At 41.5% G+C, this 534,679-nt stretch overlaps 3 protein-coding genes and 1 pseudogene across 13 annotated transcripts; 1 reads left to right on the top strand and 3 right to left on the bottom strand.

Moving 5' to 3' along the window:
* Nucleotides 1-20,140: 20,140 nt before the first annotated feature.
* Nucleotides 20,141-28,467, bottom strand: LOC110152619 (small ribosomal subunit protein uS3-like; annotated as a pseudogene).
* Nucleotides 28,468-49,633: 21,166 nt separating this feature from the next.
* Nucleotides 49,634-203,054, bottom strand: CERS3 (ceramide synthase 3). Of its 3 annotated transcripts, none has more exons than XM_070478140.1 (11): nt 202,976-203,054; nt 170,161-170,334; nt 156,967-157,084; nt 150,528-150,646; nt 141,062-141,119; nt 140,320-140,370; nt 132,247-132,339; nt 126,804-126,932; nt 122,664-122,770; nt 102,729-102,882; nt 49,634-50,023 (listed from the first exon to the last, which is right to left on the bottom strand). In XM_070478140.1, exons 2-11 carry the CDS (start codon nt 170,331-170,333, stop codon nt 49,853-49,855), a joined length of 1,173 nt encoding a protein of 390 aa, XP_070334241.1. In that variant the 5' UTR covers nt 170,334; nt 202,976-203,054; the 3' UTR covers nt 49,634-49,852. The 3 variants fall into 3 exon arrangements, with proteins under 3 accessions (XP_070334241.1, XP_070334242.1, XP_070334243.1); XM_070478141.1 differs by having other exon boundaries at nt 202,929-203,006; XM_070478142.1 differs by lacking the exon at nt 202,976-203,054 and adding an exon at nt 193,911-193,993.
* An 11,233-nt stretch (nt 203,055-214,287) lies between these two features.
* On the bottom strand, nt 214,288-245,036 carry LINS1 (lines homolog 1). 5 transcript variants are annotated; one of them, XM_070478136.1, is made up of 8 exons: nt 244,543-245,036; nt 222,309-222,411; nt 220,821-221,321; nt 220,622-220,711; nt 219,494-219,635; nt 218,231-218,821; nt 217,083-217,254; nt 214,288-215,278 (listed from the first exon to the last, which is right to left on the bottom strand). In XM_070478136.1, exons 3-8 carry the CDS (start codon nt 221,217-221,219, stop codon nt 214,354-214,356), a joined length of 2,319 nt encoding a protein of 772 aa, XP_070334237.1. In that variant the 5' UTR covers nt 221,220-221,321; nt 222,309-222,411; nt 244,543-245,036; the 3' UTR covers nt 214,288-214,353. The 5 variants fall into 5 exon arrangements, with proteins under 5 accessions (XP_070334237.1, XP_070334238.1, XP_020752928.2 ...); XM_070478137.1 differs by lacking the exon at nt 244,543-245,036 and adding an exon at nt 222,842-231,010 and having other exon boundaries at nt 222,309-222,639; XM_020897269.2 differs by lacking the exon at nt 222,309-222,411.
* A 267-nt stretch (nt 245,037-245,303) lies between these two features.
* Nucleotides 245,304-297,691, top strand: ASB7 (ankyrin repeat and SOCS box containing 7). Of its 5 annotated transcripts, none has more exons than XM_020897258.2 (8): nt 245,304-245,880; nt 246,033-246,124; nt 250,261-250,408; nt 253,460-253,580; nt 255,490-255,752; nt 280,277-280,882; nt 293,888-293,987; nt 294,332-294,421. In XM_020897258.2, the coding sequence occupies exons 5-7, from the start codon at nt 255,542-255,544 to the stop codon at nt 293,944-293,946; spliced, it is 876 nt and encodes a 291-aa protein (XP_020752917.1). In that variant the 5' UTR covers nt 245,304-245,880; nt 246,033-246,124; nt 250,261-250,408; nt 253,460-253,580; nt 255,490-255,541; the 3' UTR covers nt 293,947-293,987; nt 294,332-294,421. The 5 variants fall into 5 exon arrangements, with proteins under 5 accessions (XP_020752917.1, XP_020752877.1, XP_020752868.1 ...); XM_020897218.2 differs by lacking the exon at nt 293,888-293,987 and adding an exon at nt 247,905-247,969 and having other exon boundaries at nt 245,308-245,880; nt 294,332-297,691; XM_020897209.2 differs by lacking the exon at nt 293,888-293,987 and having other exon boundaries at nt 245,308-245,880; nt 294,332-297,691.
* The last annotated feature ends 236,988 nt before the right edge of the window (nt 297,692-534,679 follow it).

Here is a 534,679-nt window from a genome sequence, read left to right as displayed (position 1 = left end):
AAAGACACCAGAGGAGTCCAGTGGAAAGACTGGGAAGATTCCTGCTTAGTTTAGACCCAGAGTGGTTTTGTTAGGGGAGGCACACTGACTGAAACCAACCACCTTGGCCAGGCACCCTAGTAACCATTTGCATGAGTTGTTTTATGACAGGAGGTCCTGGTAAGGAACACAGAACTAATAAGTCGCACCAACTGAAAGAGTTCAGGAAAGGTCAAAAGGAGACACCATGTGTCTGACCACTTCCCAGAATCCTTCTCTTTGGCATCCATCTTGACTGAGTGCACCACGAGGAAGGACTCTGAGTCAGAATGATTGGCTAAAAACAACCCGAAAACTAATCCCATCAACATAAAACCTGAGACTGTGGCAGAGCAGTCCTCCTGGGTCCCCTCACCCTGCTGCTTTCTGCCTGGGTGCCACCCCCTCCCCCCAATAAAATCTCTTGCTTTATCAGCACATGTGTCTCCTTAGACAATTCATTTCCGACTGTTAGACAAGAGCCACTTCGGGCCCTGGAAGGGTTCCCCCTTCCTGCAACAAATGGTGACTCCCCGACGGGGTAAGGAACAAGAGACTTTATTGACCTCTCTCCCCTTCCATCTGTCTTTCCCCTCTTTAACCCTTCCTATCCTACTCTTTTTCCTAGTCCCCCAGTCCTGGATGCAGGAATCTGGTTGAAGGGCCTCAGCCTGAGCTGAGGATTGGAGACCTATCACCTCCTTTTGGCAGAGAACTTGAATTCTGGTTCTGTTCTGGTCTGGTTTCTGGTAGGGCTGAGTTCCTGTCCTCCCTTCTCTGGAGGCCCAGGGTAAGGTCTCATAATGCCTGGGTATCTGCAGGTGGCAGGAGACATCTGTAAGGCCACCCATTTGCCTCCTCTCCTGCCTCCTCCCCCCTCTTATTTCAACCTGATTTCCTTTCCTCCCTTTGAAATCTTCAAAGACCTGAGATATTTTCATTTGCTCTGTTAGAACTTGGATCTGAAGTTCTGTGTCTCTATAGGAGGTTTTCTGAGAGAATGTAATCTTGTATTTAAAGGAGTGTCTAATGAGGACTGCCAGGTCTATGTGTGTGTTTTAATTCTGTGTTCTGTATTGTGACTTGTGATGGCCATTTTGCTTTGTCTGGTCCCTGTTTGGTTTAGACCTGCTGCCATTTTGTTAGAACCCTGTGCCTTGAGACCAGGGCTCTCAGGAATACTTATCTAGACCATCTCTAACTCCTGAGACTGAGGAAAAATGGGAAGAAGCCTTTAAATTTTTATTTATTCCAACTGTTATTTATAAACTAGTGAATTTTATATTGTAATATCTAATTCATGACTAAGCTTAGAAAATGAAGCTTGCATTGTATCTGTCTGAATATGTGTGTCTCAATATCTTTTTGTTTCAGGATAATATTTTGAGTTAATTTGTAAATGAGCACTATTTAATTGGTTTTAAAAAAGTAAGCACTTACAAATCAAATAATTCTAAATTAAACAATGAATTCCAGGTTCATGTGAACTGGGAAATATTCAGTATTAAATTAATGCCTGGTAACATAGACATGTATTTAGAACCACGAATAAGTACTTCTATTCTACCTAGTTTTACTAGTGGTCAAATAAGAGTGTATTGGTTACAAATTTGTCAACAAGAAATGTACTTCATTGTGGAAAATAGGGAAACTAAGATGTGTTTTCAGTAGAAGAAAGTATGAAAAAAAATACTGAAAAGAGTTATACATTATCAAAATTTTCTAAAATTGGATTATAATTAGCTGGATAAATGGCTTTTTGTTAGGAATGACTCAGCCATAGGAAAACTGGTTAGTGCCAACTAGGTCCAAGATGGCTGAGTTGACTTTCACTTGACCTTGAGCCTCAGTACATATGCCCATTGTGACATATCAGCAAGCTAAATGATACACCCATCAGCTTTGACTAAATCTAATTGAATGTTCTAAAACTTGTTTGACTGATTTTTTTTTTTTTTACAAAAGTTTCTAAATCAAATTCTTTTGATCTCTAGCTAACTTTGGGTTGCTTTACAGGGCCCCTAAAACATTCCAAAGAGAGATATTAAACTAACTGTGCTTATTAGGTTGGTTAAATTACATGGAAAATATGATCAAATGAGTCATAAATCCTCTCATGTTATAATGTAGGGTAAATATTACTAATATAGATACTCCTAACATTCTGCTATGTCCTGGTATTCTAATGGGAAAACTCATGACTTCACAAAAGTTAACAGAAGGACTGAATGAACCAGTGAATTTGCTTGTAAATTTTATAGTTTCCATCTGAAAAAAATTATGAGTTTGAATCTGTGTTTTCTGGGAGTAGGGAAAACTATCCCCTCAAACTGATTGTGACAGTAATTTGGTAAAATTAAATGTTACAAACAAAACAATTATATTTTCTCTCTGTCTGACTCCTCCAGAGATTGAAAATTCCTAGGTTTCCAGTAATTTTGTCAGGTAGGTTAGCAAGGTTATCTCACTAACAGGTACAGAAATCTCAAGGAACTTTTGAGAACATAAGAAGAGCACTCTGTAAGGCAAATCTGTGATAAGCCTTTGGCATGACTTTCCTAGTCCTACAAGGTTTTACTTTAAAAGTTCAGTCTGAGACTCTACAAAATTTCAGCAAAGCAAAAAGGTCTATGATCAATTATGGTTATATAAATCATCAAGCCAAGTTTATTGAGACCATATCTACATCACAAACAAGTCTTAATTTGGTTACATTTGGTAAAAAATGATGGTGATTTCAGGGAGAAAAAGATGTTTGTTTCAATGAATGTTAAATCCCAGTTTGTTAATGGAGATCTGTATCTAGTAAGAGTCATTTCCTGGATAGTTCTTTGCTATTATGCAATATTAATATAAAATTTAATTGAATTCTTAAAAAGCACCCTACGTTTGTTTCTGAAGCTTATCTCAGTAATCTATCTTGGGATAAAGATCAGATGCTTCATAAGCTGCAATCAGGACTGGAAAAAGACATAATTTAAGGGGCTGTCTCCAACCTGGATGGAAGGACCTTTAAATAACGTGCTCTTCACTGGCTCATGCACAGTGAAACTGAAGGGAAACTGACTCTTAGATTGATTCCCACTTCTAAAGGCCCCTACCCTGGGCTGGTCTATAGAGAGGACAGATGACCTGATCTCACCTTAAAGTGGCGCTCAAACAGAGGAGAAACTGTGCTACACCAGGACGAGAAGAAGATGACATCGGAGGTAGACAGCTTGCCCAAGATGCTGGACCTGATACACATGATCATTTATAATGTTTTGTTGACTTTTTAGACCTTAGCATATAAATCAAATGCTTTTCTATCCTAGGCTTGATCCTATGCTAGTTTTAGAAATCAATCCAATTGTTGGGTTTGTGGCCAATTACCTGTGTCCAGTTCTGGGTTTCCTTGGTGAATTTCTCTATTCCAAGGCTCTAGCTAGTTGGCCTTGTGAAAATTTACTTTAAAAAAATTATAGTAATATTCAGGTCACTACTGATATTGCTAGATGGAATGCCATCACCTGGCCAACTAATAATGCCTGCTCTGACACTGACCATAAATTTGAGTTTTCTTCTTCTATTTCTTCTATTACTCAAACTCAATCAGAGCAACAAGCAAAGTTTTAGCAAAGGGAAAAAATCTCCCACAATTAGGGAATGGATTTATATAGATAACACCAGGCTATGATAATTTAGGTTTAAAATCTCCTCTGTGTTGGAGATTAAATTAATTAAATCATACTAAGGATAATCAATCTAGTAACACTAAAAAACTGGGCTATGTGCCTTATAGACAGTGCCAATATATAATTTCCCTGGAAGATAAAGATTTGTACAGAGTAGACTAAGTCAGATGACCTGGGATATACTGGGCTACATCTAATGGGAGCTCTTAGTTTAAGTCTTTCTTATAACTTTACTAATACGGCTGGATATGTTATTTGTATTTTGCCTGTTTTACAAATTTGCTGTTTCTTACACTGACAAACGTGTGACTGAGGCCTCTGATAAAATAATATATAGTTCCATATGAGACTGATGATGGTAACAGTGTAACTCTAGATAGGGGAAGAAGCAACAAGAGGGAATGTTTTCCTGGACCAAGAGGCTAGTAAGACAGGTGGTCCAGAGAATTTTGGATACTGCTTTATGGCCTAGTCCAGTAATAGCACATTGAGTGGCCTGTCAGCAAAATCTTTGTCAGGCTTGAGAATGGACATTCTCAGCACCATGGGATGAATGGTCATGAAATGCCCCCCTTAAAATCATGGTCAAGTTTAATCAAGAAGGGGGCCTGCCAACTGAAAACTGACACTTGCCATCTACCTGTACAAAGATTAAATCATGGCCACTGCAGCTGCTGACCTTCAACTCCCCTGAAAGGAGTTCAGGGTGGAAATCAGGAATGAGGCACTCTGCTCTGGGAAAAACTGGCAGAATAGGCCTTCAGGTAGTTGGATCTTTTCAGGAGAAGATTTTGTGAGTCCCAATTCTTGCATCTTCTCATACCTAGAGAAACACTGACATCATTAATGGTGACATCTGCTTCAGCTATTAAGGAGAATTTTACAATTAAAAGTCAAAATAGAGCAGCTATGGTTCAGACATCCAAGGAAATAACTAGGTGATTCTATGGGTGTAATTTCAGACTAGACCTTATATTGCTAAACACTTACATTTTCTGAGTTGTATCAGACTTGGATACAACCATTCTCAGAACAATGTTGGCTGGCAGCTAGTAACTGCAACCTTACTTTTTATAAAACTAGGCAACTGGCTACCTGGCTACAAGCCTCCCTGAAGTGCCAGGTCAAGACTGGGTTTCAGGCCTATTCTTCCAAAAACAAATGAGATTTATTTAGTCTATTAAAATTCCAGTTGTCACCCCTCCAACTACTTCTAATTGGGTCTGTTACACCAAAATGCTTGACAAGGGTTTGAGATTTTAATGATATTAGACTCAGATCTAGGACTTGGAACTCAGGAATACTTCCAATTCAATGTCTATTCTCCCAGCTGAGGCAGTCCTATGCCCCATTTTGACAGGAAGTTAGCACAGTCACAGTTGCCCAGTTACCTGAATTAAAACTGAGCAGGACTCCATGGGACTTTAGAGTACAGATCTGTTCTGTGTTCTCCATTTCTTGTCTGTAGGATCTAGGCTTCATTCAGCCTCCTTGACCTTCCCTGAGTTCCAAAGCGTAGATTTAAACAGTTGCTAATCAAGGAAGCAAGGGGATACAGAAACAGAGGAACAATCTATTGGTGGTACAACCTTGAGGCAGGGTCCTGGTTCCTACTCAAGAAATACGCAAATATAACAATATCTTTGAGTTCTTCTGCAGAACAGGAGCCCCCACCCAGGTGGAGGATGGTAACTTCAGGTTGAGCACAAGATTCCTGGAACCTCTCTGTTGCCTTACCACCAACTAATCAGAACAAGGTCACATGCCCTGCAGCCCTCACCCAAATGCTGCCTTCTGTTTCTGGGGCCCAGTGATGACCACCATCTGTTTAGGCCTCCTGTTTGGTCCCTGTTTGGTCCCTGTCTGTTTCATCTCTGACAGGGGCCAACGGTTTCAAGCTAAATTGCTATTATTATAAGGATGAATGCTGGTTTCAGGCAAAGAATACCTTGACTGAGGTTAAGAGAGACTTCTGCTCTGCTAGGCAGGTCCATGCTCATGCACACTACCAAGAAGTTACAGAAGAAAGAGACCTCCACTCCAGTTCCCAAGAAGTATCTTGAGTATGAAGTCTCTCAGGGGGGAGTTGTTAGGGGAAGCACACTGACTGAATCCGCCCACCGTGGCCAGGCACCAGAGCCACCATTTGCATGAGTTATTTTATGACAGGAGGTCCTGGTAAGGAACACGGAACTAATAAGCCACCACCAAGCAGAAGAGTTCAGGAAAGGACAAAAGGAGACACCACATGTCTGACCATCTCCCCGAATCCTCTCTGGCATCCCTCTTGGCTGAGTGATGCATGCACCAGCAGGAAGGACTCTGAGTAAGGATGATTGACTAAAGACAACCAGGAAACTAACCCCATCACCAAGAAACCCGAGGCTGAGAGCCACGTGGCAGAGCAGTCCTCCTGGGTCCCCTCACCTGCTGCTCTCCGCGCGCACGCCCCTTCCTAGTAAAGTCTCTTGCTTTGTCAGCACATGTGTCTCCTCGGACAATCCATTTCAGAGTGTTAGATAAGAGCCCACTTCCACGCCCTGGAAGGGGTCCCCCTTCCTGCAACAGTTTCATCTTCAGTTGAAAGAACCCTGAGTAGGATTGGATGGTAATTAAGGGAAGACCGGCCTGTCATTTTTCCTTAAATTGGCTACACTAGCAATTTTATTTCAACAAATCAACCTCTGAATGGGGAATAAAGCTTTCAAAACAAGACAAAAAACGAACAACAGATTGCCAGTCTCCAACAAATACCCTAGCCAGGGGCTCTTTTATTGTATACACAGTTAAATTAAAAAGCCAGCTTGATGAAAGCATCTTTTCAGAATATTGACCTTAAATAAAACAAAAGCCCTTCTGGGGGAACTTGTGTTTCTCTTCCTGTGCCTTTGAAATGTAAATGTTCTACTTGATCTGCCAGCATTGCGTGTGTGTGTGTGTGTGTGTGTGTGTGTGTGTGTGTATGTGTGTGTGGGTGGGTGTTCGCGTGCATGTGCATGCATGTTTTTGTAGCTATGTTTTGAAAACTTGGTCTTTGTCATCCAAAATGTACAGGTATAGTGTACATTTGGCAGCCAATCTCTCAGGCTTTTTTTTTTGGTCATATTAGCCTTCGTTGTGCCAGCCTGTATAATGAAGGCCTTTACTTTCTTGGACTGTTTTTGGGAGGAAACTCTCTTAGGGTCTTGTTTAGGCAGCATCCAGCCCTCTCTCTTGTGGGGAAGCCTCTTGCGTCTGATTGGTTTGAGTCACTATTAATATATATCTCATTAGTGGCCAGATAATAGATGCTTTAAATTGGAGAGAGTTTTAATTGGAGAAAATTAGTAAATTTTTTTGGTAACTATGTAAAAAATCAAAAGGTGGAAAATAAAAGTGTATATTTTATGTGTGAAAGTCTCTCAGTCATATCCAACTCTTTGCAACTCTATAGACTGTAGCCCACCAGGCTTCTCTGTCCATGGAATTCTCTATAGGCCAGAATACTGGAATGGGTTGCCATTCTCTTCTCCAGGGGATCTTCCAGACCCAAGGATCGAATCCAGGTCCCTTGCATTGCAGGCAGACTCTTTACCAACTGAGCCACCAGGGAAGCTATATATATATATATATATATATATATATATATATATACACACACGCACGCGCACACACACACACACACACACACATGTATATGATGGTTAACCTAAGAACTTCCTTAGTTTAAAACAAACAGGAAAACCAGTTTGGGAAATGTTGTGTTCTCCTCTTCCCCTCAAAGTGTCTTACAGATGCTAGTAAATAATCATTAAATAATCATTAAATAATTAATGTTATATAGGTTGATTAACAGGAAAAAAAATGTAGGGAAGGTCTAGAGATTCCTTTCCAACAAGGTAGAAATTTTAAGGGGACTTATCCCCTTAAAACTTTAGATGATTATTTTAATTTTCATTTTAAAATTTATTTATTTATATTTTGCTGCACCCTGTGGCATGGGGAAATCTTCGTTCCCTGACCAGGAATCAAACCCATGCCCCTAGCACTGGGGGTGCCAGAGTCTTAACCACTGAGCTGCCAAAGAAGTCCCTAAATGGTTATTTTTAAATGGGACAAGTAAAACAGACATTTAATAGGTCAGAAGAAAATGACAGAGAGACACCTGACCAACAATTACTTGGGGCAATAGTTAGGCCAATGAAGCAAGTTTAAAGATTGACATAGGACTTGAAGTTCTCAGAAAGTCTGCTGAATAAAATATAATTCTCAACGTACAGGTTGTACTTTCTTTTTAAGTCAACATATGTATCCCCAAGTAATACACTGTTGAATGTGGGGAAACTGAATACCAGTAGAACCTCTGCTAGGAAAAGGCTCTCCAGAAAAGAGAAACTGAACAGTGTCCCCAAGTCTTAGTTTGATTTCAGCTCATCCGAGAGTTTCCCAAGGGCATTTTCTGGGAAAGTATGTGGGCAAGCTTATGATCAAGTCCTAGAAACACAGGTCTCCCCACACTCCGAGTACCTAGAATGGCTCCAATGGGCAGGGATTTTCTTCTGTCAGTCTTATGCAGAGAACGGAATGGGATACTTAGTAACTTATTTTTAGGCTTGCCACAGCTGTTGGAAGAGAATTCCTCCAGGGGCCTTTTTTACTTCTGCAAGTCTTGTCAAGAGTCATTGATCACTTTTGCCCTAGACTTATACCTATGGCTGATTCATGTTGAGGTTTGACAGAAAACAACAAAGTTCTGTAAAGCAATTATCCTTCAATAAAAAATAAATAAAATTTTACAAAAAGTTAAAAAAAAAAGACTATCTTTTAAAGGATATTTATACAGCAAACAATCTTGGGAACTGACCAGGATAATAAAGATAATGTCTCCCTCTGGGACCAAGGTCAGGCAGTTTGCTAGCCGCCCCCTTGTTAATTTTATGTGTCAAATTTGACTGCCATAGGGGCACCCAGATTAAAAATTGTTTCCAGGTGTGTCTGTGAAGGTGATTCCAGATGAGGTTAACATTTGAATCAGCGGACACCATTTAATCCACAGAGGGCTTGAATAAAACAAAGGGTAGACGAAATAGGAATTTGCCCCTTATTTTTCAGCCTCACAGCTTGAGCTGGGACATCTTCCCTCATCTTCTGCCCCTGACCTGAGTTTCACATGAAACTTTAGCAGGCTAGCAGTTTTTGACAAATCTATCTCCAAATCTTGGGAGTAAATTGAGAACACATCTGTGGGGTGAAATGAGTGTCTTCAGCCGATCCAGGCAGGAGGGCATGGAGGGGGAGCAGGAATTTAATCAGCACATGTGAAAGTGGTAGCCCCTCAGTCAAGCCCCACCCTTTGGGACCCCATGGTCAGCAGCCGCCAGATTCTCTGTCCATGGAATTCTCCAGGCAAGAACACTGGAGTAGATTGCCACTTCCTTCTCCAGAGGATCCTCTTGACCCAGGGATTGAACCCAGTCTCCTGCATTGCAGGCAGATTTCTTAGTCTCTGAGCCACCAGGGAAGCCCCAGTCAGCACATGGTCAGAGCAAATGAAGAACAGGTAAGAGCTTGGGCCACACACTGTGGTATCCTATGCTGAGGTTATGGAGGTACTGCAGTGGTGTTACTGTGGTGATGACAGTCTCTCCTGAGTCACATGCTGCATCTGGTAGTCAGCTCTCCTTCTGGCAGCTGTCTATGAAAACGCCCCTCTGGGCACCCTTTCACCAGTCTCTTCTCTGGGATGTCCTGGTTCCTGACTCCCATCTTCCTCTGTCTTGCTTTCTCCTCTCATTTTGGTGAAGCACATCCTCAGTAGTCTCCTAAGAAGCATGCAGAGACATAAGAGAGAGTTCTGAGACCATGTGTATCTGAAAAAAAAATTTTTTTTTTTTTTGCTTTTTCCTATTTGACAGTTTGACTGGGAATACAGCTTGAGGTTGAAGATAATTTTCTTCAGAACTTTGAAGGCATTGTCACCCTATTATCCTGTGTCCAGTGTTGTTAAGCAGTCCAGGGTCGTTCTGATTCATAATTCTTTGTATGTTACCTGCTTTTTATCTCTTGACCCATACAGTGCTCTGAAATTTCATGATTTTGCACCTCGGTGTGGGTCTATTTTCACACATTGTGCAAAACACCTGGTGGGCCCTTTCACTCATACAGCACTTATCTTTCAGTTCAGAGAAGTTTTCTGGAATCATTTTGTTTTTTAGTTCAACACATTTTTAATAGACTTCATTTTCAGAGCAGTTTTAAGTTCACATCAAAATTGAACAGAAAGTACAGAGATTCTCTCATACCCCTCCCCTCTGCACACAAATACTGGTGTTGGAGAAGACTCTTGAGAGTCCCTTGGACTGCAAGGAGATCCAACCAGTCCATCCTAAAGGAGATCAGTCCTGGGTGTTCATTGGAAGGACTGATGCTGAAGCTGAAACTCCAATATTTTGGCCACCTCATGCGAAGAGTTGACTCATTGGAAAAGACCCTGATGCTGGGAGGCATTAGGGGGCAGGAGGAGAAGGGGACAACAGAGGATGAGATGGCTAGATGACATCACTGACTCGATGGGCATGAGTTTGAGTAAACTCCGGGAGCTGGTGGTGGACAGGGAGGCCTGGCATGCTGCGATTCATGGGGTCGCAAAGAGTCGGACACGACTGAGCAATTGAACTGAACTGAAGAGGTGTGTAGAGGTATTTCAGTGTTTTAATTTACATTTCCCTGAGGAGGAGCCAGATGGCGGAGAAATAGGACGGGGAGACCACTTTCTCCCCTACAAATTCATCGAAAGAACATTTGAACGCTGAGCAAATTTCACAAAACAACTTCTGATCACTAGCAGAGGACATCAGGGGCCCAGAAAAGCAACCCATTGTCTTCAAAGGGAGGTAGGACAAAATATAAAAGATAAAAAGGGAGACAAAAGAGCTACGGACGGAGACCCGTCCCGGGAAGGGAGTCTTAATAGAGGAAGTTTCCAATCACCAGGAAACCCTCGCACTGGCGGGACTGGGGGAAGTTTTCAGCAATCTAACTGGGAGGAAAAATTAAATTAGGCCCACAGATTACATGCCTAAAAGCAACTCCCAGCAGAAAAGTACCCCAGATGCCCGCAACCGCCAGCAACAAGTGGGGGCGGAACGGAGAGGAGCGGGCGGCATTGCTTAGGGTAAGGACCGCACGAAGACCCTGAGAGCAATCAGAGGGAGCTTTTTTTAAACGGTGGGACAAAATTAACCGGCCGGAACACACTGCCTGCGGTTCGCAAAACAAAGGGACTGAGAAACTCCAGAGAAGAGCCGGCCCATCCCCGCTGGAGGTAGGAGGCAGGGGGAAGGGGAAAAGGGCAAACTCAGCCCCTAAGAAGCCACCCCCTCCCACAGTGCAAACAGGCCCCTGGTTCCTATCTAAAGACTTCATGAGACCCGACTGGCGGCGCGCGCTGGGGTCGCGGAGGGAAAAAGCGCGCCGTACCCGGGGAGATTGCGCCCAAGCCTCTGGCTGTCTGAGCCGCTCGCTGCAGAGGGAAAAGGCTCGCCACACCCGGGGAGAGTGCGCCCAAGCCTCTGGCTGCCTGGGCCGCTCGCCACGGAGGGAAAAGGTGCGCTGCACCCACGGAGAGTACGCCCAAGCCCCTGGCTGCCTGAACCGCTCAGGCCAGGAAAGGCACAAAATGCAGGCGCAACCGAATCCGCGCGTTTGTGAAATACCCGAAAACTGGAACCACACTCAACGCAGGGCCCGCTCCATATAGAGCAGCCGGGAGCCTGAGCAGTGTAGACGGCGAAAGCACAGACACCCATGAGCGGGGCAAACCCAGTGTGGCCGGTGAGAGCTATCCACACAGAGCGGTATCTGTCTGCAGCGCCCCGCCCTCCCCCGTAGCAGGACTGAACTGAACTAGCGAACCTAAATAAGAGATCACCTCCGCCTGCCTGTGTCAGGGCGGAAATTAGACACCGAAGAGAAGCCAAACTAAACAACGGGAACCGCTTCAGAAAGGACCAGTGCAACAGATTAAAATCCCTGAAGGTAACACCGACTACACCGGAAGGGGCCTATAGATATCTAGAAGTGTAAGCTGGAAAGAGGAGCTATCTGAAATTGAACTGAACCTACACTGACCGCAACAACTCCAGAGGAATTCCTAGATATATAAGTTTTTCTTTTTTTTAATTAAAAAAAAAATTTTTTTTTCTTTCCTTTTTTTTTATTTTTTCTCTTTTATTTTCTTTTAAAATTCCCTATTACTCCCCCATTACTCCTCAACTTTAATTTTCATATATTTTTATGATTTTTTTAATTAGGGAAAAAAATTTTTTTTTTCTTTTTTTTTCTTTCTCTTGTTTTTCTCTTCTATTTCTTTTTAAAGTCCCCTAATACTCCTCTATTATTCCTTAATTTTCATTTTCATTTCACTATAACCTTGCCAAAAAAAAAAGAGCGAGAGAGAGAGAAACCCTATTTTTAAACCAAACTTCATATACATTTCTAAATTTTTTGTGTGTTTTTTTGTTTTTAAATATTGTATTTCAAAGAGTCTAACCTCTACACTAGATTTTTAATCTTTGTTTTTCAGTATGTGATATAAATTTTTGACATTTAAGAATCCAATATTCAGTTCCCATTTCTATTCAGGAGTGCGGTGATTACTCTCCCACTTTTGACTCTCTGTTTTCTACCTCAGAACACCTCTATTTCCTCCTTTCCCCTTCTCTTCCCAATCCAATTCTGTGAATCTTTGTGGGTGTCTGGGCTACAGAGAACACTTTGGGAACAGATAACTGCGTAGATCTGTCTCTCTCCTCTTGAGTCCCCTTTTTCTCCTCCTGCTCACCTCTATCTCCTTCCTCCCTCTCCTATTCTTCATGTAACTCTGTGAATCTCTCTGGTTGTCTCTCACAGTGGAGAATCTTTTCACCATTAACCTAGAAGTTTTATTATCAGTGCTGTATAGTTGGAGAAGTCTTGAGACTATTGGAAGAATAAAACTGAAATCCAGAGGCAGGAGACTTAAGCCCAAAACCTGAGAAAACCAGAAAACTCCTGACTACAAGGAACATTAAGGAATAAGAGACCATCCAAAAGCCTCCATACCTACACTAAAACCAACCGCCACCCAAGAGCCAATAAGCTCTAGTACAAGACATACCACACAAATTCTTTAGCAATGCAGGAACATAGACCTGAGCGTCAACATACAGGCTGTCCAAAGTCACACCTAACACAAAGACCCATCGCAAAACTCATTACTGGACACTCCACTGCACTCCAGAGAGAAGAAATCCAATTCCATGCACCAGAACGCTGACACAAGCTTCCCTAACCAGGAAACCTTGACAAACCAATCGTCCAACCCCACCCACTGGGTGAAACCTCTACAATAAAAAGGAACCACAGACCACAAGAATACAGAAAGCCCACTCCAGACACAGCAATCTAAAGAAGATGAAAAGGCAGAGAAATACCCAACAGGTAAAGGAACATGAAAAAAGCCCACCAAGTCAAACAAAAGAGGAAGAAATAGGGAACCTACCTGAAAAAGAATTTAGAATAATGATAATAAAAATGATCCAAAATCTTGAAAACAAAATGGAGTTACAAATAAATAGCCTGGAGATAAAGATTGAGAAGATGCAAGAAAGGTTTAACAAGGACCTAGAAGAAATTAAAAAAAGTCAATTAAAAATGAATAATGCAATAAATGAGATCAAAAACACTCTGGAGGGAACCATGAGTAGAATAACAGAGACAGAAGATAGGATAAGTGAGTTAGAAGATAAAATGGTGGAAATAAATGAAGCAGAGAGGAAAAAAGAAAACAGAATCAAAAGAAATGAGGACAACCTCAGGGACCTCTGGGACAATGTGAAATGCAGCAACATTCGAATCATAGGAGTCCCAGAAGAAGAAGACAAAAAGAAAGGCCATGAGAAGTTACTCGAGGAGATAATAGCTGAAAACTTCCCTAAAATGGGGAAGGAAATAGCCACCCAAGTCCAAGAAACCCAGAGAGTCCCAAACAGGATAAACCCAAGGCAAAACACCCCAAGACACATATTAATCAAATTAACAAAGATCAAACACAAAGAACAACTATTAAAAGCAGCAAGGGAGAAACAACAAATAACACACAAAGGGATTCCCATAAGGATAACAGCTGATCTATCAATAGAAACCCTTCAGGCCAGAAGGGAATGGCAGGACATACTTAAAGTAATGAAAGAGAATAACCTGCAACCTAGATTACTCTACCCAGCAAGGATCTCATTCAGATATGAAGGAGAACTCAAAAGCTTTACAGACAAGCTAAAGCTGAGAGTATTCAGCATCACCAAACCAGCTCTTCAACAAATACTAAAGGATCTTCTCTAGACAGGAAACACAGAAAGGTGGTATAAACGTGAACCCCAAACAACAAAATAAATAGCAACGGGACCATACCTATCAATAATTACCTTAAATGTAAATGGGTTGAATGCCCCAACCAAAAGACAAAGGCTGGCTGAATGGATACAAAAGCAAGACCCCTATATATGCTGTCTACAAGAGACCCACCTCAAAACAAGGGACACATACAGACTAAAAGTGAAGGGCTGGAAAAAAATATTCCATGCAAATGGAGACCAAAAGAAAGCAGGAGTCACAATACTCATATCAGATAAAATAGACTTTCAAATAAAGGCTGTGAAAAGAGACAAAGATGGACACTACATATTGATCAAAGGATCAATCCAAGAAGAAGATATAACAATTATAAATATATATGCACCCAACATAGGAGCACCACAATATGTAAGGCAAACATGAACGAGTATGAAAGAGGAAATTAATAGTAACACAATAATAGTAGGAGACTTTAATACCCCACTCACAACTATGGATAGATCAACTAAACAGAAAATGAACAAGGAAACACAAACTTTAAAGGACACAATGGACCAGCTAGACCTTATTGACATCTATAGGACGTTTCACCCCAAAACAATCAACTTCACCTTTTTCTCAAGTGCACACGGAACCTCCTCCAGAATAGATCACATCCTGGGCCATAAATCTGGTCTTGACAAATTCAAGAAAATTGAAATCATTCCAGTAATCTTTTCTGACCACAGTGCAGTAAGATTAGATCTCAATTACAGGAAAAAAATTGTTAAAAATTCAAACATATGGAGGCTAACAACACGCTTCTGAATAACCAACAAATCATAGAAGAAATCAAAAAAGAAATCAAAATATGCATAGAAATGAATGAAAATGAAAACACAACAACCCAAAACCTATGGGACACTGTAAAAGTAGTGCTAAGGGGAAGATTCATAGCATTACAGGCCTACCTCAAGAAACAAGAAAAAAGTCAAATAACTAACCTAACTCTACACCTAAAGCAACTAGAGAAGGAAGAAATGAAGAACCCCAGGGTTAGTAGAAGGAAAGAAATCTTAAAAATTAGGGCAGAAATAAATGCAAAAGAAACTAAAGAGACCATAGCAAAAATCAACAAAGCTAAAAGCTGGTTTTTTGAAAAAATAAACAAAATTGACAAACCATTAGCAAGACTCATTAAGAAACAAAGGGAGAAGAACCAAATTAACAAAATTAGAAACGAAAATGGAGAGATCACAACAGACAACACTGAAATACAAAGGATCATAAGAGACTACTACCAGCAGCTCTATGCCAATAAAATGGACAACTTGGAAGAAATGGACAAGTTCTTAGAGAAGTATAACTTTCCAAAACTGAACCAGGAAGAAATAGAAGATCTTAACAAACCCATCACAAGCAAGGAAATTAAAACTGTAATCAGAAATCTTCCAGCAAACAAAAGCCCAGTTCCAGATGGCTTCACAGCTGAATTCTACCAAAAATTTAGAGAAGAGCTAACACCTATCTTACTCAAACTCTTCCAGAAAATTGAAGAAGAATGTAAACTTCCAAACTCATTCTATGAGGCCACCATCACCCTAATTCCAAAACCAGACAAAGATGCCACAAAAAAGAATTACAGGCAAATATCACTGATGAACATAGATGCAAAAATCCTTAACAAAATTCTAGCAAACAGAATCCAACAGCATATTAAAAAAATCATACACCATGACCAAGTGGGCTTTATCCCAGGAATGCAAGGATTCCTTAATATCTGAAAATCAATCAATGTAATACACCACATCAACAAATTGAAATAAAAACCATATGATTATCTCAATAGATGCAGAAAAAGCCTTTGACAAAATTCAACATCCATTTATGATTAAAACTCTCCAGAAAGCAGGAATAGAAGGAACATACCTCAACATAATAAAAGCTATATATGACAAACCCACAGCAAGCATCACCCTCAATGGTGAAAAACTGAAAGCATTTCCCCTGAAATCAGGAACAAGACAAGGGTGCCCACTCTCACCACTACTATTCAACATAGTTTTGGAAGTGTTGGCCACAGCAATCAGGGCAGAAAAGAAGTAAAAGGAATCCAGATAGGAAAAGAAGAAGTGAAACTCTCTCTGTTTGCAGATGACATGATCCTCTACATAGAAAACCCTAAAGACTCAACCAGAAAATTACTAGAGCTAATCAACGAATACAGTAAAGTTGCAGGATATAAAATTAACACACAGAAATTTCTTGCATTCCTATACACTAACAATGAGAAAACAGAAAGAGAAATTAAGGAAACGATACCATTCACCATTGCAACAAAAAGAATAAAATACTTAGGAGTATATCTACCTAAAGAAACAAAAGACTTATAGATAGAAAATTATAAAACACTGATGAAAGAAATCAAAGAGGACACAAACAGATGGAGAAATATACCGTGTTCATGGATTGGAAGAATCAATATTGTCAAAATGGCTATACTACCCAAAGCAATCTATAGATTTAATGCAATCCCTATCAAACTACCAATGGTATTTTTCACAGAACTAGAACAAATAATTTCACAATTTGTATGGAAATACAAAAAACCTCGAATAGCCAAAGTAACCTTGAGAAAGAAGAATGGAACTGGAGGAATCAACCTGCCTGACTTCAGACTCTACTACAAAGCCACAGTCATCAAGACAGTATGGTACTGGCACAAAGACAGAAATATAGATCAATGGAACAGAATAGAAAGCCCAGAGATAAATCCACGAACCTATGGTCACCTTATCTTCGACAAAGGAGGCAAGGATATACAATGGAAAAAAGACAACCTCTTTAACTAGTGGTGCTGGGAAAACTGGTCAACCACCTGTAAAAGAATGAAACTAGAACACTTTCTAACACCATACACAAAAATAAACTCAAAATGGATTAAAGATCTAAATGTAAGACCAGAAACTATAAAACTCCTAGAGGAGAACATAGGCAAAACACTCTCCGACATAAATCACAGCACGATCCTCTATGACCCACATCCCAGAATTTTAGAAACAAAAGCAAAAATAAACAAATGGGACCTAATGAAACTTAAAAGCTTTTGCACAACAAAGGAAACTATAAGCAAGGTGAAAAGACAGCCCTCAGATTGGGAGAAAATAATAGCAAACGAAGCAACAGACAAAGGATTAATCTCAAAATATACAAGCAACTCCTCCAGCTTAACTCCAGAAAAATAAATGACCCAATCAAAAAATGGGCCAAAGAACTAAACAGACATTTCTCCAAGGAAGACATATGGATGGCAAAAAAACACATGAAAAGATGCTCAACATCACTCATTATCAGAGAAATGCAAATCAAAACCACAATGAGGTACCATTACACACCAGTCAGGATGGCTGCTATCCAAAAGTCTACAACCAATAAATGCTGAAGAGCGCGTGAAGAAAAGGGAGCCCTCTTACACTGTTGGTGGGAATGCAAACTATTACAGCCGCTATGGAGAACAGTGTGGAGATTTCTTAAAAAACTGGAAATAGAACTGCCATATGACCCAGCAATCTCACTTCTGGGCATACACACCGAGGAAACCAGATCTGAAAGAGACACATGTACCCCAATGTTCATCGCAGCACTGTTTATAATAGCCAAGACATGGAAGCAACCTAGATGCCCATCAGCAGACGAATGGATGAGGAAGCTGTGGTACATTTACACCATGGAATATTACTCAGCCATTAAAAAGAATTCATTTGAATCAGTTCTAATGAGATGGATGAAACTGGAGCCCATTATACAGAGCGAAGTAAGCCAGAAAGATAAAGACCATTACAGTATACTAGCACATATATATGGAATTTAGAAAGATGGTAACAATAACCCTATATGCAAAAAAAGAAAAAGAGACTCAGATGTATAGAACAGACTTGTGGACTCTGTGGGAGAAGGCGAGGGTGGGATATTTCAAGAGAACAGCATCAAAACATGTATATCTAGGGTGAAACAGATCACCAGCCCAGGTTGGATGCATGAGACAAGTGCTCGGGCCTGGTGCACTGGGAAGACCCAGAGGGATGGGGTGGAGAGGGAGGTGGGAGGGGGGACCAGGATGGGGAATACATGTAAATCCATGGCTAATTCGTTTCAATGTATGACAAAAGCCACTGCAATGATGTAAAGTAATTAGCCTCCAACTAATAAAAATAAATGGAAAAAAAATGACAGTTTTTAAATACAACAATAAAGTTGATTGTAACTACTACTTATCTTGTTATAATTGATTCAAATATTGTGCCCAGTGATGAAACCAATCTCATACTACCATGTGGTTTATTTTTAGAATAATGGAAGATACTCAACAGAGGAAAAAAGGGATCAGAACAAAGGTGTACATAGGTTGATGCATCCAAATATTTCTGAAAAATCTGCATCTAGACCAAATTCTTCCTAACTGAACTGTGCAGTGGGACTATGACCCTTTAAAGGGAAAGCTGCAAGGGAAGTTTTTACAGAGTGAAGTTTGGAAATTGTCCAGATTTCCCCTTAAGTCCCCAGTAGCAGGATTTTCTTCAGATAGAACTCACCTATGTTGAGAAAATAAACTTGAAATTTTATTTATCTTCAAATAAAAATATATGGTGATAGGAATGACTTTGTTGACATTAGTACAAGCTTCACAGGGTGAAACAGGAAAGTTCCTAGGCCAAGTCCTGTCATTTCTGAGCCCAGTTCTGCTCGTGGAACTGGGTCGCTGTATTCATTTATTTCTGACTGGCTGAGTCTTTGTTGCTGCCTGGGTTTTTCTGTAGTTGCAGCAAGTGGGGGCTGCTCTCCAGCTGTGGTGCAAGCGCTTCTCACTGCAGTGGTCTCTCTTCCTGTCGAGCCTGGACTCTGGGGCACTCGGGTGTCAGCAGATGTAGCCCACAGGCTCACATCTGCAGCTCCTGGCTGCAGAGGACAGGCTCCAAAGCTGTGGTGATGGGGCTTAGTTGCTTTGCGTGGCCGCATGTGGAATCTTCCAGGATCAGGGATCCAACCCCTTGTCTCCTGCATTGGCAGGCAGATTCTTTGCCACTGAGCCACCAGGTTTCTGAAGAACAGGTGTTTTAAATCTTAACATAGTCCAATTTTAAAAATGTCACCTTTAGTAGCGCTTTTCATATCCTCTTAAGAAATACTTGGCTATTACCAAATAATGATGACATAGCCTATGTTTTCTTCTTAAAATCTAGAAAATATTCTGAAAAGCTAGAAAGCGCTCTGAAATCTAGAAATCTTTCTAAAAATCCATTTTTCCTTCTTATCTTTAACATTTAGATTCATCGTCAATAGAATTAATTTTGCACATAGTGAAAGAATGGGCAAAGATACATTTTCCATATATATCCCCAATTGAACCAGTACTATTTACCAAAAGTAACTGTACCAGTTATCAGTTCAGGCCTCTCAGCCCCCGTGCACCTTGCAGTGCTCTCTGCAACCACGGACAGAGCTTCTTAGGCAGCTCTCTGTTAAAGGGGCACCATGGTAACCTTCAGTTTCCTCATAGCTCAGTCGGTAAAGAATCCACCTGCAATGAAGGACACCTGGGTTCGATTCCTGGGTCGGGAAGATCCCCTGGAGAAGAAAATGGCAACCCACTCCAGTATTCTCGCCTGGAGACTCCCATGGACAGAGGAGCCCGGCAGGCTACAGTCTATGGGGTCGCAAGAGTCCACACAACCGAGCGACTAAAGAGAGCGCGCGCGCGCGAGAGTAACCTTTCTCAGCAGAGAGACAGCTGGAGGGAGACCGCCAGGGGAAGGGGCTGTCCTGCTGCTTCCAGGGGCTGCGCACCAAGTCAGCACTGGGAGGGGGGCACCCAGAGATGCTCACCTAAGCCACACGCCCATCACGCGCTTCCGTCGGCAACCTGGCAACCCCAGCCGGGCCTGCTCCCCGAGGCTCTCTTGGAGACGGCGCAGTCCTGGCCTCCCATGTGCGTCAGCACCTCCGCTCCTCCCGCACGCTTCCCGCCCAGCTCCCAGCTGTGCCTCGTCTGCCCCGCAGGGTTGCTTCTGCTGGCTCAGCAACCGAGGTCCAGCTCTGCTCTAGGCGAGGCCGGAAACTTCCCCGCCAGGGGTGGGAGGTAGGTTGGGACCTGGAACCCTCTCCTGGAGCACTTGCGCTTGCACACAGATGTCGCCTCCGGCAGTGGAATACCAAGAAGCTATAAGGGGCTCAAAATAACTGTATGCGGGTGCGAATGCGGCAATTATGAGCAATAAGATTCCAAAAGGCCACAAATCAACTGCCCCTTCTTAGTGAGGGTGTGAGAAGACCACCTAAGCCACTCCTCTGGCTAGACCCACCAATGTCCCCACCCTCAGCCCATTTAAAGAACCAACCCACTCTCCTCCAAGACCCAGTTAGGCAGCTGTTAACATGTTCTCACAGTGAAGTCTTACCTGAATTGCTCATCGGACCTCTTCATTTCTACTGATTAGAGTCCAAGGACCATGGTTGATAACACTTTCAAGTTTATTCCCCTTGGGCACTCTTCCTCAGTCCTAGGGTTCCGTTGTAATTTATATTTTCCCTTTTATCATGGCTTAATAGTATAGCTTTATATTAAACGTCCCTTGTTTAAATCACGTGTGGTTTCTGTTCCTGATTGGACACTAGCTGATACACTAGCATCATGTCCTATTGCAGTGTGGCATAGGTCCCTAGATCTGTGGGCTGTTGTGTTTCATTTGCCTTTGTCTGTCCTTCAGCCCCTGCTTTATCATTCATTTTATCATATTTTTAGGGCTTCCTGGCTGGTCCATTGGTTGAGAGTTCGCCTGCCAGTGCAGGGGACACGGATTCAATCCCTGGTCCAGGATTGGATCTTTTTATAGCCCGGGCGCTGCAACAAAAAAAGTCCCCACGATGAGAAGCCCACTTAGCATGATCAGAGAGGGTCCGCACGCAGCCACAACGGCCCCGTGCAGCCAAAATAAACAAACCAGTTTAAAAATATGTTCAAGTTCTTGTTTGTAATTTTTTAACCTGGGTTATTTATAATTATAGTCTTTAATTTCTAGGCAGCTGGACACTTTCTAATATACTATAGTTACTGTTTTCTATGAACAAGAGCATAGTCTGTCCTGTCACAAAGAAATATACTGTGGCTTTCTTTCTGGCCCAGCATATAGTCGATTGTGTTTTGTGTACTTGACAAGAATGTTAACACTTTACCAGATGTTCTCTCTGTGTTAATTAGATCGTTTGTTGATTGTCTTATTCAGATCATCTGTACCTGAATCTTTTTAAAAATATTTTGTCGTCTGTTGCTTCTGTTATTAAAAGAGGTGAATTTTAGTCTTCCACTATGGTGAATTTGCATTTTAGTTTTGGAAAATTTTTCTGTGGCAAATTATTTTCCATGCTTCTAGTTCAAAGTTTCTGTGTGCTTATATTTAAAGTGTATCCCTTGTGAGCAGCTTAAGGATCAGTCTGAATCTGGCTCACCTCAGGTCCTAGAATGTAAACATGGAAACTGCTTCTGGCCTTTCCTCTGAGAGCTTGGTGGGTCTTTGTCTCAACACTAAGGTACGGCAGGAGTGTCCTCTCCATTTTTTCACTGATTGTTAGCTTAGCATTTTCTTCCGTGCAGTTTAAATATTTGACCAGTTCTTACCGGCTCTTTCTTCTTGTTGGGCTCTGCTGTCGTCATAGGATGTGAGAGCTCCCCTTTCTGGTCTCCTATCCTATTTAATTGAGGTTTCTGTTTATTAATTTTTTTTAACAGAACATAGGAAAGGAGGGAGAATTCAGCAAACCATAAACAAAGTGCAAAGGCAACCAACATATCTGCAAATGAAAGTGACCAATAAGGGATTAAATTCCAAAATATACATCAGCTCATGCAGCTCAATAATGAAAACAAACAACCCAATCAAAAAATGGGCAGAAAATCTAAATAGACATTTTTCCAAAGACAGCAACAAAGCACATGAAAAGATGCTCAATATCACTTATTAGGAGAGAAATGCAAATCAAAACACCAATGAGGTATCAGCTCACATTGGTCAGAGAGCGTACATGCCTGCTAAGTTGCTTCAGTGTCTGACTCTGTGACCCCATGGACTGTAGCCCACCAGGCTCCTCTGTCCATGGGATTCTCCAGGCAAGAATGCTGGAGTGGGTTGCCAGGCCCTCCCTCCTCCAGGGGATCTTCCCGACTCAGGGATGGAACGCACGTCTGTGAAGTCCCCTGCATTGGCAGGCAGGTTCTTTACCACTAGCACCACCAGAGTGGCCACCATCAAAATATCTTCAACCAATATTTGCTAGAGAGGGTGTGGAGAAAAGGGAACCCTCCTAAACTGCTAGTGAGAATGTAAATTGGTACAGCCACAATAGAGAACTTTATAGAGCTTCCTTTAAAAAACTAAAAACAGGAGTACCATATGACCTCACAATCCCATTACCAGGGATAAATCTAAAGAAAATCATAATTCATAAAGATACATGCACCCAAATGTTCACTGAAGCACTATTTACAGTAGACAGGAGATAGAAGCAGCCTAAATGTCCATCAACAGAGAAACAGATAAAGATGTGGTATATATATGCAATGGAATATTACTCAGGCATAAAAAGAACAAAATAATGCCATTTGCAGCAACATGGATGAACCTAGAGACTGTCATACTGAGTGAAGTAAGTCAGAAGAGAAAGAAAAATGTCATATGCTGTGCTTGTATGTGGAATCTAAAAAAATGCACAAAGTAGCTTATTTCCAGAACAGAAATAGAGTCATGATGTAGAAAACAATTTTATGGTTCTCAGGGAGGGGAATGGGGGAGAAGGATAAAATGGGGCATTGGGATTGACATATACACACTACTATATATAAAATATTGTGGGTTGGCCAAAAAGTTCATTCAGGTTTGTAATATCGTACAAAACCTGAACAAACATTTTGGCCAACCCAGTAAAGTGAAAGTGAAAGTTGTTCAGTCATGTCCAGCTCTTTGAGACACCATGGACTATAGCCTGCCAGGCTCCTCTGTCCATGGAATTATCCAGGACAGAATATTGGAGTGTGTAGCCATTCCCTTCTCCAGGGGATCTTCCCAGTCCAGGGATGGAACCCAGGTCTCCTGCATTGCAGGAAAATTCTTTACCATCTGACCAACCAGGGAAGCCCAAATAGCTAACTACTATATAACATAGGAAACCCTACTCAATACTCTGTAATGACCTATATGGGAAAAACATCTCAAAGAGTGGATATATAAAACTGATTCACTTTGCTCTACAACAGAAACTAAAATCAACTATACCCCAATACAAATTTTTTTAAAAACTGAAAATAAGATTACAGAGAATTTATAACAAATATAAATATCAATAAAATAAATGGAATTAACATATTAAACAAAAGTCTTCTGGAAAAGATGGAGTAAATGCAATTTTCCCTGTTCTTCCCACTAAGCACAGTTATAACCTCTGGATATTATACATCAAATAAGCGCAAGAAGATGCAGAGAGGTAAAGAAAAGCAGTCAGGCTGGCTGGGACTACAGGACCAAAGAACAACACAGAGGCAGGCTCATCGGGTTTTCTTTCACCTCCTGTGTCCAACAGTGGGAGCTGGAGAAGCCGGCAATCCAGAAATAACAATGACACAGACAGCCCTCCAAAAAGCCCGCTCTCTCTGTCTAGAACATGAGGGAAGGGGCAGTCTAGCAAGACAGAACACTTCTAGGTGACAACTCCCCTACTCCGGTCAAGCTCCGTGGAAAAAACAAGGGCCTCACCCTACTCCTGTCACCAAAATATGAGAGGGGCCTAGACGCTCACACGTTGTGACAAGACACACACCCCTCCAGGGGGCTGGTGGTGTCAGAGACTGTTATGGCCTCCCAACAACAGTGAGTCCTTATCCCGCTCTGCAGTGTCAGTGGGAGTATGGAAGCACCAGGGTGGTGTTTGCGTCAGCGAACATCTAGTGGGGACCCTGAGCTCTTACAGTAATGGGGCACCTTCTGTCCCTGGATGTCAGCATAGGCAAAGTAGGGTCGCTGGACTTCCACCTCCAGTGGGCAGTAAGCAGGCACTGATAAGACAGAAGACTGGAATAAAAGCTAGTGTCTCATAACACAATACTCACAGTGTTCAGGATTCAATTGAAAAGCATTGTCAGAAAATCTCAACTTGAATGAGAAAATACAATCAACAAACACCAATTTTGAGAAGATGCAGAAGCTAGAATTATGTGACAAGGAAATTTAAGAAACTAATTTGGAAGAAGATTTACAGTAGGTAGGGAAAAACATATAGTAGGTCCTGTGTACTCTGTACCCCTAATCCCACAAAGGTAGCATTTTGCGTGACTATAATATTAAATCCATGATACTGACATTAGTACAACCCACAGAGTTTATTAAGGTGTTGCCAGTTGTATAAACTATCATGTGCATGTATGTGTGTGTGTGTGTGTTCTATGAAATTTGTCACATAGGAGCTTTGTGCATCTAGCATCTTGAGATCCAGACCTGCTCTGTCACCACAAGGCTCCCTTGGGCTACCCTTTTGGAGCCAACCCTCCCTCAAATCCTAACTCCTAGAAACCACTCATCTGTTTCTCAGGTCTATGATTACATTAGTTTAAGAGACCTGGGCTCTATCCCCTGGGTTGGGAAGATCCCCTGGAGAAGGGAAAGGCTACCCACTCCAGTATTCTGGCCGGGAGAATTCCATGGACTGTATAATCCATAGGGTCGCAAAGAGTTGGGTATGACTGAGCAAATTTCACTTTCAAGAATATTATAGAAATGGAATCATTCAGTATGTAACTTAGAGATCGGTTTTTCTCACTCAGCATAATTTCCTTAAGATCTATCCTGGTTGTTGTGTATAATTTATTTCTTTTTATTACTGAATAGAATTCCATGATACAGATGTACAAATTTGTTTAACCATTCATCCATTGAAGAACAACTGAATTGTTTCCGGTTGGAGTTATTATTTTTTTTCTTTTAAAAATTTTTTATTAAACATCTTTATACAGCAGCATCCAAACTCCAGATCCAGTGGCCAAGGAGACCTATCTTGCTGTGGGTACCAGCTGGGGCATGCAGGCGGCTCAGGCTTCCCACCCTTTGGTTTAGAGATGAGGGTGGTGGGCAGTATTTCGTCTTTGGCTTCCACAATGCTCACGTCATCAGGCAGAGGCTTCTTAGGGCAAGACTTAGTGGTAAGAATTTACCACTTCGGTCCCAAGGCAGCATGATCTTTACCTTGACACCCAGCACACCCTGTCTGAGCAGCACATGGTGCATGGCAGGCTCAACACAGTAGTTAACAGGTCCCCGCTGTGAATCATGAGGCCATCCACGTGGATTTAGCCATTCCTGGATTTAGGCCTCTGTCCTCAGAGTTTCCCAGACACTGCTGCCTCACAGCCTTTGGCCCCTCTCAACGAGGAACTGCAGCACACCATAGCAGGCCTTCCACACAGGAAGGCGGAGAACCGACCAGTCTATAACACAGAGACTCTGCCTGGGCAATGGCACAGAGACCTCCCATGGCTACCTTTTCAAAACAAAGCTCTACACCGCCATCAGGGAAGCCATGTCTCTTCTGAAACACAGCAGTCAACTCCCGGAATCCACCAGCCCTTCTCACCAAGAACATTCTGTGTCCTGGTGGCCAAGATAATGATTTCTGTCCTGGTTGGTGTAACTTGGACCTCACCTCCAGAGTACCCACCTTCAGCCAGCTCCTCAGTGAAAAACTCATTCAGTTCAGCTTTGAAGATGCCATCAGCGATGAACCTCCTCTTCTTGGCCCCAGCTGGAGTTCAGTTCAGTTCAGTTCAGTCGCTCAGTTGTGTCCAACTCTTTACGATCCCATGAACTGCATCACGCCAGGCCTCCCTGTCCATCACCAACTCCTGGAGTCCACCCAAACCTATGTCCATCGAGTCGGTGATGCCATCCAACCATCTCATCCTCTGTCATCCCCTTCTCCTCCTGCCCTCAATCTTTCCCAGCATCAGGGTCTTTTCCAATGAGTCGGCTCTTTATATCAGGTGGCCAAAGTATTGGAGTTTCAGCTTCAACATCAGTCCTTCCAATGGACACCCAGGACTTATCTCCTTCAGGATGGACTGGTTGGATCTCCTTGCAGTCCAAGGGACTCTCAAGAGTCTTCTCCAACACCACAGTTCAAAAGCATCAATTTTTTGGCTCAGCTTTCCTCACAGTCCAACTCTCACATCCATACATGACCACTGGAAAAACCATAGCCTTGACTAGACGGACCTTTGTTGGCAAAGTAATGTCTCTGCTTTTTAACATGCTGTCTAGGTTAGTCATAACTTTCCTTCTAAGGAGCAAGCATCTTTAAATTTCATGGCTGCAATCACCATCTGCAGTGATTTTGGAGCCCAGAAAAATAAAGTCAGCCACTGTTTCCCCATCTATTTGCCATGAGGTGATGGGACAGGATGCCATGATCTTAGTTTTCTGAATGTTGAGCTTTAAGCCAACTTTTTCACTTTCCTCTTTCACTTTCATCAAGACGCTCTTTAGTTCTTCCTCACTTTCTGCCATAAGGGTGGTGTCATCTGCATATCTGAGGTTATTGATATTTCTCCTGGCAATCTTGTTTCCAGCTTGTGCTTCCTCCAGCCCAATGTTAAATCAAATCCCTTATGACTATACAGTGGAAGTGAGAAACAGATTTAAGGGACTAGATCTGATACACAGAGTGCCTGATGAACTATGGATGGAGGTTCGTGACATTGTACAGGAGACAGGAATTAAGACCATCCCCAAGGGAAAAAAAAACGTAAAAGCAAAATGGCTGTCTGAGGAGGCCTTACAAATTGCTGTGAAAAGAAGGGAAGCGAAGAGCAAAGGAGAAAAGGAAAGATATACCCATTTGAATGCAGAGTTCCAAAGAATAGCCAGGAGAGATAAGAAAGCCTTCCTCAGCAATCAATGCAAAGAAATAGAGGAAAACAATAGAATGGGAAAGACTAGAGACCTCTTCAAGAAAATTAGAGATAGCAAGGGAACATTTCATGCAAAAATGGGCTCAATAAAGGACAGAAATCGTAGGGACCTAAACAGAAGCAGAAGATATTAAGAAGAAGTGACAAGAATACACAGAAGAACTGTACAAAAAAGATCTTCATGACCCAGACAATCACAATGGTGTGATTACTCAACTAGAGCCAGACATTCTGGGATGTGAGGTCAAGGGGGCCTTAGGAAGCATCACTACGAACAAAGCTAGTGGAGGTGATGGAATTCCAGTTGGACTTATTATTGATAGATCTACTGTGCACACGTAGATAGCCCAGAGCTAATGATTACACAATAAAACAACTCATCTTACTCAGGGGTATGTTTTTCCTTAAACTCTGTACTAACAGTTATATAACAACATGTATCTTGCTGGAGGACACATTTCTCTTTCTTTTTTTTTTTTTTCACATTTCTCTTTCTTAAGAACCTTCTGACTAATCCTGTTATCTTAAGATTTATGCTGTGGGAGTGGGTTTGTAAGACCTTTCTATTGTTAGTACCAACTGAAAAGTATATAAAAGGCCTTGATGAGACTGGCAGGTGGGGCGCTCTCTGTGTCAGATGCTTTCTCTCTCCCTTTTTCACTGTAATGAAACTTTTGCCACATGAAGCTATAAGTGCCTGAAGCCTCATCTCTGGTTCCAAAGCTAATATCTCTTCTTCAGAGGTCATGAATCCAACACTGCTCACGGTAAGCTATCAGTAATGGCTCCCCACTCCAGTATTCTTGGCTGGATAATTCCAAGGACAGAAGAGCTCGGTGGGCTATAGTCTATGAGGTCACAAACACTCAGATATGACTGAGCGACTGAGCGTGCACACACACAGACATCCCTCTACCAATACCACTCTGTCCTGATGACTGTAATGCTATATAGTAAGCTTTAGTATCAGGCAAAGGTTTTCCTCCCACTTTATTCTTTTCAAAGTTGTTTTACCTACTCTACCACCATACCCTCCAATCTAGATTTTACAAAAAGCTTCTTGATGTCCACAAAAAACAAACAAATTCAGTGGTGGTTTGACAGAAACTTTATTAAAACTAGACATCAATTTGCAGAGAATCAACATCTTTACTAAGTTGAGTCTTCCAATCCATGAACATACGACTTATCTCTTATTTTTCAAGTCTTTTTCTATTTCTTTCCTTGGAATTTTGCAAATTTCAGTATACAGACCCTGAATATGTTACACTTCGGCGGCAGCAGCCGAGAGGAACTACTCCAACCCGGAGGAGAGGGGCCCCACCCGAGAGGAGCTACTGCACCTCCTAGGAGCGGCTGCTGCGCGGGTGCGGGAAGGCCGAGAGGAGCTACTCCACATTCAAGGTCAGGAGGGGCGGCCATGAGAAGATACCCCTGGTCCAAGGTAAGGAGCAGCAGCTGCGCTTTGCTGGAGTAGCCATAAAGAAATACCCCACGTCCAAGGTAAGAAAAACCCAAGTAAGATGGTGGGTGTTGTGAGAGGGCATAAGAGGGCAGACACACTAAAACCATAATCACAGAAAACTAGCCAACTTGATCACAGGACCACAGTCTTGTGTAACTCAATGAAACTAAACCATGCCATGTGGGGCCACCCAAGACGGTCAGGTCATGGTGGAGAAGTCTGACAGAATGTGGTCCACTGGAGAAGGGAATGGCAAACCACTTCAGTATTCTTGCCTTGAGAAGCCCATGAACAGTATGAGATGGCAAAATGATAGGATACTGAAAGAGAAACTCCCCAGGTTGGTAGGTGCCCAATATGTTACTGGAGATCAGTGGAGAAATAACTCCAGAAAGAATGAAGGGATGGAGCCAAAACAAAAACAATACCCAGTTGTGGATGGGACTGGTGATAGAAGCAAGATCTGATGCTGTCAAGAGCAATATTGCATAGGAACCTGTAATGTTAGGTCCATGAATCAAGGCAAATTGGAAGTAGTCAAACAAGGAGATGGCAAGAGTGAATGTTGACATTCTAGGAATCAGCGCACTAAAATGGACTAGAATGGGTGAATTTAACTCAGATGACCATTATATCTACTACTGTGGGCAGGAATCCCTTAGAAGAAATGGAGTGGCCATCATAGTCAACAAAAGAGTCCGAAATGCAGTACTTGGATACAATCTCAAAAATGACAGAGTGATCTCTGTTCGTTTCCAAGGCAAACCATTCAATATCACAGTAATCCAAGCCTATGCCACGACCAGTAATGCTGAAGAAGCCAAAGTTGAACAGGTCGATAAAGACCTACAAGACCTTTTAGAACTAAAACCCAAAAAAGATGTTCTTTTCATTATAGGGGACTGGAATGCAAAAGTAGGAAGTCAAGAAACACCTGGAGTAACAGGCAAATTTGGCCTTGGATTATGGAATGAAGCAAGGCAAAGGCCAATAGAATTTTGCTAAGAGAATGCACTGGTCATAGCAAACACCCTCTTCCAACAACACAAGAGAACACTCTACAAATGGACACCACCAGATGGCCAACACCGAAATCAGATTGATTATATTCTTTGCAGACAAAGATGGAGAAGCTCTATACAGTCAGCAAAAACAAGACTGGGAGCTGACTGTGGCTCAGATTATGAACTCCTTATTGCCAAATTCAGACTTAAATTGAAGAAAGTAGGGATAACCACTAGACCATTCAGGTATGACCTAAATCAAATCCCTTATGATTATACAGTGGAAGTGAGAAATAGATTTAAGGGGCTAGATCTGATAGACAGAGAGTCTGATGAACTATGGACGGAGGTTCGTGACATTGTACAGGAGACAGGGATCAAGACCATCCCCATGGAAAAGAAATGCAAAAAGGCAAAATGGTTGTCTGAGGAGGCCTTACAAATAGCTGTGAAAAGAAGAGAAATGAAAAGCAAAGGAGAAAAGGAAAGATATTCCCATTTGAATGCAGAGTTCCAAAGAATAGCCAGGAGAGATAAGAAAGCCTTCCTCAGTGATCAATGCAAAGAAATAGAGGAGAACGACAGAATGGGAAAGACTAGAGATCTCTTCAAGAAAATTAGAGATACCAAGGGAATATTTCATGCAAAAATGAGCTCGATAAAGGACAGAAATGGTAGGGACCTAACAGAAGTAGAAGATAATAAGAAGAGGTGGCAAGAATACACAGAAGAACTGTACATAAAAGATCTTCATGACCCAGATAATCACAATGGTGTGATCACTCACCTAGAGCCAGACATCCTGGAATGTGAAGTCAAGTGGGCCTTAGAAAGCATCACTATGAACAAAGCTAGTGGAAGTGATGGAATTCCAGTGGAGCTATTTCAAATCCTGAAAGATGATGCTGTGAAAGTGCTGCACTTAATATGCCAGCAAATTTGGAAAACTCAGCAGTGGGCACAGGACTGGAAAAGGTCAGTTTTCATTTCAATCCCTAAGAAAGGCAATGCCAAAGAATGCTCAAACTACTGCACAATTTCACTCATCTCACACGCTGGTAAAGTAATGCTCAAAGTTCTCCTACCCAGGCTTCAGCAATACTTGAACCAAGAACTTCCAGATGTTCAAGCTGGTTTTGGAAAAGGCAGAGGAACCAGAGATCAAATTGGCAATATCCTCTGGATCATCAAAAAAGCAAGAGAGTTCCAGGAAAACATCTATTTCTGCTTTATTGACTATGCCAAAGCTTTCGACTGTGTGGATCACAACAAACTGTGGAAAATTCTGAAGGAGCTGGGAATACCAGACCATCTGACCTGCCTCTTGAGAAACCTGTATGCAGGTCAGGAAGCAACAGTTAGAACTGGACATGGAACAACACACTGGTTCCAAATAGGAAAAGGAGTATGTCAAGGCTGTATGTTGTCACCCTGCTTATTTAACTTCTATGCAGAGTACATCATGAGAAACACTGGGCTGGAAGAAGCCCAAGCTGGAATCAAGATTTCTGGGAGAAATATCAATAACCTCAGATATGCAGATGACACCACCCTTATGGCAGAAAGTGAAGAAGAACTAAAAAGCCTCTTGATGAAAGTGAAAGAGGAGAGTGAAAAAGTTGGCTTAAAGCTCAACATTCAGAAAACTAAGATCATGACATCTGGTCCCATCACCTCATGGGAAATAGATGGGGAGACAGTGGAAACAGGGACAGACTTCATTTTTTTGGGCTCCAAAATCACTGCAGATGGTGACTGCAGCCATGAAATTAAAAGACGCTTACTCCTTGGAAGTAAAGTTATGACCAACCTAGACAGCATATTAAAAAGCAGAGACATTGTTTTGCCAACAAAGGTCCACCTGGTCAAGGCTATGGTTTTTCCAGTGGTCATGTATGGATGTGAGAGTTGGACTGTGAAGAAAGCTGAGTGCCGAAAAATTGATCCTTTTGAACTGTGGTGTTGGAGAAGACTCTTGAGAGTCCCTTGGACTGCAAGGAGATCCAACCAGTCCATCCTGAAGGAGATAATTCCTGGGTGTTCATTGGAAAGACTGATGCTGAAACTGAAGCTCTAATACTTTGGCCACCTCATGCGAAGAGTTGATTCACTGGAAAAGACCCTGATGCTGGGAGGCCTTGGGGGCAGGAGGAGAAGGGGACGACAGAGGATGAGATGGCTGGATGGCATCACCGACTGTATGCACATGAGTTTGAGTAAACTCCAGGAGTTGGTGATGGACAGTGAGGCCTGGCGTGCTGTGATTCATGGTGTCGCAAAGAGTCAGACATGACTGAGCGACTGAACTGAGCTGAACTGAACTGAACTGATAGCTAGTTTTTTCATTTTTTTGGAAAATTAGAATGGCATCATGCTTTAAATATGTTTCTACATATTCATTTTTAATAAGTAGAATTTAAGTTAATAATTTTATGATGATTTTATGACCTGATGAATTCATATGTGGTGAAATTTTATGAGGATTTTGTAGATTCATTAGTATTTTTTATGTAAAGAATATTATCAGAAAATAAGGAGTTTTTTCCTTCCTTTTCAACCTGTAAGCCTTTTGTTTCATTTTTACGGTCTTATTACAGCAGTTAGGACTTCCAATGTCATGTTGCCAGGTAGTCAGAATAATAGTGCTAAGAAGAGACATCCTTGTCTCGATCACAGTCTTAGGGGGAAAGCATTGTCTTTCCTTTAATTATGATGTTAGTTGTAGGTAAGTTTGTAGGTGCTTTTCATTAAGTTGAAGAATTTCCCTCTATTACTAGATTGATGAGAGTTTTCATAATATGTTTGTTAGATTTTGTCCAATTCAATGCTTTTCCTCATTGATTGATAAATCATATATATTTTTTCTTAACTTATTCATATGGTAGCTTAAGGTAATTGATTTTCAAACATCGATCCAATCTCACATAGCAGAAATAATCACATTTGGTAGTGGTATATCATTTTAAAAAACTAAAGACTCTACCAGAAAATTACTAGAGCTAATCAACGAATATAGTAAAGTTGCAGGATATAAAATTAACACACAGAAATCTCTTGGATTCTTATACACTAACAATGAGAAAACAGAAAGAGAAATTAAGGAAACAATACCATTCACCATTGCAACAAAAAGAATAAAATACTTAGGAGTATATCTACCTAAAGAAACAAAAGACTTATACATAGAAAACTATAAATCACTGATGAAAGAAATCAAAGAGGACACAAACAGATGGAGAAATATACCGTGTTCATGGATTGGAAGAATCAATATTGTCAAAATGGCTATACTACCCAAAGCAATCTATAGATTTAATGCAATCTCTATCAAGCTACCAACGGTATTTTCACAGAATTAGAACAAATAATTTCACAATTTGTATGGAAATACAAAAACCCTCGAATAGCCAAAGTAATCTTGAGAAAGAAGAATGGAACTGGAGGAATCAACCTGCCTGACTTCAGGCTCTACTACAAAGCCACAGTCATCAAGACAGTATGGTACTGGCACAAAGACAGAAATATAGATCAATAGAACAGAATAGAAAGCCCAGAGATAAATCCACGAACCTATGGTCACCTTATCTTCGACAAAGGAGGCAAGGATATACAATGGAAAAAAGACAACCTGTTTAACAAGTGGTGCTGGGAAAACTGGTCAACCACCTGTAAAAGAATGAAACTAGAACACTTTCTAACACCATACACAAAAATAAACTCAAAATGGAGTAAAGATCTAAATGTAAGACCAGAAACTATAAAACTCCTAGAGGAGAACATAGGCAAAACACTCTCCGACAAATAATAGCAAATGAAGAACAGACAAAGGATTAATCTCAAAAATATACAAGCAACTCCTGTAGCTCAACTCCAGAAAAATAAATGACCCAATCAAAAAATGGGCCAAAGAACTAAACAGACATTTCTCCAAGGAAGACATACAGATGGCTAACAAACACATGAAAAGATGCTCAACATCACTCATTATCAGAGAAATGCAAATCAAAACCACAATGAGGTACCATCTCACGCCAGTCAGGATGGCTGCTATCCAAAAGTCTACAAGCAATAAATGCTGGAGAGGGTGTGGAGAAAAGGGAACCCTCTTACACTGTTGGTGGGAATGCAAACTAGTACAGCCACTATGGAAAACAGTGTGGAGATTTCTTAAAAAACTGGAAATAGAACTGCCATATGACCCAGCAATCCCACTTCTGGGCATACACACCGAGGAAACCAGATCAGAAAGAGACACGTGCACCCCAATGTTCATCGCAGCACTGTTTATAATAGCCAGGACACGGAAGCAACCTAGATGCCCATCAGCAGACGAATGGATGAGGAAGCTGTGGTACATATACACCATGGAATATTACTCAGCCATTAAAAAGAATTCATTTGAATCAGTTCTAATGAGATGGATGAAACTGGAGCCCATTATACAGAGTGAAGTAAGCCAGAAAGATAAGGACCATTACAGTATACTAACACATATATATGGACTTTAGAAAGATGGTAACGATAACCCTATATGCAAAACAGAAAAAGAGACACAGATGTATAGAACAGACTTTTGGACTTTGTGGGAGAAGGCGAGGGTGGGATGTTTTGAGAGAACAGCATCAAAACATGTATATTATCTAGGGTGAAATAGATCACCAGCCCAGGTTGGATGCATGAGACAAGTGCTCGGACCTGGTGCACTGGGAAGACCCAGAGGGATCTGGTGGAGAGGGAGGTGGGAGGGGGGAATCGGGATGGGGAATACATGGAAATCCATGGCTGATTCATGTCAATGTATGGCAAAAACCACTACAATATTGTAAAGTAATTAGCCTACAACTAATAAAAATAAATGAAAAAAAAAAACCACACTGCTGGGTTCAATTTGTTAGCATTCTGTTGAGAAATTTTACATCAAAGTCATGGGATATTGTGATAGATGAGTGTATTTTTTGTACTGTATTTGTGGTAATTCTTGAGGGAATACTGGGTTCAGAAATGTTTTCACCTTATTTTGCTGGAAGAGATTGTGTAAAACTGGTGTTAACTTTAAAACATGTTTGGTAATTCTTACAAGTTATACTGTATGGGATAGCATATTTCCTTTTTGGGGGCTTTCTAATTAGAAACTCTATTTCCTTTATAGGTACAGTGCTACTCAAGTTATCTACTTTACCTTTGCTAAGTAGTAGTAGGTTGCAGTTTTCAAGGAATTGGTCCATTTCTTCTGAGTTATTGAATTTATGAAATTAAATTGTTTATAGTATTCTCTTACTGCCTTTTTAAAAGATTCAAGGTCTATAATTGTAGTACCTATGTCATTCCTGATATTGATTATGGTATATTATCTTTTTAAGTATTTCAATTTTATTGACTCTTTTCAAAGCCATCAGCTCATTTTATTGCCTTTTCTTATTGTTTCTGCTTTCACTTTTATTCATTTCTACTTTCATTTTATTATTTGCTTCTTGACAAGCATTTTAAAGCAGTTCTCAATTTTATTTATTTATTTATTTTTCATTTATTTTTATTAGTTGGAGGCTAATTACTTAATTTTAAAAATGCCTCAAGGAACAGTTACAAACACGCTCGAAACAAATGGAAATGTGAAGAAGTTTCAGCAAAGTAATAAAGATACAAATGAAAACCAAATATAAATCTTAGAATTAAAAAATACAATAAACGAAAATTTTAAAACTCAGTGGAATTTTACATTATTTCTCTCAACAACAAAATGGAGAGGATAGAGGAAAGAATTCATGATCTGGAAATTAATGCAGTAAAAATTGTTCAGTCTAAACAGCAAAGAGAAAATAGAGTGAATGAAACTAAAACCAAAACCATGACCAAACCAAAACCTCAGAGGCCTATGGGAGTCTAATGAAAGTGCTAACATTTGTGTCCTTTGAGTCCCAAGTGAAAAGGAGAAAATGAGGGGGCTGAAAAAGCATTCAAATAAATAATTACTGAAAATCTCTCAGATTCAGTAAAAGACATAAACATATTTAAAAGCTAAGCAAACACAATATAGGATAAACCCAAAGAAATTCATTATCAGTACATGTCATAACCAAACTTAAAAACTAAAAACAAAGGAAAAATTCTTGTAGCAGCAAGACACAAATAATACCTATCAATAGGGTGTAAATACTTCAAATCACAGCAGATTTCTCATCAGGAACCATTAAGACCAGGAGTGACATAGCAGTTTCCAAGTGTTGAAAGAAAATAACTATGATTTTATAGTTATCTAGGTATATATTTATTCTCTAATTCTATATTCAGTGAACTTCAGAAATGAAGGGAAAATGAAAATATTATTAGGTAAAGGAAATGAAATATTATAAGCACCTACCCTAAACAATGTTCAGAGAGCCCTTGAAACAGAAAAACACAACAAAAGAAGGAATCATAGAACTTCAAGACAGAAAAGAATACAACAGAAAGGGTATGGATAAAAGCAAAGATGTAGCTTTCTTTGTTCAACTTTTCTAAATTAAGTTTGAGGATTGGAGCAAAAATTATAACATTATCTGATGTGCTTCTCAAGGTATATACAGGAAATATTTAAACAATTATAAATGGAGGATGGTAAAGAGACAGAGGAAAATTAGATTCTTGCACTTCACTTGAACTTGTAAAAATGCCAAAACCAGTGATCAGTTATGTATGTAAAATGCAATACTCAGAGCAAGCAATAAAAAAAATAAGGGAAAGAATAAAGTAAAAAAAAAAGCAAAAAAAGAACCTTCCAATTTTTACTTTATCAGCTCTACACAATATTTATACAAAGAACATTTAGAACAAAAAATAGAAAACTGTAGAAAAATACTTTATTTTTTAATTTTTTATTTTTTTCCATTTATTTTTATTAGTTGTAGGCTAATTACTTTACAATATTGTAGTGGTTTTTGCCATACATTGACATGAATCAGCCATGGATTTACATGTATTCCCCATCCCGATACCCCCTCCCACCTCCCTCCCCACCAGATCCCTCTGGGTCTTCCCAGTACACCAGGCCCGAGCACTTGTCTCATGCATCCAACCTAGGCTGGTGATCTGTTTCACCCTTGATAATATACATGTTTTGATGCTGTTCTCTCAAAACATCCCACCTTCACCTTCTCCCACAGAGTCCAAAAGTCTGTTCTGTACATCTGTGTCTCTTTTTCTGTTTTGCATATAGGGTTATCGTTACCATCTTTCTAAATTCCATATATATGCGTTAGTATACTGTATTAGTCTTTATCTTTCTGGCTTACTTCACTCTGTATAATGGGCTCCAGTTTCATCCATCTCATTAGAACTGATTCAAATGAATTCTTTTTAATGACTGAGTAATATTCCATGGTGTATATGTACCACAACTTTCTTATCCATTCGTCTGCTGTTGGGCATCTAGGTTGCTTCCATGTCCTGGCTATTATAAACAGTGCTGCGATGAACATTGGGGTGCACGTGTCTCTTTCTGATCTTAAAAATTCATTCTAAAATATTCAATAGAATATTAGCAAAAAAATATTTTCAGTAAATTTTAAAATAATACATCATGACCAAGAGTTGGTTCCCTGAATGCCGGGCTAGTCCAGTGGTTTAGTCACTAAGTCGTGTCTGACTCTTGCGACACCATGGACTGTAGTCCACTAGGCTCCTCTGTCCATGGGATTTTCCAGGCAAGAATACTTGAGTGGATTGCCATTTCCTCCTCCAGGGGATCTTCCCAACCCAGGAATCAAACCTGGCTCTCCTGCATTGCAGGCAGATAGCCAGTAGTAAGAAACTAATATGAGATCACATTAACAGAGTAAAGAGCAACTACTAGGTCAGCACCCCAAGAAATGTAATTCAGTATCCACATCCATTCTTGATTTTTAGTAAGAGCTGAAAACCCATTAGGAATATAAGTGGACCATCAGTCTACACAACTAACATACAAAAATCAGTAAATTTTCTAAATATTATACATGTGTGTACATATATACATATATATATATGTATATATATGCCTTTATATAAAAGGAAGAAAAGATCATACTTTTAATAATAATAAAAAGAGATACATTACCTTGGTATAAACCTTAAGAGAAATGTTCAGGGTTGATGTGAACAAAATCTCCCAATTCTACTGAAAGACACAAAAGAGGATTTAACTCAATAGGAATACACACATTACTCTTAGATAGGATGACTCAAAACAGCAACTCCCATAAATTAATTATAAATTTAAAGCAATCTCAAAATAGCATACCATCAAGATTTGAGGGGGAGGAATGTAACAACAGTTTCTAGCTCGTAATAAAACATATGTTGGAAATAAAACAGGCCGATGAATTTTGGAAGTAAAAGAGAAGAGATGGGTCACTGACTCAACCATATGAAAACCAATTTTAAAGTTACTCAAACTAAAACAAGAGAGTATAGGATAAGTACTTCAGAAACAGAATGGAAAGTACACAGAGGCAGGAGACACAAAATACACACGGGAATTTAAGAGTGGCATTTCATACATAAGAAAAAAGAAACAATTCAGCAAATGCCTTGGAGGAAAACCAGCAAGCCGTTAAAAAAAAAATCCTTTTCCATTCTTACTTCTTACAACAAAATAAATGCTAGCTGGGACAGAGAATCAGTGAATCCATGGAAGCTGTAAAAGAAGTATGATTGATTTTTTATGTATTTATGTATATTTTAATGTATATTTTATGTATTTATTCCTGAATTTTGTTTAGGGAAGACTTTCTAAGCAGGAAGCAGATTCCAGAGACTATTAAGCAAAAGAATGATGTACATTACTACTGGAAAAACTAAAAATCATGATTGAACTCCCCCAAATCACCACATATAAAATCATAGGACCAAAGGCAAACAGATAATTTTATGTGAGAAATGATAGAAATCAATGTCCTGTCTTTTGTTTTCAGCTTTATTATTTTTGCAAGTCTATTAATAGTTTTTAGCATCTATTTTCATTTGGGGGTTTGATCATTGGCTTGATTGCTCTCTTCTCGTTTGACTCTTCTTTTTATCTTTTTTTTCCTTTTTCTTCCTTTTCCCCCTTTCCTTCTCTGTGTGTGAATCTCTTCGAGTGGTCTTGGGCTGTTAAAAGTTATTTAACCATTAGTGTAGGGATTCTGTCTTCGATGCTCTGTGGCCTTGATGCTATAGGCAGGGGTTGGGTCTGAACTCCAGGGGTGGGAGACTCAACTCCAGGACTTTGGACCTGGAGAACTAGAGAACTAGTTCTCTAGTTCACTAGAGAACTCCTGACCCCATAGGACATAGGAGCCCTCCCAAAGGCCTCCATCTCAACACTAAGACCAAGCCCCACCCAAACGCCAGTGAGGTCCAGGGTTGGATGCCCCATACCAATCCTTAGCAAAACAGGAGCACAACCCTGAACATTAGCAGACAGGCTGCCCAAAGCCACACCGAACCCATAGGCATCCCAAAACACACTACTGGCCACAACCCTGCCCTTTAGAGAGGCAAGATCAAACTCCATCCACCAGAACACAGGCACAAGTCCCCCAACCAGGAGACCTTCACAAGGTCCAGCCTCAGCCAGAAGAGGCAGGCTCCACAATTAAGAGAAACTACAACTTTCCAGCCTGCCGAAAGGAGACCCCAAACACAGAAAATTAAAGAAAATGAAATTGACAGAGAAGTCAATTTCTTTACAATGGCCTCATAGAAACCTAAGGAAAATGACCCAATAGAAAAGTGGGTAAGCAAGTAAAAGAAACAAAAATGTTCCATCTCATTTACATTAAAGAGATGTAAGTCAAAACAACAGTAAGATATTGAAACTCTTAGAGGAGAAAAGGTCAAAAGTTGATGATTCCCATTTCAGAGAAATTGCTACTCTCAAACACTATCAGTAGAACTTAAATTTGTTCACCTTTTTGGAGGGCAATTTGTATCTATTAACATGAAAACTGCGTATGCCTTGACCCAGAAATCTCACTAGTAGAAACTTACCCCATGGGAATTATGAACAATTAGAAGAGTTGACATTTACTGAGTGCTTACTATGTGAAGGTGGGCTGAAAAATGCTTTATATGGATCATCTCACTTAATCCTCAAAATAACAGAATGAAGTCTCTCTGCATATTTTACAGAGAGGTAAACTGAAAGTGAAGAGATCAGGAGATGTGCTCCAGGTTACATAGTAAATAATAGAGTGGGGATTTTTAAACCTAAGTTAGATATGACCTCCCAATCATATTTATGGAAGTATTATAAAAGCTAAAAACTAGAAACCATTCAAGTGACCAGCAATATAAGACTGGTTAAACACTTGATAAATTTCTAAGGATTACTGGCAACTGTTACAGAAATGAAGGAGATCTACATGTGCTGATGAGAAAAGATCCCTACAATGCACCGGTGAGCAAAAAACAAGGAACAGATCAGTGCATGGACTTAAGAGTGCAGACTTTGGTGTTTCAAAAGTGTATTTTACAGTGCTGCCAACTGCCTATATGGAGCCTTAGTGCAAATTAGTTAAAGATGCCCCCTCTGGGTGTTCATAGTCTCTCAAGACCCAACTCAATAGAAAACATCCCCAGATAGTTTAAAAAATTGCATAAAATAGTATGACTCTTTGAACCCCTCACCCTAAAACCCTGCTGCCTTTGACAGTCCTAAACTGTTACATGTGTTCCTTAGCTGATCCTAATTAAGTCTTGGCATAGGAGGATGTGTAAAACAAACTTCAAATTCTCAAAAATAATCCGACCTTGCCCTTCCCTCACTGCTCAATGCCACTCCTCTCTAGGTTCTCTCTCTTACTGCCATGGACAATCAGCTTGGTTTGTCTCAAAAACAGGCTGCATTGGGGATGTTTGGGGAGCTGGCATAGCAAAAAATATTCAGGCTAAATACTCATGTTTCTGCATGGAATCAATGAATGTTAAGAGTGCTTCCCTTTTGTAGAGAGCTTTTCACTTTTCATTTAATATTAATACATATTTACATCATTACTGCATTATTTGAACACTCTAATTATGTACATGTATTACTCATTGCATGCATGCATGCTAAGTTGCTTCAGTCATGTCCAACTCTTTGCGACCCTATGGATTGTAGCCTGCTAAGCGCCTCTGTATATGGGATTCTCCAGGCAACAATACTGTAGTGGGTTGCCATGCCCTCCTCCCGGGGATCTTCCTGACCCAGGGATTGAACCCATGTCTCTTAAGTCTCCTGCATTGGCAGGCAGGTTCTTTACCACTAGTACCACCTGGGAAGCAATTATTTTAGATGCCAAGGGGATTACATGGTAGTAAGACTATGGGTTTTTCTGTATATCTTAAGATAGATATTTTTGGTATTAAAATTTGTATTAAAAAAGGAGAGAGTTTTGTCTCTATAAACATCAGCTGTCTTAGAAAGGTAAGGACTTAAAAGTAGCTAGTTTCTGCTTTTCCATTTTTAACAACTTTCAAGAAATTTTAATGTATATACAGAACATCATACTAATCCTAAGTGTACAGTTTGCTGATGGATCAAACTGAACGCACGCATGGAAGCACCACCTGCGTCAAAAAGCAGAACATCACCAGCACCCGAAGTCCCTTCAGGCCTCATCCAGGCACTGCCCCTCTCCTCTCCCCAGAGGTAACCTCTGCTCTGAGTTTTACCATCATAGATTGGTTTTATCTGTTTTTGAACGTTATAAAAATGGAAACATAAAACACCTATTTATTTTCCGCTGGAGTTTTTTCTAAACATGAAGATTGTAAGAGGAAGCTATACTGTTGCAAGCACCAGTTGGTTCATTTTCCTTGCGACACAACATCCCTTAGTATAAATAGACCACAATATCCACCTTACTCTTGATGGACATTTGGGAAGTGCCCCTCTGAGTTACTATTAGCATGGCTCACGTGAACATTAACATGCATTCTTTTGGTGCTCTTGTGTGTGTCCTTCTGATATGTACCTAGGAATGAAATTGCTCGGTTATATGTTTATATGTTCAATTTTAGGAAAGGATGACAAACGGTTTTTCAAAGTGGTTATAACTGTTTATACTTCTCCAACAGTGTGTGAGTTTCCATTGTTCCATGTGATTGCCATCCGGTACTATGAGTCTCTCTAATAATGAGATTGAGCACTTTTTCATATGTTTATTGGTCATTTAGATACGGCATTTTGTGAAGTGTTTGTTGAGTGCCTTGCTCATTTTTTTATCAAGTTGTCAGTATTTTGGGGGTGTGAGTCGGACTTCTTCACATATATTGGATATGAGTCCTTTGTCAGTTTTAACACTCCATGGCTTGCCTTTTCACTCTCTTAATGCTGTCTTGAGAAATAGAAGCTCTTTCTTATCATTTTACCTGCTTCATTAAGATGCTCCTTTACAGATATTGTTTCAGCCAGCCTTAATCTTTGGCATTTTTGTTTAAATTTACACACAACACAATGTGTGGGGATTTTTTACATTTATGTTTGCAATAACAATTTTTATTTTTTATTTTTGAGTCTTATAATTTTTATTTATTAAATATTACATTGACTGAAATGAAAAATGTAATGTTGAATATATTCAGGATGATGTGACTCCTTGAAGACAGTGGACATTTTTGTCTCAGTGATAATAATCTCAGGGGGGTAAATCTCAATATCTCACTATTAACAGGATTATATGATACTGGCTTTATACTTTTTGAAGATGCTGTTTATCAGATAAAGGAAATTCTTTCCTACTTTTCTGTGAGTTTTTTTTTAATGAGTGGGGGTGAATTTTATATAAGGGTTTTGAAAATTTGGCTTTTTCCTTTATTCTTTTAAAATGGTTAACAACATTGATTTTCAAATAGTAAATAAGCCACATATTCTTGAAAGAAACCAAATTTGTTTGTCATGTACTATCAGTTACTTTTGTTTAGAAAATTTGCACTTAAGATTCTGAATGACTTAGCTTATGTTTGTTGGGTCTTTTTCTCCTAATATCTTGTCAGACTTTAGTATCAACTTTATGCTGGCCTTGCAAAACAAATGTGGACGCGTTCCTTCCTTTTTTCTCTGGAAAAGTTTCTGTAATACTTGTGCTGACTCTTCCTTAAATATTGGAAGAATTCACTGGAAAAGCCATCTGGGACTAAAGATTTGGGGGAGTATATTTTTAAAATTCGTTATTTGTTTTGTATAAAAGGCTATTTGGATATCTATTTCTTCCTGTGCTCATTTTGACAAATTAAACTTTTGACATAAAGTTCATGATATTAGTTGCTCAGTCGTGTCTGACTCTTTGTGACCCCATGGACTGTAGTCCACCAGCCTCCTCTGTCCATGGAATTCTCCAGGCAAGAATACTGTAGTGGATTGTCATTTCCTTCTCCAGGGGATCTTCCCAACCCAGGGATCAAACCTGGGTCTCCTATATTGCAGGCAGATTCTTTACCACCTGAGCCAACAGGAAGTTCATTGACATAAAGTTGTTCATGATATTCTCTTATTATTTGTTCAATATCTGCTTAATCTATAATGACAGATCCTTTTTATTCCCTAATATTATTTGTGTCTTTCTTAATCAGTCTTGCTAGAATTTTATAATTTTTTTTCTTTTAAAGAAACAACTTTTGCTTTTATGATATTCTCTATCATGTATTTCCTATTTTACTAATTTCTCTTCTTACTGTTTCTGAGACATTCAATTATTGATTTTCATCAGTCTTCTTTATTTATAAAAGCTTTTAATATTATAAAATTTCCTCTAAATTTATCACTAGTTGAATCTCACATTTTATTGTTTTTTTATTATTATGCATTTTAAAATGTTTTATTTCCATTGTGATTTCTTCTTTGCTATATTTAGAAGTACATTGCTTAACTTAAAAATATGTGGCTTTTTTCTAGTAATTTCACTGTGATCAGTGATTATACTCTATAGATTTAAAATCTTTGAAATGTTTTGGGATTTAAGGGCTGTCATGTGGTCAACCTGGGTAAATGTTCAAGTGCACTTGAAGAGAATAACTGTCTGCATTTGTTGGGTACAGTGTTCTCTCTGCATATATCAACTGGGCCAATTTTGTTCATTTAATTGTTCACATCTTCTATATTCTTATTGCTTTTTGGTCAGCTGGTTTTATCACATACTGAAAGGTGTGTTAAAACCACCCAAACATGATTATAACTTTGTTATGCCTTTTAATTCTGTAAACTATATATATTTTAAATGTATATTATTCAGTGTCTACAGATTTAATTTTTAAATATTTTCCTGGTGAACTGATCCCTTTCACTGTTATGAAACATTCTTCTTAATACCCGTCAGTTCTTTTTGCCTTTGTCTGATATCAGAATAGCTATGCCAGGTTTGGGGGGATAGAATTTGCATGGTATACCTTTCTCCCTCCTTTTACTTTCAACATTTCTTTTTGCTTATATTAATAGCATATCTATTATAAACAGCATATACTTGGGATTTAAAAAAATCTAATCTGGTACTCTGCTTTTACATGAGATGTATTTATTTTTTTAATTAATTATTTTAATTGGAGGCTAATTACTTTACAGTATTGTAGTGGTTTTTTGCCATACATTGACATGAATCAGCCATGGGTGTACATGTGTTATCCATCCTGAACCCCCCTCCCACCTCCCTCTCCATCCCATCCCTCAGGGTCATCCCAGTGCACCAGCCCCGAGCACCCTGTCTCATGCATTGAACCTGGACTGGCAATCTATTTCACATATAAGATACATGTTTTAATGCTATTCTCTCAAATCACCCCACCCTCACCTTCTCCCACAGAGTCCAAAAGTCTGTTCTTTACATCTGTGACTCTTTTGCAGTCTAGCATATAGGGTCATTGTTACTATCTTTCTAAATTCCATATATATGTGTTAGTATACGGTATTGGTGTTTTTCTTTCTGACTTACTTCACTCTATATAATAGGCTCCAGTTTCATCCACCTCATTAGAACTGATTCAAATGCATTCTTTTTAATAGCTGAGTAATATTCCATTGTGTATATATACCACAGCTATCTTATCCATTCATCTGTCGATGGACATCTAGGTTGCTTCCATGATCTAGCTATTGTAAAGAGTGTTGAGACGAACACTGGGGTACATGTGTCTCTTTCAATTCTGGTTTCCTCAGTGTGTGTGCTCAGCAGTGGGATTGCTGGGTTGTATGGTAGTTATATTTCCAGTTTTTTAAGGAATCTCCACACTCTTCTCCATAGTGGCTGTACTAGTTTGTGTTCCTACCAACAGTGTAAGAGGGTTCCCTTTTCTCCACACCCTCTCCAGCATTTATTGTTTGTAGACTTTGATAGCAGCCATTCTGACTGGCATGAGATGGTACCTCATTGTGGTTTTGATTTGCATTTCTCTGATAATGAGTGATGTTGAGCATCTTTTCATGTGTTTGTTAGCCATCTGTATGTCTTCTTTGGAGAAATGTCTGTTTAGTTCTTTGGCCCATTTTTGATTGGGGCATCTATTTTTCTGGAATTGAGCTGGAGGAGTTGCTTGTATATTTTTCAGATTCTTTGTCAGTTGCTTCATTTGCTATTATTTTCTCCCATTCTGAAGGTTATCTTTTCACCTTGCTTATAGTTTCCTTCATTGTGCAAAAGCTTTTAAGTGTAATTATGTCCCATTTGTTTATTTTTGCTTTTATTTCCATTACTCTGGGAGGTGGGTCATAGAGGATCCTGCTATGATTTATGGCAGAGAGTGTTTTGCCTATGTTTTCCTCTAGGAGTTTTATAGTTTCTGGTCTTACATTTAGATCTTTAATCCATTTTGAGTTTAATTTTGTGTATGGTGTTAGAAAGAGTTCTAGTTTCATTCTTTTACAAGTTGTTGACCAGTTTTCCCAGCACCACTTGTTAAAGAGATTGTCTTTTCTCCTTGTATATTCTTGCCTCCTTTGTCAAAGATAAGGTGCCCTGTGGTGTGTGGATTTATCTCTGGGCTTTCTATTTTGTTCCATTGATCTATATGTCTGTCTTTGTGCCAGTACCATACTGTCTTGATGACTGTAGCTTTATAGTATAGTCTGAAGTCAGGCAGGTTGATTTCTCCAGTTCCTTCTTTTTCAAGATTGCTTTGGCTATTCAAGGTTTTCTGTATTTCCATACAAACTGTGAAATTATTTGTTCTAGTTCTGTGAAAAATACCCTTGGTAGCTTGATAAGGATTGCTTTTAATCTATAGATTGCTTTGGGTCATATACTCATTTTCACTATATTGATTCCCGATCCATGAACATGGTATATTTCTCCATGTTATTTGTGTCATCTTTGATTTCTTTCATCAGTGTTTTGTAGTTTTCTATATATAGGTCTTTTGTTTCTTTAGGTAGATTTATTCCTAAGTACTTTATTCTTTTCATTGCAATGGTGAGTGGAATTGTTTCCTTAATTTCTCTGTTTTCTCATTGCTAGTGTATAGGAATGCAAGGGATTTCTGTTTGATAATTTTAGATCCTACAACTTTATTCTATTCATTGATTAGCTCTAGAAATTTTCTGGTGGTGTCTTCAGGGTTTTCTATGTAGAGGATTATGTCGTCTGCAAGCAGTGAGAGTTTTACTTCTTCTTTTCCAATCTGGATCCCTTTTATTTCTTTTTCTTCTCTGATTGCTGTGGCTAAAACTTCCAAAACTATGTTGAATAGTAGGGGTGAGTGGGCACCCTTTCTTGTTCCCGACTTTAGGGGAAATGCTTTCAATTTTTCCCCATTGAGGATAATGTTTGCTGTGGGTTTATCATATATGGCTTTTATTATGTTGAGGTACGTTCCTTCTATGCCTGCTTTCTGGAGGGTTTTTGTCATAAATGGGTGTTGAATTTTGTCAAAGGCTTTCTCTGCATCTATTGAGATAATCATATGGATGTAATTATAAATTTGGATTTGGTGATTTGGGCTTCCCTGGTCACTCTGTGGTAAAGAATCTGCTTGCCAATGCAGGAGATGTGGGTTTGATCCCTGGGTCAGAAAGATCCCCTGGAGTAGGAAATGGCAACCCATTACAGTGTTCTTGCCTGGGAAATCCCATGGACAGTGGAGTGTGGAAGTCCATGGAGTTGCAAAAGAGTTGGATACAATTTAGTGACTAAACAAACAAAAACACTGCCATTGTACTAACCAGTGTATCACTCTTACAGTGTTTTCTATTTGTCTTGACTATTCTCAGGTTTCCTTTTTTTCTTCAATATTTTAGTTGGATTTATTTTGGAGTAAATATTCTATATCATTGCCCATTCTCATTTATTAGCGTATGAAACTGCTAGTAAGACATGACAGCATGCATGCAAAGTCTACATAGGACTAAAACTAGGTGGGGTCACACAGAATCCTGATTGCTCTTCAGAAGTACCTGGGCTTGGTTCAAATGCAATTTTATTCTCATCCCAGAAGTATGAAATAAAATGTGGAGCAGGAAAGGTGTGTTTTTAAGCTCAACAGGTAATTCTGAAGGACAGCCAGTTGAACCATCAACAGACCCTATTTCCTCTTCCCTTGAAGGGCAGGTGCAGAAAAGGGGGCTGAGAAAACACCTTTAGGGGCATGCTCTTCAGCATTTCCTCAGGGCTGCACGTCAGAGGGCTCAGGCTAGTCTCCAGTCCACAAGTTGCTGTCTGTCTACACTGTGCACAGCTGAGAGGCTCGCCCTCGTCAGGCCTGGCCTGCATGTCTCCTTGTCTGGTGTCTGTATCCCAAGGCCAGTGGCCCTCAGGTCCTAACTCAGCTCTGGTCTCCTCACTGTTCCTCCTGATTCCCTGCAGGGTGTTTCCAGAAGACTGGCAAGTCTTTGTTTCCACCACTCAATAAGACCAGAAATAATCTCTAGGAAGTCAAGCTGAATCTACTCAATCACCACACATGCAGGGTTCTGTCTTTGTTTTATTGTAAATCATTACCATTACAATAATACTGGTGGCATGGTGGACTACATTTTTATAAAGCCATTTGGTGTATAGTATGAGCTTTTGTTTTCTGTAAAAAGAGAGGTCAGCCTTAAAATTAACCACAAAAGCCCTAAAAGATATTACAGAACATGAATCTCTACCTCTTTGGAGGTAGTTTGGTGCTTCCAGCTTACCACAGGCAGTTGGAGTTTGCTTACCAATTTTACTTTCAATGTTCAAATGAGAAAAAAAACTGGAGGATAATGCAACAACTAAAAACTTTTTTACTTCAAGCAAGAAGATATTTGGTACAGAGACCAAACTAAATCAAGGAAAATGTTTCTGTTAACTGGAAAATAAAAATAATATCTTAGTGTGACCTTTCACCAAAATTAGAAAAAAATAATAATACTTGAACAGCTGTAACTGGAGGCATTTGAGATTTATAATATACATTATACATATAATGTTATTGTACTCATAAAAGCAGATATTATACAGAGAAACCCGACACATTTTTTCTGTTGTTCTAACAATTCCTCAAAAAGAAATTTTGTTGGGAAAGAATTCTGAAGATTTAAAAAAATATATTTTTACTGAAAAAAAAAAACAAAACTGCCAACACCTTTACCATATATAGTGTCCTTTGTGCTGCAGGGGCTGCAGCTCCCATTGGTAGAGCCTGTGTGGGTTTCACTAGTCCCTGTGGTCTCAGCTTCCACTTACTTGGCTTTGTAATATGGACCCTCAGAAAAACAGGATGAAGATGCAAATGTGACCAAACAATATGAGAGACTGGGTGGGGAAAAGCTGCATATTCTGCTCAGCTCCTCCCCTGCAAGGTTCTGCCTCTCCTCAGTCAGCCACCTGAGAAAGCCTGGGGGGCCTGCACGCGAGCCTCAGGAGAAGCACCCCTGTGGGGGCTGAGAGGTGGCTACTGACCTACCAGCCCCTACCTGTCCTTCCAAAGAGGGAGGCAGCCCAGAAGCTGACGCTGACTCGGACCTTCTTGGGGACGTTCTCCAGACTTTCTCTTGTTCTGCATTACTGCTTTGCACTGGTTGGCTTGGACTGCAGAGATTTATAGTGCAGCATCTCCTTCTGTTTCCAAGAAAGACCTCCTTTGCTCAGGAGCTCAGGTGCAAGCTGCACCCCAGATGCTGGGCTTCTTGAGTGATGGTGACTCGGGGAGCAGCCTGACCTGGGTCCAGTGCCCTTGTGGACCCCATGGCCTGCTGGGTAGCTCTGCTGGCTGAGGGGGTGGCTCAGAACACAGTAGGAATGCATCCCTCTAGGAGAGAAACAAGGAGAAACCAGCAACATACAAGGAGTGGGGCCCAAACTCCCTTCTCTTGGCCATGGAGCCTGAGGGACGAGAACCTGGGGGACATGAGAATTACCTTTGGAGAGCTAACAAACAGTCACCAAATAAAGTGGAAACAGCCTTCTGGGTACTTGCATTTCTAGGTGTCTCCAGACACATTTAAGAGGAATTCTTCAAGACTATGCCTTTTGTTTAGGCCCATTCAGTGTCAAGTTTCACCAGGCTGCTCTCCCAAACAGCGCTGGGATCACAGTGAAAGGAGGGCAAGGGCTGGGGTCAGAGTGGAGAGAGGGTCAGGGCTGGGGTCAGAGTGGAGAGAGGGTCAGGGCTGGGGTCAGAGTGGAGAGAGGTCAGGGCTGGGGTCACAGTGAAAGGAGGGTCAGGGCTGGGGTCACAGTGAAAGGAGGGTCAGGGCTGGGGTCAGAGTGGAGACAGCGTCAGGGCTGGGGTCAGAGTGGAGAGAGGGTCTGGTAATAGAAACACCACAGCCTACAGTACGCGCTCTCATGCCCATTATTATCTCATTTGATCCTTACTCCATCCCTGTGAGGGGACAGGGCACGCCTGGTTCTTCCCATTGGAGAGACGCAGCACACAGCATGGAAGGCTTAAATACTGTCCACAGCAGAAGGGGGCCTGTGAGCCCTGGAGCCTGGTCCCTTAGTTTGGTCCTGCCATCACTGTTTCTTTGCTATTTCTAGCTCGCTTTTGGGAAGTGAGTTATCTCTGTGGCCAAACACACCTGGAAGAGGTGGGTTGCCTTAGCACTTCTCAAATCATCATGAACACAGGCAAGGCGGGAAGGGGAAGGCCCACAACCAAGTTGGCTCCAAGTGTCTCAAATGCATGAATGGGCACAATTAGAACTAGAAGGGTTCTCTGGAGAAATCTTTGAAGCCTGAGTCCTAACTACAGTAAAGTCCACTGGGATGCTTATATTCAACATTTTAACACAAAAACAACATTTTGTTAAATACATCTTAGGAGGGGGAAGGTGGTGATAAGAAGGAAGGAAGGGCAAAATCTGTGGTCCCTCTGGGTCAAGGCCACAGCAGTGGAGGAGGGCACACGTCCCGCTCCCGGCAGCCCTTGCGGGGCGCTGGGCACTGGGAGCTACGTGGGCCTCAAGCTAACAGCCATGCTGACCATTGGGGATGAGGTGCCTGTCGGCCCCAAGGCTGTTCTTCAAACGGTCTGTCTCTTTGCCTCCTGTGGCTTCTTCTTTCTCCTCTTCCTCCTCTTCCTCATCTTCTTCCTCTTCATACTCACCCTCACTATCACTCCTCACATCCCGGATGCTCTGGACAAAGAAAACAATGGGCTGTGAGTGACAACTTTCCAGAAAGACTCTTCAGTGAATAAGCAAACAAATGGGCCCAGTTAAGAGGTATGACTCCCTTCAGAGAAAACACATATTCATTCACACAACCAAACATTCACCAAGACAGAACATATCAGGAATCATAAAACAAACCTTAACAAACTTAATCGAAATTATGAAAAGTATCTTCATGTCCTAATGGAATTAAGCTAGAAATCGATATCAAAAAATAATAGGGAAATTTCAAAAACATTTGGAAATTAAACAACACCTTATAAATAAATCAAGGAATTCAAAGAGTAAGTCTCAAGAAATACTAGAAAATACTTTTAATTAAAATAAAAATACAACACATTAAACTTGTTCATGTAGTTAAAATAGTGCTCAAAAGGAAATGTATACCTTATAAATGCTTATATTAGAAAAGAAGAAAAGGCTCTATTGATATAAGCTTTCAACTTAAGAAACTAGGGGAAAAAAGAAATGAAAAATAAGCTCAAAGTGAGCAAAAGGGAGGAAATAACAGAGATGAGAAATCAATGAAGTTGAAAACAGAGGTTACCTGAGTAGTCTTAAAACTATGAAAAAAATTAAGTATGTATTTTAAAATCTTCTGAAAAAGAATATCATCAGAAGAGATGGCTTCACTGGCAAATTTCATGAAACATATAAAGGAGAAAAAAACACCAAATCTCTTCCAGAAAAAAAGAAGAGGGAACACATCCCAATTTACTTTATGAGGCCAGATTACCCTGATACCAAAACCAGACAAAGACAGTGTAAGAAAATACAACTACAGACCAATATCTTTAATGAACATAGACTTTAAAATCCTCAACAAAATGTTCCAAATCAAAACTAGTGATGTATAAAAAATAGTACACCATGAGGTTTGTCCCAATAACGCAAAGCTGGTTCAATATTTGGAAATCAGTGAATGTAACCCCTTGGACTGCAAGGAGATCCAACCAGTCCATCCTGAAGGAGATAAGTCCTGGGTGTTCATTGGAAGGACTGATGCTGAAGCTGAAACTCCAGTACTTTGGCCTCCTCATGTGAAGAGTTGACTCATTGAAAAAAACCCTGATGCTGGGAGGGATTGGGGGCAGGAGGAGAAGGGGATGACAGAGGATGACATGGCTGGATGGCATCACCGACTCGATGGGCGTGAGTTTGAGTAGACTTCGGGAGTTGGTGATGGACAGGGAGGCCTGGCATGCTGCGATTCATGGGGTTGCAAAGAGTCGGACACGACTGAGCTACTGAACTGAACTGAACTGAACTGAATGAACCCATCATATTAATAATATAAAGAAGGGAAAATGATTACACTAATTGATGGACAAAAATCATATGAAAAAAATTCAACATCCATTTATGATTAAAAAAAAAACAACTTTGAAAACTTCTCTGCAAAGAAGGACTACTTGATGGCGAATGACTGAATGCTTTCCTTCTAAGACTAGGAACAAGTCTGGATGTCCACTTTCACCATTCCTATTCACACTGCATTGGAAATTCTAGTCAATGAAATAAGGCAAGAGAAAGAAACAAAAGTCATACAAATTGGGAAGAAAGAAATAAAAATATCTTTATCTGCAGATGACAGAGTTTTTTTTTTAACTTTTTACTTTTTTTGCTCATGCCACGTGGAATGTGGGATCTTACTTCCCCAACCAGGGATCGAACTTGGACCCCCCACATTGAAAGTGTGGAGTCTTAACTGCTAGACTGCCAAGAAAATCCCCAGATGACATAATTATTTATATAGAAAATATAAAGAATCAACCCAAAAACTCCTAGAATTAATATGTGAGTTTAGCACTAAGGCTACAGCATAAAAGGTCAACATACACAATCTCTGTCTCTCTCTGTGTTTCTGTTTCTTTATGTCTCTGTGTTCTCTCCTTCTCACACACACAATCTTGATTTCTAAACGCTAATGTAAATGTAAGTTAATAAGTTAAGCCACTCAGTCATGTCCGACTCTGCGACCCCCATGGACTGTAGCCTGCCAGGCTCCTCCAATCATGGGATCTTCCACGCAGGAATACTGGAGTGGGCTGCCATTTCCTTCTCATGTAGTAAGCTGAAAATGTCCTCAAAAATATTATGTCCTAATTCCTGTGATCTGTGACGGTTACCTTACATGGTGAAGTTTTTTGCAAATGTGATTAAATTAAGGATTTTGAGATAAGACATGATTATGGCTTCACAAGAGGGGCAGAGGGGATCTGACACAGAAGAAAGGATTATGAAGACAAAAGTAGAGACTGCAGTGATATAGCCATAAGCCAAGGAATGCTGGCAGCTACCAGTAGTTAGAAGAGCCAAGAGCTGATTTCCTTTTGTGTGTGAACACAGACCTGCCACACAGTTTTGATTTCTACTCAAAACTGATCATAGACTTCTGACCTCCAGAACTTCAGAAAGTAAAGTTCTGTTGTTTTAAGCCACCAAGTTTGTGGCAGTTTGTTACGGCAGCCACAGTAAACCAACATGACTAGAAATTTCCAAATAAAACAGAAAATTAAAAATTTTTAATTAAAAATTAAAATTGAAAATTAAAATAGTTTTGCAAAACAAAACACTTAGGTACAAGTATAACAAAGCATGTATAGGATCTTCAGGTAAAACCTGCAAAACTCTGATAAAAGAAATCAAAGATCTAAATAACTAAAGAGACATACTATGTTCATGACTTGGAAGTTTTAATACAGTAAAAGTGTTAATTATCCTCAAATTTATGTATAGATTCCACATAATACCAGTTAAAATCTTAGCAAGATTTATAGATAAGCTGATTCTAAAATTTATATGGAGATGCAAAGGAACTAGAATAGAGAAGGCAACAATGAAAAAGAAGAACAAAATTGGAAAACTTGAATTACCCAATTTTAAGACTTGACTATAAAGTTACAGTAATAAAGACTGGATGGTATTAGCAAAGGGGTAAACACATAGATCGATGAAACAGAAAAGAGAATCTAGAAACAGACTCACACAAATATGGCCAATTGAGTTTTGACAAAGGTACAAACTCAATTTAATGGAGAAAGGGTAGTCTTTTCAACAAATGATGCTGAAGCAATTAGAAATCCATAGGCAGAAAGTAAATTTTAACCTTACACAAATGTTAACATAAAATGAATCATAGCTTTAAATGTAAAATATAAAACTACAAAACTTTCAGAAGAAAACGTACAACCTAGGCTTGAGTAATGAGTTCTTCGACATGATACAAAAAGCATATCCATTAAAAAAATGATAAACTGTACTACATCAAAATTAAAAACTTTTGCTTTGTAAAAGAATTTAGAGAATAAAAATACAAGTTGCAAACTGGGAAATATTATTTGCAAATCCCATATTCAACTTGTAGGATAATAAAAAATTCTCATAACAATATGAAAAACATTTTTTTAATGGGAAAATATATAAAAATAGACACTTCTGTCAGGATACAGGCTGTCCACATGAAAAAATGTTCAACGTCATGAGCAATTAGGAAAATGCAAATTAAAATCATGATTAAATTAAAAATTTAATTTAAATTAAAATTTAAATTATAATTTTATTCTAAAATTAGAATTAAAATTAAAAATTCTGAGAATACCAAGTGCTGACAAGGATGCAGAGTGACTGGAAGGAACTCTTATACATTGCTGATGGAAATGCAAAATGGCATAGACATTTTGTCTCAGCATTCCTACCCGAGTATCTATCCTAGAGACAGATACAATATTAATGTTTACACAAAAGCAAATGTTTATGAAAACTCTTTTCATAATTGCCAAAAATTGAAAGCAATCCAAATGTTCTTCAACAAGTAAATTAGTAAGCAGCTGTACATCCATAAATAGAGACAAACTTCTGATATTTATAAGACACTGGATGAATCTCAAAGGTTTTAAGTCAAAAGTTTGTTTCAAAAGGTTACCTACCAAAAGACATACTAATGTACTTTTTAAGACATTCTTTAAAAGACTAAACTGTTCACTTATGGTGAACAGATAAGTGCTGCCAAGAGCTGGGGAGGAGGGAGGAGCTCTTGGAGTGATAGAATTATTCTATATCCAGATTATAGCAATGGCTACACAAATCTACAATTGTGTTGAAATTCACAGAACTGTACAACAGTACAAAAATATTTTACTGATGATAAGTTTAAAAATAAAACAAGAGTATTTCTTGTTATAAAGCAAACATGATGGTTTCCCCAGTAAACATCTGCTAAGTAAAGTATTACTCATGTGGGCATTTTGGTTGTCAGGATATTTTTACTTTGAGGGATAGGATGTTTCCTGTTTTCTTTATGCAGGAATGTCCTTCCAAGACAGTTCTTAATAAAGAGTTATATGTTTTTCCTTGGCTTCATGGTGTTCTGAAAGGAATTTTGCCAGGAAAACTCCTAGTGGAATAAAATTGTTCCCAAGGAAGGCAGATGGAACTGTCACAGATCAGACTTCACTACAAAAGATAAAGATGGTGTGAATTATTAAAACAATACCAAGAACTCAAGTTCTGTGCAAGGCCAGCACTGGACATGATCTCTGACCCTCTAAGCTGGTTCACAAACATATCTATTAACCTTAAACTAGAGCAGAAAAAAATATGGACCGTGAGACTGTTTCCTCACACATCATTTTTCAAAATGACATCCATAACCATAAAGGTTTTCCCTCTTGTGACCTGAAGACTAAAACCAACCACCTCTGGAGATTCCTGGGGTATGTGTAACCAAACACTTCTTTGTGCGAACAAGGGCCTAAACAACACCAACACCAATGTACACGTTCTGCAGTCTTAATCACAGAAATACAATTTTATAGGCTCTTTTCTGTACTTTCTGCTCTTTTCTACAACACAGAAAGGGTCTCAAAATAAACAAAGCTCACTGTAAACCCTGAGGAGTAAACTTGGCATCTCATCAGTTAAGATGCGACAGAGAAAGGCAACCTTCCCACAACTGGCTGGGAGCCAGGATCAGGGTGCTGCCCTCTGCAGACAGAGTCCTTCAGGGAAGGGCCATGCTTGGTTGATGTTTGCTTTCATGAACAATGCCCCTTGGCTCTCCTCGTCATTCTTTAAATGATTTTTGTAGGGAACAAGGGGAAATCAGAATCAGAACAAAGAAACTAATTTCTCCCTGAAAATGAAAGTGTGAACTGTTAGTCACTCAGTCCTGTCCAACTCTTTTGTAACCCCCCCCTGCCCCCCATCATGGACTGTAGCCCCCCAGCTCCTCTGTCCCTTGGATTTTCCAGGCAAGAATAGCGGAGTGGGTTACTATTCCTTTATCCAGATCTTCCTGACCCGGGGATTGATGCCGGGTCTCCTGCACTGAAGGCAGATTCTTTACTGTCTGAATCACCACTGACTCCACCCCTAATTTCTTCCTAGAAAGGCATACAAGCATCTTTCCACTCCATTAAAAGTTATTTATTTACTTATTTATGGCTGCATTGGGTCTTCCTTGCTCCACTCGGGCTTCCTCTAGCTGCAAAGTGCAGGCTGCTCTCTAGTTGAGGTGCATAGGCTTCTCACTGCAGTGGCTTCTCTCCTTGTGGAGCGCGGGCTCTGGGCACACAGGCTCCAGTAGTTGTGGCACGCAGGCTTAATAGCTGGGGCTCTCAGTCTCCAGCGCTCGGGCTCAGTAGTTGTGGCACATGCACTTAGTTGCTCTGCGGCACGTGGGATCTTCCTGGACCAGGGATCGAACCTGTGTTCCCTGCACTGGCAGGTGTATTCTTAACCACTGGAACACTAGGGAAGTCCATTTCCACCCCTTTCTCAGGACTTGAGTAGCTGCTTTAGCTGAGAGATAAAGTCATCTTGGAGGATGCTCACCATAGCCTGAAGCCACATCCTTCATTCAGCACCCTCACCTCTAAGAAGAGGGCTTGGACCATATAGGGACTTTGGAAATGCATGACATCCTCACAGCCAGAAAAACTGACTTTCTGAGCACTGTTGAGTTTTAGTAAGCATTGGCTAGGGATGCCATACATCTTACAATGTGCAAGACATCCAAATGTCCTGCCAGACCTGCATTTGTAATTATTCAGGCCTGGAACCTAATTCCATTTTACATTCAGGCACAGGAATTCTTGCATGGCTGTTAATATATTCTCAATTCTTCAGGAATGCAATTACATACATAAATCAAAGGAAGACTATACTTCATTTTGTTCAGAACTTTACAGTTTCAGAAAGCCATGTCATGGATGGCAACTCGACCAGTGGCATTTAAGATGGCAGCATCTGAATTTGCAGCTGCCCCACTCAGGGTGAGTCTCCATATAAGCAAACACAGCACCTGTCAACACAGTACATTCTCTAGTGCTCTCATGTACACGTTACACATGAAGTGCATATTTTATGAGAAATGCCTTTCATCTTATTTCTTTTTTATTACAGTTGTGGCATTATATTGCTTTTTTGAAATTATACTTTTAGGTGAGTGCTATTACTTAGGAATTTAAATTCAGGCTAGTGAAGGGAGTGTGGGTCCAATAGAATGGAGAACCACTGCCCTTGGTGGTGAAGCTCAGACAGGATTTCCTGTTAGTAAGAGTTGTTAGATGAATGATGAATGGTTGCACATTATACAAACTTTAATAATGTAAACTGGAAATTGAGTGGTGTTCATAAATATTAATGAAACCTCATATTATATTCAATTTCATCTTGTATATGCTACCTGTAATACAACAACAACAATGAAATCCTTAAAGGGTTAATTTTTTCCACTGTCCTGAAAATCCTCTGTGCTCTGCTTGTTCATCCCTCCCTCCTGCCTAATCACTGGCAATCACTGATCTTTTTATTGTTGCCATAGTTTTGTCTTTTCCAGAATGCCTTGTTGTTAGAATAATACAGTATTTAGCTTTTAAAATTAGCTTCTTTCACTTAGTAACAAACATTACTAAACAAAAGGAAATGAGCTATTAAGTTTTTTCATAAATTAATAATTCACTTCTTTTTACTGCTGAAGACTATTCCACTGTCTGGATGCACATATCACAGTTATGCATCTACTCATGTACTGGCAGACATCTTGGTTGCTTCTAAGTGTTGGTAATTATAAATGAAGGTGCTATAGACACCCACACTATAAATGTCCATGTGCCAGGCACCAAACTAAGCAGTTAGTATGAACAATACCATTTCCTCCTCACAGCAACCCTAGGATATAGCACCCTTCTCTTTTTTTTTTTTTTCCATTTACTTTTATTAGTTGGAGGCTAATTACTTTACATCATTACAGTAGTTTTTGTGATACATTGAAATGAATTAGCCATGGATTTACATGTATTCCCCATCCCGGTCCCCCCTCCCACCTCCCTCTCCACCAGATCCCTCTGGGTCTCCCCAGTGCACCAGGCCCGAGCACTTGTCTCATGCACCCAACCTGGGCTGGTGATCTGTTTCACCCTAGATAATATACATGTTTCAATGCTGTTCTCTTGAAACATCCCACCCTCGCCTTCTCCCAGAGTCTACAAGTCTGTTCTATACATCTGTGTCTCTTTTTCTGTTTTGCATATAGGGTTATCGTTACCATCTTTCTAAATTCCATATATATGTGTTAGTATACTGTAATGGTCTTTATCTTTCTGGCTTACTTTGCTCTGTATAATGGGCTCCAGTTTCATCCATCTCATTAGAACTGATTCAAATGAATTCTTTTTAATGGCTGAGTAATATTCCATGGTGTATATGTACCACAGCTTCGGGGAGGCGTAGAGGGATTGAGTAACTTTTTCAAGGTCACACAGTCATGAGCAGCAGATAGAATGAAAACCCTGATCTAAACTTAGACACTTTGGACCACAGTGCTCTACAAACCCCTGCTGGAATACTTGGAGAGACAGGGCATCCAGAGAGTCAGACAGACACTGACATATTTTATTCTATTCTATTTCATTTAAAAATGATACAAAACTGATTTGGCAACCTATCTTCAACCCACAGTTCAAAAAACCTTGACTAAGGTGTGCTAGAAAAAAAAATGATGCTTTTCTAAATGGGCTGAAATCCAGAAACTTTAAGATATAAACTATAATCTATATTCTGCAAAGTACCTTCTCACAAGGTAAATCTTTTTCAGAAATTACAATACTTAATAAAAATGAAAAATAAGTCAAGCAAGCTCTAGGGGAACAAGGAATCTAATAATAAATACTTGCTAAAAGTCAAGGCACAGTGTTTTCTGGAACTCTACCTGTCTGCCTTGATGAGATGAAAAGACTCTGCTTTTACCAGCATCAGTGAGTCTTCTCTTGGAATCAGCCAGCTTCTTTTCTTGTATTGCCCTTCTCTTTGCTTGCTCTCTGTACACCAGTACCCCTCCCTTCCCTATTTCTTAGTTGTCCCTGAGCTTGCAGAACTGGTCTCATGTAACTTGTTGGCCCTAACCTGTCCCACAAATCATTAAGGACCCAAGAAAATCCATGCAAAAAGAAGGATCCAAAAATATCCAAGGATCTTCTTTGAAGAGTAAAGGGTGAATCTGGGCTTCAGCAACCAAAGGACTGCAGTCACTGGGTGCCCAACTCTCACATGTGCTAAGCATGCTGGAGCACACACGCTCCTTGTTACCTGCCTGCCAGCTGCCCTTGTTGAAGGGTTAGCTGTGTCATTACAGACATCATATTACTATTCTGATAATGTTAGATAACTTTATGGAATTAGCAAAGATATCTAATATTCAACTGGTTGTTTTCCAGAAATGATGTGGGTCCTCTAGAATACATATTATCAATGTTGATCATTCCACAATTGGAACTTCATGAGTATAATTTTTGCAAGGTTTTTTAAAAGTACCTCCTTCCTCTCCTCAGCAACTCCCTTCAGTTATACAAAGTGATGGTGAAAAGAATGAAGAACAAGTTACCTGTAGAAAAGAGAACTCATTACTGGTCTTAAGAAGGGCTTTGGAAGCCCCACATCACCAGTGGCACCAGTACTGGCAGATATCATTAGCCTGGCACTCCAAAAGGACAGAGAAGACTTGCATTCAGAGGATGGCGTTGAAGTCACAGTCACTGTGAAGGAAGGTGTGCAATCAGTCTGTCTGAGAGCATCCCATACCCTGAGAGAAACAGAAATTCTGCAACGGGGACCGAAATGATCTCCCCTAGATTAAAGGCAATTGAAGCCAACTTTCCCCTTTGAAAGGCATGTTCTAGGAGCAGGGGCACAGAGCTTAACTGAACCACGTTCAAAGGCTCATTCACCCAAGCATGGGTGAATCCTAAAGCAATGGACACACTTCCAACTTTTCCTATTTATCCTTTTACTTTGGGAGGGGGGCTCATGAAAAAAATGCTTGAACCTGTAATATCACACAGTAATTTGCTCTGGCTGGTGTCAAATGTCTCAGACACAGAGTACAGAACCAAGGCCATGTCTCAGCTTCCTCAGTCCTAAGTGGGAGTCAAAGCAGTATTGAAAACATACTCTATAGCTGGCTTATTCATGGCTCCCAATTTTTTGTGACTGGTTTGTATACATAGAGTGCCCCTTCTTGAGCTGTAGAACCAGGATCAAAGGTTGCTTTGCTTTTTATTTAAACTGTCTCAACTCACCAATATAAAATATATTCTATTTTCCACAGATGGTGTTTATTTTCATTACAGTTGCTATCTATATATCTAATTTCCTTAAGAAATTATTTCACTTTTCTAAGGCTTATAGGCTTTTAAAATGAACTTCTTAAAAAAAAAATGAACTTCTAAGAGAAAAAGTAAGTTTTAGGGATAGGTGGATTCTGGAGAACATCTGGTCAGTCACATTTATTTTCCAGAAGAGACTAAGCTATAATAATTGATGCCAGCCTGCTCAGTGACTCAGTTTAGTGGACAATAACTCAGATTATAAAATGTGGCTCTTGATAAAAGTGCATGGATTTCTTTCATAATCTCTATATTACCTGAAAATAAATTTAAAAGACTCTGTGGTAATCATCAAATTGTGACATAGAAAATGATTTGATATCATTAACATACTTTGTTTTAGGGATTAAGACCATTAAAATTAGTGTATTTTCTACACATTCTGCATCCTTTCAACACAGTTTTAAATTCAATAGCCTGAAAGTTCCACAACTAATTGGGCAAAAATATACCATTTTGAAAAAAATCTTCAGGATTTAAGTAAGCAACACTTAGGAAATAACCATGAAAAGACAGAGGGTTAAATGTACAGCCCAGAAAATGTGTACTAAAATCTAAATGTTAAAGTTTGTTTCAAACATTAGCATCAAACAAAGCATTCATACGCACCATTAAGGGGAAAAATCCAACATGACAGAAAAGCAGACAAAAGATATAAACAGATGATTCACAGAAGAGATGGATATTGACAATTCTACAAAATGCTCAAGCTTAGTAGTGAGAAAAATGCAAATTAAAATAAGATAAAATCTCATGTTCATCAAACTGGTAACTATTGAAATGTCTGATGGCGAGGATGTGGGGCAAGACAGACTCTCAAAGATGGTGGAGGTGTCAGTGGACGTGGAGTACATCTCTCTCCTCGGATACATCAGGAATACACTTTCAGACCCAGAAGTGCGTGCAGAACACCAGCTGAGAGCAGACAGGAGGACCTGACCAGAGGAAAAGAATATATAGACCCACGCAAAACTCGGCAGGACAAAGGAACTAGGGGGAGAAACAGGAGTATCAGCAGGACTGGTGGAAAAGGAAATGGCAACCCACTCCATTATTCTTGTGGAGAATTCCATGGACAGAGGAGCCTGGTGGCTAAATTCCATGAGGTCACAAACAGTCAGACATGAATGATCATGTACACACACACCCAGTAGAACTGGACCAGCCCTAGGTGGGTGGGGGAACTGAGGCAGGAGTCTGATCCCCACATCGGGGCAATTGTCTGAGTCAGAGGAGAAACATTTAAGGCTGAGAGTGAAACAGCTGATCTGTGGCAACCTAAATGGAATGAGAATCAGACAGTCCTTGCAGCAGCAGACAGGGGCACAGGTGCCCTGGAAGGTGCAACAACTCGGAGCTGGAGTTTAAGGATTATGGAGCAATCCCAGGGCGAGGGCTGCTGCTGACTGCGGAGAGACGGATTGAGGGGATGTGAGGGAGGAGATTGTAGGGGGAAATGCCTGTGGAAGAAAGTCAGGCAGCCACAGAAGCAAGGCGATACTGCTGAGTCACGCATTAGGGGGTGGAGTCATCACCATAGCCTCTGTCCCCCCACAGGCCAGTAATGGCAGCTGAAAAACAGAGAGGAACTGAACTACAGAGTAGGACCCCACCCAGGGGGCCCCTCTATGTGCCTGATGCACCGAGCTACAGAGTAGGACCCCACCCAGGGGGACCCTCTATGTTCCTGACTCACTGAACAACAGAGAAGGACCCCAGGCAAGGGAGCCCTCTAAAGGGCCTGAAGGGGCAGAGCTATGGAGAAAGGCTGGCCAAAGAGGCCTTCTGATTGCCAGCTACGAGAGGCTGGAAAAAAGACTCTGATCGGGCCATGACTCCTGCCGCGGAGGCAGTCAGAGTCCCCAAACACTTGGTGTTGCCAGGGTCCCTGCAAGCCAAGCAGCTGCACCACCTTCACGCTCAACTCTCACTGGGGCAGAGCTACCACAGGCAAAAAAAATGTCTTGCATCTATGCGTGCGGGGTCCCTTCAGTCAATGTTGACTCTTTGCGACCCTGTAGACTGTGGCCTGCCAGGCTTCTCTGTCAGGGAGGAGGGTTCTACAGGCAAGAATACTGGAGCATATTGGCCAATACTGCTCGCCATACCCTTCTAGATCACTGTATTTCCTGCTGCCCGAGCCGCCAACCCCCCTGAGTACCTCGTGGTGTCAGAACCCTGCACCTCCTCCACCCCTGGCCTCACAGGGGCAAACCCAAGCCCTCCAGGGCAGCCTCAGGAGCAAACCCCAGTGGACGACCACATGCAGAGGTGGAAATAAAACCACAGTTGAAACCCAAGGGCAGTGTGACTAAGGAAGAAGACCCAGAACCTTCCCACCAGCTGTACAAGCTGCAGATTAAATCCACACGATCAACTAGGCAGACCCTGCGTCTATGGAATATACAAAAGGACACTGAGAGCTCCCACAAAAGAAAGCGCACTAGTTCTGACAGCTGTGGGCACTGGAGGCAAGAACACACAGGAGCAGGACCAGATCGGAATCTGAGCTGCCCCCACATCAGGTCCAGAGACCAGCACAGTGTTGGGGGGCATCCTAGGGAGGGGAGGTGGACTGTGGCTCCCAGCGAGGGAAAGGACCCTGACAGCAGTGACTCAAGAGAAACATACATTATTCTTACATTTTGACTTGTTCTGTAGAATCTTTTGGAATTTTTTTCTTGTTTTCCCCTCTGTTGTAGTTGCTGATTTTATTGCACTGTGAGATGCAATTAAGCCATTTCTTTTTTCTCAGTCACATTTTTTATTGTTGTTACAAACCTCTTTCTCTGTGTTGGGCTTTTGCAGTTCTGTGGAGTTTTCCTTTTTCTTTTTTTTTTTATTTTAATTTTTAATTTTTTAAACCTATTATTTTGTCTACACTTATTCCTTTGTTTGCTTTTCCTACTGTTCTTTTCTCCTTGCAGTTAATCTTTAACATATATAAATCTTCTTTATCTACCTCTACTTAACTTTGCATCTCTATTCTTCCTTTCTTTCCTTTCTCTCCTTTCTACTCAACATATTTGTTAGTTTTATTTTCATTGCTTTATTCCCAAATTGGCACCTTGCTTTAGTTTTGTTTTCCAGTTTGTGCTTTAGTTAGTTTTGTTCTGGTAGATATAATTTTGGTTTCCTATGTTCGCCAGGTCAATCTATTGTACTTTATTGGACTGTTTTGATTTTGCTTATGTGTGTATATGTATATGTATATATTCAGTCACACTTGTTATTGTTATAAACCACTGCTCTACATTGGGCTTTTGAAGTTCTTTGGAGTTTCGCTTTTTTTTCTTTCTTCTTCCATTTTTTCTTTTCCCTTTTCATAATTTTAATTTTTTAAAACCTATTATACTTTTTTCTACATTTACTCCTTTGTTTGCCTTTCCTACTCTTATTTTCCCCTTGCAGTTAATCTTTAATGTATATAAATCTTCTTCATCTACCTCAACTTAAAATTTGCATATCTATTTTTTTCTTTCTTTCCTTTCCTCTCAATAAATTTGTTAGTTTTGTTTTCATTGCTTTATTCCCCACTTGGCACCTTGCTTTAGTTTTGTTTTCCAGTTAGTGCTTTAATTAGTTTTGTTCTTTTTTTTTTTTTTTAGTTGGAGGCTAATTACTTCACAATATTGTAGTGGTTTTTCTCATACATTGACATGAATCAGCCATGGATATACATGTATTCCGCATCCCGATACCCCCTCCCACCTCCCTCCCCACCCGATCCCTCTGGGTCTTCCCAGTGCACCAGGCCCGAGCACTTGTCTCATGCACCCAACCTGGGCTGGTGATCTGTTTCACCCTAGATAATATACATGTTTCGATGCTGTTCTCTTGAAACATCCCACCCTCACCTTCTCCCACAGAGTCCACAAGTCTGTTCTATACATCTGAGTCTCTTTTTCTGTTTTGCATATAGGGTTATCATTACCATCTTTCTAAATTCCATATATATGTGTTAGTATACTGTAATGGTCTTTATCTTTCTGGCTTACTTCACTCTGTATAATGGGCTCCAGTTTCATCCATCTCATTAGAACTGATTCAAATGAATTCTTTTTAATGGCTGAGTAATATTCCATGGTGTATATGTACCACAGCTTCCTTATCCACTCGTCTGCTGATGGGCATCTAGGTTGCTTCCATGTCCTGGCTATTATAAACAGTGCTGCGATGAACATTGGGGTGCACGTGTCTCTTTCAGATCTGGTTTCCTCGGTGTGTATGCCCAGAAGTGGTATTGCTGGGTCATATGGCAGTTCTATTTCCAGTTTTTTAAGAAATCTCCACACTGTTTCCATAGCGGCTGTACTAGTTTGCATTCCCACCAACAGTGTAAGAGGGTTCCCTTTTCTCCACACCCTCTCCAGCATTTATTGCTTGTAGACTTTTGGATAGCAGCCATCCTGACTGGCGTGTAATGGTACCTCATTGTGGTTTTGATTTGCATTTCTCCGATAATGAGTGATGTTGAGCATCTTTTCATGTGTTTTTTAGCCATCTGTATGTCTTCCTTGGAGAAATGTCTGTTTAGTTCTTTGGCCCATTTGTTGATTGGGTCATTTATTTTTCTGGAGTTGAGCTGGAGGAGTTGCTTGTATATTTTTGAGATTAATCCTTTGCTGCTTTGTTTGCTATTAGTTTTGTTCTTAACCGGTAAATATAACTTTTTATTTCCTTTGTTCCCCAATTCAATCTACATATTTCTGTTGGGCTGTTTTGACTTTGCTAATGGATGTGTGTGTGTGTGTGTGTGTATATACACATACACTCCATTATTTTAATTATTATTTTCCTGATTTTGTAACTGCCATTTGTCTGGGGATCATCTTTGGTTTCTCATTTTTGGATTTGTTTTAAATCTCACTTAATGCCATAACAAACCACTTGTGGAATCTTCATTCCTGACCAGAGATCAAGTCCTGAGCCTTTGGAGTGGGGGCACTGACTCCAAGACCCTAGACTACCAGAGAACTCACCCTAGGGAGTATCAAATAGTGAGAACTCACAAAAAGGAAACCATTTGAATACAAGACCCGGCATCACCCAACCACCAGTAGCACCCTGTGCAGGACACCTCATCTAAATAACAAACAAAGCAAAAATATAAACTCAATCATCAGCAGACAGGATTACCACCTCACTCAGTCTTCCCCATTGGAGGAAAAGCAAACAAACAAACAAGTGAGCACAAATTTCACCCTATACAAAGCTTACACAAACCACTGGACCAATCTAAGGAGAGCAGAAACCAAAAGGAAGAAAGAATTCAATCTCCTTCAAGGAAAGAATTCAACTTTCCTTGAGGCCTGGGAAAAGGAGACCTCAAGCACAATAAGTTAAAAAAGAATAATGAAAAGGCAGAGAAATACTACACAAATGAAGCAACAAACTAGAAACACAAAAGTCCAAATAAATGAAGCAGAAATAGGCAAACTACCTGAGAAAGAATTCAGAATAATGATAGTAAAGATGATCAAAAACCTTGAAAACAAAATGGAGGAAATGCAAGAAACAATTAACAAAGACCTAGAAGAATTAAAGAATAAATATACAAACAACACAATTACTGAAATTAAAAATACTCCAGAAGGAATCAATAGCAGAACATCTGAAGCAGAAGAACAAATAAGTAAGTTGAAAGATAAAATGGTAGAAATAACTTCTGAAGAGCAGAATAAAGTAAAAAGTATTAAAAGAACTGAGAAGAGTCTCAGAGACCTCTGGGATAATATCAAACACACCAACATTCAAATTATAGGGGCCCCAGAAGATGAGAAAAAGAAAGGGTATGCGAAAATTTTTGAAGAGATTATAGTTGAAAATTTCCCCAACATGGAAAAGGAAATAGTCAATCAAGTCCAAGAGGCACAAAGAGTCCCATACAGGATAAACCCAAGGAGAAACATGTCAAGACATATACTCATCAAACTAACAAAGACTAAACACGAAGAAAGAATATTAAAAGCATCAAGGGAGAAGCAACAAGTAGAATACAAGGGAAACCCCATATGTTTAACAGCTGATCTTTTACTAAGAACTCTGCAGGCTAGAAGGGAATGGCAGGATATATTTAAAGTACTGAAAGGGAAAAATCTACAACCAAGATTACTTTACCTGGCAAGGATCTCATTCAAAATTGATAGAGAAATAAAAAGCTTTCCAGACAAGCAAAAGTTAAGAGAATTCAGTACCAACAAATAGCTTTATGATAAATGTTAAAGGGACTTATATAGTCAAGAAACACAGAGAAGAAAAAAGATCTACAAAATCAACTCCAAACAATTAAGAAAATAGGAACATATATATCAATAATTACTTTAAATATAAATGGATTAAATGCTCCAACCAAAAGACACAGACTGGCTGAATGGATACAAAAGCAAGACCCATATATATGCTATCTACAAGAAACCCAATTCAGAACTAAAGACATATATAGACTGAAAGTGAGAGGATGGAAAAATATATTCCATGCAAATGGAAAGCAAAATAAAGCTGGAGTAGCAATCCTCATATCAGACAGAATAGATCTTAAAATAAAGAAGATTACAAGAGATAAGGAAGGACACTACATAATAATCAAGGGATCAATCCAAGAGGAAGACATAACAATTGTAAATATCAACACACCCAACATAGGAGCACCACAATACATAAAACAAACACTAACAGACATAAAAGGAGAAATTGACAGTAACACAATAATAGTAGGAGACTTTAACGCCCCACTCAAACCAATGGACAGATCATCAAAACAGAAAATTAATAAGCAAACACAGGTCTTAAATGATACATTAGATGAGATGGATCTCATTGATATCGTCAGGACATTCCATCCAAATGCAGAAGAATACACTTTCTTCTCAAGTGCACATTCTCCAGGATAGACCACATCTTGGGTCACAAATCAAACTTCAGTAAATTTAAGAAAATTGAAATCATTTCACTCATCTTCTCTGACCACAGTGCTATGAGACTAGATTATCAATTACAAGAAAAAAAAACTGTAAGAAACACAAACACATGGAGATTAAACAATGTTTCTAAATAACGAACAGGTTACTAAAGAAATCAAAAGGGAAATAAAAAAATTTCTAGAAACAAATGATAATGAAAACACAGCTTTTACACAAAGAAGGAAACTATAAGCAGGGTGAAAAGACAGCCTTCAGAATGGGAGAAAATAACAGTAAATGAAGCAACTGACAAAGAATTAATCTCAGAAATATACAAGCAACTCCTGCAGCTCAATTCCAGAAAAATAAATGACACACTCAAAAAATGGGCCAAACAACTAAATAGACATTTCTCCAAAGAAGACATACAGATGGCTAACAAACACATGAAAAGATGCTCAACATCACTCATTATCAGAGAAATGCAAATCAAAACCACAATGAGGTACCATCTCATGCTGGTCAGAATGGCTGCTACCCAAAAATCTACAAACAAAAAATGCTAGAGAAGGTGTGGAGAAAAGGAAATCCTCTTACACTGTTGGTCAGAATGCAAACTAGTACAGCCACTATGGAGAAGAGTGTGGAGATTCCTTAAAAAGCTGGAAATATACCCAGCAATCCCACTGCTGGGCATACACACTGAGGAAACCAGAATTGAAAGAGACACATGTACCTCAATGTTCATCGCAGGTCTGTTTACAACAGCCAGGACATGGAAGCAACCTAGATGTCTGTTGGCAGATGAATGGATAAGGAAGGTGTGGTACATTTACACAATGGAATATTACTCAGCTATTAAAAAGAATGCATTTGAATCAGTTCTAATGAGGTGGATGAAACTGGAGCCTATTATACAGAGTGAAGTAAGTCAGAAAGAAAAACACCAATACAGTATACTAATGCATATATATGGAATTTAGAAAGATGGTAACAATAACCCTATATGTGAGACAGCAAAAGAGACACATAAGTATAGAACAGTCTTTTGGACTCTGTGGGAGAAGGTGAGGGTGGGATGATCTGAGAGAATAGCATTGAAACATGTATATTATCATATGTGAAACAGATCGCCAGTCCAGGTTCGGTACATGAGACAGGGTGCTCAGGGCTGGTGCACTGGGATGACCCAGAGGGATGGGATGGGGAGGGAGGTGGGAGGGGGGTTCAGGATGGGTAACACATGTAAACCCATGGCTGATTCATGTCAATGTATGGCAAAAACCACTACAATACTGTAAAGTAATTAGCCTCCAATTAAAATAAATAAATAAGAAATAAATAAAGCCCATGGACCAAAATTATCCATGAAAAAAAAAATCCCCCCCAAAAACCTATGGGATGCAGCAAAAGAAGTTCTAAGAGGGAAGTTTATAGCAATACAATCCTACCTCAAGAAACAAGAAAAACATCGAATAGACAACCTAACTTTACATCTAAAACAACTGGAAAAAGAAGAACAAAAAAACCCCAAAATTAGTAGAAGGAAAGAAATCATAAAGATCCAAGCAGAAATAAATGAAAAAGAAATGAAAGAAACAATAGTAAAGATTAATAAAACTAAAAGCTGGTTCTTTGAGAAGACAGACAAAATTGACAAACCTTTAGCCAGACTCATCAAGAAAAAAAGAGAGAAGAATCAAACCAACAAAATTAGAAATGAAAAAGGAGACATTACAACAGACAATGCAGAAATATAAAGGATTATAAAAGACTATTATGAACAACTATATGGCAATAAAATAGATAACCTGGAAGAAATGGACAGATTCTTAGAAAAGTTCAATCTTTTAAGACTGAACCAGGAAGAAACAGAAGTTATTAACAACCCAATTACAAGCACTGAAACTGAAGCTGTGATCAAAAATCTCCCAAAAACAAAAGCCCTGGACCAGGTGGCTTAACAGGAGAATTCTAGCAAACATTTAGAGAAGAGCAAATGCCTATTCTTCTAAAACTCTTTCAAGAAATTGCAGAGGAAGGAACACTTCCAAACTCATTCTATGAGGCCACCACCACCCTGATACTGAAACCAAAGACAACATAAAAAAAGAAAATTACAGGCCAATATCACTGATGAACATGGATGCAAAAATCCTCAACAAAATTTCAGCAAACAATTCAGCAACAAATCAAAAGTTCATACACCATGATCAACTTGGGTTTATTCCAGGGATGCAAGGATTCTTCAACATATGCAAGTCAATCAATATGATATACCATATTAACAAACTGAAAGATAAAACCATATGATCATTTCAAAAGGTACAGACAAAGCCTTTGATAAAATTCAGCACCCATTAATGATAAAAATGCTTCAAAAATGGGCATAGAAAGAAACTATCTCAATATAGTAAAGGCCATATATGATAAGCCTACAGCAAACACTATTCTCAATGGCAAAAAACTGAAAGCATTCCCCCTAAGATCAGTAACAAGACAAGGGTGTCCACTTTCACCACTATTATTGAACATAGTTCTGGAAGTCCTAGCTACAGAAATCAGAGAAGAAAAAGAAATAAAAGGAATCCAGATTGGAAAAGAAGTAAAGCTCTTGATATTTGCAGATGACATATTATACACAGAAAACCCTATAGAAAACCCTAAAGATAGTACCAGAAAATTACTAGAGCTAATCAGTGAATTTAGCAAAGTCACAGGATACAAAATCAATACACAGAAATCACTTGCATTTCTATATACTAATGATGAAAAATCAGAAAGAGGAATCAAGGAGTCAATCCCACTCACAATTACAACAAAAAGAATTATATATCTAGAAATAAATCTACTTAAGAAGACAAAAGAACTGTATACAGAAAATTATAAGACACTAATGAAAGAAATCAAAGATGACATAAACAGATGGAGAGATATTCCATGTTCCTGAAGAGGAAGAATCAATGGTGTAAAAGTGACTATATTACCAAACACAATCTACAGATTCAATATGACCCCTATCAAATTACCAATGGCATTTTCACAGAACTAGAACAAAAAACTTCACAATTAATATGGAAACACAAAAGACCCCAAAAAGCCAAAGCAGTCTTGAGAAAGAAGGATGGAGCTGGAGGAATCAACCTTCCCGACTTCAGATCATATTACAAAGCTACAGTCATCAAGACAGTATGGTACTGGCACAAAGACAGAAATACAGACCAATGGAATAAGACAGAAAGTCCAGAAACAAACCCATGCACCTATGGGTACCTTATTTTTGACAAACGAGGCAAGAATATACAATGGGGCAAAGACAGCCTCTTCAATAAATAGTGCTGGGAAAACTGGACGGCTACATGTAAAACAATGAAATTAGAACACTTCCTCACACCATACACCACTTCCTAACACCATATAAACCATTCAGGTATGGCCTAAATCAAATCCCTTATGATTATACAGTGAAAGTGACAAATAGATTCAAGGGATTAGATCTGATAGACAGAGTGCTTGAAGAACTATGGATGGAGGTTTGTGACATTGTACAGGAGGCAGGGACCAAGACCATGCCCAAGGAAAAGAAATGCAAAAATGCAAAATGGTTGTCTGAAGAGGCCTTATAAATAGCTGAGAAAAGAAGAGAAGCAAAAGGCAAAGGAGAAAGCAAAGATATACCCATTTGAATGCAGAATTCCAAAGAATAGCAAGGAGAGATTAAAAAAGCCTTCCTCAGTGATCAATTGGAGAAGGCAATGGCAACCCACTCCAGGTCTCTTGCCTGGAAAATCTCATGGATGGAGGAGCCTGGTAGGCTGCAGTCCATGGGGTCGTGAAGAGTCAGACACGACTAAGCAACTTCACTTTCACTTTTCACTTTCATGCACTGGAGAAGGAAATGGCATCCCACTCCAGTATTCTTGCCTGGAGAATCCCAGGGACAGCAGAGCCTAGTGGGCTGCCATCTATGAGGTCGCACAGAGTTGGACACGACTGAAGTGACTTAGCAGCAGCAGCAGCAATCAATGCAAAGAAATAGAGGAAAACAATAGAATGGGAAAGACTAGAGATCTCTTCAAGAAAATTAGAGATACCAAGGGAACATTTCATGCGAAGATGGGCACAATAAAGGAGAGAAATAGTATGGACCTAACAGAAGCAAAAGATATTAAGAAGAGGTGGCAAGAATACACAGAAGAACTGTACAAAAAAGATCTTCATGACCCAGATAGTCACGATGGTGTGATCACTCACCTAGAGGCAGACATCTTGGAAAGCAAAGTCAAGGGGGCCTTAGGAAGCACCACTACGAACAAAGCTAGTGGAGGTGATGGAATTCCAGTGGAGCTATTTCAAATCCTAAAAGATGATGCTGTGAAAGTGCTGCACTCAATACGCCAGCAAATTTGGAAAACTCAGCAGTGGCCACAGGACTGGAAAAGGTCAGTTTTCATTCCATTTCCAAAGAAAGGCAATGCCAAAGAATATTCAAAGTACCACACAATAGTATGCATCTCACACACCAGTAAATTAATGCCCAAAATTCTCCAAGCCAGGCTTCAACAGTACATGAACCATGAACTTCCAGATGTTCAAGCTGGTTTTAGAAAAGGCAGAGGAACCAGAGATCAAATTGCCAACATCTGCTGGATCATCGATAAAGGAAGAGAGTTCCAGAAAAACATCTATTTCTGCTTTATTGACTATGCCAAAGCCTTTGACTGTGTAGACAACAAGAAACTCTGGAAAATTCTTAAAGACATGGGAATACCAGACCACCTAACTTGCCTCTTGAGAAATCTGTATGCAGGTCTGGAAGCAACAGTAAGAACTGGACATGGAACAACAGACTGGTTCCAAATAGGAAAAGGAATATGTCAAGGCTGCATATTGTCACCCTGCTTATTTAACTTATATGCAGAGTACATCATGAAAAACACTGGGCTGGATGAAGCAAAAGCTGGAATCAAGACTGCCAGGAGAAATATCAATAACCTCAGATATGCAGATGACACCACACTTATGGCAGAAAGCAAAGAAGAACTAAAGTGCCTCTTGATGAAAGTGAAAGAGGAGAGTGGAAAAGCTGGCTTACAACCAAGATCATGGCATCTGGTCCCATCACTTCATGGGAAATAGATGGGGGAACAATGGAAACATTGTTTTTTGGGGGGCTCCAAAATCACTGCAGATGGTGACTACAGCCATGAAATTGAAAGACGCTTGCTCCTTGGAAGGAAAGTTATGACCAACCTAGATAGCATATTAAAAAGCAGCGACATTACTTTGCCAACAAACGTCCAGCTAGTCAAAGCTATGGTTTTTCCAGTAGTCGTGTATGAGAGTTGGACTATAAAGAAAGCTGAGTGCTGAAGAATTGCTGTTTTTGAACTGAGGTGTTGGAGAAGACTCCTGAGAGTCCCTTGGGCTGCAAGGAGATCCAACCAGTCCATCCTAAAGGAAATCAGTCCTGAATATTCATTGGAAGGACTGATGCTGAAGCTGAAAACTCCAATACTTTGGCACCTGATGCAAAGAGCTGACTCACTGGAAAAGACCCTGATGCTAGCAAAGATTGAAGGCAGAAGGATAAGTGGATGACAGAGGATAAATTGGTTGGATGGCATCACCAACTTTATAGACAGGAGTTTGAGTAAACTCCAGGAGTTGGTGATGGACAGGGAGGCCTGGCGTGCTGCAGTCCATGGGGCCCCAAAGAGTTGGACATGACTGAGTGACTGAACTGAACTGAATACCATACACAAAGATAAACTCAAAATGGATTAAGGACCTAAAAGTAAGACCAGAAACTATAAAACTCTGAGAGGAAAACATAGGCAGAACACTTGATGACATAAATCAAAGCAAGATCCTCTGTGACCCGCCTCCTAGAGTAATGAAAATAAAAACAAAAGTAAACAAGTGGGACCTGATTAAACTTAAAAGCTTTTGCACAGCAAAGGAAAGTATAAGGAAGGCGAAATGACAACCCTCAGAATGGGAGAAAACAATAGCAAATGAAACAACAAAGGATTAATTTCCAAAATATACAAGCAGCTCATACAGCTTAATACCAGAAAACAAACAACCCAATCAAAAAGTGGGAAAAAGACCTAGACAGACATTTCTCCAAAGACATACAGATAGCTAACAAACACATGAAAAGATGGTCAAGATAGCTCATTATTAGAGAAATGCAAATCAAAACTGCAATGAGATATCACCTCATACCAGTCAGAATGGCCATCATCAAAAAGTCTACAAGCAATAAATGCTGTAGAGGGTGTGGAGAAAAGGGAATGCTCTTGCATTGTTGGTGGGAATGTAAACTGATACAGCCACTATGGAAGATGGTACAGAGATTCCTTAAAAAACTAGGAATAAAACCACCAAATGACCCAGCAATCCCACTCCTAGGCATATACCCTGAGGAATCCAAAACCAAAATAGACACATGTATCCCATTGTTCATTGCAGCACTATTTACAATAGCTAGAACATGAAAACAACCCAGATGTCCATCAGCAAATGAATGGATAAAGAAGTTGTGGTACATACACACAATGGAATTATACTCAGTCATAAAAAGGAACACATTTCAGTAAGTTCTAACAAGGTGGATGAACCTAGAACCTATTATACAGAGTGAAGTAAGTCAGAAAGAGAAAGATAAGTATCATATTCTAACACATATATACTAAATCTAGAAAAAATGGTACTGAAGAATTTACTTACAGGGTAACAATGGAGAAACAGACATAGAGAATAGACTTATGGACATGGGGAGAGGGGAGGAGAGGGTGAGATGTATGGGAAGAGTAACATGGAAACACGTTACCATATGTAAAATAGGTAGCCAATGGGAATTTGCTCTATGGCTCAGGAATCTCAAACAGGGGCTCTGTGTCAACCTAGAGGGGTGGGATGGGGAGGGAGATGGGAGGGAGGTTCAAAGAGAGGGGATATATGTATACCTATGGCTGATTCATGTGAGGTTTGACAGAAAACAGCAACAAAATTCTGTTAAGCAATTATTCTTCAATTAAAAAAAAAATAAAAAAGAGAGACTCTCATACAGTTAAGTTTGACAAATTGGAAGCATCTAGTAAACTTGACTCAGGTATTCTACTTATAGAGAAACTCTGGCACATTTCAGCAGGAGACAGGTGGAAGAATGTTAACAGGAGGATAGGCAGATTTTAGACTATTCCATGATGGATGCTGTACAGGAGGCAAATGCACTGATCCACTGTAACACTGGCTTTTCTGATAGTTCAGCTGATAAAGAATCTGCCTGCAATGCAAGAGACCCCGGTTTGATTCCTGGGTCGGGAAGATCTGCTGGAGAAGGGATAGGCTACCCACTCCGGTATTCCTGGGCTTCCCTTGTGACTTAGCTGTAAATAATCCACCTGCAGTGCGGGAGACATGGATTCAATTCCTGGGTTGGGAAGATCCCCTGGAGAAGGGAAAGGCTACCCACTCTAGTATTCTGGCCTGGAGAATTCCATGGACTGTATAGTCCATGAAGTTGCAAAGAGTCAGTCACGACTGAGCGGCTTTCACTTTCATAGTAACATTTGTCAGTATGAATCATGTTATAATGAGTGAATAAAAAAGTCGTACAACTATATAAACTAAATCATACCGTATATGTAAAGTTTAACAACAAAAAAAGCAATACTTTAATTCTGGCTATATCCAAACATAACAAGCATCTAAAAGCATGGGTGGAAGGGCATCAGCTTCCGTGGCTCCTTATGCAGAGGAAGAAAGGAGAGAGGAGGGGGTGAAATATACTGGGTTGTGCCATCTTCCTCCTCTAGATTTTCTGAGGTGATGCCATCCAGCACTCAGCAAGCACCCAGTGTATATTTGGTGAGTGAGTGAATGAATGAATCTAGTCCCACAAGATGAGAATCTTAAATACCATCTGAATGCAGGTAATCCCGAATTTGTATCCCAGCAAGGACCTCCTTTCAGACTTCAGACCATTTCCTCTCAGCTGCCTAAGGCCTGTAATACTCCGGGCTCCATTTACACTATCTTTCTTTTTTTGGCTGCACCACACGGGATTTTAGTTACCTAACCAGGCATTAAACCTGTGCTGCCTGCAGTGGAAAGGTGGAATCTTAACCACTGGACCACCAGGGAAGTCCCTTCACCACCATTTTTCTCTGCCTTTCATGTTTCAGCACATGGCACTCCCATCCAAACAGCTGCTCCAGGCAAAACTGCCAGGTCATCCTCAGTCCAGGCCTTTATGGGAGACCTTGTTTCCCAGCTTATCACATGCAGGGGGCTCTTTGACACAGATCCCTGAGCTCCTGTCTTAGTGGTTTACAAGTTACATCTCTCTGCGGTCACATCCAGATGCTGAGCTGAACTGTTCTGTTGGCAAGTCCCTGTCTAGGACCTCAGAATGGGAGGGCAGAGCAGTCAGCCAAGTTGGGCGGCACAGCTGACCCTCTGAGACGCAGCTGCACAGGTTTGGGTCCTGAAAGACCCCTGCTGACCCACAGTGTTCTGCAGTAGTACCTTGCAAGACTTGTGATGGCCACTGCAGACACCTCCCGCTGGACAGTGCTGCTTCCATGGCTCAGAGGAGCCAGATGGCTGTTGTTAGCAAGATTCCTGAATAAGGAAAATTTAAAAATATCTAGCCTGCCTTTCTTTATGGATAGAGAAATGTGATTTACTTTTAGATAACTCCCACCCACCAGCCAAATTTCAAAAGGAAATACATAAGTGGCTTATAGCTGAGCAGTCATAGTATAGTGGGGCTTTTCTATCAATACACTAGTGTTTCCCAACTGATGTTCCAGGAGAGGGTTAAAAGATATGCTGAGATACTGACCCTCTCAGGCCTTGCGGCAACTAGCAAAGCCCCAGTCTCCTTCTGCTTTGCGTAGCCCTGTCAGTTTCCCCCTGTGTGCTGTACAAATGTTAATTTCTCTGGTGCCTGAGGTGAGGAAGCTGGGAAGCAGTGTCCTAGACTGATTACAGAGCTGAATGAAATGTTTCCTTATGTAGCAGCCTTGGAAGACTTCCTCATAAATGCAGAGGCTTGAATTAAAGATAAGAACCCATGTAGCTCCTAAGAGAGAAAGGTGTGTTCCCAGGGCAGGAGGTGAGAATTGGCTGCCTCCAGAACATGAATGATTCTGCTGGGGTAGACCCAACATTCAGCAAGGTGAAAGAGGAGAACAGTAAGGAGAGAGAACTGGTCTCTAGGTGAATTAGAATGGACAAGGAGCAAGCGCCCACCACAGTCCACACTGCCTTACCCAGAGTGCCCCTCCCATCCCACCCCGCACAGAGCCAGTAAGGAACAGAAAGGTGTAGCACCATCAAAGCCATCATTTTTCTCCCAGTTACATCTAAACTGAGCTTCTCTGGCGGCTCAGCTGGTAAAGAATCGGGAGATTCTTTGCAATGTGGTAGACCTGGGTTTGATTCCTGGGTTGGGAAGATCCCCTGGAGAAGGGAAAGTCTACCCATTCCAGTATTCTGGCCTGGACTGATTAGTCCATGGGGTCGCAAAGAGTCAGACAAGACTGAGCGACTTTTACTCACACCTAAACAATTAGTGGCAATCTCATTCTCTCAATCCATTAGAACTTTCCAAATGAAGTTGTCTCATTTCTAAAGGAAATGGTTGGCAGTCATTTGTGATTATAACTTGAGTAATCTTATATTCCCCAACTTGAAGAAATGCTGAACAGTTAATTATGGAAAGCTACTGCTGCTGCTCCTGCTAAGTCACTTCAGTCGTGTCCAACTCTGTGCGACCCCATCCCTGGGATTCTCCAGGCAAGAATACTGGAGTGGGTTGCCATTTCCTTCTCCAATGCATAAATTGAAAAGTGAAAGTGAAGTCACTCAGTCGTGTCCGACTCTGCGACCCCATGAACTGCAGCCTACCAGGCTCCTCCGTCCATGGGATTTTCCAGGCAAGAGTACCGGAGTGGGGTGCCATTGCCTTCTCCGATGGAAAGCTAGGCACTCAAGAAATAGTGTGTTTGACTGTTCTTACAAAAACCTAACTTTTCCCTGTATAGGATGACACTGTCAGGTCGGAAAGCAAGGAACAATTTGGGATCAATACCAATTACAAAATGAAATCAACAAAAGGAAAGAGGAGTTTACCTATTTATTCCAGGGATTTCAGCTTGGGTACTCTTGACATTGTCAGCCAGTTAATTCTATAGGGACTGTTCTGTCCATTGTAGGAGGGTTAATAGTAGGTATTTCTGGTCTCTTTGCACTAGATGCCAGTTGTGACCACCAAAAATGTCTTCATGCGTGCTCAGTCACATCCAACACTTTGCAACCCCATGGACTGTAGCCTGCCAGGCTTCTCCGTCCATGGGATTATCTAGGCAAGAATACTGGAGTGGGTTGCTATTTCCTGCTCCAGGGGATCTTCCTGACCCAGGAATTGAATCTATATCTCCTGCAGCTCCTGCACTGGCAGGCAGATTCTTTACCACTGAGCCACCTGGGAATGTCCTGGCAGGTGTTAGCAGTGGCAAAATCACCCCAAGTGAGAACCACTGATTCAAAAGATGTATCTTGAGCCCCTGTGCATTGTGTAAGACTTTGGGGATATAACAGTCTGTCTTCAAATAACTTACACTATGTTCAGTGAGCCAAACCCTAAGGAATCAAACACATAGTAATATGTAACCACACATCTGTAAGTATCATGAAGTAGAGAATACATACCACAATATAAATCCCCTCACTTAGATGGGAAGGAAGATCTTGCTAAGGAAATGGAACTCAAAGGCTCTATTGGAAGGTGAAGGAGGAGTAGTCAGGGAAGATGGGCCAGGCATTTCATGAAGAAGACATAGTACGTACAAAGGCCCTGAGATGAATGGCATGCTCACAGATCAGAAAGGCAGTACAGCTAAAATGTGATGAGAAAGATGATGCATGACCTAAGATGAAATCAGGGAGTAGGCATGGACCAGATTATGGATTTAACAGGTCATGTTCAAGAGTTCCAAGTTACTTCTATGTCCCAATGGAAGCTGCTGTGTAGCACTGTTTGAAGTATTAGGAACATATATGATACAAAAGACAAGGTCTATATCCTCAGAAATCTTCTGCTTTCTGTGGAAACTGGTTTATATATAACAGTATTCTCTGTTGCTGTGTGGAAACAATTGGAAAGAATCCAGGGTGGCCACAGGTGGAGCACTTAGGAGGCTGTGGTCATAGACCAGGAGAGAAATGTCAGTGGCTTGGACTGGAGTGGTAGCATTCCAGGTGTAGAGGGGCAATTGCATAAGAAAGAATGGTGCCCAGAGGCCTCCAGATTTGGAGGGACTTTTAAGCTTATCTAATTTCTGGGGCTTCCCAAGTGGCTCAGTGGTAAAGAATCCACCTGTTAATGCAAGAGATGCAGAAGATGCAGGTTTGATCCCTAGATCAGGAAGATCCCCTGGAGGAGGAAATAGCAACCCACTCCAGTATCCTTGCCTGGAAAGCCCCATGGACAGAGGAGCCTGGTGGGCTGCAGTCTATGGGGCTGCAAAGAGTTGGACATGATTGAGCACACACCCACATACAATCTAATTTCTACATGATGTTGATATGCCTTTTTTAACAACCAGAGCAGAAGATGTACATTCTCCTGCTTGTTCATTACCTGTTTCTTTTTCATATGGTGCTAAAATCTGCCTTTATCTAAAAGGGGTCTATGTGCTTCCTTCAGACATTGAAGTTAACCCCTCTTCAAGCTAAATATTCTCATTTTCTTCAGTTTATCCTCATGTGACATGGCACCAAACCCTTCACTACTCTGCATATCTTACAAGTACCTATTCCCATCCACAGCCACCACCCTACTCTGGACTGTCTTATGTGTAACACAGACAGCACCACTCCATTAATACACAACTTACCACTTTCATATTCACCCAAAGAAAGTGAGCACAAATTTAAAGTCAAGCCCTGATGATGTCTGTACTATTAGCTTTATTTTTGTGTCATTTTGTTTCTATCTTAAGATTTCAGAATATATACACCTTTAGGAATTAATCACGATTTGTCCATTAGTGAAAGTAAGCAGCTGGCCCTGGTGTGCAGGCCTCAAAAGTTATTGCAAGGATTACTGAACAAATAAACTTTGACAATGAGAAAAAATATGCTGAGGATAAAATTATGAATAACCTCTTCCACAGCACTTCCATACACTCTGGGAATGACATCTGCAGCCACGGCTTCAATAAAATTGCAGAGCTGTGCTTCTGAAAATGCCTTAACTAAACTCTGTGCTCGGGACCTGTGGCTTTACAGTAATGTCAAAAGCCCAGGAGGTCATGAATGACTCATAATGTCCCACTGCTTTCTGAATGGCTCCACACTGAAATCCACAGTTGGCAGTGAAATAAAGAACACTATAATAAGCACTTTATGCTGTTTTGAAAGAAACTTTTAGCTTTAACTGAATGAAAAAAGTGTATTCAATAAAAGAGTTTAATTTTCTAAACTACTATCAAAATACATTCCTTTCTATTATATTAGTTCTTATTATGCAAGTTGACAAGGTTACAGAAAAAAAACAATTGAGTTTTTCCCTTTTCTTTTTTCTCCTCAAAGGAGCTTTGTTAAATTTAAATTGGATTCTCTGAAACTTGGCTATACATGGACATTTCCTGTCAGTTATCTGGAATATGAAATTTCTAGACCAGTGCTTCTCAAACTTTAATGTACATATGAATCACCTGAAGTTCTGTATGAAATACAGATTCTCATACAGAAAGTATCTAGTGGGGCTTGAGAGGCTGCTTGTCTCATCAGCTCTGGGTGATGCTGTGGCTGACAGTCAGGGACCACACTGTTGTTAGCAGGTGGCTGCTTAGGTCAAAGACTCTCTCTAGATTTCTGCTCTTTGTAGAAAGAAGTTGAAGCAGAGGGTTGCCTAAGGGTCTTTCACATTTTAAAATTCCAAGATTGCAAACAATTTTGATTTCCTTAACTCACAGTCGTGAGTCTTTTTAGTCCAGAATGGCAATATAAAATTACCAGTAAGTCTCACTTTGTGTAATAGACGGTTGTTTAAAAATAATTATTAAGTCACCTTATAAAATGACTCATGTCTTTAATTCTCCAGAGAAATGTACTATTTACAGAACTCTGGTTTTCTACAAAGGCAAGAATCTCAAAGTGCTTGGTGCCTTGTTTCAATGTTTTATTTGTAAGGATTTTTCAGCATAGAAGATCTATGTAACACGAAGTCTACCACTCTTGTCAAGTTTTTGCACAATGGGAGTATTTGCTGAGGACATGGGGGAGAATGCAGCTTTGTTTTTTAGAAAACAGATTCAGCGATGGGAGAAATGTCGAGGGACATTTGTGCAGAGTGGGAAGGACACACACAGCGGGGTTTCCCCACTCGATCTAGTGGCTCTCAACCTGAGAGGCAGAGTAGAATCACTTACGATGACAGGGAAGCAGAGGACTATCAAAATCCCATGTTTGGGTCCAGTCCTTACAGGTTCTAGTATAGTTGGTCTAAATTAGGACCTGGCCATCAATATTTTTCTTAAGGCTCCCCAGGTCAGTTTGGTGAAGTTCTAACTACAACTTCATAGTCAGCATGAAACAAGCTGAACTGAAACAAAAAGTGGAAATCCTGGGAGAGCTTTTGGAGTGAGGTCCAGAATAATACCTTATTTTTCATTCATCTTAAATTTGATTACAGTCTTCTCCTGAGCCAAAAAATAACTTTTCCCCCCATGAACTAGATTACACAGGATAGTTCTGAATTCTTTTAATAGGCCTTTTGGACAAAAGGTCTTCTGAAACATTTATGCACCTGTCACCAAATGTCATACTTTCCCATTCTTTAAACAAAAGGCTCAAATGATAAGTTGGTCAAGCAAAATGAAGTTTAACAAGAAGGAATATAACTTTCACAAAAGTCACTATCATCACCAGACAATCCTGAGAGGAAATGTGACTTGACTTATGTGAAAAACACTTAGAGGTTTTAATCAATTTCAAGCTCAATGTGAATTAACACCTAATGTCAACTACCAGCAACTCAAAGCGAAACTACTATGCATTGATGCACTATAGTTTTCATAGAACATCAGATCTTCTTGACCTTGTATTAGTCAGACCATACTTAGAAGAAACTAGTGTCCATTTAAAGAAGAATCTGGATAAAAAAGAAAAAAAATCACAAATTCCAGTGAGCTCCCATAGTCCTCTAGCTTGTTTCTAGGAAGGGAGCAGGAAGAGGAGATTGGAAAAACAAGCATCGTGGGAGTACAGGACTTAGAAGCAGCACAGACAAAATGACCCCCAGAAAGAGAAAGTGAAACCATTAATGACCTGGAAGTTCATAACCCTTGCTAAAGAGAAGGGAGTCCCAAGGTGTGCAAGATAGGCAACGTCAGCCTCGGAGTAGCAGAACTTGAGAGGGAGAACCGGGTACAGAGATAAGAGTGGTACGTGGAGATGAGCAGTGAGGGGAAAGAAGGAAACAGAAGAAGTAAAGTAAGGCTCCTGCAGAAAAGAAAGAAAAATAAGACAAATAACTGCTTTAAAAATAATGATCCTGAGAATAGTATCTATCTTCTTTCCTTGCTCACAAACTGGAAAGATTTTTTGAGTGGAAAGAAAGAGGTATAGCCAGCATGTTACAATTGAATATAACGCCAAGGACCCCATGAGAACATATCCCACCACCTGTTGCATATGCAGTGGTCAAGAAGCATAATTGCTTGTCTAAAGCCAGGAGAGATAACACCCAACGCAGCAGCCAGCCATTCACGTGTGCTTTCTTAAGTGTGGTCAGTCTAAACTCAGAGATGCTAAATGTGTAAAACACACACTGAATTTCAAGGACTTACTATAAAAAAAGGATTAAAAATATATCATTAATGATTTTTTGTACTGATTGTTGAATGACTATATTAGCTTTAGATAAGACTTATAATCTTCCCCCAATTAAAATACATATCAGACAAAATATACCTTAGGCAAAATTGAAATAAAATAGTTTGCTTATATAATGTTAAACAGAATATATTTTTAACTAATTATTTTTACAATTACATGACTAGATAACTTAACATTATGTATGTGTCTCACATTATATTTTAATTGGACAGCACTGACCTTGAGGGAAAAATCAGGAAAAAGGAAGAATTCGCCAAATAGTTGTACTTATTTGAAAAGTAAAATAGTATATCTCAGGAAGCATATTAAGTATAGCTATTTAGAAAATAAAATACTGTGACTTCTGCTTTTGGCTATTATGGAAAAATTGGGACTAGATTATTCTATCATGTTAAACAAATAGAAAACTGGATAGAATATGCAAAATAGCAGTTTTCAGACACTGGTCAATCAGCTGCTTGGGACTGTGATTCTTGAGAAAAGGGAAGTGAAGGAGGGAAGTCCCTCAACTGTCCCAGTTACCACCTGGAGGAAGCTTCCAAAAGCTGAAGCACAGCAAAAATGCCAAATGGAGCCCAGTGGTGCCACTGAGGAGAGGAAACAGAGGCTAGCATTCAACAAAGCCAAGGGCGCTAGAATTCATGGGGCAGAATGCTGCTAAGAAAGAAGTCACACAGAGGGTGAGCTCCACAAATCTTCAGTGGGATCCCCTCCAGCCTTTGGCTGAGTACTGATCAGTGCATGTATGTAAAGAAACTACTGGAGACCAGGCCAAGCACCAGAAGGGAGTCAGCAAAACAACCTCTGGAGCCCACGCTGAGTGGCCATTTGTTGTCTTCTCACACCCAGAGTGGAAAGAACTCTTTGTACACAGGCGGTAAGGATAACACTATGGAGGACTCCACTTAAAAGCCACAGACTCAAGGCTGTTCTACTCTCATCTTCATAAAGCTAAAACAGGCTTTAAAAGGATCAAACTTATTACAAGTAACTTGACTTCATGCAAAACTAAAATACACTAGCTGTGCTACCAAAAAAAAAAAAAAAAGCCCACAAAACACGATTTGAAAGAATACAACAATATCCAGCATCTAACACAGTAAATTCAAAATGTCTGGAATCCAATCAAAAATTACCAGGTTTGCAAAGAAGTTGGAAAATGTCATATAACGCAGAGAAAATTCAGTTAACAGAATCAGACCCAGAACTATTAGAGATGACATAATTAGCACACAAAGATGCTATGATAATTATTATAAATTATGCCTCATATTCAAGGAGGTAGATAAAAACATTAATATAGTGACAGAAATGGAAGACATAAAAAAGATCAAAATGTAACTTATAGAGATGAAAAATAGAACATCTGAAATTTAAAAACACAGAGGATAGGCTTAACTGTGGTTCAACACAGTAAAAGAAAAGATTAGAAATTGAAGATGTAGTAATAGAAAATTTTCAAAATAAAACTGATCAAAAATAAAAAGGCTTAAAATGAATAGAACAGCAATGATTTGTGGGTCAGTAAAGTGGTAATTGAAGTCCCAGAAGAAGACAGAAAAAGGATGACAGAAGAAATTTTTGAAAATTTTGTTGAAATTTGATGAAAATTATAAACCCCAAAGATTGAAGAAGCTCAACAAACCTCATGCATAAAAACATACTGAGACATGTCCTAATCATGAAAATTAGTGCTAAAGAGAAAATCTTAAAATCAGTCAAAAGATACACTATTCAGAGTAACAAAGCTAACAGGACACAATATCTCACCAGAAAGTATGTAAGCCAGAAGACAATGAAGCAGCATCTTCACAATAGTGAAAGAAAGGGGAAAAAAGAAAAAGTAGATAAAAACAGAAAAAAATGGACTTTTTCAGACAAAAATTGACATAATTCATCAGCAGACCTGTACTACAAAAAATGAGTGTCTTCCTGTGGAAGAAAGAACAGAAAAAAGAAAACAAAACTGCTACCAAATGGACACTTATATTTACAGAAAGGAATGAAGAGAGCCAGAAATTACATATATGGAGGGAAATATAAAATATATTAAAATTTTTAAATTTTTTAAATAATTAACTGTTCAAAGCAGAAAAGCAATATAAGACGGAGTTTATAATACATATAACTAGTATTTACATATACTTGTTTTTTATATAATCACATAATTAAAACTATATTGAATTTATATAATTATTATATACAATTAAAATGCATGACAACAATAACACAAAAAACAGGAGTAAGTAAATAAAACTGTTTCTGTGCTTGAGGGAGAAAACATGGTTTACCTCTACAGAAAGGGGAAAAGGATATATACACAGATAGGAGGTCATTCCCAATCATGGAGATTTTTACCTGGGAACATTTGAGACCATCTGGAGATATTGTTGGTTGTCATAACTATGGGTGAGAGTGTCACTAACATCTGGTGAGTAGAGGCCAAGGATGCTGCTAAAACATCTACAATGCACCAGACAGCCCCTACAACAAACAATTACCTGGCCCAGGATGTCTCTAGTGTATTCACTGCTGAGAAGCTCTGAGCCAGAGACAGACCTTCTAACTTCAAGACCTTCAAGACAGACCTTCTGGAACATATGGGGAAGAGAGGCAGTCAGCACTTACAGGACCTTCTGTGAAGACTGGGATCCAGGAGGGCCGCCTTCTCTATAGGAGATGAGAGAAAGATCTTTGCCGGCAAAGTTAAGTCTCTGCTTTTTAATACACTGTCTGTTTGTCATCGCTTTCCAAGGAGCAAGCATCTTTCAATTCCATAGCAGAAGTCACCATCCACAGTAATTTTAGAGTCCAAGAAAATAAAATCCACTTTTCCCCCTTTTATTTGCCATGAAGTGATGGGGTCAAATGCCAAGATCTTAATTACTGAATGTTGAGTTTTAAGCCAGCTTTTTCACTCTCCTCTTTCACCTTCATCAGGAGGCTCTTTAGTTCCTCTTCACTTTCTGCCATTAGAGTGGTATCATCTACATATATGAAGTTGTTATTTCTCCATAGCAATCTTGATTCCAGCTTGTACTTCATTCAGCTCAGAATTTTGCATGATGTATATAAATTAAATAAGCAGGGTGACAATAAAAGTTAAATAAGCAGGGTGAAAATATACAGCCTTGTCATACTCCTTTCCAAATTCTGCACTAGTCTGCTGTACCATGTAAGGTCCTAACTATTGCTTTTGACCTGCATATAGGTTTCTCAGGAGGCAGGTAAGATGGTCAGATATTTCCATATCTTTAAGAATTTTCCAGAGTTTGTTGTGATCCACACAAAGGCTTTAGCATAGTAAATGAAGTTTATGTTTTTCTGGACTTCCCTTGCTTTTTCTATGATCCAGTGGATGTTGGCAATTTGATCCCTGGTTCTTGTGCCTTTCCTAAACAGCTTGTATATCGAGAATTTCTTGGTTCACATACTGTTGACACCTAGCTTGAAGGATTTTGAGCATTACCTTGCTAGCATGTGAAATGAGTATAATTGTGTGGTACTCTGAACATTCTTTGACATTGCCCTTTGAGACTGGAATAAAAACCAACCTTTTCGAGTCCTGTGGCCACTGCTGAGTTTTCCACATTTGCTGACATGTTGAGTGCAGCACTTTAACAGCATCATCTTTTAGGATAGTTCAGTTTTAATTCCACTGATTGTTCATAGCAATGCTTTCTAAGGCCCACTTGACTTTATACTCCAGGATGTCCTGTTCGAAGTGAATGATCATACTATCATGGCTGTCTGGGTCATTAAGACCTTTTTTGGATAGTGATGTATACTCTTGCCGCCTCTTCTTAATCTCTTCTGCTTCTCTTATGTTCTTTATCATGCCCATCCTTGCACGAAATGTTTCCTTGATATCTCCACTTCTCTTGAATAGATCTCTAGTTTATCCCATTCTACTGCTTTCTGCTATTTCTTTGTATTATTCACTTAAGAAGGCTTTCTTATCTTTCCTTTCTATTGTCTGGAATTCTGCATTCACGTGGGTATATCTTTCCCTTTCTCCTTTGCCTTTTGCTTCTCTTCTTTTCTCAGCTGTTCGTAAAGCCTACTCAGATAACCACTTTGCCTTTTTTAATTTCTTTTTCTTGGGGATGGTTTTGGACACCGCCTCTTACCCAAAGTTATGAACCTCCATCCATAGGTCTTCAGGCACTCTATCAGATCTAATCCCTTGAATCTATTTGTCACTTACACTGTATAATCATAAGGGATTTGATTTAGGTCATACATGAAAGGTCTAGTGGTTTTCCCTACTTCCGTCAATTTAAGCCTGAATTTTGCAATAAAGTGCTCATCATGTGAGCCACAGGAAGCTTCAGGTCTTGTTTTTGCTGACTGTATAGAGCTTCTCCATTTTTGGATGAGAAGAATATAGTCAGTCATGATGGATACCTCTTCATGGCGTCCTGAAGTGGGGATGCCATAAAGGAGGCGAGAGAACATCCGAGAGGAGCTGGCCCATGTCCGAGGTCAGGGGCGGCGGCCAAGAGGAACTACCACACACCCGAGGTTGGGGCAGTGGCTGAGGGGAGCCACCCCATGCCCAAGGTCAGGGGCTGTGGCCAAGAGGAGCAATCCCACGTCCAAAGAGCAGCAGCTGCACGGGTGCAGGAGGACCGAGAGGAGCTACTCCACATTCAAGGTCAGGAGGGGCGGCCTGAGGAGATACTCCTCATCCAAGGTAAGGAGCAGCGGCTGCGCTTTGCTGGAGCAGCCGTAAAGAAATACCCCACGTCCAAGGTAAGAGAAACCCAAGTAAGAAGGTAGGTGTTGCAAGAGGGCATCAGAGGGCAGACACACTAAAACCATAATCATAGAAAACTAGCCAATCTGATCACAGGACCACAGTCTTGTCTAACTCAGTGAAACTAAGCCATGTCGTGTGGGGCCACCCACAATGGATGGGTCATGGTGGAGAGGTCTGACAGAATGTGGTCCACTGGAGAAGGGAATGGCAAACCACTTCAGTATTCTTGCCTTGAGAACCCCATGAACAGTATGAAAAGGCAAAATGATAGGATACTGAAAGAGGAACTCCCCAGGTCGGTAGGTGCCCAATATGCTACTAGAGATCACTGGAGAAATAACTCCAGAAAGAATGAAGGGATGGAGCCAAAACAAAAACAATACCCAGTTGTGGATGGGACTGGTGATAGAAGCAAGGTCTGACGCTGTCAAGAGCAATATTGCATAGGAACCTGTAATGTTAGGTCCATGAATCAAGGCAAACTGGAAGTGGTCAAACAGGACATGGCAAGAGTGAATGTTGACATTCTAGGAATCAGTGAACTAAAATGGACTAGAATGGGTGAATTTAACTCAGATGACCATTATATCTACTACTGTGGGCAGAAATCCCTTAGAAGAAATGGAGTAGCCATCATGGTCAACAAAAGAGTCCGAAATGCAGTACTTGGATACAATCTCAAAAATGACAGAATGATCTCTGTTCGTTTCCAAGGCAAACCAGTCAATATCACAGTAATCCAAGTCTATGCCCCAACCAGTAAAGCTGAAGAAGCTGAAGTTGAACGGTTCTATGAAGACCTACAAGACCTTTTAGAACTAACACCCAATAAATATGTCCTTTTCATTATAGGGGACTGGAATGCAGAAGTAGGAAGTCAAGAAACACCTGGAGTAACAGGCAAATTTGGCCTTGGAGTATGGAATGAAGTAGGGCAAAGGCTAATAGAGTTTTGCCAAGAGAATGCACTGGTCATAGCAAACACCCTCTTCCAACAACACAAGAGAACACTCTACACATGGACATCACCAGATGGTCAACCCTGAAATCAAACTGATTATATCCTTTGCAGCCAAAGATGGAGGAACTCTATACAGTCAGCAAAAACAAGACTAGGAGCTGAATGTGGCTCAGATCATGAACTCCTTATTGCCAAATTCAGACTTAAATTGAAGAAAGTAGGGAAAGCTACTAGACCATTCAGGTATGACCTAAATCAAATTTCTTATGATTATACAGTGGAAGTGAGAAATAGATTTAAGGGACTAGATCTGATAGACAGAGTGCCTGATGAACTATGGATGGAGGTTCATGACATTGTACAGGAGACAGGGATCAAGACCATCCCCATGGAAAAGAAATGCAAAAAGGCAAAATGGTTGTCTGAGGGGGCCTTACAAATAGCTGTGAAAAGAAGAGAAATGAAAAGCAAAGGAGAAAAGGAAAGATATTCCCACTTGAATGAAGAGTTCCAAAGAACAGCCAGGAGAGATAAGAAAGCCTTCCTCAGCAATCAATGCAAAAATACAGGAAAACAACAGAATGGGAAAGAGTAGAGATCTCTTCAAGAAAATTAGAGATACCAAGGGAACATTCCATGCAAAGATGGATTCGATAAAGGACAGAAATGGTATGGACTTAACAGAAGCAGAAGACATTAAGAAGAGGTTGCAAGAATACACAGAACTGTACAAAAAAGATCTTCACGACCCAGATAATCACGAAGGTGTGATCATTCCCACTCACCTAGAGCCGGACATCCTGGAATGTGAAGTCAAGTGGGCCTTAGAAAGCATCACTACAAACAAAGCTAGTGGAGGTGATGGAATTCCAATGGAGCTATTTCAAATCCTGAAAGATGATGCTGTGAAGGTACTGCACTCAATATGCCAGCAAATTTGGAAAACTCAGCAGTGGCCACAGGACTGGAAAAGGTCAGTTTTCATTCCAATCCCAAAGAAAGGCAATGCCAAAGAATGTTCACACTACTGCACAATTGCACTCATCTCACACGCTAGGAAAGTAATGCTCAAAATTCTCCTAGCCAGGCTTCAGCAATACATGAACCAAGAACTTCCAGATGTTCAAGCTAGTTTTAGAAAAGGCAGAGGAACTAGAGATCAAACTGCCAATATCCGCTGGATCATCGAAAAAGCAAGAGAGTTCCAGAAAAATATCTATTTCTGCTTTATTGACTATGCCAAAGCCTTTGACTGTGTGGATCACAATAAACTGGGGAAAATTCTGAGAGAGATGGAAATACCAGACCACCTGACCTGCCTCTTGAGAAACCTGTATGCAGGTCAGGAAGCAACAGTTAGAACTGGACATGGAACAACAGACTGGTTCCAAATAGAAAAAGGAGTACGTCAAGGCTGTATATTGTCACCCTGCTTATTTAACTTCTATGCAGAATACATCATGAGAAACGCTGGGCTGGAAGAAACATAAACCTGAATCAAGATTGCCAGGAGAAATATCAATAACCTCAGATATGCAGATGACACCACCCTTATGGCAGAAAATGAAGAGGAACTAAAAGGCCTCTTGATGAAAGTGAAAGAGGAGAGTGAAAAAGTTGGCTTAAAGCTCAACATTCAGAAACTAAGATCATGGCATCTGGTCCCATCACTTCATGGGAAATAGATGGGGAAACAGTGGAAACAGTGTCAGACTTTATTTTTTTGGGCTCCAAAATCACTGCAGATGGTGGTTGCAGCCATGAAATTAGAAGATGCTTACTCTTTGGAAGGAAAGTTATAACCAACCTAGACAGCATATTAAAAAGCAGAGACATTACTTTGTCAACAAAGGTCTGTCTAGTCAAGGCTATGGCTTTTCCAGCGGTCATGAATGGATGTGACAGTTGGACTGTGAAGAAAGCTGAGCACTGAAAAATTGATGCTTTTGAACTGTGGTGTTGGAGAAGACTCTTGAGAGTCCCTTGGACTGGAAACTGGTTGGAGATCCAACCAGTCCATCCTAAAGGAGATCAGTCCTGGGTGTTCATTGGAAGGACTGATGCTGAAGCTGAAGCTCCAATACTTTGGCTACCTCATGCGAAGAGCTGACTCATTGGAAAAGTCCCTGATGCTGGGAGGGATTGGGGGCAGGAGGAAAAGGGGACAACAGAGGATGAGATGGCTGGATGGCATCACCGACTCGATGGACACGAGTTTTTGTAAGCTCCAGGAGCTGGTGACGGACAGGGAGGCTTGGCATGCTGCGATTCATGGGGCCCCAAAGAGTTGGACATGACTGAGCGACTGAATGAACGAACGAAGAATCAGATTTCAGTATTGACTATCTGGTGATGTCAATGTGTAGAGTGGTCTCTTGGGTTTTTGGAAAAGGGAGTTTGCTATAACCTGTTTGATCTCTTGACAAAACTCTGTTATCCTTTGCCCTACTTCATTATGTACTCCAAGGCCAAACTTGCCTGTTACTCTAAGTATCTTTCGACTTCCTACTTTTGCATTCCAATCCCCTATGATGAAAAGGACATCTTTTTTTGGTGTTACTTCTATAAAGTCTTGTAGGACTTCATATAACCAGTCAATTTCAGATTCTTCAGCATTAGTGGTTGGGGCATAGACTTGGAATACTGTGATATTGAATAGTTTGCCTTGGAAACGAACTGGGATCATTCCTTTGTTTTTGAGATTGCAAGTAATACTGCATTTTGGACTTTTTGTTGACTAAGAGGGCTACTCCATTTTTTTCTTAAGGGACTGTTGCCCATAGTAGAGGATACAATGGTCATTTGAATTAAATTCCCCCATTCCTGTCCATTTTATTTCACTGATTCCTAAGATGTTGATATTCACTCTTGCTATGTCCTGCTTATCACATCCAATATACCTGATTCATGGATTTAACATTCCGGGTTCCTATGCAATATCATTTTTTATAACATCAGACTTTACTTTCATCACCAAACACATCCATAACTGAGCATCATTTCTGCTTTGGCCCAGCCACTCCATTCTTCCTGGAGCTATTTGTAATTTCCCTCTGCTCTTCCCCAGTAGCCTATTAGACACCATCCAGTCTGGGGAGATCACCTTCTGGTGTCAAATCTTTTTGCCTTTTTATACTGTTGGTGGGGTTCTCGCAGGAAGAATACTGGAGTGACTCAGTCGCTCCGAGGACTACCCTAGTATGCCCCTCAGCCCAAGCTGAGCCAATACCCCAGCCCTGTTTGCCTTGTGTTGCAACTCCATATGGGAGCACGGGCAACCACAACCAAGGAAAATCTCAAAAATGAGATGCTGTGGCAGCTCAAATCTTAAGTGGCAACTGAACAGGGAGCACGCAGCCAATCTTGGCGATTGCAGACACAGTGCCTCAGAGGCAGATCTCATCTCTGATGGCAGCCAGGCCGCCACAACCCCTGCCATGACCCTTGTTGAGTTCTCAGCCTCTCTTAGTCCAATTCTGCTACCCTCATGAGCTGAGGGTGCCAGGGCCAGGACACAGCACACACTTAGACAGAGCTTCTGCTCCAACAACTTGAAACATGAATCATGAATTAATCATGATTTACCCATTAGTGAAAGTAAGCAGCTGGCCTTGGTGCACAGGCCTCAAAAATTATTGCAAGGATTACTTAACAAAGTAAACTTTGACAATGATAAAAAATATGCTAAGAGGATAAAATTATGAATAATCTCTGCCATAGCACTTCCATATACTCTGGGAATGACATCTGCAACCACAGCTTCAATAAAATTGCAGAACTGTGCTTTTGAAATGCCTTAACTAAACTCTGTGCTTGGGAATCTGTGGCTTTTTTTACAGTAATGGCAAAAGCACCAACAAGGGGGTGACACCCACTAGGCAGAGATGGAAGCGCTACCTCACACATGACTTTGGTTCTAGCTCCTCCTTCTCCAGGACCACTTCCTTCCAAGGTGGGAACTGCCAGTTCACCCTGAAGAAAGGCATGACTTGTGTTCGTGCCAAACCCAGCTCTCCCAACAAGGCCACTGGGCACATGCAGACTGCATAGGGATGCTCCCACATAAGGACACCCCTTCAAGATTTCGATAGGTAATTATTTTACCTAATTTCATAGAGAGAAGAAGACAAGCAAAATAAGACAGAGGAATTTGCCTCAACTGAAGGAGCAAGTGAATCCCCCTTAAAAAACAACACTAATGAAACAGTAATAAACAATTTACTAGATAAAGAATTCAAAGGATTACTAATAAGAATGCAAACTGAATTAGGGAAAAGAACAGATGAACAGTGAAACTTTTAGCAAGGAACTAGAAAGTATAAAAATGATCCAGTCAGAACTGAGGAATACAATAACTTAAATGAAAAAACAAAACACTGAAAGGAATGAACAGCAGACTGGATGATACAGAAGAACACATAAGTCAACTATAAGACAGAATAATGGAAAGCACACAATCACAACAGCAAAAAGAAAAAACCATTTTTCTTAATGGAAACAGTTTAAGGGATCATTGGGATAACATCAAGTATCCTAAAAGGAGAAGAGAGAGAGAAGGGGATTGAACATGTATTTAATGAAATTATGGCTGAAAACATCCAAAACCGAAGAAGAAAACAGATATCCAGGTATAGGAAGCACAGAGGGTCCCAGATAAGATGAACCCAAACAGACACACACCAAGACAGATCATAATTACAATGGCAAGAGTCAAAGAGCGAATTCTAAAGGCAACAGGAGAAAAACAAAGAAACACAAGGGAACCCTTTGTATATGATAAGGCTAACAGCTGATTTTTCTGTAGTAACATAGCAAGCTAGAAGAGAGTAGCATGATATACCAAAAGCGTTGAAAGGGAAACCCTGCAACCCAGGATACTCTATCCAGCAAAGTTATCATTTAGAATCCTAGTACAATTTTGTGGGGCTTCCTGGGTGGCTCAGTGGTAAAGAACCCACCTGCCAATGCAGGAGACTCAGGAGACATGGGTTCGACTGCTGGGTCAGGGAAGATCCCCTGGAGGAGGAAATGGCAAGCCACTCCAATATTCTTGCCTGGAAAATCCCATGGACAAGGAGCCTGGTTGACAATAGTCCACAGGGTCACAAAGAGTCAGACATGACTGAGTAACAGAGTGCATGTGTGCGCACACACACACACAGAGTGTTTGTGGGATTGTAGAGTTATGCAGCCACTATGGAAAACAGTGTGAAGTTTGCTCAAAAAAAACTAAAAACAGAATTACCATATGACTGAGCAACTCCACTACTGGGGATATATCAGAAGAAAACAAACACACTACTTTGAAAAGATATATTCAGCCTAATGCTCATAGTAGCATTATTTACAACAGCCAAGACATGGAAGCAACCTAAGTGCTTATCAACAGAAGAATGGATAAAGAAGAATGTGGTGGATGTATATATACACAATGGAATATTAAGAATGAAATTCTGCTACTCACAACAACATGAATAGACCTTAATGAAATAAGTCAGACGGAGAAAGACAAATACTCTACGTTATCACTTACAAGTGGAACCCAAAAGATGAAACAAATGAATGTATATAATAAAACAGAAATGGACTCATAGACACAGAGGTAAAACTAGTAGTTACCAGTGGGGAGAAGAAGTGGGAAGGGGCAAGATAAGGAAATGGGATTAAGAGACACAAACTACTATGTAGAAAATAAATAAGCAACAAGGATATACTGTACAACGTGGGGAAATAAATATAGCCATTATTTGGTTACAGCTTTAAATGGAATATAATCTATAAAATATTGAATCACTCTGTTGCACATTTGAAACTAATATAATATTGAAATCAACTACACTTCAATTAAAAAAGAAAGAAAACAGGATGAAAAATAAATAACTTCTTTGAGGCTTCACATCTAAGTGTCTGGGAACCCATACCCTCTGACCTCTAGTCTGCCTCCCTACAGAAGGTAGATGTAGTTCTCTTTGTGGGGGCTGGTGTTAGGTTTGCGGTAAGGCAGGCAGAGATTGGAGGCCACATGGACCCCATGATGCACAGCCCGGAAGCCCATTCAGGACCACAGCTCTGATTTCCCAGCCGTGAGAGCTTCTAGCTGTGCTCTTATCTGGTATTATCCATGACTAAAGGGAGCTCCTTTGACGATAGTCATGCCCTTCCTCCAGAGGGCAGCCCACATCCAGTGACAGGTTAATGCTGGGGTACAGAGGTCTGGTCCCACTGCTTTAGCTGTAATATCTCTGAATGGCCACTCAGCTCTGGGGTGCTCTAGAGGGTAGGCTGAGGCCTTGGTAGCAATTGTACCACATTTTAATTTCTCCCTCTGCCCAGTTCAGCTCCATTCCCTCCCTCACAGGTGTGGAATCCCAGAGAACCCCTAAAGCCTTCTGTATATGCATCCACACACATACACACTCATCCTCACACGTGATATGGAGAAGAAACAATGGCTACAGAAAGGGGACAAAGTCTGACTGGGTCTCTTCTACATCTTCACTGAGTTTACCTCCCCCTTATTATTCTTTTGCGGGATAGCTGAGATCTTGGGGCCTCCCAGGGGCTGGGCTTTCTCCACACTCTTCATATCATCTTGCACCCAAAGTAGCAGATAAATTGATTGTTGGGGGTGCAGAAAGGTTGATTGGCTTCTATCAAATCATGATGTAAGTAGCCACCTAGTGAAGCTACTGAGTAGGACCAGTACTCACCTTAGCTTGCAACATCATTGTGGCCAGGCCTCAATGTAGTGCTCCAGTGATGGGATCGAAGGGCCCAACCCAGCCATCAAGGAAGAACGGCCAATCCCATCCCCTTAGAAGACCTGACCATGGCTTCCAGGTTCACACTAAAAACATTACAGAAGCACACCTACAGGCCTGAGCTGCTCAAAGCAATGTTGAGGAGATGATAGGACTCAGGGCAGGCCTACAAGATACACTTCAGAGCCACAGGAAGGGAGCATGTACCCGGTGCTGCTTGCTTTTAAGATTTCCTGAGCCTGACACGTGTGGCAAGGAGACACTAATTGCAGAAAATAGAAAATAGCTCCACTGAAAGTCAGAGTTCCACAGATGGCATGCTTGCTATTCCCTAAACAGAACTCAGATAAAGCCATCTGCATCATAAATCATTCAAGTGCTAAAACCCACATGATAAATCAAAATGAAAATGTTTTAAAAATGAAATAGTTTTATCCATATCTACAAGCAAAATGAATTTTAAGGAATAAGGTTCCTTTTGTGTTACGTAAAGCCCTCTCCTGAGTCTTATGCAGTAGGGGCACGGAGGGGTAACGGCCACAGAAAACTGTGGGAGAACAACAGGGACAGGATCGGCCAGGCACACTCTTCCCTCCATGTGCTCTTACCAATCTCTCTGGCCCAAGAGCCCATTAATAAAACTTTCACATTCTGGTGTGAATGTGTAGATTTATTAAAAGCCATGGAAACCGAAACTCAAGTTCCATATAAAACACTTGTGTATGTATGTGTGTTTATGTGCATGTACTTATGCATCTGTTTCTCTAATAATAAAATGAAGAATATTTATTCTTTTTAGGAGTATATAAAAACCCATTCCATTTTGTGAAATTATTTTTTAAAAACATGAGTACAAGAGATGTTGGAGTTTCTTTTATCTATTTTCACTTAGGTCTTCCCCCATAGGCCCCCTTCCTATTCAACTTCAGCAATACACTCTGAGGGGAGCATCATGTCAACATTTGGGACAGAGGACATAAAGCAGGATTTAAGCAGCCATTGCTGTTCTCAAAAATACTTCATGGGACAGCTCTCAACCCGAACTGGAGCCTTCCTTCCACAACAGCTTCAGTTAACCGCTTGTACATCAAACAACCTGTGTAGTCCAGTACCTCTAAGAACAGCATACTGATGACCATTGTTAGAAAACAGATAAGACAAGAAACTTAAGAGTACATGCATAGGGAGCCAATACCTGATAAAGTAAGTATGGAAAAGCACCATGTAATTACATAGTTCATGGGCAACTGCAGGAAAGGGAGGTTTGTCATTTTTAAACAGACACTCAGCAGCTGAAATCTCCTAGAGGGAACAGGCCCCACTCAGCTACCAATACCCAGCCACTTTCCATGCCTGATTCCAAAGGAACAGAGGGTAGACTGAAGAAAACGGAAATAAAATCTCGTTTTTCTTTATTTAAAAATCCTAATATAATCTTTATCCCTCAAAGGTCAGTGTGCTTGGAATTAAGAGCTGAAAAGATACACTGCTGTCCTCAGCCACAGGAAAAGGGGTTGCCTCAGAGTGACTGGGTGTGGGCATCTTGGTGTGTGCCTCCCAGGGACTGTTTTGACAGAAATAAGCAACAGTTTAGAAAAAAACCAACAGAAGAATCGCCAAATAGCTTGAGAAAACATATTGACCTGTGCCAGTGTAAGAAAATGCCTGCATAATGCTATCCTAGAGTGAAAAAGAGGTGTTCCTTGAGAAAGATGCTGGCAGTTCCAGTCCGGATTTGCATGGCCTTAGGAAGTCCCTTCCTCCCTCCACGCCTCCGATTCCTCTTTGGGCAGGTGATCCTCTCCTTCCAGTTCTGTGCCACTTCCACCTCCACTGTGAATGTGAGGTTGGGGCTTCTCCCAGGCAACCACCTTGGGGCCCTGGCTGTACATGTGGGCCTATTGGGGAGGCCTCTCAGTAGAGGGCAAAGCAGCAGGGGTTCCGTTGGGGGCATGCAGCTTAGAAGAGGCCAGTCTACTCGTGGGCCTGGTCCTCACTCAAGATATGTTTTCTCTTTTATTATCTTTGACTTCTTTAAACAACTCTACACTCAGGTGTAGAAGAGATTTATGATTGATTTAAGCCAGAAAATCTCCCAATGGGAATTTGCCCTCAATGAGATTTTCTGAAGAGTATCCTCTATGAAGAGCTGGAATTAACTGATTATTTGCCAAGGTAACCAAGCAAAGTCAATGACAAGATCATGAAGTTTGTGGGAAGTGACCATAACCACATTAAACACACACACAGAGATGTACACTGTTCCTAGGGAGGCAGAGAACAGCATTAACCTCAAGAACCCTCAGTCCTGTGTGGCCCTGGGTGAGTTGCATGCGTTCCTCACTCAGCTCTCCCCTCCTCCAGACAACAGAGACAACCATCCACATGGACGTCAGGGGGCAGCAGAAGCAGCACCATGAGGGGATCCTGGTTTCCTGGCAGACACTTAGTCTCTTCCAGCTCCGAAATCCGATTCGATTCTCTATTTGTGACTGGACTGAACATCAAGTATAGAAGAACATTCAAGTTTGAAATTCTTTGAGTCCAGTAACTTTGAAAAATTATTTTTGTTATCAAATTTTATAGATTCCACTGTTGCTTCTTGAATAGATTGTTAAACAAATTAATCTACATAATACCCAGACATATGGAAATATAAACCGATAGTTTTTTTGTAACACTCTACTTCAGTGGTCAGTCTTTGTGATATTTTTTATCATGTCTTGTTCAGCTGTTTTTACATCCACTATCGCCGACTAAGAAAAGAGAACTGAAGTCTTCTTTGAAGTTACAGATTTTGTGTTTCTTCCCTAAAATGCTGATATCTGAGTGAATGTGTCCAAAAGTACCATCCAGAATGTGAGTTGTGAAAGTCAACTGGCAGAAGACAGCTTAGGAAACTCACTGGAGCCACTGGCAGAAAGTCAAGGACTCTGACCTCTGACATCAGCTGTAGCTTTATCTTAGCAAATGGAAGAGAGAGCTTGACTGAAAGTAAACTGCCAGGTCACTTGAAACTCACAGGGTCTCTGGGATTCAGCACAAGGAATAGTGCTGCCTTTTAACAGTGACAATGATGATGGCAGCTAACATTTATCATGTGGGCACTGGGTGCCAGACACTCTTCTAAGGGCTTTCTCCTACAAGGCAGGCACTAATATTATCAGCCTCATTTTATAAGTGAGGAAACTGAGGCAATGAAGAGAAATAATAATGCTCAAGATACGAATCTGCATAGAGCCATTAGTCTTAGCTATTACCCTAAATGCTTTCTTTACTAGGAGGTAAAAAGTAAAGATTAAAAATCATTCAAAAAATAATTATAAAACTTTTATGCTTTTAAAAAGTTAAAAAACAAATTGAAGGACCTATGTTTTAATCTACTATTTTGATTACTCTGTTTCTGTACTAACTATGTTTTACTCTATTCAACTGTTTTAAATTAATTTTCTTGTTATTAATCTTCTTCCCTGAAAAATCAGGAAAGGTTAAGTATTACAGGACTTTCCAGGTGGCAAGTCTTAATGACCCGGATAACCACGATGGTGTGGTCATTCATCTAGAGCCAGACATTCTCGAATGTGAAGTCAAGTGGGCCTTAGGAAGCATCACTACCAACAGAGCTAGTGGAAGTGGTGGAATTCCAGCTGAGCTATTTCAAATCCTAAAAGATGAGGCTGTTAAAATGCTGCACTCAATATGTCAGCAAATTTGGAAAACTTAGCAGTGGCCACAGGACTGGAAAAGATCAGTTTTCATTCCAATCCAAATAAGGGCAATGCCAAAGAATGTTCAAACTACAGCAATTGTGCTCATTTCACATGCTAGCAAGGTAATGCTCAAAAATTTTTCAAGCTAGGCTTCAACAGTACATGAACTGAGAAATTCTAGATGTAAAAGTTGAGTTTAGAAAAGGCAGAGGAACCAGAGATCAAATTGCCAACATCCTTTGGATCATAGAAAAAGTAAGGGAATTCCAGAAAAATATCTGCTTCATTTACTATGCTAAAGCCTTCGATTGTGTGAATCATAACAAACTGGAAAATTCTTAAAAAGATGGGAATACCAGACCACCCAACCTGCCTCCTGAGAAACCTGTATGCATGTCAAGAAGCAAGAGTTAGAACTGGACATGAAAGAATGGACTGGTTCAAAATTGGGAAAGGAGTACCTCAAGGCTGTATATTGTCACCTTGCTTATTTAATTTATACACAGTGTTTATCATGCAAAGTGCCAAGCTAGATGAAGCACAAGCTGGAATCAAGACTGCTGGGAGAAATATCAATAACCTCAGATATGCAGATGACACCACCCTTTTGGCAGAAAGTGAATAGGAACTAAACAGCCTCTTAATGAAGGTGAAAGGAGTGTGAAAAAGCTGGCTTAAAACTCAACATTCAAAATGTGAAAATAATAAATTTTTTCTTGAGTTTCTGCTGTCAGCATCCTTTCCCTCACTTGGAGTCACAGTCCACCTCGCCTCCCTTATATGCCCTCCAACACTGCACTGTCTCTGGACCTGCTGTGGAGGCAGCTCAGACTCTAATCTGGTCCTGCTCCAGAGGTTCAACAGGGAGAGGACATATATATATACCTATGGCTGGTTCATATTGATGTCTGACAGAAAGCAACAAAATTCTGTAAAGCAATTATCCTTCAATAAAAAATAAACAAAATTTTAAAAATATTTCAACATTCAAAAAGATCATGGCATCTAGTCCCATCACTTCATGCCAAATAGATGGGGGAAAAATGCAAACAGTGACAGACTTTATTTTCTTGGGCTTCAAAATCAGTGCAGATGGTGACTGCAGCCATGAAATTAAAAGACACTTGCTCCCTGGAAGAAAAGCTATGACCAACAGCATATTAAAAAGCAGAGACGTGACTTTGCCAACAAAAGTCCATATAGTCAAAAGTATGATGTTACCAGTGGTCATGAATTGATGTGAAAGTTGGACCATAAAGAAAGCTGAGCGCCAAAGAATTGATGCTTTTGAACTGTGGTGTTGGAGAAGACTCTTGAGAGTTCCTTGGACTGCAAGGAGATCAAACCAGTCAATCCTAAAGGCGATCAGTCCTGAACATTCACTGGAAGGACTGATGCTGAAGCTGAAACTCCAGTACTTTGGCTACCTCATGCGAAGAACTGACTTATTGGAAAAGACCCTGATGCTGGGAAAGACTGAAGGCAGGAGGAGAAGGGGACTACAGAGGATGAGATGGTTGGATGGCAACATCAACCAAACGGACATGAATTAGAGCAAGCTCTGGAAGATGGTGAAGGATAGGGAAGCCTGGAATGCTGCAGTCCATGGGGTTGCAAAGAGTTGCACATGACTTAGCAACTGAACAACAACAATAATTATAAGTTAAAAGATTCAGGGTCTTCTAGTCTTGACCTTACCATGCAATTACTGTGTGAATTTGGTTGAGCCTCAGTTTCCTCAGTTTCCCTTATTAGAGTGTTCCTTTCCCTAACTAAAATAGTTCTGCATGTGTTGAAATGTCATTCTGTGAACTTAAAGAGACACTTCTTGTCAAGAGCAGATGGCTGGGGCCAGTTGCCAAGGCACTGGCTTCTCCAGCCTGGCTGTAACAGCTGCAGGCTACAGTCCTACCTCCATGTTCTGGCGATGTACCATTCTAAGATGTCACAGAAACATGCTTGAGTTGGCCAGCACCCAGTATGATATTTAGAAGAAAGAAAATAAAAACTTAAGAATGATCAAGTTCTAAATAATATCAAACAAAAGCATGCTATGCTTCTTCTAATTTCCTCTGAAAGTATTTCTCATGTTTGCAAAGAGAGTAAGCTGAATATGTTAGCCCATCATACTTCCCGATGTGATGTGTGGGCTGGTAGTTCATCACAAAATTCTCCATTTTATAGGAATTAGTTAAGTTTCAATGCCAATTCTTATTCTTAACAGCAAGCTGCCTGCTAACCATGGTGTTTATATGTTAGTTTCCTGAAATTACAACAATATTGTTATTCTAAAGTAGCAAATTCATCATAAGCATGCAGCAATCCTATTGCTTAGGGAAAATAAGTTTTTCCTATTCTTAAAAAATCACTATTTTTTTTTAAAGAATAATCACTTTTATCTTTTCAATCTACAATGCAAATTCATAAAGACCATAAACAGATTCATAAATTATTTTGTAACTTGCCATCCAAAATACTGTGGCTTCTTTTCCAAAATTGTTTATTCATCTGTATGTTCAAAATTACTTACTAGGGGCCTGTCAGACATAAAGAACTTGAAGAGACAAATTCTCAATCTCTGTTATAAGATTTTAAAAAATATTTTGGAGGCCTACAAACCTCTGCAATTCCATTTTATAAATATCAAGAATTAATCACCTTAGTAACAACTGTGTTATGTGTTAAATGCTAACTATTTACTAAACAGAATTGAAAACTGACTCGTTAGCTGTCCTCTAAAAATTTCAGCTCCTGCCTCTATCCCTTTCCTCCCCTTTGCAATGCAACTATGCTTTCAAACAGCATTCTTTAAAAGGCGGCTTTATGGCTTTGGAGGAAGAAGCTGATTTCACAGCCAGATTTGCCACTGCTGTGGAAAACAGAGTGCACATGCAAGCCAGCTGAAGTCATAAGGGCTGCAAGGATTAGGGCCGCGGGGGCCTCCACTGCTGCTGTCAAACTGCAATTGGAAACAGCTTTTCCAAAGTACGGCATGAGAAATCAGGAATTCCTGTCCACAGCTCCCCAACCCACAGGATTTTTAATCAGGCTTGGTATTACCCATTAGAGATCAGAAATATGAAAATCATGATGAAACAAAACAAGAGTATTTTCTAGTTTCCAAGTTTTGTTCTGCCTGGATCCCTTCCAAGCCTGTAATTATTGTCACTCACCAGGAGATGTGGGTTTGATCACTGGGTCAGGAAGATCCCCAAGAGATGGGAATGGCAACCCACTCCAGGATTCTTGCCTGGAGAATCCCATGGACAGAGGAGCCTGGCGAGCTACAGTCCATAGTGTTGCAAAGAGTCTGACGTGACTTAGGGACTGAACAACAACAATGACCAGTTAAAAAGGGAACTGCTTCTGGCTGGGACAGGAGCTCTAGGAAGGTTGGACCCGAAGGCAGGGCAGGCTCAGTTCAGTGACCTGCCTTCCTTCCAACCCCTGGATATGCAGATTGTCTTAACTGCTCAAATTCAGTTACTTCAACTGTACCTGACACTTAGGGATAAAGTAATTTTTGCAGAGATCATAGAAAAACTATTGAGAGCATTAATAAACTAGAATCATTCAATGAGAGGTTTATTTTCTAAGCTACTTCAGCTAAAGAAAAGAATCTTTTCTCAGGAAAACAAGTTCAAATCATCAATTTAGTTTAAAAAAAATTCAGGATTTGATTTGGGATTAATCCAGATGAAGCCTAATTTCCAATACCTTTGTCTAGATTTAGAAGACCTAGAGGTCATTTATGGCAACCTGAACTTCACTTGTCAACTTTTTAATGATTTTTGAGACATAAAGGCTAAAGTAGGAAAATAAATTAACCAGAGATTTGATTTTAAAAATGAAATTATCAGATAAACTATAAGCACATCTGTTACATATGTCACTCATTCTGATCATGATACAATGCTATGTTATACAGGGATTAGGTAACACCCAAAAGTGGGCCAGCTGTAACTTTCACCTTGAAAGATTTATAATTAAAATTCCCTCATGTGTATGACTTCCAGGCAAGGAAGGAGTTATGACTTGATTTTTTTTTAACTTGCCTTAAAAATTCCAGTCAAATTTCATCTATACAACCAAACTTTCCCTGGTCACCTTGAGTCAATTTCTCTTTTGTTTTTCACAGCAAGTTTCTGGGACCTCTCTTCAGCACAGGACATTCTATATAACAAATACAGTTGCTAGTAGATGAATATTCCCCAACTAGATTCTGGGTTGTTTCCCCAAAAGCAACGATTGTGTCTTATTCATTTCTTGAAGCCATCTCCTCCTCTGTTCTGAAATTAAAAACTAGAATTCTAAATGAAACAAACAAAAAAATTCCCTTCCATTGTCTAAAATGTATTATTCATTTCTTAGGGAAGAAAATAGTTTCAGAAAAAGAGTATCAGCAAATGATGGACAAAATTTCAGAGAGAAGAAAGCTCAGGGGGAGAGCATTATGCACAAACTGGACGATCAGCCAAGGTGAACTAAGGATCTGAAACAGCATTGAACTGTCACCATAAAGCCTGCCCCAAACTGGAGCAAATTTAGACTCGTTAGGACTTTCTTCAAGAAGCAGCAATCAATTCTTGAATAAAAATTTTCCAGAAAATCCTTGTCCTCTAATAAAAGCAATTTCTTAAGAACACCTTGGAAATCTACTTAATGACCATAAACAGATTCATAAATTATTTTGCAACTGGCCATCCAAAATGCTGTGACTTCTTTCCCAAAATTGTTTATTCATTTGTATGTTCAAAATTACTTACTAGGGGCCTGTCAGACATAAAGAACTTGAAAAGACAAATTCTCAATCTCTGTTATAATATTTTAAAAAATATTTTGGAGAAATTCTCATCAAAACAATCAAATCAAGAAAAAATTCTGGTTAAGTATAAATTAAGTAGAATGTTCCATCATCCGGGCCTCACCTTTGTTCTGGCAATGAAATCTACTTGCTAAGAGCAATAAAACCTGAACGGCCCTTACCTTCGTGAATATACTTCTTTTGAGCATCTTCAGGATGAAGTAACTCCAATAAAGATTAAGAACTTGCAGGACCATGAGCTGTAGGTTGAGGAAGATGTATGAAAAGAAAGGTTGAAGGTAGTGCAGAGGCAGAATCAGTGTGCAATATAAAATCCTGAAAAACCAAACAAATGAGAATGTTTCGTTACAGTCAAAGAACTTCTGAATTTTCAGTGAGGAAATAAGTATTTTTTCTCCCAAGACATACAACATTTATTTCATTTCTAATAATGTGCAGGAAAGACTCAAAAGAAAACAATATAGTAATATCACCTTTTGTATCATTTTTGGAAAGTCACAAATGTTCCTCTACCTCAGTTTCCTCTCTGCAAAGAGAACTGTATATACTAACCCCACTCACCTTCCTGGGATTGGAGAATACGAGATACTGCATGTGTGCATGGGTTATTATTACCTTTTGGGCACAGTCTCATTTATTTGGCATCAAAAGTGAATGGGAAATTCTATGTGAGTAAATTATCTGGATAAAACAGACTTTTAAAGAAGCAAAAATTCTATTATTACTTTTACTTCCACTTTCTAAAGTGAATTGAATAGTTTATTAATTGCATAAACAGACTCCTGGACGCAATATGAACTGCCCTCAATGACCAGGATGCACAGTGCCTTCAGATACAATTGCAGCATGAAGGCAATTTGTCTTCCCAAACTGCAAACATTGCTGTTTAGACATTGAATTATAAAAATAGTTTGTTCATACAAAATTGGAAAAATAAGAAAGTTGCCCACAGAATTACAATTTTAAAAAATTATACTGCAATTTTGTGCATTATCTTCTAATTTTTATTACATATATTTAAATTTTATTTTTAAATTAACATATAGTAAAATTGACTATTTGGGGGTGTGCAGTTCTACAAATTACAATAACAGCATAGATTTGTGTAACCACCACCACAATACAGAGACGGAGTGGTTCCATCAACCCCCAAACCTTTATAGTCATACCCCCAGGCCTAGCACTTGGCAACCACTTATCTATTCCCTACCCCTTTAATTTCGTCTTGTCAAGAAGGCCAAATACATGGAATCACACAGTGTGTCAGCTTTTGAGATTGCCTTCTTTCACTCAGCACAGAGCCTCTGAGAGCCATGCAAGTTGTTGTGGGGATCAATGGCACTATTTTTTTAAACTAGTGAGTGGTATTCCATTGTGTGGGTATACCCATTAGTGACCATTTGCATTGTTTCCAGTTTTTAACAACTGTGGACAGAACTGCTTTAAATATTTATGTAATATATATGTTTTTGTGTGCACATGAGTTTTCATTTTTCAAGGGTAAATACATACAGGTGGGATTATTGGGTATCACACTGCCAAGCATATGCTTAACTTTCCAAGAAACTGAAAACTTGTTTTCCAAGATGGCTATTTTGCATCCCAATCAGCAAAGAATGAGAATGCCAGTTGCTGCTCATCTTCAGCAGCACTTATTATTATTCTGTAGAGACTTCGCCATTGTAGTAAAAGTATCACTTATGGGATCTTATGTCCAGTTTCATTTAGCTTTAAATCAAAAACAGTTTACACACAATCCCTAGAACCCTATCTCTGACAAACAGCAAGGAGATCTGGACCCACAGGTAGCCCATGGTCAGCTTGAAGCAGTTACAGAAGATGGACCATAAGTCCCTCTGCCACTTTTAAGGTTTTAAGAATCCAGACACCTTGAGGGGGAAATCTTATAGCATGCAGGTAGCTAGATATGAGCAGAGAAATGGGGACAGGGACCAGGTGGCAGGAAATCACGCAGCTTGTAAACAGCAGGGGTCCATAGGCAGACAAAGCAAAGCAGAAATCTTCAGACTGATATGAAATTGGGTGATAAGGGTCTGAACAGAAGACAAAGAACGGTGGGAAAAGGTGGGAATCTCCTGCGTCCAAATGTAACCTTTGCTCATTATGATCTTATTAAAAATAAAATTAGCCTTATAGATAAGAAGTACCCATCATGCACTGACACTTCTAAGCTAAATAAGGACAAAAATCCCTCCTCCTCTCAGGAAAATGGAGCAGGCATGAAAATTGGGGAAGATGCCCCCCCAAATTCCTCCTTAGTGAATATTCTGCCTCTTCATTACTATGCCCATCATAACCAGTTTACCAAAGAAATCCAGTGTGGCAGCTCCTCACCTGCCTGCTCACTCTCCCTGAGAGCGTATCCTTACTTAAATAAACCCCCACTTTATGTTCTTTAAAAAAAAAGTTTACACTGTTTGAACAATTTGGCATGTTAGGGGAAGCACACTGACTGAATCCGCCAACCCTGGCCAGGCACCATAGTCACCATTCGCATGAGATGTTTTACGACAGGAGGTCCTGGTAAGGAACATGGAACTAATAGCCACCACCAACCGGAAGAGTTCGGGAAAGGTGAAAAGGAGACATAATGTGCCTGACCACATCCCAGAATCCTCGTCACTGGCATCCATCCTGGCAGAGCAATGTGCGCACCACCAGGAAGGACTCTGAGTCAGGATGATTTGTCAGAGACAACCCAGAAACTAATCCCATCACCATAAAACCTGAGACTGTGAGCCACGGGGCAGAGCAGCTCCCTGGGCTCCCTCAGCTGACTGCTCTCAGCCCGGGGGCCCTTTCCCAACAGAACCTCTTGCTCTGTCAGCACATGTGTCTCCTCAGACAATTCGTTTCTGACTGTTAAACAAGAGCCTGCTTCTGGGCCCTGGAAAGGGTCCCCCTTCTTGCAACAAGTAGTGACTCTGGTGGGGACTCTTCTTCACCACGACTGACATCCTGACCACTTGGGTACTCAACTGACATCCTGACCACTCAGGGTGCTTGGGGACCAGCTTGCCTGCCGATGGACCAGACCCAGCAGCTCCAACCGGGACCCTTTTGTCCTTGGTCTCCTCCTGACGCAGACAACTGGCCAGGGTGCCCAGACCGGGTAAGGAACAAGAGACTTTACTGACCTCTCTCACCTTCCCTCTCCTTAACCCTTCCTATCCTACCATTTTTTCTAGTCCCCCAGTCTTAGACACAGGAATCTGCTCGAAGGACCTCAGACTGAGCTGAGGATCAGAGGCCAATGACCTCTGCTTGGGAGAGAACTCGAATACTGGTTCTGTTCTGGTCTGGCCTGGTTTCTAAGTAGGGCCGATTTCTAGTCCTCCCTTCTCTGGAGGTCCAGAAGTCCCATAACACCTGGGTATCTGCAGGTGGCAAGAGACGTCTATAAGGTCACCCCTTTTGCTCCCCCATCCCGCCTCCTACCCCCTCTTCTTTCAGCCTGGCTTCCTTTTCTCCCTTTGAAATCTGTGAAGACTTGAGATTACTTTCATTCACTCTGTTAGAACTTGGATCTGAAGTTCTGTCTCTATAGGAGGTTTTCTGAGAGAATATAATCTTGCATTTAAGGGAGTGTCTGACTGGGATGGTTGGGTATATGTATGTGTTCTGTGTTGTGATTTATGATGGCCATTTTGCTTTGTGTGGCTGCCATTTTGTTTAGACCTGATGCTGTTTTGTTAGAGCTTGATTTTCTCTTCCTTGCCTTGAGATCAGGCTCTCAGGGACACTAATCTAGACCATCTCTAATTCTTAAGACTGAAGGGCAAATGGGAAGAAGCTTTTAAATATGCTATTTATCCCAACTGTTATTTATAAACTAGTGAATTTTATATTGTAACATCTGATTCATGACTAAGTTTAGGAAACGAAGCCAAATCTTGTGCTGTGGCTATCTGGGTATGTGTGTGTCTCAGTATGTGTCTTTGTCTCTGGATAATATTGTTGAGATTAATTTGTAAAGGTGTGAGAAATGAAAAAGCAGTGAAATGAGTGAGTTATGCATGATAAGGATTTTCTAAGATTGGATTACAATTAGTTGGGTAAGTAGATTCTGTTTGGAATGACTTAGCCACAGGAAAACTGGTTAGAACCAATGAAGTCCACAATGGCAGAATCCACTTTCACTAGACTTTGAGCCTTGGTATGTACACCCATTGTGACACATGCAAGCTAAGTGACACACCCACCAGCATTGGCTAAATCTGACTGACTGTTCTAAACCCTTTTGATTTTGGGGGGACAAAATTTCCTAAATCAAATTCTATTGAAGTTTTTTGACCTCTAGTTAACTTTGGGATGCTTCAGAGGGCCCCTGAAACATCCTAAAGAGAGATATATTAAACTAGTTGTGTTTATTTGGTTGGTTAAATTACAAAGGAATTATTATCAAATGCATAATAAATCCTCTCAGGTTATATTGTATGATAAATGCTACTAATATAGATATCCTAGAACTTACGTGCGGAGAAGGCAATGGCACCCCACTCCAGTACTTTTGCCTGGAAAATCCCATGGATGGAGGAGCCTGGTAGGTTGCAGTCCATGGGGTCGCTGGGAGTCGGACATGAGTGAGCAACTCCACTTTCACTTTTCACTTTCATGCATTGGAGAAGGAAATGGCGACCCACTCCAGTATTCTTGCATGGAGAATCCTGGAGACGGGGGAGGCTGGTGGGCTGCTATCTAAAGGGTCGCACAGAGTTGGACATGACTGAAGAGACTTAGCAGCAGCAGCAGCAGAACTTATATGGAGTTCCTAAAATTCTGTCATGTTCTGGTATTCTAATGGGAAACCTGATGACTTTACAAAGGTTAACAAAAGGACTGAACTGGTGAATATGCTTATAACTTTTATGGTTTCTATCTGAAAAAATTTACAGGTCTGAATCAGTAAGTAGGGGGAATATTCACCTCAAGCTAATTATGGCATTAATTTGGTAAAATTATAAACAAATGGAAATTATTATCTTTTCTATCTGACCCCTCCAGAGATTGGAAACTCTTAGGTTTCCAATAACTTTACCAGATAAGTTAGGAAGGTTATGTCACTAGCAAGTACAGAAATCTCAAGGAATTTTTGAGACCTTGAAAAGTGAAGACTTCACCCAGATTTGTTAGGCAAAATCTGTGATAAGCCTTTGGCATGACTTTCCTAGCCCTGAAAGATTTTTTTCGGTCTGAGACTCTATAAAAGTTTCAGCAAAGCAAAAAGTCTATGATCAATTATGGTTATATAAATCATCAGGTCAGGTTTATTGAGACCAGAACTATTTTGCAAACAAACTAGTCTTAATTTGGTTATACTTGGTAAAAATGAGGGTGATTTTAGGGAGAAAAAGATGTTTCAATAAATGTTAAATCCCAGTTTGTTAATGAAGGTCTGTATCTACTAAGATCCATTTCCTGGATAGTTCTTTGATGTTAGGTATATTAATGCAAAATTTACTTGAATTATTAAGAGACACCCTAAGTTTGTTTCTGAAGCTTATCTTAGTAATCTATCTTTGGACGAAGAACAGATGCCTCACAGCCTACAATCAGGACTGGAAAAGGACATAATTTAATAGACTGTCTCCAATCTGGATGGAAGGACCTTTTTATCAGGTGCTCTTAACTAGCTCATTCACAGTGAAATTGAAGGTAAACTGACCCTTAGATTAATTCCCACTTCCAAAGGCCCTTACACTGGACTAGTCTATAGAGAGGACAGCTGACCTGGTCTCACCATAAAATGACATGAGGAGAAACTGCACTACACCAGGATGAGAAGAAGACAACATCAGAGAGAGACAGTTTGCCCAAGATGTTGCACCTGATTCATATGACCATTTATAATGTTTTCTCAACTTCTTGGACCTTTGCATATAAATCAAAAGCTTTTCTATCCTAGGCCTGATCCTATGCTAATTTTAGAAATCAGTCCAATTGTTGGAATTGTGGCCAATTACATGTGTCCAGTTCTGGGTTACCTTGGTGAATTTCTTCAAGCCAAAGCTCAAATTGGTTGGCCCTGAGGAAATTGACTTTAAAAGGAAAATTATAGTCATGTTCATTCAGGTCACTACTGATACTACTGGATGGGATCTCCTCACCTGGCCAATTAATAATGCCTGCTTTGACCCTGGCCATAAATTTGAGTTTTCTTCTATTACTCAAGCTCAATCAGATCAACAAGCAAAGTTTCAGCAAAGGAAAAAAATCTCCCACAATTACAGGATGGATTCATATAGACATCACCAGGCTATGATAATTTAGGTTTAAAGTCTCCTCTATGCTGGGAACAATTAAGTCATACTAAGAATAATCAATCTAGTAACACTAGGAAACTGGGTTATGTACCTTATAGACAGTGCCAATATATAATTTCCATGGAAGATAAGGATTTGTATGGAATAGACTAAGTCAGATGACCTGGGATATACTGGGCTGCTTCTAATGGAAGCTCTAGCTTAATTCTTACTTATGACTTTACTAACACTGCTGGCTATGTTATTTGTATTTCGCCTTTTTTACAAAATTGCTGTTTCTTACATTACCAAGTGTGTGACTGAGCCTCTGATAAAATAATATATAGTTTCATATGAGATTGATGATGATAACAATATAACTCTAGATGTGGGAAGAAGCAACAAGAGGGAATGTTTTCCTGGACCAAAAGGCTAGTAAGACAGGTGGTCCAGAGAATTCTGGATACTGCTTTATGGCCTAGTCCAGTAATAGCACATTGAAAGGCCTGTCAGAGAAATCTCTGCCAGACCTGGGAACTGTCAGCATTCTCAGTACCGTGGGACAAAATGGTCATGAGATGTGCCCCCAAATCATGGTCAAGCTTATGACCAGGAAGGGGCCCTATCAACTGAAAACTGGCACATACCATCTACCTCTACGAAGATCAAATCATAGCCACTGCAGCTGCTGACGTTTAACACCCCTAAAAGGAGTTCAGGGTGGAGATAAAAAAATGAGGCACTCTGTGCTCTGTGAAAAACTGGAAGAACAGTCCTTCAGATAGATATTTTCAGGAAAAGATTTTATGAATCCCAATCCTTGCATTTTCTTATACCTAGAAAAACACTAACATTGTTAATTGCAATATCTGCTTTGGCTATTAAGGAGAATATCACAATTAAAATTCAAAATAGAGTAGCTATGGTTCAGACATCCATGGAAATAAGTAGGTCACAGTATGGGTGTAATTTCAGACTAATTCTCAGAACAATGTCTGTAGGAAGCTAGTAACTGCAACTTTACTTTTTATAAAACTAGGCAACTGGCTACCTGGCTACAGTGTCCCCAAAGTGCCAGGTCCAGACCTGGTTTCATGCTTATTCTTCTGAAAAGAAATGAGATTTATTCTGTCTATTAAAATTCCAGTTGTCACTCCAATTCCTTCTAGTTGGGTCTGTTACACCAAAATGGGAGACCAAGAGATTGAGATTTTAATCATACAAAACTTAGATCTAGGACTTGGAACTCAGAAATACTTCCAGTTCAGTGTCTGTTCTCGAAACTGAGGCAGTCCTATGCCCCATTTTGACAGGAAGTTATCAGAGTCATAGTTTCACAATTCCCTGAATTAAAACTAAGCAGAATTCTGTGGGGCTCTAGAGTACAGATCTGTTTTGTGTTCTTCATTTCTTGTCTGTAGGATCTAGGCTTCATTCAGCCTCCTTGACCTTCCCTGAGTCCCGAAAGGCAGATTCAAACAGTTGCTGATCAGGGAAGGGAGGGATACAGAAACAGAGGAGGAGCAATCAAACGGTGGAACAGCCTTGAGGCAGAGTCCTGGTTCCTACTCAAGAAATATGCATAACAATATCTTTGAGTCCTTCTGCAGAACAGGGCCCCCATCCAAGTGGAGGATGGTAACTTCAGGCTGAACACAAGATTCCTGGAGTACCACTCTGTTGTCCACCACCAACCAATCAGAAGAAAGTCACACACCCTGCAGCCCTCACCCCAAATGTTGCCTTCTGTTTCTGAGGCCCAGTGATGACCACCATCCATTTAGGCCTCCTGTTTGGTCCCTGTCTGTATCATCTCTGACAGGGGCCAACAGTTTCAGGCTAAATTGTTGTTCCTACAAGGATGAATGCTGGTTTCAGGCAAAGAATACCTTGACTGAGGTTAAGAGAGACTTCTGCTCTGCTAGGCAGGTCCATGCTCATGCACACTACCAAGAAGTTACAGAAGAAAGAGACCTCCACTCCAGTTCCCAAGAAGTATCTTGAGTATGAAGTCTCTCAGGGGGGAGTTGTTAGGGGAAGCACACTGACTGAACCCGCCCACCCTGGCCAGGCACCAGAGCCACCATTTGCATGAGTTATTTTATGACAGGAGGTTCTGGTAAGGAACACGGAACTAATAAGTCACCACCAAGCAGAAGAGTTCAGGAAAGATCAAAAGGAGACACCACATGTCTGACCACCTCCCCGAATCCTCTCTGGCATCCCTCTTGGCTGAGTGATGCATGCACCAGCAGGAAGGACTCTGAGTAAGGATGATTGACTAAAGACAACCGGGAAACTAACCCCATCACCAAGAAACCCGAGGCTGAGAGCCACGTGGCAGAGCAGTCCTCCTGGGTCCCCTCACCTGCTGCTCTCCGCGCGCACGCCCCTTCCTAGTAAAGTCTCTTGCTTTGTCAGCACATGTGTCTCCTCGGACAATCGATTTCTGAGTGTTAGACAAGAGCCCATTTTCCCCCTTCCTGCAACAGGTGTTTGAACAATTTCCCAAATCAAAGGTGGTTTCTTTAGATATGTATGTTCCTAAACATGAGAATACTACTCCAAAGTATACATTAAAAGTACAGAAGTTCAAGGTTATATTAAAAGGTATTAAGACTTTGCCATATTATTTTCCAAAATTGTAAGCAATTTATAAAAGAAGAGTTTTATTAAACCCTCCAGCCAGCACCAATTGGGTTTAAAATTTGCTAATTTAAAAAATAAAACAATTTGAGCTTGCATTATTTGCAACCTTTGACAGTTCCCTTAGTAGTTCTATTTCCTTTTTTTGTGAGTTGTTAATTCAAGACTTTTATTCAAAAAGCAATGATATGAACTCTGAACTCAATATAATAGTCATTTATCCATTTTACATACATAATTTTTTTTTAGAAACTTAGGAATTACAGAAAATATAAAGAGGTTAAAGTAAAAATCACTTAAAATCTCACAACTCACAGGTAACCCAGTACATGCTATGTCTGGTAAACATAATTCAAAGCATCTTTCTTAAAAACACATTTTTATAAAGTGTTTTCCCTTCCCTGTTACCATATGATCTTATATAACAGGAGCACGCTACGCTCGTGATTTCGTACCCTGCTTTTGGGCTTCCCTGATGGCTCAGGGGTAAAGAATCTGCCTGCCAATGCAGGAGGCAGAGTTTTGATCTCTAAGTTGGGAAGATCCCCTGGAGAAGGAAATGGCAATTCACTCCAGTATTCTTGCTGGGAAGTCCTATGGACTGAGGAGCATGGTGGGCTACAGTCCATGGGGTCACAAAAAGAGTTGGACACGACTTAGCAACCAAAGATGTTACAGAGAGCTTTCCATGTCAATGAACATATTTATAAATTAGGGATCAGCAAACATTTTTTAATAGGGACAAATAATAAATATCAGGCCTCTGGGCCATTTGGTCTCTGTTGCAACTGCTCAAGTGACCACTGCAGTGTGAAACTAGCTATAAACAACGTATCAATTAATAGGTGTGGCTGTGTGCCAATAAAACTTTACTAGCAAAATAGTTCACTGAACTGGATTTTGCCCATGAGCCAATTTGCCAGCCCCTACTATATACCATTCTATGTAACAACTGCACAGAAATCCATTTATAGATATCATAATTTATTTAGCTAATCTCTTACTGATAGACATTTAAGTTGTTTCCAAATTTTTGCTACATTATGAAGAACACTGTGAGAATGTTACTTGTGAAGACATTTTGATTAAATTGTTCACTTCCTCCCAAGTTGCTAAAATTCTGAATCAAAGAGTATATTCATTTTATATTTTGGAGTGTATTGCTAAATGCTTTCCATCAAGACTGCACCAATTTATATTCTTACACCCAGTATATGAGAGTGTCTGCTTCCTGGGATCTTGATCAACATTGTAGCCTGTCAGCCTTTACCTAAAACAACATTATACTGCTTATATATTTACATCTTTATTTCTTGTGAAATGAAGATATATATGAGTTTTTTTAAATTATTATTATGATTTGTACTTTGTGAACTTCTTCTTCGTGGTATCTGTTCAATTTTGGGGGAGATGTTTACTTTTTCTGCTGACTCCTAAATACTCTTTATATATTAAGGATAACACATTACTTTTTAATCATGTTAAATAATATCACATGGTCTGCTTTTACAACTTTGTTTATAATTTTTCTTGACAAATAAATTTTTAAAACACTTCTGTAACCAATATTATCAATTATGCTTTAAAATGTTTTTCTCACCCCTAACATTATAAAATATATCCCCAATATTTTCTTAAAATCCTGACTCTATGTAAGCTGAGTCACTTCTTTGTGTATATTCTAAACTGTAAAATGGAAGCAATGAGTACCTACCTTATTCATTCAATAAATATTTGTTAAGCACCAAAATGATACCAGAAACTTTGTGGGAGCCAGAATGAATAAAGCAGACTGAAATTCCTGAGCTAGTAGGGCTTACATTTTGGTCCCTGCATCCACAGGGATTAAGGGAAATAATATAAATAAAGCCTATTTGCTATTATGATTTGCTGGGTCTTTAAGCAACAGTGTGCCTTATTCTGCACTCTCTCAGTCTAGAATGCACTTCCTTTTTTCATCTGAAATTCTCACCTATCAAAGCATGGACTTATCTACAAAAAAATATCTCCTGATCACCTCTTATAACTTTATTCAGGGCTCCTCTGCTACAAGCTTCTTTAGAACATTGGGCTGATTCACTCCTCTGCCTTACAGAGAAAGCTCTTATATGAGCTGACTCCTCATTAGCCAGCAAGCTTTCCACAGGCAGTGGCCATGACGCCTTCATCTCACATGTATTCTCCCATCACCTACTCCAGGACCTGGTCCCATACAAGGCCCCCTAATGGGAATTTGTCAATGTCAAAATTAACAAAGAAATCTACTCAAAAATACCTTCTTTGTACATCCTATCAAGAATGTAAAAAACTACCTAAACATACAATTAAACTAACTGTGGTCCACGTAAAGAAAAAAAGAAAAGAATAAGGGAGAATATTCCAGGGTTTTGACTGAAGGGAGATTTCCCTCTTCTCTCTATAGCTGAAGGGGAGACAGAGTTGGAGAGAGTGACATGTACAAAACTCTCAGGTGGAGGCATTATGGAAAATTCAAGGGCTAAAAAGAAGACCGGTGTGGCAAGGTGGGTGGGGGCAGGGGGTGGGATGGGGAGGAGGAGGGGTGACGTGGGTTGGGAAGCTGGATGAAGCTGGATTGGTGAATGCAGTCATCTCCCACTGGCCTAGGAAGCCAAGGTCAGAGGTGTGGCCTTCCCTGTAAGAGCTTTGGGAAGCTCTGCAGGTTTTAGGAAGGAGAGTAATAGAGGCCCTTATACTCAAAGCTATGGCTTTTCCAATAGTTATGTATGGATGTGAGAGCTGGACCATAAGGAAGGCTGAGCACTGAAGAATTGCTGCTTTCAAATTGTGGTGATGGAGAAGACTCTTGAGAGTCCCTTGGACTGCAAGGAGATCAAACAAGTCAATCCTGAAGATTAACCTGAATATCCATTGAAAGGACTGATGCTGAAGCTGAAGTTCCAATACTTCGACCACCTGATATAAAAAGCTGACTCACTGGAAAGGACACTGATGCTGGGAAAGACTAAAGGCAAAAGGAGAAGGAGGTGGCAGAAGATGAGATGTTCAGATAGTACCACGGACTCAGTGGACAGGAATTTGAGCAAACTCTGGGATACAGTGAAGGATAGGGAAGCCTGGTGTGTTGTATGCAGTCCATGGGGTCTCAAAGAGTCAGACACGACTTAGCGATTGAACAACAAAAACAATACTTGGCCTAGCATCATCAGAGCTGGGCTCCGGGACTGAGGCTGCTATTTTTTGCCTGGCAACCTACACAACCTCCTGTTCCTTGGGTGGAACTAACCCCACCTCTCTGACTGAGAGGCTCCAGAGAAACACAGAGTAAGCTTTGCAAACTTAAGAGTTCTAGAAATGGAAGAGTCTGCCATTGAATGCAAACAGCTCCAGAGAGAGAAGCCACCGCAGAGAGGAGAGGTCAGTCAATGGCAGGGGCGCTGGAGCCTGCTACATTTGGACCATGGTTTCCTTGTAGATGTTTCATCTACAGCAAGTCACTGGCTTCTCTGGGCTTCAGTTTCTTCTGTAATAAAACAGAACTCACCTCATCAGGTTGTCATAAGAATTAAATGAGTTGACAAATGGGAAGAGCTTAACATACAGTGAGCACTCAAAAATGGTAGTTATAACATTATTATGACCACCACTATGATGAGATGGCTTTCCACCACCACCCCCTTTCTGACTGCAAAGGGCTAGTTAATAACACATGGAGGGCAACACAGTGTTTGGGTCCAGTCTATTGATTCCAGTTTAATTGGTCTAAATTAGAACCTGGCCATGAATATTTTTTTAAGGCTCCACAGGTTTACACAGTCAGCAGGTAACAAGCTGAACTGAAACAAAAAGTGGAAATCATGGGAGATCTTTGGGTGTGAGATCCAGAATGATACCTGAAGGATAGTCCAATCTCTCAGCCTTAACTCTTCTCATCCTTTACCAAAAGAAGAATAGGAAGGAAAAAAACATATCTGCCCATCTAGATTTTGTGTGGCCCAAACACATGTGTATCAAGTATGTGTCCTGAACACACATGTATCAGGTGTGCAGGCATGTGTGAACACAGAAACACTTGCACATTCACCTTGTGGGGCCTATGGAATCTCCCTTTCCACAGAGAATACTCCTCAGTTCTGCTCTGTACACTGGTCTTTAACCTGTCCAAACGGACACACTACCATGGTGCCTATGGATGGCAAAGCTTGGCCTTTTCTCTGTTTTGGGTTTTGTTCCCCATCTTTACTCTTTCAATTGTTAAAGTTTACATGGTTTGAAAAAATCACATTGTTGGTATAAATAGTTGGTTTTGCTGGGCTGGATAAGGCAACCAGCAAAAGTTGTTTTTTTCTAAAAAAAATTAAAGGTCTTTTTTTCTTGCTAATTGTGGGTGTAAGCATTAAGCCTTTACAGGATAACAAATATTGGTTCTATAGGTGTTTAATTGCCTATCTTACATTTTAGAGACAGCTTATATTTCAAAGTGACCAAATAGCTGAAGAAAACTTTCTAAAACTTAGGCAAGGCAGCCACGTCTACTCTTATCAAATTAAATAACTTAGTTGGAAACATACTTGTTTTGTGTTTCAAATGTCCTGTTTCTAGTCTTGATCCTTTCATAACTAGCTGTGCGATCCTAGAACTATCTTTAACTTCTCACGTGAAAAATAAACCAAGTCCCAATTCTTCAACAATGTCTATGACACGAAAGGCAAGAAGTACCTAGCACAAGAAGGACTATTTCAGGCAGATGACACCTGAATGCAAAATGTGATCCTGGCCAAATCTGGTAGTGAGGGGAAAAAGGCAACGAAAGGCATTATCAGATCAATCGACAAAACCAAAACACAGATGGTAGATTGCTACCTTTCTTAAAATTGATGGAAGATTCTGTAGAAGAATGACCTTGTCCTTAGGAAACACACACTGATCTATTTAGGATTAAAAGGGCATGATGGTTTCAACTTTAAATGGTTCAGAAAAAAATGTGTGTGTATATATGTGTGTGTATATATATATACACATAACACACACACTTGAGCGTGTACGTGTATGTGTGTATTGAGAGAGAAAAAGAAATAAATACAGCAAACCAGGGAAATGTTAATTGGTAAATCTGGGTAAAAGGAACAGGTGTGAGTTCTCTGTAATATACTTGAAATTATTCTGCAAGCTTGAAGTGATTTCCATACAAACAAACAAATAAAGGGGTTGCACTAAATAATGAATAAAGCCCCTCATTCTAAAGTTCTATGGACTGTGGTAGTTGTCTTTCATAAGTTTACAAGCAGCAGCAGAAGTGCCAAGCCGGTGGGGTGTGGGAGGAGCTCCCCCACCTCTGCCCACGCCCCCACCCCCCGCCCCCCGCGAGCGAGACTCTGAGCAAACACTTGCCGGTGACTTGTGTTGTCTCCTCCAGAAGCCGTGTGACTAGAAAGTCTAGTTCTGAGATAGGCGTCTGCAGGGCGATCCCAGGGAGCAGCCCCGGCTACAACAGAGCCCTCTGGCCTGGCGCAGTCCCTCGTCTCCTCTGGTGACTGAGGGAAGGACCCTGCCACTCCAAGCGGGCGTGGACGCTGACTGGGACACTGGCAGACCCCGGCTTGCCCCTGACTGACTGTTCAGAACTGAGGCCTCAGGCGTTAAGAGGAAAGAAAAAGATGATCGTGTCCTCACTCTAGTCTCCCTCTGATGGACATCACCTGAGAGCACTGCTGGAGGCTTTTGGCTCTGTTGTGTCTCGTTAAAACTGTTGTGACGAAAACCACTACAGTGTTGTAAAGTAATTAGCCTCCAACTAATAAAAAAATAAAGAAAGAAAGAAAGAAAGAAAAAAAAGAAAATAAATAAATAAAAGGAAAAAAGTTAAAAAAAGTAGACGAGAAAAAAAGGCAAGTAACAAGTAATAAAACCAATATTGATTTAAGGAGCAAAAAAGAAAAAAACATAAAACTTCAACATCAAGCAAGTTCATTTAGAATATAGTGATTTGATATCTTACAGCATTTATAAATATGGTGGCAAAAGATAATGTCTAAATCATCTTCCGAACTGAATAAAAGTCAAGATATGAGAAAAAAAAAACTGTCCTCTTTCTTTAACAGCCATTTCAAGGGTTTATACTGCTTCATCGCCCACAAAATTCTTTTTCATATGAGGCTTCTCAGGGTACCATTTTTTGATACCAGTGAGACCTGGATCATCAAAAGATGAAGCCCAAGTTCCCGTGAACCAATGGTTGCGAAATAAAGTTACCACTAGCATATGTATCCTTGTAGGTGAGGAAGTTGTTTATTTTTCACAGTTAGAAATGTTTTATTTTTAACCATTTGAAAATTGAAGTATAGTTAATTCACAATGCTGTGTTAGTTTCAAGTGGATAGCAAAGTCATTTAGCTATATATATATGTATCTATTCTTTTTCACATTTTTTTCCATTATAGGTTATTATAAGATATTGAATACGATTCCTCTGTAGGCCTTAGCCTTTTACCTGTTTTAAATATAGCAGTATGTATCTGTTCATCTCAGATCACTCATTTATCCCTCCCTCACTTTCTCCTTAGTAACTGTAACTTTGTTTTCTACGTTTGTGAGTCTGTTTCTGCTTTGTAAGTTCCTTTGAATCATTTTTTAGACTCTACATAAGTAATATGATAAGTAAGTGATATGATATTTTTCTTTCTTTGTCTGACATTTCGCTTAGTATGATAATCTCTTTAAGTCCATCCATATTGCTACAATGGTATTATTTCATTCTTTTTTACTTCTAAGTAATATTTCATTGTATATATGTACCACATCTTCTTTATCTATTAATTTGTCAGTGGACAAATTAGGCTGCCTTCATGTTGTGACTATTATAAATAGTACTGCTATGAACACAGAGGTGCACGTATTTTTTTGAATTAGAATTTTCGTCTTTTCCTATATGCCCAGGAGTGGGATTGTAAGATTACATGGTAGCTCTACTTTTAGTTTTTTAAGAAGCTTCCATATTGTTCTCCTTACTGGCTGCACCAATTTACATTCCCACCGACAGCAGAGAAATACACGACGGGTCCTTTTTCTCCTCATCCTCTCCAGCGTTTGCTATTTGTAGACTTTTTAAAGATGGTAAGCCATTCATTCTGAACAGTGTGAGGAGATATCTTATTGTAGTTTTGATTTGAAAGAAATGTTTTATTATTTTATTTTTGGAATGTCAAAAAAATACAGGTCAGTATTAATACTTCTCAAATATATGAATAAGGTGGTGGATACAAAGATCTCTTCTACTGACATCATGAACTCCTGCAGGCTAGGACTGCATCTCATCTATCTGTGAGCTCCTCACAACATCCAGTGATGAGTTCAAGAAATGAAGGAATGACCCAGCATTGCTACGTGTAAACATCAGCTGAAACATGTTCCTTCCCTTCAGATCAACCATCTTGGACTAAATCAATATCTGCTCTTTTTATTCAAGGAGAAAAACTGTCAGGAGTCAGGGGAATCATTTATCTGACCTTAGGAGGATCTTTTTCACTGAATGGGCTTCCCTGGTGGCTCAGTTGGTAAAGAATCCGCTTGCAATGAGGGACACCTGGGTTGGATCCCTGGGTTGGGGAATGATTTTCAGGTGGTATTTGTATAAAGTAGAGAGATACATCCAATAATTCACAAATATAGCAGCCATTATTTTAATACAATAGCTGGGAATACAAAGTGAAAAACATAAGCCTGAAACTTAAATGCTTTTGAAGAAAAATGCAAATAAATAGGGTAACCAAGAAATTAGATTAAAGCAGTTTGGCCAGTGCCAACTGGAGTGTCTACCTAATGTTGACAGTAGCAATGTTTAGAAAATCAAAGCAGTTAACTCTTGCTGACATTGACTGAAAAATGGCTATAAGTAAGTTCCCTGAAAAGAACTGGAGGAGAGGAGAACTGGCAACACAGTTGTACAAACACATAAGGAAATTCATGAGGCTGAGGGAATAATGGGAAAGGAGAAGAAAGAGAAAGACACATATGATGTCAAACCCCTGTTCTCTTCCTCAGGTTTCAGATCCCTTTCAGATGGCACCACCCAGCAGCTTTCTCCACACTCAGTCCTTCATCTCACCACAAAACGTGCAACAAAACAACTGGGAAGAACAGAGCAACTGGATGGCGAACCGCCTCCCACAGCACCTCTAAAATGTCTGACTCTTGAAATGGGCCTCTTGTCTGCACCTTGTTTGGTCCACAGTAAATTCCCAACAAATCTGGACTAATAAAATGTCCTTAAGAAGTGAATCTGCAGAGTTACAAATTTTAGACAGATGTCTGGAGCCAGACTAACAACAAGGAACTGACTTTTCCTCTTTGGCACCACACGATGGTTGTGTAACAGGTTCAAGCTGATGGGATAGCTATTTAAGCCAGAGTAATACACTACAACCGATGCTTTTGAAAACCATGAAAAACCCAGCTCCCAAACTTCCAATAGCTTGCTGAGGTTTTCTTTAACCCTCCAAATGAGGATCAGTCAACATAAGTACAGAAAAAATTTTACCCACAAGAAATTTTTATAGTCAAGTCTACTAATACTGGTTTATTTGCAGCCCAACTCTCTGAAGACAGCAAACCGTGGTATTGGCTGCCCTCTGCAGTGAGCTGCTGAATTCAGCAAAATATCAAGATCAAGAAAATGCCAAATGCATGTAACTAATTCTCCTTGAAATCCAGAAACGCTGGCAAGAGAATGAGTTCTTATGTCTAGGATTTTAAAGTTGAGGGTGTGTGGGAAAGTAACACACCGCCTCCCAATCACTCAACCCTAACCTGATGTTCAACTGTCTGTGAGGCTAGGGTAAGCTTGCCTGTTGATTTTGAGACATTAAAGTAAAGTTCTAGGTGAGATCCTTTGTTGCTAAATCACAAATCAACCAATATCACAAAGCAATACTCAGAAGCTTTTCAGAGGGTTCTCTAGACTGAGAACTTCCATGGTATGTGTTTTTAAAATATGTTTATAAATTATTTGAAAGTACTCCCAACAAGAAATGGAGGCTAATTTTCCTTTCCTTAAATATGAACTGGCCTTAGTGACCTGGATCCAATGAAGAAAATGAGGTTGGACGTGACATGCTATGACATCTGAAGCTGAGTTACAAAAGGAAACATGGCATCTGCCAAGCTCTCTCTTGAACTGCTCATCCTTGAAATCCATCTGCTGTCCTAGGAGAAGGTCAGGCCAGTGAAGGGGCATGGGCATGCAATCCAGCTGACAGGCCCGCAGCAGTCGGAACCAACAACCAGCATCAAGCAGTTGATGTCATGGGTGTCACCTGAACCCTGTGCCTGAGGAAGCCTTCAAGAAAACACCAACTCCTACTGCCCAGTTATCATCTGACTGTAACCACGTGAGTGAAAACCATGTAAATGAGGTCAGTCAACTCCGAGATCCATAAAAGCTAATAATAATGATAATAATAATGTGTTATTTTAAGAGAGAAGCCTGTCAACTATCACTCGCTGATAAAGTCTGGCCTGTAGAGCTTTTTCTACAGCCAGTGATCTAAGCTGGGTTTGGTACATTTTTAAAGGATTGTAAAAGAAATAGAACAAAACAAAGAAAAACATGCAACAGAGACTATATATGGCTCTTAAAGTCTAAAATAGTTATTCTATGGCCCTTTATAGAAAAAATTTGCTCACTACTGTGTTAAGCCACTAAGCTTTTTAAAATGTTTGTTACACAGCTATAGATAATTGGAACACATGGTACCTTTGAAACAAAATAAGCAGTGGGCATATGCTAGATTCAGAGCACCATGAAAGTCACACTAAAAAGTCACAACTTAACTGCTATCTGCAAGTCAATTCTTATCCTATCAATATTGTACAATATTCTAATTTCACAAACACATTTGATCAGCCAAAGTGAAAGTGATGGTAATATGATTCATAAATATGATTCATAAACCAAGAAGAGCATCTTAAACATGCATCTCAAATTTGATTCTGTATTAAACTCCAAATTCTCAGAGATTCATTAATAATTTCAGTAATAACAGCTGGCATTTGCTGAGTCTTTACTATGTTCCAGACACTGTTCTAAGCTATTTAATATTTATTATCTTACTTAAGCTTCGTGAGAATCCTTACATTTTACAGATGAGAAACTGAAGCAGAGAAAATTGATCTAACCTGTACAAGATCGCAGAGGTAATAAGTCTGCAGCCAGGACTGACTTGTACCCATGAAATTCGTCACTGCACTCTGCTGTTCCTATCTAGAAAAAGTATCTAAGCAAGACACCCAGTCTGCACAGCTGGCTTCTGCAGAGTGGCCAGCACCCACTGAACACTCTAAGCAGTCTTCCTGTGTGCTCTCCTCTCACAAGGAATCTTGTGTCTCCATCCTGAGTCTCCATCTCTTTCCCCTGGAACCTAGGACTTCCAACAACACTAGTTTTTCTGTTGAGAGTATCTGAAACGCCTGAAATTAACTACAGTTAGTTTTAAGCTGTTCTTTCCAAACCCTCAAAGTCTTCCTCACATTTTTCCTCTGGTTTCTGTCAATCGACACGTGGGAAATTACACTTGCTGAAGGAAAGGCTGTCAGGAGAGACACAACATAAGTTCTGCATTGCCAGCTCTTGGCTAAATAAAACCAACAGACTGAGCAAGAGCCAGTGGTCCAAACCACTGTTAGGACCAGAGATCATGAAGAATGAAATCAGCATCAGTTTCCTCAAATGTGAAGTGGAAGTGATGACACTCATCTTTATGGTTTGCTGTATAGCTAGTGCCAAGATGTATTAAGGGCCTAATCCAATGCCTGGCATTCAATTAATGGTGGTTATAACTATTGCAATTTTAACACAGAATTTGCCTCTCTTTTAAAGAACTGATAATTGACCAATGACATTTCACTGAATAACTGGAAAAGTTGTTAATCACAAAAAAGATCCATGTTCACGAAAGCAGACACAGAGTATGAGATGCTGCTTTCCATTGGTCACACATCTTTTATCTTCCTTTGTAGCAAGCCTTTCACACTGGAAGGTGTGGTTTTAATTATCTATAAAAATGGCCCCTTCACATTCTTCTGTCCAGCTAAACCTGGCACAAATAGCTGGAGATCCATGTGAGAAAAAAAGGGCAATGCTCCAACCTGAACAACATGCAAGGCCACTTCAGCATAGTGACCAAAGGCATGCATAGCACCTTGTCTACTCACCAGAAGGGAAAAATAATGAGGCGACTGATCAAAAACACGGTGGAGAAGATGAAAAACAGGGTGTTACAGGTTTGCTTCCATCCGGCATAAGAAAACATCTTAGCAGACTGAGAAAACAGAAAGAAATTGCATTCAGATAGGGTGACAGTCATGTAAAATTAAATATCTATAAGTTAAATTATATCTGGGATTTGCTTCAAAATCTTGGTGGGGGTTGGGTTATGGATAAGAAGTAGATGAAATAAGATTGGCCACATTAATAACTATTAAAACTTGATGGTGGGTCCATTGGGCCCATTACATTCTTTACCTTGTCATATGTTTGGAACCTTACATAATACAACATTTAAAAAATTAGTTATTCAGTAAAAAAAAAAAAATTAGTTAGAATGACTGTAATATTACTCTTGTATTACGTAAGCACTATAAATTAGCATAACTGCTTTTAGCATGTATGTTAGCTTGACTTTTATTGAATTCCTCCATTTAACTGGGAGGAGAGCTGGAGTGAAGAAAGGCTGGGATATGAGTGAAGCCCTGGGCTGGGCTGGGCATGCTGCAATCAAGGCAGCTACTTTCAGGCGGATGATACAGAGAATGGAGTTAGGAGGCAGCCCTTAGGGCCCTAACCTGGTTGAAGCAGAGTTTCAAGCACTTGATTCTTCCTGCTTACTTCATGCTAGTCTGTAGTGTTCATATGATTTGTGTTGTGTAAAAAGAATTACAGAAAGTGCTGTTTAATGTGGTATTAATGTAATGAGGATTCTCTTGCATTATCCAGTGTAGCTCAAGGCTGAATGGGAAAGTGTCTGAAGTTGGGGGTGGAAGCTGGGCAGAAGTGTGGCTTAGGCCTGCCAGTTTTAGAACTGAAATCTCCCAGGAAAGTCAAGGTCCATCTAGAACAAGAGAAGCAGCTTATTACACTTCAGGAATGGTTTACACTGCATTTTCCATACTTTTCCCTATTTACCAAGGGCTAGGAATGTGATCAGGCTATTGGGTTAGCAGAGGCCCAAAAGGAAGTAGCCTTCACTGCTGAAACGGAAGGCTGGCATGCCAGCGAGGAACAACTTGGGTAAGGGGAGAAAGCCAGAAGTTTACAGGGCTTGGAATATAGGGAGCTGTTTGAAGGGTCCACAGCCAGGCCTGGCAGGAAGCTGGAGATGTGCATAGATGTGAAGAGAGCCACCTGAGTTGGCAAAGTAGCACTTCTTTGGGCCCATGTACATGCCACCTATCCTGGACTGTGCAAAGATGGATATCAGACAGTTACCTCTCTCCTTTGCAGTCAAGATACTGTTAAAGTGTTGGGTCCTGGATCCAAGCTTAACATGTAGAAAAAGAGGATCATGAAGATACATGAAGAAGGCACAAGACTGCCTGTGAGTGAAAACTGTAGATGTTGAGGCTGTTCTTCCTTGCAAAAAAAGAACTAGAAAATGACCCAATAACTCTTTTGTTCAGTCTCCACCTTTTGGAAGGTCTAAACAGGGGGAAAATTTGTACTCTGTCTGGATGAGTTGAATTAGAACTTAACTGAGAGGACGAACACTAAAACAAAATATTCAAAGAAGCTATGGAATAGGCACTCCTGGAGAACATCAAAAATAGGCCCTATACTATTATTCAATGTTGTTTCTACCACCAGCTGATAGAAGGTACTGGCCTTGCTCACTGAACCTCAAGTTAGATCATGACTTTTAAATTAAGAATGATTCATGATCATTAACACCATGAAGCTGTTCTCACAGTTTACCCATGTAGGGACTTGAGTTTGACATTTTATTGTCCTTCTTTTTACCTGCGGACCTCAGAACAGTTTCAAACAGTAATGAATATATATATATATATATATATATATATATATATATATCATAATGTATATATATATCATAATATATATGTATGTATATATATCATAATATATCCTAAGGTGTAAATATGACTTCTCATGTTACAGTTGAGGATAGAAAACAAAGCATTAAGTGGTTTGTCCAGGTCACCTAGGGAACCTATGTCATATCAATGTCAGGCTAGGCAGGAACAACACGGTGCTTATTCCCAGTCCTAACACCTAAATCTCCCTTTTAGTAACAATGAAGCTGTTTTTATGGTGGACACACACCAAAGGCAGTTGAACTAGAGGGCTAGAAGAACAGAGTAGCATAAAGTTTTAAAGTCACAGCCAATGTGGTCTTAATTTTCAGGAAGGTTACTGAGATATGATTGGAGGAGGAGGTGATTATAACAGAGACGGCTACATTTAGAGAGCAACACATGGAAGAACTGGCATAATCCTCCTTCTGCTAAGTCATTTGCTACTCTGAAGCACATATAATAATCTTTACCCTTAGAACTGGATTTACAGGTCTAATTATGGTTACATACAAGAAGCAGAATTCTTCTGTACTTAGCCCATTTTAACAGTAGCCAGTTGCTTTGAAATGTCTTCAAATGACTTCTGGTTACATCTGCAACAGAGTTTGGCAAATTACAATTCAGCCTAGGGACTAAAGCTGCTCAGCCCCTTGAGTTAAGAATGGTTTTCACATTTTTAAAGGAGTATAAAAGAAAAGGAAAAGCAACAGAAAAAGAATATGTGACAAGAGATCATATGAAGTCCACAAATGTAGATTTACTACCTGGCTTTTTGCCAAAAAGTTTGCTGAATCCAGCAAGGCTATGGTTTGTCCAGTAGTCATGTATGGATGTGAGAGTTGGACTATAAAGAAAGCTGAGCACCAAAGAATTGATGCTTTTGAACTGTGGTGTTTGAGAAGACTCTTGAGAGTCCCTTGGACTACAAGGAGATACAATCAGTCCATCCTAAAGGAAATCAGTCCTGAATATTCATCGGAAGACTGACATTGAAGCTGACCTCCAATACTTTGGCCACCTGATGTGAAGGGCTGACTCATTTGAAAAGACCCTGATGCTGGGAAAGACTGAAGGCAGGAGGAGAAGAGGACTACAGAAGATGAGATGGTTGGATGGCATCACCGATCAATGGACTTGAGTCTGAGTGGACTCCAGAAGTTAATGATAGATAGGGAGGCCTGGTGTGCTGCAGTCCATGGGGTCGCAAAGAGTCAGATACAACTGAGCGACTGAACTGAACTGAACTTGCTGAATCCTGATCTAAAAGAACAAAATCTTATTAACTAAATTTCTTCTATATTAATGTATATTTAATTATTAGCCCTTTAAGAGGTGATCCTGAATGCAATATGTTAGTATCATTTCCCCCCGCTTGGGTTTCCCCTGTGGCTCAGCTGGTAAAGAATCACCTGCAATGTGGGAGACCTGGGTTCAATCCCTGGGTTGGGAAGATCCCCTGGAGAAGGGAAAGGCTACCCACTCCAGTATTCTGGCCTGGAGAATTTCATGGACTGTACAGTCCATGGGGTCACAAAGAGTCGGAAACCCGACTGAGCAACTTTCACTTTCATTATAAATGAGTATATGTAAATAATGAACAATATGGCTTTAAGTATAGCAGGACCCACTGTCTCAGGGTAAACAGAACCAATACACAGCAGAAACAGGTAGAGAAAACAATCCTAATTTTGCTTTGTTTTTTATATTTTGTATGGCTTGAGATTAGGAAGACTCTTGTTTTAAAGTCTCCTGCTCTGAAACACTGCTTCCTTAGAAAATAAATATCATTTAAATAAACATTAGTTCCCATTCCTTAAAGCTGGAGGAGGAACCCTGCAGGGCAGTGCAAGCATTTAGTGCCTATTTAGCTTTGGCTTAAGTGAGTATATGGAGCCAATCAGCTTTAAAAATCCACAATGCCATAGTCCAGGTTTTCCTTTTAAAAGATGAGAATTCATTTTTTCTTCAGATATCTCAGCTTACTTCCTAAGCTAATATCTGCATGCAAGTTGCATAAATAGAATCCCACAAAATAACCCTTCTCTCTCGACTACCATGGAGAAAAAAGATTAGAAACTAAAAACTGAAAGCTTTCCCTTCTTTGAGCTTGAAAGATCTGGGGACCTAGAGATATCCACAGACTTCAGGTGTTTTCAGAACTGAGAGCTCCGCTAAATCACTCACAGAGAGTTCTTCCTGTAAAGAGTCACAGTTAACCCAGGACATGGTACTGTTATTAGTTTTTTAATGGCAAACGTTTACCTCTAGCCAAATGTCAGCCACATCATGTACAATCATCACGAGGGTCCCACTGCGAATATAGTTAGCACACCAAGAGAAGCTCATCAAACTGACAGCAGCCAGGTGGTGGATGACATGCGCTAGAAAATCCTACATAATGAGGGCAAATGGACACCATTAAGTACATGCAGCTATTTTCCAATCAGTTGAATAGATAACAATAATAATTTAAAAACTAACAACTTACATCTGCATATTTTGAAATTTTAAAATGCTTTCACTTTCATCCTTAAACACAGTTCTTACGATAGAGATAGAACAAGTGTTATCCTCACTGATGAAGTCATTTAACTTTGAGGTAACACTGAACAGTTGCCATCTAAGTCCTAATATCTGCTGTTCTTCCCACTGCTCTACATTGGATATATGTACACTTTACACACACAGACAAGACATACATATACATAAGCATATTCCTATGTACATTTACATTTATTGTTAATTCCCTGCCTAATTCCAAGACAGATGTAATAAAATTACACAACCATTAAAATAAGTTACTACATATGAAATAAGTAACAAATAAAAGTGGAATTACTACATTAGCGAAATATTGAAGTATTTTGCTAATACTAAACAAAGCGGCAAACAAAAATAAGCACTGGCTAGTAAGTGGAGAAGTTGGAACTATTATACACTGCTGGTAGGAATGTAAAATGGTATGCCTGCTTTGTTGAATAGTCTGACAATTCCCCTAAAGGTTATACATAGGACTACTACATAGTATAGCAATTCCACCCCAGGTATATATCTGGGAAAAATTAAAATGTATGTTCATGTAAAAATTTTCATACAAATGCTCACAGTAGCATTATTCATAATAGCCCAAAAGTCAGAAACAACCCAGATATCTATCAGTTGATAAACAGATAAACAAAATGTAATATTTCCACATAATGGAATATTATTCATTAATAAAAAGGAATAAAATACTGATGCATGCTACAACATGAATGAACTTTGAAAACATTATGCTAAATAAAAGAAGCCAGGTTGGTGCAAATGTAACTGAAGTCTTTGTGAATTTTAAATCATTATAACTAAGCTCAAACACATCTTTATTAATCAAAATAGGAACCATTACAATCAACACATTTTTGCCAATGAAAAATAAGTTTGTTTATTCTTGTAGCATAAAAATCTGTGCTTCAATTTGTCAAACTCTTCAAAAGCATTTCCTGCCTCTTGCTGGTTGCGGAAGCATTTTGCCTGCAAAAAGTTGTTGAGATGCTTGAAGAAGTGGTAGTCAGTTGGCGAGAGGTCAGGAAAATACGATCGATGAGGCAAAACTTTATAACCGAATTTGTTCATCTTTTGCAGTGTTGGTTGTGCGACATTCTCCAGTTTGGCCTTGTCATGGAGAAGTACTGGCCCCTTTCTGTTGACCAATGCCAGATGCAGGCATTGCAGTTTTCGGTGCACCTCATTAGGTTGCTGAGCATACTTCTCAGATGTAATGGTTTTGTTCGGATTCAGAATGCTGTAGATCAGGCAAGCAGCAGACCACCAAACAGTGACCATGACTTCTTTTGGGGCAAGTTTGGCTTTGGGAAGTGATCTGGGGCTTCTTCTCAGTCCAACCACTGAGCTGGTCATTTCTGGTTGTCATATAAAATCCACTTTTTATAACTTGTCACAAACTGATCAGTAAACGGTTCATTGTTGTTGTGTAAAATAAAAGAAGATGACACTTGAAAACAGTGATTTAAAAAAAAATTTTCAGTCAGTTCATGAGGCACCATTTATCGAGATTTTTCACCTTTCCAATTTGCCTCAAATGCCAGAAGACCACAGAATGGTCAACACTGAGTTTTTCAGCAACTTCTCAAGTAGTTGTAAGAGGATCTGCTTCAATGACTGCTTTCAGTTGGTCTTTGTCACCTTCTGAAGGCCGGCCACTGCGCTCCTCATCTTCAAGGCTCTCCTCTCCTTTGCCTCTCCTCTCCTCTTCTTTACCCCTGCTGCACTGAAGATTCGTTAGCAGTTTCCTGGGCCAAATGTGTCATTGACCTTGCGAGCTATCTCTGCTGCTTTACGACCCATTTTGAACACGAATAAGAAAAATACTTAAAATTTTCTTTTTGCCTAACATCATTTCCCTAGTCTAAAACAAATATAAAATAAAACAGCAAGTGATAAGTCATTAGCAAAAAGACCAGTGAGAAATGTGCATTACAATGATGTATAATATTATCACAATTTATTTAAGAATGTATTCCAATGTCAAATGGGAAAGTTCAACAACGCAAAACCACAATTACTTTTGCATCAACCTAATACAAAAAAACACAAATATTGTATGACTACATTTATATAAAATATCCAAAAGAGGCAAATGCATAGAAACAAAAAGTAGGTTAGCAGCTGTCTGGGTCTGTAGAGGTTAGAAGAAATGGGGAGCAACCACTAAAGGGTACAGAATTTCTATCTGAGCTGATGGAAATAGAATTGACTGTAGTGATGACTGCAGAATCCTGCGAATTTACTAAAAGCCACTGTATTATGTACTTTAGATAGAAGAGTTGTATGGTATGTGAATATCTTCATTAAAAGGTTTTTCAGTTCAGTTCAGTAGCTCAGGCGTGTCTGACTCTTTGTGACCCCATGAACTGCAGCACACCAGGCTTCCCTATTCATCACCAATTCTCAGAGCTTACACAAACTCATTTCCATCGAGTTGGTGATGCCTTCCTGCCATCTCATCCTCTGTCGTCCTCTTCTCCTATTGCCTTCAATCTTTCCCAGCATCAGGGTCTTTTCTGATAAGTCAGTTCATCAGGTGGCGAAAGTATTGGAGTTTCAGCTTCAGCATCAGTCCTTCCAATGAATACTCAGGACTGATTTCCTTTAGGATGGACTGGTTTGCTCTCCCTACAGTCCAAGAGACTCTCAAGAGTCTTCAACACCACAGTTCAAAACCATCAATTCTTCAGTGCTCAGCTTTCTTTATAGAAAGAAATCTCACATCCATACATGACTACTGGAAAAACCATAGCTTTGACTACATGGACCTTTGTCAGCAAAGTAATGTCTCTGCTTTTTAAAATGCTGCCTAGGTTGATCATAGCTTTTCTTGCAAGGAGCAAGCATCTTTTAATTTCATGGCTGCAGTCACCATCTGCAGTGATTTTGGAGCCCAAGAAAATAAAGTCTCTGTTTCCATCGTTTCCCCGTCTATTTGCAATGAAGTGATGGGACCAGATGCCATGATCTTAGTTTTATTGAAAGTTGAGTTTTATGCCAGATTTTTCAGTCTCCTCTTTCACTTTCATCAAGAGACTCTAAACAGCCTCTTCATTTTCTGCCTTTTGAGTTGTATCATCTGCATGTCTGAGGTTATTGATATTTCTCCTGGCAATCTTGATTCCAGCGTGTGTTCTTCCAGCCCAGCGTTTCTCATGATGTACTCTGCACAGAAGTTAAATAAGCAGGGTGACAATATACAGCCTTGACATACTCCTTTCCTAATTAGGAACCAGTCTGTTGTTCCATGTCTGGTTCTAACTGTTGCTTCTTGACCTGCATACAGATTTCTCAGGAAGCAGGTAAGGCAGTCTGGTATTCCTATCTCTTTAAGAATTTTGCACAGGTTGTTGTGATCCACACAGTCAAAGGCTTTGGTGTAGGCAATAAAGCAGAAGTAGATGTTTTTCTGGAACTCTCTTGCTTTTTTGATGATACAGTGGATGTTGGCAATTTGATCTCTGGTTTCTCTGCCTTTTCTAAAACCAGCTTGAACATCTGGAAGTTCCCGGTTCACAAATTGTTGAAGCCTGGCTTGGAGAATTTTGAGCATTTTTTACTAGCACATAAAATGAGTGCAATTGTGCGGTAGTTTGAACATTCTTCGCCATTGACTTTCTTTAGGATTGAAATGAAAACTGACCTTTTCCAGTCCTGTGGCCACTGCTGAGTTTTCCAAATTTGCTGGCATATTGAGTGCAGCACTTTCACAGCATCATCTTTTAGAATTTGAAATAGTTCAACCTGAATTTCATCACCTCCACTAGCTTTGTTCGTGGTAATGCTTCCTAAGGCCCACTTGACTTCATGTTAAAAAAAATTTTTTTTAATGCTTTTAAAAAAACTTAAAATTTCAGTTTCCTTGTAGCCGAAGTAAAAAAAAAAAAAAAAAAGGAACAATAGCAGCCTAATTTATTGAGTACTTTCTATATACCAGAAAGTGGTTTATATGGATTAACTTGTTTAATCCTCACAACTGGAGGAGATAGAAACTATTTTTAACTCTATATATGAGGAGATTAAGTTGAGTGAATATAATCAACTAGCTCAAAATGTTAATGAGTGGGGAAGACAGGATCTACACTCAGGCAGTGTGACTTCAGAGCCTGTGCTTTACCCAATTCTTAACAGTTTTTTGTCTCTGAAAAAATATATTTTTAAATATGTGAGTTAAATCTATATTTAATTTTTTGAAAGGTGCTATGGACCTGTATATAATAAAGAGAAAGCAACTATTGAAAAAAATCAAAGGCTCAAAAGTGGGAAAAGGATGATTACGGGGTCATCCTACCTGAGTCTGTCTATTAAGACCTTCTAAATAATGATTATTTTCGATTCTATCCCTTGAGAAAATGCCTCAATTAAAATGTGATATATTCTTAGCCTAAACTAAGTTAATAATAATTAAACTATAGCGATCAAGTTTTCTGGAAAAGGAAATCATTTGAACCAGATTTTCCACACTATGTTCTCGTGGTTTACTCTGTAAGTTTCCTTTAGATCTTCAGCTGAGCAGCTGACTGGGCCCCTTAGTGGTAGATCATGTGCACCATCACGTAAACACCGTTCAGTCAAGCCAGCTTGGTTTTAGCTCCTTAATACGAATCCCACTTAATTTTATTTATCATACGAATTCTGCTACAAACGGATCTTTTATGTAGAACATAACATAGTACATGCCAAGAGTATTTTTCATTTGACCTGTACCACTCATGCACACAAGAAAGTCTGACTGCACGGAGAGTGCAGAGCAAAAAAAAATCTTTTCAGAGCCACTGAATACATCAAAGAATAAAGTAGTCTGTAATCAACTAAAAGATATGGTTGTAGAATTAAAACTACTAGCACTTTCTTTGCACTGAAGAACACTAAATTCCCAAACCAAGAGAAACAAACAGACATCATAAAGGAGAGTCCTTTTGTCATCGAACAAGAGTGGAACTCCAAAGTTAAAGTTTTTATAATATTTCACTACAAATTATCAAGTAACCAAAGAGTGAGTATATTTGCACTATTCTATGTGCTATAAAAGTAAAAAAAAAAAAACTATCAACAAGAACTAAGAACACAAAAAAATATAATTTAAAGATTAGATTTGGGGAAGGGGGATGAACATTTTTGAAAAAAATGGATAAAGCAGCTTTGTAAATAAGACACTTACCTTCCTCTTGATATCAGAGCCAAGGCTAAATAAGAGAGACCAATAAAAACTCATCTCCAAAATGTAGTACCAGTACTGGGATGGCAGCAAGGGCTGAGGAAAATAAGAGTATTCACTATTTTAATGCCACCATATAAACAACTCATTTTAAGGATTAAAAATATTATTTATACCTATTTGGCTATGCAGTCCATGGAATTCTCCAGGCCAGAATACTAGAGTGGGTAGCCTTTCCCTTCTCCAGGGGATCTTCCCAACCCAAGGATCGAACCCAATTCTCCCACATTGCAGGGGGATTCTCAGCTGGATTCTGATACCAGCTGAGCCACCAGGGAAGCTTTTATACCACAAATTCCTCTCAAATAATAATGTTTTACATTCCAACTTCTGATAAGGAATTAGAGACAATATTTTGAGGCATTTTCTTTCTAAAAAGGGGGACAAGAATTCCAAAATCAAGTTAAATGTCTTGTTTAAAATTTAATAAAACTACCACAGGTGTAACTGCACTCTTTTAGTTGACTGAGAGTTAAATTAGATGGAAAAGTTGTTTTGCTGGCTCAACAAAATACCTTGTTTTATGTTTATTGAGTACTACTTAAATCTGATGTCCTAACCTCTTTTTTTTTTTTAATTTTGTCGATTTTTTTTTATAGGCTAATTACTTTACATCATTACAGTAGTTTTTGTCATACATTGAAATGAATCAGCCATGGATTTACATGTATTCCCCATCCCAGTCCCCCCTCCCACCTCCCTCTCCACCCGATCCTTCTGGGTCTTCCCAGTGCACCAGGCCCGAGCACCTGTCTCATGCACCCAATCTGGGCTGGTGATCTGTTTCACCCTAGATAATATACATGTTTCAATGCTGTTCTCTTGAAACATCCCACCCTTGCCTTCTCCCAGAGTCCACAAGTCTGTTCTATATATCTGAGTCTCTTTTTCTGTTTTGCATATAGGGTTATCATTACCATCTTTCTAAAGTCCATATATATGTGTTATGTTCTCCTCTAGGAGTTTGATAGTTTCTGGTCTAACAAGTGGTGCTGGGAAAACTGGTCAACCACCTGTAAAAGAATGAAACTAGGACACTTTCTAACACCATACACAAAAATAAACTCAAAACGGATTAAAGATCTCAATGTAAGACCAGAAACTGTCCTAACCTCTTTTCCAGTGACAAACTGGTGACCCAAATTGGCCCATTCTCAAATGGGACAGTAGTAAAATATATACGATTATTTAGGTAGTCTAAAAATGTCTCCTAAAAAATAGAATGAGATTCCTACGGCTAGAGTTTTCTTTAAAGCAAGGGGTGGTGTGCTTCTTTTAGATAAGCTGAGACATTATATTACGTGGTGTGATGGGTTGTAATGTTAATGCCCTCAATGAATCTCACCTCATATTCATGTCCTGGTAAACTCGCCTCCAACCTGACCAGGAATTTGAATTCTGGGCATTGGTCAAGGGGACATAGCAAATACGATGCAATCAGAGACCTCATAAGCACCAAGTAAGAAACCTGAGACTAAAGCCTTTGACTGTGTGGATCACAATAAACTGCAGAAAGCTCTTAAAGAGATGGGAATGCCAGACCATCTTACCTGTCTCCTATGAAACCTGTATGCTGGTCAAGAAGAAACAGTTAGAACCCTATATGGAACAACTGATTGGTTCAAGATTTAGAAAGGAGTACGACAGGGAGGTCTGTTGTTACCCTGTTTGCTTAACCTATATGTTGAGCCCATAATGAGAAATGCCGGGCTGGATGAGTTACAAACTGGAATCAGGTAGGTGGGAGAAATATCAACAACCTCAGACATGTGGATGATACCACTCTAATAGCATAAAGTGAAGAGGAACTAAAAAGCCTGTTGATGAGGGTGAAAGAGGAGAGTGAAAAAGCCAGCTTAAAACTAAATATTAAGAAAACAAAGATCATGGCATCCGGCCCCGTTACTTTATGGCAAATAGAAGAGGAAAAGGTGGAAAAAGTGACAGATTTCCTCTTTTTAGGCTCTAAAATCACTGAGAATGGTGACTACAGCCATGAAAACAGAAGACAATTGCTTCTTGGCAGGAAAGTTATGAGAAACCTAGACAGTATGTTGAAAAGCAGAGACGTTATTCTGCCATCAAAAGCCACATAGTCAATGCTATGGTCTTCCCAGTGTCATATATGGTTGTGAGAACTTGACCATATAGAAGACAGAGTGCCAAAGAATTGATGCCTTTGAACTCTGATGCTACAGAAGACTTCTGAAAATCCCTTGGAGAGCAAGGAGACCAAACCAGTCAATCTTAAAGGAAATCAACCCCGAATAATCATTGGAAGGACTGACCCTGAAGAATCCAGTATTTTGGTTGTCTGATACAAACAGCCGACTCATTGGAGAAGACTCTGTTTCTGGGAAAGACTGAGGGCAGAAGGAGAAGAGGGTATCAGAGGATGAGATGGCTGGATGGCATCACCAATGCAATGGACATGAACTTGGGCAAACTTTGGGAGATGGTGAGGGACAGGGAGGCCTGGTGTGCTGCAGTCCAAGGGGTCTCAAAACAGTGGACATGACTGGGCAACTGAAAAACAACAAGAAACCTGAGCTACCCTGCTGGAGGCCACAAAGTAGAGAATCAAGATGTCCACTGACAAAAATACAAACGAGGGCACATGTGCTATCCCCTAATCAGCCTGTCAACTAACTGAAAATACATTAATGAACTCAGCTAACACCAGATGGAAAAGAACTGCTTGGCTGTGCCTAGCCCAAATTGCTAATCCATATCATAAACAAATAAATGGTTGTTGTTTTAAAGTACTAAGTTTTGGTGATGATTTATTATGCACCAGCATAAACTGACACACCTGAGAAGTGAAGAGTAAGGCTAATACATTAAATCTAATAGTTTTCTGATCAACTCATCATCCTTGATAAGGCCATAAAAGAAAGAGAACTTCTGCTTTCTTCTATGACAAACAAGTCTGTATGAGACTAACCCTCCTAGTGAGAATTACTTCAAAAATATGGAAAAGTACAGATAATATCTGTTTGAAGGTACCAAGGAACAACCAAAGCACCCTGAAGCATCCCATGGAGCCAAAATTTCAAAGAGAAGAAAAATGCATTAAATGTAATCTTTTATTTCTAGTGCATCCTTAATTCAAGAAGTACTACAGACCCTATACAGGATAATTTCAAAGAAAACTACACCTATGTATAGCATAAAGTCCATGTTTGCTGATTTACAAGCACTATTGAGCCCAGAGACTCTATACTCTCTATATTCTCTGAGGTATAATCATTCCTTTATCTTAAAAATATAGTGAAAAGAAAATATCTAGATATTCAAACACAATGTCATTTCAAACAAAGAAAAAGTGCAGTTGAAATAAATAAAAGAGAGTTTCTAGAAAACATCAGCTCAAATTTCTAAGCAGAAGTTAAGTAGGACTTTTGGCAATCTTATAGTGCGAGGAAGCAAACTGATGTTCAGGGCCAGCCAAGGAAAAGGAGTCCTGGTAAATACTATAACCTTTTATTTAAAACCACTGTAAGAGAATTCCCTAGAAATACAGATGAGTTATATATAAAAATATCTGCCCTTACAAAGACTGGAATTCACATAAAATCACTTCAAAACATATAAAACTTAAGATGATCTGTCTCAACTCTAACTGCTTAACAGAAGCGAAAATAAGTCCATTCAGGGGGGTAGATAATATCATTCCTAAGTATAATTTTTCATATGCAATGTCTATCATTCAACCAAAAGTTATCAAGCAAAAGGGGACAGGAATAAGAAAGAAAACACTTGATCAAGATATTGGATTTATCAGGCTATGACTTTAAAATGACTTTTAAAATTAACTAGGTTTTTAAGGTTATTTTTAAAAATTAGTGAGAATTTTTAATAGAGAACTGGAATCCATGAAAAAGAATTAAGTGAAAATTTGAGAACTGAAAAATACCATAACTAAAATTGAGAACTCAAAGGATGTGTTTCAAAGCAGATTAGACACTGCTGAAAAATGTACTAGTGATCTGGAGGACATGAAGTAGAAAATATCCAGAGCTGTGAAGTGTCTGTGATTTTACTCTACTTGCAAGTTATCTTGCCACAGTTTCATGAATGCTGGTAGGATATATGAGACTCCTGGGTCAGAGATAAAGGATAGTTTATTTTTCACAGTACTATAGTTGCCAGATTAACAATATTTGGGCCAGTTCTCCCATTCCAATTCCCATGGCTAAACAAAAGGGTCAGTTCATGCAAAGATGGGCACAATATAAAGGACAGAAATGGCATGGACCTAACAGAAGGAGAAGATATTAAGAAGAGGTGGTAAGAATACATAGAACTATACAAAAAAGATCTTCAAGATCCAGATAACCACGATGGTGTGATCACTCACCTAGAGTCAGACACCCTGGAATGAGAAGTCAAGTGGGCCTTAGGAAACACCACTACAAATAAAGCTACTGGAGATGATGGAATTCCAATTGAGCTATTCCAAATCCTAAAAGATGATGCTGCGAAAGTGTTGCACTCAATATGCCAGCAAATTTGGAAAACTCAGCAGTGGCCACAGGACTGGAAAAAGTTAGTTTTCATTCCATTCCCAAAGAAAGGCAATGCCAAAGAATGCTCAAACTACCACACATTTCTACTCTCTCACACACTAGCAAAATAATATTCAAAATTTTCTAAGTCAGGCTTCAACTGTACAAGAACCAAGAACTTCCAGGTTCAAGTTGCATTTAGAAAAGGTAGAGGAACTAGAGATCAAATTGCCAACACCCACTGTATCATCAAAAAATCAAGGGAGTTCCAGAAAAACATCTACTTCTGCTTTATTGACTATGCCAAAGCCTTTGACTGTGTGGATCACAACAAACTGGAAAATTCTTGAAGAGATAGGAATACCAGACCACCTTACCTGCCTCCTGAGAAATGTGTATGCAGGTCAAGAAGTAACAGAACTGGACATGGAACAAAACTGGTTCTAAATTGGGAAAGGAGTATATTGTCAAGGCTGTATATTGTCACCCTGCTTATTTAACTTCTATGCAGAGTATATCAGGCGAAATGTTAGGCTGAATGAAGCACAAGCTGGAATCAAGATTGCCAGGAGAAATGTCAATAACCTCAGATATGCAGATGACACCACCCTTATGGCAGAAAGTGAAGAACTAAAGAGCCTCTTGAGGAAAGTGAAAGAGGAGAGTGAAAAAGTTGGCTTAATGCTCAACATTCAGAAAACTAAGATTACGGCATCCAGTCCAATCACTTCATGGGAAATAGATGGGGAAACAATGGAAACAGTGACAGACTATCTTGGGGGCTCCAAAATCACTGGAGATGGTGACTGCAGCCATGAAATTAAAAGACACTTGCTCCTTGGAAGAAAAACTATGATCAACCTAGACAGCATATTAAAAAGCAGAGACATTACTTTGCCAATAAAGGTCGATCTAGTCAAAGCTATGGTTTTTCCAGTAGTCATGTATGGATGTGAGAGTTGGACTATAAAGAAAGGTGAGTGCCAAAGAATTGATGCTTTTGAACTGTGGAGAATACTCTTTAGAGTCCCTTGGACTACAAGGAGATCCAACCAGTCTATCCTAAAGGAAATCAGTCCTGAATATTCATTGGAAGGACTGATGCTGAAGCTGAAGCGCCAATACTTTGGCCACCTGATGTGAAGAACTGATTGATTTGAAAAGACCCTGATGCTAGGAAAGATTGAAAGCGGGAGGAGAAGGGGACGACAGAGGAGGAGATGGTTGGGATGGCATCACTGACTCAATGGACATGAGTTTGAGTAAGCTCCAGGAGTTGGTGATGGACGGGGACGCCTGGCGTGCTGCAGTCCATAGAGTCACAAAGAGTTGGACATGACTGAGCAACTGAACTGAACTGACATTTGCACATGCAGTGGGTTTTGTTACCAGAGAGGAATCCCGAAATAGGGAACCTAAATCTTTCATAATGGACAATAATATGTATATCCACTGTTCCAGAGGAGAGACTGCCTCCATCTTCCAAGCTTGTTTGTCATACAAACATCCTTCAAAAGACAATATAGAACAGAAGTCAGCCTGTGGTTCACTTCATATGACATGCAGAAATGCAAGAGATCTGTGGAGAACTGTGTTCCTATAGATTGAAGCAGTGAGGCAGAGGATAGAAAATATGAGAAAACGCATGTAAGAGACTTGGGACCTAGTGTAAAAGTCTAGCATATTAGCTCACTTGTAAATTGAAATTCCAGAAAGAGACGAGAGAGAAAAAAGAACAGAAGCAACCGCTAAGAATTTTTCAAAATGTACTTAAGACATCAAGCTACATATTCAAGAATTACTATGGACAATAAGCAGGATAAATTCAAAGATGATGACATTTATGCCTATCACAATCATACTGCTAAAAGACAAATACAAAATGTTTAAAACAGAGCAATAAAAAGACATCATTCAAAGAAGCAAAAATAAAATGGACAACTGAGTTAAAGAAACTGAGGGGATCCAGAAGACAAAGGGATGACATCTTTGAAGTGCTCAAAGAAAGTAACTAGTAACCCAGAATTCTATGCCCAGGAAAACTTTTAAAAAATAGGATAAAATGATATTTCCAGACAAGCAAGCCAAAGGGGCTCCTTCAGCCGTGAGGATAGTAGCGCCAGATGGAGGTGTGGAAGTGCAAGGCGCCAGGGCCAGAGAGGAGAGGGCACACCGACATTTACAGATCAGTTACAGTCATGACCTGAAAGCTTTAAACATCTCAAGGAGGACACAGGTGCAGTCTGATGGCCTTTCACTGACGGGAAAGAGGTAAGAGCATTAGTTTGTATTAGACTCCAATAACTGAAGAGTGCAAAAGGTAATGTCAGGGAAAACTACTGAAAGAATGTGTGCATGCATGCTAAGTCACTTCAGTCGTGTTTGACTCTTTCAGACTCTATGGACTATAGCCCGCCAGGCTCCTCTGTCCATGGCATTCTCCAGGCAAGAATACTGGAGTAGGCTGCCATGCCCTCCTCCAGGGGAATCGTCCTAACCCAGGAATTGAACCCATATCTCTTATCTCCTTCACTGACAAGCAGGTTCTTTACCACTAATGCCTGCATAACTGAAAAGCTAATATAAGGGAAGAAATAAAGTAATAATTTGAACCCTAATGTTCATTGCAGCACTCTTTATAATAGCCAGGACATGGAAGCAACCTAGATGTCCATCAGCAGATGAATGGAGAAGAAAGCTGTGGTATATATACACAATGGACTATTACTCAGCCATTAAAAAGAATACATTTGAATCAGTTCTAATGAGTTAGATGAAACTGGAGCCTATTATAAGCCAGAAAGAAAAACACCAATACAATATACTAACACATATACATGGAATTTAGAAAGATGGTAATGATAACCCTGTATGTGAGACAGCAAGAGAGACACGGATGTATTGAACAGTCTTTTGGACTCTGTGGGAGAGGGCAAGGGCGAGATGATATGGGAGAATGCCCTTGAAACACGTAAATTATCATATGTGAAACAGATCACCAGTCCAGGTTCTATGTGTGATACAGGGTGCTCAGGGCTGGTGTACTGGGATGACCCAGAGGGATGGGATGGGGAGGGAGGTGGGAGGGGGGTTCAGGATGGGGAACACATGTACACCCATGGAGGATTCAAGTCAATGTATGGCAAAACCAATACAATATTGTAAAGTAAAATTAATTAATTAATTTAAAAAATTTAAAACATAATAATTTTAAAAACTTCACTGTCCTATAAAAAAAGTAATGAGAGTACCAAAAAAGGAAATGCATCCAGTGATACAAGTAGAAAATAAATAGCAAGATGGTAAATTTAAATATATAATTACATTAACCATAAACAAAGTAAAGGAATTAGACAAGTGATGGGTAAATAACGAACACGAATGAGTAAGCTCCAGTAGACAAAGTGCTAAGGACTGCATGAAAGTAGACAGAGAGCAGGAAGGGACTCACACCGAACTCAGGGAGCAAGCTGCTAAGGAGGGGAGGGACTATATCAGGGGGACTTACCTGTCTGGGATAGCCATTCCAAACTTCCCACAGGTCATATACCCAAGGTTTCTGAAAAAAGCAAGCAACCAAGAGAAACTTTGTTCAGAGTCAAAGGCTGATTTCAGCAGAAACCTAAGCCCTTCCTGATGTCACTGATAGGGAGGAAACATGCACAGTGAAATACTTTCATCATATTCCTGCTCCCCCAGCAGTATCTCCCTCATTCTGCAGATATTTCTACTTGTTCTTATACAATACCTCTGTGACATGCAAGAGTTCTAGTGAGTCTGGGATCAATAATAGTCCTGATTCTCAAAGGAAATTATTTATTTCAAACAAGTACCTCTTCTAATGAAATTGTTTCTGGACCAATTAGATTACTGCTTCTGTAGCAATAAAAAATCTTGAAATATTCATAGCAACAAAATATCTTAAGAGAAATCTTAAAACAATCTTAAGAGACATCCCCAAAAGCTAGTTATCTTTTTTTCTGTTAACAATTTACTATTAATTTTATACATCACTTAATGAGATAATCATTTAATAATTACTATAACAGACAATGCAAAGGGAATATGATAAGGAGAGATTTGATTTCTTATGGGCAAGTAGTGAAAGTCTTCATAAACAAGTGATTAGAGTGAGTAGAGGTTTAAAAGCTGGTTACCTTATTGACAGTATATCTCAAGGGATTCATAAGCAGGAATTTTTAAAATTAAAGACAAATTACAGTCAAAGGTATATCAGAAAGAAAACTTACATCATAAAGAAATGCAATTCCAGCAATGGTAATAATTAGGTAAAATGTAAATCGCCAGCTGCCAAAAGAAATAAAACACTTGTTAAGGTGACTGACATCTGAGAAGAAAAACATTTGGTATAACAGTTTGGAAAGAATGCACAGTCTGGAGTCAGAAACAAACCTAAGTGAATCTCCTGATTATGCCACTTGTTGGATGGCTAAAAGTTCAGGTATGTCACTTAACTCAAGGAGTCTTAATATCTTCACCCATAAAATGGGAATAACAAAACTTGCCTCCAAATGTAAAAATACTGAAGACAGCTTATGAAAAATTATGATATAGTGCCTGGTATGAACTAAGCAACCAGTGTTAAGCTATTGTTATTACTAATATGCCTAGCCTACTTCCTGACACATGATAAATGATGTTTAATAATCAGTTCAGTTAAGTACAGTCACTCAGTCATGTCCAATGCTTTGCGAACCCACGGACTGCAACACGCCAGGCCTCCCTGTCCATCACCAACTCCTGGAGCTTGCACAAACTCATGTCCATTGAGTTGGTGATGCCATCTAACCATCTCATCCTCTGTCGTCCCCTTCTTCTGCCTTCAATCTTTCCCAGCATCAGGGTCTTTTCAAATCAATCAGTTCTTTGCATCAGGTGGCCAAAGTATTGGAGCTTCAGCTTCAGCATCAATCCTTCCAATGAATATGCAGGACTGATCTTTAGGATTGACTGATTGGCTCTCCTTGCAGTCCAAGGGGACACTCAAGAGTCTTCTCCAACACCACAGTTCAAAAGCATCAATTCTTTGGTGCTCATCTTTCTTTATAGTCCAACTCTCACATCCATACATGACTACTGAAAAAACCACAGCTTTGACTAGATGGACCTTTGTTAGCAAAGTAATGTCTCTGTTTTTTAATATGTTGCCTAGGTCAGTCATAGTTTTTCTTGCAAGAAGCAAGCGTCTTTTAATTTCATGGCTGTGGTCACCATCTGCAGTGATTTTGGAGCCCAAGAAAATAAAGTCTCTCACTGTTTCCATTGTTTTCCTGTCTATTTGCCATGAAGTGATGGAACTGGATGCCATAATCTTAGCTTTCTGAATGTTGAGCTTTAAGCCAACTTTTTCACTCTCCTCTTTCACTTTCATTAAGAGGCTTTTTAGTTCCTCTTCACTTTCGGCCATAAGGGTGGTATCATATGCATATCTGAGGTTATTGATACTTCACCTGGCAATCTTAATTCCAGTTTGTGCTTCATCCAGTCTGACATTCTGCATGATGTACTCTGCATATAAGTTAAATAATCAGAATGACAATATATAGCCTTGATGTACTCCTTTTCCTATTTGGTATCAGTCTGTTTTCCATGTCTGGTTCTAACTGTTGCTTCTTGACCTGCATACAGATTTCTCAGAAGGAAGGTCAGGTGGTCTGGTATTCCCATCTCTTTAAGAATGTTGCACAGTTTGTCGTGATCCACACGGTCAAAGGCTTTGGCATAGTCAATAAAGTATAAGTAGATGTTTTTCTGAAACTCTCTTGCTTCTTTGATGATCCAATGGATGTTGGCAATTTGATCTCTGGTTCCTCTGCCTTTCCTAATCCAGCTTGAACATCTGGAAGTTCACGGTTCACGTACTGTCGAAGCCTGGCTTGGAGAATTTTGAGCATTACTTTGCTAGCGTGTGAAGTGAGTGCAATTGTGTAGTAGTTGGAACATTCTTCGGCATTGCCTTTCTTTGGGACTGGAATGAAAACTGACCTGTTTGATAATACTGTTATCTAATTACTCACTTCATCCAAATTTAATTCCCAGTGAAAATGTTTCTATGTGGCTAGACTTTAGTCATCTTTCTGAAAAGCACATTTTAAAAGAATTTTTTTCTCATGTATGGAGAGGGATCTATATAGATTAAGAGACACTTAAAAGACCAATTGTAATGCACAGGTCTTATTTAGATCCTGATTCAGATAAACAAACTACAAAGAAAAGTATAAGACAATCAAGGAAACCTGAATAGTGATTGAATATTTGCTGCTATTAAATAAATTTTTGAGGTATGACAATATCTAAAATGGGCTTCCTGGGTGGCATACTGGTAAAGAATATGCATGCCAATGCAGGAGACTCAACACATGTGGGTTTGACCCGTGGGTCAGGAAGATCAACTGGAGGAGGAAATGGCAATCCACTCCAACATTCTTGCCTGGGAAATCTGATGGACACAGGAGCCTGTTGGGCGACAGTCCATGGAGTCACAAAGAGTCTGACATGACTGAGCACACACACTCACACACACAATATCTAAAACAGTTCTTATCACTTAAGAGATACATACTAAAATACTTACAAATAAATCACACAATGTCTGATACTTGCTTCAAATGTAATCTTCAAGAGTAACTGGATGAAGGTGATCAAAAGGGACAAACTTCTAGTTATTAATTAAATTGGTACTATAATGTATAACATGATGACTATATTTACACTGCTATATGGTATATTTGAGAGTTGCTAAGAAAATAAATTCAAAAAGTTTTCATCACAAGGAAACTGTTTCTTCTTTTTCCTTTATGTATCTATGTGAGATGACAGATGTTAACTAAACTGACTATGGTAATCATTTCACAACATTTGTAAGGTAAGTCACTTTAAATTTATACAGTGCTGTATGTCAAATATATCACAATAAAATTGAAAGAAAAATATTATCCACATACAAAAAAATCTGGTAACAGAGAGAAGTAGATGGGGGCAGAGACGACACATGATAGCCTTGAGTTGATAATTATTAAAGTTGGTGATGAATACATAGCATATACAGCTTATTAAGCCAGTCTTCCTACTTTTGTATATATTTGTGTGTGTGTGTGTTAGTCATTTAGTCATGTCCAACTGTTTGCAAGTCCATGGACTCTAATCCACCAGGCTCCTCTGTCCATGGGATTCTCTAGGCAAGAACACTGGAGTGTGTTGCCATGCCCTCCTCCAGAGAATCGTCCCAACCCAGGGATCAAACCCAGGCCTCACACATTGTGGGCAGATTCTTTACCATTTGAACTACCTGGGATGCTTTGAATATGTTTACTACTTTGCTGGGCTGGATGAAGCACAAGCTAGAATCAAGATTGCCAGGAGAAATATCAATAATCTCAGATATGCAGATGACACCACCCTTATGGCAGAAAGTGAAGAAGAACTAAAGAGCCTCTTGATGAAAGTGAAAGAGGAGAGTGAAAAAGTTTGCTTAAAACTCAACATTCAGAAAACTACAATCATGGCATCTGGTCCCATCACGCATGGCAGACAGATGGGGAAACAGTGCAAACAGTGGCTGACTTTATGATTTTGGGCTCCAAAATCACTGCAGATGGTGATTGCAGCCATGAAATTAAAAGATGCTTACCCCTTGGAAGGAAAGTTATGACCAGTATAGACAGCATATTAAAAAGCAAAGACATTACTTTGCCAACAAAGGTCCATTTCGTCAAGGCTATGGTTTTTCCAGTGGTCGTGTGTGGATGTGAGAGTTGGACTATAAAGAAAGCTGAGCACAGAAAAATTGATGTTTTTGAACTGCAGTGTTAAAGAAGACTCTGGAGAGTCACCTAGACTGCAAGGAGATCCAACCAGTCCATCCTAAAGGAAAGCAGTCCTGAATATTCATTGGAAGGACTGATGCTAGAGCTGAAACTACAATACTCTAGCAACCTGATGTGAAGAACCAATTCATTGGAAAAGATCCTGATGCTGGGACAGATTGAAGGCAGGAGGAGAAGGGGACAACAGAGGATGAGATGGTTGGGTGGCATCACCGATATGACGGAATGAGTTTGAGTAGGCTCTGGGAATTGGTGATGGACTGGGAGGCCTGGCATGATGCAGTCCATGGGGTCGCAAAGAGTTGGACATGAATGAGCAACTGGACTGAACTAAACTGGAGGCCATTCCTCAGTTCACACAGCCAAGTAGTGACACAGTCAAGGCAGTAATGTAGGTCTTTGAACCCTGAATCCAGTAGTGTTTCTGGAAAACTGTCACTGCTTCTAAGCTACATGATGGTTTTCCTTCATGGCAACAGATTAGGGGAAAATGTAGGGTTCAATTACTCAGAAAGTTGAACCATAAAGTGAGCCAGTTGAGAATTGTTCCCACTTGTTTCATTTACTGCTGGTTCACCAAAGCTGTGTGCTTAAATGTAGAGTGCATTTCCTTGATCCTTAATTATTCTGGCCAAACAAGAAGTACAAAAATGAGATGATGAGATCTGCCAGGCCCAAAGGAAGCCATAAGCTTGGTGGCACACCTCATATCATTTGCGTCTCAAACATGTATTGACCTCTTAATCTTGTTTCAGGAACCATGCTAAGCATACTTGTGTGATGCCATATTTTCATCTTTACAACAAGCTTATGAAGTAACTCCTTTTGTGGGTTGTTGCTTGGTTCTCACAACAACACTAGAAGGTAGATGAGATGAAGACTAAAGAATGTTAAGTTTGAGAGAGATCACATAATTCACCCAAGACTGTATGGTAACAATCAGTATTGTTGTTCAGTCACTAAGTTGTGTCCGACCCTGCGACTCTATGGCCTGCAGCACACCAGGCTTCCCCGTCCACTATCTCCCAGAGTCTGCCCAAATTCATGTCCATTGAGTCGGTGATACCCTGCAACCATCTCACCCTCTGCCTCTCACTTCTCCTTTTGTCTTCAGTCTTTCCCAGCATCAGGGTCTTTTCCAACGAGTTAGCTTGCTGCATCAGATGGCCAAAGTATTAGAGCTTCAGCATCAGTCCTTCCAATGAGTAATCAAGGTTGATTTCTTTTAGGATTGAATTGTTTGATCTCCTTGCAGTCCAAGGGACTCTCAAGGGTCTTCTCCAGCACCACAATTCGAAAGCATCAATTCTTTGGTGTTCAGTCCTCTTTATGGTCCAACTCTCACATCCATACATGACAGATGGGAAAAATGTAGCTTTGACTATATGGACCTTTATTGGCAAAGTGATGTCACTGCTTTTTAAGCAGCGACAGTGTACTGTCTAGGTTTGCCATGGTTTCTTTCCAAGGAGCAAGCATCTTTTAATTTCATGGCTGCAGTCACCATCCACAGTGATACTGGAGCCCAAGAAAATAAAATCTGTCCCAATCAGATGCAAGAGTAAAATCCAAGTTTCACATCCTCCTGGACCAGCCCTATCAGGTCTATTACACTATTCCAGGGGTTCTCAAAGTCAGGGATTTCTGACATCAAAACACTTTCATAATGATAATGAAAAGTTATTTGTCTTATTTCTTACTCTCATTTCCTCCCAAGTGTCCAGTGGCATTTCCCAGAGGCTACATGTCCTGTGATGATATCATTGCTCTGATAGCTGATGACATATGTGCTTGTGTAGTCTTATATTTTAGTTTCCATTTCTAGTACAGTAAACATCAATCCTAAAGAAAGGCAATGCCAAAGAATGCTTAAACTACTGCACAATTGCACTCATCTCACACGCTAGTAAAGTAATGCTTAAAATTCTCCTAGCCAGGCTTCAGCAATACATAAACCGTGAACTTCCAGATGTTCAAGCTGGTTTTAGAAAAAGCAGAGGAACCAGAGATCAAATTGCCAACATCCAATGGATCATCGAAAAAGCAAGAGAGTTCCAGAAAAACATCCATTTCTGCTTTATTGACTATGGCAAAGCCTTTGACTGTGTGGATCACAATGAACTGGAAAATTCTTAGAGATGGGAATACCAGACCATCTGACCTGCCTCTGGAGAAACCTATATGCAGGTCAGGAAGCAACAGTCAGAACTAGACATGGAAAAACAGACTGGTTCCAGATAGGAAAAGGAGTACATCAAGGCTGTATATTGTCACCCTGCTTATTTAACTTCTATGCAGAGTACATCATGAGAAAGGAAGCACAAGCTGAAATCAAGATTGCCAGGAGAAATATCAATAACCTCAGTAAGATATGCAGATGACATCACCCTTATGGCAGAAAGTGAAGAAGAACTTGATGAAAGTGAAAGAGGAAAGTGAAAAAGTTGGCTTAAAACTCAACATTCAGAAAACCAAGATCATGGCATCTGGTCCCATCATGCATGGCAGACAGATGGAGAAACAGTGCAAACAGTGGCTGACTTTATTTTTCTGGGCTCCAAAATCACTGCAGATGGTGACTGCAGCCATAAAATTAAAAGATGCTTACTCCTTTGAAGGAAAGTTATGACCAACCTAGACAGCATATTAAAAAGGAGACACACATGTCCACTGGGAAGACCCAGAGGGATCGGGTAGAGAGGGAGGTGGGAGGGGGGATCAGGATGGGGAATACATGTAAATCCATGGCTGATTCATGTCAATGTATGACAAAAAACACTACAATACTGTAAAGTAATTAGCCTCCAACTAATAAAAATAAATGAAAAAATAAATTAAAAAAATAAATAAAAAGGAGAGACATTACTTTGTCAACAAAGGTCCGTCTCGTCAAGGCTATGGTTTTTCCAGTGGTCATGTATGGATGTGAGAGTTGGACTATAAAGAAAGCTGAGTGCCAAAGAATTGATGCTTTTGAACTGTAGTGTTGGAGAAGACTCTTGAGAGTCCCTTGGACGGCAAGGAGATCCAACAAGTCCATCCTAAAGGAGATCAGTCCTGAGTGTTCATTGGAAGGACTGATGCTGAAGTTGAAGGTGCAATACTTTGGCCACCTGAGGCCAAAGAGCTGACTCATTGGAAAAGACCCTGATGCTGGGAAAGATTGAGGGCAGGATGAGAAGGGGAAGACAGAGGATGTGATGGTTGGATGGCATCATTGACTTGATGGACATGGGTTTGAGTGGACTCTGGGAGTTGGTGATCGACAGGGAGACCTGGCATGCTGCGGTTCATGGGGTTGCAAAGAGTCGGACATGACTGAGCAACTGAACTGAACTGCAACATCAGTAGGTATAACTTACACAAGCAGATACTCTTTGGGTTCTATAATAGCTTTTAAGAGAACAAAGGGGTCCTGAAACCAAAAAGCTTGGGAGTTGCCGAGCTTCACTAATTGTGAAGCAATTGACTAATTGTGCTTCACTAATTTTCCTTGCTTTAGATGAACCTAAAGCAGTAAAATGTCCTTTTTTCCAGGAATGGCTGAGACAAACATAATTGTGAGAGGGGGGAAAAAAACTCTTGGAAAAAAAACAGAAATTGATTGGTTAGACAGAGATGGCAAAGTTGAAAGATGAAGGCTGCTGAGTTAGATCAGGGAGGAGCCGGACAGAGGGAACTCAGGTGACATGAGACAGGACAGACGTGGTTCTCCACAGTGGCGGGGGCAGAATGGAGCAGGCAGTGGACCTGCCCAGTGGCCAGCTGGGCAAGTGGCCGTTCACCCGGCAGGAGAAGAGTGCCTCCCACCAGCATGAGACATACCAGGTACTTGGAAATTGTGTGCGTGCATGCTTAGTCATGTTGGATTCCTTGTGACCTCATGGACTATAGCCTGCCAGGCTCCTTTATCCATGGAACTAGGCAAGAATATTGGAGCAGGTTGCTATTCCTCTTCCAGGGGATCTTTCCACCCCAAGGACTGAACCTGTGTCTCTTATATCTCCTGCATTGGCAGGTGGATTCTTTATCACTGAGCCACCGGGAAAGCCCATTTGGAAATTGCCTGGTGTTTTAATTAAATTTCTCATTGCTAAATGGAAATACTTATTTTAAAAAGAAAAGTGATCAGTTAATATGGAATATGACTTAAAAATAAGGATTCACTATGGATTAAAATCCTGAATGCTGTAAAACAGGGCTTAGGGGTCATCCTTAAGTAATCTAGGTAACAATACACTGAACTTAAGGTGTTCAGAGATTAACCATCCTGGTATTGTGGAGAAGTGTTGGCCTGTTGGAGAGTAATTTGTAAGAGTTCTGTGTTGGGGAATAATTTTCCTGAGATTTCCAAAATGCCTGGGGCTAGGTAGTTAAAGAAAGTCATTAAAGTTTAGCCTCTCACAGGCTTGATTTCTTTGAGAGTCTTATACCAAATCCCTATCTATTTCTCCATCAAAACAAATATATCTGGTGAAAGTCATTAGGCAATCTGAGAACCGTAAGAAATAGGCAAAGTGAAGGAACGCTATTGGTGTGTAGAATGTGGCATCAAACACAACCCAACTAACATTTATTGGTCTGGATATAAAGAAGAAGAACAAAGTGATAGCAATGACCTAGACCCTCTTCCAGAGAAGGCAATGGCTCCCACTCCAGTCCTCTTGCCTGGGAAATCCCATGGATGGAGGAGCCTGGTGGGCTGCAGTCCATGGGGTCACAATGGAGAAGGCAATGGCACCCACTCCAGTCCTCTTGCCTGGGAAATCCCATGGATGGAGGAGCCTGGTGGGCTGCAGTCCATGGGGTCACAATGGAGAAGGCAATGACACCCACTCCAGTACTCTTGTCTGGGAAATCCCATGGACAGAGGAGTCTGCTGGGCTGCAGTCCATGGGGTCACAACGGAGAAGGCAATGGCACCCCACTTCAGTACTCTTGCCTGGAGAATCCCATGGACGGAGGAGACTGGTAAGGCTGCAGTTAATGGGGTCTCGAAGAGTCAGACACGACTGACTTCACTTTCACTTTTCACTTTCATGCACTGGTGAAGGAAATGGCAACCCACTCCAGTGTTCTTGCCTGGAGAACCCCAGGGACAGTAGCCTGGTGGGCTGCTGTCTATGGGGTCACACAGAGTCGGACATGACTGACATGACTTAGCAGCAGCAGCAGCCCCTCTTTTTAGCATAGGTGTCAGTTTTTGCCACCAAGGGAGTGACCTAAAGTACTATAATACTCTGAAGAAGAGGAAAAAGCAGAATTTTAATAAAGCCAAAAATAAGTGTGATAAAGTCACACTGCCCTCGGAATGTATCTGAAGTAGCCAGCTCTGCAAAAACTCTATGTGGTGCCCAGTCCATCCAGACCTCCTGCTAAACCAGTGCGGAACCCAGAGGAACTGGTTGTCCAGTTCACAAGCAGGAGTAGGGTAAGAGTCGAGTTGAGACAGAAAGAAGTCGTCCCCACCAGTACTGAGAGAAGAGGACAGCACCCTCTCAGACCTTCTCTGCTCTTATAATGTGACAGAATAACTATAATGTGATTGGAAACAGGAGATAGTCTGGTGAGCTAAGGCCAAGTGCTACCCTAGAAAAGATAAACACCAGTTAAGACATTTTTATGATTTTTCTGGACTTCAAGATAAGTACATAATATCTCCTGTTTAACTGAGACAGTTCATGTCTTACCTTGTTTGATAAAGAGGGAAAGTGACGCACAAGAGGTGGCTAGCATGAAACTCTTGATTGGTAAGTGATAGAGCAGTCTCAAACCCTTCTTCTGCTGCAACCTCAGGATTCTTTCTGAGATGACTGTTCTGCTCCATACAAAACGGTACCATTTCAAAAGCTTTAACTATCCTTCTTACCAAGCTTCCTGGAATTTCTTCATCCTGCAAGGCCTATCTTGATTCTGCCGACTCCTAAACCATCTTTCAACCTGGCGCTCTGTCAAGTTACACTTCTTTGCCAGTCCATAAATATCAGTCTGAAAGTGGATGAAACAAAAGAATGAGTGCTTAAGAGCAGAGTAGGCTGGTAGGCAAGCAAGAGACAGTGAGACTGAGTTACAAGCATTTGTGCACTGGAGATGAGAGAGATTCTGCATTAAACCTTGGGCCAGTGCATTTACTCCTTTTTTTCATGGAATCACACACACCCATCCCAAAACAGAGAGAATGTTAATTCCCAAAAAACTCAGTTGGTAAGAAAGACCAATTTTCCATAAGTTGGTAGCAACCCATACATTCAAATTCCATACATGGCTCACTTCTTCAGCCAATATTATTTAGGGCCTCCTAGGTGCCTGGAGAATCCCAGGGATGGTGGAGCCTGGTGGGCTGCCATCTATGGGGTCACACAGAGTCAGACATGACTAAAGCAACTTAGCAGCAGCAGCAGCAGGTTCCATGTAGAGTAGTATAGTTTAAGATGTCAATAAAACCCAATCTCTGTATTTTTTCCTGTGAGAAAAATGGGACTCTGAGTGTTTTAACAGCTTGTCCAAGACTTAAAACTGGTAGCAAAGTGAGGATATGAACTCAGACTCCTGCCCTTTCTGTTACTTCATACAGTCTTTCTAATAGATCCAAAACTTTCACATTTAATCATATGCACAGCCTATTTTGGAGAAGGAAATGGCAACCCACTCCAGTATTCTTGCCTGGAGGTTCCATGGACAGATGAGCCTGGCTGGCTACAGCCTACAGGGTTGCACAGAGTCAGACATGACTTAGCAACTAAACAACAGCAGCAGCATATTTTTAACCAACCTTAAATAATTCCAATTATAAAAAATAAGGATTGTAGATTATAATAATGATGACTGCTTCTCTTTGGAAGGCAGAAGTTGCAGGTTATGGTTTACAGTTGAAAACAATGTAGATGATAGATTCGCTCAATGATCACAAATCTGAAGTTCTCCCAGGGCCAAACAAGAACCAAAAACGACTGACAGAACCAGCTCTGCTTCCTGGTGGTATTTTAAGCTGTGTTCTTTCAACACAGGCGTGTTTTATATGCTAAACCTACAGTACTTTCCACTTCCACAAGGAAATAAGCTCTGTAATGTTTTTTTAAGACACCAGTCTTCTTGATCTTTCATTTTGCAAAGCTGAGTACAAGAAATATTTCAGTTTACTCCTAACTTAATGCATGCTCAGTCACTTCAGTCATGTCTGACTCTTTGCAACCCTATGGACTGTAGCCCACCAGGCTCCTCTGTCCATGGAATTATCCAGGCAAGAATACTGGAGTGGTTGCCATTCCCTTCTCCAGGGGATCTTCCCGACCCAGAGATAACTGCAAGCCTATTACTTAATCTGAAGAGAAAGAAAGCAAAACAAAACATAGATAAGACATATTATACCGTTTCCCTGTAAACTGTCATCTCTAATACTATTATTTTATAGGCCAAGGTTTCACCTGCTGTTCTTTGTTGTTTTGGTTTGTTTTTGTGTTTTTGATGGCCCTAAAATGGCAGGTATTCATTAGTGAATATTTCCTGCAGGCATTGTGCTTGGCATTGAAGATCTAAACGAACAGGATCAGTATTTACAGGGCCTCCCCTTCATTAGGTAAAGTCTGTCTGGTAAGGAAGTCAGAAAATGCAACAAATAATTCTAATAAATTATGATGAGTGCTGAAACAGGGGGTGGTCAGCGTACCATGGGACCTAACTTTATGTAGGCAATTCCTGGAAGTTACACTTATGCTAAACCCTGAAAAAAGTCCAAGAAGGAGAAGATGAAGAAGGGAAGTGTCCTGGCAGCCTGTGCAGTCACCTGGGCATGAGAGCAAAGGGGAACTGGAAGCACTCAAGGGACAGAAAGAGGCCTTGCGGGGAAGTGAGGAGGAAAGATGTGGCCAGGATCACAGCAATGAGGGCCTTGCCTGGAATGTATCTGTAGGTTACAGAATGTTTGCATTTTGAAGTCTTCCTCTTGCAGTGTGTCAAGTATGAAGCACCAGGAGTGAGTGGAGGTGGAGACAGTGTTTACTTTGCCCTGTTATCCCTGACCTCTCTCAGCGAGGTCCCCACAGCAAGGACCTTGCACTCCAGATGGGACAAGTTTGGAGGTCTGGATACACTCTCCTAGGTGGCACCAAACTTGTCACAGCCCTATTGCAGGAGGAGAGAACATGGCAGGTTTTGAGGCAACAGAATGCAGTAGGAATGGCAGGGAACTAAAAACAGATCGAGTTCTGCTACTTCCTAGCTCTGCAGCCTTGAGCTGTGTGCTCTGACCCGCTGTGGAAAATGGGGCATTGACAATGAGTAGTTGCATCTTGTCTTGTGGGAGTAATTTAGAATCTCAGGGCTCTATTAAATCATCTATCATGTGCTACATCAATGTTAGAGATTATGGCTGAACCCAGAAAGGAGACCATACACTGAAAATCATTTCAGAAAAAAATATTCCTCTACTCCTAAAATAACTTGCAAGCATGAATAGATTCCCCCAAACAGAAGATACAATTTAAACCCTATTGCTTGGTCCACAGAAGAACATATTCTGAAATGCAGCAGCACTATATTCTGTACCTTCTGAGACTGAAAGGGCTCTGGGTCCAGCTTGACTGCTTTAAAAGTTTTATTCATTCAATCATCACCAGTGTTTACTGAGCCTCTACTCACTAGTGCCAGTCACTATTCTAGGCACTGGAGATTCATCAATGAGCACAGTCCCTGTTCTCATAGTAGAATTTTCCAAGATCCGAGAACAATCCAATTTTACTACCTCATCATTTCTACAGATACCTGATGAATAAATGCATCTAGAAGATAGTGATCAAACATGATTTGAAGCATTTTTTCCTGATTTGGAGCACAGATGAATCTGATTCAAAGTCTTGACAACACTGGCCTCATATATCTACAATAATTTTGGGATAGAAGTCCTCTTGCAAACAGAAGTCTTTAGGAGTATTTTGTTATTAATATACAAAACAAACATTTACTGAACACCTACTAGGTACAGAAAGTTGTGTAAGATATTATGGGAATACAAACAAGCATACTTAGGAAACAACTGATGTTCCCTTGGGATAATAAATGTTGGGAAGATATATTTGAGAATGCTCCTCTAGAAGTCTACATGATAGGTAGAGCCTATGAATAACAAGAGCTGACCTTGACTGTGTACCAGGCAGTATTCTAAGTACTCAACTCAATCCCTGAATTGAGGGCCCTATGAGGTAACTGCTGTTAACACACTCAGTTCACAGAGGGGGACACTGAGGCAGAGGGGTTAATCTGCTCACCTTCACACACAGTCTGTTCTCACAATTCGTGTTTTTAGCCTGGACACTACAGACAATGTGGCCGTGGAAGGGAAAGGCTCTTGGGCAGAACCTAGGAGAGAAGCAGTGTGGCCTGAAATGGGCCACGAGACCTGGCTACTTGATGCAAAAACAAACTCTCTGGGACTCAACCTCTTTGTCTTTCACATGTCTCACCCATAAAATAAACTGGACTGGAGAGCTAGAGAGTCTTTTGCTCTAAAAATGTGTGAATCCATGGTTGAGACAAGCTAGCAAACTGGAATGCCCCTATGTACTCTTCTCCAACTATGGACCACAATACCTGCTTTATGTCAGTCTTAAGGCACCACGTTTTCTTTAGATTACCTTTCAAGAACTACACATCCATGGCTAATTCATTTCAATGTATGACAAAAACTACTGTAATGATGTAAAGTAATTAGCCTCCAACTAATAAAAATAAATGGAAAAAAAAATACACATTCATGTGTTCTGCAACAGTTCTCATTGTGTTCTTGCAGAGGAAAAGGGCTTGTTAATAAGTTCTGTTGTTATTTCATTTTACCAACAGCAGGAAAAATGATCTGTTGGCCAGAGCTATTGGTATGTTCTAATGATTCTCTATCAGTTATCATGATTCTCTCTCTGAATTTCATCTTGAAATTGTCATTGAGATACACATAGAGAGAGACATACAGATATATAAACACTGGACACACAGCTGCACATACACAGTCACAAAGAAGTGTGTGAGACAGAACAAAACTCCAGCGGCAGTTCACACGTACAGCTTTTTGGACCTCATCGACACCATTTTATATCCTCTATGCTAACCAGCATAGAATTGATACTGTGTATCTGAAATGTTTTTGTTTTTTCTGGTACAGTCTGTAGCAGCTGAAGAAGCATCCTTGATTTGTGTCCTCAGTTGTTTTAATAAAGTCAGATATTAAGCACCTGTATTACCACTGCATGCCCTGTGATTACAGACTTGGAATACTTTGTTAGAAGTGATACCCACCCATTCCTTGAACCAGCACATTTTTTTTTAGTCTTCCCAGCAACTTGTCCTAGCTCAGATTTATTAAGCAAAAATGCTGTCTGTATGACACTGGCCAAGTTAATGTGTGGAAGTATTGTGGTATCATTTTGTTTCCACATCTGAAATCACTACTAAGTCATTTACTTTGCCTTCTACTATATTCTATCTTCCCAGGTTCTAGTACTTTTATTCTATTGGCATTTTACTGGCCAACTTGTTGTCATCTTGATCTGTTATACAAATACTATCTTGATTTTGTAATCTATGAGCAATATAAATTAGATATCTTAATTATGTCCCTTCATCTTCATAGTTTAGTAGAGGAAGCTTTCTAACACTTGGGGGTTGATAATATAACATTTCCTCTATTACCTGATGCAAATGTCCAAACTATAACGACACTAAGCCATACTGTATTGTCAACTGAGCTAGAATAATTACTTACAAACATAGCTCCAGCCTCTGAAATACATTTTCAATATTCTGTACACAGTTAACAACATCATTTAGGCATAGTAGAAGCAGCACTTGACAGGGAGTCCTGGGCCAGGGTCCAGGTTTGGATTCAGCCGTTAATTAGCTGCATGACCTCAGACAGGTCCTCTGTTGACCTTGGTTTCCTCATTTCAATTGTAAAGAAGAAAGATGACCTAATCTCTAAATCTCTTTCAGCTTTTCTTCATTTTTCTTTAACTGTCAGGTGGCGAATTTATCTTCATAGCTGAGAAACTGATAAGAGCCAAATTTTCTACATATTTTAAAATTATTCTCAGATAATAAACCTATTAATTATTCTCAGATAGAAATAAGGGATAATAAGGGTTCTCTGAGAGAGTCCTAACTTTTCATAAACACAACTAAATAACTTCCCCTCTGAAAAATGTAAAATGATGCTTAAGCATTATCACCAGTGGTAACAGCAGTATTTAGGTGAATGACTTCAGTCTTTTCAAGCAGGTAGAAATAAAGGACACACAGAGATGGCTTGTCAGACTGTCCTCATTCTAGGAAAAAAAGGCACATACAGAAGCTGATGGCAGACAAGTTAAAAGACAGTGCTGGCTAGCCATGAAAAATTCTGAACATGATGCCTGGTGCTATATGGCCAGATTTCAATATGTTTATTTGTGCAGGGAGCCCACCTGACCAGTGACAGAAAGTGTCATAGAAAAAGCAAGTGAATTCAGCAGATAAGTTCAGGACCTTAAAAATCTATCTATCCTAAAACCACATTAGCACATTATTTTTGACTTTTAAAATTACTAGTGAGAGATGTCTGTATTTGTCGGAGAGGGTATGCCAGATTTGGAGAAGTTTTTATTTCATCTCATTTAAGTGTGGGGTATAATGAAACTAGACTTGCCTGGGCACTACTATTTTTACATAACCTTTAGGTTAAACTCTTTTTCTGTGGTGTAAACATGTAGTGCACTGTAACATTTCATCAAGTACATCTCGTATAGAGAAGAAAATTGTGACTCTCCTAAGGATTCCATCTCTGGGGAGTGGGCAGAAGCACAGAGTATTTCTGAGTATTTTGAAGCCTTGGATAAAATAAACTGTTCTGCTCAGGAAAGCCACCCCAAGAGATACTTTTGTAATGTGCGCCATTTGTACTGATGGTGTCACACTCATCAAAAGTGTCAGATATGGGCTACTCTGCCTTAATAATGATCCATTTTCATTGGTATACTTTGTATGTATCCTACCATTGAAAATTAAATTTTGATCTTTATACCCAAATTGTCAGTGTTCAACACTAGTTAAATATGTTACTTTCTATCATTATAAATATATTGTATGTGTTGTATATTATTATTGTGTCACTTTATATTATGCTAAGAATGCTTTGTAACTTATCAACAGAGGAAAAAAATCCAAATGAAATAAATTATTTGCTGCTCAACTGAAACTAACTTTTTTCATAGATAAGGTAAGCAACAGATGATGGAAATATTAAGAAAGGAGATTTTAAAATCCCAAAACAAAGAATTTGTACTTACTTGAGATGGTTTCCTTGTGGAATGTTTGAAAAAATTCTCTAAAACAGTATTTGGTGTAATCTTCTTTTGAACTTCCTCTTTAATGCCAAATGTTTTTGCTAGAGGTGAAGCAATAAACCTATGAAAATATAAACAAAATAAAGAGTCAGACATGGCTGAGAAACTAACACTTGCTTTTCAAGTTCAAAATCTGAGAATGAATCTACAATGTCGCCAGGAAAGTCAAGCTGTAACTTTAGATTCCAAATTAAAGATCAGTCATTAGATTACCTAAAGCCAATATCTGCCTTACAGAAATTCAAAGAGCAAAATTTGAGATCTTTATACAAGCAATAACTTAAAATACAAAATACATTTGACCAAACACACAGAGTTGAGGGGTTCTAACAGTGCAGTGAAAATCCTCTTTATATAGCTTATAGTCAGCCCCTAGCTAAGTGGTTCCTCCTTATTCAAGGTTTCACATCTATGGGTTCAACCAACCATAGATTTAGCACTGTAGTATTTACTACTGTGAAAAATCTGCTTACAAGTGGACCCTGAAGTTCAAACTCTTGTTGTTCAAGGGTCAACTGTATTTGCATAGTTCTAAAATCCATTTTATGTAAACTCAAATATATTTACATACAAGATCCAGGAACCAGGATAAACCATTCTATTCAGTTTCATTTTTAAGGCTACTAGAGATTAAAACAATGTTTTGTTATTATTTTCTTTGGTGATATTATCTTAAAGAAATTATTATGTCCCCTATTTAAAGTTCTAACTAATGAAAAATGGCATGACTCTTGGGTAAATATTTAGCAATGGGATTGGTAGGTTGTATGGCAAGTATACACTTAACTTTAAAAGAACTTAGTGAATGCTTTCCAAAGTGTCTATGCTATTTTACATTTCCATCAATAATGTGCCAAAGTTCCAGTTATTCCATATCTCTGCCAACAGTTGGTACTGCCAGTCTTTTTAATTTCAGCAATTCTATTGGGTGTGTACTGGCTTTTATTGACTTCATATTCTAATTTCTATTATTTCTTAACTTTCTTGTTATAAATTCAGTTTGCTTTTTTCCCTTCTTTATTAAGGTAAAAGGTTAGATTACTGATTTGAGATCTTTTTTCTTTTTGAATATATGTGGTTATAGCACTAAATGTCCTAGTAAGCACTGCTTTTGCTGAATCCCATAAGTTTTGGTATGGTGCTTTCTTTTTCATTCATCTTACAGTATTTTCTAATTTACCTGTGATTTCTCCTCTGACCCATAGGTTATTTAGACGTATACTGTTTAATTTCCATATATTTGCTAATTTCTCAATTTCCTTCTGTTTTGGACTTCTAATTTCATTCAATAGTGGTCAGAAAACATACCTTGTATGATTACAACCTCACTTTTATTGAGACTAGTTTTAAGGCCTAACACATGGTCTATTCTGGAGAATGTTCCTTGTGCACATGAGAAGAATGTGTATTCTTCTGTTATTGGTGATGCGCTCTATAGATGTGTGTTAGGTCTAGTTCATTTATAATGTTGATCAAGTCTGTTTCTTTGTTGATTTTCTGCCTAGTTGTTCTATCCATTATTGAAAATGGGGTATTGAAGTTTACAACTATTATTGTTGAATTGTTTATTTCTCCTTTCAATTCTGTTTGCTTCATGTTTTTGGGACTACGTTGCTAGGTACATATATGTTTGTAATTGTTCTATCATCTTGATATGTTTACCCTTTTATAGTATAAAATATCCTTTGTTTCCAGCAACAATTTAAAGGCTGTTAAACTGGCTGGTATTCGTATAGCCAAGAACAGAGGAGCCTGGAGGGCTGCAGTCCATGGAGTTGCAAAGAGATGGACATGACTTAGAGACTAAGCAACAACAACCAAGTATAGTCATCCCAGCTCTCTTGGTTATTGCTAGCATGATATATATTTTCTTATCCTTTCACTTTCAACCTATTTATGTCTTTGAACTTAAAGTGTGTCTCTCATAGAAATTATATAGTTGGATCATATATTAATATTTCTATCCAGTCCTCCTATCTGTCTTTTAGTTGGAGTATTTAATTCATTTACATTTAATGTAAATTATACTTAATTACTGATAAGACAGGATTTATACCTGCCACTTTGCTATTTATTTTCTATACAGTTTCTACTTTTTTGTTTCTCTATCCTTTCATTACTATCTTCTCTGTGTTAAACAGATATTTTCTAGTGTATTCTTTTAATTCTCTCTTTTTATTATTTTTAAAAATAGGGATTACAATTAACATCTGAATTTATAATCTCCTAATTCAGATTAATAATAAAATAATTTAAACACTATACAGAACTCCATTACCTCCCCTCTCTCTGCTGCTATTGTCATATAAATTATGGACTTATAAACTGCTCTCATCAACAGACTTTTATGATTATTAGTTTATGCAGCTGTCTTTCAAATCAGATAGGAGTAAAACTTGTTACCAAAAAAATGCATTTATTCTTTTATTTCTTGTGTGGGTGCTTTACTGGTGCTCTTTATTTCTTCACGTGGATTCAAGTACTGCCTGCATCCTCTGCTTACAGTGACCAGGACTCCCTTTAGCATTTATCATAGGGTAAGTCTGCTTAGCAACAAATTCTTCCAGTTTTTGCTTATCTGGAAATGTCTTATCTTCTCTAATTTTGAAGGATAATTTTACTTGGTTGACAGTTTTTTCTTTCTTGTTATTTGTCCTCCTATTGCCTTTGGCTTCCACGGTTGCTGATGAGAAATCAACTCAATCTTATCAAAGATCACTGTTACATGATAATATGCTTCTCTCTCATTGCTTTTGAGATTCTTTCAACAGTATGCTTATGATATATCTAGATATGAATTCTTTAATTAAGCTTATTCTTCTTGGAGTTTGGTTAGCTTTTCAAATTAAAGATTAATGTTTGTCATCAGATTTGGAGAAATGTTTAGCCACTTATTTCTTCAAATATTTTTTATCCTGTTCATTTCCTCCTCTTCTTCTGGAATTGCCATTATACATATGCTGTTATGCTTGATCAGGGCCCACAGGTCTCTGAGGTTCTTCATTTTTCCATATTCTTTTTTTTTTTTTTCTGTTCCTTAGATTGCTGACTCTTTCTTCTGCCTGCCCAAAAATGCTGTGGCCCTCCAGTGAATTTTTAATATGAGTTATTGTACTTACCAAGCCCTAAATTTCTATTTGATTTCTTTTTATAATCTATAATTTTATCTCTTTACCGATGTTCTTAATTTAGTGAGACATTTCTTTTTTTTCCTTTTGCATCTTTTATTTATATATGTAAGCATGTATGTATTAATTTTTATACCAGTTTGAACTTGTAAGTTTCTAGTCTCTTCAGTCAGTTGTATTTTGACACTTTTATCATTTTTTCCCCAATTATCTTTCCTTAGCTTTTAAGCATGGTTTTCTCTAGTTCTTTGAACATTTTTGAAATAGTTGACTTAAAACCTTGTCTAATAAGTTTAACATCCAGGCTTTGTAAGGGACACACTCTATTGACTGCTGTTTGGTTTTTTTTTTCCTGTGTATGAGCTATACTTTCTTATTTTTTTGCATGTCATAATTTTTGCTTAAAAGTAGACATGCTTACTAATATAATGTGGCAACTCTAGAAATCAGAATATCCCCCTCTTCAGAGTTTGTTGTTGTTCTTGCTGTTTTTTGTTGTCCATTTGTTGTTTACTTTTTTAAACTGATCTGTAAAGTTTATATTCTTTATGTGTGGGCACTAAAGTCTTTATTAGGTTAGCTTAGTGGTCTACTAATGATTAGACAGAGATGTCCTTAAATGCCTGGAACCAATAAATCTTCCAGTGTTTGCAAAGGGGATAGTGTACACTTCAGGGGACACCTTCAACACTCAACCAGGCAGTGGACAACTTTGCCTTAGCCTTCACTTCCTGTTTGCACAAAGCCTTAAGGTCATCCAGAGGTGAGAGCTTTGGACTCACCTCTTGATCATACTTTTCTTGATCATGTGGGTGGCCCTGGGCATGCCCAAAGCTCTACAAATTCAAGTGGCCTTCTAACTTCCAAGAGTATGTCAGAGCTTTTCAAAATCCCCTATGGACATATTACCCAGCTTATCTTTTAAAAAGGAAAGCTTTTTGTTTATTGTTTGACCCACAAGTTATCCACTACCCTCAGCTCAGTTCAGTTCAACCACTCAGTTGTGTCCAACTCTTTGCCACCCCATGGACTGCAACACACCAGGCTTCCCTGGCCATCACCAAGTCCCGGAGATTCCTCAAACTCATGTCCATAAAGTCAGTAATGTCATTCAACCATCTCATCCTCTGTTGTCCCCTTCTTCTCCTGCCTTCAATCCTTCCCAGAATCAGGGTCTTTTCCAATGAGTCAGCTTCCCATCAGGTGGCCAAAGTATTGGAGCTTCAGTTTCAGCATCAGTCCTTCCAATGAATATTTGGGACTGATTTTCTTTAGGACAGACTGGTTGGATCTCTCTGCAGTCCAAGGGACTCTCAAGAGTCTTCTCCAGCACCACAGTTCAAAAGCATCTTCTTTGGTGCTCTGCTTTCTTTATAATCCAACAGATCTTTCTCGGCAAAGTAATGTCTCTGCTCTTAGGTTGGTCATAGCTTGGAGCTCAAGAAAATAAAGTCTGTCACTGTTTCCACTGTTTCCCCATGTATTTGCCATGAAGTGATGGGATAAGATGCCATGATCTTAGTTTTATGAATGTTGAGCTTTAAGCCAACTTTCTCATTCTCCTCTTTTAGTTTCATCAAGAGGCTCTTTAGTTCTTCTTCGCTTTCTGCCATAAGGCTGGTGTCATCTGCATATCTGAGGTTATTGATATTTCTCCTGACAATCTCAATTACAGCTTGGGCTTCATCCAGCCCGACATTTCGCATGATGTACTCTGCATAGAAGTTAAATAAGCAGGATGACAACATACAGCCTTTTTGTACTCCTTTCCCAATTTGGAACCAGTCTGTTGTTCCATGTCTGGTTCTAACTGTTGCTTGTTGACCTACATACAGATTTCTCAGGAGGCAGGTAAGGTGTTCTGGTATTCCCATCTCTTGAAGAATTTTCCACAGTTTGTTGTGATCCACACAGTCAAAGGCTTTGGCATAGTCAATAAAGCAGAAGTAGATGTTTTTCTGGAACTCTCTTGGTTTTTGATGATTCAATGGATATTGGAAATTTGATCTCTAGGTCCTCTGCCTTTTCTAAATGCAACTTGAACATCTGGAAGTTCATGGTTCATGTACTGTTGAAGGCTGGCTTGGGGAATTTTGAGCATTACTTTCTAGCATATGAGATGAGTACAATTGTGCAGTAGTTTGAACATTCTTTGGTATTGCCTTTCTTTAGAATTGGAATGAAAACTGACCTTTTCCAGTCCTATAGCCACTGCTGAGTTTTCCAAATTTGCTGGCAAATTGAGTGTAGCACTTTCACAGCATCATCTTTTAGGATTTGAAACAGCTCAACTGGAATTCCATCACCTCTACTAGCTTTGTTCATAGTGATGCTTCCTAAGGCCCACTTGACTTCACATCCCAGAATATCTGGCTCTAGGTGAGTGATCACACCATCATGGTTATCTGGGTCATGAAGATCTTTTTTGTGTAGTTCTGTGTATTCTTGCCACCTCTTCTTAATGTCTTCTGCTTCTGTTAGGTCCACACCATTTCTGTCCTTCATTGTGCCCATCTTTGCATGAGATGTTCCCTTGGTACCTCTAATTTTCTTGAAGAGATCTGTAGTCTTTCCCATTCTATTGTTTTAATCTATTTGTTTGCATTGATCTCTGAGGAAGGCTTTCCTATCTCTCCTTGCTATTCTTTGGAACTCTGCATTCAAATGGGTATATCTTTTCTTTTCCACTTCACTTTCACTTTTCACTTTCATGCACTGGAGAAGGAAATGGCAACCCACTCCAGTATTCTTGCCTGGAGAATCCCAGGGATGGGAGCCTGGTGGGCTACCATCTATGGGGTTGCACAGAGTTGGACACAACTGATGTGACTTAGCAGCAGCAGTAGGCAGTTCCAAAATTAATCAATTGTCTTTAATTGTTTCAGACAAGTACCCCATCTCTTCCCAAGGGAAAAGGGAAATAAAGACAGTTTATGAGTTGTGCCCTTTCAAAGAACCAGCAGACAGGTCAGAGGAGGACAATTCTCTGGGAATGATGGTTTGAGGGCGCTCCAACTGTGTTCTTCCTTCAGTGGTTACCAGGCTGCAGGTTTCTACTGAAACTGTGTGCTGTTGGCTTTTCAAGGCTATCAGAGAGGAGAAAAGGTAAGGATAGAAATAGGGCAAGTCAAAATGCCACAAAGCTTGCTGCTCTTTCCAACAGTCAGCTGTTTTTCTTAAATACCACTCTCTGGATTGTTGCAAGCCTCTGGTTAATTCTGAATTCTGAAAAGTTAATTTGACAATTTTTGCTAGTTTCCTGATTTTATGAAGGAGAAAATTTTCAGAGGTCCTTACTCTGACATTTTTGTTAACTTCCAGTGCATAGTGGTTTTAATTTGCATTTTGGCAATGACTAATGATATTGAACATCTTTTATGTGTTTACTTGCTATTAGTATCTCCTTTGCTGAGACTGCTGCTCCAACTTTTGACCATTTAAAAAAAAAATCAAGTCTTTTTGTTTGTTATTGAGTTATGAGTTCTTTACACATTCTGACTTTAAGTCCCTCATCAAATATATACAAAACGTCTTGTATAGATTTTCTCCTAATCTGATTTACTGCTCCATTTTATTGACATCTTTTAAAAATAACTATTAATGCATTTTTACATAACCTATAATTCATCATATCAAGTATAATATTCAGTGATTTTTTTTGTAAATTTACCAAGTTGTACAATGAATCAGCTTTAGGACATTTCATAATTCCAATATAATACCTCATATATATTTACTTTAATCCCTGCTCCCTGTTAATCCTGTCACAGGTAATCACTACTCTACTGTCTGTCTTCATAACTGCCTTTTCTGAATATTTAATGTAATAGAATCATATAATATGTGGTTGCTTGTGCCTGGCTTCTTCCATTGAGTAATGTTTTTGAGATCCAACAATGTATCTGGATGCATTTGAAGTTCATTCATTTTTATTGCCAAATAATCTATTGTATAGATATATATTTGCATTAACAATGCCTTTTGAAGAATACTTTAGCTATTTACCAGGAGAAATAAAAGCATATACCTACACAAAATCTTCTACTCAAATGTTCACAGAAGCTTTATTCATAAGAGGCCAAAGCTGTAAACAATCCAAATTTCCATACTAGTTAAAGGATAATAAATTTCAGTATAGCAATATGTTGAAAGACTACTCAGCAATGACAAAGAATCACTGATAATATAATGACATAAAAAAAACCTCAAAAGCATTATGCTAAATGAAAGAAATCAGACACAAAAGACTATAATCTATATGATTCCATCTATAGGAAATCCTCGAAAAAGGAAAATCATACTGACAATACATTTTAGTGATTGCAAGGAGGCAGTAGGTAGGAAGAGAATTAACTACAAAAGGTACGGGGATGTTTTCAGCCAATTGAAATCTTCTACATCATAATTGTGGTGGTAGTTAAATAACTGTATACATTTGTCAAAATGCATCAAATTTTGGATGAACTTTCTTATATGTAAATCATACCTCAATAAAGCTGATTAAAAATCACATGCCCCTATTTTTCCCTTAGTTCTAACAAAGGCTCCACGGTCTGCTAGGTCAGGCTATTCTAGTACTCAGAAGTTTCTGTATGTAATTAAATGCTGGAAATTTTATTTATGAATGATCATTTAGCCCTTAAATTCATTTTTGTAACCATGGAATTGAATAAAAATTTTCCTAGGGATTTCCCTGGCAGTCCAATGGTTAAGACTCTGAGTTTCCAATGTAGGGGGCATAGGTTTGGTCCCTGATCAGGGAACTAAGATCCCACATGCTGCATGGTATGGCCAAAAATTAAAAAAAAAAAAAATTTTACTAAAACACTCTGATAAAATATATTAGTTAGCCTTGGTGTTAGCTGCGCAGTCGTGTCCAACACTTTGTGACCCAATAAACTATAGCCAGCCAGGCTTCTTTGTCCATGGGGTTCTCCAGGCAAGCATACTGGAGTGGGTTGCCATTCCCTTCTCTAGGGGATCTTCCCAACCCAGGGACCAAACCTGGGTCTCCCACATTGCAGGCAGATTATTTATCATCTGAGCCACCAAGGAAGCCAGGATAAAATGTGTATAAGCCAATCTAACTTCCAGATGGCCTAAGTTCTCCTGGAAATGGCCTATACATTTCAAAGCCAAATAAAGTATAACATTTCCCTCTAGAGGGTCATGTGAGAGATAAACATACACAATGGATAAAAATACAGATCTGTAACATACTTGCTGATATGAGGAAAACGTCTACAGTCAAAGCATAAATTTAAAGAAGAAAGAGAAATAATAGTCCTGTTTGTTAACATGTCCAGGTTTCAAGAACAGAAATAACATTTTCCATAAAACAGAGGAAGTATATATGTAAGCAGTTTGCTACTTTAGCATTATATTTCTTTTCAAAAGAATCTAGACAATCAATTCACCTTTTACTTATATATTCACTTATACTTATGTAAGTATATGTAGATGTGAATAGGTTCTTAATTAAAAACTTATTTTTAAAAAGGAGAGAATAAAGAAGCACAATAAATATTTGATAAACTGAACTTAAAAAAGGAAGGAAATGACAGGTCTTAGCTCTATAAGGACCTCAGACATGAACTTGCCTGAACTTTCATTTTATTGATATGGAATAGAAGGGAAAAATCTAAGAGGAAGAAAAGAGAATGTGAACTTCTACTCCCATGTAAAATGGTTCAAAGTTAGGTTAATTACCAGGGCATGAGTCACAGGTTTGCTACTACTGCAGAACTGAGCCCTCAGATGGCCTCCTTCAGACACCTTTTCACTCAGCACTGCAACAGTTACCTGTATATGTACCACAGCTTCCTATCCATTCATCTGCTGATGGGCATCTAGGTTGCTTCCATGTCCTCGCTATGATATATACACCATGGAATATTACTCAGCCATTAAAAAGAATTCATTTGAATCAGTTCTAATGAGATGGATGAAACTGGAGCCCATTATACAGAGTGAAGTAAGCCAGAAAGATAAAGACCATTACAGTATACTAACATATATATATGGAATTTAGAAAGATGGTAACAATAACCCTATATGCAAAACAGAAAAAGAGACTCAGATGTATAGAACAGACTTTTGGACTCTGTGGGAGAAGGCGAGGGTGGGATGTCTCAAGAGAACAGCATCAAAACATGTATATTATCTAGGGTGAAACAGATCACCAGCCCAGGTTGGATGCATGAGACAAGTGCTCGGACCTGGTGCACTGGGAAGAGCCAGAGGGATCTGGTGGAGAGGGAGGTGGGAGGGGGGATCGGGATGGGGAATACATGTAAATCCATGGCTGATTCATGTCAATGTATGACAAAAACCATGACAATATTGTAAAGTAATTAGCCTCCAACTAATAAAAATAAATGAAAAAAAAAAAAAAAACAAAAGTTACCTGTGAGCCAAAAGTCGAGCAATCCCAGAGCACTACCCCACACATACTTTTTTTTCCTCAATATTCTTTTATGGAATAAAGAAGAAGGCAAGCCTAGGCATTTATTAAGCATGTGAAGTTTAAATACTTCTCCTAGACAGAAACAATAGCCTACTGCCATTAACATTGACTCCCAGTTCCTAAGAATTGAAAGGCTCTATGATCAGAATTTAATCAGAGGGTTTTATGTGAAAGAATAAAGATCTGAAGCAATGCAAGTCTCAGATAACATTTAAGTCCAATGTATGTATTTTGAGACTTTCAACTGAAGAGAGTAACAATCCTTTTTCAATTCCTGTAAACTGCTACACCTACCCTTCTTTGAAGAACCCTTAATGTCCTCATGTTGCTCAGTAGAAATGGCAGAGGCCAGAAATCTATTCATTGTATCATTAAAAGTAAAAGAAAAGGGCTTCCCTGGTGGCTCAGTGGTAAAGAATCTGCCTACTACTGCAGGAAACACAGGTTCAATCCCTGATCCTGGAAGATCCCATATGTTGCGGAACAACTAAGACCATTTACCATGACTATTGAACCTGTGATCTAGAGTCCACAAGTCACAACTACTGAGCCCAGTGTGTGCTGCAACTACTGAAGCCTGAGTTCCCTAGGGTTAAGAGAAGCCACCTCAACGAGAAGCCTGTGCACCGCAACTAGAGAGGAGCCCCTGCTTGCCGCAAACAGAGAAAAGCCCTCAAAGCAATGAAGACCCAGCACAGACAAAATAAATAAACAAAACTATAAAAGTAAAAGAAAAAAAGTTTACCTTCTGATTTTACCACCCTTACCCTTGCCTTGGACTCTTCCAGGGCCATAATTTACTCTGAGATAATGTGCTTATTCCACAAGTGATTAAATTTGAGTAGCTTAGATCCCCTCTAAATCATACCTAAGACACAAAGAAGAAGGTATAGAAGAATCTGGATGTACTAGTTAGTAATTGCTATTCTAGACCCCTCCCCTCAAAAAATCAAAACATAAGGCACAAATTAAAACTTGTAAGGAAATGAAATTCTAAATACAAAGCAAATGTCAGTAACTTTCAAATGATTGACTTGTTTGTTCTTCATCTCTCTATTTCTCTACTCCTTTCTGGGAAGGGCCCTTTGTCACTGTTAATGGCCCCTGCCTAGGATAAAAATGAGCCAGACAAATCACAACTCCAGGTCACTTCCTAGAATGAGGAGGTATAGCAAAGACATAAATGCAGGATGAAAGAAAGAAGCTTCCTGTGGTATCACAGGATGTGCTGAAACATGGTGTCAAGTTTACATGAAGTTTTGATAGGAAAGTTCACATTTGCTATCATCCCCTTAAGCCATATCTTCTATATTTCCAAAGGATATTATTTTACTGTCTTTTGCCATCAGGAGTACTTCACTGTGAAAGCCCGAGAAGTCCTGGTTCAGGGGAAAATAAAAGCCCATCAGCCCTGAATCTGGCGTCACAGCACGTGGGCTCATCCCAGTCTACTCTTTGCCTACTAACCACGTGACCTTGGCCAGCTCACTGAGCTCTCACTTTCCTGACTGAGATCATACCATTTATGATTTTATATATCTCTTAAACTATAAGCATCTATTCAAATGCAAGGTGTAAGTAATATCTTATGATCTAAGCAGTTTAATCTAATGCAAACTACATAGAAGCCTTGAAAAAATAATAATTTCTACTTCAAAAAGCATGATCTTGCTCTAATGTTAAATTTTCCTTCCTTCTTTTGCATTAAAAGAGATATGAAAAGATATGATAAAAAGAGATAAGAGATCACTGGAGCAACACAAAGTTTTTTCTAGTGTCATGAGATGGAAAAAACTAAGGCTGAGTTATTGGGAGTTAAAGTTATAAGGAGGTAGGAAAGACTATACTTAACCCCTTGAGAAGAAGTAAGAATGGCCCTAAGGATTAAAAGAAGATTTGATTCCTTTCTGATCATTGTTGGAAAGGCCAAGACCAGGACACAGCAAGTTGGTCTTCTATAGCTATGCTGCTCTGGCAAGCAAAAACACTTTTCTAGTTCACTGTCTGATCAAACGCTGAAAATGGAGCTGTCCACCCCAAAGTAGGAAATCTGCAAGTGTACAACCTGGATGTCAAATTCAAAGATCATCAGACACTACTCAAGAAAAGCAAGTATTTCAGGTCAGCAGAGTAATTTGCTAATTTACAAGTGCAGTAGCACAATTCTAATTTAGGCATTCTTTGACAAATCTAAACATGTGAGTAAAAGCAGAATTAACTGTCAAAAAGGAAAAACACTGTTAAACATTCTCAGCTAGAGTTCAGTGATATCAAGCAGCTTTCTTCTCCTCCCCCTATCAATAGCACATTGCTGGCCAAAGTAAAGTTGTTATTTGTACAGAAACCTCTTGGACAATCCATGAAACAGAGTTGGTCAAACCCTCAAGATGAGAACCCTGCAAATGGTTATAAACGTGCGATCTGCACCACAGTTAGTCTTGGACAAAATGATCTTTATCAGATTTTGTCTTGAAAGAAAGTGAAAGTGAAGTGAAACTGCAAATCACTCAGTTGAATCCGACTCTTTGCGACCCCATGGACTATGCAGTCCATGAAATTCTCCAGGCCAGAATACTGGAGTGGGTAGCCTTTCCCTTCTCCAGGGGATCTTCCTAACCCAGAGATCGAACCTAGGTCTCCTGCATTGCAGATGGATTTTTTACCAGCTGAGCCAGAAGGGAAGCCCAAGAATACTGGAGTGGGTAGCCTATTTCTTCTCCAGCGAATTTTCCTGACCCAGGAATTGAACCAGGGTCTACTGCATTGCAGGCAGATTCTTTACCAACTGAGCTATTGGGGATTTTGTCTTAAACTCTTGACATCTGAATATTCTTTTTGCGCCAAAAAAAATTAATGGGCTAATAGCAGTTTTTTGAAATAGAGACAACTAATAAAATTATAGATGAACATTTATCTTCAGTTACCATGACACTAGTACAGTTTTAATAAAAAGGTTGGAAGTAATATCTATTTAAAGTAAATTGAGAAAAAGAAAAGTTCACTTTTTCTGAGAAAGCAAATTGATATTTTTTCTTTGATTTCCTTATCCTTTGGAATGAAGGCTTGCTATTAAAATTTTCAATAAACCTTTAAGCTATGCTATAAAACAATATTGTTTGGTCTTTAATGAGCCATTTCTGCTATTTTATAGGCATTCTAAAATGATAATGCATCCACTAGTTATATTCTCCTAATACTGCCGACAAAGGACACGGGCGTGCATGTCTATTGTCAGACCACATGGTACATGGAAGATGAGCCAAGTTCTTTACCATCATTGACTCTAATAAGCTCTGTGATCCTCAACCTTTCTCAACTTCAATTTCCTTCACTGTAAAACTCATGTACTTGTGGAGATAGAATTTCTGATTCTTATTTGTTCAGTTTCTAGACAACATTTAGTGTGCATCTGATTTCATGAGCGCCCATTAGTGGTGACCTCTGAGCAACATATTAAGATTCTTTAAGGATCTTACCAAAATTCTTTACTCTAGAGGTGGGGCAAAGGGGAATGGAGAGGAAAGACACACAAACATTACTTACTTTTGAAAAAAATGTCTGATAATTATCAAGACAAAAGCATATGGAATAGTCATATATAAATGAGAGGGCTTCACAAAGATGAGTCCATCGTGATCTTCAAGATCTGACCATTTTATTGTTGGAGGAAGCCAGAATCTTTCCAACCAAAACCATTCTTTAAATGTCTGAAACATTCTAAAAAGACGAAAAAGAATATATTAGACTTATAAAACAAATACTTAAAACTGAGACAACACTGACACCTTTACTCAAAATACCTAAACTAGAGAGTTCTCAACAGAGGGTGAGAACAAAGTACTATTATTTAATGGACGTCATGGCTCTTCATTGTATTAAACAGGTATCATGCTGCAGAAACTCTCAGAACAGTTTTGGTCATGGCATGGCAAACTGAAGTTCAACACACCACTGTTCATACTCTTGGCACAACATACATTAATATTATGGGACTGTATCTTCCGCATATATTTCTATTGTATGAAAATTAATTTAACAATAATCTCTACAACTTCAATATGCCAAACGCCAACCTCATAAAATCTCCAAGTAGGTATCCTAAGAATTTCTCTAGGAGACAAAGGACAAGTATATTTACCTTTGTATTACAATGAAGAATTCAAATTACTCCATGTCAACAAACATTTAGAGATCCCGTTATTTGTCAAGCCCTGTGCTAGGCACTGAGAATGCAAAAATTAAAAATCCAGTGCTCTTCCCCTAAGGACCTTATATTCTGTGGGCAAGGCAGGCCTGAATGACTGACACACTTTTTTAGGTACAATAAAACATGTTTGTAGTGAGTGTTGTGGGCTTCCCTGGTGGCTCAGATGGTAAAGAGTCTGCCTGCAATGCAAGAGACCTGGGTTCAACCCCTGGGTTGGGAAGAGCCCCTGGAGGAGAGCATGGCAAGGCACTCCAGTATTCTTGCTTGGAGAATCCCCATGGACACAGGAGCCTGGTGGGCTACAGTCCACAGGGTCACAAAGAGTCGGACACGACTGAGTGACTAAGACATACACACAGCGAGTGCTGTGGAACACGACGATCAGCACTGAGCCCAGCCAAGACATGCCAGGGGAAGACCACTGGGACAAATGACCCTTGGGATGTCTTGCACAATGAAGTGAAGTGAAGTGAAGTTGCTCAGTCGTGTCTGACTCTTTGCAAACCCGTGGAGTGTAGTCTACCAGGATCCTCTGTCCATGGGATTCTCCAGGCAAGAATACTAGAGTGGGTTACTATTTCCTTCTCCAGGGGATCTTCCTGACCCAGGGATCAAACCCGGGTCTCCCACATTGCAGGCAGACACTTTACCCTCTGAGCCCCCAGGGAAGCCTTGGACAATAAATGGAAATAAACCACAGAAAGGGAGGAAAATGGGAAAGAGGAAATAGAAGTTCTAAGGAAAGAAAATACATTGATCAAGTAACTAGAAACATAGAACATACAGATGCTCCAGTCTCATCATTTGTGCTATGACAATTTTAATCTTGACATTTTGATCTTGAGGATGTTTTGACCTCATCATTCAATAGTTAATCAGAGAAAGAAATAAAAATGTCCTCAGATTCACTACAGGGTAGTCAAAATAACTCTATTAAAATCTCTTGACTGTTAAATAACCCAGTGCCTATGGAACACCACCAGCAGTGTGGTTCAGCCACAATGCAAGAATCCAAGGTGTGCGATGCTTGGTCACACACTGGTGCCCAAAGCCTCAGTTTGTTGTCCTGCCATAATTACTAACAGTGCCCGTTCCTTTCAGGAGTGCCCCAGTTTGGGTAATTGACCATACGGTGACTGTCATCAAAAGCCTGGTGAGACAGTTCAAACTTGGTCACAGAGGGTCCGCAATCCATGCTAAGGAGCTTGGGCTTTAGCTAATGGAACCAATGAAGAGGATTATGCAGAAGAATAAAATGATCAGATATTTTAGGAAGGCTGCTTGGGCATCTAGGTTCTCTGTGAGCCCATGTGGTGTCTTTGTGCAGACTAGAGGATGGTGTCCCCTCTGGGCAGACTCAGCCCTTGGACGCAGCACATGAGAGCTGGTTTTCAGCCCCCGGAACCCCCTCCTCCCACCCCCAGCCAGGCACACACATGGCTGCTCTCTGGCAGTGTTACGATGCACATTTCAGGACACTGGAAGACAAGAGCAATTTCGAGTTTGAGATAGTAGATACAGGTAGAAATGGGAAGCTACAAAGAGCAGTGGCATCAGGCAGCTGAACATGCTGATAACAATGCTGTTCACAAGATTACACATGAGATCCAGAGTGGGCAGAGAATAAAGACAGGCCAAGAAAGAAGTGAGAATGAGGGGAAAAACAGAAAATTCAAGCAGCTGGAGGTCAAAGAACAAGTCTGGTGGGAAGGAGACTAAGCACCCGAAAGAGCGTGAAGACTCTGTCAGAGGTGAGGTTGAGAGAGGAGTACTGACGTTACAGATTTCTGACTTCAGATGAAGAGGAATTCCAGAGTGTGGACTCCAATATCCTTCAGAAAAATCCATACCAAAACCAAACAACTAACCCTGGTGAGATACTACTCCCTATTTTATTTCATTTCTCATCCACTGCTCAGAGACATGCACATTCAAAGTAGCAAGAACCTAGTCACACCCACACCGTCAAAGCTTGTGTGGAAAAAGAGAAGGGCTGCTTTCTTTTTCATGTATTAGTCATTTTACTATAACTTCTACCCTGGAGGAGGATAAGCACCACTAATACAGTCACAAAATTGTGCAAATATGGTGGAATAAAGATCATCAAGGAGATTTATTGAATACTTTCCATCAGTTCAGAGGGCTACAGAAAGGAAAGGGGTGATCCTGGACTTTAGGGAGCTTACAATTGAGTGAGGACTGACCTGGATTGGGCTCAGGAAGAGACAGTGTGAACTGACGAAAGAGTTGTTAGGAGGAAAGAATTAACACACTTCCACAAGCGAACTGAGGATTCAGGGAACTGAATGCACTGGTTGCCTGGGCCATCTGACATACCTGACCAAAGATGGAATCAAGAGAGGGAATCTATGATGAAGTGCACAGTCAGATACAGCTCAGAACAAGAGCAGGCACAAGTCTTTGAGTCAGACTACAACTAAAATTCAAACTTCCTACAGATCTTAGAAATGAAACCAGGCAACAGGAGTCTCTTTCATCAAAGACAAACCTTGTTCCAGGCCTGTGTCCTTCATTGCATCAGAATGAGCTACTCCTGCAAAGGCAAACCTATTTCTTCCTAAAAGTTTGCCTCAGCATGTTCATTACATTATTGGCTCCAAATTTAATAAACTATGACTCAGGAAACAAACAGCAGTGGCAGTGAGTTTGTTTTGGTATTATTATAATAATCTTTATACAGAATAGTTTGCCACCTCCTAAAATGCATCTCCAGGCAGTACAGATTATTTTATCTAGTGTGAAACATAACTAAAAAATAGCTTTCAATGGTTATATAGGAGTTGCCATGCTAAATAATATGCGAGCAACAAAATGAGACTTGTCGAAAGCCTAGTAACTTTAATACCCAACAACCAAAAAACATAAAGAAAGAGAGAAAGAACTCAGAGTTGCAAGTGATCCCCTGGAAAATGTAGCTCAAACTGAGAAAAAATTACATTATTTACTACTTCTTCATGTACTGCCACGAAATATCAATTATTGCTGCTTCAAATGAGTTAAGAATCTTTTCTTCACACAATACACAAAAATTAACTCAAAACGGAAGCACAGACCTAAATATAAGGGCTAAAATAATAACATTCTTATAAGGTTGTGTAGGAGTAAATCTTCATGACCTTGGGTTAAGCAAAGCTTTCTTGCTTATGACACCCAAAGCACAAAAATAAAAAACAGATAAATTTGGCCTCATTGAAATTTTGGTTTTCAAACAAACCTTTTGGTTCTCAGTGGATACCATCAAAAAAGTTAAAAGAAAATCCGCAGAGTGGGAGGAAATATTTGAAAATCATAGATCTAATAAGGGACTTGTATTTAGAATATGGCAGAAAGTAAAGAGGAACTAAAGAGACTCTTTATGAGGGTGAAAGAAGAGAGTGAAAAAGCGGGTTTGAAATGCAACATGAAAAAAACTAAGATCATGACATCCAGTTCCATCACTTCATGGCAAATAGATGGGGAAAAAGTGGAAGCAATGACAGATTTTATTTTCTTGGGCTCCAAAATCACTGCAGATGGTGACTGCAGCCATGAAATTAAAAGACGCTTGCTTCTTGGAAGAAAAGCTATGACAAACCTACACAGTGTATTAAAAATCAGAGATATTACTTTGCCAACAAAGGTCCATCTAGTCAAAGCTATGGTTTTTCCAATAGTCATACATGGATGTGAAAATTGGACCATAAAGAAGGCTGAGCACCAAAGAACTGATGCTTTTGAACTGTGATGCTGCAGAAGACTCTTGACGGTCCCTTGGACAGCAAGGAGATCAAACCAGTCAATCCTCAAGGAAAGCAGACCTGAATATTCACTGGAAGGACTAATGCTAAAGCTGAAGCTCCAATACTTTGGCCACCTGATGCAAAGAGCTAACTCATTGGAAAAGACCCTGATGCTGGGAAAGACTGAGGGCAAGAAGAGAAGGGAGCGACAGACAAAAAGATAGTTGGATGGCATCATGACTCAATGGACGTGAGTTTGAGCAAAGTCCAGGAGATAGTGAAGGACAGGGAAGCCTGGTGTGCTGCAGGGATTGCAAAGAATCTGACATGACTTAAGAGAATGAACAGCAACAATAATGCTACAACATGGATCCTCTTGAAAACATGCTCAATAAAAGGAACCAGGCACAAAAGGCATATATTGTATGATTCTATTCATGTGAAATGTTCAGAACAGGCAAATGTATGGAAACAGGTTAGTAGTTTCTTAGGGTGTACAAACAGGTGTGGGGGGAAATAGGGAGTGACTGCTAATGAGTACAGAGTGTCTTTGGGGTGATGAAACTGTTCAAAACTTGGATGTGGTGTTGATTGCATAACTCTGTGAATATACTAAAAAACATTAAATTTCACACTTTAAATGAGTGAATTGTATGGTATGTGAGCTACATCTAAAGGAAAAAAATGTTAAAAACTCCCCTTCTAAGCTTCATCCCCTTTAAACCTTTACGTCTTTTAATCCATGGCTCAGCCTGAACTTCATGTTAAAGCTTCCTATCATTTCATATAAGGGGTTTAAGAGTTATGTCCCCAGTTCACCTGAGTCATGATTGTGTCCAAGGGGACTTCTCTGGCAGTACAGTGGCTAGAACTCTGACATTTCATTGCCAAGGATGCACGTTTAATCCCTGGTCAGGGAACTAAGATCCCTCAAAACAAAATAAAACAAACAAAAAATTGTGTATATGGACTCAGAAACAGAAGTAAATGAAGGAAAGACTATATCCAGATTCATACTTCAGCATGATTTTAAAGTTAACAGCTTTCTGTAAGGAAAAACGTTCATGCTTTAAAAAGCAAAAATCAACTAACTCCTCTAAGAAGTGGTTCTCCCAGATGATAGCCCTTGGTACAGATTGTTCAACAGATGCCCACAGGCCAACATTCCAGCTCTGGGCAGTGGCTTTACTCATCCAGGCTGTTCCTCCAGTCAGCCTCTCTACCATGCCTGCTCTCGAGACGCGATCTGGGGCTAAACTGCGACAAGCACTCTCCTCCTCCTTCCTGTCGTTTCAGTCTAGCAGCAGGAAGCGAGTCACATTCTCTTAGCCTCTCAGCAGCTGTCTTAGGGCCACAGGCCTGTTCCAGGACTGCGGGCATCCTTCATAGTCAGCCTTCCCTGACTCTAAGACATGCCATTCTGGAGCGAGCAGGACACCCAGCCCTCATGATAGCAGAAAAGTCATTACTGTGTGTGGAGCTGGCGCCATGCCTTTCCCTCTGTGAAAGTCAAGGTGGACAATTCTCCATCTGCTGGCTGTTGGCCTGGGATGGCCTGGGCTTGACCAAATGGATGCTTACCCTGGACTTTGAATCTGGAGCAGACAGGGACAAGCGGGAGTGTGGCAGCAGATGGCATTCTACCCAGCTGCTGCTACTGAGAAGACAGCTGTCACCTCTCGGCTTCCTGCCCTCCTGATCGCCGGTTTCTACCATGGTCCAGGTTTGACCTAGCACCCTTTCTTTGGTGCTGTGAGTCACTTTCAGTGAAGTCTTTTTTTTAAGGTAATAAGAAAACAGGTGGCTTCCACTGCTTATAATCAAGAGTGATGACTAATACATAAGCATTTTCCTTACCCTCTTTTAGGAGAAACTGACAGCTCCAACTCAGCTGTCTGAACCATAAACTTAGCAACAGTGCCTGTTCTTAGGATTTCCAAATGGATAAGCAGGCACTCCCCTGAATAACTGAGGAGGGGCAGGTAGCTTGTAGCATCTGTCAATTTCTCCCTCTGGTTAGCCACCATCTCTCTTGTTCACAATAGACACTCACTGGTCCCCTTTCCTTTCTTCCTCTCCTATATTTGCTCCTGTTTCGCATACTATGCTTCAAAGTTGACAGTGGCGCTCAGTCATTACTTAAACATTTTTTGGTTGTTCAGCGTAATATAGGCTATTGGCCTCCCGGAGATGGCCTTAAAAAGCTTGGTGAATGACAAATATTATCTACACAGAGTGGAATGGTACCTGATGCTGTGTTAACTAAGTATCATAATATTTAAACAATCTTTAGATGGAAACAAAATGAAATGGAAAGATCCCTGTGTTTTTAAAACCCCACAAGTTACTGCTTAAAAACAAGTCCTAAGCATTTGCAACAATGAATCTCATTCTGGGACCCTACCCATGACTCACTCACTTTTGAACACTCTGAGAAGCTCACTAAATATATCAAACTCATAGCCCACTTCTCATCTTTATTAATTTGGCTGAAATCTAGCCTTTTCTGGCAACTGAAAATCTCTAAGTGTTGACAACGCTTCCGCCTCTTGTTGAGTCCTCTGGGAAGCAAACATATTCATTTACTCCTTGGCCATTCTCAGTCCCCTTTTTTCTCATCAGCTACTCAAACTCCATTTTCCCATCCTTTGTACATTCTCTAAGTACTGAAATCCCTATTTAAATAAAAAGAATATCTGAAGGAACTTCAATTTTTACCTATATAAAAAAATCTGAAGCTATTTTTTAAAATAGGAAATATTTGCAAGTACCTGGAGTTATTTCCTTTTACTTGGGGAAGTAATGGAGGTGGCATCTTAACCCAGCTGTGTTTTCCCACTAATACTGTGGAAATTTTAAACCCTATTTTCAACTCCAGCTGCCAGTGGTTTGCAGGAAAACCATCTAATGCATGTAGGTTTTTATGACTCATTATTTTCTGACCTCATGCATACAGAACCCAGCAGAGTGAAAGAAGCCTGCTGAGCCACTTTCTTGGACACACACTATTAAATCTGACCTTAGGACCTGAAGAAATAAAATCATCTGGGTTACAAGTTTATCACTATTTGAAGCAACATTTTTGTAAAGTTCTGAAAAAATGTGTTACTCAAACTATTGCTGAGGTAAGAACTCAGGCTGACGTTTTGGATAGGTTCTGCCATCTATCAATCCAATCCCAACTATAAACACCACATCAGTTGAGAAGATAGCTCTACAGAACATATCTCTTGGATACGAGGGGAATGAAAGAGTGTCTCTACAGAACAGAAAATATTGCTCAGATAGAGGATGGTGATGAGAAATAGGAAGTTAAGAAAATAAGTTTAACTGAAGTAAAGGTAAATTCCTGAGCAATGTGAGTGAAAGAGAGACACTCTTGAATCAATATTCTTGGTCTTTGAGTACTATTATGGTTGGAGGATACGAAAGTTGGTGAGAGTTTTTGAGACTGGGTGACCAGCTGGATTAAGTGGGACCAGGGTTTTCTGGTGAAGAAAAGTCAGCTCCAGAAGAGCAAGAATCTTGCCCAACTCATTCACTACTGTATACCCAGAGCTTGCCACACAGTAGACACAATGTAAGTATCTGCTGAATGAATGAATGGAGGGTTTATACTATGGTCAAAAATGATACCTAATTTAACTATGTACAACTTCATTTTTCTTAGCTGCAAAACAACTTTTAAAATTTGGTGTAGAAGGTCAGGCAAACATGTGTATTTACCCTCAGTTTATTTTTTTCCTTTGGAAATAACTCTACTAACTCAGTCAAAACAACTGGTTTATGCCTTTAAGATAAAACACAAAGAAAAATATGAGCACCTAGTTGCTTCCTGTGAACTGTGCCAACTATAAATTCCTATTCTAAAAGCATTTTAAGTTGTGCCTTTTCAGATGGATAAAACAATGCAAAGGACAGAGCAACTTAACTCTGAAGGATATTTATCATGACTAAGTTAGTGCATAAAAAGTTAATAAATATCTGGGCTTATAGCTTTAGAAAACTGAAGAGAAGGAAAAAAAGCCCTATACTTTAAGTAAAGAATTAACTTACAGCAAGAAAAAAACAATTTTAATTCTCTCATATTGAATTTTACAGTTGTATCAATTTAAAGCCTTGAAGAAATTCATAATAGATTTAGAGACTAAAAGGAAAATTTCTGAGGATCCATAGCAAAAACATGGTATCACCTCAAAGACGGCATTGAGGGGTATCAGGATGTCCTAGGTATCCATTCATCCTGACTTTTAGCTACAGACCCCCACCCTAACCCCCAAGTTTAACCGGGACACGTGGCTGCCCTGCCATGCAAGACAACATTTCCCAACCTCCCTTTAGCATGGCTAGATGTGGTTATGCGTGGCTATGTCTCAGTCAACGACACAGGAACAGAACTGATTTGGGTAATCTTCCCAAAGACCAAGCTGCATGCCCTGGTTTCTCTCCTGCCCAACAATTGGAAGTGGGGATGACAGATCTGGAGCAAACTTTGAAGCCAGTCAGCACATTAGCCCCAGTCTACCCATATCTGGACTGTTATGTGCAAGAGAAACAAACTTCTATCTCATGTAAGTCACTGAATTCTGTTGCTGTTTGCCTGCTCTGTGAAATGATTCTGATCCCTTTAGTCCCTCTATTTCCCTTTGCCAGCTGGCCCAGGAGCTTTGTAAGTAGGGAGTGGTGGAGAGACACTGCAGGAGCAGAGAGTTTTATTTTTGGCTCTGGTGTGCTTCCAGTGAAGGCTCCCGGAGCCCCCGGCAGCCAGCAGAACCCATCAGCACCTTCCTGAGGAGTTCTGTGGCCACATGAACTCCTCACGTGCAAAGAAACACTCACCAGTTGACAGCACCTTAGAGAGCAGATTTCTTGCAAGTTCTGAGGGCTGCCTCCATAGCCAGCCAGTCCTCCTGGTTCCATCAGCAACCCTCTATGTGCTTTCAACTCCAGGAGTTGGTGATGGACAGGGAGGCCTGGCGTGCTACGGTCAAGGGGGTCGCAAAGAGTCAGACACAACTGAATTGACTGAACTGATGCTCTTTCAACAGGGTCTGCACATCAGCCTGGGGGGCTACTTCCTTGTGTACTCTATCCCAGCCCCAGGGGTCATGACTGCTTCCTACAGCTGTGATTCCTATAATCTTTAGAGTTCTTCCTATTGGCCGAACCTTCATTCTCTAAAGCTTACTGACTTGATGGAAAAGTCTAACAAACTTTATGTGCTTACTCTAATACCAATTAACAAAACTAAAGTTATACTGAACAAAAAGCCTCTGATACTGAAACAAGAAGAGCCTTCTCATTTACCCCTTCTGATGCTGCACATAGAGTTTGCTTAGAGATTAAAAGTAGACTTGAAATTTCAGGAAGATGTGCTTCTGCATTTTTGCTTCCACTGATTCCAAAGCATAAGTTAATGTCTCATGAGCCAGCTATCACTTTCTACTTAAGACAATACTTTTTCACTGTTAGTAAACATTATGGAAAAATTTCCAGCAGAGCTAATAAACTCTTAAAATGCCAACAAGGCACTTGGCATCTGTAAGGGGTCACTTTCTCTCTCAAGCCAAGGCTCTTCCCTGGTGCTGTTCTCTTCAGGCCATGTTTGTCTTGGCTCTGTAAGAAAACTGCACAATATGCCTTGATCTAGGTTCTGAACTTAAACAGCCCCTTCCTAACTCAAATAATGAACCAGTAATGTTTAATTCCTAGAAAAGTACAGGAAGGGTCAGCATTTGCTGTTGTGTGCAGAAGAAACCCCACTAGGAGATGGCTTTGCCTGTGGCTTATTGTCCAAAGCAACTCCAGCTGTGTTTGCAGGCAGCTCTCACTGCCCTTCCCCAGTGTGCACTCTCTCAGTGCACACTCTCACACTCTCTCAGTGCACACTCTCACACTCTTCCCCAGAGTACACTCTCTCAGTGTACACTCTATCAATGCACACTCTCACACTCTTCCCCATTATGCACTCTCTCAGTGCACACTCTCACACTCTCTCAGTGCACACTCTCACACTCTTCCCCAGAGTACACTCTCTCAGTGTACACTCTATCAGTGCACACTCTCACACTCTTCCCCATTGTGCACTCTCTCAGTGCACACTCTCACACTCTCTCAGTGCACACTCTCACACTCTTCCCCATTGTGCACTCTCTCAGTGCACACTCTCACACTCTCTCAGTGCACACTCTCACACTCTTCCCCATTGTGCACTCTCTCAGTGCACACTCTCACACTCTTCCCCATTACACTCTCTCAGTGTACAGTCTCTCAGTGCACACTCTCACACTCTCTCAGTGCACACTCTCACACTCTTCCCCAGAGTACACTCTCTCAGTGTACACTCTATCAATGCACACTCTCACACTCTTCCCCATTATGCACTCTCTCAGTGCACACTCTCACACTCTCTCAGTGCACACTCTCACACTCTTCCCCAGTGTGCACTCTCTCAGTGTACACTCTCTCAGTGCACACTCTCACACTCTTCCCCATTGTGCACTCTCTCAGTGCACACTCTCACACTCTTCCCCATTGTGCACTCTCTCAGTGCACACTCTCACACTCTTCCCCATTGTGCACTCTCTCAGTGCACACTCTCACACTCTTCCCCATTGTGCACTCTCTCAGTGCACACTCTCACACTCTCTCAGTGCACACTCTCACACTCTTCCCCATTGTGCACTCTCTCAGTGCACACTCTCACACTCTTCCCCATTGTGCACTCTCTCAGTGCACACTCTCTCAGTGCACACTCTCACACTCTTCCCCATTGTGCACTCTCTCAGTGCACACTCTCACACTCTTCCCCATTGTGCACTCTCTCAGTGCACACTCTCACACTCTTCCCCATTGTGCACTCTCTCAGTGCACACTCTCACACTCTTCCCCATTGTGCACTCTCTCAGTGCACACTCTCACACTCTCTCAGTGCACACTCTCACACTCTTCCCCATTGTGCACTCTCTCAGTGCACACTCTCACACTCTTCCCCATTGTGCACTCTCTCAGTGTACAGTCTCTCAGTGCACACTCTCACACTCTTCCCCATTGTGCACTCTCTCAGTGCACACTCTCACACTCTCTCAGTGCACACTCTCACACTGTTCCCCATTGTGCACTCTCTCAGTGCACACTCTCACACTCTTCCCCAGTGTACACTCTCTCAGTGTACAGTCTCTCAGTGCACACTCTCACACTCTTCCCCATTGTGCACTCTCTCAGTGCACACTCTCACACTCTCTCAGTGCACACTCTCACACTGTTCCCCATTGTGCACTCTCTCAGTGCACACTCTCACACTCTTCCCCAGTGTACACTCTCTCAGTGTACAGTCTCTCAGTGCACACTCTCACACTCTTCCCCAGTGTACACTCTCTCAGTGTACAGTCTCTCAGTGCACACTCTCACACTCTTCCCCAGTGTACACTCTCTCAGTGTACAGTCTCTCAGTGCACACTCTCACACTCTTCCCCAGTGTACACTCTCTCAGTGTACACTCTATCAATGCACACTCTCACACTCTTCCCCATTGTGCACTCTCTCAGTGCACACTCTCACACTCTCTCAGTGCACACTCTCACACTGTTCCCCAGTGTACACTCTCTCAGTGTACACTCTCTCAGTGCACACTCTCACACTCTTCCCCATTGTGCACTCTCTCAGTGCACACTCTCACATTCTTCCCCAGTATGCACACTCACTTCTATGAGGGAGAAACTTGTAGCATAGCCCTGGACCACTGGACCCCCAGTATGCTTTTCTAGGCTCTCTTCTGCTCCTCTTCTCCTCACTTTCTGATCCCACAAGCAAGCTGGTCGACTGTATGACCCTTAGAGTAAAAGGCAAGCCAACTCTTTTCCTGCCTCAGAGCATGTGCATAGACTTCTCCTTCTACCTAGAATGCTTGGTTCACCCATCTTCACACTACTCTCTCCTCCTTATCCTTCAAGTCTCAATTTAAGTGCCTGTAAGATCTTTATCGAACTTTTCCATGACCCCTGACCCCATCACTCCTACAGCTAACAGAAACATTCTTGTTAGATTCTTCCATTACTGCATTCTTTTTCTTCATAACATGTATCAAATTTGTAATTATATACATGTTGATTTGATGAGAGTCAGTTACCCTCCCCAGACTTCAAGGTCTACTGGAGCAAGGACCACAGTTGTTTTGCTCACAATAGTATCTGTAAGTTGGCCTACAGAAACTGTAGAAACAGTAAGGTTTCAATAGATAATAACAGAGTCAGTATAACGCAGTGGTCAATCACATGGACTTTGAAGACAGACAGTCTAGGTTCTGACACTTTAACTAGCTAAGTGCCCTTGAACAACTAATGACAATTTCCTTATCTACAAAACCAAAATAATAATAATAGTACTATACTGATGAAGTTTTTAAAATGACAAAGTGAGTAAATATTTGTAAATGACTGTATTATATGCCTGTTAAATTGTAAATTGAGGTCAAGCTATTAAATACCATATTGCCCTTCTAAAGAGAGGAACTAAATGAACTTTCACTTCCTAAATTCTATACATGACACCTATTAAATTAGAAGACAAATTTAAAAATAACACTCAGTGCTAATGATGCTGTAAATGTTTTATATATACCATTTACATGTAAATATAAAACCATTACATTCCTATGTTACTGGTGGCAACATAAATGATACCACCGTCCTGGAATGGAATAAGAAATTTTAGGAGTCACTAAAATGTTCAAGCCTATCTAGAAATATGTGTTATCTGAATAAAAAAATTTAAACCCTAGTTAATAAATAACACTTTAGTGTTAGTAAATACTGAATTTTTAAAATCTGAAATGTTTAAATACATTTTAAAATGTTAATTTTATGTAGTAATACTCAGTTAATGCTAAAAGTTGTGAAATTTATTGGAGAACGAAATGGAAACCCACTCCAGTACTCTTGCCTGGAGAATCCCATGGACAGAGGAGCCTGGTGGGCTACAGTTCAAGGGTTGCAAAGAGTCAGACACGACTGAGCGACTAACACACACATGAAATTTATAAACATGAAAAGTGTTATAACATATTTAAAAAAGAAAATTCAAAATTACATCTATACTATGAGCACATGATAGTATATGATCTATATAACATGCTATTTTAATCATATACATATATGTGTGAGCATGTTTATAAAGACAAAATCTAGATGGAAACATGAAAACAATAATTGATATGCTAAAACAGCAAAATTCTGGGTATTTAGATTTGTAAATTATTGCTTTCCCAGTAGGCACCCAGCTTCCCATGACTAAAGGATGTTATTAAGGTGATTTATTTCACCTTATTTTTTTTAAGGGGCTAATTTTTAAGTTAATGTTTCAAACACAAAAACTAATAGCTGATTTGAAATAAGGCAAGTTTGTTACCTAGGTAAAACTTATCACAGCCTTTCTATACACACAAACAGGTAACTAAAATTTTAAAATGTGCTTATGTGTTAACAGGAAGACAGATTCTTGAGACCTATAAACTGACTTTAGATTCTGGAGATAATAAAGATAACACAGCAAAAGGCATTTAAGGAGGCAGTAGTCACCAAAAAGTAATTCTCCTGGATGCCTCTTCACCTTTATCTGGTCTCTGGTTCATCTCTGACCTAGTCATTAACTGACAAAAACTGCCAAAGGCCAGCTCAGTACAGAGAGAGGCAAGTTACTGATGAAGTGTGTTCAGACTGGTAACATGGATAGGAGCTCACACAAAAACAGGTACGGCTGAAATCAGAAGGATGTAAAGCAACATTACACAATAGGTAAGCTTCAGAAAAATGCAAATCCTAGGGTTCAAAGAAAAGGGGTCCAAGATGATTGAGAAGAAATCTGAGAAAACAATACAGATTGATAATTTTGCATTCAAAGGTAGAATTCCCTTCCTCTCTTCCCCCTGCCCTGCCCCTTTTAGCTAACTTTAGAAGCCTAAATTACAAATTAATAGCTGGGTAACCAGAAAATGGTGTTGCAATGGAAAGAAATCTTAACTCAATTAGCATCATGTCAGCATATCCTTTCCAGTTGCTGCTAATATGTTGCTGTTCTCCTCCGAGTCCTTCCTTACAGGCTCTCCTCCCTTGTCTGGTGAGTCACACATCTTGCTTCACAAATTACCCTGTTATTAGTCCCAGGCACAGATGAGTGATGTAGGCAAAAGCAAGGGAGGTGAGGACACTGTTGCTACTAGTGACTCAGAGGAGCCCAAGGCGAGGCCCTCATTCTGTCTCAAGTTTTCCCATTGGAGAAACTGGAGGATTGGCTGGGTGCAGAGTCTGCAGAAGCTCCCGCCTCACTTAGTCTCAGGTCAGGAAGACTACCACACAAATAACAAACCTGCAATCGAAGAATTAAAAAAAAAAGGAATGCAGTGATACGTACACCACCTCAAGTAGCTCACTGTCTTTCAAACAGCTGAAAAGAAAGAACCTTTGATCTAGAGTCAGAAGGCCTGGGTTCAATCTGTCACTTAATAGCTAAATGGTCTTGGACAACTCAGCCTCTCTGAATCTTCATCTGAATTACCATTAAACGGTGCTAATTCTACAAGGACCTGTCATGGATTAAGAGTTGATTAGGTATGTAAAAATACCTGAATATAGTGAAGTACAGAATCAATGTTATATAATGATACTATCTTCTTATCCTGACCTTATTGGGTAGGGGCAAGAATCCCTAAATCTTAAATAGCAAAATTAAATGCTAAGTTTAAAAAGATTTTCCAAGGGAGAGAAATGGGACACCTCCTGTCCTTCAAAGCTGCCTTCCTGCCATGAAGTTCACATCTCTCACAACTGAGAAAAGATAACTGATTTTGTATTTTTCTTTCAGTAAAGGAAGCCCACATAACAGACACAAACTGTGCTAAACAGACAGCCTGGAGACAAGCCCTGGAGAGGCTGTATTGGGTAGTGTCACCTGGTTCCGACCTCCCCAAAGATCACAAGGGGGATGCCCAGACCTCCCCCTGGGACAGAACTTCAGGACAGGACGTAGAGGAACCCAAGGCCTATTGGCCTGTCAAGAATAAGTGTTTGGGAATCTGAACACACATCCTCACCCCTTTAAAGCTATATGATCTCATCTGTAAAACAGGTATAACAATTTTTATGTCTGTAAAATCTAGGTCAGGATTAATGAGGCCATGTGTCTAAATCACTAAGTCATAATGCTCGGTATATAGTAAGTGCCCAGTAAACTGCAGGTGTTGGTACTGTGGTCACTATTTACATTTCCTCCTCAACAGTACTGTGGACTTCCAGGTGGCACCACAGCCAGTCATCATTCACTGATTTCCTACAATACCTTGATCAGTATTGAGGTTACTTGACCAAGTGTTAGTCGGGAAAAGCTTTTCTGAGGGATAATTCATTTCCTTGACAGGGTAGGTAATTAATTTTCTCAGTGTCAGCAGGATTTCTTACATCATAGTACTTGTCCTGTGCAGTATCAACAAAGGAATCTTCTATGAAAGAGAGTGAAACCTATAGAAGGGTGCACAGCCACATCTTGATCAAGAAGGAATTTGGCGGTTTCCCAGGTGGTCCAATGGTTAAGAATCCACCTTGCAATGCAGTGCAATGCAGGGGATACTTGTTCGATCCTTGATCCAGGAAGATCCTACATACCATGGGGCAGCTAAGCCCATGTGCCACAACTACTGAAGCCCGCAAGCCACAGAGTCCTGCTCTGCGATAAGAGAAAGCCCAAACACTGCAATTGAGAAGCCCAAACACCACAACTAGAGAAACCTGTGTGTAGCAATGAAGACCCACTACAGCCAAAAATAAATAAACAATTTTTTTAAAAGGAAGGAATTTGGAACATCTATCTTACTCACTGATAAAGAGGAGGCAAGTTACTTTTAGGGAAGGACTTAGTGGCTCACCAGGGAAGGCTTCCCTAGTGGCTCAGAAGGTAAAGAATCCACCTGCAATGTGGGAGACCTGGGTTCGATCCCTGAGTTGGGAAGATCCCCCTGGAGAAGGAAACAGCTATTCACTCCAGTATTCTGGCCTGGAGAATTCTGCGGACAGAGGAACCTGGCAGGCTATAGTCCATGGGGTTGCAAAGAGTTGGACTTGACTAAGCGACTTTCACTTTGGTGTTATCAGGGCAACATGATGAAGCAAGCCCCCAATTTTAATATTTAAAATATGTTTATGAAAGATTTTTCTGCTGCCTCTGCAGAAGGAAGCATCCCTTGGAAAAGAACAAGATGACAAAGATTCCCATAGTCTTCAGATAAGGGTGGCATGCATGGGTGTGAGGGCCTACAGCAGAGGATAGGGATGCAGTGAAGAAGTGCAGAAAAATAATCTCAATTACACGTTCCCAGCAGCTCTCTCCTTTGACTCAGAAATCATTAAAAAAGAACAACAAACGGGAGATTTCCACCTAGCAAGTAGTGCTGGCATGAGATTGGGAAACTGGGCACCTGTTGGCATAGTTACTGTTTCCTCCTTTGAGCAAAAGGGATGGATCTTGTCCCCTCCTCAGCCAGGGCAACTTCACTGTCTATGGCCACCAGCGATTGCTACTTACTCACCAAAAGAAAGTAACTTGTAAGATCTCAAAACTGAAAAGAATTAGTCATTCCTGTCCAGGTCTATCTAATGCAAGAAGTCCCTTAATGAAAAAAAAAAAGCATATAACACCCAGATTTTAAGTAGATGGGGGAAAGACAGAGACAGCAAGACGGGGACAAAGACACGCGGTGTATTTGCAAAGTCTAGAATACAGAGAAAATATCTCATCTACTAATTACACTTCTGGGAGAATTAATGATTAAAACCATGACTTTAAATTTATGGATCTTTTGCCTGCAAAAGTACCTGGAGGGAAAAATATCCTGGGTACATTATATGAAAATGTAACATATTATTTAAAAATAAAAATTTTCCTAGGTTTCCACACTTTTCAAATATACATTCTTTTGAAAAGGGGATCCTTAAATTTCTTTCCGATATGTATTTATATGATTACCATTTGTCTCTTTGATTTCTGCCATTAGCTGCTGCGAATCAAAGAAAATACCACGCTGACACATACCAAGGTCCCAAGTCAGTGCCACATCAGGTATAGCACCAACTCCCTTTCCCTGGCTGGGGAAGGTCCAACATATGCCAATTCAACCAGCTGCTACTCTACTGATCATGAGATGGGATCTACAGGTTTCTAAGCCTTTTTAAAATTCCTTCTTTTCTAAACCAAAATTTATTGAGTATTTCCTCAAATTTTTTTTCTGCAAACACACAGTAACCTGATTTTGTAAAGCAGGAGCACTTAGGAACCCAGAGAACAGTGGCGGAACTGGGGCTGGGCCGACCTACGGGGCAGGTTGCTGGCTCCACGTGCTGTAAGAGGGGGTTTCAAGTTCCCCTGTGTCATTCATTTTGGTGAAATTTAATTATAAACGTCTTAAGGTTGACCAAAAAGAAAAAGATGTTTGGAAAGTAAACAAAATCATCATATGATATTCAATTCCTACTGTACTGAAGAGCACAGATCCAAAAGTTTATTGTTGTACCTGTCACATCCATATTAACACTTAGATCTTTATACATTTTGAGTTTAGAAACAAGATTTTCTCCATATAGATATTCAAATGGTCATTCTTTCCTTACAGTATCTATAATGTTATAAATCAAGGGTCTAATATGTATTGGAGTTAACGTATTGCATCTGATATGTAAAACAGAGGTCTATTTTTGGAATTTGTAGTCTTTTTCATTGGTCTAGTATGATTTTGACTTTAATATACTTTTTTAAATTCCCTAGTTAATTCTTCCTTTCAGCTAGTATTGAGAACCACTACCAGTTACAAAGGCTTCCCTGGTGGCTCAGTGGTAAAGAATCTGCCTGCAACGCAGGAGACACAGGAGACTCAGGTTTGATCCCTGGGCTGGGAAGATCCCTTTGAGGAGGGCATGGCAACCCACTCCAGTATTCTTGCTTGCAGAATCTCATGGACAGAGGAGCCAGGCAGGCTACAGTCTATAGGGTGGCAAAGAGTCAGACATGAGTGATGCACGCACCAGCTACAAAATTATTAGGTCAGGCCAGAAAGGTTATAGAGTAGAATGGAATAAAAGAGAAAACATCAATACATTTCAAATATTGTTTTGGAAACTTTTTCCAATGATGTGTGTGTGCATCCTAAGTGGAGATCTAAAAGTATTTACCATCAGTGATCATCAAAAAGCAAACAAACAAAAAAGAGGTTTGAAAACCACCGCTAAAATGTAACCTGTGAAAAAATTAGGAAAATCCAACCTGAATATTATTTTACAGTCATCATCTAGCAATTTCTGAAGTTTTTCTCTTCCACAGGTGGTTGTAGACCAGAATTCACAGAAAGCAGATATACTGGAAACAAGCAAGGGAAAGCCACTTACAGCTAATGGAACAGGAGGAGCTCATTACAAGTCTGTAATGCTGTTCTAAGGTCAGAAGTGACAGTGAGCCTGTGATGGGAACATCACACATGAAAACTGCTCATCTGTACAGTTTGAGATTTGTTCAGCATCAGCATATTTTACAGTTTTAAAGTTTTAATCAGATGTCAAGCAAGAAAACAAAATTTGAGGTGAAGAAATTGAAGCCAATTTAGTTATTAAATGATGTTAAGAAATCTTCATTATTGAAGAAAAGGCTCTTAGAATTTTTGCTTGAATCTTTAAATAATTATTGTTCAGCCTGTCAGTCTAACCAGTGAGTATTTATTGACTATCTGCTAAAGTATGTCTGGCCAATGAGACCAAATGAAAGAAATGGGTCTTGTGTTTGAACACAAGGACTCTATAAAGAACAAGTGGATTGTGGCACATGATTTTCCCTTCCTAATTACTTCAATTTAGAACATGGAAATGTAAGTAAAAGTGATTTCAAATCCCTCAATGTAATATTTTATCTTTTCAAATAACCTAAATATATACAAATATTAAATTATTATGTAACAACATCTGAAACTAATATGTAAATTATATCTCAGTTTTTTAAAAAGCTAGAAAACTGCTTCCATTTCTCCTTTCTCCAGGCCCAGTGACCACACATCACATGTCTCAGAGGGCAGAAGGCCCAATCTATTGCACTCTATGACATGAGAACTAAACTTTTGCTGCACACACAAAGTATGTATCTTTTGATTTTGTTTTTATATTATGCACATGAATGTGTGTGGATGTGTGTGTGTCTGTGTCTATGTCATGTGTGTGCATGTGTGTGTGTGTGTGGGGGGGGTATGTTTGTGTATACCAATCCTGAGCAGAGGGATTTGGAAATTCTGGCTAAGCATCTGTTTCCTGGTATTTCTTGAAGATATAATTCAGGGAAAAAAGGGAACATTTTCATTGAGTTGGAATTTCTGTACACTAAATGCCAGCTATGCATCAGGTCTCTGGTCAGAACAGTTCACACTCCTTAGAACACTGCACAACTGCTCTCCAAAGACTTACCAGTGACCATGTGGGCAAAAAATAAATAAATAAATAAAGAGAAAATGGTTTTTAAAATGAACCGATTCAAGTCAATGTATGGCAAAACCAATACAATGTTGAAAAGTAAAATAAATAAATAAAATGAACCAAAACATTTTCTATTTGAGCAGCATATAAACACTCACTGCCTGGGAAATTCTAAATCCTCCTACCTAGGAAAGGAGAAATGTATCTCAAGGTCACACTCCCTCTTACACAGCTCTCTTCCATTTGTTAATGGGTTTCCGCAGACTTTAAGGTCTGATAACAATGAAATTTCAAAATAATTTAACTGTTTCAAAACACAGTGATTGCTGCAGTCCACTTACAATAAAAAATCTGTCCCCCATTCACAGAAATCCCTGGAGAGAATTCTGGCTATTACAGTATTATATAAGGTTCAGTTCAGTTCAGTTCAGCTCAGTCGTGTCCGACTCTTCATGACCCCATGAATCGCAGCACGCCAGGCCTCCCTGTCTATCACCAACTCCTGGAGTTCACTCATGCCCATCGAGTCGGTGATGCCATCCAGCCATCTCATCCTCTGTCATCCCCTTCTCCTCCTGCCCCCAATCCCTCCCAGCATCAGGGTCTTTTCCAATGAGTCAACTCTTCGCATGAGGTGGCCAAAGTACTGGAGTTTCAGCTTCAGCATCAGTCCTTCCAATGAACACCCAGGACTGATCTCCTTTAGGATGGACTGGTTGGATCTCCTTGCAGCACAAGGGACTCTCAAGAGTCTTCTCCAACACCACAGTTCAAAAGCATCCATTTTTCAGTGCTCAGCTTTGTTCACAGTCCAACTCTCACATCCATATATGACCACTGGAAAAACCACAACCTTGACTAGACGGACCTTTGTTGGTAAAGTAATGTCTCTGCTGTCTAGGTTGGTCATAACTTTCCTTCCAAGGAGTAAGCGTCTTTTAATTTCATGGCTGCAATCACCATCTGCAGTGATTTTGGAGCCCCCGAAAATAAAAGTCAGCCACTGTTTCCCCATCTATTTCATGAAGTGATGGGACCAGATGCCATGATCTTGGTTTTCTGAATGTTGAGCTTTAAGCCAACTTTTTCACTCTCCTCTTTCACTTTCATCAAGAGGTGTTTTAGTTCCTCAAAGATTCTTAATCTCTCCATCCACCTGCTGTTTGAGGGTTTATTACCTATGCCTTAACTTATTTAGGCTTTTAACTTAGTTTATATTTTTACCCTTTAAAATCTTTGCTACAAGACACAATCTTAAGGCAACATGACCCATAAAATGATGAGACCAATTGTTGCACTGGGCTTACAAGAGTAAGTCTTGCCACTTTAGAAAGCCTTCTTTCAGAGTGCCAACTCTCTGGTCTGGGCTGACACAGAGTTGTTCAGTCATTCTAGGTCTACCAACTACATAAAAAAACTCAGGGTATGTAAGACCAACAAGGTATGGTATGTGGTATGCAGGTGTTGCCAGGAAAAGGAAGAATACAGTTGCACTGGATTCCAGAGGGAGCTTCCCTGTGTCCCTCTCGTATCTCTCTGATATGATCTGCAGTTTATTGGGATTCAAAGTTAGGGACAGATACCAAAATACCATTCTTGATGCCAACTGGCCTACTTAACTCCAGGCTTTTAGCTGGTAAATAAGTCAATTGCTCTTGCCTCCAATCTGTCTTTATAAAGGTATATTATCTCCAGTTCAGGCTTTGTCCCTAAATTCACACTGGGGAGGTCCTGGAAAGCCCAGCGCTCTTGAATAGATGGCCTGGGATCTAAAGCAAATGAATGGTTGCCACACTACACTCTGTTCCATGAGTTCTTGGAACCAGACCCTCCTTCCACACCTATCCTGTCAGGATACTGTGGCTTTGTGGGCCCAGGAAAACTCAGATGAATTCTGTGTGTGTGTGTGTGTGTGTGTGTGTGCGGGCGCGTGCGTGCGCACGCACACACGCACGTCTGTGTAAATGTTTGCATAAAAGCACATCCTGCCTGACCTCTAACTCTGAAATGATTAGCAGAACAAACTGACTTTTGTAAAAGAAGTATCTGATGTTTTCGCTTTTTGCCTGATTTTACTGTTTTAGGGGAATCTTGGCACAGGACTTTCATCACCCTGCTTCAGAGGCTACGTTAAAGCCAGACTGTATCCACCATAATCATAATGTGATTTTCACAGAAAGTCAGTCACACGATGATATAATAAATAAGCATCAGTTAGCTCCATGAGGGCAGGGTGTTGCCTCTGTTGTCACTGCTGATATCCCCATGCCCAGAACAGGATCCACCATGTCAAAGCATCAACAAGTTATTGGAGAAATGACTATTATTGATCGAAAGTCTACCATTTTTCAATCATACAGATGGCACTTTCATTATTTGTCTTTCTAGTCCTTATAACAAGGCTATGTGATGGACATTATTATAATTAGCTTATAAATAAGGAAACTGAGGTTTGAAGAATTTCACTAATTTGCCTAGGTCACATAGCAGGGATTCAAATCTAGGTCTGTCTGCCTTTCTAGTCTATGTTCAGTCAACTTCATCATGACTTCACCCCCAGAGCAGAAGCAAATATAGATTGACGCTTGGTCTTTTGCTCTATCAGATATCAAAATTTGCATATTATTATGGATTCAGAAACTCCTCCAGGTGACAAGGACTCATAAAGGGCTGATGGAAAATGATAGGAATACAGAGGGCTCCAGTCATATATATATTCCTGTGTGCAGAAAGGCAACAGAGTTCTGGCTCTCTCACTTCCCTACTATGCTGCTATAAATCTCACTGAGACTAAATTTCCTTATCTGAAAATGGCATGAGTCTTGTCTCATCGAATTAAATGTGAAATGTGTAAATACACAATAAGGACTCAATTAGTGCAGTTTACCACTAAACCCAGAATTATCTTCAAACTTATGTAAATTAATGTGATTGCTTTTAGAAATGATAGAAATTTTTTAATGGGAAGACTATACAATTATTATCTGAATCTATTTTCCTCTTTAAGAATTTGTCCCTTTTACTGATGAAATTTTAAGTGGAAACCCCCTTTTTAAAAAAGGCTTGTAGGGGAGGGAAATGAAAGGTGTTGTTTAAAGTCTGAACCCTCCCTTGTAGTGGAGAAAGACCTTGTATATTACAGATTAATGAATGAATCATCACCCAGCAAGTTTCCCAAATTTCTTTCCCTTGCTCTGTATAAGGCTTTTTAGGAAATAAAAGTGCTCAAAGAACATCCTCATTAAACATGGGTGAGAAAAAATAAAGTTTTGCTTTTGTTTTGTTTTTCTGCACAAAACTGGAAGTTTTAGAATTAATCAGCTAATGTCTTCTAGACATGACATTATCTCCCTCAAGATGGAACAAGCTTAAAAAAGCTTGTCACTGTGAGATGAGCAAGTTCTGCCTTGTTCCAAATTTATGACATTCTTAAGTAGTCTGAAATGGCCTTTTCCGTGTTGCCTGGAGATCCATGGGCACTCTTTTCATTTCAGCTTGAGTCAAGGATTTCCAAATAAATCAAGCTACGCTGACGGAGTGTTCGGCCTCGTGTGATTTCACTCTCTGAACAATTCTTCCTGTGCCTTAAATGAATCAGTTTAAACTTGCCAGAGAGCAAGTAATACAGGCTAGAAGTAGAAGTTTGAATTCACCGTTTACTCTCCACTACTACAAACTTATCAAACAAATGGCTTTGGACCTCTGTTTTCTGTCTCTCTCCGGCATCAGGCCAAAAAGCAAACATTTTGATCATTTCTCTTTCTCTCTCTCACACACACACACATACACAGAGTCAAGGCCAACTTGATTTTGAAGGTGCTCAAATAATAACAACATCCACAAGATGGTGCCTACCTTTCTGAAACTTCAGTGCACAAAGATGCCCCTGGTTTGTGAAGAGAGTCAGAGCCAGACTCCCAGTGCTCCAGCCAGCTTCTTTCTCATCAGAGAGCAACACACCTCACTGCTGTGTAAGCTCTGAAATTCTTTCAGAGACCCACCCTCTAAAGTTGCAGGTCAAGATTTCTGACTGAGGGCAATCAGTGACGTGGGGCACGGCTCCTGGAGGACACCTTCAGGTTATTCCTGATGTGATGCTGTTTCCTGTTTCACCACTTGGAGAGGAGAAGAGTGGAATCCATTGAGACAGTGAATTACAAATGCATCAGTTGCTTCATCGTCATTGCATTTCAGCGCACACAGTCATTCGTCAACTACTACTCAGGATAGTCTTGTTCTTTGTATTAAAAGGAAGGGGTTTAGTGGCAGAGAGAGACCCAAAACACTGCTGACAGCCCTACACAGTCCTCTGAGCTGGTCTGACAGCGCATTACTCTCCAGAAGCCTGAAACGTGGGCATGGATTTTGCTAGCTAAATCACCACCACTACTACCACCAGCACCACACCACAAAACTAATTAAGGAGCATCACTCTCAGAAATGAAATTTTTCCACCTGTTTCCTAGCAATTGAAAAAAAATCCCCTTTCTGAACCATAAAGTGACCCAAAAAATCAGGTCATCTTTTCTTTTTAGAATAGTTGGATGTGATTCGCTTTGTTTTGATTTGTGTCTCAAAGAACAATCATCACGGACAAGGAAAGACAAACTTAGTGGCACGATGTAAACGTTGTTTGCCTGCTTCAGACACTTCCATTGTAAAGGCAGGTGGCCCTCATTTTACAGAGCTTGAGATGTTAGACCTTTCGGGACCATTTTCACTTTCCTTTGCGAAGATGAAACAGCTGCAAGCGTGGATTATTTAAAGGTGCCCTGACAAGTAAAAAAGCTTCAACAAGTTGATTCCTGTTTGTCTCATAAGCCGAACCTCGCCTCCCAGGAGGTCTGGGCAGTGCCGCCTCCCCGAAACCCTGGTTTGAAGCTCTCCTCATTGGCTGACTCCAACCGCTGAAAGACAGCTTTCTTCTTCTGTCAGCTTAATAGCTGACAGCAAAATAAAAGTTGACTAGAAGCAGAGAAGGGGAAAATGCCAGTTTGAAGTTCTCTGAAACTTTACAGTTTCTCAAATTTCCCTAATGAACTTAGTTCAAAGAAGGAAAACTGGTCAAGGCCCTCTCACTCAACACTTGCTTATGCAATTATCCTAGTCTGTTTTTCTCTTCTCAGATTTTTTCTATTAAAGGGCTCATAAATTTTAAAGCTCATTTGGCGGGCGGTGATCTTTCAGCAGAGTGGGCACTAAATGCACAGACTGTGGTTCAGATCTTATCAGATCTTTCCAGGAGACTATGCAGAATTACCCCACATTGTACATTTCTAGTCTTGTTCAGTCGCTAAGCTGTCTCTGACTCTTTGTAACCCTGTGAACTGCAGCACACCATGCTTCCCTGTCCTTCACTATCTCCTGGAGTTTGCTCAAACTCATGTCCATTGAGAAGGTGATATCTTCCAACTATCTCATCCTCTGTTGCCCCTTTCTCCTCTTGCCCTCAATCTTCCCCAAAATCAGGATCTCTTCCAATGAGCTGGCTCTTTGAATCAGGTGGCCAAAGTATTAGAGCTTCAGCATCAGTCCTTCCAGTGAATACTCAGGACTGATTTCCTTTAGGATGGACTGGTTGGATCTCCTTGCTGTCCAATGGACTCTCAGAGTCTTCTCTAGCACCACAATTTGAAAGCATCAATTTTTCGGTGCCCAGCCTTCTTTATGGTTCAACTCTCACATTTGTACATGACTACTGGAAAAACCAGAGCTTTGACTGTATGAACCTTTGTTAGCAAAGTGATGTCTCTGCTTTTTAATACTCTGTCTAGATTTGTCACAGGAGACAACCAGTCCTTTAGAATCTCCTCTTGCCCTTTCCCACTACTTTCCAGGCAAAAGAAGCAGGCAACTTCCATGCCCATCCATTGGCTGCTTTCTGCTCTCTCTTGCCTGATGGAAGTCTGACTCCCTTGCCAAGTCCCACAGCTCTCAGCCCACCCTGTTGTGTGTTTATAACTATACTACAGCACTCTACTATTACAATTTAGCTGGTTTTATATCTGCTTCCCCACTACAGGGGCTTCCCTAGTGGCTCAACGGTAAAGAATCTGCCTGCAGTGCAAGAGACACAGGAGTGTGGGTTGGATCCCTGGGTTGGGAAGATCCCCTGAAGGAAAACTAGCAGTCCACTCCAGCATTCTTGCTGGGATAATCCCGTGGACAGAGGAGCCTGGCAGACTACAATCTGTGGGGTTGCAAGAGAGCTGGACTCGACCGAGCATGCATGCAGTCCCCACTACACTGGGAATTCCTCTGGAACATGCCTCACACATCCTTATATCCCTGGAGCTTAGCACCGTGCTGAGCTGTTCAATACATGTCAATAGTTAACACCCCAACTTGTGGGCAACCAACACTCAGTTTCACTCTGCAGATATCTGGGGAGAAGGATACTTCTGAACTCTACTCTGGATTCCCTTTCTCAGAATTAAATAAGCCAAAACAGTACCGTAGGACCACATGTTTTTTTGTTTGTTTGTCAATTGTATAACTAAATATATGTCATCTACTGATAAGACATATGTACAAATCAAAGATGAAGTATTTATACATAGCTCATAGCTTCTCAATTATCAGAAGACTCTCACATCTGCTATATTTCTTGAGTCAAGGACAAGGTATAGTTCCTCGTTCTTTAGAGACAGGTGAAAAACCTGTACAACAGAGGACAACAGCTAGAGGGACAGAAGTGAGGAATTCTGGAGGTTTGCTGGTTGTGACGGGGGAATTGTTAGCCTGACCTCCTCTGAGGAGTCTCCCTGAGGAAGATAAACACAAACATGGTCCTTCCGGGACTCCTAAAGTAAAGCTTTTCTTTTCCCTTTTTTTTCTCTTTCTCACTTGTGCCTCATGATAAATGTATCAGTTCCTTGCTGACAGAAAACAGGGAATGCAAAGGAAGTAAGACAGAGCAAGATGCATGTGTGTGTGTCACTTCCAGAAAATATTGTTTCATTTTATTAGAAAACTGTAGGACTCAAGGCAGTAAATCAGTTTTATATATTTGAATCCCCATTAATAGATGTTAAATCATTTATTACAATATTAATGATTCATTATTTTAAAAAGTGAATGTTACCTCTGACAATAAAATGTAAGCAAGTAAGCCTGATAAGAGTGGAGAGGTTTCGAGGGGAGTAATAAGACATGTGTTAAAAAACAGATGAGTTTTTATACACAGAGCAATCTTGTCACTAAATGTTACTGAAGTAAGAAAGAGTGTAAAGAATAGTTCACAGGGTAAAAATGGGGTAGGGGATAAAAGCAGGCAAATCCAATCAGGACTCTGGAGGGCTACTTAGGAACTCAGAAGAGGAACACAGAGGAAGCAGGACACAGGGCCCTAATGGGAAGCAGACCCCTAGATACGGTGCCACAGCTCTGCTAGCAAGGACTAGAGGGTACCCAGCTGCATATGGTGGGGACATGGAGGAAAGGGAAGCAGGGCAGCTTCTGATATTCTAAGCTTCGTGTTATATTTGAGACCAAACCTTGATTTTCTAGAGAAGAAAATGTAAGTTTAATAGCGTTTATCTGCTTTTCTCCTCAAAGGAGAGAATCTCTTTCAAGAAACAGTTATCTGGCTATGTGAGCAGGCTCTCCACAGCCTCGTTTACCACCCCTGGTGAGGGCCAACCAGATGGTCTGTGTCTCGGTGATGGGGCAGGCCACATCTCAACTGGTCTCCTCCAGAAAGTTTTGCTGCTGAACCCCAGTGCCTCTTTGTGCTCATTTTGTGATCTTTTTCTTGCTGACTGTGTGACTCCAGACAAGTCACTTAAGTCTCAGTTCCTCGGGTTTCTCGACTGCAAAATGGGGACGATAACAGCAATATCTTACAGAGTTAGGAAGATATTAAATTAGTTAATATCCATCAAAGCTCTTAGGAGAGTACCTGGCACATAGTAAGCACTTTGTAAATTTTAGCTATAATTATAATAACCAATATTATTAATATATTTAATCTATATGCTTTATTCCTATGTTTATTCCTAATAATAGACTTTAGTTTTTGCACATAGACTTAGTTTCTCCAATTAAATCTTGAGTATAAGGATTGTATAAAGTTTTCAAGTAGCACCCATGACCATTCTCTGAACAGAGTATTTGTTCATTATCTCACTTAGCATGCATTTACTGAGTTCATACTATGTGCCAGACATAAAACATTATGTGTTTTGAAGGATCTAAGGATCTCAATAATAAAAATACACAGTGACTTCCCAAACTGATATAGATGCATACTCACACAGATGAGCAGTATTGTTCACTAACCCTATAATAAAGAGTGCAGAGGGAAATGGACACATGTACATATGGTACGAGTATATCTATATGCTCTACCCAGGCGCACATTGGGACCATAGAGGAGACAGACTTCAAAATTTACTACTACGTAGCCTTTGTGCATGCAAGCATAAGCCATGGATTTTAAATGAGGAGCTCAGACTGCACAGTATGGAATCAGGAAACAGACTGGAGTTAGCAGATAAACTTTTCATCCTCAAAATCATTAACCCCATGATTGTTCCAGTCTGTGAAGGCCTGAATTAGTAGTTTTAACATCTACACTCCCTTAATCCAACATTGTGCCAGGCATTCCATATACCTTATTCCATATTCCATATACCTTATGAGTTGCACCAGCACCAAACAGGTGTGAAGAAAGAGGTAGGAAGGAGATGAGTGTTTGAATAAATATCTGGGCCACTGACACCATGTTATGCATACAAGACAATCAGGAAACAAAATGCCCCTTATCTATCCAGTCATCATTCATTCAATACATGTAATTGAATAAGTTGCTCGAAACACAAAGAGGAAGGTGAGACCTCTGAGCTCAAGAGCTTCCTGTCTATCTTTTCCCTCTCACTTGCATTCTCCCTCTTATCCCATACCCTACACACCATGTGCCAACAAAGAACCAAGAGAAGATGTGCTTGGCAACCTGAGACCACCAAGGATGGGCACCTCTCTTCAGTTTGTGAATTCTTGGGAGCAAGTTTTTAAAAGGCAGGATGAAGTCCTTTATGAAAAACATAAGCTGGACTAAATTTCATGATATCAGCAACTAAGATTCATTTCCAAGAACAAGAATTCATACTTCTCTCTCCTTATTTGACTTTATTATTCCACAGGGCGTTAGAAACATAGACCAGGTTTGAGGTTGAGACTAAGCACGTGTGGGTTTGTGGCTGTTGAACAGGTGTAGACACCTTTTGGTCATTTCCAGACCTTCCTAAAATGAAGTTCTAGGACAAATGCATTTCCCCTCATTGGTTGCTAATGTCCAGTGACTAGAACATTGTGATGTGACTGAAAGTAGTACTGAAATCCTAGTCCTGGGGTCAGTATTCTGTCCCCTTCTAGTCTCTGAGGGAAAGCTCCTCCTTTAGAGCACTCTAAAAACACAGCCTTCAACAAAATACTTCCTTGGTCCAGAACTTACAGCTTCTTTATGCTGGTTACATGAAATCTAACTTCCATAATTGTCTATTTCCTAGTCTCTTCTCCAAAATATGACCCCCAGGCAGCCTGTCCCACTTTGCTCCCCACTGTCCCCTAATACCAATCTCCCCTTGGGGTGAGCCAGTGGCTATGCTCATGCCCTGCCTGCCATCCGTCCTTATCCAAGCCCCACCCATTTCCTCTGGGAAACAGTGCCTCTCAAAGCAACTTGAATCAACCTTTCTCTTTACACTTATCATCCAAGTCACACTGTCAGGCACATTTTATGTGCAGTCCCATTCTTTAACAGTACAGCACAAAAATCCTCTTGTAACTCAAATTTATCAGTATATTCCTTGCCTCCCCTAAGCTGGAAAGAGCCCGTGAGCCCACATCTCACCCCAGAAACACTACTAGGTTCATAGGAGACCCTCAGTAAATACTAGTTAAGGATCTGATAATACTCTTTCCTCCTATGTTTTAAGCTGCATGTACCATCTGCTGCTGCTCTTCCTCCTTCCATGGTATTTTCATTCCTTCAACAATTATTTATTGAGCACCTCCTATGTGCCTGAAAATAGGAAATCACAGTGAACAAGGCAGCGATGGTCCCTGCTCTCTAGCTACTTAAGGATCTCAAACTTTGGCTATTGCTGGAAAAGGCAAGCACATTCCCTGAATGTCAGCAGTCATTTGCTCTATTAACAGATCAACTGAACTACACAGTGAATGCTGGAGTCTAACACTTTGGAAGAGACTAAAGGGATATGAGCAAAATAGCACATACCAGACTGATTATAAAGTGTCCCTCACAAGTTTCTACTGAGATCTAAACTGAGGTAAAACAATCCCCTGCCTTCTTAACCTCTTTTGTGTTAGGCTGGTTTTGAAATAGAAATTTAGATATCACTTTACTTGTTTCACTGTTGGGTGTGGTTTCAAAGTGTCCAATAGGACAGGATGATTTCCATTCACTTATCTCTTTTTAAAATAGATGCCTTATCATTTCTCTGGAATAAAACTGCCAAATGTTAGTTCCTCTTAAAATAAATCAGGTATAAAAATTGTTTTGCTACAAACTAATAAGATGTATCACCAAATGTTTATATGAATAATTTATAGTTATAGTGTTCATTAATTCATACATTTGTGGAATTCCTATCATAGCAGTTACCATTAAGTATGGTTAAAAAAAGTAGGTTGCTTGATGACGGTACACTCTTTGCAAGGTCCATTTGCAAAATAAAATATTAGCCAGTTAAAATTAAATGTCGGACAGACACATCAGAGAATAAATTATACACAGAGAATAAATTAGTTTCAACAACTATAGTCCAAACTTCAAGTTATCTAAATCCTTAAAATCAAAATCAACCAACCAACTAGTCAACAAATAAACACAAATATAAAATGCAAAAATAATTATTATAGCAAGCATCACTGACTGAATGGACAAGAATCTGAACAAACTCTAGGAGACAGTGAAGGACAGGGAAGCCTGGCATGCTTCAGTCCATGGGGTTGCAAAGAGCTGGACATGACTTAGTGACTGAACAACAACAACCATTAAGAGCTTTAAATTTTATTAAAAATTTAAAAAAATCTCTTATCAAAGCTGAAAAGAAAAACATCTTTCAATAGCAAAACCCCTTTGACGTCAGATATGCTCTGCATCAAGTTTTTAGAAAAAGTAACATCATAATTAGGACAGACCAGAAAACTCTCGGATTATTTAACTTCATTACTGAATTTTAGCAGGGAAAATGTAAAGCAAAGATCTTCATATGGTCACACACGGCAACAACAGACATAACCTATAAATCATGCATATTTTCGCCATAACAATGATGGTTTGTGGCTTCTATTATCAGCAACAACTAGAGTGACTGATCTCATATATTGGAGCAATTTTGCCATTCCATTCCTTACACATCAGCAACGATCTACAGTGAACGTGATGGATCAGATACCCAAACACATGCCATGCTAATACCATGTAAAGTAATTATAAAGCATGGAGCTAATTAGGGCAGAAATACCATTTGACTCTTTCATAGTTTCAATCTTTGCAAATAATTGATATCAAGATAAATTATTACTACTGCAAAGTTACTTTCTATACATGTAACATATTTGTCCTGATCTAAACCTGTAACAATTTTGAAGATGTAATCCACAATAAGTATACTTTACATCACAACCTAGTATAAATATACCTATTAAATATACATAACTGAAACCTTCCCCAGTGGTTCAGTGGGTAGAGTCTGCCTGCAATGCAAGAGACTCAGGAGACACAGCTTTAATCCCTGGGTTGGAAAGATCCCCTTGAGGAGGATATGGCAACCCACTCCAGTATTCTTGCCTGAAAAGTCCCATGGACAGAGGTGCCTGGTGGGCTACAGTCCATGGGGCCATAAAGAGTCAGACACAATTGAGCATGCATGCTCAACTCAAAGTTTCACAAAACAATACTTATCCATACTATTTATAATGTACTGTATTGTCTATTCTAATCTTAAAAAATGCTGGTCTGGACCTACTAAATTTGTTTACTGAACTATTAATGGAAGATAAGGCACAATTTACAGTAGGCAAACCAACCTAAGTGGATCAATTTACCCTTTCTACAACTTCACATTCCACCTCCCCCATTTCAGTTGATTTAAATTTTAATGATTTCTTTTACCCCCCCATTTTCTGATGGGGCAAAAGAAAAACTGGAATAAACATCAAAAATCATAGGGTGATTTAGGCCTACAGTCTATGACTATGTGGAACAGGATGGGTGCCTTTTTCATCTTTGAGGTCCCAGCCCCCAAATCTCACAACCGGGTGTAAACATATACTGGGTCCTTGATACATTTGGTTGCATTTTAGAGTAAAAAAGGGGTATAATTAAGAGTCTCCTTAAAGTCACACCGGGATAATAACTTTCACCTGAGAAAAACGAAGCCCCCTCAGAAGTACTGGCCAGGGATACAGAGGGCACAGCAGTCTGTGAATTGAGTCTAGGCCTTGAGTCCACTTCCGGACAGTCTCCCGGACTCCCTTACCTTGAACTCCGCAGAAATGTGGGCTTGACCCCTAGTCACCTGAGTGAGAAGATGCTAACCCAGCAATTCACAAAAACCCATGAGGGCAAGACAAAGAGGGAAACCCGTTTGGCACTGGAGTCCTGGGACGAGTCTAACCGACTTTGCAAAGCCGGCAGGCAGGCTGCAGCGAGACGGCGGAGACTCAGCCCAGGACTGGACAGGGCTGCGGCCTGCTGGAGGCCAGGGCCGGACCTGGCCTCGACCTGCGTGGCAAGGGGCCTGCCTGGTACACGGTTCACGGGCGGACAGGGCATGGCCTCGGCCTGCGTCCGCACAAGGACCCGACACGGCCTGCGCGGGGACCAGACCGGTACTGACTGACCTCAGCCTTCGAGGCACCGCGGGCCCCGAGCCACACCCTCTCCGCACCTTTCTCTCTCTGGCCTGAGGCCGGGCTCCGTCGCCAAGCCGAGCCGGGCGGTCAGTGCAGCGGTGCATCCTGGGACGCGGGACACGCGGCCAGTGCGGCGGTGCATCCTGAGACGCGGGACACGCGGCCAGTGCGGCGGTGCATCCTGGGACGCGGGACACGCGGCCAGTGCGGCGGTGCATCCTGAGACGTGGACGGCTCATGGCCGCTGGGTGCGCGGCGGGGCTGGGCTGGGGCGGGTGGGCCCGCAGGCCGCCACCCACCGCAGTCAACAACGTGCTGACGGTGGCAGGGACTTCACCTGGGGCGGCACGTCCTCCGACACGCACACTGACACGGTAACAGGGGCTAAGTAACTTGTCCACGGCTGCCACATAGCACAAGTGGGCTTCGAATCTGGGTTTTCCATTATTTCAAACCCGGTGCCCTTGTTATTCAACTACACAACGTCTCCAGGGGGCAAATACCACTGTAACTGGCCTACAGACTGCTCATAACTTGGAGCGTAGGGACAGGAAGAGGACCCGCATTTGCAGTGATCTCTCATTACAAGGTTGAATGAAGGCATAGATCGGAACTGGAAGACAGAGAAAATGCGGCAGTGGAAAAAAAAAAAAAAAAAACTTCAGTAAAAGGGGAGTGTTATTCTTTTGAATATTTTATTAAAATATGAAAGTCATTTATAGATAAGATAGTATAGTGAGGTAAGGAAAACGGGCTTTGGAGCCAGAGAATCCTGGGTTTAAACTTTGACTCTTCAATTTATTAATTTTGGGTTGTCTGACCTTGGACTTTTTAGTATTTTTAAATGCTTTTTTCCTCATGAGTAAAATAAGGATAATAATTACTCCTTGCAGAGTGTCCTAAGGATTAAATGAGAAAAAAAAATGTCTGGAAAGTATTTAGTATAGTATGGGCTTCCCTGGTGGCTCAGATGGTAAAGAGATTGCCTGCAATGCAGGAGACCTGGGTTTGATCCCTGGGTCAGGAAGACCCCCTGGAGAAGGAAATGGCAACCCACTCCAGTATTCTTGCCTGGAAAATCCTATGGTCAGAGGAGCCTGGTGGTCTACAGTCCATGGGGTTGCAAAGAGTTGGACACGACTGAGCAACTTCACACTACTCCTTTGTGGTAAAAATTAAGCACTCAGAAAATGACAGCTATTCTTACTATTTGAGTGCACAAACAATGTAGAAAAGAATGTTCTTAATAATAACTTAATTATTAAGTCTTATTAAGTGTTAAGTCTTATAAGTTCTCCGGGAAATAAAAACAAAAGGCATCAAGGAGTGCTCAGGATGAGATAAAACAAGTAGTTGGAATGCAGGTAATATATGAATAGAGATGGATGAAAGGAGATTAGATGAAAGATTACAAGGAAGTAGAAAAAAATCATAATTTAAACCTGCTTTGGAGGTGATGATGAGTTGAACTGACATTGGAGAAAATCAAATCAGGTATGAAGAAGGGCTGCTGCTGCTAAGTCGCTTCAGTCATGTCCAACTCTGTGTGACCCCATAGACGGCAGCCCATCAGGCTCCTCTGTCCCTGGGATTCTCCAGGCAAGAATACTGGAGTGGGTTGCCATTTCCTTCTCCAATGCATGAAAGTGAAGAGTGAAAGTGAAGTCGCTCAGTCGTGTCTGACTCTTCCCGACCCCATGGACTGTAGCCTACCAGGCTCCGTCCATGGCATTTTCCAGGCAAAAGTCCTGGAGTGGGTTGCCATTTCCATCTCCAGTGAAGAAGGGTAGAGTTCAGATATTCCACCAGAATACACAGAAAAGAGAACAAAGTTGAGGGTGTTAAGAGAGGAAAGTAAACATGGAGATTAGAAAGCAGAAGCCCAGTCTGCAAATAAATGATTTAAAAATGAAATGTAAACACTTGCCATGAAGGCATGGCAAAAGGGAACCCAGAGAACATATCTGGGATGGTATGTAAGACTCATCTTGTTCCAGGCAAGAATACTCAAAAGAGAACCAGACCTAAAGATTACCTCAGGACGTTCTTGAATTTCAAGGACAATAAATTATTTTGGACACAGCCATCAGAAAATCAGATAACCTAAAAATAATCAAATGAGGATGGTTTCAGCTTTCTCTTCCAGAAACTAGGGATAGAAAACAATAGAACAAAATGGCAACAGTTTAAGAAAAGTTGCAACACAAAAACTGCTCCCAAACAAGTTGTCATTCCAGTCAACAAAATGAATGGTAACCAAAAGACATTCTGATACACAATATATGAGGCCCAGAAAATATATCCCTCTTCCTAGAAAAACTGCTGAGAGGTACCCTAGACTTCCCTCTTGGAAACATTACCCAAGAGAAACCAAAACTGAGATTAGTTCATTGGATACAGTGTGAAACGGAGTTAAGACTAACTAACAAATAAAATGGTGATAATAAAATGGCATCTAAAAGGCAAAAGTAAAATTTGTATAAGTCATATATTCTAGAGGAAGCTAGAAGCTTCCTAGAAGCTTTGGGGGGGGACAACATTTTGATTAATGAATTCAGATGAAATTAATAATGGCCAGAAAACTAAATGGGGCAAGAAAAGGAAAAGTGAACTAAATTTGGCACATAATGGAGTCTAGGCTTATGGCTTCAGTCTTGGCTTTGATGATAAAGGAATTTTCAAACATGTTTTTTGAAAGCATAAAAGGTAATGATTTGTATAGTTTAAAAAGTAGGTATGTTTTCCAAGTAACTATGAGACATAAGTACAAATTACTAACAACCCATTTGCAAGCCAGGAGAAAGCAGGAAATATCAAGGAAGAATAAACTATCACGGCAAATAAGTAATTTATGCCGAGAAAAATCATTTTAAGATTAAAACTATGCTACATTTTAAAAAGGAAAAACTTTTCAGCTATTAAAAGGGAACAAAGTTTTGATTGTGTTTATAATATAAAGTTCATTTATGTATTATCTGCTGATTACACATGATCAGACCAAAGAACTCATACCCAAAGTTTTAGCTTATAAATCACAGAATTAATTTGGAACCTCAAACCCTGATCTTGGATGGTCCCAAAGCACTTTTCTTCAGATACCACAGTGATTTTTTTCTCATCCACTGGTTCACAAATCAAGTAGCACAGCCCGGGTGGAAAACACAGATGGCATGAGTTTGAGTGTTATGTATTCACTTATCCCGCTGCTCTGTTTGTGAGTCCAGCCTTCTACACTGGGTATGTCACCACTGACCTACAACAACTGGGATGACACACCTTTGCTGCAGATGGCCCTTTAGCCACCCTCCATAACAGACTATTAAAGAACAAAGCAAACAATACTGTTAACTTACTTTTTACAATGCTGTTAAAAGAACTACTTCTGATGGAATCTTAGTGGTTTCTTCACTCTCCATGCTGATCCAGGAAGTGCAGTGCTGTTCAAGGTCCATTCCCAAATCCTCATGCTCATACTGACATACTTTTTACCCAAACAGACATTTCAGAGAATTGGGCTGTCTGTGATTATTCCTAAATGTTACTCTGGTTTCACTATTAGTTTGTAATAAAACTCATTTGTATAGGGAAATGCGGTTGCCAATCAATCTTGTCTCCTAGTCCACCACTCATTTCCCTTCCATATAACCATAAAATCATTTATTTCACACATTAAAAGCAACACACAAGTAAGAGGACATGTGCCATATTCAAACAAAGAATGCTACATGATACCAAAAATGATTTACTTGTCAACAATCTAGTGACCAAGGGAAATCTTTCCACTTTATTACAGAAAAAAAAAATAGCTAAACCAGAAAAAAATTTTAAAGACAATTTACAGGAAAATTGGCAGTCACAAATTCAATTCTATTTTACCATAGTGGGCTATACTGCTCTTATGTTTTATAGACATCAACAAACAAAAGTCAGCAATTTAGAAATGAAAAATAAACTTCCCTTCTTAGCAAATTAAAAAAAAAGTTTGCAGGAAAACTTGCTCAATAAATTAAAAAACAAAGTCATAAGTAATCATAAATGTGCTGCTGGCGTGTTCACTCTATGGGCCTCCAGAGAGAAGTGTGTCTGGCAGGAGGTCTAAAGCACTTTTTAAAAAAAGCATATGCTGTCATAATACCACAGACAACCCCAATCCCCACTCCTAGACAATATCTGTAATATAAACCCATGTTTTAAACTCTGCAGCTTTCAATGATTAGGGAGATGCTTGTCTCAAACCAGACTAAAAATGCTTAAACTTTTCTCACTGGTAAGGAAATCATACCCTGATAACATTCCATTTCTCAGTTCCTCTAAGTATTAGGAAACTATACCTACCTTGAAAAAAAAAAATAGCAAAAATCCCAAAGAGAGAAAAAAAATGCAAGCAATCCATTGTATATATAAATATGTATTTTACCCAGTGTGGTGAGTAACCGCACTACAGTTTAATCAATCTACTTGGAAAGGTTAATGTCTTGGCAAATTTAGAAGGGGACCCCTGTTTTTCTATATCTTAAAAAAATATACTAGTGAGCCGAATAATTAGGAGGTTAACTGTGATGGCTTTGATCTGCTTTGTTCAGCTTCACTTTCCTTAGAATAATCAGAAAAACTTACAGTTGGTTTGCTAGTCTGAGCTATGATTAATAATACAGTTAGAAAAGGCATTTTATGGACCACAATTTTCAAGTGAGTATTTTAATATAAAGCAAGATAACTCTATATGGTGTCACAAATGATATAAAAGACCAATTAAAGCTCATGTTTAAGATCACGTTCCCATACCCCTGAGCAGTCCGAGTGGGCTGGCTGGGACCTGAGGAGGGAGGTGAGAGGCGGGTCCAAGCCCCAGCCGGGGCTCGAGGACCAGACATTGCCTCTGGGGACGGTGTTCAGATCCATGCCGACACAGGCATTTCACAGACACCACGACAGATCCCAGTGTTCAGAGGGACAGAGGACACAGATCAGTTGAAAACCACTGTCCTCGTGGTGTCCACCTCCTCTCCCGAGCACGCCTGGGTCCACATGTGGTCTCTCACAGGTGACCGACAGCTTCCTGATGGTTAAAACACCCAGAGTCTTCTTCTCAGATACTAAACTCCAGATAAAGTTCCCTGTTCAAGCCCTACTTGACCTGTTTCCACAAAGCATTTCTTGTTTTCCTGTCCCTGGAATTCTTTCCACTTTCCTTCTTCACCCAGCCCTCTTTTCTCTCCTTTCTCCAGTCTCAAGGAGGTCAGACCTTCTTCCATGAATTTCTTAATGCTCTATGCAAATGACTACTGCTGTAATGTGGATCTTCTAATTTTCAACACGGGATTTCTGTCTGTCTGCTGGGCGTCAACACGTGCTGAAGACAGTGCCTCAGTCACCCGGCTAAGAGCAGAACTGTCTGTTTGTGAAGTTCCACTTCACACATCACAATCTGTGATGTTCCACTTCCCTACTTCCAGGAATAGCAGCAGGAGCATCTCCCACCACACAAATGCAAGTGAGAATGCAGGCTAATCATCTTCCTTCTTCATAACATTTAGTTGCTTTTTTTCCTCCCAGTTGTATGTTCGTATATTGTTTAAAGACTCAGTCTTTCAGTTCTGGAAATTTTTCCTGGACTACTTTGGTACTTCCCCCTCTCTGCTCCTACTTTTCTATCTAGAACTTCTGCTATTTAGTAATGGAATCTTGTGAGCTGTCTTCAAATTTTGTCATTTCTATTTTCCAAGTTTTTTTTTTTTGTTCTGCTGTTATACTTTTTGAAGATTTCCTCAACTTACTACATTTCTATTGAGTTTTTCATTTCTGCTATTGCATTATTTGTTTATAAGAAGTTTATTTCTCCTCCTGAATATTCTAATATCTTTATAACCATTTATCTCTGAAGCTATCACTGGATTAATTTCCTCCTTGCTTAGTCTGTCTTGTTTTAGGCTCTGTAATGTTAAGAGACTTTCCACAAATGCCTTGTGTTCCTTGGCTATTCACTCCTATTTAAGAATTGGACACATAAATGCCAACTAGAAACTCTCCCCATGGGTGAAGTTTGTGACTGTGGATTTCCGAGTTGGCAGGCTTGGTGGAATAATTTCTTTGGGGAAGCCCCCCAAACCAGTCAGTCCTAAAGGAAATTAACCCTGAATTGGTTAATTGGAAGGAATGATGCTGAAGCTGAAGCTCCAATACTTTGGTCACCTGATGTGAAGAGCTGATTCATTGGAAAAGACCCTGATGCTGGGAAAGATGGAAGGCAAAAGGAGGAGGAGGAGGCAGAGGATGAGATGGTTATAGTATCATGGACTCAATGGACAAAAATTTGAGCAAACTCTGGGCGATAGTGAAGGACAGGGGAGCCTGGCATGCTGCGGTTCATGGGGTTGCAAAGGGTTGGATATGACTTAGTGACTGAACAACACTGTATCTTTAGAACTTTGCTCTTAGGTTGGTCAGACTCCATGGACATTTCCTCTAATTTTCTGGGGGAAAGTGTTATGGTGGGGGTGGGGGTTGGCTGGCAACACTCAGACGTCCCTAATTAATCCCCCTGCAGTGTGGCATCCTGTCCTCAGGTGGGTCTAGGGTCCCTCAGGCCAAAGACTGGCTAACACCTTGGATTTCTTGGACTGTAAGTCAGTCCCTGCGTGGCGCACTGCTCCTTTATTCGAGTTTTAATGAATGTGTGGACGGAGGGGCCTGATGCTGGAATTCAGCAAGAAGGCTTTACTCCTCCTCCTCCATTCCTTGTCCCTGACGCCAGCGGGATGTTCCCAGGACTCTTTCCAGTCTTTTCTACTTGTCTGCCTAGCCACTGGTACTATATTGCTATTTAAGTCACTTTCTTAAAACACAAAACCAGTCACTGACTTGAAAACCACATGGGCTCTCCACTGCCCACAGAACAGTCACAACTCCTTAGCACAGCTCACAAGGTCATGAATGAACTGGCCCTAAGCTGGCCTCCCAGCAGGGCTTCTCTTCCTACCACTCACCACACTTGCAGCAGCAACGTTAATGTTAACAGTGCATCATGCCTGCTTGAAGACAATCGGTCAGTTAGAGAGGAGGTCGGAACTAGACTGACTAAATGCATTATCTTGACTCTGCCACCTTACCAAGTTAATCTCATCTGCAAAACAGGGATCATAATAGCACCTGTCTATCATTATGAGGATAATCTGAGCACTTGGGACAGCAGCTGGTATATGGAAAGTGTGACTGATGAACTTAAGATTTTAAGTTTCTGCACACCTGTCTGCCCCAGGAGACTATCAAGTCCTTGGAGAGGATCTCTTCTCATTTATTCAACACTTGTGGTTGTGTTTATTATAATGAGGCAGACATGATGCCATTCACAAGGGACAATGTAAAAAGAACATGGCAAATGGAGGCTGTTAAAAAACTATTAAAACATAATGTGACAAATGCTATGATATAGGAAAGAACACAGTGAAGAGAATACAAAGCAGGTAGGATCTAATGGTTCAAAACAGGAGGAGGAGTTTTCACAGGTCCAACATTTAAGATGGGGCTTAACCAAAAAATAAATAAAATTTAAAAAACCCACAACAAAAGGAAAAAAGATGGGGTTTCACAACTTTATAAGGCAAAAGGTGGTGTTCCTAAGACAGTGGGTTGGGGGAGAACCACAGGTGAGGCTAGAGAAACAGGTTGGGGCCAATTACACAAGGTCCTGTATAACCTGTTTCAGTCTCTATTTTGTTTCAACCACTATCAATTTCATCATCCTAGCACACTGGGAGTGCCATATACAATTTTAAGGAATTATAAGTATTTTGTTACTAGTAACAGTTGAAATGCAACTACTTGGCAATTATTTAAAAAATTAGAACATGCTTCCAAATATCATTGAAGAAGCCATATATAAAAGAACATATACTCTATAATCCATTTACATAAAAGACTACCAGTGAGTATGACTAGAGAGGGTACCCAGGGGGACTCCTGAGCGCCAGTAATGTTGTTTCTTGATTCAGGTACTGGTTTCATAAACATGCTATTTGTGAAAATTCAAGTCATATATGTATGTATTTTGCTGTATCTGTTTTAAGTTAAAACAATAGATTCATAATTTATTGATTTATAAATTTAAATAAATGGTGCTCACTTGAACATACATATGTATTTACTTGGAGAAGAGGTGGAGTTACAGACTAGGAACTCATTGTGTGAGTATCACTAGTTTTGTGTTTTCCCTTATGGACTAACTCAGGACAGCTCTAGATACTCTGAACAGCCAGGAAAGTTATCACATTGCCAGCATCAGTCATCTTCACCATTACTAGGGCTTCAGAGAGGGTAGGACAGACTGACTTACACCTAAAGGTTAGTTATACATGTGGCATCTCTGAAATCCCAACACTCAGCATACACATGAGATTGCCTTTTTCTTATTTTACACATAATAAAGGGTTGACAGTTCCTTATTAATCTTATACAGAAACACAGGTAAAAAACACATCTATATAAGCATGGCTTTTAGTGCATTTAGCATTTATGTACCCCTAGAAACAATAAAGAATCAGGTTTTTCTTTAAAAAAAAGTAATTTTAATGAAAAAAAAAAGGTATTCAGTTAAAAAGTAAGAGTAAAACAAGATATACAATGAGAAGTCAAGCTTTCTACTCCAGATCTGTTTCCCAGGGCAACTGCTATTAGTATTTTCTTATATGCTGTTACATATTTTACAAAATTTTGTTACATATTGTTACAAAAGCATACATAAATATGCTGTGTGTATATTACTCCTTCCCTGCCTTCTTTCCTTAAACAAATGAGACTCTATGTTTTTTATTGTAGGTGTTTCATTTCTGTAAACATGAATATAGCCCATTCTTTCCAGAAGTATATATATATAAACTTAGCACATATACTATGAGTATATATATTTTGACATTTAGCCAGATATTTCTGGTCTTTTGCTTTTATAAGCAGAAGATACATTCTTTCACATAGAAGAAGCCACCCCAGTGAATACCCCCAACTCTGTTACCAAACTTTTTGACCTCTGCATTTCTCTCTGGTTAATATTAGCATCTCATTGTTATAATGATTAAGCCATCCTCTATTTAGTTCCACTGGTTTTTCTATTTCTACCTGAATGAGTACTGATCTGTTTTATTAACACAGCCTTAAAATATAGTTTAGGCTTTCCTGGTGGCTTAGATGGTAAAGAAACTGTTTGCAACAGACCCTGGATCTGTCCCTGGGTTGGGAAGACACCCTGGAGGAGGAAATGGCAAACCACTCCAGTAGTCTTGCCTGGAGAATCCCATGGAGAGATAAGCCTGGCAGGCTACAGCATGGGGTTGCAAAGAGTCAGATAGGACTGAGTGACTAACACTAAACTATATTTTAATGTTTGGTAGGTTCAGTCTCCTTATATTTATCTATAAAAGGATCATTTAAAAATGTTTTAAGGATGACATTTCAGACTGCCTTAAGGACAGACTCACCAGCAGAATACAGTTACACTCTCAGTATACAAATTCCTCACAGGCAGACCTTGGAGATACTCTGGACTCAGTTCCAAATTCACAGTAAAGCAAGTATCACTGTAAGGGGAATCACACTGAGTTTTTGGCTTCTCAGTGCATATAAACTAGTTACATTTACACTATATTGTAGTCTAGTAAGTGTGCAATGGCATTATGCCTACATACTGTAATAAAGAAATATTTATTGCTAAAAAAATACTAACCATCATCTGAGCCTTCAGCGATGCTGAAGATGTTAAAGCCACTGCTTAATCAACTAAGCTTATAAAATATTTTTAAATCTTTTGTTGTCATTTCAACAATCTTAAGAGAATCTTCACTGGGAGCAGATTTTATCTTAAGAAACCACTTTTTTTGCTCATCCATAAGCAGCAACTCCTCATCTGTTAGAAGTTTTATATTTGTAACAAATATAATAATGAGAAGGTGTGAAATATTGCAATTACAATAATGTCACAAAGTGAGCAAATATTTTTGGAAAAATGGCACCAAAAGACTTGGATGACACAGGGTTGCCACAAACCTTGAACCTGTAAAAAACGCAGCATCTGCAAAATACAAAGTGAAGCACAGTAAAATGAGGCATGCTTGTAATGACATGAAAACTTGAATTTACTGCCTCCTCTCTAAAAGACAGAATTATTCATATCACAATTTTAAACAGGAAAGAATTTCTTTTTAAAGTACCTTTAAAAAATCTTCAGAATATACTTGTGTTCTCATAGATCACACACACACACACACACACACACACACACACACATATATACACACACGCATGAAGCTAATCACTTCTCTTTAAAAAACCACTAAGATTCAAGTTTTTTACATATCGCATTACATGTAAACACCTCAAAGGGAAATAATAAAGGTACTGGCTTATACAGTGTCCCTCCCAAAAATTCACACCTACCCAGACCTGTGAATGAAACCTTATTTGCAGATAGGGTCCCTGCTGATACAATTAAGCTAAGATGAACTCATACTGGGTCTTTCCTGGTGGCTCAGCGATAAAGGCTCCACCTAGTAATGCTGGAGGCTGTTTTGATCCCTGGGTTGGGAAGATTCCCTGGAGGAGGAAATGGCAACCCACTCCAGGATTCTTCCTGGAGAATCCCCATGGACAGAGGAGCCTGGCGGGCTACGGTCCATGGGGTCTCAAAGAATGGGATGTGACTTAGTGACTAAACAACAGACAACAACAAGAGGTCATACTGGATGAGACTGGGCCCTAATCCAGTGACTGGTATACTTAAAAAGAGGGGAACTGGATACAGATAGACACACAGGGATGGAGAAGGAAATGGCAACCCACTCCAGTGTTCTTGCCTGGAGAACCCCAGGGACGGGGGAGCCTAGTGGGCTGCCATCTATGGGGTCGCAGAGTCGGACACGACTGAAGCGGACTTAGCAGCAGCAGCAGCAGCAACAGACACAGAGGGAAAACGACATGTGATAACAGAGAAGGAGATTGAAGTGATGTAGCTACAAGTCAAGGAATACCCAGGATTCACAGCAATGGCCAGAAAACACAAAGAGGCAGGGAAAGATTCTCCCCTAGAGCCTTAAGAGAAAGTGCAGTCCTGCGGACACCTTGATTTTGAACTTACAGCCTCCAGAATTGAGAAAGAATAAATCTCTGTTCTTTTAAGCCACCAAGTTTGTGAGAATTTGTTACAGTATCAATAAGAAATTAATACAATAACTATCCCAAATTTGAGGAAGTTTGAACTACCATAGATTTCAAATGTTGTGCAACTGTATCAAGTGACTTGTTATTTGATGTATCCTTTTCAGTCACTAGGCTGCTCCCAAAAGGCAAAAGAAAAGCATGGTTTAGAAATTATTTTGAGGTTTATTAATTATTTTTAATACTGTTATCTCATTAAGGCACAATTTTATTAAGGAAAAACAGTTCCTGGAAATAAAATGTCACTGTTATACAAAGGGGTCATACTTTTATTATATATCGTCTCAATATGTTTTAACAACTTTAAAAGTGCTGTTGGATTATATGGGAACAGATTTTTCTTCTGCAAACGGTAAATGGCACCTTGTAGCTCTTCAAAGCACTTTACTGTTCTGTAAGATATTCCCACTTCAGAAGCAGTGTTATCTGGGGCTACGTCACAATAAACAGAGAACGGGGTATTAGATTCTTTAGTAACCAGAGGCCTTGACTGAGACTCTGGGCTAAGTTCTTTTTTATCCCCACTTGCTCCAAATGTGTCCTGAGTTTTCTTCATTGCTTCTTGGTGTGAAGATGTTAGTCTACTGTTTACTGAACACAGGCTTGTGGATCCTTCTTCAGAATCATCAGAGCTGTCATAATCTACCAGACTTTGAGAAGCTCCTGGGGTAGAAAGACAATTAGCCTGGGGCTTGGTGCAGGCCTTCTCCAACGTTACACCATGGTTCAGTGGTTCAGAAGAAGCAGCAGAGGCCCAGGAGACCCAAGAATGAGCATTTGTGTGACTACCAAGAACAGCCAAAGGACTAGCTTCTGTTGGGTTGCTGTTTCTATTTTGGACAAGTGAGGAGATACAACAACAAATATGTATGTTATCTTTAGATTCAGTTACATCAAAATAGTTGCAAATGGTGAAAAAATTATCCCAGTCTTTTTGCAATAATTTCAAGTATCTAACAAAATATTCAAGAAAACAGGTTTCTGATGAAATCAAAAAATCAAGAAGAACGGTAGAATCAAATCCTATATTTTTTAATAAAAATAAAAAAATACAATGCGGATTATAGCCATTTTCATGTGTGTGATGGTTCCACATTTCTTTTTCTTGGGTCAAGCTTTCAGTAGCTTCATATTCTCTGAAAATAACAGATACTCCAGATTAATGACTCTATAAATTTAAGTTTTGACAGATATAATTCACATACCATAAATTCTGCCAGATTATTTTTTAATCTATGCATTATTTTAAAAAGAAAAAATTCAAAACAATATCTTTCTCTACAAATTCTATACAAACCTGATCCAATAAAATAAATAATACCCTTTGACTTTGGTAATTCTAGTTTTTACCTGTCCAACAAATGTCCTCTGTCTTCCTGTCTATTGACATCAGAGTCTCTTATTCCTGCTGCTGCTGTTATTCCTACAGGTAACTAATTCCACATGGTAAGGTGGGAATTAACCTCCTTCCTTTCCTTCCACACTCGTCTCAACAGGGATGGGCATGTGTTCCAGGCTAACTAATCAGAGTACCCATGGTCCTAGACACCATGATTCCATGAATCTGTGACCCATGCAGGTTAATCAGACCTCCTCTGGGATTTCTGCTGGCACTATTAAAGATCTTATCTGTAAGGTTGCTGTAAGTCTGGCACTGCTGGTGGCCCTGCTTGAGAATGAACTCAAAGCTATGAGACAGAAACAAAGAGAAATAATCAGTGACATGATTTAAGTCATGCACCTTGACCTGATGCCAACTTGACTCCTTGGAATTCCCAGGAAGTAAATTCCTTTTTTGGCTTAGACTAGTTTATATTGATTTCTATCATTTACAACCAATCTTAACCAATTCAGTTACATTAAAAAAATACATATGACATGAGCACAGGCCTCTGTGATCACATGAAATTCAAGAAAATTAGAAATTCACATGCAAAATAAATTTAGTTCAGAAGCTTCCTCTTTCCTGAGTCGTAAGAAGTCAGCTTTGAATATGACTATATATTCTTCAAGGCATGTGTATTCAGACTGAATTTGTATTTGACCATTTCTGAGCCTAATTCAAATCACATGCTTGCATTTTGTGTTCTTGATTAGAACCTTTTGAAAATTGGCCTCAAACACTTACAGTCTGAAAGCAGTCATTGCCAGAAGTGTCATAATACAAGTAAGAACTGGCAGCACAACACTACACCGGCAACCATTAGTAAGAAATCCCTTTCTGTGAAGCCAAGAAAGAAATGGAAATAAAGCAAATACTTTACGGTTTTAATAAAGCAGAAGCAGAAATACTGTAAAAGGTCATCAGTTATTAACTTCATAACCAATTACAGATATTTGCCATAAGATATAACCCAAGTATAGCTCTTTCAATAAATAGAAATAGGATCAGTATAAAATGTCATCAGTAATATAACTTCATAATCAATTTCAGATATCTGCCTCAATATGATATCAGTACAAATTCAACTATATATTAAAATGGAAATTTACAAGTTCCTTTGATTACTTACAAGTTTGAATTCAGCTTTACAAAGGCAAAAATCACCTTACAGAAGTTCAATACAGACAAAGTTAGTCTTAAGGGTGAAAAGAGTTTCAAATGTCAATTAAATTATGACAATGGTATTAACTTATTCTTGATCACACAGGTAAAGCAAAGATGGAGACTCAGCCAGAATCCATATTGTCTAATCTCAGGTTAGTTCTAATCCCTAGATCTGCTTAGTCATCCAAGTTTTCATAATGAGAACTCAAATGTAATCTATTTTCATGTAGGGCAGTCTAAAAGGAATTGGAACTTATAAGGAAACCACAAGATTGTTATGGATTTTTTCCCCCTAATGATGGAAAGTAAATTGTATGTCCAACACATTATTAAAAATGTTTTCTGCTTTCCTGGCCATGTTAGTTAGTATAATTACTTTAAAATATACAAACCTGGTCAACTTCAGATAGATGCCCAGCAATGCTTTGGCAGCCTCCAGCATGTCATCATCTTGTTCTATGAAGACCCTAGACAACCACTCACAGAGATTGTGTGATTGCAGAGAGGGCTGAAGGTGAGGTTTTAAGAAGATCAGTAACTCAGACATGAACCTCTGTAAATCAACTTCAAAAAAAATGAAAAATTTAAAGAGAAAACAACAGTTTATGAATGCATTTATAACAACTTACCTATTCACATACATTTATAACATCTAGAGTACTTTAAAATGCATTATCATAATTCACATATTCAAAAGTTTGAGTTAGGGATTATCTCTACTCTGTACATTAGGAAACTGAACTTCAGAGGGAAAAAAAAGACCCACTTGGTAGGATATAGTTAAAATGCACAGCCAGATCATCTATATCACAGTTCCACATAGCTAGTATCTCTGAGAAATAAAAGTTACATGAATTCTTGCTAAAAACATATAAATGAATAAATAGTAGACAACAGAAACTGCTTCACTGGATGCCACAGTGTTTGTACTAGAGGCAACAATACAACCAAACAAAAATAATTTGCTTTCAAAATACCAGCAGAAAAAGTTTTTGTTTGTTTAAAGTTTTTTAAAGCATTAAAAGAAAGTACTACTATTAAGCACAAAAGTCAAAAAGGTTTTGAGGTGTTTTAACTGCAATTTAAAACTCTTGACTTATGTAACGAATGCCATCTAGTGTTGTAAATGACAACTGCACAGGATTACACCCTACATTAGTTTAATTCAACTCCTAATTATCAAAACTCTGTAATAGTAGATATACCAATTTTGTGAAGGAAAATATGAATAATATACTACAAATAGCTGAACGTGAACTGACTAACATTGCTTACTTTGAAGAGACTCAACAATCTTTTTCTTTTAACTACAGTTATTAACTATGCTATGCAAATTCAGTTTAGCACACAAAACTGAAACTTTTTAAAAGACAATTCTAGCTTTTTATCTTTATTGGAAGAAAATTTAATAAATTATAACTAGAACAAGATACAACTTAAGTTAGTGAAATTACAATCCTGAGCTTTGATAATTATGAATAATTTTACTTCAGTAAATAATTATCCACTATTTACATACAAAAGGCATTCAGCAAGTTACCTTTCATTTCATTTGCCGAAGCAAAATTTTGAAACTTGATTTCTAAGGATCTTATGATAAGTAAACTCAATGCTCTAAGAATCACATGATCTGGACCAGGGGCATGCTCATATCCAGGTAGGACTTCACCACCTCCAAAGCAGGAAGGTTTTCCACCAACAGACAACGTCCTCAACAAGCCCAAATCCACAGCTTGCAGAACAGCGCTGGCCAAAGCCAACAGGTCCACATGTAAAGGATTATCTGGTGGCATGAAGGCAGGGACAGATCCCTGACAAAGGTCTTCACCCGCCTTGCACAGAAGGCACTTTTTGATGACGATGATCAACTTCCTTTTGACAAAAGCCTGAACAGGCCAGCTAATAACATCAAACACACAAGAAGCTTTCAAAAATAAAATCCTCTGGCAAGTGAAATGTAACTTCAGATGGATTCTGGAGGCTATAAGAAGTTCAAGCAATTCCAGGAAACATATTAAACTGTTTATTAGTTTAGAAGCATCTTGGTGGTTTTCAAAATGCTGAGAAAATAAGGAATTGTAAAAGACTTCAAAAAGAGTGTCAAAAGGATTCAGGAACTGTTTTAGAATTTCTGCAATTATAAAAATAGCAATTATAAGCAACAGGAAAAAGTTTTCTTAAAACACAATTTTACAATTCAATTTTTAAAATTATCATCACTTTGTAAGACAAAAAAATGGACTGGATTATTTACCTCTAACACAAACAAATGAAGATAAACATGCCAACAGCTAATAATCATGGTTAATATCCATTTTACAAATATCAGTAACATCAGACTATGCAAAGGACATATAAAAATGAAAAGCTTTAATTTCAAATTTTAATAATAGTGAAAAGAAAGTGAAGTCACTAGGTCTTGTCCAACTCTTTGCGACCCCATGGACTGTAGCTTACCAGGTTCCTCTGTCCATGGGATTTTCCAGATAAGAATACTGGAGTGAGTCATAATACCCAGGTCTCCTGGGTCAGGAGATCTTCCTGACCCAGGGATTGAATCCAGGTCTCCCACATTGTAGGCAGACGCTTTACCGTCTGAGTCACCAGGGAAGCCCAGTAATAGTGAAGTTTTACATTTTTCTTTCTAAAAAGGTATCCTCAATCAAAGACTATGGGGCATGGTTTTTTAGCTTTTCATACTTCAAAACAATCAGAGGTTGTAAAATAAGTTTTACTCATAAAAATATAATGCTCCCTTGGAACAAGACAATGACAACTGTTTATGGGGGAACACAGTTCATACCTGTTTTTTGTGAAGATGTATCTTTAAAGATTTCTTTAATTACAAAGGTAAGTATCCACAGGCAGTATACTACTTGATTACTTTCAGAATATTCAGAAATATTTTTTTGGCAAAAAGAAATCCAGAAATTACTCAATGTTATCTATAAGTGAGAAAAAAAACTTTTAAGTAGTAAGTTGTAATATAACATTTTCTTTGCCATTACAAATTATCTATTTTACACAATTCTATACAACACCGTTTACTTCGTTCCAAAAAAAAAAAAGTATAATATTTGTCAAAACAAGGACATAAATATCCCAGTAGTCCTTAAGTTAAAAAAATTTAATATGCCATAGAAATAAAAAACCAAGAAGGAACATGAAATATTAGCAGTGGTTATTATCTCTGGTGTCTGGAATGATATGAAATTTTTATTTTGGTCTTTATACATTTTCCCTTTTTCCAAATTTTCTACTGTACATACCACCTTTTTGAATTCAGGAAAGAATGTTGTTTTAAGAAAGGAACAAGCAATTACAGCTAAAAGAAGTCAGTAAATGTTTATATATATTAACTAATTCAGAGATAAGAGAAAAATTTGATAAATTTGTTCATATTTTTTCATTATGCTGAGGCCCACTCTTAGAATTTATATTAAATCTATGAAAATGGTCTTAGTCTCAAGCAGGGGCTCCTAAGCTTTGTTTTTGGAGCAAGGAGGCCTATTTGAGAATCTGAACAGTTATGGACTCTGCGACCTGCAGTCTATGTTTTGAGTTGAGAATCTTATCTGTAATGATTTATAATGTTTTTAAGACTCTAATCCTTGAAATAAGTCACCAACATATTATTCTATTCTTACACTTTTGTGGATTTACACATTATGTAAGCAAATATTTTATTGATTAAAAACTGAGTGCCAGAGATCAATTTTAAAGAAAATATAAAAGTAATAGTAACATAATTTGATTACTTATCTTACCTTTTCCTTCAGTTGGAAATACAGACATATTATTCTATTCTTACACTTTTGTGGATTTACACATTATGTAAGCAAATATTTTATTGATTAAAAACTGAGTGCCAGAGATCAATTTTAAAGAAAATATAAAAGTAATAGTAACATAATTTGATTACTTATCTTACCTTTTCCTTCAGTTGGAAATACAGAATTAGTGCAAGGCACTTTGCTGCCATGTGAGATAACAATTTTTCCGAGTTCTGGAACATACAGGTCTACAGGAAAACAAATAAATTTACCTACTGTTGCTGAATGTTTTAAAACTTTTGTTTAAAAAATCTAGACCTTAAAAAAAAAAATAACACAAAAAGCAAATGGGCTTACTAATTGAGATTCGATGTCAGATGATTTTAAAAGAATTTTAATTATATCTCTGTATTTCTCCTTTGCATGGAATTCAGTTTCCACAGACAATATTCTGGTTATCATCACTCTGATCACTGTTAACTGAAGGAGCGTTATTTCTCGAGTACTGCTCATCTGAGAATGTCTCTGCAAACACACAGGTGCTACAGACAAGGCAGGCAAGCTGACAGAGGATGGCTCTTGCTTGTCCTGAACATCACAGGCGTTTGAGCAGTCTGAGGAGGTGCTTGCAGAACAATCTTGATCTGAAAATGCTGGGTAGAGATAAAAGACGTAATCATGGCTGTCATTTTCAAGTGTGGCTCCAAGAAGTACCTTCTTGTATAATTGTTCTAAAACTTCAAAGAAAGCTTTCATTTTGATGGCCAAAGTCTTTCTTATAAGAAGGTCAATAACTCCAAATTGTAAATGTTAATCTTGGAAATGCGATGACTCTCTAAGATGTTTCTTCGGTAAAACCTAAAATAGGAAAAGTAATTTTAAAAGTGCAAGTGTTACACGCATTACAAAGGAAAGGCACCTGTTTCTTTTTTAAATTTATTTTTAATTGGAGGATAACTGCGTTACAAAGTTGTGTTGTATTCTGCTGTACAACAATGTGAATCAATCTTAAGTGTACAAATATCCACTCCCTCTTGAACCTCCTACCCCAGCCACCCCTCTAGGCCATGTTACATAGCAACTTCCTACTAGCTATCTATTCTACATATGTTAATGTAGGTGTTTCAATGCCACTCTCAATTCGTCTCACCCTCTTCTAATGGAAAAGCATCTATTTATTTAGTCTCTCAAGTTAAAGGTAATACTGACTGTGTAATTTTTTAATATGGAAAATTGGTAATAACATTATTTTTAATGTATAAAAACAAAATGTATGTTTTTCATGTAGATTTAAGACCATAAAATTATTTTTAGTTTTATCATAGCAAAAACTTCAGCTTTCTTCTAACATTCTTCAATGGGCTATTAGGGTTTCATATTGGCATGATTAACAGTAGGAACTGGGTAATTCTGCTTTGGTGGGCTGTCTTATGCACTGTAGGAAGTTCAGCAGCATTTCTGGCCTCTACTGATTAGATGTCAGTAGCAGGCCCCGGGGATTGGGGGTGGGGCAAAATTGTCTAGGTTGAGAACCACTTGGCCCATAACACAAATTCATTAACTTTCACCTTCCATTTACAGATGAAAACCTAACGTTAGAATGCTATGTGGTCAAATTATTATGGTTATTGCTGATTAACTCCCAACTTAAAAATTATTTAATATAAAGAAACCTTGGTAATCATTTATAACGTTGTTATTCAGTCTCTAAGTCATGTCTGACTCTTTGGGACCCCAGGACTGCAGTATGCCAGCTTCCCTGTCCTTCTCCATCTCCCAGAGCTTGCTTAAACTCATGTCCATTCAATCCATGATGCCATCCAACCATCTCATGCTGTCACCCACTTCTTCTCCTGCCCTCAATCTTTCCCAGCATCACAGTCTTTTCCAATGAGTCGGCTCTTCTCATCAGGTGGCCAAAGTTCTGGAGCTTCAGCATCAGTCCTTCCTATGAATATTCACGGGTTGATTTCCTTTAGGATTAAATGGTTTGATCGCCTTGCTGTCCAAGTGACTCTCAACATTAATTTTCATAACATTAAATTAAAAAAATTTAAATGTCATCCCAAGAAAAAGACAGGATATTAAGTAAAAGCAATCCAAACATAAGCAAACTAATTTGTATTTGTAGTTGGTTATAAATTTATATATCCTGGATGTCTCAGGCTCCTCTGACCTGATGGAGACCAGAAAGAAAGGAAAAAAATCAGACATGGCTTTTAAGGAGAAAAATGGGTAAACAACTGACAGATGAATATTAGAGGAAGCATGTAGTTACGATAGAGCAGGGATGGCTAGAACAAACTAAAGACCGTGGTGTGACCAAGAGAGATTGCTGAATAGCCTTTCAATGGAATAACGGGGCCTCTGGGAATTACCTGATCCGATGGGGCTTGGTCTTTCCACTGCCTTTGAGCTGTTTTGTTGTTGTTGCTTAGTTGCTAAGTCATGTCAGACTCTTCTGTGACCCCATGGACTGCAGCCCACCAGACTCCTCTGTCCATGGGATCTTCCGGGCAAGAATATTGGAGTGGGTTGCCATTTCCTTCTCCAGGGGCTCTTGCCAACCCTGGGATCCAATCTGTGTCTCCTGCATTGGCAGGCATATTCTTTACACTATTTTACACCTTCATAAATTGTAGGTAACTAATAGCAATGCAAATAATTCTTGTTTATGGACATACCCATAATTGTCTGGTGAAAGGGCAGCCCTCCCTGTAGTGGGAAAATCCAGTTTTACTTCCATCAGTAAACTCATTTCAATATTGCTTCTCTATATAAATTCACAGTTCATCGGCTTTTAAAATGGTTGTGACATTTGGCTAGTTCTTTAATTAGTTAAATAAATTCGCTCCACATTGATTTAACACGGGTCATGATGGTGTCCTTTTAAAATGCATCCTTTAACAAAATCCATGGAATTCTCTCCTTTAGCCTGGCTCACTGACAAACGCATATCTGTCACCCCTTCCCTCCCCACGGGAAGCGGTCTCGGAGGGAGCGCTGTCACTTTACTGGGTCCCACTTTGACTAGGGGCCGCTGGCCTGCCCCTGGTCTTCCGCCCTCCCTCTGCAGTGGGTTCTTCCTCTCACTTTGTTTAGAAGGACTTCCAGCCCTATAAGGCAAAGCTGCCCTGTTCCAGTCCTTTAGTGCAGAAATATTAAGAATCCTATAGATTTTAAAGTTATAAATGAAACTTCTGTGGTGCGTATCTCACACAATTTATAAACGTAACTATAGTAATAGCAGTAACCCTGTTCCGTCCGGCAACGTTAAAACTGACCTGAGCCTTGTGCTCCCAGAAAGCAGTCATGGTTAAGAAGCACTATACCTTCTGTGTTCCAAGGAAGGGCTGACCACAGGTGATAGGACCCACCTCCACCCTTCCTTACTGACTTCCTAGTTTTATAAACTCCACATTTTCTCCTTCTTTGAGAGGCTCCCCATTAATAAACATTCTCCCTGTTGCATCAGCTTGAATAAAATCACCTCATTAATTGTCTGGTATATTTTGTCTGTCACACAGCAGAAATTAGTTTTCACATTCTCCTTCAAAGATGAATTCCATTGTGCTTATTTTTAGTTTAGTTACAACATTTCTTCCCAACAAAACTATTGAGATTTTTATGTATAAAATATTCTATGATAATATTTCTATACATCCTAAGTTCTTAAATGTTACCACAAAGGAGAATAAAACTGCTATTTCAACTATTTTCAACCTAATGTGAATGCCAATAAATAGGTAAACAAACAAACACTTCAAGGGGTTAGGGGTGGAGAGGAGAACAGGCTGTTTTCTATCACGGTGGGATTGAGGATCTTGGTAAGAGTGGTTATGAAAAATCAGATTGAAAAACTATAAACTTGAAGATACACAGAGTCAAAATATGCTTTACAGACAGAAGAAATCACAACAGCATAAACTAGGGGTCACAAACGGCAGGCAGATAATGAATGAATGAAGATAATAGGTGCTAGGCCATTTCTACTCTATCATAAACCTTTCCTAATTTCAGTTCCTTTTAAGATACTAATACTGGCCAAACAAAATTGCACTGAAACAAATGTTTATGGTAGCCCACTGAGAATTGAGAACTGCAGCTGTTTTCAAGCAATTATACCACTAAGGGTAAGTTCCAATCCTGAAAAAACAAGCTACATTAACCAGCCACACTTTTTTTCTGGAATGGTTGCTACAAGATGGGGACATCTCAAGCTGCATTACCATACTGGTCTGGAGAAAGGCACACCCCTCAAACACCAGGTTCTTAAGAGATTCCAACAAAGCAAAGTGTCTGGGAAAAGACGCTTAGAGTACTGACAAGCTGTGGATCCAGTTATCCTGGATAAATGAGAGAGATCTGCCTAGCCTGGAAAGGACACAAATGTTAGGAGGGACCTAATTAGGACAAGTGAATGAGTGGTGCTCTTTGGAGTTTTTTTTTCAGAAAACACCTCCTGGCAGAGGAGTGTGAACTCCCACATTAGGGGGCTAAGGGTGTCCCCATTACAAGCACAAAATTTGCTTAAACTCTCTCTTGTATTGTTTAAGGGATATAAACTATTTGAATTTTGCAGTCAAACCTTAATAGTACCACGTTAGTCTTAATATAAAAAAGACAGTCCCCACCATTTTCAAATAAAAAAGATGGTCCCACCCATCCTCACACAAAATCAATGATTTAGGGATAATGGTTGCTAAAGTTTATTGAGTGCCCACTATGTATCAGAAACTGTTTCAAGTGAGTGATAGCTTCACAACAGCTGTTAGAGGTGTTAAGTACTACACCCATTTTACAGTAAGGAAACTAAGGCACAAAGAGCTCAAATTATGGAGCCAGTTAAGTGGCAGAATCAGTATTTGAACTCAAAAAGTCTAATATCAGAGCCAGTTACCCCTTCTCAAATTTCCTCTGATGCTCCAAAAGCTTCAGGATAATGGTTGAATAGAAGCTCTCTAATAAACTTCCTAAGTAAAAGGAGTAACTCCCACAGCCTAATCTTTAATGGTTTCTATATGTACTCCTGTAATACTGTAAAAGAGAATACTGATCCCCAGAACCACTTCTACATGTTGCACTTCCCAGTGTAAACTACAATTAATTTTTTCAAAAAATGGCAACCAAAGGTTGAAACATTAATTAGGACTCCCATTTGATTGACTTCTACATTAAATTACTTTTAGTAGCTACATCAAACCTCGGGTGAAAAGCCTATCTACTGATCATACTTTGACATCAGCTCATGAACAGTTTAAAGGCAGTACAAATATGTGACTAAGACAGTGATTTAACTTCATTTAAAATAATTTCAACCATTCACAACAATTAACTCAAGATGGATCATGGGCTTAATACTTAAAATTAACCTTTTAGAAAAAAAAGAAAATCTTCGGGATCCAAAGCTAGGCAAAGAGCTCTCAGACTTGGCTCCCAAAGTAAAAAATGATAAATTGGACCTCAACAAAATAAAAAACTTTTGCTCTGTGGAAGACCCTACTTAAAGTGAAAAAGATAAGCAGAGACTGAGAGAAAATATTTGCTAACCACATATCCAACAATGCACTAGGATCTAGAACACATAAAGAACTCTCAAAATTCAACATTACACTAAAAGATGTTCAACCACAGTAGCCATTAGGGAAATGTAAATTAAAACCACAGTAAATACCACTATCACGATGACTAAAATAAATAAGCGACACCAAATTCTGGCCAGCGCACAGAGAAAGTAGACTGCTTTACATTGTATTAGGAATGTAGAATGGTACAGTCACTGGAAGACAGTTTGGCAGTTTCTTTAAAAACTAAACATACTTTTAGAATACATAATTCCAGCAATTGCGCTCCTTGGTGTTTACCCAGAGGAACTGAAAACTTACAACCAGACAAAACCCTACACATGCGTAATCACTAAACGCTGAAAGCAATCAAGGTATCCCTAACTAGGTAAATGAATACCTGTAACTGTGGTATATCCACTCAAAGGAATACTATTCATGCTAAAAAGAGTTAGCAAGCCATGAAAAACATGGAGGAAACTTAAAAAGCATATGACTATGTGAGAGAAACCGATCTGAACAGGCTACATGGGTGTATGATTCCAATTACACGTGTGTGCTTAGTCGCTCAGTCGTGTCCAACTCTTTGCAACCAATGGACTGTAGCCACCAGGCTCCTCTGTCAAATTCTCCAGACAAGAATACGGGTGTGGGTTGCCACGCCCTCCTCCAGGGGATCTTCCCAACTGAGGAGAAACCAAGTCTTCTGCCTCGCAGGCAGATTCTTTACCAGCTGAGTCACCAGGGAAGCTCCAATCACATGACACCCTGGAAAAGGCAAGACTATGCAGACAGTGAAAAGATCAGTTGCCAGAAGTTGAGGGACGAGGGAAGGAATGAATACGTGCAGCACGGGACCTTAAGGGCAGTGAAACAACTCTGACTGACACTATAATGATGGGTACACGTGACTATGCATTCGTCTAAACCCAGAGGAGGCACAACACTGAACAGAAACCCCATTGTGAACTATGGATTTGGGTGATTACGACGCATCAATGTTGGTTTATCAGCTGTAACGTAGGTACCACTCTGGTATCCCATCTGGGGATGATGATGAGGGAGACTATATATGTGTACAGGCAGAAGATATACGGGAAATCCCTGTACCTTTCTCCCAACCTTCTGTGAACCTAAAACTGTTCTAAAAAATATACAGTCTTTAAAACAAAACAACAACTAAGTATGCAACTACCATATGATCCAGTAATTACACACTTGGGCACTTATTCCAGCAAAATAAAGACCTATATTCATACAAATACCTGTATGTGAAAGTTCAGGGTAGGTTTATTCACAGCATAAAACCAGAGACAATCCAGATGCCTTTCCTTTCAATGGATGAACAGTTAACTATGAATGATGAATAGTTAACTATGAATGGATGAATAAATAACTATGGTATATCCATACTACTCAGTTATAAGAAGGAAAGAACTATAGACACATGCAATGATTTGGATGACCCTTAAGGGGATCATGCTGAGAGGAAAAAGCCTATGTCAAAAGGCTGCATACTGTACGGTTCAATCTTGAAACACCTAAAACTAGAGCACTGGAGAGATCAGTGGTTGCCAGAGGTCAGGGAGGGTCGTTTCTACTTGGTGAGCAGAGTTATAAAGGCCCTATGATGACAGAGCTGATGGGGAACATGCTAACCTACATATATGACAAACCTGCACTGACTAAATATACACACAGAAATGAACACAGGTAAAAGGAGAGCCCGAGCAGCAGTGCACTGCACTTCTATCAATGTCAATCCTGGTTGTGGTATGGTACTAGTTTTGCAAGACACCACCATTGGAGGGTACACAGGATCTCTCTTCATTATTTCTTACTTCAAGTGAATTTACAAAGAGCTCAGATTGAAGCTAAATTAAAAAAATAACTTGTCTATAGACATCAGCCTTCTGATCCTTAGCAACAATATGCATAGGACTTCATTAATATCAAGGAATTCATTAATATCAATACTAAAATATAAACATAAACATATTAGGGCTTCCCTGGTGGCTCAAATAGTAAAGAATCCGCCTGCAATGCAGGAGACCTGGTTTTGATCCCTGGGAAGATCCCTGGGAGAAGGGAATGGCTACTCACTCCAGTATTCTTGTCTGGAGAATTCCATGGACAGAGGAGACTGACGGGTTACAGTCCATGGGTCTCAAAGAGTCAAACAAGACTAAGCAACTAACACTTTGGGTTTTCCAGGTGGCACTAGTGGTGAAGAACCTGCCCGGCAATGCAAGAGACAACCCAATGGTCTGATCACTCACATAGAGCCAGACATCCTGGAGTCTGAAGTCAAGTGGGCTTAGGAAGCAAAACTATGAACAAAAACAGTGGAGATGATGGAATTCCAGCTGAGCTATTTCAAATCCTAAAAGATGATGCTGTGAAAGTGCTGCACTCAATATGCCAGCAAATTTGGAAAACTCAGCAGTGGCCACAGGACTGGGAAAGGTCAGTTTTTATTCCAATCCCAAAGAAAGGCAATGCCAAAGAATGTTCAAACTACTGCACAACTGCATTCATTTCACATGCTAGCAAAGTAATGCTCAGAATTCTCCAAGCTAGGCTTCAACAGTATGTGAACGGAGAACTTCTAGATGTTCAAGCTGGATTTAGAAAAGGCAGAGGAACCAGAAGTCAAATTGCCAACATCCACTGAATCACAGAAAAAGCAACAGAATTCCAGAAAAACATCTACTTCTGCTTCATTGACTATGCTAAAGCCTTTGACTGTGGGGATCACCACAAACTGTGGAAAATTCTTCAAGAGATGGGAATACCAGACCACCTTATCTGCCTCCTGAGAAATCTGTGTACAGGTCAAGAAGCAATAGTTAGAACTGAACATGGAACAATAGATTGGTTCAAACTTGGGAAGAGTACATCAAGGCTGTATATTGTCACCCTGTTTATTTAACTTATATGCAGAATACATCATGAGAAATGCTAAGCTGGATGAAGCACAAGCTGGAATCAGATTGCTGGGAGAAATATCAATAACCTCAGATATGCAGATGACACCACCCTTACAGCAGAAAGCGAAGAAGAACTAAAGAGCCTTTTGATGAAACTGAAAGAGGAGAGTGAAAAAGCTGGCTTAAAACTCAACATTCAAAAAACTAAGATCATGGCATCCAATTGCATCAGTTCATGGGAAATAAATGGGGAAACAATGAAAATGGTGAGGCTTTATTTTCTTGGGCTCCAAAATCAATGCAGATGGTGACTGCAGCCATGAAATTAAAAGATGCTTGCTCCTTGGAAGAAAAGCTATGACAAACTTGGACACAGTATTAAAAAGCAGAGACATTATTTTGCTAACAAAGGTCTACAGTCAAAGTTATGGTTTTTCCAGTAGTCATAAATGGATATAAGAGTTGGACCATAAAGAAGGTTGAGCTTTGAAGAATTGATGCTTTTGAACTGTGGTGTTGGAGAACATTCTTGAGAGTCCCTTGGACTGAAAGGAGATCAAACCAGTCAATCCTAAAGGAAATCAATCATGAATATTCATTGTAAAGACTGATGTTGAAGCTGAAGCTCCAATACTGTGGCCATCTGATACAAAGAGCTGACTCATTAGAAAAGACCCTGATGCTGATGCTAAGATGGAAGGTGGGAGGAAATGGGGACAACAGAGGACCAGATGGTTGGATGGTATCACCAACCCAATGGATGTGAGTATGAGCAAGCCCTGGGAACTGACGATGGACAGGGAAGCCTGGCGTGCCACAGTCTATGGGTTCCCAAAGAGTTGGGTATGACCGAGACTGAACAACAGTGAGAGAGATGCAAGAAACACGGGTTTGATCGCAGAGTCAGACAGGACTCAAGCAACTTAGCACGCATGCATGTAAACATATTAGAACTCCGATCTTAAATATTTCTGGATTGAAAACTGAGGATGGTCATTTAAAAATATTTCTTAAAAAAATTCCTAAGAAATAGCACCTTTAAGAGGGGAAGGCAATGGCAACCCACTCCAGTACTCTTGCCTGGAAAGTCCCATGGATGGGGGAGCCTGGTAGACTGCAGTCCATGAGGTTGCTAAGAGTCGGACACGACTGAGCGGCTTCACTTTCACTTTTCACTTTCATGCATTGGAGAAGGAAATGGCAACCCACTCCAATGTTCTTGCCTGGAGAATTCCAGGGATGGGGGAGCCTGGCGGGCTGCCGTCTATGGGGTCGCACAGAGTCAGACACGACTGAAATGACTTAGCAGCAGCAGCACCTTTAAGTGCAGTCTATTTACTATAAAACATTCTCCCACAACTTAATTTTAAAATTGTCAAAAAAGAAGCTGTTAGTAATTTACACCTTGTCTTGTAATAAAAAAAAAAAGATGACCACTTCTTTTAGAAAGTTTTTATATATAACCTCTACATTAAATTCGGAATACAGGAAAATAACGACTTTCATGATCAATATATAAAGTAAAAAAAAACCCACGCTTTTCTATGAGAAGCTAATAGTTTCCTAAGTGACTGGAATCTCTCAATATGGGGCAACAATATGCCTAATGCAACAATAGGTTCAAATCTGACCAAAGGCTGACAGTTACTTTCTCTCTCTCTCAATTTACATGATGCTGTGATTCTTAAAGTAGAAGCTGAGGCACTCTAAACAAAGGCTGCTTCTGAGATTCCAGTCCCTTCCCCCAACTAATACAGCATTTACTTTGTCCAAAAAAATACAATGGGTCTGGGTCTGGTTAGACTCTACCGGAAGCTGGGAGGGGGAGGAGACCGTGGGTGGCAGTGCCAAGGTTTGGAAAGGCTGAAAAGGTGGCGAAAGCACTGACGGCCCAGAACAGGAAAGGACAGAGGTTCCCATCGTCCATGTCCACCGCCAGGGCCATCGCCCCTGGTCAACTCTGATTTCAAGAGCACTTCCCAACCCCAGAGACAGAGAGAGAGGGAAGGGCATGTCCCAACACTGTGTCCTGTGCGAGGCACCTTCCCTTCGCCCTACTTACCCCTTCTCCACACCCATACATGCTGCAGGAGACCTGGGCTGGGGGTGGGTGGGGACAGGCTGTTCTTTCCAGGCTCAGGAACTGTTCCTTCTACCTACCTGCAGGCCGAGAGAACGTACTGACAGTTACCAGGCCCCAGGGAATGCCGTCCCTTGCTCATTTCCTTAGAAAAAGTTTTGGCGGCCTCAGAAGCACTTGCAAGGCACATAAGAGCAGACTGCATGCCCAGGGAGTTTCAGATACAGTAGTTCTGGGATGGGGCCCCCAAAGTTTTATTTCCAACAAGCTTCCAGGTTACTGCTAAAATGCTAAGAACACTTAGACCTTGTCTCATGTTTGTAAATCGACCTCCTATTAAATTCTTGTTGGCAGAACTCTGATACAGGTCAGGTAATATTTTTCTTTTTTTTTTAGCATAAAGAAAAAGCCTGATAATTAACTTATAAAGACTTAAAATATATGATTAAGGCAATACTTAAGTGTTTTCTCCCAAAGTGCTATATTGGTAAGAGCCTTGAATCTGGGGTCTACAGTCACACGTCTCCACATCGTTGCCACAGGGCAAGCTACCACCTAAGCCTCATTCTCCTTCCATGTTCAAGGACATGACGACATTGGAAGGGTTACGTTAAATGTGGCTGTCTCCACAGTAACCCCCAGGGCACGTCTGTCAGTGTTTCCCGCGCCCCAGCCGGCCCTGTTAGACAAGACAACACAGGGCGGACGGACTCCAGAGCCTGTCCCCCAATTCCTTTCTGTTACATCCTTTGCACTTGTATTTATGGTGTAAAGTGGCTAAAAGAGAATGCACATGATGGGAGAAAAAACAATGCTCCTCTCCCATTTTTAAGGGGGTGGCAAGTTAAGAAAGGCACAAAAGAAAGGCACTGTTTAACAGATCCTTTTTTTTAAAATCAAGGTATAATTGACATATAACATTATATTAGTTTTAGGTGTACAACATGACACTCTCATCTATATATTGCAAAATGACCACCATGATATATCCAGTTAACATCCATCACCAACATTTCAAAAAAGTTTTGTGTGTGGTGAGAACTTTTAAGATATGCTCTCTTAGCAACTTTCAAAGGCAATAGTACTGACTATTAACCAAGGTGTACATTAGCAGTGAAAGGTTGTTGCTGAACGATTAGACGCGGGATTCTTGGCCTCCGGAGGAGACGAATTCAATCCGGGGCCAGAGACGAGGCTGGATCGCTCAGAGCTTTTGTGTAATAAAGTTTTATTAAAGTATAAAGGAGATAGGGAAAGCTTCTGACATAGGCATCAGAAGGAGGCAAAAGAATACCCGCCTCCTAGTCTTTAGCTGTCTGTTATATAGTCACTCACAGTCTGTTAATGAAAAGGATGTCATAAAATTTAGAATAACACCAGATAATTCATCTCTGGCCATGAAACGGTTGACTTGAATCTTGTAGAAGGGCAGAATACCAACAAATATTTTCATTTACATAGATTAGGGGAACAATACCTGAGTAAGTAAATTTAGGCCATTTGGCGGAACCAACTTGAAGATAGAGTCTGGGGTTCATTAACATAGCTTAAGATAACATTTCCATACGAAAAAGAAACGTATTGGTCAACTCAAGGTTTGAGAGTAGTTAGCTTCAGGTGAGACCAGGTGTCATGGCAACACAGCACTTTAAGAGAAACCTCTTTTAAATTTGTATAGAGAAGGAAAAACGTATCGCTGGTTTGTTTCTTCCTGCCGCTTAAGAGAGATAAAAATGTCTGGCACCTGCAGCTTCTTTTTTCCATTTGGAGACCCCTGGCCTTCCTGCCTGTTACCCTCTCAGCAGTCCACAACCATTTTGGCACCAGGGACTGGTTTCATGGAAGACAATTTTTCCAGACTGAGGGCTGTGGGGGGATGCTTTCGGAAGGATTCAAGTTCATTTACTGTGCACTTTATTTATTATTACATGGTATGTAATGAAATAATTACACAACCCACCATAATGTGGAATCAGCGGGAGACCTGAGCTTGGTTTCTTGCGACTGACAGTCCCACCTGGGGGTGATGGGAGACAGTGACGCCCGAAGGGTGCTGCTTATGTCCAGCCTACTCCATAATCTCGTCATGGTTGCCGTCATTGCAGAAAACACCGCTTCACAAAGAGAGGATGCTGGAAACAGAAGCAGGCTTTTTAGTGCTTCTGTGGCAATTTCAGGATATTCTGCCTTGAGTTTAATCCAGAACATATGGAGATCTGAAGTTGTCTCAAACATACTTTTAAGGCCACTTGTAATGTGTAATCTCAAGCAGTTAGTTGATCCTCTACTTGCACAAAGTCGATTCACCTGGCTTATTCACAAATGGGTCACGGATCCATTCCTTCCCAGTTCAGAGGTCTTTTGTGGTTGGGAAGTAATGCTGACTCTTTTGAAAGCTGACACAGGTGATCATGCACCAGCTGGGAGAAAGAAGACCCTGACTTAGTTTCTTTCAAAATCTCTGCTAATGTTTGAAATATGTCAAAAACCCCAATGTTTTTTCACTCATCGACCCATAATTCCAGTTTGGCTTTGAATGCAGCCACTTTTTCTGCCAACTTGAACACACTGGTCCTTTTCCCTATAGTGACCAGCTGAGTTCACTGAGCAGGTTGAATATGTCACACAAGTAAGCAAGGTTTGCAACCCATTCTGTGTCACTGAAATGTGTTGCCAGTGGTGACTGTTTTTCTAAAATAAATGTCTGGAGCAGCTCTCGGAACTCAAAAACTCTGGCCAGTCATCTAACTTTAGAAAACTGTGTATAAGAGAAGACATATAAGCTCTGTGTCCATCTCCTCACATGGCTATGTGAACAGACATGAGTTAAGGGCATGTACTTTAATGTGGTTAACAATTTTAATCACATCCTACAAAACATATTAAGCTCAGGTGGCATTTTTCGGCTAGCCAGCATTTCTCTACAGATGACACTGTGTGAAGACTCACAGTCAGAGGCGACCTCTTTGACCTGATTAGTGAAGCCAAACAGTCATCCAGTCATGGCAGTCACACCATCCGGGCACATACTGACACAAAATGACCAATTCAGTTTCCCCAATATGTAGTCATTTAATGACTGGAATAGTTCTGCAGCTGTGGTGTTGGCTGGCAACAAAAGTGCACATAACATTTTGTTATGCACACCCTCCTGAAAATACTGCATGAAGACAAGCTTTGTTGCCTTGTTGTCAATGCTGGTAGACTTGTCAACATGGATTACATGCCACGGCGACTCGTTAATGCTCCCTAATAATTGTGCCTCAGGATCCTCTGCTGTTTCATCAGTTCATCTAGTTACAGTGTTAGTCAAAAGAGGAACATGTGCCACCTCTTGAAGTGAAAGTGAAAAGTGAAGTCGCTCAGTTGTATCTGACTCTTTGCAACCCCGTGGACTGTAACCTACCAGGCTCCTCTGTCCATGGGATTCTCCAGGCAAGAATACTGGAGTGGGCTGCCATTTCCTTCTCCAGGGGATCTTCCCGACCCGGGGATCGAACCCGGGTCTCCCACATTGGAGGCAGACACTTTAACCTCTGAGCCACCAGGGAAGACTTTTTGAACTGAAGCCTCTCCTAAAAGTTCAGGACAATGTCCTTAAGCAGCGGGCAGGATCAGTTCTTCACCAACAGGAAAGGGCTTCATAGCTTTACTGACGCTGTCAGCCACTAAGAATGATGCTCTCAGTGCAGACACATTTGATGAAGTGGTGGCCTTGAATAATTGCTTCTGTTTTTTGTATTCCTGTCTTTTTTCTTTTGGAAAACTCCAAAGACTTGTCTTTTAATGCAGAGTGCTTGGTCTCCAAGTGGCAAAGCATTTTCCAGTCTCATGGCTTCATTGGATAGCCAGTGTCTCCACATATGATACAAAGTGAGCTTGGAGAATATGAAGCACCTGATGCAATGAACCCATAATTTAAGCGGAACTCAAGAGTTTCTTTTAAATGCAGCTTTCTTTTTGCTGACAGTCTTAGAGTTTTCTGCTGTCTCATCATTGAATCTTTCCCTCTTTTCAAACAAACTCTCCAGTGATGTTTGTTTTTCACTCATGTTGGCTAGGGTTAGCTTGTGGGCTTACCAAAACTGTGACTAAGACAAGTGTGTAGAATAGGAAAGAGGAGACAGACAGAAGTGGTAAATAAAATAACGGGCAGGCTATGCGCAGACTAAAATAAGTATCAGATTCTGACTAAAATCCTGCCACCAGATACAGCTGTACAGTTGAAGTATATCAGCTCACTTATCACTAGAAAGCCTACCACCAGATGTACCTTAATTGTCACTTGCCACTCACTGCTGGGTTTTGATGAGTCTGCAAGCAGTTGACTTATTATGGCTCTGTGCAGTCAAACCTCTCTGCTACTGATCATCTGTATTTGCAGCCCCTCCCCAGTTGGAGGCACCACTGCCTCAGCTCCACCTCAGATTGTCAGGCATAAGACTCTCATAAGCAGTGTGCAACCTAGATCCTTTGCACGCTCAATTCACAGTAGGGTTTGTTCTGTGAGAATCTAAAGCCACAGGTGATCTAACAGGAGGTGGAGATGAGTGGCAATGTGAGAAATGAGGAGTGGCTGCAAATACAGATGGAAGACAGAGGAAGCTTCCCTGCTCGCCTCTTGCAGTGCAGCCTGGTTCCTAACAGACCATGGACTGATGACAGTAATGGCTCCTGGCCCAGGCGTTGGGGACCTCTGCTGTACATTACAGCTCCACATCTTATTTATTTCATAACTGACTGTTTGTAACTTCAGATCCCCTTTACTCATTTGCCCTCCACCTCTACCCACCCCTCCCGTCTCCAACAAACACCAATCTGTTTTCTGCATCCATGAGCTTGGTGCTTTTATTTTCTTTATCCATTCATCCATCAACACACACTTAGTTTCTATAACCACACAGCAAAGGAATCAAGTAGTAAAATGCAAAGATAACCTACAAAATGGGAGAAAATATTTGAAAGCCACATATCTGATGAGAGGTTGATATCCAAAATGTATAACGAATTCACATAAATTCTATAGCAAAGAATCCTCCCAACTCAAAAAACAAAAAGCTGATTAAAAAATGGGCAGAGGATCTGAACGGACATTTTCCCAAAGACATACAGATGGCCAACTGGTAATGCTAAAAGATGCTCAACATCATTAGTCATCAGGGAAATGCAAGTCAAAACCACAGTGAGATATTACCTCATACCTATTAGATCGCCTGTTTATCAAAAAGACAAGAAATAACAAGCCTCGGTGAGGATGTGGAGAAAATGGAACCCTTGTGCACTGCTGGTAGGAATATAAGTGAGTGCAGTCTCTACAGAAACCAGTATGGAGGGCCTCAAAAAGACTAAAACTAAAACTATTACATGAAACAGCAGTTTCACTTCTGGCTATTTATCCAATGGAAATAAAAACACTAACTTGAAAAGATATATACTCTCCTATGTTCAGTGCAACATTATTCACAATAGCCAAGATATGGAAGCAACCTGAATGTCTATTAAACAGATGAATGGATAAAGAAAATGTGACTTATCTATAGATACAGGTATTATTGTTCAGTCATTAAAATAAAAAAAAAGATGAAATCTTGTCATTTGTGACAACATGTATGGACCTTGAGGGTAGTATGCTAAGTGAAATAAGTCAGATAAAGAGAAATACCATATGATCTCTTTAACATGTGGAATCTAAAAAAATAAAATAAATAAATAAATAAATAAAATTTCCCGGTGGTGCTAGTGGTAAAGAATCCTCCTGCCAATGCAGGAAATCAAGAAAAGTGGGTTGGATCCCTGAGCTGGGAATCCCCTGGAGTAGGAAATGGTAACCCACTCTAGTATTCTTGCCCGGAAAATTGCATAGACAGAGGGGCCAGGCAGAATACCGTCCATAGGGTTGCAAAGAGTTGAAAAAGACTGAGCACACACACATATAAAAACAACAACAAATACATAGGTACAGAAAAGGACTGGTGTTTGTCAGTAACAGGGGGTGGGGTGGTAAAAACAGGTGAAGGGGGTCAAAAATAGTCATGGGATGTAATGTACAGTACAGTGACAAATAGTTAACAATACTGTATTGTACATCGTTCCCATTGCTTAAAAGTTCTCATCACACACACACAAAACCTGTCTATGTGAGGATATGCATATTAACTAGAATTATTGTGATGATTTTACAGTATATACAAATATTGAATCATTATGTTGCTCACCTGAAACTTATATACTAGCTCAGCTGGTAAAGAATCTACCTGCAATGCAGGAGACCCAGTTTGATTCCTCGGTTGGGAAGATTCCCTGGAGAACAGATAGGCTACCCACTCCAGTATTCTTGGGCTTCCCTGGTGGTTCAGATGCTAAAGAATCCACCTGCAATGCAGGAGACCTGGGTTTGATCCCTGGATTGGGAAGATCCCCTGGAGAAGGGCATGGCAACCCACTCCAATATTCTTGCCTGGAGAATCCCATGGACAGAGGAGCCTGGTGGGCTACAGTCCATGGGGTCAAAAAGAGTTGGACACAACTGAGTGACTAAGCATAGCTCAGCTTCAAATATAATGACTTTCTCCAGCAAGGTTAGGTCCTCCTGATACCTAGCCTCAGTCTTCTAGAATCACTGTCATCTTACAGAATATGTCACAAATATACTTTAAATGATCTGTGCAATGATTTCTAAGACTCCTGCTTTAAAGAGGAGTCTGGTTCAACACTTCTTCCCCAGCTCCTAGCAAAATGCCAGGTACACAGTAGGCATTAAATATTTATTGAATGTTTTGATGGCTGAATATTGTTTCAGTCAAGTTCTCAGAGATCTATTAACTTCATTCATTTGGCGTTCATTAGTAATATGTATGTCTGAAATAATCCTAAAATCAGTTACAAAGTTCATTTTAGTACTGTTTTGATCTCAAAAAAACTTTTAACTGCTGTGTAACTTTTAACTTAAAATACAATAAAACTTTCATGTCAAAAAATAAATGTTATCCATAGCAGTACTATCCACAGCAGTACTATCCATAGTAGGGCTTGCGTTCTGAGCTCATTCTATCTTTACTGTGTTAGCTAACAGTGTGCTCAATGTGCTGGAGCTGCACATGTTGAGTCACAGTAAAGGGCGAATTAAGACTACCCTGAAGGGGAAAAAAGTCTGATCAGGGCTATAAGGAAGCTTCCTTCCTTTCAGCACTTTTTTTGTCGGGACTGTAAGGTCAACATCTATAAAGAGGAATTTCTATATCCAGCCCCTTCCCCCTTTCCTGCCAGGTACTGCTGAACAAAGTTGTGCTGGAAGGCAGATGATAGACTGTCTGGTGGCCGTATTAACATGTAGGTCTCAATTTCCCCGCAGTCACAAAAACGGTATCTGCTGTCATTTACGGCATAACGTGCTCTCTCTGTATCATCAATACCGCTGAATTTAAGGGCTGAGACACAGTATTCTGGGCAGTGATTCCTGACTTTAGTCACACAGTGAACTCACTGGAGCACTAAGAAAAATGCCTGAGCCCTGGGTACCAAGTAAGTCAGAGTTGCTGCAGTGGGGCTTGAACATTTTTCCAATGATCAAATACTCTTCTATATGGGGTAGAAACTCAATTAAGACTGAGTCAGGGTTTTATGGGGGCTTCCCTAGTACCTCAGTTGGTAAAGAATCCGCCTGCAATGCAGGAGACCGTGGTTTGATTCCTGGGTTGGGAAGACCCCCTGGAGGAAGGCATGGCAACCACTCCAGTGTTCTTGCCTGGAGAATCCCCATGGCCAGAAAAGCCTGGCCTAGAGGGCTTGAAAGGCTGCAAAGAGTCGAACACAACTGAGTGACTGAGTGACTAAGCACAGCAGGGTTTTATGAACTAAAACATCATAAACGCTGATCTGGAATTACTTCATTTATCTGTTGCAAAACTAGTGTTTCCATTTGTGTGAATTCGATACCACCTAATTGGATGCAGAGTAAAGTATGTCTGGTGAAATCTAATCAAGTTTAATTTGCTAAAAATATTCTGCAATCTAAACTGCTAAATCAATGAAAAGTTATAGTTTAAGAATAATCAAATTTGAGATCACCAACACAATAAATCAATTTAGAATTATCCAGTAGCACGTTCTATGAAAGCATGGTATGCCATGTTCCCTGGTTGTGATAGAATTATCTCTCAGTAATCTTGCAAACTGTTGCAACCTGAACAAAGTATTTCAAGTGAAAAATAAGTGACCAGAGAAAAGGAAAAGTTAGGACACAACTCAGATACCAACTTCTGTTAAGAAGCTCACAGACCTTCATGTCTTGGTTGAAGCAACATTTAGCAACACACTGAACTGCATGGGGCTGATGATGCTGTGAGACTGAACACGTCCTCCACAATTTCACAGATTTATTCATTTATTTTATTCTTTTTGGAATTCAAAACTGCCTGATTCTGTAGTCAGTAAACTTTATAAAACTGAACTTATAATTTACATTCATACTAGTAAAATATCACTGTCAACAGTTTTTTTTTATACTGGAGTCCCATGGCTAAGAAACCTGAAAATCATTGGCCCAGATAATTCGTAAAGCCTCTATGGAATTCCAGAACCCAAGAGTGCTAGCGGACGTCAGGTAGCAATCTGACTTTCCAAGATGGAGGCAGTAGTTATTTAGGCAAAATGTACAGATAGTCTAGAAACTCATAACACAAGTTGGGTTTTGTTTTTTTTTTTTGGCCATGCCATATGGATCATGGGATTTTAGTTCTCTGACTAGATAATGTGTAGTCCAAACCCCCGGACTGCCATGGCATCCCTCAGGGCACATGTATTGTTGAAAGTGTGTGAAATGTCTGAAGACAAAAAAAGAGCATGCAAAAATAAAGTTTGCAGTTGTATTGAAGTTTAGGTATTGTAAGCTGTTGTCCAAATTTTCTGTGATGTTATTTGTTTTTATAATAAATCAGGAAGAAATCATAAGAGAACTGAAAGATCAGAAGTTGCTAATGTATCATACCACTTAATATGTCTGAATATAACTGGTTTCCAGAGAAATCAAAATTTTTTAAATTGGAAATTATACATGCAAAAATATGTAGTGGCCTTCAAAGTAGTTTTTTTAGGAAGAGTAATCTCCAAGTAGAGTACCATTGTTCCACGAACCTGTTGAAATCCCTTTGGAAACTGCTTGCAGTCCTGTACATATTTCTTTGAATATACAGTTAGATACTATACTTCCTGGGTGGCTTTGGTTAAAAAAAAAAACAGAAGTTTTAAAAAACTTATCCTGTATAATTTGCAGCCTGGCTCTTAGTACTATAAAACTTCTATTTTTTTCTAATTTAAGCAAATGTTTAGTAAGAATGTTCTTTTAAGAATTTTTATTTTCTGAAAAGCCTTACACAGAACAAGAGAAAGAAGTCTTTAGGGCTACCAATGTGACTATTAATCACTGACCCACACTATTTCAGTGCCTTCTCTATCATGCATGATGGTTCTCAATTTATAATACGTCTTTTCACTTTCCTCCCCCTGCCAAGTCTTTAAGGTTTTTCCTAAAAGGAGTTTCTGCTTACTATTTCATCAGCAGAATTGCTGGCCAAAGGGGTATATTCTTTAAAGGAGAAATAGGCAATGTTCACACAGATAATAATTGTGTAGTCCTCTATTAAAAAATATTTTGCCTTGGGATTTCTCTGGTGGTCCAGCAGTTAAGAGTCCAAGTTTCTGAAGGGGGCATAAGTTTGATTGCTGGTGTAGGAACTAAGATCCTACGTGACGTATGGTGCCGCTAAAACAAGAAATAAAAAATTTTGCCCTTTTCTACATCCATGTCGTTGCAAAGAGTTGGACACGACTTAGCAACTGAACAATAATACACACACACTAATTCCTGACAAGTCAGTTTTTTTTGGAGGCCCTTCTCCCTCTCTGGAGATTCCTTCTCAGACATCCTTGCTCAGTTCTTCTCCTCCTACAATCTTTTCCGGGTAGAAACTGGTCCTAGGACCCCTCAGGGGTACCAAAATCGGAAGATGCTTAAGTCCCTTATTTGCATATAAATAACCCAGGCACATCCAACAGTGGTTAGATCAGAGAGAAAGCAAGGGAATTCCAGAAAAACACCTACTTCTGCTTCACTGACTACTCAAAAGCTTTTGCCTGTGGAAAATTCTTAAACAGGTGGGAATACCAGACCATCTTACCTGTCTCCTGAGAAACTTGTATGCAGGTCAAGAAGCAACACTTAGAACTGGACAGGAAACAACATGACTGGTTCAAAACTGGGGGAAGGAGTATGTCAAGGCTGTATATTGTCATTCTGCTTATTTAACTTATATGCAGAGCACATCATTCTAAAATGCTAGGATGGATGAAGCACAGGCTGTAATCAAGATTGCTAAGGGAAATATCAACAACCTCGGATATGCAGATGACACCACTCTAATGGCAGAAAGTGAACAGGAATTAAGGAGTCTCTTGATGAGGATGAAAGAGGAGAGTGAAAACCGGGCTTAAAACTCAACTCTGAAAAAACTAAGATCATGGCATACAGTTCCATCACTTCATGGCAAATAGGGAAAAAGTGGAAGCAGTGACAGACTTTATTTTCTTGGGCTCCAAAATCACTGCAGATGGCGACTGCAGGCATGAATATAAAAGCTGCTTGCTCCATGGACGAAAAGCTATGATAAACCTAAACAAAGTATTAAAATGCAGAGACGTCACTTTGCCAACAAAGGTCAATCTAGTCAAAGCTATGGTTTTTTCAGGGGTCATGTATGGATGTGAGAACTGGACCATAAAGGCTGAGCTTGGTGTTTTTTTTAAATTTTTTAATCCCATCTTGATTAAAATGTGTCTATCTAAATGGATCTACTGATATTTGCTTTTAAAAAGCTGTCCTCTATTTATTTAGGGGAAAAATATGAAGCCAGTAACTGAATTATATGTAACAATAAAATTTAAACCTGTGGATCTGGAATTATTCTAAAAAATTAGCCCTCTATCTGGTATCAGAAAATAGTAGCTTTTCTCTTAGTATATAAGGAAATAAGATGCAGAGTAAGAATGTAAGCAGTTGTGATTCGTGACAAGCAGTTGGAGGTAACTAGCTCCTAGGGATAACCATTTGTATCCTATTCCAAAGTCTTATTTTATAGTTTGAAAAGCACTTTGCACACTGTTCTTGTATATACAAGTAAAGATGTAATTACAGGACGTAGTGTTACTGCTTTGTTTAAAATCTCATTTAACATTTAAGATTGACAGCTATGGTATTTTTTTAATGATAATACTTTTCTGTTTCTTTACTGTAAAACTAAGTTAAAAATAAAAGGTTTATGAGGAAAAAAAAAAAAAGAATTGATGCTTTTGAACTGTGGTGCTTGCTGGAAAAGACTCTTGAGAGTCCCTTGGACTGCAAGGAGACCAAACCAGTCAATCTTAAAGGAAATCAGTCCTGAATATTCACTGGAAGGATTGATGCTGAAGCTAAAACTCCAATACTTTGGCTACTTGACGCAAAGAGCTGACTCACTGGAAAAGATCCTGATGCTGGGAAAGACTGAAGGCAAAAGAAGAGGGAGGCAGAGCACGAGATGCTTAGATAGCATCACTGACCCAATGAACATGTGTTTGAGCAAACTCTCAGAGATAGTGAAGGACATAAAAGCCTGGTGTGCTGCAGTCCACCGGGTTGCCAAGAACTGGACACAACTTAGTGACTGAAAAATAACAATAACAACAAAAATGCACATCCTCCCCTATACTTTAAATCATCTCTGGCTTACTTAGAATATCTTATACAATGTAAATGCCATGTAAATAGTTTCTAAGTTGGTGGCAAGTTGAAGTTTTGCTTTTTGGAACTTTCTGGATTTTTTTTCTTTTTACAATATTTTTGAATGGACGTTGGCTGAATCTACAGAAGCAGAACCCATGAATACAAGAGATTGTTGTCTCTTTAATGTTTCACAGTCTCTCAATGTCTTCAATTAATATCTCTACGCTAACAACTCCAGAAAACACAATTAGGTTTAGCTCTCTTCTGGGGTCCACTCTCAAATATCTAAACGCCAGTGGACAGCTCCACTTGGAATTCCACAGCACCTTCAGCACAAACTCAACTCGCTCTATGGTCTCTCAAAGTTGCTATCTCAGTATGTGGCACCTGTATCTCCTAGTCCCCCAAGTAAGAAACCTGGCTATCCTCCCAGGCCCTCCCTCACTTCACTTCTTCCCATCCTTACTGCCACTGTGACTGTACACCACTCCTACCCAGGAGAACCACAACAGAGGCCTTGCTAAGTGGTTATATCCTGCCCCATCTGACATGCACTTCCTTCTGAAAAATTTCTCCACTTTGATTCAGATAAAGTACAACTCCCTGAACATAGCTTGGCATGCCCCTCAAGATCTGACTCTTGGGGTCTTCTTATGTCTGTGCCCCACAAATTTAGCTCCAGGTTTTCTCTGAGGGCCTCAGAAATTCTGTGCACTTTAAGGATGACTTTTCTTGGCCCATTCTCCCTAACATCATACTCAGCCTTTCCCCTCCCACTCTCAACCTTCGAAGAGGAAACCTCCAGTTTTGGGGAGCCTACCACATATCCAAGTCAGGATTAAAGGGCCTGGCCAAGTGCTCCCTCAGCCTATACATAGTATTTCTCTCACTGAGTTGTCTGTAATAATTTTCTAATTTGGTTTCCCCACACTTGACTATGAGCTTCCCTGGGTAGACCTGAGCCCAATTTGCCTACCTAAGCCAATAAACAGCTCATTTAGAAGGCAGCAAAATGAATATTCTTGATAAATGAATAATAATGTACAATAAAATACCAGGATAGCAATTTGAAATGTTTGCAGTGACCCCCATCTGCCACAAAACATCTTAATGTATTTTATTACATAAAAGTAATTGATATGTTGAAATACATGCTTTTTTTTAAAATTAGATAGGCTTTTCTTGAGGACACTGGTGGTAACCAAACGTCTGCTGTACTGGGTGAGTAAGTTTAAGATAATGTCAGCTCTTGCCTGGACTACCACAACAGTCTTTCACATCTGCAATAACCTCACTCTCAGCTAGTCTTCTCCACTGAGCAGCCAGTGATCTTTTCAAAACATAAATAGATCTTCCCGACCACCTGCTACAAGGTCCTGCAAGATCTGCAGGCTGTCGCATACCGTCCACTCCCACAACCAACTTCATTATCAGTTTCCTTGCTTGACTAGCTGGCCTTTTTTCCTGCAGTTCCTAGCAACGGCAAAGATTATTCCAGCGTCAGAGGCTTTGCACTTTGATGTCTCTGCCTGAAAAATCCGCCCCCCTCCCCCAACTCAGATCTTGGCATGGTTGAGTCTTCCTCACTCAGACAGCGAGTCAAATATCACTTCCTCAGAGACCCTTTCTAGCTAAAAGAGCCATCACGTCCAAGCTAAGCTCGACCCCATCCTTATCTGATAAATAATTTAGTGTCTGTCAGTCTCTTTGCTAAAGCGAAAGCTCCACGAGGGCAAAAGATTACATATACCTTGTTCGCTGTTGTCTCCCGGACGGCAAGGACACTGACCAGCTTAGGATAAATACCTGGTAAGTGAAAAATCGCACTTAATAAACATGGCCATCTCCCACATTTTCCACTCTTTCCCCTTCCATTCGCAGGAATTCTCAAGTGCCGCTGTCTTCGCAGGAAAGCCCTTGAAGCGTCACCACTAAGCCAGTGTCCTTTTCCGCGAGAGGCGAGGCGCGCCCAGCTGGGAGCTAACGGCGCCTCAGGCCCTGGAGCGGAGCCTAGGAGCCGGCGCTCGCGTCCGAAAAGCACCGAGGGCGGCGGGACGAGGAGCGCCTCTTCTCGCTTCCTGGGGACTGAGACCTCCTCAGTTTTAAGCCCTGGAACAGCCTCTCATCGGCCGCACAGCCACTTCCCCCGTCGCCGAGCGTAGAGATCTTTCCCAGTTAGTTGCTGGGGATCTGCCCCAAGCCACGCCGCCTCCGCGTATCCTTTCGAGCAAGCACCGCCCCTTCCGGGCCACCGTAGTTCACCTAAAGTACAAGGCGCTGCCTCCTCCCGCATGCGCAGACGTCCTGTTCGGCGTATAGTGTCTCTTAGCAACCGCCTGGAGTCCCTCCGCCAGGGGCGGAGCGTCGGGAGCCACGACGTGGGGAGGGAGTGAATGTGGCCAATCAGAGGCGACTCCTAGCCTCGCTCGGCACGCCTCCTCTAACTGTCGCGAAAACGCAGGCCGCTTTACGGCAGGCAAAGGGGTGGGGGCCGCTGGGGTAAGGAGGAGAGAAGGCAGCAACCAACCAACCAAGTCGCCCCCACCTCCCACCCCCACCCACCTCAGACCTGGTTTACGGCTCCAGGCTCCGGCTCCAGTGCGGCCGCTGATTGGCTGCTGCGAGCTTGGTCCCATCCCAGTGACCCCAAAGTGCTGGAGGGAGGGGGCGGGGGTGGCCCGGTGCAAAGTGCATCCCGAAAGCCCCCTGCCTGGCGCCCCGGTGGCCGGCACTCCGGGCTCCGTGAGAGCCGGGCCCTCGCCGCCCCGAGCCCTCCCGGGCCCTTCAGTGGCCGGGCGCCCCCCGATCAGAAGCGCGGCAGCCCCCTGCCCCGAGCGCTCGGACCGGGGCTGCCCCCCGCCCGCGCCAGTACTTCTTCTCTGCACCCCTGCCCCAGGCCGTCCGGCGGCCACCGCCGCTGCCTCCGCCCGGCCGGGCCGTCTGGATGCTGGCGGGCTGGGGCCGGGAGGCGCCGCGGAGAAGCAGGGACAGCCGGGTCCGGCCCTGCCCGGGCTGTTTCCTCAATGGAGAAGTTGGTGAGTGTGGAGGCGGCTGGAAGAAGGAAGGGAGGCAGCAACTGAGGAGACAGGTAAAAGTCTGTTACCCCTCTGAGGGGAAGGGGCCGGCCCGGGACGGAGGGGAAGCCTGCCGCTTCCTGCCGGCCCGCCCCGCTCTCTGCCCCGGGGCCCCCTCCGCCCCGGCCCCGGGGCTCTGCCCCGCTCACGGGTCTCTGATTTCCAGGTGTGAGCTAGCTGGGGGGCGAGCGACGGCAGGAGAGGGTCTGCCCACCCGCCCGAGCAGCCGCGGAGCTCTGACCAGCTTCCACCGTCAAGGTAACGAGCCTCCCCTCCCCCATTGTTTATTCCTGGCCCCTACCTCATTAATCGGTGCTTTCTTTTCTGGATAGTTACCTGGCAATGCACCCCTTTCTGGCCTCTAGCTTTCCAGCAAAAACAAAAACGCGGCCCGTGCCCCAGTCTTTAACATTTTAATAACTTCTCTTTCCCAGGACCTTATTTTACCCCTTTCCCTCTGAACAGTGTGTTTCCATGTATTGCATTTATCTTTTGGTACACTCCACCATTTACTCTGCTCAGAGACTTTGAGACCTTTTTGTAGCTCCCCCTGCCCCTCTTATTCTCATAGGAATTCCCCAATTCCTTGTTAATTGCTTGTTAATTCTGGATGACTCTGCTTTTTAATTAAACCACAATTTTCTGTTTTCCCCTCTTCTTTGCTATCATCTTTCCTCTACCTCCATCGGAATATCTTTTGAGTTACCTCACAAGAGTTGGTGAAGGAAGGTTCAGTAATAGCTTGAAATTTGTGAGTTTCAGAAAATAATGTGACTTTTTTTCCTATAGCAAAAAGTGAATTTGTGTACCTTAATAATGTGAAAGCAATACTCTCCTGAAGCACTTATGTATAATTAACTCTTTGGACTTTTGTGTGTTTCTGTGTGACAGATGTGTAAGGGCTATAAAACTCTTATAAAAAGATCATATTTGCTATATCTCAGATTTTCTAGTACTTATGAAACTTTACGCAATATCTTGTTAATCATCTGCTGCTCAGGAATTTAAAAGCAAAAGAATGTTTTGATATGTTTAGAATGTAAGGTTTTATTTTGGCACTTTTCATAAGATTTCTCATTTTGAAACCCTTATAGAGAATTTGTTAGATTGAAATTTAAGCATCTGTGTTTTGTTGCCACCTTAGAAAATGCACTAAAGGTAAGTTTAGGACATTCATGTAAGTCCTAAAGAGGGGATATGAACAGGGAAATCATGTAAGAGTTAATTCAGAAATGAGCCAAGTGAATAACTTCTCTAACATCCAATAACAGGAGTATAAAGTCGCTTGTTAATCTCAGAGTTATTTTAATATCACAGGTTTTTTAGGGAATTTTATGTGCAAAGAAGTGCTTAAAATAGCAAAAGTTGTTAGGAAATCTTTGACTTGTTCTCTTCCTCTGGACTTTCTGCCTTCCGGATAAAAAAATTAGTCTCTTACCTGATTCTTCTAATTGTCAAGGTGCAGCCAAGTGCTTTGAGGGTTTGCGTATTCTTGAGACCTGGAACTGGATACCAAAATGAGAATGTATGCTACTGAATGGGATTTAGAATCAGTATTGACTAATGACTATTCCACAGTGAACATTTAGGGCACCTTTTGTACGTACATGTAGAATGCATGTATGGTCAGCCATGTCCGGCTCATTGCGGCCTGATTGCCTGCAGCCCGCCAGGCTCCTCTGTCCATGAAATTTTCCAAGCAAGAATGCTGGAGTGGATTGTCATTTCCTCCTTGAGGGGATCTTCTCCACCCAGGGATCGAGCCCACATCTCTTGTGTGTCCTGTATTGGCAAGCAGATTCTTCACCAACTGGGAACCTGGGAAGCCCCCTGTACATGTAGGGTTCACTGCATTTCAGTAAAAGCCAGGTAGAAGGCAATTTTCATTATTTAAATATGTGAATCCAGAGAAATGCCTAATGATTACTTTAGACCTTTTAAAAAATTGCTAAAATACTTGAAGCATGTTTTTCAAGTAAAGATGAATTATGTATATTTTCTATTCAGGCCTTCTCAGTTAAATATTTTTCTGCTTTAGATTGAACTCGAGCATGTTTTCATTTCTGAGGGGTTTTATCACCTGTGCTGAGTCAAGTATGTAAGGTAAAGAGAGAACACTACTTTCCTCTCTGTTCATTCTAATTTCTTAACTATTTCATTGATCCTCTCAGCTTTTAGTGGTTCTTCTAAGATTATGGAGTATATATAAATTGTCAACATCTGTTCCTGATATTAGCTTGATTGAGAGTATTTGGTCTAGATAATGCAAACATTTAATGTCAATATTGTGTTACCAAAAAAGCCTATTGACTGGTTTATATTCTTCAGTCTGGTAGTTAACTTTGTGTTAATTCTATTGTCAGTCACATGGTTTTGAAAAGAAAAAAAATAAACACCAAGTTTTTTTGGTAACTGAATTAGATTTATGAGCCCATAGGGAGAATCACTGATTTTTTTTTTTTTAATTGAAGTGATGCATTTTGAGTATGCTGTGGCCAGTACTTATTGTCTTCATACCTAAAGCGATGCCATTCACAATTATATTCTGACACATACAAATACCGCTTTATTTTGTTCACATTTAACTTTAATAACACAGAAGTATATATGTTGCTAAAAAGTCTGTAAAATCAGGTCGTTTGTGTAAGCATATCTAATACCTGACTTTCAACTTTTTCACTTCATCTTCAACAGAAAGTATGCCATACATAGAAGACTTATCTCCTTTCTCATAAACTTAGGTACTGACATGAGGCTGCTAAGATGGTAAGGCCAGACATAGGTTAAAAAGATAAGGTTGACAAGATTTCATCATTTATGATACTTGTGATTTACACTTGGAATTAAGCCGAAGTAAGTGAACTACAAAATTCCTCTGTTGCCTTGTCCACATTTTGTTAGTCTTTCTGTTAGAACTCAGGAAGCTTATGGAAAAGTTGTACATGATAATAAATGCTTGCTATATGGAGGCCCAGTAATTTGGAGGAAATATGAATACCCTCACTTGTTTTGGGACAGAAACACTATGGTGCTCAGCTGAGTGATACTAAAATACACTTCTACTTCATTTTGGGTTCCAGGCTCTTGGTTATATGAGTTGACTTCATCAACATCCATCTCAGCAATGTTGCACGCTTTGGGCATTGTAGTGTTTCTGCATCCATCTTCCCTCTTGGGACTTGTGAGCTATTCATGTTTTTTTTGGGTTTTTTTTTTTTCCCCCTTAGAGCCAGTATCCTTGGAGTTACTGATTTTATTTCCTTACAGCCTGTATCTCTGTTTATTCTGCAAAGAAATGCTTATTTCTTTTTTTGAGTAGCAAGCTGTTACCTTGTTTCCAGTTCGTGTGAAATCTGAAAGCACAGTTCTAATTTGTGTCCCTTAATCAAAAAATGTGTGGACTTTCAGTGAAAGTAATATGCAAAAGCTATTAATGACTAATCATTTATGCCAAAGGAAACTGGGGACATGTGGACAAATTTGGTGCAAGTTATGTAATTTAGACAGATCTTAAATATATTTTGCTTTATAGCTATTCTTTATTCCATGAATATAGATTTTTGTTAATCAAATGAAGCAAGAAGCTTTGGTTTTAACTTAATGAGGTTCACTTGACATCTGTATGGAAATTAGATGGCATTTAATTCCTAAATTTGTACTTTCTAATATGGTCAACATTGTGAAAGCTCGGAGGCCTAGATTGTTTTCTTTTTTAAGAAAAGTGTAAAGTAGAAAAGATGAATTCGTAAAATTTAAACACTATTAACACTGGGCAGTAAAATCTTTTATAAAAGTGATATACATTGGGAAGCAGTTCATTTTGATATATGATTCTGAAGTCTTCCTTGTTAGTATGTTTTTTTTTTTTTCCTTTTCTGACTGAAACCTAGAATGGAATTGCTAAAGATTGCACCCTCAGAGTTTTAGTCATTCTGAGTCAACTTACATTGTACATATGTTTACTTAAAAAATTACCTTCTTCACCATATTCTTTTATAGGTGACTTCATGAGCTATCAGATTTTCAGACTTGCACTTTTTGAGGGGAAATAGATTTTTTCTGTCTTATCTCTGGACTTCCTCTGTAGTTTTTAATAGGTAACTTTACCACTGAATATTACGTTTACTTTCAGTAGCCTTTTTCCCTTTACTTACACATACATGGATGGTTATACTCTATTAAATGCAAACTTTCCTAAAATTACACCGCGATGAAATTAAGTTGTTTGATGCTTTGGACTATTAGGATACTTTGGTAATAAGTCTTTGGCGTTCATACTTTAAGTGGACAGGAGTCGTGTGTGCATGGTACGTGTGTCTATGTTTTTTTTCCCGTAAAGACTGAAGCACAAAGTGCTTTTTTTGCTTTAAACCTGTGTTTTTTTTTGTTTATAGACCTTGGTATTGTCAGAATAAAGAAAAATGATCTTAACCATTCTACGAATATTTGATTCATTTGAAGTATGTGAAAAACTCTATTGTAAAGTTCTCTCCAGGGATAATACCAGTGGCCAAAGACTCATAGTATGCCAGGCACTATAAGGTACTCAGTATACTTTTGTTTGTCTGATTGGAATAGATGATGTGGGATTATCATGAGTTACTGTTGTTTGTGCATGTTGCTTATAGAGAGGAATAATTGAGTCACTTTGACTTTTAGCACAAAACCTTTCTTGGTATTAGTAATAAATTAATGCCATTTAATATTCTCTTCAACTCCCACCTCACTTGCCACCCCCCACTGTTTCTGCTGCCTTCATGGAAGTGGTAATGGGTGTATGGAAGGCAACAATAACAAAAACAGGGACTCTAAAGGCCCAAGACTGTGAAAAGTCATCTTCACTTTTCTTAGGAGGGCAGGGGTCACCGAGGAAATACTTAGAAGTAAGGCATCCAGTGGTGTTCATTCTTGAAATGGAGGTGTGGATCACATGGAGAATAATGACATGTTCTGTGTGGAAATGCTGCAGGCTCATCACTGATGACATTAGTTTGCATTTTTTATTTTAGTACAATTTTAGATTTGCAGAAAAATGTTGAAGGTGATACAGAATTCCCATGTATTATACACTCATCTTCCCCTAATTAAGATCTTACATTAATAGACACATTTTCACAATTATTGAACCAGTATTGAATAGTTTTGTTAACTAAAATCCATACTCTGTTCAGGTTTCTTTAGCTTTTACCTAATAACTCTTCTCTGTTCTAGGATCCCATCCAGGATATCACATTCCATTTAGCTGTCCTGTCTCTTTAGGCTCCTCTTGACTGTGACAGTTTCTCAGATTTCTTTGTTTCCTTGTTTTTGATGATCTTGACATTTTGAAGAGTTTCAGATATTTTATAGAAAGCCCCTCAGTTGGATTTAGTCTGTTACTTTCCTCACGATTAGACTGGGGCTGTGGGTTTTTTTGGAGAAGGAGCACAGAGGTAAATCGCCGTTCTCATCATATCATACTAACAACATGATGTGGCGCTGTTGATACTGACCATAATTACCTAGCTGAGGCACTGCTTTTCAGGTTTCCCACTGAAAAGTTTCTCCCCCCGCTTCATCCTCTTTGAAAGGAAGTCACACTTAAGGAGAAAGGGGAGTTGTGTTCCACCTCCTTAAGGGTAAAGGGAGGGGGTCAATCTACATGCATTATTTGGAATTTTGCACAAGAGATTTATTTCTTCACTCCCTTTTTAATTCAATCAGTTGCTCATTATCAATACAGGCTTACTGTTACTTGTGTGTAGTTTGGGTTAGTATCTAATAGTACTTTGATTCTTGTTTGATTTGTTCCACCTTGGCTATTGAGAGCTCTTCTAGTTGGCTCCTGTATCCCCTTGACATATCACACCCCCCGCCATCTTTGCATTTTTCTTGGAGTACTTCCTTCTCTTTTGGCACTGTAAGATGCTCTAGGCTCATTTTCTATATTTCCTGCCCAGTTATATTTCCTGCCCAGTTCCAGCATCAGCCATTTCTGTAAGGATTGTTGTTGTTCTATTGCTAAGTTGTGTCTGTTTGTGACCCCAAGGACTGCAGCACGCCAGGCTCCTCTGTCCTCCACCGTCTCCCAGAGCATGCTCAGATTCATGTCCATTGAGTCGGTGATGTTGTCTAACCATCTCATCCTCTGCCGCCCTCTTTTCCTTTTACCTTCCATCTTTCCCAGCATCAGGGTCTTTTGCAGTGAGTCAGCTCTTTGCATCAGGTGGCCAAAGTATTAGAGCTTCAGCATCAGACCTTCCAATGAATATTCAGGACTGATTTCCTTTAAGATTGACTGGTTTGGTCTCCTTGCAGTCCAAGGGACTCTCAAGAGTCTTCTCCAGCACCACAGTTCTAAAGCATCAGTTCTTCGGTGCTCAGCCTTCTTTATGGTCCAACTCTCACATCCATACATGTTGTTGTTGTTCAGTCTCTGTCGTGTCTGACTCTGCAACCCCCTGGACTTCAACACGCCAGGCTTCCCTGTCCGTCACTATCTCCTCAGCTTTGTAGTTTTTATAGCTTGCTGTGTAGGAGTGCTGATCATACCTAGTTTGTTTATTTGAAAGTGTTAGGCAGTTTTAAGCCAAATATTATTTATTTCCAAGTGCATGTTTGCAGAGTCTTTGGCTTCCTTGAAGAAATTTGACAAGGAAAAATAGATTGTGAAAAGAGGTAAGGGTCAAAATAGTCTGCGCTGATTTGGGTTGGTTGAAAATTCTGGTCTGCTGCCTGTGACTGCCACTTTTCCTCATAGCTCATCCAGGTGCTGGGCAGTGTGACCTTTCCTAGTTTAAGTGACAGAGGACTTGACACACCCACCCCACTAGAATGGGATGGCAATTCTCCCAGTGAGTAATTCCTGGAGGGTTTCTGGTGTAATGTGTGAAAGTCACTTTGCATGTGTTCTTAACCCTAGTGGAATTCATAGATCTAGGATTTAATGGACGTGAAGAAAGATCCCTTTTCTTTCAGTTGTAGAGAATTTTTTCAGAATTCATATGGGAGAAGCCAGCAAGACTATTGTTAATCTTTGCCTAGTTTGGTGTATGCATAATGGCATAACAGTTTCAGAGTTATTAACATGATGTCTTTTGCATATGAAAAACAGGCATTTAAAGACAACCTCCAAAAAAAATAATAAAGAAAGACAACCTCCTTTTAGTGTCATAGATCCCATTTTGGCCCTGGCTACCTACTGTATTGTATGCACATGTATTTTCATTGTTTAGAAAGAGCAAGAAATTAATGATGTCACTTAAAAAGTAATTCAGTTCTGAAAATATATTCTGAATAGACCCCCTAAAAAATTTGTGTTTACTTCCAAATTCCAAGTATGTGATTTATTATTTTCTTTATTTAAAAAAAAACAAACTTCCTTTTAAGAAAAAGAAAAATTTCCCCCAATAAATCATATCCTGTACCACATTGGAGATTAATGTAGATGTTGAGATAATTTCTTCTAAGAATTCATTTGAGTTCTTTCTTTGCTCTGTAAGTTGTTGTAATGTGCTGAAATGTTAGCTCATCAAAAGGTAGATTATTTAGGCAGCTATGGTTCTTTATTATTTTTAGAAAATTTTCCATAATTATTATTTCATTTGTTTTCAGGTTAAGAAAGTTTATTAACACCATAATCTGGAGACACTGGAAACCGCCACTCACAATGCTGTATGTGCACAATGATTATTAGGCAATCCACATATCAGGAAAAGGGGCATTCTTTCATAAGGTAAGTGACTGAGTGACATGGGTTGTCTGTGCTCTTCTAGGGGAAAATCCATTTAGTTTTTATTTCTCATTCAGATTACCTAATGTATACTAAACACAACACTTGCTAAAAGAAAATCTGGGTTTGTTTTGATATTGTTTAAATCTTTTCCCCTGTATAGAATGCCTTGTTTAAGTGCCAATGTAATCATCCCAGTTTAAAAAAAAAAAAAATCTGTTAAAGGTGATTGTTTTGAGTATATGGTAGTAGTTTCTGTGAATTTCTTCAAATGGTTTTTACCTTCCCTTATGATGCTAAAAATAAGCAAAAACTTAGCCCAGAAGGATTCTTGGTTTTAAAATTTCTAAGGCAAGAGACTTAATTTTAATGTCAGTTGAAAAATTAAGTGGAAAGATAAGGGGAAGTCATGTTTCTTAAGAAAACAAATTGTCAGAAAATTTCTCATTTTCCAGTTTTTTTGAGGAAACAGTTCTTTGTAGCAGTGGTCTGATATTTTTTAAATTACTTTACTTTGTAAAGATACTTAGGAGTTTGTATCAATAATAACCATTTTCTGTGTATAAACAAGGTAGGATATTTGATTACACCACTGAGCTAAGTTATGACCTAAGTTACCTTAAGCTGACCTTTGCACCATCTATAGGGATAAGTGTTCCAAGGTAAATTATTATTGGTAACAAGATTGTCCCAAGATGTCTAACCTACATATGAGATCAGAATGTCTTTAAGGGACTTTCACATAATTTTTTTTTTTTAGAAGTGGAAGCTACTCATTAGGAGGTGAGTCTAATCTAGTCCTTAAAGTTAGCCCAGGTGGAATGGCTTCTTAAAATTGTGTTTTAAGTTTCTGTGTGTATTTAAAAACTTAGAAATACACTAAAAAAAGTTTTTGTATATACACATGTAAAATGTAACTTTTCATCAATTCAATTTGAACTTTTCCTATTTGCATGAAGGAAATCTCGTTTTATACTGAGTTTGAGTACACACCTCTTTTGACCTATTAGAAAGTGTAGGAATTCAATATACTACTTTTACTTTTTTCATGTGGTTAATCAACAGATTGTTTAGACTTCTTTTCTTTTAAAATATTTTTTATGATGTTGCTAGTTTGCATATTTGTAGAATAAAACTTCTGGAAAATGGAAATTAGAAAAGTGCCAAAGAAATTTCACAGAAAAGGAGGAGTAGTAAATCATGTTTCCTAAAGTGGAAAGGATAGGTAGAGAAACAGAAATGAAAGGAATGTAAATATAATCTGCACATTTTTTTTTCTCGAATTTGCTTAACCCCACCTACTTCCCTTCCCCTCCCCCCAGCTTTCCACTCTTTGGGGCTAAAAATAAAATATTATTGAAATATTTTGGGAGACCAGCCTAAAGGTCTTTGCCTTTTTTTAAATGTTAAACTGCTTCTCATAGTTGAAGGTCTTTAGTCTTCCTAGTCTATGAATTGTCCATTTGATACTCAGTATTTACTGATTGATGTGTGATAGATTTCTTGAATAGTTTATAACTTAAATTTTCCATGTGATTTAGGTAAATGTGAAATCCTAAAACAAGTGCTCCTTTGCTTCCTCTGTTGTATCCATCTTCAGCTGCCCAGCATCACCTTCTCTTTTATGTTGTATTCATTGATATTTGCTTTGAATTTACAAAAGGCTGTAAGAGGAAATTTCCTGTTTCAGCATTTTAGGACTTTATGCCTTGCTTTCTTTTTGAAATCTTTAATAATCTTAGGGAAATTACTGAAAGTTCTGGTCAAAACAGATACATGTTAATTTGTTATAGTATAAATTGTCATCACTAAGGCTTACATGAGTTAGCAATGGAAAATTCTGGGATATTTAATGAACACACTGTCAGGTGTCAAGTATTCTAAATTTTATGTATTGTGCCTACCCTTCAAGGCTGATCCCTGTGACCTAATGAATCCTTTGTAAAAAAGTGGACTCAGCTAGGATGTTACACCACCATTGTCGGAGGAACCCTGAACTCCAGGAAGAGTTGCAGATTCAAGCTGCAGTGGCTGCCGGGGATGTTCACACAGTGCGGAAGATGTTAGAGCAAGGCTACTCTCCAAATGGCCGGGATGCCAATGGCTGGACCTTGCTTCATTTCTCTGCAGCAAGAGGAAAGGAAAGATGTGTTCGAGTATTTCTAGAGCATGGAGGTGAGTTTACTAGGAGCAAACCTTGTTTCCCCAAGGAGAAGCAAATGAAATTCTGTTTAGTTTAAAGTAATGTGTGCATGTGTATATAATTTCTAATGTTTCTTTTTTCTAATACTCGACTTCTCTCCTTTGTAAAGATGTTATAATTATGCTGAGTTTTGTTTAAAACCAGATTGTCTAAAAAATTGGTTTGTTGAATGTGCCTTTTTTCCCCTTGTAACTCTAGTTTCTATATAGCCAGATTTCCCCAGATTATTACAACTAAAAGCAACCCTTCTTCAGGTTGTCCCCTTGCTTTGTTTCAGAAGCAGAAGTGGCTGTGGTCCCAACAACTAAAAATTGCTCAAGTTCCCCCTGTTGAGAATTGCTCAAGCAGACAGAGATACCATAGGCCCCTATAAATACCATGGCCTTCATGATACCCTATCTTTTGAATTTATCTCTTCTAAAAGCATTTTTAGATGCTTTTATTACTGTTTTTAGCTCTTGCCTTTTCTAGAATTGCACATAGTTTCTAGGTATCCTACAAGAGTATCTGAGGTCTAATTTTATATATAGTTGGAAGCTACATTTGCCATTTTATGTTTTTGCTTTGAAAAACTGTCCATTCCCATAATTAATAGTAACTAATAATTGTCTTAAACTTACTTTTTTCCCAATTAGATTTCCACTTAATTTATTTTCCTAAAGTGTACAAGATGAACACTTATACAAGATGAACAACTGTATTTTTTTGTACTCATACTATTTTGTAAATTATGATGTAAAGCAGCTTAGTTGGAACTCAGGATTCATTATGTACTACTCTAGGGCCTGGATTGCTTATTAACAATCATTTAGTTCCATTTTTATGATGTACTTTGACTAGTCAAACTTGGAAGCTATTTTGAAGTACGGAAAATGTTAGAAGTTGCACAGCTGTCATTAGGGTCTTGTGAATTTTGTGAAGATAGGAATATGAAGGCTGTGAGCGTGGACTAACTGCAGGCCACTGCTAAACTGAGACTAGGAATCATCACTTGTCTGAGTGGCCCTGAAATAAGAATTATGTCCCCGAAATAGCTGGCAGTTGACGGGACCCCGCCATTCGCTGGCCTGGGCCTCCTTTGTGGCTGTCTTCCGCTCCTCCTTGTGGCCCTTGTTCATGCCTCATTTTACCTTGAAACTTGAAATCCTCAGTGCGGAAGGCCATGAAGGAGTACTGTATGAGGAATGTCAGAAGAAAGATCTGGAAAAACTAAGAAGTGGGTATAGAATCAGAATAGTTAAAATTCTGATACTGCTTAGTAAAATGAAGGAACCGAACTCAGATTTTTAAATTCTACCTAGTTGTGTTACTTTCTGCATCTGCCAGCCTTGCTTTTAAAAAACTAATTAAAAAAGAAAGGTCAATTACTCATCTTTCACCACAACCAACTTTGAAACATTTCCATTACCCTGAAAAGAAGTCTTGTCCCCAAAAAGAAGTCTTGTACCTATCCCATAGTAATACATACAGGTTTATGTGTGTGTGTTTAGTCACTCAGTTACATCCAACTCATTGTGACCCCATGGACTATAGCCTGCCAGGCTCCTCAGTCCATGGAATTCTTCAGGCAATACTGGAGTGGGTTACCATTTCCTCCTCCAGGGATCTTCCTGGCCTAGGGATCAAGCCCACATCTCTTACTTCTCCTGCATTGGCAGCAGATTCTTTACCACTGTGCCACCTGTGAAGCACATGTAGGTTTAGTTTAGTCTGTTCTTTTCAACTGCTGCTAAGTTGCTTCAGCCGTGTCCAACTCTGTGCTACCCCTTAGACGGCAGCCCACCAGGCTCCCCTGTCTCTGGGTTTCTCCAGGCAAGAACACTGGAGTGGGTTGCCATTTCCTTCTCCATTTCAACTGCTAGGTAGTGTTTATTAGTATGGATATACTATCATTTGTTTAAATCATCCTTTTTTATTTTTTGAGAGAGGCTGAAAGTTTCTCAGTAGGACATTTTATTTGTTGAGAAAGTAACACATGATCCATATACATGATTAACATCTAAAGGAAAGGTGTAATGAACAGACTGTTGAGAGGGAAACGTCTGCCTTTCAGTGCGGATCTCCTCCTCTCCTTCCCAGAAGCACTCTTACTGAATTCTTTTGTGTCCCTGAAGAGAGAGTCTGTGCATCTATGTGTGCATATTTTTCCACCTGCACCTCCTCGCCTGCTTCCCTTTTGTTAATCGTTGGTTCTGCATCTTGATTTTTTCGTAAAACAGTTTCACTAAGTGATAGTTCCCTTGTCACTGATTCCTTTGTATGGATGTAATTTCTTTAAACTTACTCCCTTTTGTTGGACATTCTAATTTTTCATTTTCTTCTTCTAGGAACACTATTACAGAGAATGTCCTTGACTAATCTTTTTACATGTGAGTTTATCTCTTGGATAATTCCTAGAAGTGCAATCAAAGGATCATTAGTTTTTTTTTTTTTAATGGGTATTGACAAATTGTCCTCCAAAGAAGGTTGCTAATGGCTCTGTCCCTAGCAGGTGTGAGAGGGCCCGGGCCCCTGCCTTTGCCAGGAGTATATCACTTAGTGGTTTGCTCTTCTGTGTGACTTGCTTGCTTCCCCTGCCCCCCGCAAAAGCGACATGAGGAACAAAGCCTTGCAGGACTGGGCTGCTTGTGCATCTTTTTCTGATTGCTTGTAGGAGTTGTTTGTATATTCTCTGCTGTTAGTTGTATGTTGCAACAGTCTTCTCCCAGTTGGTAGCTTTTTCACTTTCTTGTTTTGCTTGTTTTTATTGGGTAGAAGTTTACATTTTAAGTAAATTGTGTTTTCTTTTGGCTTATGAGTTGTGCTTTCTGTGTCTTGTACATCATACCACAGGGTCAAATTTTTTTCTAAAAAGTTTCATGATGTTTAGGACCTTAATCTATCCTGAATTGGTTTTGGTGTATCACACAGTTACAATTTCATAGATAAAGGAAGCCTACATCATCCCTTCTTTCTCATGCCAGCATTTATGGTTCCATTAATTCTATTGTCAGGATGTCCCTAGGTGAGTATAGTATTGTTGTAAATTATTGTTCTCTAAGAAGCTTTAATATCTGGGAGAGCAGATCTCGGCTCTCTGTTCTTTAGGGTTGTCTTGGCTAATGCTTGTTGTTGGTGTCTCAGCTGCTACATTGTATTTGACTCTCTGCTGCCCCATGGACTACAGCCTGCCAGGCTCCTCTGTCCATGGGATTTCCCAGGCAAGAATATGGGAGTGGGTTTTCATTTCCTCCTGCAGGGGATCTTCCCAACCCAGGGATTGAATCCGCATTTCCTGCATTAGCAGGCAGATTCTTTACCACTGAGCCACCTGGGAAGCCCTGGCTAATCTTATCACTTTGATTTCCATATAAAATTTTAAAACAACAGAATTACATATTTTGCAGAAATCCCTCACTTATTCTTGTATAGCACGTTTTACTTCTTCCTTTTTCATGTTTCCTTAGTAGAATAAGAACTTGATGGAGTAGTTTTTAATAGCACATTATGTGTCAATTTGGGAACATAAATAGGAGTGGAGCCCTTCTCCTGCTCTCCGCTTGCCTTGGCCCTGTGTGCTGTTAGACACGCTCTGTATTTTGTCTTGGCCTGGCTTCTGATCTCCAGACCAATACTGCCTGTTCAGCGTCTCCTCACTCGTGGCTCATAGCACAGCATGAGCTGCTGCTTGACCGTGTTCTTTTGTAGTAAATGGCACCAAAGCCATGCCAGAAACCTAGAAACTGTCCTTCTAAATAGTTGTCAGATCATTTCACTCCCTTTCATTGGAGGCACTGTCCTATCTCTGGGTATGGAGACCTTATTCCTCACCAGAACTCTTAAATGTCTCTTTCATCCCTGCTTCCAGTCAGCACCCTCCTGGCCAGTCTCCCAATGGAGTGATCTCTTAAAAATGACAGTTAAAGTATGTCTTCTTAAAATCCACCAATGGCTTCCCCCTTCTCTCGGGGCAGTTCAGTTCAGTCGCTCAGTCGTGTCCGACTCTTTGCGACCCTGTGAACTGGCGTGCTGCGATTCATGGGGTTGCAGAGTCGGACACGACTGAGCAACTGAACTGAACTGAACTGAAGCGCAGCACGCCAGGCCTCCCTGTCCATCACCAGCTTCCAGAGCTTACTCAAACCCATGTCCATCGAGTCGGTGATGCCATCCAGCCATCTCATCCTCTGTCATCCCCTTCTCCTGCCCCCAATCCCTCCCAGCATCAGGGTCTTTTCCAGTGAGTCAACTCTTCACATGAGGTGGCCAAAGTATTGGAGTTCAGCTTCAGCATCAGTCCTTCCAATGAACACCCAGGGCTGATCTCCTTTAGGATGAACTGGTTGGATCTCCTTGCGGTCCAAGGGACTCTCATTGAGAGTCTTCTCCAACACCATAGTTCAAAATCATCAATTTTTTGGCGCTCAGCTTTCTTCACTGTCCAACTCTCACATCCGTACATGACCACTGGAAAAACCATAGCCTTGACTAGATGGACCTTTGTTGGCAAAGTAATGTCTCTGATTTTTAATATGCTATCTAGGTTGGTCATAACTTTCCTTCCAAGGAGTAAGCGTCTTTTAATTTCATGGTTGCAATCGCGATATGCAGTGATTCTGGAGCCAAAAAAATAGTCTGACACTGTTTCCACTGTCTCCCCATCTATTTCCCATGAAGTGATGGGTCCAGATGCCATGATCTTAGTTTTCTGAATGTTGAGCTTTAAGCCAACTTTTTGACTCTCCTCTTTCACTTTCATCAAGAGGCTTTTTAGTTCCTCTTCACTTTCTGCCATAAGGGTGGTATCATCTGCATATCTGAGGTTATTGATATTTCTCCTGGCAATCCTTATTCCAGCTTGAGCTTCTTCCAGCCCAGCGTTTCTCATGATGTACTCAGCATATAAGTTAAATAAGCAGGGTGACAATATACAGCCTTGATGTACTCCTTTTCTTATCTGGAACCAGTCTGTTATTCCATGTCCAATTCTAACTGTTGCTTCCTGACCAGTACTGAGTCCCTAATGTCACCTCGTGGCCCTGCAGCATCTGCTCATCTGCAGTGTCTCCCAGTTTGTCTCTGAGCCGCCCCCTTCCCCTGGCCCATCCTGCTTCACTCACCTCTCCCCACGCTTCTCAGGGAGGCCTTCCCTCACCATCCAGACTTGGTCACATCTGTCTGTGATACGGTACTGTTAGGCTCTGTACCTTTGTATTATAGCTCCTGTCACAAACAATGAAATAATAATTTATTTTATTAATTAATATAATAATAAAATAATAAATTCTTTTTGTAGTATTCTGTTTAGGTCTCTTCTAGTTTGAGGCTTTGTGAGGACAGAACCCATATCGATATTGTTGTCAGTGGGAGAGAGAAGCAGCAAGCACCAGTTACCTAAGATAATTGTTCCCCACCTTTACAGAGACAGGGCTGATCCTTTATTATTATTATCATTAAAAAATATTGATTGAAATGGGCCAGTCTTCTGGTAGGATTAGAAAAGTACCTGAATTCTTCATACCTGCTCTTTTCCTTAAACCACAGTTTCTTTAAGAGCTTTTAAACTTCCAGTTAAGTTGACCCCATCCTGTTAATAAGCTTATTTTGTGGTGGACATTAAGGTGAAATGAAGTCAAAAATTCAAACATGGGGCAGGGAGAAATGCACAGAAACAGGGGCTCGCTTTCCTCTCTCTCTCCTTCCTCCCCCACCTCTGCACACAGAGAGAGAATCCACACAGGTAGAGGAGGAGGAGGCAGCCAGTTGGCCACTTGTTCAGGTATTGTTCAGCAGGTATTTATTGAGTGCCTGACATATGCTAGGCTCTGGTCGGACCTTGAGATGTGGACCTAATCATTATGTTCCACTTCTGACACTCCACAGTCTACTGGGGGGATGGATTTATAGTCAACATTTGTTGAACATTTAGCATCAGCCTGATTCTTCACAGCTGTTCATGAGGTTAAGTAAGCGAGCGCTGAGAAAACTCAGCCACAGGATGGTGAGTAATTTGCTCACTGTCAGTTCCCCTCGTAAGCTGATTCTGTGTGACCCATGAGAAGACAATCCAGTCCCGAGAGACTGAGCTGAGCACGGTCTATAAGCCACTGCCCACTGTTGTTGGGGTGGCGGTGGCAGGAGGGGCAGGGAGGGCCTGCTGCAGAAAGCGTGCCTTGGTTGCGGTCATGAAAGGTGAGGCCATGTAGGGTGCTGGAAGGGTGGAGCTGTGGCGTTATTCCAAACACAGAGGACACTGATGAAGGCTTGAAGGAAAAAGGGAGCATGTTTGGTTTTAGGAACTGAAATTCAGCGTGATTGGAGCATATCCAGTCATTTATTTTGGGGACAGTGGTGAGCCGTGTGACAGAGAGGAGTGGGAGAAGCAGATGTGTGCCATGGAAAAGCTCACTGGTTGTAGCATTGTGAACTCAGTGAAAGGGCCCAAGACTTCAGGCATTCCTCCCTGATCAGGACTGCAGCCTCATCTCCCTGAACCCCACATGCGTTTCCTGAGCACCTGCTTTGTGCCAGGCCCTGTTCAGAGGGCTGGGACTACAGTAACAAAATAAAGTCCCTACTGTCATGACACTTATGTTTCAGTAACTGACAGTATACGATATCAGATCATGAAGAGAAAAGAAGCAGAGAAGGAATAAAGAGGTACAGACTGCTGTTTTAAATTAGGTATTCATGGAAGGTCTCTAACGTGACATGTTAGCTGAGGCCTGAAAGAAATGAAGACCAAACCCTGTAGGTATCTGGGAGAAAAGTGATACATGAAAACTCTAGGTTGGGAACATCTTAGCACTTTCAAGAAGAAGCCAGGAAGATGGTGGCTGCAGCAGAATGATGGGAGAGGGTCCCAAACAGGGCTCATGAGAGTCAGTGACATGTTCTGTAGCTCCTAGACCTTTAACTTTGCTCTGAGTGAGAAGGGAGGGGTGCCATTGACTACTTCTTAACTGAGGAATGATATGAACTTCCTGAAAGACTCACTGTGGCTGATCTGAGAGAGATTGTAGACCAGCAGGGAAAAAATCAGAAAACCTGTCCGACACTTTGAAATAGTTCAGGAGAGAGATAGCCGTGGCTTGGGCTACGTGATAGCAGTGAATGTATTGAGAAGTGGTCAGATTCTGGATATATTTTGAAAATGGAGACAACACGATGTGATGATAGATTGACTGTGAGGTGAGAGGGAAAGAAACCCAGAATAACTAAGGTTTGGGGGCTGAGGGTTAGGAAGAAAAGAGTTGTCGTTGACTGAATGAGCAGGAGAAAGTTAGCCAAAGCAGTTGGTAGGGGGGCCGGGGGGCAGACATAGACGTTTAAGTTAAACCTTTCTCCAGAAAATTTTAACCTCAGGTACATTAAAGGATTGGATCTGGTAGGCAGATCTGTACACCTGCACAGTGAAACTACCCGTGAGTGATCACGCAGATCTGTCAAAACTCAAGAGCTCAGAAGTTACCCCTCTGTGCTGTGGTGACAGTGATGTGGCCGCAGAAGGCAGCCTGGCTGGGGAGCAGCTGTGTGACGTGTGCTTGCTGCTACTGCGGGAGAAAGCCAGTCTCAGAGAAAACGGGCAAGTTTGTATGAACTAATACTGTCTGTATTCCAAGAGGGGGAAAAGGTAATATGAGGCTGTCTTTAGTTTAATCTAAAGGTGCTATCTGTAGCATGTGTAGCAGCAGGCGTACCTCAGATACTGAGGGTTCAATTCCAGACCATCACAGTGAAACAAATGTTGCGGTAGGGGGAGTCACTGGAATTTTTTGGTTTCCCAGTGCATATAAAAGTTATGTTTGTACTGTAGTGTATTCTGGGACCTGTCCAAAGAAACAATGTACATACTTGAGTTAAAAAATGCTTCATTGCTAAAAAAATTGCTAGCCGTCATCTGAGCCTTCAGTGAGTTATTATCTTTTTGCCAGTAGAGGGTCTCGCCTCATGTTGACGGCTACTGACTCATCAAGGTGGAGGCTGCTGAAGGCTGGAGTGGCTGTGGCAATTTCTTAAAATATGAAAAACTGAAGTTTGACCATCAATTAACTCTTCCTTTCACAAATTACTTCCCTATATAGCCTGCAGTGTGTTTGGTAGCATTTTATTCACGGCAGAACGGCTTTCAAAATCGGGGTTAATTCTGTCAAACTCTATTGCTGTTTTATCAACTAAGTTTATGTAATATTCTGAATTCTTTGTTGTGATTTCAACAACCTCCATAGCATCGTCACTTGAGATTCCATCTTAAGAAATCACTTTCATTACTTGTCCATGAGAGGCAATTCCTCATCTGTTGAAATTTCATCATGAGATTGCAGTGATTCAGTCACTCAGGTCTTGAGGCTCCACTTCTAATTCTAGTTTTCTTGCTAAGTAATCTGCAGTTCCTTCCTGCATTGGTCTTGACCCTCTCAGCATCATCTATGAGAGTTGGAATCAACTTCTTTCAAACTCTTAATGTTGATATTTTGTCCCCTTCCTCTGAGTTGTGAATGTTCTAAATGGCATCTAGAATGGTGAATTCTTTCTAAAAAATTTTCAATTTACTTTTCCCACATCCATCAGAGGAATCACTATGGCATCTGTAGCCTTAGGAAATGTATTTCTTCAGTAATCAAATTTCATAGTTGAAATTATGCCTTAACCCATCAACTGCAGAATGGATATTGTGTTAGGCATGAAAACAGCATTAATCTTACTTATATCTCTAGTATAGCTCTTGGATGACTAGTTGCATTGTCAATGAGCAGTAATATTTGAAAGGAATCTTTATTTCTGAGCAGCAGTTCTTGACTTTGGGCTTCATACATTTAGTAAACTGTGTTATACACAGATGTACTGTCATCCAGGCTTTGTTGTTCCATTTATACATAGGCAATGTAGTTTGATACAATTCTTAAGTGCCCTCAGATTTTGGAATGGTAAAAGAGCACTGGCTTCAACTTAAAGTCACCAGCTGCATTAACAAGAGTCAGCCTGTCCTTTGATGCTTTGAAGCCAGGCTTTGACTTTTCTAACTATGAAAGTCCTAGGTAGCCTCTTACTCCAATAACATTGAATCACTGTTGTTTAGTGTGGCCATCTTTATTAATTATCTTCTAGAGAATTTGCATGTGCTGCTTCATCTTACATTGTGATGTTATGGAGATGGCCTCTTTCCTGGAACCTCATGAATCAACCTCTGCTAGCTTCAGACCTTTTTTTCTTTTTTTGAAGTTTCCTCACCTCTTGCAGCCTTCATGTAACTGAAGTGAGTTAGGGCCTTCTCAAATTAGGCTTTGGCTAAATTAGGGCATGTTGTGGCTGTTTGATCTTCTGTTTGGCCCCTCAGACTTTCTCCATATCATAAAAAAGGCTGCTCCACATTTTTATTATTCCTGTGTTCATTGGAGTAGCACTTTTAATTTCCTTCAAGAATGTTTCCTTTGCATTCACATCTTAGCTAACTGTTTTGCACAAGAAGCTAGCTTTTGGCGTGTCTCAGTTTTCAACATCTTCCTCAACTAAGCTTAATCATTTCTAGCTTTTGATTTAAAGTGAGAGACATGTGACTCTTCATTTTCAACAGTTAAAGGCCTGATCATTTATGTCCCAGGAGATAGGGAGGCCTGAGAAGAGAGAGAGAGACTGGGGAATGGTTGGTTGGTGGAGCAGTCAGGACACATACAACATTCATTAAGTTGACTGTCTTATTATGGGTGTGTTTTGGGGCAACCCTAAATAATTGAAATAGTCACATCTAAGATAACTGACCACCATAACAAATACAATAATGATGAAACAGTTTGAAATATTTTAAGAATTATCCTAATATTATACAGGGAGATAAAGTGAGCAAATACTGTTGGAAAATGGCACTGATTGACTTGCTATAGGTGATGTTGCCAACTTACAATTTTTTAAAAACGTAGTCAGTATCTCTGAAGTGCAGTAAAGTGTAGTGCAGTAAAATATATGCCTGTATTTACCAGTTAAGTTAAAAACATCAGTTCTGCAGTCACATTATCCCTATTTAAAGTGCTCAGTAGCCACACGTGACTAGTAGAACATAAAACATTGGCCTGTGCATATAAGTAAGTGATATTTTGCTGCTTTACTTTCAAACATCATGCTTCAAAATGATGAACACTTAGGGTTTTATAAAGTCCAAAAATATCAGTGTTTCCAAACACACATGTGATGCATATGATAGTATCTTTGTCCAAATCCTGGTGGTCTTTCTGATGAGGTTAGTGTGCTGTTTGAGTCATGGGAAAGAATGTTTACCATAGGAGTGCAAATTTTAAGAAACCCAGTATTGTATTCATTTCCCCATTTTGAATCTTTCAAAAAATTCTAATACTACGTTGAACATTTCAAGAGTGTAACATTAAGAGACCCTATATTAGCTGGTGTGTTTATTTATCTTCAGATTCAGTGTTTATGCAGACAGACCTGGAGGGCAGTCAGCTGAAGCTCGAGAAGTTAATTTCATAAAGCAGATCCCCAGAGTAAACTGAGAACAGTGTCTCAGGTCTCCTCTTGGTACAGTAGGTAAAATCCTCTTGGTGAAACATAAGACAATAAATGGGAGATAGGGAATTGGTCAAAGAAATTCATAGGGAATTGGTCAAAGAAATTCATAACATGATCGTGAGAAATTATTTTTAGTTTTTCAAAAATGAAAGATTTTACAAATGGTAATCCCGAATGTGATGAAATGGGGACATTGATGGTAGACATTTATGAAAGCATTTGTGGAAAGAAGTTTAGTAGTTTGTGTTAGATCCTGAGAAATGGGAGATCTTTTTGCCAGTAAATCTACTTTTATTTATTTATTCCAAGGAAGCAGCTTAAATGCAGGAAATAATTAGACTATGATTACAGTTGTGTGTGTGTGTGTATATATATATATATTTAAAATATATAAAAGGAAAGCTGAAAGCAGTCTGCCATCACTGTGGACAGCAGTTATTGGGGAATGCTGTTTTTGCTTTGCTGCTTTTCTAAATTTTCAGTTTTCATTAGCAAAAAAGTAATGTTTCTTGGGGAAATCCTGTTTGGGAACATTACACCACCTGACTTTCTAGTTCTTTGTTCTGTGGTGAATTATTAGTCAAGTTTTAAGGACTTGTTTAGATTTTTTTGGCCCATCACTGTTGCTTTTTTTTCCTATAATGACACTTATGGCACGTTGCATAGCTGTTTTTAGACCTTGAAGCAATGTCTGTTCCTGTGCCACTTAGCTTTGCATTTGGTACTTTTAAAACGTTTAAGAAGGGTAATCACATAAATAGCAAATTAAGGTGTAATGCTTATACATATATTCTGTCAAATTCTGAGTTTCCCACTTTTAGGAATTTATAACGTCCAAAACTATTTGAGCTTTTAAACACAGATGGGAAGCATATAATAACCTCTGTAAATATTCTGGTAATGTTTTTGACCAAATTAGTGTATATATTTTAATCCTTAGAGCAACCAGTTTAAAAAAAAACCAAAAGACAATGCAAAGAAGCATGGCTAGAACATCAGTGGAGAAATTAAAATGGAATGCTAAAAACTGTTCTGATAGTATTTAAAAAAAGGTAGTAAAGGAAAGAAGAGAGACTAGGAGACAAATGGAAAACAAATAACAAAATGGTAAATTAAATCAATTATATCAGTAATTACATTAAACATTAATGGACAAAACACTCTGATGAAAATCTAGAAATTATCAGAAAGGTAAGTAGACAAAACTCAATTATATGCTGCTTACAAAGATATACTTTAAATACAAAGGTACAGGTAGGTTGAAAGTAGGTAGATGGATGGGATATGTCATGGAAATATACCATGCAAATGGCAAGCATGTGAAAGCCTGAGAGGCTACGTTAGTGGCATATGAAATAGATTCCAAGACATAGACTACTCTCAGAACTAAACAGAGACATTTCATAGTGACAAATGGGGCACTTCACTATGAGGAATAACACTCATAAAATGTGCAGGCACCCGAAAAGGGAACTTCAAAATACGTGAGGCAAAAAATTGACAATGAAAGGGAGAAATGGACAATTTCACAATCTTGAATATTCTAACATTTCTCAGCAATTGATAGAGCAACTAGCTTTAAAATATCAATATCTAGAGAAAGTCTTAAAAACATTATCAAACACATTGACATATTATTTTTGAAAATAGCATCCAGCAGCTTCAGAATATACATTCTTTTTGTGTGCATGTTATGGACACTAGGATAAACCATATGCTGGCAATAAAGTAAGTGTCAGTAAAGGTTAAAAGTAAAAGTTTAAAAGTAGAAGTTTAAGGGTATATTCCCTAACTGCAATGAAATTCTATTAGAAATCAACAACAATAACATATCTAGGACAGCCTCAGGCGTTTGGAAATCAAATTTTGAGCTGAATGATAGTGAAAGCACAGCATATCAGAATTTATGGGATATACTAAAGCAGTGCTTAGAGAGGAATTTATAGCTTTAGATGTTTGAATAGGAAAGACAAACCATCTTAAATCAGTTATTTTTTAACTTTAACTTGAGAAAGAGGAAATTGAGCCCAGAGTGGCTGTTCCCATTTACTCTGTCTGCTCTCCAGCAAGCTCCGTGTCACAGTATCATGAGAGCTGGAATCCTGCGGTAGAAGGGACTAACCTGATTTTGGAGCCCATGGAAATGCCCCATGCCTGGACTGCCGTTGAAAATAACCCTGGTCTTGATCTAGGTGGTGAATAAGCTGCAAAGGCCAGCAGCACAGCTACTTGACTGAGGCTCTAATACCAGTTGGGGCAAGCAAAAGAGCCGACTCACATTTAACAGGAGACCTGACAAATGAGATAGCCATATGGGCTTTGATAAGCTGCTATGTATTCCCAGGAATTTGGAAGGCTGCTTCATGCTAAGAAAGACCAGAGAGAACCCCAGTTATCTACTCATCTCTCTTTGAACTTGAAGCCAGAAAATGAAAGCTGTGACATATTTGTAAATTGTCTGATTATTAAATGTGTGTATCAACCTACACAGACCTCCTTGACAAAGAATGGAAACCTTACTGGTTCAAATCGCTTAAGCACGATCTCTAACCAGTTACTGGTCAAACATAAGTTATTTCTAGGAGCAGCCCCTAGAAGCCATGCTTTGATAATAACAACTGAGCAGAGATACTCTGTATACTCTTAAGGAAGACAAACTGTAGAATTAGTTTAAGCAATTCACTAAAACTAATAGTGACAGCAGCCAATCTAGAAGAGGTAAGGATCAAAATCCAAGGATGCTGTGATATAGTCTAAGATGTTCAATTTTCAGTAAAATCAAAAGACTTGCTAAGAAACTGGAATGTATTGCTCATACATAGGAAATGAAACTAGCTAATACAGAGTGTCTGTGAAGAGGCAGATGCTACATTTAGCAAAATTTCAGAATAGCTATTATAAAGGTGTTCAAACAACTAAGGAAACCATGTTCAAAGAATGAAATGTCAACATGTGACAGTGACTCATCAAATAGAGATGATCAATAAAGAAATTGAAGCCCCAATATTGTGGCCACCTGATGTGCAGAGCTGACGCATTAGAAAAGACCCTGATGCTGGGAGGGATTGAGGGCAGGAGGAGAAGGGACGACAGAGGACGAGATGGTTGGATGGCATCACCGACTCAATGGACATGGGTTTGAGTAAACTCCAGGAGATGGTGATGGACAGGGAGGCCTGGCGTGCTGCAGTCCATGGGGTTGTAAAGAGTCAGACACGACTGAGTGACTGAACAACAGCAACTATATATATATATATATATATATATATATATGGGAGTGTGTGTGTATATATATAAAATATACATAATTATATATATATATATATAAAAATTTTAGAATTGAAAGTATAATAACAAATGAATTCATTAGAGTGATTAACAGAGATTTGAACTGGCCAAAGAAGGAAATGGTGACTTTGAAAATTGATCAATAAACATTATCCAGTCTGAGGAACATACATAAAAAAGAATTTTGAAAAATAATGACAATAAGATATTTAAGACAGCTTATGGTCAAAATAGTTTATGTTTGACCAGTAACTGGTCAGAGGTTGTGCTTAAGCAGTTTGAGGCAGTAAGACTTTTACTTTGCCAATGAGGTCTGTGTATTAGGTTGAGACACGTTCAATAATCAGATAATTTACCAGTATGCCCCAACTTTCATTTTCTGGCCTCATGTTTAACCAGAGATGAGTAGATAACTGGGGTCCTCTCTGGTCTTTCTTAAGCATGCATCAGCCTTCCAAATTTCCAGGAATATGTGTCAGCTTATCAAAGCCCATATAGCTGTCTGATTTGCCAGGTCTCCTGTTATATGTGAGGTGGTTCTCTTGCTTGCTGTAAGCAGTGTCAGAGCCTCACTCAGGGGCCCCACAAACCTGTGGAACATTATTAAGCATACCAACATATGCAAAGAAAGAAGTCCTTTGAGCTGAAAGAAAAGTACCATATGTAATCCAAATTCACAGGACAAGTAAAAATCACTGGTAAAGGTAACTGTGCATGTAAAAAAACAGTATATTTGTTCCTATTGCTATTATTACTTCCCAGTTTTAAGGTGTTGGCAAGACTGTTCTCATCTGTAGGCTTAACTGGGAAAGAACTTGCTTCAAAGCTCACTCAGGTTGTCATCAGGATAATTCCCTTGGGTGTATAGGGCTGAGGGCCTTCGCTGATGGTTGTCAGTAGTTCTTAGAGATAAACTGCAGATTCTTGTCCTGTGGGCTTTCCCAGCAAGACCCCTTAGTTCATGACGGCAGCAAGGAGAGTTGCTGCAGTGAGTCTGCTAGCAAGATGGAGCCTCGTGTATCATAACATACACAGTAGTGGCATTCCGTCACCTTTGCCAGGTTGTTTGGGCTAGCAGGAAGTCACAGGTCCTGCTCATATGCATGGGGATAGATTTACACAAGGGCATGAGCATCAAGAGGCAGGGATTATGGGAGGGGCCCCCTTAGGAGCATGCTGCTGTAGACAATGTAAATACGTTTCCCCCTTTTCATCTCTTAAAAGACAACATAAATAATTATAAAATGGTTGTTGGGCTTATATAAAGATGTAATGTATATGACAGTAACAGTGCAAAGGAAGGGAGAGGAAGGGGCTCTCAGGGTACAGTTTCTATGTATTGCTAGAATTACATTCAAAGTAAGAATAGGAATGAAATAATAAACAGAAGAAAAGAAATCAGTGGAATTGAAAATGGACAAATCATGGAGAAAATTGATGAAACCAAGAAAAAGCTGGTTCTTTGAAAAGATCAATAAAATTGATAAACCTCAAGGTAGACTGATGAAGAAAACAAAAAATGCACATAACCAATAACAAGTATAGGTTTTCAGTACAGATCCTGCAGACACTAAAAGGATAATAAGGAATATAATGAGCACCCTTCTGCCATTTAGAAAAAATGGACAGTTTACTTGAAATACACAAATGGCGAAAACTGACCCAAGGGAAAAACAGAATAATTAGTTGACATCAAAGAAACTTAGTTCATAACTAAAACTACACTAAAAACCTTAGACCCAGCTGCCTTTTCTGTTGAATTATTTTGAATAATAAAGGCATAAACATTAACAAACTGAGGAAATGATCCCAGACTTATTGTATAAGGTGTGTAGTACCCTGAAACCAAGTAAAGATATTTCAAGGAATGAAAACAACAGACCACTATCCCTTATGACAACAGATAGAAATACCCTTAACAAAGTACTGTCAAGTCTCATTCACCATTATATAAAAAAGAATATATCACAGCTTAAGAGTGTTTATCCCAGGAATGCAAACTTTCCTTAATATCTGAAAATATATTGAGTAATTTACCCTGTTAATAGAATAAAAGTAAATACCAAATAATCATTCCAATAGGTGCAGAAAACGGAATGAACAATATGTTGTTTAGTTGCTAACTTGTGTCTGATTCTTTACCACTCCATGGACTGTAGCCTGCCAGGCTCCTCTCTGTCCATGGAATTTCGCAGGCAAGAATAATGGTGTGGGTAGCCATTCCCTTCTCCAGGGATCTTCCTGACCCAGGGATTGAACTCGGATCTCCTGCATTGCAGGTAGATTCTTGATCATCTGAGCCATCAGGGAAGCACTTCCCCAATTTTGAACCACTCAGTTGTTCCATGTCTGGTTCTAACTGTTACACCCTTGAACCGCAAGGGTATTCATTATATTCCTTATTATCCTTTTAGTGTCTACGGGATCTGTAGTGAAAACCTGATACTTATTATTGGTTATGTGTGTTTTTGTTTTCTTGACCCCATGGTTTCTTGGGAGATAGGTAAAGTGATCTGGTATTCCCCTCTCTTGAAGAATTTTCCAGTTTATTGTTAGCCACACAGTCAATGGCTAACACAGTCAATGGACATGGGTTTGGGTGGGCTCCAGGAGTTGGTGATGGACTGGGAGGCCTGGCCTGCTGCAGTTCATGGGGTGCAAAGAGTTGGACATGACTGAGCAACTGAACTGAACTGACACAGTCAAATGCTTTAGCATAATCAATGAAGGAGAAGTTTTTCTGGAGTTGCCTTGTTTTCTCAATGTTGACAATTTGATCTCTGGTTCCTCTGCCTTTTCTAAACCCAGCTTGTACATCTGGAAGTTCTTAGTTCACATACTGCTGAAGCCTAGCTTGAAGGATTTCAAGCATAACCTTGCTCGCATGTGAAATGAGCACAATTATATGGTAGTTGGAACATTCTTTGGCATTGCCCTTCTTTGGGATTGGGATGAAAACTGACCTTTTCCACAGCGGTCCTGTGGCCACTGCTGAGTTTTCCAAATTTGCTGGCATATTGAGTGTGGCACTTTAACAGCATAATCTTTGAGGATTTGAAATAGCTCTGCAGGAATTCCATCACCTCCACTAGCTTTGTTCATAGTTATGCTTTCTAAGGCCCACTTGACTTCACACTCCAGGATGTCTGGCTCTAGGTGAGTGACCACACCATCATGGTTATCCAGGTAGTTAAGACCTTATATAGTTTTTCTCTGCAATCTTGCCACCTCTTCTTAAACTCTTCTACTTGTGTTAGGTCCTTACTATTTCTGTCCTTTATCGTGCCCTTGCATGAAATGTTCGCTTGATATCTCTAGTTTTCTTGTAGAGATCTCTAGTCTTTCCCATTCTGTTGTTTTCCTCAATTTCTCTGCATTGTTTATTTAACAAGGCTTTGTTATCTCTCTTTGCTGTTCTTTGAAACTCTGTGTTCAGTTGGGTATATCTTTCTCTTCTTTCCTCAGTTATTTGTAAAGCCTCCTCAGACAACCACTTCTTTTTCTTTGGGATGGTTTTGGTCACTGCCTCCTGAACAGTGTTATGAACCTCCATCCATAATTCTTCAGACATTCTGTCTACCATATCTAATCCTTGAATCTATTCATCACCTCCACACTGTAATCATAAGGGATTTGATTTAGGTCATATCTGAATGGCTTAGTGGTTTTCTCTACTTTCCTCAATTTAAACATAAATTTTGCAATAAGGAGCTCATTATATGAACCACAGTCAACTCTAGTTGTTTTTACTGACTGTATAGAGCTTCTCAATATTTGGCTGCAAAGAACATAAATCTAATTTTGGTATTGACTCTCTGGTGATGTCCATGTGTAGAGTTGTCTCTTGCGTTGTTGGAAAAAAATGTTTGTTATGACCGGTGTGTTTTTTGGCAAAACTCTGTTAATCTTTGCCTTGCTTCATTTTGTACTCTGAGGCCCAACTTGCCTGTTATTCCAGGTACATTTTAACTTCCTACTTTTGCATTCCAGTCCCCTGTGATGAAAAGGGCATCTTTTTTTCGTGTTAGTTCTAGAAGGTGTTATAGGTCTTCATAGAACCAGTCTACTTCAGCTTCTTTGGCATCAGTGGCTGGGGTATAGCTTTGGATTACTGTGAAATTGGATAGTTTGCCTTGAAAATGAACCAAGATCATTCTGTCATTTTTTGAGATTGCACCCAAGAACTGTGTTTCAGATTCATTTGTTGACTGTGAGGGCTATTCTGTTTCTTCTAAGGTATTTTTGCTCACAGTAGTAGGTGTAATGGTCATCTGAATTAAATTCTCCCATTCCCGTCCATTTTAGTTTACTTATTCCTGAGATGTCAGTGTTCTGTTTGGACATCTCTTGCTTGACCACAATCCAATTTACCCTAACATTCCAGGTTAATATGCAATACTGCTCTTCACTGTATCAGACTTTACTTTCACCACCAGATACATCCACAACTGTGTGTCATTTCCACTTTGGCCCAGCTGCTTCATTCTTTCTAGAGCTGTTAGTAATTGCCCTCCACTCTTCCCCAGTAGGATAGTGAACACCTTCCAGCCTGGGGGCTTCATCTTCTAGCATCATATCGTTTTGCCTTTTCATACTGTATATGGAGTTCTCCAGGCATGAATACTGGAGTCACATATCTTTTAGCCTTTTCATGCTGTCCGTGGGATTCTGTGGGCAAGAATATTGGAGTCGGTTGCCACTTCTCTGGGGGACCACATTTTGTCAGAACTCTATACAATGATCTGTCTTGGGTAGCCCTGCACGGCATGGCTCATAGCTTCATTGAGTTATGCAAGCCCCTTCACCACAACAAGGCTGTGATCCATGAAGGGGTTGACAATATAGTATACCCATTTATCGTAACACTCTTAGCCAGCCAAAAGCAGAAGATAACTTCCAAACCCTAAAGAAAGGCACTTGTGGAAAACTGCAAGTTCTCCAAAAGTCCTGGAATTGGAAAGGAAGAAGTAAAGCTGTCTTTATTTGCAGAGAACATAATTGTGTATTTAGCAAGTTGTAAGAAATCAGAGATGTCTAGAACTAAAAAGTGAATTTAGCTAGATTACAGAGTATACAGGCCAATACACAAAAGTCAATTTTATTTCTCTATACCAGCAAATAACATTTAGAGAATGAACTGTAAAGCAATTCATTATAATAGCAGCAAAGTTTAGTAATAAATGTAATGAAAGATGGGCAATACTTAATACACTGAAAAGTACAAAACATTGCTGAGGGAAATTAAAGAAGATCTAAATAATTAGAAAAGTGTTCTGTATTCACGTTTAGAAGAATAAATAGTATTTAGGTAACTTGGAACAGGTTAACATTTTTGGAATATTTGGCATATTCCAATCAATATTTTAACAGGCTTGTTTGAAGAAATTGGTAGGTTGGTTCTAAAATTTATTGGCCAAAACAGTTTTAAAGAAAGTTTGAGGAAGTTACCTGCTATCAAAACTTACTGTAAAGCTCCAGTAATCAAGATAATCAGGTATTGGTGTATGGATACACTTTTAGATTGGTGAAACAGAATAGAGTTCAGAAATAGATTACACTTGTATGGTAAACTTTTGTGGCAAAGGCACCAGGATAAATAATTGAGGAAAAGGTGGTCTTTTAAACAAATTTCTTTGTTGTTCAGTCACTAAGTTGTGTCTGACTCTTTGCAACCCCAGAAACTATAGCGCCCCAGGTTTCCCTTTCCTTCACTATCTCCTGGAGTTTGCTCAGACTCGGTTTCATTGAGTCAGTGATGCCATCCAACCATCTCATCCTCTGACACCCCCTTCTCCTGTCCACAATCTTTCCCAGCATCAGGGTATTGGAGCTTCAGCATCAATCCTCCCAGTGAATATTCAGGGTTGATTTCCTTTAGGATTGACTGGTTTGATCTCCTTGCTGTCCAAGGGACTCTCAAGAGTCTTCTCCAGCACCACAGTTCAAAAGCATCGATTCTTCAGCACTCAACCTTCCTTATGGTCCAACTCTCATATCTGTACATGACTACTGGAAACACCATAGATTTGACTATGTAAACCTTTGTCAGCAAAGTGATGTCTCTGCTTTTTAATATACTGTCTAGTTTTATCATAGGAATGAGCAAGCATCTTTTAAATTCATGGCTGAAGTCACCGTCCGCAGTGATTTTTTAGCCCAAGAAAATAAAATCTGTCACTGTGTCCACTTTTTGTCCTTCTATTTGCCATAAAGTGGTGGGACCAGATGCCATGATCTTTGTATTTTCAGTGTTGAGTTTTAAGCCAGCTTTTTCACTCTATTTCACCCTCATGAAGAAGCTCTTTAGTTCACTACTTCCTCTTCACTTTCTGCCATTAGAGTGGTATCATCTGCATATCTGAGGCTGTTGATATTTCTCCCAACATCTTGATTCCAGCTTGTGATTCATCCAGCCTGGCATTTTACATGATATATTCTGTATAGAAGTTAAGTAAGCAGCGTTACAGTGCCTTGACGTATTCCTTTCCCAATTTTGAACCAGTCTGTTGTTCCATGACTGGTTCTAACTGTTGCTTCTTAATCTGCATATAGGTTCTCAGTAGACAGGTAAGATGGTCTGGTACTCCCATCTCTTTAGTAGTTTCCTCAGTTTGTTGTGATCCACACAGTCAGAAGCTTTAGTGTGGTCAATAAGCAGAAGTAGATCAGTGTTTTTCTGGAACTCCCTTGCTTTTTCTGATACAGCAAATGTTGGCAATTTGATATCATCTTCCTCTGCTTTTTCTAAATTCAACTTGTACATCTGAAAGTTCTTGCTTTGTGTAAACAAATAGTGCTTGAACAAATAGACACTTATATGGAAAATAATGAACCTTGATCTGATGTTACACTCTACACCGAAACCAGCTAGCAGTGGATCATTGCTCTAAATATGAATGTTAAAGTTATGAAACTTCTAGAAGAAAACAGAAAATCTGTGATTTTGTGTTAGGCAAAGATTTCTTAAACAGGACACAAAATGCACAAACTGTCAAAGAGAACAAATGACAGTAGACATCATCAAAATTTAAAATTTTTGCTCTCCCAAAAGACACATAATAGAAAGTAAAAAGGCGAGCAGTAGATTAGGAGAAAATACAAGACAAAAGGCTTGTATCCAGAATATATACACAGTTGGGTTTTAAACTCAGTCATGAGTAAAAGTATATAATAAAAATGGGTAGATGATTTCAAGAGACACTTCCCGTAAAGAGTGTATATAAATAAGCCCAATATCACTAGTCATTGGGGAAATGTATATTAAAATCCCATCAAGTTACCACCTTATACTCAACAAAACTGGTAAAGTTAACATTACAAATAATGCTGAGTATTAGTGAAGATGTAGAACATTTGGAATTCTCATATATTGCTAGGGACTGTGATATTGTGTAGTCATTTAGAAAAACAGTTTGGTACCTTTTTTAGGTTAAATTTACATTTAGGGATTCTTAAGGGGCTCAGTGGTTAAAAAAAAAAAAGATCCTTCTGCCAGTGCAGGAGATGTGGGAGACGCAGGTTCGGTGCCTGAGTCAGGAGGATCCCCTGGAGGAGGAAATGGCAACCCACTCCAGCATTCTTGCCGGGAAAATCCTGTGAACAGATGAGCCTGGCGTGCTACATTACTGTCGTGGGGTCTCAAAGAGTTGGACACAACTGAGCGACTGAAAAGTGAAAGTGTTAGTTGCCCAGTCGTGTCTGACTGTGTGACCCCATGGACCATAGCCCGCCAGCTGCTCTGTCTGTGGAATCCTGCATATGTACCATTAACATGTGACCCTGCAGTTCTCTCCTAGGTAGTTTCCCAAATGAAATGAAAACATAAATCCACAGACTTGTATTATTCATTATAGCCTAGGAGTAACCCATTTGTCCATTTGCTAATGACTGTATAAATAAACTGTATATCCGTAGTATGAAATACTGTTCAGCAGTACAAAGGGATGAACTTTTGATGAGCAACAACATGGGGATGAATTTCAGAAACATCACAGTGACTGAAGTAAGTCAAATGCAAAAGCCTAAACTCTGAAATTCTAGAAAGACAAAGCATTAGTAGTTGCCTGGGGCCTAGAGTCTGGGCAGGGAATTGTCTCTAAAGCGGCAGGAAGGAACTTTTTAAGAGGATGGGAATATTGTGGTTGTGGTGGTAGTTACATGACTATATGATTCATCAGTTTGTTAACCTGTATACTTAAAATGTCTCCATTTTATTGTACCACGGTGAAGCTATTGGAAAGAAGTCATATTGGTAGGGAATGTTTCTCTGCTTTTATTTATATATATTGCTAAACTTTTCAATAAGTTTAAATGGGTTTTTTGAGACTTCTAGAATTTGTATTAAATACGTGCACCTGGGGGGAGAAAGCTTCCTGAGGTGAATAAAGTTACAAGGTTGATGGGGCTGCTGTGTTGGTGTTCAGGGAAGGCTTTTTGATGAAGGAACATTTGAACAGACACAGATGAAGTGAATTCAGTTAAGTCAAAGAAAGTCTTGCCTGTTTCTTATAGAATTTTATCTAAGTGTTTTGTTGTTTCTACTACTACATTTAAGATTTTTTCTTACTGCATTGGCTAATAATAACTTTTTGTTTTCATCTTTATTTGTCTTATATTTTCCATTTGTTAATTTCTTGAGAAAAGTAACTGTACAGATTTTATGTGTTGTTAACCTACAGTCTTCATTCTATGCTTTGTTTCCAGTATGTACTCAAATAATGCATTTTAATGTTTTTTACTCAGAATAAACAAATCATTGCTGTATTTGTTAATATTTGTTTTTCCTAGCTCAGTATAGCAATAAGTTATAAGTAGAACCAAAAAAAAAAAAAAAACCTGAAGTGAAAAACCAAAGATGCAAGTGCAGGTTCATGTAACATAATTTTAATTTTACTGTAAAATAACACATGAGACTATTTGCTGGCACTTTTAAAGGCACCCATGGTAGATGAAAGGTGGGAGAAGTCAAAGTATTGAACTTGAATTTCACTAACAGATAAGAGACAATGTTTGGAAACAGTTGATTTGTTGGATATAGATTAGAAATGACTGTCTTGGCAAGATTTATGGTTTTGTTTGAATAGTAGAGGTTCTTTTAGATTTCATGCCTGTCCACTCTAGATCTAAAAGTAAGGTATCTGAAAAAAAAATCTGTCAAAATGGAAACATTAGTAGCCCGTGTTCACGTCTTACCAGTAGATGGCAGCAATGTGCTTTGTTTAAATGTTCTTGCTTTTATTTATTTATTTTTTAAGTTGCAACTTGAATAGATACTATATATTTTTCTTTTAATGAAGAGCAGGGCAGATATGATACCCTTTGTTTCTTTAAACACATAAAAGTCTTATTACTATTGTATAATATCATTTTATATGAAGTAATTTTAGAAATTCAACTGATATAACCTCAGAAGTGTTAACATTTTATAGCTTTTGTTGTAGCTACTTCTTAATTGAAATTTGTATTTTCCACAGTATTATTACTATTTTACATATACTTTTCTGCCTCATAGGTTTTTCTAAGAGCCCAAACTGTCATAAAATGTTATAGAACTAAAAAAGTATTTTTACTAAACAATACGTGAGTGTTTAATCACATAACTGTGGAGGCTTTTTGTTTGTTTGTTTGAAAAACACTCGTGAATTTTTCTCTCTCATGGACGAACGAAAAATTAAGGGTGACTTTTATAAGAAGAAAGCATTTTACTCTTAGGTAGTTAGGTCCAACCAGTTATCTTCACGTGGACTTGCCGGCCTCCGGGAAGTAAGTGACCTGCCTGCAGTGAATAAAGGTTCTTTCGCCTCTTCTGTCCCCAGCCCAGGAAGGCCAGTAGGATATGAGTGGTGCAGAGCTGACTCTCAGCTTCAGGAAGGACTGGGAACAGGGGACAAAAGTCTCTGGCTAGAGGAGTCACATAGCTGATAAGTCATTTTAGTTTCTGTCTTCTCTTTTACTTCTTTCTTCCAGAAATCTGTTGATTTAGAAGAGAGGTTTGGAACTGTTTTAGAAAATAATATTTACACAGTGCTGAAGTTTCTCCCAATTTTTCACACAATGTGTGCTGCCTAATTCTTAAAAACTCCAGAGTTCTTGTAAAACAAAGAATTCAGAATAGACCTTTATCTTATAGAAACATGATTTATCAAGATGACTTAACATATATACCTTACATACTTTGGAATTTTTGTAGACCACAAAAAACTTTTTTTTTTTTTTTTACCTAATATACTCTAAAATAACACAGTCTGCCAGACCACAGTACATCCGTAATTTAGAGCAGCAGATGTTGCTACACATGCTTCTTTTTAAGACCAAGAAGCAGCACAAGAGAAAATAAAACAAAAAGTTCAAAACAGAAGAGAAACCTGAAACAGTGCAGAGATGAGGGAGTTGGGAAGCCAAGGGCAGCTGGTTAAGTTAGCAAAGGGGGTGTGGCGATCTGAGCTCTGAGTTTGCTGTATTTATCTTTTAAATGCTTTGTAAGTCATATGCTTATCCTGTTGATCCAGGTTTGATGGCTTTCTCCTAAAATTTATTTTCCATTAAAACTATTTCAATTAAGCAGAAGCTGGAAGGACTTGATGCTCATTATGTGTTTAATCATTCCACATTTCATGTGAGAATTGGCTAAGATGTGCTGTGCCATGGCAGAGTTTGTTGCTTTCTCTCCCAGAGTCTGCTAATGTTTTCATTTTGGTTTTAACTCTAGCTGATCCCACAGTTAAGGACTTAATCGGAGGCTTCACTGCTCTTCATTATGCAGCCATGCATGGCCGGGCCCGGATTGCACGCCTGATGTTAGAATCTGAATACAGGAGCGACATTATTAATGCAAAAAGCAATGATGGCTGGACTCCCCTTCATGTGGCTGCTCACTATGGTAGGGACTCATTTGTCCGACTCCTACTGGAGTTCAAGGCTGAGGTTGACCCGCTCAGTGATAAAGGTACAACACCGCTTCAGCTCGCCATTATCCGAGAGCGGTCAAGCTGTGTGAAAATCCTCCTGGACCACAACGCCAACATCGACATTCAGAACGGTTTCCTGTTGCGATACGCTGTGATTAAAAGCAATCACTCTTATTGCCGAATGTTCCTCCAGAGAGGAGCAGACACAAACTTGGGTCGCTTAGAAGATGGACAGACTCCTTTACATTTGTCTGCCCTTAGGGACGATGTGCTTTGTGCACGGATGTTATATAATTATGGAGCGGACACGAACACAAGGAACTATGAAGGACAGACCCCATTGGCTGTTTCAATAAGCATTTCTGGAAGTAGTCGACCATGTTTGGATTTCTTACAAGAAGTCACAAGTATGTAATTTAATTATTGCTATTATTACATTTAAAAAAATTTTTTTTGCATCTTCTGAGGAGCTTAAGGTGTTTTTACAACTTAAAATGACCAGATGTTAATGATTCTTGTTAGCCCTGCTCATTCCACTCATCTGAAATGAAAAAGAAAGCTCTGTATCATGGGATTTCATAAAAATAATCGTGTTACTAAAAGTAAATAGGCATAGATAGGGTGAGAGAAAAATTGGCAAAAAGGATGCAAAGAGCAGAATTTTTTTAATTAACAGAGATCAATGCTAGAACAGGGCATTTCCTACTAGTCATAAACATAGTTTTTCCAGGCTTTCATGAAATTGAGAATGAGGAATTAGAAGGAGAATTTTGGATCTTAGCATCCTTAGCAATGGAAGTGTCTTAGAATTTGTGCTTTATTCCTAAGCTGTGCTCGTGTTTTATCATTGCGTTTCTGCTTCTTTACAGTGTGAACACACATGGAATGGAATAGCAGTGTTATTTGTTAGGCATCCGAGGAGTACAGATTAAGGATGCTAGAAATTAGAAGTTGTTGTAAGGAAAAGTTTGTTCCCAGTAGAGAATCTGGTGCCACTGCCCCTGGCCCACACAAGGACAGTGTAACCGGCCTGTTTCCGTGTTGGCCTTTTTTTTGAGCCACGAAGTGTCTGATCCCCCATGTTGATGGTGCGTGTGTGGTGGTTTTCTGGTGGAGGAATTGCTTTGTGTGGAGTAGCTACCCTCTCCTCTCCAACTTCCTTGTGGGAGCTTCATATTCAACATGAAGCTATTGTCTATAAGCAAAGCATTTTGTCTACCATACTTTTTAATGCATTCCCCTTTCCTCAACTAATTTTTATGTTTCATTCGTTGTTATAGAAGAAGAAAGACATTCTAGGTCCCAGGTAGTAGAGGATTAGGAGCTTACTTGACCTGCTTGTAAATAATCCACTGTCCTCCTTGGAACTGAATTTGCGAGTAGAAAATTTATGAAGAAATGAGGTATAATTTGGATTTTGTTTATTAATAAGAAAGACAGGATGAAATTATTACCACTAAGTATATTCAGACTCAAGCAAAAAAAAAAATCACACTCAGGGTCTAACTCGTGCTGTCCGATAGAACATTCAGTGATGATGGAAATGGTCTCTGTGCTGTCCATTATGGTAGCCACTAGCCCCATGTGGCTGTTGAGCTCTTATTTTGTGGCAAGTGCCACAGAGGAAATGTATTTTATTGTATTTATAAATTATTTAAATATCTGCAAGTGCCAAGTGGCTGTCGACTTCTTCAGCACAGATATGCCTGCCTTGGGGGAGGTGTTTTGGGCTGTTTGGTAGGTGAGCCTTTGCAGAAAGCTTTTAAGACACAGTGTGTACTCAAGAGACAGGAGGTGTTGTGTGTGCTGATTCCTCCCCGCTGACTTCAGATCCAGGCCATATTTTAGGAAAAGACTGCAGCAAAAGTTCAAATGCTGATTCTTTCAGCAAATATTCTAGTAGTTTTCAGTTACAGACTGATAGGGGTTGTTGGTGTTATGAAAGATAAAATAACTCTTGGACTTGAGGCTAGAATTCTGTTGTATAGCCTACACAGTGTATCTTATACATAAATTCTAAGTGTCTTCTTGTTACTGTTGCTTTAACTTTGATACTAGATTACCTGGCTGCCTTCAGGAAGGCTTGTTACACACCTAAATGCCGCAGCCTGTTTGTTAAATACTTTGATCAGTGGTTAATGGCATAGACTAGGACTCAACTGACTAGACTTAGCTCCAGCCCTAACTCTACCACATACTACCTGTGACCTTGGGTAGATTTGCTAACTGCTCTGTGCCTCAGTGTCCTTATCTTAAAATTAGGGTAATCATATCTGGCTTATAGGCCTGTTGTGAGGATTGAATGAGTTAATATGTATAAAGCACTTAAAACAATACTTGGCACGTTATAAGTGCTGTGTGTGTGTGTGTGTGTGTGTTTGTTTTTAAAGAAAATAAAGTATTAATTGAAGGTGATGAACAGCAGGGGCTGACTTGCTACCTATGGATTGAATCCCTTAGATTCTTATTCTGCCCTGCCTTTTTTCAGCTCTCTAAACTGTGGTGTGGTCTGCCTGTGAAGACAGGTGGCCAGAGGGATGGGAGGAGTCGGCCCTTTGTCCCCGGCCCTTTGGAGCTGCTCAGCACCACCACGGAGTGCTGCTGGAGAGCAAGTGTTGAGTTAAAAAGAGATGCACGTGTACCTTTAAAATTAGGGAGGATAGAAAAATTGACATGCCTTCCTCATTGTGTTTGAGTTCTCCACTGCACCTGGAGCAAAGCCGTGCACCTAGTAGGTCCGCAGAAAAGGTGGGTTGGCTGACTGCAACCATGAGGATGGTGGCTTAGCAAACTTGGGATGCTTTTCAGAAGCGAAGGAGCACCTGCCCTTGGAAGGCTGCAGTTAGCCTCTGTCTTCAGATGCCGTGACATAATTCATTAATCTTGACTTTACCATCAGTGGTGTCTTCTGCCAAAAGCAAATGAAATGTTTCTGCTTTACCTGTGCATTGTTTATGAGGTTTTCTTTTTCCTAGTGTGCTGGAAGGACCAACTGTAACTGATGGCTCACTGGAGCTCTGTACTGGCTCTCTTGAAAACCAGAGTGAAAGATGGTTGGGTGGCTCAGGGAGTGTCAGGTTAAGTCCCTGAGCTCCTTCCTGCCTGTGCTGCTGCTGAGCCCCTGCTCCTTCAGCCCCGCGTCCTCGGCCTCTGATCTGAGAACTCAGGCTCCTGAGGTGTAAGAACAGCGAAGGCACTTGGTGGTCTTTATTCAGGGCCATGTTAGTTTTCATTGTTCCACTTTGACTAGAGAACACATTATTTAAGTCGGAAGAGCTCAAAACAGTCATAATCTTAGAATCTAAAAGTTGTTGTGGCTTTTTAGAAAAATTGCCATAAAACCTCTGATACACACTCCATAAAAACAGGGCAGGTCAAGTGGCTTAGTTACAAAGTTGTATGTGCAGGCGCCTTGTTGATCACAGTAGAGGGAGAAGCCACAAAAAGCTGCTGTTACTCTACAGACAGACTTCCAGAAACCTCTGCCTTCTTGAATGTCGGAACTCAATGTGGCCTCCTCCAGAAAGCCAGTCAACTGAAGGACCAGCCTTTTTGTGCCCGGGAATAATGAACACAACCAAGAAGAGCCAAAGATCATACCTAGAGAGTGAGGATCAACTTACTGAGGGAAGGATGTTTCCTCCTTAAAGAAGCTAGTTTTGGGTCTTAGTTCTTTTACTCGGATAAAAGAGAAAGCAGAGACAATGGAGCAGATAAACTAAAGATGCATGAGTGAAGTCAGTAAAGGTGTGACGGGGGCAGGAAGACGTACTGGTGACAGGCAGCAGCAGGCATCCTGGTGGAGACCCCTTACGGAGGCCTGTTGAGAACTCTGATTCTGAGGATTGTGCCAGTGTGTGCAGTTAATTAGGGTAATTTGTATGTGTAGTTTGCAAAAACACCATTATAGAGCTAAGAGGATCATTGAAATTCTGGCAATATAGGAAGGGGCAAAAATTCTCTAGCTGAAGAGCAGAGATTGTAGGAATGTTTGTCCAATTCAAAAGAAAAAAATTAACATTTATGCACAAGAAATGGCAAGCACAAGAAAATGTTAAAGGAGGTACAAGACCAAAACTTCAAGAAAGATTGTTTCATAAGGAAAGCTTCCCTTGAGGAAATGGTTTAATAATAATGAAAACCTCCCTGAGCAACTGGATTGTAAGCTGGTGCTCTTTCCCCCTTGTCAGCTCCCTGCCCTACCGTGTAAATTTCCCTAGTCGAGGTTTTCAGAATATGAAGATCTTTTAGGAGAGAGAAAGTCCATGAGGAAGGTATTGTCCTTTCCGCTGTTTCCTGCCTTACTCGCCCCCGCCGCCCCAAATACCCACACTTTGGTGAGGGGACTGTGGTGGAGGGGTCAGAGAAACATTTATTCTCCAGGTAGGCTAGGACTCTGGTGAGGTCTCTCCCTTGGCTCACAGACCTTTGTTGTGAAGTTTCCGAGTGTCTGTCAGGTCAGTGCTCACACCCTCCTCCTTCCAGAGCCACCAGGGGTCTTCCTTGCCTCTCCCCTGAGAACCTGAGGGGTCCCTGAAAGGACAGCTCAGAACACGTGAGTGGTTCCTAAGACTGTGGCTCTCACTCCCAGGCTGGGCCACGCACAGCACTTGGCTGCTTGTCTAAAGGACCATTTAAGTGTTCCCACTAGTTTGTGGCTCCAGCAGCTTCTGCCCCAAGTGCACCGATTTCAGCTCTGATCACAGATCTGTCTCTCTCTCTAGATTCTATGGTGGAGGTTTGCCCTATACATCCATTTACTGATGGGTCCTAGGTACACTCTTGATTCTGAGTTTGTTCAGCTTTTTCTTCATGTAAGAACTGGAGTGATTATGATTACTTCAAGTTCTCTTTTATGTTGGAGCTGAAACAAGAAGTCTGTTCATTGTTCTTATCATTTTTCAGTTACATCGTGAAAGTTGTCCACAATGTGAAAATCATCCTGTCCTCGGTCCCTGGGGCTGAGCAGCGTTTGCCCTCTTGGGCTCAGAGGCCCCTGTCTCCCTCACGGCACCCCGACCGACGGTTTCTCAGCGGGGCCTGTGTCTGGTTGCTGTTGGGTCAGCTGCGTGCTGTGGCAGGGAGAGCAGACAGTGGGCTCTTGCCCCAGCGTCTGACTTACCTGATACGCCTGGGCAGGCCGCCTAGCCTCCCACCCACCCCGCGGGGCTGTGGCCTTCTCTGAAAATCAGGGGAATTAAGAGTCTGTGGGGTCCCTCCTTTTAAAAATTCTTGCCAATAACCACTCTTAAAGGGAATGATATCCTGCTGCTTGTGGTTTTATTGTATTTTGTTTTTGGATTCATACAGAACGGTGTGGACTCTCGGGGGTCCTCAAGACATGAGTTCAAAACTAATTTCATAACAGTGCTAAGATATTACTGGCCTCTTTGACTGCACTGACTTTGCACTGATGTGCGAGCGGTGATGGGTGAAACAGCAGGCACCTGAGCAAGCATGAAAGCCGTGGCCCGAGAGGCTGCTGGCAGTAGTCTTCACTAGAAGGCAGTCTGAGTAGAGTGTTCCAGATCCATCTAGGAATGTCTTTGATTTAATTTTATTAAATCTTATCCATTTGAGTATGTACCTTTTTTAATGTTCTGTGGGATGGAAATTGAAAGTGTTCTTACTCTGTAACAAAGTGTGATTGAATTAAGGGAAAGTACATCTGTGATTTGTTTGATCTGAACCAGCAACTTTTTTTTGATGGAATAACATATTTACCTAAAATACGAGATGGACAGCCAAGCTGGTTAGGCTTTGGTATTTCGTAAACAGTTTCTTGAAAATGAATAAAGTTCACTTGTCACCTTAAGGAAAACAACTAAAAGTATTTATGATGAGCAACAAATTTTGAGCTTTCAAGTGAAAGTTAGAATTTTGAAAAGCTTATATTTGCCACTAGGACATTGACAGTTTACCAATATGCAAAAACTTTTCAAAATCAGTGGAGCTATTAACAAAAGTAATTTTTTGCTATCATGCAATGAATTGGGTCACCATTGGAAAGATCTGCATAACTCAGGTAATCAGTGTTTTCCAGATGACTGATGCATGATGTTACACAATCGTGCATGGGTAAAAGATCCCTTCAAAGGGCAAAACAGACCAATCGAATTTTGATATGAAAGGGTATAAAAAAGTTCATTGATTTGGTGTCAGATTCCATATTGCATCTAACCTTTAAAAAGCACCGCTTGTTGAGTTTTGGTGTAGTATCAAAGATCCATGGTTATCTGTAAAGGCCATTAAGTATCCCTTCCTCCTCCCACTACCATTGTGAGTCTGTATTTTCTTCATTTACTTCAATCAAGACAGCATATTATTTACAGCAGATGGTATGCAGAAGCAGATCTCTGATTCTAAATGTCTTCTCTGAAGCCAGACCTAAGAGAGATTTGCAAAGATGTAAAACAGTACCACTCTTCTCATGAAATCTTTCTTGTTTTGGAAAGCAGCTTTTTTTTTCCCCCATAAAAATTTATTTCAGCTGGTAATGAATTTATCGCTCTTATTTTAAGGAATCAGTATTTTAAAATTTTCTAGATTTGGTAAATATAGTTAGATATAACACACATGATGGAGAAGGAAATGGCAGCCCACTCCAGTGTCCTTGCCTGGTGGGCTACAGTCCACGGAGTTACGAAGAGCCAGACACAACTTAGCAAGTCAACAACAGCACATAAACGAAAATTCTTTGAGGTCCTCCAACTTTTAAGAGTGCAAAGAGGTCCTAAAACTAAAAAAGTTAAGACCTAGCAATGTTCAATTTCTACATTCAAAATTTTAAGGACACACTGTTAACCTAGTGTTTTAGGATTTAATGATTTTCTAACATATTTCCATTTGCAGTTACAATCTGTGAATAAGATGGAATGTTTTAAATTACTGCTTGGTCAGTGCCAGCATACTTATTGCTTAGGATCTGTAGAGAGAGATCAGTGATCGTTCTGTCAGATGCTCTGGGGGTAAAACAGATTCATTGTCCATTTAGAAGACTAGTGCCCTGGATTGTAGATACCGTCTCAGTGATTCACCATGCACAGAAGCATGTCAGAGGTGAAGGAGTCCTTGAGTAAGTTAACCACTTAACTAGTTTTTAAACACCTTATTTATCTATCTGTTTATTTATTTTACATAGCATGGTAGGCTCTTGCAGAAATTATTCTTAAGGCAGAGAATATGCCAGTTGGGTTTGTGTTTAATATTCAGAAGAGTCAAAGGTAATGTAATAATCTGTGTTTCTAGTAGTTGCTGTTCCAGTACTTGAAGCAACCGCTCAATATGCTATAGTGGTATGTAAAAGGTAGTGCTGGGTTGTATTTTGATTTGTATGTTTTAAGGAATTAATAAGGAATTAATAAAAGGATTAATTATTTAAATTAAATTTTAAATAATTTTAATGTATTTGATAATTTAAGTACTTTATAATTTTAAAATATTTTTATTTAAATAAAAATGCTTTAATGATTACACTGATCAGAAGGAATTTGAAAAATAAAGGGTTCATGTTTCTGAGAGAAAAAAGATTAGGTAAATGAGAATGAGTTGGATTAATTGTTTTGCAATGACCATCTGTCAAGTACTTTTAAAAGTAATTTTAAGAAAGTGAAATTTAGGCTGTGACTTTCTCAGCTAAGTCCAGTACAGCAACAGGTGTGTAAGCAGGCGATCAAAGCAGCTCCTCTGCCCCGGGTGCCCTTACTCCTGTGTTCCTTTCAGATGCTTCTGTTACCAAGTTCTTTGACTTTTTCTTTTGTTTGTTTTTTTAGTATGACTTATCAAAATAGTGATACTTAGTATAGCTCTTTGGAGAAATAATTTGTGTAACACATTTTAACGAAGATCATTTTTGATTATTGATTTTTATTCTAGTTGGGGATTTTGCTACACTTCTGCATTGTTGTCTTCCTAGGTTATTTAGTATCAATTATAAAATTACTTTTAGAAATAAATAGTACACTGCATTTATAATAGGCTAACCTTATTAGCACTTTTCATCTTGGGTCAACATCTGGAATGGTCTCCCAGTACCTCCGTTTTATGTTAGTTTCCCTTTTAAGATCCTACCATGAGCACACTTTATTCTTTTGCTCTTGTCCCTGAACCCCCTTCACAGGCTTAGTATGAAATGTGTTAAATCTTATTTTATAGGACAAAGGTAGTGCTGCTACTGATGCTAGCTCACCTCAAAATAAGAATCATGGTATTGAAAAATAAAAGGCTTCTTTGATTTCACTCTTGGATGGAATCCAGAGTTACACAGCGTCAGCTTGGATGACTTGGAGAAGGCTATGGCACCCCACTCCAGTACTTCTGCTTGGAAAATCCCATGGACGGAGGAGCTTGGTAGGCTGCAGACCATGGACTCGCTAAGAGTCGGACATGACTGAGTGACTTCAGTTTCCCTTTTCACTTTCATGCATTGGAGAAGAAAATGGCAACCCCCTCCAGTGTTCTGGCGGAAAGCCTGGTGGGCTGCCGTCTGTGGGGTCGCACAGAGTCGGACACGACTGAAGTGACTTAGCAGCAGCAGCAGCAGCTTGGATGACACAGTGTACAGTTCTAAGTCAGATTACACTACATTTTAAGGTCTTTGATATGGAAAGTATGACCTTACTCTGTACCATTTCTATCATATTTGTATTACTTTCTGTTTCTTGTGTAGCCTTCTAAGAATTTCTTTTATTTGTTACAAAGCAATATGTGCTTTTCTTTGGCTTAAGGCAAGTGCAGAGGTGGTCATGTCAAAAGGAGATATTTAATGCTTTAGGGTGTTTAATTTTTGAAATTATGCTGCAGCCCTGGTTTTGTAATTTGTTCTAGACCAGGCTCTTCAAAAGCTGATTTCCTATTTTATACCAGCCCAATTATTACTAATGATGGGCTTCCTTACCAAGTGGAAAGACTAATAACCCTTTGAAGTGTTATGTAATCCCATTGTAATTCATTAGCATGAATAATAGTTTGTAGTGTCTCTGCCTCCCCCATAGCATTTATAGTTCCTTAAATTATACTTTGTGTGTGTTTGTGTGAGAGGTGTCCCCTATTGTGATCCCTTGAACATGGCAGTTGCTGTTTAACACACAGGAGTGAGGCGCCTAGTGAACAGCGTGTATGTGTATTGATTTTTGTTGTTGTCCCCTTTATTCTCTTTCTCTGCCTTCTTTTCCTCTGTCTCCTTCTTTCCTTTGTCCCTTTAATCTTTGGGACAGTGAATTTTTAAGTACATGGTAGGTGCTCAGTAAGTACTTTTGAGTGATGTGTTGACAAGAAAGTAAGTACAGGCACACCTTGGAGATGTTGCAGGTTCTTTTCCAGACCACTGCAGTACAGGGAGTCAGGCAAATTGTGTGGTTTCCCAGTTCATAGAAAAGTTACATTTACACTATATTGTAGTATACCAAGTGTGCAATAGCATTTTGTCTAAAAAAAAAAAAAGTAATAATAACGTGCATACGTTAGCTTAAAAAGTACTTTATTACTAGAAGATGCCAATCATTATCTGAGCCTTTAGCCAGTGGCTTCAAAAAAAAAAAAGATCTGATCACAGATAACATAATAAAATAATAAGAGATAATAGTACAATAATAGTGAAAATATTTGAAATACTGTAAGGATTACCAAAATGTGATGCAAAAACATGAAGTGAGCAAATGCTGTTGGGAAAATGGCATTGATAGACTTGCTCGACTTAGAGTTGCCACAAGCCTTCAATTTGTAAAAATGCAGTATCTACAAAGTGCAATAAAATGAGGTATGCCTGTACTTCTTTATTCAGTCATAATCCTCTATTCCTAAAATGATTTTCCTGGGAAAAAAAATGGCTCCTTAAATAGTCTTGGAAATAGTAATCATTGCAATGAGTAGTCTTTATTACCTTTTATCATGTAGCCTGCTTTTCACCCAGTGCCACTACCTGCCAAGGTGAGGACATAGCTGTGTATTTGTGGACATCCCTCACTTCATCACTGCACAGCTTCTTCTACAAGGTTCCCCCATCTCTGCCTAATCCAAGTCATGTAGTGATTTCCAGAATATAATTTCCATCAGTTTGCCCAGAACTGGGCATCATGCTCCTTTACTATTAAACTGTCAACTCATTTTCTTACCATCTTAGCAGCAGGAAAACAGAGCTCCTTCCAAGAAGGAGCCCTCTACTTTTCTGAGAAGGAGAAGCAAAACATTATATCCTTCCAGTATTTAAAATTACTGTTTTAACATTTATATACCAAATACTCTATAAGTCTTGGTTCTGTTGTAAGCACTTTACCAAAACTACTTCTTATGCTTGTAAGGCCTATTGTGTAGGTCATCCTCAGTTCTTAGATGTGGAAACCAAGGTAGAAGGCTAAGTAGCTCACCCAGGAGCTGCTGGGTATAACAGTTGGTGGTTTAACTGTGGCTTTTACTATTCGAGGTATTTCTGCAGACAGGAGTTACATATGGTCAAGAAATCTTCAAACATTGAGACTGCTGCAATACACTGCTTAAGAAGAAGAGAATTCAGTAGCAAATTGAGTAAAGCTTTCTGATATTCAGGCATAGGAAGCGCATTTTCCCTTGGAAAGGCTCATGCACCAGTAGTTCCTGTGGATGGTGGCTTTCTGTAGCTGTGTCCCTTGAATTCAACTTGCTGGCTCATCTTGGCCCGCTTGCGATTTATCACAGCCAATGAGGAGAGCCAGTGGCACTTGCAATATTCTGCCTGGGAAATCTTCTTACCTAGATTGTTAGGGCATTTCCAGTTTTCACCTTACCCCAGGTGACAGTGTTGCCAAACTATATCTTCCCTTTCCTCTAGCTTCTAGTAACATTTTAAAAACTTTTAGCCCTGACTGTCAGCCTTGTCAAAGCTCTTCCCCCTTCCCGGTCCCAATGACAAAGCTACCTGTTAGATTTTTTTTTTTTTTTAATGGTAACACCCTACTTCCACAGTCCAGAATCTCAGTTATCTAATGCTGCAAAATTGAGTGGCTTAAAATGATAATAGTTGATTATTTTATTTCTCTGCACCAAGCATTGTCATCTTGCTGGGGTCACTCCACTTGACTGGGGTCTTTCCACCTTCAAAATGTCTCACTGTGATGCCTGGCTAGTTGTGCAGGCAGTTGGCTAGGAGCTCAGCCTGGACTTTTGGGCGGTGACCTCAGTTCCTTTTTGTAGACTTAATGGCCTGGTGATAGTTGTGTGCCAAGAGTGAATGTCTCAAGAGTCAGTTGGGAGCTCTGATTAATGAGTTTCACCATAGTCAGTTTCTAGGAGAGGGAACCCAGATACTGTCTCTTAACACTGGGGTATCCAGTCATGTTATTAAAGAAGAGCGTGAGGTCTTTGGAGATACTGTGCTCATTTTTGGAGAGTGTAATCTTCCACAAAACAAGACCTTTTGTCTCCATCTTTTCTACCTTAGTTAAGCAAATTCCAGTAATAGAATTTTTCCACATTGTTAGATGATGTTTTCTTTTAAGTATACATGTGTATTTATATATGTCAATTTTATCTCATCTGTCTTGCCTTGAATACATTGTGGTTGTTCTTTTCATTAATACTGTACTTCAAAAGAACCTGCCATCTTTTAGGAAAATCAGATTCTTTAAAAAAAAAGATTCAAATATGATTCATACTCTGGTTTGCATTTGTAGATCAAATAGCTTAAGCATTTATTGAAAAATGACTGATAATTTATTTTCTTCCTAAAGGTAGCCCATGAATGGTGAAGAAAAATATTTCAAAACAAATGATAAGAAATGATTTACTGTTGACATGGGTGTGTTTTGCAATGAGTTAGTTGACTGTTTTATACTCTTAGGACAAGCCTATTAAGTATTCATTTGTTTAGCTAGTATTTGTTGAGTATTGATTGTGTCAGGTGTTGGCAGCCAGAAATCGTCTTACCCTCATGGAATGTATAAGGAAGAAGATGGGCATTAGTGGGTAATCACCGAGTAAATGTGAAATCATAGCCATGTTCAGTACTCCAGAGAAACAGAACTCAGAAAGTATCTGAGAGGGAACCTGACCTCGTCTGCTCTAATGAAGTGGCCTGTTTAGCGGAGATCTGGATGGTGAGGAGGATATAGCCTCACCAAGAGACGCACAGCAGCCTCGCACAATCCTTAGGTGGACATCCATGGAGATCCATGCCGCTGGCTTACAGCCGTCCTTGAGGAGAGCAGTAGCTTCAGCTGTGATTCTGTTAGGAGACCATGTATTTAGGGCCTCTCGGAAAGCGCATGATCATACAGGCCTTACAGTGCAGAGGTCTGAGTTTTAAGGACCCTTTTTCATTTATATTTTTTAATAATGGTGATCCCTGTTAACAGGTACAATTCAAGTAAGTATGAAGTATGGCAGTAGTCCTCACGTGTGGCCCGGGGACTCCTGGAGTTAACCAGACCCTTTCAGGATATTGAGACCAAAATGATTTTCCTTGTAATACTGAGACATTTATTTGTCTTTTCCACATTCCTTCTTTTATGAGAGTAAGTGAACTTCCTCAGAGACTGGGTGATGTGGTTTCATCCCAGCAGATTGGATATGAGAGCATACATGAGACTTCAGCTATTATCCTTTCATCCAGACCTTTAAAAACCGGCAAAAATGGGAAAAAATGCCATTCTTTTTGTTTATTTTTGAAAATATTGCTACTTTCATAACAATGTTATTTATGTTAACATGTAATAGGCTTATCTTTATTATTTGTAAATGAATTAATATGTATTTCAGAACTTTCTGTTTTAACTTCTTGCATGGTAATTAAAGTGTAAAGAGGTTTTGAGACCAAAAGTTTGAGAACTGCTGAAGTATGGCATTGTTCTTGACTTTAAGCATGTTACTTAATGTTGGAGATGCAAGCAGTCTGTAAAATGGGGTTGATGATCAAAGTACTTCCCTCGTAAAAGGATAAAAACAAGTTAGTGTATGTCAGGAGCCTGTAAGACTACGTGGCACAGAGTACACATTCAACGTATGTTAATTTGTATCATTATTGCCATTTAATATGAAAGTAGAAATTTATGTGAATCCAAATGCTTCTGAGGCTCGGTAGCAAAGAATTTTGCTCTTGTTTGTGGTCATCTCTTTTGTTTTGGTGAAACACAGTATTCAAAGGTGAAAGAAATTACAATGTGTAATTTTTTTTTTTTAGTTCATTTTTAACATAGGTTTTTATTGGCAGATGGTCAGGATGGCATGTTTGAAGACATGAAAATTCAGGATAGCTTGCTATACCTTTTCCACCTCCCTACCCGCCCTCCCAGTCCATTCCCTTCTCCCCACAGCAGAGTTCTGCTGTGTTTAGAATCATGGGGAACAGAGGGGCACACCTCATTTGGGAGAACTCCCTGGGGTTGGGGTCCATGCCCTGGACAGGGAGCTGATAGGAGGAACTTAGTTCCCTCACTTTTCAGGTGGAGTCACTGAGGCCCAGAAGAGGGATTTGCTCACACAGGTTCAACCCGCATATTAGAGGCCTACCTGGGACAAGAGCTGACATTCCGATTTGTAATGGTAAGAAAACCAGGCTGAGAATCAGAAGAACTGGTTTTAGTCTCAAACACTTCAGTTGGTTGTCTGATGTTGAGCAGTTGACTAAAATCACTGATCCTTAGTGTCCCTATTTGTCAAATGGAAGTGAAACTACCCACCATCCAGGGCTGTGAAAAGGATCAGTGAGATGCCATGTAATGGTACCCAGGATGCATCCTCCTAGCTCATCTCTCTGCTCCTTTGCATGTAAAGTCTGTAGAGAGACACTTCCCAGTGAAATAAAATACTCCTTTCAGAACCTTAAAGCCCTCCTTAAATGTTGTGTTTTGCAGCTTTGTAACATTTTCTTTTTTCTGTCTTTTTAGGACAGCCCAGAAACTTGCAGGACCTGTGCCGAATTAAAATTCGACAGTGTATAGGCCTTCAAAACCTAAAACTACTTGATGAACTACCAATTGCCAAGGTCATGAAAGACTACTTAAAACACAAATTTGATGATATCTGATACACAGAGAACTGTGAGCAAGATTAGGAGTTATATTCCAGATACTTAAAAGGCTTTTTGCCTTGCACAAAGTATATCCTATGCAATTTCTGATTTGCTGTGAAGTCAGAAAGCAGGTATACACTTACAGGTTTTTTTGTTTGTTTGGTTGGTTTTCATTGTAGGGGAGAGGTTTTTATACACACACACACACACACACACACACACACACCCCACATGCTTGAAGGTCTTAATTTGGTTTCTTGGTCCAAGTTTAAGAGGTCCAAGCTTTCTATACAATATTGCATTTAAAACAATTGTTTTTCCAAAATGACACAAGCAAGTTTGGAGTGGAGAATTGACCCTTTCCAAATTTATGGTTTCATTGGCGTGCACAATATTATAAACCAGCAGAGCACTTGTTACAGTTTGGAGGCACAATTTCAGCCAGGGCATCCAGGGTCCTACTGGAAAATGCCCTAAGAAATTTTTTAAGTAATGCCGTCACCTCATTCATTTTAATGAGTAAAAATTGGCTGTTTCAAACTGTTCGTTTCCTAATTAATGTAGCTTTGGATGACTTACACCCAGCCCCCTGCTTTCCGTTGGTGTGCTCGTTCTAACTCACTTTTAACAGCTGTAGTACACTACCCAGAGATGTTGAGTCTCAACCTCTGTCTCTAGTTGAATCGTGCTTTTAAAACAATTAACGGGAAAGAAAAAACTTTATAAAGCCCGTGTATTCTGTTTTTAAAATAGTGCCTCCAGTGCAAACTCTTTCTGGTGTATTTTATCCATTATTTCACTTGATGTTCCTCATTCCACAGCTGGCTTTGACATGCCTATAAGAACAGGAACTGCCACTTTAATTTTAATTGCAGAACATAGTGTCAGTTGCAATTTCCATTTTAAGCTTTGTCTTTTACTTCAGTTTAAGCAGAAAATTTCATGTCCTGGTGGTAGAGTATTCCCTAAAAATAGCCAAAATACTGTTAAATCATTTGGCTTTAATGGATAAATAATTTGGGATGGTTTCATGGTGTTTATTTCTTCCCAGCTGAAATAAAATGTCTAAAGGGTAAAATTTCTAATGGGTGCACATTTGTAAGTCTGGTTAATTTCTAATATGCTAATTAAGCATTTCGTATCTATTTTAAAGTTATACACAGTGACGCTCTTCAGAACAGTTATTTTCTGGATTGATCGGCATATGTTTGCAGTGTAAACATGAATATGATAAAGTGTGAATAACAGTGGTTCCAGAGGTATTAGGAATCTATGGAGATGCCCTTCGAAATGAGCCCTGTGCTTGATGTGTCATCATATTAGTTCCAGAAGCTTTAAAACTATCCCAGTATTGTTCTTAGTGCTTTGGGAAATTTCAGAATATTTACACACTAGTAATAAATTTATTATCAGAAGTTTACAAAAGAAAGGGCTTCTCTTGTCTCAATTTCTAGTTTTAAGTCATTAAGTATAAAGTTATTTCACCTGAAAAGTAAAACTAAGTAGAATTAGGAGTCTCCTCTGGTTTTATCCATTATCAGAGCCAACAGTGATATTTCCTCAAGCACAAAATTTATTCTCCTGGATGTGAAGTAGCTCTGGCATCAAATACCTGCTCTGCTGGGCCTGGGCTGGGAGCAGGTTTCTGAACAGTGGGCAGCTTCGGGAAGAGAGTGATGTGAGGGATCAAGGATGGGGTACGTAGCCTCTTCCGCAGGGAACCACTCAATGTGTGGCCAGTTTTGCAACCATCCAAAAACTGTAACTGAGGTGTGATAGAAATGGGTGTTCCGATTTTTTTTTCCATAAAAATATCTCCCAAAAGTTATCTTCTGAGAGAGAGTCCTTGTGAAGCTAGGAGCTGAGCTGTGTTCTCCTTCTGGAAACCAATAACCAGGTCAGAGCTAAGGCACACTTGACATCAGGGACCTGGCTTGGCTGGAAATGAATGGTGTTGCTTCTCCCTGAACCCAGGCCAGGGAGACAAGGACGTGGGAAGGCAGGCAGAACCCTGCCTTTGAGCAGTGATGTTACTGTTACGTTCGCACAGGGCTCATCTCCTCATGTGTCTATTAATTTATTCAGTTAGTTTAAAATGATTTTCTTTCCCCAGCCATTCGGAGGTCTCCAAAACTAAGTTCACCACTGAGAGTCAGGAAATTCCGAGTAAAAAAGATCAGATTAAGGTAAATTCTTTACTCTGTATTGCTCCTTAGACTTAAGAGAAAAAAAAAATTATGAGACCTCTTCCTGGAATCAGAGTTTCTATTTAATGAAGAAGTGTGTAATTCAATTATTTGTTTGAAGTTTGATTTTTCTGGAAGCTTGAAAAGAGTGTTTTATTTTTGTTGTTACTAGAATCCCAATCACATATCATCTTTAACAGTAACTAAAATGTCTCAAAGTTGGTAACTGGTGGAATACAGGGATGAATGTGCAGGTCTGCTCTCCACTTTGATTGGCAGAGAAGCACTCTGTAGTAACATAATGAGAACAAATGTTTTCAGAAAATCAACTGGTTTTTCCAGAATCTTGACTGAAATGTTCAGAATAGTATCAAATTTGTCATTGATCCTTCTGTGTTTCTTTTGAAATTTATTATTTAAGCCTGTTACTAAACCTTTATAAAAATATATTTGGCAAGTACACCAAAGACACCAGCTCATAAAATATTATGATTATTAATGAACTGCAAACCTCATCTTTTGCAAATGGAAGATTTTTTTTTGTGTGTGTAAATATTTGTGTTTATAAATGTACAGCAGAGTAAGGGTGTTTTTTAGATTATTTAATTTCCATATTTCTAAACTATTTACTACAGAATAATCCACGCTTGTTAGTTTGGAAGACTTGACAATTTTGTTTTTTTAATTCATTATCAGTCATGCTTGGAGCAGCATTTCCGCTAGAGAATTCAGTGTTCTGGCAGTAGCAAGAGTACACATCTGGAGCATGAGGGAGTCTAGCTTGGTTTGTCAGATACACACCCTACGAGATGAGAATGTGTAGTTTAATTACCACAATGGACCATACAAAAACTGAGGTTCTAACTTTGCTGCAGAATTGCACATCAGCCCAGAGTGTCATTGGGATGAGGCCCTTGGCCCACAAATTTAGCTCTCATGTAACTCCTAGTGTGTTATATCATAATGTATTTTGTTCTTCCTTTGTAATGTAAGTTTTGCTTTGGGTCAGTTTGAATTAAAAAAAAAAATCACTTAAATCTGGTTTAAAACATAGTGGAACTGTGTTTTATTTCTAGTCTGCTTTAACTTTTTAATACTTCCAGCTATTTGGTCAAAAGAAAGAAAGTGAACTCTGTCTTTTATTCCTCAGCATTTTAGATAATTAAGAATTGGGTAAGAATGTAATACAGGAAATAGCACTGTTTTAGATCATTTAAGAACCCCCACCCCCACCCCCGCCCTGCTTTTTAACGCATTCTTCAAATACCCTCCAACAAAAGACTATCTATCCCCTTCTTCTGCCTGTTGATCCGCCACTGAGCCTTTTGGGGCCATATTCACCTTTGCCTCATTCTGACTGAGGACAGAGTTTGGACCACAGCATCTCTAAGCACAGAACAGTATATTCAGTTAAATAATGAATTTGAGGTAGTTTATTAGCTTGCAAGAGATATAACAAAACAGCTTTGATTTCATACTTCCTCTGTATCCCATAAGCACAGCTTGATTTAGGAGAGGCCTCAGACTAATGAGTGATGGTGTGCTAAGAAGGGAGGGCAGACGACTTAGCACCTCGTGCAGAAACACAGTGTTTTGCAGCCATAACCTTGTTACAGACTTGTCCAGGATTTGGCACAAATGGAAGCCAAGAATGGGACATTTGAAACTATTCCTAATGATCAGCAGGGGAGTTCAGATGTGAAAAATAGCTGTGTTGCTTGGAAATCTTGAGGTCATTCCTTTTCCAATATGATGTAAGTAGTGGTATTGTTTTTTCAGCTGAAAGACAATTTACAGAAAATGGCTTACTAGCTATTGATAAAACAGATTATCTAGTTGATAAAAAAAAAAAATCTCCACATCCCATGTAGTTGGCTTTCAAAGATAAAAGAAAGTGGACTTGTATCATTTTGTGTTTATGTAACATTGTGGCTTTGTGTTCTCATAACACATCTTACAAATTTTGATGTCAGAATTTATATTAGCTTCAATGCCAGTAAAGATTTTAAATATCCACTGCCAGATACTGTTATTTAGGTTGATGTAGACTCCTAAGATACAAAGACAGTTTGGCTTTATTTTATCATTATTTTGTCGTTACTAGTAAGGTTTATAGTAAGATCTCTTAATTCTTAGATAAAAACAAAAAGGTCAACCAGCATATGGCTCTGCTGATAAACAGTGATCAAAGTCTTATATTTCTCTAAGATCATGGTACATTTTGTAGATATTTATCTTCCGGAAAAACTGATTTTTGAGTGACAGTTAACAATGCTCAATCCCATCTGAAAAGACTGAAGTCCTATGGGAGACCATTGTGTGAATAAAACCCAAAAGTGGCAGTGTTGTTGCAGTGCGTGAGCTCCTCTTGTGAAGTGTCTTCTACCAAGTGTTGCTGTTTCCATTTCTTACTCACCTGTGCCCTGAGTGTCTCCTGCTGGGTTTCAATTCTGCACCCGCAGGCTCAGTGCTTTATCAATTCTGAAGACCCATAAACCATTAGAAGTAAAGGATCAGATTAAAGCAAAATATTTCTCCTCTGTTGCAGATACGGTCTCAAAAAGAAATCATGTAATCATGTGTAGTTATTATAATATATTTTATATTTAATCTTGGTTTGTTCCAGCATCTTAAAAATCACACTCGGAACCTTTTTTTAATGTTTCCTTTAATTAGGAAATTGTTTTAAATGCATAAAAGTGTAATTTATGTTACATTAGGTAGTCGTTAAGTGACTCACTTACTGTGAAATAGTATTTTATGAATCAGAAGTGAGATGGCTTCGTTTGGACAAGGGGGTCAGTTGAAGCTGAGAAGCTCAGTTATGTGGTGAGTAGACTGACGCTTTGTGACCGGCACAGGGAATCCAGCTGCAGATACTTCCTATTTTATCTGGCAAACAGACTCAGATTTTTCTTGCTTCTCAGTCTTGAACTAATGTTGCTTTTCTTCCTCTGATAGTTTTGGGTCAGGTCACCACTTAATTTTCTTTTTCTTTACTGAAAAAAAGAAAATACTTGTAGGGGTAGACTTACTGTACATGACCATTTTGTATTTCTGTAGAGGTTTTCTAAATTTTCCCTCTCTTGCTTCTGTCCCCTTAACCCTTTAGTGAAGTATACACATGTGCACAAGTCATGGCCTCACCCACCTGCTTTTTTTTTAAGTTTTTTTTAGTTCCCTCCTTACATGGATGGAAATGCAGCTTAATATCATTAGGAAATATAGTGCAATATCATTCAAGAAGACGAATAAGACTGGGCTATATCCGTTTTCCATCTTGGGTAGCACCAGAGAGAACAAATTGCATTTCTTCCTAGTTTATTCCCAATGTTCTTTTTTATATTTTTTAAAAAATTTCTTTACTACCGATGTTCTGAAAAAGTCATTTTCTTTAAGTCCATTGCACAGTGACCTCCTTAAGGACAGATCCTGGGTCTCATTTGCCTGGATCTCACACAGTATTTGCTGAAAGAGCCATAGGAGCATGTGGCAGTTGGTTGTCAGCCTGTTACTTTATTTCCTCAGGCCTCCAAGGAGCCCAGGGTTGTGTGGACGGCAGCATCAGCATTTCTCAGCTCCAGATCTCAGGCACCTCCTGCCAAGACTGTGTTTTGCTGTTCCTTCCTCTCCTGCGCCCCCACCCTTCAGCCCTCCCCTCCCCTCAGTGACATGGTCCCTGAGCAGCGGACCCCCATGATTGTGACATGCAGGCACTGGGGTGGCAGACTCCCAAACAAGCCCCGGGACTCTGGTCGTGGGGCATCCTGCCCGCCGGGAGTCCCCCTCCCAGGGCCCCCACAGTGTGCTGAGCCTCTGAAGGCTCCCCCGCCTCCCCTTGCAAGTCCAGTGCACTGAGGTGTCTTCACGGGTCACAGCTGCACCCCCTCGCGTCTCCGGGTGGCTCGGTGGGGACTGAGGTGCAGCGCCCGGCCTGCCACCCACAGTGTGCCCTCGCCCTCTCCCATGCGCCGTGGACGCCCTCCCTGTCTGGGGAGCAGAGGAGCCCTGCTGGCTACGGCGTCTCACCGCTGCTCCTTTCTGCTGTGCCCGCCTGGTTCCCTCGCATAGTGGGCACTTGGTCATTATTCTTCACGTGAGTTAATCCAGTCCAAACCCTTTCTTTTACAGGCAGAGGAGCCCTTCTCTTAACGAGTGGAGGACTGAGGTGGCTGGGAGCTGTGGCCCTGCCCCAGTGACCGCCGGTGAAGGCTCGGCCCCAGCTCCCCAGCCCCGGGGTCCTCACGATCCTGGCCTGCCAGCAGCTTAGCCCTCACTCATGTCAGGTGTGCTTTCTGTGGAACAGAACTCGGCTACTTGTTAATAGCAGTGATGGAATGAGATACGTTTTGGCGAAAGTTGGCTGGGCTCAGGACTTTGTCCCTTCTGGATTTAAAGCCCATGCATCCACAAGACTAATTTCCTACAAAACACTTGCTGAGAGTTCCATCTTGGTTTCACTGTGCTTTTTGAATAATCTTGACTGTAAGAAATTAGGTTTGGGGGGCAACCTTAGGAACAGCATTGCCAGCCTCTGGTTTTGTTTCATTGTGTGTTTACAGGGCAAGTTGAGTAACTGCATGTATGAGGCTTCACAGAGATGCCAGTGGTGTTTATACTCAGCTTTTTTGTTTGTTTCAGTTTTCATTACAGGCAGCTACGAGATTGATCCACCACCATCTTTTCATCATATATTATGATCCCTCACATTCACAGTTTATTTTTCCATTTGAGAGTTATAGGAGTAGAGAGAGGAACTTGGGTGTTTTGACTTAGAATTAAGGTTGAACTGACATAAATATCCTTGTGTTACATAGCACTTGTGTACACTTCAAAATTGGTGTTTCTTACCTAGAGGCCTCAGTTGAAATTCCTGTAAGAAGCTGATTGATAAGTTTATCGTCAGAGAATGATCTCCAGCAAATAGAAAATTCATTTAGATATGGTGAGCTAAGTGGAGCTGCCGACTTGGAGGACATCATTTGTCAGTTTACCCTGATTTATCGGTCTTTGAGGCTGAGGTCATTGATTCTATATACTGTTCATAGAACATTTTGAGGTCTCACGGTTAAAATTACAGTGGATACATCAGCATCAAGGTAGTCATTTCTCTTTCAGCTTCCTGCTGAACCCAGTGATAGTCGCCACACATCCCCACCCCGGCAGGTATTTCTCGAGCATGAGGTATAGGGGGTTAGGGCCTCCTAGTTCATCAGCTCCTAGTAATGTCAGTGATGGAGAGATTCGAGTCCCTTGCCTCTGGCCTCTCCATGTGGGGAGAGCAGGCCCCTTGGGAGCAGTGGACCAGGGCCATGGCCACAGTCTGATGACAGACAAGGTGCCCCAGGAGCCTGGCTCTGAGCCAGGCAGAGCTGGTAGCCATCGCATCCTTGCCTTGGGCCCTTTAAAAACGTGGGACACTGCCTTGCCCAAGCCTGCCCAGCTTTGCTGTATCCCAACCCAGCGTGGCCTCAGAAGCAGCAACTCTGCTGGAGCCTGTTCAGAATGCTTGTCTTTTGTCCTGATTCCTAAGTCCGTCCTTAGGTATATCTGCTCCATAACATGTAAATGACAGGTGTGTGATGCCATCTAGCCCAGAGGAATGTGTGTCTGTGTGTGTGTGGCTTAGAAAGAATGCCTGAGATGGCAGTATGAGGTTCTGATGAAAGAAATGTGTTAGGAAGGAGAGTATGGTTCTCTCCTCCCTAGGGAGGGGAATAGGCCTGTGGCCCCTCTGCAGAGAGGTCAGCTGTAGTTGTGTAGTTGTAAGCAGGGCTTCTGTGTTGAGGGCCGCCTGTGGACTTACAGTAACTTGGGCTGGTCATGTCTGGAGGGGATGGGAGCTGAGGGGCTGATGGAGGGGGCTGGTACCAGCTGTGATGTGGGAGCTTGTAGTCCTGTGGTTGGTGGGAGCACAGGAGGGGTCCCACCCTGCTGGGCACTCAGCCTCTCCCAGGCTGGTGTCCCTTGGGCGGCTTCTCCAAGACATTCCTGTCCTGGCCGTGAGGATGCCCTTCCCTCCCAGTCCTTGTTGAAGGGGTCGCCCTGCAGTTCTTTCCAGGGGAGAAAGTGGTCTATGTGTCCATCTGCCACACCAGAAGCATCTGGAAGGCAGGGATCTGGCCTTGCCTTAGGCTCTGTGGCCCAGCAGGACCAACACCTGTGAGGAGGCAGGCAGTGGTGGTTCCCAGATGTCTGGGGAGTGAGGAGGCAGGTAGATAGCCCCTTCACAGCCCTGGGGCCAGGCAAGAAGGCCGGAAGTGGGCTCTGCACTTCCTCCCACGCAGTGCTCGCCTCCCCTCTGCTCCGTGGGTATCCTGATCGCTTGCACAGTCAGGGCTGACCTGGAGTCCTCCCACCCCGCTCGCCCCCCCCAGCTCTGCCGGGCCAGGTTTTCGTGCCTCCTCCCAACAGGAGCTTCCACTGCCTCTCTCATCACAGGTCCCAGCTGCTGTTTTTCCTCTGCCTCTGCTCCTCGAGTTCTCCATGCAGAACTAGGAAACCCCCTTCAGTGTGTGCGGAGGTTGTGTGTGTGCATACACGACCTTTCCAGGGAGTAGAGCCTAGGCTGTCACGTCGTCAGAGGGATATGTAGCTCCCTAGGGTCAGAAACGGCACATTGGCTGACCCCGGAGCAATTCTGAGCATCTGCCTCCCCACCAGCCCAGTGCCAAGGGCGGCTTGCCCACCACCTTGGGGGTCCTGCCCAAGGGCCACACTGAGGTCAGCGACGAGCATAGTGCTGACTTCCTGCCTCCCAGGCGCAGAGTCCCCCTCGAGCCCTGACGAGGCTAGGGCTTGGGGGCTGCTCCCTGGGCACCCTCCTCCCCCACCGTGTCATTTCCTGGCTTAACTGTTTCCATATTGGTCCTGGACCAGGCTCTGTCTTCAGTGAGAAGGGGGTGCAGAGAGACTTGTGAACCTGGAGGGGACCTAGGGGTCCCATGCCACAGACCCAGGAGAGGCTGCCAGCCTTGCCTGAGGCCTGGCAGCAGGGAATGTGGGCTGGTCTAGCCTCCATGTCACCACGGGCTCAGTCCTCTGCAGGGTCCCGTGTTGTCTCAGGACTGGGGTGGGAACAGGAGCAACCTGGAGGGTCCTGGATGGTGAGGCTTGATGTTACTCATCTGCCTGAGGCCACCCAGAGGGTCCCTGTTGCCAGAATGGGCCCTGCAGGGGACCACGGCAAGCAAGATCAGGGGATGCCATCTCAGTTCCCACTCTTGAGCCAGGCTGGCTCCCCGAAGTATGTAACCCCTTGTTCTTGACACTTCCATGCGTTAAGATAAAAGGACAAGTATACAGACTCCAGTATGGAACGTCTAAACCATATATTATTCTGTAGGAGCACTTACTCATAAAGCCTGTAATTAACTGCCTAGTTTCATGGAAATGCTTGATGTTTAGGAAGTTATTAGGAGGTTCCAGAAAAAAAAAAAAATCTGACCTGACCTGACCTGAGATTAACTGATAACCATTACTACCTTCTTTATTTAAAATGTTTATAAATTAAAATGTTCTTCAATCACCTTCTGTTTCAGTGGATTCAATGGACAGAAATAAAATGCTTGCTTAGTAGAACCTCAGCATTACATGATAGGTAAGTTGAGCTGTTCTTCCAGTCAGACTGGACCCTGGTAACAGTAATAAAGCTCCTGAGAGCAGTTCTTTGGTCTTCCTGATGCAGCCGAACCCCAGCCTAGTGCTGCTGGGAGGTTCCTGACACAACCTGCACAGACTCCACCCTCATGTTCTTTACTGAGATGTTTACAAAATCAGGTAAAATTTGGAGCTGATCAGTTGAGGATTGCTTCCCCATTCAACACATATTTTTGGAGCACCAGAAAGGGGCCAGCAACACGCCAGCACCAGAGTCAGCCAGCATGGGAGCCCAGATGATGAGTGTGCCTGGGAGCAGAAAGAAACGGGGCTGCGGTGGGGATACCAGGTATGTGGAGACTGGGTAGGACTGTGCGTGACTGAGGACCTCCACGTTCTAAATTCAAAATGTGCACAATTCCCGGAGTGTGGAATTCTGGTGCACCACTGTGTGCATTACTGGGTGTGGGGCTCAGACTTGAGTGGGCATCAGAATTCCCTAGAGGGCTAGTTAAAATACTGCCGAGCCATCCAGAGTTTCTGATGCCTTAGAGCTGGGATGGAGCCTAAGAATCTGTGCTTCTAATGCAGATAATGTAGACACTGCTGGTTTGCAGGCTCCCTTAGAACCATTGCATTTGGGTATTAAATCTAGGCTCTTCCATGGCAAATGGGAAAGAATGAGAAAAATCCAACAGTTACTATGAGATGTTACAGAAACTGCCTACCTACTTGTCCGTAGTTGTGTGTATAGAAGTTCTAGTGATTCTTAGAAGCCACATGTGAAATGAGTCCCTTGTTTTATAGGCTTCAGCAGTACGTGAACTGAGAATTTCCAGATGGACAAGCTGGGTTTAGAAAAGGCAGAGAAACCAGAGATCAAATTGTCAACGTCCACTGGATCATGGAGAAGGCAAGGGAATTATGCTTCATTAACTCCACTAAAGCCTTTGACTGTGTGGATCACAACAAACTGTGGGAAATTATTAAAGAGATGGGAGTTCCAGACCACCTGACCTGCCTCTTGAGAAACCTGTAGCAGGTCAAGAAGCTACAGTTGGAACCAGACATGGAACAACTGACTGGCTCAAGATTGGGGAAAGAGAACAACAAGACTGGATATTTTCACCTGCTTATTTAACTTATATGCAGAGTACATCATGCTAAAGGCTAGACTGGATGATTCACAAGCTGGAATCAAGATTGCCAGGAGAAATATCAATAACCTCAGATAGGCAAATGGTACCACTTTAATGGCAGAAAGTGAAGAGGAACTAAAGAGCCTCTTGATGAGGGTGAAGAGAGTGAAAAAGCTGGCTTAAAACCCAACATTCAAACCTAAGGTCATGGCATCTGGTCCCATCACTTCGTGGCAAATAGATGGAGAAACAGTGGAGGCAGTGAGAGACTATTTTCATGGGCTCCAAAATCACTACAGCCATGAAATTAAAAGATGTTTGCTCCTTGGTAAGAAAGCTATGGCAAACCTAGACAGCATATTAAGAGGAAGAAACATCACTTTGCCAACAAACGTCTATCTAGTCAAAGCTATGGTTTTTCAAGTAGTCATGTGAGAATGTTGGACTATAAAGAAGGCTGAGCACCAAAGAATTGATGCTTTTGAACTGTGGTGTTGGAGAAGACTCTTGAAAGTCCCTTGGACTGCAAGGAGATCCAACCAGTCCATCCTAAAGGAAATCAGTCCTGAATATCATTGGAAGGACTGATGCTGAAGTTGAAGCTCCAATACTTTGGCTACATGATGTGAAGAGCTGACTCATTGGAAAAGACCCTGATGCTGGGAAAGACTGAAGGCAAAAGGAGAAGGGGGCAGTAGAGGATGAGAGGATAACATTACTGACTCAAGGGATGAACAAAATTCTTAAGGAGATGGGACTACCAGATCACCTTACCTGTCTCCTAAGAAACCTGTATGTGGGTCAAGAAGCAACAGTTAAAACTGGACATGGAACAGCAATGGACAGTGAACGTAAATTTGAGCATACTCTGGGAGATAGTGGAGGACAGAGGTGCCTGGTATGCTACAATCCATGGCGTTGCAGAGAGTCAGACATGACTTAGGGACTGAACAACAACCAAGTTTATGGGCAGGCTTGAATAGCTCTCTATGTGTTATGTGATTAAAGATTACAAATCTTTCCTACCACATGACAAGCTGACTCTATGTCTAGGCCTTTATGTCTCTAATTATCTTTTGCAACTGCTTAATTTAAGTTGGGCACAGACAAAACCAGTAACCTGTAGTTTTATTATCCTGCTGTTATTATTATTCAACCTAGTTTAACAGCTTGTAGATAATATGTCTGCCAAACATTCATAACGACAGCTCTGGCCTGCTTGGGGGTGGGGGAGACTGGCTCTGGCTGCTCCAGCCAGCATGTGCCTCGGCACCGCCCATGAGGCAGGCGGCCGGCGGTGCGTCCCAAAGGTGTGAGAAGGATAAGCAGCATTTTCCGAAGTGCTGATGGCAGGTGGTCAGGCTGGGTGCAGCCTGAGGTCCCAGGGAGCCCCAAGGGGAACCCAGCACCCGCAAACCCTTATCCAGCCCACGGATGCAGCCTGGACTTCTTGGGGGCTAAGCTGTCATTCCCTGCTTTCAAAAAGGAAATCAAATGAATCAGCTAGGAGATGACTGTAGGTTTGTACCCAGTGGGGCTGCTGCCGGCCCAGGAGCCACTCTGAGAGCCACCAGCATGGAGTCATCTTGGGATGTCTTCTGACTGCTAAAAGGAAGAATCAGTTACGTAAAAAAAAAAATTTTACTGAGGTGTAATTATGGAAAAATTGCACATTTTGTTTAAAACATGATAGGTTTGATCGTTATCACTGGAGAGTGGAAAAACAGAGAACTTGAAGGAAAGGAAATGTCCCAAGTGCCCCCTCTCGGTGTGACAGGCCATTGCAGGCAACCCAGGCCTTGCCTCGGACAGGTAAGGAGCGGCCCAGGTCACCGTCCTGAGGAGTGGACGGCCGTTGGAAGGAGACACAAGTTGGAACCCACGAGGCAAGGACAGTGGCGTGCATCCCCAGTGAGGACCTCCCCGAGGGGGTCTCAGCCCGCCCCGTGCTTCAGACCCTGGCTGGGCAGGTCTTGGGACGCTTACTGCAGGCAGCCCACCCCCTGCCGGCCACATGGACTCTAAGGAGGGTGCGGCAGCTGAGGCGGAGTTAGAGGGCCAGATCCTTTATCAGGTGAAGAGGCTTCATGAAATATGTAGGGCCTTTGAATTCTTGGAAGGATTTTACCAATCCTACTCTCCAACTCCTGTATCTCCCAATATGTCTAATCTAGTCTTTTCCTAAAGGGCAATGCAGGGGAATCCCCAGCCTGGTAGTCCAGAGTCACAAAGACCCTGGCGTGCTGTAATACCGGTTTTATTTATTTGGGATCTGGCTTGGGGAGAAGCCACATGAATATGACAAAACTTAGATGTCTGGGTCGGGAGTACATGTGTGTTTGTGCTATTGTTCTCTGAGCTTTCATTTAACATTTTACCAAATAATGAAAAATCGTTTTCTTGTCCCCTTGATGGTAGGTTATTTGCAGATTCGGTCTGTTTTGTCCTCAGTGTTTGGATTCCCACACAGAGACTGGCTCATTGCTAACAACCACTCATTAGGTGGAAGTTTTGGTCCACTTGAGTTGAGGAAAGTGCCTCCTAAAATTCTTCAGTTGTTAGTGTGGGGAGGTGTCTCTCTTGGCATGCAGTTAGTTGGACCTGGTGCCTCCTACCGCTGCAGTCAGCCCTCTAGTGACTGAAGCAGGATGGAGTCAGGAAGCCTTCTGGATGTTTGGAGCTTTGGGGAGATGAGGAGGGAAATGCAAGTGACCAGTGCAGTGAGAAAGCAAGAAGGCCACAGGACAGCCCCAGACAGAGCGCTGGGAGGAACACTGCTGGTTCCAGCTCCCGAGATGCTGCTGCGCTTTCTTTCTGATTAGCTTACTGGAGACAGAAAAGTTCTGTGACTTGGGCATCACGCAGCCTAGGTTTAACTGGCTTTGCTGGTAACTGGTTGTGTGACCCTGGGCAAGTTGTTTGCCAAAGATTAGAGGGACCGAGCTGAGAGCCCCTTCACCTGCCATGACCGTCTGATTCTAAAGTGGCAGAGAAGACAGGACCGGGGAGAACAGGCACCCAGGCGGTGGACCTGGTGGGCTGCAGCGGGTGGCTGTGCGTTCCTCTCCTCGCCTCACGTCCCCACCCAGACTGTTTGTTACTGCAGCTTCTTAGAGGTGGTTTCTGAAAACACTGGAATCCATGCTCCGGGGTCTGAACTGCCCTGGCGAAGGGTTTAACACCATAAAACTCACTTTGTAAAAGTGCAACAGCTGTGATAAATAAGCTTAAGCCTCAGTAATCACTTTTTCACTTTTACCAATTACGCTAGGCTGCTTTGTGACAGAAGTTAATACCAAGTAAGAATTTTAAAGAAGCCTCATTTTCCTTGTCTAATTAAATTAAATACTTGAAAGGTGATTCACATGTTGATTTCCCCCCCATTAGTCAACTGAAAATTACAGGATCTTTTAAGAGTTTGAGCCCCGTGACTGCCCTGCTCAGCCTCTAGGGTCAGGGAGCCCTCACCCCGGACACTCCTGCCCACATCCCAGCCACCCGTTTTTGTGTGCAGCTGTCCGTGGTGGGGCTCTTGGGCCACCACTGGCCAGGAGAATTTACGGAGCGCATGCTTGTTAGTTTTTTAATCCTTCCACAAAAATCTGCATGAGATGCCTTTGTTTCCAGGTGTTTGATATTCCCACCATGCGGCAGGTCTCTCTAGACTGGGAAACCATTACAACCTCCTCCTCCCCGTCTTTTTTTGTTGTAAACTTGAAAGAGAATTTACCTGGATTGAGAGCTCATCAAGTCAGAGTCTCTAATCTTCCTTCAAGGTGACAATCTGGATAATTTAAATACAGTAGGTCCTGGCAATTTTACTTCAGTAGTGCCACCCAGATGCTGTACTTTGAAACTTGAAATGGTTTTCTTTATTTTCTGGTTTTATACTGTGCTTTCTGCTCCTTTTTTCCTGAGATAGCACATACGCATGTGTAGAAAGTGTAGCATGCTCCACACTGGTATTTTCTTGAACACATGATGGGCCCTGGGAGCATCAGGGAGCCTGCTTACCCAAAAGTTTGAAGAGCCCTCACCAATAAAGTGACTATCTGGTGTAAATGTTCATGACTGGATCAAATTCCTCACCAGTTTTCATGCTCCCCTTGCAGGCTGTCCCTCCTGATGCACACAATCATTTTGTGTGTGTTTCAAAAAGTCCTTGTTATTTCAGAATGAGTGTATACCCTTAAAATGTAAACAATAAATATGTATTAAGAATTGGAAGTCCTTTCTCTTTTCCTCCCAGTGTTAACTATGTAGTATGAATTCTAACAGCTCTTTCCCTATGAATTTAGTTTTACAAAAATGATCTCTCTGCAGTTCATCTCTACTCATAGAGATCCTTTCATGTTACCAAATGTAGATGTATAGATGTAACTAATTCTTGTTAATAGCCTAATAACATTCTGCATTCAATTTTTTTCTTTTATGTATATTAAGCACCTTCCATGTGCCAGGTGCTTCTCCAGGGACTGAGGTTATAGCAGAAACTATTTTGTATTGTCTGTTTCTTGCTAATTTCTTTCTAGAATCCAAAGTATCCAACCTGCTTCTCAATCACTATATCATTGAGAGCTTTTGTTTTCTCAGGTTGAGATTTGCTTAATGTGTGTTTTAATTATCTACATTAAACTGTAAACCCCATGAAGTCAATGGCATTGCCTATCTTATTCACTGATACAGCCCAGCACTAAAAACAGTATTTGACAAATACTAGCAGCTCAAACCTATTGAATCTCTGCATAGCTGAATGGACGTGGATGGACACATAGGTAAATAGATGATTCTTGTGTTTCCCATGGATAAGGAACCAGGGGAAGAAGTAGAACTGCTCACTGACCCCTTTCTTGGGCTTCCTTAAACTTCCAGAATAGTCCTAGTTACTTTAGACAGAAATGTGATTTAGTCTTATTTCTATTTATTATGTTTCTATACAGGTGTGTCTTTACCCATTATGTTATCTCCATAGCCTTTGATTTATGCAGACCCTCAGGAAATGGCAACCCACTCCAGTATTCTTGCCTGGGGAACCCCATGGACAGAGGAGCCTGGCGGGCTGCAGTCCATGGGATCGCAAAGGAGTAGGACCCACCTTAGAGACTAAACAACAGCAAGTCAGTAAATATATATCATATATTTGTATATATTACCTACATAATACTATATACCTAGAATATAGCATGCAGTAATTTATATATATAAGCAATAATTTATATATATATGTATATGTTTAACACATACTATCAGTTCAGTTCAGTCACTCAGTCGTGTCTGACTCTTAGTGACCCCATGACCTGCAGCACGCCAGGCCTTCCTGTCCATCACCAACTCCTGGAGCTTGCTCAAACTCATGTCCATCGGGTCAGTGATGCCATCCAAACATCTCATCCTCTGTCGTCCTCTTCTCCTGGTTTCAGTCTTTCCCACCATCAGCATCTTTTCCAATGAATCAGTTCTTCGCATCAGGTGGCCAAAGTATTGGAATTTTAGCTTCAGCATCAGACTTCCAATGAGTACTCAGGACTGATTTCCTTTAGGATGGACTGGTTGGATCTCTTTGCAGGCCAGTGGACTCTCAAGAGTCTTCTCCAACACCACAGTTCAAAAGCATCAATTCTTCAGTGCTCAGCTTTCTTTGTAGTCCAACTCTCACATCCATACATGACTACTGGAAAAACCATAGCTTTGACAAGATGGACCTTTGTTGGCAAAGTAATGTCTCTGCTTTTTAAAATGCTGTGTAGGTTGGTCATAGCTTTTCTTCCAAGAAGCAAGTGTCTTTTAATTTCATGGCTACAGTCACCATATGCAGTGATTTTGGAGCCCAAAAAGTAAAGTCTCTCACTGCCTCCACTGTTTCCCCATCTATTTGCTATGAAGTGATGGGACCAGATGCAATGATCTTCATTTTTTGAATGTTGAATTTTAAGCCAGCTTTTTCACTCCTCTTTCACTTTTCATCAAGAGGCTCTTTAGTTCTTACTAAATACTATAATACATATTAGACACCTGGAATATAGCAGACCCTTAGTAAATATTTGTAGGCTGAATAAATAAGTGAAGTGGTTCTATTTATTATTTTACTCAAGTAATGAGTATAATAATAATGTTTCTATTTATTACTATACTCAAATAATGAGTATAATAGCTTGTTTCAGTGTTCAGAGGACTGAACTCCTACATGAGGACATTTTCTCATTTTCACATAACCAAGTATAGGAACTGGGCAGTATTTGATTTTACTTGATATTTGAACTACCACCTTTGGTTTGTGCCTGGCCCATTTTATTTATGCATTTATTAATAATGTACTAGCTTCCACACAACTGAAGAACTAGAACACTGATAATAGCATTCATTGACATCTGTGCCCCTCCCTCATCCTGAGACGTCACCTCTGACCTGCACTGGGATTTTATAACACTGCTCTTTCCTGTTTCACTAGTGCAGTTGGCCGTGCATCTCCTCAGATTCCAAATCTGCAGATTCAACCAATCATGAGTGGAAAACACTTGGAAGAAAAAAATTCCAGAAAGTTTCAAAAATCAATACTTGAATTTGCTACTCACCAACAATTTTGTACATAGCATTGACACTGTACTGATGGCTATGTACCTAGTATCTACTTTGTATTAGATATTATAAATATCCTAAAGTATAGAGGAAGATGTGCAGTCAGTGATATGCAAATACTATGCCATTTTATAGACAAGATGTAAGTATTCTTGAATTTTGCTTTCTTCTGGGTCTTGGAACCAGTCACCCACAGGTACTGAGAGATAACTGCTGTAGTGAAATCATGTATATGTGCTTGCAGAAATACTTTCTCCACTGTTTTTCAGAGGAAAGTAGTGGAATGGGTCTTCTAATTACAGCCAGTTTCCCATCCTTTTAAAAAAATTTTAGTTTTAAAAATATTTTACCTTTTTTAAATTTTTATTCTCTTGGTTTTCTCTGTATTTTTATTTTGCTTATTTTCCTACCAGCTTTTTAACATGAATGTCTTCACATAAAAAAGTAGAAAAAATTCTATGATGAGTACCTCCATGTATACCCAACAACTGTGAAGATTGTAACATCATTGCTTTATCCCTATGTGTACACACATATCATTTAAAAGTAAGTTGTGGACATCATGACAATTGTAAAAAAGTAAGTTGTGGACCTCAAAACAAATCTAAATACCCTGTAAGAATAGACATTATATATTCAATATAAACTGCCAACATCATTCCTAAGAAAATAATGGTGATCCATATTCTAATGTAATATCCATGTGATCTTTTTGGTTAGTTTTCTGTCACTGTGGTTTTCCTTCTGTCTGCCCTCATGAGAGGCTTGTGCAAGCTTCCTGATGGGAGGGGCTGACTGTGGGAAAAACTGAGTCTTACTCTGGTGGACAAGGCCATGCGCAATAAATCTTTAATGCAATTTTCTGCTGACGGGTGGGGCTCCCTCCCAATCTCAGCCAAAGACTCCCAAACACACTCAGGTCTAGTTCAGTCTCTTGTGGGGTCACTGCTCGTTTCTCGTGGGTCCTGGTGCATACAGGGTCTTTGTGTGTGTGTGTGTGTGTGTGTGTGTGTGTGTGTGTGTGTGCCCTCCAAGTCTCTATTACCCCAAGTCCTGTGGATGATCTGTAATCAAATCCCACTGAACTTCAAAGTCAGATTCCCTAAGAATTCTCAGTCCCCTTTGCCAGACCCCCAGGTTGGGAAGTCTGTTGTGGATCCCAGAACTTTCCCAACAGTGTGAGAACACTGTATGGATCACAACAAACTGTGGAAAGTTCTTAAACAGATGGAAACACCAGACCACCTTACCTGCCTCCTGAGAAACCTGTATGCAGGTTGAGAAGCAACCGTTAGAACCAGAAATGGAACAACAGACTGGTTCAAAGTTGCAAAAGGAGTACGTCAAGGCTGTATATTGTCACCCTGCTTATTTAACTTATATGCAGAGTACATCACGTGAAATGCCAAGCTTGATGAAGCTCAAGCTGAACTCAAGATTGTTGGGAGAAATACCAATAACCTCAGATATGCAGATGACACCACCCTTATGGCAGAAAGGGAAGAGGAACTGAAGAGCCTCTTGATGAAAGTGAAACAGGAAAGTGAAAAAACTGGCTTAAAACTCAACATTCAAAAAATGAAGATCTGGCATCTGGTCCCATTACTTCATGGCAAATAGATGGAAAACAATGGAAACAGGAAAAATAAAACATTTTATTTTCTTGGGCTTCAAAATCACTGCAGACAGTGACTGCAACCATGAAATTAAAAGACACTTGCTTCTTGAAAGAAAAGCAATGACAAACCTAGTTCAGTTCACTTGCTCAGTCGTGTTCAACACTGTGACTCCATGGATTGCAGCACTCCAGGCCTCCCTGTCCATCACCAACTCCTAGAAGTTGCTCAAACTCATGTCCATTGAGTCAGTGATGCCATCCAACCATCTCATCTTTTGTCATCCCCTTCTCCTCCTGTCTTCAATCTTTGCCAAAGTTGAGCACTAAAGAATTGATGCTTTTGAACTGTGGTGTTCGAGAAGACTCTTGAGAGTCCCTTGAACTGCAAGGAGATCCAACCAGTCAATCCTAAAGGAAATCAGCCCTAAATATTCATTGGAAGGACTGATGTTGAAGCTACAACACTTTGGCCACCTGATGTGAAGAACTGACTCATTGGAAAAGACCCTGATGCTGGGAAAGACAAAACTAGAGAGCCTGTTAAAGGGCAGAGATGTCACTTTGCTGACAAAGGTCCGCAGAGTTAAATCTGTTGTTTTTCCAATAGTCATGTATGAATATGAGAGTTGGACCATAAAGAAGGCTGAGCACTGAAGAATTGATGCTTTCAAACTGTGGTGTTGGAGAAGACTCTGAGAGTCCATTGGACTGCAAGGAGATCAAACCAGTCAATCCTAAAAGAAATGAACCATGAATATTCATTGTAAGGACTGATGCTGAAGCTCCAATACCTTGGCCACCCTTTGTGAAGCACTGGCTCATTAGAAAAGACTCTGATGCTGGGAAAGATTGAGGGCAGGAGGAGAAGGGGATGACAGAGGATGAGATGGTTGGATAGCATCACTGATTCAATGGAGATGAGTTTGAGCAAATTCTGGGAGATAGTGAAGGACAGGGAAGCCTGGCGTTGCTTCCAGTCCATGGAGTCGCAGAGTCGGACACGACCAAGCGACTGAATGATAGCAAATGTAATATCTAGACAATGTTCTGATTTCCTCAATTACCACAAAAATGTCTGTTGTAACTATTTTGATATTTTTAATCAAAATTTAATCTAGGTTTATGCATCACTTTTAACTGTGTCTCTTTTAGTCTAGAACACTACCTTATCTATCTATCATTGATTTTTAGTTTCCTGAGATTGAGTAAAGAGTCTAGAAGAGGTGCCTTAGAGAATGTTTCATAATCTGGATTTGTGTGACTGTTTATTCTTTATGTCATTTAGCTTGTTCATCATCTACTGTTGGTATTTCCTGTAAGCTGGAGGTCAGTCTGACAGCTAGGCTGGAGTCAGGGTAAATATTTCATAAACGATGCTGTGTACCAGAAGACATTTTAAGAGTTTTGTCTCTAAAGGCAATTGAAAGTAGACAGCTCCTAGGCCTTACAGAAAGACAACTAATCTTGCATTAAACAGGCAAGGGTCATTTCTACCCTAGGAAAGTCTTAATGAGGAAAACATCTGGCCACTTAGCAGAGGCTGGGAATGGCTTGTGTCCCTTCCAGGAACTAGACAGTATTTGGGGATGCTCAGCACTGCACCCAACTCGCATTTCCCTTCCCAGCTTGTTTACTCTGAGCTGGAGTGAGGTGAGGCAGCAGGCCAGCCGGTGGAGGGACAGCCTGGCCAGGCCTGTTTGTTTGGGTTTGGATGGAGGGTTTGTTCCTCGTTTCTGTAAACATGGTGGTTTTCTCTCCCACTCCCCGACCCACCACCGCCTCTCTTTCTCTAATCATGTGTTTTACCTCTTAGGCCAAAGACTGAATAACAAAGTGAATGGATGACTGAAGCTGGTTGGTCCCAAAGAGATAGAGCTGAAGAGACTCACTTAAAGATTCCCTTCCTTAGGTTTTAATTCTGTGACTCAGACTTGCTTGTGTTTAAACACACACACACACACACACACACACACACACACACACACACACACACATCCACCCAGACATGTACTGCACTGCGTTCGGTCTATCTGAGTCCTTGGCTGGGGCCCCCGGGGGGCTTTTGTAACGATTCACCCAGAACTTGGGTGATGATGGAAGACCCACTGGTTGGGTCTTGATGGAAGCCGCCTGAGCACATTTCACAGTGAATGGTGTTCTCCACTCAGACAAAGGCCACTGAGACTTTTGGACACTCTGTGCTGCTCATGTTGCCAGGGCATTGGGTTCCTTCTCAGCCCCTCTGGAGATGGACAGACAAGAATGTCCTTACCTAAGCCAAGTAGCACCACCCAACCAAAACCCATAGTGGTCTGGCTTGAGAAACTTAATGGTGCACAAAACCTGCCCCCCACCCCATCCCCCCAGAAAGCCAGAGGTTGGTTTTACTAGAATTACCCTAACTTGTCACTGCGGTGGATCGGGTCACGGCGGTGGGGTTGAGACCCACTGAAGCACAGACAGGCGGTGACGGACAGCATGGAGCCAGTCGGCTGGGGCTGGCCTCCTATATGTGCCCTCCATGCCTACACCATGGACCGTGAGAGCATGGCAGCTCAAGCTGGTAGCATCATTGCTCTGCATGCTGGCTCTCCCTGACAGGGCTTCCAGCCTTCTGCTGAGAAGAGTCAGCAGTATGTGGGCACCACAAGGACTTGCTAGGCCTCCCTCAGGGTGGGCCCAGCCCTGACACCATCCGGTGTGTGTTTGGAGGGCAGGAGGAACATGGTGGCTCCCCTTCTGAGCAAAGCCAGTCCTGGCAAGGCAGGCTTGTATCAGTGATGTTTGTATTTTCTGAACCCTAAATCAAGATGTATGGTCCCTCAGTGGGTTTTGATGCTTTTAAGGAATCTGGGAGGCAGAACTTGAGAAAGAATATTTTCTAACTGAAATTTGAACTTCTGCAACATTTTAGCAGCTTTTGAGGATTCAGGTTCAGAACATTTGGAATAGTAACTTTCCTGGAGAATCAAGGATGTTGGTCACTGTGTGAGTTTAGACAGCCTGGGTGCATAAACAGCAGCAATGTATTGTCCTCCAGTTCTGGAGGCCACAAGTCTGAGATCCAGGTGTCAGGAGGGCTGCTTCCTTCCGGAGGCTGTGACGAGCTCTAGCCAGGCCTCTCAGCTTCAGGTTGTTGCTGGCCGCCTCCAATGTTCCTAGCTTCTTGAAACATCGCCCTGATTCCCACTCTTGTCTTCACCTGGTGTCCTCCTTTGTATGTGTGTTTTTCTGCATCCAAGTTTTTGCATTGCATAAGGACACCAGTCATAGTGGATTAGAGCCCACCCTAATGACCTCCTCTTGGTTCAATTTGCAAAGACCCTGTTTCCTGATAAGTTACATTCTGGGGGGTACTGGGAGTTAGAACCTCAATGCAGGGATTTGAGCAGGACACACAGCTCAGCCCATAACACTCACCATGTTAAGCCTCCTGTCTGAGGCCTCCTTTGTCAAGTTGAGCTCCCAGTGTCTTTGGACACTGGATTGAGACAGAAAAGATGAGGACTCACCTTTCAGTGTTTGCTCAGCAAAGTGACGGGAGGCCGTGAAACAGTGGAGCTGTGGTGCTAGCAGTGACGGACATGCGCCTGAGCTTTAGGGCGATGAGCAGAAGATGGGAAGGGGACGCATAAGCTGCTGCCTCAGAAGAGTCAGCCTCACTCCCCGGTGCCCTCTTCTAGCATCCCAGGCTGGCTTGGCACAAGGCCACGCTTGTGCTTGTGTAACTGGAAGGCCTGGAGAGGAAGCACCCTGAAGGCCTCCTAAGAGCAACCGGAATTGCCCGACCCCCACCAGCGCCTTGTGCTGCGTCCCCAGCAGCCCTGCCCCCAAGCAATAGAAAGAGAGGACTGGGGTGGGGCGGGGGGTGGGGGGCAAAGGCTAAGTTGGCACATGCTGCTCTGGAGGGACTGGCAGACTTTGTGGCTCCCCCCCACCCATGCAGTCAAGTAAGGGAGGCAGACTTAATAATCACCCCAGAGTCCAGGCCGCCCAAGAGAGGACTGCCCAACTGGCCGCTGGCTGAGGTCCGCAAAGGGCATGGTGTGGAGTGACCAGACCACTGCCCACCTGACCTAGACACTGGCACGCGTTTCTGTCTGAGGTTTGTGTGAGGATTTGAGGGGTCACACCAGGCTGGGGAGAAGGTGGGGGCCCCCCTACCCCATTCCAGGTCCTTGCATCAGACGGAAGTGCTCCCAACACCGCCCTGATGGCCCCCGGGCCCTAGCCTGCAGGGGTGAAGGGAGGTGGCTCTTGAGCCCGCCGCCTCCAGGCAGAGAAGTGCTGGGTGCACCAGACAAGAGGCTGACCTCTCCGCGTGGACCTCACTACCCTCTGGAAGGGGCAGAACATGACGAGGCCTGCCAAGAGGCCGTTACCAGCAATGAGCTGGGGGCAGAGACAGAGAGAAGGCAGACAGGCCCGCGAGCTGACCCTCACCCAGGGACCTACTTGACACGGACATGCTCTGCAGCGGGGAGGCGAATCATGCACGCCAGTTTCCCCCAGGAAGAGGATTAAGGAAAGCTGATTTGCACCGTTGGTTAAAGCTCCGAGGACACTGTGCGCCCTTGGGATCTCTGTGCTTCTGCAGGATTAGATGCTTCTGCCTTCAAGTCCTGACTGCATGCCTCTGTGGTGTCAGGCAGTCCCCTCGGTCCCCAAGACTCAGTCTCCACAACCAAGCAGGAGTCACAGGACTACTGTGATGATTACCAAGCTGCCGTGTATCACACAGCACCATCAAACATCCGGCAGCCAGTGGAGTGGACTGCAGCCGGTCAGACGCCCAGCTTTGCTTTGCTGTGGTCTTTCCTCCCTCTGCAAAAACTGTACCATGTGGTGTGGGTGCAAAAGGCATGCTCTAAAATATCTGGAATTCTAATTCCTGTAACCATCCAGATATTCCTCAGTTGTTTTCTTTTTAAGAGGAATTACCCAATAGAAGCTGAAACTTGTTTATAAGTAGCTCCCATGCACATTTACAAAAAGGAGAGACGAGTTGGAGACAGCAGTATTTAAAAAGAAAAACAAGCATGAGTGCCTTATTTATTTATTTTTTAAGTAAATCACAGTCCTCACAGCATAATCTGTTAGGCCTGTGGATTACCAAATATTGTAGAGTCTAAGGCCAGGTTGTAAATGACACCATCAGTTTAACAGCTTTCCGAGGAGAAAAGCACCATCACCTTCAATGTCCAAACTGGTTGTTAGAGGCACTGTGATTTTGAAACATTTGCTGTATGTTTCAGGAAACGCAAACAGGGGCTCCCTATCACCCTAGAGGGGTGGGTTGAGGAGGGAGATGGGAGGGAGGTTCAAAAGGGAGGGGACATATGTATACCTATGGCTGATTCATGTTGAGGCTTGACAGAAAACAGCAAAATTCTGTAAAGCAATTATCCTTCAATAAAAAATAAATTTTTAAAAATGTGGGTAAAATGCGAAGAGGGAGTATCAGTGGTGCTGAGCACTGAGGGGAGCCGCTGCATCTCAGTCGGGGGTGGGGGCAGACGGCGCTGGGGAGACTTTCGGGGTGCTGTGGGTTGGGCGAGAAAGGCAGCTTCGTGGTGGGGGTGGGGCCCCCTCAGGAGGCCCATGGGCTCTCCTTGTCCTCAAAACCCTCCTGTGGATCCTTTCTGGACTTAAAAGATTGTCAGGCTCTGAGGCTTCTCATCTTGGAATGTGTATACAGCTTTTTACACTTCAACATTTCTGAGATGGCTTAAAATTGATGGCAGCTGGGAGTCACTGACATCTATAGCTGACCCATTGGCACTCGAATGCCAGGTGTGCGCCCTTTTGCCCTTGGGGAGACATTCAAACTCCCACCGACTGGTGCCAAGTTCCGGGTGAATCCGGACCACCTCCTGGGGTGCAGCATGCAAACACGCTCACCTCTCTGGGTCCAGTGTTGCTGCAGTCTGGCATGGCCTGGGTCCCCCACTTCACACTCTCTGCCCCTGGTCCACACCTGGACCCGCCCCACTTCACACTCTCTGCCCCTGGCCCACACCTGACCCCCTCCACTTCACACACTCTGCCCCTGGCCCACACCTGACCCCCTCCACTTCACACACTCTGCCCCTGGCCCACACCTGGGCCCCTCCCAACTTTACACTCGCAGCCCCTGGTCCACACCTGGGTCCCTCCCCACTTAACACACTCTGCCCCTGGTCCACAGCTGGGCTCCTCCCCACTTCACACACTCTGCCCCCACTTCACACACTCTGCCCCTGGTCCACACCTGGACCCGCCCCACTTCACACTCTCTGCCCCTGGCCCACACCTGACCCCCTCCCACTTCACACACTCTGCCCCTGGCCCACACCTGGGCCCCTCCCAACTTTACACTCGCAGCCCCTGGTCCACACCTGGGCCCCTCCCCACTTCACACACTCTGCCCCTGGCCCACACCTGGGCCCCTCCCCACTTCACACTCTGCTGCTGGTCCACACCTGGGCCCCTCCCCACTTCACACTCTCTGCCGCTGGTCCACACCTGGACCCTGCCCACAGTTCACACTCTCTGACCCTGGTCCACACCTGGGCATCCTGCTGGCCTAAGCCCGAAGCCTTCTTTGATCCCGAGCATAGGTCGGGTCCCTTTGGTCCCTGTCTGCTCTTTAGTTCCTACTTGTGGGACTCTCCAACATCAGACCATGACCCTCATGGACAGAGGCCCGTGTACCTTATTTATCTAGTACTTGGCACTTAACACAAAGTTTTAAGACAATGAATGCTCAGTATCCATCCGTTATAACACTTGATGAAGAGACAGTGATTAAAATGTTGCAAAGGCAATTCCTGACATCATCCAGACATCATCCTCTGATGAGGGGAAAGAGACAAAAACATTGTCCAGGAGGCAAGGGTGAGGATGGAGTCCTAGGATCAAAGGCTGGCAAGGCAATTTCCTCCAAACTGCCATGTGTCACACAGCGTGTGTGCCCCGGGCAACCCTCCTTCCAGGCTCTCTCACAAACCCTGCGGTATGTCCTTTCAGAGTGTCCTCTCGGAGTCATTTGCAAATTGAGAAACGGAGGCATAAGGTCAAGCCTTTCACACAAGAACAGTCATCTAGGGTGTGAATTCCTTCATCTAACTGGGAACATCTCAGAAAGAAATGATGTTTCTGCTGATGAGCTCTGCAGTGTCAGAACTTAACCAGCTTTCCTCCATGTGGAGCTTTTCTCAGCTAATATTCAGTGGCTCAGGGTTTAATGCAGGGCAGAGGTCCTGCATTATCAGTATCTGATTCCATTCTTTAAGAAATTTCATGGCTGTGTTTTGCTGAGAGCCTACCTTCTGGAGGAGTGAGAAGGCTTCTGGAAAGCATCATTCAGGTGGAAAGATTTCCGCAAAGGCCAGAGCCTTGAAACAATGACAGATGACAAGCAGGTTCCAGGGCCTGGATCACTGCAGGTGTTCTTGCTGAGTTCAGGACATGAGAGTGGGCTGCCCAGGGCACTGGAGGCATTGAGGGTGAGGCCAGGGAGGGGACGGCTGGGTCCAGAGGACAGAGAGCTGGAGCCTGGCCAGGGAGAGAGGCAACAGGTCCCCTCAGCACAGCTGCGGGGAAGTGGTGGTAGGTTTCCAGAGTCGAGGCTTGGACCGCATGCAGACAAGTGAAGGGGCGGTGCTGATTCTGCATCGGGGCTGGGCTCGGAGCTCTGGGACATCCTCCTCCTGTCAGCAGGAGGCCCAGGTATGGTGCCAGGGGCTCCCAGGCTCCACGCAGCACCTGTGGCCCCTTCCGGGGCTCCTGGCAGGGCTGAGAGCTTGAGAAGCAGTAGGGTTGGGCCTGGATGGTCTTCCTGATGAGTCCCAGGCCCCTCCCCTTCCTGGAACTTGCTGGGCTCCCCAACCAGGACAGCACAGCAGGAGCTGACGTGCCTGGTCTGGCTTGGCTAGCTTGGAGTTTTAGGGAGGTTTGACCCCTTTGTTCCTCCAGGTGATTTTCCAGCAGACAGCGTAAGTTTTGTGTGTGAATTTCTTCTTCAGGGAGGGGAGTGGGCAGCGGGTGGGATAGAGTCAAGGCTTCCCAGGCCCACAGTCTGCTCCCAGTACTTTGGAGGGACTTGGGCCTTGAAAACCTCACAGTTTCCCTGTGGGTTAGAGGCTGTTACCTCATTGCTAAAGTGTGTGCTAAGTGTGTGAGAGCGTGTGTGTGTGCGGGTGAGTGTGTGAGGGTGCTAAGTGTGCGAAGGTGAGAGCACTGAAGCAGGGGCAGGCTGGACCCGCCTCACCGTGCCATGTGAGTGCCCTGCATATCTCTGTGGGGACAGAGAATGGCTGGAAAGAACCCACAAGGACAGGAGCAGTCCCTTGGCCAGAAGATTTGGAGGTTCTGGACTGCCTGTACGGCTGGCCCTCAAGGCACTGGTGTCAACCATTGTGGGAAGTCGGCCCCACGGGGGAGTGGGCGGCAGCTCCAGAGAGGCCAAAGAGGGGGGTGGGATGGGAACACGGGCTGCTGTAACAGAGGACCCACCGCTCGGTGCTGGGTCCCCACTGCAGACCCCACATCTCAGGGCAAGACAGTCCCTCTGTGGGCCAATGGGCAGCTTCTCCCCCATGTGTTATGCCAGGGGCTGGGGCGCTTCCATCTTGTATCTGAAAAAGTCTTAATGAACTAGATGCCAGTGATGGCATGGTCACTCCCCTAGAGCAAAGTCAAGTGGGCCTTAGGAAGGATTACAATGAACAAAGCTAGTGGAGGTGATGGAATTCCAGCTGAACTATTTAAAATCCTAAAAGATGGTGCTGTGAAAGTGCTACACTCAACATGTCAGCAAATTTGGAAAACTCAGTAGTGGCCACAGGACTGGAAAAGGTCCACTTCCATTCCAATCCTAAAGAAAGGCAATGCCAAAGAATGTTCAAATTTCTGTACAATGTGCTCCTTCACATACTAGCAAGATTATGCTCAAAATCTTTCAAGCCAGGCTTCAGTGGCACATGAACCAAGAAATTCTAGATGTTCAAGCTGAGTTTAGAAAAGGCAGAGGAGTCAGAGATCAAATTGTCAACATCTGCTGGATCATAGAAAAAGCAAGTGAGTTCCAGAAAAACATCCACTTCTGCTTTATTGACTATGCCAAAGCCTTTGACTGTGTGGATCACAACAAATCGTGGAAAATTCTTAAAGAGACGGGAATACCAGACCACCTTACCTGTATCCTGAGAAACCTGTATGCAGATCAAGAAGCAACAGTTAGAACTGGACTGATTCCAAATTGGGAAAGAAGTACGTCAAGGCTGTATATTGTCACCCTGCTTATTTAACTTATATGCAGAGTGAAGTGACGTGAAGTCGCTCAGTCGTGTCCAACTCTTTGCAACCCTGTGCCCCACCAGGCTCTTCCGTCCATGGGGTTCTCTAGGCAAGAATACTGGAGTGGGTTGCCATTTCCTTCTCCAGGGGATCTTCCCAACCCAGGAATTGAACCCAAGTCTCCCACATTGCAGGCAGATGCTTTAATCTCTGAGCCACCAGGGAGGTTACATCATGAGAAACGCTGGGCTGGATGAAGCACATGCTGGAATCAAGATTGCTGGCAGAAATATCAATAACCTCTGATATGCAGATGATACGATGATACAACTCTAAAGGCAGAAAGTGAAGAGGAACTAAAGAGCCTCTTGATGAAAGTGAAAGAGGAGAGTGAAAAAGCTGGCTTAAAACTCAACATACAAAAGTGAAGGTCATGGCATCTGGTGCCATCACTTCATGACAAATAGAAAGGGAGAAAGTAGTAACTGACAGATTTTATTTTCCTGGGCTCCAAAATCACTGTGGACAGTGACTGTAGCCATGAAATTAAAAGACACTTGCTCCTTGGAAGGAAAGCTATGACAAACCTAGACAACCTATTAAGAAGCAGAGACATCACTTTGATGATAAAGATCTATATATTCAAAGCTATGGTTTTCCCAGTAGTTGTGTATGAATGTGAGAGTTGGGCCATAAAGTAGTCTGAGGGCCAAAGAATTGATGCTTTTGAACTGTGGTGCTGGAGAAGACTCTTGAGAGTCCCTTGGACAGCAAGGAGATCAAACCAGTCCATCCTAAATGAAATCAACCCTGAATATTCATTGGAAGGACTGATTCTGAAGCTGAAGCTCCAATACTTTGGCCACCAGATGTGAAGAGCTGACTCATTGGAAAAGACCCTGATGCTGGGAAAGATTGAAGGCAAAAGGCAAAGTGGGTAGCAGAGGATGGAATGGCTAGATTAGTATCCCTGATTCAATTGACATGCTGCTGCTGCTGCTGCTAAGTCGCTTCAGTCATGTCCGACTCTGTGCGACCCCATAGGCGGCAGTCCACCATGCTCCCCCATCCCTGGGATTCTCAAGGCAAGAACACTAGACTGGGTTGCCATTTCCTTCTCCAGTGTATGAAAGTGAAAAGTGAAAGTGAAGTCGCTTAGTCGTGTCCAACTCTTAACAACCCCAAGAACTGCAGCCTACCAGGTTCCTCCGTCCATGGGATTGTCCAGGCAAGAGTACTGGAGTGGGTTGCCATTGCCTTCTCTGCAATTGACATGAATCTGAGCAAACTCTGGGAGATAGTGAAGGATAGGGAAGCCTGCTGTACTGCAGTCCATGGGGTCACAGAGTTGGACATGAATTAGCGACTGAATAATAACAGCCATGCCCTAGACTTGCTCTTTGTCCAGCTAGCAGATGGAGAGGACAGGCAAGTAACATCTGCTCCTTAAGAACATAACCTAGAGGTGCCCACATGGCATGGCTGCTCACATGCCACTGGCACAAGACCCAGTCACAAGGCCTCCCCTGGATGCCAGGGAGAGGGGAAATGTAGTCCTCTGGAGCTCCCTCCCAGGGACCACCAGGCTCCTCTGTCCAGGGGATTCTCCAGGGAAGAATACTGGAGTGGGTTGCCATGCCCTCCTTCCAGGGGATCTTCCCAATGAGGGGATCAGACCTGCATCTCTTACCTCTCCTGCATTGGCAGGTGGGTTCTTTACCACTAGCACCACCTGAGGACCACTTAATAGAGGAGAAAGAGAAGATCCATCAGGATTCCAGACATGGAAGACGTGTCAGCCACATTGGCAACAGCATGGGCCCTCAGCACTGTGGACTGTCTCCTGGCTGCAGCCTTTTGGACTGGCACCTACACCCTGTGGAGCAAACTTACAACAGGGGACCCTGGTGAGGGTTTAAGTCGCTCAGTCATGTCTGACTCTTTGTAACCACATGGATATACACAGTCCATGGAATTCTCCAGGCCAGAATACTGGAGTGGGAAGACTTTCCAAGATCTCCAGGGGACCTTCCCAGCCCAGGGACCGAACCCATGTCTCTGCATTGCAGGCGGATTCTTTACCAGCTGAGCCACAAGGGAAGCCCAAGAACACTGGAGTATGTAGCCTATTTCTTCTCCAGGGAATATTCCTGACCCAGGAATCAAGCTGGTGTCTTCTGCCTTGCTGGTACGTTTTTTACCAACTGAGCTGTCGTGAAGATTGGTGGTGAGCAAAAGAGAGAAGGGGTGTGTTAGGTTACAGCAGAACCAAATGTAATGTGGAGATCCTTTCAGAACAGGGTACCCCAAAGGCAAGAGAGTCCTGGGAGGTAGCAGCACAGATCCTCCTCTGGGTCTGAGTGGGAAAGTGGGCAGGCCTGTGTTCTCAAGGAGCGTCATCCAGAGCTCCCCACTGTCTCCCCTGCCAGTGGCTTGGAAACAGTCGACGGAAATGCAAATACACCAAAGAAAAGAAGGCGTCTGTAACAGGTGAAGTTGATTTGAATTACAGGAATAAGTGGGACTATGGAAACTTCGGAAATCTGGACAAGCGAGTTGAATTTTAATCCTTCACCATGTTTCACAAGTGAGTAAAGCAGATGACTAATATTTTACTTTCCAGAGCTGAGATTCAACCTTTCTCCTCTCTGTCTGGTTTCTGGGATATTCAAAAGACATCATTTTAGACCAGTGGTGAAACAAAAACTATTTATAACCCCAGTAGGAAGTGATTGAGTGTGAGTAAGTCTTGAGGAGGGCAGAAACAATAGGAGGGACTTTTTGAGGGAAACAAAAGAAATTGATTTCAAGAAAGGAGTATTTGCTTAGTGCCATGGGGAGCTCTCAGATAGTTGTCCTTGGGAGAAAATGAACATTTAAGTACACAGCATGATAATCAAGAAGAACAAATTATATCTTTTTACTCTTCCATGTACCACCCCACCCCCTCCCAGTTAGGCACACTCAGCCAAAAATGATATAATACATAAAGCCAAAAATTTGAGTGGGAGAGAAACTTAATAATGATAATTAAATGGATAAACACATGTTCTGCCAAAAGTCCAGCAATGTTGTAATCAGCTGAGTGAGTTTCTCAGAGATTCTCAAGATGAAGCTTCCTGGTTTGTAAGGAAACAGTGAACTTTCGGTCGGAGAAGGCTGAGCCAGAATGCGCTGCCTTGATTTGATTCAGAAAGTCTCAGGGTGGACCAAGAGGGTGATGGAAAAAGAGAAATGGAAGGACAGTCCAACAAGATGGAACATTCTGGTGGGCCTCAGGCTTCCACACGGTCTGCCAAAGAAATCCTTGTAGGAAGCAGTGGACACAGAGGCATTCATGACATCACCCGGCCAGGGGCTGCAAGAGTGGGAAGAGCAAATTACAGGAAAACTGGGCTCTGCATCTTCTCAATGCTGATGCAAGTGAAAAATGTGGCCCTTTTACCGACAGAAGATTCCAGCCTCTCCCCGCAGGCCGGGCTGTCTGTGGGAATGATCCACCCTTCAAGCCAGATTCCCAGGGCAAGTTATCATAGCAGCAGCAAGGGAGGGAGAGATAGGATTCAGAGAAATAAGCGGGTGCCCCTGACAGAGTGAGGCGCTCAGGCCCTCTGACTGTAAAGCACAAGCTGGAATCAAGATTGCCGGGAGAAACAGCAATAACCTCAGACACACAGATGACCCCACCCTTATGGCAGAAAGTGAAGAAGAACTAAAGAGTCTCTTGATGAAGGTGAAAGAGGAGAGTAAAAAAGTTGGCTTAAAACTGAACATTCAGAAAACTAAGATCATGATATCCAGTTCCATCACTTCATGGCAAATAGATGGGGAAACAATGGAAACAGTGACAGACTTTATTTTCTTGGGCTCCAAAATCACTGTAGATGGTGATTGCAGCCATGAAATTGAAAGATGCTTGCTCCTTGGAAGAAAAGTTATGACCAACCCAGACAGCATGTTAAAAAGCAGAGACAATATTTTCCAACAAAGGTCCATCTAGTCAAAGCTGTGGTTTTTCCAGCAGTCATGTATGGACGTGAGAGTTGGACTATAAAGCAAGCTGAGACCAAAGAACTGTGGTGCTTTTGAACTGTGGTGTTGGAGAAAACTCTTGAGGGTCCCTTGGACTTCAAGGAGATCCAACCAGTCCGTCCTAAAGGAGATCAGTCCTGGGTGTTCATTAGAAGGACTGATGCTGAAGGTGAAACTCCAATACTTTGGACATTTGATACGAAGAACTGACTCACTAGAAAAGACCCTGATGCTGGGAAAGATTGAAGGCAAGAGGAAAGGAGATGACAAGGATGAGATGTTTGGATGGCATCACCGACTTAATGGACATGAGTTAGAGCAAGCTCTGGGAGTTGGTGATGAACAGGAAGCCTGGCATGCTGTAGTCCCTGGGGGTCACAAAGAGTCGGACAGGACTGAGTGGCTGAAGAACAATGGAATAAATCAAGCAAGGCCTAAACCAGGGGTGAGGGAGAGGCAGTTGGCCCCATTAACGTGGGCCAGAGGCTCAGCTCCAAGCATGTCTTAGCTAGTGTTTCAGGCTGCCTCCCAGGGCCCTTGCTCGCCACTGCACAGGCCTCAGGAGCTGCTGTGAGATGTGCTCCTGCCCAGACGCCGCCCTGGGAACAACCCCTGCTCTACTTTTCCGCCCAGAGCAGGGAGCTGCGCCATGCCGGCCTGCGCCCCTGCTGCGGGCAGGGTGTCAGGGTGGAAGTCAACACACCTCAAAACTAAAGCCAGCCTCCCTTCCCCACCCCCCACTGCCTCTCTGCCCTTCTGATGCCTCCCAGGAAGCCACAGGGAAGGCTCCCTGTCTGTGCCCTCCCTAAGGTCACAGGCTGCAGCCCTGACCTCCAGTGTGATGGCCTTAGGGGTGGGCCTTTGGGAGGTGATTAGGTTAAGATGAGGTCAGGAGGGTGAGACACTCAAGATGGTATTAGAGCTCTTAGAAGGAGAGGAAGAGACCCCAGCTCACTTGCTCTCTCCACCGTGTGGGGACACAGTGGGAAGGCAGCTGTGTGCAAGCCGGAAGGGGCTCCCAACGGGAACCAAATCTGCTGGCACCTTGACCTTGGGCTTCCGGCCCCCAGAGCTGCAAGAAATAACTGTCTTGCGTTTGAGCCCCTGGTGTGCAGTATTTCATCATGGCAGCCGGAGCTGTCTGAGGCCTTGCACCGTGAGCCTCGAGGCTGCAAGGTGGCTCCAGAGGCAGGCAGTCACTGTGGCGTGTTGCCAAGTCAAATGTCAGAAATGTCAAGAAAACCCACCTATCTGATGGCCAGTATTCTAAGACCTGGAAGGCACTGGGCAAAGGCATGTTTTTGACACGCCAGCTCCCAGGCGAGGGTGGGGTAGGGGTCCCGAGCTGCCAGCGTCCCCCAAGCACACTATGCAGAGCAAGGGCCTGCTGTGTCTACTGTCCCCTCCACACCCTCCCTCTCGCTGAGTGATTGGAGCTCAGAGGCTGAGTACACAGAGCCAGGCTGGAATCCTGGCCAAGCCCTCTGCATCAGTAACCCTGAGCGTGTCCATCACCCGGTGTGTGCAGGAGCCTCCCAGGTTTGTCTGGACCCAGCTCTCTGCTCTCTCAGACCACATGGAAGCTTCATTTTTCTCCCTACTTAGGCAGGGCCGCAGGACTCCTCTGAGCCCAAGGGCTACGAGGGAAGTGACATGGATCACTTCTGAGTCAAATCATTGAGTTGTTCACGCTGTTGGCCTTTTTCACAATTTATTTGATAAACGCTCTGAAGTGAGGAATTGGTCCAAGTGTAAACCTGTGTCTAGATGAACTCACTTGGCCACTGAGGCTGCCTGAGGTTGCCATGTGTGCACTGGTACACCAGTTACAGGATGTAACCTAATAGGGACAGTCCGGATTTGACTACTGCTAGGTTGTGTTGGCTTAGACCTGCCTGGCTGGTCATGCCAGTCAGCATTTTTTAAGTGCCTGAAAGCCTGGGAGAAATGGCCATGGGTGGGTGAAGATGGAGATCTCTACCATAAGTACTGGTATGGTAGGTCCATAGGGCAGACTGGAGTGCTGCAAGCCCTTCTCTTGTGATCAAAATAGTCCTGTCAGATCCCAAAGAGGACTGGTCCCTGACAGTGACGTGCTCAGAAGAGGGACCTGCACACACCCTTAGCTCACAGGTCACAGATGGAGCCCACTTTAACACAGAGTCTCCAGGCCAGGGCCCGTGGATTGACTCTGGGGTCCTTTCAAATCCATTTTTAATTGTGTGCCAGCAGGAACTTCTGGTCCCTGTATTCACAAAGAAATCTATGACCTCCAGAGTTTTAAGAACAAGTAGATCAAGAAGTTAATGCATTCTAGGGAAGAAGAATTTTCTGGTCAACTATGCAAATAAACAGAAAGACATTCTTTGCCAATTGCTGCATAGACAGCCTGTGCAAAGCCAACTCTAGTCACTTGATTGATATTATTGTTACTTTCCTTGTAATTCCTGGACCAAAAACTCCCTTGGTACCACTTTTCCTGGCCAAATGGTGCTTTCTTCCAAATGCCTCGAGGTGCCTCTCAAGTTTTGGAGGGTAGCCAATGCCACAACTCTGAGAAGACACTTAACATTTCCAGGCCTCCAAAGGGCTACAAAAGAGTAACTTATCACAATGTATCCATTTCTTTTCCACATTGTTTTGTAGATTTTTGTACTTTATTTTCTATCTTACTTCCAAAAACGATTTGAGATATCTGGTTTAGTCAAGATAGAGAGTGTGAGTAATCTGCATGTCTTACCAGTGTCAGTTCAGCATAATTTTCAAGGGGCCTGAGATCCTCAAGAATCAGTTAATAAAATTGTCTCATTCACGGAGGGTTAACCAGAGAGAAGTTTCCATTTGCTTTACTGTCAGCAGTCTGAAATACATGTTCTTGCTCTCCACCGTGGGAACCAGCAAGAGTCTCGGGAATTAACTCTCTCTGCAGATGGTTAAGGTGCTTTCTTTGGGCTTTGCTGCCTGTAAAGCCACCATTCTAAGACTGCCTCCCCACTGGTGACAGGAGTTAGGACCGTTTTGGTTTGTGATGGTTGGTATTGCTGTGTTCTAAGTGTATCTTTTTATGTGAGTCTGTTTTATTGTGATTCTCTTTCTGTTACAAGAGAGTCTTTCCAAAATAACCTGATGAATTTAGAGTTTTGATTAAGGTTTTTCATTAAGGCTTTTTCCCCTGAGTTGACCCGAATTTCCTAAGTGGATGAGGCCAGAGCACGAAGGCCCACAGGTTGCACCCAGCTGGCTCCTGACATGAGCACACTGGGATATGGGCTAGAGATGGCTTTGAGAAGGATTATTGCTTCCCCATGTTGAAGGCAGGGCTGCTCCAGCTCCTAGGGAAGTAGGCTGTGTTAGTCCTTCGTCAGAGAAGTCTGCTTGGCCTTTCTTTTTTGGATGTTTTCCCCAGGAGTGCAAATGATTGAGGTTCTGACAGGACCCTCTGTTGAGAGGGGTGTCTACAAGTGCGTGCTGTACACCCAATGTCTCCATCCTCAGCACCGCTAAAGGCACTCACATAGCCCTCGCTCCAAGAACAGGAGCCCAAACTGGTGCTTGTCACTTCTCACCTGGGTGTTCTGGACATCAGCCGTTGCCCAGGGGGGTGTGGGCAGTGGGAGTCATTGCAGCCTCTTGGTTCTAGCCTTTGGGTCACAGGTGCCATCTGACCCACTCCCCGGAGTCCTGCCCCAGTGCTGGGAGCAAAATCAGTGAAGACACAAAGAAGGGTTGGTCCAAAGTGCTAACTGACAGGTGACTGAAGTCAGGAGCAGAGCTTGTGCCAGGAACATATGACCTGGTCAGATGGAGGCCCCTCTCTCAGATTGACAAGAGAGACCTGGTCATCCTCATGGTGGCTTTGTGGATGTTGGGTGGAAAGTCTTCTGTGAGAAAGGCCAGCAGCCAAATCAACAGGATCATTGCAACTACTTGCAATCGTTCGGGTAAAAGTCTATTGAGTGTTTTCCAGATCATCACCATCATAGTAACAGTCTTTAAAGATGAACATTCTCGTGGAATAGATAAGCCAGATGCCCAGGGAAGCTCTGTGAAGTGTCCAGAGCCAGGCCATACGCCCAGGCCTCACTCTTTCCCCTGCAAAGGACAGTGCTGTTTGCTCCATCAGTGTATTGACCTACATCTGGTTGGGACCACATCCTTGTCTTTGAAGCATAGCAAATCCAGTGCCTTGTGCCTGGGCTACTTCTATAGGACGTCTGGAATGCTCTTGATGGGTCTCCTTGGACTTTTGCGGTGTTGCTAACTTTGGAAGTAGACCATCTGAAGGAAGGATTAGATAGAGCTCTCTGACTTGCAATATCACTCTTGGTCCTCCCTTACCAGGAATTTCAACAGCTTTCATTTCTTAAGTGTTATTGAGCCAGTGACATCCTGAGCTATCATCAGTCAGCCCTTGAGTGCCTGTTAGGAGCTGATGCACAGCTTGTGGGGGTTTGGGCTTCAGACTCAGGCCAAGGAACCTGAGTTGGCCTGGCCTCAGTCTTTGCACACTCCCTGGATATCTGTGCCACCCTATGCTGGATAAATGGGGTGAAGAGGTCCTCTGACTCCATACCTACTGTTTCTTGACTAGAAGACAATGATGTTTCACAGGACACAGAGTGAAGCCAAACTGGGAAGACTATGAGATGACTGGGGGTGTCCATAGTGCAAAACCAGGCAAGCAGAGAGCAGCTGAGAGCATCTGGGGAGCTGGCGTGGGAGCGGCACTCTGTCAGGGGCAGCCCCTCACTCCTGCTCAGTGAAAAGTCAGGATTCGGTGGGAGCTGCCTCCCAGGTGGTTCTTCCTTGGCACCTTCTCGATGGCTTACATGCTCAGGCACTTTATGTGACCGAATGAGCCTCTGTCTAGAATGACGGATGTCTTGGGGTGAATGGTGACTCCACACATGTTTATTGAATGCACACATTGTGCAGAAAGGAATTAAAAATATGTAGCATGAATGGAGTTCCTACAATACGCCGGATGGTGGTGAGCAACTAACACATGACATCCAATCCTCACGAACCCTGCTAAGGAGGTACAAGCCTCCATTTCAGACATGTGGAAACTAGGCTTCACAGGGGCTGACTCTCCCCAGGCCACATGCATAGAGTGATGGAGCGACCCTCAAACTCAGGCCTGTGCTACTTCAGGGCCCACATCCCTCATGCGATCTGCCGCCTCTAGCTCATAGAGGAGGGTGAGGGATCAGAGGGCACGACAGCTTCAGAAGGGCATTTAAGCAGGGCAGTCTTTGAAAATGTTTGAACTCAGCTAAGTAGAGAATGAAGGAGGGAAGTTCCAGGTAGGATGGAGGAGCAAAGGGCAAACACACATAACTGGTCTGATGGATGGAGAGTGAGCAAGTTTGGTCAGAATCAAGTGGTGTTTCTCCACAGGGGTGCTGCTGGCATCAGAATGGGACAACTGTTCAGTATGTGAGACCATCCTGGACATCAGAGGGCAATTTGCATGCTTGGAACCTTCCCACAGAATGCCAGTTGCCACTCCCATCCTTGAGACAACCTAAAAGCTTCCCCATGTTTCCAAACACCCTCTAGGGCACCCCTGGCTGAGAACCACTAGAGCAGATGAGAGCTGGAAATCAGGATGAGATTTGGCGTCAGACTAAGGAAGGCTTTGGAAATACAGAGGAATGAGATTAGCCTCGACCCTGAGAGGATGGGAAGTCACTGAAGGTTTATGAGCTAGGAAAAGTGTAGGGGGAAGCAAAGGGGAGAAACCAGTGTGGAGGAGAAATTGGGGAAGGGGAGACCTCGTACTCTGATGAGGGAAGACTGTCGAGGCAGCTGAGAATCCTCGTGAGTTACCCCGCCTCTCCTACTGTGGTCAGTCTCACACACCACAGCCGGAAGGGGTGATGACAGGACGGATGTGAGGACTTTTTCTAATCCACCTCCAGGGGAATCAGGAGCTCTGTGCTCAGGGTACTAGGGATCAAGACTATATGATACCCTGATCTTATTAACAAAGGGGAAAGAAGAAAGGAAATGAGGGTAATTAGAAGAAAGATGACTAGTGGATGGGGGAGGCTTGCCAAAGATGATTTCTTTTCTGTCTCAGTCAGATTTATTTAAACTATCTCTAAGCCTACATCCCTTTACCCAAGAGGTCATAAAACTTTATCTTGTAAACTTCACCCCAGAATTAATTTATAAGTAAGGAACACGGAGTACCAGCCATGTGTACTTGACCCAGAGATTACAGGGATCTCAAGTCTGCATTAATGGGTCCTCAGAAAACTTAGCCCTTGTCTCCAGACAGAGAAAATCACAGTCTCTGTGGGTAGAGGAGGAATCCCGCTGATACCCACGCAGGAGATGCCTCAGCCTGGAGTGGTCTGAGGCGATGGCTGTCTCAACATGTGTCCCGAAAGAGGGACGTTTCCCTGGTGAGTGAAAAGTGAAACCCAAACCCTTGCTAGTCACTCGGGATCTCTGGGCATCGCGCTTTGGCCTGGAAAAGACGCTGCAATGGCTTGCATTCCAGTTATCAGACAGCTCAAGAATGATATGTAGTTTTGTTTATAAGGAAAAATGCCAAGCCTCTGAGAAAATTCCCAGAACAATGATTGTAACTCACGACAAGATAGAGCATGTGAAATTTTTCTGGCGCCTTGGCCTTGATTGTTGATATAGAACCTTACGGGGATTTTATTTCTCTCCTCTGAGGAAGTTATGATTTTTTTCATCAATAATACTGGTTTTAAAAAGTGAAACTTCATGGCTCTTTTGGGACAATTCAAAGGAATCCTAATCTGAGATCAGTATTCTAAAGAACCTCGTCTGCTCTAGTTCAGCTGGGCTATAAATCATCATTTCCCATCCAGAGTAAGGGCTGATTTTATAGTGTATTATCATGCCGACACTGGATTTTAAATCAGGGGATAGGATGATGTGATCCCAATTTAACAAAATTTGAAGATTTCCCAAGTCTACTAACTCCCACCACAATCAGACAAAGCAAATTTTATTATGTATTTATTGAGGAATACCACCCAGGATTGGGCTTCCCTGGTGGCTCAGATGGTAAAGAATCAGCCTGCCAATGCAGGAGATGCAAGAGATGCAGGTTTGTATTACAATGATTGATTTGCGGATATTGAAGAATCCTTGCATCCCTGGGATAAAGCCCACTTGGTCATGATGTATGATCTTTTTATTTTTATTTATTTTAATTAGTTGGAGGCTAATTACTTTACAATATTGTAGTGGTTTTTGCCATACATTGACATGAATCAGCCATGGATTTACATGTGTTCCCCATCCCAATCCCCCCTCCCACCTCCCTTTCCATCCCATCCCTCTGAGTCTTCCCACTGTACCAGCCCTGAGCACTTGTCTGATCTTTTTAATATGTTGTTGGATTCTGTTTGCTAGAATTTTGCTAAGGATTTTTGCAACTATGTTCATCAGTGATATTGGCATGTAGTTTTCTTTTTTTGTGGCATCTTTGTCAGGTTTTGGTATTAGGGTGATGATGGCCTCATAGAATGAGTTTGGAAGTTTACCTCCTTCTGTAATTTTCTGGAAGACTTTGAGTAGGATAGGTGTTACTTATTCTCTAAATTTTTGGTAGAATTCTGCTGTGAAGCCATCTGGTCCTGGGCTTTTGTTGGAAGATTTCTGACTACAGTTTCAAATTCTATGCTTGTGATGGGTCTGTTGAGATTTTCTATTTCTTCCTGGTTCAGTTTTGGAAAGTTGTACTTTTATAAGAATTTGTTCATTTCTTCCAAGTTGTCCATTTTATTTGCATATAGTTGCTCATAATAGTCTCTTATGATCCTTTGTATTTCTGTGTTGTCTGCTGTGATCTCTCCATTTTCATTTCTAATTTTGTTGATTTGATTTTTCTCCCTTTGTTTCTTGATGAGTCTGGCTAATGGTTTGTCAATTTTATTTATCTTCTCAAAGAACAAGCTTTTGGTTTTGTTTATTTTTGCTATGGTCTCTTTTGTTTCTTTTGCATTTATTTATGCCCTAATTTTTTTTCCATTTATTTTTATTAGTTGGAGGCTAATTACTTTACATCATTGCAGTAGTTTTTGTCATACATTGAAATGAATTAGCCATGGATTTACATGTATTCCCCATCCCGGTCCCCCCTCCCACCTCTAATTTTTAAGATTTCTTTCCTTCTACTAACCCTGGGATTCATAATTTCTTCCTTTTCAAGTTGCTTTAGTTGTAGAGTTAGGTTATTTATTTGGCTTTTTTCTTGTTTCTTGAGGTAAGCCTGTATTGCTATGAACCTTCCCCTTAGCACTGATTTTACAGTGTCCCATAGGTTTTGGGTTGTTGTGTTTTCATTTTCATTCATTTATATGCACATTTTTATTTCTTTTTTGATTTCTTCTGTGATTTGTTGGTTATTCAGTAGCGTGTTGTTCAGCCTCCATATGTTGGAATTTTTAATAGTTTTCCTCCTGTAATTGACTTCTAATCTTACTGCATTGTGGTCAGAAAAGATGCTTGGAATGATTTCAATTTTTTTGAATTGACCAAGGCTAGATTTATGGCTCAGGATGTGATCTATCCTGGAGAAGGTTTTGTGTGCATTTGAGAAAAAGGTGAAATTCATTGTTTTGGGGTGAAATGTCCTATGGATATCAATTAGGTCTAACTAGTCTACTGTATCATTTTGCAGATGAATGGGTAAGAAAGCTGTGGTACATATACACAATGGAATATTACTCAGCCATGAAAAAGAATACATTTGAATCAGTTCTAATGAGGTGGATGAAACTGGAGCCTATTATACAGAGTGAAGTAAGCCAGCAAGAAAAACACCAATACAGTATATGAACACATATATATATGGAATTTAGAAGGATGGTAACGATAACCTGTATGTGAGACAGCAAAAGAGACACAGATGTACTGAACAGTCTTTTGGACTCTGTGGGAGAGGGCGAGGGCAGGATGATATGGGAGAATGGCATTGAAACATGTAAATTATCATATGTAAAATGAATCGCCAGTCCAGGTTCGATGTATGAGACAGGGTGCTCAGGGCTGGTGTACTGGGATGACCCAGAGGGATGGGATGGGGAGGGAAGTGGGAGGGGCATTCAGGATGGGGAACACATGTACACCCATGGAGGATTCAAGTCAATGTATGGCAAAACCAGTACAATATTGTAAAGTAAAATACAAAAAAAAAAAGAGAGAGAGAGAGATGCAGGTTTGATCCCTGGGTTGGGAAGATCCCATGGAGAAGGAAACAGCAACCCACTCCAGCATTCTTACCCAGAGAATCCCATGGACAGGGGAGCCTGGTGAGCTACAGTCCCTGGGGTCACTTGAGTCGGACATGACTGAGCAACTATCACTCACTCACTCTCACCACTCACGGAAATATCCCAAACTTCCAACAACTCTGAAAATTGCTGGCCATTATCTCCTCAAATATTGATGTTGCCTTGTTCTTTCTTTCCTTTGCTCTGACACTAGTTGTGTGTTGATCTTCTAACTCTATCTTCTGTATCTTTTAACCCCTTTTTCATATTTTCCATTTTAAAATATGTTTCAGTATTTCATTCTGGATGATACCTACTAACTTAACTTCCAGTTCTCAAATTCTTTCTTTAGCTTTTTCTAATCTTCTGTTAAAATATCTGAGTTTAGAGGAGGATTCTGTGAACACAATGAAGTAGGAAATGCCAGGAATCTACCTCTTTAAAGCACGGGAGCAGGAGGGCTGAGAGGAGCTACTCCACGTTCAAGGTCAGGAGGGGCGGCCTTGAGGAGATGCCCCTTGCCCAAGGTAAGGAACAGTGGCTGCGCTTTGCTGGAGCAGCCGTGAAGAGATACCCCACGTCCAAGGTAAGGGAAACCCAAGTAAGACGGTAGGTGTTGCGAGAGGGCATCAGAGGGCAGACAGACTGAAATCATAATCACAGAAAACTCGCCAATCTGATCACAGGACCACAGTCTTGTCTAACTCAGTGAAATTAAGCCATGCTGTGTGGGGCCACCCAAGACAGTCGGGTCATGGTGGAGAGGTCTGACAGAATGTGGTCCACTGGAGAAGGGAATGGCAAACCACTTCAGTATTCTTGCCTTGAGAACCCCATGAACAGTATGAGAAGGCAAAATGATAGGATACTGAAAGAGGAACTCCCCAGGTTGGTAGGTGCCCAATATGCTACTGGAGATCAGTGGAGAAATAACTCCAGAAAGAATGAAGGGATGGAGTCAAAGCAAAAACAATACCCAGTTGTGGATGGGACTGGTGATAGAAGCAAGGTCTGATGCTGTAAAGAGCAATATTGCATAGGAACCTGGAATGTTAGGTCCATGAATCAAGGCAAATTGGAAGTGGTCCAACAAGAGATGGCAAGAGTAAATGCTGACATTCTAGGAATCAGTGAACTAAAAGGGACTGGAATGGGTGAATTTAACTTAAATGACCATTATATCTACTACTGTGGGCAGGAATCCCTTAGAAGAAATGGAGTAGCCATCATAGTCAACAAGAGTCCAAAATGCAGTACTTAGATGCAATCTCAAAAATGACAGAATGATCTCTATTCGTTTCCAAGGCAAACAATTCAATATCATGGTAATCCAAACCTATGCCCCAACCAAAAACGCTGAAGAAGCTGAAGCTGAACGGTTCTATGAAGACTTATAAGACCTTTTAGAACTAACACCCAAAAAAGATGTCCTTTTCATTATAGGGGACTGGAATGCAAAAGTAGGAAGTCAAGAAACACCTGGAGTAACAGGCAAATTTGGCCTTGGAGTACAGAATGAAGCAGGGCAAACACTAATAGAGTTTTGCCAAGAGAACACACTGGTCATAGAAAATACCCTCACATGAGAAGACTCTACACATGGACATCACCAGATGGTCAACACCGAAATCAGATTGATTATATCCTTTGCAGCCAAAGATGGAGACGCTCTATACAGTCAGCAAAAACAAGACTGGGAGCTGACTGTGGCTCAGATCATGAACTCCTTATTGCCAAATTCAGACTTAAATTGAAGAAAGTAGGGAAAACCACTAGACTATTCAGGTATGACTTAAATCAAATCCCTTATGATTATACAGTGGAAGTGAGAAATAGATTTAAGGGACTAGATCTGATAGACAGAGTGCCTGATGAACTATGGATGGATGTTCATGACATTGTACAGGAGACAGGGATCAAGACCATTCTCAAGGAAAGAAAATGCAAAAAGGCAAAATGGTTGTCTGAGGAGGCCTTACAAATAGCTGTGAAAAGAAGAGAAGTGAAAAGCAAAGGAGAAAAGGAAAGATACTACCATTTGAATGCAGAGTTCCAAAGAATAGCCAGGAGAGATAAGCAAGCCTTCCTCAGCGATCAATGCAAAGAAATAGAGGAAAACAACAGAATGGGAAAAGCTAGAGATCTCTTCAAAAAAATTAGAGATACCAAGGGAACATTTCATGCAAAGATGGGTTTGATAAAGGACAGAAATGGTATGGACCTAACAGAAGCACAAGATATTAAGAAGAGGTGGCAAGAATATACAGAATAACTGTACAACAAAGATCTTCATGACCCAGGTAATCATGATGGTGTGATCACTCACCTACGACCAGACATCCTGGAATGTGAAGTCAAGTGGGCCTTAAAAAGCATCACTACGAACAAACTAGTGGAGGTGATGGAATTCCAGTTGAGCTAATTCAAATCTTGAAAGATGATGCTGTGAAAGTGCTTCACTCAAGATGCCAGCAAATTTGGAAAACTCAGCAGTGACCACAGGACTGGAAAAGGTCAGTTTTCATTCCAATCCCAAAGAATGCTCAAACTACTGCACAATTGCACTCATCTCACACGCTAGTAAAGTAATGCTTAAAGTTCTCCAAGCCAGGCTTCAGCAATATGTGAACCATGAACTTCCAGATGTTCAAGCTGGTTTTAGAAAAGACAGAGGAACCAGAGATCAACTTGTCAACATCCGCTGGATCATTGAAAAAGCAAGAGAGTTCCAGAAAAACATCTATTTCTGCTTTATTGACTATGCCAAAGCCTTTAACTGTGTGGATCACAATAAACTGTGGAAAATTCTGAAAGAGTTGGGAATACCAGACCATCTGACCTGCCTGTTGAGAAACCTATATGCAGGTCAGGAAGCAACAGTTAGAACTATACATGGAACAACAGACTGGTTCCAAATAAGAAAAGGAGTAAGTCAAGGCTGTATATTATCAACCTGCTTATTGAACTTATATGCAGGGTACATTATGAGAAACGCTGGGCTTAAAGAAGCACAAGCTGGAATCAAGATAGCTGGGAGAAATATCAATAACCTCAGATATGCAGATTACACCACCCTTATGGCAGAAAGTGAAGAAGAACTAAAAAGCCTTTTGATGAAAGTGAAAGAGGAGAGTGAAAAAGTTGGCTTAAAGCTCAACATTCAGAAAACTAAGATCATGGCATCTGGACCCATCACCTCATGGGAAATAGATGGGGAGACAGTGGAAACAGTGTCAGACTTTATTTTTTGGGGCTCCAAAACCACTGCACATGGTGATTGCAGCCATGAAATTAAAAGACGCTTACTCTTTGGAAGGAAAGTTATGACCAACGTAGATAGCATATTAAAAAGCAGAGACATTACTTTGCCAACAAAGGTCCGTCTAGTCAAGGCTATGGTTTTTCCAGTGGTCATGTATGGATGTGAGAGTTGGACTGTGAAGAAAGCTGAGCACAAAGAATCGATGCTTTTGAACTGTGGTGTTGGAGAAGACTCTTGAGAGTCCCTTGAACTGCAAGGAGATCCAACCAGTCCATCCTAAAGGAGATCAGTCCTGGGTGTTCATTGGAAGGACTGATGCTGAATCTGAAGCTCCAATACTTTGGCCACGTCATGCGAAGAGTTGACTCATTGGAAAAGTTCCTGACACTGGGAGGGATTGGCGGCAGGAGGAGAAGAGGATGACAGAGGATGTGATGGCTGGATGGCAGCACCAACTCGATGGACATGAGTCTGAGTAAACTCCGGGAGTTGGTGATGGACAGGGAGGCCTGGTGTGCTGCGATTCATGGGGTCACAAAGAGTCGGACACGACTGAGCGACTGAACTGAACTGATCTCTTTACCAACAATTGTACTGGCAGAATTTCTCTGGTATACAGTTTTGGAGCTCTGGAATCTGTTAAAGGCTTACAACCTTCAGGGGAAGACTTAGATGATAAATTGTGGTTAATTTTCGCAAATTTCAGCTCTTGGCACAGTAGCCGCTCACCCTCACCCACCCCTAGCCACATATCAGGCAGTGTGTCTGAGTTCCTGGAACATTTTGCACACTTCTTTGAGGAACCAGGAAGAGCAAAAAAGAGTCTGTTCTCCTGTCCTCCAAGCATTAAGATCTATTCCCCAAATGTGACCTCTGGTAGCTGCTTTTGATTACAGAGATGCTGTCAAAGAGACAGGCAGCCATTGCTTCTGCATCTCTTCCTATCATTGGGAACTCTTTCCCCTCTGATCAAAGTGACTTCCAAAAGTCTGCCATCTCTTTTTTCTCCAGTTTATTTATTTCTTAACCCCCTTTGGTTACCCAGACATTAAAGGATAAGATACTCAGAAAACAACAGCATTTACAGGGAAAATTTGAAAGTGACCAGACATGCCTAAGGAAAGTCTCAGAAAAGACATGAAGGGACCTCTACACAGCTACACAGCTACTATGACAATTTAAAAAAATGAACAAATAACTAAAAACAGCAACAAAAAGCAGCAAACCCTGTGGAAGGGGGAGAGTCTACTTTCCAGAGTTCCCACATTATTTAGATTCAAATGTCCATTGTTAAGCAAAATATTACCAGGTACACAAAGAAACAAAAAAAGTATGACCCATTCAAAGAAAAAATAATTCAATAGAATCTGTCCCTGAGAAAGACTGATTGGCAGGTATAGTTGACCAAAACTTCAAAATAGACATCTTAAAGATGCCTCAAGAGCTAAAGGAAGATATAGAGAAAATGAAGAAAATGATATGTGAACAAAATGGAAATATCAGTAAAGAGATAGATATGCTCAAGAGATAAATAACCTAAAAATAACCCCCCCCCAAAAAAAATCTGCAGCTGAAAATACAACTGAAATGAAAAATTCAGAGATTTTTTTGAATCTCTGGTTTAGAGATTCAAAACCAGATTGAGAAGGCAAAAGAAGAAATTCACAAACTTGAAGATGGGACAATGGAAATTATTCAAACTAAGGAACAAAAAGAAAAAAGATCAAACAAAAGTGAACAGAGACTAAGGGACCTGTAGTGTAAATTGCTCAGTCGTGTCCGACTCTTTGCGATCCCATGGATTATATAGCCTCTCAGGTTTCTTGGTCGATAGGATTTCCCAGACAAGAATACTGGAGCGGGTTGCGATTTCCTTCTCCAAAGGGACCTGTGGAACACCATAAAGTAGACTAACATATGCATTGTAGATGTCTGATAAAGAGAAGGGAGAGAATATTTTTAAAAGCAATGGCTAAAACTCCTCAAATTCAATGAAAAACATAAACATTCAAGAAGCTTAATAAACTTCAAGTAAGATAAACTCAAAGAGACCCATACTAAAGCACATTATAATAAAAGTTTTTAAAGTCAAAGACAAGTGAAAAAATCTTGAAAGTAGCAAGATCTTGAAACCATCATATATGAAGAGTAATATTGTGACCAGATTTCTCAACAGAACATTGCAGGCCTGAAGACAGCCAATATATTCAAAGTGCTTTAAAAACAAACAAACAAAAAAACACCCCAAAAAACCATGTCAAACAAGAATCCTATATTCAGAAAAACTGTCTCTCAAAACTGAGGGAGAAGTTAAGATATTTCCAGATAGACAAAAGTTGAGGCTGTTCATGCCCACCAGACATGCCCTATAAGATATGTTCAAGGGAGTCCTGCAAAGTACAGTCAAGAGACACTAAACCATAACTTGAGCAGTATGGGGAAATAAAGATCTTATCACAGGCAATTATAAAAGCAAGTATTATTGTAAAAATGTTTTATAACTGAACTTACTGTTTTCTACATGATTTAAGAGGCTAGTACATTTAAAGAATGAAACAATTGTTAGTAGAAAAGTATTAATACTACTGTAACTTTTGTTTATAACTCCAAATCTTGTCTTCTACACAATTTAAAAGACCAAAGAACTTAAAATAATTATTAGTTTGTGTTTTGGGGCACACATACATAATTTTTATTTATTTAATTTATTTTTTAATTGGAGGAAAATTGCTTTACAACATTGTATTGGTTTCTGCTGTATAACAATGCAAATCAGTCATAATCATATATATCTCTCCCTCTCAAAACTTCCTCACCTCCCTCCATCCCACTCCTTTAGGTTATCGCAGAATGCCAGGCTGGGCTCCCTGGGTTATATAGTAACTTCTCACCAGCTATCTATTTTACACATGATAGTGTATATATGTCAATCCTACTTTCTCCATTTGTCCCACTTTTTCCTTCTCCCACTGCATCACAAGTCTATTCTATATGTCTGTGTTTCCATTTCTTCCCTGCAAATAGGTTCATCAATATCATTTTTCCTAGATTATATATATATATATATATATATATATATATATATATGCACTAATACACTATATTTGTTTTTTCTTTTTGACATATTTTACTCTGTATAAAGGCTCTAGGTTCCTCTGCCTCAGTAGACCTGACTCCAATTCATTCTTTTAATGGCTGAATAATATTTATCCATTCATCTGTCAATGAACATCTATGTTGCTTCCATGTCCTAGCTATTGTAAATAGTATGCCTGTGAACATTGGAGTATATGTGTCTTTTTCAATTATGACTTTCTCAGGGTATATGTGGGGCACACATATATAAAGATGTAATTTTGTGTGGATCACAACAAACTGTGGAAAATTCATAAAGAGATGGGAGTATCAGACCACCTTATCTGTCTCCTGAGAAACCTGTATGCAGGTCAAGAAGCAACAGAACCAGACATGGAACAGCCGAATGGTTCAGAGTTGGGAAAAGAGTACAACAAGGGTGTATATTGTGACCCTGCTTATTTAACTTCTATGCAAAGCACATTATGTGAAATGCAAGACTGAATGAAGCTCAAGCGGGAATCAAGATTGCTGCAAGAAACATCAACAACCTCAGATATGCAGATGATATACCACTCTAATGGCAGAAAGTGAAGAGGAACTAAAGAGCCTCTTGATGAAGGCGAAACAGGAGAGTGAATAAGCTGGCTTGAAACTCTACTTTCAAAAAACAAACATCATGTTCTCTGGTCCCATCACTTTGTGGCAAATAGAATGGGGAAAGGTAGAAGCAGTGTCAGATTTTGTTTTCTTGGGCTCCAAAATCACTAGGGATGGTGATGACTGCAGCCATGACACTAAAAGTCACTTGCTCCTTGGAATGAAACCTATGATAAACCTAGACAGTGTATTAAAAAGCAGAGACATCACTTTGCCAACAAAACTCTGTATGGTTAAAGCTGTAGTTTTTCCAGTAATCAATGTGTAGATATAAGAGTTGGACCATAAAGAAGGCTGAGCACTGAAGAATTGATGCTTTTGAACTGTGGTGTTGGAGAAGACTCTTGAGAGTCCCTTGGACTGCAAGAAGATCAAACCAGTTAATCTTAAATGAAAACAACTCTGAATATTCATTGGAAGAACTGATGCTGAAGCTGAAACTCCAATACTTTGGCCACCTGATGCAAAGAGCCAACTCACTGGAAAAGATTCTGATACTGAGAAAGATTGAAGACAAAAGGAGAAGGGGCTGGCAGAGGATAAGATGTTTAGATAGCATCACTGACTCAATGGACTTGAATTTGAGCAAACTCTGGGAGACAGAGGAACCTGGCCTGCTACATTCTATGGGGTCACAGAGTGGAACATGTGTCAGTGACTGAACAACAAGACCAATTTTGTGATATCAACAATACATGAACCCAGTTAGATGTAACAAGCATATATAGAACACGCTACCCAACAAATACAGTATATACATTATTCTCCAGTCCATGTGGGACATGTTTCAGTAAAGATTATGTGTTAGGCCACAAATTTAGCCTCAATAGATTTTAAAACATAGATAACATACGAAGTATCTTTTCTAACTGCAACCATACGAAGTTTGAAACCAATAACAAAAGGAAAACTCACAAAATTGTAGAAATTAAATAATATACTTTAAAACGACCAATGGATCAAAAAAGAAATCACAAGGGAAAATAAAGATGAATGAAAACGAAAAACAACATACCAAAACTTTATGGAGAAATGTGAAAGTTGCTAATGGGGATATTTATAGATATAAGCATTTACATTAAAAAAAGAAAGAGATCAAATCTACAATTTAACTTTACAACTTATAGCAATAAAAAAAGAAGAAAAAATTATATATAAAGCTAGCAGAAGGAAGTAATAAAAATTGGAGCAGATATACATTAAATGGAGAATAGAAAACAATAGAGGAAACAATCAAACCAAAAGTTGATTCTTTGAGAAAAATCGACAGAACTGACAATCCTTTAGATAGATGGATCAAGACAAAAAGAAAACTCAGATTATTAAATCAGAAATGAAAGCTGTGACATCACTACCAATTCTATAGAAAAAAGATTATAAGAGAATACTATGAAAGATTGTATTCCAACTAATTGGGTAATCTAAATGCAATGAGCAAATTCCTAAAAACACAAAACATACCAACACTAAATTAGGAAGAAATAGAAAAATACAATTAGATACAAAACTAGTAAGAGTACTGAATCAGTAACCAAATATCTCCCAACAAGGAAAAGACAGTGACTTGATGATTTCACTAGTGAATTCTACAAAACATATAAATAAGAATTATACCAAATTTTCTCAAACTTTTCCCATAAAAACTTAAAAGGAGGGAACACTTCCTAACTCATTCTGAGACCCACATTACCTTGATATCAAAGCCAACAGCAGCTACAAGAAAAGCAAACTACAGACCAATGACTATTATGAACATTGATGCAAAATTCTTCAACAAAATACTAGCAAACATAATTCAGAAACATATTGAAAGGATTATACATCATGACCAACCACGTGGGATTTATTCCAAGTGGGAACGCAAGTATGGTTAAACATAAACTGATCAATGTACTATGTCACACCAACAGAATGAAGGAAAAAGCTTAAGTAATCATCTTAACTGATGTAGACACAGCATCTGACAAAATTTAACATGCTTTCATTCTAAAAACAATCAAAAAGCTAAGAAGAGAAAGAAACTATCTCCACATCATAAAAGCCGAATATGAAAAACCCAGAACAAACTTTGTACCAAACAGTGAAAGATTGAAAGTTTTTACTCTAAGATAAGGAACAAGGCAAGAATACTTGCTTTCAAGACTTCTATTTAGTAATAACATAGTTGTGGAACTTTTAGCCAGAGCAATTAGATAAGAAAAAGAAATAAAAGGAATCTAAACTGGAAAAGAAGCAAAATTACCTCTATTTGCAGATGTATGATCTTATATGTAGAAAACCCTAAAGATTTCACCAAAAAGCTGTTAGAACTAATAAACAACTTCAACAAAGGAGCAGGATACAAAGTCAACACGCAAAAAGATCAGTAACATTTCTATATATGAAGAATGAACAATCTGAAAGAGAAATTACAGAATTACAATTTTACTTACAATAATATAAAAAAGAATAAAAACACTTATGCATGAACATAACTGTGGATGTAAAACACTTGTGCAAGGAAAACTACAAAACATTGTGGAAAGTTAAATAACACATAAACAAGTGGAAACACATCCATGTTCATGGATTGGAAGACTTAATATTAAAATGTCAATACTTTCCAAAGTGATCCACAGATTCAATGTAATGTCTGTCAGAATCCCGTTTTTTTTTTTTTTTTTTTTTTTTTGCAGAAATAGAAAAACCCATCCTAAAATTTATATAGAAACTTGTGCGGTGTACTGTATTTAGTTGCTCTGTCATATCTGACACTTTGCGACCCCATGTATGATAGCCCACCAGGCTCCTCTGTCCATGGGGATTCTCCAGGCAAGAATACTGGAGTGGGGTGCAATGCCCTCCTCCAGGGGATCTTCCCAATCCAGGGATCAAATCCAGATCTCCCGCACTGCAGGTGGATTCTTTACCATCTGAGTCACCAGGGAAGCCCAAGAATAGTGGAGGGTGTAGCCTATCCCTTCTCCAGGGGAACTTCCCAAGCCAAGAATTGAACTGGGATCTCCTACATAGCAGGCAAATTCTTTACCAACTGAGCTACTGTGGAAGCCAATATAGAAGCTAAGGAACCCCCAAATAGTCAAAATAATCTTTGAGAAGAAGAAAAAAATCAGAGAACTCACACTTCCCAATTTAAAAAAATGACTACCAAACTATAGCAATCAAATAGAGTGGTATTGGGATACAGACATTCAGTTCAGCTCAGACTGCAACTCTTTGCAACCCCATGGACTGCACCACACCAGGCTTCCCTGTCCATCACCAACACCCAGAGCTTGCACAAACTCAGGTCCATTGAGTCGGTGATGCCATCCAACCATCTCATCCTGTCATTCCCTTCTCCTCCCACCTTCAATCTTTTGCAGCATCAGGGTCTTTTCTAGTGAGTCAATTCTTTGCATCAGGTGGCCAAAATATTGGAATTTCAGCTTCATTGTCAGTCCTTCCAGTGAATGTTCAGGACTGATTTCCTTTAGGACTAACTGGTGTGATCTTCTTGCAGTCCAAGGGACTCTCAAGAGTCTTCTCCAACACCACAATTCAAAAGCATCAATTCTTCAGCACTCAGCTTTCTTTCTGGTCCAATTCTCACATCCATACATGACTACTGGAAAAACCATAGCTTTGACTAGATGGGCATTTGTTGGCAAAAAAATGTCTCTGCTTTTTAATATGCTGTCTAGGTTGGTCATAGCTTTTCTTCCAAGGAGCAAGTGTCTTTTATTTTCATGGCTACAGTCACCATCTGCAGTGATTTGGAGTCCAAACAAACAAACAAACAAACAAACAAACAAACAGTCACTGTTTCCATTGTTTCCCCATTTATTTGCCATGAAGTGATGGGACTGGATGTCATGATCTTAGTTTTCTGAATGTTGAGTTTTAAGCCAGGTTTTTCACTCTCCTCTTTCACCTTCATCAAGACGCTCTTTAGTTCTTCTTTACTTTCTGACATAAGTTTGGTGTCGTCTGCGTATCTAAAGTTATTGATATTTCTCCTAGCAATCTTGATTCCAGCTTGTGCTTCTTCCAACCCAGCATTTCTTATGATGTACTCTGCATAGAAGTTAAACTAGTGGGGTGACAATATACAGCCTTGATGTACTTCTTTCCCAATTTGGAACTAGTCTGTTGTTCCATGTCTGGTTCTAACTGTTGCTTCTTGATGTGCATACAGATTTCTCAGGAGGCAGATAAGGTGGTCTAGTATTCCCATCTCTTTAAGAATTTTCCGCAGTTTGTTGTGATCCACACAGTCAAAGGCTTTGGCATAGTCAATAAAGCAGAAGTAGGTGTTTTCTGGAACTCTCTTGCTTTTTTGATGACCCAGCGGATGTTGGCAATTTGATCTCTAGTTTCTCTTCCTTTTCTAAATCCAGCTTGAAGAGTTGGAAGTTCATGGTTCCCATACTGTTGAAGCCTGGCTTGGAGAATTTTGAGAATTACCTTGCTAGCATGTGAGATGAGTGCAATTGTGTAGTTGTTCGAACATTCTTTGGCATTGCCCTTCTTTGGGACTGGAATGAAAACTGACTTTTTCCAGTCCTGTCGCCGCTGCTGAGTTTTCTAAATTTGCTGGCATATTGAGTGCAACACTTTCACAGCATCATCTTTTAGTACTTAGCTCAACTATTTTATGAAATAGCTCAACTGGAATTCTATCACCTCCACTAGCTTTGTTTGTTGTGGTGCTTCCTAAGGCCCATTTGACTTCACATTCCAGGATGTCTGACTTTAGGCAAGTGATCACACCACTATGATTATCTGGACCGTGAAGATCTTTCTTGTATAGTTCTTCTGTGTATTCCTGCCACCTCTCCTTAGTATCTTCTGATTCTTTTAGGTCCATACCATTTCTGTCCTTTATTGAGCCCATCTTTTCATGAAATGTTCCCTTGGTATCTCTAATTTTCTTGAAGAGATCTCTTGTCTTTCCCCATCTATTGTTTTCCTCTATTTCTTTGCATTATTCACTGAGGAAGGCTTTCTTATCTCTCCTTGCTATTCTTTGGAACTCTGCATTCAGATGGGTATATCTTTCCTTTTCTCTTTTACCTTTAGCTTCTCTTCTTTTCTCAGCTATTTGTAAGGCCTTCTCAGGTAACCATTTCACCTTTTTGCATTTCTTTTTCTTGGGGATGGTCTTGATCACTGCCTCCTGTCCAATGTCATGAACTTCCATCCATAGCTCTTCAGGCCCTTTGTCTATCAGATCTAAGCCCTTGAATCTATTTCAAATTAAAATCTATAAAGACATTAATAAAAGCCAATGGAATAGAGATTTGATGGATAAACACTTGTCTATATGGTCAAATGATTTTTGACATGGGTTCCAAAACAATTTAATGGGTAAATAGCAGTCTTTTCAACAACAGTGCTGGGAAAACTGGATAGCCACATGCAAAAGTATGGAATTGGATCCTTATCTCAAAATAATATACAAAAATTAACTCAAAATGGATCAAGGACCTAAATACATTAATAAGCTCTAACTCGAAAAGAACTATTAGAAGAAAACATAAGACAAAAGATTGATGACATTGGACTTGGCAATAAATTCTTGGATAGGATAATATATCCATGTTAACAAAAGAAAAAGAGACAAATTTGACTTTATCAAAACTAAATATTTTCATCATTGAAAGATACCATTAACAGAGCAGAAAGACAACCCACAGAATAGGAGAAAATACTTGCAAATTGTGTATCTAACTGGTAATTGATTTATATCTGGAACATATAAAGAATTCCAAAAATTCAAAACAGAGACCAAGCAATCCATTTCTAAAATTGGTAACGGTCTTGAACAGATAATTCACCAAAGAAAATATACAAATAGTCAATATGTGCATTAAAAAACTTTCAACATCACTTATCATGAGGGGAATGTAAATCAAAACTATAATGAGATACTACCTTGTACCCATTAGTATGACTACTATTAAAAGAACAGAAAGCAACAAATGTTGGTGAGGATATGATGATGTTGGAATACTTGTACAATATTAGTGGGGATGTAAAATGGTATAGCTACTGTGGGGAGTGATATAACTAGCTGTATGGTGATTCCTCAAAAATTTAAGAATAGAATTAGCATATGATTCACTAATTGCACTTCTGGATATTTATCCCAAAGAATTGAGAGTGGGATCTTGAAGAGATACTTGTACATTTGTGTTCATAGCATCATTGTTCACAGTAGCTCAGATGTAGAAGCAACCCAAGTGCCCATAGACAGATGAATAGATAAGCAAAATGTGGTTCATGCATAAAATGGAATATTATATAGCCTTAAAAAGAAGGAAATTCCACAATGTGTGACAACATGGATAAATCTTGAGGACATTATGCTAAGTGAAATAAGCCAATCACAGAAGGACAAATACTGTATGGTTCCACTGAAATAAGATAACTTAAAGTAGTTAAACTGATAGAGACAGAAAGTAGAATAGTGGTTGCCAGGAGCTGGAGAAAGGGGAGAATGGGGAGCTATTGTTTAATGGGCCTAGAGTTTCAGTTATATCTAGATGAAAAAAGTTATTGGGATGGATGTTGGTGATGACTGCAAAAGACTGTGAATCTAGTCAGATCTCTAAATAGTACACTTTAAAATGGTTAAATGGTGAACTTTATGTTATGTGTATATACCAAAGGAAGTTAAAAGAAGAAAATGCTGATGACATGGATTGGAAGACATTATGCTAAGTAATTTAAGCCATATATAAAAGGGGAAATATTGTATGGTTTCAGTCACATAAGGTACCTAGAGCACTCAATCCATAGAGACATAAAGTAGAATGTTGGTTTCCAGGGGCTGGAGAGGAGTTAGTATTTAAAAGGTACAGGGTTTCAGTACTGTCTGAAAGGGTATCCAAAAGGATACCAAAAGGTATCCATTTGGGAAGATGGAAAGGTTCAGGAGGTGATTACAGCTCACGATGGTGGTTTTGGCTCTTGACAATAAGAATATACTTAATGCCCCTGAATTGTATGCCTAAAAATGATCTAAATGGTAAATTTCAAACATGGGAGTAACATAAATGTCCATTGACAGAAGAATGGATAAAGAAGATGTGGTACATGTATACAAATGGAATATTACCCAGCCATTAAAAAGAATGGAATAATGTCATTTGCCACAGCATGGATGGACCTAGACAGTGTTATACTGAGTGAAGCACATCAGACAGAGAAGGAGAAGTATCATATGACACCCCCTTTTATGTGGAGTCTAAAAAGAAATGATACAAATAAACTTACAAAAGAGAAAGAGACTCACAGACTTAGAAAATGAACTTACGGTTGCCGGGGGTCAGGGATAGTTAGGGACTTTGGAAAGGTCATGTTCCCACTGCTATATTTAAAATGGATAACCAACAAAGACCTATTGTAAAGGACATGGAATTCTGCTCAAAGTTATGTGCCAGGCTGAATGGGAGAGGAGTTTGGGGGAGAATAAATACAAGTATGTGTATGGCTGAGTCCCTTTGTTGTTTCACCTGAAACTACCACAACACTGTTAATTGGCTCAACCCCAATACAAAATGTTTTTGGTGTTAAAAAAAATAAATGGTAAGTTTCATGTTATGTTATATTTTACAAAATAATACAGTATACTAACGCATATATATGGAATTTAGGAAGATGGCAACCATGACCCTATATGCAAGACAGCAAAAGAGACACAGATGTATAGAACAGTCTTTTGGACTCTGTGGGAGAGGGCGAGGGTGGGATGATCTGAGAGAATTGCATTGAAACATGTAAATTATCATATGTGAAACAGATTGCCAGTCCAGGTTCGATGCATGAGACAGGGTGCACAGGGCTGGTGCACTGGGATGAGCCTGAGGGAAGGGATGGGGAGGGAGGGTGCAGGGTGGGGGACACGAGTACACCCATGGTGGACTCATGTCAGTGAATGGCAAAAACCACCAAAATATGGTAAAGTAATTAGCCTCCAATGAAAATAAATACATTTAAAAAAAAATAAAAAAATAAGTAAAAAAGATATGAGTTTTAAATTTTGATTAATCTTTAAAAATTATTCCTAGAAGTTCTATTTGGTTCTGTTTCAAATTTTCTATGCAGTTTTATAGTTTCTTATTCCCTGCAGATAACTTTTTCCTGCAGATATTTTTTAAGCTGTAAATATCTTTTAACATCATAGACAGTTATTTTGTAATCTGCGTCTTCTGTTTCTGACACTGGACTTTTTGTAGGTCAGTTTCTGCTGTCCATTGTTTCTGCTGGCTCTCACTGTGGTGTGTTTTTCCTTATGGGCTTGGCTATTTTTTATCATATGCTGCTCATTTTCCTTGTAAAAGTGTGAGATGAAATGCTTTCTTTCAAGATTTGCATTTGTTTCTGCAAGTTGTCTGGGGTTACTACCAGCCAAAGACCACCTTAAACCAAATTCATTTTTGAGCTTACTTTGGGATCTCCATAAACGTCTACTTATGACTACAAATTTTTAAGAGGATTCCTTCCTTCCATTCTGCTCAGTGCCTCAGCAACTCTCATTTAGTTCGCTAATTCATCTTTTTTTTCTGAGAGTAGCTTTACAGGTTCGTAGAATATTGTGGGAGATTCTCCTATTACACTTTTGACTTTTGCCCCTTCACCATCAAGAAACCAAACAAAGTTCAGTTTTGCTTGGATCAAAAAATGCACTTGGAGCAAAAGCAGCTCCAGTATTGCTCTTACTGCTCTAGGGATCAATCCCTCTTTCCCTAGATTTTTGTACTATTAATTCTTTACTACTAGATAAGGAATTATTATCAGTTGAACATTTTTTGGCTGTCAAAAGGTGAATCTAGTAAATCTAATATTTAGCCAGATTTTGGATATTTCTTCTGTTTTATCCAACATTTCAAATTGTCTTCAGCAGGAAGATTGGCCTGAATAACCTAGTCTGCCAAATTCCCAGAAATGGAGTCTATCTTTCAGCTATCTCTGATGATGGTTGTGGGAAGACTTCCCTTTCCAAAGCCAGCTCATTCATGTGTAATCTCTGGAAACTTTCTCCTATGGATTATCTCCTTATCTTGAGTCATCACAATTTCTCTGTTTCAGCTAATTCCTTCTTTTCTGCCTTTTTTGGTTAACAGTTTATGTTGCTTTCTTCACTAGAAAACTTTTTCAGCAAGTGGGAATGACCTTCTCTTTCTCACAATGTACCTTCTAGTCACTGGAGAGAGTTAAGCAGGAAAGAGAAAGATGATGAAAAACCAGAAATAAATGAAAAAGGAAACACAGCTGAAAGGCAAAAGGCTGTTATGAAATGTTAATGTGAATAAAAGTCCAGGACTGTGGCCATGTTGTTGGCTAACAGCAGCCGGTTCCATTTGGAGCAGAATCGCAGGAAAAAGATCTCCAAAAAAGAAACAAAATTGAGAGATTACTTGATGTGTGTAAACATTTTGGGAGGAGAATTATCAGAAGTCAAGCTAGTGAATAACTAAACTAAACAAAATAATGACAACATACACGTACTTCTAAAACAAACAAACAAAAAATAAAGCCATTATAAACTCTGGTAAAAATTAAAGCTATAAATAAATAAAAGATGGTCATAGTCATTGTGCACATGGTTCATCTATAAATAATATTTACAAAGCCATGACTATGAATATGGATATTGGTTTACTGTGAAAAAACTCTATTAGGAAAATGGGGAATGTACGCATAGTTGAGGGGTGGTGTGAAGTGAAAGTGAAAGTGGCTCAGTCATGTCCGACTCTCTGCGACCCCATGGACTATACAGTCCATGGAATTCTCCATTCCAGGATACTGGAGTGGGTAGCCTTTCCCTTCTCCAGGGGGGATCTTCCCAACCCAGGGATCGAACCCAGGTCTCACGCATTGCAGGCAGATTCTTTACCAACTGAGCCACAAGGGAAGGCCATGAATGCTGGAGTGGGTAGCCTATCCCTTCTCCAGGGGATCTTTCTGACCCAGGAACTGAACCAGGATCTCTGGCATTGCAGGCAGATTCTTTACCAACTGAGCTATGAGGGAAGCAGGTGGTATAAGAGACTTAAATCCTTGTTTTCCATTTGGGGAAGTGAATAAATGTATCTAAATCACTGCAGATGGTGATTGCAGCCATGAAATTAAAAGACACTTACTCCTTGGAAGGAAAGTGATGACAAACCTAGACAGCATATTAAAAAGCAGAGACATTACTTTGTCAACAAAGGTCTATCTAGTCAAGGCTATGGTTTTTCCAGTGGTCATGTATGGATGTGAGAGTTGGACTGTGAAGAAAGCTGAGCACCGAAAAATTGATGCTTTTGAACTATGGTGTTGGTGAAGACTCTTGAGAGTCCCTTTGGCTGCAAGGAGATCCCAACTAGTCCATCCTAAAGGAGATCAGTCCTGGGTGTTCACTGGAAGGACTGATGCTGATGCTGAAACTCCAATACTTTGGCCACCTTATGTGAAGAGCTGACTCATTTGAAAAGACCCTGATGCTGGGAAAGATTGAGGGCAGGAGGCGAAGGGGATGACAGAGGGTGAGATGGTTGGATGGCATCACTGAATCAATGGACATGGGTTTGGGTGGACTCCGGGAGTTGGTGATGGACAGAAGGCCTGGCGTGCTGCAGTTCATGGGGTTACAAACGAGTCGGAGATGACTGAGCAACTGAACTGAACTGAAACCTAAAAAATAAAAATGATAAACAATATTATAAATACAAATCCTTTGTATTTCTGCATTGTCCTTGTAACCTCTCCTTTTTCATTTCTAATTTTGTTGATTTGATTCTTCTTTTTTTTTTCTTGATGAGTCTGGCTAAAAGTTTATCAATTTTGTTTATCTTCTCAAAGAACCATCTTTTACTTTTGTTAATCTTTACTATTATTTCTTTCATTTGTCTTTCCTTTGTTTCTGCTCTGAGCTTGATGATTTCTTTCCTTCTGCTAATTTTGGGTTTTTTTTTTTTGTTCTTCTTTTCCCAATTGTTTTAGGTGTAAATTTAGGCTATTTGATGCTTTTCTTGTTCCTTGAGATAGGATTGTATTGCTATAAACTTCCCTCTTAGAACTGCTTCTGCCTGCATCCCATAGGTTTTGAGTTGTTGTATTTTCATTGCCATTTGTTTCTAGGAATTTTTTTTCCTTTTGATTTCTTCAGTAACTTGTTCATTACTTAGAAAAGTATTGTTTAATCTCCATGTGTTTGTGTTTTTTACAGGTTTTTTTTTTTTTTTTTGTAATTGATATCTAGTCTCATAGCATTGTGGTCAGAAAAGATGCCTGATACAATTTCAATTTTCTTAAGTTTACTGAGGCTTGATTTGTGACCCAAGATGTCATCCATCCTGGAGAATGTTCCATGTGCACTTGAGAAGAAGGTGTATTCTTCTGCATTTGGATGCAATGTCCTGAAGATATCAATGAGATTCATGTGATCTAATGTATCATTTAAGACTTATGTTTCCTTAAAATTAATTTTCTGTTTGATAATCTCTCCATTGGTATATGTTGGGTATTAATGTCTACTACTATTATTGTGTTACTGTTAATTTCTCCTTTTATCTCTGTTAGTGTTTGTCTTATGTATTGAGGTGCTCCTGTGTTGGGCGCACAGATATTTACAGTTATTATGTCTTCCTCTTGATCCTTATGTTGTGTCCTTCCTTATCTCTTATAATATTCTTTATTTTAAGGTCTATTTTTTTTTCTGATATGAGGATTGCTGCTGCTGATTGCTACTCCAGCTTTATTTTGATTTTGATTTCCATTTTCACGGAATATATTTTTCCATTCTCTCACTTTCAGTCTATATGTGTGTTTAGGTCTGAATTGGGTTTTTTGTAGACAGCATATATATGAGTCTTGTTTTTATATCCAATCTGTGTCTTTTGTTTGGAGCAATTAATACATTTACATTTAAAGTAATTATTGATACATATGTTCCTGTTGCCATTTTCTTAATTGTTTGGGGTTTCCTTTTGTAGATCTTTTTCTTCTCTTGTATTTCCTGACTATATAAGTCTCTTTAACATTTGTTGTAAATCTAGCTTGGTGGTACTGAATTCTCTAGACTTTTACTCGTCTGTAAAGCTTTTGATTTCTCCATCAATATTGAATGAAAACCTTGCTGGGTAGAGTAATCTTGGTTGTAGATTTTTCCCTTTCAGTACTTTAAATACATCCTGCCATTCCCTTCTGGCCTGCAGAGTTTCTGCTGAAAGATCAGCTGTTAAATGTATGGGGTTTCCCTTGTATGTTACTTGTTGCTTCTCCCTTGCTGCTTTTAATATTCTTGCTTTGTGTTTAATCTTTGCTAGTTTGATTAATATGTGTCTTGGGGTGTTTTTCTTTGGGTTTATCCTCTATGAGACTCTGAGGTTCTTGGGCTTGATTAACTATTTCCTTTTCCATGTTGAGGAAATTTTCAACTATAATCTCTTCAAAAATTTTCTCATACACTTTCTTTTTCTCTTCTTGTGGGACTCCTATAATATTAATGTTGGTGCATTTAATATTGTCACAGAGGCCTCTGAGACTATCCTCAGTTCTTTTCATTCTTTTTACCTTATACCACTCTTTAGCAGCTATTTCCACCACTTTATCTTCCAGCTCATGGATCTGTTCTTCTGCTTCAGATATTCTGCTATTGATTCCTTCTAGAGTATTTTTAATTTAAGTAATTGTGTTCTTTGTCTCTGTATGTTTGTTCTTTAATTCTTCTAGGTCTTTGTTAATTGATTCTTGCATTTTCTCCGTTCTATCTTCAAGGTTTCAGATCATCTCTACTATCGTTATTCTGAATTCTTTTTCACGTAGTTTGCCTATTTCCTCTTCATTTATTTGAATTTTGTGTCTCTAGGTTGCTCCTTCATTTGTGTACTATTTCTCTGCCTTTTCATTATTTATTTATTTTTTAAGTTATTGTGTTTGAGGTCTCATTTTCCCAGTCTTCGAGGTTGAAATCTTCCTTCCTTTTGGTCTCTGCCCTGGTAAGTTTGGTACAGTGGTTTGTGTAAGCTTCCTGCAGGGCATGACATGTGCTTGCATTCTGTTGGGAGGAGGTGAGGTTTGTTATTTTTTTTAATCTGATGGGCAGGACTGAGTGAGTCTGCTGATGACTGGGTTTGCATTTTTGTCTTGTTTGCTATTTAGATGCGGCGTCTTGCACAGGATACTACTGGCAGTTGGGTGATGCTGGGTCTTGTATACAAATGGTTGCCTTTGTGGAAGTTCTCACTATTTGACACTCCCTAGAGTTAGGAGTTCTCTGGTAGTGTAGGGTCTTAGAGTTAATGCTCCCACTCCAAAGGCTCAGGGCTTGATCTCTGGCAGGGAATGGAGAACGCACAGGTGCTATGTTATGGCATTAAATGGAATTAAAACAAATATCCAAAAATGAGAAACAAAAGACACATCCCAGACAAATAGCAATTACAAAATCAGGCAAATGATAGCTGAAATAATGGAATATACACCCATAAGCAAAATCAAAACAGTCCAAAAAAAAAAAAAAATAAAGCATAATATATTGACCCAGTGAACAAAGGAAATCAAAATGATATCCACCAGTTAAGAACAAAACTAACTAAAGCACAAACTGGGAAACAAAACTAAAGCAAGGTGCCAATTGGGGAATAAAGCAATGAAAACAAAACAAACTAACAAACATGGTGAGAAAAAGAAAGAAAGAATAGAAATGCAAAGCTAAATAGAGGTAGATAAAGATTTATATATATTAAAGATTAACTGCAAGGGGAAAAGGAGTCTGCCTAGTTGATCGTGTGGACTTAATCTGCAGCTTGTGTAGCTGGTTGGAAGGTTTTGGGTTTTCTTCCTTGGCCACAGTGCCCCTGGGTTTCAATTGTGGTTTTATTTCCACTTCTGCATGTGGGTCATCCACAGGGGTTTGCTGCTGAGGCTGCCCTGGGGGACTTGTGTCTACTGCAGTTAGTGCCAGGTGTGGAGGTGGTGCAGCTGCTTGGGTCTCAGGGGCCCCGGCAGCACCAGGTACTCAGGGGAGTTGGCAGATAGGGCAGCAGGAAATACGGTGCTCTAGAAGGGCATGGCAACCAACTCCAGTATTCTTGCCTGGAGAATCCTCCAGAAAGAGAAGCCTGGCAGGCCACAGTCCACAGGGTCTCAAAGAGTTGGATACAGCTGAAGTGATTCTGCATGTACAGCTGCTGCTGCTGAGTCGCTTCAGTCGTGTTCCACTCCGTGTGGCCCCATAGACGGCAGCCCACCAGGCTCCCCCGTCCCTGGGATTCTCCAGGCAAGAATACTGGAGTGGGTTGCCATTTCCTTTTCCAATGCATGAAAGTGAAAATGAAAGTGAAGTTGCTCAATCTTGTCCGACTCTTAGCAACCCCATGGACTGCAGCCTACCAGGCTCCTCCATCCATGGGATTTTCCAGGCAAGAGTACTGGAGCGGGGTGCCATTGCCTTCTCCGTTGTGACCCCATGGACTGCAGCATATCAGGCTTCCCTGTGATATTGCTGATCCTGCCCACAGCGCCAGCTGTCTTGCTGTTCACGCTGTTTGCACTGTTTGTGCCGCCAGGATAGGCCAGGTGCGAGCTAAAAGGCTGGAAGAAGACTCGAGGACCCATAGGAACTGGAGACACGTTTACTCTCTCCTGGCTGACGCAGCATCCGTAACAGTCTCTCGCATAGCTGACGCAGAAGCCGTAATAACAGACACCTTACATTCTCTTCTCTCATGGCTGACCCAATGGACACAGCCATGATGCAGCAGTAATACTCGCTGCTTTATAGATGGAGCTCACATATCTGTACCACACACAAAACCTGCAACCAAGCAAGTACCTCGTGACGCGCTTGCGCAGTGCTATAAGTGATCTCAGCTGTTACATAGTCCTTATTTACAAAACGTGGGGTGAGAGAGCCTGAACACTCCATCTTGGCTAACTTGCTCTCCCCACACTCCACCCCTTCAGGGTCTCATGCCTCACATTCTATGCAGTCCATCTTGTGTGATATTTCTTCGGAGAGTAACAAAGACCCTTGGATTTGCATCCTGTAACAGCAATAGCTATAACAACAAGCAGTAACTCCCCCAATACAGAGCAGAAACCAATGCTAGGTATCACCTGGAATGCTGTTGCAGCCCTTGCCCTCACGGGGCTAGAAGAGCCACCCACTGCATGTGGAGTGACTTTATCTTCCAAGGCCAAGTCCAGCCCACTGTCTGTCCTTGTGAGATTGCAGGAAAGCCTCCACAGGGCAACTGCACCTCTGTGGAGCTTTTTTATTAAGGACCCACAAAAGCCCCCACAGGCACCAGGCTGTTTGCGCTTCTCTTTCTGCTGTACAACAGGCCTCACTGCCCAGTGGGGACCCGAAGTCGCATTATGTTCATTATCACCTCTGCCACTTACTGCCTCACTGTCAGAGAGGCTGTGTTCTTTAGAGTCACGGGTCCTTGCTCTAACGCCAGTGTACGTGGCTCTGGTTCTTCCATGTGTCTCTGCACATTGTGCACTGGTGCAGCACTGCATAGGGCACCGTCCATATTCGCCTCCAGGCAGTCAGGAAGATCCACCCTACGTGCCAGTGCAGTCTGTGCAGCCTTGTTTGGCAAACAGGAACTCACTGCCTGTACACCTTTTCAAAGCTCTCTGGTGACCCGTCCACCACCTCCCAGTCTTCCACCGGAACCCATGCTGAGAGGATCGCAGTCACACGGTACCAAACACTACCACGTGCTATATATGGCGGCCACTGGCTTCCTCTATCCAGTGGAGCCTCAGGCTCCCCACGCGCTGCGTATCCTGTGGACCACCAATTGTATCACTGATCCTGCTCACAGTGCCAACTGTCTTGCAGTTCACAAGGTCCACACTGCTCATGAGGCCAGGGTAGGCAAGGCTTGAGCTAAGAGGCTGGAAGGAGAATTGGAGAGCATAGGAATGCAGACACATTTATTCTTTCCTGGCTGATGCAGCAGTCATAATAACAGACACCCTATATTCTCTCCTCTCATGGCTGACCTAGCACACACAGCCCTGACGCAGCAGTAATGCCCATCACTTTATGGATAGAACCCATATATCCACACTGTACACAAAACTCATGACCAAGTGAGTACTTTCTGATGCGCATGTGCAGTGCTATAAACGATCTCAATTGTTACATAGTCATTATTTGCAAAAGTGGGATAAGAGAGCCTGAACATGCCATCTTGGCCAATTTGCTCTGTCCCCAAACCTGTCCTTCACTATCTCCTGAAACTTGCTCAAACTCATGTCCACTGAATCAGTGATGCTCTCTAACCATCTTATCCTCTGTCACCCGCTTCTCCTTTTGTTTTCAATCTTTTCCATCATCAAGGTCTATTCCAGTGAGTCAGCTGTTCACATGAGGTGGCCAAAGTATTGGAGCTTCAACATCAGTCCTTCTAATGAATTTTCAGGGTTGATTTCCTTTGGGATTGAGTGGTTTGATCTTGCAGTCCAAGAGACTCTCAAGAGTCATCTCTAGCACCACAGTTAGAAAGCAGCAATTCTTCAGCTCTCAGCCTTATTTATGGTCCATCTCTCACATCCATACACAACTACTGGAAAAACCATAGCTTTGACTATACAGACTTTTGTCAGAAAAGTGATGTTTTTAATACGCTGTCTAAGTTTGTCATAGCTTTTCTTCCAAGGAGCAAGCATCTTTTGATTTCATGGCTGCTATCACTGTCTGCTGTGACTTTTGAACCCAAGAAAATAAAAATAAAATATGCACTGTTTCCAATTTTTCCCCATGTATTTGCCATGAAGTGATGGGACCAGATGCCATAATCTTCATTTTTTGAATGTTGAGTTTTAAGCCAGTTTTTTCACTTTCCTCTTTCATCCTCACCAAGAGGCTCTTTAGTTCCTCTTCCCTTTCTGCCATAAGTGTCATCTGCCTATCCGAGGTTGTTGATATATTGCCTGGCAATCTTGACTCCAGCTTGTGATTCATCTAGTCTTTTCATTTCACATGATATACCCTGCATAGAAGTTAAATAAGCAGAGTGACAATATACAGTCTTGACATACTCCTTTCCAAATTTGGAACCAGTCCATTGTTCCATGTTCGGTTCTAACTGTTGTGTCTTGACCTGCATATAGGTTTGTCAGGAGACAGGTAAAATGGTCTCTTTAAGAATTTCCCACAGTTTTTTGTGATCCACACAGTCAAAGGCAGAAGTAGGTGCTTTTCTGCAATGACCTTGATTTTTCTATGATCCAGCAGATGTTGGCAATTTGATCTCTGGTTCCTCTGCCTTTTCTAAATTTAGCTTGTGTATCTGGAATTTCTCAGTTCATGTACTGTTGAAGCCTAGCTTGAATAATTTTGAGCATTACCTTGCTAGCATGTGAAATGAGTGTATGGTAGTTGAAACAATCTTTGGCATTGCCTTTCTTTGGGATTGCAATAAAAACTGATCTTTTGCGTTCCTTTTCCCAAAACCCATTGCTGGGTTTTCCAAATTTACTGACATGATGTGTATAGCACTTTAAATGCATTATTGGTTAGGATTTTAAATAGCTCATCTGGAATTCTATCACCTCTACTGACTTTGTTTGTAGTAATGCTTCCTAAGGTCCACTTGACTTCACACTCCAGGGTGTCTGGCTCTAGGGGCATGACCACATCATTATGGTTATCTGGGTCACTAAGATCACTTCTGTGTATTTTTGCCACCTCTTCTTAATCTCTTCTGTTTCTGTTCTTTATTGTGCCCAGGCTCACAGGAAACGTTCTCTTGATGTCTCCCATTTTCTTGACGAGATCTCCAGTCTTTCCCATTCTATTTCTTTCTTCTATTTTTGTGCATTTGTTCACTTAAGACAGCTTTCTTATTGCTCCTCACTATTCTCTGGAACTCTGCATTCAGTTGGGTATATCTTTCCCTTTCTCCTTTGCCTTTCACTTCTTTCCTCAGGTATTTGTAAGGCCTTCAGATTATCATTTTGCCTTCTTGCATTTCTTTTTCTTTGGGATGGTTTTGTTCCCTGCCTCCTGTACAATGTTACGAACCTCTGTCCATAGTTCTTTAGGCATTCTGTCTACCAGATCTAATCCCTTGAATATCTTTGTCACTCCACTGTATAATCACAAGGAATTTAATTTAGGTCATACCTGAACTGCCCAATGGTTTTCCCTATTTTCTTCAACTTAAGCCTGAATTTGGCAATGAAGAACTCATGATCTGAGCCATAGTCAGCTCTGTGATCTTGTTTTTGCTGATTGTGTAGAGCTTTTCCATCTTCGACTGCAAAGAACATAATCAATCTGATTTTGGTATTGACCATCTGGTGATGTCCATGTGTAGAGTCATCTCTTGTGTTGTTGGAAGAGGGTGTTTGCTATGACCACTGTGTTCTCTTGGCAGAATTCTGTTAGCCTTTGCCTGACTTCATTTTGTACTCCAAGGCCAAACTTGCCTGTTACTCCTGTATCTCTTGACTTCCTACTTTTGCATTCTAATCCCCTATGATGAAAAAGACATCTTTTTTGGTATTCGCTCTAGAAGGTCTTGTAAGTCTTCATAGAACTGTTAGACTTCAGCTTCTTTTGCATTAGTTTTTGGGGCATAGACTTGGATTACTGTGACATTGAGTGATTTATCTTGGACAGGAACCAAGATTATTCTCTAGTTTTTGAGATTGCTCCCAACCACTGCATTTTGGACTTTTTTGTTGACTATGAGGGCTATTCCATTTTTTCTAAGTGATTCTTGCCTACAGTAGTAAATACAATGGTCATCTGAATTAAATTCTCTTATTCCTATTCATTTTAGTTCACTGATTCCTAAGATGTCAATGTTCAGTCTTGCCATCTCCTGCTGGACCACATCCAATTTACCTTGATTCCTAGACCTAACATCTAGTTTCCTGTGCAATATTGTTCTTTATGGCATCAGACTTGACTTTACCACAGACACATCCACAACTGAGCATCATTTTTGCTTTAGCCCAACCTCTTCATTTTTTTGGAGCTATTTATCTGCTTTCCCCCAGTATCATGGACACCTATGGACCTGGGGGGCTCAGTTTCTGGTGTCATATCTTTTTGCTTTTTCATACTGTTCAGGGGTTTCCTGAGGCTAGAATGAAGTGGTTTGCCATTCCCTTCTCCAGTGGACATGTTTTGTCAAAACTCTCCACCATGACCCGTCCATCTTGGGTGGCCCTGCATGGCATGGCTCATAGCTTCATTGAGTTACACAGGCTGTGATGCATGTGATCATTTGACTAGCTTTCTGTGATTGTAGTTTTCATTCTGGAGGCTGTGGTTCTTGCTCCTTTTGCATGCCTTCTGATTATGAGGATAAGAGGCTCGTGTAAGCGTCCTCATGGGAGGGACTGGCTTGGGGAAACTGGGTCTTGCTCTGGTGGTCAGGGCCATCCTCAGTAAATCTTTAATCCAATTTTCTGCTGGTGGGTGGGGCTTTACTGCCTTGTTAGTTGTTTAGACGGGGGTGGCCCAGTCCTGGAGCCTTCAGGCTCCATGGGAGGGCTAAAGGTGACCTCCAAAAGGACATATGCCAACAAGTGCCTCTCAGGACTGCTGCTGCCAGTGCCCCTGTCCCCACGGCAGGTCACTGCCCACCTATTCCTCCACAGGAGACTCACACACTCACACTGGCTTCTGTTTAATGGCTAAGGAATATCCCATTGTATATGTGTACCACCTCTTTATCCATTCCTCTGTTGATGGACGTTTAGGTTGCTTCCACGTCTTGGCTATTATAAACAGTGCTGCAATGAACATTAGGACGCATGTATCCTTTTAGACCAAATTTTTCTCTGGATAGATAACCATGAGTGGGATTGCAGGGTCATATGTTAGCTCTATTTTTAGATTTTTAAGGAAATGGAAACTCCATACTGTTTTCTATTAGTGGCTATACAAATTTACCTTCCTACAGACAGTGTGGGTTTTTTTGATGATAGCCATTTCGACTGGTGTGAGGTGATATCTCATTATAACTTTGGTTTGCATTTCCCTAATAATTAGTGATGCTGAATATTTTTTCATGTACCTCTTGACTATCTGTATGTCTTCTTTAGAGAAGTGTCTATTTATGTCTTCTGCCCATTTTTTGATTGGGTTATTTGTTTTGATGATGTTAAGCCTCATAAACTGTTTGTAAATTTTGGAGACTAATCCCTTGTTGGTCACCTCATTTGTGAATACTTTCTCCCAATCTGTGGGTTGTCTTTTAATTTTGTGTGTTGTTTCCTTTGCTATGTAAAAGGTTTTGAATTTAAGTAGGTCCCATTTGTTTATTTTTAATTTTATTCCCATTATTCTGGGGGACAGATCAAAAAAGATATTGCTTTAATTCATGCCAGAGAGTGTTCTGCTTATGTTTTCCTCTAAGAGTTTTATAGTGTCTTGTCCAGCATTTAGGTATTTACCCAGTTTGAACTTATTTTTGTGTATGGTGTTAAAGAATGACTAATTTAATTTGTTTACAAGTAACTGTTCAGTATTCCCAGCACCATTTGTTGAAGAGATTGTCTTTACAACATTGTGTAGTCTTCCCTTCTTTGTCATAGATGACCATAAGTGCCTAGGTTTATTTTGGGGCTTTCTACCCTGTTCTATTGATCTATATTTCTATTTTTGTGAAAGTACCATGCTATTTTGATGATTATAGCTATGTAGTATAGTCTGAAGTCAGGGACTCTTGAGTCCTCCAGGGATTCCTGACTCCAGACTAGATATTTTATTCTTTTTGTTCTAATGGTAAATGGAATTGCTTATGGAATTTTCTCTTTTTGAACTTTTGTTATTGGTGTATAGAAATGCAATAGGTTTCTGTGTGTTAATTTTGTAACCTGCAACTTTACCAAATTCACTGATGTACTCTAGTAGGACTTCAAAAACTATGCTGAATAAAAGTGGCAAGAGTGGATGTTCTTGTCTTGTTCCTGTTCTTAGAGAAAATGCTTTCATCTTCTCACCATTGAGGATGATATTAACTATAGGCTTGTCATATATGGCCTTTATTATGTCCCCATGCCCACTTTCTGGAGAGTTTTTTAAATAAATCATAAATGGGGTGCTGAATTTTGTCAGAAGCCTTTTCTGTATCTATTGAGTTGATCATATGGTTTTTAGCCTTCCATTTGTTAATGTGGTATATCACACTGATTGATTTGAGGATATTGAAAAATCCTTGCATCCCTGGGATAAATCCCACTTGATCATGGTGTATGATATTTTTAATGTATTGTTGGATTCAGATTGCTAGTATTTGTCCAGGAATTTTGCATCTATGTTCATCAGTGATATTGACCAGTAGTTTCCTTTTTATTGTGATATCTTTGTCTGGTTTGGATATCAGGATGATAGTGGCCTCATAGAATGAGTTCAGAAGTTTTCCTTCTTCTGCAATTTTTGGGAACAATTTCAGAAGGAAAGCTGTTAGCTCTTCTCTAAATGTTAGATAGAATTCACCTGTGAAGCCATCACATCCTGGACTTTTGTTGTTGGGAATTTTTAAATCACAGTTTCAATTTCAGTGTTTGTGATTGGTCTGTTCATATTTTCTGTTTCTTCCTGGTTCAGTCTTGGGAAACTGTAGATTTCTAAGAACTTGTCCATTTATTCCAGGTTGTCCATTTTATTGGTATACAGTTGCTTGTCATAGTCTCTGATGATCTTTTGTATTTCCATGGTGTCAGTTGTAACTTCTTTTTCACTTGTAATTTTACTAACTTGAGTCTCTTCCTTTTTTTCTTAAAGAGTCTGGGTAAAGGTTTATCAACTTTATCTTTTCAGAAAACCATTTTCCCCCCATTAATATTTGCTATTGTTTTATTTGTTTCTATTTAACTTATTTCTGCTCTAATCTTTATGAGTTCTTTCCTTTTACTAATTTTAGGTTTTGTTTGTTCTTTCTTTAGTTCTTTTAGGTGTGAGGTTAGGTTGTTTATTTGAGATTTTTCTTCTTCTTGAGGTAAAATTGTATTGCTGTAAACTTTCCTCATAGAACTGCTTTTGCTGTATCCCACAGATTTTTGATTGTTGTGTTTTCACTTTCATTTGTCTCTAGGTATCTTTTATTTCCTCTTTAATTTCTTCAGTGATTCACAGGTTGTTTAGTAGCATAATTTTTAGACTCTAGTGTTTGTGTTTTTTATAGTTTTTCTTATTGTTTATCTCTAATCTCATAGCATTATGATTGGAAAAGTTGCTTGATATGACTTCAGTTTTCTTAAATTTACCAAGGCTCTCCTTGTGGCCCAGCATGTGGTTAACCCTACAGAATGATCCTTGTACTCTTGAGAAAAATATCTATTCTGCTGCTTTTGGACAGAATGCTCTATAAATATCAATGACACATTGATAAACACATTTGGTCTAATGACACATGTATCACTTAAGGCCTTTGATTCCTGACTGATTTCCTGTCTGGATGACCTGTCCATTGATGAAAGTGGGGTGTCAAAGCCCCCCATTATTACTGTATTACTGTCCCTTTTCCCCTTTATGGTTGTTAGTATTTTTGCCTTACATATTGAGGTGCTTCTATGTTGGGTGCATATATATTTAAAATTGCTATATCTTCTTAGATTAATCCCTTGATTATTATGTAGTGTCCTTTTTCTCTAAAAACAGTCATTGTTTCAAAGTTGATTTTGTCTGATATGAGTATTTCTACTCCAGCTTCTTTTGATTTCCATTTGCCTGGAATACCTTCTTCCATCCCCTTACTTTTTCTTTGTATGTGTCCCTAGGTCTGAGGCGGGTCTGTTGTAGACAGTATATATGTGGGTCTTGTTTTTGTGTCCAGCCAGTCAATCTGTCTTTTGGATGGTGCATTTAATCCATTTACATTTAAGGTAATTGCTGATATATATGTTCTTATTGTTTTACATTTGTTTTTGTAGGTTTTTTCCTTCTCTTGTGTTTCCTGCCCACAGAAGTTCCTTTAGCATTTGTTGCAAAGCCAGTCTGGTGGTGCTGAATTCTTGGTTTTAGGTTCTTCCTTTTCAGCATTTAAAGCATATCATGCTACTTCCTCTGGCTTGTGGAGTTTCTGCTGAGAAATCAGCTGACAGTCTCATTGGGTCTTCATTTGTGTGCTACTTGTCATTTCCTCCTTGTTCCTTTTAATATTTTATATTTGTCGTTAATTTTTGTCAATTTGATTACTATGTGGCTTGGCATATTCCTTATTGGGTTTCTCCTGCCTGGGACTCTCTGAACTTCTTGGACTTATTTGGACAGTTTCTTTTCCCATGTTGGGGAATTTTTCAGCTATTACCTCTTCAAATATTTTGTCAGGTCCTTGCTCTCTCTTCTCTTTCTGAAACCCCTATAATGTGAATGTTGATGCCTTTAACATTGTCCCAGAGATCCCTTAGGTGGTCTTTTTTTTTTTTTTTTTTAAATTCTGTTCCATGGCTCTGATTTCCACCATTATATCTTCTAGGTCCCTTATCTGTTCTGCCTCAGTTATTCTGCTATTGACTACTTCTAGTGTATTTTTCATTTCAGTTATTGTATTGTTCATCTCAGTTTGTTCTTTAGTTCTCCTAGGTCTTGGTTAAATATTTATTGCATCTTCTCAGTCTCTGCCTCCATTCTTTTCTCAAGATCTTGAAGCATCTTCACAATCATTATTCTGAATTCTTTTTCTGGAAGGTTGCCTATTCTCTATCACATTTAGTTGTTTTCTGGGATTTTATCTATTCCTTCATCTGGGACATAATCCTTTGCCTTTTTATTTTGTTTAACTTTTTGTTATTATAGTTTTTGTTCTGGAGGCTGCAGGATTATAGTTCTTCTAACTTCTATTGTCTGCCCTCTGGTGGATCTAAGGCTATGTAAGAGGCTTGTGCAAGCTTCCTGATGAGAATTCAGAATTGCTCTGGTGGGCAGAGCTGAGCTCAATAAAACTTTAATCTACTTATCTTCTGACAGGTGGGGCTGAGCTCCCGCCCTTTTAGTGTTTGTCCTGAGGTAACCCAACCCTTCGTTCTTTCTGGAGTTATTTCTCCACTGATCTCCAGACCTGGGGAGTTCCTCTTTCAGTATCCTATCATTTTGCCTTTTTATACTGTTCATGGGGTTCTCAAGGCAAGAATACGGAAGTGGTTTGCCATTCCCTTCTCCAGTGGACCACATTCTTTCAGACCTCTCCACCATGACCCGACCATCTTGGGTGGCCCCACACGGCATGGCTTAGTGAGTTAGACGAGACTGTGGTCCGTGTGATCAGATTGGCTAGTTTTCTGTGATTATGGTTTCAGTCTGTCTGCCTTCTGATGCCCTCTCACAACACCTACCGTCTTACTTGGGTTTCTCTTACCTTGGACGTCGGGTATCTCTTCATGGCTGCTCCAGCAAAGCGCAGCTGCTGCTCCTTACCTTGGACGAGGGGTATCTTCTCACAGCGGCCCCTCCTGACCTTGAACGTGGAGTAGCTCCTCTTGGCCCTCCTGTGCCCGCACAGCCACCACTCCTTGGACGTGGGGTAGCTCCTCTCGGCTGCCGCCCCTGACTTCGGGCGTGTGGTAGCTCCCGAGGGAAAATTCTTCAAGAGATGGGAATACCAGACCACCTGACCTGCCTCTTGAGAAACCTATATGCAGGTCAGGAAGCAACAGTTAGAACTATACATGGAAAAACAGACTGGTTCCAAATAGGAAAAGGAGTACATCAAGGCTGTGTATTGTCACCCTGCTTATTTAACTTCTATGCAGAGTACATCATGAGAAACGCTGGGCTGGAAGAACACACGCTGGAATCAAGATTGCTGGGAGAAATATCAATAACCTCAGATATGCAGATGACACCTCCCTTATGGCAGAAAGTGAAGAAGAACTAAAAAGCCTCTTGATGAAAGTGAAAGAGGAGAGTGAAAAAGTTGGCTCAAAGCTCAACATTCAGAAAACTAAGATCATGGCATCTGGACCCATCACTCCATGGGAAATAGATGGGGAAACAGTGGAAACAGTGTCAGACTTTATGTTTTTGGGCTCCAAAATCACTGCAGACGGTGATTGCAGCTATGAAAGTAAAAGATGCTTACTCCTTGGAAGGAAAGTTATGACCAACCTAGATAGCATATTAAAAAGCAGAGACATTACTTTGCCAACAAAGGTCCGTCTAGTCAAGGCTATGGTTTTTCCAGTGGTCATGTATGGATGTGAGAGTTGGACTGTGAAGAAAGCTGAGTGCCAAAACATTGATGCTTTTGAATTGTGATGTTGGAAAAGACTCTTGAGAGTCCCTTGAACTGCAAGGAGATCCAACCAGTCCATCCTAAAGGAGATCAGTCCTGGGTGTTCATTGGAGGGACTGATGCTGAAGCTGAAACTCCAATACTTTGGCCACGTTATGTGAAGAGTTGACTCATTGGAAAAGACCCTGATGCTGGGAGGGATTGGGGGGCAGGAGGAGAAGAGGATGACAGAGGATGAGATGGCTGGATGGCATTATCGACTCAATGGACATGGGCTTGAGTAGGCTCCGGGACTTGGTGATGGACAGGGAGGCCTGGCATGCTGTGATTCATGGGGTCACAAAGAGTCGGACATGACTGAGTGACTGAAGTGAGCTGAACTGAACTGAACCCAGCCCTGGAGTCTATAGGCTCTATGGTAGGGCTAATGGCAATCTCCAGGAGGACTCACACCACCAGGTACTTCCTAGAACTGCTTCTGCCAGTGTCCTTGTCCCCATGGTGAGCCAACACAACCCCCTGACTCTACAGGACACCCTCCGGCACTAGCAGGTAGGTTAGATTCAGTGTCCTGTGGGGTCACTGTTCTTTTGCTGTCTGTCCTAGTGCACACAAGATTTTGTGTGTTCCTTCAAAGAGTGGGGTCTTTGTTTCCCCTGGTACTGTGGAAGTCCTGCAATCAAATCCTGCTGGCCTTCAAAGCCAGATTCCCCACAGAGTCCTAGTCCCTTTGTTAGATCTCCAAGCTCAGAAGCCTGATGTGAGGCTCAGAACCTTCACAACAGGGTAAGAACTTCCATGGTATAATTGTCACCCAGTTTGTGGGTCGCCCACCCAACAGGTACAGGATTTTAATTTTATCATGGTTGTGCTCCTCTTACGGTCTCATGGTCTCATTGTGGCTTCTCTTTTTCTTTGGATGTTGGGTATCTTTTTTGATGGGTTCCAGTATCTTCCTGTTGATGGTTGTTCAACACCTAGTTGTGATTTCAGTGTTCTTGCAGGATGAGGTAAATGCATGTCCTTCTACTCAGGGATCTTAAGCCAATCTCAGATATATTTTTAAATAGAATCATTTTGCAAATTTCAAGGAATCCTTTAGGATTTGACTTGGATTTTTCCAGTTTTTGTATCATTTCATAGAGATTTTATCCCTAATTTGAGCATTTCCAATAAAAATTATGGAGTTATTCAAGTTTTATAAAATGTTCTTCAATAATAGAATTTATAAATTTTTCCTGTGGGGGTTTAAAAAAAATTCATGTTCTTTTAAATGACATTTTCCCTCCATTAAAATTATAAATGTGATTGCTGATGTACAGGAAGTCAATTTTTATATGGTGGGATTGGGAGGGAGATTTGCTGAGGGAAGAAAAGGATGACACTAAAATTTATTTCTTCACTTGTTTTCCTGGAGATGTGAGCTAGATACATCTTCCTGGGAGGGATATCAATATAGCTCAGGGGCTTTAAAATGTATTAAGAAATATTTTATACATGCAAAGAATATGTATAATGTCTATCTAAGGAATAAAAAATAATATAATAAACCCTCAACTACCCAACACTCAACTTAATAAACAGAATATCATCAAATCTTTGGAGACCCTTTGGAGGTCATTCTGATCTCATTCTCTCCCTTCTCTTGAAGAAATAAGGAATGTCTTGAATTGCTTATTGTTCTTTTGCATTTTCTCATTACTTTACTACATATATACATAGGGGACGATTTTTCAAAGTCACATGCACACATGCACAAACACAAAAACATTTTAAATGCTTCCTTTTCCATCTCAGACCCTTCCAGTGAGCATCTTTGTCATACTGAGTGCTGCTTCCCTGGGAATGTGTGCAGTACTTCAGAATTTGGGAATTTGAAAAGAATTAAACCCTTTTCACTGATGTCTTTGGAGTTTATCTTCTATTACTGAAATACCTGGGTTTTTTGTTTTTCATTGATATTTTTATGTCTCTGCCAGTACCATGCTTTCTCAATGATTGTGGTTTTAAGATAGACTTTTGATATTTGCTCATGCATTTGTACTTTTTCCATCCAAATTTTCTCCTCTGTTACCTTTTCGTTCTCCAAGAGACTCTCTGTATTAATGCTGTCAAGTCTCTCAAAGAGTTATCTTGGTATTTTGATTGGTAGTATATAACACTTATAAGCTAATTTGGAAAGAGTTTCCATCTTTACAATTGATCTTTCTAATAAAAAACTAAATATCTTTTCCATTTATTCAAAATTTACATCATTTTCCTCAGTAGAATTCATTGCTTTCGTAAGCACTGCTTTTTTTCCTGGTAAGTTTGTTTCTATGTATACATTAATTTTTGATAGTGCAGTAAAGAAGTCTTCTTTTCCACTTTTTTTCTACAAAGGAAAGCTACTGACTCCTCTATGATTGCTTTTTTTTTTTTTTTCAGTTGGTCAGAAGGTATTTGAAAATGTTCAAAGGGAACTACCTAGTTCATGTAATAGGTGAGTATCAAATGAGAGTAAACAAAAGCTCTTTTAAACTATGAGGTAGTTTGTGAGTCTTATTAATCTTATTATTGTTTAAATTGGTTCCATAGTCTTTGGCCAGTGGTATTCATCAGAGAAAGCTATACCATACTGTCACAAAAAATTAACCCTTTTACAAACAAAGTTTCTTTCTTACGTAAGGTCCAATGAAGGCTGGTAGTAGTTCTTTCCACTTAGTGATTCAGTGAACCCAGACTACCTCCATTTTTGTCCCAGGTCACTGGTGCAGAGGAAGAGAGGAATGGAGGACATACACTGCCTCTTACTGCTTATCCTGGGAGGAAGTCATATGGCCTGTGTCTGTAGACCATTGGCCGGAGTTAGTCATGTGACCTGACTGACTAACAGGGAAGGCTGGGAAGTGTAGGGGGACTCATGGATGGTGGATAGGTGAGTATCCACTGTTTCCATGAGACCAGCACAGTTGTGGTAAACTGAATGATGTGTGTGGTCTGATGCTTTTACTGAGAAGTTTCAGCCACAGAGCTGAGGACTGGCCTTGCAGTGGCTGACAGTGTGTGGGAAAATGTGCTGAATCCAGATAAGCTCCTGGGCCTATTTCCTGGATTTCTCATTCACACCCTTTGTTCAGTCTCACTTCAGGCCTTTATGTGTAAACACAACCCAGCTCACTCAATCCCTTGGCTTAGTCATCACCTCTAGTTTCTCATAGGGCAATGGGTGGTTTCTGAGGCAGTGTGCCAGGCCTTGAGCCTGACTACCTTGAAATTCTGGTGAAAGCAAAGGGGACCAGTTTCAGGACTCACCTCTTTTGGCTGCAAGCAACAGAAACCCACTCAAACTCAACCTTTCTCTTCTCTCACAGCCCTCATCCTATCTGTCAGGAAACCCTGTTGGTCCTCTTGCAGGACAGGTCTAGAACTGCCCACTGTGCACCAAGTTTCCTGCTTTCCACCTCTGTCAGGGCACTCTTGATTCACATCTGAACTATGTGATAGCATCCAAGCTATTCTCCCTGTTTCTGCTCCTCATCTGGTCCCAAATAACATCCAGAGTGATTGTTTTAGAGGGAACTCAGATGCTGGCATTCTTCTGCTTTCCTTTCAGTGGCTGCCCCCCCGCCCCCGTCTCAGGCCCCCTCCTCTCGCCTGTATCTTTATACTCAGTTCTGTCTTTCACTCACTCTGCTCCAGCCCCAGGCACTTCGCTGATTCTCACACATTACAGAAGCACTCCCACATGGGGTTTTGCACTTGATGTGCTTCTGCCAGGAGCACTCTTCGCTCAGATATCCTAACAGTGTGTCCTTTACCTCCTCAAAGTCTTCACAATTCACCTGCTCAGTGAGGCCGTGCCTGAACACATTATGCTCTGTCTAAGGTAATTTTCTCCCTTACTCTCTAGGCCCCCAATTTCCTCACTCTATTCTACTTTCTTCCTCCTGGCCCCTACAATTTTCTATATATTATATAACTGATCTGTTTGTTATGCTCCTTGTTTATTGTCTGTTTCCTCTTCTAGAACACATGTTCCATGAAAACAAGCTCTTTGTTAAAATTGTTCTCTGATATAACTCAAGCACCTAGCATTACACCTGGCACTTGGTCTATGCTTGATAAATACTTTTTTGAATAAATGAATGAAGAAAACTGGCCCATGCAAACTATTTTTTAAAGTAAGATTACAAAAGGTTTATAAGAATCCAAGAAGAAGCAGCTTCAAATAGTTGGATATACAAAAATTAGCACAGGGAATCTATATCGGAGAAGCAGGGTCCCAGCCTCGGATTCTTGGCGTGCCTGCTCTTCCAAGCTCTTTCTGTCTTCTCTGTCCTTCCACCACCCCGTGGGAGCTCACCAGCCCCAGCTCCCACAGGGTCGTGGACTCAGGAGCTAATGGATGAGGTTGCAGAGGGTCTGGGCCGCACTGGGAGAAGCAGGGCAGCATGCAGGGCCCAGACAAGTCTTAATTCTGAAACATGACACACTGGCCTCTGCGTCTCAGTTCACAGGTAAAGGCCAGACTCCATCTTGGAAATCCTTCTCTCCAGTCCTTCCATACTTTCATCCCAGCATCACTGTCTTGCTCTTGCTTGCTTATCTGTCACCCCCCCACCACACACACCCCAATATTATAAATCCTCTTGTATAGAGGCTTATCTTATCTATCTTGTCACCTCTGTATCCCTAGGCCCAGCACAGTACCAGCATGGAGTATGCGCTCAATTAACGTTTGCTACATGAAAGACTCAGTGTGATGGTGAGACAGAGCCCAGAGGCGAGTGCCAGGAAAAACCCATCTGCACAGAGTGCGGAGCTCCGGGCAGGTCCCGGCCCTTGGCCACTAGACCTTCTGCTGGTCCGTGTGTCAGCCCCATGGCCACTTCTGCACCCCACGGTCCTCTCCCTAGGTCCATCCTCATCACGCTGTGCTGGAAACACTTCCTACTTCTTGTCTTCTTGGAAAATGTTGGTGCCTTCATCTCTGTGCACTATTATTCACCCTTCTAAAACTTGAAAAAAGACCTAGGCAAACTCAGGAAAAGCTTTGATCTCCATCAGTTCCAAAGAAGGGAGGGGATTTTTCCTCCCAGTAGATTTTCCTTCTACTTGGGACAGATACTTCTATCCCATAGATAGATACTTCTATCTATGCAAGTAGATACCCCCTGATAGGGCTGGAGCTAGACCTCAGCACCTCTGAGAAATCTTAAGAAGCACAGGTTGCCATAGATTCAGCCTTGTTTACAGGTGGGGTATTGGGTTCAAAGCTGAGCTGAGGTTGGTGTCTCTTCCAGTTCTCCCCTCAGCTCTGTGAGCCAGACCTGATGGCCTTCCTGATTCAGAGGGAGCTCAGAGCCAACCTCAGAGAGACTGAGGGGCTTGCCACAGTCCCTCAGCTGGTGGAAGGGGGAAGCCATGATGTGAGCCAAGGCCCCTACTGGGGGTCTGCTGTCATTTCCTGTGACAGGCACCGAGCAGGAGCTGAGGACCCCCAGCCTGGAACCCACCAGAGGAGCCTGTCTCAGTGTGGGACCCAAGGACCACCTGCAAGAAGACTGCCACCGAGTTGTTAAAATGCCCGTCTCTGTGTTCCACAATCAGAATCTCGGGCTTGGAGCCAGGCAGCCTGCCTTCTGTTCTGCCTTGTGGTTTTGTGTACCTGGAGATTGAAGACCTTTGGTACTCTCATGGGAGAGTGGCTAATTGACAGTGGATCACAACAAGGCGTGACAAACGCCACAGCGGACATGTGTTCAACCTGTCCTGGGAGGAAGGGTGAGGAGTGAGGTGATCAGAGCTGAGTCACAGGTGACGTTGGAGTTGGGTCTCACAGTGACTGAGGCAGAGGGTGACACAGTGAGGCTGGCAGGGGAAGACTACCAAAGGAGCAGAGGCCAGACTGTGTGCGTCCGGATGGTGCAGGGTTAGATGTGGGGTCCCTCACTGTTCTGGGGCTCTGGGGGCAGAGGGGAAGATGGATAGGATGGAAGGAGAACACAAGAGTGGAGAGTCACAAGTTGGAGGCAAGACAAGTGTGTGCCTGGTGGAGGCTGTGTGGGTGGAGAGGTGAGGCCAGGCTTGAGGGAGACTGGGAGGCGGATGCCGGTGGGTGGCCTCTAGAGAGAGGTCTTCTAACTGAGGTGGCAAGACAGCTGTGGGACTGGAGCCTGCCTGGCAAGGGGCACAGAACAGGAGTTGGGAGAGTGCTCAGCTAGAGACAGGTCCACTCAGAAGCTGGGAATGCCAGTGGAGAGCATGGGAAGCACTGGGGAAATGTTTATCAAGCACCTACTATGTGCCTGGGCTGTCACTCACCAGCTTTCAGTCAGTTCAGTTCAGTCACTCAGTTGTGTCTGACTCTTCACGACCCCATGGACTGCAGCATGCCAGTCTTCCCTGTCCATCACCAACTCCTGGAGTTTACTCAAACTCATGTCTATCAAGTCAGTGATGCCATCCAACCATCTCATCCTCTTTTGTCCCCTCTCCTCCCGCCTTCAGTGTTTCCCAGCATCAGGGTCTTTTCAAATGCGTCAGTTCTTCGCATCAGGTGGCCAAAGTATTGGAATTTCTGCTTCAGCATCAGTCCTTCCAATGAATATTCAGGACTGATCTCCTTTAGGATGGACTGGTTGGATCTCCTTGCAGTCCAAGGGACTCTCAGGAGTCTTCACCAGCTTTAGGCCTTTGTTTAAATGAGGAGCTGGGATACGTGTGAGAGAAAGGAAGTGAGGGGGAAATTAGGATTGTGACCATCTGGCCTTAGGGAATGGCGTCAGTGGGAATTTCTCTGCCACCTTCAAAGCAGACAAAGTGCTAAGTGTGAAGGGGCTGACATGTCTTCCGGCTGCTGAAGGGTCACACAGAATGTGGGGTCCAGTAGTCAGGTGTGGCTGTAGTGGGTGCACCCCATATACCCCTGCAAGACAAGGAGCCCTTCCTGTGAAGCCCGCCATGCAGACTTGGGGGGCGAACCGTGCCCCAGCAATGCTTGATCACTTCTATTCAGCCTGCAAGTTATGAGGAAGGTAACAGGGGAAAGGGGCGGGGAGGGATGGTGCCTTCCTCTGTGAGACAAGGCCACTGTCGACTCCATGGTCCCTTGCAGTCAGGGAGAGTCCTCCGGTGATGGGACGCCTGGGCCATGCGTCTCAGGAGAGCCCTGGAGAGGTTCTCTCTCAGGTTGTCACTGGAGATGTAGTGGGACTCCCTGCCTGCTCTGGAGGTGAGAGAGATCTCCTTCATTCCAAAGTGACTTCGCGAGGGACTTCCCTGGTGGTGCGGGATCTAAGACTCTGCACTCCCAATGCAGGGGGCTCAGGTTCAATCCCGTCAGGGAACTAGATCCTGCATGTGGTGACTAAGAGCCCGTATGTGGCAACTGAAAAAGATCCCACGTCCCTCCACTAAGACCCGGCACCACCAAATTAATTAACATGAAAAAAACCAAAGTGACTTTCTGAGGCCAGGCAGGATTGGAGGGTACATTGCGTTGGTCACACAGCCTTGTGCCTGCCACACGGGGCCCTCGGCCCGCATTTGAGCCATCACAGAGGACCCCATCCATGCCGAGTCACCCCACCCAGGGCACCTGGGAGCTCCCTTTCAGACCCTGTGGACAGGTTCTACTGTGGGTTGGACTGTATCCCTGCCAACCTGAAGTTGGTGTCCTAACCCCTCATACTTTACAATGTGACTTGATTTGGAGATAGGATTGTTACATATGTAATTAGTTAAAATGCCATTATACTGGAGTAAGGTGGGCCCCTAATACCCCATGACCAGTGTCTTTATAAAAAGGGGAAATTTAAAAAAAATTTTAATTTTGTATTGGGGTACAGCCGATTAACCAAGAAGATTGTGACAGTTTCTGGTGAAGAGTGAGGAGATTCAGCCATACACATACACGGCTCCATTTTCCCTCAAAAAGGGGAAATTTGCGTACATGCCCCCACACAGGGAGAATACCACATGAAGATGAAAACAGAGATGGGAGTGATGTTTTTACAGGCTAAGGAACACAAAGATTGCCACAGCCATCATAAACTGGGCCAGAGGCCTGGAACATGCCTTCCCTCCCTGTCATCAGAAGGAACCAGTGCTGCTGGTACCTTGATTGTAGACTTTCAGCCTTCAGAATCATGAGTCAATGCATTTCTGTTGCTTAAGCCCCCAGCCTGTGGTACTTTGTTACTGTAGGCCTAGGAAACTGCTTAATCTGGTCTCTGCTCCGTATGCAGTTAGTAGATGTCTCCATCAGGAGGCAAGAAGAGAGATTTTGTCACTCTGACCTCACTTGGTAACCACTGACGTTTGCTGAATTCCAGGCGAGACCCCACATAGTTATTCCTCCTTACCAGTGAGTCTCGAGAAACTGAGCCATGTGTCAAGACTCTAAGACTTTGCTTTCAACACAGCTGGAGGAGCTGCTTCTGAATAAGCAAAACTCATCGAGAATGGACTCCAGAAGTATTGGCTGAGTCCTGGTGGGTGCTGGGTTCTTTCTAGGCCCTGCAGAGACAGTGAGGACCAGATGCATGTGTACCGTGCTCTACCGTAATTTGCATTCTGGAAGAATGCAAATGTAGTTATGGATTTAATCACAATCATGGGCTTCCCTGGTGGCTCATATGGTGAAGAATCTGCCTGCAATGCAGGAGACCTGGGTTCCATCCCTTGTTGTGGAGATCCCCTGGAGGAGGGCAACCCACTCTAGTATTCTTGCCTGGAGAATCCTCATGGACAGAGGAACCTGGCAGGCTGTAGTCCATGGGGTTGCAAAGAGTCGGACACAACTGAGTGACTAAGCACACAGAGCACACATAGTGAGTTAAGGAAGAAGAAGCATGTGGTGTCACAGGAATATGTATGTGATGTCCAGCAGATGTCTGGCATGAAGGGGTATCTGAACTGAGCTCCAAAGGAGGTGAAGTGTTACCTGCAGGAGCTTGTGTAAGTGATACAGGAATGAGGATGCACACTTCCAGTAAAGCTGGTGTGGTTAACCTGCAGAAATCTAGAGATGCACCTGGAACCCTGCTGATGAGGTGAGGGAACTGCACTAGGGATGCTCACTTTTATCTTGAGAGTAATGGGGGAAGCAGAGTGTTTCATCAAGGGAATGATTTGTGTTTGGAAAGAGTTCCCTGCTTGTGTGGAGTGGGTGGGGTGCAGGCAGGAGAGGGTGGGAAAGGTGGGACCTGTTTGGAGATTCCTGCAAGAATCTGAGTGGGAGAGGATGCTGTCTGAATTGGGTGGTGGCAGTGGGGACCAAGAAAAATGAGTGGACCAAGAAAGAGGCTCAACGTTTCATCAGAGAAATGCAAATCAAACTACAACAAGATATCACCTCACACATGTCAGGATTACTGCTAGCAAAAAACCAAAACTAAACAAGTGTTGGTGAGGGCATGGAGAAGTGGAACCCTTGTGTTCTGTTGGTTATAATAGAAAATGATGTAGCCCCCATTGAAAACAGTATGACAGTTCTTCAAAAAATTAAAAATTAAATTATCATATGATCCAGCAATGTCACTTCTGGATGTATCCCCCCAAATCAGGATCCTGAATAAGAAGTAGCACTCCAACATGCATTGCAGCACTATTCACAATAGCCAAGAGGTAGAAACAATCTCAGTGCCTATCAACAGATGAATGAAGAAACTGTGGTATATACACCTGAAGGAGTATTAGGCAGCCTTAAAAAAGAAAGCAATCCTGCAATATGTAACAACACGTGTGAATCTTGATGATACTATGCTAAGTAAAGTGCATCAGTCACAGAAGGACAAATACTGTATGATTCTACTTACCGGAAGTATCTAAAACTGTTAGACTCAGAAGCAGAGAGTAGAAAGGTGGTTGTCAGACGCTAGAGGGAGGGGGACCAGGCAACAGGCAACAGAATCAATGAGCATAAAGTCTCAGTTATTCAAGATGAAGACATTCTTGGTGGTCTACTGTACAGCTCTGTGCCTTTAGTTAACAACACTGTACTGTGCCCTTGAAAATGTAAGAGGATAAATCCCATGTCAAATGTTCTGTCATGATAAAATAAAGATTTTAAATATTTAAAAATATATTTGGGAGACAAACTATTGGCAAAGCTGTGGAGCTGAGGGAGGCAAATGGATGGTGGAACCGTCTGTGGAGCTGGGCAAACACTGGAGCCAGATTAGGTTGAGCAGAAGGAACAATAATTCACACATTGGCCACATAGAGTTTGAGGCAACAGTGAGACATCAAAGTATATCTGTCAAGTGGGCCACTGGTGAAGTCAGACTGGAAGCTCCAAGGCGAGGTCCAGGGTGGACGAGCGTGAGGGAGTCCCCAAGGGGTATGGCGGGGCCGAGGCTGGGGAGGGCAGCTATAGGGGGCACCACTGGGGAGGGCCCAGAAGCGGGGAGGCCGCACGCCCGGAGGAGCGTGATGCTGGGGGGGGCCGAGGCTGGGGAGGGCAGCTATAGGGGGCACCACTGGGGAGGGCCCAGAAGCAGGGAGGCTGCACGCCCGGAGGAGCGTGATGCTGGGGGGAGACTGGAGAGCCTGGCATAAGGAGGCCAGGACAGGGTGGCCGGGGCAGGGCGGGGTGGGGTGGAACGGTGGAGGAGAGCTTGTGGGGGTGGGGGGCAGGGGGCCTGTCAAACGGGTCCAGAAACAGAGTGGTGACCGTAGATTCTGCCCAGAAGTTGAGTCAGCAGAAAACTGATGTACAGCAGGGTGAGATTAGTGATTTGGGAAGATTAGTTGGCAAGAGTAAGAGCTGCTCTGACGGCAGGGCAAAGGCAGATTCTGGGGGCAAGTGGGTTGAGGAATGGGAGACGGGAGGCAAGGAGGTGCAGGTAAGTCTAGCAGACGCTGCCTCGGCCTTTCTTGCCCAGACCAGTGGGCGTTTGATGGCTGCTCCACACTCAGGCACTGTGTTGGCTGAGGGGATCCCCGATACACCCTGCCCTAAGGAGCTCCTGTTCCGGTAGGGAAATCAGAGATGCAAACAATTACAGTGTTAGAACGCGAGTGAGGACGGACGGTGGTGGTCACATCTACTTTGAAAGATGTGGAGACTTAGCAGTAGGGAGGGAATCATGAGAAGGGGAAGAAATAGGAGCCAAATAGATGCCTCAGTTTCTCTTCTTCCTCCCTGAGAAGCCCTCGCCAAAGTTACTGGATTAAAGAAACTCAGGAAGCTCTTCACAGTGGATCTACTTTCTTCCCCTGAAAGAAGGGTCTCCATGCTCAACCATATTAAAGACTGACAAACCTTGTAATAAAGAAAAGCATTTAATGTAATAAAAGCACCCCCCAAATTTGATCAAAGCTCTCTTTTATAGGGCATGTTCGAGGAAACCTGGGAGCAGGTGGAAGCGAACTGCAGTGCTTTGAGCATTCTAGAAGATGCCTCTTACAGCTGTGTGTAGGTAGAAGGGAGTTGGGGGAGCTGAAGATTGGAGAGCTGGTTAGGCAACATTAACATGGGTGGTGTTTGGGTGCATGAAGGGAAGGGCCAGACTCCAGGGGATTTTGGAAGAAAGAATCACTAGAACTGGATGACCCATTAGGGATGCTGGGGGGTGGGGAGGGGTTGGGGAGCTGATGGGGTTGGCGGTGGAGGTGGAGGTAATGGTGATAGTGGGAGAGGTGGAAGGGATGGTGATAGAGGTGGTGGCAGGGGTCACGGTGGGGGTGGCCATGGTGGAGAGTAGTAGAAAGTCCTGACTTGGTGTCTGGATGGATTTATCAAGAGAGAGAATGTAAAAGGAAGGTAGGTATGGAACCAGGATGGAATGTGAGAAGATAAAGTCAGCTCATTTTGGACACAGTGAGTTTGAGGCATCTGAGAGTAGACACTGTGTGTTCTGAGGAGCTGCCGTTCTGTGATCTGGGCTCAGGAGAGGGCTCTGGGCTGCAGGCACAGATTTGGGCCAACAGCCACAGAGGTAGATGGAACCACAGGAAAAGCAAGCAGAGGTGAAGATAAGGGTTGGTGTCTGTTTGTGTCATGGTCGCCCAGATCAGCTCCAGTGGAAGGGGGCAGCTATGTCCCTGGAGCACGACATCTGTCAGAAAATTTCTGAGCATCAGATCCAGTGGTCCAGCTCAGGGCCTGCTCTTACAGGCTTTCTGTGCTCGGAGGTTGGCTCCTATAGGAAGGAGAGCCCGTCTGAACCAGGACGGGCCTATGTCATCCTGCCCTGTTTGTCCTGGACCTAAGGGACTAGGTTCATGCTTTTGGCCTAGTTTCTCACAGGCAGCCTGTTGCCAGGGAAGGGTCTGTGTGCCATTTGGAAGGGATAAGTCCTAGCCTTGTTCTCTTGGCTGGACTTGGGTTGGCAGATGAAGGGAGCTGGGCTTGGCAGAGGAGTGAACAGTGGCTCGTGCAGATGGATATCTTGACTGCATGGAACTTCAGAGCACGTGGATCCCTTTCCTCCAGGCCATTCAGGCTACATGACCTCAGCATGGTGTCAGTGGCCTCTGCCATCTTGGGTTGTTCAACAAATGTCTTGGCAACTCTACTGCAGTTGAAGGCTAGAGACCCCGAGGGGGTACCTGGCACTTATCTGACCTCTTTAAACTTTGATGAAATGTCCGCATATCATCACAGCCTGGGTGCGAGTGTCAGGAAGGCAGGCTGGGATGAGAATAGGGATCCTTGCTGTGGGCTTGGCTTGTGGATCTGGTTTCCTGTACTTGGAGGCATCATAGGAAACAACCCCTCAAGTACACAGATTTTGCATGATATTTCATTGAAATATTCGTTTAAAATAGAGCCATTTTTGAGGATTTACTTGTCTACTTCAAAGTCCATTTTAACCTAAAGCAGTTGTATGGGGTTCTAACTTGTGTGTAAGGTGACCAGGGTGTGAGGAAGCCCTGGATCTTAAAAATCCCTGGAAAGAAGCATCCTGAGAACTGGCTTAGGAACCGTGTCATCCTATGGCACTGAGGAAAAGATGAGGGCTACTAGTGGTGTCTCTGGGGGAACACCCGTGTGTCCAGGCTGTTGCCAGATCCTTCCAGCATTTCCACTGTGGGAGGGACCTTTTCAGATGACCCAGATCTGCAGACACCCAGGCAGACTTGGCCCCTATTCCTTCCTCCCTAAAATGCATTCTCTACTAACAGCTTTTAGCTATAGACTAGGGAAGGCTGGGGGAAGGGGAGGAGAGATGGTTGTCTGGTGCTTATGCAAAAAATAAACAGACACAAACCAACTTCCCTGCCGAATTATGTTAGCGGTGCTATGTAGTGGTGCTATGACGTGCCCTTCTGACCTCGTCAGTGTACACGGAGTTTGGCCTGTTCCAGATCTAGGCCTGTGATGCCTGGGGAGCAGGCAAACTTCCCCAGACTCCATCCCCAGCAGACTCAGTAGTCCACAGCCTGCTACAGGAGGCTCTTCTCTGGCTCTAACGATGCTCGCCCCCACGATCCAGGTCCCAGGCAGCTCAAGAATGTGAACACTGCTGTGTGTTGGGCCTGAGGCTCAAGAAACTGGGTGGGGTCCCCATCAAAGATGACATCTTGGTCTTCTGGGGCCTCTGATGTCCACCTAGCGAGGCCCACCCTTATTCCACCCCAGGGACATGGGGGATGAGTAGGTGTGGTGTGATGGCCCAGGAATGGCTGGATCTGGACCCCTTGTGGGGAAGATATCTGACCTTCATTGTCAATGAAAGCAGGATAACCTTGTAGCAAAGAACAGATTTTGCTTAGTTCTTATTGGAAGCCTTTTCTGGCCCTGGCCTTTATTCAAAGCTTTTAAGGGAAATAAAGATGAACAGAGTTTGGTAGGTCTATCCTTGCTTAAAAAGATTTTACATGGGTGGCATTTCCTACAGCTTGGCTTTGCACCTTAGTCTCAGTGGATTCTCTGGTTGGTGCGACTATGGCTTGGTCATTTTGAGGTTCTTGGGTCCTTCTTGCCCTTGGGAGCTCCGAGGCATCACTGCAGACAGACCTGGGTTTCAACACCGCCTCAGCCATGAACCATGAACCTGGGCAGGGAAACTCTGATCTGTTGATCCATCTCTAAGTTGGGGATGAGCATACTTATATCCTGATTTGATGTCCTGATTGATGAATGCCAGTACGGGTACAGCCCCAGCATGCTTCCAGGCAGCTAGTTTCAACAGGGCTGGTGCATGGCACGGAAGGTGCAAGGGGTTGTCTGCAGCCTCAGTTCCTTCAGAGGGATTATTCATGGTTTAGTCTATCAGGGAGGACAATGGTCCTTCATTGTTCTCCCTTTCATCATCGCCTGTCAGGACTATTTATAATGCAGAGATTCCTCAGGAGTGACTCAGCTGCTGCTCTGCTCTTCCAAGGAGACCTCATCACACGCTACCTGCCTCTCCTACCTGGGTCTGGCCTGGGCTCCCCCCATCTCACCTCAGCTGGCCCAGACCACGGGTGTCTGTTGGTGTCCTGAGCCCCGGCATGACAAGACATTACCAGCTAGAGAGGCTGACGGAGGCCAGGGCTCAGAGATAAGAGAAGTCAAGTCCCAAGGTGAGGCCCTGGTCAGGGGCTGGGTCAGCATTTAGACACACAGTCAGCCCAAGCCACAGGGGACAGCTTGCAGGAGGGTTGGCATGAACAAGCGACTTCCAGAAATCTTTTCTGACTGACTGACCCAACTGGACCATCCAGTCAACACAATGGGGTTCTTCAGGAAGACAGGTTTAAGGCCAGGTTCATCCCAGCTCTCCTGGGAGTGTGTGTGTGAGTGATCTTGGGAGGTCTTGGGGGGCTGTGTGGTGAAAGGCCCTCAGGGGGCTTCCCCCCACCTGAAAACGGGCAGGGATGGAGCACCCTGATGACCACAGAAAGGAGGGTTCTTGGGAGCCCTCCCACTGAGCCAGGCCCCCTCGCCCCTCGGTCTCACGGCACAGGGCGACGGTGGGGTCTCCTCCCCTCCCCTGCTTTCTTTCCCACTGTCACTTCCAGCCTCCAGGCTTCAGCTCAGGGGCCTTGGACTATTTTCTTCCTTCCTTCACAAAAATGTCTGGGGAAAGGCAAAAAGAAAAGCTTCTATTCTGGGAGGAATAAGCATTTTTGAGCTTGTCTCTTGTAAGCCACCCTCAGCTTCCCTCCCTGGGAAAGGTGAAGGATCTGTTCCAGGAAGAGGGTCTCCGGGCGTCTGCCCCCAGGGTTGTGGGAAGAGGTGTTCTGAGTTTCTCCCCGGCACTGCCCTGTACCCTCAGCTTGTTGGCCCCTGTCATTGGGTTCTCCCACGTCTCTGTCTTCCTACTTCTTTTTTTAAAAAGTTACCTTTAAAAAACTGCATACAAGTGTTAAGGTGAACTTAGATGGATATTTTCTTGAGCATTTCACAGCCCCTTTAGAGGCCTTGAGGGTGTCCTCTTGGGGTAGCAGGAATAGCCCCTGGCCTGTGCTCCCTGGGATGCTGTGAAGGGCGGGTGCTGCTTTCCACCCACTATTTATCTTATCAAAAAATGTAGGAGAAGGGGCAGTAATCTTTGTCAGGCACCTATTCAACATTTTTCAGTGATTAACCCATTCGGTTCTTTCACTGTCCCTGTAAGTTGTGCTAATTAGTGTAGCTAACAATGACTAACATACAATAAGCAACATAGCTAACAATAATAAAGGGCTTACAGTTAGTTTGGCTCTCGTTTAACACTTTACAGGAGTTCACTCACTCAGTCCTCTTAACCACTCCATGGCAGGTACTACAGTGATTTATGGGGGAGGAACTTGAGGCACAAGAGTGTTAAGAGACCCGATAACACAGCTAGCACTGGAATTTGGCCTCAGGTCGTCTGGATCAGGGGGTTCCCTGGTGGCTCAGCGGTAAAGAATCCTCCTGCCAATTCAGGAGATGTGTGTTTGATCCCTGGTTCGGGAAGATCCCCTGGAGAAGTAAATGACAACCCACTCCAGGATTCTTGCTCGGGAAATCCCATCGACAGAGGAGCCTGGTGGGCTAGAGTCTATGTTTTACAAAAGAGTCAGACACATCTTAACTACTATTCAACAGCAACAACAGTCTGGGTCAGAGTCTAGCTCTCAACTGCTTTATGTCATCCTCACCAAGTGACCAGACTAGGATTTGAACCCGTATCTGAGGTTCAAAGAGCAGCTTCCTGATCCTGCTATACTGCCTCTTAGGATAGAGAAGGAACACATCCTCTGAAGAGCTTCTCAGGGTCTGCTAGGGAAGACCGATTCCAGCCCAGAGCGTCAGGTTCCTGCTACAGGAAAGAATGGAAAAGGGGCCAGAGGAGAGGGGGATTTATCAGGAAGGAGGCTCCTGTCCCCGCGCTGCCTCTTGGCCCAGCTACAGTTCCTTTGGTGAGGACCCAAAGTTTTCCTGTTAACTGGGGTGTCCCTGGAAAGATCTGGCGCCAAGAAATCTGGTGCAGCTCCCCACAGCGCAGTGCAGGAGATGTGCCGCCAGGCTCTCCATTGCCCCCTTGGTCCCTGTCCCCTCCTGTGACTGTCCCCCCGAGCTCTCATCCAGGCATCTGTGTCCTGACTAGCAGGAGCCATGGCTCGGCTCTGTCCTGAATGCTGGTGCAGGGCCTGGTGATCAGTAAACATTTGTTGAAAGAATGAACAAAACTTGGAGTGTTTACTGGACAGAGGCCCTTGACCCCTGGTTCAAGGTCCATCTGTCTGACCTTGGTCTTCAAGTGGTCTGATCGGTCCTTCTGAAGAGACCCAGTAGCGCTCGGTGCTGAAGCGCAGTTTCTAGCTGGTCAGTGAGAGCTGATCTGGTGGGGGGGCCACCGGGTCTGGGAGTGGGGGGCTGGCAGCGCTGCTGTCCCCTCCGCTGTCTCCACAGGGCCCCTGCTCTGCCCGTGTCTCCTCCAGGCGAGCTCCCCGCCACCCACCCAGCTCTCCGCCACACGGACTCCAGGCTCAGAGGCAGCTGCCCGCATGGGACAGGGCTGAGGAAGACAGCGCGGGGAGAGAGGCGGCAGGCTCCCCAGAAAGCAGCAGCTGGCTTTGCTGCCCGAAGCCTGGTCTGTTGTTTGTTTCCGACATGCAAGGCTACGAATGCAGATGCTAAGAGTAAGCATTTAGAAACATTTAGAGAAGTGTGTCATGGTCACAAGGGCAAACATGTGATCCGTGGACTCCTCTTCTTGGACCACTAGGTCAGAGAAGGGTCCAGGTTGGTTCTTCACCACAGATGTGTCAGATAGGGAAAAAAACGGCCTCAGAAATGTGTTTTCTTTTCTTCTGCTCCTTCCTCACCCACTTCTGCCCAGGGAATCCTAAGGCTGGTCCACGTCCCTACTCTGGCCCAACACCTTCCAGCTGGGAGAAGCTGCCTGGGTTCCCAGTGCCTCAGCTTCTCAATGGTTGTTTATGTGAGAGTTAGCAGGTTTAATGCGGAAGCGGGCCTGGTCAGTGTTAAAGTCTGTCATTAATGAGGATGTCTAGTTCTGTTTCAGACGTTCTGGGGCCTGGAAGGAGCATGAGACCAGTCCTGCCTTCATGTTGCCCTTTGGGGAGGACATGCTCACAGAGATCAGGCAGGCTGACCTCCTGCAGAGGGTGAGGGATGGGGTCGGGGAGGTCCAAGAGCCGCTGGAGAGGATCCGTGATGTGTGAGCCAGAGTCACACACACAGCTCGTCAGTGGAACCGTGCCTGGGAGATGGGTCTGGAAGACGGATCAGATGAGGAGAGTGCCAGGGAAGGGTTTGGGAGTGGAATAAATGTGGCTTTTGAAGGTCTTCCCTAGTGGCTCAGAAGTTAAACAATCTGCCTGCAATGCAGGAGAACTGGGTTCGATCCCTGGGTCAGGAAGATCTCCTGGAGAAGGGAATAGCTACCCACTCCAGTATTCTTGTCTGGAGAATCCCGTGGACAGAGGAGCCTCATGGGCTACAGTCCAGGGGTCACAAAGAGCTGGGGATTAGAATAGGTCTCCTTGGTGTAGTGGGTTCATTTAAGGAGAGCCTTGAGAAATGAGATCAGATAGGGCCTAGTTAGGGAATTGTAAACACCAGACTTTGACCCCATAGGCTGCGGAGCAGAGAGAGGGGAGTATTTGTGGTTTCGGTGCATACTTTAAACCAGTCACTAATTGAGGGATTAGTGCCTGGTAACTAGTAGAGGAAGTGAGTGAGTGAATGAATTGATGCATTAATCAGAGCTCTTTGGGTTGTGAGCTAAACCATTCTAACTCAAACTGGTTTAAGTAAAAACAAAGGTGAGGTGTTTATTGGCTCCCATAGCTGACAGGTGCAGATTTAACTTGGGGCTTAGCTGGACTCAAGGGCTCAAGTAATATCGTCAGGACTCTCTCAGCTGGAGGAGAGCTTTATTTTTCTAGTAATTCCAAAGTCCTGGAATTTGGTCTTTTGGTCCTGGCTTGGGTCATGCTCCCAGGGAAATGGGATAGATTGGCCACATTGGGGTAACTGCTCATTGTCATGGCTCTGGGTCATTATGCTGAGATAGGCAAACTGAGCTTGGAGGAGAGGTGAGTTCCTCCCAGGGACGGTGAGGACATAGGGATACAGGGAAATGAGGGTGCTGCTGACAGGGAAGGGCGGAGGGTTGCAGGGCAGACCAGGATATCAGATCTGCACAGCAGTGGATGGGAGCTGAGGGTCAGACCAGGGAGATGCTGAAGGCTTGGATGAGAGTAAAGTTGAGCATGGCACCTGAATGCACCACAGCTGCATTTCCTCTCAACCTCTGCCTTCAAAGGCCGTGATAGCTCAAGATCGGTCTGACTCAGGCAGGCTGCTGGGGCTGAACACCCAGGAATATCCTCTGGGCAGCAGGTGTCCTAGACACTCAGGCTGCAAGAGGGCTTGTAGAGGCCAGAGAATACATGTATTCATTTTGCTTTGTCTTTCCAGAAGGACAAGAGGGTCAACTGCTCCAATTTGGTTGTATTTCATCTCAGATGCCTCCTAGACCCCCAGGTGGGAATTCCAAGGAGGCAGCTGGACATACGAACATGGGGTTGGCAAGAGCTAGAGAGGTCCTCTTGGAGTCTTTGGTAAACAGAAATGATTTAAAACCATGAGACCAGATGTGGTCACCAAGGAAGAGAATGTGGACAGGAAGAAGAGAGGACCCAGGGCCAGCCTAAGGTGCGCAACGTTGAGTGTGGGCCAAAAAAAGAGGAGCCCCCAAACAGTGTCAAGGCACAGGTGGGAAATGCAGCGAGAGGAGCACAGGTGGATGGGGTAGGGACTTGGGAAGCAGAGAGAGGAGGGCGCTTCCATTGAGGGGACAGACAAACGTGAGCAACACTGACGGGGGAGGGGAGGGTCCTCTGGATTTGTTCACGAGGACAACTGGTGACCTTAATAAGGGAAGTCTCCGTGAAGCAAGGGGACAAAGTTAGATTGGAGAGAATAGAAGGATTGTGGCGGTGTGGAAGTGGAGACAGTGAATAGAGACAGCAATCTGGAGATGCTGGTGAGGAGAGCAGAGAAATGCGACAGAAGAAATGAGGCCGACGGCCTCTGTTCTGGGCAAGTTGGAAGGTTGGAAGTTGCTTGTATGTGTGTATCCTGTGGGAATGGCCCAGTGGTGAGGTGGAAGTTGGCAGTGAGGGAGAGGGGTGACGGGACCCCCTTGAAATTGAGGAACAGAGAAGACATCCCCGCGGTGCCCAGGGGCTGTCGGGGTGGAGGGACCGTGCAGGTATTCGTTCCAATGGGATGGTGACATCCCCGCTACTGGCTTCAGTTTTCACATGTGAGATAGGAGGTGAGGGCCTCCCTGGAAGTGGGGTGTGGGATGGGAAAGCACACAAACCTGCCTCAAGACAAGGAAAATCAACCCTAGGGGGATGAGCCTGGGTGTTGAGCACCCCTGTGGCCTGCCCTAATGGACTGAGGTAGAACCAGTCAGCTGTGTCGGGAGGTTTTCTCTCTAAATGACAAGTATGTGGATAAAACAAACTGATGGGCTCAGTCAAGGATGGGGTTCAGCCAGCAGTGCCCACAGTGGGAGGGGCAAGCACAAAGTGAGGGGTATAGTAATGGGGTCCATGAAGAGAAGGGGGAGCAGGTGCTTAGAGGGGAGACTGACCTGCACAGAGGGGATGGGGGGAGGTGAGCTGTGGGGACAGAGTGTGGCAGCCGCAGCAGAAGCTGCCCGAAGGACACCCCTGGATGCTCAGCCCCAGCAGCCTGCCTGAGTCGGACTCATCTCAAGCCACTGTGGCATTTGATGGGAGAGGTTGGGAGGAGAAGCAGCTAAGGTCCCTTTAAATGCCATGCTCAGCTTTATTCCGACTCAAGACTTCAGTATCTCCCTGGTCCTCCTCTAGCTCTCCATCCACCGCTGTGCAGATCCGATATCCTGCCCTGCCCTGCAAACCCCCTGCCCTTCTCCATCAGCAGCACCCTCATTTCCCTATGTCAGTCATTAGTAGTTACAGAGTGGGGCCATGGGAGTGATGGGTGAGGAGGAGGGGAGGGAGAGGTCAGGGATGGTGGGGAGGTCAGGATCTGGTTGGCCATTGGGTAGCTGGTCATCCACATGGTGCCAGGAGGCAGAGTTAGTGAGCTGGCTAATCCTGCGTGGACAAGGGTTGGTGGGTGACAGTTGTGAAGGGAGAGAGAGTGCAGGAGGAGGAAAGATGGTGGTGCGGAAACAGCAGAGGGGACCCACGTGCCTTCCTCTTAGACCAGAGCCCCTTCTCCCCCAGAGGATACAGGGCAAGAGGAATCCTCTAGGGGGGAGTGTCCAGCTTCAGGTTAAGGTGGAGAGTTGAGGGAAGGTTAAGAGGAGAGATTGAGGAGGTGGAGAATTCTAGAGAACTTGGCCTAGAGTGTGGGGTGGGGAGGAAATGGGGAGTCAAGGCAGATTAAGGAATGAATGAGCGAATGTCAAATGAATGAACTGGTGAGTGCTGCCTGCCAGTTAGCTGGAAAGAGGGCATGTCTATGGTTCCACGTTAGGCACATTTCTTCTCCATTGTTCATTGCTGATGTGGCTCCTGGTGTTGACATTAGGGGAGGAGAGGTGGGCGGATGGAATGACACTTAGATGGTACGTGCTCTGTGGCGTGACATGCTCCGGTGGTGTGTGTTTTGAGTTGCCAGTGATCTCTTTTAGAGACTCACAGAATCTATTTCCCCAAGCCATTTGTATCCTTATTTATGGGAATGACTAATCCCTTGGTGGGTAGAGCCAAGCCTTCTGTCTCAGTTACATAGAGATACCGAGAAAAATTACTCATGGAAGTTCCAGAAGAGATGAGTATCTACAAATTATTGAGACAGTTTCAGTAGGTAAAAAGCATTGTGGAGGGCCTCACAGCTATCCAAGCTAGATCAGAGACAAGGAGTGGGTAATTCCAGATCAGTAATCCCCTTCAAGAGCGCCGTGGTGCCCTGCTGCTTTCCATCCCATCTGCCTGCCAGTCCCAGTCCAGGTGGCAATGATGCTTCCAGAGGCAGCTTCAGGGAAGAAGCCAGCTGCAGACTGTATCCTGAAGACGTGCTCTGGATATGTCACAGCTTCTTGGCAGAACATTGGAAGGGAGATGTCACCTGGACATACCCTGTTGGTATTTTTACAATATTCCTTTGAGGAGCTAATTGGCTCTAATAAAAATTTCAGAACAAAGGCCATACTGCACTGGGGAGAACCATTTGCAGTCAAGTCAAGGCAGCTGAAGCAAGGAATCAGGCAGAGAAGGAGCTGTCAGTGCTAATGTTAGGGCATCCCGTTCCTTGGGTCTACAGAAACAAAACTGTGAGCATGGCTTGAAAGAGCTTGCATTCAAGTCTAAGTTCCCTGATAACTCTGACTCCTCAGAGGGAAGTAAAATGAGTTTTAGGTGGAAAGAGGGGTCCATAGTCTGTTTCAAAATCAGTGAATGTGCTGTTTAAATGAATCATCACTTCCAACTACTGGGTTTTTTTGGTGTTTGAATCTTGATTGCAGCAAAGCACAGAGCCTTACTATAAAATTCAAAAGCACCTTTGAAAGCCAAGATTTTTAATTTATCCTGACTAGCTAAATCCAGGTAAGTCATTCTAAAAATACTTGCCCACGCAAGTGGCTACACCTGGCAAAAGAAATGCAAACAGAAGCCTAGTGAGTTTTCAACTTCCTTGCCTCCCTCGCTTCTATGGGAGACACCTGCCAAGGGTTCCCCAAGGGGTGTGACAACGCAGCCAGCAGGACTGAGACCCCCAGTGGCAGCCGCCTCCTTCACAGGCACTGCCCTCTTGCCGTCTGCAGTGGAGCATGGGCACCTGCTCTGTGTCTGGCACCCCCCAGCCTGCAAGATACAGCCGCTGTTGGATTCTTCTCCGGAAAGGGACCTAGGTTGGCCAGGATGGCCCATCTTCAGTCTTTGTTAAGAGAGTGTCCCTGGAGCTCTGCTGTGACCCCAGGGAGAGCCCTGCTGGAAGACCAGATAAACATCGTCTGATTCCTTAACCTTCTAGAAGAGAAAAAAACAAAAACACATAACCATCCCTGAAAGAACAACTTACTACATACTTAAAGGAATTCATTTACACCTTCATTGCATTTGTCGTAAGTATTATGTAAATTAGAAAAATCACATAAATAAAACTAAATTTAAACCAGCCAAATCTGCCCACAACCCATCTTCCAACCCAATATCTATATAAGCATGTACTTGATGAATAGACACATACTTATCATGTATGTTATATTTTACATAAGGTTGTATCACCTACATTTTTACTCATTACATTACTAACATCTTCCCACGTGGATGATATCTACATTGTTGCCTTCAACAGTTTATAGAGTTGCACCGTATGGATGTATTATAACTGTTTCCCTCTTCTGGGAAATTTGGATTGCTGCCAAATGACCCTGTAATAAAAATCAGTGAAAAATCTAAAAAACAAAACAAAAAACAAAGTCACCACACTATCCCTGGATGTGGTTGACCCTACCAGGAGTTTTTGCCTCTAAAGGAGTGTTGATTTTGAAAGTTGACCTCCTTGCAAGGTTAGGCTTGACTCCAGGGCCAACACCAATGCATTCTCAAAACCCATCTTTAGAACGGGCTTCCAGGATTTTACATGTAGAATTAGCCATACAGGAAACCCTTAATGCTAGCAAATTTGGGCCCATTGAAGCTGTGTTTTTGTGAAAATAAAACCATTGAAAACCAAGCCAAAAGCAAGAGGTGATTTTAACTCATGAATTCTGAATTTTTTAGGTAGCTTGTAGAACTGACCCTATAAAGTCATTTCCAAACAGCTAATTTATTTCAATAATTCATTTGTCTATTATTGGCAGACTAAAATAAAACCCCAAAGACCCAAATATAACCAAAAAAACACTACTACAACCAGAAACATTTGGTTTCAAATGCTAACTCTGGCACTGATAAACTTCGTGACTTTGGACAAGTCGCTTAATCTGTCTGCATCATAGCTGAAAAGTTTCCCTGAGAAAAATACCTACTTTGTACGTTTGTTGCACTTCTTCCTCCTGCTGCTCCTCCTCTGAGTGGAGGCTCCTTTTCTGCTGGACATTGCCTTCATTCTGAACAGACTGTCTTTCACTCCTCTACTCTTTACACCCAGTGGTGTGCTGGTAAATTAGATCTCTGGGAAAAAATTTATGAAGCCTTGATCTGTGGCTTCTGCCCACTTCTGGAGCATGATTCCTTCCACCATGGCTGAATTTAAGTTACCAGTGGTTGAACAGTTTGCAGGCCTGCAAAGTTCCTAAGTAGTATCTAGCAATCGGTCACATGGATAGTAAGAAATGGCTCAGCACATCTCTGCCCCTTTCCCTCTTCTCCTTCTTCCCTGCAAGTTCGTCAGAGCACTGTGGATGTTGTCGGATAGAATTTCCATATGTGTTTCATACTTTTACATTTAACCAGCTTCCAAAAATAGTTTCCTTCCTTCCTTTAGCTCCTGACCAGTTTGTGTGCTGGAGTTCAGGTGATTTAGCCACTGCCGCCCATCTTTTTGAATTCCCCTTGGCCATCACACCAGCAGGAAATTTCAAAGGCTCTTGGTTTTTTTCAGGGATGTCCCAGCTTGCAGACTGTTTCCTCATTCTTCCAGTGTTGAGAACTGATTTTCACCTGTGTAATTCTCCACTGCAGATGTACTCAGGTTCCCTCGCCCATCTTCAAACAGTTCTGGACCAATTCCAATATTTGTGTGTGGAGGGGGTTTCCACACCACCAAGCAGTTCTCAGATACCAGCTGGTGTCCTACAGTTCAGCTCAATTCTGACACCATCTACCCAGAGACAGCATCTGTCTTCACATCTTAAGGGTTCAGTCCTACAAGACTGCCCTCCTCTGCCCCCACGCACATGTCAGATGCGAGTTGTCAGTTGATCAACATGACCCCTTCCATGGGCTCAACTAATTAGGTCATAGAACTCAGGAAACCTATTTACTCAAAAGATTACTGATTTATTATTAAAAGAATAGAACTCAGGAACAGCCAGATGGAAGAGATGCATAGAACAAAGTATGGAGAAACGCCATAGAATAGAGCTTCCATGCCCCCTTCAAGCTCACCACTTTCCCAGAACCTCCACGTGTTCACCAACCTGGAAGCTCTCTGAATCCTGTCCTTTTGGGTTTTTATAAAGTATTCATTACATAGGCATGATATATTAACTAATTGGTCATTGGTGATTGAGTCAATCTCCAGCCCCCTTTCCCTCCCAGACTCAAAGTTCCAACCCTCTAATCACATGGTTGGTTCTCCTGATAACCAGCCCCCATCCTTAGGTGAAGTCTGAAAGTCACCTCATCAGCATTGCAAGAGACATCTTTACTGCTCTTATCACTAGAAAATTCTAAGGTTTTAGGACTATGTACCAGAAACAGATTGAAGGCTAGATACCTATTTCTCATTATAAATAAAAATTCTCTACCATCTAACTGCATTCTACTTCCAACAGAGTGTGGAGGCACTGTGGAAACCCAAGGAATGGAGGAAATCACAGTCACAGAAAAGTTCTGGGACTCTGTCACCTGTCAGAAGGAGAAAGTACCACCCACAGATACTCTCAAAGCAACCCAGTGCCTGAGTAAGGAGAAACTCCTTCAGGACCAGCCTTCATTATAAAAAATACCTGTGTGTTAGATCAGCCCAGCAAAAGGTGCCTGGGTGCCCAGAAGTAGATACTTTATCAAGCATAGAGTATGTTCACAGACACTCCAGTGCCACCACTGCCCAAGAGGATGGAAATCTTACCCTTGTGACTAAAAAACTCACATGACTTTTTTCAGTTTTATTTGGGGACCTTACTGAGGACTATAGTCTTGGAGCTGGCATCTCAGATAGCTCTGAGAGAGGAGTCAGTGTACATAGGAGTTTTTGCTAGAAAAGAAGAACATGTAGTTGCACATCAAAAGATTACCACACATCATAAAAAATAGATCTCCCAAGTTTATGCTTTTAGTGCATTTCTGTAAATGGGATGATGCAAGAATTTGGGGGCCTTTGAAATTCTTGTTTAGATATGCATATGATCTATCTAGGTGCCTATATAAAAAGCAAAACATGCCTCATCCTGTTTTTCCATCCTCAGGTGCACCGTTGGTGGGTAACAGCAGTGGGCTGCAATTTAACTTTTGTAGAAGGGATGATGAGTGACATGCCATTGTTTTTGTTTCAACCCTCATTTTACAGGGGAGTGTGTATCACACACCTGGGATTGGCAGGGAGTGGAAAATGGTCAGTGGAAATGTAATTTAGTATAATCCTCCAAAAAGCAATTTTTCCTTATATCAAAGTATTAAAACTATTCATCCCATCCCTTCAGAAAATCTCCTGAATGTGCTCATCTCTGTAGCTGCAGTGTGATAACAGCCATAGACCCTAAGAGGGTGCATGTATGTGGCTGTCTTCAATAAAATTGCACTGATAGACATTGAAATTTTGATTTCTTGTAATTTTCCTGTGTCACAGAATACTATTCTTTAAGTCATTTTTACAAATGTAAAAACAATCTGGAACTCACAGGCTTGGTTGGGCCTGTGGTATGCACTTGGCTTAAAGCTCTAGAAGTTTCCTGTCATTGATACAGGGACCCAACACAGGGGTTCCCGGCTGGAAGGCCTGGTGGGGTGGCCCTTGGCCAGAGACACCTCAGGAACCCAGGATCCTTCCATCTGGTATTCACCCTCCCCAACCCTTCTGGTCTGCTCTATTCACAGGCAGCTGGAGGCAGAGGACCTAGAGGAGTGTGCAGGGGGTCGCCCTGGGTGGCCTGGAGGTGCCCACATCTCTCCTCCACATTCTGCTGGTCACAGGTCAGGCACACTCCAAACTGCAGGAGGGATAGAGAGATGGAGTCTGATATCTCTCCTAGCTGTGTGCCCAGTGGGGCCTGGATAGAGGTGTGGTGACCACCCAGCCACAGGGTCAAGAATCAAACAATGTGTGAGGTTCACTTGTTTCCACATGGCGGCGCTACTTGTAAAGAGGTAAGACCTACCAGAGGCACTTTGCAGCAACAGTTGGTCCTGAGAGTAGACCCGATGCTCTGGGCACCCTGGGCGGTACAGCTCTGCAGCCTGTCCTTGGGCCTGGGCCCTGAGGGTCACCGCTGCAGTGACCACTGGACACACGCTACCCTCTTCCATCATACAGCCATACAGGCCAGGCCGTGCTTTTGGGCGGGGAGAATCTATAGTGGTGCCGGGCTGACCTCTGTGCTAGGAGTAGATCCAGTGCTGTTGAAGTTCGGGGCTGATGGGAGTGGGGTTGGGGAGCTGCCTATAGAGACAGGCAGAAACCCCTGTGAAGCAGCCATACCCTCTGCTGGCTCCCCCACCAGAAACAACAAGGGGTTTTTTCCCCAGCTCTTTCCAGGTGATGCTTGGAGAAGAGAAAGAAGGTGAGGCCAGAGGGACAGTACTTTCTGTGGGCTCAGTTCAATTCAGTTCAGTCGCTCAGTCGAGTCTGACTCTTTGTGACCCCATGGACTGAAGCCCACCAGGCTTCCCTGTCCATCACCAACTCCCGGAGGAGGTCCGTGGGCTGGGGACCTCAAAAACAGGGAGAAACTCACCCTCTTAAGCCAGTAAGACCAGGATGGGTCAAAAGTCACAGGTTTGTTCAAACAATCTGGAGGAAGTAGCTCAAACCCTGTAATATCTGGGGACATAAACTCTTCATGAATGCTCTGCAGTGGGCAGGGCTCTTCTCTACAGTTTCCAGGAGATTTGGAGCCTGGGAGGTTGGCAGGGCCTCCAGAGCTGGAGCCTGGAGCCTCCTCCAGCCTGGAGCCTGGTCAGCAGGGCCTAGGTGCTCCCTCCTCCTGCATGGTCCCCAGGCCAGCCCCACTGTGTTGCATCGCCAGGACCCAAACCTGCACCTCCGAGCCTTTGTGTGGCTGCCACCGCCTGGGCTGTGCTGGGGACAGCCTCACCGTCTCCTGAGCACATCCAGGACTGGGGGCAGGGGAGGTGATCCCCTCTCCCTAGGTGTTACTGAGATTCCTGTACCATGGGATGCAACAGTCTTAGGACACCAGGGCTCCGGTTTCCTACCGATCACTGATTCACTGGGTAACCCAGGCATATTTCTGAACCTCCCTTCACTTCAATTTGCTTGTCTGTGAAATGGGGGCAGAAATACCTACCTGAACAGCCTATCCTGTCACATGCCTGAGTCCTGCCCTGAATGTGCCCACCGTGAGTCAAACAAATACTAGGTCTGCCCAAGCACCAGGGGACCTGAGAAAGTGACTTTCTCAAGGTCATGGCATAGAAACAACAATAACAATAATATCTTCTCATTTAATTAGTGCTGATTGTGTCTTAGAAGCCAGGCTGAAATCATCTCTCATCATAACAGCCCTGCAAGAGATCCACTGTTATACTGATTTCCCAAGAAGGGACACTAAGTGCTCACAGGGGCTCTTGCCAAGGTAGGTGGATGGAGCAGGGTAGCTCTGTCCCACTCTCTCTGAAGCCTGGCTTCAGAGGCATAGCGCCATGCTGCTTCCTGGCACAATGGTCCTAACATTCGCAACCTAATTCTCAGTCCTGCGGCGGTGCCTGGAGCCTGGGGCCAGGCTGTCTCTCTCCAACCATTTGCTGCAGAGTTCAAAGCCCTCCTTCAGCTTTGGTGGACCTGCCTCAACAGCTCTCCCCTCTAACGAAGATGAGGAAATGGACCTGATGACCCCGTTCTTTCACAAGAAAGGTACTAAGCGCTTGACTTGCGGGGGCTGCCTACGCTCCTGGGGACCAGAAGGAGGGGTCTTGGCTCCTTTGGCTGTAGCTCTGCTCAGGTGCTGGGCAGGCCAGGGGTCCATTCAGAGTTTCCCATTGTCCTGGGAGTGGATGTGAGTGGAGGAGGGTGAACAGGAGGAGGGGTGAAAAGCAGGGGAAGGGGCTGGCGGTTTTATTTACAAATAGCATGTCAATTCAGGTGCAAGCAGGCATGGCGGGCTGGTCTGCTGGGACCTGAAGGGCTCTGGATGGATTGTATCACTCCCTGGGGCTCAGTTTCCCCTCTCATTCATGCAGGAGGAGTAAGATCTGAAACATAGGACTAGCCGGTGTTCACCTGGCAGAGAGACCTGAGGAGAGAGGGGAAGCGCTCCTGTGTTGAAATGCATTGTGTGACCTTGAGGTGTTGAGGACAACCCATTCTGGTCCTTTTTCTTCAGGCCTTTTCTCGATGTACCTCCGAGGCTGGGCTCACCGGTAAAATGGCTCTACTAGCTCAGACACTAAAGATGGAGGTGACATTTTGGGGGTTCACATGATGGCTGCCATGCCCTCCCCTGAGGAATCTTCCCTCAGCGAAAGTCATCATCACTGCACCTCTGTGGCACCTGCTCAGTACCGGGGAGGTTTGGAATCCCTGACACGTGCCCCTGTGGGCTTGGGAGTATCCCCACTGGGGGTTGGCACTTGGAAAGGAAGTGTGCTGAGACTGCAACTGAGCCCTACAGAGCCTGCCCATTCTCAAGGCAGCCAGACTGCATGCGCCCCATGTCTGAAAAGGTCCTGTCCTCACTCACCAAGTCACAGGGGCTCCAGCAATCACCTGCAACAGGTGTGAGCCAAGAAACAGAGATTTGCAGCTCAGAGACACTCTGGTTCTGCCTGCGTGGCCAGAGTAGGGCCAGGGCAGCTGGACGCCCCCAGTGCTCTCCTGTCACATGGCTCAGCCCTGAGATCTGGGGGCAGTGTCTGAAAGAGCTAGATTGTTCTTCCCAGAACTTTGTAGAGCATGGCATTGTTTTATGTGCTGACAGGCTTGCTGGGTTTTTCTGGCCACCTCACTAGAAAGTAAGGACTTCCAGGCCAGGGACTTGGTATTTTTTCTTCACTACCTGAAATTGGTTGAATCATCTTTGTCCCCAAAAGATATTTGCTCCTAATCCTAAGAACCAGAAAAAGGGTCATTGCAGATGTGGTTGAAGATCTTGAGAGGAGGAGATCATCCTGGGTCATCTGAGTGTATCTTGAACCAAATCCCAAGTGTCCTTCTGAGAGAGAGGCAGGAGGAGAGGGGGTGCACACATGAGAGGAGATTCTGTGATCATGGAAGCAGAAATGGGAGTGATGTGGCCACAAATCAAGGAATGTCAACAGGAACCAGAAACTGGAGGAGGTGAGAAATGGAGTCCTCAAAGAGAGCGACACCTTGATCTTAGCCCTGTGATACTTGTTTCTGACTTCTGGCCTCCAGACTGTGAGAAAACTGTGAGAGAACTATGAGAGAGAACTGTGAGTGAACTGTGAAGGAAATGTGAGAGAGAACTGTGAGGGAACTGTAAGGGAACTGTGAGAGAGAATTGTGAAGGAACTGTGAGAGAACTGTGAGAGAGAACTGTGAAGGAACTGTGAGAGAACTGTGAAGGGACTGTGAGGGAATTGTGAGAGAGAACTGTGAGGGAACTGTGAGAGAACTGTGAGAGAGAACTGTGAGGGAACTGTGAGGGAATTGTGAGAGAACTGTGAGGGAACTGTGAGGGAACCATGAAAGAGAACTGTGAGAGAGAACTGTGAGGGAAGTGTGAGGGAACTGTGAGAGAGAACTGTGAGGGAACTGTGAGAGTGAGAGAACTATGAAGGAACTGTGAGAGAACTGTGAAGGATACTGTGAAAGAACTGTGAAGGAACTGTGAGAGAGAACTGTGAGGGAACTGTGAGAGAGAGCTGTGAGAGAACTGTGAGAGAACTATGAGAGAGGGCTGTGATAGAACTGTAAGGGAACTGTGAGAGAGAACTGTGAGGGAACTGTGAGAGAACCATGAGAGAGAACTGTGAAGGAACTGTGTGAGAACTGTGAGAGAACTGTGAGGGAACTCTGAGAGAACTGTGAGGGAACTGTGAGAGAGACTGTGAGAGAACTGTGAGGGAACTGTGAGGGAACCATGAAAGAGAACTGTGAGAAAGGGCTGTGAGGGAACTGTGAGAGAACTCTGAGAGAGCCATGAAAGAGAAATGTGAGAGAACCGTGAGAGAGAGCTATAATAGAACTGTGAGAGAACCGTGAGGGAACTGTGAGAGAACTGTGAGAGAGAGCTGTGAGGGAACTGTGAGAGAACTGTGAGGGAAGTGTGAGGGAACTGTGAGAGAGAACTGTGAAGGAACTGTGAGAGAACTTTGAGAGAGAGCTGTGAAGGAACTGTGAGAGAACTGTGAGACAACTGTGAGAGAGAACTGTGAAGGAACTGTGAAAGAACTGTGAGGGAACTGTGAGAGAACTGTGAGGGAACTGTGAGAGAGAACTGTGAGAGAACTGTGAGGAAACCGTGAGAGAGAACTGTGAGGGAGAACTGTGAGAGGACTGTGAAGGAACTGTGAGATAACTGTGATAGAACTGTGAGAGAGAGCTGTGAGGGAACTGTGAGAGAGTGTTGTGAGGGAACTGTGAGAGAACTGTGAGGCAACTGTGAGAGAATTATGAGAAAACTGTGAGAGAGATCTGTGAGGGAACTCTGAGAGAACTGTGAAGGAACCGTGAGAGAACTGTGAGGAACCATGAGAGAACTATGAGAGAGAGCTGTGAGGGAACTGTGAGAGAACTATGAGAGAACTGTGAGAGAGAGCTGTGAGGGAAATCTGAGAGAACTGTGAGGGAACTGAGAGAGAATTGTGAGAGAACTGAGAGAGAACTCTTTTAAGCCACCAAGTTGGTGGTGATTTATTACTGCAGCCACAGAAAGTTAATACACTACCTGATCCCAGTGCCTGGCATAGAGCAGATAGTCAGATATTTGTTGAAAGTATAAAGGAAGGCTCTTAGCCAAGCATGCCCCCATGCCAGCTGGGTCCTTCAAGCTTAGGCTCCCCCTCCCCACAGACCCAGCATGTGTCCTGGAGGGGCTGGCCTTCAGCCCTGGCCTGTGAGGCTGCCCACTAGAGGGCATGGTTCTGACCAAGCCCACACTCACTCCTCATGGAGCTGTTGCCTCTTAGATAAAGCCAATGGCAAGGGCCACAAACAGCCACAGGCTACATTCGGTTAGCAGACATAGTGATTTGGCTGTTACAGAAAGTTGTTTGTAAATTAAATTAGTTGTCAACATTATATTAAAAATTGGGAGATTTCACATGAAATCAGGATTTCAATTTCTGTAGAAAAATCAAATGTTCTTTTCAGCCTAGGCTGTGTGGTTTATTGGGCTGGACCTGAGAGGAGGCTCAGCCCCCAACCACCAGGGCCTGTGGTGCTGACTCTGACTCCCGTCTGCACAACTGGCCCCACAACTGAGATGGATGACTCAAGTTTTCTCAGCCTGGCATGAGGTGTGAGATAGTTTCCACCTCACAGAGCCTCTGTCCAGCTCCACTGCTTCCAGGCCCTCTTTTATATAGATTCTACTGTGACTGCCATCTCCTCCAGCTTGGGGGCTCTCTGCAGGGTGTTCTGTTCTTCTCCTCGGCAACTGCCATGACTGCTGCTTTCAGGGCCTAGGGCCTCTGTAGCCCTTGGAAACCACCCAGTTGTTTCTGGGGGGTCCTCACTGTCTCAGTCATCAGGACAGCTCACTTCTCAAAAGTGCCCAGGACAACCTCCTACATTCCTGGAAGATGGTGGGATAGCAGCATCCGCATCTGCTTTCCTGAGCAACTCCCTGGCCGAGTGACTCCAACGGAAACCAAAAGCACTAATGAAGGGAAGGAATGTCAGTGAAGCACTTGGGAAGCTCCCTGAGGAGAAACTTTTGGCTCTCTTGGAAGACACAGGCTCCTCAGCATCTCCAAAACAGTGCCCAAGTCTGAAGCGGAAGTGTGCATAAAACTCTCTGCATCTGCCTTCAATACCAGAACTGACATTGCAGATGCTGATTCAATGCATCTCAGAGCAGGAGCCCCTGGTGAATCTAGATCAGGGGGCCTGAGACTGCGCTTGGCCTGGGGACCTGAACTGGGAGCTCCCAGAGGCAGGGCCACCTCCTCCTCTTCAAGCAACAGCCCCAGCAGCACACAGACTATCAATCTGAAGGGAAGAGTCACTGAGTGAACCCCCAGGAAGGGCTCTATCCACAGCTGCTGTCTACTCAGCTGCTTTAGCATCTCCCCCAGGGCTAGAGAAAATGAAATTTAAAACATGTGTCAGGGCCTTAATGAGACTAGTCAACTCTTCAGACTCATGCTCTGACTGTGCTATGCTGTGCTAAGTTGCTTCAGTTATGTCCAACTCTTTGCAACTCTATGGACTGTAGCCCACGAGGCTCCTCTGTTCATGGGATTCTCCAGGCAAAAATACTGCAGTGGGTTGCCATGACCTCCTCCAGGGGATCTTCCTGACCCAGGGATCAAACCTGCATCTCTTACATCTCCTGCATTGGCAAGCAGGTTCTTTACCACTAGTGCCACCTGGGAAGCCACCATGCTCTGGCTAGTGTTAATTATGTGAACCCTTCTGACCAGGGATCTCTAGCACTGAGGGATGGATTGAATGAGGCGAGGAATAAAAACAGTGAATCAGCAGGAGTGGTGTGACCACAGGCAAGTTGCTTACATCTCTGAGCCTCAATGCTTTTACTTACAAACTGGAAATAATAACTGCCTCAAAGGATATTGTAAGGATTAATTTCATGTATGTCAGACCATCATTAGGCAGTCATGCAAGTTTCCATGTCTGAGTCCTGTATTTTAATCCTAGGGTTGGGAAATTATGTCTTAAATTGCAGTTTCCACCACTGCACCACTGGGAGTGGCAGTGGGGGCAAGTTAGTTTTCAGTGGTCACTAGCAGAAACCCATTTAAATAGGCAAAAGATAGAAAGATGTGCATATAAGGTACATTTATTACAAGAACACAGGGAACCCAAAGGAATGCCTAGGCTCAGGAAGACCTGGACTTGGGAAATGGGAAAGCTCAGTGAACTCAGGAAGGAATCTTCTTTCTGACTCCTTTCTCTCACTGCTTCCCTCTTTATGTGGCTTTTGAGCTAATCTGTGGCCTGACCCACAGAATAAGAAGCTGGCCTTGAACTTCCTTGCTGATAGTTTCAGTTCAGGTGAGCAACAGAGATCGTCAGGTATCTTCAAGTCCCATCTACAAATCCACAGGTGCAGCTTGAGGGTCTTTGTCCCTAGACCAACCAGCTACATAGAGAGGTCCCAGCTCAGCCTTAGCAAGCTGTGTCACCCACTCCTTCTAATGGAGTTGTCCTCAGAACAGCAGGACTAGGAGCTGTGGGACACTCCAAAAGTGGTCCACACAGATGTCCCCACCCCGAATGCCTAATAGTTAGGGGCTTGCATCCTCCAAGCCTGCTTGGCAGTGTCTTAGGATGGGGGAGCAGGCCTAGCACCCACAGAGCTTTTCCAAACCATAGTGAGCGCTGCCTGAGGCCTCATGCAAAAAGACAGGCAAGTCTGGAATAGCGGGAAGGTGATTGAGAGAAAGGGTTGGAGTGGATTGGGCACAAATTCTGGGATGGCACACTGCAGGAGGGTACTCAGTCCTCAAGGTTTCTGACATGCTGCTCCCCAGACCCCGACATTCATATCTGAGGCCAGTGCTTTCTTTCCATAAAAACTTGCTGTGATTTCCAAGGACAAACAGGCCAGCTGCCATTTCATTTTCATCTATTTGGAAGTCTCCTTCTAAGCCCTATGCTACTGAATCTCGTGAAGATTTTGTGCTGGGTTCAGACCGAGTTTAATACCCCATTCCCAGCTCCTGCTGGGAGGAAGCTTGCAGCTCACCATGAATTACACTCTTGGCTCTTAACGCCTTCTCTTTGGGTATCCTTTCCTCCCAAGAATGGCTGGTGCTGGCACACACTTTAAAAGAGAGGAAAGTGGGCCTAAGTTTCCATTATGCTGCAAAGCAGAACCATCTGTTGGTGGCTTTCCTGCTGGAACGAGGTCCTGGTGAGAGCGTTCACCAATGAAGAGCTGGAACCTCAAAGACACAAGTTCTTGGCCCTGGTTCCAGTTCATCCCTGGGCCAGAGCATTACACGGGAGGCTGTTGGTTTACTTTGTCCAGCCAAGTCTTGGCTAATCTTGGTGATGCATGGATGTTTCTCCATCAAGGGGGCATCCTGTGAAAAGGCAGGTGGGGAGTCCTACTATCCTTGGGTACCTGAGTAGCCCCTCTCTGCTCTGATCACAAAGCCTTTGTGCAGATACTTGCTCAGACCTCATAAAACCACAAGAGGAAGTAAAGGTGGTCATGGAGAATACTGAGTTCCTTATCTGAAAACTTAGGCTAAGATATCTACTCCCATTGTTGGGATGAGTAAATGACATAATGCAGAAAACATGCCTGGCCCAAGGGTTGGGTCTTAGTGAACTTGGGAAATAGAAGCAGCTGTTGATACTGTGGCTGCTGCTACTGTAGGGATAATAGTCATTACAAGTATTTGTGCCCATTATTATTCTGATCATCTTTCCAAGGCAGACACACCTCCCCCTTGGGGTGGTGAGGACTTCCGGCTCCTAGCACCACACCTGCACAAATTAGAGATCACCTCTCTCTTCCCTTCCTTTCCTGCAAGCTGGTGGCCCAGATTGTATTTCGTGGGGTTGGTGAGATCAGAAGGAACCCGGGTCAGCTGAGGCAGGAGAAGCCAACCAGTGGCTCAGGAGTGAAATGTTTGAGTGATCCTGAGTGAGCATCTCCACAGCACCCCCTTCTCTCTGCTTTCTCCCACAGGTCACAGGTCTTCATAGACAGAAGACCTGTCTTTGCTTCCTGTACTAAACTGAGCAGTCACTGAAGCCCCAGCCTGTGCCTGTAGCAGGTCTAGTACCGAAGAGGAAAATTTAAATTTTACATAACCTCCTGCTCATTCTGCCTCTGTAACTCAGCTAGCTCCTTGCAAAGTCTGGATCACATAGGTCACGTAGTCTCAGAAAGTGGGGACTTACAATACTAGGAACTGGAGCTTATTTCACTCACCTTTGTCCTGCTCTTTGCAATCACCCAGCCCCTGCAATCCTGCTTAACCATGCCTGTCCAGGTCAGGCATCCCCCTCCCAATCTTGACTGCTGTTTCCACATGCACGCAAATCCCCTTAGTTTAAACCAGCCTATTAGCAGCTAGTGTTGCCCACTATCAGTTCAGTTCAGTTCTGTTGTTCAGTCATGACAGACTCATTGTGAACCCGTGGACTGCAGCATGCCAGGCTTCCTGTCCTTCACCAACTCCTGGAGTTTACTCAAACTCATGTCCATTGAGTCGGTGATACCATCCAACCATCACATCCTCTGTCAACCCCTTCTCCTCCTGCCTTTGATCTTTCCCAGCATCAGGGTCTTTTCAAATGAGTCAGCTCTTTGCATCAGGTGGCCAAAGTGTTGGAGTTTCAGCTTCAGCATCAGTCCTTCCAATGAATATTCAGGATTAATTTCCTTTAGGATGGACTGGTTAGATCTCCTTGCAGTCCAAGGTACTCTTAAGAGTCTTCTTCAACACCACAGTTCAAAAAAATCAATTCTTCAGCATTCAGCTTTGCTCATAGTCCAACTCTCACATCCATACATGACCACTGGAAAAACCATAGCTTTGACTACACGTACCTTTGTTGGCAATGTAATGTCTCTGCTTTTTAATATGCTGTCTAGGTTGGTCATAACTTTTCTTCCAAGGAGCAAGAGTCTTAATTTCATGCCTGCAGTCACCATCTGCAGTGATTAGGGAGCCCCCCAAAAATAGTCAGTCACCGTTTCCACTGTTTCTGCATCTATTTGCCATGAAGTGATGGGACCAGATGCCATGATCTTAGTTTTCTGACTGTTGAGCTTTAAGTCAACTATAGTTGCCCACTATAGTCTGTCTATAAAAACTCTGTAGCCCCTTTGTTCGGGGCTCAGAGCTTAGAGTGTTAACTCCTCTGGGCCCGCTGGCTGGATAAACCTGAGTTCTCCAGCTCTCCGAGTATGGTGCTTGGTTTCTTGAGCACTGGTTTCTGCAGCAGTCCCTACGTGCCACACACCATAAACCAACAGTTGAAGGACTGAGTGAGCAGATGAGTGGAGGATCTCTCCCTTGACTTCGGCTCAGCAGTTTCATTTCTGTTTTTGGCAGCAGACTCTAGAGCGTGTCTGCTCTGTGCCACGCACAGTACCAGGCTGGGGCCCTAAGATGAATTCCATGTGCCTGAGGCCTTGGCTGTGCACGTCTAACCTGGGAGACTCTGAGCCTGCTCTACTTCCTTCAAGCCCCTGGGCGGGCACATTGCCCACATTCCCTGAGGCAGCCTTGAGTGTGGGAGTCTTTTGGAGCAAGGGTTTGGGGGACAGGACAGTCACTGACCTCTCTCCTGGTCTTTTCCCACCTTTCCCTCTGTGACCTGAGTGTGCGTCCAGGCTTGGAGGTGCTAAGAGCCCATCCCCACAGGGGGCGGTAGGGACGGTGGTGTCTTCTGAAGTAGAGTCAGGTGAGCATACAGAAAGATGCACAAAGCAGGACGAAAGTCAGAACATGTAAACACACGTATACCCAATCAGAACTGTGCCGAGCATGTCCCCTAGAGTGAGAAGAAGCATGGTTAAAGTGACCAGATCCACAGTCCTCTTCCCCCCACATCCTCTCACGCATTCTCTTCAGCTCCTCTTGGAGTCTTAGGTGCTGCTACGACACTTCTGACTTCATAGTCTGGCCTGCTCCCCACCATCGGGCATGCAGAGAACAAGACACCTTGCCTGGCAGATGGCTGTTCCAGGTGCTGGACAGTCCACCATGCTAAGTCACTACAGTCGTGTCCAGCTCTTTACACCCCCATGAACTGTAGCCTACCAGGCTCCTCTGTCCATGGAATTCTCCTGGCAAGAATACTGGAGTGGGCTGCCATTCCCTTCTCCAGGGGATCTTTCTTACCCAGGGATTGAAGCCACGTCTCTTATGTCTCCTGCATTGGCAGGCTGGTTCTTTACCACTAGTGCCACCTGGGAAGCCCGACAGTCCACCAGGGATGCCCAAAATACCGAACAGGAAAGCAGCGTGAAGCCAGATGTCACAAGCACAGAGGGCAACAGCATCAGCATTTAATGTAGATGAGTGGGGCAAGTTGGGACTAGGCCTGAGGATGCCGGGGGGACCTGTGGGAAATGGAGCCCTCAAGTTCCGCCTCGGGGGTCCTTCAGCTCTGGCAGTTACCACAGCCCCCTAGGGGGCTTGTTAGAATCTCTGCTGGGCCCACTGCTGTGTTTCTGACACAGCTGGGTCTGGGCTTGAAATTGTGCATTTCTACCCAGTGACCAGGGGACTTGGTGCTGAGCTGGAGACCAAGTTTGAGGACCACTGTCCTACCTGAAGGGGGTGAGAGCTCCCCAGTGCCAGCCTTGGGGAATACAGCCTAATGCTGCCAGATCTCACATTTTCAGAAACCGGAAGTACAGATTTTAATGTAAAACTTCTCAATTTTTAAAACTGATAACTGAATTAAAAAAAAGTATGACTCTATGTAGATTAGTAAAGTATATCCACAGGTTGAATTGGACTCACAGCCTCCCACACTGTGAGCTGTGTGTTGGTGGATACACAGGAATTCAGGGCACCTCTTAACTCCTGAAAATAGCTGTGCCCACAGACTCCCATCACCATGTGTTCCCTAGGAGCTGAGAGTCTCGTTGGAACTTCCTGAAACCCTCATCCTTGCTGCTTACAAAACAAAGCAGACTGGTTGATCTGTCTTAAACCCCTGCTGTGAGAGGGAACAAAAAAGCCATCTGTCCTAAGAGGACCACTGCAGACTCGGGACCATAGATAATTCAGCAATGGAGCAACCATCGCAGACCATCCCAGGCTGGGCTGACTGAGCAAGAAGTCAGGAGTCTGCCAAGCAGGAGACTCAGAGCCCTCTGTGGTAACAATAGCCCAGTAGAGTGACCGGCAGCTCAGCTTTCAGGTTCAGATGGCTTGAGATGATCTGAATGCAGGTCAGGATAGAAGTATCTCCCTCCCTAGCCTGGGATGAAGAGGTGCACACCCTCCCACTGACCTCCAAGACAGGTCCCAGGCAACCCGTGCAGGCTGCCTGCTCCTGTTGGCATACCGTCTCCCAGCCATTCCCTTAGCAACTTCTCATATTCTGTAACTCAACAACATCACAATTAGTAACTGAACACATCTAGGACTTTGGAGTCTTTGAACTCTAGTTTCTGTTAAGTGAAAATTACCTCCAAAGATTTACCAGCAAAGATTCATATAGTCAAAACTTTGGTTTTTCCAGTAGTCATGTATAGATGTGAGAGTTGGACTGTAAAGAAAGCTGAGTGCCCAAGAATTGATGCTTTTGAACTGTGGTGTTGGAGAAGACTCTTGAGAGTCCTTTAGACTGCAAAGAGATCCAACCAGTCCATCCTAAAGGAAATCAGTCCTGAATATTCATCAGAAGGACTGATGCTGAAGCTGAAACTCCAATAGTTTGGCCACCTAATGCGAAGAGCTGACTCATTTGAAAAGACCCTGATGCTGGGAAAGATTGAAGGTGGGAGGAGAAGGGGATGAAAGAGGATGTGATGGTTGGATGGTGACTCAATGGACATGAGCAAGCTCCAGGAGACAGTGAAGATCAGGAAGCCTGGCGTGCTGCAGTCCATGGGTCACAAAGAGTCAGACACGAGTGAGTGACTGAACAACAGCAAGAACCTCCAAAAAAGAAAACACACAAAATATGACAATCTCAGGCTGCTTCTCCAAACAACCAGAGAGCATGGTGCCAGGACGGCATACCGCATGAGCTGAAGAAACCTCAAGACTCATCAGATCAGCTGTGCAGAAACCACTCATTAAACCAGCTGACAGAATTGGTTGGTTAAAAACACCTCCTTCATGCTAGGTTTTTTTTTTGGCTTGCCTCATTTGATTTTCAGAATAAAGAGTTTCTCAGCTTTTTTGGGAAGGTCACAGTGGTCAAATGTAAAATGTTCCTAAACCCTGTGACTTAGGTTTAATACTGATTCATACTAACATGAAGAACTAGAGGGAAACTTCTAGCCTTCGACATGTCAGGGGTTGGGACGTGGTGTGCCCACACCTCCACCCTCTGTGCCCAGAAGCTGAGGTCCCGCTGGTGAGCACCATCAGAAGAGAGGCCTGGAACTGGCCACAGGTTTGTCCTAGTCACCCTTTCACTCTCATACTACAAAGGGTTGTCCTAGGGGAGCAGGAAGACATGTTCTTAAACACAGAAAAGCCATGTAACCATTTGAGATTTTTACAAGACCTCCTCTTCTGTGTCTGTGTCTCAGGAGGCCCTACAGGCTGGGAGGGTTTGAGATTTGGTGAAAATCTGTGCCTGGCACACAAACTGAGGGAGAGCAGTCAGCACAACACATTCAAAGGACATGTTTGACGGGTGCTACCAGAGGCTACTGTGTTAGGGTTCTCTGAGAAACAGAATTATTAGGATGTACATATGTATCCAGGGGCTTCCCCAGGGACTCAGAAGTAAAGGATCTGCCTGCAGTGCAGGAGATGCAGGAGACATGGGTTCAGTCCTTAAGTCAGGAAGATCCCCTGGAGGGGGGCATGGCAACCCATTCCAGTATTCTTGCCTGGAGAATCCCATGCAAGAGATTCTAGTATTCTTGCCTGGAGAGTCCAGTATTCTTGTTGAATACTGGAATCAACACTGATTTGAAGATTCCAGTATTCTTGCCTGAAGAATTCCTTGGACAGACGAGACTGGCAGGCTACAGTCCATAAGGTTGTGAAGAGTCAGACATGACTGAAACAATTGAGCACACATGCACACACATATGTATGCATCTCTCTCTATTTCTAACCCTGTAGAGATTTATTTTAAGAAATTGACTGATATCATTATGGAAGCTAGCAAGTCCAGGATCTACGAGGTGGGCAGGCAGGCTAGAGACCCAGGGAAGACTAGATATTTCAGCTTGAGCCCAGAGGCCATCTGCAGGCAGAATTCTTCCTTAGGGGCAGTCAGTCTTTTTCCTCTTAAGGCCTTCACTGACTTGTACCTTGAAACCAACTGCTCTGGGCTGCTCTGATGGGCTTTTGGTAAGTTTGAAGCCTTGGTGTCTTTTATGACAATCAAACCTGGGCCTCCCTTATCATTTTGGTTTCAGAAGTAAGCACTTAGCCAGGCCTCCAAGGCCATCTGTGCAGAAAATCAAGGCTCACAGCCTGGTTTTCCCCAGGGAGTTATAATATACCTGCAGGCACGCTGCCTGGGTGTTGTCACATCACCAGTAGATGTGGAACCTGGCGTTGCAACTTGGAAGGGTGAAATTTCAAGGGAAATGAGTGAGGATCCTCCATTCAAAAACCCCCAGGATCTGGCATGACATCCCCCTGGAGCGGCACACAGCATTTCTGCTCACCAGTCTCCTGGGAAGCCTAGCCCTCAAACATCACCCAGTTCAAGCTTGTGATGATTAATTCTATGTGTCAGTTAGACCACGGTATCCAGATATTTAGTCAAATGTTTCTGTGAAGGTATTGTTAAAATGAGATTAATATTTACATCAGTGGACTTTGAGTAAAGCAGATTACCCTCCATAATGTGAGTTTTCTGCTTAATCTGGGTCTAAAATCGCACACCCTATCTTGTTCATTCATACACACCTGGTACTGTACAGCCCACACTCTAAGCCCTGACAACTAGCTTCTGATGAGAGAGGCCCTGGGTTGGGTGGTGGGGGCAGTGGGCCCCCAGAGGCAGCTTCTCTGGGCCGCCCAGTGGGCACAGTGAAGATTCAGTGAAGGTGAAGCTCTTTGCTCACAAACGACCCTGGGGTAAGCTACCTTCTGTGTAGTTCAGACACCTTTGGCCAGCACTTTGCCAACCAAACATCCCTGGACCTCAGTGAGATTTAACTCGCCCCTGCCTGTGAGTTGGGCCTTGTAGAGGCTGCAGTGAGTGGGTGAACAGAGTGCAGGGGATATTACATTTGGTGCCCTACCATCCTCACAAAGGAGCAAGGACCGCTGCCCTGGCCCTAAGTGTATCGCACGGGGAGCATCCTGCAGGCTGGCCTCGGTGCCTCCTGGGGATCTCACGCGAGCCTGGGGTGTTGGGGGGCTGACTGAAGGGTGGTGGCAGCCAAGGGGAGGAGCTTCCTTCCAGGCTGACTGGTGCTGAGAACCTCCCCAAGGTGGGCCGTCTCCGGGCTGCGAAGCAAGAGCCTGACCTTTCTCAGAAAGGTCCACCCACCACAGGCCGAGTCCTGTGTGAGAAGGAATCCCAGAGAGCCCACCATCACAGTGCTTAGGGCTCTTGGTCCAGCCCAAAGCCATGGGAGGGACAGCGGAGGCACAGAAAAGGATGCTGGGGAAGCCAGAAGGCTGGAGAGAGGGCGCTGGTCCTACCTCCACCAGTGCGGCTTTGGGCGAGTTCCTGAATCAGGCTGGGTCAATGATCTGGTCTGTGAAGTGGGAGCTCTATGAAAGATGCTACCCATGATACAGCGGGATGCCCAGTACATGAGGAAGGTTGCCACTCATAAAGCCCACCATCTACCCACTAAATCCTGGGTATTGAACGAACACATGGAGTTTTGGTCAATCAAGGGGCGTCTTTGTCCTATAGCTAGTCTCGATCTGATTCCCCTGGTCTGCACCATTTCTAAGTCTACAGCTTGGCACCGGCCAAGGTGGGGCACCACAGAGAACTGGGGCCCCGGGGGCATCCCCGTCAGGGTGCTAGTCTGTTTGTTCAGTCAAATAAAATGTTCATTTAGCACCTATCATGATCTAGGCAAAGAAAATCAATCCTGAATATTCATTGGAAGGACTGATGCTGAAGCTGAAGCTCTAATACTTTGACCACCTGATGCAGAGTCGACTCACTGGAAAAGATCCTGATGCTGGGAAAGATTGAAGGCGGTAGGAGAAAGGGCTGACAGAGGATGAGATGGTTGGATGGCATCACAAACTCAATGGACATGAGTTTGAGCAAGCTCCAGGAGATGGTGATGGACAGGGAAGCCTGGCGAGCTATAGTCCATGGGGTTGCAAAGAGTCTCTCATGACTAATGGACTGAACAATGATGACGATGAGGCACTTTACTAGAGTCTGGGAATATTGAGAAAAGATGGGCTCCTTGCCCTGGAGCAGCAATTTTCAAACTTTTTGATTTCAGAACCTCTTTACTCTCTTTTTTCCAAGATAGAAACAATAGTAGCAACAAAAATTCATGAGAAAAGTGACATGGTTTTACATTTTCACTAGTGTAAAACAGTCTTTTAAAATGTTAGCAGAAGGCAGTTGGATTCACAGATCCACTTCTGCATTGTGTTTTCATGATAAATCACATCCTTTAGTCTTTGGAGAAAATAGTTGAAAGGGGAAATAGTATCTTAGTGTTACTATGAGGATAGTTTTGACCTAGAGGGTCACTTGGGAGTCCCTAGACATTTGAGGGTCGCTGGGTATTAATACAAAAAAATGTACTGCCTCTTGGAGACAATATTGGTTGTCTTATTATTTGGGTGAACTGTTATTTGAGACTAGAATCTAACTCCATTTTACATATAAACACAAAGTAAATTTTTTGTGGCTTTAATATATTTAGTATTTTCTAAGAACTAAACTATTCTGCTGGTTGAAAGGAGATTGAAGGTTGTTTTGTGCAGAAATTTACTAAGGGTAAATCCTTTCAGAAAATACATTACTAAGCAATGTTGCTCATAGTGTTTGAGTTACTGACACAAACTCCTGCTTTAGCCTGTCCCTGTCAGCCTAACTCCCCATAGCTGCAAGGAGCTTGTCTGTTATTATCTATCTGGCATCCACATTTACTTTTTTAATTAAACTTTTTATTTTGAGAACATTGTAGGCTTACGTGCAGCTGCAAGAAATAATACAAAGAAATCCTGTGTACCTTTTACCCTGTTTCCCTCAAGTGGTAACCTCTTCCAAAACTATAGAACAGCATCACAACTAGAATGTTGACGCTGTTACAGTCAAGATGCAGAACATTTCCATCGCCACATTGTTCTTTTATGGCCACACCCACTTCCTTCCAGCTTCCCACACCCTCTCCAACTCCCCAGTTTCTCCTCAATCCTTGACAAACATGAATATGATCTCCATCTTTATAATTTTGTCATTCAAAGAATGATATATAAATAGGCTCTTGCAGTGCATAGACTTTGGGGATTGGCTCTTTTCACTCAGCGTAATTCTTTGGAGACTCATCTAGAGTGTTGTACATGTATCATTAACTGTTTTCACTATTGCTCAGTAGCATACCAGGGCATGGAAGTGCCACAGCTTACTCCACTGTTCCCCCACTGAAGGACATCTGGGTTGCTTCTAATTTAGGGTTATTGTGAATAAAGCTGCTTTAAACATTCATGCACAGATTTTTTTGTGTGTGAAGATCTTCATTTTTCTGGGGTAAATGTCTTGGAGTACAATGCTAGTTGCATGTTTAAGTTTAAAAGAAACTGCCAAACTGTTTTCCAGCGTGACTGTACCATTTTACATTCCTACCAGCAGTTTATTAGTGACCCAGTTTTTCTGCATCCTCTCCAGCATTTGGTGTTGTCACTAAATTTTTATTTCAGCCATTCAATGGGTATGTAGTGATAGTTTGTTGTGGTTTTAATTTGCATTTCCCTAAGGGCTAACTGGGCTATGCATCTTTTCATGTGCTTATTTGCAAGCCATACATTCTCTCTGATAAAATGTATATTCATGTCTTTTGTCCAATTTCTAGGGATTGTTTTTTTACTGTTTAGTTTTGAGAATTTTAAAAAATATAATCCAGATACTAGCTTTTACCATATATGTGGTTTGCAAATATTTCTCCCACTCACTTGTCTTTTCATCCTCTTACCCACTCCAGCACTCTTGCCTGGAGAGTTCCACGGATGGAGGAGCCTGGTGGGCTGCAGTCCATGGGGTTGCAGGGAGTCGGACACGACTGAGCGACTTCACGTTCTTTCTTTCTATAATTTCTTTTGGAGAAGGAAATGGCAACCCACTCCAGTGTTCTTGCCTGGAGAATCCCATGGATGGAGGGGCCTGTGGGGCTGCGGTCTATGGGGTTGCGAAGAGTCAGACATGACTAAGCAACTAACACACACACAACAGAGTCTGATGTAGAGCAAAAGTTTTTGATTTTGATGAGATCTAATTTGTAAGTAAGATGATCTATTTCAAACTGGTTAAGTTGTGATATTTTAAATTAATGGTCAATTTCATCTAAGTTGGAAAAATTCCTGCATACTGAGTTTTTCCTTTTTATCCTTTTGGTGTCTGAAGAGGTCTGCAGTGATGTTTCTGTTTCATTCCTGATGCTGGTAATTTGCTCTCTTTTTTCTCAATCTTCTTAGAGATTTGTCAATATTGTTGATCTTTTAAAATAACCAGTCCTTGTTTTGTTGATTTTTCTCAATTTTTCTTTTCCAGTTTCATTTATGTCTGTTCTTAGCTACATTATTTCCTTCCTGTTGTTAGCTTTAAATTTATTTTGCTCTTCTTTTTCTGAGGTAGGAGCTTCAGTTCAGTTCAGTTCAGTTGCTCAGTCGTGTCTGACTCTTTGTGACCCCATGAACCACAGCATGCCAGGCCTCTCTGTCCATCACCAACTCCTGGAGTTCACCCAAACTCATGTCCATCGAGTCGGTGATGCCATCTAACCATCTCATCCTCTGTCGTCCCCTTCTCCTCCTGCCTTCAATCTTTCCCAACATCAGGGTCTTTTCAAATTGAGTCAACTCTTTGCACCAGGTGGCCAAAGTACTGGAGTTTCAGCTTCAACATCAGTCCTTCCAATGATTTGAGACTTTTTTCTAATGTATGCATTTGGTGTTATAAATTTCCTTCTCAGCACTATATTAACTGTGTTCCCCAAATTTTTTAATGTGGTATCTTCATTTTCATTCATTTTAATATGTTTTCAAATTATTCTTTGAGGCTTTATATATGGCCTAGGATTATTTAAAGTTTGTTATTTAGTTTCTGAAGAATTTCCAGTTATTTTTATGTTATTGATCTGCAGCTGGACTCCATTATGGTCAGAAATAAATTTTTAAAAATTTACTGATTTTTTTAATGGCCCAGGCGGCTTCCCTGCTGGCTCAGATGGTAAAGAATCTGCCTGCAACGTGGGATACCTGGGTTCGATCCCTGGATTGGGATGATCCCCTGGAGGAGGGCATGACAACCCGTCCAGTATTCTTGCCTGGAGAATCCCCATGGACAGAGGAACCTGGGGTATGGTCTACGGGGCTGCACAGAGCTGGACATGACTGAGCAACTAAGCAGCAGCATGTGGCCCAGGATATGGTATGTTTCGGCATATGGTTTATGGATTCTTGAAAAGAATACAAGTTTTGCTGTTTGGTGAAGGGCTCCATGAATATCATTTAGATCCTGTTGTTTGATGGTGTTGTTGAGTTCTCTATCCTTGCTGACTTTCTGCCTAGTTTTTCTATTAGTTGTTCAGAGAAGGATATTGATGTCTCCAGGTGTAACTGTGAATTAGTGTATTTTTTCTTTAAGTTTTATCATTTCTTGATTCACATATGTTGTGTCTCTGTTATTTGGTGCATACACATTTAGAATTACTGTGTCTTATTGGTGGATTGACTCTTTAACACTTTATATTTTTATATAGTGTCTCTCTCCATTTCTGGCAGTTATTTTTTGCTCTGATCCTATTTAACTTATATTTATATAACCATTCCTATTTTCCTTTGTTTGACTTTTTGCATGATATATCTTTTTCTATCTTTCCTTTCAACCTGCCTATGTTGTCATATTTGAAGTGAGTTTTTTTGACACCACTTGGTTGGATCATGTTTTTCATAGACTCCACCAATTTGTCTTATAATTCATATATTTAGATCATTTCCATGTTATTGATATGTTAGGGCTTAAGTCTACCATTTTGTTGTTTCCTGTTTGTTTTCTGTTTTCCTTTCCTGTCTTTTTGTGGGTTATTCAAGCATTTTTTTTTTTTTTACAATTCCAATTTGATAGTTTTTGAGTCTATCTCTTTTAAATGATTGTTTTTATGTATTATATTACATATAATAACAGCACAATCTACTGGTATTATCATTTCACCAGTTTATTGAAGTATACAAACCTGGCTTCCCTTTACATGCCTTTACCCTTTCCCATTTATAATATAATTATGTTAAAATTTTCTCTATATATGTTTAAAATCACATCAGACTGTGTCATTATTTTTGCTTCCACCATCAAACACAGTTTAGAAAACTCAGTTGGAGAAGGAAAACCTGTTTTGTTTATGCTTGTTCATTTCTCTTTCCAGGTGTTCCAAGATACCTTCTTTTGTGATTTTGTCTCTAAAGGAACTTTCTTTAGTTATTATTTTAGAGTAGATCTGCTACTGACAATTCTTAATTTTCTTTCCTCTGAGAATGTTTTGATTTCCCCTTAAATCCTGAAGAATGTATTGTATTCAGTTCTTTACTTTCAGCATATGAAAAATATTAAGTCACTTCTTTCTAGTTTTCATGGTTTCTGATGAGAAATCTGCAGTTATTCAATTTGCTTTTCCCCTGTAATATGCTATTTTCTCTGGCTATTCTCAAATTGTCTTATATATATATATATATATATATATATATATATATATTATTGAAGTATAGTTGACTTACAATGTTTCAGGTGCACAGTAAGGTGGTTCAGTTATACAAAGACACATATTCCAAATAGGAAAAGTAGTACTTCAAAGCTGTATATTGTCACCCTGCTTATTCAACTTATATGCAGAGTATATTATGCAAAAATGCTGGGCTGGCTGGATGAAGCACAGGCTGGAATCAAGATTGCCAGGAGAAAAAAAAAAAGATTGCCAGGAGAAATATCAGTAACCTTAGATAAGCAGATGACACCTCCCTTATGGCAGAAAGCAAAGAGGAACTGAAGAACCTCTTGATGAAGGTGAAAGAGGAGAGTGAAAAAGCTGGCTTCAAGTTCAGCATTCAAAACACCAAGACCATGGCATCTGGTCCCATCACTTTATGACAAATAGATGGGGAAACAATGGAAAGAGTGAGAAAATTTATTTTCTTGGGCTCCAAAATCATTGCAGATGGTGACTGTAGCCATGAAATTAAAAGATGCTTGCTCCCTGGAAGAAAAGCTATGACAAACCTAGACAGCATATTAAAAAGCAGAGACATTACTTTGCCAACAAAGGTCTGTCTAACCAAAGCTATGGTTTTTCCAGTAGTGATGTATGGTTGTGAGAGTTGGACCATAAAGAAAGCTGAGTGCCAAAGAATTGATGCTTTTGAACTGTGGTGTTGGAGAAGACTCTTGAGAGTCCCTTGGACTGCAAGGGGATCAAATCAGTCAATCCTAAAGTAAACCAGTCCTGAATATTTTTTGGAAGGACTGATGCTGAAGCTGAAACTCCAATAGTTTGGCCACCTGTTGCAAAGGACTGACTCACTGAAAAAGACCCTGATGGTGGGAAAGATTGAAGGCAGGAGGAGAAGGGGACAACAGAGGATGAGATGGTTGGATGTCATCTCCAACTTGATGGACATGAGTTTGAGTAAGCTCTGGGAGTTGGTGATGGACAGGGAAGCTTGGCGTGCTGCCGTCCATGGGGTTGCAAAGAGTTGGACATGACTGAGTGACTGAACTGAACTGAATGTATTTTCTTTCATTATTCAAAATAAATTTTTATTATGATTACTTTCTATTGTATTATCAAATTCCATGTTACATTTTAGCTAGGACTTTAGATATATCATATCCACTTGTATATGAACCACATAGATCTCCTTTCTATTTCTGGATGTGCTAGCCATGAGAGTCTGGCATTGAGGATAAAGGGCAGGTGATTGGATGGCTAAGTGCTTTCTGAGGCCATAACCAGTATTATTAATGGTTGGGGACTCTGTGGCTTCCCGCTGGTCACCTGGGAGCTGCTGAAATATCAAGAACAACTTAACCTTGTTAGGAAAGCTTTGAACATACCTAAATATACATATAAAGCATAATGAACATTGACCATTGAGCATCAACAATCATCAGCTCATTACCAGTCTTGTCTCATCTGTCCTTCCTTTCCCCAAATGGATTCTTTTGAAGGAAATCCTAGACATAAGGTCTTTTATCTGTAAATACCTATGCACACATAAAACTAAAAGATAATGCTTTTAGAAAAAAGCCAAATAACCAGCTTACTATTATCAGAGTTAAAAATACTAACAATGAAGTCTTAATATTATCAGTGTTTTTATTTCCTACACCATCTCATGATCGCATTTTATGCTTACTTGGTTTGAATCAGGATCCAAATAAACTCCACACATTATATTGGTCTGTGAGTCTCCTCAGCCTCTTTTAATCTATAAACTTCCCCTTTCCCTAATTTTTCTGTTAAAGATCCAAGTTATTCATTCTGTTTGCCACATTTTAGATTTCGCTGATTGTATCCCTGTGGTGTCATTTAACATGCTCTTCCACTGGTAGTGTTTTTTGTAAACTGGTAGATCTAATGACTTGATTATAAACAGATTGCCTTTTTGTGGCAAGAATATGTCACAGGTGGGGTTATGTACTTTCATCAGGAGACACATAATATCTGGTTCTCTCTTTCTATGCTATTGAAATTAATAGATGGTTTCAGATGTTGTTAGCCTGATTCATCCATTATTGAGTTCTCTATCAGTTCTTTTCCTATTGTTTTTATCAGATATAAATGATGCCATGGTGGCGCAGGGGCTTCCCTGGTGACTCAGCGGTAAAGAATCCGCCCACGTGCAGGAGACGTGGGTTTAGTCCCTAGGTGGGAAAGATGGGCATGGCCACTCACTCCAGTATTCTGCCTAGAGAATTCCATGGACAGAGGAGCCTGGTGGGCTACAGTCCATCAGATCATAAAAAGCTGGACATGACTGAAGCTACTGAGCATGCACGCAATGATTAGCAGAGGTTGCCAAATGGCAATCTCCTATCATTCCTTCTTCTTTTATTGGCTTGAATATATCTATAGAGAGAAACTTCCTTTCATTAGTGATTTGGTTAATCCAAGATACATTTTATATAGGAGGTGCAGGATAAATATTTGATTCTTTCCTTTTGTTTACCAGTTTCAGAATAACAAATTGGCATTCTGTTAGACTACAAAGATAAAATAAATATGAGGTTTGTAATTGTTTGCTTATCATTATGACTCATGGATTAAATGTTTAGTATGCTTCAGTCAATTATAATCAGTGTTCTTCTTAATGCTTAATTTGTATTATCTTTGATCAGTTAGAGCCTTCTCAAGTTGTCTTCTGAGTCTTTTAGACCCAACCTTAGTAGCCCATGATTTCATCCTATTCTCACACTTGACAGGTTCTAGGTTCCTCTTAGAATCAGGGTTCAGTCACTTAGAACCATCCAACCAGGATTCAATTTTTGTTTTTTTAAGGAACTGGCTCCTTTGGTAGAAAATAGAATTTAGAGACCATAATCTGATCATTAGTGATGCTCATTGCCCCTTGATTAGTTATTGTTTTTAGGCCTCTGTTAGTGAACCAGAGCAAGAAAATTCCCCCTCCCACCCCTATCATTTTAAAAAAAACACATTATGAGTTTATACTGATATTTTCAAATTTCAATTTAGGATCACAAAGATTTTAGATTAGATCTTGATTCCTAACAACATTAGTAAATTACTTATATCTATATAGATAGATATAGATATAGAGTGTGTGTGTTTGTGTGTGTGAATTATTAACAGTTAATATTTCCATTTAGTTATTTTGTCCTGAGGGATATATCACAAAGAAATTTTCACTAAAATTACTGTGTTTTATAAACTTTTGCTGTTATGCCTTTTTGTATGAATAAGTCACCAGCTCAGTACATAAAATTATTTCTTCCAATTTATGCTTCTATTTTTATAAATTACTTTATAAATCTTCCATTTATTTCATTTTATGTTCATGTAAAACATTTACAATGCTGTAAAGTCATATTTCAGAGACAAGCTACATTCAGAGAAATACAGTTTCCATCTTTGTTCCTTCCAATTCCATTTCCTCCTTTTCCAATAGGTAACCATATATACATACATATTCTAGTTTTTCAAATGCATTCTTTAATAATTTTTTTTATATAAGAATGAATTCTGGAGATCATCTCTAGCAGATATATTTCTCATTGCTCTTACCTGCACAGTACCCTACTGAATGGAAGCACCGTAGTTTATACACTCGTTTTACACAACCCCATTGATGGATATTGAGTTGTTTCTTATTTCGTGCTATGACTGGCTTTATGCATATATTTTTCATATTTTAACAATATATCTTTAGAATAGATTTATAGAGTAAAAGTTTCTGATCAAATACTTATACAATTTTGCTAATATTTCCAACTGTCTTTCCATAGGGTTGTGGCAGTTTTTTTTTTTTACTCCTCTGGCAATAAGTTTGTCATCACACTTTTGGAATTTTGCCCCCTAAAAGGTAAGAAATTATATCCAGTATAATTTTCATTTACATTTCTCTTATTATGAAGAAAATCGAGCATCATATATGTGTGAAGGCCATTTGTATTTCTTTTCTGACCTACCTGTTCATAACTCTTGTCAATTTTCCATGAGGTTATTAGTATTTTCCTTCTCTTTTGTTAGAATTTTTTTTCCATAGTTGTTATTTGCCCTTCTTCCTTATTAATGGTGTTTTTTTTTTCTTTGTTTTTGCTATGCAATTTTTTCTCTTATATGCATGCTGTCAGGTTTGTTAGACTTTTCCTTATTGCTTTTGGGTTTTGAGTCATAATTTAGGAAAGTTTATTCTGCTCCCTAAATTTTCAGGAATACATCCATTTTTCCTATATTTTATATGATTTATTGCATATTATTAAATATTCCATCTATTCTGAGATATTTGCTGTGTATCTTAGTACAGAGGGTTAGAGACAGATTCAGTTTTCTTTTTTCCCCTATGGCTTTGCATTTGCTCTAACATCATTTATTTAAAAAGTTTAATTTTAAAAATTCCTTCCTTATACTAAATTTGTACAAGGAACTGATTCAATTTTTGGATTTCAGATTCTATTCTATTAGTCTGCCTATCTAACACTAACTCTGTACTGCTTTTTTAAGTGAAGACTTGGTAATATGTCTTTATATATGTGATAAAGCTAGTTTCTCCACATTGTTTTTTATAGGTTATCTTGGATACTTGTTTGTTCTTCAGTTGAACTTTAGAATCAACCTGTCTAGCACCAGAAAAAAATGGGCTCATGTTATATTCATAAATTATTTTAGGGTAAATTGGCATCTTTTTGATGTTCAGTCTTCCTATCTATGAACTTGGGCTATCTCTTCATTTCTTAAAGTATACTTTTGCTTTTTTCATAAGTTTTATATTTTCCCATAATAGGTTGGGACATTTCTCAGTTTGTACCCACTGTCTTCTTTTCCTCTCTATCATCAATGAGATCTTCTCATTTACTGTTTCTTCCAGATGACTTTTATCCATAGATATTGTAGGCCACTATTCTTGCTTATTGATTTAACAACCTGATACTTTACTGAATTCTTTTATTGCTTGTGTTAGTTTTTTCCATTGATTGTCTTGGATTATACCAAAATAGTATCATATCATCCACAAAGATATATCTTTCTTGGGTTTCTTTTCAAATTCTTCTGTTTTCTTGTTTTGTTGCTTTGCCTAATAGTTTTAATACAACTTTACACAGTACCAGTAATCACAGGCATCTTTGTCTTGGTTCTGATTTCAGTTAAAAGTATTTTTGTGTCTGTACAATACTATATTGATAACTGTAGCTTTGTAGTATAGTCTGAAGTCGGGACAACTGATTCCTCCAGTTCCATTCTTCTTCTCAAGACTGCTTTAGCTATTTGGGGTCTTCTGTGTTTCCATATAAATTGTGAAATTATTTGTTCTAGTTCTGTGAAAAATACTGTCGGTTGTATGATAGGGATTGCATTGAATCTGTAGATAGTTTTGGGTAGTATACTCAAATCACTATATTGATTCTACCAATCCAGGCACATGGTATATTTCTTCATCTATTCGTGTCGTCTTTGATTTCTTTCATCAGTGTTTTATAGTTTTCTATATATAGGTCTTTTGTTTCTTTAGGTAAATTTATTCCTAAGTATTTTATCCTTTTCATTGCAATAGTGAATGGCATTGTTTCCTTAATTTTTTTTTTTCTAGGTTTTCATTGTTAGTGTATAGGGATGTAAGGGATTTCTGTGTATTCATTTTATATCCTGTGACTTTACTATATTCATTGATTAGCTCTAGTCATTTTCTGGTGGCATTTTTAAGGTTTTCTACATAGAGGATCATATTATCTGCAAACAGTGAGAGTTTTACTTCTTCTTTCCCAATATGGATTCCTTTTATTTATTTTTATTCTTTGACTGCTGTGGCTAGGACTTCCAAACCTATGTTGAATAGTAGTGGTGAGCGGGCACCCTTTTCTTGTTCCTGATTTTAGAGGAAATGCTTTCCGTTTTTTGTCATTGAGGATGTTTGCTGTGGGTTTGTCATATATGGCTTTTATTGTGTTGAGATATGTTCCTTCTATGCCTACTTTCTGGAGAGTTTTTATCCAGTGTTGAATTTTGTCAAAGGCTTTCTCTGCATCTATTGAAATAATCATATGGTTTTTGTCTTTCAAATTGTTAATATGGTGTATCACATTGATTGATTTTTGAATATTGAAAAATCTTTGCATCCCTGGAATAAAGCCCACTTGGTCATGGTGTCTGATCTTTTTAATATGCTTTTGGATTCTGTTTGCTAGAGTTTTGTTGAGGATATTTGCATCTATGTTCATCAGAGATATTGGCCTGTAGTTTTCTTCTTTTGTGGCATCTTTGTCTGGTTTTGACATCAGGGTGATTGGTGGCCTCGTAGAATGAGTTTGGGAGTTTTCCTTCCTCTGAAATTTTCTGGAACAATTTGAGTGGGATAGGTGCTAGCTCTTCTCTAAATTTTTGGTAGAATTCACCTGTGAAGTCATCTGGTACTGGCACAAAGACAGAAATATGGATCAATGGAACAAAATAGAAAGTCCAGAGATAAATCCATGTACCTATGGACACCTCATCTTTGACAAAGGGGGCAAAAGTACACAATAGAAAAAAGAGTCTCTTCAACAAATGGTGCCTGGAAAACTGGTCAACTATGTGTAAAAGAATGAAACTAGAACACTTTCTAACTCCATACACAAAAATAAACTGAAAATGTATTAAAGACCTAAATGTAAGACCAGAAGCTATAAAACTCTTAGACGAAAACATAGACAGAACACTCTCTGACATAAATCACAGAACCTCCTAGAGTAATGGAAATAAAAACAAAATAATCAAATGGGACCTAATTAAGCTTAAAAACTTTTGCACAAATGAAGGAGACTATCAGCAATGTGAAAAGACAGTTCTCAGAATGGGAGAAAATAATAGCAAATGAAACTGACAAAGAATTAATCTCCAACATATACAAGCAGCTCATGCAGCTCAACACCAAAAAGACAAACAACAGTCAAAAAGTGGACAAAAGACCCAAACAGACATTTCTCCAAAGAAGACATACAGATGACTAGTAAACACATGAAAAGATGGTAAACATCACTCATTATTAGAGAAATGCAAATCAGAACCACAGTGAGGATTCATTTCATACTGGTCAGAATGACCACCATCAAAAAGTCTACAAACAGTAAATGCTGGAGAGGGTGTGGAGAAAAGGGAAACCTCTTACACTACTGGTGGGAATGAAAAGTGGTACAGCCACTGTGGAGAAGAGTGTGGAGATTCCTTAAAAAACGGAATAAAACTGCCAGATGACCCAGCAATCCCACTGCTGGAGATATATCTCAAGGAAACCAGAATTGAAAGAGACATGTACCCTATGTTCCTTGCAGCACAATTAACAATAGCCAGGACATGGAAGCAACCTAGATGTCCATTGGCAGATGAATGGACAAGGAAGTTGTGGTACATATACACAGTGAAATATTACTCAGCTATAAAAAGGAACTCATTTGAGTCAGTTCTAATGAGGTGGATGAACCTGGAGCCTATTATACAGAGTGAAGTCAGAAAGAGAAAGACAGATACTGTATATTAACACACACACACACACACACACACACACACACATGGAATTTAGAAAGATGCTACCGATGATCCTATATGCAGGCAGCAAAGGCGGCACAGACGTTAAGAAGAGTTTTGGACTCAGTGGGAGAATGCAAGGGTGGAATGATTTGAAAGAATAGCATTGAAACATACACATTACCATATGTAAAACAGATGACCAGGGTGAGTTCGATGCATGAAGCAGGACACCCAAACCTGGTGCATGGGGACAACCTGGAGGGATGGGGTGGGGAGCAAGGTGAGAGGGGGTTCAGTAGGGGTGGGACACCCACATACCTGTGGCAGATTCATGTTGATGTATGGCAAAAACATAATATTGTAAAGTAATTATCCTCCAATTAAAATACATAAATTAATTTAAAAATAAAGTATTTTTGGTGTGAATGAATGCTGCATTTCTCAAATGTCTTTTCTGCACTTTAAGGAGACTATCATGATTTTTATCCTTAGTTTTTTTTTTTTCTCCTTAGTTTTATTAACATGATGAATCATATTTCTGGATTTCCTATATTGAACCACACTGGCATTCCTGGAATCAACAACATTTGCTCATAATGTATTATCTGTAATATATTGTTGGATTCTATTTGCCTAAATATTTCTTTAATACTTTCATATCAATATCAATAAGTGAAATTGATCTGTTGTTCTAAATTTTTAGAAAACCTTTGTCAGATTTTCAAATTGGCAATATTTTTGGCTAAATAAATAGCTGGAAGATTTTTCTTTCTCTGCTATAACACTAAAATTATTTGGCTTTTAAAGGTTTGCTCAAATTCCCCTCAGAAGCCATTTGGGCTTGAAGCTCTTTTAGGGTACTGTTGGGGGGAATTGTAGTTCCTTTCCATATTACTTCTATGATAATTAGTTTATTCAGAGTTTTGAAGAAAGGGTCCACTTATGATGAGTTATGACCTGTAGGAATTGAAGAAAGAAATACAGATATTCTTTGTAGTTCAGGAACCATGGATACTAGTTTTATTGACATATGATTTTGATTTATGCTTTGAACACTTAGTAAGAAAAAATAGTTATTCCTCACAACTTGCATTAAAACTTCTTGGAATTAGAATGTTGTTGATAATATATTGTGAGACAGATAGTGTTCTCTAAGACCTTTTTTTGCTTGGGAACAAAAATTTATATGAATATATGGGTGTGTATATATCACAGAAGAGCTAGGATCCCCAAATCACCAATTACACATTTTAATTTCATGTCAATTCAAGAGTTAGACTAAAGTGTAAAGCTTTCAATTTCGGTTAAAATCTCCAGTAGAATTAATAATTCAAAATGATCTTTTAACTTTTTGGTTGGCATTTTCCAAATGAGGATGGCTTAATTTGGTTTGGGGGTTGCAATTCTGTGATGAGAGGAACTTCATGAGACTTTAAGTGCTATTTCTCTCAATTTCGCTCTTAAAAAATTACAATCCTCCATTCTTATCCCTAGCTAACATTTATCTCTAGATAATATTTTCCACTAGAACTTTGGGGAACTAAGCAGATGCATTCTGATTCCTTTGTCCAACTAATGACTTGTTTCTGGACAGAAAAATGTTACCATCAACAGAATTTTTTTTTTTAATATTATACAGTTTTGTTCAGGCCAGCAGTGTGGGATGGGGATTTTGTCTTTGGATTTGCCAAGATGTTTATGCAGCAGGAATGTTACTTATGTAAGCCTGGAAGTGCTCCTGATGAGCTCCACTCCCTCTCCCATCTCAGCTTTTTTTCATTAAGAAGTTGATCTTCCTTTCATGATGCTACATTAAGTGGCTAAAAAGAAAAGAATCGTAGAATATTTTATGTACAAAATAACCTAACTGTCACAAAACATCCATTTGGCTAAAGGAACCACAAAGAGTTCTGGAAAATTGGGCTGCAAATATTTTTTGTTCCTTGTGGCTAGACCCTTAACTCACTTCCTATTGCCACCCCTCCTCAACCCCCACTGGCAGTGATCAAATTAATTCAGATTTGGGGAAAAAAATAAAATATTTTAAAGATAAAAGACACAAGTACAGAAATAAAACATACTCTTTTACATTTTTTCAGGGTAATGCAGATAAATTTCTATGTAACAGAAAAATGTAAAAGTGAGGGGAAATCATAAATGTAAACATTAATAAAGCATATTATAAATAAACTCTACATTAACAGTTGTGAGAAACTAATGCAATATCAGACTAGAATTAACCTTGACACAGGTGAATAAATATCTACACATTTTAATAACTAATCAGCAAAACTCATTGAAAGCAAATAGGGCATTTGGGGGTGAAAACAGAGATGACTGTGAAAGCCAGGAGGCCACACTCCCAACCCTCCCTGCTTACCTCATCCTCCCACTTCTCTGTGTATGCTGCCCAGTGAGTCAGTCAAGATGACAAACTTCAATGATTTTAAGCAGATGTGTGTGAACACTCCTTGATAAAAGCATGCCAGGATGCCATACCAGTCTGGACTAGCACCTGCCCCCTCAATAATACAACAGTCTCTCATGTAAGGTGGTAATAACTCCAGGTTACACACACTCAGAGAGGTACCCCTTCTCTAGGGACCTCTGTGATATCAACAGCTCAGAGGGGAGATAGTCTTCACAGAGGGGACCTTTAGGATGGATCTTGAGGCATTGATAGGAGTTTACCTTCTGCCCACGGCTCTGTGAAGGAATCAGCAGACTAAAATGGACTGGAATGGGTGAGTTTAACTCAGATGACCATTATATCTACTACTGTGGGCAAGAATCCCTTAGAAGAAATGCAGTAGCCATCACAGTCAACAAAAAAGTACAAAATGCAGTACTTGGATGCAGTCTCAAAAATGACAGAATGATCTCTGTTCATTTCCAAGGGAAACCATTCAATATCACGGTAATCCAAGTCTATGCTCTGAACAGTAATGCTGAAGAAGCTGAAGTCGAATGGTTCTATGAAGACCTACAAGAACTTCTAGAACTAACACTCAAAAAGATGTCCTTTTCATTGTAGGGGACTAGAATGCAAAAGTAGGAAGCCAAGAAACCCCTGAAGTAACAGGCAAATTTGGCCTTGGAGTACAGAATGAAGCAGGGCAAAGGCTAACAGAGTTTTGCCAAGAGAACGCACTGGACATAGAAAACACCCTCTTCCAATAACACAAGAGAAGACTCTACACATGGATATCACCAGATGGTCAATACCAAAATCAGATTGATTATATTCTTTGCAGCCAAAGATGGAGAAGCTCTATATAGTCAGCAAAAACAAGACTGGGAGCTGACTGTGGCTCAGATCATGAACTCCTTATTGCCAAATTCAGACTTACATTGAAGAAAGTAGGGAAAATCACTAGACCATTCAGGTATGACCTAGATCAAATCCCTTATGATTATACAGTGGAAGTGAGAAATAGATTTAAGGGACTAGATCTGATAGACAGAGTGCCTGATAAACTATGGACAGAGGTTCATGACATTGTACAGAAGACAGGGATCAAGACCATCCCCAAGAAAAAGAAATGCATAATAACAAAATGGCTGTCTGAGGAGGGCTTACAAATACCTGTGAAAAGAAGAGAAGTGAAAAGGAAAGGAGAAAGGAAAGATAGGCCCATTTGAATGCAGAGTTCCAAAGAATAGCAAGGAAAGATAAGAAAGCCTTCCTCAGTGATCAATGCAAAGAAATAGAGGAAAACAATAGAATGAGAAAGACTAGACATCTCTTCAAGAAAATTAGAGATACCAAGGGAACATTTCATAAAAAGTTGGGCTCAATAAAGGACAGAAATGGTATGGACCTAACAGAAGCAGAAGATATTAAGAAGAGGTGGCAAGAATACACAGAAGAACTATACAAAAAAGATCTTCATGACCCAGATAATCATGATGGTGTGATCATTCACCTAGAGCCAGACATCCTGGGATGTGAAGTCAAGTGGGCCTTAGAAAGCATCACTATGGAAAAAGCTAGTGGATGTGATGGAATTCCAGTTGAGCTATTTCAAATCCTGAAAGATGATGCTGTGAAAGTGCTACACTCAATATGCCAGCAAATTTGGAAAACTCAACAGTGGCCACAGGACTGGAAAAGGTCACTTTTCATTCCAATCCCAAAGAAGGGCAATGCCAAAGAATGCTCATACTACTGCACAATTGCACTCATGTCACACACTAGTAAAGTAATACTCAAAATTCTCTAAGCCAGGCTTCAACAGTATGTGAACCATGAACTTCCAGATGTTCAAGCTCATTTTAGAAAAGGCAGAGGAACCAGAGATCAAATTGCCAACATCCATTGAATTATTGAAAAAGCAAGAGAGTTCCAGAAAAACATCTTCTGCTTTATTGACTATGCCAAAGCCCTTGACTTTGTGGATCACCACAAACTGTGGAAAATTCTGAAAGAGATGGGAATACCAGACCACCTGACCTGCCTCTTGAGAAATCTGTATGCAAGTCAGGAAGCAACAGTTAGAACTGTACATGGAACAACAAACTGGTTCCAAATAGGAAAAGGAGTACGTCAAGGCTGTATATTGTCACCCTGCTTATTTAACTTCTATGCAGAGTACATCATGAGAAACGCTGGACTGGAAGAAGCACAAGCAGGAATCAAGATTGCCGAAAGAAATATCAATAGCCTCAGATATGCAGATGACACCACCCTTATGGTAGGAAGTGAAGAAGAACTAAAGAGCCTCTTGATGAAAGTGAAAGAGGAAAGTGAAAAACCTGGCTTAAAGCTCAACATTCAGAAAACTAAGATCATGTCATCTTGTCCCATCACCTCATGGCAAATAGATGGGGAAATAGTGGAAACAGTGATAGACTTTATTTTGGGAGGCTTCAAAATCACTGCAGATGGTGACTGCAGCCATGAAATTAAAAGACACTCATTGAAAGAAAAGTTATGACCAACCTAGACAGCATATTAAAAAGCAGAGACATTACTTTGCCAACAAAGGTCTGTCTAGTCAAGGTTATGGTTTTTCCAGTAGTCATGTATGGATGTGAGAGTTGGAGTATAAAGAAAGCTGAGCACAGAAGAATTGATGCTTTTGAACTGTGGTGTTGGAGAAGACTCTTGAGAGTCCCTTGGACTGCAAGGAGACCCAACAAGTCATTCCTAAAGCAAATCAATCCTGAATATTCATTGGAAGGACTGATGCTGAAGCTGAAACTCCAATACTTTGGCCACCTGATGTGAAGAGTTGATTCACTGGAAAAGACCCTGATGCTGGGAGAGGTTAGGGGCAGGAGGAGAAGGGGACGACAAAGGATGAGATGGTTGGATGGCATCACTGACTCAATGGACATGAGTTTGAGTAAGCTCCAGGAGTTGGTGATGGACAGGGAGGCCTGGCGTGCTGCAGTCCATGGGTTTGCAAAGAGTCAGACATGTGTGAGTGACTGAACTGAACTGAACATGGCTCTGTGAACCTCCTGGATGGATGTTGGGACCCAAGCTCTAGGCTGACATGGTTTTCACACAGACAGCAATGAGGACGAAGCCATAATCTTGAACATTACCAATATTTTTCAGTGTCAATCATTGGAAAAAAGATGGAACTTCAGCCTGAAAACATCAAGATGAAGTGACAGAGAACCTATTCCCTCTTTCTCATTAATTCCTCCAATACATTTTGAACAGACAGGGACTGGCAGGGTTACCATATAGAACTGAGAAGTTTGCATCCTGCACAAGGGTCCTTTACCCAAGGGACACCAACAACATGGTAGATATCATAGTTTGCACACTTCTTGTTCCAGTTTTCTGGAGGATTCAGGTATAGAATAAAAGATGCCTTTTTCCCAGGTGCAGAAAAGTGTTAACTTATGCTTCAGGTACAGTGTAGATGGTTCTCTATGGTGGGAATCCCAAAAAGCATGGGATACAGCAGAGGGGTCTAAGATGGTGAATACCAAGGGAAGAGGAGGTCTCTGGCCCCCAGGACCATGCCCCTAAACAAGCCACATCATATAGGCCATACTGTTTGCAAAAATGTGATCCAACACAAATACAATATGAGCCACAAATGCAAGCCATATATCTCATTTCAAAATTTCTAGTAGCCACATTTTAAAAAGCAAAACAAGCAGATAAAATTAATTTTAACAGTAGAATTTATTTAAACCAGTATGTCCAAAATATTATAATTCAACATATCATCAATATAAAAATGATTAATGAGACATACCCATCTGAAAGCAGAGTTCCAAAGAATAGCAAGGAGAGATTAGAAAGCCTTCTTAAGTGAGCAACACAAAGAAATAGAGGAAAAAAATAAAATGGGAAAGACTAGAGAACTCTTCAAGATAGTTAGAGATACCAAGGGAACATTTCATAAAAAGATGGGCACAATAAAGGACAGAAAGGGTATGGACCTAACAGAAGCAGAAGATATTAAGAAGAGGTGGTAAGAATACACAGAAGAAATACACAAAATAGATTTTAATGACCCAGATAACCATGATGGTGTGATCATTCATCTAGAGCCAGACTTCCTGGATTGCAAAGTCAAGTGGGCCTTAGGAAGCATCACTATGAACAAAGTTAGTGGAGGTGATGGAATTGCAGCTGAGCTACTTCAAAACTTCAAAGATGATGCTGTTAAAGTGCACTCAATATGTCAGCAAATTTGGAAAACTCAGCAGTAACCACAGGACTGGAAAAGGTCAGCTTTCATTCCAATCCCAAAGAGAGACAATGCCAAAGAATGTTCAAACTACTGCACAATTGCACTCATTTCATGCACTAGCTGGAGAAGGCAATGGCACACCACTCCAGTATTCTTGCCTGGAGAATCCCAGGGATGTGGGAGCCTGGTGGGCTGCCATCAATGGGGTCGCACAGAGTTGGTCATGACTGAAGCAACTTAGCAGCAGCAGCAGCATGCACTAGCAAAGTAATGCTCAATATTCTCTAAGTTTCAACAGTATGTGAACCGAAAACTTCCAAATGTTCAAGCTGGATTTAGGAAAGGCAGAGGAACAAATTGCCAATATTTGTTGGATTACAGAAAAAGCAAGAAAATTCCAGAAAAACATCTACTTCTGCTTCATTGACTATGCTAAAGCCTTTGACTATGTGGATCACAACAAACTGGAAAATTCTTCAAGAGATGGGAATACCAGAACACCTTACCTGCCTTCTGAGAAACCTGTATGCAAGTCAAGAAGCAACAGAACCAAACATGGAACAATAGACTGGTTCCAAATTGGGGAAAGAGTATGTCAAGGCTGTATATTGTTACCCTGTTTATTTAACTTCTATGCAGAGTACATCAGGCAGAATTCTGGGCTGGATGAAGCACAAGTGGAATCAATATTGCCGGGAGAAATATCAATAACCTCAGATATGCAGATGATACCACCCTTATGGCAGAAAGTGAAGAAGAACTAAAGGGCCTCTTAATGAAGGTTAAAGAGGAGAGTGAAAAACTTGGCTTAAAACTCAACTTTCAAAACACTAAGATCATGGCATCCAGTCCTATCACTTCATTGCAAATAGATGGGGAAACAATGGAAACAGTGACAGATTTCATTTTCTTGGAATCCAAAATCACTGTGATGGTGACTGCAGCCATGAAATTAAAAGACACTTGCTCCTTGTAAGGAAAGCTATACAAACCTAGACAGTGTATTAAAAAGCAGAGATATTTCTTTGCCAATAAAGGTCTGTCTAATCAAAGCTATGGTTTTTCCAGTAGTCATGTATGGATGTGAGAGTTGGAGTATGAAGAAGGCTGAGCACTGAAGAATTGACGCTTTTGAACTGTGGTGTTGGAGAAGACTCTTGAGAGTCCCTTGGACTGCAAGGAGATCCAACCAGTCAATCCTAAGGAAATCAATCCTGAATATCCATTCAAAGAACTGATGCTGAAGCCGAAGCTCCAATACTTTGCCCACTTGATGTGAAGGACTGACTCCTTGGAAAAGACCTGATGCTGGGAAAGATTGAAGACTGGAGAAGGGGATGACAGAGGATGAGATGTTTGGATGGCATCACCAACTCCATGAACATGAGTTTGAGCAGGCTCCAGGAGTTGGTGAAGGACAGGGAAGCCTGCTGTGGTGCAGTCCATGGGGTTGTAAAGAGTTGGACATGACTGTTTGACTGAACAAAGAAAAAATGAGATATCTTATATTCTTTTTTTTCACTAAGTCTTTGAAATCCAGTGTGGATTTATACTTTCAGCACATCTTAATCACTATTAGCCACGTTTTAAGGGCTCAATAGCCTCCTATGGCCAGTGGCTCCCATATGCGAGAGAGCAGCTCCAGAATCTTGCTGGTGACCATGTGATCCTCTGCCTGAGCAGAGGGTGAGTCCTACCTTCCAGGCATAGTCAAGCCTAGCTGTGCGTCTCCAAAGGACTAGAACTGTGGATGGGCCTGTGGATTCCAAGGCAGGACAAGAAGACAGAGCCCCAATTCCCCTAGTTGTCAGCCCCCAGTCACTTTTCCTGCAGCCCAAGACCTGGGGGATGGGACTTAGGGAGTGAGCATTTGTGGATCTGCAAGGCATTCAGACCCAGTGCCATTCTCATCAGTGGAAGGGACCATAGACCATGCTTCAGGGAGCCAAGTGGACGAGCAAATCCAGAGAAACAGGGAGCTGCAGAGCTGGGTGGCCTTCCTGCAAAACGTGAACACAGATCGTGGTCACAGCTGCCACCACCACGTCCCCGGCTGGCGCTTGGCACCGGCGCTTGTCTCCACGGCAGGCACTCACTCTGTGGGAGGTAGGGATTAGCACCCTGCTTTGTGAGGAGGAAATGGAGATTGAGAAACACAAGTGTCCAAGCCCTCAGAACTAGGGCGGCCAGACTGCAGAGCTTCTCCCGGGATACCAGCTACTGGACACAGGTGGTGGTGCCATCCACAGGGTTCAGAGCTGCGGCCAAATCTTATGCACCTTATGCACTTAAAGGTAATAAGGCTTCAGTTGAGGTAGCCTCGGTGACCCTCTCACCCCATGATGCAGCCTCATACACGTAGCTTGCAAGAATGAACTGAGGCCCAGGTTCAGACTGCTGCATGTGGGACGGTCCCCAGCGTGCCCTGACATTCATCCTATAGCCTGAAAGGGAGCAGCACTTGGAGTCTGTGTCCATTCACTCCAGGGTTCGTTTGCAACATGGGGGGCAGAAACAAAGTGCTTTGTCCCTGGCCAGGTGTGGGGAAGACCTGAGCCGTCACTCCAAGCAAATCACTAGGGATGAAGCGCAGGCTGGGAATGAGTGAACGGACCCAGGAAGAAGAGTAGAAGGGGTGTGAGTGTGTGTGTGTGTGTGTGTGTGTGTGTGTAGAGAGAGAGAGCCGCAGGTGAGGAGTGCAGGCAGACACACAGCGAATCCGAGGGTGTGAGGCAGAGACGAGGGCTCCAGGAAGGGCAGGGCCCGCCCAGCAGAGCCCTCGGAGTTGAGGATTAGGGAAGAGATGGAAGAATTACACAAAGCTGAGAAAGGATCAGGGTCAGAACTGTGATGCGTGGTTCTATCCGCAGCCAGAACCAGAGCTCTGAGTGCAGAAACCTGTACCTGTAAGAACTTTCTGGTGGACCTGATTAGAAATGACCTGACACGAGGGGTATGTAAGTCTGTGCAGGGTGACATCTTGGCCGAGATTAGAGCTGACTTGGGCCTCAATGTGATGTCCTCGCTGGGCTGGGGTGCTGACTTTAGCAAGAGAGCAAGAAAAAGCACCAAGAAGGAGAGCTGCAATCGTCTTGAAAAGCTCTGTGTATGTCTTTTTATGCACTTACAGGTAATAAGAGAAAGATCTGTATGATGAAAATTACAAAATGCTCATCAAAGAAATCAAAGAACACCTACATAAATGAAGAAATATCTGTGCTCATGGGTTGGAAGACTCAGCAGAGTAAAATTCTAGCCAAACCGGTAACAGTTTCAGTGCAATTCCCATAAAAAACTCATCAAGGTTTCTGCAGACACAGAAAAGCCAATTGTAAAATTCACATGGAAAGGGCAGCACTCTAGAAAACAATCTTGACAAAGAAGAGTGTAGTAGGAGGCATCACTCGTAAACCTTACCAAGGCTTACAACAGAGTGACAGTCATCAGACCAGTGTGGTGCTGGCCGCGGAACAGAAAGGCGGCCCCGGCACCGGGCGTTCCTTGACCTATGAGTGTTGACCCATGCCGTGAGTTCCGGAGTCTCTCCTCTCGCTCCTCCTCCCCGGGAGGTCTAATTCTGGCGGGAGTTTCTGCATCACCCAGGTTTGGGTGGGTGAGCTGGGTGGCCTGCCAGCCTCCCCTGCCCATCCTCTCTGCACGTGACAGCCCGTCACCTCTCTGGGACCAGGCCTCTGTCCACGCCTCAGAAGAATGAGGCCCGTGTCCATGCTGCTGACCCCGCAGTTACCTCCACAGCCTTCCTGGGAGCCCAGGATGCCCCAGGGCTGCTCTGGCTCTGGAGAGGACAGCAGGCGTCCCCTCACCTCCGCCCCAGCCTCCTCCACCAGTCTGTCTCTCTCTGTGGCCACCATATGGGCTCCTCACACCAACCACGTCCTGGAAGTAGGTGGGAGGTAGGGCACACGGCCCCTGGCCTAGTACCCCTCAGTCCATCGGGCTGTCTCTCCCTGATCCCTAGGGAGGCGGGTGAGCCATCCTACAGTGCAGGAATGCTCTTGAATCCCCTGGGATGCCCTCCCATCCCCTTCCCATCTGCTCTGCGTAAACTCTCTACTCTGAGTTTCCCTGGGGCGGAGCCTGGTGCTTTGCTTCTGAGAGCAGAGTTTGCATCACCAGGTGGGTCTTCCCCTCCTGGGCCTCAGGGGACCCTTGTGGGTACTCCTGCCCCAGGAAGTCGGTCTCAGCCCAAGGTTGGGCTCAAATGGAGGACACGCTGTGGGCACACAGCTCAGCCGGGGAGGACAATGGCCGGCCACGCGTCTCCAGCGCTTTCCTGCCTGCACACCCCTGGGGGGCCTCCCTGGGGAGAGGAGAGCTGCCTTTGCTCAAGCAGGTGGATGGAGCACAGAGTGGGCACAAGTTCTGTCTCACTCAGCTTGCAGTCACAAGCCTGCCGCCCCGGGCCTGGAGCAGCACGGGTACCCCGGAGCCCGAGGCAGGCCCGCAGCTGCCTGGAGCGTGACAGCAGACTCCGTGAGGAGTGCTTCAAGTTGAGGCCTGAGGATGAGCAGTACTCGACAGGTGCCCAAGGGTGGAAGGGGTTCCGGGAAGAGAAGCCAGCCTGGCTGAAGGCCCTGGGACAAGAAGGAGGGACTGACGGAGGTGCTGGGAGAGGCTCGGGCATAGGTGAGGCGCCCTGCAGCCCGTGGCAGGGGTTCGGTCTTTACTTCAGTGTCTTCTGCCTCATGCATCAAACTTGAAGTGAGGGTAGAGGGTCCCGAACTCTTATCTGAAGTCCTTCCTTTGCCCCAACTCCTCACAACTCACCTGGGCCCAGGGCAGGTGCTTGGCCAATGTCGAGACCACTGAATTATGGGGGCTTTGACGTGGAGCCCCTTTTCCTCTAGCCGATAAGAAAACAGAGGCACAAGCCACTGTATTCTATCACGTGGCTCTGTGGCCTGGCGTGGCTGCTTCCACTCTGGGGGAAGGATGTGGCCAAGGCCAAAGCAGTCACCACAGTGCACTGGCTGGCCATCACGACTGGCTCAGGGATGGACACATGGACAGATTCAGGCCAAACCCAAGTAGCCTAAAAACTTGTTTGCAGTCTCTGATGTATAGCCCTAGAGCTGCTGAAAGGCTGCTCCTTGGAAAAATCTGTTTGAGAGTGAAAGCGAGTCAAAGAAAGCTAAGTGAGTGAGTGACAGTTCCTTGAGGCCTTATGAGAGCACCTGGATCCACCTATGCCTGAAGCTGTGCCTTGAACTTTTTAATTACATTCATCGATGTGTTTCATTATTTGCTTGAGATAGTTTGGCTTGTGTTTCTGGTATCTGAATCTTACAAGTTCTGGCTAATTTAGCACCCCCGGCCAGGCCTCCTTTTCCTCATCCTCTTCTTGACCAGTATAAAGAATGGAGCTTTCCTGAGGCTGTTCCCTAGCATGCAGCCCTTCCACTCACCTTGACCTCCAATCAAGGGGTTGTTGGTTGAGAGAAACTCATTGTTTTTCATACAGCCTCTGGCCCTGCTGTTCTGCACTTTTACCAGCATGGATCAGCCCTGACTGAGTGTAGGATACATTGCCAGCCTCTGTGGCCCTGTGCTCGCCCAGCCTCAGAGCCCCAGGTCCTCTGGACCTTGCAGTTCAAACGGCTGAAGCTGAGGGAGGATGAATCTGAAACCCTCTTCCCAGTTCTGCCCAGGGCCTCTCTGGTGGCTCTCAGGCCTGCCAGCGCGGGTTAGCTGTGAACACAAGCTGCTGGGGGCTGAGAAGGCTTCCTTTTTCCAATGGCCTTTTCCAAGCCAGAAAGAACTGAAATGTGAGCTCCCCCTCCTTTAACATCCAGCAGAACTGGTGGTGCTCCCACGCGCTGGGGGCCCCTGAGAACACACACCAACCTCGGGAGAAAACATCCCCAGTGGAGGCAGAAGACAGCGGGGCCTATCCGCGTGCGGATCAGGAAACAAGCCCTGCCGGGGGTGGGCTCCACGCCACTACTGTCCTCAGCAGCTCTGAGGCTCCAGGAGAGGAATCTGACGTCTCCAAGCCTCAGTCTCTCTACCCATATTTGGACTTCCTCTCCTGGTCATTGACGGGAAAAAAGAAGTCGTCCATGTGGAGGGTTTAACACGGTGTGGGGAGAGAGCAAACAAGCCAAGACGGCATGTTCAGCTCTCTCACCCGCGTTTTGTAAATGATGACTAGGGAACAGCTGTGATCATTTATAGCACCACACATGCATGTCACAGGGTCCTCACTTGGTCACGGGCGACTTTGTACGGTCAGCACATGTGAGCTCCACCTAGAAAGCGGCATTACTGCTGCGTGGGGTCAACCACGAGAGGAGACAGTATCACGTGTCTGCGGCATCACCCAGGAGAGAAGACTGTTGTGGCCACTGCATCAGCCAGGAGAGATGCTGTATTACAGCTGCTGTGCCAGCCAGGGGAGAATAAATGTGTCTGCAGTTCCTACGGCTCCTCAAGCCTTCTTCCAGCCTCTTAGCTCTTGCCTTGCCTACCCTGGGTTCCACCAACAGTGTGAACAGTAAGACAGTTGGTGCTGTGAGCAGGATGAAGAGCAATACACAGGATGCCTGGACCCTGCTCAAATCTCCCTGAATATTTCTAGCTGCAGCCAGCATGAGGCAGGTGCCGTCCTCAACCCCCTGCAATGGGGGCTGCCCACAGTGCCAGTGGAAGCCCAAGTCATGAGGCAGCGCACAGGGCTCGTGGCTTAGATGCGAACATGTGGGAAGACTGGGCAGAGAACGGACTTCATGGGCCAGCCTGGCTCATTTCCGGAGGGTCGGCCCTGAGCCTCCTGATGGGTCCTTGGTCTGGGGACCTGCTGCAGCGTGGGGCAAGGGGACTCTGGGAGGACAGGCACCCCCAGAAGGGGGTGGGGGCTGGGGTGGGGGCTAGGGAGGCTGGTTCCCAGGCTCCCACCTGCAGATGCTCTCCCGGAGGAGGCCGTGGGGTGGTAACAGGCTCCAGGGGGCCCTGGGGCTGTTCTAAAAATAAAAATAACTGTCCATCTCAGGTGAGAGTCAAGACTTTGAAAGGAGGGAAAGCCCCCAAGGGCCCCAGGACATGTGCTATTGGGTGAAATAATTAAGAAAAGCTGCCTGGATCGCCCACAGAGACATAAATCATCCTGGGCCACTGGGGACTGGTCCTCACGGTCCAGCTCCTAATTCTTCACAGCTGTCCCCGTGGGACAGGCCTGGGGGCGCGGGGAGAAGTGTGAGTAGGGAAGGGGGTGGGGACCCAGAGACGCAGAGGAGACAGAGAGAGGGAAAGGGAGACAGGGGCTCAGGGGCGAAGCAGGATGGAGCACTCGAGAGGGGATCCACGGGCTGAAGGGAACGTGAGATATGCAGATTGAGAGGATGAGGGAAGGTGAGAGGTCTAGGGAGGTCTGCATGGTCCTGCTCCGGGAGCCTTCAGCCTGTGCCTGCCTGCAGCCCCTGGGCCCGGGAGGCACAGGCAGGCCGGTCGAGGTGGCCAGAGACGCCACCTGCATCCTGCTCCTCCTCCCTCCACAGACCCAAGATGGAGCAGAGGGTGGCGGTCCCGTGAGTGGGGAGCCAGGTAAGCCTGAGTGCCAGTCCCGGCTCCCAACGGTTGGTGACAGTCACACCTGATACATACCATTCTCACTCAATGCCAAGAATGTGCTCTAAGTGTTTATGTGAACTCTCCCAAGAGTCCTGTGAGATGGCTTCATGATATCTCCATTATACAGAAGAGGCAACCAAGACCCAGCGCAGGTAAGAAAATGCCCCGGCAGGATTTCCCAAGGGTTGGTAGTGTTCAGAAAGCCCCCTGCAGGATGCTGGGAGCCCAGGGGAGAGAAGCCATCATTATTGCCCCTGACAACATAATGGTCCCACCAAGAGCTAGGACCAGAGCTAATGAGGGCCCCTGGCATCCTGCACATGGGTCTGCTCCCCTAGGACTGATGAGAAAGTCAGAACAAGTGGACCAAACATCGGGAGGGCCTTCCTGACACCACCACCACCTCATGCACAGCCTCTATCCTTGGGGAGATGCTAGGCACTCAGAGCTCGGGCTGTACCCATCTAGTCTTGCAAAATACAGGATCTGGGACCAGCTCTGACTGGCCAGCCCTCCTGGCTCACAGGAATGCCGCTGTGCCTCCGCATTTCTTGGGGACATCACGGTGCATACTCGCATGTCTGTGCTGGGCTTCCGCTTTGGAGATGTTGTTTCAATGAAGACCCAGCACAGCCAAAAATAAAACAAACAATTTGGAATTTGTGGGCGGCAACCAAGGCATTAATGATTGATGGCAGTTGTTTCCCATCTGCTGCCTACAGGAGTCCCATTCTAAACTCTAGAAGGCTTGGATGGGGTTTCCTTCCATTAATACTTACTGAGTCTGCCTTAGCCTCCATGATTAATGGGGAGATCTTTGTAGTTCTCCCCATTAGCCCCAAGTGACCAGGTGAGGTATGAACATGGAATGCAGGCTGGACTCATCAGAGGCTTCCCCAGGTCACTTTCCCCAGGGAAGTGAGAGCCTCAGTCTTCCCAGAAGCTGGGAAGCATGTAAGGCAAAGCTGTCCCAGGGCCACGTGTCTGGCTCTGAGGAGGAGGTCTGTCTGAGAAAAATCAGCTCGCGGGAGGAGATGGAAGAGTCTTGGAATATCAGAGGCCTGACACAAAATTCCAACACAAAACTGATCCTGATAAAAGGAGTTTCAATAAAGTAAAAATGGCAATAGGAAACAGGGATCTTTTTAAACTTCTTTGTGGAAAAGCAATCAAGAAATGAAATTACTGTGATGGAATTAACTAAAGAAAATACATTCTTCTCTAAAAAAAACATACTGAAACATTTTTAGCTAATAGGTTTTTCTTCATAGAGTCAAAAGCCTGTTGATCCAAGATGCCCTAAATGTAGTAGCTAAAAGATATCTTTCTCACCACTCCCCCATCTGCCCTCTGAGCCTGTAAGTAGATAGCACTTCTTACAGACACTTCATATGAAAATAACACATTATCCTAACTTTTATTTTTAAGCAATCCCTTAAGTGAAGCACTTGAAAGCTCATAGATACCTTCATATTTTCAAAAGTAATCAAAAGTAGTCAAATTGCAACTACTTAATAGCAAGATTTTGAAACAACTCATATGCCCATCATTGGATGGATGGATGAAAAAGATGTGGTATATATATACAATGGGATATTGTTCAGCCACAAGAAAGGACCATATCCTGCCATGTTTTTTACAACATGGATGAACCCTGGGCAGATTATGCTAAGTGAGATAAGTCAGACGTGCATGTGTGCATGCTAAGTCATGTCCGACTCACTGCAACCCTGTGCACCATAGCCTGCCAGATTCCTCTGTCCATGGGATTCTCCAGGCAAGAACACTGGACTGGGTTGCCATGCCTTCCTCCAGGGGATCTTCCCAACCCAGGAATTGAACCTGAGTCTCTTATGTCTCCTGTACTGGCAGACAGATTCCTTACCACTGAGCCCTCTGGGAAGCCCATAGATAATAATATTGTACTATAAATACGTAGTGTGAAAAATGTTGTGACAACTAAATTACAATATATAAATGCATCAAAGTAGCATGCTATACACTTTAAGTTTACACATTACGAGTCAAGTTTTATCCAAAAAATTCTCTGGGTTTCCAATCCTTCCCCTTCATTTGTTCAGCTTCTCAATGCTCCCCATTTGTTCAGCTTCTCAAGATTTTGTCCAATGGTATCTTCATTATCATCACCACTTGTGTCTCTGAAACTGAGAGTGTGTCTCCTGTAAGACTAGTCTTTGCCAAGCCTTCCCCTCCCTGCTGCCTATGACTGACCTCACTGGTGTACAACACCAAGCAAGGAACTAGCTTGGTAGAGAGTAGTTCTTTCCCTTGTGGGTGGGGAGCATGGGCATCCCTGTCCATTCTGGCCCAGAGGATGGGGTAGGTCAAGGTCTAAGGTGACCTGGCCAGAGTAAGATTTCTGAAGCAGCTGCCGGACAAGGAGGGATGTAGGACAATAGCTCCTCTAGATTGCACAAGCCCCGTTTGTCTCTAGCTGACCGCTCCAGGAACAGAGTGGTTCTGCAGCCGCCTTCTTCTTCCTGAGTGTAAGTCCAGGGAACCAAGGACTGCAGATGCCAGCTAGGGGCTGGAGGTCCTGCTTTCTATTTCTGTACTCCTTTTTTTCAAGGTGTGAGATTTTCCAATGTTCCCACCTGACTCTTTCCACAAATACTGTTTTTCTGATATTATTAACATATAACATAGCAGAATATGAAAAAAAAAGAAGCAAAAGAAAAAAAGAGAGAGAAGTGAAAGGCAACGGAGAAAGCAAAAGGTATACCCAACTGAATACAGAGTTCCAGAGAAGAGCAAGGACAGATAAGAAAGCCTTCTTAAGTGAAGAATGCAAAGAAATAGAGGAAAACAATAGAATAGGAAAGACTAGAGATCTCTTCAAGAAAATGGGAGATATCAAGAGAAGATTTCCTGCAAGCATGGGCACAATAAAGGACAGAAATAGTAAGGACCTAACAGAAGCAGAAGATACTAAGAAGAGGCGGCAAGGATACACAGAAGAGCTATACAAGAAAGATCTTAATGACCAATAACCACAATGGTGTGGTCACTCACCTAGAACCAGACATCCTGGAGTGTGGAAGTCAAGTGGGCCTTAGGAAGCATCACTATGATCAAAGCTAGTGCAGGTGGTGGGATTTGAGCTGAGTTATTTAAAATCCTAAAAAAATGATGCTGTTAAAGTGCTGCACTCAGTATGTCAGCAAATTTGGAAAACTCAGTGGCCACAGGACTGGAAAAGGTAAGTTTTCATTCCAATTTCAAAGAAGGGCAGCGACAAAGAATGTTCAAAATAACTTACAATTGTGCTCATTTCACATGCTAGCAAGGTAATGCTCAAATTCCTTCAAGCTGGGCTTCAGAGAACTTCCAGATGTACAAGATGAGTTTCAAAGAGGCAGAGGAACCAGAGATCAAATTGTCAACATCCACTGGATCACAGAGAAAGCAAGGAAATTCCAGAAAAACATCTACTTCTACTTCATTCACTTTGACTGTGACTTTGTGTGGATCACAACAAACTGTGGGAAATTCTTAAAGAGATGAGAATACCTGTCTCCTGAGAAACCTGTATGCAGATCAAGCAACAGTTAGAACCAGACACAGAACAATGAATTGTTTGATAATTGGGAAGGGAGTACATCAAGGCTGCATATTGTCACCCTGTTTATTTAATTTCTATGCAGAACACATCATGTGAAATCCTCGGCTGGATGAATCACAAGCTGGAATCAAGATTGCCATGAGAAATATCAACAACCTCAGATACGTAGATGATACCACTCTAATGGTTAAAGTGAAGAGGAACTAAAGAGCCTCTTGAAGGTGAAAGAGGAGAGTGGAAAAGCTGGCTTAAAACTCAACATTCAAAAAAGTGAAGATCATGGCATCTGGTCCCATAACTTCGTGGCAAATAGAAGGGGAAAAAGTGGAAACAGTGACAAACTTTATTTTTTTGGGGTCCAAAATCACTGCAGATGGTGACTGAAGTCATGAAATTAAAAGACACTTGTTCCTTGGGAGAAAAGCTATGACAAACATAGACAGGGTATTAAAAAGCAGAGACATCACTTTGCTAAAAAAGGTCTATATAGCAAATCTATGGTTTTTCCAGTGGTCATGAATAAATGCGAGAGTTGGACCATAAAGAAGGTTGAGCACTGAAGAATTGATGCTTTTGAATTGTGATGCTAGAGAAGATTCTTGAGAGTCCCTTGGACTTCAAGGAGATCCAACCAGTCAATTTCTAAAGGAAATCAACCCTGAATACCTATTGGAAGGACTGATGCCAAAGCTCTAATACTTTGGCTACCTGATTCAAAGAGATGACTCATTGGAAAGACCCAACTCATTGGCAAAGACCCTGATGCTGGGAAAGATTGAGGGCAAAAGGAGAAGGGGGGACAGAGAATGAGATGGTTGGATGGCATCACTGACTCAATGAACGTGAATCTAAGCAAACACCAGGAGACAGTGAAGGACAGGGAAGTCTGGTGAGCTGCAGTCCATGGGATTGCAGAGACTCGGACATGACTTCAAGACTAAACAACAACAACAAAAATACACTTGTATATGTTGGCAAATGATTGCTGTAATAAGTCTAGTTAATATCCATCACCACACGTAGTCACAAAATTTGCTTTTCTTTTGACAAAAACTTTTAAGATTTACTCTCTTAGCAACTTTCAAGTATACAATACAATATTAACCATAGTTCCCATTATTAACCATTACATCCGCATGATGTATTATTATTTATTGTATAGCTGGGGGTTTGTAATTTTTAAGCTCCTTCACCCAACACATGATTTTTAATAAGGACACACAGTGGGCTAACTTCAGCTTGATGTCCTGGATTTAGAGAGGTGGAGGGGAGAGGGTGGGGGTAATTGGAGAGGGGGTGGGGAGGAAGAGGAAGGGGCAGGAGTCAGGAAAGTAGTGTGAGGAGAAGAGGAAGGGAGTGGGGGAGAAAGAAGCACAGCACACAGAGGAGAACAGAGTGAAGCTCCATCCTTATTAGCCAGTCTTTTACAGTGGACGTGCCTGGACCCATCTGAAGACAAGTCTCAGAGCTAGGAGAAGTTAGGCAGGTCTGAGGATCAGAGATGGGCTCCAAGTCCAGCAGACCTGGAAGCCAGTGAGTGACTCTGGGCTACCATCAGCCAATCATTTGGATAGCCAGACTGTGTGCTAGCAGAAACAGGGAGACTGCATTCTCTGGGCACCCCAGGGGTGAGGCTAGTGATGAGGCATTGCTAGACCAGATTGCCCACACCATTGACGAGCCACTAGACAACAGTTGTCCTGGCCCGATCCATTACCGCTCACAGAGAATGCTGTGACATTTTCAGAAATTTTGTGAGCTGGCCATTAAGCACAGATTTATTGAAAATTGAATCATAAATTGAATTGTGAATTAAATAAATTGTGTCAGAAACAAAGATAACACTCAAATCTCATCAAACTCATGGCTTCCTAATTAATCTACTTTATTTGACAGTTGAGTTTCTTTATGTATATTTACACATTACATGGAACTTATCCAGTGGAAATACCGCATCTAGCGTGCTCTGCACTTCTCTTCCCACCTCCAGGTATAGTTATGTGTAGCTGGTGGAAATCTTCCACTACAGACAAATACTACAAATCAGGGCACACCTCCACTTCCCCTAGGAGCACTGACTGTGAATCACACATCCTGTTCCAAGAACACAGGTTCCCACTGGACTCATCACACTGCCTGTCCTATGGAAGGTGTCCAATAGGCTGCTCAAATTTATCAATGGGTATTTAATAAACAAATAAAACAGTCAGGATTTATGGTGATTGTGCCCCCAAATGTTCCAGCATAGTTTCAATTCAAATACTCTTCCCTGAGATCAAATGAGGAGACATAACTAGAGGAGAGTGAAAAAGTTGACTTAAAACTCAACATTCAAAAAACTAAGATCATGGCATCCCGTCCCATCACTTCATGGCAAATAGATGGGGAAACAATGGGAACAGTGGCAGACTTTATTTTAGGGGGCTCCAAAATCACTGTAGATGATGACTGCAGCCATGAAATTAAAAGATGCTTGCTCCTTGGAAGAAAAGCTATGCCCAAGCTAGAAAGCATATTAAAAAGCAGAGACATTACTTTGCCGACAAAGATCTGTCTAGTCAAAGTTATGGTTTTTCCAGTAGTCATGTATGGATGTGAGAGTTGGACTACAAAGAAAGCTGAGTGCCAAAGAATTGATGTTTTTGAACTGTGGTGTTGGAGAAGACTTGAGAGTCCCTTGGACTGCAGAAGATCCAACCAGTCAATCCTAAAGAAAATCAGTCCTGAATATTCATTGGAAGGACTGATGCTGAAGCTGAAACTCCAATGCTTTGGCCACTTGATGCGCAGAGCTGACTCATTGGAAAAGACCCTGATGCTGGGAAAGATTGAAGGCAGGAGAAGGGGATGACAGAGGATGAGATGGTTGGATGGCATCACTGACTCAATGGACATGAGTTTGAGCAAGCTCCGGGAGTTGGTGATGGACAGGGAAGCCTGTTGTGCTGCAGTCCACGGGGTCACAAAGAGTCGGACACGACTGAGTGACTGAACTGAACTGAATTAGGTTTCAGAGTCAGTCAGTGAGGCCACTGCGAGATTAGTAGATAGTTTACAGACTTTTCATTGTCTTTTCTCCATTCCCACAGCCCAATCAGTTTTGTCTTTGTACACTAATTTCACTTATAATCTCCCTAAATACCTCAAATTGCCTTCTTGTTTACAGACTTCAAGATCTAATGTTGAAATCTTAGGAGAAATAATCACTCTGTTCCAAAGTCAGATTTGAAAATGAATTAATAAAAATAGTAATAATAGCAACAACAATAGTAATAGAACCCTCAAAACTTAAAATTCCGTTACTTAAAGTAGTTCAGAGCTCAAAATTCAAATGACTCACAGACCATGCAGCTGGTGACCCACCCCACCCCCACTCCCAAGCTAATTGAGTTAAAAAAACACAAAACTTAGAGATTCCTGATCTCTCCAAGAAGCGGATGGCCATTTCCTCTTCCCAGGCCCAGGCGCTCTTGGCCGCTTGAGGTATAGAAAAACCTCATTTGGAGAATCACTTGTTTCCCACGTGGCTCTTAAATCAGTGTAATTTAAGAAACATAGAATTCACCCACCCAAGTTTGGAAGTCACAATTGGGACGCATCTGATAGGGAAGCTGAAGGATTGGAGGGGTGATCTTCTTCTCTGTAAGCCCCTGAGCTGGCTTCTTGACATTCAAAACACCTTCCACACAGAAAAGGTTGATAAACTCTCAGGGGAAAAGTCTAGCCATAGATTCCAAAGGAGGTCTCAGCCTGCAGGACCATAAGCAGTTGGAGGGAGAAGTCAGAAGGATGTCACAGTTCCAACCTCTGTGTCTATCCCTTCCCCGACCTCCCCCCGTCCTGTAGCCACAAGTTGTTTGTCTCTATTTTGTTTGGAACTGACATGTACATACTACTATATTTAAAATAGTTAGCCAACAAGGACTTACTGAATAGCATAGGGAACTCTGCTCAATACTCTAGTAACTTGAATGAGGAAAGAATCTGAAAAAGAATAGATACATGTGCATGTATAACTGAATCACTTTGCTGTACCCCTGAAACAAATACCGGTAATCAACCATACTCCAATATAAAATCAAAATTAAAAAATAAATAAAAATTAAAAAAATATTTTTAAGTGTTTGAAAAAAAGAAGGATTTCAACATGTTAATTGTACTCCTCTAGGAGTTTTGGAGATTTTAACTTTCTTCTATTCAGTTCTCTGAATTTTCGTTATCTTCTGTGATGAACAGACACGGCATTTCATTTACAGCTGCAGTGGGGAACATTCTTTCTTTTTTTTTTTTCAGGTTTATTTTTATTTTTATTTTTTTTTCCATTTATTTTTACTAGTTGGAGGCTAATTACTTTACATCATTACATTCTTTCAATCCATTCTAATTTCGACTGAGGTATCCACATGCCCAGCAAAAGTGGATTCAGTTCCTGACTGTCCCGCAGCTCAGTGGCCAAATGGTCCGGATCTGAGGAGAGACAGGGGACCAGCTGGGTCAGAGCAGCCCTCAGCCTGTTCCCCCTTCTTCCCGCTGCAAGGTGAGCAAGAGCTAGGAGCAGGTCAGCTGCCTGCTGGTCAGTTGCTCCTCTCGAAACAGGGGCTGCCTTCCCTGGACACAGCCACTGATCTCTTTGTCTTCCAAAGAGGTGAGAATCTTCCTCCAAAATGAGCTTGGCTTCTACCTCTGGTCAAAAGAAAGATGCTTTTGTGGCTTCTAGTTTCCAGCCCCTCCATTTCTAGTGCTTCTGGGCCCGAGAGCACCCTGGATGCAACCATCTGATGAAGGACTTCCCAGCTGCTCCATGAGGGCCTCCTAGGTCAGGGGTGACTCCAGGGCCTGTTTCACACCCAGCAGCAATCCCCCCACTGAATCATTCATTCATTCCTCAACAGATGCCCCTGACCCAGGCAGAGTCCAGTGTAGATAAGACTGTGTTCATGTCTATACAAATGCTAGCTAGTAAACAAGTCTAGGCATAGCAACCTCAGATCATGAAAACACCATGAATAAACATATAACAGGGCAGTGTGATAGCAGAGCCACTCAGCTAGGGTAGTCAGGCTCTATCACAGATAAGCAGGGGACTAACAAGAGTGAGGGGTGAGGAGTTTGTAAGCATAGGGGAGGACTTTAGGTAATGGAAACAAAATCCTAAAGCCTGGAAGCAGAAATCAAATAACAGCCAATGCATTGTGCAATATACTGTGCACGGTTTTCTTAGCGCTTTGAATATTTTCCTTATTTGATCCTCACAGTGACTCTAGGAGAGAGGCACTATTATTATCCCTATTTTATAAATGAAGAAAGGGAAGATTGGAGGGTAAATCATTTGCCTAAGGCCAGACATCAAGTCAACAGTCTATTGTTTCATTCTTAGGGATCCAAATACTGGTTTCAGCGGTGATAAACATTTAATCCTTCCTCTGGAAAATCATGACTATATTCAGGCTTTTAATGTCAAGGAATGTTCTATTATTCTGTCATCTCTTTTAGAATAGGAGATGGGATCAATTCTGTCTTAACACTATTCCAAATATCCAGATGTAACTTATAAAGCGCTTCAAATGTGTGGACTGGCTGGTGAAGTATGAAAGTCTGAATCCAGGAATATGTTGAGGACATAGCTTTCTTGTCTTTTTAAATTAACAGTTTTATTTAGATATAATTCACATACTATACAATTCACCCACTTACAATGTACAGTTCAATGGCTTTCAGTGCATTCACGGGGTTGTGCCTTCATCAACACAGTCATTTTTAAAACATTTCTGTGACTCCAAAAAGCACCCTGTACCAGTTAGCAGTCACCTCCATGTCCTCCCTATCCCACCCCAGCCCTGGGAAATCACTAATCTACTCTCTGTCTCTGTGAATCTGCCTATTCTAGACATTTCATATAAAGAGACTCATACAGTATTTGTCCTTTGTATCTGGCTTCTCACTTGTCAAAATGTTTTAAAAGTTCATCCATGTTGTAATGCATCTGAGTATTTCACTACTTTTTATTGCTAAATAATATTCCCTTATATGAATATACCATATTTTATCTATTCGTTCATCAGTTGATGGATAGTTAAATTGTTTCCACTTTTTGGCTAGTGGGAAGAATGCTGCTGGGAGCATTCATAAACAACTTTCAGAAAGAACACATGTTCTTCATTCTCTTGGGTGCATCCCTAGGAGTTGCTGGGTCATGTGGTAACCCCACAGTTGACCAAATGAGGAACTAGGATGCAGCATTACTTTCTCAAGCTATTTCCCCCCAATAACTGCACTCATACCTGCAGGGAGTGTTTGAAATCAGGGGAGGGAGAGGAGCATTTGTTCTCATAAGGTCAGCCTGCCCTAGTCATATCCTTTAGACAGTCAAAAATATCTTTCTTAGAAAATGGCTGGGGATGACAGGTTCTAATTAATGACATTTTATTACTAAAAAATATTTTGGGGGTTAGCATTGTTGTGCTTCTGCTTAAAGGGTAACTTCACACACACACAAACACATGTACATACACATCCCACCTCCAGGAGGAAGACCCTCAGAATGAGCCATTCTTCTCCACGGGAGTAGAGAGTCAGAATGGAAATAAGTGGGTTTCTTCCTTCAAAAGCAAAGGCTAAGAAGCTGTGCCCCCTTCCCATGTCAAGGCGAATCCCCACATTGCCCACTGCTGCTCACGATCCACGGCAAGGACACGCGGGTGTCAGGGCCTGGTCCTGGGTGCAGGGCTGTCCAGAGCCGACAGAAACTCAGAGCGGGCCTGCCTTCCGTCCCCAGCCCAGGTGTGTGCAGTCCGCAGGGAGAGGGTTTGAGGCCCCTCCAAGGAAGCGGAGGCCTGACCAGGTGCTCCCCTCTCTGGAGTCGGCGCCGCACTTAGATGCCGGCAGACGTCCAGGTGGGGAGTGCAACATCCTGGGGTCCTCGGGGCCCGTCCAAAGATCCAGATGTTTGGCGTCAACAGCCCCCAAACTTGGGTGATTGAATCTGACACTTTTTTTTAACAGAGTGTAGGCACAGCTGTCCAAAGGAAGCTTGTTTGTATTCGCTCCTTCTCTCCCGCCTCGAGTGTGCTTTGAGTCCTGATTCCAGCAACGTTTTGGCAGCTCTTTCTTCCATTCTTGTGCTGGGAAAAACCCAAGAGTCCCCCAAGGCCTGTAAGAAGTGGGGAGAGCAGGGGCCTAGCCTATTTGATGGAGCGTTGGAAAGGGGGCTGCAGATGAAATAGTGCTATGGAAGAGAAGGCCCTGCCCTGCGTGGGGGCTCGATAAACGACTTTTTAGGTCACTCTCAATTTTTGGCTTCAAGGACGCACTGGTGAGTTCAGCAGGCCTCTTCCCCCACTCCTGGAACCCAGAAAGAGGTACTTCCTTAGAAGGCTTTGGAGGCAGCATGAGGCACGGAGACAGGAGGGCTGAAAGAGACGCCACAGGGGATGCCTCTTGTCTCTCCTTCTCCCGGCCACCAGCATCCTCTGAACTGCTGGACAGACCGCTTGCCTTTCCCGGAGCACCCTGCACTCTCCCTGCCCTCCCTCCCTTTCTCAGCTCCTCCGAGTCTCCTTCACCCCTCTTGGCTCAGGCCCCGTGTGCCCCTCCGTGCGGCCTCCCCCTGGGAGCAGAGCCACACCCCCACGGCCACATTCGTCACCTGGCACGTCTGCAGGGCAGGACAGGACCATTCATCTCCACGGCTCCCTCCCCAGGCTGCAGGCCGGAACCGGACAGCAATGTGATAGCTCAGCGAACATCTGTCCATGCGGAATGAAGCGAGGAGCTGCCCGAGGACGAAGAGATGCTCCAGGAGTCAGGCAAAAGGTGCACCTGAGAGGAAGGGCGGGGTCCTCTGCTGGTGCTGAGGCTGCAAGCTGGGCGCTTGCAGTTTGGGAACACTTAGATCTGCAATCTCTGAGGTTTTTTTTTTTTTTTTAATTAAAGTGTTAACTTTGAAAATCAGAAGACTGTACTTAAAAATCCAAATATCTGGTGTCAAGTGTAAAATACCAGAGGGTCCCAGCAGGAGCGACCAGAGCTGGGCGGGGCGGCCCCTAGGCCGGGCTCAGCCTGCCTTTTCCCTGCGGTCCCCTACCTGGCCCTGCCCGCCTCTCTCCATGCTGGGAGCTGGGAGGTGTTGCCTTGGCAATGGGCATACAGAAAAGGACCATCCCCACGTTTGGCCTGGGGCCTGCCCGGGATTTTAAATCACACTCTAGAGCTGCCTTTTAGCTTCTCGAAGGAAAAGAGAGCTTGAGGGTGGTTCAGAGCATCTCTGCAGACCGGATGCCAGAAGCACGGGCTCTCCCGCAGACCTGCCCCGTGGGTGCCCAGCGGAGCGTTGCTTCGCGTTCCCCCTGCTCTCCAGAGAAACCAAGCAGGCGGCCTGTTGCCATCCTCACAGGTGTGTGTGGAAGGCACACCCAGTTCCCCCAAGACCAGACATGCTCCTCCCTCAGTTTTCACTGCTAGTCAATTTCAGTTCATTACAAGTGAAGGACAGGGAGACCTGGCCTGCTGCGGTCCATGGGGTCGCCAAGAGTCAGATACGACTGAGTGAGCGAACAAGCCATTCAATGAAATTCAATTTTAGTTAAAAATATCAATGCAAGCAAGAAGCCCAGAGTGAGGGTGGGTGAATGTGGGTAAAGAGGAGGACGGAGGAATGGGGGGACTGCTCCAGAGGAGACCCAGGAGCCATCGTGGGGATGACAACATGCCCACTGTTTTGATGGCGGTGATGGTTTCATGGAAGCCCACCTGCATCTAAGTTATCACATTGTGCACTTGCAATGGGCACGGCTTGGCATATGTCAGTTACACCTTGATGAAGGTATTTAGAAGAAAAAAAGAGGTACTGGTTGAATTTAGTTAAAAGGTGAAGGTTTGACAGGAAAGTGAAAACCTCGTTTGTGAATCCAGTCTGGACAGCCTGTCGGGCATTTGGGGTAGCGGGTGAGTAGGGAGGAGCCCAGGGCAGGGTTCAGAGGTCAGGGGCCAGGGAGGGCCCAGCATCCTCAGGATTTCCTGCATTTTTCTCACCTGTGCCGCCACTTCTTCCGAAGCCTGGTGGGAGGGGGAGTCCCCAAGCAGAGTCTGCCTCCCAGAGCCCCTCTCTGAAGCCAAAGGCCTGGGGTCTCCCCTCTTGCTCCGCTGCCTGCTCACCATTGTGGCCTCTCCCAGGGACTCTGGGCTCTGTCTTTGTCTTTGTTGAAACCCACAGTGTACAAATCAATAAGCGTCTGTAAAACAACTAAAGAAGTAAAACTGAGCGGCCCCATGCCAGGGACAGGAGGTCAACTCCCTGAACGTTCTTCCTTGCCCGCTGCCCACCAGCCCCTCCAAAGGCCCGCAGGGTGGGCTGTGGACCAGCATGGGTGGTCGGTTTGCCCCGCGCCCCCTCCAGTCTGGTTCCTGTGGGCAGCCTGGGATCGCTGCTCTACGTCTTCCTAATGAGCTCTGACGTTCCTGGAAAGCATCTGTTTTTATAAAACTTTGCCAGGGGTGGAGTGGGCGAGTGGAGAAGGCGGGGCACAGGGCCTTGGGGGAAAGCTGGCTGCCCCTTCTGCAGGGGGAGCTGCTTGGGGAACCCAGGCGGGGCTGGGCTGCAAGGCATGCGGGGACCTCCACTGTAGGCAGCCACAGGCCAGAGGGAGCTGGTCCTACAGCAGGACCTGCTTTTACAGGAGGGGGCATCCGTCCTGTGTGCAAAGGGGCTAGACCGTTGCCCTTGTGCTGGCCATCTCGATGGTACTCAAGGGTTTGGAGCTCCTGAAGGGAGAGGTGAGGGCTGAGAAGGATCAAAGCCTGGCTGGGACAGCTACTGGCTGCAGGCATCAGTGTCCTAACCTCAGGGTGGGATTGTAGGAAGGGGCAGCCCTGGGCAGTCTTGGGGAGAAGGGGATGAACAGAGCCTGACAGCACCCCGAAGGGGCAGCATTCAGCACAAGAGGTGTGGGTCCAGATGCGGGTTCCTTGGTCCTGCCCTTGCTCTTGGGCCATCTCTCCTATCCCTTCACCCCAGCGGCTCATCATCAAGCGGGCTTATCACCCCCAGCTTGCCCTGCCCTCCTTCCCAGCGCATCTCCCGTTTCCCCACATTGGGGTTCATTTTCTCCCCCTAGCTTTGACCCTGAGAATCACGTCTCAGCTTTGAACATTCACTGCCCTCAGAGCCCAGGAGGCAGTCAGTCCCAGGGGTTACTCAGGGATGGTGGTCGCCCACCCACTAGCCCAGCTCACCTCTGACCCAGTCCTGGAGCAAGGACCTGCAGGTAACTCCCACAGTTCACTCAGACCCCCAGATGAGGCTGAATGAGAGCCTGGTGAGGTGGACTGGACTGACACTGCAGCCCCGAGCCGACGGCTCACTGCAGCTCAGAATCCAGCCCACCCCGCGCACCTCCCAGCCAGCAGGGCTGTGGGGTGTAGGGGCCCCTACCCTGATCTGGATTAAGTCCAGGGTTGGCAGTGGTGGTTGAGCAGGGCATTGGACAGAACCTGTGAGAACTAGCCTCAGTCACCATTTGGTTATTTATTGCTTCATGAGGAACCACCCCATCCTCAAAACTTAGTGGCTTAAACCACGGGTCACTTACCACCACTATCTCTTTTGCTTCAGGAGATCAGTCTGTCTGTTCTGGCTTTGCTATTCTCACTCAGGATGTGTTGTGGTGTTTCAGTGAGATGGTAGCAGGGCCTGGAGTTGCCTCAAACGATCTCTTCACCCTTTGGGCATCTGATGCTGGCTGTCAGCTGGGACCTCAACTGGGACATCTCCATGTAGCCCCTCAGTACACGTGGGCTTCCCCATAGTATGGCAGCCAGCTTCCAAGGAAAAAGGGTCCCCAAGGGGAGCCTGGTGGAAGCTATCTTGTCTGTTATGACCATGCTTCTCAAGTAACGCTGCATCATTTCTGCCTCTTCTACTTGTCAGAATGGGTAATTCAACCAGGCCCAGATTCAAGGAGAGGAGAATCAGACTGCCTCCTGAGAAGAGGAGTGTCAAAGAATGTATGGACAGGTTTCAAAACCTCCTGGATGATTCCTGCTGAGCTGGGCCTGGGGGGAGAAAGGCATGGAAACTGAAGTTAATTTCTGATTTTATCCCCCCTCATTGCCTGGAGGAAAACTTCCAGAATCTTCTGCCCCAAGTTGGTGGTCCTACTGATGATCTCTTATAATAAGCTTTCAGTTCAAAGATGCCTGCTCATGGGGCTCAGACACTGGGGACTCTTTAATGGGTGTAACTGACCTGCTTGGTGGGTACTGATCTCTTAGGCTGAGGGGTCACACCCTCAGTACACAATACAGCATTCACATGTCATGGGGAGGGCAATTCTGCTGAGCCCAGGGCCAAGCCCTCTGAGGGATGGTGGGCTGTAAAAAGGGGCATGAGCTCTCTGGTTCTTGCCTTTGTAGGAGGGGAAAATCTTTTTCCTCTATCCTCTTGAGTTCTTCACCTGAAAGTGAAAAGCGTTAGTTGCTCAACCATGTCTGACTCTTTATGACCCAATGGACTGTAGCCTGCCAGGCTCATGGGATTCTCAAAGCAAGAATACTGGAGTGGGTAGCCATTCCCTTCTCCAGGGGAGATCTTCCTGGCCCAGGAGTCGATCCTGGGCCTCCCACATTGCAGGCAGATTCTTTACCATCTGAGCCACCAGGAGACCTGCAAATCAAACTAACAAGATTAAAGAACAGATAGAGTTACACACATATGTATGCACAAGACTTCACCAAGAAATGTGACTCAAAGAGGCTTTCAGAATTTGGAGTTTGTATACCAGTTTACCCCTTCATGGGTCACAGCTGTGTTGTGACAAAGGGGCTTGCATAACTCATGAAGCTAGGAGCCATGCCATGCAGGGCCACTCAAGATGGATGGTCATAGTGAAGAGTTCTGACAAAACCTGGTTCACTGGAGAAGGAAATGGCAAACCACTCCAGTATTCTTGCCTTTAGAACCCCATGAACAAAAGCAAAAGATATGATACAGGAAGATGAGTCCTTCCAGGTTGGATGGGGTCCAGTATACTACTGGGGAAGAGCAGAGGGCAATTACTAATATCTCCAGAGAGAATCAAGCACCTGGGCCAAAGTGGAAATGACAAACAGTTGTGGATGTGTCTGGTGGTGAAGGTAAAGTCTGATACTATAAAGAACAATATTGCATAGTAACCTGGAATGTTAGGTCCACGAATTAAGGTAAATTGGCTGTGGTCAAGAAATGGCAATACTGAACATCGAAATATGAGGAATCAGTGAACTAAAATGGATTTGAATGTATGAATTTAATTTAGATGACCATTATATCTACTACTGTGGGCAAGAATCCCTTAGAAGAAGTGGAGTAGCCCTCATAGTATTAAAAAAAAAAAAAAAAAAAAAAGTCTGAAATAGAGTACTTGGGTCCAATCTCAAAAATGACAGAATGATCTTGGTTTGTTTCCAAGGCAAACCATCCAACATCACAGTAATCCAAGTCTATGCCCCAACCACTGATGCCAAAGAAGCTGAAGTTGACTGGTTCTGGGAAGACCTAAACACCTTTGAGAAATAACATGAAAAGAAAAACACTCTTTTCATCACAGGGGATTGGAATGCAAAAGTAGGAAGTCAAGAGATATCTGAAATAACAGGCAAATTTGGCCTTGGAGTAAAAAATGAAGCAGGGCAAAAGCTGACAGAGTTTTTCAAGAGAACACACTCTTTCCAACAATACAAGAGATGACTCTACACATGGACATCACCAGACAGTCAATACTGAAATCAGATTTATGTTCTTTAGAGTCAAATATGGAGAAGTTCTATACAATCAGTAAGAACAATACCTAGAGCTGACTTTGGTGCAGATAATGAGCTCCTTATTACAAAATTCAGGCTTAAATTGAAGAAAGTAGAAAAAGCCAGTAGGCCATTCAGGTATGACCTAAATCAAATCCCTCATGATTACACTGTGGAGGTGATGAATAGATTTGGATTAGATCTGGTAGATAGAGTGCCTGCAGAACTATGGATGGAGGTTCATAATACTGTTCAGGAGGCAGTGACCAAACTATCCCAAAGAAAAAGAAGCAATTGAGGAGATTTAACAAATAGTTGAGGAAAGAAGACAAGCGAAAAGCAAGGAAGAAAGGGAACCATATATCCAACTGAGTGCAGAGTTCAGGGAATAGCAAGGAGAGATAAGAGGGCTTTTTAAATGAACAATGCAAAGAAATAGAGGAAAACAATAGAATGGGAAAGACTAGAGATCTCTACAAGAAAACAGTAGATATAAAGGGAACATTTCATGTAAGGCTGGGCATGATAAAGGACAGAAATTGTAAGGACCTAACAGAAGAAGAGGAGAATAAGAAGTGGCAAGGATATACAGAACTATACAAAAAAGGTCTTAATGACCCAGATAACCATGATGGTGTGGTCACTTACCTAGAGCTGGACCTCCTGGAGTATGAAATCAAGTGGGCTGTAGGAAGCATCACTATGAACAAAGCTAGCGGAGGTGATGTAAAGAATCTGCCTGCCAATGTAGGAGACACAGGAGACCTGGGTTAAATTCCTGGGTCAGGAAGATCCCTTGGAGGAGGAAATGGAAACCCATTCCAGTATTCTTGCCTGGAAAATTCCATGGACGGAGGAGCCTAGAGGGCTATAGTCCATGGGGTCACAAAGAGTCGGACATGACTGAGCATACACATGCATGCAGTGGAGGTGATGGAATTCCAGCTGAACTATTTAAAATCCTAAAATATGATGCTGTTAAAGTGCTGCGCTCAATATGTCAGCAAATTTGAAAAACTCAGCAGTGGCCACAGTACTAGAAAAGGTCAGTTTCATTCCAATCTCAAAGAAGGGCAATGCCAAATAATGTTCAAATTATTGTACAATTGCTGTCATTTCACATACTAGTAAGGTTATGCTCAAAAATCTTTCAAACTAGGCTTCAACAGTATGCAGACCAGATGTACAAGCTGGTTTCAAAAAGGCAGAGGAACCCAGAGATCAAACTGCCAACCTTTGTTGGATCATAGAGAAAGCAAGGGAGTTCCAGAAAAATATCTACTTCTGCTTCATTGACTACGCTAAAGCCTTTGATAGTGTGGATCACAATAAACTGTGGAAAATTCTTAAACAGATGGGAATACCAGACCAATTTACCTGTCTTCTGAGAAACCTGTATACAGGTCAAGAAGCAATAGTTAGAACCAGATATGTAACAACTGACTAGTTTCAAATTGGGAAAGGAGTATGTCAGAACTGTATATTGTCTCCCTGCTTATTTAACTTATGTGCAGAGAACATCATGTGAAATGCTGGGCTGGATGAAGCACAGACAGGATTCAAGATTGCCAGGAGAACTATCAATAACCTCATACACAGATGATATCACTCTAACATCGGAAAGTAAAAAAGAACTAAAGAGCCTGTTGATGAAGGTGAACGAGGAGAGTGAAAAAGCTGGCTTGAAACTTAACATTCAAAGAACTAAGATCATGGCATCCGGCCCCATCATGTCATGGCAAATAGAAGGAGAAAAAGTGTAAGCAGTGACAGACTATTTTCTTGGGCTCCAAAATCACTGCAGATGGTGACTGCAGCCATGAAATTTAAAGATGCTTGCTCCTTGGAAGGAAAGTTATGGTAAACCTAGACAGCATATTAAAAAGCACAGTCATCACTCTGCCAACAAAGGTCCATATAAGTCAAAGCTATGGTTTTCCCAGTAGTCATATGCTGACACAAGAGTTGGTACATAAAGAAGGCTGAGTGCTGAAGAGTTGATGCCTTGGAAACGCAGTGCTGGAGAAGACTCTTGACGGTGCCTCAGATTGCAAGGAGATCCAACCAGTCAATCCTAAAGGAAACCAACTTTAAATATTCATTGGAAGGACTGATGCTGAGGCTGAAGCTCCAATACTTTGGCCACCTGATGCATCAAGCTGACTCACTGGAAAAAACCCTGATGCTGGGAAAGACTGAAGTCAGGAGGAGAAGGGGAAGCAGAGGATTAGATGGTAACATAGTATCACTAACTCAGTGGACATGAATTTGAGCAAAGTCCGGGAGATTATAGAGGAAAGAGGAGCCTGGCATGCTGCAGTCCATGTGGTCACAAAGAGTCTAACACAGCTTATTGACTGAAAAACAACAACACATACCAATTTAACAAGGAGCCAATAAAGAAAAAGGCAAAGGAAAACAGTCTGGGGTCTTCTAGGAATGGTCAGCTGTGGGAAGACAAACTTATGGGGGAAAGTAATAGAAAAATATGGATATTTCAGTAATATTTATTTATGCATATTCAAGTCCAGAGCAGCCTCAAGTAATAAGAATGGTTTCTTCCTGGTATGGGAGAAGGGAGAGGAACACCTTCTCAAAGGGAAATTTATGCTCTGTCTTTAGACATACAGGAATGGGGGAGAGAGTTTTTCCTGTGTCTGCTGTTTCTCAATTGCCTTCAACTCAAAATAAACCTTTTGCCATAGGGGCATATTTGGGGGTGGCATAGTCTGATCTCTTCACCTTCCTGCCACAGTGCCTTTGAATTTCCCACCACACTGCCTTTGCTGCAACCGGGGATGCATGATGGAGTCAGACAACATGGGTGAGATTCCCAGCTCTGCCCTGTCCAGCCTCTAGCAAGGCTGGCCTGTTTCCTGTTCTCTAAAGCTGAGGGATCCCCATATAGGCCATCTCAAGCCTTCTGTGAGATAGGATGAGATAACGTCCTATGTAGCATGTAGTAGATACTTGACGCACATCAGCTGGAAGTCAAAAGACAACATGTTGCGTTAGAAAGAGAACGATGATGGGAACAGGACTGCCCAGCCATGCAACACGTCACTCCAAAGACCCTAATAAATATTATTTCTTTGTGTGATCAAGAACATGAAAGCTCCAGCAGGTGCTTAGCCTAGGTCACAGAACCCACAGTGGCGGTGGGGGTCCTGGTCCCACACAACCGCTGCTACTGGCGGTGCTCACTAAGGTGATCACGCCTGATGACCCTTGTTGGTACCCCCAGGCCCCAGAAAGGTGTGGACGGATGGGAGGTTTGCAAAGGGCCAGTGCTGCCAGCTGGGACTCCCTTGGCCAGAGGGTGGTCCTGAGGGTTGAGGTTACTCTGAAGACAAGTGAGAAGGAGAGACAAGAGCAAGGCCAGGAAGAAGGTCTGGGGGGCAAGGATGGCAGAACCAGAAAGAGGCAGGAAGACAGTAGGGCTGCAGTGCAGGGAGGAGCGCATGCATGGAGCCCTGCGGGGACAGAGGTCAGGCCTGCCCGGGCAGCGCATGGAATGCGTGTCTCCACAGCACGGGGGAAGCTGCAGCTGTCAGGCCTGTGAAAGTGCCCGCTCAGGGACCAAGAGGCCAGGAAGAGGAGGAGGCCTGGCTGGGTACTGCAAAGGGTGAGGCGGGCTTGCAAGGAGCCAGAAGGGAGCCAGGAAGTGATGTGAGCCCGAATCTGGGCAGGGTGGATGGCAGGCTGGCCTCTACACAGAAGGCGTGGTGCCTCAGTCCTCCGCTGAAGATTGAACGCTTGTGTCCCCCCACACCACACGGTATGAACCCCCAACGTGACGGCATTGGGAGGTGAGCCCTTGGGAGGTGACTAAGTCATGAGGGTGGAGTGCTCATGAATGGCACTGGTGCCCTTGCAAAGAACCTCCAAGAACTTCAGCCCATCCTCCATGGAGGACACAATGAGACCTCCCCGCCACCAGAACTGTGAGAAAAAAGGGATCATCATTTAAGCCGCTTGCCTATGGAATGTATGTTACAGCAGCTGAACAGACCAAGGCACCCTCTGACAGCAAGGAGATCTTTTTCCCTTGGGAGGTGTGGGGCCGGGGTGGGAGGGGGAAGTGGTTCTCAGGGCTGAGCGTCTCAGGTGTTGGAGAGGAGCGCAGCAAAGGGGGCTCTGCCACTGCCTGGAAGGAAAGGAGCATCGAGACCACCCAGGAAACCTGCCTGCAGCTTCCGCTACAGCGAGCACAGGCCCCCCACGACAGGCATGCCCCGAACAGGTGCAGGATGCTCGTGGAGATGACATTCCTGGGAGCTAGACTGGACACAACCCAAGTGCACCAATGACAGGAAAGATGAGAAAATGGCTCTGCTTACATAAGGATGGAATGAAGTTAAAATGAGGTCAGGAGGGCATGTGCGTGCTAAGTCGCTTCAGTTGTGTCCTACTCCACCAGGCTCCTCTGTCCGTGGGATTCTCCAGGCCAGGATATTAGAGTAAGTTGCCATGCCCTCCTCCAGGGGATCTTCCCCACTCAGGGGTCGAACCCGAATCTCTTTCATCTCCTACATTGGCAGGCAGTTTTTTTTTTATTTTTTTCTTCTTTTACCACTAGCACCACCTGGATTCAAATGGTAAAGCGTTTGCCTACCATGCGGGAGACCCGGGTTCAGTCCCTGGGTTGGGAAGGTCTCCTGGAGAAGGAAATGGCAACCCACTCCAGTATTCTTGCCTGGAGAATCCCAAGGATGGAGGAGCCTCATAGGCTACAGTCCATGGAGTTGCAGAGTCGACTGAGCGACTTCACTTTCACTTTCCACCTGGGTTGCCGCTGAGGGTGGGCCCTGATCCAATCTGACCAGTGTCCTTATGACCGGCGGCGATTCACACACACTCACAGAGGGAGACCGTCAGAAGACACGGGGGAAGACAGTCACCTGGAGCCAAGGCGAGAGGCCCCGGGAGAAACCAGCCCTGTCAGCACCTTGATTATTGGACTTCCAACCACCAGAACTCTGAGGAATAGACTTCTGCTGCTTAGACACCCCAGTCTATGGTGCTTTGTGTCCTCCCGAGTAGACCAAGACAACAGCTTTCAGTCCTCCAGATGCGGGAAGCAGTCGGCTCCCAGGCCGCTGTCTCCTCCTCGCCCTCCCTCTCTTGGTGACGCTGTCACCTTGCAGGGTTCTACCAGCAGGCGGAGCCTCGCCACTCATCTGGGTCAGGCTTCTGCCTTCTCTCTGGACCAGGAGAGAAGCTAGTGTCTTGTCTGAGGTACGCAGGTCATGGCTAGTCTGCCACCACCAAGGTAGGTGGTCCCTCGGAAACAGGCTGCAGCAGAAGGTGCTTGGTGTGATCCCAGAGGGCCTGATCCTCCATCCCAGCTGCCTATCAGAATCACAGGATTCAAACATGCACCCTGGCTGAATCCATCCAGACCGATTAAAGCGAGATAGAAAATCTGAACCTGACTCGTGTTTGCTGTTACAGGCTCCCCAGTCTTAATGGGCAGCAAGCGCGCAGAGCTCGTCTGCAGGGACTTTACGTGCTTCGTGGCTGCTGCCCTGCCCACTTGGTGCCACTCCTTGGGTGACTTGAATGTGCTCTTGATATTGGCCCCGAAGGCCCCCTCCACCTTGTTGCTAAATCCTTGCTTGGCAACTAGCACTGTCTGCACTCTTCCACGGAAACATCTCTACGGTTTGGCTCTTCATGTAGGAATCGTGTGCCTTTTCTGTTATCATAACCAGCTTCTCCAGGCAGACGGATCATGGGCTCAGGTCTCTCCCCGGATCACACCTGCTTCCTCTCCCACAAGCCTAGGTGACACGAAGTCAGCCCCTCGATCTGGGAATGGAAAGAAGAGGCCTCCCCAGCCCTTGCGTTCCCCTCCATGCACACAAGGCGGCAGGAAGCCGAGCTAGGTGGGGCCCCCTAGGGGCAGGGGCGGTGCAGGGGAGACAGGCTGACCCGGGTCCAGAGCTTGGCTCTGCCGCTTCCTAGAGGTGTGCTCTCAGGAAGATGAGCCTGGGTGCGCCCTGTAGACAGCGGGACCTGCGGCGCCCAGGTTCAGGGATGAGTGAGATGTGCGTGTGCCTGGGCTAGCAGCAGGGAGCCCTCCCCACGCCTTCCTTGGTTGCTCCTGATTTTCCCTCCCCACCCTGCACCTTTTTGGCCTCCAGAGATGCCCACCGTCATACTTATCAGAGGAGATCCCCACACAGCTAAGGAGGGTGTCCTCACGGGACTCTCCTTGGCTGATCGCCACCTACTTCTGGATGCTCCCTCTCCTGCTTTTCCTTCTGAGAGCCGCCAGCCAGTGTCTGCCAGTGTCCAGGCTCGGGAAGGGCAGGAAAGAAGAAAGGATGGGGCAGGCAGGCAGGGCAGGAGTGGGCTGCCTTCTCCTGGCCTCCCGGAACACCCTTGCAGCAGCTCTGAGGACAGGCTGGCGCCGCACACCGCACACTTTGCCTCTTTGCTCCCAGCAGTCAGGCAGTCTGGACAGACTGGGAGAGCAAGCTCCTCAGGGCCCGTGAGCTGGGCAGCCTTTTTGCGGGGATTAGAAGCTGTCGGTCTGGGCAGTAGCAGCCCGTGGGCATAGCTTGGCAGGTGTGCTGTGGGTTGAATTTCAAGTCAATTTTGCTTCCCAGCAGGGCACTGGTGACACAGGACAACTACACAGCTGAGCAGAAGGGCCCTGAAGTAAGTGACACCTAACTGACACGTGAGAAAGCCATTTCCGGCAAGGGACACTCCAGTTCATCCCAAGGCCTGATTTTCCACCTAGAAGGAGGACTTCCTTTAGGGAGGCAGTGGGCTTGGAGTCCCCTCTGTGCCCCCGCAGAGAGTGGATCTGTGGTCCCTGCCCCTGGCTCTGCTCTGATCCCAGGGACAGCCCTGAGCCAGGATTTCTCCGCAGATGCACGGGACCTGGGTGATTATGGAGACAGACCCTGTCCTGTGGAGGCAGTGTGGGCTCCCAGCTGCCACAGGGCATTCTAGGAGGAGATGCCTGTCCCTGTGTCCCTGCGTAGGATGCCACAGGGTTCTAATCCCAGCTTCCCTTTGAAATGTGAACTCTTCCTTCCTGTTGACCTCCACCACTCATTCATGGATCCTGCCAGCATTGAGCACCTACTGTATGTGCCTAGAAGAGCTAACTATGGGGTTAGAGGAGGTTGGAGAGGAAGTCATCCTCCTCCTACTGACAAAGGCAGAAGGAATTTAGGCAAAGGGGGCTTTCTGGCAGAAATACAGTCCTCACTGTGTGAATGACGGCTGTGTGCTCAGCAGTAGCAAGAGGGTCACAGAGAAAGTCTTTGCAGTGGCCTGTATTACAGGCTTGGCCTTGCCCAGGAAGTGGCTCATCAGCTCAACAAAGCAGAATCACACCCACTGAGTCCAGAACTCCGGCCTTCCCCACTGTCACCGGTGCTCACAGCTCAGGGCTGCTCGCCTGCGGCTCCGTCCAGCCCAGTGGGGTTTCATTTTACCCGGAAAGCCTGCCGTCAGCTGGGGTTCTCAGTCCTCCCAATGCTTGGCTTCTTGAGCTTCGGAGCTTGGCTGCAGCCAGGATGAATGGCCCCTTGGATCTCTGCGCATCCCCACTCCCCACAGGGCCAGGGGGTTCCGAAGAGGTGTGAGCGCTCACTGCCATGCCTCAGGCTCTGGCTGGAGACACAGGAGTATTTCGGGGTCCGCTGTGTGGCCTTGACCTCACAGCACGTTTACCACTGGCTGCCCTGGGTGATGCTTTCACATGTGTGGGTTTGCTGGCCTCTCCACACCTCTCTGAGGAATGAGAGCTTACCCACGGTTCACAGGTGAGGTAACTGGGAGGCAAAGGAAGAGAAGGGGCAGCCTTGCCCCAGATCTCTAAGGGGTCACATGATGCTGGGACCTTTGGACTTCTTGCCCCCTGTTTCTTTCTCCACCTCCCGCCCTGGGTCTCGCCACCGTGGATGTGGATGGAGTCCAGATTCTGAGTGTCCAGCGTACCTTCCAACAGAAGCTCCCGGTGATGTCCTGACCACCGTTCCATGCATCCTTCGAGGGCTGCCTTTGGAGCCAGGTTGACTGGCAACCTAATATCTATGTGCTTCTGTTTCCTCATCTGCAAAGTGCAGGTAATTGCACCCAAGCTCTTTGAGAACTGGAGAGAAGATCCCAGCCAGCACACATGAAGACTTTAGAAGCAGCAGTTATGAGGCTCAGGGGTTGCAGCATCCATCCTCAGGCAGGCATTTTCATAGCAAGGACTCCCTGAAATATTCCCTTTATAAGGTTTTCTCCTGAAATTGGTTCTCCCCTTTAATATGCCTCAAGACCCAGGCATCTAGTGACTTCCTTTGCCTCATAGTCAAGTATGTTTCCCCTCGTAGAATCTACTAAGACTTTCGTGGATCACCACCTTGTAAAATAAACCAGTGGATGACTAGATAAACAAAATGTGGTCTACTCATACAATGAATGCTATTCAACCTTCTAAAGGAAGGAAGTTCTTATACATGTTACACCATGGATGACTCTCAAGGACACTATGCTAAGTAAACTAAGCCAGTCTTAAAAAGATAAGCCCTGTATGATTCCACTTATGAAAACAGAATGTAGAATGGGGTTTCCAGAGGCAGAGAGCCAAGGGAATGGGGATTTATTGTTTAGTGGATACAAAAGAGTTTTGGATTTGCAAGATGAGAAGAATTCTGTGGATGGATGGTGGTGGTGGTCATACAATGATGCAAATGTACTTAAAGCTACTGAACTATACACTTAAAAATGGTTAAGATGGTTACATAGTAAACTTGATATTACATATATTTAGGCACAATAAAAAACTTTGTTACATATATTTAGCCGAAATCAAAAATTTTTAATGATTTCTGTAATAAAAAGAAAGAATTGCACCCCCTCAATCCTAAATTTGGTAACACATAAGTTTGGAAATTTAAGAAGCTCAACCAACTCCTAGAAAAGCAAATACAAAGAAAGTCAAGCCAGGGTAAAAGAGAATCAAATTTTCTAAAGCCAGTTTGTTAAGTAGAGAATCTAAAAAGCCAGGAAAAAAAAAAAAAAACCCAAACAAGTTTTACATACAAGGAAACCAATGTCTGAATTATCATTGACTTCCCATCAGAAACTATGGAGACCAGAAGGTATTTAAAAGATTTTGAAAGAAAAAATGGTTAACTCAGAAGTTTATGTCCAATTAAAATATCTTTCAAGAATAAAGACAAGATGTCTTAAGATAAAGGAAAATTAAGAGACTGTATTGCCTGAAAAAGTGCAATGTAAGAAGTGCTTTAAATTTTTTTTCAGAAAAAGAAAAAAATTCTGCACGGACTTCCCCAGTGATCTAGTGGTTAAAGATCTGCCTGCCAGTGCAGGGGACACAAGTCTGATCCCTGGTCCAGGAAGATCCCACATGCTGCAGATCTACAAGGCTGGGGTGGTTGGTAACTAGTAAGCCCATGCTCTGGAGCCCATGAGTCTCAACTATGTAGCTTGGATGCTGTGACTACCAAAGCTTGTGCGCCTGGAGCCTGTGCTCCCCGAGAGAAGCCACTGCAGGGAGAAGCCCACACACCACCAGTGAAGAGAAGCCCCTGCTGGCCACAGTTATGAGGAGAAGCCCAGGCACAGCAGCGAGGACCAGCCTGGCTCTCCCCTGCCTCCCTCCACCGCCAGAAAACTTCTACAGGTGGGAAGGAAACAATACTAGATAAAAAAAAAAAAATGGAATCTTTAGGAAGGAATAAATGTTAAAAAAGTGATAAATAGAAATGCTTTTTTCCCTCTTAATTTCTTTAAACTAAAACTGTCTAAAGCAAAAGTTATTATACCATATGTGGGATAATAGATGAAGAGGTAGAACACACAGCCACAGCATGAAAGAGAGAGAAGCGGTAAGTGAGCCTGTACAGCTTCAAGGTTTCTACACTTCATATAAATAGTACAATATTAATAGGGAGTAAACTTCAAAGAGTTAAGAATGGATAAAGTAATCCCTAAGACAAGTATATGAACACACAGAGATGTAGCGAAAGCCAATAGATGAACCGAAAAAAAAAATTTAAATACTTAACTCACAATTTTTAAAAAAAAGAGAGGATGAGCCGTGGAAAAAAACAAAGAGAAAAAACCCTAAACAATTAAGTGGTAGATCTAAATCCCACCTCAACAATAAATGCAAGCAAAAGAAACACATGCTGAATAAAAGAGCAAAATCCAATTATATGCCATTTCTAAGAGATACAATTTACACAGAAAGACACAGATAGGTTGAGAGTATATGGATGAAAACAGATGTACTGATACCATGCAGCCAGCAAGCACAGTAAGACTGGCGTTGTTATATTAATATTGGTTACAACAGAACACAAGGCAAATAGTATTATCAGAGATAAAGAAGGGCACATCACAACAATGAAAGGATGGATTCATTAGAAACAATAATAGTAGATTTGATTATGCCTAATAACAAAGACTCAAAATATAGGGAGCAAAAATTATTAGAATTAAAGAGAAAATTAGATAATTCCACAAATAAAATACAAAATTTTTATCTCCTAGGAGTAATTAGAAAATCTAGACTAAAAAAAAATCAGTAAAGATATAAATGATATGAACAACCTATCAACATTTTTTGATACAATTGATATTTTTACAACAATATACTTACAACTTCAATATACCTTAACTTTTTATTAAGTTCACATAGTTTACTCATTCAACTTCAGTATACCTTAACTTTTTATTAAGTTCACATAGTTTACTCATTAAGATAGACCATGTGAGTGTGTGTTAAGTCTCTTCAATCACGTCCAACTCTTTGCAACACTACGGACTGTAGCCCACCAGGATCCTCTGCCTATGGGATTCTTCAGGCAAGGATACTGGAATGGGTTGCCATGCCCTCTTCCAGGGGATCTTCCTGACCCAAGGATTGATCATGCATTTCTTATGTCTCCTGTATTGGCAGGTGGATTCTTCACCACTAGTGCCACCTGAGATCACAGGCTTGGTCATAAAACAAAGCTAAATAAATTTACAAGGATTTAAATCACATGGAATATGTCCTCTGAGGACTATGGAACTAAATTAAAAATCAATATGAATAAGATACCTGGGAAAACCCTACATATTTGGTAACAAATAACACACTTCCTAAAAATCCATGGGTCAAAGAGTAAATCACAATGCAAGTTTCAAAATACTTCAAACAGAATTTTTTTTTTTTTTTAGAAAGCTACTGATCAAAGTTTGAGATTCAGATAAAGCACAGTTTAGAGAAAAATTGGAGCTTTAAAGAAAAAAAAAAAAATCTTAATGATCTGAGATTTCACCTTAAAAAGCTGAAAAATAAGATCAGAAAAAGTAAGAAAAGTAAGTAGAAGGAAATACTAAAGAGCAAAACTGAATGAAATAGAAAATGATAGAGAAAAAAATTTAAAGTCAAAAAGTGTTTCATAGAGAATATCAACAAAATGATAAATGCTAGCAAAACTTATGGAAGAAAGAGAGAACACAAATTACCATCATGTGAATATCAGGAGTGAAAGAGGAGACATACTACAAATCCTGCAGATATGCAAAGATATGCTGTTATGAATAGCATCATGCCCAAAAATTCAATCACTTGGATGAAATAGAGAAATTCTTTGAAAAATATGACTAATGAAAACTAACACAAGATGAAACAAAAATTCCAAATAGCCCTATGTTAAAGAAACTGAACTACCCATCAAGAAAACTCCAGACTCAGATGGTTTCCCTGATGAATTCTGTCAAACATTTAAGGAAGAAATAACACCAACCTTATGCAAACATTTGAGAAAATAGAGGAGGAAACACTTCCAAACCCACACCTAACCCACATAAGTTCATCTACAGATTCAATGTAATCCCTATTAAAATTCCAGAGAGCTTATTTTAAAGAAATTGACAAACCTCTTCTAAAATGTATACAGAAATGTCATATAATTAAAATAGCCAAAGAAATCTTGAGGAAAGGAGAACAAAATGTAGGACTTATCACACCTGATGACATTTCCTCTGAAGCTATAGTAATCAAGACTATGTGTTACTTGCCTGAGGATCCACAGATAGATTCATGAAACAGAACAGAGTTCAAAGTAGACACACATTCATCTAGTCGATTGATTTTTGACAAAGGTACCAAAGTAATGCAACAGGAAAAGAAAATCTTTTCAAAAATGGTGCTGGAATAATTGGAGATCTATCTAGGGGGAAAAAATGAACCTTGATCCTTGTCTTCTACCATACAGAGAAATTAATTTTAAATGGACCATAAATTATTACAGGCAAGATATGACAGAATATCCTCATGTCTTGAGAGAAGGTAAAAGTTTCTTAGACAAAGCAGAAGGCAAAAACAATGAAAGAAGAAACTGATAAATTAGACTTTTTAAAATTAAAATCTTCTGAAAAGATGCAGCAAGGAAAGTAAACAGGAGACACAGAATGGGAGAAAGTATTTAAAATATATATATCTGACAAGAACTAGAACACTTACGGTACTCCTACAACTTAAGAATGGAAAGACAAGTTAACTTAAAATGGGGACACATGTATCCCACTGTTCATTGCAGCCCTATTTATGATAGCTAGAACATGGAAGCAACCTAGATGTCCATTGACAGATGAATGGATAAAGAAGTGTGGTACATATACACAATGGAATATTACTTAACCATAAAAAGGAACACATTTGAGTCAGTTCTGATGAGGTGGATGAACCTAGAACCTATTATACTGAGTGAAGTTAGTCAGAAACAGAAGTGTGAATATTGTATTCTAATGCATATATATGGAATCTAGAAAAATGGTATTGAAGAATTTAGTTACAGGGCAGAATGGAGAAACAGACATAGAGAACAGACTTACGGACATGGGGAGAGGGGAGAAGAGGATGAGATGTATGGAAAGAGTAACAAAAGGAAACTTACATTACCATATATATGTAAAATATATAGCCAAAGGAAATTTGCTGTATGGCTCAGGAAGCTTGAACAGAGGCTCTGTATCAATCTAGAGGGGAGGAATGGGGCAGGAGATGGGAGGGAGGTTTGAAAGGGAGGGGATATATGTATACCTATGGCTGATTCATGTTGAGCTTTGACAGAAAACAACAAAATTCTGTAAAGCAATTATACTTCAATAAAAAATTGATTAAAAATGGACAAATATGAACAAAAGGAAAACTAGATTAGAAATAACACCATACAAAATAAAATTTAGAAAACAAAGTAAAAGTATTCATACAAGGCACTATATTTAATACTAACGAATGAACAATAAACCTACAGGGAAAAATAAATCCATAATTATGGTAGATGTTGGCACACTTTCAAAAACTGAAATACCAACTAGACCAAAAAATACAATAGGATATAGAATGAATAAAACAATTACAATCTTGACATAACTTTGCATCCAACAAAGAAAAAACACATAGAATAGTTATAAAAAATAGACTGCACGTCTGGTCAAAAATAAAGTCTCAACACATTCCAAATATCCAACATCATGCAGACTATATTCCCTCTTCATGATACAATAAAATTAGAAATCAACAGCAAAAAAAAGTTAGCTAAAAACATCTCATGCTTTAAAAATGACTCATAATTTTAATTAATCCATGGATTACTTAATCCATGGATTAAAAAAGAATCATAATAGAATTATAATTTTTCAACAAAATGAAAATAAAATTATTAGCTATCAAAAAATATGAGATACAGCCAAGTTAATAGAGGAAATTTTACAGTTTGAATATACTTAGTAAAAAAATAAGACCCCCCAAAATTGAACTTAGAATAAAAAGGGGGGGTAAATTAATTAAGTAAATAAAATAAGGATGAGAGAAGAATAGATAATAAATAAAATCAAATGTTCTTTGAAAAGACTAATAAGATTTTTAAAAAGTCATTTAAGTGGACTGCTGCTGCTGCTGCTAAGTCGTTTCAGTCGTGTCTGACTCTGTGCGACCCCATAGATGGTAGTCCACCAGGCTCTGCTGTTCCTGGGATTCTCCAGGCAAAAACACTGGAGTGGGTTGCCATTTCCTTCTCCAATGCATGAAAGTGAAAAGTGAAAGTGAAGCCGCTCAGTCATGTCAGTCATGTGTGACCCCATGGACTGCAGCCTACTGGGCTCCTCCATCCATGGGATTTTCCAGGCAAGAGTACTGGAGTGGGTTGCCATTGCCTTCTCCATTAAGTGGACTAATTGATTGAAAAAGAAAGTAAAATAATCTGGCAATTAGAAACAGAAATAACTACAGATACAGAAAATATTTTAATCAAGAAAGATATTTTGAACAACTATGTGTTAAAGCTTTTGAAAAAATAAAGATAATATAGACCTCAAATTGCTAAAATTGACCCAAATGATGGAAAGTTTAAATGAATCAATTAAGAAAATCAAGTGGTAATCCACAATTTCTTACTAATTTTTAGGGTATATTTTAATCAAATTGTCAAAGAACAGATAATCTCTATTTGTACAAGTTATTTCACATGATAGGAAATGAGTAAATCATTTATTTTTTAGGTAAATATAATGTGGAATAAAATAAGAACTAGATAACTTCCAAAAGAAAAGAAAATTGCAAGCTAATCTCACTGAGGAATATAATTGTAAAAGTTCTAATGAAAATATTAGCAATTATAATTCAGAAGTGCACTAAAATAATAGTTTGTCATGACCAAGTCAGGCTTTTATATTAGGAATGCAAAGACAGCTCTGCCATGTGAATAAATGTAGATATTAATATAATGTATCTTATTAGTATGTTAAAGAAGAAAAATCATAGGATCTCTCAAAACATACAGAAAAAGCATTCAATAAAATTTAAAATCCATCCACAAACAAGCCCATAGGACTAAACATCAGAAGAAATGTCTTGAAAATGAGAAATTGGTAGTTATCAAAACCTACTGCATGCAATATATCTAATAGTGAAACAGCACATTTAATAGTTAAAAAAATGAAAAAAGCCTATTAATGCCACTACTATTTTGTATAGTACTGGAGTTCCTAAACGATGCAATAAGCTAAGAATAAGAACTAGAAAATTATACAGAATTATAAATGATATAATCATCTACATAAAGAAAAGATCAACAGATAAAATAATAGGATTAGTAAAACAGTGAAGAGAGGTATAACAATACATGCTAAATTGTTTCAGTCCTATCTTACTCTTTGTGACTCTAGGGACTGTAGCCCGCCAGGCTCCTCTATCCACGGGATTCTCCAGGCAAGAATACTGGAGTGGGTCGCCATGCCCTCCTCCAGGGGACCTTCCCAACCCAGGGGTTAAAGCCACATCTCTCATGTCGCCTGAATTGGCAGGTGGGGTCTTTACCATTAGTGCCACCTGAGAAGCCCGGTATAAGAATACAAAGGAAAATTATAAAAATCAACAATGTTACTTTAAATGTGTAATAAATAACTAGAAATGCAAAATTAAAAATTTCACACTTGCCGGGACTTCCCTGATGGTCCAGTGGTGGAGAATCCGCCTTGCAGGGCGTGTGCTGCAGGCTGATCTCTGGTCAGGGAACTGAGATCCCACGTGCCACGAAACAGCTAACCCTGAAGGCCACAGCTTCTGAGCCCGTGTGCTTTGGAGCCTGTGCTCCACCAAGAAAGATCCTGCAAGGTGCTGCAACTAAGACCCAACAGAGTCAAATAAATAAATAAAGCTTTTAGAATAATAAGCAAATAAAATTTCACAACTGGAAAGCAGGTATATAGCATCCAGAAATAAACAAAAATGTGCCAACCTTATGGAGATAGTTAAAAAGCTTTGAAAGACATGAAAGAGAAAAACAGAGAGCTCATACACGGCTCCCTGCCTCCCCAGGTCCTCTCCAAAACCAGCAGGTAGGCCTGGCTCAGGCTGCTATGAAGTCACAGCTCTTGCCCTGGGTCCTGGGGCACACAAGACCTTGTGTGTGCCCTTCAAGAGTGAAGTCTTTGTTTTCTGTAGTCCTATGGAGTCCAAGGTCAGGGGCGGCGACCAAGAGCTCCAGGTTTCGATGGCGCAGAAGCGGCTGAGAGGAGCTACCTCATGTCCGAGGTCAAGGGCGGCAGCTGAGAGGAGCAATCCCACGTCCAAGGAGTGGCGGCTGCACAGGTGCAGGAGGGCCGAGAGGAGCTACTCCATGTTCAAGGTCAGGAGGGGCTGCCGTGAGGAGATACCCCTCATCCAAGGTAAGGAGCAGCGGCTGCGCTTTGCTGGAGCAGCCGTGAAGAGATACCCCACGTCCAAGGTAAGAGAAACCCAAGTAAGACGGTAGGTGTTGTGAGAGGGCATCAGAGGGCAGACACACTAAAACCATAGTCACAGAAAACTAGCCAATCTGATCACAGGACCACAGCTTGTCTAACTCAGTGGAACTAAGCCATGCCGTGTGGGGCCACCCAAGACAGTCGGGTCATGGTGGAGAGGTCTGACAGAATGTGGTCCACTGGAGAAGGGAATGGCAAACCACTTCAGTATTCTTGCCTTGAGAACCCCATGAACAGTATGAGGAGGCAAAATGATAGGATACTGAAAGAGGAACTCCCCAGGTTGGTAGGTGCACAATATGCTACTAGAGATCAGTGGAGAAATAACTCCAGAAAAAATGAAGGGATGGAGCCAAAGAAAAACAATACCCAGTTGTGGATGTGACTGGTGATAGAAGCAAAGTCCGATGCTGTAAAGGGCAATATTGCATAGGAACCTGGAATGTTAGGTCCATGAATCAAGGCAAACTGGAAGTGGTCAAATAGGAGATGGCAAGAGTGAACGTCAACATTCTAGGAATCAGCGAACTAAAATGGACTGGAATGGGTGAATTTAATTCAGGTGACCATTATATCTACTACTGTGGGCAGGAATCCTTAGAAGAAATGGAGTAGCCATCATGGTCAACAAAAGAGTCCGAAATGCAGTACTTGGATGCAATCTCAAAAATGACAGAATGATCTCTGTTCGTTTCCAAGGGAAACCATTCAATATCACGGTAATCCAAGCCTATGCCCCAACCAGTAATGCTGAAGAAGCAGAAGTTGAATTGTTCTATGAAGATCTACAAGACCTATTAGAACTAACACCCCAAAAAAGATGTCCTTTTCATTATAGGGGATGGGAATGCAAAAGTAGGAAGCCAAGAAACACCTGGAGTAACAGGCAAATTTGGCCTTGGAGTAGGAATGAAGCAGGGCAAAAGCTAATAGAATTTTGCCAAGAGAATGCACTGGTCATAGCAAACACCCTCTTCCAATAACACAATAGAAGACTCTACACATGGACATCACCAGATGGTCAACACTGAAATCAGATTGATTATATTCTTTGCAGCCAAAGATGGAGAAGTTCTATACAGTCAGCAAAAAGAAGACCGGGAGCTGACTGTGGCTCAGATCATGAACTCCTTATTGCCAAATTCAGACTTAAACTGAAGAAAGTAGGGAAAACCACTAAACCATTCAGGTATGACCTAAATCAAATCCCTTATGACTATACAGTGGAAGTGAGAAATAGATTTAAGGGACTAGATCTGATAGAATGCCTGATAAACTATGGATGGAGGTTCGTGACATTGTACAGGAGACAGGTATCAAGACCACCCCCATGTGAAAGAAATGCAAAAAGGCAAAATGGCTGTCTGAGGAGGTCTTACAAATAGCTGTGAAAAGAAGAGAAGTGAAAAGCAAAGGAGAAAAGGAAAGATATACCCATTTGAATGCAGAGTTCCAAAGAATAGCAAGGAGAGATAAGAAAGGCTTCCTCCGTGATCAATGCAAGGAAATAGAGGAAAACAACAGAATGGGAAAGACTAGTGATCTCTTCAAGAAAATTAGAGATACCAAGGGAACATTTCGTGCAAAGACGGGTTTGATAAAGGACAGAAATGGTATAGACCTAACAGAAGCAGAAGATATTAAGAAGAGGTAGCAAGAATACACAGAAGGACTATACAAAAAAGATCTTCACAACCCAGATAATCACGATGGTGTGACCACTCACCTAGAGCCAGACATCCTGGAGTGTGAAGCCAAGTGGGCCTTATGAAGCATCACTACGAACAAAGCTAGTGGAAATGATGGAATTCCAGTTGGGCTGTTTCAAATCCTGAAGGATGATGTTGTGAAAGTGCTGCACTCAATATGCCAGCAAATTTGGAAAACTCAGCAGTGACCACAGGACTGGAAAATGTCAGTTTTCATTCCAATCCCTAAGAAAGGCAATCCCAAAGAATGCTCAGACTACTGCACAATTGCACTCATCTCATATGCTAGTGAAGTAATGCTCAAAATTCTTCAAGCCAGGCTTCAGCAATACGTGAATCGTGAACTTCCAGATGTTCAAGCTGGTTTTTGAAAAGGCAGAGGAACCAGAGATCAAATTGTCAACATCCGCTGGATCATCAAAAAAGCAAGAGTTCCAGAAAAACATCTATTTCTGCTTTATTGACTATGTCAAAGACTTTGACTGTGTGGATCACAATAAACTGTGGAAAATTCTGAAAGAGATGGTAATACAAGCCCACCTGATCTGCCTCTTGAGAAACCTATATGCAGGTCAGGAAGCAACAGTTATAACTGGACATCAAACAACAGACTGGTTCCAAATAGGAAAAGGAGTATGTCAAGGCTGTATATTGTCACCCTGCTTATTTAACTTATATGCAGAGTATATTATGAGAAACGGTGGGCTGGAGGAAGCACAAGCTGGAATCAAGATTGCTGGGAATAATATCAATAACCTCAGATATGCAGATGACACCACCGTTATGGCAGAAAGTGAAGAAGAACTAAAAAGCCTCTTGATGAAAGTGAAAGAGGAGAGTGAAAAACCTGGCTTAAAACAACATTCAGAAAACTAAGCTCATGGCATCTGGTCCCATCACTTCATGGGAAATAGATGGGGAAACAGTGGAAACAGTGTCAGACTTTACTTTTTTGGGTTCTAAAGTCACTGCAGATGGTTATTGCAGCCATGAAATTAAAAGACACTTACTTCTTGGAAGGAAAGTTATGACCAACCTAGACAGTGTATTAAAAATCAGAGACATTACTTTGCCAACAAAGGTCCATCTAGTTAAGGCTATGGTTTTTCCAGTGGTCATGCATGGATGTGAGAGTTGGACTGTGAAGAAAGCTGAGCACTGAAGAATTGATGCTTTTGAACTGTGGTGTTGGAGAAGACTCTTGAGAGTCCTTTGGACTGCAAGGAGATTCAACCAGTCCATCCTAAAGGAGATCAGTTCTGGATGTTCTTTGGAAGGACTGATGCTGAAGCTGAAACTCTAATACTTTGGCCACCTCATACGAAGAGTTGACTCATTGGAAAAGACCCTGATGCTGGTAGGGATTGGGGGCAGGAGAAGAAGGGGATGACAGAGGATAAGATGGCTAGATGGCATCACCGACTCGATGGACATGAGTTTGAGTAAGCTCCGGGAGTTGGTGATGGACAGGGAGGCCTGGTGTGCTGTGATTCATGGGGTAGCAAAGAGTTGGACATGACTGAGTGACTGAACTGAACTGAACTTATGGAGTTCCTGTGATCAAGTCCCCCTGGTCTTCAAAGCCAAAAGCTCTGGGGATTCCTCTTCCCAATGCCAGTCCTCCAGGATAGGAAGCCTTACATAGAGCTCAGAATTCTCACTCCTGTGGGAGAACTTCTGTGATATAATAATTCTCTAGTATGTGGGTTGCCAACTCATGGGATATGGGATTGATTATATTACAAGAGCACCCCTCCTACCATCCACCGTGTTTCTTCTTTATGTTTTTGGCTGTAGAATATCTTCTTTGATAGATTCCAGTCTTTTTTCACTGGTTGTTGTTCAGCAGTTAGTTGTGATCTGGGTGTTCTCATAGGAGGTGAGTTCAAGGCCCTTCTACTCTGCCACCTTGTCCCTCCTCTAAGATTCTAAAATTCACGTAAAACAATAAAGGAATCTGAATGACCAGATCAACTCTGAACACTGTCATCAAAGCAAACCTCACCCTACTGGACATTAGGCCATTGTACAGTACTCTGTACATTGTACAGAGTCAGTGTGGTGCTGTGGAGACCATGACAAGTAGAGCATTGGAATAAAATGGAGAAGTCAGAAAGAGCGTAGGCATTTATCAGAAGGCAGTGTTTGATAGGAGCAGCCTCGTGACGCCTGGGGAATAGCTACTCATTCACAGAAAGACAAACTTCAGATGAATGCTGTGAAGGAAAGAAGAGCAGTGGCTGGAAGCAGGTGTGGGAACAAGATAGTTTTGTTACAGGGTGTGTGTGTGTTTTAATGACCTGGGGGCAAAAAAGCCAGGTCCCAGGCGGATGGCAGGATGTGAGCTTACTAGAGGGAAAGGATGATTTCTGGGCTAACTTTCTGGAGCACTTGGGAGAGTGTGGGAGGAGGGCAAGTTTTTACCTGGTCCAGGAAAATGAGGCACTTTCTGTCTCTTTATTCACCACTGTTGCATGGACATTTTGTACAGCACCTGTCTACACTTTAGCACAAAGATAGGTAATTTCCATGGGAGACTTCATGTCTGTGAAGGTCAAACTCAGGGAACTTACCAACTGTTGCCACTCAAGGAAAAGTGCCAGGGAGGAATCATCAGCTCCAAAATAAGGGAGGAAGACTACAAAAACAGAGATCATCACACGATGCATTAAAAGCCTATCCAGTTAATCACATGCCTACATGTGTAAAGTAACTCCACTTTCATGTAGTAAAGTGAAAATGCATTCAACGAGGGGCAAGGTACATTACTGGATTGGATTTAGCATGGGGCAAGGACCCCTAAAGTATGATTCTGCTGTAGGGGTAAGGTCTCAAACTAGCCCCACCCATCTCTCCAATGATCATTCCTTTTGTAAACTAAAATGAAACAAATATATAGAGTAAAAGGAACTGGGAAGACATCTGGTCTTCCTGCCTAAAGGGAGAATCAAGCTGGACCAAAGAGGTGGGGGACAGATGGGGGCTTTGGGGAGACAAGGGGAGATAAGTGATCCAGGGCAGTGTTTTGGCAAAAGTTTTAGTTTTGTTGCAGTTTCGAAGGATTTATTAACAAAAGAAACCACTTGCTGGACACACGATAAATAATTTCAGTATTTAATAGAGGATTATGTGACTTAATTTCAGTATACAGTCATTAAAAGAAAAGAAATACAAACCATTTGTGACAGGAGGGAAAGGGGCAGGGCACAACTTTTGAAAGAATGACATAGCCCAAGGACACAGCATAAACTGAATGGAGTCAAATGGGACCAAGATGGCAGACAAGACTAGACCTTGATCCTCAATCAGCAAGTGAAATGACACACCCAGAAATGCCATGACAGTTCCAAGGCACTGTTAAAAAACCAAGGAATGGGCAGTGGCCCAAATCCTGGAAATCTCCACCTCTCCCCCAAAATAGTTGGAGTAATCCTCCCACTCATTAACATATTACCCAGCCTATAAAAACTAACCATGCTGCGATGAACATTGGGGTGCGTAAATCCATGGCTGATTCATGTCAGTGTATCACAAAAACCACTACAATATTGTAAAGTAATTAGCCTCCAACTAATAAAAATAAATGAAAAAAAAAAAAACTAGCCATGCCACACTTCAGGGCCGCATTCACCCTCTGTGATGGCCCACACTCGTCTGTGGAGTGTTCTCTCTGTATCTAAATAAATACACTTCTTACCTGTCACTTTGTCTCTCACTGAATTCTTTGAGCAATGAGATGTCAAGAACCTGAGCTTCATTAGGTCCTGAAACCAGGTACTGTGGTTTCAAGTCCCAGCCACATGGGTTTAAGTCCCAGTCAGGGTTTTGGCTGGGTTCGAGTCCCAATCTGTGGTAAACGGTTTCATACTGAGAGAAAGAACATCACCAAATTGGGCTGAAACCTACACCCAGACTTGAACAGTACTGGAAACTCCCAAATGACAGCAATCTGGAGTCCCACTTGGGAAAGGGTCCCCTGCAGTCTGTGCACTCCATGGATGAGATTTCAGTTTGCAGCTCTGGGAGCTCCTGCTTACAATCCGAGGCCACAAATTGGTATTATCGTCAGTTTGCATACAAAAACGCAGCTCTGGTTTTCCTTTAACTTTTACAATGATGTTTGCTTCACCTGGGGGTTGGGAGGGATGACTGGCTAGGCCCCCAGGGGCTTAAGAAATTTCAAGACCCACTCCTTTTCTTATCTAAAGTGCTGGCTGACTTGCTGGAGACAGTTGGTGCACTTGCAGGCAGGCCTGTAGTTCAGGCAAGGTTAGAAGTCAGTCAGAGGCCTGCTCCCCTACTTCTGAAACCTGAACAAGACTACCTCCATTTTAATTTCCCTAAGAGGCAGTCATGAAGAAAAGAGCTAGGGAGTGAGTGAAAGCAAAACCAAGTCCTAGTGTAAGCCCAAGGGTCAAAAGTCAGGCTGATATCAATTATTCTATCTGAACGATGGGTAGCGAGACCAGAGATGGATAAGCAGGACAGGAACAAGGAGGAGGCAAGGAGGAGGTTCTGGGCCTCAGGGTGGGCAGAGGGCATGGGCCCAGGGGCTTTTTTGTTTCCATCTGGCCAGCCAGACAGACTTGGGTGAACCTGATAGAGAGGCAGAGACCAAGAGGGGCATGCAGCATCAAGTGAACGGAGAATTGAAGACAAAACTTATTCTGTGGGCAAAAATCTGCAATATCTGGAGCAAGATGACAAACCAGTGGCTGTTTGGAGTCCAGGAACAATTATAAAACCTAAGCATCTGTTAGGACTCAGAGTTAATTTGGCAGTGTCAACTGTGGCCCCACGGAGGCGTGAGGCAGGGTGTGTGTTTGAGTGTGAGTCAGGGTTTGAGTGTTGCTGGAATCCTCAGATGACATCCCCAAACCAAGACTCTTGGGCCTGCCTGTGGAAGACATAATTGCTGTCCAGGAGGCTGAGTGTTTTCTGTGCTGTTCATGCACTTTGGCCATTGTATCTGGGCTCTAATGACTACTGAAAAGTTTCAAAACACTCCCACTGTATAAAAGATCCACAGTCTTTGGAGCCAGATTCCAAAGACAGTGCAGGAATCCCATAAGCCCTTCCAGCATTGCTGTCTCCTAAGCCCTCTCTATAGGAGAGGTGTTGGTGCCCTGGAATGAGTTTCATTTTCTTTGGCAAAAAGTCCAGCCACCATGGATTGTTTTCACGATTATCTCTTTAATTATCACAATTGGCAGATGTAAAAATTCTCCTCCAAGCAAACTGGGCCTAGAATAGTGTGTGTGTCCCACCACCCCCTTGCACTGGTTGTCAGAAGTCGGTTCTTGCATACCTGAGCACAACCTGCCTGGGACAAGCAGAGCCCTGAAGCCTGCGGTCTAATGATCAGCACGTGCTTCTCTGCTCTCAGGTGCCTGGGAGCCCAGGGGATGTGAGTAATGTCAGGTCATTCAGCTGAGACCTGGGAGCACTGGCACTGACAGGACTTCAGGTGCCCCAGTCACTGTGGGCAGAAATGAGCCTCCTGTCTCCTGCAGGACACACAGTCCAGCAGGCTCACTCTCCGCCGAACAATGGACAACTGTCCCCACCTGGTGGGCTGCTCGGTCGCCTGCCCAGGTCAATGCCAGACGCATAGCAGGAATCCCATAAGCCCTTCCAGCACTGCTGTCTCCTGAGCCCAATTAGGGAGGTGGCCTAAGCCTCCAGGGGCCACACTGCATGACTGACCCCACTGCCGAGGCCTCTTTCCCATCACACATCAGAGATGAACGGGTTAGCACTCACTTCCCCTTAGTCATCGGCACAAGTTAATCTCAGGTGTCCTCGGATGTCCCCTCTACCTGTGTTTGTTTTTGTGTTTATTCCTACAAGCAGGCCACAGCATTTCCTGTGATGCTGAAAAAGGCAGGGCAGCCCACAGCCTGGATTTAACAACCACCAAGTAGAAGATGTCCAAGCTGGGTTTAGCAAAGGCAGAGGAATCAGAGATCAAATTGCCAACATTTGCTGGATCATAGAAAAAGCAAGGAAATTTCAGAAAAACATCTACCTCTGTTTCATTGACTACACTAGAGCCTTTGACTGTGTGGATCATAACAAACTGTGGAAAGCTCTTAAAGAGATGGGAAACCAGACCATCTTACCTGTCTCCTGAGAAACCTGTATGTGGGTCAAGAAGCAAGAGTTAGAACCCTGTATGGAACAAATGATTGGTTCAGGATTGAGAAAGGAGTTCAACAGGGCTGTCTGCTGTCACCATGTTTATTTAACCTATATGCTGAGCACACTATGAGCAATGCCAGGCTGGATGAGTTAGAAACTGGAATCAAGATAGGTGGGAGAAAGGTTCACAACCTCAGATATGTGGATGATACCACTTTAATGGCAGAAAGCAAAGAGGGACTAAGGAGCCTCTTGATGAGGATGAAGGAAGAGAGTTAAAGAGCCGGCTTAAAAATAATATTAAAAAAAACTAGTATCATGGCATCTGGCCCCATTACTTCATGGCAAATAGAAAGGGAAAAGGTGAAAGTAGTGACAGACTTCCTCTTCTCAGGCTTTAAAATCACTGTGAATGGTGACTGAAGCCACAAGTTCGAAGATGATTGCTTCTCAGCAGGAAAGTAATGACAAACCTAGTGTGTTGAAAAGCAGAGACATTACTCTGCTGACAATGGTCTGTATAGTCAAGGCTATGGTCTTCCCTGTAATAACATACAGCTGTGAGAACTTGACCATAAAGAAAGCAGAGCACCAAAGAATGGATGCCTTTGAACTCTGGTGCTGGAGAAGACTTCTGAGAGTGCCTTGGACATCAAGGAGATCAAACCAGTCTATCTTAAGGGAAATCAACCCTGAATACTCATTGGAAGGACTGATGCTGAAGCTGAAAGTGAAAGTCACTCAGTCGTTTCAGACTCTTCGCAATCCCATGGACTATATAGTCCATGGAATTCTCCAGGCCAGAATACTGGAGTGGGTAGTCTTTCCCTTCTCCAGGGGATCTCCCCAAACCAGGGATCGAACCCAGGTTTCCCACATTGCAAGTGGATTCTTTAGCAGCTGAGCCACCAAGGAAGCCCAAGAATATGGGAGTGGGTAGCCTATTCCTTCTCTAGTAGATCTTCCCAACCCAGGAGTCAAACCAGGGTCTCCTGCATTGCAGGCAGATTCTTTACCAGCTGAGTTACCATGGAAGCTATTTTGGTTATCTTATTCAAACAGCCAATTCATTCCCTGATGCTGGAAAAGATTGAGGGCAGAAGGAGAAGAGGATGTCAGAGGATGGGATGGCTGAATGGCATCACTGATGTAATGGTCATGAACTTGGGCAAACTTGGGTGATGGTGAGAGACAGGGAGGCCTGACAGACTGCAAAGTCCACAGGGTCGCAAAGAGTTGGACATGACTGTGCGACTGAACAGCAACAATAAGTAGGAAACAAAACAAATGAAAAAGCTCTCATTTTTGAAGCCAATAACCAGTATTTAGATAGTACCAGTGAACACAAAGACACTCCCTGGTCAGCGAGCTTTGAACAGAAGGGAAAGATGTCCTTACAGCTAGCACAGCGGGGCCAGTGCAGGAAGCCATGCCTGCCTGCCCCTTTGTAGAACGATCACAGCTAAAGCTAGTGGCCATTTTGTCTGAGGTTGGCAGCAATAGATCAGGTTCATTTCAGCAGCCCAGAAGGTTCTCCAATCCTTACTTGTCTATGAAAACAGAGATAACCGGCTCAGAGGACAGGACAAGGGAATGGAGGTTTGGCTCTGAAGTTAGAGGGCACCATTCCCAGCAGAGCCAGGCTGCGCTTAAGCTGCATGAGGTACGTGTGGCTCAGACACCAGTGCCAGGTCCAGCAGCAAGTCCTGGGCTTGGTCAGCTAGGGGCTCCTGTCGAGTGTGGCCCTCCTTCCACAACAGGCTGGGAAGCTCCCTGCCACATCCAGCAAGCAGGACAGCAGTGAGCATCTCAGGGCCTGACTGCTCTCTTTTCCTACCACACAAAAGACCTATTGATTTCATTAGGCAGTTTCCATCCTTGAGTTTAAAGAAGCTCTTTAAGGCCAATTCTCCCAAGCTGTTTCTTGAGCAGGGCTTAAGAATATGTGCTACAGCTTTCACCAGCTAATTACATGTGCACAAAGATCTGTGAGCTTGAAGCTTCCTGTGGCCCTAATGGTGAGTCCAGGATATTTGTTTGTCCACCCTGGGTAACTAGTGGCTGAAGGCACCCAGAGGTCACTAAGAGCCTCCAGGGGTGAGAGGCCCATTTCCGCTGGATTGGGTGTTTATTAAGGATGTCAATTCAAGCTGCAGCTATTTTGAGGCAGTGGGTCCTTTATGAATAAAGACATTATACTCATTTATAGGGAGAGTAAACCAACCTGGGAAATAATGACTGGAGTTTCCAGGCTCTGGATGAACTTGGGATATCAGGCCAGAAGGCATTATTTCCTGTCAACAGTTTAAACTCAGATCCACCCAACCAGGAACATCATGAATAAACACATAGGGATCTGTAAAACATGGAACTGTGAGTGAAAGGGAGTTATGGCTTCTCAGGCCAGGTATCAGATGTTTACTTCCCAGGCTGTGAGGAACCTGGTAAACAGCTACTAGGGAGATTCCTGCCCTTACAATTGGAATGGTTCTTGATGCAGATATTCAATGTGAGGGAGATATGGATGGCAGCTCTGTGAACTCTGGCCCTTCAGACTGAAATAATGGATAAGGCTCAATACATCAACCCACTGGGCCTCAAATCTCCTACATGAAGCAGCAGCTTAATTAGTTTACAAACTTTTGGCATAACATAAAGAAATTTTAAATGTTATTAGAAGTGTGGTTTTCAAGTCAGATTCCAACAATGCTTAGAAACACTCATCTGAAATGATATTCTCAGTCTGTTCTCTAAACTTCACTTCTTAGAGCCTGACACATAGGCAAAAAGCTCCTTAAAAGGCTCCTTTCTCTCCCCCGAGTCCCACCTTTCCCCACCATGGCCAACACCCATTATACTTGCTCACTTTGGGATACTCTGGAAAATGCACATCCCAAAACTTATTTCAAAATTTGTTAACCTGCATAAGACTGCAGGTAAAAGCAGAGCTTTTACAGTTTAGTTTGAGATTTGCTAGTGTTTAGTCTTTCCATGGGCTTCCCTGATGGCTCAGCAGATAAAGAATCTGCATGCAATGCAGGTTCCAGTGGGTGGGAGAGATCCCCTGGAGGAGGAAATGGCAATCCACTACAGTATTCTTGTCTGGAAAATCCCACCCCACGGACAGAGGAGCCTGGCAGGCTATAGTCCATGGGGTTGCAAAAAGTTGGACATGACAGAGCAATTAAGCATGCAGCAGTAGTCTTTCCATGGAACTGGAAAAGGACAGAAATAATGATATAAGAGCAGCAATCAATGCACTGCAAAACAGAAAAAAAATAGATAAAATCAATGAAAGCTGATATGGTTCTTTGAAAAAGCCATTAAAATTAGAACCTTTAGACAAGTTGACCAAGAAAAAAGATGGAAGAAACAAACTACCAATGTGCAGCTGGGGTGGTGCTGGATTTAAAGACATCAGAAGGATGATAAAGGGATACTATGAACAACTCATGAGCACAAATTTAGTAACTTAGATGAAATGGACCGATTTCTGAAAAGCCACAACCAACCAAAATTGAATCAAGAGGAAATAGATTATCTAAATATTTTATGTGTATATATATATATATATATATATATATATATATATATATATATCTATCTCAGATAAATTTGGTATGCAGAAATCTGTATGCAGAGAAATCTGTATGCAGGTCAGGAAGCAACAGTTAGAACTGGACATGGAACAACAGACTGGTTCCAAATAGGAAAAGGAGTACGTCAAGGCTGTATGTTGTCACCCTACTTTTTTAACTTCTATGCATAGTACATCATGAGAAATGCCAAGTTGGATGAAACACAAGCTGGAATCAAGATTGCTGGGAGAAATATCAATAACCTCAGATATGCAGATGACACCACCCTTATGGCAAAAAGTGAAAAGGAACTAAAGAGCCTCTTGATGAAAGTGAAAGAGGAAAGTGAAAAAGTTGGCTTAAAACTCAACATTCAGAAAACTAAGATCATGGCATCCGGTCCCATCACTTCATGTCAAATAGATGGGGAAACAGTGGAAACAGTGACAGACTTTATTTTTTTGGTCTCCAAAATCACTGCAAATGGTGATTGCAGCCATGAAATTAAAAGATGCTTGCTCCTTGGAAGAAAATCTATGACCAACCTAGACAGCATACTAAAAAGCAGAGACATTACTTTGCCGACAAAGGTCCATCTAGTCAAGGCTGTGGTTTTTTCATTAGTCATGTACGGATGTGAGAGTTGGACTATAAAGAAAGCTGAGCACTGAAGAGTTGATGTTTTTGAACTGTGGCATTGGAGAAGACCTTTGAGAGTCCCTTGGACTGCAAGGAGATCCAACCAGTCCATCCTAAAGGAGATCAGTCCTGAATATTTATAGGAAGGACTGATGCTAAAGCTCAAACTCCAAAACTTTGGCCACCTAATGTGAAGAACTAACTCATTTGAAAAGACTCTGATTCTGGGAAAGATTGAAGGTGGTTGGAGAAGGAGATTACAGAGGATCAGATGGTTGGATGGCATCACCAACTCAAAGGACATGAGTATGAGTAAACTCCAGGAGTTGGTGATGGACAAGGAGACCTGGCGTGTTGCAGCCCATGGAGTCACAAAGAGTCAGATACAACTGAGCAACTGAATGGAACTGAACCAAAGAAATTTAATTTCTACTTTAAAGAACTTCCAAAAAAGGCAAACTCCAGGCCTGTGAAGGAGAAATTAGTAATTCCTCATAAACTCTTTCATAAAATGAAAAAATTACACCCCTCATAATTCATTTTAGGAGGCCAATGTTCTGTCCAGTTTAGTTCAGTTGCTCAGTCATGTGTGACTCTTTGAGACCCCATGGACAACAGCATGCCAGGTTTCCCTGTTTATCACCAACTCCTGAAGCTTGTTCAAACTCATGTGCATCAAGTCGGTGATGCCATCCTACCATTTCATCCTTTGTCATCCCCTTCTCCTCGTACCTTCAGCGTTTCTCAGCATCAGGGTCTTTTCCAATGAGTCAGTTCGTCACATCAGGTGGTCAAAGTATTGGAGTTTCAGCTTCAGCATCAGTCCTTCCAATGAATAGTCAGGACTGATTTCCTTTAGGATGGACTGGTTGGATCACCTTGCTGTCCAAGGGACTCTCAAGATTCCTACACCAGAGTTCAAAAGCGTCAATTCTTTGACACTCAGCCTTCTTTATGGTGCAACTCTCACATCCATACATGACTCCTGGAAAAACAATAGCTTTGACTAGGGGGACCTTTGTCAGCAAAGTAATGTCTCTGCTTCTTAATATGCTGTCTAGGTTGGTCACAGCTTTCCTTGCAAGAGGCAAGCATCTTTTAACTTCATGGCTGCAGTCACCATTTGCAGTGATTTTGGAGCCCCCCCAAAATAAAATCTGATACTGTTTCCATTCTTTCCCCATCTATTCGCCATGAAGTAATGGGGCCAGATGCCATGACCTTAGTTTTCTGAATGTTGAGTTTTAAGTCAACTTTTTCACTCTCCTCTTTCACTTTCATCAAGAGGCTCTTTGGTTCCTCCTTGCTTTCTACCATAAGGGTGGTGTCATCTGCATATCTGAGGTTATTGATATTTCTCCTGGAAATCTTGATTTCAGCTTGTGATTTATCCAGCTTGGCACTTCACATGACTACTCTGCATGTAAGTTAAATAAGCAGGGTGACAATATACAGCCTTGACGTACTCTTTCCCAATTTGGAGCCAGTCTGTTGTTCCATGTCCAGTTCTAACTGTTGCTTCTCGACCTGCAAATAGATTTCTCACGAGGCAGGTAAGGTGGTTTGGGATTCCCATCTTTCCACAGTTCATTGTCATCCACACAGTCAAAGGCATTGGCATAGTCAATAAAACAGAAGTAAATGTTTTTCTGGAACTCTGTTGCTTTTTTGATGATCCAATGGATGTTAGCAATTTGATCTCTGGTTCCTATATCTTTTCTAAATCCAGCTTAAACATCTGGAAGTTCTCCATTCATGTACTGTTGAAGCCTGGCTTGGAGAATTTTGAGCATTACTTTGCTAGCGTGTGAGATGAGTACAATTGTTTAGTAGCTGGACATTCTTTGTCATTGCCTTTCTTTGGGATTGGAATGAAAACTGACCTTTTCCAGTCCTGTGGCCACTGTTGAGTTTTCCAAATTTGCTGGCATATTGAGTGCAGCACTTTCACAGCATCATCCTTCAGGATTTGAAATAGCTCAGGTGGAATTCCATCACCTCCACTAGCTTTTTTTGGTAGTGATGCTTTTAAGGCTCACTTGACTTTGAATTCCAGGATGCCTGGCTCTAGGTGAGTGATCACACCATCATGGTTATCTGATTCATGAAGATTTTTTTTTGTATAGTTCTTCTGTGTATTCTTTCCACCTCTTCTTAATATCATCTGCTTCTGTTAGGTCCATACTATTTCTGTCCTTTTTTGGGCCCCTCTTTGCATGAAATGTTGCCTTGATATCTCTAATTTTCTTGAAGACATCTCTAGTCTCTCCCATTCTATTGTTTTCCTCTATTTCTTTGCATTGCTCACTGAGGAAGGCTTTCTTATCTCTCCTTGCTGTTCTTTGCAACTCTGCATTCAGATGGGCATATCTTTCTTTTTCTCCTTTGCCTTTCACTTCTCTTCTTCTCTCAGCTATTTGTAAGGCCTTCTAGGACAACCATTATGTCTTTTTATATTTCTTTTCCATGGGGATGGTCTTGATCCCTGCGTCCTATACAATGTCTTGAACCTCCATCCATATTTCTTCAGTTACTCTATCAAATCTAATCCCTTGAATCTATTTCTCATTTCCACTGTATAATCATGAAGGATTTGATTTAGGTCATACCTGAATGGTCTAGTGGTTTCCCATACTTTCTTCAATTTAAGTCTTCATTTGGCAATAAGGAGTTCATGATCTGAGCCACAGTCGGCTCTCAGTCTTATTTTTGCTGACTGTATAGAGCTTCTCCATCTTCAGCTGCAAAGAATATAATCAATCTGATTTCAGTATTGACTATCTGGTAATGTCCATGAGTAGAGGCTTCTCTTATCTTGTTGGAAAAGGGTATTTGCTATGACCAGTGCGTTCTCTTGGCAAAACTGTTAGCTTTGCCCTTCTTCATTCTGTACTCCAAGGCCAAACTTGCCTGTTACTCCAGGTATCTTTTGACTTCCTACTTTTGCATTCCAGTGCCCTATGATGAAAAGGACATCTTTTTTTGGTGTTAGATCTAGAAGGTCTTGTACGTCTTCATAAAACCATTCAACTTCAGCTTCTTCAGGATTAGTGCTTGGGGCATAGACTTGGATTACTGTGATATTGAATGGTTTGTCTTGGAAACATACAGAGATCATTCTGTCATTTTTGAGATTGCACTCATGTACTGCATTTCAGATTCTTTTATTGATCATGAGGGCTACTCCATTTTTCCTAAGGGATTCTAGCCCACAGTAATAGATATAATGACTATCTGAATGAAATTCACCCATTCCAGTTTATTTTAGTTCCCTGGTTCCTAAAATATCAATGTTCACTCTTGCAATCTCCTGTTTGACCATTTCCAATTTACCTCAATTCATGGACCTAAAATTCTAGGTTCCTATGCAGTATTGTTCTTTACAGCATCGGACTTTACTTCCATCATCAGTCACATCCAAAACTGGGTGCTGTTTTCACTTTGGCTCCATCTTTTCATTCTTTCTGGAGTTATTTCTCCACTGATCTCCAATAGCATATTGGACACCTCCAAACTGGAGAGTTCATCTTTCAGTGTCATGTCTTTTTGCCTTTTCATTCTGTTCATGGGGTTCTCCAGGCAAGAATGCTGAAGTGGTTTGCCATTCCCTTGTCCAGTTGACTATGTTTTGCCAGAACTCTCCACCATGTTCCGTCTGTCTTGGGTGGCCCTATGAGGCATGGCTCATAGTTAGACAAGGCTGTGGTCCACGTGATTAGATTGGCTAGTTTTCTGTGATTATGGTTTTCATTCTGTCTGTCTTCTGGTGAATAAGGATAAAGGGCTTATGGAAGCTTCCTGATGGGAGAGACTGATTGTGGGGAAACTGGGTCTTGTTCTAATGGGCGGGGCCATACTCAGTAAATCTTTAATCCAAACCTGTTGGGTTGGTCTGTGTTCCCTCACTGTTGTTTGGCCCAAGGCCACCCGGAGACTCCTAGCCACAGACAAGATGGCTCAGTTTCCCACTGGCCTCCAAAGTCAAATTCCCTGGGGTTTCTCAGTCCCTTGCTGGATCCCCAGGTTGGGAAATTTGTTGCAGGTCCTAGAACTTTCTTAACAGTGCGAGAATTTATTTGGCGTAATTGTTCTGCAGTCTGTGGATTGTCTGCTTGATGGCTCCATGGTGGGGCTAATGGTGACCTCCTCCAACAGGGCTTCTGCCACAGGCTGTGTGACCCAGGTCTGCTGCAGCCAGAGCCCCTGTCCCCACGGCAGGTCACTGGTGACCCATGCAGGAGACACTCAAACACTCAAAGGCAACTCTGGCTCAGTCTCTATGGGACCTCTGGGTCCTGGTGCGCAAATGCCATTGTTGTTCAGTCATTGGCAATGCTCTTGGTAAGTGCTAATTTGTAGTTTACAATTCCAAGCATGATTTTGACACTCCTACCATCTTGTTGGGGCTTCTTCTTTACCCCTGGATGTGTGGTGTTTTTTTTTTTTTTTTTGGTGGGATCCAACAGTGTCCTGTGGATGGTTGTTCAGTATCGAGTTGTGATTTTGGAGTTCTTGCAGAAGATGAGTGCATGTCCTTCTAGTCCACCATCTTGTTTCTTTAATAATCATTAATAGGCCAAAATATTTTTAGTTTCTCAGTAAGATGAAGCCAGTGTTTAGTAATTCTTTCAGTACTTTATTTTATTTGAGAATGACCTAGTTATTTGATAAATTTCCATCACTTAATTTAACACAACTCAATTATCAAATATATAATTGTCAAATATATGGAGATACTAAAATAATAGACATTCCTAACATAATTATTCTTAATAGAGTTTATCTAAGGCTCTTATCTCTTTTATATTTTCTTTCCTTAAAAGATTCTTCACATTGAGTTAATTTCCTTGCTGACAAATTTACAGCATATAAGATCTTATTTAGCTTATATTAAACTCAGGCACAATGAAAGTATTATACTGATTATTATATGGATAACTCTAAAACATGTCTATATTAGTTAGATTAACAAACTTAAACACTAATACTAGGTACTAATTTAATATTGAATATTTCCCAATTCACATGAGCCTGAAATTCATTTAGCTTAATTCTTCTTGTATTTAGAATTGCTTGATTTATAAATGCTTTCTTTCCTTTAGGCCAGTTAGATTAGAGCTCAGAGGCAAGTTAATCTCATCAGTTCTATCAAAGACAAAGAAAGACACATACTGAGACATGCATTCAGTTCAATTCAGTTGCTCAGTCATGTCTGACTCTGTGACCCCATGGACTGTAGCACCCTAGGCTTCCCTGTCTATCACCAAGTCCCAGAGTTTACTCAAACTCATGTCCATTGAGACAGTGATGCCATCCAACCATCTCATCCTCTGTGATCCCCTTCTCCTCCTGCCTTCAATCATTTCCAGAATCAGGGTCTTTTCAAATGAGTCAGCTCTTCGCATCAGGTGGCCAAAGTATTGAAGTTTCAGCTTCAACATCACTCCTTCCACTGAACATTCAGGACTGATTTCCTTTAGGACTGAGTGGTTGGATCTCCTTGCAGTCTCAAGAATCTTCTCCAACACTACAGTTGAAAAGCATCAATTCTTTGGCACTCAGCTTTCTTTATTGTCCAATTCTCACATCCATACATGACTAATGGAAAAACCATAGCTTTGACTAGACGGACTTTTGTTGGCAAGGTAATGTCTCTGCTTTTTAATATGCTGTCTAGGTTGGTCATAACTTTTCTTCCAAGGAGTAAACGTCTTTTAATTTCATGGCTGCAATCACCATCTGCAGTGATTTTGGAGCCCCACAAAATAAAGTCTGCCACTATTTCCACTGTTTCCCCATCTATTTGCCATGATGTGATGGCACCAGATGCCATGATCTTACTTTTTTGAATGTTGAGCTTTAAGCCAACTTTTTCACTCTCCTCTTTCACTTTCATCAAGAGGCTCTTTAGTTCTTCTTCACTTTCTGCCATAAGGGTGGTATCATCTGCATATCTGAGGTTATTGATATTTCTCCCAGAAATCTTGATTCTAGCTTTTGCTTCATCCAGCCCAGTGCTTCTCATGATGTATTCTGCATATAAGTTAAATAAGCAGGGTGACAATATACAGCCTCAACACACTCCTTTTCCTATTTGGAACCAGTCTGTTGTTCCATGTCCAGTTATAACTGTTGCTTCCTGACCTGCATATAGGTTTCTCAAGAGGCAGGTCAGGTGGGCTGGTATGCCCATCTCTTTCAGAATTTTCCACAGTTTATTGTGATCCACATAGTCAAAGGCTTTGGCATAGTCAATAAAGCAGAAATAGATGTTTTTCTGGAACTCTCTTGCTTTTTCGATGATCCAATGGATGTTGGCAATTTGATCTCTGGTTCCTCTGCCTTTTCAAAATCCAGCTTGAACATCTGGAAGTTCATGGTTGACATATTGCTGAAGAGTGGCTTGGAGAATTTTGAGCATTACTTTGCTAGTATGTGAGATGAGTGCAATTGTGCAGTAGTTTGAGCATTCTTTGGGATTGCCTTTCTTAGGGATTGGAATGAAACTTGATTTTTTCCAGTCCTGTGGTCACTGCTGAGTTTTCCAAATTTGCTGGCATATTGAGTGCAGCACTTTCACAGCATCATCTTTTAGGATTTGAAATAGTTCAACTGGAATTGCATCACCTCCACTAGCTTTCTTCAGACAAACACAACAAAATATCTAGCTTCAATTCCTGTTTGTTTTTTTTTTTCACCAGTTTCAGGAATTAGAGACAATCTAGATAAGTGATCATGAGAATTCTGGTCTCAAAGTATAAGGAGTGAAACTCAGGTTCTCCCATTGTTGTCTCTTAGTCGCTAAGTTGCATCCAACTCTTTGCAACCCAATAGATTGTAGTCTGACTAGTCTGACAGGCTGTTCTATCCATGGAACTTTCCAGGCAAGGATATTGGAGTGGGTTGCCATTTCCTTCCCCAAGGGATCTTCCTGACCCAGGGATTGAACTCAGATCTCCAGCTTGGCAGGCAGATTCTTTACCACTGAGTCACCTGAATTAGAACTTATTCTCTCAGAACTTTTTTTTTTCAAACCTTTCATAATAGTCCAGAGTAGAGTCATTCAATCTTTTGATTGTTGAATTATTCAGTGTAAGGTTTTTGGGGAAAACTCTAGGATAAATTTGAGCAATTTTTGAGATAAATCCTTGCATTAAGTATAAGCCTCAGATTCAAGATCCACTAAGGGATGTTTCCACCCTGCTTTCTTTATTCATTCCTTTTCTTTCTTTTCAGAAACTAACAGCTGTATTAATTGACACAGATCTGAAAACCCAGGCTAATAGGACCAGATGGTTAACTTGATTTCCTCAGCAAATCCCAATAGGTCCTGACTTGGATTGGGAAATTCCTTAGACAAGACTAAGTTCTGCTCATGTCCTGGGTGTGCAGCTCCTGCAGGGAACTATAGTAACTTCTGATGGTTTTTTTTTTTTTTTAATTATCCTTTGCTGGAGAAAGGGGAGCAGTAGGAGGAGAAAGAATTGAAAAAGAAAAAGAGGTAGCATCTGGCCAAATAATTCAAATAGAAGAGGATAACATAGAGGGAAAGACAGAGTCAGTGACAGAGTGCTGGCAGCCTTTTTTCTGTTTGTTTTAATATAGTCTTGAGAAGTTTCAAGTGAAAGTGAAAGTCACTCAGTCGTGTCTGACTCTTTGCAACTCCATGGACTATACAGTCCTTGGAATTCTCTAGGCCATAATACTGGAGTGGGTAGCCTATCCCTTCTCAAGCAGATCTTCCCATCCCAGAAATCGAATTGGGGTCTCCTGCATTGCAGGCGGATTCTTCACCAACTGAGCTATGAGAGAAGCATAGTCTCAAGAGAAGCTTCTAGATACCAATCAAAGCAAGCATTCCATTCAGTCTGTTTGATCTTAGAGCCAGCTTGTTTAACTGTGTGTATCAATTTTAGAATATCAGGAAAACCTAATTTTGTCATTTTAAGCTGAGGTCTCCTTTTAGTATAATTTCCCCAATTAAGGTGGTACTTGCAAGTATAAGTTTCATTTATTTATAACCCTGGCTGGGGTGTTATTTAGAGATGGGCTTTCTAATGCCCCTTATAAAAGCATGAGATCAGCCTCTTACCTAACCACTCAGCACAGACCACTCAGTTTCCCACAACTGAGAAGCCTCAGTATCTTTCAGCAAAGCCCCACCTAGTACCTTGCTACTGGGTGAGTATCACCCAGTATCTTTCAGCCAGCCCCCAGCCTTGCCACCCCAGTGTCTTTCCACTGGGTGAGTGTGTGTGTTAGTGGCTCAGTTATGTCTGACTCTGCAACCCCGTGGACTGTAGTCCGTCAGGCTTCACTATCCATGGGATTTCTCAGGCAAGAAATACTGGAGTGGGTTGCCATTTCCTTCTCCAGGGGGTCTTCCTGACCCATAATTGAAACTTGGTCTCCTACACTGCAGGCAGATTCTTTACGTAACTTTCAACTCCTCCCTCACCCTCCCGCCAGAGTATCTTTCAGCAGGGAGGGGACAGATACATGCTCTACCACCAAATAAAACTCAAGATCATCAACCAACATGGGAAACTTGAGAACCAGGACAGACTTACTAAATTCACCAGGGCTCTCTGAGGAGATGGATGGACACAGGGCCTCTACTGGTATCAAGACTCCAGTTCCTCATAGAGTTCAGGTGAAAGAGAGAAGTCCACTTCGAGTCCCTTCTTCTTGGTTGCCATAAAACTGTCAATTTTTTAAAAAATGCACAATATGAGAGTTGCAAGTTAAGTTGCAAAGTAAGATATCTGGGGCAAAATGAGGACTGCAACCCAGGTGAGACAGCATCTCAGATAACTCTGAGAAACTGATCCAAAGAGGCAAGGGGGAAAGGTCAGTATATATGTGATTTTGGTGAAGGGAGAATACATGCAATCAAGTACATATTCTTCCAAAAGATTTCTACTAGTCTTGTGATACTTTTGAGAGTCACAACTAATACTCATCACCATGAAGGATTTCAGTGCTTTTCTAGATATGAGGAGATACAAGAATTGGGTTTATAAAATCAGCTCTTAACTATAGATTCAAGGGATTAGATCTGACAGACAAAGTGCCTGAAGAACTACAGATGCAGGTTCATAACATTGTATAGGAAGCAGTGATCAAGACCATCCCCAAGAAAAAGAAATGCGAAAAAGCAAAATGGTTGTCTGAGGAGGCCCCATAAATAGCTGAGAAAAGGAGAAAAGCTAAAGGCAAAGGAGAAGAGGAAAGATATACCCATCTGAATGCAGAGTTCCAAAGAATAGCAAGAAGAGATAAGAAAGCCTTCCTCAGTGATCAATGCAAAGAAATAGAGGAAAAAAACAGAATGAGAAAGACTAGAGATGTCTTCAAGAATATTAGATAAATAAATAAAATACAAAGGGAACATTTCATGCAAAGATGAGCTCAATAAAGGACAGAAATGGTATGGACCTAACAGAAGCAGAAGATATTAAGAAGAGGTGGCAAGAATACACAGAAAAACTACACAAAAAAGATCTTCATGACCCAGATAACCACGATGGTGTGGTCACTCACCTAGAGCCAGACATCCTGGAGTGTGAAGCCAAGTGGGCCTTAGGAAGCATCACTATGAACAAAGCTAGTGGAGGTGATGGAATTCCAAGGAGCTATTTCAAGTCCTAAAAGATGATGCTGTGAAAGTGCTGCACTCAATATGCCAGCAAATTTGGAAAATTCAGCAGTGGCCACAGGACTGGAAAAGGTCAGTTTTCATTCCAATCCCAAAGAAAGGCGATGCCAAAGAATGCTCAAGCTACTGCACAATTGCAATCATCTCACACGCTAGTGAAGTAATGCTCAAAATTCTCCAAGCCTGGCTTCAATTGTACATGAACCATGAACTTCCAGATGTTCAAGCTGGATTTAGAGAAAACATAGGAACCAGAGATCAAATTGCCAACATCCACTGGATCATCAAAAAAAAACACGAGAGTTCCAGAACATCTACTCTGCTTTATTGATTATGCCAAAGCCTCTGACTGTGTGGATCACCACAAACTGTGGAAAATTCTTAAAGAGATGGGAATTCCAAACCACCTTACCTGCCTCCTGAGAAATCTGTATGCAGGTCGAGAAGCAACAGTTAGAACTGGACATGGAACAACAGACTGGTTCCAAATAGGAAAAGGAGTACGTCAAGGCTGTATGTTGTCACCCTGCTTATTTAACTTATATGCAGAGTACATCATGTGAACTTCTGGGCTGGAGGAAGTACAAGTTGGAATCAAGATTGCTGGGAGAAACATCAATAACCTCAGCTATGCAGATGATACCACCCTTATGGCAGAAAGGGAAGAACTGACAAGCTCTTGATGAAAGTGAAAGAGGTGGGTGAAAAGTTGGCTTAAAGCTCAGCATTCAGAAAACTAAGATCATGGCACCTGGTCCCATCACTTCATGGCAAATAAGTGGGGAAATAATGGAAACAGTGAGAAACTTGATATTTTTGGGCTCCAAATTCACTGCAAATGGTGACTGCAGCCATGAAATTAAAAGAAGCTTGCTCCTTGGAAGAAAAACTATGACCAACCTAGACAGCATATGAAATAGCAGAGACATTACTTTGCCAACAAAGGTCCGTCTAGTCAAAGCTATGGATTTTCCATTAGTCATGTATGGATGTGAGAGCTGGACTGTAAAGAAAGCTGAGTGCCGATGAATTGATGCTTTTGAACTATGGTATTGAAGACTCTTGAGAGTCCCTTGGACTGCAAGGAAATCCAACCAGTCAGTCCTAAAGGAAACCAGTCCTTAATATTCATTGGAAGGACTGATGCTGAAGTTGAAACTCCAATACTGATGCAAAGAACTGACTCATTGAAAAAGACCCTGATGCTGGGAAAGGTTGAAGGTGGGAGGAGAAGGGGTAAACAGGGAATGAAGTGGTTGAATGACATCACTGACTCAATGGACATGAGTTTGGGCAAGCTCTGGGAGCTGGTGATGGACAGGGAAACCTGGCGTGCTGCAGTCCATGGGGTTGCAAGAGGGCATGACTGAGCGACTGAACTGAACTGAACTATCTGAAAAGATATTCTGCAAGTTCTCCATCCCATCCCCACCCCCAGCCCCACCACCCCCGGCCCCGAGCAGAGTTCCTCAGAGTTCTCCACCCTGAACTCTTTTCAGGAGGTGTTGAAGAAATCAGCTGCAGCATCCCATGATTTAATCCTTGTAGAGGTAGATGGCAAGTATCCATAGCAAGTGCCAATTTGTAGCTGACAATTCCATATCAGGAATTCAGTGTTGGTCTCTACTGCTAGCAAATTGAGCAGTCAGCCTTGGTCCATGTAGGGAAGTCCTCAGGAAGCCATAGATACAAACTGGAAGGGAGAAGTTAATATAGCAAGACTAGGGAAAATGGGCATTTGAGTTACTTCTTCATGTAATTACATTGTGCCTCAGGGTCTACTTTGGCCTAGTCACTATATATTACTTCCATTTGATGATGGAGTGTTGCTGTGCACAGTCACATTCAACATTCTGGCTTAGTGTGTCATATAACCTCCAATATATAGTGGGCAGCTCAGGTACATGGCAACTTTATGGTCCATGGTTAAGCATTCAGTCCCCACCAAGACCCAGTAACAGACCAAGAGCTGTTTCAGAGCAGTCATCTGTAAAGAGAAGAAAGACTTTATTCCCAAAATTGAGTTTCATTGTAGGTCTAGAACAAAAAGGGTGTGTGTGTGTGAACAAAGCTAGTGGAAGTGATGGAATTCCAGTTGAGCTATTTCAAATCCTGAAAGATGATGATGTGAAAGTGCTGCATTCAATATGCCAGCAAATTTGGAAAACTCAGCAGTGGCCACAGGACTGGAAAAGGTCAGTTTTCATTCCATTTCCAAAGAATGCTCAAACTACCGTACAATTTTGAGTCAAGATTGCTGGGAGAAATATCAATAACTTTAGATATGCAGATGACACCACCCTTATGGGAGAAAGTGAAGAAGAACTAAAAAACCTCTTGATGAGAGTGAAAAAGTTGGCTTAAAGCTCAACATTCAGAAAACTAAGATCATGGCATCTGGTCCCATCACTTCATGGGAAATAGATGGGGAAACAGTGGAAACAGTGGCAGAGTTTACTTTTGGGGGTTCCAAAATCACTGCAGATGGTGATTGCAGCCATGAAATTAAAAGATGTTTACTCTTTGGAAGGAAAGTTATGACCAACCTAGATAGCATATTAAAAATCAGAGACATTACTTTGCCAACAAAGGTCCGTCTAGTCAAGGCTATGGTTTTTCCAGTGGTCATGTATGGATGTGAGAGTTGGACTGTGAAGAAAGCTGAGCACCGAGGAATTGATGCTTTTCAACTATGTGGTTGGAGAAGACTCTTGAGAGTCCCTTGGACTGCAAGGATATCCAACCAGTCCATCCTAAAGGAGATCAGTCCTGGGTGGTCATTGGAAGGACTGATGCTGATGCTGAAACTCCAATACTTTGGCCACGTGATGCGAAGAGCTAACTTATTGGAAAAGACCCTGATGCTGGGAGGGATTGGGGGCAGGACAAGGCAACGACAGAGGATGAGTTGGCTGGATGGCATCACTGACTTGATGGACATGAGTTTGAGTAAACTCTGAAAGTTGGTGATGGACAGGGAGGCCTGGTGTGCTGCGATTCATGGGGTCACAAAGAGTCAGACACGACTGAGTGACTGAGCTGAACTGAACTGACTGAACTGATGTTGGAGAGCTGAGGGTGGATGGGTAGGTAGGAGGTCCTGAGGAGAGGCAGAAATCTTGCATGGCAGCTGCCTCAGGTTAGGGTCCTTACAGTTTTCTCTGCCAATGTAGGAGGATTAATTGTCTCAGATAGGAGTAACAAGGCAGCTTCACTGGGGGTATAGTGGTTGTTTCTTACAGGCAAAGAAGACTCATCAGAATTTAGGGGGTCAAGTTTTCAAGGTTCATTAAGTACCCCCACACATCCCCATTCCAGCCTTCAGGAAATCATTCCTTCATAATGGAGTAACCAGTAGATACCCTGCAAATTTGGAAATTCAATTTGCATTATTAGACAGTCACTCACTGGATGAGATTCTACCTTTGATTTTCAGCCATCTCAGCCCTGGAGCTACTGTAGATAAAAGGTCTCTTTCAGGGCAGACAGAGAAGCTTTCAGGTATTTATTCAGTACTTGATCTGGGAATTTGATTCCTGAGCTCATACTTTTCTTTCCCTACTTTACCCAGCCTTGATAGGAGCAACCAGCCAATCTCATGTACTTATTAGTCTGACAAAAATGTTTGAAAGTATCATATACATGGTACTCAGATTCTTGCTTCTTTATAAGTGTTTGGTTAGGATATCCAATGGTGATATTTTATGTATCTCTACCGGCCAGATTATGCCATAGGCATCACTGCTCTCTTTATAATCAAATATAGAGTCTTTAGTGTCCAGATTAGAGATACAAATCCAGAAACCACAGAACCAATTCAGAAAATTTATTCCTAAGGTTTTTTTCCCCTCTAGAATCACTCTCATTACCAAAATCTCTTTTAGTCAGAGTTCTCTGGAGAAAGAGAACCCACAGGAGATATAATATATACATTACACTTGACTCTAGAACAACACAAGTTTGAACTGCATGGGTCCATGTATATGCAAATTTTAAAAAGTAATTACATACTATAGTGTTGTATATTATAATTCACAGTGATGGAATTCATGGATGTGGAACAGCAAATATGAAGGGCTAACTGTAAAATTACATGCCTCCCTAACCTCACATTGTTCAAGGGTCAAATGTATATTATATATAAATTATAATTATATAATTATTGATAGAATTTATACATGTTATATTTCTTAGAATAAATAGCCAATTTATTAGAATAATTCTCTTTATATGTCTAACTATCTATAGTTATATGTAGATATGTAAAAAAGATTTATTTGGAAAGACTGGTCTCCTTGGCCAATATTTTTGTGGGCATATATATATGTGTGTGTGTGTGTGTGTGTGTATGAATAAAGTCAAAGTGTTAGTTGCTCAGTTGTGTCCAACTCTTTGCAACCCCATGGACTGTAGCCCACCAGGCGCCTCTGTCCATGGAATTTTCTATGCAAGAATACTGGAGTGAAAAAAAAAAAAAAAAAAAGAATACTGGAGTGGGTAGCCATTGCCTTCTTCAGGGGATCTTCCTGACCCAAGGTTCAAACCCAGGTCTCCTGTACTGCAGGCAGATTCTTTATCAACTGAGCCACCAGGGAAGCCCTATATATATATATATATATATATATATATATATATAAATTATAACTATAGAAATTTTATATAGTAGAAGTAAATTTCTATATATAAATATAAAATATAAATATGTATACAAAGAGATTTATTCTAAGAAATTGACTCACATGGTTATGGGGTCTGGAATGTCCAAAATCTGAAATGTTGGTTTGCAAGCTTGTGGTCCAGAAGAGCCAGTGGTGCAGATAAAGCCCAAAGGCAGGCTAATGGAAAATTTTCTCTTACTCAGGGTGGCTGGTCTTTTTGTTCTATTCATTCCTTTAACTTATTGGAGAGGGCCACCCACATTATAGAGGGCAATCTGCTTTACCCGAACAAAGTTCACTGATAAATGTTAATCTCATCCCCAAAACCCTCAAGTTGATGGTGTAAAACTAGTCATTTTAAGAATTAACAAGAAAAATCACATGATTATATCAATACACATAGAAAAAGGTTTAAAGCATAATACACAAACTGAGAACAAGAATGTACTTCTTCTTCTGATAAAGTGAAAGTGAAAGTCACTCAGTCGTGTCCGACTCTTTGTGACCCCATGGGCTATACAGTCCATGGAATTCTTTAGGCCAGAATACTGGAGTGGGTAGCTTTTCCCTTCTCTAGGGGATCTTCCCAACCCAGAGATCGAACCTAGGTCTCCTGCATTGGAGGCAGTTTCTTTACCAGCTGAGTCACAAAGGAATCTGATAAAGAGTATATAAAAATTAACTACAACTAACATTACTCTTAATAGTAAAAGGTGGGAACTAGACCAGTATGTCTACTTTTACTGCTCTTATTCAATACATGTAGGAACTCTTGCAAATGTAAAAAGGCAAGAAAAAAGATAAAAGACATTCAGATTTGAAAAGAGACAAAACTGTCTTTATTCAGACATTATTATTTCACATAGAAAATTCCAAACAATCTCATTCTTAAAAAAATCTTAGAATTAATAATTGACTTTATCAAGCTTATAGCACACAAGAGCAATATACAAAATCAATTGTGTTTCTGTATAATCATAATGGACAATTGAAAACTGATTTTTTAAAATAGTAACATTTACAATAACATTGATGAAATTCTTATGTATAAATATAACAAACTGTGTGAGGATATGTTTGCTGAAAAATATAAAATACCAGTTAAAAAGATCAAAGACCTAAACAAATAGAATGACATACAGTGTTCACAGATTGGAAGGCTTACTTAAAATGTCAATCTCCCTAAATTGATTTATAGATGCAGTCTTAACAAGACTCTTGGTGTATACAGACAAATTGAATCTAAAGTATGTATGCTAAAAGTAAAGAACTAGAACAGCCAAAACAGTTCTGAAAAAAAAAAAAGAACAAAGTTAGAGGACTCATATTACCTGATTTTAAAATAAGTGATAAAACTCTGGTAATAAATACAATGTAATAGTGTGGTTAAAGTGTCAGTTCAGTTGCTCAGTTGTGTCCAGCTCTTTGTGACCCCATGGACTGCAGCACACTAGGCTTCCCTGTCCATCACCAACTCCTGAAGCTTGCTCAAACTCATGTCCATCATCCAACCATCTCATCCTTTGTCATCCCCTTATCCTCCTGCCTTCAATCTTTCTCAGCATCAAGGTCTTTTCAAATGAATCAGTTCTTTGCATCAGGTGGCCAAAGTATTGGAGTTTCAGCTTCAGCATCAGTCCTTCCAATGAATATTCAGGACTAATTTCCTTTAGGATTTACTGGTTTGATCTCCTTTCAGTCCAAGGGATTTTCAAGAGTCTTTTTCAACACCACAGTCAAAAAAAGGTAAAAGTATAGAGATACCCCTCAATGAAGTACAAAGAAAATCCAGAAATAGGCCAAACAAATATGACCAACTGAATTTTAACAAAGTTTCAAAGGCAGCTCAGTCAAGAAAGAAGAGATTTTCAATAAAAAGGTCTGAACAATGGAACACCATGTGTGGGGGGGAAGAAAAAGAAAGAAACCCAATGTATATACACCTCACACCATACTAAAAATTAACTTAAGTAGACTTAAATACATAGACCTAAATGTAAAACATAAAACTGAAACTCTTAGGAGAAAGATCTTCATGACCTAGTTTAGTCGAAGAGTTCTTAGACACCACACCAAAAAGAAATGTTTTTCCATTAAAAAATTGATAAATTGAACCCAATCAAAATTAAAAACCCTTGCCCTGTAAAGGATATTCTTAAAAGAATAAAAGAAAAAGCCACAGACTAGTAGAAAATATTTGCAAATCACATATCAAAGACCTTGTATCTAAAATCTAAAAAGAAGTCTCAACAATAAGAAAAACAATAATAATAAAATGAGCAAAACACTTTACCAAAGGAGATAGGCAGCAAATAAACACATGAACAGATGCTTGATATCATTAACTATTAGGGAAATGCCACAACACATCTATTAGAACAGCAAAAAGATAAATAAATGAAAGACCAAAAGCATAACAATAATACCAGGTGTTGACAAGAGTATAAAGCAACTTTTAACATATATTGTTAGTGGGAACGCAGATGGTACAGTCACTCTGTAAAATAGTTAGGCAGTTTGTTATAAAAAACTATAGATGCATGTAACAGCTTGGATGAATGTCTCGGGCATTATGGTTAGTGGAAGAAGTCATTCTCAAAAAGTACCTACCCCATGATTCTGTTTATATGACATTTTGGAAAAAGCAAAACTGCAGTGATGGAGAACAGATCAGGGTTGCCATGAACTAAAAGCAGAATAAGGATTTGACTACAAAGGGGCAGCATTTAAGAGATTTCTTAGGGGTGTTGAAATTGTTCTGTGTTCTGTCTGTGACTATGGTTGTAAGAATCTCTGCATATATAAAAACTCAGAATTGTTCACAAAGAAAAGTTAATTTTATTATATATAAATTAAAGGATTAGATATACATATATATATTTAAAGTTTTATGTATCAGGTTTATATATGTACGTATATATATCTGAAAGTCACTATGTGTAATATGAAGTAGTAACCAATGAGCTAGAAATTTTTAAAGTTAGGAACAAAGAAAAAAATCGTTTTAGAATGCTTAATTATATGTCATTTATCGATGAATAGAGTCTGTACGTTTTACAGAATTGTTGTGGGAATTGGATTCCTAAAATTATAGCTGTCCCGTTTCTTGGGTATAATTAGATGTGGAATAGTGTTCTACATTGTTTAAAAGAGGGGGTGGGGGAGAAATGTCAAAGCTTTTCTGTCTGGCTGAAATGATAGGCCAAACAGCACAGAAATGTCTTTGGTTTTGGAAATTGACATTTGGGCGCAGATTGTCCAATTATCTGGGCCATCAGCCTCAAGTCTGAGCTGTCCACACTGATGCTTTCTAGGCCCAAGGCCAAGGCCTCTAGGCCAGGAAACGCTTCACTGACATCAGGAGACCAAAACTGGAGAGAAGAGAGGGAGGGATCCTCCCTGGATCCATGGCTGCTTTGAAAGAGATATTTGACTCTTAACGTTCGGGATTTGGCTTCACTAGTAGCTCAGCTGGTAAAGAATCTGCCTGCAATGCAGGAGACCCCTGTTCAATTCCTGGGCCAGGAAGATTCCGCGGAGAAGGGATAGGCTACCCACTCCAGTATTCTTGGGCTTCCCTTGTGGCTCATCTGGGAAAGAATCTGCCTGCAATGTGGGAAACCTGGGTTCCTTCCCTGGTTTGGGAAGATCCCCTGGAGAAGGGAAAGGCTACCCACTCCAGTATTCTGGCCTACAGAATTCCATGGACTGTATAGTCCATTGGGTCTCAAAGAGTTGGACATGACTGAGCCACTTTCACTTTCCTTCACTAATGTTCAGGAAAAGGTTTTACCTTTTCAAATTGGTTCGTGATGATTCAGCATGTGGGAGTTTAGTCGAAAATTTCAGTGTGTACTTGAAACGGAGACCAGGATTGTGTGTTGTTCTCCTTCCAATAGTATATCTCCTTCCCCACAGAGCCTAGTGTGAAATCCCTCCCAAACTGTGGAGCCCTCAGATGAAAGGCCCCTTCAACACCAGCACCTCAGAGGCAAATCCAGTTGTGATTAGAGATGGTGCTCAATTTGGGACTTCACTTTTTCAGAGACTTCCATCTTCTTTACTATTGGATACAAATCCTACCTTCATAAAGTCTTCACTACCTAGAGGGAGATGACTTGCCAGGGTTTGGTTTTGTCACAACTTACTGGATGCTTTATAACTTGAACTCTGTGCCAACTTCTTACAGCAGCTCACATGGACTGATAGAAAGGGTTTTGGAAACCACCTACTCTCCTAAATATCTAATCCGTTGGCCTCCAAGGGTACCCCAAATGCCTACAATATTTACTCTTTGAACCAAGTTATTTAAATGAAAATGTTAGCCAGGATGGAGTAATCCATTAAGTCATCACCACCCAAGGGTTGACTACTCCACCAAGGAGGAGAGCCCTGATGAGATGGGACTGCTTTCAGGGAAGAAAACATTTGGAATCTAGGACTTGGGGGTGGTCCACCATTTGAGGGAGTGACGTAAATGTACTGAAGACCTGAGAGAAGGGGAGCAGCAAGTGGCACATCCACACCTCACCACCTTCATTACTCCTTTCACAAATACGGTCCTTCTTTCCCAGAGCACCTGTCAGGTACCTGACAGTGCCTTTCCTAGAGCTGCTCACCCAGAATGAGTTAAGAGAATTGGTATGGTTTCCATCTCCTGGCAGCTGACACATCAACACAGACTGCATTGTGCCAAATCGAAATATTAGAAACAGACATCAATTAATAAACTAGGGGTTTATGTTTTTACATTAATGAAAAGCAAATGGGCCAGTGTGTTTGGTAGAGGAATGTGAGAGGAAGGAATTGCGGTGGTAAATCAACACCCCTTATCTAAATATTGGGGCAATTTCTTAGTGATACGTATCCCAGAAATGTTTTAAAACCTGGGATGCAGAGTGCTTTAGTGAGCTGACAGGGAACAGGCATTCCAGTGCAGACATGGCTTTGGGAAAAGAGTGGAACAGGAACAAAATGTGAAACAATGAAGTGCTTGAATATTTAAGTGCCAGGTGGCAAGATGAAGGGATGGATGACAAAACCCAAAAAGGATGCAGGCAGTGTGGAACAGACTCCTACTATGTTCCCTGGTATCCCCTTGATTTGGGGGTAGCCATCTCATATCTCCAGCTCCTCAAAAATGATGGTCCTTTGGAAGGACCCTCGTGGCAAGTATTACTCTTGTTAGGCCTGGAATTCTAGACATCCTGGACTAAGAAGTGGACAAGCTTAGCAACATAGTGTGGGGAAATTCTGCTGGTTCATGCCCAGAAACAGTCAGAACTCATTAACACCTAGTTAGCCCATCAACAGCATCTCTTCCCCAACTCCCTAACCCAACCCTTTGGGAGCATGGCCTGGTCTCTCTTGCCCTCAGGAACCTAACTTCTCTTTCTTTTCCAACTTATATTTAGGGGCCATTAAAAACAACAACAACAACAACAACAACAACAATCTATTATGCAAATCTCCAAATACCTTCAAAAGTAGAGAGACTAGGTGAATGTGCCTATATGCCACTTCAGTGAGTCGCAGATAAGCTTGTTACATCAACACACTGACTCTCCTCCTTACCCAGCTACTAGATTATTTCAAAGCAAATCCCAGACATCATAGCATTTTGTTTATAAATAACAAAGTATGCATATCCAAAAAGTTAAAGACTCATTTTGAAAAAATAATAATGAGCTCAATATCATGACCACATCTATATTTTTAACAAAAAGACTAAGTGCCGTCATACATATGGGACATCTCCTCACTGTGCACACTGGAGTGGGAGATGCAAGAGCTACAGGTAAGGGCTCAAGCTCTGAGTTCCAGGATGGGGCATTCCTAGAAATCTGACAACCTTGCCAGAATTCATTATTCTAAATTTCAAGTTCCCTTGCTTGATTCTCTCTTCTCGCCTTCCACCTCTGCTTTACTTGGTCCTACTCTTATTGCCCTCCAGCTCTATTTTAAGTCTAACATAGAAAAAAAAACTGCCTATGGGTGATGAATGCCCCCAGTCTCTATTTATTAGTCACCAGGTCCTAGATCAAGACTTGGGGACAGTTTCTTTACCAATGAAATGAGATATAGCATGACCCTGTAGGGCCGTGGTGATCATTGAGGAAAGTATTGGTCAAACACCTGCTTCACGGTGGGCACTCAGAACTGTCCCTCTGACTTTGATTCTGAACTTGATGATATGCTGATTTGTTGAGTTAGCATCAGATGTCAGCTTGTTACATGCCCACCCAGGCAGTGCCCATCTCTGTGCCTATTGTTTACTTTCAGTTTACCTATACAATTACAACTGAATTAAGTTTCATACAGATAACATATTGATTGGGTCATGATTGTTAATCCATTCTGTCAATCTCTGGCGTATTTAGATCATTTACATTTAATGTGATTACTGAAATATTAAGACTTAAATCTGCCATCTTACTGTTTTCTGTTTCTCATTCCACTCTTTCCTTTTCTTTCTTTCTTGTGAGTTTCTTAAACATTTTCTAGGGATTTTCTTGGTTCCAATGGCTATGACTCTGTGCTGCCAATGCAGGGGGATCCCTGGTCAGGGAACTAGATTCCACATACTACAACCATGTGTACACATGCTCAACTAAAAATTCCACATGCCACAAATAAAGATCCCATGTGCCACAACTAAGACCTTACACATCCATATAAATAAAATTTTTTTTTTCCGCCGCCGCCATCCTTATAAATAAAAATTTTTAAAAATTTTTTAGAGTTTTATTTTTACTTATCTGAAATATTTTAAGTATATCTCTTGTGTAGTTTCCTTAGTGAAAACTTACGGCATTAAAATATGTATTCATAATTTACCAGTCTACTGGTATCACTATTTTAACACTTTGAGTGAAAGTAGGAATTTTACCATTTGGGTCCCTTTACCATCCTCCTCACATTTTATAACATAATTGCCTTAAATATGTCCTTGACATATATTAAGCACCTCACTAATTGATGTTTTAATTTTTGTTTCAACCATCAAACTTCAACTTTAAAACTCAAGAGGGGAGGAGAGTGTATTTTATTTTACTCCATATTACCCATTTCATCATTTCTTCCTTTCTAGTGTTCCAAGTTTCCTTCTATTACTATTTTTTCTTTCTGTTTGAAGAAATTTCTTTAGTCATTCTCCTAGGATTGGTCTAACATGACAAATTTCCCTTATTTTCCTTTGTCCTAGAATGCCTTTATTATCTCTTCATGCCTGAAAGATATTTTTGCTGGATTTGGAATTCTGGGTTGACAATTCTTTTCTTTCAACACTTGAAAAATATGCCACTTCTTTCTAGACTTGGTGATTTCTGGTGAGAAATCAACTCTCATTCAAATATTTTTTAACCTGTAGATAATGTATTATTTTTCTCTTTGCTTTTTCCTATGTTCTTAGTTTTCAGAAGTTTTGATTATGATGTGTCTGAGCAGTACTTTCTTTAATTTATTCTGTTTGGGATTTGCTCAGCCTCTTAAATATAGGTTTATGCCTCTTTCCAAATTTGGAGAAATTTCAGGCATTATATCTTCAAACATTTTCCAGCCCCCTTCTTCTTTTCCTCTTGGGATTCTGATGAAATGAGTGTTAGACTTTTATTGCTGTTCTATGGATTCTTGAGGATCTCTTCATTTTATTCAGCCTATTTTTTTGTCTTTTGTTCAAATTGGGTAATTTCTACTCATCTGTCTTCAAGTTTACAGGTTCTTTCCTCTACTTTGCTATCAAGTATATTAAGAATTTTTAAATTTGGGTTACTGCATTTTTCAGTTCTACAATTTCGACTTGGATCTTTTTCTATTTCTTACTAGGACTTTTCAATTTTCAATTTGTTTCAAAAGTGCTTCTAATTACTTATTAGAGCATTTTTTTATGATGGCTGCTTTAAAATTCTTGTCAGAAAATTCCAACATCTGAATCATCTCAGTTGATTATTTTTCAAGTTGTGATTTTTCTGGTTCTTGGTATAATTAATGATTTTTTTAAAAAAATTATGCATGAAATTATGTATATGTATGACATTATCTTTATGTATGAGATTATAATTATGTATGACACTTGGGAATTATGTATGAGGCTCTGAGTCCTATTAAATTCTTTCATTTTAGCAGGCAGTCATTTGTTTAAACTTAGCATGCAAGTCAACTCTGCTTCTATTGTGGGTTCAGTTCAGTCACTCAGTTGTGTCCAACTCTTTGTGACCCCATGGACTGTAGTACACTAGGCTTCCCTGTCCATCACCAACTCTAGGACTTTACTCAAACTCAAGTCCATCAAGTCGTTGATGCCATCCAACCATCTCATCCTCTGTCGTCCCTTTCTTTTTCCGCAGTCAATCTTTCCCAGCATCAGGGTCTTTTCAAATGAGTCAGCTCTTCGCATCAGGTGGCCAAAGTATTGGAGATTCAGCTTCAACATCAGTCCCTCCAATGAACACCCAGGACTGATCTCCTTTAGGATGGACTGGTTGGATCTCCTTGCAGTCCCAGGGACTCTCAACAGTCTTCTCCAATACCACAGTTCAAAAGCATCAGTTATTTGGTACTCAGCTTTCTTTATAGTCCAACTCTCACATCTATACACAGCTACTGGAAAAACCATCACTTTGACTATATGGACCTTTGTTGGCAAAGTAATGTCTCTGCTTTTTAATATGCTGTGTAGGTTGGTCATAGTTTTTCTTCCAAGGAGCAAGTGTCTTTTAATTTCATGGCTGCAGTCACCATCTGCAGTGATTTTGAAACCCCCCAAAATAAAGTCTCTCACTGGTTCCATTATTTCCACATCTATTTGTCATGAAGTGATGGGACAGTATGCCAAGATCTATGGCATAATATATGACTGTATGCCATTTTCTGAATGTTGAGTTTTAAGCCAACTTTTTCACTCTCCTCTTTCACTTTCATCAAGAGGCTCTTTAGATCCTTTTCACTTTTTGCCATAAGGGTGGTGTCATCTACATATCTGAGGTTATTGATATTTCTCCTGTCAATCTTGATTCCAGCTTGTGCTTCATCCAGCCCAGCATTTCGCATGATGCACTCTACATATAAGTTAAATAAGCAGGGTGACAATATACAGCCTTGACATACTCCTTTTCCGATTTGGAACCAGTCTGTTGTTCCATGTCCAGTTCTAACTGTTGTTTCTTCTTCTTCTTTTTTTTTTCCATTCATTTTCATTAGTTGGAGGCTAATTACTTTACAATATTGTAGTGGTTTTTGCCATACATTGACATGAATCAGCCATGAATTTATATCTGTTCCCCATCCTGAACCCCCCTCCCACCTCCCTCCCCATCCCATCTCTCTGGGTGATCCCAGTGCACCAGCCCTGAGCACTTGTCTCTTGCATCCAACTTGGACTGGCGATCTGTTTCACACTTAATAATATACATGTTTGAATGCTATTCTCTCAGAACATCCCACCCTCGCCTTCTCCCATAAAGTCCAAAAGTCTGTTCTATACATCTGTGTCTCTTTTTCTGTCTTGCATATAGGGTTATCATTACCATCTTTCTAGATTCCATATATGCGCTAGTATACTGTATTGGTGTTTACCTTTCTGGCTTACTTCACTCTTTATAATGGGCTCCAGTTTCATCCATCTCATTAGAACTGATTCAAATGTATTCTTTTTAATGCCTGAGTAAAAATCAATATTGTGAAAGTGAGTCTGCTGATGGGCATCTAGGTTGCTTCCATGTCCTGGCTGTTATAAACAGTGCTGCGATGAACATTGGGGTACACGTGTCTCTTTCAGATCTGGTTTCCTCGGTGTGTATGCCCAGAAGTGGGATTGCTGGGTCATATGGCAGTTCTATTTCCAGTTTTTTAAGAAATCTCCACACTGTTCTCCATAGAGGCTTTCTGGGCTCACTTTCTCAGCAGCAGATCTCTTTGGTCTCTAGCCCTTAAAGAAGTGCCTTTTCTTTTACTTTGTACAACCCCCGGGAATTCCCCAAAGTAAGCATTCCTTCAGAGGGCCTCTGCTTGGGGCTGAGATTATATGGAACTCCACAGGATCTCAATCCTTTGCACCCTCTTATAAAAGGAAGTTAGGTTGTTATAGGTAGATGGTAATATAAAATGTGTCCTTTAGTGCAGAATAAAATCAAGATCAGAATACTTTTTAAAGTTATCATTAAAATCTAACCACCTCCTCAGGCTTTGCTTCATCCCTGGAATTTTCCTCTTGCGTCTGAGTGAAGAGAAGGGGACTTTCAAAGGAAAAGCTCCTCATTTTGGTGGAAATGCTCCTATTGCTTCTTGATCATATTCATTAACTTGTCCACATACTTCCCCTCTTTTGATAAAGAGGAAATTCAATAGAGGTGAAGAAAATGTATAAACAGCAAATCAAGTCAAATCACTGATGGTTGAGCATCCACCACCTTCACCTCTCATTTTGGGTGCACCCATAGTTCCCAAACTTTTATTTGTGGGCAAAACTTCTCATAAGTAACCTGATTTCTTTATATAACTAATGTAAAACTGCAGAGTTTCCATCAACAGAAAAGGGAATTCTAGCCCCAGAATGGTAATGGGGTAATTTGCCTTTATAATGACATAGAGCATGTAATCAGATGGCCATGGGTAAACCTGGGCAGCCAGACCCTAGGAATTGTCCTGCTTTCTGACTATGGTCTTTTGGGGATGGTCTCCTGGGGCCATTGAGCCAAGACAAGGAGCCTCCTAACTGCCCATGACCCTGTTCAGGGAGGGACCCCCCTCTTGCATCCTGCCCAGGACCACAGCAGAGGGAGTGAGTGCATGAGGTGGCTGGCAGGGCAGTACCCTCAAAGGCAGGCAGCAGGCTGGGGGAATTCCTGGACACTTGTATGTGGCTACTAGAGCAGTCAGACCTTGGGATGAGCTGGACAATGCCAAGCGTGAGGAGTTGAGGGAGCCAAGACAATCTGTTCAGCTAGTGAGGGGCACCCATGTGCTGGTCTAAAGTGACCACTTTATAAGAGGCCCTTTCCAAAGCCATGCAAGTTCATGACTCAGCAGGAATTAGTAAGGAGCTTTGACAGTCACATGTCAACAGTGTAACAAAAATCAGAGATCCATATCATGGCTCAAAGCCACACTAGACTCCTCAGAACAAGGAAATTTGCCACCTGAACTATATAGATCACGACCTGCCCCTGGAGCCCAGGAAACAAAAGGTGAGAAGCATGAACATGTGTGGGGAGCACCGAGGAAGTAGGGCCCAGTGGTTGCCAGAACCCCTCCCAGAATGTGCCTCTCCCTTGTGGAGTCGTCCTTGGGAAAGGTCAGTTCAGCCATCGGGAACAAGGATGAGCAATGCCCTACCCTTGATTGAAGGGAGGAACAGAAGCCCCAGTGTCTTCCGCTGTGCCCTGATCACACGCACTCCTGAGGACGAGTGCCCAGCTGTCCACCCCAACCCCGGACCATTAAGCCAGATGATTTCCCAGGTGCTCGGAAGAGGCCATGGCCTCCCTAGCTGTCTCAGCATATGCGTGACCTGTGAGGCACAGTCCCCCTCCCCTGTCCTGCGCTCATCTGTCCTCACCCCCTGGCTCTGTCCACTGTTGACCACACTGAGCTCTGTCCACTGTTTCCCCCTCTGGCATGGGGCTACCTGGGCAGTGCACAGCCTCTGGGTCCCCTGGTTGGCTTCAGGAGTGGCAGTAAGGACAAGGTACAGCCCTAAGTGTTTGGAATGCCACCGGAGGAATGGGAAGGGGAGTGGGAAATGTGGTAGCTTCTCCTTGGAGAAACAAACACCCTCAGCAAAAGCCCAGAGGCCTCAAGTCCCAGGTTGATGCAGACACAACTCCATCCACAGGGGTCTGGTCTGCAGTCCAGGATGCTTTAGAAAAGCACATGAAGCAGGGGTGATGGGTGCACATTATGAGAGCCCCAAAGGACTGGAAAAGTATAGTCCAGATGCTGCCAACTTGGGTTAGAGGGAGAAACCTGAAATGCCCTTGGAAATGGGGGTCAGGAGGGAGTTAGGCCACCCCATCAGTTGGGCCACCCCAGTGGCACTCGTGGGGGGTCCCAGAGGGTTGGTTCAATGGGAGGAGAGGAGTGGAGACTAAAGGATAAGGGGACAGGGAGCTGCCAATTTTCAGAACTCCACTAGGCTTACCAGGCACAGAGGCAAATGCCCTCAAATGCCTTTCGCTACCTGGCTTCTTCCCCAGGGAGCACAGAAAACTGGTACAAGTTTCTCAGGATATTTTAATACTTCTGGAATATTCCCTAACAATGATGTTCAGTGATGCTTATTAATCCCTGATTATCAGGCTATGACTCAGTAAATGAAGAGCTCATAGGCCCAGATCAGATTTTCTGAAATGTAGAGGATTTTTTTCTACAATTTTTGGAAATCCACAAAAATTCCTTTATCTTATCTCAAAGCATATTGGTTTGAGAGGATCTTCTCATTACAGATATCAAATCAAGCAGTTGGCTTCTGGTGATATTTCATCTACTGTCAGCCCACTCGTTCTTCCTCTGCAGCTTCACCCTATCCTCGTTTTTGAAGATTTCCTTGGGTAAAGTCTTTCCAAGATTATTCATAAAGTGCCATTCTAGAATTTTATAGTAAGAAGTCTCTAGACTATCATTAAGTCACATGCCTTCATTTTAAAGGAAGAAATTAGGCCACAGATCATGAATATAGGCCAAATAAATAATGCCTTTTCTCAGCTAAACCACATTTTAGAAACCAGCATACAAGTCACATGCAATGTCAGACATTAGCATTGTCTTTAAAGATGTTATCACCCTGATGACAAATTATAGTGAGTGAAGCGTGGTGTCACATTTGAGATGGGGACAGGAAAGAACATGAACAAACTGTCGATGACTGTTGTTTGATGATGGAATTTGCAAGGTGAAAATATCAAAGCTCAAGACTTGAGAAGCGTAATATTTCACGTGAAAGACTTTAGGTAGCAGAAGAATGTTCATGACTACAAAAATGAGGGTAGAAATAGTACAATGCAGTAGATTGCTAATGTTTGTTATAAACTGATCAGAAATACAAGAGTGAGTAATGGTTTCTAACTAGTTATGAAAATGAGCCTTATCTCAACCAAATAAGATAAGTGGTAAAACTGAGAAAGTGACATTTCATTCAACATGTGCCCAGACGATCTAACAGAAAAACTCCATTTCCTTTTTATTTCAGGAAGCTATGGGAGGACGTGTTTCATAAAAAAAGAGAGAGTAAAGCAAAAATAGGACAATGTGTACTCCAGGAAATGAGATCCAGTGAAGAGGAAGGTAAAGGGTATTTGTGGAATGATGATGAAGGGAACTCTGATGCCAAGGGCTGTGCGACAGCCTTGAGAACTGACTGTGAAAACTGAAGGGAGATGGGGACTCTGGTGTGGGGCTCCATCATGCTGTGGTCCTAGAAAGCTGGCTGGAGTCAACATGTGAGAGTCCACTGCTAAATACTCAGGAAATTTACAAGCCATTACTTTAAGTTATATAAACTGATATTTAAGTTATATTTTAAAACAAAGATAATAAATGCTAGAACTTCATCTCTTTCTAAATTACTTTACTACTTTTTCCTAATATTTATGTTCCTGGGTTACAGAGGGTTTAAGTATCTGGACGGTAGAAGTATACCATATGTACCGTTGTACATCTCTCTCCAGCTCTTGGTTGAGCGATGTCACATTAGTAGCTTGAAATTGGCCAGGGTGGAAGTATTTATACTATGGAAATTGGCAAAAGCTACAAATCAGCCCCTGATTTGTTATTTTGATAGTCTATACTTAAGAAAATAATGAAGAAATGATTGTCCGTGTGTGTGTGCTAAGTCACTTCAGCTATTCTCCAGGCAAGAATACTGGAGTGGTTGCCATGCCCTCCTCCAGGGGATCTTCCCAGCCCAGGGATTGAACCCATGTCTCCTGCATTGGCAGGTGGGTTCTTTACCGCTAGTGCCACCTAGGAAGCCCAAAGAAATAGTTAAGAATGTAGATTAAACTTTAAACTGTGTTCTGTTTGAAGCCATTATGTTGTAAATAGCAGGAACAAAATGAGGAAGTATTTATTCTCCCAGCACTTGAAAATGAATATTTGACCAAGAAGGTTGCTCAAATCATATAGGAACAATACAAATGAGATTCCAAAAAAATTATTTATTTTTTCACTTTTGTTCTACTTAGTAGCATAAATGGAAATATAACTAACAATCAGCTAAGAACTATACTCATTTGTTATGAATACAAGAGTTTGGCAAAAAGTAGGGAAAGAGTTCTGTGAAAAGAGAATGGCTGTGTGGAAATTACAATGAAGAATACTACATATTTTATTGTTAATTGTAAATGGTGTGCTATGATTTTTATGTTGGCTCAGATGCACTTTGGCCCAGGCCAAGAAAACTATCTTACAGAGCCATCCTGAGAAGGAACCTGGGGCAGGAACAGGTCAGTCCACTGGCCCACACCCTTTGCACTAGTGTCACATGTGTTCGAGTGCACATAGCCTGCTAACGTGTGCATAGACCTTTAGTGTGCACATAGATTGTTAGCGTGTATATAGCCTGTGCTTATGTTTATAGAATTTTCACAGCAGGGCAGGCATCAGTCTTATTATCTCCTCGTCCATTTACAGACATGGGAATCAAGACTCCAGGGGTCCATGTGCTGTGCAAAGTCACCTAGTGCCAGCTTGCCTCAGCTTGCAACTGCTCTATGCCCTGTAGAGCTGCATACCTCCCTGGGATAAGGGGCTTGAAGTTCTGGAGGTGATTGGGATTGTAGGTGAGCCCACCATGTCTGCCCTGTAGGCTCTCTGTTCACCAAATGTTCACAATCTTCTGCATTGTGTGATTGAGGTAATCCCATCCACCCATGCTTTCCCTGAGAAAAGAAAGCAGGGCCCTCTTAATTGTCCTACCTTGACTTAATTGTCCTGCCTTCACAGTCTTCAAGAAACAGTCCCCATGTCTCAAGACCCTTCAAGCATGTATCTTTCAGTGATTATTTCTGGAAATCAGGCCTTTGAAATTCCACTCCATTTATATGTGTCATCTATCTCAGTCATTCAGTCTACATACAGTTTCCTGTCCACCCAGGGAAGAAGCTTCCAACCAGTCTGCTACATAGGTGCTACAAGCTTTATGGCAGCTCCAGGAGACTTGCAGAACACCCAGGAGAGTGTGGGTTACAACCAGCAAGGTCAGTGGACACACAGGGCAACACACAGAGGGGAAGTGTAGATGAACGAGTGTACATATATCTACCCACCCTCAGGATCGGATGGTCCAGACAGCCCCCAGCAAGCCTCATCTTGTTGTGCTCCATAGAGCCAGGGCAGAGCCACCAATCAACCCAGCCTTCCCTGAATCACATTAAGGTTCTGAAGCTGACAATTCTGACCAAATAAAGCCCCCATCCTGTATTGTGTCCAGGAAGAAATATAGATTTTGTGCAGAATGCTTTTAATTTTTATCTGTGTCAGGACAATGCTCATCTTGCTAAGCCGTAAGTTGTGTGGGGACGAGTGGCAGGGCACCCTGGGCAGTCTTGACCAGGAGCACCGTCCAGTGAACCAGGATGGTCCTTTTCCATACTACACAGGTATCAAGAATCAGATTTTAATCCCATTTATGCATCTAGAGGGTTGACTGCTGGGGATAACTGTGGTCTTCTCAGCTCCTGGCACACACCTGAGTCCACTTCAGTGCTATTTACAGACCCGAGCAGTTCATGGGGTTCTCAAGAGAAGAATACTGAAGTGGTTTTCCATTCCCTTCTCCAGTGGATCATGTTTTGTCAGAAATCTCCACCAAGACCCGTCAGTCTTGGGTGGCCCTACACAGCATGGTTCATAGTTTCATTGAGTTAGAAAAATGAAATGCAAAATGCTGGGCTGGATGAAGCACAAGCTGGAATCAAGATTGCAAGGAGAAATATCAATAACCTCAGATCTGCAGATAACACTACCCTTATGGCAGAAAGTGAAGAGGAACTTAAGAGCCTTGAAAGAGGAGAGTGAAAAAACTGACTCAAAACTCAACATTCAAAAAACAAAATCATGGCATCCAGTCCCATCACTTCCTGGCAAATGGATGGGGAAACAATGGCTTCAAACAGAACACACTTTAAAGTTTAATCTACATTCTTAACTATTTCTTCCAGTTTATCTGAAAAACCAGGTAGCTCAGATGTGGTGGAAACCTGGAATCAGAGAGACCAAGTTTGGAGTGGGGGAGTTAAATGACTTTGGACCAACAATACTTAGAATACGGTTTGGCACATAGTGCTCAGTGATTACTAGCCAATTGTTTATTATTAATATTCAAATTTACATAATTTTATGTAAAAAGTTGACTTTTATTTGGGGTACAGTTCTATGAATTTTCCCACGTGTGGATTTGTATCTCTACCACCACAATTAGTCATGTATGAACGTACACAGGTAGTCATATACAGATATGAGAGTTTGACCATAATTGTTTTTGAATTGTGATGCTGAACAAGACTCTTGAGAGTCTCTTGGACTGCAAGGAGATTAACCCAGTCAATCCTAAAGGAAATCAACCCTGAATATTCATTGGAAGGACTGATGCTGATGCTCCAACACTTTGGCCAACTGATGCAAAGAATTGACTCATTGAAAAAGACCCTGATGCTGTGAAAGATTGAAGCCAGGAGGAGAAGGGGGCAACAGAGTATGAGATGGTTGGAGGGCATCATCAACTCAATGGACATGAGTTTGAGCAAACTCCAGGAGACAGTGAAGGGCAGGTGTGTTGTAGTCCATGGGGTCGCAAAGAGTTGGACATGACTTAACAACTGAACAACAACAACAGTTAGGATCCAGAGAGCTCCCTCATCCTGAACAACTCCTTCATGCCACGCCTTTAGAGTCAACCTCTTCCCCAGCCCAACTTCTGGAAACCATTGACTTGTTTTCCATCTCAATAGGCTTGCCTTTTCTAGGATGTCATATAAAGGACTCAGGCAGTAAGTAACCTTTTGAGACTATTTCTTTTAGCATGATGCTGCTGAAACTCAGCCACATCATATGTGTGTGTCGATAGTTCACTCGTTAAGGCTGAATGGTATTCCATGGTATACATTTCCGTAGTTTGCTTATTGACTCATCCATCCAAAGACACTGCAGTTGTTTAACTGCAATTATGAATATTGTGTCTATATGTGTTACTGAACAGGTTTCTGAACACTTTTTTGAATGTATTTACATTTCTCTAGAATAAGTACCTAGGACAGAAATTATTGGATCATATGTTAAGTATGTGATTGCATTTATAAAATACCGACACATTGTTTTCCAGCATAGCCACAGCCATACCATTTTGCATTCTCATCAGCAATGTAGGAGAGTGGTTATTGCTCTTCGTCCTCACCAACAATTGGTATTGTCACTTTTTATAAATTTTAGCCATTCTTATAGGTGTGGAGTGGTATCTTATGATGATTCAAAATTGCATTTTTCTATTGGTGTTGAACATCTTTTAAGTGCCTATTTGTTATCCTTACGTCTTCTTTAGTGAAGTGTCTACTCAGATATTTTGCCAATTTAAAAAATCAGATTGCTTATTTTTCTGCAGTTGGTTTGGAGAATTTTTTTTTTCGTATATTATAGATCTAAGTCCTTTATCTAACAAGTGAATTACAAGTATTTTTTCCTACTCTGTGGTTTGTCTTTTCATAGAGGCTTTTACAAGCAAAAGAGTTTAATTTTTGGTGAAATCCAATTTAAGAAGTTTTTTCTTTTATTGATCCATATCATTGATCATATTTATTGATCCATATATGATATATGTTGATATCATATATGAGAACTTTCTGCCTGACCCAGGGTCATGAAGATGTTTTCCTATTTTCCCCTATGAGTTTTATAGCTTTAAGTGGTCCATTTTGAATTAACGCTTTTATAATGTAAGAGGCTTAGTTAAAGAATTACTTTTAGTTAAAAAAAAATTGCTTTTAGTTTTTTGATTTATTTTGGTTTTTGCTTGTGTATATCCAATTGTTATGTTGGCCAATATTAGCATGAATTTTGCACCCCCTGTTTATGTCAGTTTTCCTCTGTGAATCAAAGGTCCTTTTACTTACCTAAAATAGCAAGATATATGCAAAAGGACCTGGCCCCCTGGCTAGTATGTTGTTCATAGAAAAACAAATAAATTTTGGTTTAAATCACGCAATGAAAAGAAAACCGCACAAGTCTAAAGATTAATATCTGTCATCTAGAACTAAATTCTGAAATCACAAGGTAAAATTTGCAGCACTAAACTCAAAATCACCAAAGAGTGGTGATCGCTGGCTCCAAGGTGGCCCCTCTGGAGACCCTCTTGAAGTAGAATGGCCCTGCCTTTTTATAGAAATGAGGTCAGTCCGTTGTCCACTCCAGTTAGTGGTCAAACAGACTTTCTGTTAAAATGCATTGACTTCAGCTGAGGTTGAAAACTGTCTTCATAAGCTGTGGAGTGTGGTGCGTGTGGATGTTTGAAACCTACTCTTTTTGTGTAGACCCCCAGACTCTGCCTGTGCAGACCCCTCGTGGGAGCCATATGCATGTGAAGTATTTACCTCCGGTGACTTTAAGAACATAGAACTCATCCAACAAAGGAGCTCATTTATTTTCTGACATGGTTAATGTCCTGATTTAATGGCCCTCTTATATCACACTCAGCACCCTAAATTATAGGGCAGCTCAGGCAATTACACTGCAGGATTTCAGATGCACCTCGCCCTAGAGCCGTAGCACGATTGTCACAGCTGCCGCCAGGGCTCATGTGAGAGAGGCTGGAGGAAGCTTTCATCCCCTCGTGTGAGCAGCAAGCCTTGCCTCTCATTAAAATAATTGTTTGCACCTCCTTGTTGCTCCAGATCACTGTCTCCTGAGATTTTTCAGCCACAGGAAATATTAATCTGAACATGTAACTGCTCATGTGAAAGTCTACAAATGTCTTTCTTGTTGTTATTATTAAGGAAACAGAGCCCATGTTTCTTGACTGTGTATTAAGGGGGAGAAAATCCCATCTCCTTGGCACGCTCTGACATGTTTCTGTTATAAAAGATCATTTTCCATAATGACCCTTTGAGATGAAAGTAGTTATGGCAAGGATTTCACACACTTGAGTCCCCAAACTTGCTCCTAAATACTACCAGACTTAGAGTGAGGCTGATTAGGCAGGTTTAGCACCTAACAAAAATTTGGTCAGATGAGTTTAAGGGATTTTTTACCTCCCTGGCATTAATTGTTAGAGTAATGTAAGGTAGAAATTTATCATATTTACCATGTGTCAAGGGCCCACATCTAAGAGAACTGCTGGGTTGAAACTTTCTAAGAAGCATCTTTTAGCTTTGATCTATTTATTCAGTAAATAAAGACTGACCTTCAAGCAAACTAAACAGCTGAACACATAAATTGTCTGGGAGATGAAATTTCACTTTTAAAATTAACACCACACTCCAAAGCTTAGATTCTGCTTCAGAAATATGGGAAACAAAATAGTGTATGTTTCAGTGAGACAAAGTAAAGAAAACTGGTTGGAAAAATTAGCACTTATAACAGAAAAAATAACCTAAAATCCTCAAATTACATCAATTTGATTAGCTAAAAGATCAAGTTGGAAGAGGGTCCATCAGGAGAGAGAGGAGAGGGTGGGTAATAAGACGACTTTATTTTCTGCTCCAGACATTGTTTCATTCCTTTCTGAACCCTCAAACTCTCAGCCTGACTCTGAGAAGGGATACACGGCCACTCTGGGGGGAAGAGACTTAAAAAGCAATAGAAATGCCATAGTAATCACAACTATGTCTTCCTTATGACATTCCCACTATTGCTGGCTATCCACACTTTTATGTTATTTCCAATTTAAGTGAATTGGTTGCTGAAAGCCCACGGTTTCCTCATGTGTAAAAGGGGAATAAAATTCAATTGTTATAGAACTGTTGTGATGACTAATTGATATAACATGTGTAAAGCCTTTGGCAAAGAATGCCTTGACATAGAGTGAATATTCAACAAAATTTAGCTAGTATCATTATTGTCATGTTTATTATCTGATGGATGATACCTTGCTGTTTTTCAGTCAATAAGCAGTGTCTGACTCTTTGTGACCCCGTGAACTGCAGCACGCCTGGCTTCCCTGTTTTGTACTGTCTACTGGAGTCTGCTCAAACTCATGTCCATTAAGTCAATGATGCCATCCAACCATCTCATCCTCTGTCACCCCCTTCTCCTTTTGCCCTCAATCTTTCTCAGCATCAGAGTCTTTTCTGAGTCAGCTCTTCACATCAGGTGGCCAAAGTATTGGAGTTTCAGCTTTATCATCAATCCTTCCAATGAACATTCAGGGTTGATTTCCTCTAGGATTGACTGGTTTGATCTCCTTACTGTCCAAAAGACTCTCAAGCGTCTTCTCCAGCGTCACTTGATAGATGGTGTTTTGAGGTTGTTCAAAATGGGAAATGCTGTACTGTTTCCTGAGCTGATGGCTGACCTAATTAGTGACAATGCCAATATGCTCTCATTTTCTCTCTCTCATACACACACACACATACACACACCCTACAAACAACTGATGTTAATTATAAGTTATTAACATTAGAATGCCTTGTTTCCTTCTGGTGCTTAATTATAAAACAATAGTAATTACTATAAAATAATAATTATTGTTACTATGTCGCACTGGAGTCAAGTACTGGTGGAATTTATAAGGGACATGAGTAGCTGCCCTGAAATCCATATACAGCTGTGTTTTCTCTAAATAAAAGAAGCTGTGGAAAGAGAAACAAAAAGACATAAAAGGCAAAGTACCAGGGAGAAAAAGCAGGTAATGTACTCTATCCCCTACTTAGAGCTGATCAGCCCAGGGGACTCAGGCCACTCCCACGAGCTTGCGGCAGAAAGGAGGCCTGGCTCACAGGGGCAACTTAGATCTTTAATGGAAAACAGCCCTCAGCCCCACTGGAACTGCAGCCCACTGTTGCTGATAGCATGTAATACAAAACATATTTGTCATTTTTCTTTATACCTAAATAAATAAATACCCAGGGGGAAGGGAAAGCTCACTCCATATTCGGGTTTGGTGATGTGTCTTGAACAAGAATGCACACCCAAGGGCTGGCACAGAAGATGTGGACAGTAATCAGCCAAATGAAACAACAAGAAAAGACCCACCACGATGGGACAGGGTGGAAAATGGCAAACGGTGTGGGCAATGGAACCAAATGAATCCCTTGAGAATTATATTATTTTCATCAGATTGAGTCATTGTGGGAAGACTTGGGGGAGCAAGTTAAAATCCATTACTTAAGGAAGCACTCAGGACTAAAGTCACAGTTTTACAGGTTGTGTGTGAATATTAATAAAACCAATGTTGGGTTTTACATACTATGATTCTGAATGATTTGAAGCATGCCTTCTCTTGGAGACGTGCAGCAGAGAAGGGAGGTGCCTCAGGCTGTGAAACTGTTAGAGAAGTTCTAGATCACTTCAGGGGCATGTGGGAAAGATAAGGGATGGAGTGTGACCACTCTGAAGGCCCAGGAGTGGAGTGGGGAGCATTGCCCATCTGGTAGAGGTGAAGTTAATATGTTCTAGGTTGTTGGCTAGATTCTCAATTTTCTTAGCTGAGAAATAGAGCTGAAAGTGATGGCCATTCACTTAATGATATAAATAATGTCAGGCGACATTGTACCAAAATTATGTCTGTCAGGGACTCCAAGAGTCTCACAGCTTAGGGGTGGCGACTAGAGTCACTTGGCTTCCTGAGATAGGAAATTCACTGAATTTGGAACATTGTTGTATCCTTAATGTCACATGTATCTCTATAATTGTAATTCTTTTCTAACTCCTCATTGAGCCTAAACTTCTAAACCTATACAACCTCTCAAAATGACACGATAGAAGTTGTGTATTTTCTTTCATTTAACTGAAAGCTCAACCGTGGTAAACTGTGAAAGCAAAGTTAAATTATTTAGAAAAAAAGAATTTGAATTCTCAAAGTTGGGGGAGGCATGGTAGAAATAAAGAATTTTTCTCTATCTGCTTTTACTTGATCATGGACATTCAAGATCAAATAATATTCATAGAGAAAAAGTTAGCAGTGGTTCAGTTCAGTTCAGTCACTCAGTCGTGTCCGACTCTTTGCGACCCTATGAATCGCAGCATGCCAGGCCTCCCTGTCCGTCGCCAACTCTGGAGTTTACTCAGACTCACGTCCATCGAGTCGGTGATGCCATCCAACCATCTCACCCTCTGTCATCCCCTTCTCCTTCTGCCCCCAATCCCTCCCAGCGTCAGGGTCTTTTCCAATGAGTCAACACTTCACATGAGGTGGCCAAAGTACTGGAGTTTCAGCTTCAGCATCAGTCCTTGCAATGAACACCCAGGACTGATCTTCTTTAGGATGGACTGGTTGGATCTCCTTGCAGAGCAAGGGACTCTCAAGAGTCTTCTCCAACACCACAGTTCAAAAGCATCAATTTTTCGGTGCTCAGTTTTCTTCACAGTCCAACTCTCACATCCATACATGACCACTGGAAAAACCAGAGCCTTGACTAGATGGACCTTTGTTGGCAAGGTAATGTCTCTGCTTTTTAATATGCTGTCTAGGTTGGTCATAACTTTCCTTCCAAGGAGCAAGTGTCTTTTAATTTCATAGCTGCAATCAACATCTGCAGTGATTGTGGAGCCCAAAAATTCAGGTTTGCCACTGTTTCGACTATTTCCCCATCTATTTGCCATGAAGTGATGGGACCAGATGCCATGAGCTTAGTTTTCTGAATGTTGAGTTTTAAGCCAACTTTTTCACTTTCCTCTTTCACTTTCATCAAGAGGCTTTTTAGTTCCTCTTCACTTTCCGCCATAAGGGTGGTGTCATCTGCATACCTGAGGTTATTGATATTTCTCCCAGCAATCTTGATTCCAGCATGTGTTCTTCCAGCCCAGCGTTTCTCATGATGTACTCTGCATATAAGCTAAATAAGCAGGGTGACAATATACAGCCTTGATGTACTCCTTTTCCTATTTGGAACCAGTCTTTTGTTCCATGTCCAGTTATAACTGTTGCTTCCTGACCTGTATATAGGTTTCTCAAGAGGCAGATCAGGTGGGCTGGTATTCCCATCTCTTTCAGAATTTTCCACAGTTTATTGTGATTCACACAGTCAAAGTCTTTGACATAGTCAATAAAGCAGAAATAGATGTTTTTCTGGAACTCTCTTGCTTTTTCGATGATCCAGCAGATGTTGGCAATTTGATCTCTAGTTCCTCTGCCTTTTCTAAAACCAGCTTGAACATCTGGAAGTTCATGGTTGACATATTGCTGAAGCCTGGCTTGGAGAATTTTGAGCATTACTTTACTAGCATGTGAGATGAGTGCAATTGTGCGGTAGTTTGAGCATTCTTTGAGATTGCCTTTCTTTGGGATTGGAATGAAAACTGACATTTTCCATCCTGTGGCCACTGCTGAGATTTCCAAATTTGCTGGCATATTGAGTGCAGCACTTTCACAGCATCATCTTTTAGGACTTGAAATAGCTCAACTGGAATTCCATCACCTCCACTAGCTTTGTTCGTAGTGATGCTTTCTAAGGCCCACTTGACTTCACATTCCAGGATGTCTGGCTCTAGGTGAGTGGTCACACCATCGTGATTATCTGGGTTGTGAAGATCTTTTTTGTATAGTCCTTCTGTGTATTCTTGCTACCTCTTCTTATATTTCTTCTGCTTCTGTTAGGTCTATACCATTTCTGTCCTTTATCAAACCCGTCTTTGCACGAAATGTTCCCTTTATATTTCTAATTTTCTTGAAGAGATCACTAGTCTTTCCCATTCTGTTGTTTTCCTCTATTTCCTTGCATTATCTCTCCTTGCTATTCTTTGGAACTCTGCATTCAAATGGGTATATCTTTCCTTTTCTCCTTTGCTTTTTGCTTTTCTTCTTTTCACAGCTATTTGTAAGGCCTCCTCAGACAGCCATTTTTCCTTTTTGCATTTCTTTTCCATGGGGATGGTCTTGATCCCTGTCTCCTGTACAATGTCATGAACCTCCATCCATAGTTAATCAGGCACTCTGTCTATCAGATCTAGTCCCTTAAATCTATTTCTCACTTCCACTGTATAGTCATAAGGGATTTGATTTAGGTCATACCTGAATGGTTTAGTGGTTTTCCCTACTTTCTTCAGTTTAAGCCTGAATTTGGCAATAAGGAGTTCATGATCTGAGCCTCAGTCAGCTCCCGGTCTTGTTTTTTCTGACTGTATAGAGCTTCTCCATCTTTGGCTGCAAAGAATATAATCAATCTCATTTCAGTGTTGACCATCTGGTGATGTCCATGTGTAGAGTCTTCTCTTGTGTTGTTGGAAGAGGGTGTTTGCTATGACCAGGGCGTTCTCTTGGCAAAACTCTTACTAGCCCTTGCCCTGCTTCATTCCTACTCCAAGGCCAAATTTGCCTGTTACTCCAGGTGTTTCTTGACTTCCTACTTTTGCATTCCAATCCCCTATAATGAAAAGGACATCTTTTTTGCCTGTTAGTTCTAAAAGGTCCTGTAGTTCTTCATAGAATCGTTCAACTTCAACTTCTTCAGCATTACTGGTTGTGGCATAGGCTTGGATTACCATGATATTGAATGGTTTGTCTTGGAAACGAACAAAGGTCATTCTGTCATTTTGGTTACTCATCTATAAAGACAAATATTTTTCACAAATAAATGTAATCAGTCTTGTAAGTGCTAGTTTTAAAAACATGTTGTCTCAGTTCCAAAATGAAATAGAAAACAGGACTGCAGAATATTAGAAAATAAAAATAATGCATATATTTATCAGAAACTATGTGATAGAGCTAAAGCAACACTGAGGAAATTTCTTAGCCTTAAATACTTAAATTAATAGAAATTAAGGAGAGAGCAATAATACATTTGAGGATATTGTATTGAGAGAAATAGTAAAACACAAGAATAAAAAAATAAAAGAGCTCTTCCCTCCTCTGAGTTAGTAAAATAAGCAATTAACTAAATCAAGGGAAAACCACAAAAAAAAAAAAAATGGAAATGAGAAAATTCTTAGCTACAAAGTAAAATTTTTAAATAATAAATGTTCACCTTGCTCAGTTTTACAAAAATAAATGTGAAAATGTATATGATTTTCTTAAAAATATAAATTGGTAAAAATGGAAATCAGAAGAGATAGAGATAGAAACAAAACAATTTGCATAGTAGAAATTTTTAAAGTTACCGAAAAGTTACTTTCCAGAAAACCCCCAGTCCAGCTGGTACTGTAGACAAATTCTACCACATATCCAAAGTACAAATACCTTCAGTGATTTTTAAAGTGTACAAGATTGTAAATAAAGAGGGAAAGCTTCCAAATTACTTTTTATTTCAGAATTTTTATTTTGATTTAGGTTCATTTTCAGATTTACAAAAGAGTTGCAAAGATAGTGTAGAGTTCCCACACATTCTTCTCCTAGATTCCCCTAATGTTAATGTCTTATATGATCAAAATATATTTCTCAAAGCTAAGATATTAACACTGGTATTAAACTATTAACAGAACTACAAACTTTATTTGGATTTGACCAGTTTTTCACCAACAGCCTTTTACTATTTCAGGATCCAGATCAAGATACTGTGTTATAATTAGCAAATTAATTTTATGAGGCAAAAAACTGTATAGTGATAACAAAATTTGACAAGGCCTCCTAAAAGAAAGATCTAGATCAACTTCACTAACAAAAGTTCCAGAAGGTTTCAATAATCTAGCCATGCTTTAGAAGAGATATGCATCAAAGCCAACTGGAGTTCATTCCAAGAATATGAACTATACCAGCTTAGATAATCTATTAATACAGCACAGCACAGGTCAAAGGAGAAAAACTAAATTTATTTATTCATAGCTTAAGAAAAGGCATTTATTAATTCCAACATAAGTCATAATTTAATGTCTTTATAAAACAAAAGCAGGCACTTACTTGACATGATTTTACATACTTACACACATACACAACAGCAATATTTTTCTTAATAATAAAGCATTAGAAGTATTTCTATTGATCATGAAAGAGATAAGGATGCTTACAATTACTACAACTATGAATAACTTAAGCTAGAATTACTAGTCAATGTAATCAGATAACAGAAACAAAATGCATAAAAATTGGGAAAGAAGTAAATTTTTCATTATTTGCAGATGACAAAAGAGTATGCCTCAAGCACACATATACACATACACATAGACCCATGGAGAATCAACTGAAAAACTACTATAAGGATTGTTGTTTAGTCGCTCAGTCATGGCTGACTCTGCGACCCCATGCACTGCAGCATGCCAGGCTTCCCTGTCCTTCACCATCTTCCAGAGCTTGCTCAAACTCATGTCCATTGAGTTGGTGATGCCATCCAACCATCTTGTCCTCTGCCATCCCTTTCTCCTCCTGCCTTCATTCCCAGTGTCAGGGTCTTTTCTAATGAGTCAGCTCTTTGCATTAGATATAGCTTTGGCAGCAGTCCTTTCAGTGAATATTCAGGACTGATTTCCTTTAGGATGGTCTGGTTGGATCTCCTTGCAGTCCAAGGGACTCTCAAGAGTCTTCTCCAACACCACAATTCAAAGCATCAATTCTTCGGCACTTGTCCTTCTTTATGATCCAACTCTCCCACCCATACATGATTCTTAAGAAAAATCATAGCTTTTTCTGGACAGATTACTGTCAGAAAAGTGATGTCTCTGCTTTTTAATATGCTGTCTAGGTTTGTCATAGCTTTTCTTCCAAGGAGCAAGTGTCTTTTAATTTCATGGCTGCAGTCACCAACTGCAGTGATTTGTAGATCAAGAAAATTAAGTCCGTCACTGTTTCCATTGTTTCCCATCTATTTGCCATGAAGTGATGTGACTGGATGGCATGATCTTCATTTTTGGAATGTTGAGTTTTAAACCAACTTTTTCACACTCCTTTATTACCATCATCAGAGGCACTTTAGTTCATCTTTATGTTCTGCAATAAGGGTGGTGCCATCTGAATACCTGAGGTTATTGATATTTCTCCTAGAAATCTTGATTCCAGCTTGTGCTTCATTCATCCCAGCATTTTGCATGATGTACTCTGCATATAAGTTAAATAAACAGGGTGACACTATACACCCTTGATGTCCTCCTTTCCCAATTTGGAACCAGTCTATTGTTCCATCTCTGGTTCTAACTGTTGCTTCTTGATCGGCATACAGGTTTCTCAGGAGACAGGTAAGGTAGTCTGGTATTCCCATCTCTTGAAGAATTTTCCACAATTTACTGTGATCCACACAGTCAAAGGCTTTAGCCTAGTCAATGAAGCATATGTTTTCCAGGAATTCTCTTGCTTTTTCTGTGATCCATCAGATGTTGGCAATTTGATCTCTGGTTCCCCTGCCTTTTCTAAATCCAGCTTGAACATCTGGGAGTTCTCAGTTCACATGCTGTTGAAGCCTAGCTTGGAGATTTTCAGCATTAATTTGCTAGCAAGAGAGTTGAGTACATTTGTGAGGTAGTTTGAACATTCTTTGGCATTGCCTTTCTTTGAGATTGGAATGAAAACTGACCTTTTCCAGTCCTGTGGCCACTGCTGAGTTTTCCAAATTTGCTGGCATACTGAGTGCAGCACTTTCACAGCATCATCTTTTAGGACTTGAAATAGCTCAACTGGAATTCCATCACCTCCACTAGCTTTGTTCATAGAGATGCTTCCTAAGGCCCATGTGTAGAGTCATCTCTTGTGTTGTAGGAAGAGGCTGTTTGCTATGACCAGTTCGTTCTCTTGGCAAAACTCTGTTAGCCTTTGCCCTACTTCATTTTGTACTTTAAGGCCAAACTTGCTTATTAACTCCAGGGATTTCTTGACTTCCTACTTTTACATTTCAGTCCCTATGATGAAAAGGACATTTTATTTTGGTGTTAGTTCTAGAAGATCTTGTAGATCTCGATAGAGCCATTCAACTTCATCTTCTTTGGCATTACTGGTTGAGACATAGACTTGGATTACTGTGACACTGAATGGTTTGCCTTGGAAATGAACAGAGATCATTCTGTCGTTTTTGAGATTGCACTCCAGTACTGCATTTCAGATTCTTTTGTTGACTATGGGGGCTACTCCATTTCTTCTAAGGGATTCTTGCCCACAGTGGTAGATATAATGGTCATCTGAATTCATTTCACCCATTCTGGTCCATTTTAGTACACTGATTCCTTAAATGTTGATTATAAACATTATGAAAAATATTAAAGATAGCTGTAGACAAAATTATACAAAAATTAGTAGCTTTTATATGTTCAAGCAATAACTCATTAGATAATATAGCATAAGTAAAGAGTTATAAGAAACAGAGAGGAGGACTGTCTGGGATTATATAAGAAATGTTCAGGTCCTATATTAAAAATCTTTAAATGATAAAATGGATTTAAGGAAGACTTTAAAATGGGGAAAATTGCTTTACTGTTGGACAGAAAAACTCAGTGTTGTAAAGATGACCTGTGTGTGTTCTCAGTTGTTTCCTACTCTTTGTGACCCCATGAACTGTAGCCTGCCAGGCTCCTCTGTCTGTGGAACTTTCCAGCAAGATACTGGGATGGGTTGGCATTTCCTTCTCCAAGGGATCTTTTGGACCCAGGGATGAAATGAAACCTGCATCTCCTGGGCCTCCTTCATTGGCAGGTGGATGCTTTACCACTGAACCACCCTGGAAGCCCCCAAAATACTAATAGGATCTCCTTTTTAAAAAGTTGTGCACATTAGTGCTAATTTCACAGAGGAAAAAATAGCCATTTGATCATTCCAGAAAAACTGCTAAAATTCAAGAGCAATGCGAGAGGATTTAACGTTACATGTTAAAATATTATGAAGTTATAGTTTGGTCTTTGTGCACAAATAGATCAAGGGAACTGTGTAACGAATGTAGTAACAGGTCAAATGCACATGGGAATTTGGTATATGATCAAAACTACATTTCAAATCAGTAGGTAAAAAAGGTCAATGATTCAGAAATGGAGTTTGGGCACCAGGGTAGCAATCTGCAAAACATGGTATGGAGATTTTTATTTCATTTTATTTAACCAAAGTCTTCTTTATGGATGAAAAATGTAAACACATACAAAAGGTAAAACTACCAAAATGTTAGAATCAAATTCAGGAACATTTAAAAACATTTACACTAATGGATAAAGAAAATGCAGTATATATATATATATATAATGGAATACTATTTAGCCTTAAAAAAGAAAGAAATCCCTCAATATGCAACAACATGGATAAACCTGGAGGGCATTATGTTCAGTGAAATAAAACAGCAATGAGAGAACAAACAAGGTATGACTTCACTTATATGCAGAATCAAAAATAGTCAAGCTCATAGATGCAGAGTAGAATGGTGGTTGCCAGGGATTGAGGGGAGGAGGACATGGGGAATTGTTAATGAACATGTTTAAAATTTCAGTTATGCAAGATGAATAAGTTCTAGAGATTTGCTCTACAACCTTGTGCCTGTAGATAACAATATGATATTGTGCACTTGAAAATCTGTTAAGAAGGTAGACCTCGTGTTAAGTGTTCTTACCACAATGTTTAAAAAAAAAACTTAAAAATATAGTATAAAATTTTGAAAAAGCAAATCTTATATATAATAAACAAGCAAACAAACAAATAAATATCCTTGAGTGTTTTTGAAAGGCCTTTCTACATAAGACATAATATCCTGACATAATAAGTGTTATGAATTTGATCACACAATTCTGTTAAGGAAAAAATAGCATAAGCAGAGTCAAAAATAAATGACAGTCTAAAGGGAAATATTTGTCACAGATTAGATAGAAAAAGGGATGATTTCCATCTCATCTTCCATGATCTGTTGAGGTTCAGTAAGAAAAGACAATTAACAGAAAAAGTAAAGCTATTTCCATGTAAAAAGGAATGCCCAAAAAATGACTGCCCAACCTTAATTGTAATTAAAAACTTTGATCTAAAAAGTATAAAACTTTTACCTTTCAAATTGGCAATTATAAAATAGTTTAATTTTTCATACTGCTGTGGTGAAGCAGACTGGCATTTACCAGCTGTGACAGGTGCAACTTCTTGGAAGGTAAATTTTGCACTATCTGCCTTTTGACTCAGTTGATATAGGATTTTATCCCTCATTACATTCACAGTGGTGTGGAAAGACATACACAGAAGAAGGTTCTCAGCTACAATGTTTGATCCAAACAACCAAAAAGGTCATCAGCTAGGAGACTGGTTAAGTAAATTATGGTATATCCCACCAATGGAATATTACACAGTTGTATAAATGAATAAGGAAATACAGCTCCATTTTTATGAAATAAAGAAAAAGTAAAACTAAGTGAGATATTGTTTAGAGATTATTACATGTGGAGTAAAATGGTTTTTATAAAGTAAGGTAGTATACAAGATTTAGATAGGATCTGGTTTTAAGCTGCATTTGTGGGCTCAGGGGTTTCGGTTTTATTACTGGACTTAATACCCCATACTCTTTATATATTCTGTTGTATCTGTCAATTATGTAATAATAACTGTTTTTAAGGGAAAAGTGTCCCTAGGCAACAACAGAGGCAGGAGTCACACACAGGTTCTGGGATCGGAATCCTGGGTTAGCCCCTGCAGACTGGTGACCTTGGAAAAATCATGACTTTGTTTCCATATACGTAGAATGGGCTTAAATAATTGCACCCACCTCCTAAGACCGTTGAGGGCATTAAAAGTATACATACAAGCACTGATCTAGTATCCTGCCATTAGTGTAAGCAAAGCAATAACCTGCAAAATCCATAGAGAAGTGCAGAGAGCAGGGAGGCAGAATTGAGGGAGTGGCCACTCCGTTTGGTGCAGAAGGTAGAAGAAGACTGTGCTTTGTCTTAGAAAATCATGCTTACATCTGGAGACGAGAACTCCACTGGGAATTTAGGATGTAGGTAGACTTGCCTTTCATTGTACAGTTTGACTTCTTTTACTCCATGTGTATGAAGTTCCTTTTTAATTAGACAAATAAATCTAGTATTAGGCCAGCAATAAGCTGAAAGCTTTTCTGCTCTGGTGAGGAGGAATTCCACATGCCCACAGCCTTTCTCTCTGCCCACTGATGCTTAAGCTATCAATAATCAGAGAGCTTGATGTCATGCCAGTTCCTGGTGGTGTTGACAGGCTCCAGCTCAAAAGTCCCTTTATTAGACCTTGTCCCTCAGTAAAGCTTGCAAATTATTCTGATCTTAGTAGACAAAGCCATCCCTCATTCTCTGAATCTCTGAGCATCCTACACAATAACATAAGAATTGGTGAAAATTACCCCAGATAAAGCGTCCTTTAGAACATCAAAGTCCCTGATTTCCAGGCTGTAGGCTGCAGGTATGTGACAGGGCTGACAGGCCAGATGGACAGCAGAGATAAAGCAAAAAGTGAAATTCTCCAGTAAGGGAGCCCGAGTTGGATTTGGTGCTAGGTTTTCTGTGGAGGGGATTAATGTTATTTTCGGAGGCGTGAGCACACATTGATTTTACCTTGAAATCCAGGTAATCAGCAGCAGATAACAATCAGAAAAGGAAGCCTTTAAACCCTCTGTGAGCCACAAAGCCTTTCTCCTCTCAAGTTTGGTTAATCCTGGACTAGGTCGTTTCAAATTATGTGCACATATTTTCCATGTTTTGTCTAAATTCTTTGTTTCTAACTTAATTTATGATGTGAGCATCTTTCGCTCACCACCATCCTCACTGTGCTTGCAGGGGCAATGTTCCCTGAGGTATGGAGGATGGGCTCTGGCAAACTTACCACTTTACTTGGTAGACTTAAGCTGTGTATAGAAATACAGCCCAGATGGAAACTTGCACACATTCCCCAAACTACGCACACATCTGATCTGAAACAGTGACATGAGTTAGAAGTTTAAATACCTTCTCCGAGGAGAGCAATGGTGTTTCACAACTCACAGAGAAGTTGCTTCATTTGACCACTGAGCTCTAGCTGTCGTTCTGGAAAGGAAGTATTTTACCATATAACAAAAGGAAATGTGAAACTTTTTATACTTAACAGCTGGAGTATTAGTTTAACTCTGACTATTTTAGCATGAAGAGTTCTGTTAATAAAAATAAGTTCCACTCACTGAACTGGAACATGATCTTGTTTCTTTAACATAGATTATGGAAAATTAACAAGAAAGAAATAAGTGACATAAAGTTATAAGGAAAATAAGGAAATAGTAACACAAAGTTTTGTTATAAAGTCAAAAGTAAAAAAAAATTTTTTAAGTTGAATTCAAAGTAACTTTGATACAAGCATAACTTGTAAACATCATTGACCCACAATATCCCTGAGACAATATTTTCAAGGAAAGTAGAAAATAATTCAAATAATCCCAGTGCTATGATTTCTGGCTGAGGAAATTTAGTAATTTATAGATTTTATCATTTAGATAAATGCTTCTTGAACCTGAAAGCAAAATGCCTGTGGCTTCATCTATGGGAAAATGCTGTGAAACAGAGTGGACCTCAAGCTGAAGGGTGTCTCTTGCAAGGAACAGCTGTGTTGGAAAAGCATAAAGCATAGCAAATAAAATATTGATAGACTGATCCCCAAAGAACTGAATCCAAACTTACACTTTCAGTTGGGTGCTGCCTCTTTGAGAGACTGGACTCCACTTTCATGATGGAGTTTTAGAACATTCTTGGAAACACTAGTTAACAAGCCTCCCCTGCAAAGTGGGTCTCACTACTTTTCTTAGGATAGTAAAATTCTTTTAAAATAAAAAATGATATTCCCTAGAGTGATTATTTTTTTCACTAGATCTGAGTGATTTTAGACTGTTACATTCTTAAAGAACAGAGATTTGTCCTCCCAGAGGACAATCAAATTCCTGTACCACCAGCCCCGAGCTGCCCAGTTTCACTCTAGACAGGGCTGGATCTCTGGGGCAGAGGGTCTGTCCCTAGAAGAGCTTGCTCCTCCCAGGAGAGTGTTGGCTACTTGTGGAAGGGCAGCGTTGTTGTTTTTTAAATTAATTTATTTCTTTTAATTAGAGGCTAATTACTTTACAGTATTGTAGTGGTTTTGCAATACATTGACATGGATCGGCCATGGGTGTACATGGGTTCCCCATCCTGAACCCCCCTCCCACCTGCCTCCCCATCCCATCCCTCTGGGTCATCCCAGTGCACCAGCCCTGAGCACCCTGTCTAATGCATCAAATCTGGACTCGCAATTCATTTCACATATGATAACATACATGTTTCAATGTTATTCTCTCAAATCATCCCACCCTCGCTTTCTCCCACAGAGTCCAAAACTCTGTTCTTTACATCTGTGTCTCTTCTGCTGTCTTGCATGAAAGGTCATTGTTACCATCTTTCTAAATTCCATATATATGTTAGTATACTATATTGGTGTTTCTCTTTCTGACTTACTTCACTCTGTATAATAGGCTCCAGTTTCATCCACCTCATTAGGACTGATTCAAATGCGTTCTTTTTAATAGCTGAGTAATATTCCATTGTCTATATGTACCACAGCTTTCTTATCCATTCGTCTGCTGATGGACATCTAGGTTGCTTACATGTCCTGACTATTGTAAACAGTGCTGTAATGAACACTGGGGTACACATGTCTCTCAATTCTGGTTTCCTTGGTGTGTATGCCCAGCAGTGGGATTGCTGGGTCATATGGCAGTTCTATTTTCAGTTTGTTAGGGAATCTCCACACTGTTCTCCATAGTGGCTGTACTAGTTTACATTTCCATTAACAGTGTAAGAGGGTTCCTTTTTCTCTACACCCTCTCCAGCATTTATTGCTTGTAGACTTTTTGATAGCAGCCATTCTGGCCTGCATGACATGGTACCTCTTTGTGGTTTTGATTTGCATTTCTCTAATAATGAGAGATGTTGAGAATCTTTTCATGTGTTTGTTAGCCATCTGTAGGTCTTCTTTGGAGAAATGTTGGTTTACATCTTTGGCCCATTTTTTTGATTGGGTCATTAATTTTTCTGGAATTGAGCTGCAGGAGCTGCTTGTACATTTTTTAGGTTAATTCTTGGTCAGCTGCTTCATTCACTATTATTTTCTCCCATTCTGAAGGCTGACTTTTCACCTTGCTTATAGTTTCCTTTGTTTTGCAAAAGCTTTTAAGTTTAATTAGGTCCAATTTGTTTATTTTTGCTTTTATTTCTATTACTCTGGGAAGTGGGTCATAGAGGATCCTGCTGTGATTTATGTCAGAGAATCTTTTGCCTATGTTTTCCTCTAGCAGTTTTATAGTTTCTGGTCTTACATTTAGATCTTTAATCCATTTTGAGTTCATTTTTGTGTATAGTGTTAGAAAGTGTTATAGTTTCATTCTTTTACAAGTGGTTGACCAGTTTTCCCAGCACCACTTGTTAAAGAGATTATCTTTTCTCCATTGTATATTCTTGCCTCTTTTGTTAAAGATAAGGTGTCCATAGGTGTGTGGATTTATCTCTCAGCTTTCTATTTTGTTCCATTGATCTATATTTCTGTCTTTGTGACAGTACCATACTGTCTTGATGACTGTAGCTTTGTAGTATAGTCTGAAGTCAGGTAGGTAGATTCCTCCAGTTCCACTTTTCTTTCTTATGATTGCTTTGGGTATTAGAGGATTTTTGTGTTTCCATACAAATTGTGAAATTATTTGCTCTAGTTCTCCGAAAAATACCATTGGTAGCTTGATAGGGATTGCATTGAATCTATAGATCGCTTTGGGTAGTATACTCATTTCACTATATTGATTCTTCTGATCTATGAACATGGTATATTTCTCCATCTATTTGTGCCCTCTTTGATTTCTTTCATCAGTGTTTTATAGTTTTTTATATATAGGTCTTTTGTTTCCTTAGATAGATTTATTCCTAAGTATTTTATTCGTTTCGTTGAAATGGTGAATGGAATTGCTTCCTTAATTTCTCTTTCTGTTTTCTCATTGTTAATATATAGGAATGCAAGGGATTTCTGTGTGTTAATTTTATATCTTGCAACTTTCCTATATCATTGATTAGCTCTAGTAATTTTCTGCTGGAGTCTTTCTATGTAGAGGATCATGTCATCTGCAAATAGTGAGAATTTTACTTCTTCTTTTCCAGTATGGATTCCTTTTATTTCCTTTTCTTCTCTGATTGCTGTGGCTAAAACTTCCAAAACTATGTTGAATAGTAGTGGAAGGGTAGTGTTTTTAAAGCATAGTTTTGTGGCCTCAGCTGATAACTGTGTAGCATGTGGTTCACACTCTGTACAGACTCCTCTGGAATCTGACCTACTGAAGGGCTAAACAGCTTTCAAATCTGGACAAGACCCAAGCTTCATTTAACCATTGTCCCCAGATCATTTAAGACTGTTTTCCCAAGGTCATATGGAGTCACTTCAGAGGGTTCCATCTACTGATCAAAACTTCTCCTTGAAGGAACTCAGGTCACAGCTGTCTGATTCCAGCAGCTCAGGGAGGCCCTCTAACATCATGAACAGGAGGAGAGAGAGGTGGGAGGGTCCAGAGGACAGCTGACTGTGACCTCATGCTTCAAAACACTCTCAAGGAGCAGAAACCTGGACACATCCAAACCCGCGAAGGTAATATTTCAGAAAGATGTCAAGAATTATAAAACTGCACTGGTTTTTTGGTTCATGGTTAGGTTCAGTTCAAGACCTTAACCAGAATAACTTCTCATTTACCTAGGATACTTTAATCCAGCAGTGACAGACATTATTTTCCTGGACACTATTTTCCACTGCAGATGGTGACTGCAGCCACAAAATTAAAAGAGACTCGCTCCTTGGAAGAAAAGCAATGACAAACCTAGATAGCATATTAAAAAGCGGAGTTTACTTTGTCAACAAAGGTCTGTATAAAAGCTGTGGTTTTTCCAGTAGTCATGTATGGATGTGAGATTTAGACTATAAAGAAGGCTGAGCACTGAAGAATTGATGCTTTCAAGTTGTGGGGCTAGAGAAGACTCTTGAGAGTTCCTTGGACTGCAAGGAGATCAAACCAGTCAGTCCTAAAGGAAATCAGTCCTGAATATTCATTGGAAGGACTGAAGCTGAAACACCAATACTTTGGTCACCAAATGCAAAGAGCCAACTCATTGGAAAAGACCCTGATGCTGGGAAAGATTGAGGGCAGGAAAAGAAGGGGGCAACAGAGAATGAGATGGTTGGATGGCATCATCAACTCAATGGATATGAGTTTGAGCAAACTTCAGGAGACAGTGAAGGACAGATAAGCCTGGTGTGCTGCAGTCCGTGGCATTGCAAAGAATTGGACACAACTTAGTGACTGAACAACAACATCTTAATCCAATGCATAAACAACAAAATGACATATTTTTCAACTGAGAACTTGCTCACTTTCCTGAAGTAGACTTACTCAGAAAGGGCTTCTTTCTATCACCTCCAGGAACTGATATTTTGGAATGATTTGCAATGACTTCCAATGTGGTTAAGGCATGTGCACATTTCTTATTTTGAAATTAAGAAAAGAATGAGTCTCCTTGAATGGGTGGGCAGTGGTGGGGAGGGGGAAAGCACAGGGCAGGGCAGGAACCTGTCTTTGTGAGTGGTTATCATTATGATGTTTTATAACTAAACAATGTTTAATACCCTCTGCTGTGCATATTAATAGATTTATTTTTTCAAATGATAACAAAGGGAAAAATAAACATCTTCAATTGCTCTAAAAGAAAAGCTGTGTGTAAATATATAATATATACATAGGAAAATCATTCAGCCAAAAAGAAAGAAATCTTGCTATTTGATACAACATGGATAGATCTTGAGGGCATTATGTTAAATGAAGTAAGTCAGATAGAGAAAGATAAAGACTTATGATCTGACTGATGTGTGGAATCTAAAAACAACAACAACCAAAAAGCCTGTACTCACAAATACAGAAAACAGGTTGGTGGTATCCAGAGGCAGAAGGTAGTATGGGTGAAATGGATGAAGGAGGTCAAAAGTTACAAACTTCCAATAATAAAAATAAATAAGTCCTGTAATGCACAGTATGGTGACTATAGTTTAAAATACTGTGTTGCATATTTGCAAGTGCATAAGATAGTCGATCTTAAAAGTTCTCATTATAAGAAAAATAATCTGTGGCCATTGTCAAAAAATCTACAGACAATAAATGCTGGAGAGGATGTGAAGCAAAGGGAACTCTCCTCTACTCTTGGTGGGAATGTAGACTGATACAGCCACTATGGAGAACAGTATGGAGATTCTTTAAAGAACTAGAAATAAACCTACTATATGATCCCACAATCCAACTACTGGGCATATATCCTGACAAAGCCACAATGCTAGAAGACACATATGCCCCAGTGTTCACTGTGGCACTATTTACAATAGCCAGGACATAGAAGCAACCTAGACGTCCATCTACAAATGAATGGGTAAAGAAGATACAGTACATATATACAATGGAAATGGTACTCAGCCACAAAAAAGAATGAGGCTGAGTCAGTTCTAGTGAAGTGGATGAACCTAGAGCCTGTTATACAGGCTGTTATACAGATTGAAATAAGTCAGAAAAAGAAAAATATCATATATTAACACATACATACGGAATCTAGAAAATGGTATTAATGAACCTATTTGTCGGGAAGGAATGGAGACACAGATGTAGAGAATGGACTTGTGGTCACAGTGGGGGAAGGAGAGAGTGGGACAAATAGAGAAAGTAGCATGGACATTTATATTACTACCATGTGTTAAATATCTAGTTAGGGAGAAGCTGCTGTATAACACAGGGAGTCCAGCCTGGGGCTCTGTGATGACCTAGGGGATGGGGTAGGGGGAGGGGAGGGAGGCACAAGAGCAAGGGGATATATGTATAATCACGGCTGATTCACGTAGTTATCTGTTAGAAACCAACACAACATTGTAAAGCAATTTTCCTCCAATTAAAAAATAACAAATATTTTAAAAAACTGTACCTGTGTGTGATAAATGTTACAAAAGTACAATTTTTAAAATTTCTAATAAAAGGGAAACTGTTATTTATTATTTGCACTCACCAGGTACGTGATCATCAACTCTACTCCTGCCCTGCACAGGCAGGAGCTATTCTCCCATAGCACAGATGCAGAAGCTGAAGCTTGAGTCAAACAGGCCACCCAGCTGAGACAGGTCCAAGCTGGGATGGAGGCTCAGACTGAGGCTGAGTCTGATCCAAAGATGGCATGCTTGCCACCCCTTGTGCTAGCTTTGAGTGGACCAAATATCGGAAAAACAGGCTCACTTAGAGACTGTCAGTGACATGGCCCTGACTTTCTTTGTTTTTGTTTTTACCTTCCTTGTTGCTGGGTATGTTAAAAAGTAAATAACTCTCCTAATGCGTGGCTTTAAATTGAATTGTGAACAGAACCTGGAACAAAACTAGCAATTTGTTTTAAAGTTTCTGAAATGATAAAGGGTAAGAATGAATGAATAAAAACAAGTACACTCATAATTTCACTACCTTACTATAATTACTTCTATTTTTGTCTATTCTACACTCAAAATTTTACTAGCTTACACTAGCTACTTCTATTTTTGCCTACTCCCTTACATATACTTACATAATTGTAATCACATATATTTGTCTTTGTTGTCTTCTTTTTCAAAAAACATTGTATCATGAATACTTCCCCTATTTC

The sequence above is a fragment of the Odocoileus virginianus genome, chromosome 16 (genome assembly GCF_023699985.2).
Source record: "Odocoileus virginianus isolate 20LAN1187 ecotype Illinois chromosome 16, Ovbor_1.2, whole genome shotgun sequence".
Lineage (NCBI taxonomy): Eukaryota > Metazoa > Chordata > Mammalia > Artiodactyla > Cervidae > Odocoileus > Odocoileus virginianus.
This window is presented reverse-complemented; position numbering and strand designations above follow the sequence as displayed.

Coding starts and splice junctions, on each gene's coding strand:
- CERS3 (XM_070478140.1), bottom strand. CDS start 170,333: ATGTTTCAGACATTTAAAGAATGGTTTTGGTTGGAAAGATTCTGGCTT. Junction 141,120..150,527: donor AAGAAATTCCAGGAAGCTTG/GTAAGAAGGATA, acceptor TTCTTTTGGCAG/CTGGCGATTTACATTTTACC. Junction 132,340..140,319: donor GGAATGGCTATCCCAGACAG/GTAAGTCCCCCT, acceptor TATTTTCCTCAG/CCCTTGCTGCCATCCCAGTA.
- LINS1 (XM_070478136.1), bottom strand. CDS start 221,219: ATGAAAGCTTTCTTTGAAGTTTTAGAACAATTATACAAGAAGGTACTT. Junction 219,636..220,621: donor ATTTCCAACTGAAGGAAAAG/GTAAGATAAGTA, acceptor TCTCACTTATAG/ATAACATTGAGTAATTTCTG. Junction 215,279..217,082: donor ATCTATCTGAAGTTGACCAG/GTTTGTATATTT, acceptor TGTTATTTTCAG/AGAATATGAAGCTACTGAAA.
- ASB7 (XM_020897239.2), top strand. CDS start 255,542: ATGTTACACCACCATTGTCGGAGGAACCCTGAACTCCAGGAAGAGTTG. Junction 255,753..280,276: donor AGTATTTCTAGAGCATGGAG/GTGAGTTTACTA, acceptor TTTTAACTCTAG/CTGATCCCACAGTTAAGGAC. Junction 280,883..294,331: donor TTTCTTACAAGAAGTCACAA/GTATGTAATTTA, acceptor CTGTCTTTTTAG/GACAGCCCAGAAACTTGCAG.